At 55.9% G+C, this 554,234-nt stretch overlaps 18 protein-coding genes and 1 long non-coding RNA gene across 40 annotated transcripts; 11 read left to right on the top strand and 8 right to left on the bottom strand.

The window, feature by feature from the left end:
• Positions 1–11,053: 11,053 nt before the first annotated feature.
• Positions 11,054–21,000, top strand: FAAP20 (FA core complex associated protein 20). 2 transcript variants are annotated; one of them, XM_079915342.1, is made up of 4 exons: positions 11,054–11,161; positions 11,415–11,550; positions 11,637–11,923; positions 19,978–21,000. In XM_079915342.1, exons 1-4 carry the CDS (start codon positions 11,100–11,102, stop codon positions 20,000–20,002), a joined length of 510 nt encoding a protein of 169 aa, XP_079771468.1. In that variant the 5' UTR covers positions 11,054–11,099; the 3' UTR covers positions 20,003–21,000. The 2 variants fall into 2 exon arrangements, with proteins under 2 accessions (XP_079771468.1, XP_079771467.1); XM_079915341.1 differs by lacking the exon at positions 19,978–21,000 and adding an exon at positions 15,493–16,620.
• PRKCZ (protein kinase C zeta) lies at positions 18,055–115,036 on the bottom strand. Its single transcript, XM_079915329.1, has 18 exons — positions 114,746–115,036; positions 109,875–109,996; positions 108,840–108,929; positions 107,081–107,131; positions 50,210–50,295; positions 45,364–45,495; positions 44,713–44,794; positions 43,678–43,730; positions 40,734–40,922; positions 37,868–37,965; positions 26,369–26,455; positions 24,781–24,916; positions 24,522–24,609; positions 23,455–23,574; positions 22,691–22,770; positions 22,215–22,304; positions 18,977–19,092; positions 18,055–18,829 (listed from the first exon to the last, which is right to left on the bottom strand). Exons 1-18 carry the CDS (start codon positions 114,814–114,816, stop codon positions 18,742–18,744), a joined length of 1,779 nt encoding a protein of 592 aa, XP_079771455.1. The 5' UTR covers positions 114,817–115,036; the 3' UTR covers positions 18,055–18,741.
• A 13,441-nt stretch (positions 115,037–128,477) lies between these two features.
• GABRD (gamma-aminobutyric acid type A receptor subunit delta) lies at positions 128,478–138,608 on the bottom strand (the record flags this gene model as incomplete). The annotated part of the gene is made up of 9 exons (XM_079922326.1): positions 128,478–128,825; positions 129,051–129,262; positions 129,474–129,629; positions 130,240–130,377; positions 130,753–130,835; positions 131,987–132,207; positions 132,305–132,372; positions 132,672–132,784; positions 138,541–138,608. The coding sequence occupies 9 exons, from the start codon at positions 138,606–138,608 to the stop codon at positions 128,541–128,543; spliced, it is 1,344 nt and encodes a 447-aa protein (XP_079778452.1). The 3' UTR covers positions 128,478–128,540.
• A 12,716-nt stretch (positions 138,609–151,324) lies between these two features.
• On the top strand, positions 151,325–230,425 carry CFAP74 (cilia and flagella associated protein 74). Its single transcript, XM_079916860.1, has 39 exons — positions 151,325–151,392; positions 151,622–151,659; positions 171,769–171,851; positions 172,442–172,526; positions 172,609–172,749; positions 173,037–173,135; positions 177,294–177,440; positions 178,305–178,415; positions 178,774–178,876; positions 179,287–179,444; positions 180,395–180,596; positions 181,614–181,769; positions 182,892–183,065; positions 183,384–183,502; positions 187,509–187,575; positions 188,028–188,117; positions 195,054–195,218; positions 196,284–196,446; positions 206,264–206,340; positions 206,744–206,866; positions 213,644–213,765; positions 216,035–216,163; positions 216,379–216,466; positions 216,928–217,101; positions 217,834–217,967; positions 223,330–223,606; positions 224,658–224,756; positions 225,570–225,706; positions 226,329–226,463; positions 226,619–226,728; positions 226,857–226,912; positions 227,022–227,141; positions 227,428–227,583; positions 228,258–228,384; positions 228,511–228,665; positions 228,906–229,038; positions 229,280–229,410; positions 229,624–229,758; positions 229,955–230,425. The coding sequence occupies exons 3-39, from the start codon at positions 171,788–171,790 to the stop codon at positions 230,054–230,056; spliced, it is 4,764 nt and encodes a 1,587-aa protein (XP_079772986.1). The 5' UTR covers positions 151,325–151,392; positions 151,622–151,659; positions 171,769–171,787; the 3' UTR covers positions 230,057–230,425.
• A 1,886-nt stretch (positions 230,426–232,311) lies between these two features.
• Positions 232,312–234,335, top strand: TMEM52 (transmembrane protein 52). The gene is made up of 5 exons (XM_079931300.1): positions 232,312–232,513; positions 232,600–232,643; positions 232,756–232,797; positions 233,414–233,592; positions 233,701–234,335. The coding sequence occupies exons 1-5, from the start codon at positions 232,448–232,450 to the stop codon at positions 233,877–233,879; spliced, it is 510 nt and encodes a 169-aa protein (XP_079787426.1). The 5' UTR covers positions 232,312–232,447; the 3' UTR covers positions 233,880–234,335.
• Positions 234,336–258,945: 24,610 nt separating this feature from the next.
• Positions 258,946–351,110, top strand: GNB1 (G protein subunit beta 1). 4 transcript variants are annotated; one of them, XM_079942971.1, is made up of 12 exons: positions 258,946–259,169; positions 310,027–310,075; positions 324,558–324,660; positions 329,663–329,701; positions 331,309–331,415; positions 335,538–335,601; positions 336,916–337,078; positions 344,982–345,048; positions 346,498–346,699; positions 347,333–347,549; positions 349,035–349,150; positions 350,484–351,110. In XM_079942971.1, the coding sequence occupies exons 3-11, from the start codon at positions 324,604–324,606 to the stop codon at positions 349,139–349,141; spliced, it is 1,023 nt and encodes a 340-aa protein (XP_079799097.1). In that variant the 5' UTR covers positions 258,946–259,169; positions 310,027–310,075; positions 324,558–324,603; the 3' UTR covers positions 349,142–349,150; positions 350,484–351,110. The 4 variants fall into 4 exon arrangements, with proteins under 4 accessions (XP_079799097.1, XP_079799095.1, XP_079799096.1 ...); XM_079942969.1 differs by having other exon boundaries at positions 258,947–259,169; positions 349,386–351,110; XM_079942968.1 differs by having other exon boundaries at positions 258,948–259,169; positions 349,389–351,110.
• A 5,027-nt stretch (positions 351,111–356,137) lies between these two features.
• NADK (NAD kinase) lies at positions 356,138–375,711 on the top strand. Of its 4 annotated transcripts, none has more exons than XM_079912931.1 (12): positions 356,138–356,271; positions 364,947–365,168; positions 366,176–366,259; positions 369,916–370,045; positions 370,346–370,454; positions 370,547–370,632; positions 371,695–371,797; positions 372,157–372,311; positions 372,482–372,581; positions 372,664–372,821; positions 373,477–373,559; positions 373,976–375,711. In XM_079912931.1, the coding sequence occupies exons 2-12, from the start codon at positions 364,996–364,998 to the stop codon at positions 374,187–374,189; spliced, it is 1,395 nt and encodes a 464-aa protein (XP_079769057.1). In that variant the 5' UTR covers positions 356,138–356,271; positions 364,947–364,995; the 3' UTR covers positions 374,190–375,711. The 4 variants fall into 4 exon arrangements, with proteins under 4 accessions (XP_079769057.1, XP_079769055.1, XP_079769058.1 ...); XM_079912929.1 differs by having other exon boundaries at positions 372,652–372,821; XM_079912930.1 differs by lacking the exon at positions 356,138–356,271 and adding an exon at positions 356,479–356,772 and having other exon boundaries at positions 372,652–372,821.
• A 7,115-nt stretch (positions 375,712–382,826) lies between these two features.
• On the top strand, positions 382,827–404,945 carry SLC35E2B (solute carrier family 35 member E2B). Of its 2 annotated transcripts, none has more exons than XM_079933421.1 (9): positions 382,827–382,962; positions 393,418–393,820; positions 393,915–394,050; positions 394,258–394,385; positions 396,019–396,139; positions 397,085–397,138; positions 397,431–397,503; positions 398,580–398,725; positions 400,294–404,945. In XM_079933421.1, the coding sequence occupies exons 2-9, from the start codon at positions 393,499–393,501 to the stop codon at positions 400,529–400,531; spliced, it is 1,218 nt and encodes a 405-aa protein (XP_079789547.1). In that variant the 5' UTR covers positions 382,827–382,962; positions 393,418–393,498; the 3' UTR covers positions 400,532–404,945. The 2 variants fall into 2 exon arrangements, with proteins under 2 accessions (XP_079789547.1, XP_079789548.1); XM_079933422.1 differs by lacking the exon at positions 382,827–382,962 and adding an exon at positions 391,723–391,844.
• Positions 404,946–405,153: 208 nt separating this feature from the next.
• CDK11B (cyclin dependent kinase 11B) lies at positions 405,154–422,519 on the top strand. 3 transcript variants are annotated; one of them, XM_079942907.1, is made up of 20 exons: positions 405,154–405,194; positions 409,528–409,651; positions 410,456–410,571; positions 411,559–411,656; positions 412,467–412,605; positions 416,506–416,642; positions 416,951–417,073; positions 417,384–417,479; positions 417,557–417,715; positions 417,987–418,052; positions 418,694–418,869; positions 419,635–419,725; positions 420,176–420,297; positions 420,488–420,593; positions 420,784–420,905; positions 420,984–421,091; positions 421,166–421,282; positions 421,372–421,520; positions 421,602–421,791; positions 421,876–422,519. In XM_079942907.1, exons 2-20 carry the CDS (start codon positions 409,541–409,543, stop codon positions 421,966–421,968), a joined length of 2,319 nt encoding a protein of 772 aa, XP_079799033.1. In that variant the 5' UTR covers positions 405,154–405,194; positions 409,528–409,540; the 3' UTR covers positions 421,969–422,519. The 3 variants fall into 3 exon arrangements, with proteins under 3 accessions (XP_079799033.1, XP_079799032.1, XP_079799034.1); XM_079942906.1 differs by having other exon boundaries at positions 411,559–411,686; XM_079942908.1 differs by lacking the exon at positions 405,154–405,194 and adding an exon at positions 405,532–405,538 and having other exon boundaries at positions 411,559–411,686.
• Positions 422,520–422,807: 288 nt separating this feature from the next.
• MMP23B (matrix metallopeptidase 23B) lies at positions 422,808–425,424 on the bottom strand (the record flags this gene model as incomplete). Its single annotated transcript, XM_079942954.1, has 8 exons — positions 422,808–423,317; positions 423,395–423,521; positions 423,610–423,720; positions 423,796–423,960; positions 424,345–424,512; positions 424,578–424,717; positions 424,790–424,926; positions 425,266–425,424. The coding sequence occupies 8 exons, from the start codon at positions 425,422–425,424 to the stop codon at positions 423,143–423,145; spliced, it is 1,182 nt and encodes a 393-aa protein (XP_079799080.1). The 3' UTR covers positions 422,808–423,142.
• A 1,645-nt stretch (positions 425,425–427,069) lies between these two features.
• On the bottom strand, positions 427,070–440,040 carry MIB2 (MIB E3 ubiquitin protein ligase 2). 6 transcript variants are annotated; one of them, XM_079908805.1, is made up of 20 exons: positions 439,367–440,040; positions 437,726–437,881; positions 433,732–433,988; positions 433,470–433,641; positions 432,230–432,336; positions 431,932–432,159; positions 431,630–431,772; positions 431,418–431,525; positions 430,337–430,441; positions 430,090–430,252; positions 429,875–430,008; positions 429,622–429,770; positions 429,381–429,537; positions 429,128–429,288; positions 428,899–429,025; positions 428,571–428,804; positions 427,969–428,147; positions 427,704–427,891; positions 427,563–427,628; positions 427,070–427,393 (listed from the first exon to the last, which is right to left on the bottom strand). In XM_079908805.1, the coding sequence occupies exons 3-20, from the start codon at positions 433,976–433,978 to the stop codon at positions 427,155–427,157; spliced, it is 2,907 nt and encodes a 968-aa protein (XP_079764931.1). In that variant the 5' UTR covers positions 433,979–433,988; positions 437,726–437,881; positions 439,367–440,040; the 3' UTR covers positions 427,070–427,154. The 6 variants fall into 6 exon arrangements, with proteins under 6 accessions (XP_079764931.1, XP_079764932.1, XP_079764933.1 ...); XM_079908806.1 differs by having other exon boundaries at positions 431,418–431,513; XM_079908807.1 differs by having other exon boundaries at positions 431,932–432,126.
• Positions 440,041–443,329: 3,289 nt separating this feature from the next.
• Positions 443,330–452,765, bottom strand: LOC307197257. Its single transcript, XR_013831364.1, has 3 exons — positions 452,369–452,765; positions 451,617–451,724; positions 443,330–443,615 (listed from the first exon to the last, which is right to left on the bottom strand). It is a non-coding gene; the product is annotated as an uncharacterized lncRNA (long non-coding RNA).
• Positions 452,766–463,716: 10,951 nt separating this feature from the next.
• Positions 463,717–466,982, top strand: FNDC10 (fibronectin type III domain containing 10). Its single transcript, XM_079930253.1, has one exon. The coding sequence runs from the start codon at positions 463,831–463,833 to the stop codon at positions 464,530–464,532; it is 702 nt and encodes a 233-aa protein (XP_079786379.1). The 5' UTR covers positions 463,717–463,830; the 3' UTR covers positions 464,533–466,982.
• A 9,796-nt stretch (positions 466,983–476,778) lies between these two features.
• On the top strand, positions 476,779–502,579 carry SSU72 (SSU72 homolog, RNA polymerase II CTD phosphatase). Of its 3 annotated transcripts, none has more exons than XM_079943005.1 (7): positions 477,050–477,186; positions 481,788–481,945; positions 482,763–482,929; positions 486,944–487,087; positions 499,846–499,985; positions 500,640–500,758; positions 502,126–502,579. In XM_079943005.1, the coding sequence occupies exons 3-7, from the start codon at positions 482,796–482,798 to the stop codon at positions 502,225–502,227; spliced, it is 639 nt and encodes a 212-aa protein (XP_079799131.1). In that variant the 5' UTR covers positions 477,050–477,186; positions 481,788–481,945; positions 482,763–482,795; the 3' UTR covers positions 502,228–502,579. The 3 variants fall into 3 exon arrangements, with proteins under 3 accessions (XP_079799130.1, XP_079799131.1, XP_079799132.1); XM_079943006.1 differs by lacking the exon at positions 477,050–477,186 and adding an exon at positions 477,205–477,655; XM_079943004.1 differs by lacking the exons at positions 481,788–481,945; positions 482,763–482,929 and having other exon boundaries at positions 476,779–477,186.
• A 990-nt stretch (positions 502,580–503,569) lies between these two features.
• TMEM240 (transmembrane protein 240) lies at positions 503,570–508,908 on the top strand. The gene is made up of 4 exons (XM_079942018.1): positions 503,570–503,799; positions 503,998–504,104; positions 508,347–508,555; positions 508,688–508,908. The coding sequence occupies exons 1-4, from the start codon at positions 503,743–503,745 to the stop codon at positions 508,834–508,836; spliced, it is 522 nt and encodes a 173-aa protein (XP_079798144.1). The 5' UTR covers positions 503,570–503,742; the 3' UTR covers positions 508,837–508,908.
• A 497-nt stretch (positions 508,909–509,405) lies between these two features.
• Positions 509,406–527,432, bottom strand: LOC307197340 (ATPase family AAA domain-containing protein 3). 2 transcript variants are annotated; one of them, XM_079943124.1, is made up of 17 exons: positions 526,852–526,899; positions 526,318–526,405; positions 523,477–523,553; positions 522,757–522,858; positions 522,579–522,638; positions 522,013–522,082; positions 521,643–521,808; positions 521,404–521,473; positions 520,867–521,022; positions 520,300–520,356; positions 519,995–520,120; positions 519,681–519,805; positions 518,542–518,593; positions 518,147–518,217; positions 517,175–517,342; positions 516,001–516,109; positions 509,406–510,213 (listed from the first exon to the last, which is right to left on the bottom strand). In XM_079943124.1, the coding sequence occupies exons 3-17, from the start codon at positions 523,519–523,521 to the stop codon at positions 510,064–510,066; spliced, it is 1,527 nt and encodes a 508-aa protein (XP_079799250.1). In that variant the 5' UTR covers positions 523,522–523,553; positions 526,318–526,405; positions 526,852–526,899; the 3' UTR covers positions 509,406–510,063. The 2 variants fall into 2 exon arrangements, with proteins under 2 accessions (XP_079799250.1, XP_079799249.1); XM_079943123.1 differs by lacking the exon at positions 526,318–526,405 and having other exon boundaries at positions 526,852–527,432.
• A 4,544-nt stretch (positions 527,433–531,976) lies between these two features.
• On the bottom strand, positions 531,977–538,237 carry VWA1 (von Willebrand factor A domain containing 1). Of its 4 annotated transcripts, none has more exons than XM_079932030.1 (4): positions 537,837–538,237; positions 536,173–536,730; positions 534,244–534,522; positions 531,979–534,135 (listed from the first exon to the last, which is right to left on the bottom strand). In XM_079932030.1, exons 1-4 carry the CDS (start codon positions 538,192–538,194, stop codon positions 533,798–533,800), a joined length of 1,533 nt encoding a protein of 510 aa, XP_079788156.1. In that variant the 5' UTR covers positions 538,195–538,237; the 3' UTR covers positions 531,979–533,797. The 4 variants fall into 4 exon arrangements, 3 of the variants coding, with proteins under 3 accessions (XP_079788155.1, XP_079788156.1, XP_079788157.1); XM_079932031.1 differs by having other exon boundaries at positions 533,929–534,135; positions 534,260–534,522; XM_079932029.1 differs by having other exon boundaries at positions 531,977–534,522.
• A 6,582-nt stretch (positions 538,238–544,819) lies between these two features.
• Positions 544,820–546,499, bottom strand: TMEM278 (transmembrane protein 278). Its single transcript, XM_079923554.1, has 2 exons — positions 546,089–546,499; positions 544,820–545,070 (listed from the first exon to the last, which is right to left on the bottom strand). Exons 1-2 carry the CDS (start codon positions 546,362–546,364, stop codon positions 544,858–544,860), a joined length of 489 nt encoding a protein of 162 aa, XP_079779680.1. The 5' UTR covers positions 546,365–546,499; the 3' UTR covers positions 544,820–544,857.
• Positions 546,500–547,990: 1,491 nt separating this feature from the next.
• ANKRD65 (ankyrin repeat domain 65) lies at positions 547,991–552,058 on the top strand (the record flags this gene model as incomplete). Its single annotated transcript, XM_079938350.1, is given in 8 exon segments — positions 547,991–548,041; positions 549,069–549,119; positions 549,609–549,662; positions 549,664–549,702; positions 549,705–549,742; positions 549,744–550,019; positions 550,204–550,738; positions 551,094–552,058. Coding segments are annotated over 8 exon segments (1,677 nt in total). The 3' UTR covers positions 551,727–552,058.
• Between the last annotated feature and the right edge of the window lie 2,176 nt (positions 552,059–554,234).

Raw genomic sequence — 554,234 nt, 5'->3', positions numbered from 1 at the left:
GGAAGGGCCAGCGGACAACTGCAGGGGAGAAGTTCACAACAAGTTTGGATTTCGATCCGCTTGCCAGGAAGGAGAGGGGGAGGGAGGGAGGGCAAAGTTGAGAGGAAGAAAGGAGGGCAGGAGGCGGGCCTGAGAGACAGCACCCCAGGGAAGCTCGAAGGACGGGGCCCAGCACCGCCCAGCACAGCCGGCAGCCCCTCCAGCCTCGGCCTCCTGGCAGGAAACACCCCGGTCAGGAGGAGCCTCAGGATTCAGCTCTGGGGCAGAGAACACAAGACGTGTGTGCACACACACACGGAGACAGACACACACACAGAGACACAGACACAGACACACAGACACACAGACACACACAGACACAGGGATCCATACACACACAGACACACACAGAGACAGATACACACACACGGAGACAGACACACACACACGGAGACCCAGACACACACAGACACACACAGAGACACACACACAGACACACAGAGACCCAGAGACAGACACACACACACAGAGACAGACACACAGACACACACAGACACACACACAGAGACACACACAGAGACACACAGAGACAGACACACAGACACACACAGAGACAGACACGCAGACACAGAGACACAGACACACACAGAGACAGATACACACGGAGACAGACACACACACACGGAGACAGACACACAGACACACACAGACACACACACAGAGACACACACAGAGACACACAGAGACAGACACACAGACACACACAGAGACAGACACACAGACACAGACACAGAGACCCAGACACACACAGACACACACAGAGACACACACACACAGACACACACACACGGAGACAGACAGACACACACACACATAGACACACACAGAGACAGACACACAGACACACAGAGACCCAGAGACAGACACACACACACAGAGACAGACACACAGACACACACAGACACACACACAGAGACACACACAGAGACACACAGACACACACAGAGACAGACACACAGACACAGACACAGAGACCCAGACACACACAGACACACACAGAGACACACACACACAGACACACACACACGGAGACAGACAGACACACACACACATAGACACACACAGAGACAGACACACACAGAGACAGACACACAGACACACAGAGACCCAGACACACACAGACACACACACACGGAGACAGACACACAGACACACACAGAGACAGACACACAGACACACACAGACACAGAGACCCAGACACACACAGACACACACAGAGACCGACACACAGACACACACACACTGACACAGACACACACAGAGATAGACACACACACACACACACAGACAGACACACAGACACACACAGACACAGATACACAGACACACAGACCCATACACACACAGACACAAGCAGAGACAGACACACACACACACACACACACAGAGACCCAGACACATACAGACACACACAGAGACAGACACACAGACACACACACAGACACGCACAGACACAGACACACAGACACACACAGACGCACACAGAGACAGACACACACACACACAGACACACACAGACACAGAGACAGACACACACAGAGACAGACACACAGACACACACAGACACAGAGCTCGAGGTTGTGAGCAGAAAGGCCTGCCTGCATCTCTGAGTCTTCAGCACAAGAATGGAAAAGCCCTCAGGGCAGGAGCAAGCCGGGGCAGAGAGCAGGCAGGCCAGGGCCCTCCCAGAGGTCTGTGCCCGCAGGCTTGCCCACCCAGCGCCTAGCTGGGAAGGGCCCCAGCCAGTGTGCCCTCCTCCATGGGAAGTGCGGCCACTTCCGGGCAGCGGCCGCCCCAGGGTATTCAGGAACATGGAGCCTCTGCTGGCTGCCAGCCTCTCCCAGCTCCAGGTGTCCCCAGCCCACACCTAAGAAGGCTGAGCGGACCTTGGGAGGGCCCCGCTCCAGAGGCCCAAGGGGAGAGGCCCCGGCTCCCCCTGCCTTGGGGACAGGTCACCCCGGGTCTCCATGCCACGTGGGGCCCACCCTCCTCTACTGGGACCCGGCCCTGCCAGCAGCCCCTGAGCCTGGGGCTCGGCTCCACGGTGCCAGGTGAGAAGCTGCACCCACCCTTCACCGACTCGCCTCTATTCTGGAATGTAGCAAATCTAAGTTGTTAAATGATTTATTTTCCGCAAGCATGCATTTTCCCAGGGAAAAATGCACCCCTCTCCGACCTTGTAGTTTGTCCTGATTTGCTCTCAGGCAAAAACGTCTGCCCTTGGGGGGTGGGGCCCTGTATCACCCACCCTAGAGGACGGGCCACCAAAGCTGGCTGGGTGGGCACCCTGGCACCAGGTGGAGTGGGGCGCCTCGCCCGGGGGAGGGGACCCTCACCGAGTCACACCATCTGGTGGAAGAGCTCAGAGCGAAGCTTTCCCACTTCTGGTAACTGCCCTCTGCTCCGCGGCTCTCCTTTCACTAGTGAAACTGTTTCATTTTGGACTTCCTCTTGGGAATCAGAGTCCCAGCCCTGACAGCAGCCGGGACAGCAGCGTCTCTGTCAGAGCTTTAGGATTCATGGCCCGTCTTGCAGGCTTGGCAAGGAGCCTGGACAGAGTAAGGAGCTTCCCTCCAGTGCGTGTGTTTGCTTGTGACATGCAGGGCTGCAGGGGGACCCGGGTCTCTGCGACAGGAGATCTCCCACGCCAATTCTTTCTCCCTGCTTTGCTTCTCTGGAGGAAAATCAGCTATCACCCATCTTCCGCAGACAGGCCAGTGAGTGAATCCACAGGGGCCCCTGTTCCTGGCCCACGCCAGACGGTGCCTGTGATGAAAGCATCTGGACCGGGGGGCGCCCTACCCCCACCGGGAGCCGTGGCTATGGACCACGTGGGAGCCACGCAGATGCTGTGGCCTGAATGCTTGTGGTCCCCAAATTCGTATGTTGAGGCCTAACCCCAATTAGGGAGGTGGGGCCTTTGGGAGGTGATTGGGTCACCAGGATGCAGCCCTGGTGAATGGGATCAGTGCCCTCATAAAAGGGACGGCACAGAGCTGTGTCCCACCGTGTGAGGACACAGAACCTGGATGTGGGCCCTCACTAGAACCCAACCATGCTGCCACCCTGATCTCAGACTTCCAGCCTCCAGAGCTGTGAGAGAGAAATTTCTGCTGTTTATAGCCACCATCTATGGTGTTGATGTTTTCTCACAGCAGACCCCAAACGGACTAAGACACCGGGCCTGCCAGAGGCATCAGCTCTCAGACCAGCTCTCAGACCAGGGTAACTGAGGCCCATGGAGGGTGTTTCCAGGGCTCGGGGCCCAGGTCGGCCCACAGGTGAGGTGCAGAAGGCCGGGCCCAGGGTGGGAGGGCAGCAGACCTCCGGGGGGCCCTGCTTCTCGGCATCCCCCGGCACCCTGATGTGGTATGTGAGGGGCGGTCAGGAGCGCGTCCTTGGAGCCCGCGGTCTCGACGTGGCAGATAGGGCCCAGAGCATGACCCCGGGCTCCAGTGGGCACGTGGCAGGAGCTTCCTGTGCTCCCAGGCCCCTCCCCCCACACACGGTCACACGGCCACACGTGGCCCCCCCACCCCCGAGCTCCTGGAACGTGGCCGACAGGAGCCGTACTCTGCGTGCAAAGGCCCAGCCTGAAGAGAAGAATGTGCGGAAACGTGCTAATAACTGACATACGATTCCACGGTGAAACGTAATATGTCAGATATGCTGGGTTGAAATGAAATATATTTTCATGATTAACTGCACCTGCGTCTGTCACCTCTTCAGAGGTGGCTACTGTACATTCTCAACGACGCGAGCGTAGGGGCGGGCAGGCAGACAGACAAAGGCTGGGAGGGCGAGGGCAGGTCGGAGGAGGGTGTGGCGGGGACAACCGACTGTAGACCCGGGGCAGCATTGGAAGGTTCTCTCCCTGGAGGTCGGCTCCCAGGACCCCGTGCTGCAGGGCGTCCTCGGGCAGCTTTGCGAAGGCCCATCGCCCACAGTTGCCTGAAGCCCTGCGCGGCCCCGGGTCTCGGCAGCGTCCTCGCTGCCCAGCTGGCCAGCCGCTCTCATCGCGTGGGGAAGAGAGGCTGCTATTCGGGGCGACCGGCCACCCCGGGCACCCAGCAGCAGATGGGTCCCTCAAAGGAGGCTGTGGTCCAGGAGATTTGGGACAGTCTTTACCCATCGAGGGGCAGGCCGGGCGCCCAGGCCTGGGGACGCCAGAGGGACACTGGCCACACTCACCAGCCGCAGGACAGCAGACCCCGGGCAGCTGGGGTCGCTGGGCGTGGGTGCAGAGTCGGGAGCATATTCCTCTCCCTGAGGGTCTCGGGGGCCCCTCCCCAGCCCAGGAGCAGCCCGTGGGGCACGTGGGCACCCAGGAGGGGAGCTGGCTCCACCGTCTGCCTAGGCTGGGCCTGGGTCTCCCAGGCCAGAGAAGCTGCCCCTTGTCCCTGCCCCAGGGCTTGGAGCTCCAGCACCACCTTCACCCCCTGACCCCAACTCCCCCTTCAAGGCCACTCAGTGCCACTAAATCGGGAAGTCCACCAGACGGGCAGCAGCACAGGAGACCTGGGTTCAAGTCCCTGCTCGGAGCTCACTGTCACGCAGCCGATGACAGGGGCTGGACGGCCAGTCTGTCCTCCGATGCGGGGCTGGTGCCCGGAAGTGAGCCCCGCATGGACCAGACACGGGGGAAGCAGCTCAGGGAGCCCATCCTGGCAGCTCCACCACGCAGGCGCTGACGCAGCCTCTGCATGAATCGTCAGGAACCTGCCCCACCTCGGCCTCAGAGCCCCCCACCCCCCCAACCTCAGCCTCAGAGCCGCCCCCCCCACCCCCCCACCCCGCTCCTGGACGGGTGACAGTCAACGCAGGGCTGAGCTGGGGGGAGGATGGCGTGGGCTCGGCTGGCCCCAGAGAGGGAGACCCCTGTGCACGGGGGTTGCCAGGAAGGCCAGCTCAGCCGTGCCTGGCCTGGGTGGGGTGACTGGCAATGTGGTCAGGGGGGCTTGGCCACGGAGGGGTCCCAGGCACTCCCGAGGGGGAGGGAGGAAGCAACGGGGGAGGAGCCGGGCTGCGCCCCTTCTCCAGGGCCTGCTGAGCCGCTCCCAGGCCCTGGATGCCCGACTGGGGCTCAGTCGTGTCAGGGCCCGGTGCCGCTGTCTGGGCAGGTGGGCGGCAGCAGCCTGGGAGGTGCCCACTGCCTGAGAATGACCCCAAACAGGTCCCGTGTCCCTGACTCCTGGTCCCCTTCCCGCCCCCCCTCACCTGGGGGGGTCCCTAAATTCCTGCACTCTCCCCCTCCCCCACCCCTCCCCCCACCTTCTCCTTCTGAGCGGCCAGATGGGCCAGAAGCCGCCTCCGGAGCTGTGAGCGGCCAGCTCTCTCCCTGGGCTGTTGCCCCAGCCAGGGCCCTCCCACCCTCCTGCCAGCATCCCAGCCCGGGGCCTGCAGAGTGGCCCAGGGGGTGAGGCCCAAGGAGGGGAGACGGAGGCGGCAGGAGTGGAGGCAGGCTAGCCTCAGTGGCCCCAGGGGCTGAGGCAGCAGCCTGGGTGGATACCGACCGGCCACCAGCCGGCTTCCAGCCACGTCCTGCTGGGCCCCAGCTTGGCTTTAGCCCGCCCCGTGTGGACACAGAGGCTCGGTCAGGGCTCCGCAGACGGGTGTTTGACCTCCCTGCAAGAACGGGTAGGGGTCTGTTGGGGCAGGGGTGGTGGGCACAGGCAGGAACCTGGGCTACAGGTGGGAGTAAGGCCAGTTCAGAGAAGTGATTCCACGGGGCCACAGGCCCCACTGGCCGGACAGTCCCCTGCAGGCCTCAAAGGGGACACTCAGGACCCGGGGCTGCCCTCTGGCCTGGGGGGTTGCCAGGCCCCTGAGGGCCCTGCGACACCCAAGGCAGAAGCAGCTCAGCACCCAGGGCAACGGGAGTGGGTGGGGCCTGGGGGGGGGCGTCCCTGCTGCTCCTGCCTCTTGGATGGTGAAGCCCAGGGGTCTCACGTCAGAGAGGTGGCCCGGCCCCCTCCTGCCCCCCTGGGCCAGACAACAGACAGCTGTGCCCTGAGCAGCTGCTGCCCCAAACGTGGCAGTGGAAAGAAGACACAGGCCCTCTGCCAGGGGCTGGCGTCCCTCGAGCTGCCTCAGGCTGACGCCCCGTGACCTGGGGTTGCTGCTGGGACCTCTGGTGGCCATAGTCCTGGATCCCAGTAAGACTCAGGTAAAATAACTCCAGGTGCAAGGCCCCTGGGGGCGGGGGTGGGAGGGAGGAAGCAGCTTCCTGCCTGTGCCCACCCTGCCCCAACAGACCCCTACTCGTTCTTGCAGGGAGGTCAGATACCTGTCTGCTGAGCCCTGACCGAGCCTCTGTGTCCACACGGGGAGGAGCTAAAGCCTTTGTGCCCTTGTGAAGAGAGGAAGGGGCTGAAGGGGGAGGGAAAAGAGGAGGATAACAGGCGGGCCGGGGCGGGGGGCGGGGGGAGAAGGGAGAGGACCCAGCTGAGGCCCAGCAACACCTCTGATGGGGATGCCCACCCCATGAGCCACACCGGGACACCCAGGCCAGCCTGAGGACAGCCCCTGCCTGAGGAGGTCTCCAGGGAGGCGGTCAGAGCTTTCTGCATCAGGCTTCCCTCACAGCAGGTGGTCAGAAATGGCTCACACAGAAATGGGGGTGACGCGGTGGGGGCCTAGAAGGCCAGGCTCTGGCCAGCAGATCTGCCGTAAGCAGGCAAGAGACCACTGGAGCGAGGAGCTGGCCTGAGTGGGACAACAAGCGGCACTGGCCCACCCTCTCCACCCAGAGGGGGAGGGGAGGGGGGGGAGGGGAGGGAGAGGGGAGGGGAGGGGAGGGGGAGGGGGGAGGGGGGAGGGGAGGGGGAGGGGGGAGGGAGGAAGGGAGGAGGAGGGAGAGGGGAAGGGAGAGGGAGGAGAGGGGAGGGGAGGAGGGGAGGGAGGAAGGGAGGAGGGGGAGGGGAGGGGAGGGGAGGGGGAGGGGAGGGGAGGGGAGGAGGAGGAGAAGGGAGAGGGAGGGGGAGGGGAGGGGAGGGGAGAGGAGGGAAGGGGAGGGGAGGGAGGGGGAGGGGAGGGGGAGGGGAGGGGAGGGGGAGGGGAGGGGCAGTCTTCCAGCTGCACGTGGTGCTGACAGCTTGGAGAGGCCCGAGTCTCTGTGTCAGTGTCCTGTGGCTACTGCACAAATGACCCACCTGGGGCTTCAAACAACGGGATCCACTCTCTCAGACTCCACACTCAAGGTGTCGTAGGGCCCCGTGCCCTCTGGAGGTGCCGGGGAGACTCCTTCCTGCCTCTTCTGGCCTCCTGGGGTTCCAGGTGCTCCAGGGCTCGTGGCCACATCCCTCCAATCGCTGCCTCTGCAGTCACGTGGCTTGTCCTGTGTGGCTGTGTCCAAACACCCCTCTTCTTGTGCGGACACTGGTGATGCTGGATTCAGGGCCCACCCTGACCTAGTACGGCATCATCTTAACTTGATTCTAGCTGCAAAGACCCTATTTCCAAACAACGTCACACTCACAGGTTCCCCGGGGACACTGTTCAGCCGCCCAGTACCCTCAAAGCTTGGTCCCTGCTGGACTTCCGTTCCCCACAGGAGAGCTGACATGGCGCCCTCTCGCCGGCCCCACTCATCCTCGGATTCCGGCACCCCCGAGGCTCCGGGGACACCGTGGGGGCAGAGTGCAGGCTCGCCTACCCAGGAAGGCACACAGTACCCTAGCCCTACAAGTCCCACTGAGGGGGCGGGGACGGCAGGGAAACCCAGGCAGGCGACAGGGGCAGGGAGAGTCCAGAGGGCTTCTCTGCGGAGGGGGCCCCAGAGGAGAGCCCAAGGGTTGGCAGGAGTGGAGACATGGGGACAGGCAGAGCCGGTGTTGCTGCACGCAGGGCAGCAGCAGAGGAGGGGGGTGGGTCGGGAACAGTGGGGACCTTGAGGGAGTGACAAGGTTCGCTATGCATGCTGGGAGAAGGTGGCTGTCCAGGGAGAGGTGGTGGCCAGGATGGGTGCTCGGCCGCAGGCTGCTGTCTCTGCCACACCGGCTCACCCCGGCTCTGTTCTCGGTGGAAGGGTCCCCGGCTGCCCCGTGACTTTCAGGCTCTTAAAGTGGAGGCTGGAGGCCGAGCTGGCCCTTGGCTTTAGCCTGCTGACCGTGGCAGGTCCCAACCATGGACGCCCACCCCTCTGCAGCCGTGACGAGGGTCCCTGAGGAGGCCAAGGGTGCCCTAACTCCCACACCGGTGAGTGGGCCCTGCGCGCGCTCTGCTGCCCGACGGACCCTGCGATGTTTCCCGGGCAGCTGTTTCAATCCCGCCCGTCTGTCCGGCGCGTTGCGTGCCCGCGAATGCACTGCCCGGCTCCAGGCAGCCTTGCCCTCTTGGCACCCACAGGCCAGCAGGTGTGGCCGCGTCAGGAGGCCGGGCTTCAGGAAGGGGGCGGCCCAGCCCTTGAGGCCATCCTGGCTGGCGTGGGCACCGACAGGGCACCCACACGGAGCACGTGCCCCCGGCGCCCTGTTCCACTTGGAAATTGGAGGCTGCGGTGCTCTCTGGGGCTGGTCGTGCCCGCCGGCCTCAGGCCCTGCCCTGCCCGCCTGTGCCGTCTTGGCTGCCCCGATGGCAGAGCTGGTCCCAAAGGAGGGCGTGGGGAAGCCAGTGGGGCTCAGACCTCGCCAGCCGGCCCTGGGCCGGGGTCCAGCTGACAGGTCTCGCCCGGCCGGCCCACCGTGGAGTAGAGGCATCAGTGCCAGTCAGTCAGCGGCAAACTCCGCTCCGTTGGGGGGGAGGACAGAGCACAGTCACCCTGGCTCTAAGGACACCAGGAGCCCACAGGTATCGGAAGGTGCTGGGGAGGGCTGGGCCCCCGACCAGCTGGCCACAGATGTTACCCTGATTCTGGGAGGGGAGGGCGTACCTGGCGCGCCATCGTGGACAAAGCCAGAGAGCGTGGGGGGAGGTGGCCTCACAGCTGGTGGGGCCGCCACCCCTGCCCACTGGCGCCCTTTCTGCTTCGCTGGAGGGCTGCCTCCTCCAGAACGTGAAATATTCTCTGTAAACATAAACTTGGCTTGTAAAAATCTTGTCCCGCGGTGCCAGCCTCCGTCCCGATCAGAAATGCTTCTCCAGCCAAGCCCGCGGCCTGTCACTGCAGCAGGTGGCTCAGAAAACGGGAGCCTTTTAATCATGTTCAACTTTTAAACTTCCTCCAGCCCCACCTCCCCCCCGCCACCGCATCTTGCTGATAATGCCAGGACAGCTGGGGCAAGGTGGGTCCCCGTCCACCTCCAGAAGGTCCTCGTGCGGGCTGGGCAGGCGGCGGGCAGCTGTCGGGAAAGCGGCAGCCAAGGGGACGGGGCTCCTGCCGGGTGCCGGCACCTGCCGCGAGCAGGCATACGGGTCACCCCGGCTCTGTTCTCAGTGGAAGTGTCCCCGGCTGTAGGTCTCAGTGGCGATGGGGGAGTTAATCCCCAGCAGCCGGATGAAACCAGAGAGGAGAAGCCCCCAGGAGACAGCTTTGACATGTCGCTCTGGCTCTGCCATCCCCAGAGCATGGATCCCGAGGGCCTCTGTTCTGCCTGGCCTGGGGTCTAGATCCCACGCACCCCCCAGCAGCCCAGGGTAAATGAGGCCCTTTGGCGTGGTTAAGGCCAAAGGAGCATGAGTGCCCCCCACCCGCTGTGCTGAAGGCCAGAGCCAGGCTCAGCCAGGCCCTGACAGCCACCGGGGCCTGCACCTCCTCGGGGCACCTGAGACCCTCCCTGCTCCTGCCTCGGGCTGGGGCGTCGGCTGTGTGAGGTCTGTACAGGCAGAGGCCAGGACGCTGAAGACCCCAGGGCTCAGTTCCCAGAGCCCTGCGGGGGAGGAGCAGCTGCTCACACAGATGTCCCCATGCGGCTTCCCAGAACGGCCCGACAGTGGGGCACGCGCCGGCCGTCGAGGCCTGCTGGGGCCCCGTCTGCCTGCGTTCCTCCTGGAAGTCCCCACGGCTGGCGCTCAGAGGCGCGGTGACAGTTCCAGGAGAGGCTCTGAAGCAGCGGAAGCTGAAGCCAGAGCCAGTGGTGCCGTGTCTGGGAACCCCACCACCACCCGGCTCGTCCTGCACGCCTCAGTCCCATCCTGGGGCCCCCAGGGCACAAACTCTGCACCGACAGGAGTGGCCGAGGGTGCCTGGGCGTCTGCTGCCACCACGTGGCGGATTGCAAGGTCACTGGACGAGAATGCCTGGCGCCCGGGGTGTCACAGAAGCCCCCTCAAAGGCCCTCCACCTCCAGGCCCCCGCCCCTGGCCCAGGACTCGGGCGCTGCACTTGGTCGTCTCACATTGCTTTTTATTTATTTACTTATTTGGCTGCACCGGGTCTTAGTTGCGGCACACGGGCTCTAGGTCCCTGACCAGGGATCGAACCCAGGCCCCACCCCACCCCCCACCCCGCATTGGGAGCGCGGAGTCTTAACCGTTGGACCACCAGGGAAGTCCCTCTATTTCTTAATTAAGGGAACTAAGCTTCTCCCTTTTGTAAGGAAACGGGGAAGGATCGCCCGGGTCGTCAGAGCTGGACGCCCAGGCTCAGGGCTGCCGATGCAAAGGGAGGTGGCAGAGCTAGATGAGGCCTGGAAGCGGCGGGTGGGGACGCCAGGACTTCCCGCGCAGTTCCTCCTCCTAGAAGCCGCTGCAGACCCCAGGCCTGAGGGGTGAGGGCGGCATCCGCCGGCTCAGCTGGAAAATGACTCCCTCAGGGCAAGGCAGCCTCCCGACCTCAGTGCCGCCTCCGCGGTGGACGGAGGAACCCTGGCCTCCGTCTCCCCAAAGGTTGGGGTCAGGATACCACCCTCCGATAGTGCCACAAAGGGGAGGTCACCTCATGGCCTGCGGAGCAGGTCGTGGGGTCCCCAGGGTCGGGTCAAGCGCCCACGTGGGGGTGGGAGTTGGGGTCCACAGCTCACGTCTGGCCGTGCGGGGATTGACTAGGGGGTCCTGGGTTGGGTTCCGCCCTGGCGAGCCGGGAGTGCCCGGGGCGGGGTCTGTGCCGGGGGCGGGGTCTGTGCTGGGGGCGGGGTCCGGCGCGCGGGCCGCTCATTTCCGCCGGACGCGCTGGCTCCGGGCGGATGGAGGCGGCGAAGAGGTCGAGGCTGAGACTGAGCCGACGGAGGCCACCCTCGGGGGTCCGGTGAGGTCGGGGCTGGGGGCAGCAGGGAGAATGGGGAGGCTAGTGTCCCCGGCCGAGCAGTGGCCGGGTGTCACGTCCCCACGTGCTTCCCCGAGCCCACCTCGGACCTGTCCGCCCCCCCAGCTCTTCCCACCCGACCCCCACCCGCGGAATTCTCACCTCCCCACGCCGAGCTGCACACCTGTCCCCCCCGCTGAGTCCTCTCTCCTGTGCCCTCGCCGCCGGCTGAGTTCTCACCGCCCCGTCGCCCCAGGTCCCCGAGCAAGCCCCCCGGTTCCCCTCCGGACGGCGGCGAGTGTGCGCGGCCGTGGGCTGAGCTGCTGCGCGCCGCGTGTGCGGAGCTGAACGTGGACGGCGAGCCGCCGCCGCTGCCCGCTTTCCCCGGCCAGGTGCGTGTGCAGTGGTCCCCGCGTGGCCCCGGGTCTCGGGCTGGGGCGGGGCGGGGCGGGCGCGGTCCGACGACCCCGTCTTGTAGGAGCCCAGGCGCAGCCCTGAGCGCGCGCCCCCGGAAAGCTTCATCGTGGGAACCGAGACCTTCTCCTGGACGCCCTTCCCGCCGGCCCCGCGGCGAGGCGGGGACCCAAGCGACTGCGACCGGGTGCTCCGCGAGGCCCTGGGGCGCACGGGGTCCTCCGCCTGGTCCCCCCAACGACACCCCGCGCCCGAGCCCCGCGGGACCTCCAGCGCTGAGGAGCAGCCGTCCGTAGAGGGGTTGCCGACACTGCAGAGCTGCCCCATGTGCCAGGCCGTCTTCGCCCCCAGGTGAGTGGCCCCCCTGGGCCTTCCCTCCACTCTGCTGCCACCCGGTGGCTCTTTCTCTGGAAACCACAGGCAGTTTCAGAAAGCTAGGGTAACTGAGCGCGACTTTGGCATTCTAAAGTTATAATTTCACGCAGAAAAAGTGGGCAAAGCACAGAGACGGTGCTGATGAGCCAGAGGGCACAGGGGTGCAGGTCTGGGGGTCTACTTCCTGGTCCACCGGCCTGGGGCCCTGCTGACAGCCTGCAGCCTCCTGGACGGGGCCTCTGAGACTCTGCAGCATGAGGGCAGGGAGGCTCTGGCTCCAACCGGGTCCACCCTGACATCCGGGAACCGGGAAGTGACTGGCATCCCCGGGTGGACTGCCTCCAGAGCCAGTCCAGGCTGTGGGTCACTGAGCAGTTTTCTGTTACAGCCCCTCGGGCACCTGCCCCCGCGGGTGGATTGCCAGTTTTAAAAACAAGATTTCATTTCTGTGTCTAGAGATACTTATCTCTTTTTAAAAGTCTAATGTATACTTTTATACCTTTTTAAAAGTAAGGGTGGTGGAATTGGACTTTGCTAAGAAGTCCCAATTGCCTAGCTTGTGGGCCACATGTCATAAAGCCGAGGACACAGGTGTGTGTGGGGGGTCATGGGGGTCAGGACGGCGGAAGGAGTTTGGTCGGATGAAGGGGGTGGACGGCCGGTTTCGGTAGCTGGACGTGCTCTGCGTGTCCCGTGGCCTGGAGAGTGGGTTCAGTTACGTGCCTTGTTTTTGGTTTTCCAGAAGTAAAACCAGCCCTGGGGGGTGAAGGGAGTGGCTTATAGAACTAGCAGCTGATGACAGACAAAAGTCATCAAACCAGTGATCAAAACGTGCGGCACAGAACTGCACAGGTCTGCAGTGAAACATCCAGGCTCCTCCAGTGGCGACACTTCACTGGAGCCAAGCTTTTGGGGGCCTGGACGGCTTGGGGTGGGGAGAGTGAGGGCGAGGGGTGAGGAGGTGGCTGTCCCCAGGGGGGCCTGTGGGCGAGGCCCCCCAGCCGGCACAGGTCTGGCATGGCGGGGGCGGGGGGGGGGGTGCAGTGGGTGTGGCAGCCGCGCTGAGATGCCCGTGCTCCTCGTAGCGCTGGAAAATTTTTCCCAGACCCAGTGTCTCACCGAACATGTCTCTTGCCTGTACTGATGCTTCAGGACAGTTGTGGGCTGCAAACACCAGCTCTCTCACCAATTTTTTTTTTTTTAAACATTTGTTTATTTTTGGTGCATTGGGTCTTAGTTGCAGCACATGGGATTTTTTGTTGCGGCGCGCGGGCTTAGTTGCCCTGCAGCATGTGGGATCGTAGTTCCCCGACCAGGGCTCGAACCCGTGTCCCCAGCATTGGAAAGAGGATTCTTAACCACTGCGCCACCAGGGAAGTCGTCCCCCCAACCCTGCCTACGAGTCCTGATGAAGCCATGAACGCTTTTTAAAATACGAAGTCCTCTTGATTCGTTCCCGTTGAAAGAACGTCTTCTTGGCAGCAGACGTGCGGCCCAGCCCCTCCGTCCCGGTCTAGGGGTGGCTTTTGTTCTTGGATTACTTGTTTTTCTACACAGTCTAAAAAAGGACTCCCAGATATGTTAGAAAGAAAGTTCTAGTCTGAGCTCTTTAAGCAGTTAGACTGAGGCTGGGCAGAATGCCTCGGGATTGCAGAGTAGGTGTCAGTGCGGTTGGGTCCAGGCCTCCGCGTGTCTGGAATGCTTCTAGCACGTTCTTCCCTCTGATTAAGAAGGAGAGAGCGGGCCCTTGCCGGGCCACACCCCGAGCCCCTCCACCCCTGGGGCAAGGGGACAGGTCAGGCCATTAGGGGACAGAAATGGGACTGTGCCACACTTGCTTTCAGTGATTCTGGGGACTGTTTTGGGGCAGAGATGGAAGCCCTGCCGCCCCTCGGAGCAGAGGGATGGGCTGCTGGGCCGCGGGAGGTGCGGGCGGCCTGGGCGCCACGGGCAGTGAGACGGTGCTTGTCTTTCTTGGAGCCTCGCGCTTTCCGGGTCACTCAACCGTTTGTTCTCTGAGATTCTTCTCTGACCTGAGGGCCGTCATGTACCACGTGTGTGTGAAAGCCCCTCGGGGTCCGTGAGCTCGGGGCTGGTTCCGGAGATTGGCTCTCACCCGCCACCTGACGTGAGGACGGGAAACCAGATGGGCACCGTGTCCGCGTGATGAGACCCAGGCCAGCCCGTGGGGTCTCACGCGCTCCGAGGCCCCTGGAGGGTTGGAGCAGAGCCCCTTCCTGTGCTGGGCCTCCCGTCCACGCACCGGGCACGAGTGGGAGACAGAGGCAGAAGCTCAGTGTGCAAAGTGGACCCGCCACGAGGCTCCTGTTGGGGTGTGTGAGGGAATCCCAGACTGTGTCCCCACCGAGGGACAGTGCCGGGCAGCCCCCGGACGAGGTGACCCGGTCCAGATCTTAGGGTCTTCTGGTGGCCTCGGAGAAGGCACGTGGAGGGGCTGCTTCCCAGGACGGGCTGAGGGGCCTCTAGGGACTCGAGGAGGCACTGACCGGGGGCCTCAAATCCCCAGGAGGGAGCAGAAGGCCACCCGGACTGGCAGGGGCTCCCGCGAGCAGCAGAGGCCGCCGTGGGCATGCATCAGGGGAGAGGCCGTGGCCCTCGGGCTCGCCGAGCCACGCGGTGAAAGGAGGTCATTTCAGGCTGGGCGCCGGGACGTAGTGGTGCAGGGAAGGGCCTGTCTGCTCTGGCCAGGTGACCAGCTTGGTCTGCCGAACGCCTGGCTCTGCCGCCCTCTGGGCACCGTGGCTGCAAGCTGACCGTACACGGGCCACCAGCACATGGGGGACGGTCATTCCCGGCCTCTCCTCCTTGATGGCATCAGACGAGGTCAGGGATGGGAGGCGCCCGCTGTGACCGGCGCCCACTCTCCCCTCCCCCACCCAATGCCGAGGGGCTGACCCGCGGGCCTTGGAGCCCCACTAAGTCCTCTTCCCCAGAGGGGCCGAGTCCCTGAGTGAAGAAGACACATTCTCAGGTCTGAGGCGCACGCCCACCTTCGTAGTGACCGCCCTCCTAGTCACCAGCGCTCACGCCTTTTCTTTTCTGGTTGCCAAGCGGGTAGTTTTCAAAGGAAAACTTCGGAGGGAAGGAGGGAAGGGACGCATGGGCATTTGTTGGTGCGGACACACCTGTGGGCTTGTCTGACTGATGAGACAGAGCCCCTGCCATGGGGGGTGGGGACCCCGCCCTCCACCTGGGGGGCCCCGTGTCTTGCCCACGCCCTTTACTTGGGACTTTCTGACACAGGGTTCCCCTCAGTCTCAGACGCAGGTGCCAGGTGAGCCTGGGAACGGGCATCCAACAAGCCTTCTGGGCGCCCTGGGGACCTTGGACCCAGGAGCAGGGTTTGGAAAGGCCCTTTCTGGTTGGGGGGCCGCCTCCTTGGTTCTGCCAGCCGAGGGCACCGTCCCCGGTTTCTCTCCAGCTACTCTTTGGTGCGTGGTGAGCACCTAGGAAGGGCGTGAAGCGGGTGTCGCGTGCTCTGGCCGGGCGCCCTCCCTGCCCGTGACCCTCTCCTCTCCTCGCAGGCTGACCCAGCTGGACATTGAGAGCCACCTGGCCCAGTGCCTGGCGGAGAGCACGGACGACGTGGTGTGGTGAGCAGCCCGGCCCACGGCTCCCCCTCCACCGGCTGGGCCACCGCCCCTCCGCCCTGCGTCCCCCAAAGCTGTGTATTAGAGCGCGTCAGCGTGAGGCATTCACGTCCCGCGTCTGTGTTGAGGCCAGAACATTGGGTCCTTTTTCCTTTTGGGGTGATGCTGAGCAGCGTGGTGACTGAAGTGGACAGAGCAGCCCAGGCAGGTGACAGACGGTGTCACCAGCGGTTCGGGTGTTTGTACCCAAGTTGGCAGAACGGACGCTTTGCTCACCTCCGACTGGCTCACGTTTCACGACCGTGTTTTAACCCCCGGGTGAACCTGCTCCTTCTGCAGCTGTAGGTTACTGCCAGCAAGGAAGGCACTGTCACTGGTGCCTGTCACCACCCGCAGGGGTTCAGAGCAGCTCCCCTCAAGTCGGGAATTCACGGGGAGGGACAGGCCCGCCTGCCGGCCTCTTGTGTGAGCTGTGTCTCGTTCGTGCTCTCAGTGCCCACGGGAAGCAGGGCCAGGGAGCGGGTGTGGGTAGTTTTCCTTCCGGCGCTGTTGGCCCACAGGTTCTGGAAGAGCCTCGTCTCCAGCACAGCCACAGCGGCTGCAGCACCGGCGGGAGGGAGGGGGTAGGATGTGGAAGCCTAGGGTTAACCCCCAGAAGTTGGTATTTTCCTTTCAGAAAGGGCTTCAGACGAGCCATGAAAAGACACAGGAAGCGTCAGTGCACACTTCTCAGTGAAAGGCGCCAACGTGAAAAGGCTACACGTGTGGTTCCAACTCTAGGACCTTCTGGGACAGGCAAAAGCCGTGGAGACGGTGAAAAGACCAGTGGTCCCCAGGGGTTGGTGGGGAGCGGGCATAGATAGGCAGAGCACAGAGGAGTTTAGGGCAGGAAAATACTCTGAACTACAAGGGTGGTTACGCAATACGTGTATCGAGCCTGGGTCCAAACCCACAGAATGTACTGCTCCCGGGTGATGCAGCAGAGCAGGTTCTTCCCTGGTAGCAAATGCACCCCCTACGGGGATGCTGGGAGACGGAGGCGGCAGCGGGGCGGGGGGGCACGTGGGAACTCTGTACCGTACCCTCACTCTTGCTGCGAACCTAAAACTGCTCTGAAAGATAAACTCTGTTTTTCAAAAATGGCTTCAGGAGCCTTTGCTCCTGGAGACGCCTACTTCTAATGAAAACGACAACAGCACGCACTGTCATTAACGTCTTTAATAATGTGCAAGACACGAGCGGGTGTGGCCGCGGTGGGCACCCCCTCTGCAGGAGGAAAGCCATGGCCACGTGCGCCGCCATTCACTGTACAAACCACAGGGACGCGGTTACCTCTTTACAGTTCTGACGGCCCCAGTTTCCAAGAACCGTATCAAAAGGACACCGTATTGTGACTGGAGCCGCTGGAAAATGTTAATGATTTGTTTCCAAACCCCGCCTCAGCACACCCTTCACCTTCAATTTATAAAAACAAGTGACTGTGCACAAAATCTCCCCTCCCCAGGAGCACAGGTCACGCACACGTCTTGGACACGAGCACCCGCACTGGTGACCGGGAAGCTGTTTGGCAGCACCGCAACCTTGATATAAATGCCTTAAGTTTGAACAGATCCGTGGCCCCTGTGCTGTCTGAGCACAGATGTCACCATACCCGATGCAGCACGCGACCCCTGTTGGGAGGAAGGGGGCTCCTGAGGCCGTCCGTGACCCTGTCCTGGGCAAGCGGGGTCTCCCCCGCCCAGGCGACCTCGCAGCCCTCACGCGTGGCTCCAGGACGACGTCACCGCGGGGCTGCCACGCCCCTCAGGCCCAGGCAGCTCTGACTCTGGTCCGTGGTCCCTCATTTCCGTCTCTGGAGGTGGGTCCTGGTCCCAACTGGGGTGCTGGTTGGGACAAGCCTACACGTTCCATGGACACTGCTCTGCCACCGGGGTCAGGGGCCTGGGGAGGCTGGCGTGTCTGCGGAGGGTCACGGTGAGGCCGGTGAGGCCGCGGCTTCTCTGTTATCCTTTAATTACCGTGATCCGCCCGAGGCCGCAGACACATGGAGAGAAGCAAGGCCTAGGGGTGTGTGGCGATGTGGGACATCCGGGGACTGCTGTCCCCGAGGAAGGGCAAGGCCCCTGCCCGCCCCCCCCCCCAACACTCTGCCTGTCCCTGAGCCACACCTGACATGTCAGGGACTTGCAAACCCACGATCTACCTCGTTCTAGAAAACCTCGGGTTTGGCTTTTCACTTACGAGGGTGGCCGAGTGACACGCGCCCCCTTTGCAGATTATGGGAAGTGGGGGTGAGCCGTGCCCAGAGATGCGTGTGTGAGGGTATTCCAGATTTACTGTTTCACTTTAAGGCTTAGGACCCATCATACATATATCTTTTAAAATTTCTAATTCTGAGCATCATTATTTCTGATAAAAATATTTTCCCAAAATCTGATACGTAACACAAGACGTCACATAGGCACTGCTTAGTGTTTCCAGAAATATATTTTGTGCGGATTTAGTTTTCAGATTTTTTTTGTTTTTTGGTCTACGGGTGCTTTGGTGAGCCGTGTTTTAGAACCTCTATGATCCAATTTTCCTGGTCAGTCTAATGCCTGGGTCGGGACCAGCGGTGCCCACCTGGTGAAGGGGGGACCTGGGCGTCAGACCACAGGGGCTACTGACGTGCTCGGTATGAAAATACTTGTTAAATATTAACAACAGGAACTTACCAGGATTTAGAAAATGTTCCGAATTTGTAAAAATGCTCCATTGCAGTGGGTCCCCGCAGGCACTTACACTCCCGTCCCCGGCCCGCGCCTCCTCCGGGTGGGGCTGTGCCTGCGACGCTGGGCGGGTGCCACCCGCGAAAAAAAGGCATCAGAGGGAAGCTTCAACATCATCGGGACACTTTATTCCTCAGGACGTTACAGGCTAACTCTCCCGGCGGAGCAGGTCAGTTCTGTTTCTGTGGAAAGTGTGCACCTTCGAAGTCGGGGACACTTCCTCCCTCGGACACGGGCACCGCGGCCTCCGCGGCGCAGGCCCAAGAAGCAAGTTCCTCTGGTGCAGGCGGCCGCGGGCCGCATGGAGGGGCTGTTCTGCCCGGGCCGCCAGCACCCAGCCCGGCATGCATGCATGCGCGGTGGTCGGGGACAGGCCCGCACCGGCTGCCCGCGTCCACGACGAGAACGCGGCGCCTCACGCGGACTCCTCGGCGGACAGGAGCAGCGGGTGGGTGTATTCAAACCCTTCAAACTCCGACTGGTCGATCCTCTTGAGGACGTCCCTGTGGGTACCGGACAGGGCAGGCTCGACGGGCCGCGCGAGACCCCGGCCCGCAGCTCGGGATGCCCCGCCCCCGCCCCCCACGCGAGACCCGCCCACGGCCACGCCCCCGCCGCTCAGGACGCCCCGCCCGTCTGGCAGGTCTTACTCGTCGTCCGGGGTCAGCTGCACCGGCTCGCTGGTGAACTGCGTGTCGAAGTTGTCCAGGCCGTAGTCGTCCGTTATCTGCGGCTGGAAGGGCGGCAGGGCCTGCTTCTTCCCCAGCTGCAAGAAGACACGCGGTCAGACCCACGCGCGCCGGCTCAGCGCCCGCTTGGAGTTTGCACAAACATAAACCACGGAATCGAACAGAAGAGACCGCCTTTAAATATGCCTCATGTTTAAAGACCGATTGTTTTTCTCTTAAAGTCCAGCAGGAAAATTTTCCAGTCATAAAAACCCTACTTGAGCTGAAAAATGCTGGCAGCGCAGGCCGTGCGGGATGCACCTGGGATGGAGCGCAAGGTCCGGCCACCCACGCGGGATCCCACGCCATCTGGGGTTTGCGCCCCCCTCGGCAGCCCCACCACTTAAACCAAAGGAGGCCAGTTTGGGGAAGTTTCTTCCTTTCTTAATCTGGGAACCCAGGTCATAAAGGAGCTGGGACCTGGCAGGGACGCCCACACTGGAACCCCTTCTCCCAGAAAAGCCTTAAGTGGCCATTTCTATGGTTTTCTTTTTATATGTAAATTTATTTTTGGCTGCATTGGGTCTTCATTGCCTTGCAAGGGCTTTCTCTAGTTGTGGCGGGCGGGGGCTACTCCTCGTTGCAGTGCGCGGGCTTCTCATTGCGGTGGCTTCTCTTGCTGCGGAGCACGGGCTTCAGTAGTTGTGGCACGTGGGCTCAGTGGTCATGGCTCACGGGCTCTAGAGCTCAGGCTCAGTAGCTGTTGGCGCACGGGCTTAGTTGCTCCGCGGCTTGTGGGATCTTCCTGGACCAGGGCTCGAACCTGTGTCCCCTGGATTGGCAGGCGGATTCTTAACCACTGTGCCACCAGGGAAGCCCTCTATGTATTTCTAATCCCAATGGGATGCAAGGCAGTAAAACGCTTGTCAGGTGGGAAATGGGGCGTCTCAGGACCCAGACTCTGCTTCCTACTCGACATTTAGGAGGATGAGACATGCTCATGCCTAGAGAGAGTGAGTCGCGCTCTGGGGCAGAGCAACTCAGCGCCACGCCGCTCACAGTGAGGACGGAGGACGGCGAGGATGGAGCGACCCCCACGTTCACACACTCGGTGACATAACCCACCCAGGTGTGCGCTGCGCACCTGTGCTGGGCCAGGCGCACTCCTAAGGACACAGATCGAGTCGTAAGTGAGAGGTAAGGTCCTGCCCCGCGGGGTCTTCGCCCACCCACACCAGCCACGTGTGAGCCAGCAGCCAGCCCTGCAGCCCGGCGCCCTCAGCTCTCAAGGCCCAGAGCAGCTTGACTCAGGAAGAGGATGCCCCAAGCCTTTCGGGACGGGCTGCCCCCTTCCCTTGGAGGGTCTGCGTGAGTGCTGAGCCTGGAAACCTCCACCTGGGTGGGGCCTCCGTGGGACCCCGTCCAAGATGTGGAACTGTCCCAAGGCCCCGTGTGGGGAGCGAGCGACAGCTGAGTCAAAAATAAGCCCCCAGCCCAGCTCAGCTCACACCGGCTCTTTGCACTGTGGGACCCAGAGCCATCAGGAACTCCAGTTATAGCAAGAGAAACAAACTGGGCCTGGAATGCTGAAACATGTTCCGTAAGTCTGGGGACTTGGGAAGGATGAACGCAGGTTCTGCTGGCGAAGTTGGTGCATGAAATGAGGATGCCACAGAAACAGACGAATCCTTCCCAGTAATGCCCAGGTGTCAGGGCTGAGGCCAGCGCACCTGCCAGAGCCCCGGCAGAGGAACGCCTGTGTCTGTCACCCAGGGGATGCAGGAGCAGAGGGAACGGGCCGACCCGCAGGCAGAGCGGGGTCACCAGTGTTCGTGTGCGTGCGTGTGTCTGCACACCCGTGCACACACTGCAGTCACAAGGCCCCGGCAGCTGGTAGGGTTGGGCCACGCCCTGGGCACTGTTACGGGGACACGAGGCCTTCCCTTCTTCCCTGACTTCCTCTCATGAGCAAGTTTCCGTATTCTTCTGTATGTATGAAATACATTCTGGTAAAAAGTGAAAAAAGGGGGCATTTCTTACACGATTTTCCCTCCCTCAGGTCTCAGGCTGCTTTAGAAACATTTAAACAGCAAGAGTCAGAAAGAGTACGAGGCAAGCACAGCTGGGTGCTGGCCTGGGGTCCTCTGAGCCCAGCCCCACCCCTGCCCCTGCTCTGGGGGCCAAGGCTGCCTCAGTCCGTGGCAAAGCCCCCCGGAGTATCCCATACACAATGTCACCTCCTCTTCCCTCAGTCAAAAGCAGTGGACGAGGGACTTCCCTGCTGGTGCTGTTGATAAAACTCCGCCCTCCCAGTGCAGGGGGCCCAGGTTTGATCTCTGGTCAGAGAACTAGATCCCACACTCATGCCGCAACTAAGAGTTCGCATGCCACAACTAAGGACCCCACGAGCTGCAACTAAGGATCTGGCAAGCCACAACTAAGGAGCCTACCCCCACAACTAAGACCCATCGCAACCAAATAAAAAAAACAAAAACAAACAGTGGACGAGAACGGTGCCACCCGAGTGATGTCCTGTGCATCCCACCACTTAGCCCTGCGGTGTTATGGGAAAGAGGAGGCTGGCAGAGGACGGGGGTGAGGGGTGGCGGCTCCGGTTCTGAGGAGATGGCCTGAAAGAGGTGAGGGAGCGGTGGAGGTCGGGGAGGGGCACAGCTGTGCAAAGACAGGAGCGGACCTGGTATGTCGGGCGTCGAGGGGATCACGAAGGCCCAGCAGAGGAGGCCGTTGCTGCTAGGGGCCACGCGCGAAGCCGGGGACCAGCCCGGATGAGGGTGGCTCAGACCCAGGTGGCTGCAGTGGGGGTGGGAGAAGGTCCAGGCCCTGGAGGTTGAGTCCCTGAGGCCTGGGTGGGTCAAGGTCCACTGCAGGGGGGAGGGGCCACGGTGCACCGGGATGTCCTATTGGAACTAGCTAGCCAGCCAAGCGGAAACATCCGGGAGCTGAATCAACTCAGGCGGATGGCAGCGGTCACAGACCGGGCACCCCGCCACGGGACCCCCCAGCATGGCATGGGCGCCCAGGCAAGGCTGTTCCCAGGACCTTCAAGAAGCAGCCCCCGCCCCCAGGGGCTCGCCAGGCCCCCTCCTTGTTCTTCAGGAGTTTCCAGATGGCTCCCCGCCCATCTCCACCCATCGCACCCCCCTCGAGGGCCGCCCACCGCACGGGGCGGGGGGCGGTATCAGATTCCGCGCTGCTTTACCAGGTCCCAGTCTATACTACGGAAGAAAGCGTGAGACTTGATGTCGGAAAATCCAGTCTGCGGCCGGCAGCCGAGCCTCTCCTTAGGGTCCTGGGGGTCAGAGTTCAAATGAGGACAAGTCAGCACAGAGCAAGGCGGCCCCTGATTCCCGTGCCCAGCAGGGGAACGGGCCTGCCCTCCCCGGGACCCCCCCCCCCGCCGGCCCAGCACCCAGGCGAAGGCCAGACGTTCCCTTCATTGGAAATGCTTCCTGCCGGCAGGTTAAGCTCCTCCGGGAAGTTCCTCTTTGGCATCGTTCCTCGTCGTTACATTTTGTCAAGCGTGAACAAGCATCCGTAGGACCAAGGAAGGACGCAGAGAGCCACACCCACGCCCGACACTAAAAATGCCAACCAGCTGGTGGAGCCGTGGCCCCAGCAACAGAGGAAGGGCCGCAGCCACGGCTGGCTCGGCCGCCACGGGGGCCACAAGCGTACCTTGTTTAAAAATCCTTTCAACACGTGGGAGGCCTTGACCGAGAGGAACCGGGGGATCCGGATGGGCTTCTCCAGGATGACTGCAACGACCCGGACCGGGAGGTGAGAGCCAGCCCCCTCTCCGTGCCCGGCCCCGCCCGCCATGTCAGCTCTGCCCAGCAGCCAGGGAGCCGGCGGCCTGCAGGGCACTGGGAACCCTCCTGAGCAGGCGGTTCGGGGCACTCGTGGTGCCCTGGGCCCCGTCCTACACCCCAGCAGGGTCTCGAGGCCGCAAAGGGCCCTAGTGCCCACGGTCACACGTGCTCACGATCACATACGAACCAACGGTGGCTCAGCTGGCCCTGCGTCCCCACGTCCACGGGTGCCAGAGGCCACCGTGGGGACAGCCTCGCCCTGAGCCCCAGCATGCCGGGGCTGTCGGTTCTGGCCCGGGGCCCAGATTGCAAGGAGCCATGGCTGGAAGGGGGCAGCACTGTGGCTCAGCACAGCCGCTGCCCGGGACTCATGTGCACACCTGGCATGGGCGGAAGGGAGTTTGGGCTAAATCGGGACAGATTCTCTTTCCTGTGGGCGTGAGAGTGCCGTGTCCCCCTAGCCACGGCCGTTCCCACACCCACGGCCCGGGCTTTGCTCCCAGAGAGCCGGTCGTGGACGGGTGGCCCCACCTAGTCTGTGGCAGCCGCGGGGACCAGCCTGGGGACCTGCACCTCTGAAAGGGGAAAACCCGCAGGGTGTGGAGTCAGCTGGACGCACGGCCCGCGCACCTTGGAAAAGGTAGTCCTCGGTGTTCATGTCGGGGTTGTCGGTGATGATGTCGAAGGGGGAGCGGCCAGCCATCATCTCGAACATCAGGACGCCCAGCGCCCACCAGTCCACACTGAACCCTGGGAGAGAGTGCAGGCCTGTCAGGCCGGGCCTCTCCAGTTGTGCTGTCCCGTCACGGGGCGACAGTCATGACAGTTTGCGTTTCCTGAACCACAGCTGAGGATGCATGTCCCCAGCGTCTCCCAGGCAGCCTGGCCTCCCCTCTGTCCACTGTCCCCGGGACGCTCGGCTCCCCCTTACTAGCTGCAGAGCTGTCTCCACATCGAGGCAGTCCACGGACGGCCAGCTGCTCCCAGGGTCTGCAGCTGTCCACCTCCATCACACACGGGGTCCCCATCCCGGGCCAGGTTCTAGACTCCCTGCTCTGGTCCACAGCTGCCGTCTGTCCTTCTCTGGCTACTAAGTGACTTCAACCCTATCAGCCTCCTGGGTGCCCAGGTATCTGAGGGTGCGAGAACTGCCCACCCTGCCTACCCGCCCCCCGACTGTTAACAGCAAGGAAAATGTGTGGAAATATTCGATGGTATGTTTGGGATGTGAAAACAGCAGAACCCAAGGAAGGGGTGCCAAGCTCCAGTGTCCACGGGGGCTGTGCGTGGCTCCAGCGGCTCTGGGAACCCCTCCAGAGGGCGGCGCCCACTGACTCGGGACACCCGCCTCAGCCCTTCGGGCGCCTTGACCAGAGGGATCCTGTCCAGTGACCTCGCCAGGGGACACCCAGGTGGACACACAGGACAACAGCTGGGGACTGAGGCCAGTTAGTGGCTTGGGGCTGGGACGAGGTAAGGTGTGCATTTTAGTGCCATTTGGTTAGGAAGCCCCGGCTGCCGGGCCACGGCCCCAGAGCCCCTGGTGGGGAGCCCCGGCAGGGTTGGCCCCAGGCAGACCCACCTCCCTCTCTCTCTGCTCCGTGGCCGAGTCCCCAGGGAGAGGAAACTCCCAGGGCTTGGGGCGCGCTCCCCCGCCTCCGCTGCGCCCAGCGCCCTAGCGCCCCGCCCACGCTCACCGTACTCCTCTCCCCGCAGGATTTCCGGGGCGATGTAGTTCGGGGTCCCGCAGAAAGTGCTCGTCGTGTCACCGGGGCCCAGGCCTTCCTGTAGGGATAGAGCCAGTTACCAGGAGGGAGGGGCCTGCCGGCGAGAGAACCAACAGAGGACCGGTGACGTGGGGGCGGCCGGAGCCCGGCAGCCAGGACGAGACGGAGCGGGCGCTGGGTTGCCCGGGACCCCCCAGAGGCAGGCGGGGGCAGCGGGCCGGGAGCCCACCTTGCACATGCCGTAGTCCGTCAGCTTGATGTGACCGTCAGCGTCGAGGAGGACGTTGTCCAGCTTCAGGTCCCGATAGATGATCCCTCTCTCGTGTAGGAAGTTGAGCGCGATACAAATCTCAGCAGCGTAGAACCTGGGGAGGGGTGACACCCGTCATCAGCAGAGAGAAGCCAACCAGGAACCGGGACGGGGGCCCAGGCGCACAGACGCCCCGTATCCTCCGCTGAAGAGCACGTGGGCCGACAGGACAGGACAAGGCACGCAGCGTCCTCGTGGTCAGGGAGACGCACACCAAACCCACCATGAGACGTCACCTCGCGCCCACCAGGACAGCCACTCTCCAAACCCCCCAGACAGAAAAGAACAAGTGCTGGTGAGGATGTGCAGAAACTGGAAGCCTTGTGCACTGCTGGTGGGGATGTAAAATGGTGCAGCTGCCGTGGAAAACAGTACGGAGCCTCCTCAAAAAAATTAAAAATAGAATTGCCATGTGACCCGGCAATACCGCTTCTGCGTATATATCCAAAAGAACTGAAAACAGGGACTCGAATGGTCATTTGTACCCCCATGTCCACAGCAGCACTATTCACTGTGGCAAAACACAGAAGCAACACAAGTGTCCATTGTCAGATGATGGATAAACAAAATGTGGTCCATTGACACAATGCAGTGATATTCAGCCCTAAAAAGGGAGGAGACTCTGACACCTGCTCCGGCGTGCGTGGACCTTGAGGCCACGATGCTGAGTGAAATAAGCCAGGCACGAAAGGCCACGTCCTACGTGATCCCGCTTCCACGAGGTCCCTGGAGGCGATTCACAGAGACAGAAAGGAGGAGGGTGGCGGCCGGGGCTGGGGGAGGGGTGGGGAGTGAGCGTCTCATGGGGCCAGAGCGCCGGTTTGGGAAGATGAGAAAGTCCTGGAGATGACGGTGGTGGTGGTTGTACACAGCATGAATGTGCTTAACGCCACTGAGCTGCGAACTTACAAGTAGATGCGCCGAGACAGTAACTTTATCTCATGTGTGTTTTACCACAATTAGGAAAAGAGGACATGAGCGTGTGGGGCTCGCTCTTCTCCAATGACTACCCGCCTCCCCCCAGAAGGGATCTACGGTGACTCATGATGCCGCGTGGAATTATTTTCCAGTGAGGAAATGAGGAAAAGAGAAAAATATGGAAAACAGGAAAGAGCTACGTACGGGGTGGAAATAAACGCCCCACCCGCCCGTGAGGCCAAGGCTGCGCGGCGGTGATGGGGTCAGTGTCCCTGAGAGTCATTTAGAAAGAAATGGAGACGGTCTTCCTCTTCCAGGCGAGCCCCTGCTGTACATCCGTGCAGATGGCGGGGAGCGGCCCTGCCGTCCAGGCGGCTAAGCTGATGGTCGGGACGTTCACCCCGTTTCAGAAACGGGGGAAAGCACGGCGCCACCGCACACGCAGCGCTCTGGGGGGTCGGCCACTCCCAGGACCCTCCCGGCTCTGGCCTGGCCCCTGGCGGGAGGCAGTGACCCCCTGTGCCCCTTCCCCGAATCCACTTCCCTCCTCCGACCCCCCAGGCTCCCCCCGGCCCCCGGCTGCACCCACCTGGCGTGCTCCTCGGGCAGCTTCCTCTGCCTCTGCATGTGAAACATGAGGTCGCCCCCGTTGACGTACTCGATGACCAGGAACAACCTGTGGGACACGTGGCGGGGAGGCCAGGGTCACAGGCGCGGCCGGGACCCCCAGGGGTCCCCCTCTCTGGCCGGTCACCCTCCTGAGAGGCCCAGGGAAGGCGGCGACCGGGGCTGCCCGCCCGGCTCGGGGGTCAGAGGGGAGCCGCTCAGCTCTGACCCCGATGCAGTAAAACTCAGGAGAGAAACTCGCCACTCGCTGCGTCCAACACAGTTATTTGTTCTCCCAGGGGTGCCAGGCCTGCCTTTGGTTAAAAAAGGTAAAAATAAGGCAGGGCTGGTGGCCGGAGGCCCACTGGGGCAGGGAGGGCACTATGTGTCTGGGTGGCCGCAGAAGGCCTCCCCAGGGAGCAGAAGCCCGGGTGGTGGGGGGACGGGAGGGGCCACGGGGGAGGGCGGAGAGCTGAGGGACCACCCTGTAGGCCAAGGGGAAGCCAGAGGGCAGATGCACAAACCAGGTGATGCGAAGGACCCTCTGGCCGCCGTCTGGATGCACCCCAGGAAGGGCGGACGGGCAGGCGGAAGGGGGAGGAGGTGCCCAGGTGAGAGCACAGGTGCGCTGGCCAGGAGGGCCTGAGGCAGAGGCCGCAAGATTGCCAGTGGGCTGGGCAGCCAGGAGGGGAAGGAGTGGGTGGGACCCTCCCTGAACAGCAGGTCCCAAGGGGGAGGGTCAGGCTTGCTGACCTGGCCACCGGGAGCAATGCCGGCTGCCCTCCAGGAGGGGTGTTGGGGGCAGCGGGGTCGGGGCTGCCGGCGGGAGGATCCCTGGGATTGACAGATCCGTCCTCCGGATGCAGGCAGGGCCCTTCAAGTCTCCAAATTTACCAGTTACCATGTGGTTGCTTTTCTGATAAGATCCTTCTCACATTTAATAAGGTTCCATTTTCAAAATTAAATTCCCACACGATTTTCCAGAAATACCCTGCTGAGGGCAGCTCGCGGATTTTTAGGTCAACGGCTCCTCTGGGGCGCTTCTGGGGAGTTGGGAGCACAGACGGAGGGGAGCAAACCCGCCAGCCCCCCAGCCTGTCTGCATCCCTGATTCAGTGATGACGTCCTTTAACACGGGGCAAGTGAACAAGCTGCAAATCGCCTTCCAACTCTCTGATTACATGTTTAGACTAGAAACAACTCCTAAATACATAAATAGCAGAAATGGAGACAAAAGCCTGAACACTGGGTGGGTAGCCAGAGCCTTCCCTGTCATCCTGGAGAAAACCCAGCTCCTCTGTGGGGGCAAAGCGGCTCCCCCGCCTCCAAAGGATGCTCCCGGAAAGGGTCCAGGAACCCTGGCCCTGACGCGGGTCCACCCGCTTTACAGACAGATTGTGCTCACGCACATCTTGCCTGTGGCCGCTTTCACACTACAACAGAGGTGAGAGACGGAAAAAGCTTGCCGACCAGCTACAAACAGCAAGGACAAACGACAGCTGTACAGCCCCCGCTGACCGTCGGGCACTATTCCAACGTGTGTGCACGTCTGATCCTGGCAGCTACCCTGAGGGAAGTGCTATGCAGCTCCTCGACCCCTGGGGAGAGGCCTAAGACCGAACGGTTTTAAAAAAAACCATTTACTAACAACTCTGTGACATCAAAGCACAGGACGGTATTTGCCACCAGGACCCGGAATCCTGCAGCCCCAGGAGGTGTGTTCACCCCAACGTGGGTGCTCCCCAGGAAACGGATGTGGCCGCCCACACAGGGACAGAAAGAAATACACCAGTTCTGGAGACAGACACCAGCAGGACGGCTTAGGGAGCAGAAGAGATTTAAGGGGACATTTAAGAACCCAGAGAAGAAGCGGCAATGGTAGTTTCCCTTCTGTATCCAGGGGAAAGACCGTCAAGGCAGTTTCAAGAGAAGCCGCATCTCTACGCGTGGACGCGGGGACACGTTCAGCTGGTCTGTGGCTGTCACCTGGGGCCCCGGGTCTCAGGTAACTTGCCGATCAAGGAATTTATTTCATTTGTGAAACTGATCAGCTGCAAGAACAGAGCAGGATGGTTTTTTTTCTTAAAGCAACTGTGTATCTGAAGAATTTTTTCGTTCTACAAATAAATCTTAATACTACTTCCAACATTGCACTTTTTCTTTTTCCTTTTTGGTTTTTACAGGAGTACACTGGATTTACAATGTTGTGTTAGTTTCAGGTGTACCACTTTCAGCATTTCTTTAGCGCAGAACCCCACCAGAGCCGCCAGGGGCTGATTCATTCTGATGACAAGGCTTTGTGTGACTCAGACAAGCTGGCTGCTATGACAAAACGCCCCGATGTCCATGGCCAAGCGCAGCCGAAGGCCGTCTCTGGGCTTCACGCCTGGGGCTCTGCCACGGCGCAGGCAGGGTTGGCACGTGTGTGATGCCAGGATGGGAAAGAAGCCACCCCTGGGGCCGAGACAGCAGCTTACGTTTCCTCGGTACTTCACAAAATGTGCAAAATATAGTAAAACCTCGCAAAACAGGATTCATCAAGAGCTGGAGACAGATAGGGGAGTAAACACCACAGTCAACTCACAGGCTGGGACCAGGGCAGGAGCAGAGGCCAGAGGCCGGCCCTACCTGCCTGACCCCCATCACCCGAGGAAAACCTGGGATGTGGGGCCTGTCCGATGGCTGAGGGTGCCGGGGGCAGGGGAAGAGGGGACCGTGGCCCCATCTGCATGGGAGATGCTCTCCTCAGCTCGGGGATGAGTCAGGCCAGGCCCCTACCTCCCCACAGCCCCCATGGGATAAAACACCAGCCCCAGGCTTCCCTGGTGGTGCAGTGGTTAAGAATCCGCCTGCCAATTCAGGGGACATGGGTTCAAGCCCTGGTCCGGTAAGATCCCACATGCCACGTGCACCACAACTACTGAGCCCACGTGCCACAACTACTGAGCCTGTGTGCCACAACTACTGAAGCCCGTGCACCTAGAGCCCGTGCTCCACAAAAAGAGAAGCCACTGCAATGAGAAGCCCGCGCACTGCAATGAAGAGTAGCCCCCACTTGCCGCAACTAGAGAATGCCCGCGTGCAGCAACGAAGACCCAATGCAGCCAAAAATAAATAAACAAATTTATATATATATTAAAAAAGCCACCAGCCCCATACCTCGCTCAGAGGGGACACCGATGGCATGGGACAGTGTGCTGAGATCAAGAGGTAATGCCACATGGACACCAGCAGCTGGCTGCATCTGGCCCCCCACCCATGTCTGTCAATAAAGCTTTATCGGAACACTGTCTTTGTCTGTCTGAACCCCAGTGAGTAGCTGCCACAGAGACCATGTGGCCCTCAAAGGTGAAAATACTTACTATCTGGTCTTTTGAAAAAAAGTGTCGACCCCGCTGGTGTCAAAAATAACAAGAACAGCAGACTTTACAGCCCTCACAAAACGTCAGGCACTGTTCCAAGCACATCTGTGTATAAAACTTAACCTGAGAACCGTGCGGTAGGTTCTAGGAGTTTCCCTACTTTACAGACGGGGACACCGAGGCAGTGGAGGTGAAACGGCTTTCCCAGCATCACACAGTTACTGTCTAATAAGATCTGGTAGCGGCCGATCTGGATGAATCCAGAACGCAAGCCTGGAGCCCCACCGCCAGTTACCGACCCCCCATCACAGGGGTGGCTGCCCCCCAGTGGAGCTCAGGGACCGAAGAAAGGAAAAGAGGAAGCAGACAAGCACCTGGGCTCCCGACAATGAACGACAGACAGGAAAGGAGGCTGAGGGCCAAAGGGAGCATCTCGGGAGAGACCACCCTCATTCCCGGAGGAAAATCAGAAACGCAAGGCAAGCCCCAGGACAGACACGGTCCGAACCAAAACCCTGAGTCAGAAGGATGCTCACAGCGATCGCGGTGAGCATGCAAACCAGATACAGCCCACGGCTCCGGGGCAGCTGCCTACAGAGCAGGGAAGCTGGCAACTCCAGGCCCAGAAAAACCTCCTCTCGGAGCGGGGGGACGAACAGCTTGTCTCCATCTCCCTGTGGACGGCGCGTGCTGGACGGACACACCACCAAGCACCCGTCTGCGTTCGAGGGCAAGGGGACCTGGCTAAGCCTGGCTCAAGCGCCTGTGCTGTCACACGTGAAGGAGGCACGGAACGTGAACTCCAGCCCTTCCCAGACTCGGGAGTTGTGCCTCATGATGGAATCGAGCAAAGCAGGAGAGACCAAAACCGCGAAGCAGCTACAGAAGGACCGGCGGGAGGGTGGCACACCTAAAAGACATAACAATTACAGCAAACGCAGTTGGGTGGTGGAGAGAGGGAAGCTGCCCTCTGAAACACCACAGGCCCCAGCAGATTCAGGGAATCCTGCCAAGAGATCATTGCAATGAGATTTAGAATGTTCCAGAGAGTAAAAAAATAAGGAAAATGCAGAAATCTAATAAAGATTGTATAAGGGGAACTATAGATGGATCAGAAAACATCAATGAAAAACTCCTAAATAAGATCAGAAAACTGAATTCAAAAGGACATTAACAAAACTGTACACTAAGACCAGGCATGCGTTTCCCCAGGAATTCAAGGAGAGTTCAACCCTGGGAAATAGGTTCTAATGATACAATTCATCATTTTAGGAGGCCCCGAGGAGTAAAAGTCATAACAATCACCCCCATAAACGGTGAGAAGACCTTCGGAAAAATTCCATATTCTTTCTTGACAATAAAATAAAAAGAGGTGTAAACTTCCTTCAGACAAACTGTAACTCCACGCCGGTTACTGGCGTGTCTGTAACCTCCCCACTGGGAGTCTCTGAGCTGCGTTTCTGAGGCTCTGGGGGAGATGGGATGATGGGGTCCAGGAGTCCGCAGGGGGTGAGCCTGTTCCCAAAAGCCAGACAGGGGCAGCACCTCCTTAGCCTCCAGCCTTGTCAGACGGGGCCCCTGTGGACCCGGAACTCAGGGCGATGGCCACAGGTGGAGACGCTGGTCCCTGCTGCTCCCTGCCTCCCCCAGTGCCCCTGGGCCCCTTGGCGTAGCAAACGCCAACACGTTTGACTGGAATGCCAGCGCGGTCTGGTTCTGCGTTCCTGACACCCCGCTGGCCCACGGCAGCTGGCGCTGGGCCCTCAGTGCCAACACCAGACGCGTCCCCTTGGGGTCAGGAAGGGGACAGGTTTGTCCACCACCACCAGTCCCCAAATGTGGTAGGTACCGGCTGATGTCATTAGAGGGGCACGAATCGGGAAGGAGGGGGTAACAGCATCGTCTGCAGATGTTATCACTGCACAGCCGGAAATCCAAGAAAACCACCTGAAATTTACCGGAGAAAGAGAATCATGAGGAAAAGGGCCCGAAATCAATGTGCAGAAACCGCGTTACGTTGCTTGTTGCTCTAATGGAAGAAAAGGCCTCCCTTACAGTAGAAACAGAAGAGAGAAACACTCAGGACAAGATGAAGCGAGGAACTGAAAACTCTGCACGAAGAAAAACTAAGATCTCCCGAAAGAGCAGATGAAAAGGGAAACCACGTAACTGAGCAGGAAGCGCCTGCACCCTAAGGATGCCCCGTCCTCCTTTCCGGAGCTGGACAGGTTGACTCCAAAGTCCACATGGAGAAATAAACAGCAAAAGGGAAAACAAGCAGCGGCACGTGCCGGTGACGAGGCCAGGCGGTGCGCACAAAGCTCCTTCCCCTCCACTCTCCTGCGTTTTGAAAGGGCGTCGAGCTTGTTTGAAAAAAGGAGCTACCCTTTTACGTGGTTTCTGGTGTCGTTTAATAGTTGGCAAAAGCGCAATTTCAGGCCTGGTCCTGACAGTTACTTCGACCAAAGGAGCCCCCACGCCCGGCTCTAGCGAGGCCCTGTCCAGGGGAGGCGTGCAGCTGGACAGGACGTCCTCTCAGTCAGGCAGCGGCTGCGGGGGGCACCGGAGTAACCGCATCCTAACGGGATGGTCCGAGGACGCCCGCTCACGGAGGGCACGTCCCACGCCCGTGCACGCCCGTCCCCAAGCACACGGTAATAACACGTCCCCACCACCCACTTGCCCTGGTCTGAAAGCAGCCAGTCGCCACCAGATTAGGAAGAAAGAAGGAATCACACTCAGTGAAGGCCGTGTGTGGGCACAGCGGCAGGAGGACTCAGGCCCCTGCGCTAGGCGGACGGAGGCCATGCCCCAAGGGTCCCTCACTGTCCGGGGCTGTGGCGTGATCCACAACAGCTACCACAGTGTTTCCAGAGAGATGGAAACGCTGGAAAAATACAGCGAAGTCCTGAAACCTCCTGAGTGTTCCGGGGAGTCTCGACTCACTTCTCCCCACGTGCGCCCTCGTGCCGGGCAGTCTAGCCCGAGGGGCCCTGCTTGGTAGCCTGAGGGGTCAGGGCTGCGTCCGGACCATCGGATGCAGGGGATCCAGGTGGAGAACAGAGGCTGACGTGGCTCCACCCACGCCCACTGTCACTCAGCGCCGCGCTTTCTATTCCGGGTTTAAATTATGACTGGAACACACGTACTGCCTTTGGAAAGTACAGTGACTCACGTTCCCAAGGAGGGAGCACCTGCCCCTCAAGGTCGCGGATGACTCCTGCCGCGTGCACGGCCCCGTGGGCGCATCCTCACGCAGATGTCACAGGTGTCCCGTGACCACCACCAGGGCCCCCGGGAACCGGATCTCCCTGACCCTCCATCAGGAGCGGGCGGAGGTCAGACTGGGCCCGGGGTCTGCTCACCGCAGGCCTGCCGGCTCCTTACCGTGGCGACAACACACGTGGCCCCGGCTCCCCCTCGGCTCCCGCTTCCCAGCCCCGCGTCCACACCGCCCACTGGACACGTGCTTGCCCCGCGCCCCCAGCTCTCCATGTCAGACCCCGCCTGCCACCCCGGCAGCACCAAGCGTTCGTCAGTCCTGCCACGCTCTCCCTGGCATTGGGCGAACTCACCATCCTCGTCTCCCTCTAGGCCTCCCTCAGGCCTCCTCGCCCAGCAGGTCCTGCGTCCCCGGCTGAGGACCGTGGTGCTTTCGGAAGCCTTTCCTCATCCTTCCCCGGCACAGCCGCCTCCCCTGGGACACACCCATGTGGCCGTCCCTCGTGGGTTCTGCCCCCACCCCGCCCCGCCTTGGCGGCGTTCCCAGGGTACACGTGTGCGTTGTGGCCCCCCTGTATGGGGCCCCGGGACCCCGTCCAGGCTGAGGTCTCTCCAGAGCTGCAGGTGAGTCCTCAGGTGCGATTTACAAAGGCCAACACGCAAGGCGTTTCACATCTCGAAGCCACCGGGAACCAGGAAGAACCGAGCTTAGCGTCTAGGCGGGCACCGCAAACAAGGCACAGCCGCTGCGTTCTTTAAAGGGTAAGAAGCGCCCGCGGCCGCGCGTGAATATAGACAACCAATTGGCCAACGGTTAAAAGGCTTTACGTTGGAACAGCAAGTTGACTGCAAGCACTTTACTGGTGGCTTGCTCATCTGTGATCTGAGATCACGCAGAAGCGAGAAAAAGGTCCCCAAACTACAATCTAACGTGGGGGCTGGGGGAGGGAGACATAGATTTCCAGCCACCATCTCTCGATCACCCATTTTCCCCACAATAGCGTAAACTGAAGCCGTTTCCCCTGTTTTGGCCATTTCGGAGTTAATTTTGGCTGTTGTGTAGAAAAGATGGGCTGTGTGGATACGAACAATGGTTTTTCCATAACACAGACGTTTATTTTACACTAAAACCCCACTGTGGGACTTCCCTGGTGGTGCAGTGGTTAGGAATCCACCTGCCAACGCAGGGGTCATGGGTTCAAGCCCAGGTCCGGGAAGATCCCACATGCCGCAGAGCAACTAAGCCCGTGCGCCACAGCTACTGAGCCTGCGCTCTAGAGCCCGCGAGCCACAACTACTGAGCCCACGCGCCACAGCTACTGAAGCCCGTGTGCCTAGAGCCCGTGCTCCGCAACAAGAGAAGCCACCGCCATGAGAAGCCCTCGCACCGCAACGAAGAGCAGCCCCCGCTCGCCACAACTAGAGAAAGCCCGTGCGCAGCAACGAAGACCCAACGCGGCCAAAAATAAATAAATAAATACATACATAAATAAATACATTTATAAAAAAATTAAAAATAAAACTAAAGCCCCACTGTACCATCTGCATACGTTTGTACACGCGCGGGGCTCTGTACCCTGTGTATACACGTGGCGACATTAGTGACTGTAACGCTCGGGACTCCACGTCCATGAGTGAACGTGGAACATGGCAGAGCCGGACGGCACTACTGGATTTGGGGAGAAAAAAGAAATGCTTGTTTTCTTCCCATCCGGAGACCCCCTTCTGATAACTGCTCATGAGAAACTGCTTATTTACCAGAGTTTTGCTGGTGGCGGCCCGCGGGCGCAGCTCCGGAGTGGAGCGGGTGTCCGCTGTGTTCAGTGGCGCTGCAAGGGCTCCGCCGGCTCCCGGCACCACGGCAGGCCCTCGGGGCGGCAGCTCGGCGAGGAGCCCACGGGAAGAGTCGAGGTGGCCCGCACGCCCATCCCAGCCACGTCCCCGCCGCCACCCTGCCCACCCACCTCCCAGTTCCCGACTCCAGTGGCCTCGCTCCTCATTCACCAGCAGCAGCGGGCGCGGTGCCGAGAGCCGCCCAACGTGGGGCGGGGCAGCTGCTGGCTCCTATGTCCTCGCGGGCTCAGACACGAGGTTCCGTCTGTTTGTTCCAAGGCCCAGCACCCCCAAGAAGAGAGGCCCTTTCAGCCGAAGCTTACATCATTCACGGTTCCCCGGGAGCGGGGCCTTCCTGGCTGTAAACGTTCCACTGACGGACCCACAGCCACAGCCCCTGAGGTGGGCATCCCTGCCATTCCCTGTCCCAGGGCTGAGACGGGGCCCAGAGAGGGTGCCCTGTGCGAGGTCGCCCGAACAGTAAGGGGGGCTGGCAAGCGAAGCCCAGCTGTCGGCTCCAAGCCTCTGCTGGTACCACTGTCAGGAGAACCACAAAAGGCTTTGAAAGACCGAAATGAGGACGGGATCTCCGGAGGAGCCGGGCTCTGCTGCCACCTCCCTCCCAGGGCACGGCTTCCGGGCTCTCCCTCCGTCTCTGAGCCACTTTCCAACCGGGTGCGTTCTACACCAACAGTGCCATCCACAGACTCGCAAAGGAAGTCTGCCTGGTGGGGCCCCTCCCGGCCTCCCGGCCGGCTCGGCACCAGGCATCGGCCAGTCCCAGGGTCCCCGTCACCCGACGTGTGCGGGAACTTGAATTCTCCTGTGAGCGGGCTGTAACCTCTGACGAGTCCCTCATTAATCAGTGAGTCACATAAACGCTGACACACGCTCACTTTATATCTGTACCAAGGACATGACTGTACCTTAAGAAAATTATCCTTCAACACCACAACTGCCTGTGAGGTGCCAGGTATGAACCAACTGCTGGGAGCACGAAACACCCCACCCGGCCCTGCTCTCAGGGAGCTCACACCGTGGGTGGTGGGGGACAGGCATATATCATAAACCGGCGTCAAAGCAGGCGCGTGGAAACAGCCCGGAAAGACGCCTATCCGGACTAACCAGGTCTCAGGTGCTTCTAGACGTCACTGACGGATTCCATAAAAGTGGGAGGCAAAGGAACTAGACGCAGATGCTAATGGCTCCGGGGCTGCCTCCCGGCTGTGAGTGCGAAGGCTGTACACAGCTTCTCACGTCAGTTTGGAAAGGCGCTACCGTGCGCACCTGCATCGTGGGGCTCACACAGAAACACCTGCGGGATGGTTTTTGTTTCCAATTCTAACCTTAACGCACCTGGGAACACGTGAGCCGGCGGATTTCCGGGACGTGAGTGCAGAAAGCGCTGTGCTCCTGTAACAGGGCTGGAAGTGAGGCTGAAACACCTGACCCTTGTACATCCACGCCCTACAAGTTCATACAGTGAAGTTAACTGAAAAACACAGCAAGACTCGTTTCACAATACATTTAGGAAGCGTGGGGTTGGGGGGACACCCTCGGGCGGGCCCCATAATCCCAAGAGACTGGTCACAGCCAAAGAGAGGTGAGGAACGCGCACCGGACACTATGCTGGGCCCTCCCGGAGCCCCGGGCGGGGGAAGAGGCCCGGCAGGCAGGGCGGCAAAGACGGACAGAGGGACCCAGGGGCAGCCTGGTTGCAGGGGCCTCGTCCACACGCCTAGGGGCCTGGACCGTCTCCCAGAAGCAATTGGGAAAGTGGTCGGGGGGCTCTGAAGCAGGTGATGGATACTTCAGATCTATGTTCTCGAAACATGGCTCAGTTCCAACGTGGGGGAACTGACAGCCTGGTGCCCCAGGGACCGGACGCCCCGAGGAGGCTGCAGCTGGGGCTCAGGGGGAAAGGGAGGGTCTGAGACCCACTCAGGAGGCAGAAGCACTGAGATCTGGGAAGGTGGCAACGCCAGTTCCGGTGGGAACAGGGGACTGAAGATCGAGAGAGGTGGGGGTGGGTGCGGGGGGTGTCGGGGGGTGAGTCACTGCTCTGACCACAACGAAGCCCCGAGCAGAGAGTGGGCGGAGCAGGAGCGAGACCGTCGCGCAGAGAGGCTTGCTGCACGCTGGGCCCTGGCAGAGTCGGGCCCTCGCTCGATCCCTGGCTCCCTGCGCTGATATAAACCTTCCCCAAGAGATAAGCGTATCTCACCGTGATCACACTGCACGAACAACACGGTTTACACGGAACACCCGCTGCTGGCTGGGAGTGTGGGACTTGGGCACGTGTTAGGCAGAGGTGCCTGCGTGACCCGCGCTCAGTAAACCCCGAGTTTCACAATTCCCTGTGGAGGGATTCAGGGTGTGCTGTGGGACTCCACAGGGAGGGACTCCGGGCAGCTCATGCCCGGTTTCCTCGTGACTTCACCCCGTGCGTCGTTTCCCTTTACGTCCTTCCACAGCAGTAAGCCTTAGCCCTGAGTCTGACGACGTGCCGTGTCCTGCAAGTTCTCCTAAGTCACCGAACCTGGGGGTGGGCCCTGAGCACCCGACCCAGAACACAGTAACTTTTCAAGTAAACAAACTGTGTGAGTTCAAGTCATCTGGCCGAAAAAGTTCCAAACTGAGTGTACGCTGACTATCCTGGACCAGCAGTTCCAAACCTTTTTAAGGTAGAATTCTAATATGTACAAAGCTTCTAAGTGAGGCTGGTTAGTATCTATTCATCTATCCCACTAACCAGTGAGATCCATTAAGCACAAAGGCAGGCCTCCCGTTCACAGTGGCCTCCCAATACCTGCTCCCACGCTTGTACCAGTGGGATGCGTTCAATAATTTGTAAACAGAATGAAAGAATTGAGCTTCATTTGTATGAAATTTACTTACTATGACACCGGCCAACGAGAACAACAAAGCTAGTTTGAGGAACCAAAAAGCCCCTATACTTGCAGAGAGGAGGACCCTACAGACGGCAGAAACCTCGCGACGACACAGCCTCCACACGGTTCAGGTCAGAGAGCAGCACAATCCCAGAAGTGCCCCCTTCCTCTTACCGACTTGTTGTCTGGAAGCAGGAGTGTAAGCCGACCAGGAAAGGGTTGCTGGATGCCTGCTCGAACACGTGCTTCTCTGTCTGTACCCAGTCAATGTCCTGAAATAGAAGCCAGGGAGTGTGAACACTTCACGGGCATATCCTGGAGAAGGGGAGGCAAGAGAGGAATGTCAGCTCTGCTGGAGGGGAGACCATGCAGAGAGGAAAAGAAAACGCCCGCTGAGAAATTCTCCCCACCACCATCGCCACCCCACCACTGTCACCCACTACCATCCGTCACCTTCACCTCCATCATCTCCACCACCATCAGCATCTCCACCACCATCAGCATCGTTACCTGTCATCTATCACCGTTCACATTTCTCACCGTTTCTACCACCATCACCAAAGCCACCATCACCCGCTGTGCACTGGCCTCGGGGCTACAGGCTCTCCCGCACTGCCCCGTGTGCTGCCCGTGGCAGCCTTGGAAAGTCTGTATTATCATCTCCGCTTAAGACAGGAGGAAACAGAGAGTGGAGGTTTCTCCAACACCCCACACCCACCTCCCAAGCACCAGCTCCCACGGCAGGCCTATCTCCCGCCCAATCCACCCTGGAACTTGGGGAAAACTCAGCTTGAGAGTCTCAGCTTTGGTTCCATTACAACCCCAGAAAGCAGAGTCGGACGAGAGTCCCCGAATTCCCCGGGTTAGACCTCTTGTCTCAGGGGTTGGGAAGCGAGAGGGAACGGGATGTGTCCACGGTAGCCTGCCTTCCCCTGAAGGTTTCTGGAAAAACGAGCAGACTCTCAGTGAGCATCCCTTTGGTGGCCAAAGACCGTCTGGGTTCCTCGTCCTGGGGCTGGGTCCTGACCCCTCTGCCCCTCGCTCCCGGGGACGCCCTGGCCGGCATGGCTCTGTCTGACCAGCCCCACCTCCCCCAGCTCCACTCGCTCGTGCAATGGCCACCTGGTGTCGGCACTCAGCGTCTCATGTGCAGAGCCGGCCTCAAACAGAGCCCTTGACTGTCCCTGCGTCTGTTCTCGCAGGCACCGGGCCACCCGGGTGCTCAGGAAGGAAACGCCGTTGGGTGGGTGATGCCTCCGCCCCCACGCCCCCGGGTCCACCCGCCTCCCGCCTGCCGGACTCCCCACGCTAGTTTAACAAAACGCCACAGACCTCGAGACTCAAATCCTCCAAACTGTATCCTCTCGCTGCTCTGAGGCAGAAGCCTCTGGGCTCAGGGTGTGGGCAGGGCCCCGCGGAGGGTCCTTCCTGCACCTCCAGGGGACTCTGGCCCTTCTCCGCCTCTGTCTTCACAGTGACTTCTCTGTGTGTGTTTTCCTTCCTTCCTGTCTCAAATCTTTCCCTGCCCTTCTCTAAAGGGACACTCGTCACTGGATTTAGGGCCCCCAGCTGATCCAGCATGACCGCTGCACGATCTGTGATTACACCTCCCCAAATAAGGTCCTGTTCCCAGGTTCCTGGGATTGGGACGGGGGCCACGGGACGGCAGCGCCTCTCACAAACGCACAGTTGGCCCGCGCACCACATCCTAGGGTCTCGCTCCCGAGACCACCTCCGAGTCCGAGCTCCAGTCCCCGCCACGTGCGAAGATGCCGAGAGCGACCACAGCAGTAACTCTCTGGAGGCCTCTCCTCTCAGCGTTCTAGAAACCGGCCCTCACACACCATCAACCCTCCAGCCGGCCGCAGGCTGGGAAGGGGCTTGGAATCCCCTTGCGGGGCTGCAACCGGCAGTGAAGACGCCGGCCGGACCCCGCACTTCCCGGGGCCTCCGCTGCCTCAGCTGTGAGGCACGGATGTCCCAACTCACTTGTGAGCTCAGCACCCAGGGCTGAGGGGCCAGCTGGGCGCCGTGAGCACTGCACAAACGCACTTGCTGGGAGGACAGGTCGGGACTCGGCGCAGCCCCGCTCTGCCCTCTGAACTGCGAGCCTGGGCCGGGGAGCCCGCCCGTGGCCCCTGCTCCACGGGCGCCAAGCGGCCTCACGGGTCAGCAGCGGCTGCACCGGAACAGAGTGTCTGCTCCCCGTGAAGCCCGTTCTCTGCTTCTTAGGGACGTCACCCCCGTTCAGGGGTCAAAGAAACAGGTCAAAAGTACGTCAAGCCAAGAAGCCCATGAAAAGGAGCTCAACACGTTGTCACTATGGGAACGCCAATCAAAGCCACTTCATACCCACCAGGACAGCAATGGTCAAAAAACAGCAAATAGCAAAAGCGTCGGCAAGAACGCGCAGAAATTGGGAACCTCACGCGTTGCTCTTGGGAATGTAAAATGGCACAGCTGCCGTGAAAAACAGTTCCTCAAAAAGGTAAACATAGAACGACCCTATGACCCAGCAGTTCGCCTCCTGGGTAAACACCCAGGACGAGTGGAAATAGGGACTCGACAAATAACCGCACGGAGCCGTTCACGGCAGCGCGACTCAGGCAGCGACGCAGAGACAAGCCCAGGGCCCGTCAGCGGGTGAACAGAGAGGCCCGAGGGGGTGGATCCGTAAAACGCAACGTGGCCGAGGCCCAAAAAGGAAGGAAGGACGCGCAGACACCCGCTACCACGTGGATGGACCTTGAGAACACGACGCTCCGTGAGAGAGGCCGGACGCAGAAGGTCCCATAACGCACGGTTCCACTTACACAGAGCGTCCAGAACAGGCAAATCCAAGGAGACAGTGGCGGCCGTAGGGGCCGGGGAGGGGGCCGGGGGGCACTGCTCACGGGGACGGGGCGGGGTGCTGGCGAGGGTGGCCCGACACCGTGAATGCGCTGAACGCCACTGAACTGCGCGCTTGAAAGCGGTCAGCTGGCAAACTCGGTTACGTGCGCTGACTTCCATCCGAAGGAGCGAGCAGGCGGGCCCTCACCTCGTCGTCGTGGACCAGCTCCTTCTTCACCACCTTCATGGCGTAGACCTGATCGTTCTTCTTCAGCCGTACCAGCAGGACCTTGGCATAGCTCCCGCGTCCGATGACCCTGAGCAGGTCGAAGTCCTGCAGCCCGAGCCCCTGAGATATTTTGATCCCGTCCATCCCATCGATGACCGGCTTGAGGTCCTGAGGGAGGGAGGACAAAACGGGAGGAAGCGGAAAGGAGACTCGTGCGCGACGGGGGAAGACGTGGCGTCCGCGCCCCGGAGCCCAGAGCCCCATCCTGCTCATAAGTCCTGACTCTCTGTCCCAAAGGCCGCCGCCTCCGCGCCACCCAGGAGCGATCCCCAAGAGCTTCTGGTGGAAGGGGCCGGAAATCCGAGAGCCGTCATCAGCCACCGGTGGGCCCTCTGCAAGCAAGGAAGGATGCTCGGGGCCAGCCCCGCCTGGACAGGCCGAGCAGGTGGCCGCAGGCTCACACACCCAGGGGCCATCGGTGCAGCGGCCGGAAGGCCACCTGGCCCTCCCTGGGGGGTTGCAAAGCATAACTTGCTAATGTCTGGAAAGACCTTCCAAAGCAAGTACCACTAGAAACTATATACGATGAAAGAGAAAGGCAACGTGATTAAGGGCACCAGCTCCCCTCCTGAGAATTATCTCTGGCAAGGATTCTCTGGTGGAGGGAGTTAGGTAACTAAGTGTTCCTGACTCACTCCAGACACAGAACACCAGGGAGAAAGACCTAGACGTCCAGGCGGGGACCCTGACCTTGGGAAAGGTGTGGCCCCTCAGGCCTTGCTGTTCCCTGAGGTCCTGTTGCTGTTCCCTGAGGTCCTGTGCTGTTCCCTGAGGTCCTGTGCTGTTCCCTGAGGTCCTGTTGCTGTTCCCTGAGGTCCTGTGCTGTTCCCTGAGGTCCTGTGCTGTTCCCTGAGGTCCTGTTGCTGTTCCCTGAGGTCCTGTGCTCAAAGCCCAAGGGCATTGAGCTCCAGCTGGAAATGCCCTTGCTCAGAACCACAACTGCCTGAGCCTCATCTATCACCCAGAGCCCAGCTGTGATGCTGTGATTTGTAACACCAAGTTCCTCTCTGTTCTAGGGCCCCATTCCTGGCACACAGCTCCTAAAACCTGGGGGGATTTCCTAAGTGCTGGGAGCCAGCAAGGTGTGTTTTGTTATGTTAATGAGGCAACTACAGGGAAGCCTCTAGGTCACCTGAGGATGCAGCTGGCTGCCAGGGGAACCGACTCAGGGATCAGAAGGTCAGTCCCATCCCCTGACCTCCCAGGAGGGGAGAGGGGCTACAGCTCGACTCCAGCGCCAACGGCCAATGATTTCATCATCACACCTGCGTAATGAAGCCTCCGTAAAACTCCCAAAAGGAGAGGTTTGGGGAGCTTCTGGGTTGGTGACGTGGAGATCTGGGAGTGGCCCTCGCTCAGAGACCGTGGAAGCCCTCGCCCCTTCCCCACACCTTGCCCTGTGAGCCTCCTGCAGATGGCTGCTCCCGAGTTACAACCCTTTAAAAGAACCCGGTGATCTGGTGAGTAAAATGTTTCTCTGAGCCCCGTGGGCCGTTCTCACAAATTAATTGAACCTGAGGAGGGGGTCGTGGGACCCTCCAATCTGTAGCCAGTCGCTCAGAAGCACTTGCAACTGGCATCTAAAGTGGGAGGAGGGGTCCGTCTCGTGGGACTGAGCCCCCGACCTGGGGGATCTGTTCCCCGGTCGATGGTGCCAGAGCCGGGTTACGCTGTAGGACACTCGGCGTCTGCTGAGAATTGCAGAGCTGCTGGGGAGTGTGGAAAGCACACACAGAAAATAAAGGCAGGCTTTTATGCAAATAAACTTTGACTAAAACTGCAGCCCTGGACCCGCTGTGCTGTCTGGGTGGAGAGCACGTGGGAAGGCCTCACCCGCAGCAGAAGACGGTGCCAGGATTGGGCCCCCAAGAACCTTTGGGGCAGCAGCCTCTGGGGCTTCGTAACAGATGTGCCCCTGGTGAGACCCAGCTGCGGAGGCGGCAGGGCCTGTTCCCGGAGCTGTCATCTCCCCCTCCTCGCCACCCCGCCTTCACTGCCACCCGACAGGCCGACTCCCCGACCCTGGACACCCCATCCCCCCAAACCAGAGGGCCCGTGAGAGCTGCCTGTGGGCGCCAACGTCCCTGCCACACAAGGCACTGAGTCTCAGAGACGGGGACTCCCGCCACGGGGGAGGGGGACGGCCGCAGAAAATGTAAGAACCTGGGTGCTGGAGTGGGCGTGACAGCCAGGTCAGAGTGAGCCCACGCCCCAGAGGCCAGCCTTCCCGCTTTCTCTCAAAGCACAAGAACACGGGGTTTCCTTTGTGGAGGTCACGGTGCCCCTTGTGGCCCACCGTGATGGCCTGAGCCACCGGTACTGATGTGGAAACGGCCACGCCGGCAGTCAGTGCCGTGGAAAGCTTCCCGTGCGCCGGGCATGGTGCTAAGCGTTTACACAATGCTCTCAGTTTACCCTCACGGAAAGGCGCAATCATTATCCACACTTGACAGAAGAGGATCCTGAGGTCAGAGGGGTCCCCTGACCCGGGCTCAGACCAGGCCTGCAGCTTGGGCTCACACAGACTCAGCCAGTGACCCCTCACGCCCAGTTCTGCGTCGGTGAAAGAGTACGTACAATGAGCACCATATGCTCACCTCAGATTCAGCAACGGCTCACGTGCTGCCACGTTCACTTGCTCTCTGCCCATTCGGCTGTACAGAGAGCACCTCTGTGCTACATGTCTGGAAGACCTCCCAGACCTCCGCCCTGGAAGCCTCAGTGTGCGCGAGCCCCGATGCCGCAAGGCCGTGCTCCCCCCAGCCCTCCTCGTTCACATTCGAGTTTCCACGACTGCCCCAGAAATGAGCTAAAGCACCTGCAAACAGGACGCTGGAAATACCGACGAGCCGTCTGCACTCACCTCAGGTTCATCTTCAATGTTATCATGTTTCCGGGTTGAAGAAATATAAGCAACTAGTGAAGAGAGGAAGAAGAAAGCGGTGTTACAGGCGTCGTCGGGGACGCGGCCCGAGACCCCCACGGCCCTTGCCCCTCTGTGGAGACACAGTGGCCCAGGCCAGGCCGCCAGGCCAGCCAGTGCTCAGGGTGAAGGCCTGGCAGCCACTCTGACTCAACTAGAGACTTAAGAAAATGCAGCTTCCTGGGCCCCACCCAGACCTGCTGACTCTGAACCTCTGGGGCTGGGAACCTGCCTCTGTGACAAGTTTCCCTAGTGATTCTTCTGAAGTGACGGATCGTAAGATTCTGGTGTCTAGCCTTCCGGTCTTTGTTCTCATGGTACGCAGATGGCTGGCTGGTGGACGGGTACTTGTTACGGGTCTCCTTTACATGAGGTGCTGTGCTAAGGGTTTCATGCTCCGTGGCCTCCTGTCATCCCAGGGGATGGAACTCATTTATCAAACGAGGGCTAGGGCCCTTGCACACCCTTGTAACGGTGCACAGAACTGCAGAAGCTCAGAGCTGGGCCATCAGTCCAACAGGTATTCAGAGTCACTCTCTGAATGCTTCTTAGCATTAAAAAAAGTCTCTCCCCAACCAAAAAAAAAAGAGAGAAAGAAAGAAAGAAAAAAAATCCACTAAAACTCTAGAACTACACAGTAGCCTGCCGTGCGCACTGCAGGCCTTTCCACAGACATGGGTATCCATGGTGGCCGCTGCGCTACGTGCCTCTTAGAACGTCCGAAGTCGGCACAGAGGGCAACCCCGCCCCGGGCTCCCCAGGCAGCAGCACACAGAGGCGTGGGCGCCCCGGGAAGGCCGCCCCGCCCACTTCTGACCGGACGAGGGGGCCCTGAGAGCCCTCCCCAGTCCCGCAGCGAGCACGGGACATGCTCCCAGGTACTGGCCCCTGGTGAGAGGAGAGGATCTAAAAGGGTGCCCCGGGGGAAGGGGAGGCGGGCGGGTGTTCCCGGGGGGCGGGGCGAGCAGCCCCTACTTCCATCCGTCTCCTCAGAAGGAAGGTCCACGTCGTCACTCTTGTCGTCCACTGCAGGCTCCTGGGAAGGCATGACAGAATCCTGCAGAGAGACGGCAACACAGTGACCCGGCGGGCGCCACGACGGAGCTTCCGGAGACTTGTAAGTCACCTGTTATGTAACACACACTGTAACACACGTATCACTCAACTGTTACATCATCGCACTGAACACGGGAGGACGAGCACTGAAGCCACCTGTGAGTCCACAGGCCGAGGTGACCGCTCAGCCCCTCGGGCCGCGAGCTTCCCGGCAGGTGCTTTAAAAGCGCGTGTATTTACACAGTGACGCTGACTCCTCTCTCCCGCCCCCAGCCCCCATCACGCGTGGCTGCAGTCAGGCCCCAGCTCCGGGTTCCACGGCTGACGTCACAATCGAGGAGGCTCCCTAGGTGGACCCTGCGGCCCCCGAGAGTGCCGGGGGCTCCCAGGGCTCAGGAAGAGGGCCCGACCCGGGCCGCGGACCTGGGCCGTCACCCTGCAGCCCACGGGAGCCCCCTCCTCTCTCGCGCGGGTGGCAGGGACGATGTCAGGCCCCGCCTGGACAGAAGCAGGCCGAGGGCCCCTGGGGCAGTGTGGACACCCGCGCAGGCTGTGCCGGCCCCCACTCACCATATGCCTGTCGCAGCTCAGCGGGACGAGGACGTGGCAGCGCTTATGGACCAGCAGTTTGCAGTTGATGCACCTGTAGCCCTGCCTGGCGAGGCCCCATATCCTTTCACTGCACTGGCCACAGTACGCTCTCTGCACGGGACGAGAACAGCCGCTGTCAGCCGGGCCCGGTGCCCCCGGGGGCCCCGCCGCGCCGCGGACATGCTGCACCGTCACGACGCGCAGCTGGGGCGGGAGGTGGCCCCGTCGCCTCATCCAACCGGCACCAGGCCCCCGCCCAGGCTCGGCAGCTCCGTCCCAAGGTTGGGGGAACCGAGGGCCCCAAGGAGGGCACTGGGGCTCTGCTCCTTGTGAGGGAAAAGGGGAGGCCCCGGCAGGCAGGGGTGAGGAGACCCCTCCACGGGCAGCGCCCCCCCTGCTCGCAGGGCCTGGAGTGGGAGTCGTAGCTCCTACCAGGCTGCGCTCAGAACAGCCGAGGGGCCCCCTGTGGGTGGAGGGACCCAGGTGAGAAGCGGGTGGGAGAGCCGGCTGCCTGACCCTCGTCCAAACACCCACCTACACGACGACCACAGAAGCGACCCTGCCTGGTGTCAGGACGTGTCAGGATTCTGAGCTGCTCTGGGGCTCCATGCAATTATCTTGGCATTTTTCTCAGCGTTTTAAAAGATTTTAAATGGTCAATTTTTATTCTTCTTGGTTCTAAACACCTGAAATTCATGATCATTTTTGGCTTGTTTGGAGAAGTTTTTGGAATGTCACAAAGTGCGTGGAGGTGAGCGTGTGCAGAAGTCTGGTCACCCGCCCACCACTCGGCGTCCAAAGTCATCTTCGCAGTTCCGTGGTGTCTGCACGTCGACAGGTTCCCCACTTAGTTTTTTTCCAGCCATAACTTGTTTTCGCGTTTTACCCTCTTTTGCCTTTTTTTTTTTTTAACAAATTTCTTTCTTTTGAGAGAGTCTCAAATTACTCCTGGAGAACAGAAAGGATACACGGTACCAGCCGCGCAATGCAGCTCATTTAGGAAACAGAGCGAACCCTCACGAGGTGCGGGCCTGAGGCGCAGGACGGGCTGCTGGCGGCCAGCGGGCACCGAGAAGCCGGTCTCCCACCAGGAAGGAGCCCCCTCCCCATACACAGAGCGCATACGTCTCAGTCACGGCCACGTGGTCAGCACCTGGGACAGTGCCCGGCACACAGTGGGTGCCCAATAAAGGTTTGCTGAAGACAAGTCCACACGCGTGCGCCCGCGCGCCCCCCTGCTTTCAACTTCGGTAACAGGAAAGAGAAGGATGTACCCAAGTCCCCCACGTTGCCGGAACCATCCCTCCCACGAGGAGGCCAACACGGGCTGTGGGACTCCCTCTGGGAACGGCCTGAGATGCGGCAGCAAGGGCCAGACAGGGGGCTGGACAGAGCGCCACCCCCCAGGCCTCCGACTCGGGCCAATCCAGTTTAACGCCAGCCTTGGCACCTCTGCCCGAGGAGGGTGAGCGCTGGTGAGTAAACTCGGGGTTCAGGGAAGGGGCGGCATCTCTGAGGACCGCTCACCGTTCATGGAACCATTACAAAAATCCACGTCCTTTTATACCATGTGCTAAATGTGTTTTGCTTTCTCCAGAACACCATCGAACAATGCCTGCATCACGTTAGGGGCAAACCCACAGCCACCTGGTATCTTCGCGAATTAACCAAGATCCCTCTTCCTACAGAGCCACCCTCGCCAGGGTCCAGGCCAGGACAACGGGGGATCAAGGGCAGCTGAGTTTGCCGGGTTCCAGCACCCGTCAGTCGCATCGAGGCCACGTGCAGGCATCCCCCCAGGAGGGGCAGCCACAATGTTGCCAAAGGCTCTTTATTTCAAAACTAGATTTGAATTATCAACGTTTCAAGAAACGCGCCACTAAATATTAAAACTTAGGGGCTTCCCTGGCGGCCCCGTGGTTGACTTGGCGCTCTCGCTGCCACGGCCCGGGTTCAATCCCTGGTCGGGGAACTAAGACCCCGCGAGCTGCGGCCAAAAAACCCAATAATGATAATAAATAAAACTTAACACCCAAGCTTCACGGCTCAGAAAGATCACGTGACTTAGTAGACTAATGGCTGCGAGTATTTTAAGCCCCTTACACGCTGCCGAGGCGGCTCCTCGCTCAGGCTTCAGTCACCGGCGTCCGGGGCTGCTTTCACACGGCAACAGCAATGGCCGAGTCAGGGCCCGGCTGTCGTGACAGAGGCTGCACGGCCCACAAAGCCTGAAATACCTGCTCGCTGCCTCAGCCCTGTTCCAGCTGCTCAGACCAACGGCCCCGGGGCTGAGGGCCTCAGGGCCTCCCGTTGTGGGCTGGACGCTGCCCCTGCGCCCCCATGAGTCCCCATCGGAGCCTTCCCCTCTGCTCGAGAAGCTCAGTTGTGTCCAGTGCAGAGACAGCTCCAGGCAGGGAGCTCGGGCCAGTGAGGCCGACAGCCCTTGCCTCCGTCCCCGGGTCACCAGTGAGGCCGACAGCCCTTGCCTCCGTCCCCGGGTCACCAGTGAGGCCGACAGCCCTTGCCTCCATCCCTGGGTCACCAGTGAAGCCGACAGCCCTTGCCTCCGTCCCCGGGTCACCAGTGAGGCCGACAGCCCTTGCCTCCATCCCCGGGTCACCAGTGAAGCCGACAGCCCTTGCCTCCGTCCCCGGGTCACCAGTGAGGCCGACAGCCCTTGCCTCCATCCCTGGGTCACCAGCAAAGGAGGGCAGTGGCCTCCTTTATGCGCTTGTCCCTGGGAATCTGGCTGAGCCCGCAGAGCCAGGCGTGGAGCTCCTGAGACACGCGGGGTGGCCTCGCGGCCCCGTAATGAACACTGGTGGATGGTGCGGCCTCAGACGTGCAGCCCAAGGACCCTGGTGGGAACTGTGCCTGGTGACAAACGGCGACACGCCCGCCTCCCCATCTGTGAATGGCGGGGCTGGTTAAGAGTTGTCGGGGGTCTCGGGGTCGGCTCCCTCCTCGGCCTGGTGTCTGTGAAAAGCCGCTTGGCGCTCGGGGAGAGCGGGTGGGGACGGGGCTGGAGTGGGTACCGCCCCCCCGCCGCTGAGTTCCCCTCCTCCTTGAGGAGAAGCCTTTGCCCACAGAGCTTGGGGAGGGTGCGGCAGGAGGAGTGCCAGGCTCTTCACCCTGCCATCAGAGAAATGGGTTTTCCTCGGAGAACCTGCAGGGAGGTAGCGGCCAGGCCCCTCCGGCGGCCTTGCCGGGTGGGTGGGTTTCGTCCTGGGCCCGTGAGTCAATTTGTCATGAAGGGAAGCAGTTCTCTGATGTCCTGAAGGGTGGCCCATCCCGTCCGCCTGAGACCCTCTCTGGCAGAACCAAGCCGGTGCCCAGATGCACAGGAAGAGAAGCCACCGGCCACAAGCTGGCTGGTCGTCCGTTTTTTAAATAAACACGGGAGGGTGGGCAGTGGGGGCCTCGCGTCACGGGGCTGGACGTTCCCATTTCTCCAGGCTTCACCCGGTCCGTCTGGGTGGTTCACTGCAAAGTCTCACGTCCACACCCGTCGGCCAGGCCCATCACTCCCGCACCCCAGCCCTCTGCCAGCACTCGGCGACGCCCGACCTCCCCACAGCATCGATGTCCCGAGGACCCCGTGCCCTCCCAACGTTGCCAAGGCTCCCGGGGCCCTTCTCATTCCCGACAGACACGCCGCGTCCCTTCTTTACACCCAACATGGCGCCCAGGGCTCCCCCGCTGCCTCTTCCCCAGTCATCCATTACAGTAAACGATAACCCACTGTGTCGTGTGCGCCTCCCGTGTGCCAGGTGCGGGCACAACCTTCAGGGCAGAGTGCCGTGCCCGGCGGGAGGTGGCACACACGGGGCTGTGAGGGGCACGGAGGGGGCGCGCCACATGGGGGGGGCGGGGGGGCAGAGCGCTCAGCGCGTGCGGGGGTCCCCAGGTCAGCGGGCGCTCGGCTGCTGTACTGGACTCCGTGGTGTCCCCCCAGACTCAGGTCCACCCAGAACCTTAGGTGGAAAAGTATCTTTGTAGGTGCAGTTAGTTAAGCTAAAATGAGGTCAGACTGGGTCCTAATCGTGACGGGCGTCCTTGGGGAGCAGAGACAGAGAGCAGGCGGCAGAGGCTGGAGGGCTGAGCTCCCAGCCCAGGAGCTCCGAGGACCGCCAGCAACCCCAGAAGCTACACAGGAAGAAGGACCCTCCTAGAGCGGCGGGAGGCGAGCGGCCCCGCCCCACCTTGGCTTGCGCTCCAGACGGCGAGAGAATGGACGGCGAAGCATCCAGTTTGTGGTGCTTTGTGCCGGCAGCCCTGGGGCGCGTGGTCGCCGGCCATGGGGACACCTGCAGGTGCCTCCCCACCCACCTGCCAGCGGGACGGCTACACAGCCTCGCGAGCCCCATGGTTTCCGCAGGACACAGGGCAGCACGAGGAGCAACACCAGATGCTCGGCTAAAGCGCCTTCGGAGCGGGCCGGGGGCTGGAGGGCTGTCTCGGGCTCTGGGCTTCGCAGGACACCCCTGGGACCAACGGGGACACTGTGGGGTAACACACGCATCCCGGTAACGGGACAAATCTGCGTCCCTTCTGAATGCACGCAGGCAGGCGGGACCACGGAGCCACAGCGCCTGGACAGGGGATCCCGTAACAGGGACACACAGGCCGAGTTCATCAGAAAGGCCCGAGCTGGCACTGAGCTGGCACCTTCCCGGGCTCAGGGAGCCTCGTAAAGGGCTCGTTGTCATCCAGGGGCAGCGGCTGTGGAAGCGGCTCGAGGCCTCGCCTGTGCGCAGGGCAGAGCCCGGCACCTCCTCTGGCGGGGGGGAGTGGGGGCATCTCGGCGGCCTCGACAGCAACTCACCCTGTTAAAGCGCTTGGCTTGGAAGAGGTGGCCGTTGGCGCGGTACAGCTTCCGCCATCTTCTGGCTCCACGGCGGTAGATGGATTCTGGAAAGAAGAGCAGAAAGGGGTAAAGAAACAGCCTAGTGGCCCACAAGCCCAGCTCCGCCACGTGCGGTGCGGTGCGGTGGGGACAGGCCACCCGCCGAGCTGACACGCCTGCGTCCCCACAGCCACTCCTCACACGATCCCGGGGTCGACCTCCCCTCGATGCCCCTGGATATGCCGCGAGAGCTGCCCTCCGCGGAGGGTCAGGCTGTGAAGACATCGGGGCCCGTGTGGCCTCCCACGTGTTTCCTTTCCACCCCCTTCCCTCCGGGCGTGAAAACCAGGCCCCTCTCCACACAGGGACAGGCTCCGACGGGCCGAGGGCCCCCTGGACGTGCACGCCCAACCGTCCTCAGAGGGACCCTGGCCGCCGGGGAGTCCACGGTCAGCCCGAGACGGGCGTCCGTCCAGCCAGCACCATCCCGCCCCCTCCGTCCCGGGCTCCCGTTTGAAGAGCAAATCTAGGGACAGAAGTAAAGCCAAACCAACCGGACACTAATGTTGAATTGAAAGTTACCCAAACCGTCGCTTTCACAACCTGCATTCGATAATTCAAACTCCTGAGGAAGGAGGCCGCTCGTTAAAAACGCGGAGCTGAACGTATAACCAGAACCGCTGGTTTTATTCTTCCTCAAAAACGTTTCCAACTTTGCTCCTTCAAAACACTTTGAAAGTATGTGAAAACAAAATACTCAGGACACAACGGGAAGCTTTGTGCCTTTACAAAGCTCTGTAGTGAAGGCGACTTTCATGAGAAGTCAGGGAAGTGCCAGGAATATACTGACGTGGAAACCGTAACAGAATGTTTTTAAAACAAGCAAATTACAGCTCTGGCTGGAACCTGCCGAAACCAGGTCACAGTGACTGCAGAACCGGCTTCTCTCCCGTTACATGGGAGACGAAGTGGGAAACTGAGAAGCCGACACCCAGACAGAACAGGGCCGGCCAGAGGGAGCGTCCTCACCCCCCAGCCCATCCGCCCTGGGCTCCGAGGGGTCCCTGGTGACGCCCCAGGACCCCTGCCCGGGTGACAGGGTGCGGCCCTCCCGGCCTGATTTGGGGGAAGCCTGGCCCCCGGCAGGTTCCCGCTAACGTCCCCGCGTGTGGCGCACACACCCCCCGGCTGTCCCCGCAGACGGAGGCATGAGGCACCGAGTGACACAGACACACAGAGGGAGCCGGGCTCTCAGCCGGGGACGCGGTGGCACGGACACCCTTCAAATCTGAGCAAAGCCACCCGAAAGGAGAGATCAAGGACGTCCTAGCAGAGGCCAAGGGCGCCAGGGAGCCCCCAGCAGGCCGGAAAGCTCAGCGAGGGGACAGGATGGAGCCCTGCTGACCCCTGGGCACGGAGCAGGACTGAAGGAAGGCGGGCGATGTCCCGCCGTCCACAGAGAGAAGCCTGGAGCCCTGCTGCTACGTGCCCTCCCAGATCACACGTGGAAGCCCTACCCCCAGCCCCCATGTGACTGTATTTGGAGGTGGGGCCCCTAAGGAAGCAATGGAGGTTAGTGGTCAGAGCGTAGGGCCCCTGACGGGATTAGCATCCTCGCAAGAAGAGGAGACACTCGAGCTCGGTCTCCAGGGCGGGAGGACACCGGGGAGGCGGCGAGCGAGCCAAGTGTCCTCACCAGGCACCGACCCTGTTGGCACCTGGGCCTCAGCCGTCCAGCCTCCAGACCCTGGGAAGTGAGCTCCTGTGGTCTCCGCCCCCATCCAGGTATCGCGAGGGCAGCCCACGCAGACCGGACGCCTGCCTCACTCCACACAAAGCTGCGGCCTCAAAAGATAAGGACCAACCACGAGAGGCAAAGCGACAAAAAAGCACCGGCCCAAAGAGGAGAGGAACACACCTGAGTACTGTGAGGGGAGGAGGCCGCCCGAGAGGCAGACAAACCGTCTCCATCATCAGCCGCACCAAGAGACAGGTTAACGATTCGGGATGCCGGAGGTGCTTCCACAGATCGGCGAGGAAAGAGCAGCAGAAGCGTCAACGAAAGACAAGCCTCCGCAACGGCAAATACCGTCAAGGACCACAGCAATCGGAAGTCGCCTGTCCTCCGAGACACGGGCGAAACCGGGGCCAAAACTGACTGTCGAGAGGACGCGTGCTTCCCCGGGACCCAGCAATTGCACTGCTCCGAGACCAAGGCCCGAGGGACCTCACACGTGGGCTCGCAGCCGGCAAAGGGTGTTTGCGGACGCCCAGGCCCATCGGCAAGAGGACAAGTGACCTGCGGGCGTGGCCGTTCAGGAGGACCCGTCGGCCGTAACCTGACTTGAGCTGTGCTCAGCAGCCCAGACGCATCTTCCAAAATCAAACCAAATAAGAAATCAATATGAAGCGACGTACTGACGTCCATAAAGCGGGCTCTGTGAAATGACGCCCTTGTTACCAAACTAAAAAATAAGCAAAACGGACAGTGTGTCGTTTCAGGATGCGCAGGTGTGAGATGAAATCCTTCTGGCCAGTGGAAGACCAGAAGCAGTGGGTCTGCGCTGGGTGGGTCGGCTGCTAAGGGCACGCGTGTCCGCTCCGTTGTGTTTTATAACACGCGTGAGTCCCATGCTCTTGAAGTGCCTCGAGTGCTGCAGTGAACGATGTACGATCAGAACTGTAGGAACACAGAGGGAGGGGCCCGAGGCAGCAACGACGACATGCTTATAAACTAGCTTCAGATTTTAATAGAAACACAGAGCTCTGAGTCTGCACAGAAAGGCCCCGGCCGCTGCATGCGACCCCGCCGCAGGGGCCCACATCCACGCCCCCACCGGCTCGCACCCTGACCAGCGGGGAGCAGCGCCTGTGGACGTGCGCTTCACACCCACGGCAGAGCACCGACCGGCAGGGCTGCCTCAGAGAGCCACGGCGCTGACGTGACACGGCTCCCAGGCCACAGAAGTTGCAGATGTGCAAGTTAAGGGAGGGGAACTGGGAGTAAAGTGGTGAGCAGGCAGGAGGGGGCCACATCCTCTAGGCCCCTCCCGACGACCAGCCCTCCTGGGGGAAGGGTCAGTGCATGTCCTGCGCACACAGGACCGCCGTGCAACGTCGGGCAGAGGTGTGACCGTGCTGTTGTCTTTAACTAGAGACCGAGCATGGTTTCCGGAGATGCCTCTTGGCAAGGAGGGGAATGTGGTGGTTAATTTCATGTGTTAGCTGCGTTGGGCCACGGTGCCCAGATCTGTGGTCAAACATTATTCTGGATGTTTCTGTGCGGGTGTTTCTGGATGAAATGAACGTTTAAACCAATGAGGGTGGGCCTCGTCCGATCAGGCGAAGGCCTGAAGAGACCCCAAGGCTGACGTCCCCCAGCGAGAGGAAGTCCTGCAGCAGATGGACTTCGGACCTGAACTACGGCAGTGGCTCTTCCTGCACCCAGCCTGCAGCCTCCGTGACATGTGAACGAATCCCTCACAGTGAACACTCTCTCTACACACACGTCCTGTTTATTCTCGTCTGGAGAACTGACTCACATGAACTCTCAGGTGGACTTTCCATCACTCCCCACCCCAGGCAGAGACAGGAAGGTGCCGTCAGAGACCCTGGCAGTGCACAGCCCGGCTCCACACCCTGGCCTCACTTCCGGCAGAGGCGGGGGAGCCCCTGTGGTCTCCAATCCACACCCATGTTGCCACCTGGAAAGCAGTGCCCAGGTGACTCACAAGGAACCACAAGGGACAGCAGGGCATCCTGCATTTAAAAAAATATATATTTTTTTAAACAGAGTTTTTGTTCTGAAGTGATTTCAGATGTACAGAAAGTTGCAAAGACAGTTCAGAGAGCTCCTGTGTAACCTGCCTGCAGTCTCCCCTCGGTTAGCATTGCTCCGACACAGTGTGAAAAAGAAAAGGACACACGTTCTCAGGGAACACGCATGTGCAGAGCGCATCCCGGGGCGGGCGCTCTGGGGATGACCCGTCCCACCGCCCGCTGCACCCACCGCGGGCCCTGAGTGTCCACCTTCCCATTCGGCTGATCTCAGTGGTAAACGGTCCGGAAGCTCAGCCGGGTGGGCTGGCAAGGCCTCCATGGGAAGCGGGCCCTGGGGGGCGGCTCCGGCTGACCCCGCAGCTGCTCCACCCGGAATCCTGGTGGGTCAGGAGGCTCGACTTCGGAGTCAGAGTTGCTCGAAGTCAGAGCCTGCGGGGCACCTTGAGGTGTCCGGTCGCCTCCACGGCGCCTGTGCTCTGGACGGACATAGAGCGGGAACGACAGTGGGCCCTCGTGGCCCCGTCTGCTCAGCCGCTCCTATACCTGCTCAGCCTGAACGACACCCTCAAAGCAGCTCTCCGCTTGCCTTTGGAATTCTATAATTAGGACGGCTGCGGGGAACTTTAATGAGCTCAGTTTCTATGGCAACGGAGCATCTTGAGGGCTCTGACAAGGCGAAGAAAATACACTTTAAAAAAGGAGCTTAGAGCAACAGACCTTGAAACAAACCAGGCAGCCCCCAGATTTTGGGGGGAGCATGGGGTGCTCCGAATTTTCAGGGCAGATCACGATGCTACTGGAAGCCTCTCTGACTGTTTGCTGGACACGGACCCACCGCCCAGGTGACCAGCCCAGCACAACCCCCGGACAGCCCTAGAGCACCTCGAAACTGTGGCGGGAGCGCTCCGGCGACGGGGCATGTGGGTCAGCCGAGAGCCTTCCTGGTGGTTCCGGGTTGGTGACCAGCCCGAGGCAAGGCCAGGGAGCTGGTGAGGGGCCCTCGTCCCTCAGGCTGGGGGTGGGGTCCTCAGCAGAGCGCGCGCTGCTGCCCCCAGGCCCAGCTCCCTCCGGGCGAGTGGCGTCCCCTGGGGCCCATGCTCAGGAGGGCGGGGCCCGTGTCCAGCGTGCAGCGCACTCACTCAGGCCCCCGTCCTCACCAACCACACATCCCACCAGGAGGCTCCTACTGCAGGCTGCACGTGACCATCTAGAAGCAGGAGTCTGGGGTTTACATGGGACGCTGGCCTGGCCATGGGCCACGTATCTGGTGCTGCTGAGACGCCTGGTGGCCGCACAGGCTGGGGGTCCTGAGGGACGGTGGCCAGTGTGGACAAACGGTCCCAGGAAGCCCACGGAGCCACACAGCTCGCCTGCATTTCCCAGTGGCTGGTGTCACCCGACCGTGGACGCGGCAGCCCACTGCTACGCACACCAGATGGTCGCTGTGTCTCAGGAGGGACCGGGCACTGTCCCCAGAGCCGTGTCCTCCTGTGGCTCTGCGGGTCATGCTGGGGGCGGAGCAGCAGTGAGCAGGATACAGCAGTGCCGGTGGGGTCGCCCCCTCCAGGGCCCTTTCCCTCGTGGCTTCCTGCCTCTCACTCTGATGTGTCCCAGCAGAAGACGCAACTTAAAATCCGCTGCTCTGAGAGGTGGTTCACCGCTGAGAGGCTACAGTGCAGACCTGGGAAGGGTCTCAGAGCCACCCTGGCAGGAAGCCAGCCACGTGGGCACAGCGGTAGTTTGGTCCTCTCAGCGGCCCAGCTCCCACAGAAGCCCGCCTTCCGCACACGGTCCCGACGTGGCCCCCAAGCCTTGGCATTGCTGGCGCGGAGCTGACCATCTGGGTCTAAAGCAATCCAAGAAGGGTGACCCCAGGGATGTCATGGGTCCAGGGCCGTCACGTGACTGAAACCACCCAATCAGGCTGCAGAGAGGGGCTTCCCTCTGAGGCCAGGTTGCCCCTCCCTGGGCAATGGAGCAGGGACACAGGGCCCGGGCGTGGCTGGCTGTGTGGACGAGGTGGGGCCAGCCCCAGCGTATGGCCACGGGAAGACAGAGTGACCAGGGCCAGGCTTGCCACCCCACACTGCCGCCTCTGGACACGTGCTGTGGGGATGTCTCTTGGGGGGACAGACCATCAGCTGTGGCCACAGCTACCTGGAGCACGTGCCAGCGCCGTGGCCTGGCAGCACCGGTGGGGCCTCCCGCGGAGAGGAAGCTGGGGACCGGGGCCAGCATGCGGTTCGTTTCCCTGAGCCTCATACACGGCAGGGAGAAGAGGCGCGAGGGTCCCCCCAGTGTGACGCGCTGTGTGCAAAGCGGCGGGGCAGACACACGTCCCGAGGCTCGGCGACACCTGCAGGAGCCCACCTGCCGGACACCTTCCCTGGTGGCCAAGATGGACATCTGAGCTGTGCCCGTGAGGACACAGCGGCTGAAGGTCAGGACGCTAGGCGCCGTGGACAGGAGAGTGGCCACGGGCGCCATGGAGCAGCCGCCGGGGGTGGGGAGGGGAAAGGGGCGCCTCCCTCGAGGAGCGGCTGACGGACGCACCCTGACCCAGCGCTGGAGCCCCGAGTGGCGGATTCACTCCCACAAAGGCTCCGAGGGACGGGGGGGCCGGCACGTGCGAGAGATCCAGCGAAGGACCAGGTTCCTGATTTTTGTAAAGAGAAACGCTTACGAAAAGAAAGGTCTTCTGCTCCCCAGGACAGGAGCTGTGAGGACCGGAAGGCGTCCTCCGTGTACATCAGGGGCCCGGCCAGCACCCAACACCGGTGTTCAGGGCGACCAAGCCATCCAGACAGACCCAAGGGCCCATTCCTGTTGGCTCGAGCTGCTGTCACAGGGCCCCAGACGCCCCATTAAAGAACAGACCTTGACGAGGCACAGGGGGCGCAAGGCCAGGGCCACACCCTAGGGGTTCCCAGAAAGGGCAGGCCTCCCAGGGCTCCTCAGAGCTGTCCCTTTGTCACCAAACACCATCAGTTGAGAAACCCAATCCTAAGAGGTGCTTTGAGAGGGAGGGGGGATATTATAACAGTTCAACGTTCTCACAGTTTTTATCACAAAGATACAAATTTGTCCTGAAATGAGTTGAGTTTTGATGAAATGTCTGACCAATGTTTTCAGAAAGATTCTCTGGAAAAACGTACACCAACTTGCAAGCGATCTGTTGCAGATGAGTTCCGCCGAACCACCTCCCTTCCGTGCAAGCGTCCTCCTTTACGGACTCACTTCTTATAAACAGCACGAGTCCTGGAGCTGCTCAGAGCCCACCTGTGCTGCAGGGGCCCGCGTTCCCCCCAGACCCGCTGCACCTGCGGCCCGGAGCACAGGGCCAGGCCGACGGGAGAAGACCTCGGGCCGGGAACACGGGCACCCCGAGTGTGCCGGGGGAAACGATGGGAGGGGACTGAGGACAGAGCCCCTCCAAAGACAGCCAGTGGTGGCTGGACCACAACAAGGATGGGCCGGCATCACGGCCAGACGTGCGGGTCAGAATGGGAGACAAGGCTGGTTCCTGGGAGGCCAAGCGGAGAGCGAGGCCTGGCGCTCGTGGGATCCAACTGCAGATGAAAACTGGGGTTCAGGGCAGCCAAGACAAGCCCGCCCTAGGGGCCGCCTGGGTCCTCCCGGGACCCACAGATGGGCGGCAGCAGAGTCTGCGGGCTGGAGGCCCGGGTTCTGGCGACGGCCTCGGCCAGCTTACTCGGCAGAGGGGCTCCCGGGGTCTCTTCTCCTGCGGCACAAGCACCCCTCCCCACGACCCCAGCGCCACATACACCTGGGGTCGGGGCCTCCACACAGGAATTTGGGGGGCACGCTTGGTCCAAAACAATCTGCTCCTGGCCCCCCCAGATTCGTGCCCCTCTCACACGCAAAACACACCCACTCCATCAACAGCCCCGAAGCCTTCACTCCTGCAGCAACACTGACGTCCAAAGTCTCACTGAAACATCATCTAAACCTGGCAGGGGGGATGACACTCAAGGCGCCCCCGGCCTGGACCTGGGGAAGTTGTGTGTTTCCAAGATGCAATGTTGGGGGACTTCCCTGGTGGTCCAGTGGTTAAGACTCGGGGCTCTCACTGCCGAGGGTGCAGGTTCAATCCCTGGTCGGGGAACTAAGACCCTGCAAGCCACATGGAGTGGCCAGAAAACAAAAAACAAAACCAAAACCAAAATGCAATGTTGGGACAGGCACAGGATGGTCAGTCCCACTCCAAAAGGAGAAAGAGAAAAGGAGCACAAGCAACAGGTCCCCAGCAAGCCCCAGACTTGGCCAGACAAATTCGCCAGATCTTTAAGGTTTCATGTTCTGCCCCCCAGCCTCACTGGAGTGGCGGGGTGACCCCCCACTACGAGGCTCTCTCAAAGTCCCAGAGGAAAGGGGAGTGTGGAGAAATGAACCAAAAATCCAGGCTGCCCTTCAAGGCATTTGCTGAGTCCTACGCCGCACGAATCCAGGGCAAAAGGCCAAGAAATCAAGCAGAAAGAGCCGCTAAAAGGTTAAAAAAAAAAAAAACAAAAGCTCGGTGGAGATTTCTGGCTGACTCACAGCGCTGGGGAGACAAAAGCTGGAGATTGGGGTCCTGGTGACCCCCCAGACTTTTCCAGCTGCAATTACTAAAAGATATTAAAGGAAAATGAGAAACAGACCAGCCTCAACAGAATCAAGGTGACTCACCCACACTCCATCTGCTGGGATAAAGTCAAATCCTTTCAAGAGGAAAATAACCTCACTCAGAGCTCCTACACTTTTTCAAACACAGTATCTGATATTCAGTAAAAAGTTACCAGGAAGGTCAAGAAATAGGAGCATTTGACCAAACAGTCAATAAAAATGGCCTCCCAGGAGATTCCGATATTCTACGTATATTGAAAAAGGTAAAATGAGAGAATTTCACCTGTGAACTGGGTCTATGAAAAAAGGAATCACATTCTAAAAACCCAAGCATTTTAGAAATTCTCAAAGTGAAAATACAATGATTGAAATGAATAATTCAGGAGACAGATTTAAGAGCAGGTTAGACAAAATAAGACATAGTAGCAGGAAAGATCCAGATTGCAACACAGTGGGGGGAAAACCGGGACGGAAGAAAGTGCAGGAAAGAGGAAGAGGGCATATGGGACACGGTGAAAAGACATGGATGTGGCGCCTGGGGGACAAAGGGAGAGGGGACGGGCACCATCTGAAAGGACACAGCTGATATATCACAGCAGAAACAAAAGACACTGTGCCGCAGATCCCCAAACTCTACAAACCTCAGGATGAATTCACTATTCCCCCTCTTCTGCAAGGCTGCTAACACAGAAGAACAAAGACCATTTTAAGGCAGCCAAAGAGGAAAGAGAAGCAACCAGGGAGTAACGGGGGAACAGGCGAGTCTCCAACAGAAACGGCTGAGGCCAGATGATGCACCAGACGTGCTGAAAGAGCAACGCTGCCCACCTGGGCTCCACACCCAGAGAAAGTGGCCTCAGAAACGAAGGCAACAGAAAGATGTTTGCACAGAAACAAAAACCAATTAGTTGTCAGCAAATCTCTGCTAGAAGAAATACTAAAGGGAGTTTTTCGGGAAGGAAGATGGTCTCGGACGTAAGCACATGCTGCAGGAAGAAATGTGTGCATCCGAAGGGGAGTCTGAACGCACGCTATTTCCAACAACGCTAACAATGATTGTGGAGTTTAAAATAGAAGTAAAATGTACACACATGACAACAATAGCATAAAAATTGATAAGGGGATAATAAGACTAAAGCGTTGTAAGGTTCTTGCCTTACCCAGAAATAGCAAAAATAGTAACAAGGTGCATTCCAACAATGTTTCTTAAAATTCCTAAGGTAGCCAGAATATTTTTTATTTTATTATATTATTATTTTTTAAAAATAATTTATTATTTATTTTGGCTGCGTTGGGTCTTTGTTGCTGCACGGGCTTTCTCTAGTTGTGGCGAGCGGGGGCTACTCTTCATGGCTGTGTGCGGGCTTCTTGTTGCAGTGGCTTCTCTTGCTGTAGAGCACAGGCTCTAGGCGCACGGGCTTCAGTAGTTGTGGCTCACAGGCTCTAGAGCGCAGGCTCAGTAGTTGTGGTGCACGGGCTTAGTTGCTCCGAGGCATGTGGGATCTTCCCAGACCAGGGCTTGAACCCGTGTCCCCTGCATTGGCAGGTGGATTCTTAACCACTGCGCCACCAAGGAAGTCCCTATTATTTTTTAAAATATTTATTTGTTTATTTTATTTTTGGCTGTGTCGGGTCTTAGTTGCGCACACAGGCTCCTGGTTGCAGCGTGCAGGCTTCTCTCTAGTTGTGGCACGCAGGCTCCAAAGCGTGTGGGCTCTGTAGTTGTGGCACGTGGCCTCTCTAGTTGTGGGCTGCATGCTCAGTAGTTGCGGCATGCAGGCTTAGTTGCCCCACGGCATGTGGGATCTTAGTTCCCCAACCAGGGCTCGAACCCGTGTCCCCTGCATTGGAAGGCGGAGTCTTAACCACTGGACCACCAGGGAAGTCCCGCTAGAATTTTTTTTTTTTTGGCTGCATTGGGTCTTCGCTGCTGCATGTGGGCTTTCTCTAGTTTTGGCGAGCAGGGGCTACCCTTTGTTGTGGTGTGTGGGCTTCTCATTGTCGTGGCTTCTCTTGTTGCAGAGCACGGGCTCTAGGTGCACGGGCTTCAGTAGCTGCAGCACAGAGCCTCAGTAGTTGTGGCTCACAGGCTCTTGAGCGCAGGCTCAGGAGTTGTGACACACGGGCTTAGTTACTCCGCAGCATGTGGGATCTTCCTGGACCAGGGATCGAACCTGTGTCCCCTGTATTGGCAGGTGGATTCTTAACCACTGTGCCACCAGGGAAGTCCCTAGAATATTTTTTTAAGTATATTTTTTAAAAGTATTACTTAACAAAGCTAATAAAAAGCGGGGTGGGGTGATAAAAAAAGTAACACTTGATTAAACCAAAAGAAGGCAGGCAAGGAAGGCCAAAAGAAAGAACACATAGGTCAGTTACAAAATTAATAGTAAGATGATTGATTTAAACTGTAACTTATCAGTATGACATTAAATGTAAATGAACTAAATGCTTCAGTAAAAGACATGGATTTCACACTAGGTCAAAAACAACAACTAACTTCTGCTTATAAGAGCTGTTTCCAAAATATGATACAGAAAAGTTGAGTATAAAGATGGAAAAAATATACCACATAAACACTAAGATCCCCCCGCTCCCCCCCAGCACACACACGCATAGTTATACTGATGTCAGACAAAGGAGACATAAATGCTAATAATATTTTTTATCTAAAAGAGCAACATTTCATGATGATAAAAGTGTCAATTCAAAAGGAAGATAGAATGATCCTAAATCTGTACGCACATAATATAGCACAAAATACATGAAGGAAAACCAAAAGAAGTCAAATTTCCAATAATTTAATACCTATAGATATTAAAGATATTTTAAAGGATAATAAAGATATGTACTATGTCAATAAGTATGATTTAGACTTTAAAATACCCTTAAAAACACAACTTACTAAAGGTGACAAAAGAAGAAATACAAAATCTGAATAGTTAATTTGTATTTTAAAAATTAAACGTAGAATTTAAAATGTTCCCACGAGGAAAACTCCAGGCTCGTGGAGCTTTGCTATAAATTCTTCTAAATAATTAATTTAGAAATAACATCAGTCTTAATGTAAATCTTCCCAAGAATTAAAAAAAAAGCTCAGGGACTTCCCTGGTGGTCCAGTAGTTAAGAATCTGCCTTCCAATGCGTGGGGCCCAGGTTTGATCGTGGTCGGGGAACTAGATCCACATGCACGGCACAACTAAGAGTTCGCATGCTGCAACGAAGAGCCCGTGAGCTGCAACTAAGACCTGGCACAGCCAAAATAAATTAAATAAGATACATAAATATTTTTTTAAAAGCTCAATTAATTTTTTAAGGCCAATATACCTCCATGTTTAACTCTGACAACATTACAAAAAAAGAAAATTATAGGTCAATTTCTCTTGTAAACATAGTTTGCAAAAATACCAAACAAATATTTGCAAACTGAATCCAGCAAAATATAGAAAGGATAACACATTATAGCCAAACAGGGTGAACTAAGTGAATGCAAGGTTGGTTTAACATTCAAAGCCAAATAATGTAATTCACTTTATTAACAGAATAAAAGAGAAAAGTATGTCAACAGATGAAAAAAAAATCCATCTGGTAAAATTCTATGTTATTCAGGATAAAACCCTCAACTAGGAATAAAATAGAACCTCCTTAATTTGATGATGGGAATGTACAAGAGAAAGAAAAGTCACTCAGCAGACAACATCCTTAATGGTAAAATTTTGAAAACTTTCCACTGAAATCTAGAACGACAGGATGCCTGTCGTCAGCATTTCTGTTCCATAATGTTTTGGACACAGGCTCAATGTTTTGGAAAGATAAACAGTGCCAGTGCCACAAGGCAACAGCTGAAGGTTTGGAAATAGAAATAAAACTCACTGGCGAAACGGTAGTGTATATAGGAAACCCAAAGGGACCTGCAGATAAAATACTAGGATTTTTAAAAAATTTATTAATTAAATAATTTATTTATTTATGGCTGCGTTGGGTTCGTTGATTCGCCATTGTCACAAAATACACCACGGAGATAAATTTTAAAAGCTGTTTTTCATATTTAGTATGACTACTTTATTTTTTTAATTTATTTTATTTTATTTATTTTTGGCTGCGTTGGGTCTTCGTTGCTGCACACGGGCTTTCTCTAGTTGCGGTGAGCGGGGCATACTCTTCGTTGCAGTGCGCGGGGGCTTCTCATTGCGGTGGCTTCTCTTGTTGCGGAGCACGGGCTCTAGGCACGCAGGCTTCAGTAGTTGTGGCATGTGGGCTCAGGAGTTGTGGCTCACAGGCTCTAGAGCACAGGCTCAGTAGTTGTGGCGCAAGGGCTTAGTTGCTCCACAGCATGTGGGATCTTCCTGGACCAGGGATCAAACCCGTGTGCCCTGCATTGGCAGGTGGATTCTTAACCACTGTGCCACCAGGGAAGTCCCAAAATACTAGGATTAATATGTGAATTAACAAGGTTGCTGGACAAGAGTTCGACAATCAACTGCATTTCTCCATACATTTTTATAAGCAAACAAATAGAAAACAAAATTATAAAAGGAACACCACTTAAAGCAGCATTAAAAAGTAAATGGCAGAGACTTCCCTGGTGGTCCAGTGGTTAAGAATCTGCCTTCCAATGTAGGGGACACGGGGTCGATCCCTGGTTGGGGAACTAAGATCCCACATGCTGCAGGGGAACTAAGACCCGATGCAGCCAAAAATAAAATAAAATAGATAAATAATAATAATTTAAAAAATCACCCAGAAGCAAACAAACACTAATAAATTCTTTAAAAACAAAAAAGTAAACGGCAGTGACATGATCTAACAAAAACTGTGCAGGACTGCTACACAGGAGACCACAAACGTTACTGAAAGAATTTAAAGAAGGGTTAAATCTATTCTCATGGATTGGAAACCTCAGTGCTGTAAAGATGTCAATTCTCCCATGTTGATCTATGAACTCAAATGTAATCCAAATAAAAAATCTCATTGGGTTTTGGGAAACTTATAACCAACTGTAAAATTCGTATAGAAATAGAAAAAGTAAAAAACAACCAAGATACTCTTGAAGAAAAACAAAATCGCAGGACTTAAAACACAATGATATTAAGAGTTATTGTAATGCTGAGTTAGGGGACTTCCCTGGTGGCACAGCGGTTAAGAATCGCCTGCTAATGCAGGGAACACAGGTTCGATCCCTGGTCCGGGAAGATTCCACATGTCACGGAGCAACTGAGCCCGTGTGCCACAACTACTGAGCCTGTGCTCTAGAGCCCGCAAGCCACAACTACTGAGCCCACGTGCTGCAACTACTGATGCCTGTGTGCCTAGAGCCCGTGATCCGCCACAAGAGAAGCCACTGCATGAGAAGCCCGTGCACCGCAATGACGAGTAGCCCCTGCTCGCCGCAACTAGAGAAAGCCTGCGCACAGCAATGAAGACCCAACATAGACAAAAAAAATTAAAATAAGTAAACAAAGTAATAATAATAAAAAAAAGCTGAGTTAAAACTGTGTGATATGGGTGTAAAAGTCCAACAGGACAGAACAAGTCCAGAGACAGCCCGCCCCCAACCCCGACAATGTATGATAAAGATGTCACTGAATCGGGGTGAGAAAAGGATGGGTTTTCCTATAAGTGGTTCTGGATCAACTGGTTATCACCACGGCAGGGGGCGGGGGGGGGCGCGGATAACCTCCGCCCTGACCTCACGCCATACACAAAACTCACTCCCAGGTGATGTAGGACAAATGAAAAGCTGCAATTTGGGCAGGAGAGAAAATACTCAGGACCCGGGGTTAAGGGGATATTTCTTTAACAGGATACAAAAAGCACTAATTGTAGAGTGAGCGTCCAGTTTTTGTTCATCAAGAGTGGAAAGGCAAGCCGCTGAGTGAGGGGAGGTGTTGGCAGCGTCGCATCCACAACACACAAAGAGCTCCTGCAAAGCAGGAGCACAGACGCACGGCCGATTAAGTTGTTTTTAAACAACCTGATTTTGAAACTAAGCAAAAGACTTGGACGGGCACCCGACAGCAGTGGGTCCTAAACAGCCCGTTAGTGAGATGCTTACTCAGCCTCAGGGGTAAAGAGGAGGTCGGACCACGGCCACGATGCGGGACCATTCACACGTGCTCTCTTGCAAAGAGCTTCCGACAAGCCCGTGTGCTGCAGGACGTGTGAGCGGGACCCCTACAGCCCGAGAAGAGGGTGGAAACGCAAAGTTACCACGACTGTGCTCCCGGCACACGCCTCCTAAAACCCTAGGAGTCCTGAGTGTCTTCTGTAAGCTGATGAGATTGGCTTCAGGTTGGGGGCTGTCGTCCCGGTCCAAGGCATAATTAGACGGCTGGAACTTTCGGCCCTACACCCGCCCTCTGGGGAGGGGAGAGGGACGGGAGGTGGGCTGCCCCCCCAGCCATTTCCCTCCCCTCTCCACACTTCAACACCATCTGCCCTGTCCTCAAAGATTCGAGCCACAGGTCCCCATCTCTTTAGCTCAACACCAATGACCTTAACCTTCCCTGCCCTCATCAACACCGCAGACCTACATCCCTCAGGATCACCCACCTGCAGGCCTGCGTCCATGCCCGCACCCAACCTTCTCTCTGCCTGATGCCAGCCCACCTCTGTGACATTCCTCATCCAACCTAAGAGGCCATCAACTGTCAGAAACACCGTGATTTTATGCACCAGAAAGAAAGAAAACGTTGCCGGCTAAACGGGGACACCCAGACCTGCACGATGCTCTCCGATTTCAGCCATGTTAGGAAGCGGGAGGCTGGTCCCAGAACTGACAGAACGCGGTGTGTGGGGGCGGCTCCCGCCCTCCTGAAAGGAAGCCAGCCTGCCCTTCACCCTGCGCTCATCTCTTCCACTTGGGTGGCTATCTGGGAGCCTCGATGGACAGATGGTTGGACAGGAGGCTGGACACACACACGCGCCAAGTTCTTGTGAAGGCTGAGCTTGAGGATCGGGTCGTAAGGAACGAGGACGGCGGAAAGGATCTGGACCCCCTGAAGCAGGAGCTCAGAGGGGCTCTGGCGAGGGTGGGATCCGTCCCAGGCAGGGCTGAGGTCCAAGCGGTGAGCTGGTGGGGCGCCGGGGGCAGCGCTCAAGAGCGAGTGCCCCCAAATGCAGGCCGGTGGCCACCCACAGTGGCAGCAGCGAGCGGCAGGGAGGGTGGTTCTCTTGGATAAACCAGCCCTTAGGAGCAGATCGGAAACCAGGTGAAAGAGGTGGGCGGGGGGCGGGGTCCCTCTCCTTACACCCCCGCCCTGCAGGGCCCCATGCCCACCAGCCCAGGCCAGGCCATGTGCAGGGCTTTCCACCAGTGATGATTTGAAGGTGGGCGAGTGACCAAGGGCACGAGGCGTCGGTGTGACCCAGCAGCCGGGGACCCTGATGACGCGCCTGACGGAGGGTAAGCCCCTCTGCGGAAACAGCACTGCAGAGGTCCGGCCGCCCGAGGAAGAGCCGGGGTCAGTCCTGGCTGCTGGGTCTCCTGCCTCAGTTTTAGAGAATCTGTTTTCAGTTGTTGGTCACTCACGGAAGCCCTTAGGAAACGCCCCCTCCTGTCCGGCTCTTCCCCCACCCGGGGCCCCCCTGGCAGAAAGAAACCTGCGCTCCCTCAATGCCCAGCCAGCGACCAAGTCCACAAATTTCTCCTGTGGCTGAGGCTGGACTCTCCCCACGCCTCCTGCCTGCGCCTGGCCACAGCCTCCCTGCCCCGTCCCCAGCCCAGGCCCTGGGAAGCCATCACCTTTCCCGTGGGGCCCCCAACACCGACACGATCAAATCTCAGGGACGCACACGTCGCGCAGGCCGTGACCTGGGCCCCCTGCCTCCTCAGGCGGGTCTGTAAGAAGGTCCGTGAACAGGGCTGCTAGAGGCCGAGCCCAGGTGCAGCTCCGAGGGTGAGCCGGTATCAGCCCCGCGTCACAGCTGCTGCCAGCACCCTCTCCCTGTCCCACGCCCGGCCCCCTCCACGGGCATTCTGATGAAGCTCAGGTCAGCGGTTGTAATGAGTGTTTTAATACCCGTTACAACCTCTGATCATCAGAGGACAAAGGGGCAGGTACCGTGGACTCCACTTTACAGATGAGCTAACTGAGGCCATCCAAGGCCAGGGGTCCCGGAGAGAGCTGGAGGGGGCTCCCAGGCTGCCCCCGCCCCAGCCCCAGTGAGCCCGCCAGTGCCTTCCGTCTGGGTCTTGCTCTCACTCCAGGAAGCCCTCTAGAGGGGACCAGAAACCGCCCACAGTGGGGGGCTGGGAAGCCCCTGTGCCCAGCTGAGTATCCACCCCCAGGGATGACCCGTCCTAGTCCCCGAGCCTGTGCCTGTGTCACCTGACACGAAAACAGGGACTCCGCTGGCGCGATTAAGGTAAGGACCCTGGGAGGGGATGATCCTGGATTATCTGGGGGCCAGTGTCATCACGAGGTCCTTGTGAAGGGGAGGCCGGAGGGTCAGAGTCAGAGACAAGATGTGATGACGGAAGCCCTCAGGTGTGCCTCTCACGCAGCCCGGCCCCCAGCGGCTCGCCTGCCCCAACCATCTTTGGTCCAATGAGGAACAAGAGGGAGGCCTCTGAGAGACACAGAGACAGAGAGACAGACAGACAGACAGACAGAGACAGAGAGATGACTAAGGCGGGGCCTCCCTTCCCTCATCCTGCTGCTGTCCTGGGACCACGCTGGGGACCAGGCAGGGCCCTCCCCCTGCCCTGGACTCACCCCGGTCCTTGTGGCCAGCCCTATCCACCCTGGAGGAAGGATTCCTGTCCCTACAGCACGTCTCGAAGCAGCCGGCCAGCTCTTCCTCGCGGCTCTCGGCCACGTGATCACCTCGTCCCAAATCCACTCCGCTCGGATGGCCGTTTAGCGAGACCCGCACACGCCAGCACGATCCCCGTCCTATCAACCACGAGCCCCGGGCGCGCCCACGGCTCCCCCCACCGCCCCTCAGCTCCTTTCGGGTCCCTGTCTGCAAGCAGCCTGCGGCCCCTCCTGCTGGCCAGGGACAAGCCAGCTCCTGGTCGTCTGCGAGCACAAGGCCAGAGCGCCGCCTCCTCTCTGGGATCGAAGCACCAGACCTGGGAGAGGGGCAGCGAGGCCACGACACACAACCGCGCGCCCTTTGCAGCCACGCGACAGGACGTGGCCTCAGCACCTGAGAGGCCGGCGCCGTGATGAGACCACCTCCCCACGACTGCCGTGTCCTCCGTGACCTCAGCATCCTCGCCGGGACCGCACCACGATGCTCGAACGCCCGCCGAGGCTGCACGAACGCACAGCAGTGAACCGGGGTCAGCTGAGCAGCTGGCGGCGTCCTCGGCTGACTAAGTACCTGGACGTGTCTGACCACGAACGGAGACTTAGTGGAGAGTAAACCCTTCCGGTCCTGAAGGCTGCTCCCCTCACTCGGAAGATGGTGTCCGTGCACCTACCGCGTCCACCTGTCCACATGCATGTTAACCTGCCTGCGCCCACCTGTCCACACTCATCTCTCTGCACTCACCTGCCCACACTTACCTGCACGGTTCACGTGGGACCCACCCTTCAGTTCCCCCTTTCCTGGTCCTTCCAGGTCCTGCCAATCTTCTCCCAGCGCTGGACTCCTGCCCCCTTTCCCTGACCCTCTGCTGCCGTGTCTTTGGCCTCGTGGGCAGCAGCCGGCCGCACAGGCCTGCTGGCCCTGACCCACCCCACTCAGCATGGGGCGCCTGCCCGGTCCACGCTCTGACCGCGCAGCTCCCACCTCACAACGGCTCCAGGACAGGCGCCGGCTTCCCTCTCCTCCCCCCACCTCCAGCCAGGCCAGGTACCCTCAGTGTCCGAGCTCCGCCCACACCAGGGCCCAGTCCGGTCCCACCCCTCCCCCTCCCACCTGGGCAGAGCCAGCTCCCATACCCCTTATCTCGGCTGAAACAGCGTCTCCTCGTGGAAGCAGCCCTCCCAGGGCCCTTCCAGCCACGCGCCTGTGCCCTCCCTCCCTCTAGGGCACAAACTCCACGCGGACAGGCAGCACCATCCCAGTCCCTGAAGCAGACCCGGTCACCAGGGGCCTTGTACACAGAAGGCCGCGAGGTGCGGGCGGTCTGTGGTCAGCCAGGTCTACCCTCTTCTCGCTGCTCCAGGGGAAGCGCCCAGCGTCCGCCTGGCCGCCGTGCCAGCCTCGCAGCTCCACGGGCCCCGAGTCTGGGTTTCAGCCAAAGAGAACGTAGCCGTGTGACCCCAGTTTTGATTTTCAGCTGCTGACAACCGTCGAGCACCCCATTCCCTTCCCTTGCCTCCACAGCTGAGGGAGCGGACGAGAAAGCCCCACAGCCACCTCCTGTGGCACCGGGGGTCACAGCCCGAACGCCCTGGCCCTGCCCCCCCACGCCCCCCGAAACCCAAGCTGCTCTCTCAAGTCGCCTGGGACCGCCTCGGGGGCCCACCCCGCTCCCCCGAGAGCCTCGTGACGCCAACAGGAAAGGAACCCCGCACAGTCCAGGCCACGGGGAGGTACCAGTCTCCCCCCAGCCGCCCACCGCTGCCCGAACGCAGACGCCGGGAAACGCTGGCGGCCACACGGCGAGGAGCGGGTGGTGTTGCCCCAAGTCCCACGTCCCATGCAGCCCCGTCAGTTACCCTCGTCCCGGACCGTGAGCTTCCCGAGGACCGTCTTCACATCTCTTCACGGTGGGTCTCAAGGAGCAACGGCTAAACGGACAAAGCGGCTGATGTTCAAGTACCCATACGCCCCCCCCGCCCCATTCTAAGAGGGACTAAGAAACAAAGTGCAGCCCCACCGCTGGGGAAGGCTTCCCAGAGAAAGCGGCTTATTCGACTTCTTCATATTAAAGATTTGTCGGGCTTCCCTGGTGGCGCAGTGGTTAAGAATCCGCCTGCCCATGCAGGGGACAAGGGTTCGAGCCCTGGTCCGGGAAGATCCCACCTGCCGCGGAGCAACTAAGCCCGTGCACCACAACTACTGAGCCTGTGCTCTAGAGCCCGCGAGCCACAACTACTGAGCCCGCATGCCACAACTACTGAAGCCCGTGAGCCTAGAGCCTGTGCTCTGCAACAAGAGAAGCCACCGCAATGAGAAGCCCGCACACCACAACGAAGAGTAGCCCCCGCTCGTCGCAACCAGGGAAAGCCTGCGCACAGCAACGAAGACCCAACGCAGCCAAAAGTAAATAAATAAATAAATAAAATAAAAAAAGATTTGTCACGTTGATATGAATCGATTAGAGAGATGGTTAGAAAGAGTGCAGGGGCCACGTGTTCGTAAAGGCCTCGCACATGGGGGGAGGGGCAGAAAAGCGAGGCTGGGGCGGGGGGGGGGGCGCCCTCCCCCAGCGGGTCTGAGAGCATCTCCGAGGCCCGGCAGACACACCTGCTTCTCCTCCACATCTCAGCAGTGCATCCCACCTTCCCTCAAGAGAAGCACTGCCCCTTCCCCAGAGGGAGAGGCCTAATTATGAGAAAAACAGGAAACGAAAAAGTGCGGGTAGGGTCGTTGCGGGCTGTGTGCCTCGCAGTTGACTGCACGTCTTTGCTTCGGGACCCTTTAGTGAGGCAGTGGGGGCATCTTTAGGCTTCTTCAAAGAAGAAAAGAACAAAAAAAAGAAGAGAACAAAATACAAGAAGTTTCTAGGAGTCTAGAAAACAAACCAACAAAAACAGAACAAAAACTTGTAAGCAGACCTCGAAAAGCCCACACCGGACTCTGAGGAAAAAATATAAATTCAAGAGATTCCTGGGGCAGAGCAAGGGGCCGGGGGGTCGGGGAGACTGGCTCCAGGACCACCCTCCCACCCCCTCCCCCAGCCCATCGCCCTCCTGACCTTAGGGCCCAACCCAGAAGGACACTCCTCCACCCACCAGACAGGAAACGCTGCTCTGCTGTGTCTGGTAAAAAGGAAAAGGGGGAGAGAGGGAAAGAAAACTGGACTGTTTTTCCAAACCCCCGTAACAGTCCTCCCTTGTGAAAAGGATCCCACAGACAGCTAAGTGAACCCCAGGCGGGACACTCAAGACACACCATTAGCATGTGCTGATCCTACGGTGTACCCACTACTTGTCTGTCACATGTGAACTTCTGCTGTGTATCTGTTCTGTACCTATTACCTATCTACTACGTGTCTATGGTGTATCTGTTCTGTCTCTGCTACACCGAATACGGGACATGTCCACCACATATCTACCCCGTGTCCACTCTGTACCGGATGCTGGTCCACGCCGAGGAGATGCTGAGTCCTGTCCCCTCACAGGCCTCCTAGAGGCAGGCACTGACACCTCCGTTCAACAGGCAGGCCTACGAGGCAGCATCTGGACTGCAGGTCGGTTCAGTATTTCCAAAGCTTTTGATCCTAAACTCCTAAGTAACAGAGCAACAGACACGAGGGCCACAAAGTTGATAGGAAAACACACGCTCATGGCAGAAGTCCCACGAACCTGGGCGAGGCCTGCATCCCCGTGCACAGCTCTTGTCCTAGCGCCCCGTTCTAGTGGGTGAGGGATAGTTGGGGAGTTGTGGCCACGGCTGGGGAAGAAGGGCAGAGAGCAGGGAAAGGAGCTTTCGAGCAGGGCAGCAGGCGCTGGACCCACATGGCAGCCCTGCAAGGCAGCCACTCCTACCCCCCATTTCACAAGAAGGGAAACTGAGGTTAGGGAGCCTTGTCCTGGAAATCAGCCTCAGACCCGCACTGGAGGCTGTCCCTGGGGTTTCACGGCCAGGGCCACCCCGAGAAGCGAGAAGCGGGGGAGGGAGGATGCCCACCGGCCTCCTGCCAGTTAGAGGACTCAGCTGGTGCAGTTTCTTAGGTCTCTTAAACCATGTTTGAGATTCAAAACAGCTTTGCTAATTAAACACACAAAAGGGCCTGATTCTCCTTGAGATTAAGCTTTTGAAAGGCTTTAAGAATTTACTGGGGGGAAGCCCACGTTGTCACAACTCAATTCGGATGCGGGATTTACATATCGAGAGGAGACTCAAAGGTCGAGAATGAGGGGGGCAGGGCCAGCACCAGGGGAGCCCCCTCGGGATCCCTCCACAACGGAGAATCTTTTAATGTCTTTTTACTAGTTACTAAAAGTAACTATCTCATTGTGCCGCTCATCTTAGAAAATCAGGCACAAGGAAGTCAGGAGCCCCCGGCCTCCAGGGGGTGGGACGGCATCGCAGGACAGCCCCCCAGGAAATCACGGAGTCAAGATCGCGTGTCCGTGCAGGCACCCTCAGGGATAGTGGGTTTGCTTCCAGCAAAGAGAAAGCAAAGATCGCAATAAAGCGGGTCGCACGCATTTTCCGGTTTCTCAGCACATAGGAGGCTATGTCTACACTAGACTGTAGCGTATTAAGCGTGCAGTAGCATATGTCTCAAAAAATGTACATACCTTAAGTAAAAACGACTTTATTGCTGAAAAATGCTAACCATCATCTGAGCCTGCGGCAAATCTTTTCATCATTTGCTTATTTATTGCTGGTGAGGGTCTTGCCTTGATGTTGACGGCTGCTGACTGACCAGGGTGGTAGCTGCTGAAGGCTGGGGTGGCTGCAGCAATTTCTTTCTTTCTTTTTTAAAATTTATTTACTTTTGGCTGCGTTGGGTCTTCAGTGCTGCCCGCGAGCTTTCTCTGGTTGCGGCGCGCGGGCTCTAGGTGTGTGGGCTTCAGTACTTGTGGCTCGTGGGCTCTAGAGCGCAGGCTCAGTAGTTGCGGCGCACGGGCTTACTTGCTCCGCGGCACGTGGGATCTTGCCGGACCAGGGCTTGAACCCGTGTCCCCTGAATTGGCAGGCGGATTCTCAACCACTGCGCCACCAGGGAAGCTCCACAAAATGTGTTTTTTGTTTGTTTGTTTTTTAAATTGAAGTATAATTGATTTTTGTAAAAATTACTTTTATTGAAGTATAGTTGATCAAAATGTATTTCTTAAATATTAAGACTTGAAAGTTGAAATTCCTCCTTGATCCACAGGCTGCAGAATGGAAGCTGTGTTAGCAGGCATGGAAACAACATTCATCTCGTTGTACATCTCCATCAGCGCTCTGGGGTGACCAGGTACATTGTCAACGAGCAGCAATATTCTGAAAGGAATTTTTTTTTTTTTTGAGCAATAGGTCTCAACAGTGGACTTAAAATACTCAGTAAACCATGTTGTAAACAGATGTGCTGTCATCCAGGCTTTGTTGCATTTACAGAGCACAGGCAGAGAAAACTTGGCCAAATTCTTAAGCACTCTAGGATTTTCAGATGGTAGGTGAGCATTGGCTTCGACTTTAAGTCACCAGGTGCATTAGCCCCTAAGAAAGTCAGCCTGTCCTTTGAAGCCAGGCATTGGCTTCTCCTCTCTAGCTATGAAAGCCCTAGATGGCATTTTCTCCCAATAGAAGGCCCTTTCATCTACACTGAAAATCTGTTGTGTAGTGTAGCCGCCTCCATGAACGGTCCGAGCTGGATCTCTTGGATAACTTGCTGCAGCTTCTCCATCAGCACTTGCTGCTTCCTCCCCTTGCACTTTGCTGTTATGGAGACACAGCTTCTTTCCTTAAACCTCATGAACCAGCCTCTGTCGGCTTCAAACTTCTCTCCTGCAGCTTCCTCCCCTCTCTCAGCCTTCACAGGACTGAAGAGGGTGTGGGCGTTGCTCTGGATTAGACTTTGGCCTAAAAGAATATTGTGGCTGGTTTGATCTTATACCCAGACCACTCAAAACATTTTCCACATCAGGGACTTCCCTAGCGGTCCAGTGGTTAAGACTCCGCGCTCCCAATGCAGGGGGCATGGGTTCCATCCCTGGTTGGGGAACTAAGATCCCGCATGCCGCACGGCACAGCCAAAAAAAACCCCCAAAACAAAGAAAAAAACCACTTTCTCCATATCGGCAATAAGGCTGTTTCGCTTTCTTATCATTCATGCGTTCACTGGAGCAGCACTTCTAATTTCCTTCAAGCACTTTTCCTTTGCATTCACAACCCGGCTGTTTGGTGCAAGAGGCCTAGCTCTCGGCCTGTCTCAGCTTCTGACATGCTTTCCTCGTTAAGCGCAATCATTTCTAGCTTTCGATTCACAGGGAGAGACGTGCACCTCTTCCTCTCACCTGAGTATTCAGAGGCCACTGCAGGGTTATTAACTGGCCTAATTTCAGTACTGTCGTGTCAGGGAATACGGGGACCCGAGGAGGGGGAGGGAGAGGGGGAACGGCTGGGGGGTGGAGCAGTAAGAACGCACACGACACTCGTGGATTAAGTTCACCGTCTCATAAGGGTGTGGTTCGTGGTGCCCCCAAAACAATTACACAGGTCACCGCTCACAGATCACCGTAACCAACGCAATAATAATGAAGTCTCCAATATCGTGAGAATTGCCAAAACGTGACACAAAGGTATCCTCGTCCACGGGAGCTGACCCTCGCGACAGTGACCACACGAGGTTGTCCACGCAGAGGACGGGACACAGCCTTCAGATCCAGGGGCAGAGCCCTGGGAGCAAACCTCAGAGCTCGGAAACTAGGAAGGCAACCAGCAGGGAAGGGCAGCTCAGGGCCACGGGGCTGGGGACAGAGGAGACGTCCTGGTGGCAGCGGGTGACCTTCGGGCGAACGGGGTGACAAAGCTAGATGTCAGCACAAAAGCTGCAGCCTCTGTGGAATCCTGGGTCCCTGCAGATGGTCCCCCGAGGGACGTGTTTTTCCAGGTGGCAGATTTTGAAATAACTGTAGCAAAACAGCATCTACCACTGCAAAATAAAATGAAACCAAAGAGAAGACTGCAGCCTGCGGTTGGGCTGAGCCCGGCTCCTCCTTTGCCCTTGGGCCATGATCACGGGGGCAGGAAGACCCTGGGGATACCTCCGTGCTTCGCGAAGACGAGAAATAACTCGGGGTCTGAACCAGCTGGTTCAGAGCACGCAGTGCACGCAGCTCACTGCCACCAGGGTGCGGAATCTGAGGGCTGTCTTTTCCCACAGAGAGCATCCTCATCTCACTTTTGTTACTCCGAAAATGCAGTTCAAGTTTTTTCTGCTCCTTGCAAGTCATCTGGTTTAGCTGGATGTGGACAAGTGACGTCCAACTTAACTGGAACAGCAAACTGGTCACACCCAGGATGCAGTTTTGTTGAACAAATGCCTTACAGGCTCACAAAATGCACAACTAAGGGGTGACCGGAGGCTCCTGTGTGGCCCCCACCCTCACCCTCACCTCTCTGGGTGGTTCCACCAGCAGGTCTTCCCGGTTCCTCTGACCAGCCATGTTCCCCGCCCTCCGCCCCCCCAGGAACCCCCCCGCCACGGCCATGTCGGTGGTCCTCTGCGCTTCGCCTCAGGGGTCACACCACGCCCCGCCCCGGCACCTCCTTCGCCCCCCGCACCAGCCCCACTACCCAGTGTTTCCGCCTTGGTGCCACTTACGTTAATTACAAGCTGGAACTTTAAATCATCATTTTGCACATCTGCTCATTAACCAGGAGAGACCGGGAGTGTATCCTCCAGGTCACTGGTTTTCCCAGCATCTGCCCGACCCGGCATCCGGGGGCCACCACTCAGGTACGTGGAAGGAAGGAAGCCCGTCTGTGTGAGGACCCCGGTGTGTGTGTGTGTGCGTGTGTGCGTGTGTGCGCGTGTGCGTGTGTGTGCGCGTGTGTGCGCGCGCGCGCGCACGCATGTGCTGACACTCCGGCTGATTCAGCAGAGACTGAGGTCATAGTGGACCCCTGGGTGTCTGCGAGAAGCCATGAGTCAGGAGCAAACCTGACGTCCACAGGGGACGCTGCTCCACGTTCCCTGACTTGCGACTTACAGCCCAGGACCGTTCTGATTCCCGTGGAACCACCACGGCAGCAGTGCACCGAAGCCGCTCCCTCCAGAACTGTCACCCACCACTCAGAAATACGCCAACATCAGCACACTGGCTCCAGCACCTACTGAAGACAAGCGTGGTGCCAAGCATGCTTACACACTGTTGCATTTAATCCCCACAAAATCCACGTGATTCAGTTCCTTGCGTCCACATCTACCACCTGGAGATGAAATGGAGGCCCAGAGAAGAGGTGGCCCACCCAAGACCGGAGTGGGAAGTAGGGGCGGCTGGATGCCAAGGCCCGTGCTCTGGGCCTCCTGGTGGATGGGCCTCTGGTGCTGCCCTGGCCCTCAGGGACCTATGATCTCGCGTGAGTGGCCCAGGCACACGGAAAGCCCGCCCCATCCGAGGGCTGAAGCCCCAGGCTCGAAGGCACAGAGGAGCCACTTCTCCACAGCCGCCAACAGGCAGTCAGATGCTGACGGCCGGGGCCCCTGGCCCTGCTCGGTGGTGGCCTGGGGAGATATGCAAACGGGTGGGGGGCCCGGGGGGATCCAGGCAGAGCTTGTTACAGACACGAGAGGGAAAGAGCTCAAAACTGAGCTTTCAGAAAAATGACTGGAAAGCAAGAAATTAATTCAAGGCCAAGAACAGCCAAGACGGGAGACAGGGGCCGAGGGTGGGAAAGGAGGCCGCGGCAGGAGCCTCAGAAAAGACCCCATACCCCGCGGCGACTGCTGTCCACACCGTGGGCCTGCACCTTCACACACAAGGATGAGGCCGCGGGCCTGGGATGTGCAGCTTGGACTGGAACCAGGTTTCTTCCATCTCTTGCCAAAGACGGGGTCCAGAGACAGAGACAGGTGCTGCCCCTGGAGGTGGGGGAGGTGATGGCAAAGGAGAACCCCAACACCGCGCATCGGAGGGAACATTCCGGAGGACGCGTGGGCTCCCAGGGAACGTGGCTGCACCGATGTGACAAGCTGGGAGGTCACCCGAGGGGGTGGGGACAAAGAGGTGTCCAGCAGGAGATGTGGCCCCCAAAGTCAGACTGGGAGAGGGACACGTGGACCAGGACCCAGCACCGAGGCCTCTCTACCTCGTGCCCACAACCCTGCCTGCAGGTGAGCATCCGTGTCCACACCTGCGATTACCTGGCACCCCCCACCCCCGCCAAGGCGGCCGTGCCCAGTGCAGTTCCAAGCGTGGGGAGGTCTCTGGAACAGGGGGGCCCAAGTACCACAGGTCCCTCTGTCCATGGCATCCACGTCTGTCTATCCACAACCACAGTGTGTCCACACTCACCCACACCTGTCTACACAGCATCCAGGCCCGACCACGCCATGTCCGCGTGGTGTCCACACCCACCCGTGCCTGTCCATTCCCAGGAGGAGACACTTTGCAAGGGAACAGCTGCTGCCAGCTTAGCCCATGGGCCGTCCGTCTCCTCCCCACAGGCTGGGGGTCCCGGGCCTCGAGCTGCAGCCTCCCTCATAGCAGGAGACCCGTCGCAGGCGCTGCAACTTCTCTGTGCGTCTGTTTCCAATGATCCGTCACACGGCATCCCTGTGCGTCCTGGGCCGGGTCTGACTCCGCCGGCCGGCCCGGCCCCTCCTTTCTGAGCACAGGGGCCTGGACCCCCGGCCCGGCCCCGCCCCCCACTGCCCTCGCCCTCTGCTCACCTTGCTCACCTCCAGCTAAACCACTCTTCAGTGCTTAAAAATAATTAAATCTGGGCTTCCCTGGTGGCGCAGTGGTTGGGAGTCCGCCTGCCGATGCAGGGGATACGGGTTCGCGCCCCGGTCCGGGAAGATCCCACATGCCGCGGAGCGGCTGGGCCCGTGAGCCATGGCCGCTGAGCCCGCGCGTCCGGAGCCTGTGCTCCGCAATGGGAGAGACCACAACAGTGAAAGGCCCGCGTACCGCAAAAAAATAATTTAAATTTAAAAGATCCCTTTGTACAAAAACAGATCAGCTAAAACCCGTGAATAATTTATGCTTGTTCTGTTCACTTCCAAGAACATCAACGTGGAGCTCAGGGAAGTTTCCGTCCTAAAGGAGCCCGTGACCTTCAGGTGCACGGGACCCCAGTGCTTCTTAAGGCCCCAAAGCGGAGGAGGTGGTTTGCACTTACCAGCAGGCGCCCCCAGGGAGGCCGGGAGCAGAGGGAGGTGCCGGCCGCCCTGTGCTCTGCCCCCCTGGGCCGGCCCCGAAGTGGGACCCCGCTGCCTGCCTTCCTCGCAGCTGAGCGAGCCCCCCAGGCTCCCCCATCACCCCACAGACGGCCCAGAGCCCCAGGCTCGCTGCATCTCGTTCCGTTCTCCCAGGAGTCGCCGCACATAGGAAAACATGCTGGGGGCCGGGGAGTGCTGAAATGAGGGGGCGTCCGGGGAGGGCTGGACACAGACGGTGCAGCTGCCACGGGCGGACCCCACGGGAGGCAAGGGTCTGCGGCAGCAGGGAAACGTCTTACTGCAGCCATGCTGCCCCAGACCCACGTCCTCGTGGGGATGGAGTGACTCACAGGCCCTCCGTTGCCTCCTGATTCAAGACTTCCTCCTCCACACAAGTCTTTTTCCTTCTTAATGAACTTGTATGCTATAAAAATAAGCTGATGAAAGACTTGGAAAATATCAGAAGACGTAAAAGAGAAGGAAAACAACGGTCCACCTTCGCGCTGACATCGCAGGCGCACGTCTGCTCTCCGCCCTGAAGCCAACGCCTGGGACCGCCCCCGCTCTGCTCGGGTGACGTGGTCAGGAGAAGGCGGGGCCCAATGTGCACGCTTGTGGTCTGTCATTGCACACTTACCAGGACAACCCAACACCACACAGGCGGACAACCTGACTCTAAAATGGGTGAAGGACTTGCACAGACATGTTTCCGAAGAGGATACAGTAGACTGATGGCCAACAAACCCGAGGAAAGATGCTCAGCGTCACTGATCACCAGGGAAACGAAGTCAAAACCACAGTGAGACACCACCTCACACCCAACAGGGTGGCTCCTATCAAACAAACCCAGGAAATACCAAGTGTTGGTGGGGATGTGAAGAAGCTGGAACCCTGTACACGCCGGTGGGAACGGAAAATGGCGCAGCTCCTACGGAAAATGGTCTGGTGGTTCCTCAAAAACCTAACAATAGAATACCATACAATCCAGCAATTCCACTTGTGCATATAGTCCCCAAAGAACTGAAAACAGGGACTCGAAAAGGTATTTGTACACCCATTTTCAGAGCAGCATTATTCACAGCAGTCAAAAGATGGACGCAACCCAAGTGTCCATCAGTGGATGACGGATAAGCGAAATGTGGTCCATCCACAGGAGGGAGTATCATTCAACCTTAAAAAGGAGGAAATTCCAACACCCGCTGCAACGTGGATGAGCCTTGAGGACACAATGCTGAAACAAGCCAGACACGAAAGGACATGTCCTGTACGATGCCACTTTTAGAGGACCCAGAGGACTCAGATTCACATGGTGGCTGCCAGAAGTGGGGGGGGGCCAGGGGCTGGGAGAGGGGGTGAAGAGTGTTTAACGGGGGCAGAGTGTCAGTTTGGGAAGATGAAAAAGTTCTGCAGACAGATGGTGGTGATGGTTACACAACAGTGTGAACGCGCTACTGAACTATACACTCAGAAATGGTTAAAATGGTAAGTTTTAAGTGTACTTTGCTACAATTTTAAAAAAACAACAAAAAACAACGGTGGGCTGGATTTGGTGTGTGGCCCATAGTTCTCCGACCCTTTTATTAAAGTGTATCCAGGTGATGGTACATTGGGTGGTCTTTAAAAGCGGTATTTACAAGGTGTATTCAATAATCTGCTTAGATCATAACGTCAAGAAAAACGAGGTTCTGTAACTTATACAGAAAGTCAAATTAATATCGTGGAAATATTTGGGTGGGTTCTACCTTGGACATTTAGGCTGCGTGAGGTCCAGAGAGCAAACCACACACTGTGCACATGAAACGGGGCTGGAAGCTTCACTCCTACACGTGCAAGGGCCTCCTTGGCGAAGCCCTGGGTGTTTCTTCAAGACCACGTGAGCTCAGGACTCTGCCCAGCGACCAGGGCCTCCTGTCCGGGAAGGGGTGGCCGCAGGGGAGGATGCCGCAGCCACGCCGTGTCCTCCGGGTGGTGTGACGGATCCTGTGGGGACACCGGGCTTGGGGCCTGGTCAGCGGGGTCCTCTGTGGTTGGTCACGAACCACCCACTAGAAATCCTCAGGCAGTCTTCTGGTTCCCAACTAGAAGAGGACACCAAGGACAGCTGGCCATGAAGACTGCAGACCTGCCAGGCTGTGAGCCTACGGGGACCCCAGGATTCAGCCTCTGCGGGGACTGCTCAGGCCAAATCCAAATGCTAAGTCCTGGCCCCAGCACCTCAGAATGTGCCCTTATCTGGAAATAGGGTCACTGCAGGTGTCTGAAGTCAGAATGAGGCCACAGGCTGGGCTCTGACTCAAAATGGCGGGTGGTTTTATAAAAAGGGCAAATTCAGACACAGGCGCAGGGGGAGCTCACCACGTGGGCGTGACGACGTCTCCAAGCCCAGGAGGGGCCGGATGGACCCTCCCTCAGCCTCAGAGGGAGGCAGCCTGCCCACACCAGGCTCTAGACTGAGACAGAATAAACTTGGGCGGCTTAAGTCACCCGCCCCAGCAGCGGGGGGACAGGAAGCAGACCCTGACAGGGGGAGGCGCTGCAGGACAGGAGGCAACCCCCGGAGCCTGGAGTCTCCACGGCTGACCTCAACCCCTGGGCATCCTCACACTCACATCCTCATTCCAACACTGCACGAAACGCAGCCCCTCTGAGCACGTGTCCTGGTGACCTCTCTGCTCTCCAAGGCCCCTCCCTCCCATCCCTGCTCCTTGTAGACATACCGCCTGGACCCTCCACACCCTCCCGGTGCCTTTGGGTTGGACACCTGCCATGAGCAGAATGTCCGTGTCCCCCAAACCCATCTGGGGGGGCCCGACCCCCAGTGCAGTGGTATTTGGATGCAGGGCCTTTGGGAGGCGATTAGGGTGAGATGAAGTCATGAGGGTGGGGCCCATGATGGGATTAGCGCCCTTAAAACTCGAGGAAGATTCACCAGTTAGCCCTCTCGGCCCCATGAGGACACAGCGGGAGCCCAGGAAGCAGGACCTCAGGAAGCAGGACCTCACCGGGAACTGACCCAGGTTTCCAACGCCCGGCCTCCAGAAACGTGAGGAATTCCTGTTGCTTGAGCCACCCAGCCTGGGGTATGTTTGTTACAGCAGCTGAGCTGACAGAGACAGGCCCCAAATCCCTAGACTCGCCCTCAGCCTCCCCAGCCCCTCTCCCCACAGGGCTGAAACAGGGTCTTACATAATCAACTCAGCAACGTGGGTCCTCTTCCCACCACCCGCCTCTCGCCCCTTCCCACACACACCCGTGAGTCCCAGGGTCCACACGCAGTTCACACGTAGAAGCCACGTCTCAGAAAGGTCAGGACAAAGTGGCTAAATTCCTCCCCTGGCCGGGGCAGGCCCGGGACGAAAGGGGAAAACTGGCCTCCCCCGGCCAGGCTGCAGCTCGAAGGCCCCTGCGACAGGACAGTCCCCGGGGGTCGGTCAGATGATGGACGGCAGTACAGACACCCGCCCAGCCCCTCACCCACATGAGGACGCCAACGCGCGATGGACTCTCCAACTGCCCGGCTGGAGAGTCAACTCTTCGCCATGCAGAAAGTTCAGGAAGGGAATAAAAACTGGAAAGGTAATGTGGGGGGTGGCACCCAGGGACCACCATCGCTGTGTCCCATCTCCCAAGCCGGGAGGCGGATGCCCGCGCTCAGGTGACAGCGCACCCGAACACACAGTGACAGGCGCCAGCAGCTCACAGGATTTTTATTTACTTATGTCTAAAGATGTTTTTTTTTTGGTGTGGACCATTTTTAAAGTCTATATTGAATTTGTTACCATATTGCTCCTGTCTGATGTGTTGCTTCTCTGGCTCCAAGGAACGTGGGACCCCAGCTCCCTGACCAGGGATCCAACCCGCACCCCTGCATTGCAAGGCGAAGCCTTAACCACCGGGCCGCCAGGGAAGTTGCCGGTTCACAAGACTTTAAATGATAAAAACGTATTTATGTTCTCTGACGGCATGATTGCTCATCTGGGATTCTGCACCCAGGAAACCAAGAGTGGACCAGAGGGGCCGGCGCAGCGCAGCGGCCGAGGGGAACCCGCCGCCCCCGGGGTCACCACATGCACAGCCCGAACCCCAGCGCCTGCCCGCCCACGGCCAAGTCCCGAACCGTGAGCTGAAGACAGGGAGGAATTTTAACTAACCTGACGCCTCCGTATTTCCTTAATATTAGTAAGCACGCGAGGCTAGAATAGAATTTAAAACGGTACGCTCGCCAGGGAGCGACATAAGGGGCAATTCAAAATTTTCCCCTTCCATTTCATTGCGTGTCTCAAATTTTCTGTACTCAACACGTGTTGCTTGTCAACGAGAAATGCTGTTTTAAATACAAAGTGGACAGTCCTGTCTTCACAGTGCTGCCTTCCCATCCACTCAGTCACCAGCGACCCTCCCGAGACGCCGAGCGGCACACGTGACCCGGCCTCGGGCTCCGGCGGCCTGAGCCACGTGGCGGGGCTGACAGTGCTCCCGGGCAGTGGGCAGCACTGTGCAGCCCATCGCTGACTGGTCCCAGGGTCTGGGGACCTCTGGTTTAAGGGGGGGACATCTCCGTGGGAGCCTGTTCAGTGAATGCCCAGGGAGGACACACCTGAGGTGGAAGCAGGCGGACCCCACCCTCACAGAGGCCACACCCTGGTGGTTGGGTGGGGGGCAGCACAAAAGCCTGGGTGCCGGGGGAGAAGACAAACGGTGGGGGGGGGGGTGTGAGTTTTCGTGGCGGGGGGGAAGGATGGTGTGCAATGGGATGGGGAAGGAGACGGGGGTGGGAGGGCGGAGGCCTGCAGCCCTCCTGACGTGAGCTGCCTTTGCAGAGGGAGGTGGGACTCCCACAGCGAGGGCCCCCTCAGCCCGGCTAGACGGGGTGGGGTGGTGACAGGGGGTTACGGCCCAGTGAGACCCCATTTACAGGCCCCTTCCGCCTGCAGGGGGCAGGGTTATCCAGGTGAGGGAGGCGGAGGCTGCACCAGGTCCATAGGAAAGGCTGCGACCTTCCTAAGGTCACACAGGAGGGAAGCAGCAGAACTGGAATTCGAATGGGGGGGCATCGAAGGCAGAGCCCTCACTGCCGCGGCCGCCGCACAGAAAGCCGCTATTCAGCACTGGCTCCGCCCCATCAGAACAAAGGACGCCTTCAAGCCACGTGTCCAGGCGGCCAGCACGTGCCAGCCACCAAGCAGCCCGCCCCTCACCGCTGTCCCCGCGGCCCCACCTCGAGGCCGGACCGCCCGCCGCTGCGGCCGCCCAGACGCCGTCCCCACTGCCTCCACACCAGTGCAGCTCCTCGGCGGCCGGACGGGACGGGTGCCCACCCCGTTAGGTCAGACGTTTTTCCGTGGCAGGTCACTTCCAGCCGCCACGCCCTCCCCACACAGGAGCAGAAAGATGGTACCCCCGACTCCCCAAAATGCCAGCTTCAGAGGAAAAAGCACCTCTGAGTTACTCACTCTGCCCACAGTAAATCTGTCTGATGACATAATGGACATATTGCTCGGATATCTTTTCATAGTCCTTTGGTAACGACACCAACATTTTCTGGATGATGAGACCAAAACAGAACAAAATGAACAAACAAAAACTATGCAAAAGTAAGGGAATCATTAAAATCCCTCGGAGCAAAGGTCTTATTGGCGGCATATAAGCTGCAAGGACCACCTGGCATTTCAGAATCAGAGAGAGGGTTGAGATGGTAATGTTTATACCATGTGTTATTTGGCCACGGCTAACTGAAGAAGATGTATCAGGAATGTGGGTGGATGTGGGGTGTCTGATGCTCAGGGGTCTGACTGGTCCCAGATGCTTTGCAGGACAATGGCCAGCGCCCCCGTCATAGCTTTAAAGCATCATCACGTTTGTGGGTACAAACCTGTGGCAGGACTGGGGGCTGCCGGTAGTTCTGGGTGACGCGCTGTGCTTCACGCGTTTACAGAAATACTGAGTCAAGTCACACGTTTCAAGCATCTCTAAAAACTACAACGTGAATGAAGATTACACAGAATTCATACAATGTATGTCTACAGCGAGGACCTGGACAGCAAAACGGTAAATGCGTGATTATCATCTCGAAGAATCTGTAAGATGAGTCACTGTACAAGAAAATCTGAACTGTTCTGAAGTCTTACAGACCTTAAGTGAAAGAAACTGAGGGCTCTCCCAAATTTGAAAACAATCCTAAAAATTGACGTGATGTTTCCAATAATAATTTGTGAGGCCAAAAAGGAGATTTTCTAAATGGCCGAAAAGTAAAATTTTGTCAACTGTATGACAGGAAGGAGGTAATTATCTTTGAGGTTTCTCTATAGGGAATATTGCAAAATTGTCACTTGAGAAGGCAATCACAATGTTTGCAGCTAGAACATATTGGGAGAAACGTATTATAGAATCATGCCAAGCAGATATTTAATGGTGAGTCTAATTAGTGATTTTTCTAGATTTTGCGATGCCGTCAGTATTTTAGGAGTTATCATTTATTTATATTTCTATTCTCATTCTAAATACATATACACATGTATGTATAATAGCAGACAAGAGTAAGACAGCACGAGCAGAGAAGAGTACGTGTACTAGGTTACTCTTTGTGCAACGAAAAAGGGTAAATAACACACACACACACACCTATTTTTACAAAAAGAAACACAGGAATAAGCCAAAGAAATTACTGAAGTTGGGTGCACATGGGTCGAAGGTACATGAACAGGAATCTTTGCACACAGTTTTTTGTTTGTTTGGGTTTTTTTTGCTGTACGCGGGCCTCTCACTGCTGTGGCCTCTCTTGCTGCGGAGCACAGGCTCCGGACGCACAGGCTCAGCGGCCATGGCTCACGGGCCCAGCCGCTCCGTGGCACGTGGGATCTTCCCGGACTGGGGCACGAACCCGTGTCCCCTGCATCGGCAGGCGGACTCTCAACCGCTGCGCCACCAGGGAAGCCCCTGCACACTGTTTTTATTTTTGAATCATGTTCATGTGTTACACAACCCTTCTATAAAATAAACAAATAGGGATGAGGAACACACCCTAGAACTGAGTGCAGACAGAAATAAATAAACCCGACTGAGTACTGCATAGACACAGCCACAGGGACGATGACAACGGAACCTCGGTAAACCCTGGGAGCCGCGCTCGAACTGAACCCGTGTCGGGGGAGCAGAGGCCACGGACCCAGGCTGCCAGGGAACCGGGTCGGTGCATGCGCAGAGAGCCCGAGAGGCACGGAGGCGGGCGGAGCCGCAGCAGCTCCAGTCCCGGTGGGAGCTCGAGGGTCAGAGCGCGAGCTCGGGTCCTACTCCCGGGGGTGAGGGGCGCATGGAACCCAGCTCTGCTTCTAGAGGCCCTCCCCCACCCCGGGAGGCTAGGTCCTCAGGGCAACAGAAGCTCCAGGCTGGAACTGGGACCGTGCTTGCTGATCCCAGAGGTGACTATACCAGAAAGCGGGGACGCCCTCAAACGCTGGTGGGAACGCGCCCCAAGCCGGCGGGAGCCGCTTCCCCAGGCTCTGCTGGCCAAATAGAGCCTCAAAAGAAATGACAGAAATGAATTTTAATAAACTCACAATTTAGAAAACCCCTCAATGTCGTACCCCATGAGGGTACGACATTGTTTTTAAAAAGGGAGGGGAGCAGGGACGGCTCTTCCTTACAGCATAAAATGCCTACTGATATCGGTAGAGGGAGCGATGGAAAGAGAAAACGGCCTCGGGAGCGCCACGACAGGAACAACCCTCCCACGGACGCCGACACCACGTGGGGGGACACAGGCCACAGGCTCCACCGCGGACCTCCTCTCGTTCCGTGGACCTGAGAGGCGCCCGTGCTGGAAGCAGGACCGCTGGTGGGTGACACTGGCTCGGAGAGGCAGCTCCGATGACAAAGGATTTGGAAAGAACGTGATCAACGAGAGCACAGCTTGGTGAGAGGCGAGGATGTGCGTGGTCCGGGGGTCCGTTCTGAGACCCAGATGCTTTCAGGCGAGACATGAAATGCTAACCCAGGAAGGAGGTGCTTAAGACCAGGGTCCATAGCGTGACAACCCTCACAGCGGCTTCACATCCGGTCCTGTCGCCATGGTGGGCATGCTGCCCCTGCCAGCTGTCTGCGGGGCCGCTCCCGGGAGCCGCTCGCTGCTTGGCTCCCCCGCCGACTGCCAAAGGCCACGGGTGCCACTCTGAAGGAGGCCGGCCGGGGGACAGGTAGCACTTCCTGAGCTACGGTCATCAACCAGCTGGGACCCGGTGTCCGTGTCTCCCTGCTGACCTTCTCAGATGACCGCGTGTCTCCCCCAGCTCTGCCTGCGGTCGGGTCGCTGGGCGGCGGGGGATCGGCCGCAGTGGGAGCGCTGACACCAGGCAGACTGGCAGAAGGGACACCAGCATGAACGTAGCCTTTCCCAGCGCTCAGCTGCTGACATCACAAAACAGTCACCGGACGCTCAACCAGCGAACCTCACACTCACGGGTCGGTTAGTTACAGCCTCCACGTGAATCCACCTTCCACAGCGGCCAAGGCACACACGGCACCGACGGACCTGCTCCTGGAGAGATGCCATCTGCCGGGTCCGTCCTGAACGGCTGCTCGGCAGCCCCAGGCCCCCCGCATGGTCACCCGCACGGAGCCCCTCCCCAAACAGCGCCAGAGCGGGGCGCGCGGCCACCAACGTCGACTGGAGCCGCTTCCAGCTGCTCCGGGCCAGGCCCGTCGGGTCAGCAGCCAGAAACACGCCTGGGCTCTCCCAGGGCAGCACTGCCATGGCGTCCGTCCTGGGGCGTCACCTGGAGCCGCAATGGCTGGGGCTGGGCCTGTGTCACCATCACTGCTTTACGGAAGGACAGGACGGAAGAGAACAGACCATGCTCGCCGGGAAGATCCCGCGTCCGACAGCGGCAGCTGAGCCACCGTAACAGGCCAACCAGCATGCTGCCCTTCGTGCCCTCCTGCCCTCACCGTCTCTCCTGGGTGAAGGGACGGAGGGAAAGCCTGTGTGCCCACCTATGGGGGTCAGAGATCCCCCTGCCTCACCACCCACGGGGGCTCCAGGTCCACCTCACACCCCTGAGCCCCCAGCACCACCCTCTTGGGGAGCGGTCTGGCCCTCACACTCCCCAGACCCACCTGAGGAGCTCCCAGTGGCCGAAGCTGGAACAATGTGGGCAACAGAAGAAGAAAGTCATATTGGATGAGAATCCCGGGTACAAAACCACCAGCTGTGAGTCCAGACTGATATGAAGAAAGAAAGCAATGGAAGGGACATCAAACACCCCGAGCAGAAGAGTCCAGGTAATCCGCAGGGACGCCCCCTCCCCTCCTGATGGGCTGTGCTGACAACCTTCCTCAGAGGAGAGGATGCAAAGGGAGAAAGAGGGATTCTGCAGCGGGCACCTGGCAGACACACCTCAGCCAGGTGAGCGAGGCCACGTCACCTGGTGATGTGAGAGCAGGCGCCCCGACGTGATGTGATGAGAAGGGCGGCGCCTCCGCGGCTCCTCCCCAAGCCCCTGACCCCAGTCGAAGTGTGAGAAAAACATGAGACAAACATCAGACAAGAGGGGCAGTCGGCCCACACCTGGCCAGCACTCCTGCACACGGCCAAGGTCACAGAAACCAAAGGCATCTGAGGCCTGTCGCAGCCAGAGGAGCCCGAGGACACGTGACGACTGAATGTCATGTGGGGTCCAGGATGACGAGGACACGAGGGGAAACTGAGGAATCCCGAGTGAGGTGGGGCTCGAGCTCGTGGAAACGTGCCTACGTGGGATCTTTAGCTGTGACTGACGTGTACACTGGTGCTACCGGCTCCCGTGCCGCCGTCCCAATTCTCCCTAACCCCAAGCCTGTTCTAAAACATAACGTCTATCAACTCACACGCACAGACCACTGCTGGGAAGCGCCTGCGACGCGCCAGCCCTGCCGCCTCCCGCTGCCCCTCGCCGGGGGGCCACACCACCCCACACCGCCGTCAGCCCCGCATCCTCCGTCCCACGGTCACGCGGGCCCTCGGACAGGCTGATTCCAGATGCCCACGCTCGCCCACACCCACCCGCGAAGGCCTGTCCCAGCGCTGGTTCTCCTGCATAATCTAGCCTCGGGAAAGAATCACCTACGTGGTATCCAGATAAACACAGCAGCAGGAACACAATCATTTTCCTACTTCCCTCCCAAGACCACAGTCGAAGGAAGGAAAGCACCGATAAACCCGTCACAGCAGAGGAGCGGGGGTGGGGGGGTGGGAAGAGGGGCACCGCGTGGCACCCTGGGAGATGGGCGGCCGACCGGGGGTCACCGGAGACGGGGCAGGGCGGAGCCCCCCAAGGCCTCAACTCATAGGCTCCTGGTCTCTGAGGAGGAGACCCCTGGCCTCACCCTGGAGGCGGGCAGAATGAGGGCCCAGCCTGGGGGGGATGACGGCAGCCTGGTCACCCAGCTTGAGACCCCCGGCCGCCCGGGAGCAGCCCAGCCAGGACACTGCACCAGTCATCCCCATGGGCAGATGAGCACGGGTCATGGGGGCCGGGGGAAACCTCCTAGCAATACAAGCCAAGAAGAAGCAGCTGGGTGGACACGCAGTGGGAAGGGCAGAAGAACGCGTGGAGAAGGAAGACACCAGCTCCTCCTGCACCTGCCCTACTCTGCTTGGACCTCATTCACGCACCTGATTCTCAAAGTGGCGGGGACTCTCACCCACAGTCACGCTCCATTTACGAGGGTCTGAGCAGGGGCCTGGACTTGGGCCCAGCCTGCGGGGGATGGACCCCAGCTCCACCAGGCACAGCTGTGTGCTGTGGGAAAATGACCTGACCTCTCCGTGCCTTGGGTGGCATTCTCTCCACGGGACACAAACAATAATAGCAGGTACCCATAGGGCAGCACGAGGATTAAAGGATTCATGCCTGGGAAGCCTTAAAGCCAGAGAAGTGCTCAGTGACTCACGTAATCACTTCACATGATGCGGCCTCTTGCCACAATTATAACCTCAAAGAAACACTGATCTTCCAGCTCTGAAACAAGAGCAGGACAGTCTATTCTAGAAAGCAACCTTCAGAGAACAAAACAGAGCTCTTGGAAGTTAAAAAACAAGGACAAGACAACACACTTAGTAGATGGTTTGGACAAGAAAAATTAAAGATATCACCTAGAAAATAAAATAGAAGAAGTGGAAAATAGAAAATCAGAGAACCAGTCCAGGAGTTCCAACTAACCATCAGTGGGAAGAGAAGGTAACAGAACCGTCAAAAGTGAACCATCAAAGAAATAACTGAACAGGGCTTCCCTGGTGGCGCAGTGGTTGAGTCTGCCTGCCGATGCAGGGGACACGGGTTCGTGCCCCGGTCTGGGAAGATCCCACGTGCTGCGGAGTGGCTGGGCCCGTGAGCCACGGCCGCTGAGCCTGCACATCCGGGGCCTGTGCTCTGCAACGGGAGAGGCCACAACAGTGAGAGGCCCACGTACCGCAAAAAAAAAAAAAAAAAAAAAAAAGAAATAACTGAACAGAACCTTCCCATCAGGAATGCCTTGAGTTTCCACGTTGAAAGTTCCAGCACAAGAGACAAAAAGGCCCACATCCAGGCACATCATCGTGAAACCTGAGAATACAGAAGACAAAAGATCCTAGAAACTTTCAGCAGAAAAAAAAAACAAAACACACACAACAATCAAAATGGCCTCTGACTTTGCCATCAGACCAGAAACTAGTGGACCACAGTCGGTTCCTCCAAGGTGCTGAGGGGGGCGATTCTAACAGGCTTCCATACCCAGCTAAACTATCACCCATGTTCCACTCAAGTAAAAGCACTTCCACTCCAGGTCTCTAAAGCCTTGCCTCCCACCCCCAACCCCGGGGCCCCTCTTTCAGAACATCTCTGGAGGACGTCTTAACCAGAGATGAAGCCAAGAAAGGGAACAGGGGAGCCAGGGATGGAGGCGGCGGGCAGAGCAGAGTGGCAGGAGATTGCGGGATGAAGGCAAAGGGAGGTCCTGGGCATGCTGTTCAGGGCCTGGGGGGCCCCGGGAGGGCTGTCCCTGCGCTGGGAAGATAATGGGCAAATATGAGGCAGGACTTCTAGAAAACTGCAAGGACGAAAATCAAGACAAGTAGTAACAGCAAGAAAAACTACAAGTTGTACAAGACAGGAAGTCTAATGCTGGTGGCTCATGACCACGAGATACAGTCAATGACAAAACAACCCTACTGGGGGTAGAGGGAGGGACGGAGAGCTGAGCTGACGTGTCCAGAGGCAGAGCGGAACAAGTAACACCCCCAACGGAAAAGTGTGATCCGGAAATCTGGAAATACATGCCAAGGGTGGCAGAGGGGTGGCGACACCTGTTCTCTCCCTTTAAACCACATGGACTATTCAACACCTTAAAATAGAAACCTAAAACTCAAAATTAAATGCAAGGTATGAAAACAATATACAACGCAAACTGTACACATGCGCATCTCCTGACCAGGACGGGATGCCCAGCTCCTCCACGTTTGACACAACCTTGTTCCATCCTCTCAACAAGCCCACATCACAGAAAAGGAAACAGGCGCAGGGCAGGGGGCCACGGGGCCACTTGACCAGGGCAGCCCTGGGGTGCTGACCCCAGCTCTCCCTCCCAGGCGCTCTTCGCCGCACCCACACACAGATGCTCCCCACTGCCACAAGTCAACTCTTCTTAAACTTCCCACAGAAGACACAGGCAAAAAAGCAGACTTTGAAAAGACCAGGGAGGGCTTCCCTGGTGGCACAGTGGTTAAGAATCCGCCTGCCAATGCAGGGCACACGGGTTCGAGCCCTGGTCCGGGAAGACCCCACATGCCGCGGAGCAACTAAGCCCGTGCGCCACAACCACGGAGCCTGCGCTCTACAGCCCGCGAGCCACAGCTACTGAGCCCGCGTGCCTAGAGTCCGTGCTCCGCAACAAGAGAAGCCGCTGCAATGAGAAGCCCGCGCACCGCAACAAAGACCCAACTCAGCCAAAAACAAATAAATAAATAAACTTTAAAAAAAAAAAAAAAAGACCAGGGACTTCCCTGGTGGCACAGTGGTTAAGAATCCGCCTGCCAATGCAGGGCACATGGGTTCGAGCCCTGGTCCGGGAAGATCCCACATGCTGCGGAGCAAATAATCCCGTGCACCACAACTACTGAGCCTGAGCTCTAGAGCCCACGAGCCACAACTACTGAGCCCATGCACCACAACTACTGAAGCCCACGCACCTAGAGGCCGTGTTCCGCAACAAGAGAAGCCACCACAATGAAAAGCCCACACGCCCCCACGAAGAGTAGCCCCCGCTCGCCGTAACTAGAGAGAGCCCATGTACAGCAACGAAGACTCAATGCAGCCATAAATAAATAAATAAATAAACTTGTTAATTAAAAACAAAAGACCAGACACATGCAAACTAAACAATAAAATGCAAATTCAGGGTCCCCTCCACCCCACCCCACCCCAGCATCGCGTGTACAATCTCCTGTTCACCCAATAAATGATCATGGACTGAAATGAAGCTGAAACAGCCTCCACAGCTGTCAGACCACAGTTCGGCACCTTTGAAATAACTACCGAGAAAGGCTCGTTAGTTGTCAACTCGGCGTCCTTGCCTCTCCTGATCTGGAATCTCTCTTGGAGGAAACGGGGACCCACCGGCTCATGGTTCGGCTATCTGGGGGGGATCAGAATCCGGCTGGGCCTGGGTGGAGGCCTCAGAGACACGGAGGAGAGGCAGGCAGGCACCAACGAGGTGGCCTACTCTACATTTCAGGACGATCCTAAAATAAACCGCCACGTCCACACACACGGCGGGGACTTTGTGGCGCCACCTCCCGATCGGATGATGTCAGCCATGATTTCGTGACCAAAACAACTCAAACACTGGGTAACTGGTGCAGATGGCTGATTCTGGACAAAGCTTTTCCTGCCCCTCCCACAAAGCAACAAGCTCTTATGGACAGAGAGCCTGCTTGGTGCCCACCCCTGGGCTGGGAGCCGGGGACCCCACTAGAACATGAAACGCCCATCCGACCCTTGTGGAGCCGTAGCCCCAAGCCCCGCCTGCCCTGCAAGAGTGGAGGGAAAAGACGAGCAAAGGCCCAGCGGCAGCAGGGATCCACCAAGGGGGCGGCCAGCCCCGCCAGCCCCCAAACGCGCCTTTCCCAGAGAGCGAGGCAGGGAAACATGGAAAAGAATCGTTCTCTGTTCTGTGATGTAAACAGAGACATGACACCCGGAAAGAGGGCTGGTCCTCCGCGGGGCTGGGCGTCGCTGGGCCCTGGCTCTGGCGGGCAGCGCTTAGGGCATCCTCCGCCCGCCACGACAGCCCCATGACAGCCCCAAGACAGCAGGAAACAACTGCTCCCCAGGCCTTCGGATGCTCAGTGGGGCCTGGAGCCTGAGCCAGGCACACTCTCCGACCAGAGCTCCGAGGAGGATGGGCCTCCAGGGGGCTGGACTGCATGGGATCCGCTCCGTCCTGGGGGTAAACACAACCCCCCGCCCCCGCTCAAATGTTAAAGGGAACAAGACGGGAACACGGGGAGCTTCTGAAGCAGGACGTCTCCGCAGGGACGACAGACGACCCTGACGGGGCCCCCAGGTCGGTGCCCAGGGACGGGGGGCGGAGGGTGACATCCACCCGGAGGGGCTCCCGGCCGCTCCGTGTGACCGACTGATAAATAGGCAGCCCTGGCAGTAAAGTCTGGAAGGTTACGGAGCTCACACTCCTTACGTAACTGTCAGCAGCTCTGAACTTTGTGAAGGCGGCCCGTCGTGGCTGACGCAGCAGAGACAGGAGAGTGGTGAAGCCACATGGATACAGGTGGGCCCTGCCACTGCCCCACCTGGCAGCATCAACACAGGATGGCTGTGGCTCTGGGGGCGTTCACTCCTCCCACCTGCCCCCCATTCACGGCTTTGACTAAACCCAGCCGAGACCCTGAGGCCTGGAAGTCACGTCCTGGGTCTTCGGGCAGCGTGTCTGCCCTGAGGGTCCCACCAGCCCTGCACGGGCAGCGTGTGATCGCGTGAAAGGAAAGAGGCCAAGACATCCTGAAGAAACTATGACACAGCTAATTTCTGCTCCTTGGCCGGTGCACGTGTGCGCCAACACCCGCTCCATCTCCCTTTCCCATGCACCCCTCCAATGCACCCTACGTTCCGATTCTAGGATCCAAAACAAATGAGTCACCCCCGCATCCCGGGCTGGCTGCAGGGTGGCCGGTACACAGTCCTTCTGCTCCTGGGGGAGGGGTGGCTCTGGCAGAACGGCCTCCCCGTCACCCCAGCCCCGTCCACATGGGGGGGAACCCACCACCCAGCAGCCCACCCGCCCTGCTCCCCACCAGCCTTGGGTGGGCGGGGGCTGCCTGCTGGTGTTTTTGATTTTTACAAAAACACCTTCTGCAAAATGGACGTCAGAAAAGCACCCACATCCCCACCTCCCCGCGAGCTACGTGCAGCCCCGGAGCGCCCGAGTCTACCTCCAGTCATGTCAGAACAGGGACCCGGCCGCCGACCTCCCAGGCCCGGGCGGAGAAGCCAGACGCCGACACGACCTGCCTGCCCTCAACGCGGAGCCGGAGCCAGAGCCAGGACCGCCGGGGCTGCGGGAGCACAGCCGCTCTGCGCATGGGGCTCAGGGCTGGGAAACAGGTGCCGGCCGCGGGCAGCCTGGGCAGCCGGGGGCCCCGGGCGGCCCCATCGTGGCGCTGCCCACACGCAGGCGGCAGCAACGCGGAGCGGAGAGCAGGCAACACACATGCACGCTCACTCCAGACCCTTCGCCGCTAAGCCCCGGCAGCAAAACTCCCAGGGAGAGAGCAGGGCCCCCCGGCCAGGCTGCCACATGAAAACGAGGCTGCTCCCAGAGCCAACCAGCCGCGCGGCCGGGCCTCGGTCACATACCGTCCGATTTCAGGGGCAGGTTTCCTCCCCACCCACCCCCTCCCCCCGCGTCAGCCGCATCCCTCGCTGGGCACGCTCCCCTGGGGCTTGTTTTTCTAAAACCTGTCACCCCTCGGCGCTGTTCCCCCTGCGCACTCGGAGCTGCTGCGGCCACATCCCTGCCCGGGGCCGGTGGCACCAGCGCGCCTGTGTTTGGAGCATCTGTGCAGCAGGGAGGCTGCAGGCCGGGTGCCACGCAGCCGAGACGCGGACCATCGCGGCTGCCCCGCCGGGAGATGCGCATCACTTACCGGGCTTTCTTCCACTGCCTCCTCGGCCGGATCCTTTATGCTCTACGGAGCAGTGGGCACGAAAGGAGGCATCCTCCTTCCCTGAATGTGCCGACGCTGCCCCCTGCTCCCCTTGGACCCGACAACAGGCAAGGGGGGCTCACACACCAGGGGAGATACTTAAAGGAAGGCTGGCCGGCCTGTCCCCCGCCTCTCACATCCCTGCCTCCTCATGTCTCCAGGCCCGGGTGGTACCCGGCTCCCCTGGGAAGCTGGAGCCGGCAGCTGAGGCACCAGCTAAAACACGGCCTGGATGTCGAGGAGCTGACGTCACAGGACCACAAGCATCTCTGCATTGAAATGGACCTGAAGGGAGCCCAGGGCAGCGGCTCGGCCTCCCGGAGCTGCTCAAACGCAGCGTCCATGGGGAACGGAGCCCGGCGGGGCCTGGGGCCACCACATCAGGCTTACCGGCCGGGATGCGGGGATGCCGCGGCCACCATGCGGGTGACCTCCGACCTGCATCGCTGAGGCCAAGAATGGGTCCAACGTGAATGCTCACGGGTCCCAAGGCCTGGGCACTGTGGCCCGGGGGGAGGGGAAGGAGAGAGGCCTGGCTCCGGTCAATGAGGCAGCGAACCCAGGTCAGGAGGTGTGTCTTGATGCTGCTGCTACTCGGGGGGGGGGGGTGGGGGGGGGTCAGCGGGAAGGGCAGAAATGGGGGAACCGAGCTCCCAAGGAGGCAAGTATCGGGGTGACCAGCCTGGAACCGCACCTGCTCCAGGCTGAGGTGGGAGGTGGGCCCCCCACGCGGCCTGTGTCGTGCCGGCCGTGGCCAGAGTGGACCCCGGACCTCCGACACCTGCCCCAGGACCCACTACACCCGGCATCCGGCCTTGGCCGGCTTCAGGCTTCCCTCCAATTCCAAAATCACGAGGGGACTCGGCTCCCCTCCCTGGAGCCCCTAGGGCTTGTGCTCAGGCTGTGTGGCCAGGCTTCACGCTGGGGGCACGGAACATGCTGGAAACTTCTCTCCCCCACCCTCAGGCCTCCCTCCTCTGATCGATTCTAGGCAGGCAGCCGGCTCAGGAGTCTACGCTTACCTGTGTTCCCGACAGAGTCCGCGCCAAAGCTCTGGGTCTGGACTCCAGCTCCTTCCCTTGCTCCGGGCGGAAGTCACCGTGGAGCTTCTCTGACCCGCATCGAGTGACCGTGCGAGGGTGTTTGAAACTCAGTACAACTCCAGAAGCGCCAATGGAGTAGAAAGTCCCCAGAAGCTGTGAAAGTACCCATCGAGGACACCTCGCGGTAGCACAGCCCTGCTCCCCCGCTGCCGTACTGGGGCTGCTTCGACACCACACGGCAGCCGAGAGCCCAAGACAGAGGCTAAATGGCCCAAAGAGTCCCAAATATTTATCGTTTGGCTTTTACAGGAGAAGCTGGCATAACCCTAAGACTATGAAATCGCGGAACCATCACATCCACAGTGGGCTTCGCTGGGAAATGCAGATTTATCCTGAGTCCAAGGGGAGAACCCGCAAAAGACGCGTTGGTGTCACCGCTGCTGCCCTTCAGCCATCTCTCCCCCAGTCAGTCCAAACACCCAGCTTTGCAGAACTCGAGAAAACCCAAGCGGAACCAGGGGACTGTGCATTTCACCGGAAGTCCATTTTAGGTGGAAAAGTAGCTGTTCCGGGTTATTGCAGATAATTTGAGACAAAGCTGAACGGAACTGGATTTTTTTCTTTTTTCTTTTTTTTTTGGTCATTCTGCAGGGCTTGCTGGATCCTAGTTCCCCGATCAGGGATCAAATCCGGGCCCCGGCAGTGAAAGCGCAGAGTCCTAACCACTGGACCGCCACAGAATTTCCTGAAACTGGATTGTTCATAAAACAGTACACACACCTATAAACACCAGGAAATAGCAGGCGTCCGTCCTCCTGGAAGGATTCGGTGGTAACCGGTCCACCCACACCTGCTCGACCGCCTGGCCCACCCCCAGCCCCCCACCCACGCTGGGCCTCGTTCTCGTCCTCTCACTCAGAGGACGCTGGGTGGCCGTGAGCGCACGACGGGGGCAACTTCCTCGCCCTTGATCCACCAGCGGGGGCAGGGGAGGCGGCGAGCTGGGTACTCGGCCTGTTCCCGGAGCCCTTCTAGCTCTGCTAGTGCCCACACAGCACCCAAGGGGGCGGTCACTCCAGACCCCTTTCACAGCAGGGGAAACCAAGGCACAGGAAGCTGCCTCACCTGCCCGGAGCCGGGGTTTGGACCCGGCAGCATGGTGGCACCGCCCTCTGGGCTCTCACAAACACGCGCGTTCAGGAGCCGCCACCATCGCACGGAGCGACCCCTGGTTTCCCTGGTGGGTCGTGGCCGCGGGAGACGTGCCCCAGCCAAGGCCCCTCCAGGACCAGCTCTGCTTCTGGGTGGTCGCCCAGCGTGTGTCCGGGAGGCACGCGAAGCTTCAGAGCCAGAGAACAGGCGGGACAGCAGCTCCGGGCACAGCGGGTGGGAGCGTGAACGAGAGAGGCGGGTGGGCAGGGGGCCCAGCCTGAGCCCCCTCCTCTCCCACAGCCACTGGCGGGGATGCCCCTTCCCCCGCAACCCACCGTGGCCCCTGCAGCCCATGGCTGTCCCCACCAGCCCCAACCCGGCCCCACTCCGTGGTCACCACTCCTCTGGGCTTCCGGACGTACATGCCCAGGTGAGAGCCCAGGTGAGTCTCCCTTCCGCTCACTCTCCCATAGGCTGACTCGCGTGTATCCAGGTACTTGCCTTGAACACCTCAGGCTGTGAGAGCTTTCTGGCCCCAGAATAGGAGAGGAAATGGCTTGGGGCCCAGCTGCAGGGAGAGCAGGGCCAGGCTGCCACCCCCACGCCGCTGCCACTGATTGGGAGTAAGAGGGCGTCGGAAGCCCCCAAAGGCCTGGGGCTCCTGACAGGTGAGGAAGCCTGGCCCAGCCCACAGGGGCTGGCAGGGGGCACAGCTGCAGACAAAGCCAGCCGTCATCCTCCTAGCCAGACTCCACCTCCAGACCTGAAGGGTCCTGGCCCAGATACAATCTCCCCGACCCTGGGGGTCCTGCCCTGGGTGCCAGGCTCGGCCCCAGAGCCACACAAGGGCCACCCAGGTGACAAGCAGGGTCCTCTGCAGCACTGCCTGCCCCCCTGAACGTGGGACGCCTCTCCCTGGGAGCAGGCTGGAGCGGGGTTCCTACACCAGCCAGCCCACCCAACAGTCCAGGGACACCTCTGTCGCTTGAGCGTGTGGACAGGCCGGGACCGATGACACAAAGCACACAGGGTGCCAGCACCAGGTTCCCAGGACCTCGCAGGACACTGGCGGCTTTTAAGACGGGATCCAGCACCAAACCCCCAGATTTGCATTTTCTCCGAGGCCTTTAAGGACTGAGAAGCCCGGCTGAGTCCAGACCCGCCAGCCCTGCCCCGGCCGGATCCTGGTGTTGACACTGCAGCCCTCCTTCCCACACCCCTTCCCGGGGGTCACTCGAGCACCCGCAGTGTCCACGGCTAACTCCGTGTGACAGGGCCTCCAACGAGACTCCTCCTCCAGGAAGCCCTCCTGGGGCCAACTTCACCACCCACAGGGACACTCCCGAGTGACCGAGAGGGCTTCGTTTATTGCATTTATTCTGCCCTGTAAGTGCCCCCAACTGTCCTTTAAAACACGCTGAATAACCACTCGCTCCACGGAGGTCTCAGTGCTTTACAAACAGTGTCTGAGTCACAGTCCCATTACCCCGTTTTACAGGTAAGGAAAGGCAGTAGCTAACGGGTCTGTCATCTGCTCCACTGGCAGAGCTGCGGCTGCTGCCTGGACACCTGCCTGATTCCCGGCCAGGCACACAGTCACTACCCAACATTCCCAGGGAGGCCGCCCTGCTGGGGGCTCGCTCCAGCTGACAACCACCCCCAGCCCCCAGGCTGGAGTCAGGTCCCTGGGAAGAGCCCCAGTGGAGGAGGGGCCGGCAGGAGTGGCCGACAGGGGTCCGGTCACACTGAGGGGAGTGCGGCCAGATGTTAAGGACAGCGGCCGTCACAGGGGGCCGACGGGGCAGTGGGCAACAGGACCCCACTGTCCTCGGGAGGGCTGAAGGTCTCGACCATGCTTAGCCCCTGCTGGGCCTGCTCCCTGCGGGAAGACCCACGGACGTGCCACCCAGACCCGCAATCTGTGCACGAGTAGCCGGCCCAGGCGATGCCCCTGACCGCCAGCCTGGCCGCAGCACTAGCTTCAGCCCCCAGGTCCCCGTCCCCCACACCTCTGCGTGGGGCCTGGTGTGAATCCGCCTTCCACCATCCGATCCACGGTCCCACCCCTCAGAGCTCCGCACGGGACCCCGACCCAAACACTGCGAGGGCCCTGGGCTCCCTGCAAACCTGCACAGCGTCTGCCGCAAAGCTCCACGCCAGAGGCCCGCAGGGACCCTGTGCGCAGGGCACCTCCCGGGGGCAGACCACACCCACAGGGTGCGGGGGGGATCGGACCTGAGTGTAGTTGATTGTAGGGGGCTGGGTGCTGGCCCGAGACATGTCCACGCCTAGACCCTGGAATCTGCAGATGGGACCTTACCCGGAAAAGGGTCTTCACAGACGTGAGGAAGTAAGGGGCTCGAGAGTGGCCCTATATCCAATGACATGTCCTTGTAAGAAGAGGAGGAAAGACAGGCGGACACAGAGGGGAGGTGCCCATGAAGCCGGAGGGAGGAGTGTGTGGCCAGAAGACCCAGACCTTTCTCCCCTGGAGCTCCCACCGCAGACTCCGTCTCCAGCTGTTCTGAGCTCGGGGTACCAGGTTGCGCAGCCCCAGGACCTAACACGCCCAGCAGCACCGCACACCCCCAAGTCCCCGTTGCCCTGCGCCAGGCCTCTCCCTCCCGTCGGGCCTCGTGGCTGCAAGGACAAGTGGCCCAGCAGAGCCTAGAGCAGGCCATCCAGTGGGCACTCAGGGACCCTGCCCGGAAGGGGCCCGGCCGCCTGCTGGCCCTGTGCCCTCCCTTCCTGATGGGGGTGGGATGGCAAAGGGGAGGCGAGGAGGGTCCCTGACGGGATCCCCGCACAGCGCCCGGGTGCGACCCTGATGCTCACTGCGGCAATCCCGGCGGGGACCGGCCTGCCGTCTGTCACCGTGACTGTATGCTCCGGAGGAGCCGCGACCCAGGCCCGTGTGCGGCGCATTCTCCACATCCCCGCCGCCCCCAGGTACGACATCTGCTGCATCTCACAGGCTCCCTGAGTCCCGCTGCCCGAGGGGCAGAGCAGAGACCTGGGTTTGCTGCATCTCGGGCCCGAGAGCTTTGGCCACTCACATCTGAAACAGGAGACGCGTCCAGCCAGACACCCAGGCCAACACCACCGGGGACACAGCTGTACGTTCCAGACAAATCAAAGACCAGAATGCAAGAAGCGAAATATTTCTTCCATTTGGGGGAGCCAGAAAGGAAAATGTGCAACAGGTTGAAACGCACGAAAATCCAACATGCACACTTCCGTGTGAGCAGAGGACCCCCCGCGGGATGGACCTCTGTGAGGCCACAGAGCCCCTCTGCGCTGCCACCACCCCGCGCTTGGCCCTGGGCTGCCCGGCGCCCTTGCCAGAGCCAGCAGGTGGCCCTCCCTCGGGCCCCAGTGCTGCCACGTCATTCCTGGACTCCAACAAGCCACCCAGAGCCACCACCTGCAGGTCCCACCTCCCCCGGGGACGTCACCAGCCAGCCCAGCTCTCCCCACACACAGCGCCCCGGAACGCCCTGGAAAGGTGCTTCCGCTTGGTGGGAGGGAGCCTCCCGGTCTCCCAGCTGCCATCAGGACCCTGCTGCCGACAGCAGGGAGCACAGCCTCCCAGCTGAGCCGACGGCACATTCACCCCCATCGCCTGCGCCTCGCGGGCAATGCAGGGCAACCAAGCTCTGCTTGCGCAGGACGCGGAACCGGACAGAAGCCAGAACCCTTTAAGGTGGGGCATCTCCCGGGCCCTGCTGACAGTTTATTCTGATGATGCTTCAACATACACAGACTTGAAAACTTCTCCGTGCTGTGGCCAGAACAAAATGACCAATTCAGTATCTTCAAAACCTATAACCTGTGCATGAATGTCCACGATAGCCAAGACGCAGAAACAACCCAACGTCCAACAACAGGTGAATCGATACATAAGATGTGACGGAACACCCAAGAGGACGTCCCTGGTGCCGCAGCAGTTAAAACTCTGCCCTCCCAACCATCAGGCCACACGGTAAGTCTCAATCGATTTTAAAGGACAGATATCATACAAAATATCTTCTGCGACCACAGCAGGATCAAGTTAGAAATTAACAAGAGGAGGAAAACTGGAAAATTCACAACGTGTGGAAATTCAACAACACACTCTTAAACAGTGTATCAAAGAAGAAATCACAATGTAAATTAGAAAATACTTGAAGACAAACAAAAACAAAGACCAACATACCAAGACCTAAGGGATGTAGAGAAAGCGAAGCGAAGGGAGAAATTTACAGCTATAAATGCTTTCCTTAAAAAGTAAGAAAGGGCTTCCCTGGTGGCGCAGTGGTTGAGAGTCCACCTGCCGATGCAGGGGATGCGGGTTCGTGCCCCGGTCCGGGAAGATCCCACGTGCCGCGGAGCGGCTGGGCCCGTGAGCCATGGCCGCTGGGCCTGCGTGTCCGGAGCCTGTGCTCCGCAGCGGGAGAGGCCACAGCGGTGAGAGGCCCGCGTACCGCAAAAAAACAAAAACAAAAAAAAACAAAAAAAAAAAAAGTAAGAAAGATCTCGGGGCTTCCCTGGTGGTGCAGTGGTTAAGAATCTGCCTGCCAACACAGGGGACAAGGATTCTGGCTCTTGTCCGGGAAGATCCCACATGCCACGGAGCAACTAAGCCCGTGCGCCACAACTACTGAGCCTGCGCTCCAGAGCCCGTGAGCCACAACTACTGAGCCCACGTGTCTCAACTACTGAAGTCCGTGCACCTAGAGCCTGTGCTCCGCAACAAGAGAAGCCACCGCCATGAGAAGCACGTGCGCCACAACGAAGAGTAGCCCCCGCTCAACGCAACTAGAGAAAGCCCGCGTTCGACAACAAAGACCCAACGCAGCCAAAAATAAATAAATAAAATAAATTTTTTTAAAAAAGAAAGATCTCAAATCAACAGCCTAACTATACGACTTAAGAAACTAGAAAAACAAATAAAACCCAAAGCTAGCAGAAGGAAATAATAAAGACTAAAGCAGAGATAAACAAAACAGAGAATAGAAAAACAATAGAGAAAAATCACTGAAACCATTTTTGTTGAAAAGATCAACAAAACTCACAAACTTTTAGCTATAGATGGACTAAGAAAAAAGGAAAGGCTCAAATGACTAAAATCAGACATGGGAGTGGGAGCATTACCACTGATTTCACAGAAGTCAGTAAGAGACTACTATAAACCATTGTACACCAACAAACTGGATAACCTAGACGAAACGCACAAATTCCTAGAAACACAGAATCTACCAAGACTAAGTCACTAAGAAACAGACAATCTGAATAGACCTATAACTAGTAAGGAGAGTGAATCAGTAATAAAAAAAAAAAAAGCTCCCCGACAAAGAACAGTCCTGGACCCGACAGCTTCACTGGTGAATTCTACCAAATATTTAAAGAAGAACTAACACCAATCCTTCCCCAACTTTTCCAAAAAACTGAAGAGGGAACATTTCCTAACTCGTTCTAGGAGGTCAACTTACCCTAACGCCAAAGCAAGGCAAAGAGACTACAAGAAAAGACGACGAAGGACCAACGTCCCCTAAGAATACTGACACAAAACTCCTCAACGAAATACTAGCAAACCAAATTCAGCAGCATATTAAAAGGCTTATGCACCATGACCAAGTGGGAGTTATTCTTGGAATAAAAAGATGAACAATCAATCAATGTGAACCACATTAACAGAACAAAAGAAAGACATGCGGTCATATCAGTGGATGCAGAAAAGGCATCTGACAAAGTAGAAAATCCTTTACCATAAATATATTCAACAAACTAGGAACAGGAGGTACCTGGCATGTTTTTTCCCATACTACCAAGCTATGAACTCAATTCTGACACCATCTCCCTGCAGGTAGCGTCAGACCCCACAGGGTAAGGGCTCAGTCCTACAAGACTGCCCACCACCCCACCCCAATGCCAGTTGCCAGTCCAGGTTGACACCTGCTTCTGACCCACGGCTATAGACTGGAGGCTCACAACCCCCTCCTCAATTCGATCAATTTGCTACAGCAGCTCACAGAACTCAGAGAAACATTTAACTTCCCCGATTAATTCCGGAACAGCCAGAAGGATGCACAAGGCGAGGCACGGGGACGGGTGCGGAGCTTCCGCGCTCTCCAGGAGCCACTCCCCCAAATCTGATCTGAGAGCTCTCTGAACCCCATCCTTTCGGGGTTTTATGGAGGCTTCATTGCATAGGCACAGTTGATTAAATCATTGGCAGTTGTTGGACAGTAGTTCAACTTCCTGCCCCTCACCCCTCCCTTAAGGTCAGGGGGTGGGACTGAAAGCTCCAAGCCTCTAATCTCTTTGTCTTTCCAGTGACCAGCCCCATCCTGAGGCTATCAGGGCCCCCACCCTAAATCACGTCCTAATGAATGACAAGACACTCCTATCACTCAGGAAATTCCCAGGGTTTTAGGAGCTCCTTGCCCGTAAACTAGGGACAAGGACCAAGCACATTTCTCATACCCTAGAAACCAGGAAACCACCTCAGCACAAGAAAAGCCACACAGGAAAAACCCACAAACATCACACTCAAGGGTGAAAGACTGAAAGCTTTTCTTTCAAGAGCAAGAACAGACGAGGATGCCCACTATCACCATTTCTATTCAACAGAGTACGAGAGGTTCTAACCAGAGCAATTAGGCAAGAAAAAGAAATGAAAAGCATGTAAATTGAAAAGGAATAAATAAATTATCTCTGTTCGCAGATGACACAGAAAACTGATTCCACAGAAACGATGTGAGAACAAAGTCAGCAAAATAGCAGGATAGCAAGTCAACACATAAAACTCAGTTGCATTTCTATATCCTCACAGTGAGCAACCCAAAAAGGAAATTACAAACACAGTTCCAGTTACATTAGCATCAAGAATAAAATACTTAAGCATATATCTAACAAGGAAGTGATAGACTTGTACACTGAAAACTATAAAACAGTGCTGAAAGAAATTAAACAAGACATAAATCAGTAGAATGACATCTCGTGTCTATGGATTAGGAGAGTTAATATCGTTAAGATATCAATACTACCCAAAGTGATCTGAAGAGTCAATGCAATCACTACCAAAATCCCAATGATGTTTTTGGCAGAAAAACATCCTAAAATTCTTATGGAATCTCAAGGGACCCAGAAGAGCCAAAACAATCTTGAAAAAGAACAAAGCTGGAGGACTCACACTCCCTGATTTCAAAACACACTGCAAAGCTACAGTAATCAAAAGACACAATAAACAAAGTTAAACAAACAAAAAAAACCTCACAGAATGGGGGAAAATGTTTGCAAATCATATATCTGATATGGGGTTAATATCAGGATATGTAGAGAATTCCTAAAACTCAACAGCAACAAAACAAACAACCCAATTCAAAATGGGCAAAGAACTTGAGTAGACATTTCTCCGAAGAAGACATACACGCGGCCAACAAGCACATGAAGAGGCTCAACCATCACTAATCATCAGGGAAACGAAAATCAAAACCACAGTGAGGTGTCACCTCACACCCACCAGGATGGCTACTATCAAAAACCAGAAAACAACAAGCATTGGTGAAAATATGGGGAAATTAGAACCACTGTGCACTGCTGGCGGGAATGGAAAATGGTGCAGCCACTGCACCACGGCAGTTGCTCAAAAAATTAAAACTAGAGCTACCCTATGACCCAGCAATTCCATGACTGCATGTATACCCAAAAGAACTGAAAGTAGGGTCTCAGAGATATTTCTACATCCATGTTCATAGCAGTATTCAGAGTAGCTAAAACACAGAAGCGACCCCATGTCAGATGGATAAACAAAACGCAGTCCATGCATACAATGGAATATTATTCAAACTTAGAAAGGGAGGAAACTCTGACACCTGCTCCAACGTGGATGGACCCTGAGGACACGATGCCGAGTGAAATAAACCAGACACAAAAGGACAAATTCTGTGTGATCCCGCTTCTGTGAGGTCCCTGGAGGATCACACTCACAGAGACAGAAAGTAGGAGGGTGGGGCCCGGGGCTGGGGGAGGGGTGGCCAGTGAGTGTCTCATGGGGGCAGAGGTTTGGGAAGATGAGGAAGTTCTGGAGACGGATGGGGATGATGGCCGCATAACAACATGGATTCAGGTTATATCAATGAACTACACACTTAAAAATGGTTAAGATGATAAATTTATATTACGTGTATTTCGCCGTGATAAAAAAAATTGGGGGAAAAGAAAAGGACTGAAGTTCTGATACACGTTACAACATGGATGAAGTTCAAAAACATCACGTTAAGAAGCCAGTTACAAAAGACCACATATTATCTGTTCCATTTACACGAAATGTCTACACCAGGTACCTCCGTAGAGATGGAGCAGTTTGGTGGCTGTCAGGCGCTGAGCGGAGGAGCTGTGACTGCTCGTGGGCACGAGGTTTTCTTCCTGAACGTGTTTCAGAAACGGCAGAGGTGGTGAACCTACTAAATGCCACTGAATTGTTCAGTTTAAAGTGGTTAAAATAGCACATTTTATATTAGGTGTATTTTACACCATTTTTTAAAAACCCTATAGAACCGATTAAACTCAGGCTGACAACCTGCACAGAAGGTGCTGGAAGGGGCTCTGCTGCCATGAACACAGGCCCGGCCGGACATGCCCAGCATGACCTTGAGGCTGCATCTCTGCCGCGTGTCCCTGTCTGGCAACCGCCCGTCAGACCTGCCGGCATCTGCACGCGGTCCTGACCCGGGTCAAGGGTGCCATTTGTCCCACCAGCCTGACCCTTCTCACTCGCCCGGCCTCAGTGAACACCAACGCCCACGCAGGTGCCAGGATCACGCCTGCACCCAGACCATCGGGGGACCAGCGCAGGGCGGTCCTAACTGCCCAAGGTCAGCGTCACGACCGAGCTGGACAAGCAGAGCCAGGGAGAGGACGCCACCCCCACCCTCCGTCCACCCCATCCTCCACCTGCGCGGAGAGGCTGCTGGAATGTTCCAACAAAAGCGAGTGGCCCGGAGCTCAGAGCCGCCCCTGGTGAGCATCTCAAGGACCTGCTCGCGAGTGGGGATGGCCCCACATTCTCCGCATTCCCCCGCGGTGATGCAGCCCCTGCCCACACGTCAGCCCACGTCCCTCTCCGGCAGAGACCCTGTGACTCCCACGACCCCAGGAGGGCACAGCATCGGCTGTGCCGACCCCCATCACCATCCCCTACATGAGGCCCCAGACAGGGCGGCGTCCACGCGGGGATGAAGCCAGGAGGGCACCGAGTCGGGGACAGAACGGGCAGGTCCGAGGCCCTCAGGGCGGCACTGCTGGGGCCCTGGCCTGAGCTGATGGCCGGGCAGCCAGAGACCGAGATGCAGAGATGCTTGGGCGACCCCCGCGCCGCACGGGCTGCTGGCGACGGCTCTGGGCAGACAGACAGCCTGTCACTGTGGTTGAGAGCCATCAAGGGGGCAAAGAAACGAGCTGGGGGACCCCTCGTACAGAGCACAGTGGAGGGGACCCTCCTTCCACCTGGAAGGTCTACCTTATTTTATCCTTTTATGTGTCTGAAAAGACAACGTGAACTATCAAAAGTGTGCCCCTTCCATGAGACATGGGTACCCCGGGGCGGGGGGTCACGGGGAGGGGCAGCCCCGCGGGGGATGGGGAGGCCCACCCGCCTCCGAGCCCCCCACCACCGAGCTCCTCTCTGGCCACCTGGGGCTCCTGCGGGTGGGCTTCTGCTCATGGGGTCTGCTCCCAGCTGGCCGCACTCCCCACCCCCGCAGTGTCCGGTCTTGAGCCAGGTCCTGGCAGGTCCAAGGGCCGCTGGCAGCGAAACCACACATGCGCACAGGAGCCTGCTGTCCTGGACGGGGCGGGCGGCGGCCAGGAAGTCTTACTCGTGGGACTGACTCCCCCCCGCCCCCCCCGTCCACCTTCTTAGGGCGGCTTCCAGGTCTCAGAAGCTCCAGGCTCGCCCCCCACCTCTGGCTTTATCTACCACCAGCGGATATCTGCCTCCCAGCCAGGACGCACTGGGACTGCTCACCCACCCCCCAGCCTTCCCAGACCTGCCCCTCACGTCCGCCCCCTGGGGCAGCACCTCCTGACGGCCCCTGGGCTGCTGCTGCCTCTTCAGACTGCCTGCTCCACTCCCGCCAGGGCTCCACGATCGGGATGTCTCCATGGCCTTGCTGACTGCTCCTCCAGGGTCCCCTGTTCTCTTTGGGAGACCCCGAGGCCCGGCCCTCATCACTGGCCACACCCTCCGTGGCCTCAACAACCTCCTCTATGCTAAGGGCTCCCAAATCTCTCTTCAGCCCCGACTGCTCCCCGAAATGCAAGTCACGCACCCAAGTCCGGCCTCTGCTCAAATCTGCTCCCACCCCACACAGGACGCTGCTGGCACCCAGAGGCCGGGCCCAGGGACCTGATCCGGAGCCCACCCTGGGACCCCTGCTGGCAGGAGGCGGAGCCAAGTCCCCCTAACCGAACAAGCGGCCACCGGGGTCCAGAGCCCCTCAGCACCCGGCCAGGGCCCGAGGAGGGTCTGGTGGTTGGTGTAAAGTTTCTCTTCGCCCCATCCAGTGGGGGCCCTGCCCTGAAAGACGAGGCAGGGCACGCTGTTCATCGGGGGCCTCCGGGGCGTGGTCAGAAGCTCTCCTCCGACCCACGGCCCCTGGGACTCTATCTTCAACCAACAGACCTGCCGTGGAGGAGGAACGGATGCCTCCCTGGGGGGCCCGGTATGGACTGGGAGGGGCCGATGACTGGGGGTGGCCGCAGCTGGGACAGACACACGGGAGCAGTGTCCAGCCATCCCAGCCAGGCCCCTTCCCGCCGGGGGGCATCAGGGCTTCTCCTGGGCTTTACCTCATGGCATCACTGACCAAGCCGGTGCCCTGTCTGATGGTGGATACACCCCTAGCCAAGGGCGAGGACACCAGTGAAAACCCCACACGAGGCCACACCCGCTGCCCACGCTGCTTTCAGACTGTTTGCGAGGAGCACCTAAGCCTCGGGCCACCAAGCTCCATCCTCCCCCGCCTCGCAGAGCAGACACGTCAACCCAGCACTGCGACACAGGTCATGGGAGAGGCGGTACTCACTGTCTTCTCCCGGACAGGGCATGCCTGGCTCCTCGGGGATGCTGGGGAAAACTGCACAGAGAGACAGAGAGAGACAGAGAGAGAGCGTCAGTGCCCACTGCGGCCTCGTGAGGAGTCCTGCTGGGAGTCAGGCTGCCCGTAGAGCCCCCGCTGCGATGAGAGCCTGCTCCTGGGAGACGCTCATTAAGGCAAACCCAGCACATGGATGTGTGCCAACTCCCTTTGACGAGACACGGAGCTGCACGGAATAATTCAGGGGGAAAAGCAGCCAGAGGGGTCTAGAGAGCAGAGCCGTCCCAGGAGGACTCCTGATGTGTATGGGTGAGTCCATACGGAAATGGGAAAAAACCGAAATTCCCTCGAAAACTGACTTTTGAAAGCACATTTCGGTCCACTTCTTTACACTCAAAATGGAGTTCAAAATGAAGCGTCGTAAGATATACCCTGGGCTTCCACAGTAAGTTACTAGAAAAGGTTAAACGTATTAAAACCTAGCTCAAATGACCTTTTTCTTAATCTAGAAAATAGAGTGAATTTTGAAAGTACCAAACCTTTCACTGTTGAGTCAACACAGACGTGCTAACCACCACCAGGCAGTGGACGAGCGTAGGTTTGACGTTCAATCCACGTTCATACAAAGGACAAACTAGGTATTTTAACCAACCGCGAGTCCGGCATCAGAGAGAACGATGGTCCAACAGAAAACCGTGGACAGGGGCTTCCCTGGTGGCGCAGTGGTTAAGAATCCGCCTGCTGATGCAGGGGACACGGGTTTGAGCCCTGGTCCAGGAAGATCCCACATGCCGCGGAGCAGCTAAGCCCGTGAGCCACAACTACTGAGCCCGCGCGCCACAACTACTGAAGCCCGCACGCCTAGAGCCCATGCTCCGCAGCAAGAGAAGCCACTGCCAACGAGAAGCCCGCGCACCGCAACGAAGAGCAGCCCCTGCGCGCCGCAACTAGAGAGAGCCCGCACACAGCAACAAAGACCCAACGCAGCCACAAATTAATTAATTAAATTAAAAAAAAAAAAAAAGAACACTATAGATGGTTTCGTGCGCCGGTCCTGGCTCCTGGGCTCAGCCGTCCGCGGCCCCCGCCTGACTATAAGCTGCACCAGAAGTGGCTGCAGAGTGGCAGGGCGGCCACAGCTGCCAGAACTACGCTCTCTCGGCAGACACCCTGCGGAACCCCAAAGTGCCGGGGGCACAGCCTGAAAACCTGCGATTTAAAGACGATAGCAAAGAACACTTCCCGCAACTCAATTTCTACCCTGCGCTGAGCTGCGCTGAGCTTAACCAGCGGAGGGAGGCTGTGAGCCTGCAGAAAGCCACGGGGAGGGTCTCATCTGCCCCGGGGCAGGGCTGCAGCACTGTCCCTGCTCTGCCAGCAGGCACGTGGGCCCCAGGCCCTCGGAGCTCCCGGAAAGGTGGGGGCAGGTGAGCGATGCTGCCCCCAGGAAACGAGGGCAGTGAGGGCTAACCAGCTCCAGGACCTGGGCTTCTCCTTACAAGTAAGAGCAATTTTATCTGGGTTAATAAAATGTAAGAGAAAAAAACCCCATTGCATCCCATCCCACATCCTTACATTCTCGGGCATCCTAAGATCTTAAACCGCGATCCTCCACGTGGCTACTGGTCTGACAGAGCGCCCCCGCCCCCCCCAACACACACACACACGCACATGCACACACACACACACGCACGCACACACACACACGCACACACCCTCCCCAGACCACCCTCTGGCCGGCACTGACCGTGAAGGATGAGCCCTTCGTCCTTGCGCTGACAGGACAGGCGGAAGGCCTCCTCCAGCTCCATCTGGGAGGACACAGTGCAGGGGTCACCTGGTGGACAAGAGACATGGATGAGGCCACCGCAGGCCCAAGCCAGAGGGGTTCACGGTGGCGGGCACCCGAGTTTGGGAGGGTAGTCTCACTGCTTGTGACCAGCTGCCCAGCCTGACCAGCAGGTCACCCCAGCCAGGGCCCGACAGCAGAACCAGTTAAGCCTATAAGGGCAATGAGTTCACCCACAGCCTGAGAAGGCCACGCGGGGAGCTAAGGCGTCCTAGGTTTCCCGGCCAGGGTGAGAGTAAGCACACACTTAGCCAGTCCTAGAGCGGAGGGAAGGGCTCCTTGCCCGCTGCAGCTGGACAGGGGCACAGATTCACAGACAGCCAGCGCCCCACGTGGCCAGGTGCCTGCGGGAAGGGGCACGGCCAGAGACCTGCCTGCCCCTTGTCCAGGCTGAGAGCTGCCAGGGAGCTCCTGGATGGTCTCCCAAACCCTCAGCTTTCTCCGAAGTGTGTCCAGCAGCAGGAAAGAAGGAAGTGGGGGGGTAGAGAGGAGGGAGGGAGAGGGAAGGAGAGATGGACCCTGGGGCCCCGGCCACCCTTACCCTCCCCACTTCCCCGAGAAAATGAAGAGCTCAGCTTCCAAATCACCCAACAGAAAAACCCGGGATATGGGGAAGGAAGGTCACGTAAGGAGGGTAAGGAGCCGTGCAAGGTGTGCAGGAGACCCTGCAGCCTCTCCCTGGTGCCCAGACCAGAGCTGGCCTTGCGGGGGTGGGTGGCTCCCCCTCCAAGGGGCAGCTCACCCCCCACCCCCCCCGCCCAGTTTGTCCACGCACCTGTCGCAGCCTCTTCCCAGGAAACAGCTTCCAACGACCCCAGTGGGGAAGCTGGTTAAATTTAACCGGTTTAATTCCAAGGTCGTCCGTCTCCCCCAGAAGGGGCTGCGCACAGATTCAGAGGTTCACAACCCGCCCGACACGCGCCCAGGCGCTACCTTCACTGTCCACCCACTTGAGGGTGAGCGGGTGGCCCTGGTGGAGGTGGCACACCTCCCGCACCTCCTCACAGAGCTTGTCGAAGGTGGTGGCGGAGTCCAGGCTGGTGATCAGGATGTCCCTGGGGCAGAAGGATGCACAGGTCTCACCATGGCGCACACATGAAGTACTGATGATTGATTAACCAAGTTATTGACCAAATAAATGAAGCAATGTTGTCCCCAAAGAGAATATTACAGCCTCTCCCCAGAACCACTGCCCGCAGTCTACGCAAGTTACCACCACGAGTGCCCTTGTGCAGAAAGGTCTATCTGGGTGCGGGGATGTGCCTCAGCGGGGCGGAAGGACCAGGGTGGGCGCGGCAGAAAGCACCGTCCACCCCCCGTGGAGGCCAGGCAGACCTGCTCGGACACCGGGAGTGAGGCTGCCAGCACGGTCACCCAAGAAGGGTGGGGCGGCTGGACACAGCCTGTTCAGCTCAAGCCCACCAGCCTCATCACACCGTCCCCCAACCTCCACGGCGCCAACAGGGCCACGTCATATACCTTCAGAAGACGGGAACTGGGGGCGTGGGGGCAGAAGGCGGTAACGTATTAATCCAAGGCCGCAGCTTCTTGAAACCCTGGAGGGACCATTCGAGCGCCTCTGGTGCGGCCACAACAGAATTCCAGGTTCGGTTTTTTGGAAAAGCCAGTCCCAGAATGTCACTGCCTTTTATCTTTTCATCCAAAATAGGGAAGCAGAAGCTGGATCACTGGAGACAGCTCAGGGACTCACGGTCAGCCTTTGAGGGCTGGCCCTTCGGGGGTGAGGCAAGTCAGCACGAGGGAAACGCTCGACCCCCCCGAGGATGGGGGAGGGGCATCCCCCCCACCATGCACTGTCCCCTCCCGTCACCCACCACCCAAAGCAGGGAGGGCACTGACTCGGCTACGCTCACGGAGACTCTTAGCAAGAACCACTTTAGAACACGCTCAAGTTTTGGGGAAATTCTGCCAGCATCTGACACCACAAGGGTGTGGAGCGTATGAAGAAAGACGTGGAACATCCTGTACAAGAGAAATGCAGGGTCTGCTTGGCGCTAACACCGCTGGCTTCTGAAGTCTGTCAAACGTGTGTTTATAAGAGTCTCCGTCCACCAGGTAACAAATCCAGGGCCACTAAGACCTGCCTGCTGGGCGCCCACCACAGCTGGGGCCCGGCCCACGGGTCGCTCACCCTAGCGGGTGGGGGGATATGGCCCCCAGCCAGCCACCCCTTCTCGTTGGAACTGGCCCCATCTGCTCACAGACCCACAGCACCTGTCCCCGGGGCCCCAAGCTCACCACAGCCTGCGACGTCTTGGCAATGCAAGGCACAGAGGGCTCACACGGCTCATCAGCGGGGGCCCCAGAGACCAAGCCCCCATCGCACCCACCCCATCATCCTGGGGTCACCCAGACTTGGTACCCACGCTGCCCACACTCGCCAACGACCCAGCATCCACCAGTCCCCCTGCCACAGGGAACTCTAGAAGTCAGTCTGCCATCCCTTCACCTTTGACCTCTCCCTGCCCCATGACCCTCCTCCGCAGTTCTAACCCCACGTGGCAGCTAGTCCCCCACCCCCCAGCATTTCAGGGCCTAGAGTTCGGGTGGGCAGCTCCCCAGTGGTTTGGAGGCGCCCCTGGGCCCCAAGCTCATCACCCAGTGACAGCACTGCAGCTCTTCCCTCCAACGCATGACCTTGGCACCAGTGGGGAGGGACTGTCCCAACCCCCGGCCAGACCCCTGACCACCACCCCTAATGTCATCCCAAACCCGAATCAAGAGGCATCTCTGAGCAAACGGGATCCTGAGGCTGCCAGCTCAGGGCGCCAAGACAGAGCCCCGGGCTGGGGCAACAGCCTGCTGGATGGCCCCTCCCGGGACTCCTGGGTCTGCCCAAGCCATGCACCCAGGCCCGGGCTTTGCACACAGCAGGCCCTCAATAAGAGTTCTGGAAGACAAGCTTGAGCTGCAGAGAAGGAAGATCCGGCCAAGTGTTCCTGTGATCTCAGAAAAGCGGGCAGAGCAGGGTCTCCAAACCCAGCATGCATCATCTGGAAACCCCCTGAAAACACAGAAGCTGCCGGACCCCCGGACCCACCCTCATTGTCTGGTGACTGCACACCCTCCAAAGGCCCAGCAAGCGAGGGGGAGACGGTGATCTCAAGCCTCTGGAGGGCCTGGGGCAGGGAGGGGAGGGGATGGGAAAGGGTGAGGGGAGAAGGCATCCCCCCAGTGGGGGCGGCTGACGACCCCCTATTTTTAAGAACAGTGTCTCCACATCTGATATTCAGTTCTTGGAAGATGCTGGAGACAACGCGGAGGTAGATGAGTCTTTGTTCCAGGAAATGGATGACCTGGGGCTGGAGGGTGATCCAGACTGCAGTCCTGCCGACGGGAGGGGGACTCGACCGACTAATGGACTAGCTCGTCTTCAGAGAGGCTTGACTGCCATCGCATCTGTGGCCATGCTAAGAGGGTGCTGAGTTTCCTTTCTCTTTTTCTAAGGAAAAATAATTTTCAGGAGAATATTCTTCTGATGGCTTTCAGCACTGAACTTAATAAGCTGATCTTAAAATTTCAAAAAAAAAAAAAAGAATAGTGTCTCCAATGGATCTGACCCTCAGCTCCCAGCCCTGCTGGTTAAAAATAACCTGCAGTGGCAGCACGGAGAAAGAATTTCACTCGGACCCGCGGGGTTTGGATAAGTGAGCGCGGAGCGCAGCGGACACTTTCCGGAGCCAGCATCAGGTCAGCGCCCGCCGAGGACTGTCTCCCAACTCAGACGCCAGACTCTCTCGTCCCGGCTAGAGGCGCCAGCGCGGAGCACTTTAGGGAAAGCACCGGGAGGCGTGAGGAGCTGGGATCGAGGAGGAACGGTCAGCCTGGGGCAGAAATGAGGAGGGTGGGAGGGAGAGAAGGAAGAGTGGGACAAGGAGGGAGGAAGCCGCAGCAGGGAGGGGAGGGAGGAGAGGGAGGGGACTGCGAAGGGGCAGAGGAAAGGGGAGGAGGGGGGAGGGGAGGGGAGGGGAGAGGAAGGAGGGGAGGTTGGGACGGGAAAGAGGAGGGAAGAGTATAGGGTGTGGCCTCATCGCCGGGAAACCAGACTCAACAGGTCACATTTCCCCCGGTAACCAAAGCGCTCTCCAGGGGCCCAAGCCCGGGGAGGGGACGGACAGGCAGCTCAGCCAGAACTCCCTGGGGCTCCCTGAACTCTGCCCACGGCAACTGCCTGGTCCGCCTTCCACCCCTGGCGCAGTGCCTACTTGAACTCGTCCTGGGGGAAGGCTGGGGGTCTGGTTCCCACCTGCCCCCTGGCCTCTCCGGGTGTGGACTTCCTCTCACTAAGGATCAACTCTGATTTTCAGCCACTTGTTGCTCTATTCCATGGTTCCAGGAAGGGAAGAGGACTGTCTCTGCTGTACGGCAGCCATTCCCTACCCTCAGTGAGCCAAGACCCTCGGACCAGCCGAGGCGCAGGACCTGGCTGACACCTCACCAGCTTCAGTCTGCAGCCCACCTTGCCAGCCAAAAGACAAGACCCCCTCAGCCTCCTCAGGTGGGCTGGCCAGTCTTTCCCCCCCCAGAAATCCTTCTTCTGGGGCACTGCCACCAATTCCCCTTGCTGCCCCCGCCACTGCGTTCCCAGGTGGTCAGGCTGAGGACAGCAAAGCGGGCAGGAGAGGCCTGACTGACACCCCAAACAAGGTGTGCTCCCCAGCTCGAGCCCGAAGTCCCTCCTCCGGTGCCACTACAGCCGAGACCACCAAGTTCATCTGCGGGGCCAAGGTCCGCTCCGCTCCCCACTCCCCGGCAGAGGCGACCTTGGGAGCAGCCAGGTCCGATCTGGGGGCTCCCGGAGACCAACACCAGTGGAAAGAAGCAGCAGCAAAGGCTCCTACTTCTCCGACCTCAGTCTACACCGAGCGCGCAGCGCGGTCCCGGCCTCTGGGCGCAGCCCCTCCCCCCCGCCCCCCCGCCCCCCCCCGGGCTGTCCCGACGCGACCGAGAGTCCAGCGAGCGCTCTCTGGGCCGGGCCAGGCGCTCCGGCCACTGACCCCTGCGGGCGCCGGCTCGCCCCATTTCACAGGGAGGCAGGTCGAATCCAGGCGCCAAGCGCGGACGCAGGGCCCTAGCCCTTCCAGGCGCCCTCCATTCGCGCGACCAGCCGGCTCACCGCACCTGCCCTTCACCCGGTCATGAAACGGTTCTGAAACTGAGAGCTGGTCGGGTACATTGGAAAAAGTTTAGGAAAACCTCGGTTTTTAAAACCTGCCAGCAATCTTCACAATTTGACAAAAACTTTCGTCCTTACAGGCTGTGGCCTCAATGTTTCGGCCAATTTTCCAGGGAGAGTGTCAACACAGGCCCGGGGCTGCGGGGCGTGCCAGACGCCCGCCTCCCCTCCGGGCAAGTCCCAGCCCCAGGAAAATCTCGTCGGGGCGGGGAGAGACCCGCAAGGCCGCGCGCTCCGAGCTGGGCCCGGCGACCCCGAGCTAGGGCGCCGGGGGGCCAGTCCGACCCCACCCTGGCCGCGAACCTTCCCGCCGGTGACGTTCAAGTGCGCCCGGAGCGCCCGCTTCGCCCGGGGCCGCCTCTAGGCGCTGGCGCCTCCGGACCTCCCGGGACGCCCCTGGGCCCGGAGGGGCCTCGCTGTCCCCTCCCTCCCGCGCCACGGCCGGCTGCCCCCAGCCCTTGGCCTCCCGAAGCTGCGACGACACGGTCGCCGACGGCCGGCGCTGTCGGAGGCAGCTCCCCGCGCCCGGCTCTGTCCTCGGCCCCGCCGCCTCGGCGCACACGCCCCCCGCCCCGGCCGGGCCCTGCCGTCGGGCGCTCGCGCTCACCCCCTGTAGTGCGCCTTCAGGCGGACGCGGCCGCCGCTCCCGTCCATCTTGCGGCCGGTCCTGCTGGGCATGGCGCGCTCCGCCGGCCGCCGTCAGCGCTGCACCCCGGACGCTCGGGCCATGGCGCGGGGCCCCAGCGGCCGGGCCGGGGCGCAGGTGGGGTAGACGGCGGAACGCGGAAGGGAGCGCGCGGCACGGGGACAGATGAGCACCGCTCCGGCCAACTCCGCGGAACTTGGCGGCAGGCGGGGCGGGGCGGGGCGGGACGGGGGCGCGGCCGGCGCGAGCGCGCCGGTGGGGGCGCGCACGGAGTCCGGCGTCAGGCCTCGAGGGGGGCGGGGGGTGTCCGAACATGGCCGACCCGAGGCCCAGCCGGCGGCCAATCGGCGGGGCGGGCGGTCCCGGGGCGGAGGCGGTGGCACCTGCGGCCAATGAGGTCGAGGCGGGGCCGCCACCTGGGCCAATCCCCGGGGGACCCCGCGGCCGCAGCCCAATGGCGCGGCGCGGGGCGGACTACCTGTCGGGCGGGGCACGGCCCCACCTGGGGCCAATGGGGGCGCGCGCGGCCCGGCTCTGCCCGGCAACCGACGCCCCCTGTCTGCCCCGCGCGCTGGCCCCTCGGTGAAGTGGGGTCCCGGGGCCGGGGTTCCCAGGTGGGGCCCCTGCGCTGCGCGCCCCGGGAAGTTGTTGGAAATTCAAGCCTTCGGCCCAGCCCAGACTCGCTGAATCGAAACTCCAGCAGTCTGTGCTAACAAGCCCGGGTAAATCGGGTGAGCGCGAGTCTGCGAGCCGCTGGGCTAGGGGACAGCGGGGACGGGTCGCCCGTGACGAGTGCAGCCCGCCGCTCAGACCCTGGATTCCGAACGGCGATCGGACCGCGTGACCCGCGTCCGGCCAGCTTACAACTGCGGAGACAGACTGCGAGGAGCAGAGAACCCAGCGAAGGTCACGGCCGGCAGGTCCGGGCTCAGTGGGTTCTCCCGGCCGCAGCCGCCCTCCTCCTTCTGCGGAAGGTTTGTCTACACTCGCTAGCCTGCTCCTCTGCTCCAGTTCACTCCTCAGTTCGGGACAAGGAGGCTGCGTTTGTCCAGCTCGCCCGTGACCTTCACTTCTGAATCCACATCCTCTCTGGGTCTTCTTAACATCGTGCGTTTGCTCCGGACTGTCGCCTTAGGATAATATCCAGGCCCGCACCCACCAGGTGCCTGCATCCTGGGCCCATCCCTTACTGGTTGCATCCACAGGGGCCCAAATCTGCAGTCTGTGGGATCTCAGCTGGGCACCAGGTGCGCACCCCGGGCTCAGAGATCTACAGACCGCTCATCCCTGCCGCCCCCGCCAAGGCCTGTCCTACTCTGGGCCACACCCCTGTTGCCTCCCTCCCCTTCCCCACCCCACCCCGTTGGCAACCTCTGACCACCCCACCCCACCCCCGACTCCAGTCCCGGCTAAGCCTTCACCACTCTTCACCTGGACAATTGTAAGGATTTCTCATTCACTCTTTCATTCCACAGAGCTTCCTGGCGCCTCCTAGTACAGGGTGCTGGTGTCCCTGGAGAACCACATGGACATAGTCCCTATGGTCATAGGACCCATATTCTCCCTAGAGGTGGACACAGAGAAACCTGTTGACAGCCCACCTCTCACCTACTTAGGGTGCTGTGAACTCTCCGTCCTAAAAAACAGAGCCCTCTGCGCCCCATAGCCATCCACCCACCTGCCCATTTCTCTGCTCTTCTCTACAACAAACTCCTGCCCAGAGCTTTCTGCAGCCTTATCTCCACTTTCTCTTTCCTGCCACTTTCTCTGAGGCCACTGTCACTACCACCTCCTGTGTTTTAAGTACAGTGGCCAACTGTCAGCTTTTTCTGCATTGACCCTTGGCAGTGTCCTCACCCTAGGACGCTGCTGTCTCTCCCCTGTGCCTCTGCCGCTTCCTCGTCAGCCTCTAAATGCGTCCCCACCGCCCCCGCCTCAGTCATGGGAGCTTCTCAAGCCCTTGAGCTGCTCGTGTCCACTTAGAGCTCGAAGTACCATCCCAAGCTCAGATGGCCCCGCTGGGCTGATTCCCCCACCATCACACCTCTCATTCCGCCAGAGCTCCCCGACATGCCATCCTCCACCTCAGGGCACCCACCCCTTCTTTCCTCATTCTCACCTCAAAACTCCTGGGGTTTCCTTTGCTTTCTCTCCCTCTTACACCCAGCCCACCACCATCTGCAGATCCTGGCAGCTCCAGATTCCTGCCGTGTCGACCACCTCCACTGCTGCCACCTGGTCCAACCTAAGTCCATCTGTGTCCATCTCTCTGGTGTTCAAGACCTGCAGTGGTCTGCATCGTCCTCAGGGACCCCAGGCCTTTCTGCCTGGTCTCGCGCCAGCCTCACGTGGCTCTTTCCACAACCGGCCCCCTGGCTCCCTCCTGGCTCAGGGCCTTCGCATGTGCTGTGGCACCTTTGCCCAGACCCACACTTCCCTTGAGTCTCTACCCAACATCCCTGACGTCCGTGTTAGTCTGCTCCCGACCCCACCCCGTGGGCACTCCTCCACGCCCCGGCGTGGGCACCGAGTTCCCTGGCTGTCAGGTGCATGTGGAAGGGGAGGGGTCCGAGGGTTTGTCATGTGAGGGGAGCAGCATGGCGCTCACAGGAGGGAGCAGGAACCTGTGGCCCAGAGGTGAGTGTGTGGGATGCAGCGGCCTGTGCCAGCCCCTCACCTGGCCCCACGGCCAGCACTGTGGCTGTGTCCCCTGGGCCACCGGGAGCCCAGCCTGGCACACGGCCTTGGGCACGTCCTGACGGGCCGAGAAGAGCAAGACGTCCCACAGCACCACCCCCGCCCTCCGTCCCCCCACACACACATTCTGACTTCCTGCCTCAGAGCGTGGTGAGGGCAGAGGAGGAGGGGCCAGGGGGTCCAGTCCTTGATGCCCTCTTCCCCCTGCTGGCAGCACGGGCTAGCGAGGGTCCCTTCTCTGGGCACCATCTCCTGGACATGCCCCATCCAAGGCCCCACCGGACACAAGAGCCCTTTCTAACCAGGGAAGCCCTGGTCAGGGTAGGAGCTCCGAGCATTCCAGCTGGCCCCGTGGGTGCTGGCCGCCGCCTGCAGACCTGAGTGCCACATGGGACCCTCTGTCCTGGAGTCTGGAAGCTGGGTCACCCAGTACTGGTGAGGAAGTCCGAGGGGGGGCCGGTAGCTGCCTGCTCAGGGTCAGGTGGGTTTGGAGAGTGGGGCCTCTGTTCCCCATGGGGGTTGGGGAGGAGAGAGGTGTATTCCGGGAGGGGAGGGGTCCCCCAACCTTGTCTAGCCCCAGGCCCGGGTGAGGGCACATGGTTGCCTGCGGTGCCCAGAACACTTCCCTGAGGCCGCCGGAGGGGGGAGGGTGAAGGACCCTCCCCCCACCAACAAGTTCTGCAAAACAACGACCTGCTGCCCAGGCCAGCAGACCCCCTCCAGAGGACAGGGCCACTGAGCCATCCCTCTCAGGGCCTCGAGGACAGAGGGCTTGGTCCCGACTGAGCGACAGGCAGCTGAGCCTGCCTGGCATCCACTTCTCGCCCTGCATCCTGGCCACAGGCATGGGGTGTTTGGGTACTTGGCGGGGCTGGGATCCCGTCAGCCTGGGTCACCGCTGTATCCCCACCGCATCAGGCATCTGGCACACCTGGAATGAACGAATGAATGAACACATGGGTGAAGACCCCTCAGAAATGCTGGGACCAGTCGTCCTCTTAGGAGCCCGGGCCTGTTCTGGGCCCCACCCATCGGCAGGCTGCAGCATAATGATGTCACCTGGGGCGGAGCGGCAGTGACCCTTGGACGGAGGCACAGGCGGGACAGACCCGCGAGGGCCTGGCAGCTGAGGGCTGGTCCTCTTCACTCTGGGCACTTTCTATATTCCCCAATTTTCCACAAAGCCTCATATACTTTCACGATCACAAACACCTATTATTTCCAAAGCGAAAAGTACAAATGTCTGTTGTTATTAGCTGATTATAAAAGTGACAATGGCTCACTGTAGAGGTCCGACAGCACGGCAGGTGCGGGGAGAGGAGACCTTCCCCCTGCCCGGCCCCCCCCAAACACAGCCGGGCCTTCTGCCCCTCCTGTCACCTGTCACCTGGGACCCAGGGCGGGGCTGCAGCCTGTGCATCCCACCCGCCGTGGGACCGCGGGGAGGAGGTGGGCAGAGTGGGCCGCCAGCGTGTGGCTCGCCCCCTGATGTGCTTTGTTAAATGTTCTTTACGAGTACTTTCAACAACTTTGAGCTCCTCTGGGTGAAAGGTGAAAGCAGGTGGAGTTTACGCTCAGTGAGCCTCATGGGACAGAAGCAGAGGTCTCCCGTGGGGGTCGGTGGTCCCTCCTGAGGGGTCCTTCTCAGAACCCCGCCTGGGGGCCTTCCTCATCAAAGCTCACAGGCGGCATCTGTGCCGACTCAGCACTTGGGGCTGCCCAGGAAGAGGTGACTGCGGAGCCAGCATCTGCTTGGGCCCGTGGGGTGGGCCTGGGAGTTTGGTCATCCCGCCAGGCGTGACACTGACCCGGGCGGGGCCTGGCGAGGAGCACGCAGGTCACGGGAGAGCCCGCGACGCCCGCGGACAGGCGCTTGGCACGCGCAGCTGTGGGGGGGATGGGCCGCAGATGTTTCCTTTCTTCGTCTCGGATCTCGGGATTTGGAGACACGGGTTCGATGTCAACATTCGTTTCACCTGCTCCTTCATTTATTCAAAGGAGGTCGACTGCGGGCCGACTGGGCGCTGCACCCTGGCGGGCGACAGGTCACAGACCTGGCAGCTTGGTCGGAGAGAGCGAGGTCTGCCGAGGGCCCGGAAAGGGAGGCTGGCTGTGGGGCCTGGGGGCGGGAGGGGTGGGGCAGGAGCAGAGGGGTCCGGGCGGCCCGAGAAAGGCCCTGGGGGCCCAGGGAGCAGGACGGCTTACGGCGTGGGGCAGACCCGGCGGCGGCGGGAGCTGTGTGTACCCGAAGGGCTTCCTTCAGGAGAGGGTGACGGTTTCTCCCCCGGCGCTGCCGGCATTTGGAGCAGGTGCGTCGCCGCGGCGGGGCCGGTGCCCTGCGGGGTGTGGAGCCGCATCGGAGCCCGCCCCCCGCAGGCGCCTTCCCGCGGGCGCAGTGCTGCGCGTTCCCGGCAGAGGGCGCGGCGTGGACACGGCCGGAGGCGCGGAGCTGCTCGCGGGGTCCTGGGCGGGGCCGGAGTCCAGCCTCGGGAGGGGCCGCTCCAAGGTCACCCCTCCGAGGACCTCAGCCCTGTCTTCCCCCTGCAGTGGCGCATTCTCAGCTTAACCGTCAGTTACACTGATGGTCCGTGTTTCAAAGCACGGCGAGGCTTGTCTGCGGGTTGGACCCAGACAGACAGTCTCCGTGTGCGTGTGCCAGAGGAGGTACTGGGAGAGGCCGCGTCCGCAGAGGCAGGAAGCAGGGACCGGGGGTTGCTGCGTCCAGGGCTGGAGAGGGGCTGGCGGGACCCTGACTGCTCGGCTGGGAGGGGCTGGAGGCTGCAGAGCCAGGCACTTCCCACACGTTCATGGCTCACACTGAACGGGTGAGGACCGCGAGGCAAGGCACCCCCAGGGTCAGACCCTGCGCCGGGCATCACCCCTAGGACGTGCCCCATTCTCTGGAGGACACTGAGGGTGAGGGTGGCCCAGTGCTTTGTCCAGGGTCTCAGGGCTGGGACCAGACCTGCCCAGGCCAATGGGGACAGGCGCACATCTCTCCTTTCAGGCCAGGCGTGCCCACAGAGCAGGGCCTAGGACAAGCAGGTCGGAGCACCATGGAGGGAGGGGCGCTTCCTGTCCTGAGGCCGCTGGGAAATGGAGTCTGTCCCGCTTTCCTGTCCCCAAGTCGGCCTGGGATTGTGTTTACAACCCAAACCGAGCCTGCCGCGCTGGCAGCACCCAAAGAACGGTCACCATGGCAATACGGAGCAAGCGCTATCTTAGCCACACGAGGCATCCCAGGGAGACACGGTGGCGGAGCCGAGACAGGTCTCCCACCCTCCGCCCGAGCTCCTCGCCCATCCTCGCCTGTCCACACCAGGCCACCTGCATCAGGACCCACCGGGCTGAGATGCCACCGCCTCACTGAGCCCGCCCATCAGAGCGTGAGGCTGCGGCCCCAGGTGGGCGCGGCCTGAAGCCCAGCATTGCTTCTAAACTGCTTGTCTTTAACCCCAGCCTGGGGGTGGAGGGCGCGCAGAAGGCCCCCGTCCAGCAGGGAAGGTGCAGCTGGGACCACCTTTCAGAGACAAGTGCACAAAACACGTCTGCATCATTGGGTCCAATCATTCCACTTCTGGGAATCTGCTTTAAGAAAAGAACTGGAAATGCAAACGTTTGCAAACCAGCTGTCCCCGTGTCAGCTGCAGGCTCAAACGTGGGAGGTGACCTGCCCAGCCACGGGCTCCGCATGACCTTTAGATGGAAAGTTGCACACTCATAGGCACATACACAAGCAACACAACACACAAGTCCATGCGTGTGCAGACACGTGCGCACACCTGAGCTTGTGCTCACCCAGGCCAGGCGGGAGCAGCTCTGCCAGGACCCCTGCTGGGTGGCCCCAGAAGCCAGCAGATGGACAAGCAGGGCCCCGTCCAGCGGGAGGCTGTGTTCAGGCGCCTCTGCCTGAGGAAAACGTCCCTGCTTCCCCGCGCAGGGAGAAGGTCACCGGGACCTTGTCACCCAGGGTCGGGAGCCTCCTGTGGACACAGGGCCCTGGCTGCCGTCCCCAAGGGAAAACGAGCTGCACCCAGAGGCAGCCCTCCGCCCTCTCTGCCCCCGATGACCCTCGCCGTGGAAGAGCAGGTGGGGTTAACACTTGCTTTCAGGATGGGAGTTCACTTCATCTCTGCAGCTCCCACCCAGGTGGGTAGGTGGCTGAGGCTCTGCAGCCCTGGGAGATGCAGCACCTTCCAGGGTCCAGCGCAGATCCCAGGGCAGGCCCCTCCGTGCCCCATCTGCCCCCCATCCGCACGGTGCCTCAGGGGAGTCCCGAGAGCTGTGCCTTCAAGGTCGCCCTGGGGGGAAGCCACCCAGCCTGGCCAGACGGTTCCCAGGACTGCTCGAAGGCCGGGCCTGGGGCGTGGGGCCCTTGGTACCTGGGAGAGGGGGGCTGCGGGCACCCCAAGCCAAGGACACTAAACCCACAGCTACCCCATCCAGGTGCTCGGGCACCTGGGCCCACCCAGGGAGGGGCCACCTTAAGGGAGGCAGCCCAGGTGGACGCCGCGTGCACAGCAGGTTCTGTTATAGGAGATGAACTTGAGGTCCAGTCACCAAGTGTTTTATACCAGGCAGCAAACCCTGCCCCTTCCCCTGCGGGGACAAGTCCAAGCTGGGTGCGCAACAGACCTCCTTGGAGAGACGGTGCAGGACAAAAGGCAGGTAGCGTCTTGCTCATAAGATGTGCAGAGACCCAGAGTCCCGTGGAGAGCAGTCTCCCAGCAGGAAGTTGGGACATGGCTTCCCGACTTGGCGGACCCAGCAGGCCTCCCAGGAGGGGTGTCCTGCCCTCGGTGTCCCGGCTGGCGACCCTTCCAGGCCTCTGCCTTGCTGTCCTTCAGCTCCTTGGCCTCAGTGGAGCCCCAGCCTCTCTCGAGGGTCCCCTCACTCAGCCTCAGTGGACCAGGGCAGGCAGCCCAGAGGCTGGACCACCCGCCTGGTCTGATCGCCCTGTCTGGCCTCGCCACTCCACCTCTAAATGGTGTTGAGTCCAGAATGGGGACAGGGGTGTCCCTTCTCCCGTGTGTCACACGCCACTTGCCGTGCTGGTACACCAGCTCCCCGAAAATCAAAGCCCCGGGTATAGTGTTTGCCCAGTTCCACGGCGTGAATTCACTGAACTTGGCGTCAGGGAGACGTGTACACGTCAGCTCCCGTGAGCCTGGGGGAGCCCCCTCCTCCTCCCCCATCCTCTTCTCCTTCCTGCAGCCCCCTGGGCTGGGAGAGGGGGCTCTCGCATTTCTCAGGACGGACTCTCCTCCGCAGGGCAGCACGCCCTTCCCCACCCCCAGCGTCTCCTAGAAGTGCCCTTGCTGTGCTCAATGAGACCTAAGAGACTGCAGGGAATTTTCAAGCCACAGCCCGGATTGCAAGTGTACTGTCTTCGCTGCAAATCCTACTTCGAGTACCTAAACCCAAACACTAACCTTTTGTGTGTCTCCTGTACCAGGCTAATCGCCTCGCAGCCCAGGAAGACGTGTGCCTTGGGCCATCCAATAGCACCTACTGAGTGGGACAAGGTACAGACACGCTGTAGGTGCCTTTTATTATTATAGCAGTTAATGTTCACGACAACCTTATACCATCGTCTCCCCATTTCACAGGTGACGGTCCCCGGGGCAGGTGGGTCACATGACAAGCATTCACGTCCGGAGCCCACGCTCTCAGCCGCTGCGTGTACAGGGCTTCTCACCCAAGGGGCCATACCTGGGGAGGCAGAACGCGCTCATTTTCCCCCAAACGATCACCCGGTTACCCTGGGAATCCAGAACCTCCTTGTAGCGGCTCTTGACACCTGGGCCAGGTCCCCTCAGCTCACTTCCAACCTCAGAGCAGCAGGGGGACAGTCCCCGAGCTCACGGCCAGCGTTCCATCTCCACCGCTGTCCCGCCTGGGACTTCCTCTGACCTGCTCAGCCTGGGGTGGGGCAGCCCGAAAGGGTGGAGGCTTAATGTCCCGGGGTGGGGGGGCAGCCCTCGGCCGGGGGTGGGTGTGGGGGGAGGGGACCCGGCTTATCCATCCTCAGGGGACCGTGGCGAGGGGCCCCTCAGAGGGGCTCCGGGGATGGAAACCCCACCCTGCAGAGACAGCTCAGTAACCACACTCCACTGGCTTTTCCTCCTCCATGTCCCCACCTTGCTTGCTCCTGCGTTCTGGGGTCCCTTCCCAAGGTCGCCCCAGGCACTGAAGTCCTTGCACAGATGCTGCTTTCGGGTCTTGGAAGAGTCGTGGGGTTGCCACTCAGTGGTGTCATGAACAGCCTGGCTTCGCTGGTGGAACATGGGAGGTGAGGGGAGGCCTGCACACCTCCCTCTGCTGCCTCTGGAGCCGACTGTGGCCTCAGGGCAGGCGGGGAGAGCCGGAAAGTTCTCCAGGCCACCCTGGCTCCTGCAGCAAGATGGCAGCGGGTGCTGACCGTCAGGCCCCAGGTCCAATCCTAGGTGAGGCGACAGACGCCCCCGAGGACGGCCCGCGCACCTCGCCAGGCCTCTCTAGTTGAGATCAGGACCCTGATGGGGGGAATAGTGCCTGAGGTGCGGGGTCCTTAGGCCTGAGTTCACCTGAGGGTCTCGTACCCCCGAGTTGTATCCCGCTTGTTTGTGGGAAAGAGGCTTCCCTTGTCAGGGGTCCCTAAGAATACATCTGAGGCGGATGCCTTCGCCAAAGGCTGCTTGTTGGATGCGTTTCCTGTGGACGCTGTAACGAAGGACCACAACCGGAGGGGGCGCTTCAGACAGCAGAAATCTCTTCCCAGAGTCTGGAGGCCAGAACCCACGACCAGGGTGTGGGCAGGGCGGGTTGCTTCTCCAGGCAGCGGGGAGGATCCCTGCCAGCCTCTGCCCTAGACTCCGCTGCTTTCCTGGCCATCCTCGGGCTCCTTGGCTTGTAGACGCCTCTCTGCCTCTGTCTCCACAAGGTGTCTCCCTGTCTCACTGTGTCCTCTTTGTAAATAAGGACACTAGGGGTTGGATCTAAGGCCCACCCTGAACCCATAGGACTTCATCTAAACCCACATCTTAACTGCATCTTCAAGGACCCTATATCCAATATCACACTCACAGGTACCAGAAAGGAGGACTTAACACATCTCCCGGGGGACACGATCCCCCCCCCCCCCCCCGCCACGCTCTTCAGACTCTTCCCCACCCCCCACTGCCTCCCTCACTGCATCCAGACCGACAGCCGGGACCGAGTCGCAACAGCCTGAGCGGGCGTATATATGGAGAACCTGTGGCCCGCGGCTCACACGTGCTTGGCCGTGTGGGAGCCGCTCTGGAAGGTGTTGGATTGGGGGGCGGGGGTGGACGTAAGGCTGGACAGGGGACAGTTTATTGATGTGGGAGCTCACCTGTGACTAGGGGTGGACCGTCTGAGACAGGTGGCACCAGCCCTCATACAGCGTGGGTCACTGCACCAAGAGGTGACCTTAGCGAGCAGAAGGCCGGCGAGGGATGGTGCGGGGCAGGGGGAGGAGGCCTCTTATCATGGCCCCAGGCTGGCCACAGCTGTGGCACCGACTGTGGCTCGTTCCACTAAACGTCCTTGTCATTTGTTGCTGTGACAGCTGCCACCTTGAAGGACCAGTGCCACCCTGAGCAGGCGTGAGCGCCGCGGGGTGACTGCTGGCAGCTGTCCCCGGTGTAAGGTGCAGCGTCTCCAGTGCCCTCCAGAGCGTCAGGCAGGGGTGGGAGTTGGTGGTAAAGCTCCAGACCCTTCTTCTTCAAAAGGACAATTTGGGGGACTTCCCTGGTGGTCCAGTGGCTAAGACTCCACACCCCCAATGCAGGGCGCCTGGATTCGATCCCTGGTCAGGGAACTAGATCCCACATGCTGCAACTAAGAGTCCGCATGCAGCAACTAAAGGTCCCGCGTGCCACAACTGAGAGCCGGCTCAGACAAATAAATAAATAAATTTTTTAAAGAAAGGACTATTCGGGGCCCACTCCCCAGGGCTCTGCAGGGGTCCCCAGTGGAATGGGACTTGGTGGCCCATTGTGGACTTTCCCTCCCTCCTCCGTGCTCCCCACACCCTGCTCCTGCATCTGGGGTGTCACCCTCCGTACTGGGTTAAACGGTGTCCCCCCCAATTCATGTCCACCCAGAACCTCAGAATGTGACCTTATTTGGAAATAGGGTCTTTGCAGCTATAATTAGTTAAGGTGAAGTCACCCTGGATTACGGAGCCCCAAATCCGATGACAGGTACCTTTATGAGAAGAGGAGGGACACACAGAGAGAAGCCACGTGATGACAGAGGCAGAGATGGGGTGATGCATCCATCAAGCCGAGGGGCGCCCGGAATTGCCAACAGTGCCAGGAACTGGGGAGAGGCCAGGGGCAGGCTTGCCGTCAGAGCCTCCAGGAGCCCAGCCTTCCCACACTGCATCTTGGACTCCTGGCCTCCAGAACTGTAAGAGCATGAGTTTTTCTTTTTCTTTTCTTTTTTGGCCGTGCTGTGTGGCTTGTGGGATCTTAGTTCCCCAACCAGGGATCAAACCCGGGCCACAGCAGTGAAAGTGCAGAGTCCTAACCACTGGACCGCCAGGGAATTCCCTGAATCTCTGTTGCTTTAAGCCTCCCAGTCTGTGGCACTTTGCTACGGCCACTCCAGGAAACTAATTTCCCCCCAAATAAACTCCCTCTACCAGGTCCTTGTCCCGAGCTCTGCTTTTGGGGGAACCCAAACGGCGACCCCAGGTGTGGGCTGCGCACAGTTAGGCTTGTGCCTCACTGGAAGGGGGAGGGGTCCGTGCTGGTCTTCCCCCTGCTACAGCGGACGGAAGGGACCTGGGGCCCTGTCCCCTCCAGCCTCGGGGAAGAAGCTGTCCCAGGCTCAGGGGAGCATTTAGGAGTCTACGTGGGCAGCACACGCAGCCCGGCCTCCACGGGAGAACACAGACAAGGAAGCTGCCAGCCGCCAAAGACCCTCCCTGCTGGGATGAGGCGCACGCAGAGCCCAGGCCACCGCCCCACCCGGCCACCTGGCCCAGGTGCCCCGGCTCAGGAAGCGCTGCCACCCCTGCCCAAGCCAGCTCCTCTCAGCTGCAAACCTTGATCCGCCCTGGCCTTCAATCTGCTCGTGCCATCAGCACCGGAACAGAACTCGCATTTAAAGAGCGTCAGCCCTTCCCGCCCCTCTTCCTGGCCCTGGAAACATGCGGGCAGAAATAGCAGCTGCCGGCTAGAGGGAGTGACTGCCGCTTGCAGAACCGAGCGAAGGCTCCTGCCCGGGCGGGCCTCGCTGCGTGGGTGCCCAAGGCGGCCACAAAGCCCAGCTTGAAATAGCTCCCTGTGGGTACCGTGCGGCAGAAGGAGGGCAGCCTGCGAGCCATGAAGAAGGCGGGGGGAGGCGGGCCCTGGGGTGGGCAGGGTCCTGGCAGCGGACCCAGGTGAGCACAGCAGTTCCGGGAACCTTGAACCCACCCGCGCATCCGCCAGAGGCCCCAGTGGAAGGCAGGCCTTAGGGCAGGACCCCGGGTGCCAGGCGCGGGGGGTGCTGTGGGTGGTCTCGGGCCCAGCCCAGTAGCCTCAGGACGCTGTCGGGGCCTGGACGTCCCATCCCCGGGCCACTCTCCATGTTCCAGGAGGAGGGAGCAGGGACGCTGCTGGAGACACACAGGCCAGAGGGCGCCCATCTGGGAAGGGGAGAAAGAGGCGTCACTGGCCTCTTGTCAGAGCTGGCCAGGCATGGCCTGGGGCCCTGGCCGACCCAGAGCCAGGCTCTGCGCCTCTCGGCCACCTGCGTCCTGCTGCTCCCACGTCACTCACTCTGGGGCCCGGAGGCCCCGCTCCCTGGGCGGTCCTGCCCCCTGGGATGAGCCTGCCCAGCCCTGCAGCCTAGTCCTTTAGAGCAGGGGCCCAAGGAGCAGCCTGACGCGAGGAGGCGTCCTCAGGAGGTAAGGGGCCTTAGAGCTCGAGGTGTGAGCCCTGGGTGGGAGGCAGGCCTCGGACACGGCTGCTCCCGTGGGGGGCCGCTGGGCCCTGCAGCCCTGGCTGGACCAGCTGGCCTCAGGGGTCACTCTGCCAGCTAAGCCCTGCAGTGGGTGAGCAGCCCCCGCGCCCGCTCCCGTGGCCTGGGGACAGAGCACACCCTGGGCAGGTGGCCCAGCAGGGCACACTTTCTGATTCCCACAACGTCACCGTCACACGCCCCTCGAGGTGGTTCGCGGGGGCACCTCAGGGCCAGCGGGGTCGTGGCCTGGCTGATCACAGCAGGGCACTGGGCCTGGCATTCCCGACCCAGCTCGGCTGCACAGCCGCCCCTCTAGTCGCCTCTGTCCCCTCTGAGTGCGAGGACCTGCCCTGCTCTGGTGCAGGGGTGACCCAGGCCCCTTGCTGAGAGCTGCGACCCTGTCACCCTGTGCCGTCACCCTGTGCCACCACCCTGTGGTGGCAGCAGATGTGGGAGGGGGCTGGGTGTTCATGGGGACTTGGTGGTCTCTGTTCTCCCATCACCACGTACAGAAGGCACTGAGGTGGCACCCCTGGCCATGCACCCAAGGGACTGGGGGTGAGTGACTCTTCCAGCCCCCGTGCCTCCCCCCAGCCCCTCTGTCCTCAAGTCTCGGTCCCCAAGTCCCTCTGTCCTGAGCCCATCGAGCTAGTGGGAGGAGAGCCTTCCAGGCTCCAGTAGAGGAGGCCACAGTGAATTTAAGCAGCGGCCAAAGGCTCCGTTTTATTTCATGCTGGGACCAAAGGCCTTCCCGCTTTCTCACCGAGAAGGTGCGCACCTTCCATGCCCGGCCTCCTCCCCCTCCGTGGTCCAAACCCACAGAGCTAAGTCCCAGAATCAGGATCCTTTCCCGAGTCAGACGCAAAGCTCCCTGGGGCCCGGTGCCTGCCTGGCTCCCAGGTCAGGAGGCTGGGCTGCTGGGCCGTCTTCTGCAGACCAGGGGTCCGGGTGAGGGTGGGGACAGAGCCTGGGGGTGCTGAGCGAGGCTGAGGGCTTCCTCTCCTTTTATGTGGCCCGTGGTCCTCCCCCCTGTGAAACACGCAGAGCCCCCCGGGGGTCCTTCCCCCAGGAGGTCCCGGGCATGGGACCCGCGAAGCCGGCCTCACATGGCGTACGCGGCCCAGTAGATGACGTTGACGGCGGCGAAGGCCGCGGGGAACACGGCACGGGCGTAGATGTCAATGGTGTCCGCGTCGATGGGCTTGAAAAGCGCACGGAGGCCCCCCGGGGCCCCCTGTTTCTTCGTCTCCTCTGTCTCCACCTCCACCGACCTGTAGGAACCCATGAGGTTCCCGGGCGCGCGGCACTGCCGGCGGGACGCGGCCAGCTCCTGGGTGACGCCCGCGGCCGAAAGGGAGAAGAGCACGATGGCATTCTTCACGTCCATCTGTGTGGGGAGGGGGAGGGGCAGGCTGAGTGGCTGGCGAGCGAGGGGCAGGACCCCCAGCCCAGGCCAGCGGCTCTATTGGTAGAGCAGGTGGCAGAGGGTCCCAGGCTGAGCACAGGAAAAAGTGCCCCCTGCCCCGCCGGCAATGCTGACCCTTGCTGGTGCTGGGCGGGGGCGCTGTCCTTCGTCCTGAACGTGAGCACCCCACCCCACCCCCAGCCTCACCTCGACCCTCCGCTCCTTGACCTTGACCTTGGCCTTTTGCTTCTTCCGGTAGTCGGCGTTGAAGTGGGCGAAGGCGTACTCCACCAGGGCGGCAAACACAAAGACATAGCAGATCCAGAAGTACACGTCCAGCGCCTTGATGGCCGACGCCCGCGGCAGCGAGGAGCGGGCGCTGACCATCAGCGTGGTCATGGTCAGCACCGTGGTGATGCCTGTGGGGACAGCTGGTGTCACTACTGGAGCCCACCCGGCTGCAGCTCAGGCTCCTGTCACCAGGCCCGGCCCGGCTGGCCACTGCCCCAGGACAGTGGGCCCGAGGGACTGCAAGGCAAGGCCTGTGCTCGGGACAAGTGGGGTGAGGGCCCTGCTCCCAGACTCCCTGCTTCCACCAGCTCCCGCGGGGGAGAGGCCAGGGCCCCGTACCTAGAGACACCCTGGCGGGCACTGCGGCCTGGCTAATCCAGAAGGAGACCCAGGACATGGCGACCAGGAGGATGGAGGGCATGTAGGACTGGATGATGTAGACGCCCCGGTTCCTCCGGAGGTGGACGTGCAGGCTGAGCCGGGGGAACTGGCCGGCTGCCGGAGACCCCCGTTAGCACCAGGCCCACCACCCAGGGCAGTGCTCGGGGAGAGGGGCGCTGAGCGGGAACTGGGGCCACTGCCGGCCTCCAAAGAGAGGAAGACCCTTGTGCCCACCTCCCCCCACAGCCTGATGGGTCAGGAGAGGGGCCGGCCCTGCGGCAGGGCCACCAGAGGAGGGAGAGGAGAAAGATTCCGGCCTTGCTGCTGGCCCGTGGGCCCCTCCCAGAGCGCAGTGCACCCCTCTCCTGCCCTGCTTGTGCACAGCCCAGCTCGAGGAAAGAGCCAGCCTGGGCTCGCTGGCTCCGATGACCGGGCAGCAGGGGCGGGAGGGGCCGGGAGACAACACAGGCTTGGCCCTGGAGCCCCCCGGCACCCCTCAAACCCCGGGAAGCAATGAAGAAGCGAGGAGTAAGGCGGAGGAAACCTGATCCGGGCCCGCACTAGGGCTCGTCCCGAGCGGCTCAGCCAGGCACAGGCTGCGCCGACCAGCGGTTTTCCAGTTGCAGCCTCCGGGGGCCCTCGGGGCTGGCTAGTGGCTCTGCAGAAAGCGCTAGAAAGCCACCAGCGGGGCTCACAGGGAAGAGGCCGCGAGAGGCCGCGTTACCCGATTTGAAGTTCATCAGCTCCGTGGTGAAGCGGTAGCTGGTGATGGTGAACTGGGCCAGCTGCAGCCGGTCCAGCCCGTGGATCTGCCCCTGGTTCTCGGACCAGTAGTAGACGATGTCCTCGGACGAGTAGCCGTCTGCAGGAGAGCCCACATGGGCCGCAGAGCCTGGCGCCCCCTCCCCAGCCCCTGGCAGCCCTCGCAGGACTGCCCTGCCTGTGCTGGGAGCCCGATACACAGAGGCAGGGAGCAAGGAGGCCTGGGCCCGCGCCTGGCACCTCGGAAAGGTGGGCAAGGCCAGAGGAGCTGGCCAAAGGGCAGGTCGCCCTTGCCAGGGTGACCCACAGGGGCCGCCATGCTGGCCCAGTGACACAGGCACGTGTCTTGTCTGGGCTCCAGGGCCGGCTGTCCTGGGCAGGGCGCTGACCCGCAGCAGGAGGGCCTTCCGGCCCCCTCTCTTCCTTCTCTTCCTTCTGTTTCCGCCCCGCCCCCGCCCCGCCGCCCCGCACTCACAGCTCTCCAGGTGCAGCATGCACTCCTGCTCGTCCATGGGGTACTTGGCCAGGTCCATGTCGCAGGCCACCGTGGAGGTGATTCTGCCCAGACAACACACCGGTGGGTCCCCAGGATGAGGCCAGCCCCCGGCAGCCGGCGTCTCTCTGGCCCAACATGGCCGAGACGCTCCTGCACCGGCCAGCATGGCCTCCTCACGGGGCGGCAGCAGGCTGCCTTTGGTCTTGCCGGCAAGCTGCTGGCATTTGGGTGGAAACTGGAAACTGTGGCCACGTTACAGATATCTGTGAGTCTTCAGGGATCAAGAACCGGATTTCATTCACTTTCCTCGTCCTTCAGAACAGCTGGCTGGCTAAGCCGGCGGCCAAGAAGGCGGGTCCAGCCTGAGCCCCCTGGTCTGCCCCTGGGGACGGCCTCTAGGCGTCCCCACTGACCATGCAGCCTGGGAAAAGGCTGGTGTTGCCGAGTGTGCTGGTTTTCCAAGAGAATTTAGATTCTTATGTAAATCTCCTGATCTTTAAAGTGTTGGCAATTAAGTCCACTTTTAAAAGGCATGTGTCAGAAAACACACATTCAAACCAATACACGTACACGTGTGTTCACAGCAGCACAGCTCACACAGTCAAATGTGGAACCAGCACAGCTGTCCATCCGTGGAGGAGCGGATACACAAAACTGGCGTATCCATGCAATGGAATGTCACTCTGCCATCAAAAGGCAGGAAATTCTGATAAATGTCACAGCATGGATGAATCTCGAAAACCCTATGCTAAGTGAAAACAAGGAGACTCAAAGGGTCACGTAGCGTATGATTACTTCTGTGTGAAACGTGCTGAGTAGGCAAATCCACGAAGCTAGAAAGCCGCTTGGCAGTTTGCAGAGCTGGAGAGGGGAGATGGGGAGGGACTGCTAACGGGCACGGGGTCTCCTTTCGGGCGAAATACATTGCAGGTGGGTAGAGGTGATGTTTGCACAACATGGGGAGTGTGCTAAGTATCACGGAATTGTTCACTTTTAATGCTTGATTTGATGTTATGTGAACTTCACCTCAATTTAAAAAGACAAGGGCACGCGTTAGCCAAATAGCGGCCTCTGCTGGCTTCCGGCCAGCAGCCTCGGCTTCCTGCGCAGCTGCTGGTTGCCGGGGGATATAAATACCGCCACCCCCCACGCCCATCCCCCCAGCTCCCAGCGGTGCGCTCCGTGGGGGGGGCGGGCAGCCGGCTGGGCTCACCGGATGCTGTAGAGAATCACCCCGTCGGGCTGCAGCCGGATGAGCTTGTTCTCCACCGTCACATCGTGGAACCAGGCGGACTTGGCGTTCACGATGAAGGTGTCAGGGAGCCACAGCTTGTCCACGAAGCGGCTGTCCAGGCCCAGAGTCTCGTTGGTGTGGTTGTAGGACAGCCTGCTGTCGCGCCAGCTCTGATGCAGAAACACCGTCATGGTGTACTCCTGCGGGGGTGGGGGGACGCAGAGGCCCGGCCGTCAGCCCCTCCGCTCGCTCCTGGGGCACGCGGCCGGGGGCGGGGCGGAGGCCGGTGGGACCTACCATGTTCGCCTCAGAGATGTGGTCGATGCTGGCCACCTCGATGGCGAGTGCCACGTTCACAGGGGGGCCTGCGAGGAAGGAGCCAGGCCCGAGGCACGTGGGGCTGAGGCCAGGGCCCGGCACCCCCGGCCGCTCAGCCAGGCCAGCGAGTGCCCCAGAAGGCGGGACAGGGAACAGCCAGGGGCTTTGCAGGGAAGGCCAGCCTGCGGCCTGAGCAGATCCACCTTCCTAGCCGTTTCCCTGGGGGCTGGTGCAGGAGCTCGGGCACGCCCCTCAGGGGAGCGGGCCTCTGCGCCAGCCCAGAGCCAAGCAGGGCTCACACCCACACTGGACCCAGGGTCTGCCCGAGCCCGACGGCCACTCTCACCTCCGATGCCAGGCCGGAAGTTGCGGGCGTAGCCCTCTATCAAGCCGTCCAGGTTGGGGAGCCAGGATATTTCCAGGTTGGAGCCGACATAGTCGCCAATGTCATTCATTGCCCTGGAAACGCAAGGCCCTCTGGTCACAGGCAGGGTGCCAGGGACAGAGCCTGTCCTGGGCACCTAGGCCAGGGGTGGACAGGGGGAGGCCCTGCGGGCTGGACCTGACCAGTCCCAGGAACTCACGCCGGACACAGGGAGCCCCCGGGAGGTGCAGAGCCCAGGACTCCTGGGCGTCTTCCACTGGCCTCTATGCTCAGCTTACATCCCACTCACTCGGCCCTGAGGGAGGCCACCCAGGTCAGGCAGAGGCCCCCGGCTCCCTCCATAACCACCCAGCATCCCCACCCCTGGGGTCCCCCAATGAGAGCACATGGCCTCCCTTTCAGCTTCTGAGGGCAATGTGTCCTGTAGGAGGTGACTTGGGAGAAAAGACGTGTGACCAGGAGGCTGAAGGCTGGGGAGAGGGAGACAGAGGGTGAGGTCCCAAACCCGGGACCCAGGTCCAGGCCGAGGGCCCGTGGGGAGGCTGCAGGCCGGCCTCCTGCTCTCTGTCCCTTCCCAGGCAGTCTCCAGATCTCCCCAAATTGCCACGTGCCTCGGGGGCTTAGCCTGACCCCAGAGCAGCTGGGGGCCATGCGCCCTGGTTTCAGATTAACCTCACTGACGGCCTGTGCTGGTTGTGTTTGTCCCTGGTGGGGCTGCACGGGGACCCAACGACACAGGCGTCTCGTGGCCCGCACACACCGACTGCTGGAAGCCCCCCAGTGGCTCTGCCCATCCCCCTTCTTCTGCTCGCCCTCTGGGAAACAGCACCCCCAAATTCATGTCCACCCAGAACCCCAGAATGGAACCTTATTGGGAGACAGGGGCTTTGCAGATGTAATTAGTTAAGATGAAATGCTAGACTAGGGTGGGCCCTAAATCCATGACTGGTGTCCTTAGAAGAAAAGGAAATGGGCACACGGGGAGAAGCCACGTGACCACGCAGGCAGGGATCGGAGTGACGCGGCCACAAGCCGAGGGACACCAGGGACCCTGGCAGCACCAGAGGCTGCAGAGAGGCATGGACCCTCCCGACACCTTGGCCTCCAGAATTACGAGAGAATAAATCCCCCCTGTTTCAAGCCCCCCAGCTTGTGGTCGCTTGTTACAGCAGCCCTGGGAACCTCACACACCCTTGCTCCTCCAGGCCACGGCAGGTGGGGGGGGGGGCGGGCAAGATTTCTCCTAAACCTGACAGCAGGGAACAAGGAGGGACTTTCAGGAGGAAGCCTCTTGTTTTCCTCTGAATCACTGCTGTCCCCAGTGGGCAGAGAAGGCCTCCAGGGCACCTGGGGCCCGAGCCCATCCAGAGCCTGCAGGGGAGCCGATGCGCCAGGGTGTGGGTGCAGAGCAGCCGGGAGCTCTGAGGCCATTCCTTCCTCTCCCCAGAGTCCGGCGTGGCCGCGTGCCCAGGCGCCCCACTCTGGGCCGTTTTGGCCACCGTGACGAGACCGCTGACCCCTCTGGGCTCCCGCGGTGCTGCCGCTGGCCACCCCACCCCTCCCCTCCGGACGTGGGACCGGCTACCGCTGAGCCTGTCGGCGCAGCCTGTGCCCCGCCCCCCCACCCCCCCCCACTTGGGCCACCGCAGACCGCGTCCCCCGCCGCCATGGCCCCAGCCTCCTGCCTGCCTCCAGCTGCTACTGCCCCCGACTCCTGCACTCCAGCCTCGCCCTCTTAGACGCCCGCTTGACCCTCCAGACCCTCTGCCATCTGTCCCACCTCTTGCTGCAGCGCTCACTCTGCCCCCCATGTCCCCGCGCTGATCCCCCCCTCCCCTGAACCCCCCTCCCTCCCCTGGCCCTGCCCCGGGCCCCCTCCCCCCCCCCGGCCCTGCCCCGGGCCCCCTCCCCCCCCCCCCCCCCCCCCCCCCCCCGGCCCTGCCCCGGGCCCTGAAGGAAGCTGCCCTGATCACGCATTTATTCGGCCACGCCTCCATCTGGCTAGTGCAACCCTTGGTGCTGCCCTGTTCCAGAGATGTGACCGAGCCGGGCCAGGACAGCCGCGGCCAGAGGTCAGCGTCTGCAAGGGGTGGCAAAGCGAGAGGCTTTGAGCATGAAGACGGTCACAGGAAGGGGAGGTCAGGAGCCCTCTGGCTGGGGAGAAAGGGACAGCCTCCCCGAGAAAGTGACATCACAGCCCAAAGAGAGACAAAGTGAGTCTGGGCCGAGGCAAGAGGCAGGAGGCAGCCGAGGGCTCCACGCGGTGGGGTCTGGGAGGGGCCCACAGGGCGGTGGCAGGCATGGGGCAGAGGGTGTGGAGGGGGGACCGTGGGGCTCCTCCGGGGTCAAGGGGAAACCGGCACTCCGAACAAGGAGCTGCTCGATTAATTAGATTAAACCTGGATGCCTGTGAGGGAGGGGCATGGGAAGTGTCCTGAGGGAATGGGGGGATAAACTGGGGGCCATCGTGGAGGTTGGGGGGATGATGGGCTGGACGGGGCCTGGTCCAGACGAGGGAGGGTCAGTGAAGGGAGGGGCCGGGAGCAAGTTCTGCTGCTGAGTTGGTGGAGCTCGGCACCCAGCTGGACTGGCCCCGGGACGCCGTCCTCTCAGGGGCTTCAAGAAGGCCTCGGGCCGCCGGGGCTTGGGAAACGCCGGCAAGGGCACCTGGGCCCCTCGTCTGTTCCACATACTGGCCCATGAGGAAGGCTGAACGTGACCCAGGAAGTCCTCAGCTCGTGAGGCCTGCGAAACCCGCGCTCCCCGCGGGCCCACGGGGTCCCTCCAGGTGAAGGCTGGGTAGAGCGTGTAGACAGGGCAGGTGCTTTGGTAACAAAGTCAAAGAAGGAATTAAATGCAGCCCTGGCCCCACGTAACGCACAATTAGAAACGCAAACGGAGCTCACCCTGAAGGTCAGACACACAGGGACTGGAATGAGGCTTTACTTTCGGACCGGCCCAGCCGCTGGCCTGCTTGGAGCCAGGCCGTCAGGAGACACCACCCTTCCCGGCCTTGGGCTGGTGGCACAGGTGAGCACACCTGTCCTGGGCCAGGGCCTCACACACGCTCAGGGGCACAGACGCAAGGGCAAGGGCAGCGCCCACCATGAAGCTCGCCTGAAAGTGTCAGGACACCGGTGGGTTCTCAGCTCTGCCGTCTCCAGGGGTGAGAAGGGAACAGCCTCCTGCAGTGCCACATCTCACCTGGGACAAGGTGGCCGCTTCTGCAGCTGCGAAGGGATGCGGGGGCTGGAGGCGGGGCCATATGGTGCTCTGGGTCCTGGAGGGCCCTACCCTCCGCCACTGGTTCAGGTAGAGTCAGTGGGGCAGGCGGGGTACCTGGTCCATGGGGGGCTCTGCATGGGGTCAGAATGTTGGGACTCTGACCCGCGTTCCGGGAGGGAGCGTCTAACTCCTCTGATGGCCCTGGAAGCCGGCGGTGGTCTAGGGTTGGGGTTTCACTAGAGGAACAGCAGCTCAGGGACACACCAGGCTCAAGCTCGTGGGGCAAAGCAGGTGCCGTCAGGCCCCCCTGAGAGAAGCACCACCCCTGTCACTTGCCTGTGCCCCTGGGGATGGGAAGGGAAGGTGGGTGTAGCTGAGCGAGGCAGCAGGCACCAGCCCCAGGAGCCTCCCGCCCCCGCCCCGGGCCCTGCGCGCACGGAGCCCACGGATCCCTGACAGCTCTGCTTTTAGAGCGGCCGCTGCAGCGCCGGCACCTCAGTTACCAAGGCGAACACCACGACGATCGTGCTCACGGGAGGTGAGGGCGCGGCAGGAGCCGCGGGCACAGCTTCTCCCGGGAGACGGGGGTGCCGGCAGCCCCGGAAGGCCACCCACTCGGGAGGCAGCCGGCGAGCTCGGGCGGCCGCTGCGTGAGCGGATGTTCAGGCTCGGGGAAGCGTGGCCGTGCCCCGACCCACAAACGCTGCACGGCCCACTCCCTTCTCATCCCGCCAGCAGCCCCGGGACCTGGGCTGAGGGGCGGCAACAAAGAGGCCCTTCCGTTCGCCCCGATGTCCCCTCACACCGCCCCGGGGTGGGCACGAGGGAAGGGAAGCCGCTGTCGCCCTGGTATCGGAGCGGAGGGACGCAGAGCAGATGGGAAAAGAGGCCCCGAAGGCCCCCAAAGCCCAGAGGCGCTCGTCCCAACCGGGGCCTCGGCCTTCCTACACAGGCAGACAGGCTCGCCCCTCGCCCAACAACCCAGGAGCCAGATGGGGCAGGAGTTCAAAACACTGCAGATGTTAGAAAGGCCATATAACGCACTCATGGACTTGGGGAGGGGTGTGTCTGGAGAATTTTCCAGCAGGAAATGTATAAATATGCCTCATGAGTAGCGTGGATACAGACAAAACAAGCAAGGCAGGCTTTGCCGCCAACTGAGTGTTGGTGTCAAACTTGGACAAACACTTGGGGCTCAGAGCAACTTGGATTTCAGAACTGCGGCGCGCAGCTGTGGGCCTGAGCCGGCGGCTGACCCCCGGCCCCCAGCACATCCCTCCACAGCCACACCTCAACGCTTCGCCCTTTCTGGGACCATGAAGCAGGAAGAGGAGAGAGGAGAACAGCCCATTGGGCTTGATACAGGACAAGGCCCCGGGACAGGGGCCACACGGGCACCGCCTGTGACTGTGGCATGACAGCCAGGTCTACAACCAAAGCCAGACTCTGCCCTCCACCACCAGCAAGTAAGCTCCGACCACACACACAGAGCCGCGTTACGTATTGTCCAGGTGACTACAGCCAAAACACAGGCCAGTGTTCAACGATTTCTGGCTTTTAAAGTCTTCGACCTCAGTTGGTTGACCACAAAGTCTGGAATGCTGGGGGGAAGGGGCAGGGAGAGATGTTTTTGCTCTGTTTTTTCCTGCAGCCCTGGCACCAAGATGATCTTCTAAAAGGCCCCTCACAACTCCTATGGCTGGTAACCAGACTCAGTGGTCAGGATGCTGGGCAGCCCGGGGCCCACCTCAAGTCCAGTCTGCAGAGACGTGAAAAGCGAGCTGGGACCATGCTGGCCCCTGGGAGCCAGAGCGAGGGAGCCTCGGCACAGGCACCTTTCTTCTTAGCCTCTGCCTTCGCGGGGGAAGACAGGGCACCTCATCCCCTCTCCTGACAGTTAAAAAGAAATCCGGAGTCTGTCCCCTGCCAGGGGCACCTGGCTCCCCCACTCGCATACCCTGCAGTCGGATGGCATTAGAAATGGTCCCAGAAGGGAGGTCCACAGCCACACCTGCCATGAGGACGCGCCTTCGTGTCCACCCCAGACTGCTAAAGGCAACGGAAGCTGGTGCCCGAGGGAGGGGAGCAGCCTCCTCTCCCGTGTTCTCCGGACCCCTCCTTTCTTCCTAACTGAAGCTGGGGCCCTGCTGAGAGCTCAGACCGCGCCTGGAAGGGCACCAGCCAGCCAGGGATCGGCCAAGTGCCGGCTGGGGCGAGGAACCCGAGCTCAGCAGGCGAGCCCGGGCACCGGGGCAAACTGCGAGCGGCTCTGACGCCCTCGACCGGCCCTGCGGCGCGGGTTCAGCACCGGGACGGCGGACAGCACCGGGGCGGCGGGGCTGCCAGAACCTAGAACATCGCCGCTGCCCGCGCCCAAGGGCATCTCCGCGGCGAGTTCGGAGGGGAGGGCCCGCGGGGGAGACGGGGTGGGGGAGTCATGGGGGGATGGGGGACAGACACGGTGGGAGCCTGTGGGTGCGGGAAGACGCGGGCCCCTGAAGAGCATGGGTTCGCACGGGGCTCCATCCCGGCAGCCGGGGCTTGGCCGGCGCGGGACTCCCCACCGAGGGCGGCCCGGCGCAGCGCGGACCCGGCGCTCGCTCACCTGGTGCCGCGGTGCTGCTGCGCGCAGAGCAGCAGAAGCGGGGGCAGCAGCCAGGCCAGCGCGTCCATGGCTTCGGCCGGCTGAGCGCTGGGCCGGGGGCGGCGCCGGGGTCCGGCCGGTCGCGGGAGCTCGAGAAGTTGCTTAGCCGGCGGCCGCGGCGGCGGCGGCACAAGAGGGCGGGAGCGGGAGGGCGCGCGGCGCGGGCGCGAGGGCGGACGGAGCGGCGAGCCCGGAGCCGCCCCGCCCCGCGCCGCGCGGCACGGCCCCCTCCCGCCCTCCCCCTCCAGCTCCGGCCGCCCCGCCTGCAGCTCCCCTCCCGCCTCCGCCACACCCCCGCGCCCCCGGCCGGGGGTCCGGCACTCCCCGTCCCAGCGCCGCTGCCCTTGCCAGCCGTAAAGGGTCCCTCCGCGCGTCTATCCGGGAGGCGACTCAGGCGCAGGACCCGCGTGGACGCGGCCTCTCGCTGCCGGCCAGGCGCCTGCGGACCGACGGGCGCGCCAGAACCTCGTCCCTGGGGCGGAGTCTGCGATGGGCTATTTGTGGGGGTCACGGGTCCTCGGGAGCTGGTTCGGGGGGAGGAGGGTGCCAGCGCCCCAGAAGCCTTCAGCTTCTACCGGGCGAGACCCCCCCCCCCAGCACCGGCAGCTCCTTCCAAGACCCTGGCGCTTGCGCCTCGCCCACCCTCCGTCGGGTGGGCGGTGAGAGCAGGCGTGGTCGCTTCGCTGCCCGCAGGTCTGTGGTCAAACCCCGCTCTGGTCGCGGGGCGCAGTGACTTCTCTGCCTGGCGGGTCAGGCTCCATCACACCTGCCCGCAGGCCGACGGCTGGGCTCTGACGAGACGACACCCCTACCTCACCCCACCGCCACCCCCAGCGAACCACCAAGAAAGCCAAGGTCTCCGTATTCTCTACTGTGACTCCTCTGAACATAAAACTCTACACAGTTTCCCCAAAAAAGCTGACCACAAACTCTTCTCGTTTGGTCTCATTCATTCACTTCTGGACTCGGTACCAGTTCACGACCGAAAACGAACGTCTCATGAAAACACTTAAAAATGGGCAAACTGGTCCTGGAGTGGGTTGAGTCCTGTGCGTGACTGTTGACACTGGCCAGAGCAGGTGCGGGGCAGGCGATGGGGAGTGTAGAAAGAGCTTTGCTGGGGCTTCCCTGGTGGCGCAGTGGTTAAGAATCCACCTGCCAGTGCGGGGGACACGGGGTCGAGTCCTGGTCCGGGAAGATCCCACATGCCGCGGAGCAACTAGGCCCGCGAGCCACAACTACTGAGCCCATGTGCCACAACTACTGAAGCCTGTGTACCTAGAGCCCGTGCTCCGCAACAAGAGAAGCCCCCGCTCGCCACAACTAGAGAGAAAGCCCGCGCGCAGCAACAAAGACCCAACGCAGCCATAAATAAATAAACAAATAGGGCTTCCCTGGTGGCGCAGTGGTTGAGAGTCCGCCTGCCAATGCAGGGGACACGGGTTCGTGCCCCGGTCCGGGAAGATCCCACATGCCGGAGCGGCTGGGCCCATGAGCCATGGCCGCTGAGCCTGCGCGTCCGGAGCCTGTGCTCTGCAATGGGAGAGGCCACAACAGTGAGAGGCCCGCATACCGCAAAATAAATAAATAAATAAATAAATAAATATACTAAAAAAAAGAAAAGAAAAGAAAGAAAGGGCTTTGCTGCTGGGAATTTCTAGCCCAATCCTGAGGGCCACAGATCAAGGGGGCTGGGTCTCAGCCTTCTTTCCTAGAGCCAGCAATGAGCTCTAAGACAGTCAGGCAGGTCCCAGCAAAAATGCCCCCCTGGAGGGTCCCCTGGCCCCTCGGGTGCGTCCTCTGGGTACGTGGAAGCACTGTCCTGCTGTGTGTGTGAGCGTGTGCTCTGGGCGTGTCTCCGGACACATTCCCATTTGTCCTCCTGCGCAGGCTTGATGGGAGGTTGAGGAGTTAACCCACAAGAAAGTGCGGAGAGTGGGGCCTGGCACGGCGTGAGGGCCCGGAGCCTCACGAGGGTTGTGTTCATTATTCTTCTGCTAGATTAGGATCTAGTCTGTCTGCTTCTCTAGAGCAGCCCTCGTGTCTAACAGCCTCTGGTGTACGATAGATGCTTAATAAATGCAGGGAAATTAGGCTCAGAGCCACCAAAAGCCGGCACAGCTGGTGTGGTCAGACCCCGAAGCGCTCGGGAGCACGCACAGCGCTCGCTCTCCTGTGTTTCAGGCCCAAGCTCTGGTCTCTGTGCTGGTCCAGGCTCCAGCGCTTTCTCTGGGTTCACTGTCACACTCTTTTCTTGGATCTGAGAAGATCCAGGTGCTGATAGCCTCTGAGAAATACTGCCGACCTTGAATCACTTGATTCAGTTGGTTCAGGGTGAACCAGATTATTGCCATTTTCCACACCCTCGTCTGCTATCTGAGGCCCAGCATTAGTACTGAGCTTCGCTGGAGGACTCCCATACAGGCCTCTCAGCCGCAGCCCTGGGCGCTGCGTACCATCGAATCACCTTTCCTTCCTCGAGCCCTGGAGAGAAGCACGTTTCAAAGCCAGGACAGAGAAAGAGGTAAGGAAGCGACCTGCACGCCCGGGGGACCCGTGATACCGCCCATCCTTCACAGCTCCCTCTAGGATGCCCGGCTGTTCACTGACCTCAAATCAAAATGCTTAATTTCTTCCCCAGAGTCTGCAAGCTTTATTTTAGTTCTGTTTTGTTGCTAGTTGGCTTCAGTTTGGATCTCAAGAATGGGCATTTTCCTTTTTCCTTCCTCGAGTGTTTTGAGAATTAGCTTGTCGCACTCCCGAGCCTCGGTCGCATTCCCCTGATGTGTCACTAGTCGGTCTCGGGGCCCTCATCTTCCGCTCCACCCAGACAAGCTCCAGCCGTCCCAGGATGGGGAGAAGCCTATGGGGGGCAGCCCCACCGAAGGTCCACTTCTCCCCTCCCTTTGATAACTCAGGAAATGCCCCCAGAGTCAGAGCTCTGGTACCAGTCCCTGTCTTGCTCCTAACTGGCCGTGTGGCCTCAGGGAAGTAATTTCTCCTGACTTTGTTTTATGCATTTGCCAGAGGAGAAGCTGAGGAGTGATGGGTTTCCTGGGTACCGGAAGTCCCCAAGGCTGAAGCCCATTACAGAGGATCTCATGGGCTGTCTTCACTGAAGACAACAGTCTAACTTGTAGGTGCTCAGGTCCCCCCCTTCTGTGGAAAACAGTGTAGGTGATTCCCCATCTTTATTCCACACCTGTGATTTTTTTGGGGGGAAGGCAGAACCCCACCCTCCAAGTGTGACTTTGCTGAAACTTTCCAAATCAATCAGATGAAGGGCCTCTGTCCATTTCAGGTGAGGTCTGTGCTCTTCACCCAGATACAGACAGCCCCACCCCGCTGGCCTGGCACTGAGAGCACGGGCCAGGGGACCTGGCGCTAGAGCCCGGGTACAGGGATGAACAGGAAGCCCGAAATTCCACCCCGGGGCGTTTGGTCCCTGGAGGTCTACTTAACTCGTCCACTCGCTCCCCTTCCTCTTATTTCACGGGTAACACGGCTTCTCCGGCGGACGATCCATGCAGAGCCCTCTGGTTACGGGCTCAGGGCAGCGGCTGCTGTACCTTCCTCCTGTTTAGTGCAGGAAGGCGTTATGCTCTCCCCACGTGGCACTGAGCAGGGCCATCGCACATTTAGCCCTGGAAGGTACAGACACTCTACTTCTGTGGTTGTCCCCCGGAGTCACCACCTCAACACTTCCCTGGGTAACAACGCCCTAGGCAGAACCTAGGGAGCTGCAAGGTGTGGTTGGTGCGTGTACTGGACTCTTGAGATCATCAGCCTGCTGTCTTTTCTGCCTGTTTCCTTTGGGTAATGCTTTGCCGCATGCTCACGACATAGGGGAAGGGACGGCACCGAGTCCAAAGCTTGGGCAGAGAGCTGGCCTGAATCCATTGCAGCAGGAGGACGGGCCCCAGGAGGTACAGGTGAGTCACAGGGACTCGGGAGGGGAAACTGCACCAGCTAATTTTAAAATCCCTGCTTCATATACTTGTGAGGTTGTTTTATTATTTCCTGGGAAAATGCACCAAACAGAGAAAATGGCAGCGACACAGAAAAATCTTCTTTAGCTTATTAGAGTGTAATTATTAATCCCATGATTTCCAGATGGAATCCATTCATTTGGAGAAGCAGAGGCAACTTAGCAGAAAGGGTCACATGCAAAATCCCTGCAGCGGGCCGAGATCAACTGTCTGCTCAAACAAAGGATGCGCTGGAAATGGGGCTGCGTCTCGAGGCTGGTTTTGGTAATCAAGGCCCTGAGAACCAATAAACACCCGAACTTGGCCACTTAGAGAATTTTTTCTCCATGAGGTAGATAGACGTCCAAGTACAATTGCTCACGTGTAATGAGGAGAAGACAGAATTCTATTCTCGTATTTTATGTTTTTTAAAGCGACAATTTGAATTCTTTCATGTGACGGAAAATGCTACACGCAGATGAACATACCTAACAAAGGGCTGCCTGTCAAGTGAAAAAGACTCTCCTTTAGGTGCCAGCATGACTGAATTGACTGACGTGAAAGTCCTGAAGGGGCTGCTGGCACAGGGTCCCCATGGTGGTCGGGCGGCCCTGCTCCCACGGCTCCCCAAGACTCTCTCTGGTCTGATGAGCTGATCCTCTGGGCAGGATGCTGGAGTAGTAAAAGCAGGAGATTTGCTGTAATCTTTTTCACGTTCGATATTTGGATACTTTGATTAAACTTCCTTAAGAAAGGCCCCGACACAGGTCAATATTCGTTTAACAAATATGTATGGAATTATTCATCCTACTCTGTGCCAAGTACTGGTCCAGACGTTGGGCGTGAATAAGATATAAAAGGTTCCCATCCCCAGTGGCCTCAACTTCTGGGAGGAAGATCCTGGACAATCAGTGGGTAAACAAACAAAAGAGACCATTTCAAGTGTAACCTCAGCAAGACAACAATCATGGGGAATACCTATGGGGACGGGCACTGTACACAGGGTGGGCGGGAAGACCTTTGTGAGGGGCAACATCTGAGCTGAGGTTTGGATTCCATTCTATCCCTTCTGGAGGAAAAGCCAGCCCCACCAAGAGCCAGGTAAGTGTTCAGGGCAGAGAACGGAATGTGCAAAGGCCCTGAGGCAGGAGTGAACTGGCCAGTCCAGACAGGAGCAAGGCCAGGCCCGAGTGGCCGTGAGGGAGGGAGGGAGGGCAGCAGAGTGAGGCAGGCAGAAGCCAGGTCACGTGTGGTCCAGTAGGTGCGGACTGATGTCTGTGTTCAGCTTATTTTTAATTAATTAATTGGCTGTGTTGGGTCGTCGTTGCTGCACACAGGCTTTCTCTAGCTGCGGCGAGTGGGGCTACTGTTCTTCGCGGTGCGCAGGCTTCTCGTCGCGGTGGCTTCTCTTGTTGCGGAGCACGGGCTCTAGGTGCGCGGGCTTCAGTAGTTGCAGCATGTGGGCTCAGTAGTTGTGGCGCACAGGTTTAGTTGCTCCACGGCATGTGGGATCTTGCTGGACCAGGGCTCGAACCCATGTCCCCGGCTTTGGCAGGTGGACTCTTAACCACTGCGCCACCAGGGAAGCCACCAGCTTATTTTTAATGAGCTTTATAGAAATACAGTTTACATACAATGAAATTCACTAATTTAACTATACAATTCGATGGCTCTGATATACATGGAGCGTCGTATAACCACCACTGAAATCACGACATTGCCCATTTGCTCCACCTTAAAAGTTCCCTCCTGCCCCTTTGCAGTCCCCCGAGGAGGTGACTGCACCCCAGCCCTGGGCCCAGGTGACCACAGGTGTCTGCTTCCTAGCCCTACAGTTTTGCCTTTTCTGGAGTCTCACAGGGTGATGCTGGTGCAGACGCCTTCTCACTTCCCATCCAGTGACCCCTGCCCCCTGCCGCAGCCCCCTAGCCGCACGTGCTCTGCCCCTCGAGACTTGCTCCAACTCGTTCAGGTCAACAAGGTTTGGGTTAGTTTTCTTTCTTTCCTTCCTTTATTTTCAAGTTCCTCTGTCTTTGGTTTGTCACAGGAAGCTGGGTGGCGTTTCTCCGCTGCTCTGTAGGGAAAGTGTGTCTTTCTCTGGGGGTTTGAAGAGCGTTTCTCTGTTTCTCATTTGCATCCATTTGATTAGTTTGAGTCTTGGTGTAAATTGTCTTGTATTTATTCTGCTTGAGCATCTAGGGTCTGTGGGCTTAGAGTTTTCATCAAATTTAGAAGATTTGCAGCCGCTTTCACGTGCGTTTCAGCCTCCTCTGGCTCCTCAAGGCATTAAACCCCACATCCCAAGAGAAAGGCCCTCGTAGCCTCTCCCTGTCACAGGCTCGGGTTTGGCCCCGTTGCTCAGCCACCCCTCCCCATGGCCGGGTCGAGGTGCTCACTCGTGCAAGTCCTTGGCATTTAGCCCCTTCCTCTCCTCCCAGGCTCACGTGTACCCGATGAGGCTGCAACTTACCCCTAGTCACCAGCCTGGCAGCCAGGGGAGGCGTGGGACAGAGGCTGAGCAGGGCCCTGATGCCTTGCTGGGGAGACCTCCAGGGTGTCCTTCCAGATGCGGGGAGTGCTGGCTCCCCTTAGGGAGACGTGAGCCACCTTTGCCGCCTCTGAAGTTTCAGAGCAGCCTGGGAAGCCAAAAACCCTGGGGCCTCCACCCAGATATCCCGCCCTATGTGTCAAGATTGCCCACCTGCCCTTGGTCCCAGAACCTGCCCTTGGCCCCCGGACCCGCCCTTGAACCCAGGACCCTGCCCTTGGCCCGTGGACCTGCCCTTGGTCCCAGGACCTGATCTTGGCACAGCGAAGCTACCTTGGCTTGGACTCCAACACCTCTGAATCTCAGCATCTCTAGTCTGTCCTCGTCCTGCTTCCATCACCTCCTTTTCTCCAGAGAAGGAGGTAAGAGCCTCTTGATAAACTACCAAGCAGCTCTGGCCTTCACTCTTAGTTTTTTGGGTTTTTTTTTTCTTTTTCATTATTTTTAATTTGAGAAGTTCTTTTCTGTCAAATAATACAATTATGTGTTATGATCATCACGGTTTAGATACTGTTTTGCTTTCAATTTGCAATTTTTTATTGAGGTATGACTGACATACGTACATATTTCAGGTGTACGACATAATGATTCCGTGTTTGTGTATACAGCAGACCCTTGAACAACGTGGGGCTCGGAAACCCCGGGTTAACTTACAGCTGCCCCACCTCAGCCGCGGCTCCACGGATCCTGCAGTACTGGAGTGCAGGTATTTACTGAAAAAAATCCATGCATGAGTGGGCCAAACGCTTCAAACCCACGTTGCTCAAGGGTCGCCTGTATTGCAGAATCATCACCACAATAACCTAGGTAACCACCATCACAGCATAGTTATGGGAATTTTTTTCTTCTGATGAGAACTTCGAAGACCTACTCTCTTAGCAGCTTTCACATATGCAACACGGTGTTATTAACTATAGTCGCCGTGCTGTGCATCACATCCGCACGATTTATTTCTCTTATAACTAGACGTCTGTACCTTTTGATTCTTTCATGCGTTTCCCCCAGCCCCCGCCCCCGCCCCTGGAAGCCACCCATCTGTTCTCCGTATCTATGAGTTTGGATGTTTTGTTTGCTTCCTTCTTTGTCTTTTGGGTTTTGTTGTTGTTGTTTGTTTGCTTTTTGTTTTGTTTTTGGGTTTTTTATTGTTGGTGGTGGTGGGTTTTTCTGCTTTTTGGGGTTTTTTTTAGCTACCACCCGTGAGATTATACACTATTTGTCTTTCTCTGTCTGACTTATTTCACTTAGCATAATGCCCTCAAGGCTCCTCCAGGTTGTCGCAGATGGCAAGATTTCACTTTAAACAATTTTTTTTACTATTTTTTAATTTATTTTTATAATTTATTTATTTTAATTTATTTGTTTTTTGCTGAGTTGGGTCTTCGTTGCTGCACGCGGGCTTTCTCTAGTTGCAGCGAGTGGGAGTTACTCTCCATTGTGATGCGCGGGCTTCTCATTGCGGTGGCTTCTCTTGTTGCGGAGCACGGGCTCTAGGCACGTGGGCTCAGTAGTTGTGGCTCGCGGGCTCTAGAGCGCAGGCTCAGTAGTTGTGGCGCACGGGCTTAGTTGCTCTGCAGCATGTGGGATCTTCCCAGACCAGGGCCCGAACCCATGTCCCCTGCATTGGCAGGCAGATTCTTAACCACTGCGCCACCAGGGAAGCCCCCCATCACATCTTCTTTATCCATTCATCCACTGATGGACACTTAGGTTGGTTCCATGTCTTAGCTCTTGTGAATAATGCTGCAGTGAACATGGGGGTGCAGATGTCTTTTTGGGTTAGTGTTTTCATTTTCTTTGGGTAAATACCCAGAAGTGGAATTGCTGGATCACATGGTAGTTCTATTTTTAATCTTTTGAGGAAACTCCATGTTGTTTTCCACAGCAGCTGTTTCAATTTACATTCCCACCAACAGTGCACGAGGGTTCCCTATTCTCCACATCTTCAGTAGCACTTGTTATTTCTTGTCTTTTGGAGACCAGTCATTCTAACAGGTGTGATTTGCATTTCCGTGATTATTATCGATGTGGAGCAGCTTTTCATGTGCCTATTGTGTGTCTTCTTTGGAAAAGCGTCTATTCAGATCCTCTGCCCTTTTTTTGTTGTTGTTGCGGTACGCGGGCCCCTCACTGCTGTGGCCTCTCCCGTTGCGGAGCACAGGCTCCGGACGCGCAGGCTCAGCGGCCATGGCTCACGGGCCCAGCTGCTCCGTGGCACGTGGGATCCTCCCGGACCGGGGCACGAACCCATGTCCCCTGCATCGGCAGGCGGACTCTCAGCCACTGAGCCACCAGGGTAGCCCCCCATTTTTTAATTGGATTGTCTGGGGTTCTTTTTACTACTGAGTTGTATGAGTTCTTTATATATTTTGGGTTATTAACCCCTTATCAAATGTATGATTTACAAATATTTTTTCCTGTTCCACAGGCTGCCTTTCCTTTTGTTGACAGTTTCCTTTGCTGTGCAGAAGCTTTTTAGTTTGATGTAGCCCCTTTGTTTAATTTTGCTTTTGTTGCCTTTGCTTTTGGTGTGAACACACTTAGTTTCAATTGCTGGTTAAGCGTCTCCAGCTTTTCCTACCCCGTCAACGCAACGCAGTAACAGCCAGATCATTGTACTGTTGCCCGCCACAAACACACACTCTCCTCAATCATTGTACCAGCCACCTTCTCCCAATTTGTTATTGGTGGAAGTTTACCAGCAGACTGCCACCTTGTTCCGGGCATCCACATGTTACCCAGGATGGGCTCCTCCTTGCCAGCTGGACAGTGAGTGATCAGGTTACAAATCCCCATCATGCCATCTGCTTTCTGAGACCATTCCTGGTGCCAGCTGTGTCCGTCTGGGTCCTCCCGTAAGCAGACCGTGAGAGGGAATTAGGAATGCAAAAGATTTATTGGAGGCTCATGCCTATGAAAGATCAAGGGGAGGAAGTGGGATTGGGCCGAGAAGGCCTTCATTCCGCAATCCTGATCTGACACCTGTGGATGGAAAGAGGGGGAAAGCAAGACTGAGCAGGAGAACTGAACTCTAATGTAAACCTGACAAGGTTTTGGCCAGCGCAGAGGGGGTATGGAAGGGCTCTGGAGCAGAGGCTGTGCGTTAGAGAGTCTCATGCCGGGGGAGGTGGTCGGGCCCAGATGCCAGCCAGAGAGAGAGTGGGATCTGCTCAAACCCCGTCCAACTACAGCACTGCAACTGGAGGTGGGTCGCCAGCTGCCACTCTTCACAGCTACATGCACCTCCCTTCTGGAAGGGAGATCACAGGGGGCTCCCCCATGGCTGCTAGGAAGTTGTCAGAATAGTAACTTAGTATCCTAGCATCCTCCAAAGATGACCGATGAGGACTCTATGTTTAGAATGAGCTCATGGATATTAGCGTATTTGATGTGCTTCAATCCTTTGTAAACAGTTTCTTTTCTTTTCTTTTTTGGCCTTGGATTGCTGCGGGATCTCCCCTACACTTGGATACTCAAAATTGTCCCTACTTTGACCGGCGGGAGCCCTGCAAGTTGGCTAATGAATCCTCCGACACAGCACTAGGATCGTTGATAATTTCCTCACTTTCTGTCGGTAAAGATGCTCCAGGATCGTCTTGGACGTTTTCTGCCTCAGATCTGGAATCAGCCGTTTTTTTCTAGGAAGCTCCGTTTTCTTTCTTCGTGGGAAACGGCGTGTAGGGACAACAGCCTGGGTGCCAAGAGCGCTCATCCCTGCTGGACTGGTGATTGTGTTGAGACCAGCGCTGTCCAGGACGGTGATGGGCACTTTCTAAACCCGTGGCACCTGATACAGCAGCTGTGAGCCGCACAGGGCTTCTGCCGCTGAGGAATGGAATTTTTAATTTTATCTAATTAAAATGTTTTTACTGTGGTAAAATACACAGAAGTTAAATTTTACCATCGTAACCATTTTTAAGTGCACAGTTCAGCAGCGTTAGACACGTTCAATTGCTGTGCGACGGGCACCACCCTCCATCTCCAGAACTCCTTTATCTTCCCAGACTGAAGCTCTGTCCCCACTAAACACTCACCCCAGATTTCACCACACCAGCCCCAGCTCCTGGCAACCACCAGCCTACCTTCTGCCTCTATAGATTTGACCATGTACCTCATGTGAGTGAAATCAAATATTTGTTCTTTTGTGACTGCCTTATTTCACTCAGTATCATGTCTTCAAGGTTCATGCATTTTGTAGCAGGTGTCAGAATGTCATCCCTTTCAAAGGCACAATAGTACTCGACTATACGTATCCATCACATTTTGTTTATCCACTCATCCACTGATGAACATTTTGGTTGTTTCCGCCTGGCTGTTGTGAATAATGCTGCTGTGAACATGGGTGTACGAATATTCGTTCAGGTATTTAATTTTAATTAATTTAAATAGCCACATGTGTCCAGTGGCTACCATATTGATAGTTCTAGACCTTCTCAGTGGACAGAGCTAAGAAATGTATTTTAAAAGAAAAATTTATATTAATTCATACTAATATTTCACATCCAAATCCAATATTACTGGTTTTTCCACTTTTTATGTTTCTATCTCTTCGCCCAAATGAAAATATTGGTTCCTAATATTACTATACTACTTTTTTGTTTTACCCCACTTTGGATAATTCCAGAATAACAATATCAATGTTATAACAAAGACCAGGATTACTGCAAACAATTGTATAGTTTATAGTCTGCTAGGTATGCGCAAACTGTTGGGTTTTAAAGCCACTTGAAATTATCCTTTTCTGTTGGTTAAGCCACCAAACTGACATAGAGTTAGGTTCTTATTTTTATTATTATTTTGTCTTCAACTCTTTTCTTTGTTTTTTGTCTTCTGTCTTATTTTGGGTTTTATAATTACACAGTTCCATAGCCAACTGTACAAGCACATTTAGAGAAATCTGGTTTCTACTACTGACCCTCCTGCCCCTGGTCAGTAACCATTTTTACGTTACTTTATAATGTAAGAAAATAAGCAAGTGTATTCTTATTGCACCTGCCCCTTCTTAGATAAAATACTGCACCCACTGTCCTGCATCTTGATGTTTTTCCCTTGACGGTATGTTCCGGCAATCACTCCAGGGCAGAACATAGAAACAGTCCTTTCCCAGCCCTTCCGCTGTGCGGCCGCACCTCACCCAGCTCTCACTGGTGGACACGGGGCTCTTTTCAGTCTTCCGCTGCCCTTTTCTTTAGTAGAAAGCGCCTTAATCATTCATGTGGACAGGCTCAGAGAAGCAAAGCTGACAAGAAGCAGCTCCGTAATTCGGGTGGGGTGGGGAAGAGAAGAATAATTTCTCTTAGAAAAACTGCCCTGGGCTCGTATGGTGACTCAGGTCTGTTCCTCGGTCCAGAAGGGAAAGGCCTGGGCACCGTTGCAGGGGAATGAAGGCAGAGGTAACTGCTGTCACCTGGGTAAAGTCCACAGCTCTCAGAGATGCTGCGCTTTTCACGAGGCTTGATGGCTCTGATGGATCTCACCATCCCAGGATGAAACTAAGGGACTTCCCGGGCCCCACTGTGGCATCAGGAAACACTAGTCAAAGCCAGCCAGTGGCCAGCAGGGCCAGCGGCCCTGCAAGTCACATGCAGGTGGGATGCTGGAAGGCGCGGGGCCCTGCAAGGACGGGAGATACGCGGACTCACTCGGGGACCCAGGGCCCGGCACTGAGTGCACTGGCGAGGAGGACCCTTCTTCACATCCCTGCATCTCAGCCGCGAACACACGCCCCTCTGGGCCCGGGCAGGGCTGGGGACTGGAGAATGCGCGGGGAAAGCTCAGTTCAGCTCCAGCCCAGTGTGCCATATTGTGCCAAGTCTCTCATCTCGAAAAGAAAAGTGAGGAACCCCGATTTTATGTGAACTCTCCTGTTTTTAAAATTGACAACTAATCCGAAATTCGACCGGCTTGGCCCAAACCAGGGGAGGCAGCCTGGCGCGCCGTTCGGTCCACCGAGCAGCGCTGGTCTCCTCCGCCACGGCCTGGGTGCCCCCGCGACCCTCCGCTCGCGGCCTCGGCCTCGGCCAGCGCCCGGGTCCCGGCGACCCGGAGCTGCGCGCCCCCGCCTCCCTCCCGCGCTCCAGGCGCAAGTGGCCGCCTCCGCCTCACTGCGCCTGCGCAGGGGGCGCGCCGCCGGACCGAGCCATCGCGCGAGCGGGGAAGGGGGGCGCGGGCACCCCCACACCGCGGTGGAGCCGTCCGTTGCCATGGAGCTGCCCGCTCCAAACCGCGCAGCCAGCCGCAGCCGAGCAGCTTCTCCGCCCGGAGCGCGCGCCCTTCGTACCCCGGCGGGTCTGAGGAGAGGTGGGTCCGTTGGCCCCGGAGCCTGGGGCTGGGTCGAGGACTTTAGCCGCCCCCTCAGGCACAAATCAGCGCCTTCATCGTGGAAGTTCTGCCCAAGAAATAAGTGCTAGTGCGGGGAGTGGGGGTCGCCCCTGACCGCTCTCAGGGACCCCAGCGGGCCGTGAAGCTTGGGTTCTGAGCTCTGCTCCGGCTCCGCGCGGACGTTGCGATGTTGTCCTTTCACATCTAGGACACCGTTGAGCAAAACTCGAGGGCTCAGCCCGGCTGGTAAGAAGAGGGGACGCTGAGGGTCCGGGCAGAGGAAAGGAATTCCGAGGTCATCTCGGTTTGGTTTTTAATGGCTACCTGTTTCTGGAAATCTCTATTATTTGTTTCCGTCGTTTTACGTGCTCACATTATGTATCTGACAAACACTCCTTGACCATCTGCCGTGAGCCAAGTACTGAAGCAGGTGATGGGCGGACCGGCTCTGGTACCCACAGTCCAAAGAATTCCCTGATGGGTTATCCCTGCAGACCGATGGCGAGTACACTCACAGGTACTGCTGAAGGACTGGTTATAAAGCCAGCATCACTAGTCACTACCCAAGTCCAGAAATTGAACCTGGTCGGCACCCCAAGTCAACCTACCCCGCCCATGCCCCACGCAGACCCTTCCCCGGTGACCATAGCCTGACTTTCTGATTCTAATTTCCTTGATTTTCTTTAGTTTTACCGTTTGTAAACAATATTGTTTCACCTGTTTTTAAACCTTATATAAATGGGAAAATGCTGTATATATTCTTTTTTAATTTTTGAAACAATCCCAAATTTATGTAGAAGTTGCAAGTTCAACATAAAAAACGTGTTTCCTGGAGCAGTTGAGGATAAGTTGCCTGCGTGATGCGCTGTCACCTCCAGATACTTTCGTGTGCATTTCCTACACATAAGGACAATCTCCAGCATAACCACACACGACCATCAAAGACCCATAAAGTCACAAACCCGAGAGGGTCCGGTCTGGGACCCCCCACTGCACTGAGCAGTCATCGTGGTGCTTTAGTCTCCTTCATTCCAGAACATTCACCAGGCTTTCCTTGGCTTCGTGACCCTGACACTTTTGAAGGTTTAGGCCAGTGACTTTGTAGAAAGCCCCTCTGGGTTTGTCTGATGTTTCCTCGTGATCAGATTCCCATTATGCGTCTTTGGCAGGGAAGCCACAGAAGTGAGGCCACGTGTCACTCTCTGCTCGTTCCATCCCGTCAGGTGGCTCACAGTGGTCCATTTGTCACATTAGTGACGAGTTTGCTTTGATCACTTGATGAAGGTGGTATCTGCCAGCGTCTCGCCTGGGAAGTTGCCTTGCCCTTTGTAACTGGCGAGTATTTTGTTGGGCAGTACTTTGAGGCTCTGAAGCTACGTCATCCCTCCCGGGCTTGAGCCAGTGGCGCACACAGTGGACACCTCCCCCCTCCCCCCGCCCCCCGCTCGGGCTCTCATACCCGACACTGGACTGACTGCCTTCCTCCACTCAGGCTCTGTCACCCAGTCTGGGCCACTGTGGACCCTGTTTCACAGGCCCACCTGGGGCGGAAGGGGAAGAAGAAAGGCAGCCTGTGCTTGTGTCTTCCTCCCTCTCGGTTGTGTGTAAGAGCCTTATCCACACTGCTGCACGAGCTGTGGGTCGTCACCTCCATCACAGCTGGCTCGCCACGGTGCGGATCTCACAGTCGCTCTGCTGCCGGTGGCTGTGGGTTGTTTCCGTAGTTACTGCTCTTACGAACACTGCTCTCTGGGGTCTCGTTATGGCTCCTGGTATCTATGTGTGTGAGGAGTGGAATTGTGTCTCCTCAAAAAAGAGATATGTTGACATCCTAACCCCCCGTATCTCAGAATATGACCTCATTTGGAAATTGGGTCATTGGGGATGTAATTGGTTAAGACGATGTCATACTGGAGGAAGGTGGCCCCTCCTCCAATATGACAGACATCTTTATAAACGGGAATTTGGACATAGACACGCACACAGGGAGACTGTCACATGGATTGGAGTTACGCTGCCACAAGCCCGGGAACCAGAAGCTAGCAGAGAAGTCTGGAATAGATCCTTCCCTAGCACTTCAGTGGGAGTTGGCACCTTGATTTCAGATTTCTGGCCTCCGGAACTATGAGAAAATACTTCTGTGTTGTTCTAAGACAGGCAGTTTGTGGTACTTTGTTGCGGCGTCCCCAGGAAACTAATACAGCATCTGAGTTTCTGTAGGGTAAACGCCTGGGAGAGGAATTGCTGAGTCAGAGGGCGTGGTAGACAGAATAATGGCGCCCGGAGGCCACCGTGTCCTGACCCTGGGAACCCGTGAATGTTTAGGTTACAGGCACTGGGGATGTAGGCTGTTAGTCAGCTGACTCTGAGATGGGAGATTGTGCTGGGTTATCCCGGTGAGCCCAGCGCACCTAGAAGGGCCCTCCTAGTGGGAGAGGGAGGCGGAGGGGAGCCAGAAAGAAAGCAGCCCGAGAAAGACCACCTGACGGTAGTGGCTTTGAAGTTGGTAGGATGGGGCCTTGGCCGGGGCATGCGGGTGACCTCTAGAAACTGGAAAAGGCAAGAAAATGGACCCGCCCCCAGAGCCTCCGGAAAGGAAGGCAGCCCTGCCGACACCTTGATTTTAGCCCAGTGGGGCTCATTTCAGACTTCTGACCTCCGGAACTGTAAGATGATACACCTGTGCTAAGCCCCTGAGTGTGCGGCAATTTCCTGTGGCAGCAATAGGATACCAGTGCAGAGGGCGTGTATATATTTAACTACGATACAGTGCTGAGCTCTTTTCAAAGCACCTGTCCTGGTTTTCCCTCCCACTGTTAGGGCGTGCGCCTCCCCACTGCTCCGTGTCCTTTGTGCCACCTGGTATACTCAGGCTCCGAATATGTTACCGAGTCTGATGGCTGTGTAATAACAGTATGTGGCTTTACTCTGCATTTCCCTGATTACAAATGAGGTTGATCACCAAGAAACAGTTCATCATCTGGCCAGGACTCTGTTAAGAGTTACAGGGAGCACTATTAATAATGCCAGGAAAACAGGCATGAATCCAGCCATCTGAACGTCCTTTATTGTAACCCGCCTGTTATGGTCTCGCCGTTTTGCTGTTGGGCTGCCCACCTTCTCTGTTGAGCCGACGATGTTCCTTACATGTCTTGATGGTAAACCTTTTGGGAAATGTGTTGCGTTTATCTTCTAATCTGTAGTGTTTCTTAAACTCTCCTTAGGGTGTCACCTGAACCAAAGGTTTTAAGTGTACGAGACTCTGCCAGCTTTTCCTCCTGTGGCTTAATGTTTTTGATGTCTTGTTTAGGAAACCTGAAGGCATGAAGGCCCCTCCGCCTTCACCGTAGCAGCTTTGCTCTTCACCTGTGAGTCTTTGGCCCCCAAGGAACTGATTTCCGGGGTGGACACACAGCTTCTTAGCATGTGGACTGAGATGTGCATTCCCTGCCCGCCGCTTGCACACGCGTGCACACGCTGCCCTGTCGGAGTTTGGGGGGGTTTTAATGCCTCTGTGGAGCAATTTGGAGAGAACTGGCATCCTGACAGCATTGAGCGTCCATTACGTGAACATGCACCTCTCCATTGATTTATTTATATTGGTTTTATTCTTTTTCAGGTTTTTGTTATGGACAATTTCAAACTCACCACGTAGTGGTCCTATGAACTGTCGGGCGCCCAGCGCCCCTTCAGTGGTCACCCAAATCGAGTCAATCCTGGAGCTTCTACTGCTTCTCACTTGTAGCGCTTGGCTGATGTGTTTCAGAGAAAACCCCAGGTGTAATAGTTCACCCATAAACTCTTTTCTTTTTTTTTTGGCGGTACGCGGGCCTCTCGCTGCTGTGGCCTCTCCCGCTGCGGAGCACAGGCTCCGGACGCGCAGGCGCAGCGGCCATGGCTCACGGGCCCAGCCGCTCTGCGGCATGTGGGATCCTCCCGGACCAGGGCACGAACCCGTGTCCCCTGCATCGGCAGGCGGACTCCCAACCACTGCGCCACCAGGGAAGCCCCACCCGTAAACTGTTTAGTACACAATTCTAACTGATAAAGAACTTATTTTTAGCATAACCACAAATTCATTATCAACCCCAGCCGAGTTAACATTGATTTCTTAATAAAATCTAACACCACTTGGTGTTCATTTTCCCACGTTACCTCAGAAATGTCTTCTACAGTTTCTCGCTTGACTCAGGTTCCAAACCAGAACCCCCCCTTGCATGCGGTTGACTTGTCTCTCACGGCTTTTACATTCAGAACAGCTCCGCTTCCCTTTCCCCCCACGGCATCCATTTGTTGAAGAACCTGGGTCATTGACTCCACTTACCCTTTCTTTAGGTCTCACTTCACGTCGCCTGACGGGGACGGGGCTGCATCATTTTCTCATCGGGGGTCCTGCTCCTTTTTTCTTGTATTTATTCCCAAGTACTTCATATTTATTGGTGTAATTGTAAATAAGTTTTCCAAATCTTGCTTTCTCATTATTCTGATAAATAGGAATATCATTGATTTTTATTACCGAATTTATATCTAGCAACATTACTAAATTGTCTCGATAACATTAACAATTTATCTCTGTACTCATTTGGACTTTCTACATGCACAATCGTGTTATCTGAAAACAACTGTCTCCCCTTCCACTCCTCATGCCTTGTACTTCTTTCTTCTCTCCTTGTTCCAGTCAGGAGACCCAGTGGCTTCAGAGAGCACCCTTGTTTTGTTCTCAGTCTTAAAGGAAATGCTTTTAACGTTTATGATTTTTTTTCTTTTGGCCACGCCGAGCGGCTTGCAGGGACCTTAGCTCCCCGACCAGGGATCCAAGCCACGCCCCCTGCAGTGGAAGCACGGAGTCTTAACCGCTGGACCGCCAGGGAAGTCTTAATAATGTTATGATTAAGTATGACGCTTCCTGTGGATTATGTTGGCAAACATTCTTTATCACATTAAAGAAGTCTAACGCCAGTTTGCTACATTTTTAAAAAGTGTAAGTGGGATGTTGAATTTCATCAATGTCTTTTCCTGCATTGAGTCAATTGTATATTTCTCTTCTCTGGTCTGCTCGTGTGGTGAGTTGACTTGATTTCTAATGCTAAGCAAGTCCGTCTTCGTCGTGATGTGTCATCCTGTCTACGTGTTGCTGGCTTTAGCCAGGTGGTACTTCACCTCAAGAGTGAGGCTGGTCTGTGGTTTTCCTTTCCCTGTTGTCACCACCAGGCTCTCGTAGCAAAAGTTAAGTGATTCCACGAAACAAACCAGGGAGTGGACCTTCTGGTTCTCTTTCCTGGAAGAAAGTGTGTGAAACTGGAACATTTTGAACCTCAAATATTTCATGGACATTGATAGGGAAGCCTCAGAGCCTAGCGTTTTCTTGGTGGGAACATATTTGACTTTTTTTTTAAATTTTTTTTTAATGTTTGTTTATTTATTTTTCTTATTAGTCATCCATTTTATACACATTAGTGTATACATGTCAATCCCAATCTCCCAATTCATCACACCGCCACCCCCGCCACTTTCCCCCCTTGGTGTCCATACATTTGTTCTCTACATCTGTGTCTCAATTTCTGCCTGCAAACTGGTTCATCTGTACCACTTTTCTAGGTTCCACATATATGTGTCAATATACAATATTTGTTTTTCTCTTTCTGACTTACTTCACTCTGTATGACAGTCTCTAGATGCATCCACGTCTCTACAAATGACCCAATTTCGTTTGTTTTTATGGCTGAGTAATATTCCATCATATATACGTACCACAACTTCTTTATCCATTCGTCTGTCGATGGGCATTTAGGTTGCTTCCATGACCTGGCTATTGTAAATAGTGCTGCAGTGAACATTGGGGTGCATGTGTCTTTTTGAATTATGGGTTTCTCTGGGTATATGTCCAGTAGTGGGATTGCTGGGTCATATGGTAATTCTATTTTTAGTTCTTTAAGGAACCTCCATACTGTTCTCAATAGTGGCTGTATCAGTTTACATTCCCACCAACAGTACAAGAGGGTTCCCTTTTCTCCACACCCTCTCCAGCATTTGTTGTTTGTAGATTTTCTGATGATGCCCATTCTAACTGGTGTGAGGTGTTACCTCATTGTAGTTTTGATTTGCATTTCTCTAATTATTAGTGATGTTGAGCAGCTTTTCATGTGCCTCTTGGCCATCTGTATGTCTTCTGTGGAGAAATGTCTCTTTAGGTCTTCTGCCCATTTGGGGATTGGGTTGTTTGTTTTTTTAAATATTGAGCTGCATGAGCTATTTATATATTTTGGAGATTAATCCTTTGTCCATTGCTTCATTTGCAAATATTTTCTCCCATTCTGAGGGTTGTCTTTTCGTCTTGTTTATGGTTTCCTTTGCTGTGCAAAAGCTTTTAAGTTTCATTAGGTCCCATTTGTTTATTTTTGTTTTTATTTCCATTACTCTAAGAGGTGGATCAAAAAAGATCTTGCTGTGATTTATGTCAAAGAGCATTCTTCCTATGTTTTCCTCCAAGGGTTTTATAGTGTCCAGTCTTACATTTAGGTCTCTAATCCATTTTGAGTTCATTTTTGTGTATGGTGTTAGGGAGTGTTCTAATTTCATTCTTTTACATGTAGCTGTCCAGTTTTCCCAGCACCACTTATTGAAGAGACTGTCTTTTCTCCATTGTATATCCTTGCCTCCTTTGTCATAGATTAGTTGACCATAGGTGCATGGGTTTATCTCTGGGCTTTCTATCCTGTTCCATTGATCTGTACTTCTGTTTTTGTGCCAGTACCATATTGTCTTGATTACTGTAGCTTTGTAGTATAGTCTGAAGTCAGGGAGTCTGATTCCACCAGCTCCGTTTTTTCCCCCCCAAGACTGCTTTGGCTATTCAGGGTCTTTTGTGACTCCATACAGATTTTAAGATTTTTGTTCTAGTTCTGTAAAAAAATGCCATTGGTAATTTGATAGGGATTGCATTGAATCTGTAGATTACTTTGGGTAGTATAGTCATTTTCACAATATTGATTCTTCCAATCCAAGAACATGGTATATCTCCCCATCTGTTGGTATCAACTTTAATTTCTTTCATCAGTGTCTTATAGTCTTCTGCATACAGGTCTTTGGTCTCCCTAGGTAGGTTTATTCCTAGGTATTTTATTCTTTTTGTTGCAATGGTAAATGGGAGTGTTTCCTTAATTTCTCTTTCAGATTTTTCATCATTAGTGTATAGGAATGCAAGAGATTTCTGTGCATTAATTTTGTATCCTGCAAATTTACCAAATTCATTGATTAGCTCTAGTAGTTTTCTGGTGGCATCTTTAGGATTCTCTATGTATAGTATCATGTCATCTGCAAACAGTGACAGTTTTACTTTTTCTTTTCCGATTTGTATTCCTTTTATTTCTTTTTCTTCTCTGATTGCCGTGGCTAGGACTTCCAAATGTTGAATAATAGTGGTGAGAGTGGGCAACCTTGTCTTGTTCCTGATCTTAGTGGAAATGCTTTCAGTTTTTCACCATTGAGAATGATGTTTGCTGTGGGTTTGCCGTGTATGGCCTTCATTATGTTGAAGTAGGTTCCCTCTATGCCCACCTCCTGGAGAATTTTTATCATAAATGGGTGTTGAATTTTGTCAAAAGCTTTTTCTGCATCTATTGAGATGATCATATGTTTTTTCTCCTTCAGTTTGTTAACATGGTGTAGTACATTGACTGATTTGCGTATATTGAAGAATCCTTGCACCCCTGGGATAAATCCCACTTGATCATGGTGTATGATCCTTTTAATGTGTTGTTGGATTCTGTTTGCTAGTATTTTGTTGAGGATTTTTGCATCTATATTCACCAGTGATATTGGTCTGTAATTTTCTTTTTTTGTGGTATCTTTGTCTGGTTTTGGTATCAGGGTGATGGTGGCCTCATAGAATGAGTTTGGGAGTGTTTCTTCCTCTGAAATTTTTTGGAAGAGTTTGAGAAGGATGGGTGTTAGCTCTTCTCTAAATATTTGATAGAATTCACCTGTGACGCCATCTGGTCCTGGACTTTTGTTTGTTGGAAGATTTTTAATCACAGTTTCAATTTCATTACTTGTGATTGGTCTGTTCATATTTTCTATTTCTTCCTGGTTCAGTCTTGGAAGGTTATACCTTTCTAAGAGTTTGTCCATTTCTTCCAGGTTGTCCATTTTATTGGCATAGAGTCCCTTAGGATGCTTTGTATTTCTGCGGTGTCTGCTGTAACTTCTCCTTTTTCATTTCTAATTTTATTGATTTGAGTCCTCTCCCTCTTTTTCTTGATGAGTCTGGCTAATTGTTTGTCAATTTTGTGTATCTTCTCAAAGAACCAGCTTTTAGTTTTATGGATCTTTGCTATTGTTTTCTTTGTTTCTATTTCATTTATTTCTGCTCTGATCTTTATGATTTTTCTTCTGCTAACTTTGGGTTTTGTTTGTTCTTCTTCCTCTAGTTCCTTTAGGTGTAAGGTTAGATTGTTTATTTGAGATTTTTCTTGTTTCTTGAGGTAGGCTTGTATAGCTATAAACTTCCCTCTTAGAACTGCTTTTGCTGTATCCTGTAGGTTTCGGGTCATCATGTTTTCATTGTCATTTGTCTCTAGGTATTTTTTGATTTCCTCTTTGATTTCTTCAGTGATCTCTTGGTTATTTAGTAACGTATTGTTTAGCCTCCATATGTTTGTGTTTTTTACGTTATTTTCCCTTTAATTGATTTCTAATCTCATAGCATTGTGGTCAGAAAAGATGCTTGATATGATTTCAATTTTCTTAAATTTACTGAGGCTTGATTTGTGACCCAAGATGTGATCTATCCTGGAGAATGTTCCATGCACACTTGAGAAGGAAGTGTAATGTGCTGTTTTTGGATGGAATGTCCTATAAATATCAATTAAATCTTTCTGGTCTATTGTGTCATTTAAAGCTTGTGTTTCCTTATTTATTTTCATTTTGGATGATCTGTCCATTGGTGTAAGTGAGGTGTTAAAGTCCCCCACTATTATTGTGTTACTGTTGATTTCCTCTTTCATAGCTGTTAGCAGTTACCTTATGTATTGAGGTGCTCCTATGTTGGGTGCATATATATTTATAATTGTTATATTTTCTTCTTGGATTGATCCCTTGATCATTACGTAGTGTCCTTCCTTGTCTCTTGTAACATTTTTTATTTTAAAATCTATTTTATCTGATATGAGTACTGCTACTCCAGCTTTCTTTTGATTTCCATTTGCATGGGATATCTTTTTCCATCCCCTCACTTTCAGTCTGTATGTGTCCCTAGGTCTGAAGTGGGTCTCTTGTAGACAGCATATATATGGGTCTTGTTTTTGTATCCAGTCAGCAAGCCTGTGTCTTTTGGTTGGAGCATTTAATCCATTCACGTTTAAGGTAATTATCGATATGTATGTTCCTATTACCATTTTCTTAATTTTGGGGGGTTTGTTTTTGTAGGTCCTTTTCTTCTCTTGTGTTTCCCACTTAGAGAAGTTCCTTTAGCATTTGTCGTAGAGCTGGTTTGGTGGTGCTGAATTCTCTTAGCTTTTGCTTGTCTGTAAAGCTTTTGATTTCTCCATTGAATCTGAATGAGATCCTTGCCGGGTAGAGTAATCTTGGTTGTAGGTTCTTCCCTTTCATCACTGTAAATATGTCATGCCACTCCCTTCTGGCTTGTAGAGTTTCTGCTGAGAAATCAGCTGTTAACCTTATGGGAGTTCCCTTGTATGTTATTTGTCATTTTTCCCTTGCTGCTTTCAATAATTTTTGTTTGTCTTTATTTTTTGCCAGTTTGATTACTATGTGTCTCGGTGTGTTTCTCCTTGGGTTTGTCCTGTATGGGACTTGCTGCGCTTCCTGGACTTGGGTGGCTATTTCCTTTCCCGTGTTAGGGAAGTTTAGACTATAATCTCTGCAAATATTTTCTCTCGTCCTTTCTCTCTCTCTTTTCCTTCTGGGACCCCTATAATGCGAATGTTGTTGCATTTAATGTTGTCCCAGAGGTCTCTTAGGCTGTCTTCATTTCTTTTCATTCTTTTTTCTTTATTCTGTTCCGCAGCAGTGAATTCCACCATTCTATCTTCCAGATCACTTATACATTCTTCTGCCTCAGTTATTCTACTATTGATTCCTTCTAGTGTAGTTTTCATTTTAGTTATTGTATTGTTCATCTCTGTTTGTTTGTTCTTTAGTTCTTCTAGGTCTTTGTTAAACCTTTCTTGCATCTTCTTGATCTTTGCCTCCATTCTTTTTCCGAAGTCCTGGATCATCTTCACGATCATTATTCTGAATTCTTTTTCTGGAAGGTTGCCTATCTCCATTTCATTTAGTTGTTTTTCTGGGGTTTTATCTTGTTCCTTCATCTGGTACATAGCCCTCTGCCTTTTCATCTTGTCTGTCTTTCTGTGAATGTGTTTTTTGTTCCACAGGCTTCAGGATTGTAGTTCTTCTTGCTTCTGCTGTCTGCCCTCACTGTATATCCTGGTTTCCTCAGCCAGGAAAGGACACAGCATCTCATAAGATGGAATTAGCACTTGGGTGAAGAAAGCAGTGTGTGAGGGGTGGTCAACACTCCATCAAAATCATGGCATCATTACATTTGAGCAGTGAAAATACTCCATTGCTTAATCTCCTTGAGTCTCAATATTCTTACCTCCCAGGCAAATGAAGAGACGCTGTGGAATAATGAAGTTTATACTGAAGATAAATTCTTCTCACTCCTGCTGGGCCAGTCACCTGAAACTGCTTATATCACAATCGTTGGTCAGTCAAATCCACAGGGCAATTCTCCTCAAGCAGCAGTCAGGGGTCCATGGAAGCTGCTAGTGTTGCAGGGTCTCCTGCAGAGGCGGGGGGTGGCTGTGTCTCCCCGTGAGGACAGGGACACTGGCAGCAGCATTTCTGGGAGGTTCTCCTTGGTGTGAGCCCTCCGGGAGTCCCCATATTTCACTCTTGATTGGATTTCTTTTACGCCTGTGGGAATGTTCAAGTTTTCTGTTTTTTGTTCTTGAAGCAATTTTGGTTAGTAATATTTTTCTAATAATTTGTCCATTGTCTAAATTTTCAAATTTATTGGTGTAGAGTGGCTCGTGACATTTTTACCTTCTTCATGTCTGTAGTCTCTGTAGTTAGAGACCCTTTCCTTCTTATATGGATGATTTGTTCTTTCTCTTTTTATTTATCAGTTTCATTAGAGGTTTGTCAGTTTTATAAATCTTCTAAAAGTACGAACTTTTGGCTTTGAGGAACGTCTCTATCACATGTTTGTCTTGCAGCATTAATCTCTAATCTGTTTGTTTTCTTCTGCTTTCTCTGGGTTTATGTCGCAGCTCTCTTTATAACCCCTTGAGTTGCATGTTTAGCAGTTAATACTTAGCCTGTCTTGTTCCTGATATGAGCATTTAGGATCACAACTTCACTCTGTTCTACCTTGGCTACACTCAGTTTGATGTATGATATTTTCATTATAACTCAGTTAAAAACATTTTATAATTTTCATTATGATTTTTGTCTTTGGCCCACGGGTTATTTAGAAGTATGTTTCTTATTTTCAAAATATAAGGTGAATTTATAGTTTTTGATTTGATTTTTTTCTTCCAGTTTCATTGGAATATAATTGACATACAGCACTGTATAAGTTTAAGGTGTACAGCATAATGATTTGACATACAAACATCATGAACTGATCACCAAAATAAGTTTAGTGAACATCCATCATCTCATATAGGTACAAAATTAAAGAAATAGAAAAAACTTCTTCCTCGTGATGAGAACTCCTAGGATTTACCCTCTTAACAACTTTCGTATGTAACATACAAAGTGTTAATTACATTTACCATGTTGTACATTACATCATTAGTACTTATTTATCTTATAACTGGAAGTTTGTACGTTTTTATGCCCTCATCCAATTCCCCCTTCCCCAATCCCCCGCCTCTGGTAACTACAAACCTGACCTCTTTTTCTATGATTTTGTTTGTTTTTGAAATATAATTAGCCTACAACACTATGTTAGTTCCTGTTACACAACATAATAATTCGATATTTCTATACATTTTGAAGTGATCACAGGGTATGTCTCGTTACGATAGGCCACCATACAAAGATACTATATAGTTATTGTTATATTCCCCACACTGTACATTTCGTCCCTGTGACTTGTTTATTTTTCAGCAGGAAGTTTGTACCTTCCAATATCTCTTAGCTATTTCTCTCCCCCTCTCACTCCCACCCCCTCTGGCAACCACCTGTTTGTTCTCTGTATCTATGACTCTGTTTCTGTTTTATGATGTTTGTCCATTTGTTTTGTTTTTTTAGATTCTAAATATAAGTGAAATCATACATTATTTGTCTTTCTCTATCTGACTTATTTCACTTAGCATAATACCCTCGAGGTCCATCCATATTTTTGCAGATGACAAGATTTCATTCTCTTTATGGCTGAGGAGTACTCCCTTGTGTATATGTACCACATCTTCTTTATCCATTCACGTGTTGATGGGCACTTACGTTGCTTACACATCTTGGCTATTGTAAATAGTACTGCAATGAATATAAGGGTGCCTATATCTTTTCTAATTAGTGTTTTGGGTTTTTTTTTCCTTGATAAATACCCAGGAGTAAAATTGATGGATCATATGGTAGTTCTATTTTTAAGTTTTTGAGGAATTTCCATACTGTTTTCCACAGTGGCTGCACCACTTTACATTCCCACCAGCAGTGCAGGAAGGCTCCCTTTCCTCCGTATTCGGCCAGCGTTTTTATATCTTCTTTGGAAAAACATCTATTCAGATCCTCTGCCCATTTTTTAATCAGGTTGTTCAGTTTGTCGATGTTGAGTTGTATGAGTTTGTATATATCTTGGATATTAACAGCTTATTGGATATATTTGCAAACATCATCTGCCGCTCAGTCGATGGCCTTTTAAAAAATCTATTTATTTATTTATTTTTGGCTGCATTGGGTCTTCATTGCTGCGCGCGGGCTTTCTCTAGTTGCAGTGAGCAGGGGCTACTCTTCGTCATGGTGCGCAGGCTTCTCATTGTTGTGGAGCATGGGCTCTAGGCGCGCGGGCTTCAGTAGTTGTGGCACACGGGCTCAGTACTTGTGGCTCATGGGCTCTGGAGCGCAGGCTCAGTAGTTGTGGCGCACAGGTTTAGTTGCTCCATGGCATGTGGGATCTTCCTGGCCAGGGCTCGAACCCGTGTCCCCTGCATTGGCAGGTGGATTCTTAACCACTGCACCACCGGGGCAGTCCCGATCATATGATTTTTATTCTTCAATTTGTTAACGTCATGTATCACATTGATTGATTTGTGGATATTGAAACATCCTTGCATCCCTGGTATAAATCCCACTTTATCGTGGTGTATGATCCTCTTAATGTATTGTTGGATTCAGTTTGCTAATATTTTATTGAGGATTTTTACGTCTATGTTCATCAGTGATATTGGCCTATAATTTTCTTTTTTTGTGATATTGTTGTCTGGTTTTAGTATCAGAGTGATGCTGGCCTTGTAGAAAGAGTTCAGAAGCATTCCTTCCTCTGCAAATTTCTGGAATAGTTTGAGAAGGCTAGGTGTTCACTCTTCTGTAAATGTTTGGTAGAAATCACCTGTGAAGCCATCTGATCCTGGACTTCTGTTTGTTTGGAGTTTTTTTTTAAATAATTTTTTGTGGTAATCTCTTATGATGCTTTGTATATCTGTGGTGTCAGTTGTAACTTCTTTTTTTTAGTTTAATTTTTATTTTATATTGGAGTAGAGTTGATTTACAATATTGTGTTAGTTTCAGGTGTACAACAAAGTGACTCAGGTATATGTATACATATATCCATTCTTTTTCAACTCTTTTCCCATATAGGTTACTACAGAGTATTGAGTAGAGTTCCCTGTGCTGTACAGTAGGTCCTTGTTGATTATCTATTGTATATATATAGTAGTGCGTATATGTTAATCCCAAACTCCTCATTTTTCCCTCCCCCCACCTTTCCCCTTTGGTAACCTTGAGTTTGTTTTCGAAGTCTGTGAGTCTGTTTCTATTTTGTAAATAAGTTCATTTGTACCATTTTTTTTTAGATTCCACATATAAGTGATATTATATGACATTTGTCTTTGTCTGACTTACTTCACTTAGTACGATAATCTCTAGGTCCTGCCATGTTGCTGCAAATGGCATTATTTCATTCCTTTTTATGGCTGAGTAATATTCCATTGTATATATGTACCACATCTTCTTTTCCCATTCATATGTTGATGGACATTTAGGTTGCTTCCATGTCTTGGCTATTTTAAATAGTGCTGCAATGAACATTGGGGGTGCGTGTATCTTTTCAAATTATGGTGTTCTCCAGATGTATGCCCAGGAGTGGGATTGCTGGGCCGTATGGTAGTTCTATTTTTAGTTTTTTATGGAACCTCCATACTGTTCTCCATAGTGGTTGTACCAATTTACATTGCCACCTACAGTGCAAGAGGGTTCCCTTTTCTCCACACCCTCTCCAGCATTTATTGTTTGTAGACTTTTTGATGATGGCCATTCTGACTGGTGTGAGGTGATAACCTCATTGTAGTTTTGATTTTCATTTCTCTAATAATTAGTAGTGTCAAGCGTCTTTTCATGTGCTTTTTGGCCATCTTTATGTCTTCTTTGGAGAGATGTCTATTTAGATCTTCTGTCCATTTTTTTGATTAGGTTGTTTGTTTTTTTGATATTGAGCTGCATGAGCTGTTTGTATATTTTAGAGATTAATCCCTTGTTGGTCACTTCATTTGCAAATATTTTCTCCCATTCTCTGGCTTGTCTTTTCATTTTGTTTGTGATTTCCTTTGTTGTGCAAAAGCTTTGAAGTTTAACTAGGTTCCATCTGTTTATTTCGTTTTTATTTTCATTACTGTAGGAGGTGGAAGCAAAAAGATATTGCTACAATTTATGTCAAAGTGTATCCTGCCTATGTTTTCCTCTAAGAGTTTTATAGTATCTGGTCTTACATTTAGGTCTTTAATCCATTTTGAGTGTATTTTTGTGTGTGGTGTTAGAGAATGTTCTAATTTCATTATTTTACATGTAACTGTTCAGTTTTAGCAGCACCACTTATTAAAGACACTGTCTTTTCTGCATGGTATATTCTTGCCTCCTTTGTTGTAGATTAATTGACTGTAAGCATGTGGACTTATTTCTGGGCTTTCTGTCCTGTTCCATTGATCTATATTTCTGGTTGTGACTTCTTTTTCCCTTCTGATTTTCTGTATTTGGGCCCTCTCTCTTTTTCTCTTCATGAGTTGGGCTAAAGGTTTATCAATTTTGTTTATCTTTTCAAAGAACCAGCTCTTAGTTTCATTGATTTTTCGGATTGTTTTTTAAAGTCTCTATTTCATTTATTTCTGCTCTGATCTTTATGATTTCTGTCCTACTAACTTGGAGTTCCGTTTGTTCTGCTGTCTCTACTTAGGGTTAGGCTTTAGGTGTACGGTTAGGTTGTTTGTTTGAGATTTTTCTTGTTTCCCGAGGGAAGCTTGTATTGCTATAAACTTCCTGCTTATAACTGATTTTGCTGCCTCCCACAGATTTTGGATTATCCGCTTTTCATTTTCATTTGTGTCCAGGAATTCTTCTGATTTCTTCTTTGATTTCTTCAGTGATCCATTGGTTGCATACCAGCATGTTGTTCAGCCTCCACATGTTTGTGTTTCTTGCAGTCTTTTTCTTGTAGTTGATTTTTAGTCTCGTAGCATTGTGATCATAAAAGATGCCTGATATGATTTCAACTTTCTTAAGTTTATTGAGACTTGTTTTGTGGCCTAGCATGTGATCTGTCCTGGAGAATGTTTCGCGTATACTTGAAAAGAATGTGTATTTGCTGTTTGGGGAAGGAATGTTCCAGATAGATCAATTAAGTTCATTGGGTCTAATGTGTCACTTAAGGCCAGTGTTTCCTGATTGATTTTCTGTGTGGACAACCTGTCCATTGATGTAAGTGGCCTGGGAGTCCTGGAGTAGCAGTATCAGCCCACTGGTGGGCAGGGCCAGGGGCCAGGGCATCCTGGGGCTGTGCTGCCTGCTAGTGGGTGACGCTGGTCCCGGGGCTGGTGCTGGGCAGTGGTGAGTGGGACTGGGCCCTGGGCCCTCGGGTGGACAGCGCGAGGTCCTGGGGTGGCTGTGGGCTCAGGGAGTCTTAAGGCAGCCAGCCTACTGGCAGGTGGGGCTATGCCCCTGCCCAGCTCACCGCTTGGCCTGAGGCGTCCCCATACTGGTGCCTGCAGGCTGGCATGCAGGGCAGGTCCCGGCACTAATAAGCCAGAGGGAGGGTTCTGAAGTGGCACTGGCAGCACCAGTGTCCTTGTGTTAGAGCTGCCACCAGTGTCTGTGTCCCCAGGATGAGCTGCCCTGCCGGGATCAGCAGGTGGGTCTGACCCAGGCTCCTCTCCATTTCCTGCTTTTGTCCTGGGCCCTGAGCACGTGAGATTTTGTGTCCTTTAAGAGCGGCGTCTCTATTTCGCACGGCGCTCTGGCTCCCCTGGAAGGAAGCCCCGCTCACCTTCAGAGCCAGATGTTCTTCCGGCTCGACTTAGTGGTGCAGGGCCCCCAGGCTGGGGACCCTGACTCCTTGGGGCGCCCCTCTGCGGTTGTGATTATCCTCCCGTGCTCAGCTCACCCACCTGGGGCTTTGGGTCTTGACCGCACCGCGGCTCTGCCCCTCCTGCCCCGCCTGTTGGGAGTCCTCCTGTACAGCTTCAGGTGTAGACGGTCTTTTCTTCTAAGCTCCTGCTCTTTCTCGTCACTAGCTGCTCTGTGATAGGGTGATTCTCTCTGTGTCCGCGGGCGAAGGTGAGCTCAGGGCTCTTCCTGCTCCCCATCTGCTTTGCTTTTCTCTACCTGTTACCGATCTGGGCTGATTAATTTGCTCAGAGAATAAGCTTCGTATGATTTTAGTTCTTTGAAATGTGTTGAGTCCTGCTTTGGGGCCGGTAGATAGGTTTTGTAAATATTCTGTGTGATGGTTTAGGGGAACACTTGAATTTCCATAGTTGTTTCTGTTCCATGTATGTCTGTGGGGTTCAGTTTGTTAATGATGTTGTTTAAATGTGTGTCATTAATGACTTATTTTATCTGGTTTTGTTGTCAGTTCCTGAGAGAGGCGTGTTAAAACCTCCCACTAGAGTTTGTACTTTTGACCCTTTCTCCTTGTTCTGCCAGTCTTTGCTTTGTTTATTTAGTGGCTATGCGTTTGAATACACGTGGATTTACCACTGTTGTATCTTCCTGGTGAGCTGAGCCTCTGGTGATGACCTGACCCTCTTACTGCTGTTACTGCTTTTTGCCTGAAGTATTTTTGTCTGTTTCTAGACAACGCCACCAGCTTCCTGTTACAGTTTCTATATAGGGCATCTTTGTCTGACTTTGAAAATGCAGTGCTTTTGTATGTTATTGCTTTAGAATTCTCTTTTAAATAGTAAAAAGTGGGCTTCCCTGGTGGCGCAGTGGTTGAGAGTCCGCCTGCCGATGCAGGGGACGCGGGTTCGTGCCCCGGTCCGGGAGGATCCCCCGTGCCGCGGAGCGGCTGGGCCCGTGAGCCATGGCCACTGAGCCTGCGCATCCGGAGCCTGTGCTCCACAGCGGGAGAGGCCACAACAGTGAGAGGCCCGCGTACCAAAAAAAAGAAAGAAAAAAAAAATCCGCCTGCCAATGCAGGGGACACGGGTTTGAGCCCTGGTCTGGGAAGATCCCACGTGCCGCAGAGAAACTAACCCATGTGCCACAACTACTGAAGTCCACGTGCCTAGAGGCCGTGCTCCACAACAAGAGAATCCACTGCAATGAGAAGCCTGCGCACCTCAATGAAGAGTAGCCCCTGCACTCCGCAACTAGAGAAAGCCCACGGGCAGCAACGAAGACCCAGTGCAGCCAAAAATAAATAAATTTTAAAAAATTAAAAAATAGTAAAAAGTTAGATTTTTGTTGTTTTTGGTGGTTGATAAGACACTTTTCTTTAGCTTGGTCACTTCATCTATTTGTATTCTTGTCTTCACTTAGGTTTTGACCTGATAATTTCGTCATGTCAATTCTTCAAGCCCCTTAAGACAATTAAAATACAATTTTCCCAGCATTTTGGTTATTTGCGCGCTGGCCAGCCAGCTCTCAAACAGAAGGTCCACGCGCTTCGTAAGCACATTTTGGCACATCTCTGTGTGTGATCCCACTTCACCCGCACGTCAGAGGCGCCCGGCTCCTGAGCCCCAGGTTGTGCGATGCCCGCGGGGCCTTGGGGCCCCTCACCACGTGCCCTTCCGCACGCTGGCTCCTTTTGTGTTCCCACCGTTCCTCTCACGTCTGCCTCATCCTTGTAGACTCATGTCCTGAAAACACTGAATCCTGCCACGGTTGTCCTAGTGAGGATTTGAAGGGGATTAGGGACCCCCTGTCTGGAACCACCGTCTTTAGCTGGACATTCAGAGCGTGTGTGGTTTGATGTCACTGCAGGTGGAGCTGTGTGAGACGTCCCTCCTCTTAGCAGAGTGTCACCCTCGGGGGGCGTTGGTTACACTGTGTTTTATACGCCATGTGATGAGCACATGGAACTCACAAGCCCAGGGCAGCACAGGCTGGACCACTTTGCAAGCATCTTCTGAAAGCCCCGCATCCACCCTCTGCAGGCTGGTAGACTAAGAGCTGTCTTCAGTTGGGAGGAATATTGTTGGTATTTTACAAGATGCCTCGAAATTCTGCCTCTCAGGGCTTTAATGCACAGAGGGGTTTTTTGTAGCATTTAAAAAATAAATGACTGGCATTGATTTATTAATGACTTATCAAGGAAACATTATTAGGCTTTGAAAATATTTTTCAGTGACTTATTCTGGAGCAGTTGCTAAATTCAGCAATGAAAACAAACTGGTCTACAGTTTCAGCACCTCGTCCATAATATCAACATTTAATATCAACGTCTAATATCAACATCTGTACCAAGCTCTACACAGGCATCTCCCAATGTTCCCGAAATGACTATCAAACTGTAATGAATATTGTGAAACCCCTTAGGAGTTGTCTCTGGACTCTGTGCCTGCGTTTTATTGAGATAACGTATACACGCTGTAACGAGCACGCAAATTAAATGTTCACTAGTGTGAGTTTGACACTTGTGTACACCTGTGTAGCCACCACCCAAAACAAGATGCAGACCGTTTCCGTCCTCCCCCCAGTCCCTCGTAGCCCCCGCCGTCCCCATCCCCTGCCTCTAACCCAGAAGCTGCGTCTCATTTCTATCATCGCCCTTTAGTCCTGCGTGTTCTGGGGCTTCACACGTGCTCTTCTGTGTCTGGCTTCCTGCACTTAGCACGGTGTGTCTGAGATTCATCCGTGGTGCTCTGTGCATCAGACTGCGTTCTCTTTATCACTGTTATTCCTCTGTATGAATGTACCAGAATCTGCTTCTCAGAATCCGTTCTCATCACCATCAACATTTGGATTGTTTCCAGTTTGCGGCTGTTGTGAATAAGGTCGCTGTGAGCGTTCCTGTACAAGTGTTTTTGTGGACATACTTCTGTTTCTCTTGGGTAAATACCTCGCAGTAGGGTTTCTGGGTCCTCTGGTGAGTATATGTTGATAGCATCTAGTGTTACGGTTTCGTATTGGGTATTTTTGATTTGGGGCGTTCTAACAGGTGTGTAGTGGTGTCTGGTTATGGTTTTGATTTGATTCCCTAGTGACTAATGATGTTTACAAAGTTCCATGAGCCTATGGTCATCGTGCATCTTCTTTTGTCGTGTCTGTTCTAAAATTTTTGTCCCTTTTCAGTTGGGGTTTGGACTTGCTATTGCTGTTTTTTAGGAGTTCCTTATGTATAATCTGAGTACCAGACCTCTGTTACATGTATGTGCTGCAAATATTTTTTCAGATTCTGTGGCCTCTCTTCATTATCTTAATGTCTTTTTTTAAAAAATATGCTTTGCTGTTTTGTTTGTTTGTTTTGTGTTTTTTTTGTTTTTTCTAAGATGTTGGGGGTAGGAGTTTTAGTAATTTATTTATTTAGTTTTGCTGTGTTGGGTCTTCGTTTCTGTGCGAGGGCTTTCTCTAGTTGTGGCAAGCGGAGGCCACTCTTCATCGCGGTGCGCGGGCCTCTCACTATCACGGCCTCTCTTGTTGTGGAGCACAGGCTCCAGACGCGCAGGCTCAGTAGTTGTGGCTCACGGACCTAGTTGCTCCACGGCATGTGGGATCCTCCCAGACCAGGGCTCAAACCCGTGTCCCCTGCATTAGCAGGCAGATTCTCAACCACTGCACCACCAGGGAAGCCCTAATGTCTTTTTACAAGAGAAATTGTTAATGCTTATGAAATCCGGTTTTTTAGGTTTTTTTTAATGTGTCATCTATGTTTTGTAAAAATTTTTGTAGCTAATTTCTGCCTCCCAAGATGGAAGAAGATGCCAGCCTGTTCCCTAAGAAGATTTTGGACGACGCCCCCCTTGTGGAGGATGGTAATTAAGAAAGGTCTTTTCACAAATAAGACACGTTTCAACACACGGAAGACAAACGATGTGCTTAATAGTTGCCCTTTAATTTCCTTTTTTCAGAGAGACCACATCTTTTAAACTCATATTTTTTCTCAAAAAGGTAGCTTGTATTATTCTGTTTAATCAGAAGAAAGGTCCACGTGGCTGAGACCTTGAAGTTCAGTGGCCGACGGTAGCTTCCCAGTCTTTTGTTATTGCTTCAAATGGCAATAAGGAACCTGCTGTATGTAACCTGAAGAGCCTGGTTTCAGAGCAGCAGCTGCATTTCACGTCTGCCTTTGACTAGTCTACTCTGAGATCTGGTCACGTGGCCGTTAGAAAACTCCACTCTACGCTCATGAAACAAGGGTGGGAAAGACAATAGTGTTTTGCTATTATTATGAAAATAGTTTTGACTTTGCAGACCCCTTGGAAGGGTTCCCTGGGCCACACTTTAAGAACCACTGCTCCATCCCATCATTGCCCAGTTTGCGTGTGTCAGGATTTACCCTGGAACTTCAGGCTTGAAGGTCTCCATCTGCGTTCTGTTGTTTTAACTCTCACTCTATTTCTAGAAACAGATGAACCGGAGGATCCGGAGTTTGTGCTGGGCCCTGTCCCTGGGGAGGCTGAGAACGAGGCGGACCCAGGAAGCTCCTGGTAATTAACCCGGGGCAGGGGGAGGGGGAGGGGCAGGACGCACTCCCCACGGGATGGCAGCGGGCGTCCTTTCCATGTTAAGTCCAGGGAAAGAGCAGAATGCAGACAAGAGGAAGCAGAGACCAGCCGTCCAGGACAGAATGCAGGCCTCACTCCTGCGGAGGGATTTGAGCCACCTAGACCAGCTGCATGAAGAGAAAGACCTTTTCATTCAGAACACGAGGTGAGCGGGGCGGGCCGGGCTCTGGCCGGGGCCCATCTGTGCGGCGTTTGCCGCCCTCCACTCCTGTCCGATTGACGGCGACGCTGCAGTGTGTTCTCCAATGTCTGCGAAGAAAAATTTCAAACACAGAAAAGTTGAAACTTGAAGGCAAATTGATGACATCATGAAACTTTACTCCTAAATGCTCGAGATGCCCGCAGGAGAGCCTGTGCCAGCTGCCGGCCCCGCCCCGGCCGGAGCGCCTGGGGTGAAGGGAGCCGCTTACCGACGCTGGTTCCAACTTTCAGGGAGGAGCTGCGTGCTTGCCGCTGGAGGATGGGGCTCCTCGCCAAGCAGCAGGAGAGCGTGGCAGCTGGCCCGGCCGCGGAGAGAGCCGCCGGCAACAGGTAGGTCGGAGGTGGGGCCCTGGGGCCGGTGGGCACGGGAGTGGGGGCGGACCCACTTCCCGGCCGTGTGGGAATCGGGCAACCCAAGTGGACATCGGGAGTCAGGTGGCCACGAGTCAGGAGGGGCGGTCACTTTGAGGCAGGTGGCCAGGGGAGGCCTCCCTGAGGAGGGGACCTGCAGGCTGGGAGGTGAGTGGTAGGGACAGCGGCACAATGGCTGGGGTGGGCGGCGAGTGCAGGGCCCGGGGCAGCAGGCGAGGACGCCAGGTCACGTGCCCGCGGACCAGAGCCCTCTGGTCAGTGTCCCTCCAGGCCGCCCTCCAAGAGATGCCCCCGCCCTCTCCTGACCGTAGAGGGGTGTCTTGCGGGGCGGTGCACCTCTCTGTCCTGCGCCCGCCCACCCACCCTGTTCATCTGAGTGCCCCCGCGAAGTGGCTACACCTCAGAGTGTGACTGGGCTTGGGTGACCGGGAGGGCAGAGGGAGGTGAAGTAGGAGGTCTCAGAGTGGGCTCGGCCAGGAGGGCCTCTCAGTGGCTTTTTGGCCCCCGAGATGCCTCTAGTCGTTAGGTGAGTGTGCGGGTCCTTCCTGAGGGGCTGGCAACCAGGGGGCTGGCTCCCCATCCTTGGAAGGATGAGAGGCCAGTGGAGAGGGGGCGGGAGGGGGCAGGAGCGGGCTCAGATCAACGGAGTGGGCCCAGGAGAAGCCTTCCTTCGGCCGCAGCCCTGCCCTCGAGTCGGCCAGTTTAGAGGAAAGGGCAGGCGAAGGCATCGCTGAGCCTGAAGGCCCGCAGCCCCTGAGGCCCCGACCCACTCGCCCTCTGCTGGGCAGCCGTGGGTCGCCTCGAGGCAGCGTCCCAGCGCCCGTGCTCAGAGCTGGGGAACGAGGGGGACCTGCAGGCGAAGATGACGGCCGTGCTGCAGGACAGCGTGTAAGTCCAGGCCGTCGAGCAGGGGCGGGTTTGAAGAGGAAGAATGACATTTTGTGTTTGACTTTCAAGCTGCCTAAAGATTGAAAGGTAGCTGAGACTTTGCATCGTTTAAGTGTTTTGCGCATGCTCCATGTTTGTCTGAGTTCTCAGGACCTGTGAAATCAGCTTCTTTTCCCTTTTTTCCTGCTCTTTGAGCCTCCAAAGAACGACCAGCATGATGTTTAAAAGAGCTTTACACCTTTTCTGCGAGCACTCCCCCCACCCGGCGAGGAGACGGCTGTGCCGTGTCAAATCCTGTACACGGCAGCTTCCTCCCGCACCAGCCGGCACCGGGCTGGTCCCCGCCAGCGCCGCGGAGCCCCCGGGCCCTGCCTGTGTCGGATCACTGTATGGTCCATTTAGTTGTTTAAAAAACTTCTAAATTTTGAAACAATTTCAAATTCACAGAAGAGTTGCAGAAATAGCACCAAGAACCCCTGGTGTTCCCTTGCTCTCCCCACCGTCCCGGTGACACTTCACACGTGGAGGGTGGCATGGCGTCGCCCCACCTCCAGTAGGAAAGACCCTCAGTCTTCCCGTGACGCTCGTGACCTTGATGGTTTTGAAGCATCCGGGCCAGGAACTGTCCCCCAAGTTGCCTTTGTGTGATGTTTCCTCGGGGCGGTGGTCCAGAATCCCCCAGGTGCTGCCCCCCGCCCCCCCCCCCCCCGCCAACAAGGCGTACGATGGCCACCGGTCCCATTTCCAGTGGGGGAACTTTGGTCACTTGATCGAGATGGGGTGTGCAGGGTTTCTTTTTTGGTTTTAAAGTTTACACATTTAAAAAAAATATTTATTTATTTATTTGGCTGTGCTGGGTCTTAGTTGCAGCATGCGGGATCTAGTTCCCCGACCAGGGATCGAACACAGGCCCCCTGCATTGGGAGCACGGAGTCTTAACCACTGGACCACCAGGGAAGTCCCTAAAGTTTACACTTTTTTTTAATATTTATTTATTTATTTATTTATTTAGGCTGCACCAGGTCTAAGTTGCAGCATGTGAGATCTTTAGTTGCAGCATGCATGCGGGGTCTAGTTCCCTGACCAGGGATCGAACCCGGGCCCCCTGCATTGGGAGTGCAGCGTCTTACCCATTGGACCACCAGGGAAGTGCCACGCAGGGTTTCTTCAATGCAGAGTCACGCTTTTCCTTTGGAAACTAACATGGAATTGGTGGTACATACTGTGAGACTGGAAAACCCCATCCTCATCCCTTTCACGCTCGGTGTTTGCATTTATTGATGCTTCTCGCTTGAATCAGTTGTGATGATGGTTGCCAAAGGGCGATTTTCTAATTCCGTAATTCCTTCTAGATGTACGAGTTAGCGTTCCGCTGTAAGGAACAGTGTTCTCTTCCCCATGTTTCTTTATGTGTCAGTGTAGACTCTTCGACTTCTGTTCTATGCAGTGGGTTATAACCTGCTCTATCTTTTTTTTTTAATTAATTAATTTATTTATTTTTGGCTGCATTGGGTCTCCGTTGCTGTGCACGGGCTTTCTCTAGTTGCTGCGAGCGGGAGCTACCCTTTGTTGTGGTGCGTGGGCTTCCCATTGTGGTGGCTTCTCTTGTTGCGGAGCACGGGCTCTAGGTGCGTGGGCTCAGTAGTCGTGGCTCGTGGGCTCTAGAGCTCAGGCTCAGTAGTTGTGGCGCACGGGCTTAGTTGCTCCGCGGCATGTGGGACATTCCCAGACCAGGGCTCGAACCCGTGTCCCCTGCATTGGCAGGCGGATTCTTAACCACTGTGCCACCAGGGAAGTCCCATCATCATTATTTATTTTGATGCTCCAGTCACCTCCAATTGGGCCAGTTAGCACCTCTTTCAAGAAGGCTCCCTGTCGTTCTTCGAGTGCTTTCTGGGGTAACGACATGTTCGTAGCCCACTTGTTTCCTGTCCGCCCTAGTCCTAGACCTAGCCGGTTGTCCGGACCAAGCCAGAGCCTTGGTTTCTCACAGGGGAGAGTGGTGTTTAGGGACCTAGGGCTGGGCACCAGGTGGCCCCACTGGGAAGCATGTGCATGTCTCTGTGTGTCTGCGTTAGAACCAGGAGTTGACACCCGTGATTCCAGCTCCAACAGAACCAGAGGTGCACCCTCATCTCCCCTGTCTGATGGGACACTTCTTCTCTGACAGATGGAACCTGTCTGTCATTACCTTCAGTGTTTTTGCTCACTTCTCCTCCCACCAAGTACCAGTCTGCTGACCCTGCCCCGCTGTGGCTGGCCCTGACCCCCCATAGCCCACCTGCCTGCCCCTCCTCATGTGGGCGTGGCTGCTGCCCATTTCCTTTCTTTTTAATCAGCTTTATTTAGGTCTAATTTATATGCAGGAAAATGTACGTCAAACGTCCCTTGTGCATCCTGTCCGTCAGCAGTGCTGACCCCAGGTGACCGCGGGTGTCCTCTGCCCCTTAGTGTTAAGGGTGTGAGGCCCTGCAGTGTTTACTCCCCGTGCCCGTCTCCTCCATGCCACACAGCAGCCATGAGAGGCATTCACGTCCTCGTGCATGGCCGGTGTCTCCCTTCATGGCCGTAGAGTCCCCTGCTGTCTGCTTCACCACTGAGCAGGGCTCCCGTTGGAAGCCCACCTGGTTTCCCTTCCTGGTCAGCGTCCCCTTGGACCACGTAGTGACCCCTTGAACCTATTCTTGGGGGGACGTGACTTCAGGGCCCTCCTGTGTTGCTGCCGGTCTGTGTGCCCAGGCTCAAGGGCACCCCAGGCCGCAGGGACGTTGATGAGTCCCCCCAAGTGTGGGCTGAGGGCAGGCAGCCCACGCAGCAGGTGTCTGCTGTCCCCAAGGGCTTCCTTCAGGGGCACGTGTGAACTTGGGGCTCGTGGCCTAGACGGCGTCACTCACGGTCACTGAGCACCTGCTGAGTGTCAGACCCCGACGTAAGCACGTAGGGTCAGCAGTGAGGAAAACACTTGGAGTCCCTGCCTGCTTTCACGGGAATGAGAGGCACATAAGCAAAGCAAGAAGCTCGCGGCGGTGCCACGTGGCACGGTCGCTGCGTCCCTGGGCCCAGAGAGCAGGGCTTCAGGGACAGAGCAGGGCGGTGTTGCAGGAGACAAGGGGCCTGGGTGTTGGTCAGACTCGGTGGCGGAGCCCTGGAGTGGACGCTGCGCGGGGGGCGTGGCCCGGCTCTCCAACCCCTTTGCCAGCGTAAACAGAAGCGCCTCCTGTTTGCAAGGAGCGCCGTGTGGCACATGGAGATCCAGGAGAGGCAGCTGGAGGACGCCCGCGAGTCGGCCCAAGCGGAGGCCCCGGCTGCCAGGAAATGCCTCCGGGAGAGGGGGGCCTCGGGGAAGGCAGAGCGGAACCGGCTGCTGCGGGTGCGGTAGGTCCAGGCCTGGGGCGCACCCCCCCAGGCCCACGCCTGTGCCCCCCGCCAGGCCCATGCCTGTGCCCCTCACCAGGCCCACGCCTGTGCCCCCCCGGCCCACGCCTGCGCCCCCCCCGCCCCACGCCTGCAACACCCCCCCGGCCCACGCCTGCGGCCCCCCTGCCCACGCCTGCAGCCCCCCTGCCCACGCCTGTGACCCCCCCGGCCCACGCCTGCGCCCTCCCCCCGCCCCACGCCTGCAACACCCCCCCCAGCCCACGCCTGCGGCCCCCCTGCCCACACCTGCGACCGCCCCTGGCCCACGCCTGCGACCCCCCCACAGGCCCAGGCCTGCGCGCCCCCCCCCCCCCGCCCCACGCCTGCGCCCCTGCCCACCCAGCCCCAGCCTGGGCAGAGTGACTTGGGCCACGCTCGCTCCCTGACCTGATGGCTGCCTCCCTCCTGGACGCCCTGCCCTCTTCCCGGCCCTGGCCACTCCTTGTGGCCCGTCCTCCTGAGGCCCCGACACTGCCCGTGCCCCGCGGGCAGCTGCTTCTGAGGGTGGGGCCAGTGGAGTAGGTGTGCTGCAGGCCGGGGGACGCAGCCCCCCCCAGGGGCCCCCCGCCCTCGCACCGGCACGGGGTCCTCACAGGTCCTCCGGCTCTCCCACCCCCCACCTTGTCCAGCCCGTTGCCAGATCTTCCTGCTGCTTCCGTGGGATCCGAGCCTGTGGACACCCACAGGGTCCCCACGGCCCCGCCCCCTACCAGGCACAGCGCAGGGACCTCCCGCCTCATGCACTTGGCCCTGGTCCCGGGCCCTCTGCGGCCAAGCCTGCACAGGACGTGTCCCTGTTCCCGCTGCCCCGTGTCCCTGCAGGAGGTCCGTGTACCTGCAGAAGGAGCACGGGCTCAGGCACCAGAAGCTGGTGGAAGATGCCCAGAAGAACCATCGGAAGGCCGTGAAGTTCCTGAAGGCCTCCCTGGGGAGGTACTGCGGCTCTCTTCTCTCCGCGCCTCTCCTCCTGTCCCTCCCCTCACCCCACCCCCGCCCACACAGGGAAGCCTGAGAAAGTGGATCAATTGCCTTCGTTTTGAAATCCTCCGATTTTATCATTGAGCCGTCACCTCATCACCCAGAAAGAATAAGTGTGTGTTTCCAGCTTTGAGCTGACGGCCGTTAGTTTCAGACGAGGACTCCAGTCTAGAGAAACGGCTTTCACGTTTCCTCATGGTCCACGCGCAGCCCAGCTCTTTCCCACTTGCCTTTAACATCATGGCGCTTGGCTGCTTCCTTGGGGCTCCTCCCCCCGGTGGCCACTGCGCCATGAGCAGGTCCTCCCCGCCAGGATCCGCAAGCAGGAGCAGAGAGAGGAGCTGGAGAGCCGCGAGCACGCGCGCAGGCGCATGGACGCAGTGCTGGCCCTGAAGAACAGCATCTCCGCCAACCGGGTAGGACTGGCCCCACCTCCCGACGCCCTCAGGATGCGCTCACCTGCCCTTGGACAGGCTCCCGCGCTCCAGGGGGACCCGGGCTCGGCGAGGGGAGTGCTGGAGCCCCGGGCCTTCCCAGGGGAAGTGATACCCCCCGGGGCCTGGGGGTCAGTTAGACCAGGGAAGCGGGGAGGGATGCGCAGTGAGCCGCCAGTCCAGTGGAGACAGCGGGGCTCTGGCCTCGGGAAGCCCCTGAGGATTTGCGGGGGCAGCTTCAGGAGGCGCGTGCAGGCGGGAGCAGCGGTGATTTCCACAAACGTTGGCCTCCGGCGCCTCGGGTACGACTTGAGGGCACCCAGCCCACAGAAAGCCCCACTGCGCACGCGCACACCTGGGATGCCGGCACGTCCATGTTCTCTATTCCCAAGGAGACGCTCCGGAAATTTCAAGCATGGGGCCAGGCCAAGGCAGAGCTGGCGGAACAGAGGGCCCAGGCCGAGAAGGAGGTGATTCTGGCCCAAGGTGGGGACGCTTTCAAGCACTTTTGCCATCAACGCCGGCGCCAGGAGCTGGAGGCCCAGAACCGGTGAGGGCCTGGTGGGGCGGCATCCCAGAGTGGTGGGCGGGTGTGTCTGTCACAACCTGCGGCGAGGCTGCCTCTCTCCCTGGGCCTCCCCCTCCCACCTCCCACCCCCCGCATCCTGCTCTCCAGCCCCCAGCAGGCAGGATGTCTCCTGGGCCTCAGGCACAGCCCCCACTGCCCCTGCTGCCCCGGGCATCCCCCGCCCATGGCCTCCTCCCTCCCAAAGGCTGCGGGCAGCCGGGGCTCACTTTCTGGGCTCCCCCAAACCGGGGCTCAGTGCTGCCTCAGTCCACGCTGCACCCCGTCATCCCCTAAGAACCCCTCGGCCTGCAAGTCCCCCATTCTCAGCTCCCCAGGCTGCACCCGACCTGAGACACAGGGGTCCGCCCGGGGGCTTCCCAAGATGCAAGGGTGAGGTGGCCAACTCTCCTGCCTCAGCCCAGCCTTGCACACAAGGTTCTGTCACTTCCTCTTCATCCTGGAGGGCCTGTCCCTTCCCCCACAAGCAGCCCCGCCCATCGTGGTCACTGTCAGCACCTGCCCAGGTGTGGCCACCCGGTCCTGTCACTGGGGAGTCGCGGTGCCCTGGGTGCCAGCCCCGGCGTTGGGTCATCGCCTGCCTGCAGGGGTCCCGGGGGCAGCTCCTTCTGCCTCGGAGCCCTTAGTCCTGGCAGGTGGGAGGCACCAGCAAGGAGCAGCGGGAATGACTGACTGAGTGACCGGCCTCCAGCCCTGAGACTGCCCTGGTCTGAGCCTCAGGGCGCCCAGTGGCGCCTGGGAACCCGGAGTGGGGGACGCAACAGCTCACGGGGTCGAGGCTTGTGGCGGGGACGGCGCTGGGCCGGAGGTTCGCGTCCCAGGTCTCTGGCCCGGCCGCCCTTCTGGGCTCCCTCCGTCGGCTCCTGCGGGCCAAGCCTCTCGGGGTCTGGGTGCAGCTAGCGTTTTCCCCACAGCGCCTTCGAGGAGGAGCAGAAGCTCAGGAAGCACGAGATTGTGAGTCGGATCTTGAAGGAGGAGGCCGAGGAGGCCAGGAGGAAGCAGCGGCCCTCGCCCGCCAGACCCGCAGGCCGGCCGATCCTGAGGGACCAGACCTGGAGCTACGTGGCCGCTTTCCATGACGGGAAGGGCCCGGCGGAGCCGCCCTGCTGCCCCCCGGTGAGCGGACGCCCCTGCTACCCTGGACCGCACCGGCCAGCTCCGATCAGGACCGCGGAGAGCGCTCCTGCCCCTCCGCCCCTTCGCCGGATGCAGGCACAGCCTCCGGTCGCCAGGCGGCCCCAGCCCTGGTGCACGTGTTCCATGTCCCTCGCGGCTCCCCCCCGGTCTCCGGCGCCTGGCCCGCCTGGGGAAGCAGACCCCCATCGCCACATGTCCCCTGAACAGGATTGTCTTGGGCCACCTTACCCGTCCCCAGATGCCAGAGCCAGGCTGGTGACCAAAGGCCCATCACGGCCCAGGGGAGACGTGTGCCCCCGCCCACCCCCCACGCATGTTCGCCCCGGAGCCGGGCCGCTTCCCTCCATTCCCGCACTCAGTCCTCACATAGAGGGCCGGCCCTGTGCCGGTCACCCCACAGGTGACCTGCTTACCTATCCCTGAGGGTGTGGGGTAGGGACGTCAGGACCCCATCCTGAGCCCGGCAGCCCTTCTGCTTCTGCTCTGTGTGCCCCCAGCCTGAAGGCCCAGGTCACTGGCTCCAGCAATGCGCTGCCAGCCGGAACCCCCAGGCTGCTTCGTGGGTGCCCCCCAAAGCTGTGCCTCTCTGTCCTCTCGCCCCCAGCCGTGCTCCTGCCCTTCTCCACGTGGGGCCTTTCTCACGCCTCCAGCAACATCGCCCTCCATTCTTGTCCCTGTGCCAGCCTGAGGTCCCTGGAGGGAGGCCCCGTCTGGCCCTAGAGCAGCTGAGGGTCCGTGAAGGGGGTTCCGGGGTGTCCATAAGTTAGAGTTTTGTGGCTCTTCTGGGCGTTGGAGACCAGGCTTTCACGATGTGTAAAGACACTCACGCTGTAAACAGAAGTTGCAAACCCATGTGTGCTCTGGTCTCTGAGTGCAGAGCGGGGCTGGGTCGTCTGCCAAGGCCCTGGAGTCCCAAGGGTTTGCACTTTCTTCCTCCCGGTCAGTACAATCTCTGTTTTCTAGAATAGGCTGTCGCGTTCCTCTCCCCAACTCCAGGAGGGCAGGTCTGCGTTACCCCAAGCCTCTCTGCTGGTGAAGGCCGCGTCCAGCGAGTCCGTCCAGGCGGACAGGGGGAGCCTTGGCCGGGAGGCGGGGACGCTGGCTCAGCCGGAGATCCCCGGGCTCTGGAAGGAGGACTGCAAGCCGTACCAGGTAGCCCCTTGGACACGCGGCCACATCTTTTCATCCGTCTCCCACGTGTCCACCCTGTCCTGGCGACCGTGGCGGCCCCCCTCGCGGGGGCTGCTCTGTGGTCCCCCCCAGCCACCTCCCTCCCAAACAACCACAGGGCCGGTGGTGGCCACACGTGGAGGGATGAGGCAGAGGGCTCGAGGGGTGGGGCCGAGTCCTAACTCTCCAGCTTACTACTGGGGAAATGTGTCGCTAGAAAAAGGCATGAGCTCACACTTGCTTTGACGGCCTCTTGTCACAGAACACGCGCTATCCAGAGCACTGATCGTCCTGGCTCTAAGAGGGCAGGCACAGCTCTGGGAGCCGAGAAGCTAGCGAGTGTCCACTGCACGCAGCAGGACACAGGCTCTGGGAGCCGAGGAGCACTGGTCGTGCTGGCTCTAAAAGGGCAGGCACAGCTCTGGGAGCTGAGAAGCTAGCGAGTGTCCACTGCACGCAACAGGACACAGGCTCTGGCCCTGTCTCTGCACTGGCCAGCGGAGGCCCGCGGCCACCTGGAGGACATCGCCCGGCCTTGGTCTGTGTACAAGTTGGTTCCCATCGCTCTGAGGGCAAAGCCATTTTGGTTCCGCTGGTTCTGAGGAGGCCTGCCGCTGCTCTGCTCGGGCCCGGCCACTCCCTGGGCACCACCGGTCAGCAGGCCGGCTCCCACCCAGGAGAGCGAGGCAAGAGGATGCCAGCCCCTGGGCCAGCAGGGGCACCGGGAACCAGGCCCCCAGAGGGTCCTTCTTCAAGTCACTAAGCCGGTCAGGGAGGCATCTTTATTTGTGCCACTGAAAAAATGTTGCTTCCGGTAGAGTTTTTCAAGAACTTTCTCTTGGCCTGATTTTAAAATCTAGAAAATACCCCTCTGCCATTATTTCCTGGAAATCCGCCGGATCCTGGATGGCCCTGCTCGACCCCTTGTTTCTCCCCTGACCCTGCCATACCCCCTCCCCCGCCTTGCTGGTGCCCACCCCACCCCGGCCCCATGCGGCCGTGGTGGCCCCCGGCTCCGGGCTGTCCATTTCCTTTACTCCCCAGCTGACCTCAGGGAGCCCTGGGGGGGCTCCCGAGCTGACCACTGTCCCCACAAAACCCCAGGTGCCCAAGGAGGATGTGGACCAGAAGTCCGTGGGCGGAACGAAGACCGACAAGGACATCCTGGCACGCACTGCGCAGCAGCTGTGCCGCGGGGTGACCCACAAGCAGGTGGCATCCAGGCGCGAGTTCAGAGGGTGTCCCTTCCACAGCAAGCCCAAGCTCGTCCACTTCAAGGTGAGCCCAGGGTCCTCGCCTGGGGCTGAGGGGACAGGGCCCGGTCTCACACGAGGGGTCAGACACCAGCCCCAGGAGGGCGATTGTCCTGGGGGGCTGGCACGTCACACCTTCCTGGTCCCTCTGGAGGACCCAGGCACCACCCGACCCTTTGCTGGCGGACCCCCACCCGCTGGTCCCCAGGAGGCCGCTTCCTGCCTGAGGCGGGGATCCTACGAGACCATGGAGGGTGTCCCCATCTCCCAGGCGGGAATGTCAGGTGCCGAGAAGCATCCGCCAGAAAACTCGGAGCAGTAACTTTTTATCTGCTTTTCCTAGGACTTTGATATCGGCAAAGTGTACAAGAAAAAGATCACGCTGATTAACGCCACCTACACGATTAACTACTGCAAGCTGGTGGGCGTGGAGGAGCGCCTCGGGGACTTCATCCACATCGAGTACTAGGGGGTGGGGGGGGAGGCGGGCGGCGCGCGGGGTGGGGGGGAGGCGGGCGGCGTGCGGGGTGGGGGGGAGGCGGGCGGCGCGCGGGGGTCGGGGGGAGGCGGGCGGCGCGCGGGTGGGGGGGAGGCGGGCGGCGCGCGGGTGGCAGTGGGGGGAGGCGGGCGGCGTGCGGGGTGGGGGGGAGGCGGGCGGCGCGCGGGGGTCGGGGGGAGGCGGGCGGCGTGCGGGGTGGGGGGGGAGGCGGGCGGCGCGCGGGTGGGGGGGAGGCGGGCGGCGCGCGGGTGGCAGTGGGGGGAGGCGGGCGGCGTGCGGGGCGGGTGCTTCAGTCCCTGCAACTGCTATCAGAGCCTTTTTATTTGACCCACATTTTGGGCACAAAACCTTCAGCTTGGGTCCCCGTGGGCATTTTGTAAAGTGGCTCCTCCGCCTTCCTGAGACCAGCCCAGTTTTCCCTGATAAATGGCTTGATGTTTTCCCCTTCGTTGTGTTTTGAGGTTGACCACTCTGGGTAAGATTTCCCTGGAGGGCCTTGTGCCTTTTCAAGGTGAAGAAAAAAGCCATCTTTTATTTCGGGACTGTGTACTTGAACTCTGTATTTAAACTCTTTTTCTTTTCTTTTAATTGTATCCAATAATTCTTTTTTTTTATTGGAGTGAAATTGCTTCACAAGGTCGTGTTAGTTTCTGCCGCACCATGAAGTGAATCAGCTGTATGTCTACATACATCCCCTCCCTCTTGTGCCTCCCTCCCACCCCCCACCATCCCACCCATCTAGGTCATCACAGAGCGCCGAGCTGAGCTCCCTGTGCTACACAGCAGGTTCCCACTAGCTATCTGTTTTACACGTGGTAGTGTATTTATGTCAAACCTAATATCCCAATTCGTCCCACCCTCCCCTTCCCTCCACTGTGTCCACATGTCCGTTCTCTACGTCTGCGTCTCTATTCCTGCCGTGTAAATAGGTTCACCTGTACCATTTTTCTAGGTTCCACATATATGCGTTAATATACGGTATTTGTTTTTCTCTTTCTGACTTGCTTCACTCTGTATGACAGACTCTAGGTCCATCCACATCTCTACAAATGACCCAATTTCGTTCCTTTTTATGGCTGGGTAATATTCCATTGTATATATGTACCACATCTTCTTTATCCATTCATCTGTCTATGGACATTTAGGTTGGTTCCGTATCCTGGCTATTGTAAATAGAGCTGCGATGAACATTGGGGTGCATGTGTCTTTTTGAATTATGGTTTTCTCAGGATATATGCCCAGCAGTGGGATTGCTAGGTCATATGGTAATTCTATTTTTAGTTTTTTAAGAAACTTCCATACTGTTTTCCATAGTGGCTGTATCAATTTACATTCCCACCAACAGTGCAATAGGGTTCCCTTTTCTCCTCACCCTCTCCAGCATTTGTTGTTTGTAGATTTTCTGATGATGCCCCTTCTGACTGGTGTGAGGTGATACCTCATTGTAGTTTTGATTTGCATTTCTCTAATAATTAGTGATGTTGAGAATCTTTTCATGTACCTCTTGGCCATCTGTTACGTCTTCTTTGGTGAAATGTCTATTTAGGTCTTCCACCCATTTTTTATTTGGGTTGTTTGTATTTTTTGGTATTGAGCTCCACGAGCTGTTTGAATATTTTGGAGATGAATCCTTTGTCCGTTGCTTCCTTTGCAAATATTTTCTCCCATTCTGAGGGTTGTCTTGTCGTCTTGTTTATGGTTTCCTTTGCTGTGCAAAAGCTTTGAAGTTTCATTAGGTCCCGTTTGTTTATTTCTGTTATTTTCATTACTCTAGGAGGTGGGTCCAATGTATTTAAATTTTTCCTCTGTTGCAGGGTTTCAGGTTTCTTCCTTTGAGACCCCACTGATACCTGACTTGGGTCCTCTTTTGTGTCTGATTTTCTTTCTGGTCCCTGTAATCCTTGCTTCTTTCCTGTTTTGCTTTCCCCTCATTTTTCTTGTAACCACCGTTGCTGTGTCTTCTGCGGGACCCTCTTCTCTTCTGCTCCTTGAGCATTTTGCCTTTGCCGTTAAGTTTTTTCTCCTCCCCGCCCTGGTTTCTCCAGCTTCTGTCCTCGGTTTGGAGGTGCCGGGGGCTCCTGCTGTGAGTGCTGCAGCCTCCAAGGCCCTGCCCTCTGCCCCCAGGGGCTTCCCGGGGCTGCTCGCTGAGTCCACAGCTCTGGTCAGCCTCCCCGCGAAGGACGCGCTGTCCGTTCTGTGCCGACTGTGGCCGGGCGCGGGGTCTGCAGAGGCTCACGTGTTTATCGCCCGCGTGTCCTCCGCCTTCCAGGCATGCTGACGGCGGGGGCTTTCCTGTGTTGCTAGTTCTTCCTGTTGAGCTGTGGGTTTCTGGAGGAGTCGGCAGAGGCCCAGAGTCGGGTGGTCGCTGTCACCTAGGCCACCCTGAGGCGCCCTCCCCAAGCCTGGAGCAAGAATTCTTTATTGGCAGCATTTCCTCTCCAGGCTCGGAGGATCTTACTCCCCCGTCTCCTGTTTTCTGCTGTTACTGTTCCGTCCGATCCCCTGTCTTTGTAGGTTATCGAGCTCTTTCCTCAGGTTGCCGTGAGCTTGCTCTCCCCTTGGGGTCCTGCATGTCTACGGCAGTGTGTCTGGTGTGGACTGACCTTTCCTAGGGCTGCTTAGAACTCCCTGTGCTTCCCGATGGGAGGATTCAGCTCTTTGAACAGCTGTGGGCATTTCTCCGCCCTGTCCCTTCAGATGTCGCCTACCTCCCATCCTCACAGACCTGCCCCCGTGTTCCGATTTGAACCCTGTCTGTTCTGTGCCCCCCACACCTCCTGACGCCTGTCTCACATCCCCCCCGCCGGCCCCGTCATCTCCCTGAGCAGGTTTCTCAGTGTTTCCCGGGGTCCGTCCCTCGTTGAGTACTTCTCTCCTTGGTCGTATCTAATCGGCTGTTGAAATTGCTTGTTATGTGTCTAATTTCAGTTGCCGTATTTCTCATTTCTGAAAATTCTAAGTTCTTTTTCAGATCAGCTGGTATTTCTTGTTCTTTTCTCACGTCTGTAATTCTCTGCGTCTTTCTACTGCCTGACATCCTTGGAGTCTGGCCCTGCCCCTCGCCGTGTTTCGTGCCGGTCTCTGCGCGGACGTTGAAATCTGGGTTCGAATCTTCCCACGGCTGAGGCTCCACCCTCGGGCCTCTGTTAGTCTGACATCACAATGCTTCCCTCCCGATCGAGGAGGTTTGGATTTGCTTCTTCCTGCTGCCACTGGGATGCTGCCAGCCAGGGACAGATTTTTATATTAAATTTTTAGCTTGTGTTATTTCTGTACAAAGTACAGTAGGTAACATCCAACCTTGTGAAAATGGACTTTGTGTTAGAAACTTTGTGAGGGGCTTCTTTTTCTCACCCAGATCCAGACCAAGTCCCTCCAAGTGTCCCCAGGAAGGTGGGGCTGTTTTTCTGGGTCTTTCACTGAAAGTGGAGCTCAGAGGGCTCCAGCTGAATGCAGGGCCCACAGTCCCAGCTCCCTACCTGTCTCACACACCTGACCTTGATCCTAAAACCCTAGATCCTTGGTTCAGGCCTCGCACGTGTTCTTGGGGGGACTGTGACCACTGCTCACCCCAGAGCATCTGTCCCTCTGGAGTTGGCCCCTGGGGACTTGCCTCCTTCCTCCCTCCCCCTCCCTCCTTCCCTCCCTCCTTCCCTCCCCCCTCCCTCCCCCTCCCTCCCTCCCTCCCTCCCTCCCTCCTCCCCCTTCCCTCCCCCCTTCCTCCTCCCTCCCTCCCCCCCTCCCCTCCCCGCTTCCTTCCTTCCTTCCCTCAGCCCTTCACTCACACAACTGACTCTCAGGTGTTCCTCGAGCATCTCCTGTGAATTGAGTCCTGGCGAGGCAGCAGGGGCTCAGCACCCAGGACAGGCGAGAGGGGGGCCCCAAAGCCCCTCTGGGGCGCCAGCTGTTTGGACAGTGGCTTCTGCACGAGCACAGGGCGCTCACCTCCCGCCTTCATTGCACCTGCAGCTTTGACCCCCCTGGTCCCATGCCAGCCGGCATGTCCTGTGAAGTGCTTGTCACCTTCAAGCCCACGGTGAGTGTTGAGGCCAAGCCGTGGAAAAGGGGGTTTTCTCACCCTGTCGCAAGAGGGTGGTGGGTGGAATCGGGGTCTCCGCTGCCCCCCAGTCTCCACAGAGTGCTGTGACGGAGGAGGGACACACCTCAGAAGGGGTCACGCGGGCCCCCGTTAGGCTGTTTTATGCCCAAAACGTATTGGAATGTCCCTCAATGCCAGCAGGGTGACAAGGCGGCTCCTCTGTGCCGCTGGCTGCCAGGTGTGAGCACTCATGCTAGCGGGTCCGAGGGGGCGCGCTCCGTGGACCCCTCCCTCGGGCGGGGGTGGTGGCCATGCCTGTGTGGACAGCGCATGTCCCCGCGGATGGACCCCTCCCTCGGGCGGGGGGTGGTGGCTGTGCCTGTGCGGACAGCGCATGTCCCCGCGGAGGGCTGCGAGCATGTGCGTGGTTGGGTGGTTTTACTTTCTAGGTAAACAAAGATCTGGAAGGAAACGTCTCGTTTCTGGCTCAGACGGGCAGGTTTTCCGTGCCACTGAAATGTTCAGCGAAGAAATGCTCCGTGAGTTCTCACCAAGCGTCCGGGTTGGGAGGGTGGGCGGCCGGGGCCTGAGGCGTCCAGCCTGGGAGGTGGGCACCCGTGGCAACGCTGGAAACGTCCAGGCGAGTCCTGTGCTGGGTGGAGCCCAGATTGCAGGAACCCCGGGTCAGAGGAGACCCTGCTCCTCCTGAAAGCTCCGTGGGGTCCCTTTGATTCCTTTCTTTTTTTGAGCTGTAGTCGCCACGCTGCATCTTACGTCCCCAGACCTTATAACTGAAGTTTGTGCCTTTGGACCCCCTTCACCCATTTTGCCCACCTCCACCCCTGCCTCTGGGAACCACCATCTGTTTTTGTATCTGTGAGTTCCACGTTTTTTAGATTCCACATATAAGTGCGATCATACAGTATCTGTCTTTTCTGCCTGACTTATTTCACTTAGCTCAGTATCATCCAGGTTGTCGCAAATAGCAAGGTTTCCTTTTTAATGGCTGAATAACGTTCCATTTCATATGCACCACATCTTCTTTATCCATCCATCCATCGATGGCCGCTTAGGTTGCTTCCATGTCTTGACTTTTGTAAATGGTGCTTCAGTGAACATGGGCATGCACACAACTCTTCTGATGATACCAATTTCCTGCCTTTGGATAAATACCCAGAAGTGGAATTGCTGGATCATATGGTAATTCTACTTTTAATTTTTTGAGGAACCCCCATACTGTTTTCCGTAGTGGTTGCACTAATTTCATTCCCACCAACAGTGCACGAGGGTTCCCTTTTCTCCACGTCCTCTCCAACACTTGTTATTTCTTTCTTTTTGATAATAGCTATTCCAGCAGTATAAGGTGATGTCCCACTGTGGTTTTGCTTTGCATTTCTCTGATGACTAGTGATACTGACCACCTTTCATGTACCTGCTGGCCATTTGGATGTCTTCTTTGGAAAAATATCTATTCAGTTCCTCTGCCCATTTGTAAATCAGATTGTTTGTTTGTTTGTTTTTGCTATTCAGTTGTGTGAGTTCTTCATATATTTTGGATATTAACCCTTTATCAGGTATGTGATTTGTAAATAATTTCTCCCATTCCATAGGTTGCCTTTTCATTTTGTTGGTGATTTCCTTTGCTGTGCAGAATGGATTTTTTCTTTTAATTAAGAAAAGTTTCAAAGTAATGAAGAGCAGAAAGAAGAGTACAATGTATACCCATGTACCCACTTCCAGAGTCCAGTCATTGTCAGCATGAGCCCCACTTGCCTCAGCTGTCCACCTGTCTGTGTTGCTGGCCCACTTCCAAGTGACTTAGCGATATCACAGCACTCAGCGCCCACCCTTATAAAATGTCAGCATCTAGAATAAAATTAACCACACTCCTAGCTATCGCCTGTCACCAGTGCACATTCCAATGTACTGAGATGTCCCCAAACCAGCTTTTATAGCTGTGATTTTTTTAAGCTGGGGTACAGTCAGGCTCACACACTGCATGGGATTATTAGGTTCTTAAGTCTCTTTTTTATACCGCCGTAACCATTTCTAGTGCACAGCAGGGGTGCTAAGCATTTCACGCTGTTGCGCAGCCCTCACCAGAGCTCTTCGTTTTGCCAAACCGAAGCTCTGTCCCCACTAAGCGCTCCCTCCAGCCCCTGGCGACCTCCGTTCTGCTTTCTGTCTCTACAAACACGATGACGCTAAGTGCCTTCTACAAGTGGAATCACAAGTATTGTCCCCTTTGTGACTGGCTTGTTTCACTGAGCACAGTGCCCTCAAGGTCCACCCACGTTGTAGCCTGGGTCAGAGTTTCCTTCCTTTTCAGGCTGATTGCTGTGGAGGGCTTTGCTTCTGTCCTTTTGCTGTTTGTTTTCATGGCCGCATAGCTCTTTTGTCCCTCGTTTCCTGCGCGACTGTCTTCTTTATGTTTAGTTGATTTTATGCAGTGAAGTGTTTAAATTCCTTTCTCATCTCCTTTCACGTATTTTCTTTGCGGTTCCCGTGAGATTACATTGAACATCCTAGAGTTATAACAGTCTGACTTGGGTTTGTATTAGCCGACTTCGACAGCTTACGAAAACCCTGCTGCTTTACAACTTTGCTCCTACTCTGCGCAGTCACTGATGTCACAGAATTACATTTGTATAACTTGCGTGTCCAGTAACATGAACTAAAATTTTTAAATGCATTAGTTTCTTAAGTTATATAGAAAACAGAATGTGGAGTTACAGACCAAAGTTACGGTAACACTAGCTTTTAGACTAATAATTGCTTTTTAAAATAATGTATTAGTGTTTTAAACCATGTAGGAACTAAAAGTGCAGTTACAAACCATTGCGACAGTGACACCAGCTTCCATAATTGCCCACGTGTTTCCCTCTGCAGAGCTTGGAGTTACTGTCCGGGGCCCTTTCCTCTCACCTGCGGGGCTCGCTGGGGCATTTCCTGCAGGCGAGTCTGTGGTGAGGAACTCCCGCAGCTTTTGTCTATCCGGGACTGTCTTGATTTCTTCCTCACTTTTAAAGGTTGTAGGATGCTCGACTGACATTTTTCTTCCTTGAGCACTTTGAATAAATGGGCTAACGGCGCCCTCGCCTCCAAAGAGTCTGATGAGAAACCTGCCCATGATGTTCCTCAGGCTCCTTATGTGTGACGGGTCATTTCTCTCTTGCTGCTGTCAAGATTTTCTCTCTTTCTCTGGCCTTTAACAGTCCGATTAGAAGGTGTCTCAACACGAGTCTCTTTGAGTTCATCCTACTTGGGGTTTGTTGAACTTCTTGGATGTTTATATCATACCTTTCATCGAATGCCGGAACCTTTCGGCCATTATTTTTTGAAGTATTCTCTCTCTGCCCTTTTCTCTCCTCCTCCTAGGACCCCACAATGCGTATAGTGGCCCCTTGATGGTGTCCCACAGACCCCTCAGGCTCTGTTCACTTTTCTTCAGCCTTTTTTCTTCCTCTTCCTCAGCCTCGATGACCCCATTGTCCCGTCTCCAGGTTCCCGGATTCTGTCTTCTCCCTGATCAGATCCACCTCTGAATCCTGCTACTGAGTTTTCACTTCAGTTCTGGTACTTTTCAGCTCCAGATTTTTGTTGTTGTTTCTTTTTAGAAACGTTGGCATTTCCATTTTGTTCACACATCATTTTCTTGACTCCCTTCACACCTTCCTTTACCTCCTTTCCCTCTTTGAGCATCTTTAAGACAGTTGTGTCAAAGTCCTGCTCAAGTAGACCTGCCATCAAGTCCTTTTCAGGGACAGTTTCTGTTGATTTATTTTTTCTTTGAATGAATCATACTTTCTGTTTCCTTGTATGATTGTGGAGCACTGGACATTTGAATCTAATAATGTGGTAACTCTGGAAATCAGGTTTTCCCCTTTTCCAGGGTTTGCTGTGTTTTGTTATTGTTTCTGTTTCTTTGCCTTTTGACTGCTGTCAGCTCTCTCTGTGCTGAGGGTCAGCCTGAGATGTAACCTTACTGTCTTCCCAGGTCTCTTCTGAGCCTTTCCCTAGGCGTGCCTGGTCACTTCCTGGTTTTCCCTGTCCTAAACTTTAATATCTGACTCACAAATGAGGAAAAAGAGAAAAATGAAGGAGGGGAGGAAAGAAAGTGTGCTGGCCCTTTAAGTCCCCTGGAGTCACTTCAGGAGAGGGGGAGGGGCATGTGACAGTGGGACAGGAGCAGCAACTATGGTAGTTCTATCTGAGGAACCTCCACACTGTTTTCTACGTAGCTGCACCATCTTACATTCCCACAAACAGTGCACAAGAGTTCCAATTTCTCCACGTCTTCACCAGCACTTGTTGTTTTCTGGGGTTTTTTGACAGGAGCCATCCTGATTGGTGTGAGGTGGTGTCTCATTGTAGCTTTGATTTGCATTTCCCTGATGATCAGTGATGTTGAGCATCTTTTCATGTGCTTGTTGGCCATGGGTATGTCTTCCTCGGAAAAATGTCTATTCAAGTCCTTTACTCATTTTGAATTTGGTTGTCATTTGTTTTGTTGTTGTTGAGTTTTAGAAGTTCTGTGTGCGTTCTGGGTATTAACCCCTTATCAGATATATGAGTTGCAAATATTTTCTCCCATTCTCTGGGCTGTCATTTTACTCTATAGAAAATGTCTTTTGATATAAAAATTTTTTCAACTTTCATGAAGTCCAGTTTGTCCATTTTTTCTTTCATTGCCTGCACCTTTGGTGTCGTATCTAAGAAATTATTGCCAAATTCAGTGTTGTGAAGATTTTACCCTTTGTTTTCTTCTAAGGGTTTTATTGTTTTAGGTCTTATATTTAGGCCCTTGATCCATTTTAAGTTAATTTTTGTGTATGGAATTAGGTAATTCTTTTGCATGTGGACATCCACTTTTCCCAGGGCCATTTGTTGAAAAGACTGTCTTTTCCCCCACTGAATGGTCTTGGCACCCTTGTCAAAAGTTATTTGACCATATATGTGAGGGTTTATTTCTAGGCTCTCTGTTCTACTCCATTGGTCTGTATGTCTGTCTTTATGCTAGTGCCACACTGTTTTGATCACTGTAGCTTTGCAGTAAGTTTTGAAATGAGGAAGAATGACTCCTCCAGTTTTGTTCTTCCTTTTCAAGATTGTTTGGGCTATTCTGGGTCCCTTGTGATTCCATATGAATATTAGAATGGATTTTCCTGTTGCCTTAAAAAATGTCATTTGAATTTTGATAGGGATTGCATTGAATCTGTAGATTGCTTTGGGTAATATTGATTTCTTAACAATAGTAAGTCTTACAGTCCATGAATGTGGGATGTGTTTCCATTTATTTATGTCTTCTTTCAACAATGTTTTGTAGTTTTATGGTACAAGCCTTTCACCTCCTTGGCTAAGATAACTCCTAAAAATTTTATTCTTTTTTTATGTCATTGTAAATGGATTTGTTTTTGTAATTTCCTTTTCAGATTGTTCACTGTTCGTGTACAGAAATGCAACTGATTCTTGTGTGTTGACTTTGTATCTTGCTACTTTGCTGAATTTGTTTATTAGATCTAACAGCTTTCTTGTGGAGTCTTTAGGATTTTCTGCGTATAAGATCATGTAATGTGCAAACAGAGATAATTTTACTTCTTCCTTTCCAACTTGGATACCGTTTTTTTCTTGACTAATTGCTGTGGCTAGAATTTCTAGTACTATGTCGAATAGAAGTGGGGAAAGCAGGCATCCTTCCCTCATTCCTCATCTTAAAGTAAAAGCTTTCAGTCTTTCACCATTGAATATTATGTTATGTTTTATTGCAATATTATGTTATGTTGCTTTCATATTTGGTTTTTATTATATTAAGGTAGTTTCTTTCTATTCCTATTTTGTTGAGTGCTTTTATTATAAAAGCGTGTTGAATTTTGTCAGATGCTTTTTCTTCATCAATTGAGATAATCATGTGGGTTTTCCCCCTTCATTTTGCTGATGTCACATACTTCATTGATTGATATTTTTACATTCAACCATCCTTACATTCCAGGAATAAATTCCACTTGGTCATTGTGTATATTCTGTTTGCTAATATTTTGTTGAGGGTTTTTGCATCAATATTCATAAGGCATTTTGGTCTGTACTTTTCTTTTGTTGTGGTATCTTTGTCTGGCTTTGGTATCAGGGTTATGCCAGCCTCCTAGATGAGTTATGAAGTGTTTCTACCTCTTCAGTTTTTTGGAAAGTTTGAGAAGGGTTGGTATTCTGTAACTGTTTGGTAGAATTCATCAGTGACGCCATCAGGTTCAGGGCTCTTCTTTGTCAGGAGATTTTTTATGATACATTCAATGTTCTTACTAGTCACAGGTCTCTTCAAATGGTCTGATTTCTTTCTGGTTCAGTGTTGGTAGGTTTTTGTTTTCTAGGAATGTGTACATTTCATCTGGGTTTGTTGCAGGTTGTTGGTATGAGTGTTTATAGTACTCACTTACAATGCTTTTTACTTCTGTAGAATCAGTATTAATGTCCCCACTTTCATTTCTGATTTTAGTAATTTGAGTCTTTCTTTTCTTAGTCCATGTAGCAGAAGTTTGTCAATTTTGTTGATCTTTTGAAGAACCAACTTTTGATTTCATTAATTTTCTTTATTTTTCTATTCTCTCTTTTGTTTGTCTCTGCTCTGATCTTTATTATTTTCTTCTGTCTGCTAGTTTTGGATTTCGTTTGTTCTTTTCCTGATTTCTTCAGTAGCGAACATAAGTTGTTGACTTGAGATCTGTCTTGTTTTATGTTTGGTTTTGGTTTTGGTTTTGGTTTTTTGGCTGCACCATGCGGCTCGCGGGATCCTAGTTCCCCGACCAGCAGTCAAACCCTGGCCCTCCACAGTGAAAGTTCAGAGTCCCAACCGCTGGACCGCCGGGGAACTCCCTGTCTTGTTTTTTAACGTAAGCTGTGTAATGTAATGTAATGTAATGTCAGTTTTTTCTTTAATAAATTTATTTATTTTATTTATTTTTGGCCGCGTTGGGTCTTCGTTGCTCTGCACAGGCTTTCTCTAGTTGCGCTGAGCGGGGGCTACTCTTCGTTGCGGTGCGCGGGCTTCTCATTGCGGTGGCTTCTCTTGCTGTGGAGCACGGGCTTCAGTAGTTGTGGCGTGTGGGCTCTAGAGCGCGGGCTCAGTAGTTGTGCCACGCAGGCTTAGTTGCTCCTCAGCATGTGGGATCTTCCTGGACCAGGGCTCGAACCCGTGCCTCCTGCACTGGCAGACAGATTGTTAACCCCTGCGCCGCCAGGGAAGTCTCTGACTTTTCAAAACTTGCACCCAGGCGCTCCCAAACTGCTATGATCAGTACACAGTCTATGATTTCTGGGATGTGGACTGTGTCCTGGGCTGTGCAGAGGCCCTGCCTCCCCCCATGAGCCAGAGGCAGCTGGCGCTCCTGTGTCCCCTCAGGGGTGCAGGGTGACAGGTGGGAGAGGAGAGCTTGCTGTGAGCCTGGCGTGGTCACCCTGGCTCACTCGGGGTCCTTGGGCAGCTGTCCCTCGACAAGGAGCTCATCGACTTCGGCAGCTGCGTGGTGGGTGAGACTGCATCCCGGACCGTCACGCTGACCAACCTCGGGGGCTTGGGCACCGGGCTCAGGTTTCTCCTGGCATCAGAGTGCTGTGAGATGGACACGTCCCCGTCGGTCTTCAGCACGGTGAGTGTGCTGCTGCTCCTGGTCAGTGCCGTGACTGCCCGGCCAAGGGCAGCACGTGGCATCTCCCGCCCCGAGACACAGTCCCACGAGTGTAAAGGGGGCCACGCCGATGTGGGCGGGAGAAGGCCCAGAAGCAGGACGGCCTCCGGTCAGTCTAGGTAGAAGAGATCTGTCTCCGTAAGGAGTGCACCTAGGGCAGCAGGATGCTGTCCCGTCATACGTGTTGGCAAGGTGGTGGCCAGGCGCTCCAGGCCCTAAAGTCCCAGCCTGTGGGGACGGGCGGTCCAGCCCAGACACCCCAGGCTGAAAAGCACAGCAAACCCTGCCCCGCACCTGCACCTCTCCCAAAGGTGCGAGGGGGGCCCTGGTCCTCTCACGGGAAGGCTGTGCACGTGTGCTGCTGAGGAAGCGGAAACAGGTGGGACCCCATCAGTGGAGACAACTTCCAGCACAGCCAATGGACACTGGGGGGGATTATTTGGGGGTGAGGACAACTGCCTGGGCCCTCAGGGCTCCCCGCGGGCACCAGCCCTCTCCTGGTGGGTGTCTGTCCGGCTGGACGGCAGCTCCACCCAGGCAGTGCCCTGTGTGTCCCCCCGTGGCCCCTGAGTTGCACGCGGCAGGCACTCCGTTGGTCTGTTGTGAGCCCAGGGGAAAGGACTGGGGGCCAGTGACCTCTGGGAAAGGAGCAGAGGTGGGGTTGGGCCGCTCTCGGCCTGCTGGGATCTGAGCTGAAGCCAGGAGAGCTCGGGGCTGGAGCCTGTGGGGCCCAAGCCCATGTGGGGGAGGAGCAGGCGTCCTGGAGGAAGTCGGCTGCGTGCACGCGTGCAGCAGGCTCTGGGACAGGGCCAAGGCGGAGCCCGCCTGGGCGAGAGGGGCCCTGAGCCCCGGACGAGCCCGGCACGGGTCGCCAGAGAGCGGTTGAGGGGTGCTGTGGGAGCCCGCGGCCCCCAGCCCGGATACGGCCAGGCTCTCAACGTGGCCCTCCCCAGATGGCGGGTGCGGACGGTTGATGGGAAAGGCAAGTGGAAACTGCCAGTAAAGGTGTCACGTTCTCTTTTTCAGAGCAGTAACTTCACATATGAAGACAAGGGTTTTGACAGTAACGTCGCCACCAGTTTTTCCAAGCAGCTGACGGCGGGCAATGAGTCCGTGCCCGCAGATGTGCCGAGCCAGAAGGAGTCTGGAAAACTGGACATAAAGGAGAAGGAGGAGGGGCGCCCCGTAGGTGAGCCGGGCCCGCGACTTGCGCTCAGCACGCAGCCCTGGGCCACCTTGGCCGCAGGGCCCCGAGCCCCAGCCGTTTGACAGGCAGAGGGGCTGGCAGGCCGGGTCGGAGGGCCCCAGAGGGACAGCTTCCGGGAGCCACTCCAAGCACGGTTGCGTCCGGCGAAGGCCGGTGGTGCCAGTGTGGTGCCGGGGGCTGGGCGGTGCAGAGTGTTTCCAGGCTCCCGTTCTAAGTGAGTAAGAAGATGTTCACATGCATGTATGTATTCAACTACATACTGGTTATGGAGCGGATTAAAATTTGCATCCATATTTAAGCTAACAGAAGGCTTAAAGGAAATGCACAGCTTTGGACCACCAGGCTGGCCACAAGGGGAACTGCCCTCCTCCCTGCCCTTGGTGGCCCTTGTTGGGACATCTGAGGAGCCCTGCCTGGTGGAGGGAGGGAGGGGATGGGGAAGGGGCCGGGGGCTCTGCTGATGGGGTCGCTGAAGGCCCCAGGCTGGCTCCGTCTGGAAGTCGAGTGCATGTAACACGTGAGGACAGTTTAAAGAAGAGCCAGGAAGTCGGCAGCCCGAGCCCAGGTGGAGCTTGAGGAGGACGAGGGCCCAGGCGGCCGCGCTCACCGGACACACCGCCTCCCCAGGGGCGTCCCTCTGGCGTTGTCTTCAGCGTTCCCTTGCCTCCCTTTGCCTTTTCCCTCCACGCTCACGGTCAGAAAGGGCTGCATTTCCCCAGCGTCGGAGCCGCGGGAGCACATCCTGAGTTGTCTGGCTGTGTAGCGTTGAGCTCTGTGGGGCGTCCACATGGACTGGGCGGGGTTCCTCTGCGTAGCGGCTCCTCTCACGAACATGCCTCGGTCACAGGCCACCCCCACCGGCTCACATCAGGGGGACTTCACGGCGCGGGCCGTGCGCGCAGGGGCTCAGGCGGCGTCTCCAAGTGTGTGAGTCTCCCTGGGGCGTGTCTTTGCCGCATCGCGGGGGACGCGCGGCCTCACTCTTATTACTGCGTCTGTTCTTGTCCCGCGTGGCTGCAGCTGGGACTGCGCTACCCAGTGCAGCTGCCGCTAGTCACATCTGGCTATTCAGATTTAAATTAACCAAAATTAAGTAATAGGAGAATTTCGTTCCTCCTTCCCAGGAGCCACATTTCAAGAGCTCACAGCCACCCGCGGCCCATGGCTGGGTCCCACTGGGCAGCTCCGCGGGGTCGGTCTGGAGGCCTGGGAAGGGAGGCTCCCGTCTGCACTGCTCACGCCGCCGGTGAGGTTGCCTGTCTTTCCAGGTGCCTGTTTACCATTTGTATTTTCTTTTGTATGAAATGCCTGTTCAAGCTTTTCACCCACTTTTCTACGGGGTTGTTTGTCCTTTCTTATTTATTCATAGGAGTTCTTTCCAGATCCTGTATACTTAGCCTTTGTCAGTTAGGAGGTTGCAAAGATTGCCTCCAAGTCGAAGTCGTGGCTCGTCCTTTTACTCCCTTTATGATCTCTTTTCTTAAGTCAGAGTTCTTAATTTTATTTTATTTTTCATTTATTTATTTTTTTGGCCGTGCCACGTGGCATGTGGGATCTTAGTTCCCCAACCAGGGATCAAACCCGCACCCCTCGCATTGGAAGTGCAGAGTGTTAACCGCTGGACTGCCAGGGAAGTCCCAAAGTTCTACTTATTTATTTATTTGGCTGCGCCGGGTCTTAGGTGCGGCACGCAGGATCTTCGTTGCGGCATGAGGGATCTTTAGTTGCGTCATGCTAACTCTTAGTTGTGGCATGCATGCGGGATCTAGTTCCCTGACCAGGGATTGAACCCAGGCCCCGTGCATTGGGAGCAAAGAGTCTTAACCGCTGGACCACCGGGGAAGTCCCGGAAGTCCCGAAGTTCTTAATTTTAATGTTTGCAAATCTGCCCATCATTTCTTTTGAGGTGTGCGCTTTATGCCTTTATAGCAACTTTTCCCCTATCCCAAGGACATAAGACATGGCTCTTACGTTTGGGTCTGTGGTCCAGCTAATTTCTGTGTGTGATGTGAGGTAGATGCCAAGGCTCTTCTTTTTCCCACGTGTATGTCCCATTGTTCCTGCAAAACAGGTTGAAAATACTTTCCTTTCCCTGGTGGATTGATTTGTTATCTTTGTTGCAAATGGATTGAAAGTGTGGGTGTACTTCTGGACTCTGTATGCGATCGGTTGACCCATTTACCGCTCCTGACCAGCACTGTCCACCTGGATTACTGTAGCTCTAGGGTTAGCCTTGAAGCCACGTAGTGTTAAGTCACCCAACTTTGCTCTTTTTTTTGGCAAGGTATTTGCTTTGGATATTTTAGGTACTTGCATTTCCATATGTTTTCTTTATGTATAAATTTGTTTATTTTATTTTTAATTTATTTTCGGCTGCGTTGGGTCTTCGTTGCTGCGTGCGGGCTTTCTCTAGTTGCGTCGAGCGGGGGCTACTCTTTGTTGCAGTGTGCGGGCTTCTCATTGCAGTGGCTTCTCTTGTTGCAGAGCATGGGCTCTAGGCATGCAGGCTCCAGTAGTTGTGGCACTCGGGCTCAGCAGTCGTGGCTTGCAGGCTTAGTTGCTCCGCGGCATGTGGGATCTTCCCAGACCAGGGCTTGAAGCCGTGTCCCCCTGCATTGGCAGGCGGATTCTTAACCACTGCGCCACCAGGGAAGCCCCTGGGGGGCTGTTGATAAACGTTGGTGTGAACGTGGGATGCAGGGGTGCATGGGACCCCTGCCTCGGTATTTTTCTAATACTCCAGGAAAGCATCTTTCAAAAGACCGTTTTTGTAAACTCACACGTGGCTTCAAGACGTACTTTAAATCTACAGTAATCAGGACAGTGTGGTCCAGATAAGGACACATGGATCAGCGGATCAGAACAGAGATTACAAAACGTGGAGAGAGGAGAGACGCTGCGGTGCACACAGATGGTTCTGTTCCCAGGGGGACAGAGGGTGAGTGGGTAGGGCTCCCTCCTCACCTCCTCTGCCTCCTGTGCTGGCTCAGGGGGTCAGCTGGCCTTGACCCCCAGCACCACACGTCAGGAGGGGCCACCTTCCGCGTGGAGTTTGGGCCACCCCCCACGGGAGGTTCGTGGGGGTCCTCACATCAGCTGTGCAGCTCCCAGCGTGGGCCCCTGAGACCTGCTGGCCCAGAACCTTCCCCACGGCTGCAGCATGGGGCGTGGCAGGAGTGCTCAGAGCAAAGGGTCTGCCTCAGAGGGCTGCACACGTGGCGGACAAGTACATCACGAGTATGAGCTGCCCCAGAGCAGAGCAGCAAGGAAGCAGCAGCGTGGGCCCCTTGCCCTTTAAAGGTGGCGAGGGGGTCACCTTGATGGTTGAAAACCATCAGCCAGGACGTCCCTGGTGGCGCAGCGGCTAAGAATCCGCCTGCCAATGCAGGGGACACGGGTACGAGCCCTGGTCCGGGAAGATCCCACATGCCACAGAGCAACTAAGCCTGTGGGCCACAAGTACTGAGCCTGCGCTCTAGAGCCAGCGAGCCACAACTACTGAGCCTGCATGCCACAACTACTGAAGCCCACGTGCCTAGATCCCGTTCTCGGCAACAAGAGAAGCCACCGCAATGAGAAGCCCGCGCACTGCAACAAAGAGTAGCCCCCACTCGATGCAACTAGAGAAAGCCCGCGTGCAGCAACAAAGACCCAGTGCAGCCAAAAATAAATAAATAAATCAATTTATTTTTTTAAAAAAAGAGAAGAAAACCATCAGCCAGTTCCGTGTGGGTCTGCAGCCTGGACCTGTGACCCCGTGCTGTCTCCAGCCGAGACTTTAGGGGAAAGTGGTCCCAGGTTGGAAGAGCTTCGGGGCCCAGCCACACAAAGGCCAACCCTCTCTGGAGAAGTGCAGCTTCAGCTCAGAACTCAAGGAGCTCCACAGGTAAAGTGCCAGGAAGCACGTGCTCACAGTCAAAACCTCCTCTGCCTCTTCATTACGATACTAGCAGATGGATCCAGCAGGATGTGAGAAAGGATAATACATCATAAGCAAGCGGGGTCTGTCCTCCGAACACAAGGCTGGTTCAGCATTCAAAAACCATCCAATATTGGGCTTCCCTGGTGGCGCAGTGGTTGCGAGGCCGCCTGCCGATACAGGGGACACGGGTTCATGCCCCGGTCCGGGAAGATCCCACATGCCGCGGAGCGGCTGGGCCCGTGAGCCATGGCCGCTGAGCCTGCGCGTCTGGAGCCTGTGCTCCGCAAAAAAAAAAAGAAAAATCATCCAATATTATTCACCATATCAACAGAAGAAAGAAGAAAAAACATTATGATCGTCTTAACAGATGGAGAAAAAGCTTTTGACAAAATTCCACATCCATTTGTGATGGAAGATCTCAGTGAACTAGGAGTAGAAGAAAATTTCCTCAACCTGATGATGGGCATCTTTGAAAAACAAGAAACAAAAACTAAACCTGGGCTTCCCTGGTGGCACAGTGGTTGAGAGTCCGCCTGCCGATGCAGGGGACACGGGTTCATGCCCCGGTCCAGGAGGATCCCACATGCCGCGGAGCGGCTGGGCCCGTGAGCCATGGCCGCTGAGCCTACGCGTCCGGAGCCTGTGCTCCGCGATGGGAGAGGCCACAACAGTGAGAGGCCCGCGTACCACAAAAAAAAAAAAAAAAAAAAACCTAACAGTTACCATCATACTTGATGAAAGATTGAATGCTTCTCCTGAAGGTTGGGAGTACAGCAAAGATGCTCATTCACTCATAGCTATTCAGTGCAATAAGGCAAGAAAAGGAAATAAAAGAAATAAAATTTGAAAAGAAAAAAATAAAATCAGCTTTATTCACAGACAACATGACTGTCTATCTAGAATATCTCAAAGAATCCCCCAAAAGTTACAGAACTAGTGCGTTTAGCAAGGTCACAGGATACAATATACAAAAATCAAGCACATTTCTAGATAGAAATTAACAATTGGAAATTAAATTTTTATAAGTATCATTTATAATAGCACCGAAAACATGAACTAGTAAGTTATAAAGCTAAGAAAAAATGTTCAGGGTCTGTATGCTGAAAACTACAAAACTCTGATGAAAGAAATCAAAGGCCTCAATAAATTGGGAGATCCATGGAGCTTGTGGATGGAAAGACTCAATATTGTTAAGAGGTCGGTTCTCCCAAAACTGGCTATAGATGAATGCAATTCTAATCAAAATCTAGCAGGGCTTTTTATGGGAATTGACAAGCTGATTCTAAAATTTATATGGAGGGACTTCCCTGGTGGTCCAGTGGGTAAGACTCCAAGCTCCCAATGCAGGGGGCCTGGGTTCGATCCCTGGTCGGGGAACTAGATCCCGCATGCATGCCGCAACTAAAGATCCTGTGTGCTGCAACTAAGACCCAGTGCAGCCAAAATAAATAATAAATAAAAATTTTTAAACAAATAAAATTTATATAGAAATCTAAAGGACCTAAAATAACAAACAATTTTGAAAAAGAACAAAGTTAGAAGACTCAGACTACCTGATTGCAAGACTTCCTCTGAAGGTGGAGTAACACATAGCGTGATATTGGCAGAGGGAGAGACACAGGGTTTCAGTGGGACAGGATAAAGGGTCCAAAAATAGACCCACACAAATATGCAAAGGTAATTCCTTGGAGAAAGAAAGTCTTGTCCTCAAATGAGACCTTAACAATTAGATAAACATATGCTCCCAAATTAACCTCCATCCATTCCTCTCGCTGTAAACAAAAACTGCTCAAAATCATAGATCTAAATGTAAAACCTAAAATTATAAAACTTCTAAAAGAAACACAGGAGAAAATCTGTGTAACCTTGGTTTGGGCAAAGATTTCTTAGGTATGACATCAAAAGCATGAGCCATTCTTTAAACTGTACGGTTTAAACTATAAACTGTACATCCAAAAAAAAAAAAAACAAAAACCTCTGGACTTCATCAAAGCTAAAACTATCTGCTCTTCTAAACAGACTGTTAAGAGAATGAAAGACAAGCCACTGAGGGCTTCCCTGGTGGCGCAGTGGTTGAGAGTCTGCCTGCCGATGCAGGGGACACGGGTTCGTGCCCCGGTCTGGGAAGATCCCACATGCCGCGGAGCGGCTGGGACTGTGAGCCATGGCCGCTGGGCCTGCGCGTCCGGAGCCTGTGCTCTGCAACGGGAGAGGCCACAGCAGTGAGAGGCCCGCGTACCGCAAAAAAAGAAAAAGATAAGCCACTGACTGTCAGAAAATATTAGCAAATCACTGACCTGATAAAGAACAGATCCAAGTAAGTCAGAAAGAGAAAGACAAATACTGTATGCTGACACACATATACGGAATTTAAGGAAAAAAAATGTCATGAAGAACCTAAGGGTAAGACAGGAATAAAGACACAGACCTACTAGAGAATGGACTTGAGGATATGGGGAGGGGGAAGGGTAAGCTGTGACAAAGCGAGAGAGAGGCATGGACATATACACACTACCAAATGTAAGATAGATAGCTAGTGGGAAGCAGTCGCATGGCACAGGGAGATCAGCTCGGTGCTTTGTGACCGCCTGGAGGGGTGGGATAAGGAGGGTGGGAGGGAGGGAGATGCAAGAGGGAGGGGATATGGGAACATATGTATATGTATAACTGATTCACTTTGCTATAAAGCAGAAACTAACACACATCGTAAAGCAAGTATACTCCAATAAAGCTGTAAAAAAAAAAAAAAAAGAACAGATCCAAAATGTATAAAGAACTTTGAAACCTCAATTAGAAAACAAATAACCCAGTTTTCAAATGGGCAAATGACTTGAACAGACACTTGACCAAAGAAGATGTGTAGATGGCAAGTAAGCACATGAAAAGACGCGACAACAGTAGACAGACGGAAAAACAAATTAGAACCACGATGGGCCGTCACTACACGCCTGTTAGAAGGGCGAGATTAAACCCCAGCCCCTGACAGAAGCAAGTGCTGGTGAGGGGCTGCCGTGACTCTCGTCCGTTGCTGCTGGGAGTGCGCAGCGGTGTAGCCACTGTGGAGAGCAGTTCAGCAATTTCTTATAAAGTCGAACAAACCCCGTACAACCCAGAAACCCCACTCCTAGGTACTTACCCAAAGAAATGAAAACTAAATTCGAACAGAAACCTGCATGTGAATTCTTTGGGATTGCCGACGTCTGCTGACTGGTGAGTGGATAAACAACCTGGCACCCCTCTGCTCTGCAGCGCTACTCAGCAATGAAAAGGAATGAACTGGGGACCCACACGCAACACGGATGCACCTCACGACATCACACTAATGAAAAACGTCAGACGCAGAAAACTGCAAACCATGTGATTCCATTTATGTGTCATTCTGGAAAAGGCAAAACTGTAGGGACAGAACACGGACCAGTGGTTGCCAGGAGCCAGGGAGGGATTGACTACTAAGGGGCACAGGGAGAGCTGGGCTGGGAGGTGATGGAAACGTTCTGTATCTTGATTGTGGTGGGGGATACACCCTGTATGCATTTGTCAAAGCTTTCAGAAGTTTACACTAAAAAAAAGAAATGGGGGAGAAATCCCTCAACACAAACGACAGACAGCATTACGATCTTGCATGCTTCAGATATATGATGAGACACTGAAAATAAAACAAGCACACTTAATACTTTGAAAAATATCACAAAGGAATAAGATCAAATAGAATTGAAATGAGGGACTTCCCTGGTGGCGCAGTGGTTAAGAATCCGCCTGCCAATGCAGGGGACATGGGTTCGAGACCTGGTCCGGGAAGATCCCACATGCCGCGGAGCGGCTGAGCCCGTGCGCCACAACTAGTGAGCCTGTGCTCTAGAGCCTGTGCTCTGCAACAAGAGAAGCCACCGCAATGAGATGCCCGCGCACCGCAGCAAAGAGTAGCCCTGCTTGCCGCAACTAAAGAAAGCCCCCGCGCAGCAGCGAAGACCCAACACAACCCAAAATAAATAAGTTTATTTTTAAAAAAAAATAAAGAAAATGAACCAAATAAAACTTCTAGCAGTAAGAATATGATCACTGAAAACAAACAAAACCCCAATCACTGGGTTAAACTGTGGATTAGACACTGCTGAAGAGACAATTAGGGAACTAGAAGATAGAGATGGAAACATGAAAGAAGCAGTACAACACGTGTACTGTTGAGGATGAGTAAGGAGCGACTTGTCCGTTGGAATCTGGAAAAGACAGTATTTAAAGAGCTACTTGCTGAGAATGTTCTAAAGTGTCGAAATGCCTCTAACTCCAGGAAGTGAGTAAATATCCACTCTGTGACTGACAGAACAGAATGGACGCGTGGAGCAGATACACTGCACACATGATTAATGAAAGTCTTCCTAATCGTTAACAAGCCTGATTCTAGAATTAGTGGAAGCGCACCATATTCCCAGCAAACTGACCAACACGATTCCACCCTGGGTCACCAAGGGACCCCAGCCAGCATCCATGCAAGATGAAGCAGCTGACCCCAGGGTCTGGCCTGGACTCAGGGCGTAGGGAAGGACCCCGTGGGCCCATGTCTGGGCTCTCACCGAGGTAACTCCTGAAGCAGACAAGGACGTAAACAGTGGGGTGACGGGAGCCAGCTGACCCACTCGCCCCACCCAACCTGGTGACAGCCACAGCTGCTGGCTGCATGAGAAGTCTGCCACACTGGAGGAGCCAGAACTGGGGGCCTCTGCCTTTACGACCCCAGGCCCCAGAAATGGTGCATACCGCCCTGTGGTAGCCTGGGGCAGGCCGCAGCAGTGCACCTGGGGTCTCCACAGGGCCAGGCTGGCAGCCCAGCTGGGGAAGGACTCAGAAAGGACGCTGACCTTCACCTCTCCTATCAAACTGGGTCTGTTCACTTGCAAAGTCAACAGGAAGACCTTCTCAGATGAGAGGAAACAGGGTCTACCCTTCCTGATGGATGGCCTGCCATTCTTGGGGTGCCCCCCCAAATCCCGAGGGGTGGGCCGGGATCCATGGTCCACCAGTGGGGAAGAGATGTTCAAAACATGCAGGCAACGTGCACACAGACAAGGCTAAATGAGTGTGAAAATGAGGCTGCGAACATGTTATCATCACCTGAAAGTGGACACTGTGTTACATTTCCAGGGCCCAGCAGCCCCTCGGGCTCCGGTGGGTCCCTGGGAAATGGCTGACCCCCTCCCCACGCCCCACCCTGGCCCAGCCCTGACACAGCACCCTGCTGTTTCCTCCTCTTCATACAAACCCCCTTGAGCCCACTTTCCACTCCTCCTGCTTTGAAGTGAAGCCCCAGATGGTCCACTTCTCGGCCGTCCCCTCTCCAGTGCGCTGCTCTCAGGCCACTGCACCCACCGGGCCGCCCTGGGGCCAGCATCCTTCCCCCACCCCCTTCCCTGCACTGGGGCTTTGGACAACTAGGGACCCTCTGCCACCCCAGCCTCCTGCTCCAGAGGTCGCAGTGCCCACTGTCCAAGTGGCCTGGGGCTTGAGCTGGGGGTCCCCGAGTTCCCGAGGTCCCTGACCAGGAGATGGCCACGGGGGGAGGGGGTCTGCGGGGGCACATCCATGCAAACCTGGGGCCACAATGATAGCCTCCTGTGGCCCTGAGCCCTGGGAAAGGGTGGGGTTGCTGGAGATGGTATTGGCAGGAGGAGCTGTCTGCGCAGGAGGGCTGGGGTGGCCCCACGAGCCCCAGAACAGCACCTGGTCTGGGCGAGGGCGGGGGCCGGATGGTGCCCTAGCGCCCCAGCTCCCCCTCGGGCCTCACGGCCCCGGGAGGCCGGGTTGGGGGTGGCCACGCCCCGGGGGTGGCGGAACTGCCCAGCCGTGCCTGGCCAGCCTCACACCTGGACCTTTCTCTTCCAGAATCAGAGGGAGTGACCTCGCCCACCATCGTGGCTGTACCTCCCAACGAGGAGCAGACGGAGTTCTCACTGGGAGAGGTCAGGCCCACCTTCTTCCGGCCCCCAGGGTGGTCTGTCCATCTGACCAGAGCCGGACTAGACTAGTCTGGCCGCTGGACTCGCCTCCTCTGGGCAGTTAGCTGTCTCAGCCGGTGTCCGGCTGCCCCGTCTCAGACTGGGGCCGGGCGGGTCCAGAGCCGCAGAGGCAGGGCCCTGGGTACCCCTAGTCCAGCTCAGAGGAGACACCAATGCAGGGCCTTCCCAGCCAGAGCGTGGGGGCTGTGCATGTGTGTGCAAGGACCGTGTCATCAGGAGAGCGAGTGCACACGTGGGGGCTGCCACCACTCGCCCCCGCAGTGACCCGGCTGTGGTGAGGCCACGGGAGACACCATGACGGGAACGTGAAGGCTGAGCGGCCCTGCCTACCTCTCTTGCCGTGCAGATAACAGAGGGGGAGATTGGCCCCTTCAGCACCATCAAAGTGCCCGTCATCTTCACCCCGATTGTCCCAGGAACGGTCTCCACCAGGTTCAAGGTCGTGTTTAAGAATCAGCAGTGCCCAACTGTGAGTATCCTGCTGCTCCCTGGGCACGGGGTCCCCGCCCTCTGCGTCCCTCCACCACGACCACGTGAGGCTGCTGCCCGCACTGCCCACGCTTGCATGGCTAGTCAGTGACACACATGGCTAACAACATAGCCAACACATGCACACCTGTGAACACACACACACACAGACACACACACACACACACACACACACCTTGCACTTAATCACTAGGGATGTCTTTCTTAATTTCCCAGTAATTAAAATTTGTCATCATTACTTTTTAGATTTATTTATTTGTAAGTTTATTAAGTTGAATTATGCTCAGACAATATAATCTGCAAAGTCTTTTTTTTAATTTGTTAGTTTTCTTTGTGACCAAGGGCAAGATTGACTTTATAAGTATGAAATGTGCATATGAAGAAAGTGTATTTAGTGTCTGTAAACAGATTTATTAGCTGGATTAGTCACGTTATTCATACCCCTCCGTGGGTTTTTTTTTTTTCAAGTCATTTGCCAATTTTTCTATTGTATTTTGTTTCTTACTAGGATTCTGAGTTTGTGGAGGTATTTTTTTTAGTTACAGGCGTACAGCATAGTGATTCAAAAATTCTATAGAGTATATTCCATTTAAAGCCATTATAGGGAGTTCCCCGGTGGTCCAGGGTACGACTCAGCACTTTCACTGCTGTGGGCCTGGGTTCAATCCCTGGTCGGGGAACTAAGATCCCCCAAGCCGTGCAGCGCAGCCAAAAAAAAAGAAAATAGTTATGCAGTTCAGTTATAGTCCCCGTGCTGTCCCGTATATCCTTGCAGCTTATCTATGTTTTAAAATATTTATTTATTTATTTATTTGGCTGCGCCGGGTCTTAGTTGTGCCGTGCGGGATCTTTTAGTTGCGGCATGCGGGATCTAGTTCTCAGACCAGGGATCGAATCTGGGCCCCCTGCATTGGGAGGGCAGAGTCTTAGCCACTGGACCACCAGGGAAGTCCCTGTAGCTTATCTATTTTATACATAGTAGTTTGTGTCCCTTAATCCTGTACCCCTATCTTGCCCCTCCCCGACCCTTCTCCCCACTGGTACCCACTAGTTTGTCCTTTATATCTGTGTGTCTGTTTCTGTTTTGTTATATTCATTCAGTTGTTTTATTTTCTAGATTCCACATATAAGTGATAACATACAGTGTTTGTCTTTCTCTGTCTGACTTACTTCACTAAGCATGATACCCTCTAGGTCCATCCATGTGGCTGCAAACGTCAGGGTTTCATTCTTTTCATGGCTGAGTAGTATTCTGTTGTATATATGCACCATGTCTTCTTCATCCATTCCTCTGTTGATGGACACCTAGGTTGCTTCCATATCTTAGCTATTGTAAATACTGCTGCCATGAACATTGGGGTGCATATATCTTTTCAAATTAGTGTTTTTGTTTCTTGCAGATGTATACCCAAGAGTGGAATTGCTGGGTCATATGGTAGTTATATTTTTAGCTTTTTGAGGAATTTCCATACTGTTTTACACAGTGGTTGCACCAGTTTATGTTCCCACCAGCAGTGCCTGAGGGCTCCCTTTTCTCCACATCCTCTCCAATGCTTGTTATTTGTAGACTTTTTGATGAAAGCCATTCTGACAGGTGCGAGGTGATATCTCACTGTGGCTTTGATTTGGATTTCCCTGATGGTTGTCAATGCTGAGGATCTTTTTATGTGCCTGTTGACCATGTGCATGTCCTCTTTGGAAACATGTCTATTCAGGTCTTCTACTCATTTTTTTAAACTTGTTTATTTTTTATTTTTTTGGCCATGCCACATAGCATGCGGGATCTTAGTTCCCTGACCAGGGATCAAACCCGGGCTCCCTGCAGTGGAAGCGTGGATTCCTAACCACTGGAGCACCAGGGAATTCCCTTCTGCTCATTTTTTAATTAGGTCGTTTGTTTTTTGATATTGGGTTGTATGAGCTGTTATATATATTTTGGATATTAATCCCTTATCATTCATATCATTTGCAAATATTTTCTCCCATTCAGTAGGTTGTCTTTTCAATTTTGTCAGTGGTTTCTTTCGCTGCACAAAAGCTTTTATGTTTAATTAGGTCCCATTTGTTTATTTTTGCTTTTGCTTCCTTTGCCTTGGGAGACAGATCCAAAAAAATACTGCTACAATTTATGTCACAGAGTGTCCTGCCTACACTTTCTTCTAAGAGCTTTATAGCTTCCGGTCTTACATTTAGGTCTTCAATACATTTTGAGTGTATTTTTGTGTATGGTGTTAGAGAATGTTCTAATTTCATTCTTTTACATGTAACTGTCCAGTTTTCCCAGCACCACTTGTTGAAGAGATTGTCTTTTCTCCATTGTATGTTCTTTCATCCTTTGTCATAGATTAGGTGACCATAAGTGCATGGGTTTATCTCTGGGCTCTCTTTCCTGTTTCATTGATCTATGTGTCTGTTTTTGTGCCAGTACCATGCAGTTTTGGTGCTTGTAGCTTTGCAGTATAGTCTGGAGTTCAGGGAGGATGATTCCCCCAGCTTTGTTCTTCTTTGTCAAGATGCTTTGGCTTCCCTCCATTTTCCTTCCACACATCTATCTTCCCTTATGACCCGATCTTTGACAAGTTCTCCTTACACTTTTTTTTTTTAACATCTTTATTGGAGTATAACTGCTTTACAATGGTGTGTTAGTTTCTGCTTCATAACAAAGTGAATCAGCTATACATACACATATATCCCCATATCTCCTCCCTCTTGTGTCTCCCTCCCACCCTCCCTATCCCACCCCTCTAGGTAGTCACAAAGCACCAAGCTGATCTCCCTGTGCTATGCAGCTGCTTCCCACTAGCTATCTATTTTACATTTGGTAGTGTATATATGTCCATGCAACTCTCTCACTTCGTCCTAGCTTACCCTTCCCCCTTCCCGTGTCCTCAAGTCCATTCTCTAAGTCTGCGTCTTTATTCCTGTCCTGCCCCTAGGTTCTTCAGATCCATTTCTTCTCTTTTTTTTTTTTAGATTCCATAAATATGTGTTAGCATACGATATTTGTTTTTCTCTTTCTGACTTAATTCACTCTGTATGACAGTCTCTAGGTCCATCCACCTCACTACAAATAACTCAGTTTTGTTCCTTTTTATGGCTGAGTAATATTCCATTGTATACATGTGCCGCATCATCTTTATGCATACATCCGACAATGGACTCTTAGGTTGTTTCCATGTCCTGGCTATTGTTAGTAGAGCTGCAATGAACATTTTGGTACATGACTCTTTTTGAATTATGGTTTTCTCAGGGTATGTGCCCAGTAGTGGGATTGCTGGGTCGTATGGTAGTTCTATTTCTATTTTTTTAAGGAACCGCCATACTGTGCTCCATAGTGGCTGTACCAATTCCCATTCCCACCAGCAGTGCGAGAGGGCTCCTTACAGTTCTAACAGAGGGCTGTGTTCAGCTGCTTTATTGTTTCACGCATGAGGGTTTATCGTCGTTTTCTTATCGTGAATTGTGCCTTTCACCAGAACCAAACATCCCCCTTCATCCTGCTGCTCCTGGCACCTCTATATCCAGCCGATCCCACAATAACGACAGGGCCACTCCTGCTTTCCTCTGCTTCACCTTCTCCTCATATCCCTTTGTCCTCCCCCCGGCCCCGGCCGATATTTATCCTTTTTTAATGACTTCATGTGTCTTTTAAGGAGCCAGGTTTTGTCTGTGGACCCAGACTAATGTTGTCTGCCTTTAGGGGGAGAATCCAGTGCATTTGCAGCATAATATTGACACACTTTGTTTTACTACTTCCATTAGATTTGTCTACTATTCATTTTATCATACTGTTTCCTCACTTTCAGTTTTCTTGTTTTCATTGGTTTGATCAAGTTGCTACTTATTCCTTTTTTCCCTGTTATTTGGAAATTCTACTTTCATTCAATGAACGGTCCCCTCCCCTTTCCCAGCCCTTAAATCCCACATGACTTTCTATTTCTTTTTTATAATTTTTTTTTTTTTTTTTTGGCTGCATTGGGTCTTTTGTGGGCTTTCTCTAGTTGTGGCGAGCGGAGGCTACTCTTCGTTGCGGTGCGTGGGCTTCTCATTGCGGTGGCTTCTCTTGTTGCAGAGCACGGGCTCTAGGCGTGCAGGCTTCAGCAGTTGTGGCACACAGGCTCAGTAACTGTGGCTCACGGGCTCTAGAGTGCAGGCTCAGTAGTTGTGGCACACGGGCTTAGTTGATCCATGGCATGTGGGATCTTCCCAGACCAGGACTCAAACCCATGTCCCCTGCAGGCAGGCAAATTCTTAACCCCTGTGCCACCAGGGAAGCCCTGACTTTCTATTTTTTAGGTGCAAGAGGACCATCCTCCAAGACGGATAGTTCACTCCACCACCACTTCCTTATGGCCAAAATAAGACACGATTTTGGGTCCCTTTTATTTATCCTCTTTCTTGGCCCTCGATGTCTCGGTTTCACTTAACTGTCATTAGAATTATTAGCATCTCCTCCGACTCTGCCCCCACTGCCTCAGGAGTTCTGACCCAACTCCATGGTCCACGATTCCAGGCAGGTGGCCATGTCCAGGTGTGACCGTTTGATGATTCTGTGCTCACCACACTCTCCTCTCCTCTCGCCATCAGGAGTCTCTGCTCTGGTGTGTTTTCCATATAGGAATGAGTCTGTCAGGGGCCAGGGATTTGAGACACAATATTCATTTATTTGTAACGGAAACCCCAAGGAATAGGCCATACCCTACAATACCCCACAATGTACCATAATACTCACACTGTTCCCACATGTCCACAGTAACCATGGAGTCCCACAGTTCCCCGCGGTAGCCCCATAGGTCCCCACAGAGCCCCTGCTGTGGTGTCAGGAAGGAACAGGGACCAGACCTGGGTAACTGAGCACTTGGAGAGGATGGCCTGGCTGGGGCTGTGACCTCGGGTCAAGGACGCTCCAGCCCACGGGGGCCCTGCCAGGCGAGCCGGGGCAGTGAACGCCCTGACCACTCTCCTACCCCACCTCCTCACCCGGGTGTGGTACACACGCAGCCCCTGGGGTGGCTCCCGGCCTCCAGGGGTGAACGGGGTCTGGATTCCCATCCTGCCCGCCTGCTTTCCTGAGGTGGGTCCCTCGTGACATGTGCTGGGTTCTGCCGGCCTGTGGACCCCTCCCTTCCAGGGGTGTGAGGACGCTGCCCACTGTCTCCGCGTGAGGATGGTCCCAGCGCAGGCTGGCCTTTCGTTTCCGTGTCTGTGCCTTTCTTACCCTCCCTGGCTGGCTCCTCCGTGGACGGGGCCTTCCTGTGCCGACCACCCCGTCTGCTTCACGGACGCCTGTCCCCCGGCCTTGTGTGTCACGTGTCACCGCACGTGTCCGCCTGCTCGCCTGGCCCTGATTCAGGTGCCGGCGGGACCAGTGTCTTTGTGACCTGCCTGGCCGTGAGGTCAGGACGCTGCTCCGGGCCTCAGCGCCTCTCGGCAGCAGCCCCCCCGCCCCCCTCGGTGGACCACCGTTCACCTGCTGTCACCACTGCCTTTGAGTGGGGTGGCCGTGCTTCTCCTCAGACCCCCTCCTGACTCTCCCGGCTGCTCCGTCTCTCTGGCCTCTCCCGGCTGCTCCGTCTCTCTGGCCTCTCCCGGCTGCCCCGTCTCTCTGGCCTCTCCCGGCTGCTCCGTCTCTCTGGCCTCTCCCGGCTGCTCCGTTTCTCTGGACTCTCCCGGCTGCTCCGTCTCTCTGGCCTCTCCCGGCTGCTCCGTCTCTCTGGCCTCTCCCGGCTGCTCCGTCTCTCTGGCCTCTCCCGGCTGCTCCGTCTCTCTGGCCTCTCCCGGCTGCCCCGTCTCTCTGGCCGCGCTTTCCTTTTATTCCGTCCATCTTGTCTCTGGCCCTGGAGGTGGGTTGTATGTTTCAGTGACCCTGTGGCCTCGGATCTGGCGCTGGTGTGTTCTAAGGTCACAGCCCTGCAGGTGGTAGAAAGGGAAGCCCTCCACCCAGTTGTGTGGGCTGGTGGTCACTGTTCCTGCCTGAGGGGGGCTGCTGTGCACAGGCTCTCTCTGCAGGACATCCTGGTCTGACTGCAGGAAGCCGACGCCAGGGTCCGAGGTGGGGAGAAGCACGTGCCTACTGGGCCCTTCGCGAGCCCTGAGCTTCCGTTTGTATCAGCTGCGTGAACTGCCTGTGTGATGCATGAGTCTGCAGTAAAACGGCTGTTGGTTTTTTCGATAAATTTATTTGTTTTTTTATTTTTGGCCGTATTTTTGGGTCTTCGTTGCTGCACACGGCTTCCTCTAGTTGCGGCGAGCGGGAGCTACTCTTCGTTGCAGTGCGCGGGCTCTAGGCGTGAGGGCTTCAGTAGTTGTGGCTCGCGGACCCTAGAGCACAGGCTCAGTAGTTGGGGCGCACGGGCTTAGTTGCTCCGCGGCATGTGGGATCTTCCCGGACCAGGGCTCGAACCCATGTCCCCGGCATTGGCAGGCGGACTCTTAACCACTGCACCACCAGGGAAGTCCAGGTTTTTTTAAACAGCTAAAAATGTTGATATTTGTGAAGCTGCGTGGTGGGTACGTGACAATCCATCGTACCATTCTATCTTTTTATGTTTAAAAAATTTGAAAATAAGAAGGATTGTTTAAATTATATGATGTAAAAAGTGCCATGATCCCCAAAACATGGCCAGTTTGATTATTAGCCTTCCAGTTTTTGTAAGAGTCACAAAACACTGCCGCTGAGCTCTGCGTTAGTACTCACGGTCACCGCCTGCTCTGCTGATGGAAATACGTGTTGTCGGATTTTCATGTTCAAATTCAGTTATATTTCAAAGTCGTCGGTGTTGCTATCGACGTGCCAGTCTGGGTGCCAAAGCCCAACGTAGACCTGAAGATCTGCATGTACGACCGGCTGTACCAGGACTCCATCCTCGTCCACACACGGTGAGCCCTCGGCGGGGGTGAGGTCACGGACCTCGGGGTGGGGGTCACCTGGGGTTACCCCAAGGGCCCACTGGAATCCCAGGGCTGCCACAGGAGGGAGGCTGGAGGGCCAGAGTCAGACAGAGGTTGGCAGATGCTAGGCTGCTGGCCTTGAAGATGGGACAGGGACCACGAGCCAAGGGACACGGTGCCTCCAGAAGCTGGAAAAGCCAGGAAACGGTTCCCCACGGAGCCTCCCAGGGGACCAGCCCTGCCCGCGGCTGGGCCTCCGCCCCGGGAGACTGTGTCCGGTCCTGACCTCCAGAACCGCGAGAGTAAGGCAGCGTTGCCACCCCTGCGTCTCTGGGGAGCTCGCCCCCAACACGGCCGGGCCAGGCCCCTCTCGGACACAGACAGGGAAGGAGGCGTGTCCTCTGAAGGACCATGGACGGAGCCCCGAGACAAGAAGCATGTTTCATTCGCAGTGTTTTGCAAGGGCGTCCGGACACCACAGTTGTCATTTCTTTTTTACGCTCTTTTTAATTTTTAGTGAAATTCAATTACATGGAGAAAAGCAGGCAAATTCTACAGTTAGAGCTTAATGGGTTTTCATTAACCAAACACACCTGCGTACCTGGCAGGCTGCTGACACACGGGGCCCCGCTTCCAGCCTGGGGGCGGGGGGGGGGGGGGGGCGATGGGCGGCCTGGGTGGAAACGGACTGGCACGTGCGCCAGCTGCTGGGTCCCTGGGCCTCAGCACTGCAAACGTCAGGGGGCCTGTTCTCACCGGGGAGCTGGGAACTCGGGACAGGACTCAGGTGGATTTGTTCAGGAAACTAGGTTTTGCAGGGCTCTGGCCAGTTTACCTCGGGACACAGAGCGTGTCCACTCCCGGGCAGGGTGGTGACGGGGAGCTGGCGGGGGGGAGTTGTGCTTTCTCAGCCCCTCCCCAAGGCACAGGCTCGACGGCGTACATTTGTTGAGTGATTTTATTATATTTTTTTTAAGATTTTTTTTGACGTGGACCATCTTTAAAGTCTTTATTGAATTTGTTACAATATTGCTTCTGTTTAATGTTTTGGTTTTTTGGCTGCGAGGCACGTGGGATCCTAGCTCCCCGACCAGGGATCAAACCCTCACCCCTTGTGCTGGAAGGCAAAGTCTTAACCACTGGACCACCAGGGAAGTCCCTGTTGAGTGATTCTAGAATTCAGCATTACTCACTTGTTTAATTTACCGGGATTACGGACACAGGTGTAGCAAAGGAGCTCGTTCGCAATGACCCTGGTCACATGAACAGCTGCTCAAGGAGGAGCCCAGCCAGCACGGGAACCTGGGCGGGGCTGCTGCCTGCCGAGGGCGGGAGGGCCAGTCTGGGCACATTCCGTGGCAGGGGACACCCAGTGCTGGGTGACACTGGGGCCAGAGGTCACTGAAGGGAGGGGCTTGGTGACACTGGGGGTCAGAGGTCAAAAGGGCCCCCTTTTACTCCTCCTCGGCCAGGAGCACCCAGGAGCCCGTGGATCTCCCAGGGGTCTCTGTCTGGCTGTGGGCTCTCCTTGCAGAGGGGCTCAGCCCTCAGGGTGAGGCCCCAGCAGCCACGAGGCAGGCAACAATCACCCCAGGCAGTTAAGGAGGGGCTGGAAGGCCTGGGAGGCTCTGGACCACGGCCCAGGGTTCCCGGGCAGCCCAGGAAGGCCTGGGGCAGCTTGACCATCACCTTTCTTCCTGGAGACTGGACAGGAGGGGAGGGGCAGCGCACCGATGGGGGCTGTGGCCTGGGGTGGCTAGGATGGGGCGCCCCACGTGGCTGGTTGGGGGCACATCTGGCTTCTCTGGCTGGCCCTGAGTTGAAAACAGGGACAAAAATTGGGGAAACTGCGGTCACTGGCCAAGGCCTGGCCGTCTGGGGACCTCCCGAGCGTCCTGCAGGGCTCGTGCTGGCACGTGCCCACGCCTGGGCGGGGAGGGCAAGACTCTGGGAGGGCCGGCGCCCACGCCCCAGGTCCCTGCACCCAGCACCTGCCCGGCGAGGGTCTTCCCAGAAAACACTAGGTTTCTGAGAACCGACTGGGCGCCTTTCAGTTGCGATGTTTTTATTTGTAAGGATTCCTCAGCAGATGTCACTTCAGGAAAACCTGCCCTTGGCGAGCAGGGCTCTGAAGACTCCCCGACAGTAGGGGGTGGGGGGCATCTGGGAGGGTGTGCCCTGGGCCCTGGGGGGTGGGTACAGGCCAACCCGCAGGGACCAAACGCGGCGTCGCCCGCCCGGCCCTCGGGCGCTGCAGGTCGAAGACCGCCCTGCGCCTGCACTTCGAGGTGTGCAAGGGGCTGCAGGGCCACCTGGAGCTCCTGCCCAAGACCGCCTGCATCCAGGCCCTGTCGTCCTACTCGGTGCGGCTCAAGTTCCTGCCCAGGTGCGTGGCGCGGCGGGGTCCCTCCGCCCGGTGGGGGGGGACTCTAGGTGAGAGCCGGAAGCTGGCTCGACGCCCACGTCGTGGCCCTGTGTTTCTTACCTTTTATGTAATTTTTAGCTCTCGTCTGAATTCAAAACACACTCATAGTTCAGCATTTTGTCGTTTCGCAAATATAAAGAAGAAAAGAACATTCGAGTGCCTCCTGTCTCTTTCAGACGCTCCCTCCCAGAAGATGCCGGGAAGTATTTTGACAAGGAAAGCAGAGTCCTGGAGGCCCCGATGACTATCTGGGTGGCTGACCAGGTCTGTGTGGGGTACTTCTGGGAGCGCGGGCGCCCTTGGGGAGCAGAAGGCACGGGGGAGACGGAGGGAGGGTCTTTGTGGATCGGAGAGAGGCCCCGAGTGCCGTCCAGGGCCGGCAGGGCTGTCCCCAGGGCACCCAAACACACACGTGTACAGTCCACCCCACACGCAGATCCAGGTGCCCAGGAGTGTGCACATCCTCCGTACACACGCCACATGTGAGCACACAATGCACCGCACACGTAGACGCACAGGTGCACACGTGTGTGCACATGTGCACTCCTGCACCTGCCCACCCGTGCTGCCCGTCCCAAGCCAGGGGCCAACAGGGAAGGGGTTGTGTCCCTGAAAGGTGCACCGTCGGCCATCAGCTCACAGCCGGGATGGTGCTGTTCTCATTTTTGGAAACACTTGCGTAAACTGACCTCGGTGACCGGATGCGCTTGCCCTCCGCACTTCAGATCAAACCCGTGGGGTTTACTGTCCACGCCATAGTCACCACCTCGGACCTGGAGCTCAGCCCCTCGGGGGTGGACTTCGGCTACTGCACCATCTACGAGGCCATCAGGACCCAAGTCAGCCTCTGCAACCACTCCCTCCTGCCCCAGGAGTTTGGGTTCGTCAGGCTCCCCAAGGTGCCTCGTGTGGTCAGAGCGGGAGGTTTGGGGCATGGGCTGCTGCCCAGGGTCCAGGCGCCTGATCCACTCCCGGACTCCACACTCACCTCCAGGCACCTCGGCCGGGGCGTCTCTCTGGCCGTCCCTCTCCTCATGCCCGCGGCCCCATCCCCACCTCACGCTGCCTCTCTTGCCCTCTGTCCGCCCGCTGCACCCTCAGGATCCAGAGTCCTCTCCCCACCCTTCCTTCCAGGACTCTTGACGGCCTGGCCCTGCAGGGCGGCCAAGACGAGGCCCAGGCCTGGCTGTCCTCACTCCTCCAGGGCCCCCGCTGCCCGCTCACATATATGCGGACACAGTCACACACACAGACACACACACACACATGTGTACATGTGCCTGCAGACACATACACACACTCATATCCACACGTGCTCACGTGCCTGCAGACGCACACTCGCACATACACGCACATACACACAAGTGCTCACATGCAGGCAGACACACACAGACATGCACGCACACCACCCTCTCACACACACTCATCTGCACACATGATCACATACGCAGGGGCTCACACCCATGTAGCACACTTACATGCATCTTACATGCATGTAGCCACACACACGTCCACACTCGCTCACACGCTGCCGCGCCCCGGCCACACGCATGTCCGTGCCGGCTCCCTGCAGCCCTCCCCAGCAGGTCACTGAGTTTTCGCTTTGGCATCCATGGTCTTCCGTTTGCCAGTTTGTGGACATCCAGCCCAATGATGGGTTCGGGACAATCCTGCCGCTGGAAACTCTGCAACTCGACGTAATCTTTCAGCCCACCAAGGCCAAAGAGTACAACTTCGAGCTCGTCTGCAAGTCAGAGATTAACCGGTGAGCTTGGCAGGAGGGGGGCGCATGGAGGGCCCTGGCAGCCAGCTTGGGAGGAGCCGCCCCTGGCCGTCCAGGCTGACCACAGGGCTGGGCAACAGTGCCGGCCTCAGGAAGCTTAGACCCAGGTCCGTACGCTTGGGATCCAGGCTGCCTTGCAGGCGTGTGTGCTATGCACATGTGTGAGCGCACCTGTGGGCGTGTGTGAGTGTGCAGAGCATCCCCTGGGCACGAGCCCCGCTTGCCCTCATGCACCGTGTGATGGCCCAGTCGCTGGACCTCCCTGGCCTCCGTGTCTACGCTGAGAACTGGGGCTAAGAAGGTGCTGGGGAGGGAGAAGTGGACTGGACGTGGAGGGGGTCTGGCACAAGGGCCGGCTCTCGCTACTTGGGATCGTCAGCCTCTGGTCTGGAATGTGGTGGGCATCCCGCCCCCGTGGAACCAGCCCTCCTGCCCCTCTCCTTCCCTTCCTCTCCAGTCCCCACCCACAATCCAGCCCGAGCTGCTGTCTGGTCCTGGCTGGGGGCCTGGGCAGCCCTGGGTAAGGTCGGGCTGATGCCCTCCTCCAGCCGGGCATGTGGCCATGGCGGGACAGGCGGGCCCAGGATCTGACACACCTGAGGGAAAGCAGGAAGGGGTTCACGGTCGTGATCTTTGGGAGCAGAGTGCAGTTAGAACCCGTGGAGGAAACCAGGCACCAGACTCTGCCACCCTGCTGCGTCCCACTGCCCGCCCCTCCCCTCGGACTTAGTGACCCGTCCGTGGGCTGGGACCCTTCTGGGCTTGTTCACAACGCTCTCAGCCTCTGGAAAACAAACCCCAGGAAAAGAGGGGATTGTGAGATAACCTCAGTGCTCAGGACCTATGGTAGAAGCTCCGTAGATGTTTGCTGATTGAATGTGCGTTTAGTGTTTCTTCAAGAACTATCTACGTATAAATTGAAACTGCCAAACTCAGCCAGGAGCCGTCTTGGGGAGGATAGGAAAGCTCGAACTGTGAGACCTCAGGGGTTAAAGCAGGGCGTGCGGAGCCCAGAGGAGATAGATAAATAAATATTTAGGCAATTTTTTATTTTTTTTTTGCGGTACGCGGGCCTCTCACTGCTGTGGGCTCTCCCGTTGCGGAGCACAGGCTCCGGACGCGCAGGCTCAGCGGCCATGGCTCACGGGCCCAGCCGCTCCGCGGCATGTGGGATCTTCCCGGACCGGGGCACGAACCCGTGTCCCCTGCATCGGCAGGCAGACTCTCAACCACTGCGCCACCAGGGAAGCCCCCCCCCCAAATTTTTTTAAACATGACAGAAAAGGAAAGAAAAATGGGCAATAAATAAATAAATATTTTTTTTCTTTCTTTTTTTTTTTTCCCTAGGAAGGCTTTATTTTTCTGCCAGGCAGAAGGGAAGACACAGCAGGCTAGCGCCTCAAGAACAGTGTCCCCCTTCCTTCGCAAAACAGTCACAGCTGGCATCAGGCAGCCCCCATAATTGGGTCTTTTTGTCTCTGCGTTATTGGCCTGCGACTTCTTTTCTGAAATGCAAATGCTACAAGGGGTGATCTGCTACAAGGGGGTGCAGGATGTAACTCACATAGTGTTTTAGAGTAATAGGTCAGCTTCGTGAAGCACAAATCTAGTTACAGACACTACAGATTAGTGACAGTTAAACAAAAACAGGGAGTGAAGAACTCTTTCAGGCCAGGTTATGTTTCTTCTCTAGCCTGTTCGCTGTTCCCTTTATTTTCCTTGTTCTCAGGAGAGGGAAAACTTCATTTCTATTTTTGCTGCAAACTAATTCCCCACTGCTAGTTCATTCTCTCCGTATCAATGGAGGAAGGGAAACGGGCGTCGTTCTTGTCTGTCCGAGGACAAAACTTCAGTCTTGCTCCACTTGACAAACACCAGCTGTGCGGCCCAGGGGCCCATCTATCTCCAATTTACAATCCCCCTCCCCCCCGCCGAGAGACATGAACCCCAGGAAATCTTTATTGGGAGGATGAGGGATGACGGCCTGTCTTCTGTAGCTTCTTCAGGCTGGCAAGGGGCTCGTAGACCCTGCTTAGCTGGGGTCACGGAGCTCTCACCCTGTCTAATTAAGGGCCCCAGGGTGACCTCTGCTGTTGTTTTGGCAGGATCTGTTCTGAGAAATGGCTGGAATCTTTGCATCATCATTATCTTGATGTAAACCTATTGTAATCTGATAAGCGTCCTTCCATCCAGTTTGGAGATAGTCCTTTAAATTACGTCTTTTCCAGTATGTACATAATGCCCTGGTTGTAGGTCGTGGGGCATCTGATCAGATCTAGGGGAATTCCTCCCTTTTCAAGTTCCCGAAAATACCTTGAGATTTCTGTACCTGTTAGTGAGGTAGCCTTCCTAATTTACCTGATAAAGCTGCTGGGGACCCAACAGTTTCCAGGCTTGTAGGTGCTGACGGGTGCGTCGCGACTTCCGTACACCCTCTTTCTGGTCCTCCAATATTTAGTGTTTCCTCGGAGTGGAAGTCCAGGCCGGCACGGGCAAGAGAAGAGAAGGTGTCCTTGAGGCAAAAGAAGCCTCCGCAGCCGCTAGGTCAGCCTCTCCCCCGTTCTCCACCGCAGCCTCGGAGTTCCGCAGCCAAGTCAGACACAGCCCTGTGGCAGGGAGTCCGTGGCGATCTGGACTCAGAGATATCCTCCAACCCTCCGCTCTCCTGAAGGAGGCTGGCATGGAGAGAGATTCCCGAGCTTCCGATCAAGCCAAGGGGCCCTGTGGGGCCCAATAAATATATTTTTAAATGCAAAAAATTTTTTTAAGTTTAAAAGCTTCCCAAAATGAAAGATGCAGATGGCTTCACTGATGAGTTCTTCCAAACATTTAAAGAAAAAATGATGCCAATTTGACACAAATTTTCCAGAGAGAACAGGAGAAGATGGGAAATCTTGCTGCCCTCAGCCCAGTACTGCTGCTGCTGCTGATGGTGATGATGTTGATAATGATGATGTTGATGGAGATGGAGGTGGTGATGACGGTGATGTTGATAATGACGACGGTGATTATGATGATGGTGATGATGATGATGGTGGTGACGATGATGATGGTGGTGATGGTAACGATGATGGTGATGATTGTGATGGTGATGGTGACAATGATGATGGTGATGATGATGGTGATGATGATGGTGGTGATGATGATGGTGATGGTGATGATGATGGTGATGACGATGGTGATGACGGTGATGGTGATGGTGTTGATGGTGGTGGTGATGACGGTGATTATGGTGATGGTGATGATGGTGGTGATGGTGATGATGGTGGTGATGACGGTGATGATGATGGTGGTGATGACGGTGATGATGGTGATGATGGTGGTGATGATGGTGGTGATGATGGTGATGATGATGGTGGTGATGACGGTGATGATGATGGTGATGATGGTGATGATGATGGTGAGATGGTGGTGATGATGGTGATGGTGATGACGGTGGTGATGGTGATGATGATGGTGATGACGGTGATGATGGTGGTGATGATGGTGATGATGGTGGTGATAACGGTGATGACGGTGATGATGATGGTGATGATGATGGTGGTGGTGGTGATGATGGTGATGACGGTGATGGTGGTGATGATGGTGATGATGATAGTGGTGATGGTGATGATGGTGATGATGATGATGCTGGTGATGGTGATGATGATGATGGTGATGACATTCCAGAGGTCAGGCACACCCCCAGAGCAGGGCTGATTGTACCCTTGGCCTGGCCCCTGTGACGGGCACCAGCTGCCTGTGTGACCAGATAAAAGAAGCTGGAGGCTCGCACGTAGCTAGGCACGGAGGCCAGGCATGTTGCATGTCTGCCTCTGAGGTCAGGAGAACATTCCCCACACGCCGATGGGCTCATCTCACCTCGGTGGTTTTTGAGGGGGAGAGAAACATGTATAGCGTGCACGGAGAAAAAAGCATTTTTTCAGCAAACGTGGCCCTGGGTGTCCTGGGTGAACCCGCTGCCTGCAGGTCGCAGCATCTGCCTGGGCCTGGGTGATGGGACCTGATGGTCTTTCCCTGCAGCAAAGTGGAGCAGGACCTGAGAGAGCCACGGGGGGCTCCTCAGAGGGACATCGGAAGACACATGGTCACAAGAATGGAAAGGAAGGGGCTGGAGGGGACTTGGGTGGGCCCCCCACCCCCAGTTCCCAGGTCAACGGAGCAAGGCCACAGGCCGCGTCCCTCACAGTCCCTTGAACCAGCTGGGAAACAGCTCCATCACCTTCCTGAAGTGACTCCAAGCAGCTCTTACTTTTTATATGTAATGATTATCACATTCCATACATTTGTGCTATTTCAACTAATTAACTTGTAACAATAACCTCAATGACATCTCCACCCAGAAGGAATTTTTTTAACATTTAGAGCCTGTGGTCACAGGACACAAAGATATACATTGAAATATTTCAACCTATGAACACATTTTTGTTACGGACAAGTATGACAGGGCCATCGACATCACCTCATAAAGCATTAAAACATATGTAATTAGGATAAAATCCAATGGCAGGAGTGCAATGGAAATAGGAGTTCAAAGCAACATGGACTGTAAATTTTCCACTGGTTAAAATCCCAAATATCTGTTCTTTTTTCTTAAAACCGGATGGTGGCAAGAATCAATTCACGGGGTTTCCCTGGTGGCGCAGTGGTTGGGAATCCGCCTGCCAATGCAGGGGACATGGGTTCGAGCCCTGGTCCTGGAAGATCCCACATGCTGCGGAGTAACTAAGCCCGTGCACCACAACTACTGAGCCTGCTCTAGAGCCCACAAGCCACAGCTACTGAAGCCTGCGCACCTAGAGCCCTTGCTCCGCAATAAGAGAAGCCACCACAATGAGAAGCCTGAACACCACAACGAAGAGTAGCTCCCGCTAGCCGAAAGTAGAGAAAGCCGCGTGCAGCAACAAAGACCCAACACAGCCAAAAAAAAAGAAAAAGAATCAATTCACTATGGTATATAGATTCCCATGTTTATATTTAAGGAGTAAGTTATCAGGTTTTTTAAAATATTTATGTATTTGGCTGTGTCGGGTCTTAGTTGCGGCATGCAGGATCTTTAGTTGCAACATGTGGGATCTAGTTCCCTGACCAGGGATCAAACCCAGGCCCCCTGCATTGGGAGCGCAGAGTCTTAACCACTGGACCACCAGGGAAGTCCCCTATCAGTTTTATTTTTTAAATGTCAGTGAATATTTAAGGAAATAAGCCAGAAATTACCTGCTTTGCAAATGTTTAAACTTGTGATTAAATGCTTAACTATCTTATTAAAATGTGCACAGGGGCACAAAGTGTTTTCAAAATTTACTAAAATTTTGAGCTGAACTGCCCACGCTGTCACTTCCAGGTGCTTCAAGCTGACGTGCCGGGCTGTGGGTGTCCACCCGCTCCTGGAGCTGTCCCACTACCAGGTCAAGTTTGCGGCCACCTCCTTGTACAACACGTCGGTGGCCACCCTGTACGTCATCAACTCCCGCCTGAGCATGAACCCGCCGACGCCCTTGGTACCCCGCATCGGCTTGGAGGACACATCCCCTGTGGGGCCCACATCTTTCGAGTTCCTGCTGCCCCCAGACTCCCCCATCACCATCTCACCCTCGGTGGGCACCGTGTGGCCAGGAAAGGTGGGTGTGGGCCCCACGGGTGGGCTGGGGCGGGGCCAGCCCAAGGGGCCGGTCTCTACTCTCCCTGGACCGCAGCGATTCAACCAGACAGCAGACGTGGAGATCAACCTGGATTCTTATCAGACCCAAGCAGGCCACGGTGCCCTCCACCAGCCCAACTTGGCCCCAGAGGCGGGGCACCCACGGGCAGCTGACCCCACGGGCCCCTGGCTGGAGGGAGGGTGTGCAGCCCTTGGATCTCACAGCAGATGGGCACAGAGACCACACAGCGCCTGGTCACCAGGAGCACAGGGTGCCTGCCCACCGGCTGATTGGCGAAAGGTTTCCCCACCACTGCTTTTGCTGATAAAGCAGAAAGAGCCCGGGCCTGGAGGCAGAGACTCCCTGGGGCCATCACAGCCCCTCCGAGCTGAATTCCTTACCTTGACGAGTCAGGGGTGACAGCCACTGTGAGGGGACTCAGTGGGAAGGGGCACATGCAGGCCCTGGACCCTGGCAGTGTCTCAGTGATTATTGAAATGCATTTTAGTAAACTGAGCAAATTCAGCTTAAGTCATGGTTCCCCTCTCCAAGGGGGTTACTGCAGCCGTTACCCACCCTGCTCCCTTGCTGCACTGAGCACGGGGCAGGCCGTGATGAGTGAACCCCCTTTGGGACCCGGGGCTGTCCCAGGGGGTGGACTGCAAGGTGGACGTGCTTCAGAAAGGGGGACAGGTGAGGGTGCAGGGACTCACCCCCAAGTCTCAGTGGCTGAACACAAACGTCCCCTTCTCACTCGTGCCCCGTGGGCAGTGGGATGGTCCATCTCAGGACCGCCCCCCCGCGTGGTGAGAGGGGCTTGGTGATCATGTCTGCAGCCACCCCAACTTCCGGGGGCAAAGGTCAGGAAGGACCTTCCAGAAGGGCTCGTCTAAGCTGAGACCCCAAAGCAGAGATGGGGTATCACCCCAGGATGTCCAAGAGCGTGACCAGGGAATCCTGGCGGTGGCGGCAGCGGGGTGCTGGGGGCACCCACAGGGGCCCCTCTGCCCTCCGGCCTCTCTCCTCACAGAGGTGCCTGGTCCGGGTGGCCTTCCGGCCCGTGCTGACCCGCGAGCTGATCCACCAGGAAGCCTTACAGGCCCTGACCAAAGAAGCTGAGGCCAAATCGGTACATGGGGGGGCGGGGGGGGGAGCCTGGGGCGGGAGACGGGGGTGCTGCCCACTGTGCACCAGGCCGCTGCACAAAGGCTTGGGAACAGGCCCCACCGGCCTTGAGGCTGGGGGGCCGGGGGTCAGGAGCCCTGGGCAGACTTTTCTGCAGCCTCGTGTGTGTGGAACTGTTTCAAGAGGTTAACACTTTTCCTCGGCAAGGCTCCTCCCTCCCCTCTTGAAAGCATCGCTAGGCGAGGTGGAGCCCCAGACGGTGGTCCTGGGAGGGTGGGCCGGGCCCCTGTGCACTGGTTAGCAGGGGGCTTGCCCTTACAATGGAGGGGGAACAGATGAACCTCAAAGGGGCCTGTGCATCCTAGCAAGTTCAGGCCTGGAGAGGCAGCCACCGCCGGGCTCCTGCCAGGAAAGGGCGTCCAACAGAGCTGGGCAGTCAGAGCCCAGGGCCTGCCTGCTGCTGCCCTGGGGACGCAGAGACCCCGCGACTCCCCGCGGCCTCTGGGGCCTGATCTTGAGCACCCGTGCTGTCACAGCAAGCGCAGGAGGAGGGGCAGGGCCTGCAGCCCGCTGGCAGGGCAGTGAGGCTGGGGGCAGGGCGCAGGGAGCAGGACCCCCAGTTCGGCCAGCCCTCCGCCCTGCCCCACCCCAGGCCTCGGTCTCCCCGATGGTAAAGACAGACACTGGGGTCTCCGCACCTGCCGACGGTGTCCCCCAGGGAGCCGCTTGGAGTTTGGGCCCCTGGGCTCCTGCCCTGGGCGGTCTGCCGGGAGCAGAGTCCCCGGCGCAGCCCCACAATTGGCCTCCCACCTCACACTCCCAAAAGGACACGGCCACCCAGAGGAAGGACCAGCAGAGACAGTCCTCCATACTGCGGCTGCAGAACCGAGACCGGCTGTCCCAGGCCTCTGCCTCCCAGCCCCTGGAGCTGCAGAAAGAGGACCTCACGTCCAGGTGGGCCCGAGAGAAGGCTGCCCCCCACAGAGACTTCCTCCACCTGGAGCAGAGCTGTTTGGAACCTTGTGGCTGGAAGGCCAGGGTGGGGCTGGCTTCAGATACAGCTGGAACCAAGAGTCCCCTCAGGCTCTGCCTTCCTGGGCACCTGCTCACCTCCCTCCCCTGGGGCCCTAGGGCCCAGGGTCCCTGTGAACAGCCTCAGGCCAGCGGCTGGGGAGATGCTGAGCCCCTGACTCCCATGTTCCCAGCTCAGCAGCCCCAGCCTCCCCAGAGAACTGCAATGGGCTTGAGCCACTCGCCAGCCCTGGACCCTTGCCTGTGGCTCCAGGAACATGGCGTTCTGCTTAGGTGCCTGACCAGACCCCGGGGGAGCGGGGAGGCCGCCACAGCAACCAGGGAAGGGGTGAGAAAACCAGCTGGTCAGACAAAACTGGGACAGCCACAGCCTGGGCCACAACGTGGCCCCCCAAGGCTGCCACCTCATACCCTCTAGCCCAGGGCCCTGGGGAGCAGGCATGGCCTTATGGACCCCTCCATGGAGGGCAGCGCGGGGCCTCTTGGGCCGCTGGGGGCAGCCTAGGGATAGGGGTGTGAGAGCACCTTGCCGGTTCCACTGCAGCTCCCAGGAGTACCAGGCTGCGCAGGCCACCCTGACCAGATCTTTCCAGGGCAAGTTTGACAAGTTTGTGGTCCCCTGTGTTGTTGCCAGTGGTGACACCAAAGACAGGAAGGGGACGGAACCCCTGAGCTTCAGGTGCGGTGCTCTGGGCAGGGTGGGGCGTGGTCGGCCAAGAAGTCACCGTCCCCGCTCTGCAGCCCCCAGATCTGGGCGGGGCCGGCATGGGGTCAGGCTGAGAGGGCGGGGCATGCGGCGCCCACTCCGCCCTCAGCAGCTCCCCGCCACCTCAGTGCCCACAGCACCGTGTACCTGGAGCTGTGGTGTCCAGCGGTAGCACCATCCATCGTGGTGACGTCCGACAAAGGCAAGACCATCGCTGACTTCGGCGACATCGCTGTAGGTGTGTCCTGATCGGGCGCAGCCCCCCACGGCCATCCCCCACCCATAGGGACCCAGGCACCCCATCACCGCCTGGGCTCCCATGCCCCACCCCCAGGCCTGGGCAGTGACCTGACTCCCCCGTTTCAGGACAACGCGGCATAAAGAAAGTCTCCATCCAGAACATCTCCCCCGAGCGTCTCGACGTATCCTTGTCCATACCCGGCCCAGGCAGCCTGCTGCAGGGGGACAGGGGCGTCTGGTGAAGGGCTGCGGCCCCGTACTTGTCACCCATCCTTGACACTGGGCCATCAGCTGGAGTACTCCGTGCTGAACCCCAACGGCCCCTTTGTCCTGCTGAATCCCATCGGCAAGCTGGTGTCTGGAGAGACCCAGGTCCTGGAGCTGTCCTTCTCCCCCCGTGAGAGCGTCCTGGTGAGTCCTAGGCCCACCCTGAGCCGGGCTGCAGCCCTGGGGCTCCACGGCCCCAGTCTCCACTCTGCACACCCGCCAAGTGCCCAGGCCCGTAGTCGTCCAGCCAGGCCTGGGGAGCCGCTGGCCCTCCTGGGCCCTGGCTTCTTGCTGGAAGGAGAAGGAGAAGGCCAGGGAGCTCCAAGCCATCTTAGGTCCCGCACATCCTGAGCCAGCTGCTCCGAGACGGAGCTCCCACACCTGTCTCTGACACGTGTCTGCTCCACGCTAAGGGACGTGGTCTCCCCAGGCCCGGGAAATGTTGGAGGTCATCACCAAGAGAGGCACGCTCTCCCTGGCCCTCGTGGGCACAGGCGTGGCGTCCATGACCACGTGCTCCATTGAAGGAGGCGTCCTCAACATGGGCTACGTGATCGCCGGAGAATCCACCTCCGCGGGCTTCAAGGTAAAGCGCGTGGCAGGGACACGGCGCCTGCCCCGCCTCCTGGGAGGGGTCGTGCCTCAGGAGGGGGTCAGCCCTGCCTTGGTCAGGCAGCCGGTGCGTGTGCAGGCCGCTCCCACCCCACCCGCCAGCAGCGCCTCCACGGCCCTCTCTAGCAGGAGAAGCTGAGGATGCACACCCCCCTCCCCCACCTCCCTGGTGCCTCTGCTGCCCGGGCCTCCCGCCTCAGGGCTTTTGCGTGGGCTGCCCCACCTGGGATTGGGGGCAGCTCAGCTGAGGGGCGGCTCAGGGGAGGGGCCGTGTGGGCTCCGCAGCCCGGGCAGGGAGGCGCGCCTGCCTCTTGCTGCTCCCCAGGGCCTGAGGGACGTGGCAACCTTAGGATGGAGCCGCCCACAGGACACCTGCTTCCCTGCCCGGTTTAGTCCAGGTCCTGACAGCACAGCCCAGGCCAGGGATTCCAGGGAGTGTTTTTTGGGGGGATGGGGTGCTCTCAGTGGAAGAGGGTGAGGGCAGAGAAGAGCCTGGGCAGGGATGCTGGTTCGGCTGAAGGCCAGCCTGAGCCTGACTGCCCAGGGTGTGGCCCAGGGGCAGCAGAGGGAGCTGAGACCTGGTTGCAGCAGCCCGTCCATCGGTTGGCCAGTCCAGCTGGTCCAGTGACTGAGCCCTGCTCCTTGCAGCTGCAAAACGATTCCCCGCTGCCCATCAAGTTCTCCATGCAGTTGGACAGCCTCTCCACCGGGAGTGGAGACGAGCACCGGCTGCCGCAGTTCCTGGCCTCCCCGGCCCAGAGGACGGAAGTCGTGGGTGAGCTTGGCCGGCTGGGGGGGTGACCGCTGCTGGCAGGGGACTGTGCGGGGCGTGGGGGTGCGGGGTTGGGGGGCGCTGGGCACTGCGGGGGGAGCCGGACCTGCCAGGCCACCCTACCCCCAGGCACGCAGAACTACAGCGGCCAGAGCGTGTTCAGCGTGGTCCCGGTGGAGGGCGTCATGGAGCCGGGCAGGGCGCAGGACTTCACCGTGACCTTCAGCCCGGACCATGAGAGCCTGTACTTCTCCGACCGGCTTCAGGTCGTGCTCTTCGAAAAGGTGCGGCTCCAGGAGCCCAGCCCGGACCCAACCCGCCCGCGTCCGCGTGTCTGAGGCCCTCGCCCTCCCCCAAACGGCCCCACATTGGAGTCCTGTTGCCTGGGGGCTCTGCGTCAGGTTGGGGGCCATGCGGTGGAGAGACCAGAGTCCTGAGTCCCACAGGCCTGCACCCCAGCACTGCCTACTCCCGGAGCCCCATTTGCGGGTCACGGACCGAGTCTGCTGTGCTCCTGCCCCCAGAAAATCTCCCACCAGATCCTCCTGAAGGGCTCGGCCCGCAAGCACATGATGTTTGTGGAAGGCGGAGACCCCCTGGATGTGCCTGTGGAGTCCCTGACCGTGATCCCTGCCTTGGACCCCGAGCGCACAGAGGGTGAGCCCTCTGAGGTGCTGGGAGCCCCAACAGGGCCGGGGCGGCAGTAGGAGGACCAGGCCTGTTCTGACTGCACCCTTGGCCCCGGAGGCCTGCGTGTAGGGCCGGCATTCCCGGCCCAGCCCCCAAAGCCGGCTGTCCTCACCCAGCCCCGCCCACTACCCTTGCCGGACCCAGCTCCCACACTCCCTTGGTGGTACCCCCCCTGCCCTGAGCCCCCAGCCAGGCCCTCCCTCTCCAGAAGCTGAGGAGCTGAAGCCCATCCTGGTAACCCTGGCTTATGTCCAGTTGGACACGGACACACCGGCCCCACCTGCCACCCGAGAACTGCAGGTGGGCTGCATCCGGACCACCCAGCCGTCCCCAAAGAAGGTGACCACAGCACTTCCCTGGCCTGCCTGGCACCTCTGCATCCACCACTGCCTGGGCAACCCAGGCCCCTCCTGGCCTTGCCCCTCGATAGGTGTGGGGTGGGCAGCCTGCTGGTCAGGGCTGAGAGGGCAGGTGCTGGGCTCCCTCATCCCCAGTCCCGCCGCTTCCCGGGAGCTGTGCCCGCCCACCTGCTGACAGCACCAATGCCTGCAGACTGTCGAGTTCAGCCTGGACAGCATCGCGTCCCTGCAGCACAAGGGCTTCACCATCGAGCCCTCCAAGGGCTCTGTGGAGCGCGGCCAGACCAAGACCATCAGCATCTCCTGGATGCCACCCATCGACTTTGATGTAGGTGCCTCGGACGGCGGCCAGGGAGCCTTCGAAAGCCACAGGCTGGGCAGGATGACAGCCCTGCCCCCGCCCAGGGAGGGGGCTGCAGGGGGGCCCTGGGCGGGTGAGGTGGGCAGCGCCGCGGCCAGAAAACATCTGCCCGCTGTGCCAGCTGACCGAGGGTCCCCCTCCTTCCCCGCCTCTCCCCTTCCAGCCGGACCACCCACTCATGGTGTCAGCGCTGCTGCAGCTCAGGGGGGATGTGAAGGAGACCTACAAGGTCCTCTTCGTAGCGCGGGTGGTGACGGGCCCCTGAGGCCACAGGAGTCTCTCCACAGAGCCCCCTCGGATCTTCCTGCCGCATTTGAAGCCCTCTCCCGGTCTGTGGACCCAGCAGAGCCAGCCAGGGGCCTGGGACCTGGACATCCCTGCTGGGCAGCTTCAAAAGGGTGGCCCCCCACATGGCCCCATGGCCGGGGCACCCCAGCTCCACAGGCACGGCCACCTCCTGCTGCCCTGTATCCAGTGAGCCCGGGGCCAAGAGCTCCTGTCCCAGCCCCACACTCAGAACCGGCAATGAGGCCAGTCCTGACCACAACCTGCTCCCAGCCTGAGCCCCTCGGAGCCCCCAGCCCCACCAGCACCCGCACAGCCTTTCAAGGTCCTGGTGGGGGGAAGAGCTGCGCCCGCCCACGTGTCAATAAACCCTGTGTGAACCTGTGCATCCAGGCCTGCAGTGTGGGCCACGGTGAGCCCTGCGGTGAGCCCTGCGGTGAGCTGTGAAGGAGAGATGCGGACAGAGTCCCAGGGGGGCAGCCCCTGCTTCCCACCCTCACTCACAAGTCAGTCCATAAAACAGTGAACTCGGCCTGGAAGACTGAGCCCTGGGGGAACAGCTGGGCGTGGGGGGGGGCGGCTTGCGGGGCTCCACACCCAGAGAGACCGGCGGGGAGGGAGGGGGGCGACAGGCTCCAAAGCCCAGGCGGCCCCTTAGACCTCCCTGCTCCTCCCAAGTTCCAGGGTCCCTGATGCCCCCAAGCAAGGAGCGAGCAAATGTCGGGGACACGCCCTCACTGTGTCCTCCCTCACGGCCCAGCCAGGGTCCGAGGGACACCCAGCCCATGAGACTCTGTTGGGAGCCCAGAATAGTGCCTGCACCCAGCCCCTGCCTTCTGGAGAGTGGCAGGTTAGACACTGTCCCCACAGAGCCCCCCCATCCGGGCCCCCTGTGTACACCCCAGCACGCCCAGCCCGCCCACGCCACCCGCGTGCCTCCCCCAGGCGAGCACTCGCAGCCTTCCCTGGCAGGAGTGGAGGGCAAGGTGCACCCGGGGAATTCCCTAGGCACAGGCTTCAGGACACCAGCCTGGAGCCCTCACCCCACTTCCTCGGTGCCTGAAAGTCTGCCATCTCCCTAACCTTGAGCCAGTGACGGTGTCCACAGAGCAGCATTTTGCAGGACTTCAGTCTGGTGGGCAGACCCAGGTCCTTTCCTAGCCCTCACAGGGGCTGCTTTCTCACTAGGTGAGAAGAGAAGCCAGGGTCCTGCAGCCCAGGCCAGGCCCCAGGAGGAGGTCCTCCCTGCAGAGCACTACCCCTGCCTCCCCCTCAGGCTGGCCTGTGGGAGGGGCAGGCCACTCTCCTTTAAACCCTGGCCTGGCTCTCAGGGTTTAGAACCAGCGGACCCTGGTACTCACAGCCCAAGGCCCTGCCTGCACTCCTGCCTGCTGGCTGGACCAGTGCCCATCCCCCTCCCTCCCACTCCTGAGCCGGGCCTCCGAAGCAGAATGGAGGAAGAGGGTAGTCAGGAGGGGCCTTGGGGGCCATGGTACAGCCAGGAGGTGCTGGACAGCTGCAGGACAGAGGCAGGGCAGAGATCATGGAGCAGGTAGCTGGCAGATCTAGGCATGAGAGAGCCAAGCCGAGGAGGCCCTGCCCTCAAGGAGCTGCAGTCACTTCCCCTCCAGTGGGGAGATGCTTGTGGAGTACGTCTTGAGTGCAATGAAGAAAAACACGGCAGGGTAGCTTCTCCTCCCACCCTCCCCAGACAAGACACACCACCCTGCACCTTGCCGTGCTGACCACCTCCCTCAGCCTGAGCGCCCGGATGGCGGAGCGGAAGGCAGAGGGGCAGCGAGCGCCCGCAGCGAGCGGGCACACTAAATGTAGTTGAACAGCGCGCTAGGAACGCCCCAGCGTCTTGACTGCTGCAACCCTTACCTTGAGCACCGGGGTGTGTGCGAGGCGTGGCCACGTGTGTCCTGGCCGCCACCCTCCGAGGCCACACCCTGTGCAGACCGGGCCACAGCTGTTCAGGGTGCGCCCCGGTCCACCCCAAGCCCGACTGCAAGAAGCCAACGGGGCGAGACCGCCCCCCGCCCCGCGATCCTAGGCTGAGGAAACACAGAGAAAACGGACCTGATGGGAGGGCCAAGAGGTGGGGCTTGTGGGCGTGGCTTGTGTGGGCGGGGCCCTGGAGCGGGGGAATCTAGGGCCTGCCCAGAGCCTGCGGGGGGGTGGGGGCCGCTAAAGGGCGCGGCTAACCTTGGGCGGAGGGTAGGGGCGAGGCACATGGGCGCGGCTACAGGGCGAGCCCTCCAATGGACGCGGTCTCGGGGGGCGGGGTTTGCGCTGGGCGGTGGCCTAGGGGCGGGGCCTCCATAAAGCCTCGAGGCTAGTGGGCTCGCGCTTCCCGTCGGCGCTGAGCATGTTCGCTGGCGCCCTAGCTGACCGCGGGCTCCTGCTGCTGCCGCCGCTCCTGCAGCTGCCGCAGGTGGGTCGCGGGGCGCTCGGCTCGTGCACCGCGGGGCGGGTCTGCGCTCGGCGCGCCCTGGCCCGGGCTCACCCCTGTCCCCACAGGTGGCGCTGGGCTTCGCGGAAGGCAGCTGCGACCCCTCGGATCAGTAAGTGGGGGCGGGGGGGAGGGAGCTGGGGTGGCCCCACCCTGGGGGAGGCTCGGGCAGGGCGGTCGGCCGGGCCCTGCCTCGCCTGCTCCAAGTGCCTCCGTCCCCGCAGGTGCCCGCCCCAGGCCCGCTGGAGCAGCCTGTGGCACGTGGGGTAAGTGGAGGCCGCGGCGCGCAGCCGGGTGCGACGGTTCTCCCCCGGGCCAGGCCCACCAGACCCCCACCCCGCCTGACTCCACGGCCGAGGCGTCGCCAGCACTGTCCCCCTCCTGGGCCGCTGGCGGGACGGCGCTGGGGCCCTCAGAGCCTGGCATGCTGACCCCAGCCTCCTCCCCCAGCACCAGGGGTGACCTCCTGCGTGGGTCCTGCCTGAGTCCCCCATGGCTAGGGACACCCCCGGGGCCCTGGGCAGGACTTCCCTTGTAGCCTGCTTGCCCACCTCCCACTCCCTCGCTCCCCGCCCCTGTGGGAGGCCCCTGTGAACATGGTCATTGGTCTGGGCACAGGACTGTGCAGTCGGTCTGGGACAGCGTGTCCTGGGAGTAAGCCCAAGGCCAGTTGTGGCCAGCCCTGGAGAGACAGCCAGGGCAGGCCCGCAGCAGGAGGCCAGGCCGGGCTGGGAGGAGGTCTCTGGCCTGGAGACAGAGTCCCTGGTTGTCTTTTACCCTATCCATCGCCTTGTCTTGGGCAACCGGGCTGTGACTGCCCCAGAGAGCAGGCGCCCAGCGGCCAGGGGTCGGTCCAGCGGCAGATGTCGCCCCCCCGCCCAGGCTCCTCCTGCTTGCTGTGCTCCTGCTGCTGCTGTGTGGGGCCACGGCCAGCTGTGTCCGCTTCTGCTGTCTCCGGAAGCGGGCGCACGCCCAGCCACACCTGCCATCAGCACCTGAGTCCTGCGACCTGACAGCCATCCCCGCGGACAGCGACAGCCCCATGCACAGCACTGTGTCATGTGAGTGCCGGCAGACCTCGCCCGGCGGCCCACCTGCCTGAGGGGCGGCAGGGGACTGGTGAGGGCCAGAGCCACCCGTCGCCACAAACCCATTCTGGTTCCCTGCAGCCTACAGCTCTGTGCAGTACCCGCTGGGCATGCGGCTGCCCCTGCCCTTGGGGGAGCTGGACCTCGACTCTGTGACCCCTCCCGCCTACAGCCTGTATGCCCCTGAGCTGCCGCCCTCCTACGATGAGGCCGTCAAGATGGCTAAAACCAGACAGGAAGAGCCACCCCCCTCCCAGTAGCCCAGCCCCCTCCCTGAGGCCTCATGCCTAGAGACCCCTCCAGGGCCCCAGGGGTGGGGCTGCAATGCCCAACACCCCTGGCTGTAGCCCTGGTGCCCCCCCGGAGGGGGCAGGAAAGCTCTCCCGAGCCTCCCGATGCCACCAGCCACTCTGTGCTCACAGGGGACTGTGCAAGGGCACCCCAGCCCACCCTCACCATCCTTCCCGCCCGGGAAGGCCAGCCGTCCGGCACATTGCTGCAGCCCTGGCCTCGTTGCTATGTAACGCTGGGCATCTGAGCCAGCCGGCCCTGTGTTGGCCACACACACACACACACACACACACACACACACACACACGCTGCCTCGTTCAGCCCTGGCCCCTGGCTCAGGCCCAGCAGGCCCTCAGTCCAGATGAGGCCCCACAGACCTAAGCCTCAGGGCTCAGAGCCTGCTGTGATGTCTACAGCTTTTTGGAGAGAGAGAGAATAAAGTTTCTATCTAAGTGATCTCCATATGGAGGAAAGAGCTCCGGGAGGGGCCCTCGGGCAGCAGCCTCGCAGGGCAGGCAGGCAGCATGAGTACGTGGTCCTCAACCTATGCCCAGCCTGGCCTTCCGGCTGGTGTCCGGAGCCCAGAGCTGGGCTGTAGGCAGTGTCGGGTGTCCCACAGAAGTGATGGCCCAAGTGTGATGGGCAGCTCAGGAGAACCCTCTCCCTCCTCCAGACCCGCAGCTTTGCAGCCCCTTTTTCCAGCCTTGGGACAGTGAAGCACACACGAGTCTGGCTGGAGCGTTTATTGGCCACGGAGCCGGCGTGGGGTGGATGACAGGGTGGGCGGCAGGGTGATGGCAGCAGGCAGCGGGCTTCCCACGGCCGCAGTGGCTGCTCCTACTGGACCAGCTTGAAGGACTCCCCAGTCATCATGGCCACGAACTCTGAGAGCAGAGGGACAAGTAGGCAGCCTGGCCTGACCCGGCCGCCGGGCTCCCGGGGCCCATCCCCCACTCACCCTCGTAGTCGATGGTCCCGTCCCCGTCCTTGTCGGCTTCCTTCATCATCTGCTCGGCCTCCAGCTCGCTGAGGGGCTCGCCCGCATTCATGAGCACGTACCTGCAGGAGCCTGCGCTGAGCGGCAGCCAGCGGGCCCTCCCCCCGGCCCCGCCCCCGCGCCGGCCCGGGGCCCTACTTGAGCGTGTCCCAGTCAATGTAGCCCTTGCCCTCCTTGTCGAAGATGCGGAAGGCCGCCCTGAGCTCACTCTCCTGGTTCTGGGCCTTCTCCCAGTACACCCCCATCAGCGCCAGGAAGCTGTCGCAGTTGAAGAACCCTTTCTCTGCGGGAGCAAGCAGCAGGTGCCCGAGTGAGGGCGGCGAGCCCCTCCCCACTCACACCCCGGTGACGCCCCTCCCGCTGCCCCTGGCGGCCTCACTGTCTCTGTCCACGTCCTTGGCCATGGAGGCCAGCTCGCCCTTGGTGGGGTTGATGCCCATCAGACTCATGAGCCGCTCCAGCTCGTCCGTCTTCACCGCCCCGTTGCCCTCCTCATCAAACATCTCAAAGACCCCCTTGTACTCCTCGATCTGCTCCGCCGTCAGGCGCTCCGTCTGTGGGGACACGGGCCCAGGCTCGCCAGGAGCCCCTCCACCCCTCAGTCCAGGGGAGGCTGGAGGCCCCAGCCCAGAGCAGGCTTGAGGCCAGGCGGCACAGGGATGGGTCTTGAAGGGAGAGCAAGGCTCCGCGAGGCCGCTCAGGGGGGACGGCGCTCGAGGCAGGGGCAGGACAGCCACGTGAGAGTGCAGTGGGGCAGCGCTGGACAGCCAGTGAGGCCAGGGGAGGGACACCATGGCCAGCGTGGGGAGGAGCCTGGCCTGGGGGCCAGGGTGAAGGCCCCAGCCTGTTCTGGCATCCCAGAGTGATAGTCCAGGGCCGGGCCACCCTGCCGGCCACCGCCCCGGCCGCTTTCTGAAAGGGCTGCTCCGGCCTGGGCCCCAGAGCAAGAGCAGCGCCAGTGGCCGGCAGGGCCCGGCCTCGGGCCCCCCACTCCGCGCTCTCCCCCCAGCCTTATTGGACGTCTTCCTCAGGTCCCCAGAGACCCTCCCACCTTTGGTCACGGCCCCAGCCTGATCCCCGTGTGTGCAGAGGCCTGCCCGCCGTCCTCTCTCGCCCAGGCGCTGCCCAGCTCCTGCTGGACCGCCCAGCCCAGCCCGCCGGGGGCTCTGCCGGGTGCCGGGAGCAGCCTTACCATGTCTGTGGCTGGCTGAGGGGGCACTGCACGGTGGCGCTGGAGCTGCTGTGGGCAGAGTGCAAGGGGCAGAGGGGGCGGCTGAGTTTTAGCGGATCCAGCTGCCCGGGGTCCCTGGGGTCCAGATTCCAAGAGCCTTTTATGGCCAGGAGATCCTGTCAGCCCTATTTTGGGACAGGTTGGCCCTTCCCCACGTGGCCCTTCCTGGCCTGAGCAGCCCCTCACCCCAGAGCTCCCTCTCTGACCCTGGGTCCCAGCCAAGGCCCCCCTGGGCCACGGCAAGGATGGACATCGTGGGCCAGGGCAGGAGAGGGGCTGTTCCCTTCTCCCCAGTGAGCCCCTTCCCCCCACTGTGCAGCGGGAGGCCCCACGGGCTGTCATCACTTCTTGGTGAGGGTTCTTGTTGACGGCCCTCCCTGGCCAGGTGTCGCCCTCACATCCCCAAGGACCCAGGGCCCAGCACGGTGCCAGCACTTTGCAGACACCCTCTAAAGACAGGTTCAATAAACATGCACTGGGGTCCCCCTCGGGTCACCCTGTGCAGGAGGGGCTGGGGGTCCACAGTCCCAGGAGAAGACAGCTGGCCACGAACTAGGGGCGAGAGGATGCAGAGCGGATGGGGCCAGGGGGCTGGACTGGCCACGGGGAGGCCAAGCCAGGTGCCTCTGGGCGGTCGGGGCTATTCTCAGGGAAACCTGACCCCCTTCCGCTCAGAAGAGCAAAGCTGGCTCCCGAGGGAGCCCCGTGGCCTGGCTGTTTAGTAACGAGACGCCACAGCAGCACGCACACCCCTGCCCGTGTGCGCTCAGCCCTTGGACACGCACCCGCCGCCACCCCAACGTGGGGTGGTGGCTCTGGCTCCCGACCCCGGGCCCAGGTCCCTGTGCTCCTGTCCGGGCAGTGACCTGCTGGCCTGGCCACGGCGCTCGGAGGTCTGTGAGTACAAGCTGGGGCTGAGGGGGCTCCTCCCATCCCCCCTCCAGCTCCTGCCCCCAGCGATGGTCACAGACAGGCCCCCACTAGTTCCCTTCACCCCCGTGCATGGCCCCCAGGGTCACGCACGCCGACACACATCTGCCTCGGCCCCATGGCCACCTGACGAATCTAGCAGGCGAGGTATGCCCTGTACCCCACCGGCCTGGCTGGCCCTCCGCGGGCCAAAATATGGAAGCCACAGGGCCATTTCCTGCTGAGGCCCAGGACAGCTGCTGAGGCCGCAAGATCTGTGCTGACGGGGACAAAATGGCTCCAGCGGGCACCGGGCCAGCGGCCCCGGGCCAGGATGGAAGAAGAAGCCGGCTCTGGGCGCCCTACCTTTGTCCTGGCTGCTCCGGGCTGTGGCTTCAGGCTTTGTGACGGTGAGAAAAGATTTTCCTGACGGTGAGAAAAGATTTTCCCACCCCTTCCCTCAAAAATCCCCAGACCATTTCAAGGAAACTAGTCACATCTCTACACCCGGACCACAGCTGGAGGAGAAGAAGGCTGGTGGGGGCTGCCGCACGACGGCAGTGGGGCAGGGGGTGCGGGGAGAGCAAGGGCCTGCGGAGAAGGAGGGCGTGAGGGTCAGTTTTGCATCCCGTTGGCCAGGCTACAAGCCCAGATGTTTGCCCAAACACTAGTCTAGGTGTTGCTGTGAAGGTGTGTTTTTTCATATATGTATTGATTACAGTGGTGAAATTAGCATAAAATATTACTCAGAAAAGGGAACTAACATATACTGAACCTCTGTCATGAACCACAATCTTTTCGTTTGGTCTTTTTTGTATTGTTTGTGGTACAAAGCACAAAACATAAAATTAACCATCTTAACCATTTTTAAGTGTGCAGTTCAGTAGCGTAAACTATACGGGCCTTGTTAGGCAGTAGATCTCCAGAACTTTCCGTCTTCCCAAACCGAAACTCTGTCGCCAGTAAACACTCACGCCCCAGCCCGACACCCGCCCTCCTGCTTTTCTGTCTACGGACTTGACTCCCCTAGGGACGTCGTATGAGCGGCATCAGACGGTATTTGTCCTTCTGCGTCTGGCTTATTTCACTCAGCATCATGTCCTCTAGGAGCATCCACGTTTTAGCAGGTGTCAGAATTTCTTTCTTAAGGTTGAATAATATTTCATTGGATGAATAGACCACATTTTGTTTATCCGTCAATCTATGGACATTCAGGTTGCTTCCACCTCTTGGCTACTGTGAATAATGCTGCAGTGAACGTGGGGGTCATGAAGGGTTTTTTCCATGTGATCAACATGGAAATCTGTAGATTTGAGTAAAGCAGATGACCCTGATAATGTGGGTGGGTCTCATCCGAAGAGTGGAAGGCCTTAAGAGAAAAGCCTGAGGTCGCCCGGAAGAAGGAGTCCTGCTGTACACAACCTCTGGCCCTGAGCTGCAGCCTCAGCTCCTCCCTGGGTCTCTAGCTGCTGGACAAGCCACAACCACGTGAGCCAGTTCCTTAAAATAAGTCTGTCTCCCTCCCTCCCGCTCTCTCCCATTGGTCTGTTTCTCTGCAGAGACATAATCAGGTCAGAGGGTGACCAAGGGCGGGGACCCAGGGAGGTCAGAGCAGTGTGCTCCCAGCACCTGGGCATCTGTGCACAGGCCCCCAGGGCCACCCTACCCCACGGCAGGGCACACGGTGTGTTCTCTGGGCGGAACCATGGTCTCCCCTAAGAGAACGGCTGAACTCGCAGACTGAAACCCCAGGCCAGGGGGAGAGGAAAGTTCATGTGCGCAGCAGGGGGGCCCTAGCCCCTCCCTCAGTGCCCCCCCACACACACGGTGCAGACCAGTCATCCTCTCCCAGAGAAGAGAAGAGACCCACAGACACTGCCACTGGGGGTCCCCAGTAAGAAGACACTGCAAGCCCCACACCTCCGGGGGGGCCTCAGGTGCAGACCCAGCTCACCGACCACTGTGGCCCCATGTGGGACACTCTGAAGGGCGCTCATTCCAGAGCCTGTTGGCTGGCCCGAGGCTTCCTGCAGGACAGCGGGACTTTACCCCTAGCCCATGGCCTGTACCCCACACCCCACCTCGGGGGCTGCTTCCGGACAACCCAGGGTGCAACCAGATGGGCTCTGGAGATGGGTCCCTCGCTGCCCAGATGCCGCAAGGCGCCAGGCATGGGGATTGTCCCTGCAGTGGGTCACACTGGAAGGGGATGAGAGGCCCAGGCTGGTGCCCACACATGAAACTCCACACAGTCACCAAGGTGGAGGGTGGGTCAGGAGTGGGGACTTGAAAGCCGGGGTGAGCGTGAGTGTGGGTGTGGGCGTGGGCGTGGGTGTGGGTGCGGGTGTGAGCGTGGGTGTGGGTGTGGGTGTGAGCGTGGGCGTGGGTGTGAGTGCGGGTGTGAGTGAGCGTGAGTGCAGGTGTGGGTGTGGGTGTTAGCATGGGTGTGGGTGTGGACATTGGTGTGAGTGTGAACCTGGGTGTGGGTGTGAGCTTGCATGTGGGTGTGAACATGGGTGTGAACGTGGGAGCGGGTGTGGGTGTGGGTGTGAATGCCGGCTGTCATTGTGCTGAGCGCTGGGTCTCTGGCTGCCTACAGATCTCTGCTCCCCCAGGCAGTGGAGGGAGGGCAGAGAACCGCAGTCCCAAGCCCAGGACTTGAGTGTCAGAGTGGCTGACCTTCAATGACACCTGTTGCCCATCAAAGTCGAGCCCTGGTGGGACAGCAGGGGCCTTGACATGTAGGCGGGACGTCAGGGTGGGTGACACCCCCTCCTCTGGAATTCTGGCCTTCAGGTCCTGCTCGGCTCTCCCTGTGAAGGGCTGGGCCCAGAACTGCCACCCCAGGGGAGCACAGTGCACAGGCCACGCCCCAACTGGAGCCAATATTTGTCCCCCTCAGGCCCCCCTCCCGCGTGGCCACTAGGCCAACAACCCAGGAGGGCTGCAGCTGACCCAGCTGAGATGAAGCTGAGCCTCACTTGGGTGGACAGAGGGACCTGGTGGCAGTGCTGGCAGGAATCAGGCAGGCACGGCTGGGCCGGGGGCTCCCTCGAGGGGCTGGAGCAAAGCGGGGCGGGGGGTGGCTAGGCACGGAGCTTCTCAGACCCCTCCCTTCTTTCCACAGCCTCCGCCTGAGGTTCACTCGGCCAGCTGGGGCAGCCACGTGGGGGCTGGCACCTGGGCTGTGCCGCAGCCCCCCAGCCTCCTCGCTGGCGGGTGACAGGGCTGCACGTGACACAGTCTTCCCAGGTCCCGGTGGACTGAGCCCCCTGCCCAAAGCCCCCTGCCCAGCTCTGGGACTGCCCCCTTCTGTCCCGTCTTACTTCCTGTGCCCACAGAAAGGCTGCGTGCCCCCATCTTGAGCCGTTGTCACAGGGCTTGCTTGGGGGCAGCTTACCCTGGACAAGGGGTGTCAAAGAAACCCAAACCCTGGACCACCAACCATGCAAGAGGGGAGGGATGCAAGTGTAAGATCCGGTAGTGTTCAGGAAATGGCCAGGGCTAGTGATTGAGATTAAAATGTAATGTGGGGACTTCCCTGGTGGCGCAGTGGTTAAGAATCCACCTGCCAATGCAGGGGACATGGGTTCGAGCCCTGGTCTGGGGAAGATCCCACATGCCGCAGAGCAACTAAGCCCATGTGCCACAGCTACTGAGCCTGCGCTCTAGAGCCCGCAAGTCACAACTACTGAGCCCGCGTGCTGCAACTACTGACGGCTGAGCGCCTAGAGCCCGAGGTCCTCAACAAGAGAAGCCACCGCAATGAGAAGCCTGCGCACCGCAACGAAGAGTAGCCCCTGCTCGCCGCAACTAGAGAAAAAAGCCCACGCGCAGCAACGAAGACCCAACACGGCCACAAATAAATAACTAAATAAATTTATTTTTTAAAAAAAGTAATGTGAAACTCTTAAGATAACCACTAAAAGACTAGAAATAGGTTGTATAACTTCCACATCTATGGAAGGAAAAAAGACTAAAGAAAACGTAATGAACCTAATAGAATATAGGAAGGGAGAAGGAAGTATAAGAAAGGCAGCATAGGGGGGCATTCCCTGGAGGTCCAGTGGTTAAGACTCTGTGCTCTCACTGCCAAGGGCATGGGTTCAATCCCTGGTCAGGGAACTAAGGTCCAGCAAGCTGCATGGTGCAGCCAAAAATTAAAAATAAAAACTAAAATAAAGCAGCATAACTAGGAAGCAGAAAGTAACATAATAAAGGTAAACCCGGGACTTCCCTGGTGGTGCAGTGACTAAGACTCCACGCTCCCAATGCAGGGGGCCCTGGTTGGATCCCTGGTCAGGGAACTAGATCCCACATGCATGCTGCAACTAAGAAGTCTGCATGCCGCAACTAAGGAGCCCACATGCCACAACTAACGAGCAGGCGAGCTGCAACTAAGGAGCCTTAGCTCCAGTGCAACCAAATAAATCAATAAATTTTTTGTTAATTAAAAAAAAAATAAAGGTAAACCCAGGTAGGGGGAGGAGGAATTGGAGGAAGGCAGTCAAAGGGTAGAAACTTCCAGTTATAAGAAAAATAAGTACTATGGATGTAAGGCACAACATGATCAATGTAATTAACACTGTATGTTATACATGAAAGTCGTTAAGAGGGTAAATCCTGAGTTCCCATCACAAGGAAAAATTTTTTTTTCTATTTCTTTAATTTTGTACCTATATGAGATGATGGATGTTCACCAAACTTGTGGTTCATGTTCATGATGTATGTACGTCAAGTCATTATGCTGTACACCTTAAACTTATACAGTGCTGTATGTGAGTTATACCTCAATAAAATGAGAAGAATAAAGAAAGTAAACCCAGCCACCTGACAGAGTTTCCAGGAGCCAAAGCTGGAACAATGTGAAAAAGAAAATAAATCAAGTCGTATTGGGTTATAACCAAAGTATAAGGTAAATATCATTGTGCATTAAAGCACACCACCAACAACCCACAGGATGGGAGAAGATATTTGCAAATCTTATATCTGATAAGCGATTAATACCCAGAAAATGTAAAGAACTCCTACAACTCAACACCAAAAATAAACAACCCAGGGCTTCCCTGGTGGCGCAGTGGTTGAGAATCCGCCTGCCAATGCAGGGGACACGGGTTCGAGCCCTGGTCTGGGAAGATCCCACATGCCGCGGAGCAACTAGGCCCGTGAGCCACAACTACTGAGCCTGCGCATCTGGAGCCTGTGCTCCGCAACAAGAGAGGCCGCGATAGTGAGAGGCCCGCGCACCGCGATGAAGAGTGGCCCCCGTTTGCCCCAACTAGAGAAAGCCCTCGCACAGAAACAAAGATGCAACGCAGCCAAAAATATAAATAAATAAATAATTTGTTTATTTAAATAAATAAACAACCTAATTCAAAAACTGGGCAAGGAACTTGATAGACCTTTCTCCAGAGAAGACACGCACATGGCCAACAAGCACATGACAAGATGCTCAGCATCACTGATCATCAGGGAGCGCGAGTCAACAGCACAGCGAGACACCACCTCACACCCATCAGGATGGCCACTACCAGAAAACAGAAACCAGGGCTTCCCTGGTGGCGCAGTGGTTGAGAGTCCGCCCACTGATGCAGGGGACACGGGTTTGTGCCCCGGTCCGGGAAGATCCCACATGCCGCGGAGCGGCTGGGCCCGTGAGCCATGGCCGCTGAGCCTGCGCGTCCGGAGCCTGTGCTCCACAACGGGAGAGGCCACAGCAGTGAGAGGCCCACATACCGCAAAAAAAAAAAAGCAAAACAGAAAACAAGAAGTGTTGGTGAGTGCTCACTTCAGCAGCACAGATACTAAAATTGGAACAATACAGAGAAAATTAGCATGGCCCCTGCGCAAGGATGACACACAAATTTGTGAAGCATCCCATATTTTTAAAAAAGAAGTGTTGGTGAGGATGTGGAGACATTGGAACCCTCGTGCACTGCTGGTGGGAATGTAGACGCTGGTGGAAGACAGTACAGAGCTTCCTAGAAAAAGTAGGCATAGAATTACCATGTGACCCAGCAACTGCAGTTCTGGGCCTATTCCCCAAAGAATTGAAAACAGGGCCTCAAACACGTGTTTGCATACCCGTGTTCATAGCAGTGTTATTCAGAGGTGTTAAAAAGTAGGAAAAATAAACAAATGTCCGTCAATGGACGGAGTTGGATAAACAAAACATGGTGTGTGTGTGTGTGTGTGTGTGTGTGTGTGTGTGTGTGTGTGTGATGGTTAATATTATGTGTCCACTTGGCTAGGCTAAGGGCACCCAGACAGCTGGGTGTGACTGGGATAGTGTGTCTGGAGGAGACTGGTGTTGAATCTGAACACAAGTAAGAAAGGTTGCCCTCCCCAATGCAGGTGGGCATCATCCCATCTGTTGAGGGCCCAGGCAGGACAAAAAGGCAGAGGACAAGCTGTCTCTTTGCCTGACCTGGGACATCCATCCTTTCCTACCCTCGGACATCAGTGTTCCTGGTTCTCAGCCTTCACGCTCAGACTGAATTACAGCACAGGCTTCCTGGGCCTGCAGCTTGCAGATGGCAGATCTCCTCCTCCTTCATAATCACATGTCAATTTCTATAATAAATCTCCCCATCTTGGGCTTCCCTGGTGGTGCAGCGGTTGAGGGTCCGCCTGCCGGGTACCCCGGTCCGGGAGGATCCCACATGCCACAGAGCAGCTGGGCCCATGAGCCTGCGTGTCCGGAGCCTGTGCTCCGCAATGGGAGAGGCCACAGCAGTGAGAGGCTCGTGTACCGTAAAAAAAAAAAAAAACTCCCCATCTTATACCTCAATAAATAAATAATTAAAACCTCATCTCTATATATTTTACATATATATATTTTTTAATTTATTTATTTTTGGCTGAGTTGGGTCTTTGTTGTTGAGAGCAGGCTTTCTCTAGTTGCAGCGAGCAGGGGCTACTTTTCATTGCGGTGCGCGGGCTTCTCATTGCGGTGGCTTCTCTTGTTGCAGAGCACAGTCTCTAGGGCGTGCAGGCTTCAGTAGTTGTGGCTTCCAGGCTCTAGAGCGCAGGCTCAGTAGTTGTGGTGCACAGGCTTAGTTGCTCTGTGGCGTGTGGGATCTTCCCGGACCAGGGATCGAACCTGTGTCCCCTGCATTGGCAGGCGGATTCTTAACCACTGTGCCACCAGGGAAGCCCTACATACATTTTTTATATTATATATATAATTGATTTCTCTGGAGAACCCTAATACAATATACAATAGAATTATTATTTGCCAGCCTTAAAAAGGAAGGAAATTCTAACACCTAATACAACATGGATGAACCTTGAGGACATCGTGCTCAGTGAAATAAGCCAGTTATAAAAAGACAAGTACTGAACGATTCCACTTATGTACCATCCCTAAAGTAGTCAAATTAATAGAGACAGAAAGTAGAATGGCTGTTGCCAGGGGCTGGGGTAGGGGGTGGGGAGTTAGTGTTTAATGGGGACAGAGTTTCAGTTTTGCAAGATGAGAAAGTTCTGGAGACAGATAGTAGTGATGGTTGCACAACAATGTGAATGTGCTTAATGTCACTGAGCTGTGCACTTAAAACAATTAAAATGGTAAATTTTATGTTATGTGTATAACCACAATAAAAATAAATATGTACCCATGACTCCATATTGATACAAGTGACAGAATAAATAAATAAATGGAAGAGTCAAATATTCCATACAGAAGAATTCCAAATAATTTATGTAGATGTTCTACCCTCAAGGAAGGGGGCACAACCCCCCACTTCTTAATCGTGGTTGGCCAATACTGACTTCCTTCCAATGGGCAGAGAATGGAAAGGCTCACCGCCCAGTGATCAGGGCCAGGGTCACAGTGGTGAGCCATGTTGAGGGCATTCACCCTTGACACTTGCAACGAGAAGGGCACTGTACCTCTCTGAAACCCACAACCCCACCAGACAAATCCCAACAGAGGAACAGGCTACAGGATGTCCTGACCAGCACTCAAAACCATCAAGGTCACCGAAGACAAGGAAAGTCTGAGAAACTGCCGCAGCCAGGAGGCGCCCAGGGAGAACAATTAAACTTACTGTGGGATCCTGGAACAGAAAGAGGATGTTAGGTAAAAACTAAGTAGATCTGAATAAAGTGTGGACTGTAGTTAATAATGTGTCAATATTGGGTTATTAATTGTAGCAAGTGTACTGTACTAACGTAGTTCCTCATAATAGAGGAAATCGACCGTGAAGTGAAGTGCATGGGAACTCTCCGGAAGTCTCAGCAATTTCTCTGAAAATCTACAGCGATTCTAAAAATAAAGTTTATTTTAAAAAAGAAATCCAGGGACTTCCCTGGCGGTCCATTGGTTAAGACTCCGCGCCTCCAATGCAGGGGGACTGGGCTCCCTGGTCAGGGAACTAGATCCCACATGCTGCAACTAAGACCCAGCGCAGCCTAAATAAATAAATAAATATTTTTTTAAAAAGAAGAAGAAATCCAAATACACCAGTAATCGAAATTATGCCATTTAAAACAATCGCCACTTTAAAAGCGATTGAATTGCCTAAACGGATAAAAACAAAGTCCAGGCGCTCCCGGTCCACAGACACAGCCTACAGAAAGGCTGGCCCTCCCGGTCCCCTGAGCCCCACGCCGGGCGCGTCCCCGAAGCCCCGCCCCCCCGCGCCCAGCGCCCCACGCGCTCGCTGGGTCTGGGGTAGCAGCCTCAGAACATCCTTTTCTAGCAAACCTGCATTGCTCTAAAAATAGATCATGTATTGATCCACAAAGAAATCTCAACACTAAAGATCAGCCTCAAACTGACCACATTCTCCAACTACCGAGATTTCGATTAATTTCTAAATCAAGACCAGAGGAAACAACTAAGAACTGAAAAGGCTTGTTTCCGCGAAGAGCGGGCGGGATGTACTGCGAGTTACCAGCCCTGAAAACTATGGATTTTAGCAAAATCACAAGCCTGTCTGGGAACAGGTCGCCGTGGCCCTCCGGGGTCTTCGTGCGGAGTGCCAGCCCGCCCGCCCACCCGGTTGGGCGGAGTCCGGAGCTGAGCCTCTCAAGCCCCGGCCCAGTTCCCGACGCTCGGCCCCGCCCCCGCCCTGTCCCACGGCTCTGCCCTCGGTCCCGCCCCCGGCCAGCCACTAGGCCCCGCCCCTGCCTATCTCCAGGCCCCGCCCCCGATACTTGCCCCCGCCCCTTCACCGTCACGTAGCTCTTCCCTAGGCCCCGCCCCATCCCCGGCCCGGAAGCACCGCTTCGGGCGGCCACTCCGCGCGTGTGCACCAGGCGGCGCTCGCGGGCCGCGCGGAGCTCAGACGGGGATCGCTGCTGGATGGGCACAAGCGTTTGAGGGCGGCCCTCCTGGGCTTGGAGCTGGGCAGGGTCGTCTTCCCAAGCCTCCTGCCCGGCCACTCTCCATCCCGCCTTTCAAAACCCTGCCCTCGAAGCCTCATTCTTGGGTTCCCTCAATTGTTAGAACAAAAATAGGCATAAGTATTCACCTGTAAGGCGGCGAAGGGCCAGCCTGCCGAGGGGTAGCGGGGAGGGGAGCGGGGGGCAGGGTGCCGACCGGGAAAAGTGGAGCCACCGCTCGCCTTGGGCCGACCCCTGACCGAGAGTTCAGACCCCCGGAGAAGCACCCCCGTCCCCAGGCAGCCCTTTGCACCAGGCAGACCCCCACCCCGCCTTTACACAAGGGCAGATGTGGGCCCTGAACCTCGTCGTCCTGAGACCCCGGCCAGCCGTGCTCAGGAGCTCGGGCCCACTGCTCTGCTCTGCTGCCGTGTGACCCAGTGTGACCCCTGCTCTGCCAGGCCCCAGGCTGACCCTGGCATCCCTGAACCCCCTGCTCCCCTGCAGGGCTCAGGGGCTCCTCCTCCCTTGTCCTCTTCAGGCTTGTTTGAATGTGACACCAGCAAGGTCATTTTGTCCAAAAGCTAAAAGAGGTTTCGAAGATGCAGCAAGGACCTCAGACCCCTCTGGTTCCAGTGGGCCCAGCAGCCAGAGGGCGGCAGGAGCCTGGAGGTCTGTCCTGCACCAAGGGGACAGACTGGAGAAGTTGAGCCCGCCCCTGGCTGGCCTCTCCGCAGAGCTTGGCCTTGGGGGCAGCACCCATGGGCTTCGCACAGGGCCGTTTGGGGGCGGGGCAGGGGCGGGGCACGTATGGCCCTGGCCTCAGCAGTGCCCACAGTGGTGCCCAGTGAGGTTGACCCACGGCACCTCATACTCACAGACTGTGGGGGCTTCCTCCCCATGATCTGTCTCAAAGGTCTGGACACCTCAGTGCCCAGGGGCTGCTGGAGGGACAATAGGACAGGACAGACAGGCCCTTAGAAGTCTGATTCGCAGGCTGAGCCACCCCCCGGGAACCCCAGAGCAGGCCTGGGCATGAGCGCGGGGCATCTGCCCAGGGGAATGTATCGGGGCCCAGCGGGGCCCAGATGGACCTCACAGCGAGAGCTCCAGGGCCCCAGCTCCAGGCAGCACCCCTCCACGTGCCCAGCCAGGCCTGCTGGTTTCCAAAACACCCAGTGCCTGCCGGCCTGGCTGCCCCAGGAGGGACAGCTGGGGGCCAGCACATGCTCCGTGCTTGGCCTGCACCCCTGCTGCCTGGGGTCCCAGCGCACCACTTCCTCTTCCCCCTCCTTGAGCCCCAAGCCTTCGAGCCTCCAAGACCGCGCCCTGGGACTCCACCGGCTCCAGGCCCACTGGCCTCATACCTGCCTCTCATTGCCCCTTCCAGGCACCACTTGCATCACCTCCCGGGTGGCTGGTGGGCTGGGCCTCAGGGACAGGACTCTTCACAAACAGCCCTCAGGCAGGGCCCCTCCCCAGGGGAGGAGAGCTGCGTCCTCAGGATCAAGGTCCCATGGCTGAGGACTGCAGGACTGAGACGCCGGGGGGCCTGGAGGTGGGGTGCTGCAGGGGGCGCGGGGACCTGGGTGGCCCTGCAGAGGGTGCATGCCATCCCCCCACCCTGTGCCTGCCCCTGGGCACGAGCAGTGGTGCCCAGCCTGAGTGTAAGCACAGGGCCCAGTGACCCCCCTTGCCGTCCCTGCTGGCCCAGTCCACACCGAGCTGCCCCCACAGACACCCGGGGGCCCACCACCACTTCAGAAGTCAGCTTGGGGGCTCTAGGTGCTGGAGATGCCCCTGGGTCCCAGCAAGCTGTTCCCTGGCAGTTCCGTCGGCCTGACGGGCTGGACTCATGCCTGGGGCAAGGGGCAGCTGGCCCAGGCGAAGCCAGACTCTGTGGGAAGGAGGATGGGAAGGGGAGGAAGGGGAGACCGGATGGGGGTGGGCCCCCCTCCAGGCTGAACAGTGTCCCCAGGTGCCCAATGGGAGTAAGGGGGCCTCCAGGGAACCAGAGCCCCGCCCATTCTGCTGACTGCTGGCTGTGCTGCCTTTCTTCCCGCCAGCTCCAGGCTCTGCCCTGGCTGAGGAGGGCCCTCTGCTGCCCGGGAAAAACCAGTAAATAAGAATGTGCTGTCAAGAAGCGGAAGAGAGGGTGGGGGTGGGGGGCAGCGCCAGGAAGGGCCCCCATCCTTCTGAGGCGCCCCCAGGCCCAGCAGTCAAGGCCTCCCCCTTCACTGTAGCCCTCTCCTGCCTCCTGGCTGTGTTCACATGTACCATTCCCCAGGCCACCTCTGGGACCCTGTAGGTGCCTTGGTCCCCGCCTGGGATCCCACCCCATGCTGGTCCCTGCCACCCTGGCCACACAAACCTGTTGTCTACAAAGTTCCCACCTCTGTCTGGGGTTCTCCTGCCGCTCTCTCCTCACCCCTTTCCCCAGTGGGGGGACATCCTCAGCTACCCATGCTCCCCCATGGCCCCTCACTGGCCCATGGCTCTCCACGCCCATTGCAGGCCTGCTTCCCGGCCAGCATCTACAAGCGTCTTGGGTTAGAAAGGTCCAGGACACAGCACATTCTCCCCCTACCCCACCGGAACTGCCCTCCCCAGCTGCCCCTCCCATCCTCCCGGCTTGCTCACAGTTCAGCTGTGTGGACAGACACCCTGATGTCACCCCTGACTCCTCTGTGCCTTCTCCCCTGAACCAACACAAGGCCCATCACTCCAGATAGCTGGCCCTGTCCGGCCTGCCAGCACTGCGCTGCCCTCCACAGGCTCACCCGCCCTCAGGCAACCAGAGGGGGTCTCACCCCTGCTCAGACCCCCCAGTGGTCCCCATCACCTCCCAACAGGACCTGCCCTCCTCACTGCCACAGGACCTGAGGAAGCTGACCACTGCCCAGGTAAGAAGGACTGAGCCACCACCACAGTCTCCTCCCAGAACTTACATTTTTAAGAAGTAGCTGATAAATGCCAATGGCCTTTTTTTTTTGCCATTGAGGAAAATTCATTCCTCAAATTCATACGGAATTGCAAAGGACTCTGAATAGTCAAAACGATCTTAAAAAATAAGACCAGAGTCAGAGGACTCAAACTCCCAATTTAAAACTTATTATAAAGTTACAGTGATCGAAACAGTGTGGTACTGGTATAAAAACAGACATGCACCAATGGAATAGAATAGAGAGCTCAGAAATAAACCCTCACACTTAGGGTCAGATGATTTTCAACAAGGGTGTCAAGACCATTTGGTGCGGAAAGGACAGCTTTTTCAACAAATGGTGCTGGGAAAACTGGATATTCACATGAAAAAGAATGAATTTGAACCACCTACCTCACACCATATACAAATATCAACTCAAAATGGATAAGACCTAAATTTAAAGGTTAAACTATAAAACTGGGCTTCCCTGGTGGCGCAGTGGTTGAGAGTCCACCTGCCGATGCAGGGGACACGGGTTCGTGCCCTGGTCCGGGAAGATCCCACATGCCGTGGAGCGGCTAGGCCCGTGAGCCATGGCCGCTGAGCCTGCGCAACCAGAGCCTGTGCTCCGCAACGGGAGAGGCCACAACAGTGAGAGGTCCGCGTACCGCAAAAAAAAAAACAAAACCCAAAACAAACAAAAAAAAAAAACTTAAAAACTCTTAGAAGAAATCATAGGAGTAAATCTTCAATAACATAGATTTGGCAATAGCTTTTTATTTTTTGTTTTGGTTTGGGGTATTTTTTTTTATTTTTGCATTTTAAAACATATTTATTTATTTATTTTTGGCTGTACTGGGTCCTCGCCACTGCACATGAGCCGTCTCCAGCCCCGGTGAGCGGGGGCCACTCCTTGCAGTGGCGCGCGGGCTTCTCAGGGCAGTGGCCACTCCTGCCGTGGAGCACGGGCTCCAGGAGCACGGGCTCAGCAGCCGTGGCACGCGGGCTCCAGAACGCAGGCCCAGCAGCCGTGGCGCACAGGTCCAGCCGCTCCGCAGCATGTGGGATCCTCCCGAACCAGGGCCCAAACCCGCATGCCCGCACCAGCAGACGGACTCTCAACCACTGCGCCACCAGGGAAGCCCTAGCTTTTTAGATACAATGTCAAAAACACAAGCAACAAAGAAGCAAGAAAGGAAAAAGAAATAAATTGGACTTCACTAAAATTAAAAACTTTTGTGCGTCAAAGGACACTAACAACAGAGTGAAAAAACAACTGACAGAATGGGAGAAAATATTTGCAAAATTACATATCTGATAAGTGTCTCATGTCCAGATTATATAGAGAACTCTTACAACTCAAAACCACCACCACCACCACAACAAAAAACAAGTTCAAAAAAGGGCAGAGGACTTGAATAGACATTTCTCCACAGAAGACATACACACGGCCAGTTAGCGCAAGAAGAGATGCTCGGGAGGGGATGTGGGGATATATGTGTACGTGTAGCTGATTCACTTTGTTATACAGCAACTAACACAACAGTGTAAAGCAATTATACTCCAATAAAGACGCTAAAAATAATAATAATAAAATTTAAATAAAGAGATGCTCGATGTCCCTGGTCACCAGGGAAATGCAAATCAAACCACAATGAGATACCACTTCACACCCGCTAGAATGGCTAGAGTCAAACAGGCAGATAGTGACAAGCCTTGGTGTGGGTGTGGGGCTCTTGGAACCCTTGAGCACTGCCGGTGGGAATGTAAACTAGCTCAGCGGCTGTGGAAAGCAGTTTGGTGGTTCTGCAGGTTAAATATAGAGTCACTGTATGACCCTGCAATCCCACTCCCAGGTAAATACCCAGAAGACTTGAAAACAGGTGTTCAAACAAAAACGTGTACACGAATGCTCACAGCAGCGCTATTCACAATAGCCAAAAGGAGAAACAGCCCGAATGTCCGTCAGTGGATGAGTGGATAAACAAATGGTGGTGTATACACACAATGGACTATCCGCCATAAAAAGGAATGAAGTGCTGACACCTGCTGCAACATGCATGAGCCTTGAGAACACGATGCTCAGTGAGAGAAACCGCACCCAGAAGGACACATGCTGTATGATTCTGCTTGGACGAAGTACATGCAGCAGGTAAATCCTTGGAGATAAAAAGCAGATTCGTGGTTGCGGGGGCTGAGGGGAGGGAAGGGGGAGTGACTGCCTAATGGGGGCGGGGTTTCCTCTTGAGGTGATGAAGATGCTCTGGAGCTGGATGCAGGTGGTGGCTGCGCAGTGAGGTGAACGTACTAGATGCCGCGAACTGTATACTTCCAAAGGGTTTAGCGGTAAGTTTCACGTTAGGTGTGTTCTACCAAGATTCAAAACCAAGAGTAGTTCATGGGGCAGAACCCTATCTGGGGGGACCTTTGAGTCACTGGGAGTTCTTGAGGCGTCTCCCTTCTGACAGGGAATGTGGGCTGCCCTGCGCGGAGGGACTTCCCGGTGGAGACCCCACGGGCCAAGCTGAGCGGGGGCCCGGGTGGGAACCCTGGCCTTCTGGTCGTGAGAATGAGTCCCTGCCCCCTCGCAGGGAGGGGCAGCACGGTGGGGTCTTTTTTTTGGAAAGGACAGTCCTCCAGGGTGGGACTTGAGAAGAGACCACAGAGCAGTCGGGACAGGGTGCAGGCCCAGAGGAAAGGCCCTTCCTGCCAGGCACCCCGGGACAAGGCTCTGTCACCGTGTCAAGCCCTGGGCGGCCTGGCTGGCAGAGTGATGTGGCACTTTGTGACATGATGTGGCAGGTAACGTGGCATGGCAGATGCGTGGCATGATGTGGCATGCTGCCCAGTCCGTGGTCACAGGTGACCGCCCAGGGTGGCTCTGGGCCCCTGTGGCCTTGAGGAAGTGCATCCCTTCCCCTCTGCTCCGTGGCTGCCCTCCTGCTGGAAGTGGCCCTGCGTAGCGTCTTCATACAACATGACCTCAGGCCAGCGTCCTGGGGTGAGAGGGCTGTGCCCGAGCACGGGGCCCAGGCTCTGGGGCCGACTCTGGGCTGCCCCTCATGTGGCTGGACAGGGCAGTGAGCTCAGGAAGGCTTCGAGGGCTGCAGGCACCCCCGAGGCTGGACCGGCCACCCTCCTGCCTGCTGGTGTCACAGGTGCAAGCTGGTTACCCGCCCGGTGCTGGTGGAGCTGAGTCCCAGGGTACCTGCTGCGGGGCGAGGAATCCCCAGCACAGCTGGGCGCTCTCCCCAGGCGGGGCGCGGGCAGAGGGAGGCGAGGGGAGCTGGAGACCAGGGCGGCCCTGGCAGCAGCCCCCCTCTTCCCCTGGAAAGGTCCCTCTGGCCACCACCCCAGCAGCCCCCGCTCCTGTCTGCGGCGGGAACTAGGGGCCGGGCAGTGTGCAGGCTGTCCCCGCTCTGGGGACCGTCAAGGTTTGGCTCCGGCCAGGATGGGGGAAGAAGCCCCGGCCACCCTGCACGGGCCTGCGGCCCACCAAGCCAGCGTGCCCACCCGGGTGTGCGCTGCTAAGCAGCTAGGAGCCTGCCCATCTTCCAGGCCCCAGGGGCGCTCCCCTGAGCCTGCCCAGGCCTCTAGATAGCACCTGAGGCCAGGAGGCTTGGCCAGGCTGGGGAGGAGGTGGGGCCCAGAAGGGGTCTGGGGGCTCAGAGCCCCTAGGCCTCTCTGGGGCAGTGGCCACCTCTGGACCGGGCCTCCTCACCACCCCTAGGTCCCTCGGCACGCAGCGGGCTCCCAGTTGCAGACCCCACCTACTCTGGGCACTGAGGCCTCCCTGGTCCCTCATCTGGTGCCCGCTTGGGCTGCCCTCTCTCGTCTGTGTCTGTGTGCGGGTGTCAGGGCCTGGGTGTGCCCCGCTCCGACCCTGGGCTCTCCCGGGGTCTTGGCGTCTCTGCATCACACCTCCTCTCCTTCGGGTCTCAGCACTCCCAGCCCCGGCCCAGGATGCGCCTAGGGCGTTTCTGGCAGCTGCGCTCCAGGGCTGGGCTGGTGACTGCCCGACCTTCTGCAGGCTGCTGCGGGAAGCGCCAGCGTAGAACAATCGCAGCCTCTCTGCCAAGGGCGCCGCCCAGGCCCGGAGAGGAAATGGGGCTGGGGGCTGGGCCGGGCGGGAGCGCCAGCCGCCCCATGGGGCACCCTCGACGCCGGCCTGGGAGTCCCTGGAGGCTGCAGTGGGGGGTGGGGCGGGGCGGAGCGGGGAGGCAAGGGTTGCCCAGCCTCGTCCCTCCAGCCTGTGCCCCAGCATCCGGTTTCAGGATGGAGCAGGCCAGAGGCTGGGGCTGCCTGGCCTCAGCTGGGAGGAGCCGGAACCTGGGCCTTGTGGGCCTTGAACCCCACAGCCAGCAGTGGCTCGGTTTATGAGTGTCTCAGTTGTTGCCCAAATCCTGCTGCATTTCCATAGTGTTTTTCCCCTGCCGGGCAGCCCTCCTCCTCCTGGTGACAACATTCACCTTTGCTCCGGGCATGCTGCATGTTGTCCCAACAGAGCCAGTGGCCCTTCCATCCCCTGCCTCCAGGGCCACGTGAAATCTGAGTGAAGCCTTTCAGAGCCTTCCTGGGGTCCACACACAGCATCCCAGAGCATCTGGAGCGCTGTAGCTGCTTAGCTGGGGGAGTGGGAAGGCAGCCCCAGCAGGCACCTCCCCACCAGGCAGGAGGCATCACTGGGGAGCCAGAGCCCACTGGGAGCCTCGCTGAGGCTGAGTGTCTGAGCCAGTCAAGTGCCTCTTTTCAGATAAGCTATTTAAGCTTCTGCCTCTTGCTACCCTGAGGCGGGGCTGATCCAACCCGGGAGTGTGTTAGTGTTGTGTGTATATCTGTGGTGCACGCGTTTCTGGGGGGATGTGTGGGGATTACCCCTCCTCACTCATGGTTGTATCTTGCTTCCTTAGAGAGGTCTGTGTTTTCAACCAAAGATGCCTCACTCCACGAATGACATTGAAAAACCCCTCGTTAGGTTTGCTGTGGCCCCAGAGCCATCCATGGAGCCAGGCTTTCCTGCCCCAGGTTCTGCAGCGAGACGGACCTGATGCAGCTGCCCCGAGGAACGTCTCCCAGGAAGGCAGCGAGGGCGTTTGCTGGAGCTGATGGTCTGAGCTGCCGTCAGCCCCCCAGGACGGCCCCCTCTGGGAGTGGCAAGGAGGCCACCTGGGTCTTCCCTCCTGTGTCTGCCCCTGAGGTGCAGCTGCCCAGCGGAGAGCAAACCTCCCACCCCCGTGCGGGCACCCCCCTCCACCCCGGGTGCCACTTCCTGATTCCCCACTGACCCCCATGTTTTGGTGCCCCCCACGAGGGATGTCTGGTTTACGAGCAAAGGTGGGTGACAAGGAGGGTCACAGGCTTGGAGGTCAGGTCACGAGAGGCATGGTGGGGGCTCGGGGCCAAGGGACGAGTCCTGGGAGAGGGAGGGGGAGGGGCTGCTTCCACTGCCCAGGGGAAGGGGCCCAGAGGTCCCTCAAGGGCTGCTAGCGACGAGGGGGCAACAGCCAGCACCTCCCCAGGGCCGGGGAGGTGCACTCTGTCCGCCATACCAGCTTCCTGGGCTGTGATGCCCGCGACCTGGTCGGCCACTCCCACCTTGGGCCTGGACCCTCCCCTGGGCCCCCTGGCACCCACGCCGCAGCTCGCTCCCTCTCTGCCTGCCATGGGGGGTCTGCTTGACTGTCCCCTTCCCACTGCCCACCTTCCTCTCCCCACGCCCCCCAGCAGACCTGCCCCCCGTCAGAGCGGAGGTGGGCTCGGGGACCTGGGCCACCCTGGCACCCAGTGGGCACACCCCTCGGTAAGTTCGGCGGAGAGAAGCAGGAGCCGCCTCCCCGTCTGACCCCGTTCGCTCAGCAGCCCCCGTCTCTGCCTGCTGGCCCGCCGGCCCGCAGGAGCTAATCAGGCCTCTTCTGCATTACCTACATTCCGCCCCTCCCCCCTCGTCCTCTGTCCTCTGGGGCGCGGAGGCCGGGTCCGGCCCGCAGCTCACTTATGGGAGGAGAAGCAGATAGCGCTCTTCCGGACAAGGCAGACCCTGCGGGAGCCGCCCCCTGCAGCCCTGGACCCTCAAAGCCAGGCTTGGAGCGGGGTCCCCAGGAGCAGTCCAGTCTTGTGCACGGATTGTTTGAATAATTCAGATTTTAAAAGACCTACTTTCCTGTCAGACCATTTCCTGCTAGAGAGCAGATGGGGCCGGGGCATCTGAATTATGCATTCGTGCTCCCCAGGTTTTTAGCGAAACTGGGCTCTGAGCCAGGCACTGGGGCCCAGCTGGCCTGGCCCTCGCCGGATGCACTGAATGGGTGTGGCCGTGGACTCAGGACCACAGGCTGGTCTCTAAGCCGTTTATCCAGAGAGGGAGGGAGTGTTGCCGAGAAGTCAGGGGAAGCCTGGGTTCCTGGCCAGGCATGAGCTCTCCATGAAGGGGCCCTGGTTTATGCCCCACCCCCACCAAGGAGGGGCTGAGTGGCGGGCAGGTGGGGGCCAAAAACCTCAGGAGGACTGGGCAGAAGGGATGGAGGGTGGGACAGGGAGGGCAGGGTCCCCTGAGCGTCCTTCGGACCCCTAAGGTCTCAAAGGCCCTGGCTAGAAGCTAGAAGCTCCTGTGGGCTCCTGAGAGCCGACCAAGGCCCAGGGTATGTGTGTTCAAGGCCGAAGGGCCCTGCTGCCTGGGGACCCTGAGGCCTGTGTGCATCACATGGGGACGATGGGGATGAGGCCCTAGGCCGTGCAGGGAATCTGGGAATGAGGGCCCAGCCAGTGTCCCCTGTTCCCTCCCCCCTGCCTTCCCCTCAACTTTGCCCCTCACACCCTGTCCATGAACACATAAACAGTATTCAGACCCCAGCCACAGGGCAAGTTCCAGGGAAGGACCTGCTGTACCCTGCAGACCTACAGATTAGCCAGGGGCAACAGGGCTGCACCCCATAACCTCAGACAGCTGGGGCAGGCCCTGGCTTGGTGTCCTCATGTGTGGCCTTGCCCTGTGGCCCTGATTAATGGAGGATGGGCCCAACCAGGCTGATGGTGGCCTGTGGCACAGGGAAGCCCTGGGCCAGGCCTGCCAGCCCTCCTGCTGCTCTTAGGTGGGCATGCAGGGACCCAGGATGGGGGTTCTGAGGGTCCCCCAGGTCTCCTGCCATCCCCACAGCAGCACAGAGTGGGCTGCATAGAGAGCACTCACCCCACTGCTCGCTTCCTTCACCCTTCCTGCTCCCCCACACCCCTTTTCTCCCCCCCTCCTCATCTCTACTTTTCCAAGTCCTGGACTTAGGTGGGAATAGAGTTAGGATGGCATCAGACCTGCTGGATTCTGAGGGATGCCCCTCTCTGACCCCAAGTCTGGGGCCTTGGGACCCACCTGCCAAGGCTGTGCCATGGCTTGCGGGATCTCAGTTCCCGGACCAGGGATCGAACCTGGGCCCTTGGCAGTGAAAGTGCCGAAGTCCCAACCAGTGGACCCCCAGGGAACCCACCTCTTGAGCACTGGGCAGTGCTGCTGTCTTGTCCCCCCGCCCTTGTACTGGACACAGTGACCACTGTGTTCTGACTCTCCCCGCTCCCCCGCCCTCCCCCCCACTCTGAGTTGTGTCCCCCCTCACTTGGAACACAGAGCATTGCCTGCTCATAAACATTCCTTGAGGACCCACTGTGTGCCTCACGCCCTTCTTGGCGGGTGGAGCAGTAGGCAAGGGAGTCCAACTCGGCCTTCAGCAGGGGAGCAGGGCAGGAGCAAGCAGCCTGGTATGAACCACGTGAGGCCACAGGAGCCAGAGCAACACGGGGGGCCGAGGCGGGCCGGGGAGACCCCCCCCGGGGCAGATGGAGCCCCAAGGGACAAAGGCCAGAGGGTGGAACGCAGTGACTGAGTGTTTAAGGAGCGGAGAGGAGCCAGATGCTGGGCAGTGAGGAGGACAGAGCAGAGGGACCAGGGCAATGGATGCTCTCAATGGTTTTGAGCAGAGGAGTGATTCAGCTGGCATTCTGTCCTCACTCGGCTGAGCAGGGTGGACATCTCTGCTGCGGTCAGCGCCCAGGCAAGGTGGTGGTGAGCATGGGAGATTGGTTACAGATGGGGGGGTCTGTGTGTGTCTGCAAACACGAATGTTTGTACTGTATATGCTCCTGAGCTCTGTGCACTGGCCGGGACTAGGAGCAATGCCACTCCAGCAGCAGCACGCAGAGCCTGCGCCTGGATCCTGTCTTCTGGATCCCATGCCCCACCGAAGGAAAACGGGGCTCCTTGCAGAAATGGTTGAGTTCAGGGTGGGGCAGGGATTTTCTTGTGCCAGGGATTGAGGAAGGGCACAAGAAATGGTGGGGACATGTTTGTGCAGGAAAGACCCGTGGGAGGGGGAGGGACAGGGAGTACAGCCCTAGTGTGGGTGGGAAGGCATGGGCTCCATGCTGGGGTCCAGGGCCACCCTAGACAGACAGCACACAGGCATATGGACAAATGGGCTGCAGCTGCGAATCAGGCTGGGGGGCGGTGACAGGACCCCTTGAGGTTTAAGGGGACAGCTGCATTGCTGGGTGTGTCCTCCTGCTTCCTTCAGCCAAGCTGTGCAGGCCTGGAGGAGGGCTCCTGGATTTGGTCTGGAAAGGGCAGCATAGGGAGGGCTGGGGGCAGGAGGCTGAGCTGGCTGGAAAGGGGTGATGAGGGTTGGAGACCGCAGGCTCTTGCAGTGAAGAAGTCCATGGGGTGGGGAGGAGTTGGAACTGGGGAGGCACAAGTCAGATGGAGAGGTGGGAGTTGGTGGGCCTAGGGCTCCATCCATGGACATCCAGGAGGTTTCTGAGGACACTGGAAGCTACAGGCTGCTGACAGCTGACCCATCTCTCCACCTCCTTCCCCTCCCCCACTAGGGGGTCTTCGCTTCTCAGCTGCCTGGCTGACTCAGCTGCATTTGCAAGGGTGGTCCATCTGTCCCTCCTGACACTCTTTCCCGTGGTCACACCTCCCTGCTCAGGCGGCCATTCCTGACAGGAGGGCCTTGACCATCGAGGCCACACTGCCCACACCTGGCCAGCTCACACGAGCCCCACGGGCACCTCCGAGGACGGGCCCTGACCCCGTACTGCGGGGCGTCTGCTCCGCGGGCAGGCGGAAGCCGTGAGTCCCTGAGGCCAACCTGGTCCAGCGTGGGTGTTGATCAGCCTGCGCTGGCATATGCATGTGTGTGCGGGGTGCAGAAGGCAGATGTGGGGCGCAGAGTGCGTTACGGGGCGTGTGTGCTGGGCGCATGTTCGGGGTGCAGAGAGCCTTTGCTGGGCACCGGGTCCGGTGGCAGGCTCCCACTCTGCGGCCTCTACCCACGTCCACCTGGCAGGGAACCAAGCGGGTCGGCAGCAGGCAGACCCATACCACCGCAGGGCTCCGCGGGCCAGCACCTGAGGCGCGCAGCCCGGTGCGGGCGAGAGGCAGGTCAGCCTCGTAGGCTCTTGGAGCGGGTCCCCGAGGGCGCGGTGCTGCCCCTTTAAGCGGCTCGTGTACGCGCGCGGGGCTGGCGCAGGGCCGAAGCGCGCGCGCGCGCGCCGGGGACTCGGTCGAGCGGTGCGTGCGCGCGCGGCGTGCGCGGTGACGCGACCGTGGGGTTTCCCGAGGCTGCGGGCAGGGGCCGCCGCGCCCATCCCGATGGCTGGAGGCGTCTGAGGGGCGGACGGAGGCGGCGGCGGCGGCGGCGGCGGCGGGAGCGGGCGCGGGCGCGGGAGTGGAGCAGCCGCCGCGGGACCGACAGACTGAGCCTCGCCGGCGCACCTGCCCGCAGCGCCCGCGGAGCGGCCCGAGCGCGACCATCTCCTGGAGCGGCGGCCGAGGCGGCTGAGGCGGCGGGGAGCGGGCGCGGCAGGCGGGACGCGGTGTCGAGGTGAGCGCGGCGATTGCGGCACCGACCCCAGCCCAGACCCCCAGCCCCGACCCCTACCCCCCCTCCCCCGCCCCTCCCCATCGCCCCCCAGTCGCCCGCCCGCCCGCCCGGGCCGCCCCGCCCCCACCCTCCCCGCCCCCACCCGGCCTCCGGGTCGCGTCTTCCTGCCCCGCCCGGGTGGGGTCCGCGGTGCGGGGGCGGGGGCGGTGGGGACCTCGCGGCCGTCGGCCGGGACCGAGACCGAAGTCCCGGGCTCGGGCCTGGATTGGGGCTCCGGGGTTTGGAGTCCAGGTCCGGGGCTCTGGTCTGGGGTACTGGGTGCAGGCCTGCGGTCCGGGTCCTGGGGTCCGCGGTGGGGGCGGGGCCGGAGGCTCCAGGGTTTGGGGTCCGGGGCCGGCGCCCCGCGTCTGGGAGGTGGTTCGGAGGAGGGGCGCCGGGCGGGCCAGGGAACAAAGGCGGCCGCGGCCCTGCCCCGCGGCGGGCGGTGGGCGCCGTCCTTGGCCGCGGGAGGACGAGCTGCGGGAAAAGCGGCCTTTCGGCTGCTCGCGGGGAGGCTGGCGTCGCTGCGGCGGAGAAATGAGGAAGCGGCGCCGAGGGCGCGCGGGGCGGACAAAGCGCCCGGCGAGCGCGAGCCCCAGCCCCGCGGTCGCCGCCGGGCCCGAGCCGGGCCGCCCGAAGCCACGGTGCGGGTGCGCAGCCTGCGGGCGGTGGCCGGGCTCCCGCGCCCCGCGCCGAATGAATGGCCCCCGGCGGGCCCGGCAAGATGGCGCGTCCGCCGCGCGGCCTTTGTCAGCCGCCGCCCGCGCCGCGGGGCTCCGGGGGCGCCGCCCGGGGGCGGGGGCGCGGCGGGGGGCGGCGGGCGAGGGTCGGGGTCGCCCTCTGCCCCGGCCGGGTGGAGGGTGCTGGAAATTCCACCCAGGGATCGCTGAGCCATCGGACTTTGGAAAATCCTCCTGTATTTTTCCTTGCGAGTTGATGCTTGACTCAAGTGGTGTTTAAACATCTCTGAAGTCCTTTAAATTACCTCGTTGGCATACCCAAGTAGGTTTATCTACTGAATTCCTCTTTATGGAACCTTTTTAGTTAGGATTGTGAGACTCACTGACTGAAGGAGAACAGCGATGGTAGGGGTGTTTATTTTGGGAAAGGAAGTTGGTGGACATTTACAGTTAAAGAGTACGTTACTGAGTTTGTGCATAAATGATGTAAAAGTCGTAATCTGTAGTTCTGGTGTGGGGAGTATTAGAGCCCTTCTTTTTTTTTTTTTTTGTATTTTCGTTTTGTTACCTGTTTGGTAACACAGTGATCTCCAATAACGTTTAATGATTAAGCAGTTGCTTATGAGATTATTAAGAAAATATGTAGATATTTTTTATAGTTAGCAAATAAGTGGAAGTATTAGCTTTGTGAGAAGTTCCCTTCCCTTCAGCCCCAGATACTGGATAAGGTCTAAAAGCTATTGTTATCGATAAGATTTCTACCTGAGTTCTTTGTTTTCTAATTTGAAGCTCTAGTCTTTTGGGGGTGGAGGGGGTTCGTATTTCAAAGAAAGATTTCAGTTTGCGTTCTATTAAGATAGATAGGGCCTGTTCTGGATTCTTCCGGAAGGTACATATTGCAAAAAGAAAACGAACAGGCAGTTCCTTTTTTACTTCCTTACTAATATGGGTGTGTGGCTGGGGATAGGGCTGGTGCCACCAACATGGAAACAGGTCTTAGAACCTCCAGACGGCAGAACTGGGTGGTAGCTTTTGGCTCAGTTTAACTTTCTGACAGAGCTGTCAGAAATGGAGCGCAACTGGAAGGGTCAGAGGCCGACCTGGCAGGATCCCGTGGGGGGAAGATTCCCGGCTGCTGTAAGGCTGGACCGCAGGGCCTCTCTCCTCCCGAGACTCCCTCTGTATATGCCTCTGGTTTCACAGGCACTGTAAATGCTGCAGTGTTTTCTTAGCAGGTGAGAGTTGAGGAAAGCGACGTTAAGTTTTATGATTGTGCCTGTGGCTTGCTCCCGGTTCTCCCTGCGTGGGGAGCCAGTGTTAGGGCTGCCTCTCATCTTCTGTGGAAATGGTCAAGAGTGTGCTTATAGAGAATATTGTTCAACTATGCAGTTTTGATTCAGAGTTGACACTTTCTTAAATGAACATGCCCATCAGACAAGAATATTCCTTTTGTATGATATCTGAGTTTACGACAGAGCTGTATTTATGTCATCAGGCATGTACTAAGCAGAATGTTCTTTAATGATACCTTAATAAAGATTTCTCTTTGTTTGATGTCTTGAGTTACTTCTGTTTCAGGGGGAGTTGAAGTAAATTTCCTCAGATTTCATTTTAATCTCAGAGGAGATTTGAAAGGCTGCCAAAAGGCTGTCAAATCTTTTCCATGCTTAGTGGCTTTGATTTCAGAGCTTGGAACACCTAGGTCTTATATTGACCACATGAGAAGTGCACAGATTTTATGAGGAGTTAATTTATTTCTCAAAGTTTTGTTGCTGTTAACTTTTTATTTTGCTAAAATTTTCTGTCTGTTATCCTTTAGTTTGATTGGAGAAGTTGTATTTCTACAATTAACTTTGAGAAGGGTCTTCAGGACAGCTGTAGACTTACCTACCATCAGTTGCCTTTTTAGCCAGTACTTTAATAAATAATGTTTTATTGCAGACGTGCAGTATTGGCGTCAATTACAGTCTCTTCATCGGATTGCTGTTTTCTCTCCCCAAAAGATTTGGCTCATGTTGGCTTCCAAATGGGATTAAGTTCTTACTGTCTAGAGACTTTGGCTTTGGCATTAGTGGATTGGTAATAGATATTCTCAATTTTGTTATCTGGGCTTGACCATATGGCGTGCCATGTTATTTTAAAACCTTTATTTAGGATGAGTATAATAAGGCATTGAACAAAAAGTTTTAGAATTTTTTAACCCTGGTATAAATTCTGATCTCTCAGGTTTGCATTTCTAGATAAGAGTGGTCGGAGAATTTATGAAGCAGGCAGTTTAGTTGAGTGTTTGGTTTAGTGAACGTAGAATGAGGGGATAAAAACAAATTTAAACTGAGATCAGAGAAATAATTTATAAAACTGAATGTGTAACATTACTGGAAGGAGGAAACAGTCCCAGTTTTTATGGAGAGTGTGGCTGTGTATTGGGTAATGCAGCATTACCCTGACTCTTCTGGAAAACGAAGAATCCCACTTCTTTTTAGAGCTGTGAGTTTTGTTCCACAGCTCTCGTTTAAGAAAAACAGGCAATCTGTAGACACTTGATTTGATCGGTGGATCAGAGGAATGCTAAAAGCTTTTGAAACCTTTTAGCCCTCTTGTTCTTGTTGCAGTGCCTGCCATTAGGTGCCACAGTAATTGATGGAAATTCCTACTGACTTCCAGTGATAGGAAAGCTTCCCATTTTATAGCACAATATTGCTTGCTTTGAGAGACTTGAGTATTCCCTTATTTGACTTACTAAGTTAAAATTCTGGGAAAAAAGCCATTTTTAAAAAGTTAATGATTAAAAGACCAAGTCAAGACTATCAAAAGTAATAATTCTGAAGAGATTATTCAGTTGCATCCATGTTGCCATTGATAAAGGGTTACGATTGAATAATTAGTTGCCCCAGGCGCTTTTTTTTTTTTTAAGTGAGGGGGCATTGCGGGATCTTAGTTTCCTGATCAGGGATTGAATTTGGGCCCACGGCAGTGAAAGCAGAGTCCTAACCACTGGACTGCCAGGGCATTCCTGGTCCAGGCTTAATAATGTACTTTATCAAGGAGGGAAAGGCTATTTACTCTTTAACCTGTCAGGACTAGAATACTAAGGGGATTGAATATATTCTTGTTTACTTGTGGGTAATTGTGTGTTTATACATGTCTGCACGTCTTCTGACTCAGTCCTGTGGCAATTGTAAAATATATTCCCCATGCAGATTACAAGTTCTCTTGACTACCTCCAAGTGTTGTAGTTGGTAAAGCTTTAAAAAAATTCTGGACACTTTCTAATTAGACAAGAGAATGTTAAAGCTTCTACAACAGGTTTCCAAAAAAAAATTGTCCTAGGAACTTTAAGATAATTCCTGAATTGCTGGGAGGGAAAGAAATTCACTCTTTTCTTGAAGGACTGAGACTGCCTGAGTTAGAACCCAGTTGTGTAACTGAACTTGCTGGTGTGGATGTGGGTTTGACTTCTCTGTGTCTGTTTCCGCATGTGTAAAAGCAGGCACACTAGAACCTCCTTCCTAAGGTGGTTGTGAGGGTTGAGTGAGTTAGCATACGTGTGAAGCACTTGGAACAGTGCCTGGCCGCAGTGCTCTGTTAGAGGATCACCGTTTCTGTTGCTTATGGCCTTGCTTTGTAACAGTTTTTGTTTTTGTTTTTTTTTGGCATGCGCGGCATGAAGGATCTTAGTTCCCTGACCAGGGATTGAAAACGCTCTCCGAGGAGTCTTAACCACGGGACCACCAGGGAAGTCCCTGTGACAGTCTTTTAAACTATGATAAAGGTAGATTATAGAGAATTTAGGAAGACTCTTAACCACTGTGCACCACCAGGGAAGCCCCCATCACTTTAATTTACTACCTTACTTTCTCCCAAGTCATCTCTGACATTCTTTCTTTTCTCAAAAAGCTTTTTTTTTTTTAATTAAAATATAGTTGAGGGCTTCCCTGGTGCACAGTGGTTAAGAATCTTCCTGCTAATGCAAGGAACATGGGTTTGAGCCCTGGTCTGGGAAGATCCCACATGCTGCGGAGCAACTAAACCTGTGCGCCACAACTACTGAGCCTGCGCTCTAGAGCCCGTGAGCCACAACTATTGAGCCTATGAGCCACAGCCACTGAAGCCCGCGCGCCTGGAGCCTATGCTCTGCAACAAGAGAAGCCACCACAATGAGAAGCCCACGCACTGCAACGAAGAGTATCCCCTGCTTGCAGCAACTAGAGAAAGCCCACATGCAGCAATGAAGACCCAACACAGCCAAAAACAAATAAAATAAATTTATAAAAAAATATAGTTGATGTACAGTATTATGTTAATCTCAGGTGTACTACGTAGGGCTTTGACATTTGCATACATTTTGAAATGATCACCATGATAAGTCTAGTAATTCTCTGTCCCCATTCAAAATTATTATAATATTATTGACCATATTTCTTTTTTTTTTTCCCCCTGGCTGCGCCACGAGGCTTGCGGGATCTTAGTTCCCTGACCAGGGATCGAAACTGGTCCCCCCTGCAGTGGAAGCATGGAGTCTTAACTGCTGGACCGTCAGGGAATTCCCCCTATTGACCATATTTCTTATGCTGTGTGTTATATCCCTGCGACTTATTTATTTATCTTATTTTTAAAATAAATTTATTAATTTTATTTATTTATTTTTGGCTGCGTTGGGTCTTTGATGCGCGGGCTTTCTCTTTAGTTGGGGCGAGTGGGGGCTGCTCTTCGTTGCGGTGCACGGGCTTCTCATTGTGGTGGCTTCTCTTGTGGCGGAGCATGGGCTCTAGGTGCACAGGCCTCAGTAGTTGTGGCATGCCGCTTCAGTAGTTGTGGCACACGGGTTTAGTTGCTCTGTGGCATGTGGGATCTTCCCGGACCAGGGATCAAACCGGTGACCCCTGCATTCTGCGTTGGCAGGCGGATTCTTAACCACTGGGCCACCAGGGAAGTCCCCTTATTTATTATATAACGAGGTTTGTACCTCTTAATCCCCTTCACCTGTTTTGTCCTCCTGCCCCTTTCTGGCTACCACCAGTTCTCTTTGAGTCTCATGAGTAGCTATGAGTCTGTTTTCATTTTGTTCAAAAGGCTTTACCTTTTTTTTTTTTTTTTTTTTTTTTTTGCGGTACGCGGGCCTCTCACTGTTGTGGCCTCTCCCGTTGCGGAGCACAGGCTCCGGACGCGCAGACTCAGCGGCCGTGGCTCACGGGCCCAGCCGCTCCGCGGCGTGTGGGATCTTCCCGGACCGGGATCTTCCCGGACCGGGGCATGAACCCGTGACCCCTGCATCAGCAGGCGGACTCTCAACCACTGCGCCACCAGGGAAGCCCGGCTTTACCTTTATAGGACAGTTTTGATCCTATAATTCATTTTGAAACTGGTAAAATGATTGTTTGTTTTTTAAAGCTCTCACTTCCACCTCCCTTTATGATGCTGAATTATTTTGGATTTCACAAAACATTCTTTGGCATCCCTTAATTTGCCAGCTAGTGACAATGAAATATTTTTCATATATTCTCAAAAGTATTATAACAGGAAATTTGTTTAACAAATGTTCATTCAGCATCTTCTCTGCTAGGTGCTGAGTCTATAAATTATAGAATGGGTGTGGCCCAGGACCTTATGTTATAGTTTAACAGGGAGGCTGACAAACAGTTTATGTACAAAGGTGAAAAACAAGGGCGGTGGATCACAGGGGCAGCTAACCTAGAGTTTAATGATGGCTTCCTAGGGAAAATGTTTTTTTTTTTTTTGGAGGGGGGGGGGTTGTCTTACATTCCTTTATTATATATATGCAGATCTGTTTTATGTACAATACTTGGTTCTGTCAAGTAATCTTATCAAGGTATCTACTGGTAATCTTCCCCAAAATGGATTCAGGAAAATTAGATAATTGTGCACTTCATGACTACCCAAATGAGGGACTTCATTATTGATTTCAGTTTTGGGGCCACACAAAGAGTTCGAAATAGACTTGGACTGGGTTAAGGCAATAAACATGAGCTGAAAGAAAACACAGATTCAGAACAATTAATTAGACTGTGTATTTTGCTTGCGTTAGAGTCACAATGTGAATAGCATAGGTTGTGCAGATCTCATAGCTCTTTTGTTTCAGTGCAAGGGCTTCTGAACACCTCCGTGTGCGTGACTGCTGGTGGCGGGGGAGGGAGGGAAGCAGCCTGTGTGACCTGTGGGAGACTTCCCTGAGGGCTCATTTCTTCTCAGCCTCTCCTTTCTTGGGTTCTTGTTTCAGTTTGTAATCAGCCAGGGTGACCTTGATGGCATCTTTGGCTGTCATGGAGCAGTACAGTTTCACAGGGGGAAGGCAGACCTCCTTGGTGATATCGGTGTTTTTTGTTTGTTTAAAAATGATTTAAAAATTTTTTTAATATTATTTACTTTTTGGCTACGCTGGGTCTTAGTTGCAGCATGCGGGATCTAGTTCCCTGACCAGGGATCAGACCCAGGCTCCCTGCGTTGGGAGTGCGGAGTCCTAGCTGCTGGACCCCCAGGGAAGCCCCCGTGTTTTTATTTTTTTTGTAATATAAATTTATTTATTTTTAATTTATTTAATTTTGACTGTGTTGGTTCTTCGTCGCTGTGCGCGGGCTTTCTCTAGTTGTGGCGAGCAGGGGCTACTCTTTGTTGCGGTGCGCGGGCTTCTCGTTGGCGGTGGCTTCTCTCGTTCTGGAGCACGGGCTCTAGGCGCATGGGCTTCAGTAGTTGTGGCACGTGGGCTCAGTAGTTGTGGCTCACGGGCTCTAGAGCACAGGCTCAGTAGTTGTGGTGTATGGGGTTAGTTACTCCGCGGCATGTGGGATCTTCCCGGACAAGTGCTCGAACCTGTGTCCCCTGCATTGGCAGGCGGATTGTCAACCGCTGCGCCACCAGGGAAGCCCCGCCCCCTGTGTTTTTGATGGTTGTGGCTTCCTCCACTGTCTTCCCCTTTACTCACTTGCTGGCTGACGAGCTCGAGGCAATGGCAGAACCACAGCCAAGTGTTTTAAACCTGCCGTTGACCGTCTTCCTCTTTTCATCCGCTTGAATCTGTACTTTCATTACATCACGGTACGCTGGAGCCCCACCAGTCTGGTTCCAACATTTTTAGATGTTTTGTTAAGGAACCCCACTTTTGGGGGGTTTTCATAATGATCAACAACCTTCTTGTGGTAGAGCCGAGCCAGAGCTGGCGGTGGGTGGGCAGGCGCGGGGCTGGAGCAGCAGGGCCGCCACTGTCTTGCAGGCTTGCTGGAAAATGTCTAAGTTGAGACGGAAAGGGTTCTCCAGTTGGAGGCTGCCTGGCTTGTGGAGGGGAAGGAAAGAGTGTTCCAGGCTGAGGAGATGGTTGTGTATGCTTTTCATGCAATCAGTTGGCTTCCTTCACCCACTGTCTCCAGCACGTATAACAGTGTAGTGCAAGATAGGTGCTCAGTAATTATTTATCGAATGAAAGAGAACATGGATTGTCTAGGGACAGAAGTTCCAAAGGGCTGGAGAGTGGTGAGGAATGGACACTGAGAGGTCAGAGCCTTGGTAAAGAATTTGCCCTTTTACGTGGAGGGCTCTAGGAAGCCCTCAAAGGGTGAGGAGATGTACCTGATCGGGAACATCACTTGGTCTTGAACTTGGAGTGTTCTCAGAGGAAGGAGGAAGACAGGTCAGATTCCAGATGGGATGCTGTAGAGAGGAAGGGGGTCTGGGCCAGGGTAGCAAAGCTGGTAACTGGTGACTCAGATGCTTAGGTGACTGCGTGGAAGGTCAGAAGGGAGTGAGCGAGTATAGGTTTCTCTCCTGGAAGTCCGGGTGCCTGTTTTGCATTTACTGAAATGAGCAGTGGTTTGATGGGAAGACAGTGAGTGAGTCTTTGCACCTTGGGTTTGAGGACCCCAGGAGGCGTTCCCACATTTTGCATTAGAACACACCGGCCTTTACACTTTCTACTCCTTCTTGCAAAGCTCTTCTCCTGGAGGTCTGTTTGGACCATCCACTCCTTTCATTCAGGTCTTTGTTCTAATATCCCCTCCTTAGAGGGTGTTCTCCGCTCTCATTAACCTCTGTCTTCCCTTGCTCTGTCTCCCTAGTCTCTATGTTGATCTACCCACTAGTTCTAAGCTCCATGAAGACAGGCACTTTGGTTCACTACAGTATTACCAGTGTCTGAAACACTCTGAAGTGTTTGTCCAATTGTAGATTTTTGTACACGTGAATGTGGAGCTCTGGAGGAGTGGTCTGGATGAGTTATTAGTATTTAGATGGTGGTTGAAGTCTTGGGTTTCACCATCACTTAGAGCGAGGGGTCTCGAGTACGGTCTGTAGACTCTGGGGCTCATTAGGTCCAGGCTGCTGTCATGATCATATTAAGATGTCATTTGACTTTCACTGTGTTGACATTCCCACTGATGGTACGAAGCAGTGCTGGGTGACACTGCTGGTTCTGTAGCAGAAATCAAAGCCGTGGTACCAAGCCAGTTATAACGGTGATTGTAGTCATAGTATTCTTCACTGCTGTGAATTTGTGGTTTTAAAAAAAAAAATCCAGTTTAATCGAATGCCCTTGATGAAGCAATCAAAATTAATTTTGTTAAACTTCAACCTGAGTATCCATCTTTTTACTGGCCTGTGTGACAAAATGGGAAGTTGGCATAAAGCACTGATGCATCTTAACATGTGAGAGCGGTCTTCTGGACAAGCAACTCTGCGATCGCTTGAGTTGAAAGAACAGCTGACAGAAAATGATGGCTGTTTAGACAGGGGAATTTGGCAGATATTTTCATAAAAACGAACGAAGTGAACCAGATACTTCAAGGAAAATAACTGACAGTATTGTTGGCAGTGATAAAATTTGAGCTTTCAAATGGAAATTTGAATTTTGGAAAACTTGATTCTGCTACCATGAGCTTGACAGCTTCCCAGTACTTAAAGACTTTTTTTTGCAAGATAGGAGGTGATGCTAACGAAATGTTTCTTTTTTTAATGTTATATAATAAAACGTGTCAACATTTGGAAGATCTGCTTAACTCAGTGAGCTGATATTTTCCAAATGGCCTGTGCTTGATGCTACTAGCTCACAGACGGGTGAAAGATCCATTCAAAGCACAGGGATGGAGTGAAGCCCCTGGTGTTTGATGTAACAGTATGCAGAGTTAATTGACATAGTTTCAGATTCCACAGCAGAACTACCCTTTTTTTATATATAAATTTATTTATTTTTGGCTGTGTGTTGGGTCTTCATTGCTGTGCGCAGGTTTTCTCTAGTTGCGGCGAGCGGGGGCTGCTCGTTGCGGTGCGCAGGCTTCTCATTGCGGTGGCTTCTCTTGCTGTGGAGCACGGGCTCTAGGCACGCAGGCTTCAGTAGTTGTGGCAAGCGGGCTTAGTTGCTCTGCGGCATGCGGGATCTTCCCGGACCAGGGCCTGAACCCGTATCCTTTGCACTGGCCGGCAGGTAACCTCTGCGCCACCAGAGAAGCCCAGAACTACCCTTTAAGAAACTTACCACTTGTCAAGTTTTGATGTAGTATCAAAAAAGACTGTCTATATTTATTTGAAAAGGCTGTTACAGTACTCCCCTCCTTTCTTTCTTATAAATTTATTTACTTTATTTATTTATTTTTTTTGCTGCGTTGTGTCTTCGTTTCTGCGCACGGGCTTTCTCTAGTTGCTGAGCGGGGGCTCCTCTTCGTTGTGGTGCGCGGGCTTCTCATTGCAGTGGCTTCTCTTTGTTGAGGAGCACGGGCTCTAGGTGCCCGGGCTCAGTAGTTGTGGCTCACGGGCTTAATTTTTCCGCAGCATGTTGGATCTTCCCGAGCCAGGGCTTGAACCCGTGTCCCCTGCACTGGTAGGTGGATTCTTAACCACTGCGCCACCAGGGAAGCCCTACTCCTCCCTTTTCCAACTACATATCTGTGAGGCTGAATTTTCCTCATCTCCTTCAACCAAAACAAGATATTGTACCAGATTGAGTGCAGAAGCAGATGTGAGAATCCAGCTCTCTCTACTTGAGGCAGGCATTAAAGAGGTGTGCTAAAATGTGTCATGTTGCTGCTCTTCTCACTAAGTTATTTTTCTAGTTATTTCTTTTTTTTAATTAAAAAAAATATATATTTATTTATTTATTTGGCTGTGCCGGGTTTTAGTTGTGGTACGCAGGATCTTTGTTGCAGCATGCAGGCTCTCAGTTGTGGCGCTCTTAGTTGTGGAATGCGGGATCAAGTTCTCTGACCAGGGATCGAACCCAGGCCCTCTGCATTGGGAGCGCAGAGTCTTAGGCACTGGACCACCAGGGAAGTCCCTCTAGTTATTTTTTGTAAAAAATATTATTTATGGTAATATGTAATAGGCTTATTAAACTTTTTTTTTAAGTCTCTGCTTTAGTTTCTAGTGTAGTAAATATCCGTTGATATAACCCACATAAACAAAAGCCCCTGGGATCCTCAGTAATTAAGAGTGTTCTTAAGGGAAGCCTGAGACCAAGCCTCTGAGCAGCAGTGATTTGGAGAGCAATGTGGTGGTTAAACTGGCCGGTGCACGTCAAGGGCCTTAGCCGCAGGTGCCTGCAGGGACCAGAGAGGTCCCTGGAGACAGGTACCCTGTCCTGATGTGTCGTTATAGGTGTAGAACTGTGCCTTTTCCTGGGGAGAAGAACCACCCAGAGATTCTCTAAAGGTTGAAGACCCTTTGGTGTAGCTTGGGTGTTGAGGCATGGCAGAGGAAAAGCAGCTTATAGGAGTGGTCAGAAGTTGGAAGAACATCAGAGCAGTGTCAGTGCTTAAGAGAGTCTCTGAGAGGGAAGGGAATGGTCAAAGAGGCAGATTTGATTGGGATTCAGCGGTCAGGACTCCCCAGGGCCGATGAGTGGCAGTGGGTTGTGGGGAGGCTCTGAAGGAAAGGGGTGGAGAGGCATGTGGGGTTGAGGGAGGGCTCTGTTCCCGCCTTCATTTTTTTTTTTTTTTTTGTGGCAGTCCTGCATGGCATGTGGTTTCTTAGTTCCCCCAACCAGTTTGAACCTGTGCCCCCTGCAGTGGAAGCGCAGAATCCTAACCGCTGGACCTCTAGGGAAGTCCCTGTTCTGCCTTTATTTTATTTTATTTATTTATTTTTAAAATAAATTTTATTTATTTATTTACTTTTGGTTGCGTTTGTGCGCCGGCTTTCTCTAGTTGCGGCAGGCGGGGGCTGCTCTTCGTTTTGGTGCCGCGGGCTTCTCATTGCGGTGGCTTCTCTTGTCGTGGAGCACGGGCTCTAGGCACGCAGGCTTCAGTAGTTGTGGCACACAGGCTCAGTAGTTGTGGTTCGCGGGCTCTAGAGCGCAGGCTCAGTAGTTGTGGCGCACGGGCTTAGTTGCTCCACAGCATGTGGGGTCTTCCTGGACCAGGGCTTGAAGCCACGTCCCCTGCATTGGCAGGCAGATTCTTAACTACTGCGTCACCAGGGTAGTCCCCTGCCTTGATTTTAGATGGAGTACCTTGAGCACTGTCACCTGAGGAGCACCTGTAAACAAGGGGAGGGAGAGTGTCAGTGAAGTGCACATTCAAGGCTGAGCAGCACCAGCCGGCAGCTGGCGATGGGGCAGTGATGAGAGACGCCCACCCCCCTCTGGTGAGAGGGACGTCATCTGTCCGATGGCGGGTGGAAAAGGTTGTGCTGAAAGAGAAATCAGGGCAGGGCCATAGAGATGGCTGATTTCATTTTAAAAGGGTGGTGGAAACATCTGAACTTGCAAGCAAGGGGAGGTGAGGGGATGAGGCAGGCAGATACCTGGGCAAAGGGAGAAGCCCCGAGACAGGACCGGGCGAGGAACTGAAATAAGAGGGCTTGGGAAATTGAGGATGGCACAGAAGGACCGTGGCCCTTCCGTCCTCCACCTGCAGTTCTCTCGGCAGTAGATGAACTTGCATTTTGCAGATGACCCCAGTGCTGTTAGCTCGGCCTTGTTAGGTTCCTACCGTGCTAGCTAGGCACCGTGCTAAGAACTTGACGGTGTTACTGTTTGATCATCTAATCAGCTCTGAGCCAGGTCCTGTGAATAGCCCCATTTCATAGGTGGCTAAACCTATGGGGAGATTAGGTAATTGGCCAGAGTCACAGCCAGGAATCTGTGGAACCCATGTTTGAACGTCAGTTGTTTGCCTCCAGAGCCCGTGCTCTTAATTATTACACCATGGACCATCTAATTTGAGCTCCTCTCCCCTACTCTTTCATCTCAGAGGACTTCTGTGTCTGCATCTGCCTCCTCCATATATTGTTAAAGGGAGGATTCTTCCACTTGAGAACATATTCACCAGCAGTTTTATCTTTAGTTTCTTCATCAGGGGCTCCTTCTATTCTATCTTCAAACGTGACTAATAAGTCTTATATAACTTAATCTCCCAGTTAATCTTGGTATATTTTTCAGCCACTATTCATATTTTTCTCTGTTTAAAATTAAACTCCCTGGACAGGAGATCTGTCTTCACTGCCTCAGTTCCTCCATATGTCCTGTCCTCAGTCTTTTTTTTTTTTTTTTTAATATTTACTTATTTATTTTTGGCTGCATTGGTCTTAGTTGTGGCGTGTGGGCTCTTCGTTTTGGTGCGGGCTTAGTTGTCCCGCGGCTTGTGGGATCTCAGTTCCCCGACCGGGGATCAAACCTGCGTCCCCTGCATTGGAAGGTGGATTCTTAACTGCTGGACCACAGGGAAGTCCCCCTGTCCTCATTCTTTGAGGGCCTTGTCCCTGCTCCCCCTAAGTTATCACTGTTATTGTTTTCATAAAGATGTCCTTTTCAGTAAGTCCATTTTACTGTCCCCAGTTTTTATCTTTAACTGTTGTACTTTAATAATAAAAGTGTTTAATTGTTTATTGTACAAAATTAGGATTATAAAAATGAAGGGGAGAGGACTTCTCTGGTGGTCCAGTGGTTAAGAATCTGTCTTCCAGTGCAGGGGACGTGGTTTCGATCCCTGGTTGGAGAGCGAAGATCCCACATGCTGCGGGGCAGCTAAGCCTACGAGCTACAACTACTGAGTCTGCGTGCCCTAGAGCCCGCGTGCTGCAACTAATGAGCCCACACTCTGCAACTACTGAAGCCCATGTGCTCTAGGGCCCGCGTGCTGCAACTGCTAAGCCTGTGACCCACACTTGCTGAGCCCATGTGCCACAACTACTGAAGCCCGCGTGCCTAGAACCCGTGGTCCACAACAAAAGAAGCCACCACTTGCCGCAACTAAAGAAAGCCCGCGTGCAGCAATGAAGACCCAATGCAGCCAAAAAAACAAAACAAAAACAGGGCTTCCCTGGTGGCGCAGTGGTTGAGAGTCCGCCTGCTGATGCAGGGGACGCGGGTTCGTGCCCCGGTCCAGGAGGATCCCACATGCCGCGGAGCGGCTGGGCCCGTGAGCCATGGCCGATGAGCCTGCGCGTCCGGAGCCTGTGCTCGGTGGCGGGGGAGGCCACAGCAGTGAGAGGCCCACGTACCGCAAAAAAACAAACAAACCAAAAACAAACACAAAAATGACGGGGGAAATCTATAGTTTACCTATCTGGAAATAACCTATAATATTATGTTGTTGTATTTTCATTTAGTTTTGTCGTTCATGCACATGTATTCAGAGATTCCCCCACCCCCCAGATGGGAGATCACACTGTATGTGTAGATTTTTAAGTTCTACTTTTTCTACTTTGTTACACGTGTTTACATCTTTGAAAACGTGACCAGTAACTACATAACAGTTGATGGTGTTCCTTGCTCCGTGGCTTCTCTGTGCCCATGTGCTGGACATCCTGGCTCTGCAGTCTGAGCTTTGAGGCTGTGAGCAAGTTGTGTAATTCCTCTCTCAGTTTTCCCGTCTCCTGGGCTGGTGGTGAGGATGAAACGAGGTGGTGCAAATGGAACACTTACCCCCGTGCTTAGCGTGGCGCAAGCACTGACGTATTTGCTTCCGTTACCACCCCTGCCTGTGACCTTTGCCTCCTTTGCCTTCCTCCTTTCCTCACACGCTTCTCCAAGTCGACCCCTGCTCTTTATTTCTGTCTTTGTGGTTGCTGTCTCACTTAAGGTTCTCAGGGGTTCTTCTGTGTGGCTCTGAAATGCCACTCTTAGTTTCCTGGGGCTGCAGTAACAAATTACCACAAAAGGAGTGGCTAAAACAGCAGAAATTTATTCTCTCATAATTCTGGAGGGTGGAAGTCTGAAATCAAGGTTTTGACAGGGCAGCTCCGTCTGATGCCTCTTTCTGGCTTCGGGTAGTTGCTGGCAATCCGGTTTCTGCCTGTTTTATGTGGCCTTCTCTCTGTGTCTGTCTCTGCTCTTATAGGAACACCAGTCATTGGATGAGGGCCTATTCCATTGTGACCTCATTTTGAGTTAAAACTAATTATACCTGCAAAGACCTTTTTTCCAAATAAAGTCACATTTACAGGTTCCAGGTGGACAAGAATATTCAAGGGACACTTTTCAACCCACTGCCGTTACCTAGAGCTTCCTCCTGGGCCCTGTTTTCGTTGCATTCCCAGCTCCCTGTCTCCCATGTCTTTACCGTCCTTTCGTGGCCGAGCTTGTAAAAAGAAGTCTCAGTTGCAGGTTGAAGAAAACAATAGAGAGAACTTAGGTGGAAAAGGAAAATGTCTTATTGGGATTCTGGATGTCTCAGAACCAAAGTTCAGGAATAGAGCTGGGCTTTTTGGGTCAGCGTGGGGTCAGAGGATGGAGAAACCATTCAGGGGTCTCTGCCCATCTCATTTCCATTCTCCTTCTCTGTAAGTGCCTCGATGTTTCTGCTTGCAAAGTAAAAAAGCTCCCTGAGGGCTTCCCTGGTGGCGCAGTGGTTGAGAGTCCGCCTGCCAACGCAGGGGACACGGGTTCGTGCCCCGGTCCGGGAAGATCCCACATGCCGTGGAGCGGCTGGGCCCGTGAACCATGGCCGCTGAGCCTGCGCGTCCGGAGCCTGTGCTCTGCAACGGGAGAGGCCACAACAGTGAGAGGCCCGCGTACCGCAAAAAAAAAAAAAAAAAAAGCTCCCTGAAATGGTCATTTTTCTCTGTTTTCATCACATTTTGCCTCTTGGCATTGAACTCACTTAACCACCACCTCTTTGAAACACACTCTTCTCTTAGTTCCTGGTTCTCCTTCTGCCGCTTTGTCCTTCTTGGTTTCCTTCCAAGGTTCCTCTTTTGCCTGCCCTGCCTGCCTTCAGTTGTCTGGTGTTTCTCCATCTTGAGTCCAGGATTCTCTCTGTTCTTGGGCTCTCCTTAGGTGATCGTGGCTGTTCCCATCTGTTCTTATCTGTTTTAAATAATGTTTACTGATAGTTGTGAAGACTCTCAAATTTATATCTCTATTGCAGCCTTTCTGATCTCCAGACTCGTCTGTCTTCGTGTCCACCTGACATCTCCTTACTTTTGCTGTTTCCACTGCTGAGTCCTTGATCCTTTAGGTCTCAGCTTGAGTGTCACCTCAAAGAGGCTTTTTCTGGCCACCATTGTTGCTCTTGATCACGTTGATTGACCACAGTTACTGCTTCATGGTGTTCCCCTCAAATTGTGTTTGCAGAGTTGTGAGGCTCTGTCTCTCACTCTCCCAACTAGCACAGGCTGGAAGTAAAGGGTGTGCCAGTTGGGCTCTTCATGTGGGCAGGGTTAGTTCTTTTTTTTTTTGCGGTACGCGGGCCTCTCACTGTTGTGGTCTCTCCCGTTGCGGAGCACAGGCTCCGGACGTGCAGGCTCAGCGGCCATGGCTCACGGGCCCAGCCGCTCCACGGCATGTGGGATCTTCCTGGACTGGGGCACGAACCCGTGTCCCCTGCATCGGCAGGTGGACTCTCAACCACTGCACCACCAGGGAAGCCCGGCAGGGTTAGTTCTTGAACCTGACTGAGTCAGACCCCCTGAAAGTGCCCGTCGGTCCATCTGTAAGCCTGAGACTCAGGTGGTTTAGAGGAATGTTCCAAGCGAACATGATACACAGTTAGGTTTGGGGACAGTGGCCTGTGAAACCACTTAACTAGGGCTTAACGTCTAGGTAGTTTTCCGGAGAATGGATAGGAGGGTTATTGGAAAGGCTTGAGATTGCTTAACCACTGTTGGGGTGTGGGTTTGGGGATGGCTGCTGTAGACCCAGAGAGATGAGAAGGGAAGAGGGCAGGGAGCTTTTCCTGGGAATCGATGCACTCAGAGCAGGGAGAATCTCAGTGCCTAACACTGATTGGCAAGGCATTTAAAATGTGCTTTTTGAATCAGTAACAGACCATCATGTCCTCTTTACATTTTCTTAAAATATGGGAACTGACCGCACACATTTCCCATAATTTAAAACTTGACATATTCAGGAAAATGCTAAGCTGCTGAGTAGTGTGCTACACTTTAGCTATGAAAGAAGAGCTTTAAAACAGCAGCTCTTCTAGTTTAAACATTTGTTCACAGATTTAGATAATGCTAGCTTAAAAAAAGAAAAGCTTCTGAAATGGTTGGGCTCTGTCTTCCTGGGTCTGTGAGCCCACTCAGCAGCTAGGGTTTGAGTGTCTCGGGGGCCAGGACAGGCCCAGTGCTGGAAGGACCCTCTAGGCAATTTTTGTTTTTTGCAGCTGTCTTTTTTCTTTGGTGGAAACAGAAGAATGACATCCTTGAGGGTAATTTTTGCAGGAATAGGTTATAATAGCAATAGAGGCTATTGCTAATGTCCATTCCACTAACTGACCTTTGGGTACCAGTGAGGAGGGAAAGGACATATGTGAAGGAGGAGACAGCACAAAGAACGCCCCCCAAAGCAGTGGCTCCTTCTTTCCCTCGTGGAAGTGCCAAGCCCCTGGGAGGCGCAGGCAGCATTCTCCCCTTGCCTTTGGTCTCCATTGTTGCTTGTCTGCGGACACCTGTGGTTAGTCGTCATAATGTGTGGTGTGCTACAGGGATGCCGCTTAACAGCCAAGGGTGAGCCAGCCCAAGACCTCACCGGTCCGAGGCTGAGAACTCTGACTTAAACTAACATGCACCCTGCGGTTAAGAAAACGTGCTCGTGGCCTTGCATCAGTTACCTGTTGGTGCATAACACACTGCCCCCCAAACTTAACGAGTTCAAGCAATAACTGTGTGTTCACCACTGGCAGTTAGGGCTCTGTGTGGTGGGGGGCTCTGCCCACTCATGCGTCTGCAGTCCGTTGGCACTTCTGGGAAGGCCTTACCTGCATGGACTTTTCACCAGGCTGCACCTCTGTTCTCCATGTGACCTCTCCAGCAGGCCGGCTCAGGCCTCTCAGGGTAGCCGAGTGGTAAGAGGGCGGGAGCAGAAGTTGCTAGGCTTCTTGAGGCCATACGTAGAAGTCACACAGTGTCACCTTTGTTACATTCTGTTGGTCGGAGCAAGTTATGAGGCCTAGTCCAGACTGGAAGTGTAGAGAAATAGTGAACCTCGTTCTTACAGGAGGAGCTGCAAAGAATCTGTGGCCATTTCTTAAATCTCTCAGGACCTCTCTATAGCATGACATGTAGAATTGCCTGCTTTAGGGTGTCCAGTTAATACTAAGATTGCTGTGGAATGGATTCCAGAAGTGAACTGCTTAAAGGCATCAGTTTATTTAACAGACATTTGCCATATACTTACTTTCAGCAAGACACTGTGATTGGTGATGTGCAAGTACTGGGAAATAGCTTCTAATCTTTTCTTCTGGGGAGGACTGTGAACTTGTGAATAAGCAAGTTTCAGACCTGTGGCGAGTGCTGCAAGATGCAGAGTGGAGAGAGGGCACTTGGTTTTAGGTTATTTGGGAAAGGCCGTTCTGAGCAGTTGGCACCTGAAGGAGGAGAAGCCAGGTAGGAGAAGAGCCTGGTTACTTCAAGTGCAGAGAACAGCAATTGCAAAGGCCCTGAGGTGGGGAGAGGCCAGCGTGGCTGAAGCTTTGTGCCCCGGGAGCAAGGCGGTAGAAGTCAGGGTTGGAGAGGAAGCTGGCACTGGCCACCTGGCCCAGTTTGCCAGGCAGTGTCAGCTTCCCCCGGTGAGCCGGGATTCTGCGTGGGGAGTGCCCTCTTTGACTATTAGACGTGCCTTGGTGGACAGTGCATTTTATGGTCACTCTGATGTGGAAGAAAGTTTGATTCTTTCCCTCGGTGCGGTGGACGCCACTGCACAATTCTAAGCAGGAAGTGACCAGATGTGAATTTTAAAAGGTTGTTCAGTTGCCGAAGGAAGAATGGATTGTTGGGGTGAAAATAGAAACAAAGATCATTTAAAGGATACTGTTGATGAGAAATGATGTAGCTTGGCTAAGGATGGGGGCTGAGGAAATGGGAGTAAGTGGACAGACTCATATCTGCTCTGGAGGTCGAGCTAGCCACGGTGCTGATGATCTAGGACGATTCTTTTTTTTATTTTGGCCGTGCCTGGCAGCATGTGGGATCTTAGTTCCCCGGCCAGGGATCGAACCTGTGCCCCATGCAATGGCAGCACAGAGCCCTTAACCACTGGACCACCAGGGAATCCCCCTAGGACAGTTCTTAAGCGCTTGCTCTGCACACTTAGGGGCCGATGATGGTCGGGCACTGAGATGAGGCCAGATGGGTGGCTCAGGTTTGTTGACTGTCCAGTGGGGACGAGAGAGCCATCCTTGGAACATTTGAAGTTCAGAATGGACATAGGAAACCAAGTGCAAGTGTTGGCTCGTAAGGATGTTGGCCTGGAGTTCAGTCTGGAAGTCATAGGTAAGATTTCAGTTCTTGTGAATGATGCTCTCACCTGCGCCTGGGAGGTAGGAAGAGGAGGCGACAGGATGCCCAGCCAGTGAAGGAAGGAGAGGGCAGCTCTTCCTCAGTAAGGAGGGTGGGGATCCCGCATAGAGTGCTGTTGAGGGGTCAGGTGAAAGGGGTCCCTCAGATTTAGGGGCTGTAGGTGCTCGGTGGTGGGCAGTGAAAGACAGATTGCGGGGAGTTAAAACATGGGAGTTGAGGAAGGGGAGACCACCTGTGTAGATGTGGCTTCAGGAAGTTTTGCTGTGGGAGGAGGGGGGAAGGAAAGGGCTCTGTAGTTGGTGGGTGGTGAGGGGAACCGTGGACTGGTCTGTTTTTAAATAGGGAGCTCCTAAACCCGGGTGTGTATTTGGGTGCATCCAGAACTCGACTGTGAATGCATCCCCTGGGATCTTATTAGCTGCAGATCCTAATTCAGTCTGCGGCCAAGTGAGTGAGCTTTCCTGACTAGCTCCCAGGTGCCGCTGGCGTTGCTGGTCCCTGGCCCACACACGGAGAAGCAAGCACAATTGATGTTGTTGGAAACTAAATGGTAGAGGGAGTTGATGCAGTAACAGAAGGCTGAATGCCTTAAGAAAAGCTGGGGCGGGGGGTGGTTCTTATCTATCTCATCACTGGTGCCAGCTGTTTGTATTGGCCTTTCATTTCAGCTGGTCTCATGGCTTCAAAGTTTGTCCTAATGGGTATGCTACTCCCTCCAGCCGAGCAAGTTAGCTGTGACATGGGATGTGTGATAGACCTATTTTCATTAACTTTTTTTTAAACATCTTTATTGGCGTATAATTGCTTTACAATGGTGTGTTAGTTTCTGCTTTATAACAAAGTGAATCAGCTATACATATACATCTATCCCCATATCTCCTCCCTCTGGTTAACTCTTGTGAGGTTAAACAGCAGTTTGTTTTTTTTTCCCCCCGTACGCGGGCCTAGGCTCCAGACGCGCAGGCTCAGCGGCCATAGCTCACGGGCCTAGCCGCCCCGCGGCATGTGGGATCTTCCCAGACCGGGGCACGAACCCACGTCCCCTGCATTGGCAGACGGATTCCCAACCACTGCGCCACCAGGGAAGCCGCTAGACAGCAGTTTTAATTAGCATAGAATTTAATTTGTTTTATGTCGGAAGAATGGGTTGAACTAACTAGCTTTCAGCACACAATACCTTCCTGTCATTTCAGCAGCTCTCCTGTACGTAACAGGCTGCATAAAGCGACTGCCAAATGAGCTCAGAATCTTAAGGTTTGGAAGAGCCAAAATGAGATCGAGAAAGATGCTTTGATTGGGAGGGGGAGGGATTACATTTCAAACAAAACAGAAGATTGCGGTACGCGGGCCTCTCCCTGCTGTGGCCTCTCCCGTTGCGGAGCACAGGCTCCCGACGCGCAGGCCCAGCGGCCATGGCCCACGGGCCCAGCCGCTCTGCGGCACACGGGATCCTCCCGGGCCGGGGCACGAACCCGCGTCCCCTGCATCGGCAGGCGGACTCTCAACCACTGCACCACCAGGGAAGCCCCAAAAGATTGTTTTTTCATCTAAGACATGTAACGAAGCAGCATTACAAGTGGGTGCAGGCTAACATAGGTGTTCCCTGATAAATGTAAGTAACTCTGTAGCTTTTTACATACTGGCCTGTTACACACTTTGGGGTGTTCTTGGGGAGAGAGTTTGAGGGTAACTGGGTCATCTGGCAGGAGAGGCAGAGAGGAGGAGCCAGGCACTTGCTGAATAACGGTGATTGGACAGGCAGGTTCCTCTCACTGCCACCCCCTTGTCTTTCCTGCGTATTGTTCCTGTGACTGAGCTGGCTGAGATTCCTGGGCAAGGAAGCAGGGACCTAAGAAGGCTCCAGCTCCAGGTGTACCTGTGCTGCTGCCCCTGCCCTCCTGTGCCCTCGTCCTACCTCAGGGACACCAGGGGAGAGAGACCCGGGCCACAGTCCATGCCTGCGGTTAAGCCCTTTGTCCTGAATGCTTGGCTGAAATAAACTTCACGGTTGCTTTAGATTGAGCGTCTGTTTTTAGTGTTATTGCGGAGGTCAGTAATCTGAGCCATGCTAAGATAATGAATGGTCAGAAAAGTCAAAGAGCAGAGGTTCATGACAAGAGCCATGGGTCTTACAGAAGCTTTTTTTTTTTGGTAAATAACTTACTCCTTTATGGAAACTAACTTTAGAAATAATTTTTTTGAGTTCTTAGGCAAATTGACCAAGGTCATTTTTTTTTTTTATGATTGTTAGGCCTAAAACTCTTCTCTTTTTTCATAAAGAGAAAAACATGTTTAAGTCAGCTGTAAGACCTAACAGGTACATTACTGAAGAGATAAAAGAGAATTTGAATAGACCTGAACACAGAATTTGAATGCAGTTCTTCTGTATGTACATGCTGGGATATTTTTAAATTGTCACCTAATTTGGACAAATAAATATTTGAGAAGAGTCAGTTCTATAAACGAAAGATGAGGGGAAAGTGTTCTATTAGATATAAACAGGAAAGTTCTATAAAGCATAGGTAGGTAGAACAGAGTAGTCTAGATAATGATCTATAAATTTATGGGAATTTACTTCTTGATTAGTGTAGCATTTTATTATTATTTTTAAAAATTTATTTATTTATTTTTGGCTGTGTTGGGTCTTCATTGCTGCGCACGGGCTTTCTCTAGTTGCAGCGAGCGGGGGCTACTCTTTGTTGAGGTGCGCGGGCTTCTCATTGCGGTGGCTTCTCTTGCTGCAGAGCACGGGCTCTAGGTGCGTGAGCTTAAGTAGTTGCAGCATGCGGGCTCAGTAGCTCTGACACATGGGCTTAGTTGCTCTGCGGCATGTGGGAGCTTCCCGGACCAGGGCCCGAACCTGTGTCCCCTGCACTGGTAGGTGGATTCTCAATCACTGCACCATCAGGGAAGCCCCTAGTGTAGCATTTTAAATCAGTTGGGAGTGGATGGTTTGTAATGTAACAGATGTTGGATCAACTGGCAGTCTGTTGGAAAAAATAAAGTGGAAAACTCTACAACACATAGAGATTCTGGCTGGATTAAAGACTTAAATGTAAAATTAAAACATGGAAATATTAGAAAAACATTGTGAGAAGTATTTTTTAACCTTTGAGGTGGGGTGTTTGGGGAAAGGGTTTCTTAGCATGACACTAAGGTCATAAGCCATAAAAAGATTATCTGCGTGAATACTCAGAACATACTTATAGCAAAAGATATCTGATAGAGGAATTTTGTTTTTTTGACCTCGCCAACATGACATTTAGGATCTTAGCTCCCTGACCAGGGATGGAACCTGCACCCCCTGCAGTGGAATCGGGGAGTCTTAACCACTGGACCACCAGGGAAGTCCTGATGATAGGGAACTTTGAACTGTAGTTCAAAGACAAGCAATATGGAGAAAATATTAGATATGCATATATATATATATATATATATATGTATATATAAAAGATAAGAGGTTAATATGTTGAGTATAAAAGGACATTTCCAAACTAAATTATTGAGCAAGTTTATTTTTAGAAATTTATTCACGGGGGGGGGAAGTAAGAGAATCCTTGTTACAACATTCATTATAAAAACAAAATAGTAAAAACAGTTTCTATTAGAAACCTTCTCCTAGGGGCTTTCCTGGTGGTGCAGTGGTTGAGAGTCTGCCTGCCGATGCAGGGGACACGGGTTCGTGCCCCGGTCTGGGAAGATCCCACATGCCGCGGAGTGGCTGAGTTCGTGAGCCATGGCCTCTGGGCCTGCGCTTCCGGAGCCTGTGCTCCGCAACGGGAGAGGCCACAGCAGTGAGAGGCCCGCATACTGCAAAAAAAAGAAAAAAGAAACCTTCACCTAGAATTTTTGGTAAGAAAGCAAAAAATTGTCAGTAGTTACTAGAATATAAGTTCCATGAGGGCAGAGATCTTTTTTTTAATCCACATAGGTAGTTTTTATTTAAATATAAATGGCATTATACTTTATGTACTTTTTTGTATCTTAACGTATTTTGAATATATTTCCAGAGGGCAGAGATCTTTATCTTTTTTATTCCCTAATATCTCCTCAAACAGTGCCTGGAATGTAGTACATCTCAAAAAATATTTGTGGAATGAACCAGTGGATGAATCTAAATGCCCATCAGTGGGAATTGATTAAATTAAGGTACATGCAGAATACTGCGAAGCTGTTAAAAAAATTTAAGGTAGCCCTACTTCATCGTCCTGAGGAGATGACCACAGTGCAGCAAATAAAGTCTGGAAGAAATATGCACCCCTGGGCATCCCTGTGAAACATGTTATTTCTTGGGGGTAGCTGGGGGCAAGGAACGTGCTGTACAGTAAGATAATGTTTTATCTGTATTTTTTGTGGAAGAATACCAAGATCATTATAATTAGGAAAAAGATATTTTCACTTTGGAAGAAACGTTAAAGCAAATTATTTATATGTGGAAGTTTTAGAAGCGCTCTCAAAGTTAGCGTGACTGAAATGAGAATATTATAGACATTTCATAGTTTTAGTTTGTTTGCCTTTATTTTTTTCATTGAGGTATAATTGACTAAGTTTGCCTTTGAGGTAAAAGAGTTTTATTGGTGCTATAGTCTGCTCTTCTGTAGCTTTTTTGGGGGCGGGGTGGCACGCCGCGCGGCCTGCGGGATCTTAGTTCCCCACCAGGGATTGAGTCCCGAGCCACAGCAGTGAGAGTGTGAAGTCCTAACCACTGCACCACCAGGGAAGCCCTATACTCCTGTTTTGTTCTGCATCCTTCCACTGGTTTCTGTGTAAGATTGGAGGCTGTGGATCCTGTTACTGTTGACATAACAACTACAATCTATCGGTTTTTAATAACAGTACTTTTCAGTAATGTTAGATAGTAACACTCTTCGGGAAACCTGCATGGGCCAGTCTGGCAGAATCCAAGACCAAGTGAAATGTAGTTGGTCAGGTTCCTTGTAGCTGTATAGACTTTAAGTCACGTAAAAGAAGAGAGAGACACGACAGACACCTGTAACGAGCCTCCAGGACTCAGTGGGGACTGTCAGCTGAAATGGAGCCTCCTGGCTAATAGTGTAAATTGTAAGAGGTAGAATTCAACTTTAGGTGTACATTTGTGGGGGGGAAATCTTTTGTATAATGGGTTTTTCACAGTTAATTGGCAAGATTACATAGTTTGATTTAAAGACTCAAAAGCTCATTTCCTGGAGTGCAGTAGTGCCAGGTATCTCGGAAGTGTACGCGCACTCTTCAGACCAGCAGAAGCTGCTGCAGAGCAGTTAGGAGCATACTTGGTAGGCAAGAGAGGACGGCTCGTAATGATATTGGGGATCAGGTGTTGGTCTGAGACTGAGATTTACGGGCTGTTTTCCCAGATAGTAGTTGCCAGGCACCGTCCTATGAGCCAGAGGTTGGCAAACTATGGCCTGCCATCTCTTTGTGTGTGTCCCACGAGCTAAGAATGGTTTTCACATTTTTAAATGGTTGAAAAATCAAAAGGAGACTATTTGTGGCATGGAAAAGTGATACGAAGTTCAAGTTGTGTCCGTAGACATTTTTATTGGAGGGCCCACGTCTGTTCTTCTGTCTGTCATCTGTGGCTGATTTTGTGATGGCAAAATCCACACTGGAATCGAGAGCGTGTGCTCTCTGGGCCTCTGCAGAAAACCATTGCCACCCCTGCTCCGAGCTCTTAGCCAGCGTGGCGTCCTCCGCCCCCTCACCAGCAGAGCAGCAGGCCTGAGGGTTCAGCAGTTTACCTGAGGTCACAGAGCTGGACCCAAACACACCTTTCTGATCCCAGATCCTTTGGTTTTAACTGCTGTGCAACACGGCCTCCACAGAAACAATGTTCTGTGTTTGGTTTCCTTTACAATTTTCTGTTAACAATCATGTGCTAACATATACTAAGCTAATGGGACATTCTATACACATGAAGAATAGATAGGTTTTCTAAGTTTTTCCAAATTAAATTTCCTTTGGAATCTTAACTGTGATGCTTGAAATTTGAATGTCCATGTACTAGAAATACCTTGGAAGGAGAATTCCTCTGTGGAAGTTGTGCTGAGGAGGGCCTAAAAATAAGTTCTTTGAGGGCAAGGAGTAGGTTCTTCGGGTTTATTTTTAAATTCTCTTGTAGTTAACAGGACAGCGATGTGTGAAAGATATCCGACTTAGGCACTATGGATCTAGTCATAAAAAAGGCATTTAGGGGCTTCCCTGGTGGCGCAGTGGTTGAGAGTCCACCTGCCGATGCAGGGGACACGGGTTCGTGCCCCGGTCCGGGAAGATCCCACAGGCCGCGGAGCGGCTGGGCCCGTGAGCCATGGCTGCTGAGCCTGCGCGTGCGTGTCTGGAGCCTGTGCTCCACAACGGGAGAGGCCACAACAGTGAGAGGCCTGCGTACCACAAAAAAAAAGGCATTTAGGTCTCATCAGTAGGCATTTCAGTAAAGATTTTAGTTAAATTTGTAAAGTGTCCATAATGTGTTTGCTCCGGTGGCCAGCAGCCCCCGCGCCTGGAGGCCTGGCTCTTGGGGGTGCTGCGGGGATGAGGGGTCCCAGCAGTCACCCGGCAGAGGACGCGCTCCTCACTGCCAGCCGGGCCGTGTGAGCACCAGGCTGCTTTCCCAGTGCACACGCTAGTGTATTGAAAAACAAATGTGAATGTCTCGTGAAGTAGAATGCAAAGTTTACATCGGTTTTCCCACATTACCACTAAATACTTCAGTGCGTGTATTTTGAGAACACAGACATATTTTTATATAACCACAGTTCAGCTATTAAAATCAGTAAGTTTAACACTGATACTGATCTATTTTCTATTCCACGTTTCGTCGATTGTCCCTATACTGATTTCACAGCTGTTCCTCCCGGTCCCGATCCGGTCAGTCGGGGAGCACACTTGCGTTGTATTTAGAGGTCGTGTCTGCTCTTCTTTAATCTGGAACAGCCTGTCTTTGTTGTTCTCGCCCTTACCTTTTAAAGAGTGCAGGCCAGTTGTCTTGGAGAGTGACCCTCACTTTGGGTCTGTCTGGGCTTCCGCATGGTTAGATTCAGGTTCTTTGGGGCAGAATACCACAGAAATGTTGTGTCCTGGGCCTTCTCTGGTGAGCGTTTCCGATGCTCTCCGTGCCACTTGGAGGGTCTGCCCCAAACGCTGTCTCCTGGTCCCTCGGCTCCCGGCTTCATTCTCCCTCTCCCCACAGGGATGGAAGGTCTACACAAGCACCTGTCCTCAAGGCTGCATTGCACATCCTACTTGACCTGAGAAAGTGCCTTTCAGTAATCAGTTACTGAGTTCCTCTCGGGTTTTGTTCGGGGAACACAAAGATTAGGAAGTCAGATCTTGATGAATTTATAGTTACTGTCCAATTTTACAGCCCGTACCTAAAGCAGGGGAGCAGAGAGGTAGGTGAGGCTCTTTTGGGTGGAGGTGGAGCCCAGTGTGGTGGTGGGTTTGTGAGCCACCCCCTCCCTGCTTCTCTGCCTCCCCCTCCACTCCCCTGAGGCCCAGACTTGAACCTTCATGCAAAGATTCCCAAATTCATGGCACCGTTAGTGTCCCTAGGATTTTCACAGTGCCCCAGGTTAAAATAAATACCTAAAAGTCCCTTTATTGAGTTTCTAGGTCCAATCAATTTAAGTATGTATATCCTAAGAACTTAGTACCCATTTGAAGAAGTAATACCCCAAAATTGAGGGGAACTTTTATTCTTTTTTTAAAAAATTAATTTTATGTATTTTTTTTTGACTGCGTTGGGTCTTCGTTGCTGTGCTCAGGCTTTCTCTAGTTGCGGCGAGTGGGGCTACTCTTCGTTGCTGTGCACAGGCTCTAGAGCGCGGCCTTCAGTAGTTGTGCACGGCCTTAGCTGCTCCACAGCATGTGGGATCTTCTGGGACCAGGGCTTGAACCCGTGTCCCCTGCAATGACAGATGGATTCTTAACCACTGCACCACGAGGGAAGTCCCTATTTTATTCTTAACTAAACCACTGTCGTTAACTAATGGGCAGTATAGCTTCTCAAACTTCAGAATCTGACTGGACACGGCTGTCTTCCTTTGATTCTTGTGCAGTGCTTCTGGCTGTTTTATCGAAGCAACCACTGAAAACCCAGCTTTGTGAGGATGTGACGTCATCGGAAAGGATGCAGCGCCATCTGCTGTTGGAACTGTGAACCGTCTGGAGCTAGCCACTTCCACGGTGTCTGTCACCTGTGAAGTTTCTCTGTGCTTGTCACAACTTAAAATTATCTTAAAACCTGGGAGTTCGCTGCATCTTTCCGCGCAGTTTTGGAGCTGGGGTTTTAATGGCTGCCTGAACTAGGCCCTGCAGCCTTTGGGGGTTGGGGGTTTCCAGGAGAAGGGGCTTGCCCACCGGAGATACCAGGGTGAGGGCGGAAGGTGGGATCTTTCCCTATCCAGGAATCAAAGTTAAGTCACTCTGGGGTGCTCTGTCCCCAGAGGGGAAGTTAGAGGACCCACAGGAAAACCAGTGTTGTCGACTAAAGGGGCCTTACCGGCATTTATAATGTGCCTTTTATTTGAAAAATGAAATTTATCGTCTAAGGAACGTATAAATGGACTTTTAGAAGGTAACCTGTAATTTTTCTTGACAGGTGTGAGAATGAACTGAAAACATAAATGATTTATCAAAATAACAAGTGACTGTCTTTGTTAGATGTCCTCTGATTTTGGCCATAGCCCTTTCTCCTATTTTTGACACAATAAGTTGATAAGACAGTGGGGAAAGTCATGAGTACTTAAAAAAAATGTTAAAGAGGTTTTGCTGATTTTTTTTTTTTTTTTTTTTAGGGCCACATGTCTGTTGACCGTAAGTTTTTGGGAACTGAATTATTACTTGCTATATATATTTCGGTTCATGTATGATACTTTATGACTTATCTTTGCCAAGTAGTTACGTAGTGCCAGAGTGAAGAGATAAGTGCTTATGTAACTTAAAGGGAGTTTGTTACTATATTAAAGACACCAGTCAGTTTTTGGCCTGTGTTCTCTTCTAGGGACCCCATCGGTAGTCCCTGTGGCAGGGGGAGCCATCCCCTCCTGTGCCACAGAGACACAGATGACACTGGGCAGTGGAATTACAGTCAGTTTTGGACCGTGCACGAGTTAAGAGAGAGGGTGAAGGACTGAAAGTGCACCCAGCAAAACAGAAGGGTCGCCAAGAGCTGGCCAGACGGGGCTCTGGTTCCTGTTTTTCCTTTCTTGTTTCCAGTCCCACACCCCCCGGAGCCTGCTGTGCTTCCTGGCCTTGGGACCTGTCAGATCTCTCTCCAATTCCCTGTGGGAATTTTCTCTTCTTGGCAGACAGAAGAGCCTTGACTAGACCAGTTAAACTTTTTGGGGGGGTGTTGAGGGTAGGGGGAGATTGAGTCGTTTAATTTTTCATATCTAGAATTAACCATTTCCCAAAAGTTATAGTTCTTAATAATAAGTCAAATTTCTTTCTTCCTTTAAGGTTTTTCATTGGCAAATGGGCCAGGTAGTTGGACAATGTATTTATTTATCCAGTGAAAGTATGTAAATGACTAAAAGTCACAATATGCTGTCCATGTAGCCTGGTTTTCTTGAATGTCTTCATGGTGTCATTGTTTTCTGGGGTACTTCCCTCAGGAGGTTCAACAGTACGTGACCTTTTTCCTCTTCTTTCTGAATTAACGTTATTTGGGGCTTTAAAAGAAAAATCAACTGTTGTCAGAATTCACTTTTTTTTTTTTTTTTTTGAGGTACTCAGGCCTCTCACTGTTGTGGCCTCTCCCGTTGCGGAGCACAGGCTCCGGACGCGCAGGCTCAGCGGCCATGGCTCACGGACCCAGCCGCTCCGCGGCATGTGGGATCTTCCCAGACCGGGGCACGAACCCGTGTCCCCTGCATCGGCAGGCGGACTCTCAACCACTGCGCCACCAGGGAAGCCCCAGAATTTACATTCTTGATCGTCCCATGCATCACCAAGTTTTTAATTACTACATTAGGTATAATTGGGAGGAGGAAATACCCTTCATGAAAGAAAAAACTGAACAAATATTTGGAAGCCCCTTTACTCCAGACTCTAGGCACCAAGAATAGGGTGAAGAGTCCGGTGGCTGTGGCCCTGTCCCGGGCTCTGCATGTGTGGATGCTCCTCCTCTCAGGTCTTTGTGATTCCGTGTCCTCACTTAACTCCCTTCGGGTCAGGAGCTCACACCGTCCAGTTTTGTGGGAAGATCTGCTCCCCACTCTTCCATCATGGCCAAGGAAATGCCACCTTTCGTCCAAGGGGTGCTTTCCTTACCCTGGACTTAAACACAGTGACCTAGTGTTTATTATTCCTACCATGCGGGGGTTATTTATGTCATTTACTTTTTAAAAAGAATAATTAATTTTTGGCTACGTTGGGTCTTCACTGCTGTGAACGGGCTTTCTCCAGTTGCGGCGAGTGAGGGCTACTCTTCTTTGCGGTGTGCGGGCTTCTCATTGCGGTGGCTTCTCTTGTTGTGGGGCTCGGGCTTCAGTATTTGTGGCTCATGGGCTCTAGGGTGCAGGCTTAGTAGTTGTGGCGCACGGACTTAGTTGCTCCGTGGCATGTGGGATCTTCCCGGACCAGGGCTCGAACCTGTGTCCCCTGCATTGCCAGGCAGATTCTTAACCACTGTGCCACCAGGGAAGTCCTGTCATTTACTTTTTTTTTTTTAATTTTTTAATTTTATTTTATTTACTTTTTATACAGCAGGTTCTTATTAGTCATCAATTTTATACACATCAGTGTATACATGTCAATCCCAATCGCCAGCACACCACCATCCCCACCCCTCCCGCGGCTTTCCCCGCTTGGTGTCCATACGTTTGTTCTCTACATCTGTGTCTCAACTTCTGCCCTGCAAACTGGTTCAACTGTACCATTTTTGTAGGTTCCACATACATGCGTTAATATACGATATTTGTTTTTCTCTTTCTGACTTACTTCACTCTGTATGACAGTCTCTAGATCCATCCACATCTCAAGAAATGACTCAATTTCGTTCCTTTTTATGGCTGAGTAATATTCCATTGTATATACGTACCACTTCTTTATCCATTCATCTGTTGATGGGCATTTAGGTTGCTTCCATGACCTGGCTATTGTAAATAGTGCTGCAGTGAACACTGGGGTGCATGTGTCTTTTTAAATTATGGTTTTCTTTGGGTATATGCCCAGTAGTGGGATTGCTGGGTCATATGGTAATTCTATTTTTAGTTTTTTAAGGAACCTTCATACTGTTCTCCATAGTGGCTGTATCAATTTACATGCCCATCAACAGTGCAAGAGGGTTCCCTTTTCTCCACACCCTCTCCGGCATTTGTTGTTTGTAGATTTTCTGATGATGCCCATTCTAACTGGTGTGAGGTGTTACCTCATTGTAGTTTTGATTTGCATTTCTCTAATAATTAGTGATGTTGAGCAGCTTTTCATGTGCTTCTTGGCCATCTGTATGTCTTCTTTGGAGAAATGTCTATTTAGGTATTCTGCCTATTTTTGGATTGGGTTGTTTGTTTCTTTAATATTGAGCTGCATGAGCTGTTTATATATTTTGGAGATTAATCCTTTGTCCGTTGATTTGTATGCAAATATTTTCTCCCATTCTGAGGGTTGTGTTTTCGTCTTGTTTATGGTTTCCTTTGCTGTGCAAAAGCTTTGAAGTTTCATTAGGTCCCATTTGTTTATTTTTGGTTTTATTCCCATTACTCTAGGAGGTGGATCAAAAAAGATCTTGCTGTGATTTATGTCAAAGAGTGTTCTTCCTATGTTTTCCTCCAAGGGTTTTATAGTGTCCGGTCTTACATTTAGGTCTCAAATCCATTTTGAGTTTATTTTTGTGTATAGTGTTAGGGAGTGTTCTAATTCCATTCTTTTACATGTAGCTGTCCAGTTTTCCCAGCACCACTTATTGAAGAGACTGTCTTTTCTCCATTGTATATCCTTGCCTTCTTTGTCATAGATTAGTTGACCATAGGTGTGTGGGTTTATCTCTGGGCTTTCTATCCTGTTCCATTGGTCTATATTTCTGTTTTTGTGCCAGTACCATATTGTCTTGATTACTGTAGCTTTGTAGTATAGTCTGAAATCAGGGAGTCTGATTCCTCCAGCTGCATTCTTTTCCCTCAAGACTGCTTTGGCTATTCGGGGTCTTTTGTATCTCCATACAAATTTTAATATTATTTGTTCTAGTTTTGTAAAAAATGCCATTGGTAGTTTGATAGGGATTGCATTGAATCTGTAGATTGCTTTGGGTAGTATAGTCATTTTCACAATATTGATTCTTCCAATCCAAGAACATGGTATATCTCTCCATCTGTTGATATTATCTTTAATTTCTTTCATCAATGTCTTATAGTTTTCTGCACACAGGTCTTTTGTCTCCCTAGGTAGGTTTATTCCTAGGTATTTTATTCTTTTTGTTGCAGTGGTAAATGGGAGTGTTTCCTTAATTTCTCTTTCAAATTTTTCATCATTAGTGTGCAGGAATGCGAGATATTTCTGTGCATTAAATTTGTATCCTGCAACTTTACCAAATTCATTGATTAGCTCTAGTAGTTTTCTGGTGGCATTTTTAGGATTCTCTATGTATAGTATCATGTCATTTGCAAACAGTGACAGTTTTACTTCTTCTTTTCCGATTTGTATTCCTTTTATTTCTTTTTCTTCTCTGATTGCCGTGGCTAGGACTTCCAAAACTATGTTGAATAATAGTGGTGAGAGTGGACATCCTTGTCTTGTTCCTGATCTTAGAGGAAATGCTTTCAGTTTTTCACCATTGAGAATGATGTTTGCTGTGGGTTTGTCGTATATGGCCTTTATTATGTTGAGGTAGGTTCTGTCTGTGCCCACTTCCTAGAGAGTTTTTATCATAAATGGGTGTTGAATTTTGTCAAAAGCTTTTTCGGCATCTATTGAGATGATCGTATGGTTTTTATTCTTCAAGTTGTTAATATGGTGTATCACATTGATTGATTTGTGTATATTGAAGAATCTTTGCATCCCTGGGATAAATCCCACTTGATCATGGTGTTTGATCCTTTTAATGTGTTGTTGGATTCTGTTTGCTAGTATTTTGTTGCGCAGTTTTGCATCTATATTCATCAGTGATATTGGTCTGTAATTTTCTTTTTTTGTAGTATCTTTGTCTGGTTTTGGTATCAGGGTGATGGTGGCCTCGTAGAATGAGTTTGGGAGTGTTTCTTCCTCTGAAATTTTTTGGAAGAGTTTGAGAAGGATGGGTGTTCGCTTTTCTCTAAATGTTTGATAGAATTCATCTGTGAAGCCATCTGATCCTGGACTTTTGTTTGTTGGAAGATTTTTAATCACAGTTTCAATTTCTTACTTGTGATTGGTCTGTTCATATTTTCTGTTTCTTCCTGGTTCAGTCTTGGAAGGTTATACCTTTCTAAGAGTTTGTCCATTTTTTCCAGGTTGTCCATTTTATTGGCATAGAGTTGCTCGTAGTAGTCTCTTAGGATGCTTTGTATTTCTGCGGTGTCTGTTGTAACTTCTCCTTTTTCATTTCTAATTTTATTGGTTTGAGTCCTCTCCCTCTTTTTCTTGATGAGTCTGGCTAATGGTTTATCAATTTTGTTTATCTTCTCAAAGAACCAGCTTTTAGGTTTATTGATCTTTGCTATCATTTTCTTTGTTTCTATTTCATTTATTTCTGCTCTGATCTTTATGATTTCTTTCCTTCTGCTAACTTTGGGTTTTGTTTGTTCTTTCTCTAGTTCCTTTAGGTGTAAACTTAGATTGTTTATTTGAGATTTTTCTTATTTCTTGAGGTAGGCTTGTATAGCTATAAACTTCCCTCTTAGAACTGCTTTTGCTGCATTCCATAGGTTTCGGGTCATCATGTTTTCATTGTCATTTGTCTCTAGGTATTTTTTGATTTCCTCTTTGATTTCTTCAGTGATCTCTTGGTTATTTAGTACCGTATTGTTTCGCCTCCATGTGTTTGTGTTTTTACGTTTTTTCCTCCTGTAATTGATTTCTAATCTCATAGCGTCGTGGTCAGAAAAGATGCTTGATATGATTTCAGTTTTCTTAAGTATACTGAGACTTGATTTGTGACCCAAGATGTGAACTATCCTGGAGAAGAATGTTCCGTGCACACTTGAGAAGAAAGTGTAATATGCTGTTTTTGGATGGAATGTCCTATAAATATCAATTAAATCTGTTTGGTCTGTTGTGTCATTTAAAGCTTCTGTTTCCTTATTTATTTTCATTTTGGATGATCTGTCGATTGGTGTAAGTGAGATGTTAAAGTCCCCCACTATTATTGTGTTGCTGTTGATTTCCTCTTTCATAGCTGTTAGCAGTTACCTTATGTATTGAGGTGCTCCTATGTTGGGTGCATATATATTTATAATTGTTATATCTTCCTGGATTGATCTCTTGATCATTATGTAGTGTTCTTCCTTGTCTCTTGTAACATTCTTTATTTTAAAGTCTATTTTATCTGATATGAGTACTGCTACTCCAGCTTTCTTTTGATTTCCATTTGCATGGAATATCTTTTTCCATCCCCTCACTTTTCAGTCTGTGTGTGTCCCTAGTTCTGAAGTGGTTCTCTTGTAGACAGCATATATATGGGTCTTGTTTTTGTATCCAGTCAGCAAGCCTGTGTCTTTTGGTTGGAGCATTTAATGCATTCACGTTTAAGGTAATTATCGATATTTATGTTCCTATTACCATTTTCTTAATTTTGGGGGGTTTGTTTTTGTAGGTCCTTTTCTTCTCTTGTGTCTCCCACTTAGAGAAGTTCCTTTAGCATTTGTAGTAGAGCTGGTTTGGTGGTGCTGAATTCTCTTAGCTTTTGATTTTTCCATCGAATCTGAATGAGATCCTTGCTGGGTAGAGTAATCTTGGTTGTAGTTTCTTCCCTTTCATCACTTTAAGTATATCATGCCCTCCCTTCTGGCTTGTAGAGTTTCTGCTGAGAAATCAGCTGTTAACCTTATGGGGGTTCCCTTGTATGTTGTTTGTCGTTTTTCCCTTGCTGCTTTCAATAATTTTTCTTTGTCTTTAATTTCTGCCAATTTGATTACTATGTGTCTCGGTGTGTTTCTCCTTGGGTTTGTCCTGTATGGGACTTGCTGCGCTTCCTGGACTTGGGTGGCTATTTCCTTTCCCGTGTTAGGGAAGTTTAGACTATAATCTCTGCAAATATTTTCTCTCGTCCTTTCTCTCTCTCTTCTCCTTCTGGGACCGCTATAATGTGAATGTTGTTGCGTTTAATGTTGTCCCAGAGGTCTCTTAGTCTGTCTTCATTTCTTTTCATTCTTTTTTCTTTATTCTGTTCCGCAGCAGTGAATTCCACCATTCTATCTTCCAGGTCACTTATCCATTCTTCTGCCTCAGTTATTCTGCTATTGATTCCTTCTAGTGTAGTTTTCGTTTCAGTTATTGTATTGTTCATCTCTGTTTGTTTGTTCTTTAATTCTTCTAGGTCTTTGTTAAATATTTCTTGCATCTTCTTGATCTTTGCCTCCATTTTTTTCCCGAGGTCCTGGATCATCTTCACTATCATTATTCTGAATTCTTTTTCTGGAAGATTGCCTATCTCCATTTCATTTAGTTGTTTTTCTGGGGTTTTATCTTGTTCCTTCATCTGGTACATAGCCCTCTGCCTTTTCATCTTGTCTATCTTTCTGTGAATATGGTTTTTGTTCCATAGGCTGCGGGACTGTAGTTCTTTTCGCTTCTGCTGTCTGCCCTCTGGTGGATGAGGCTATCTAAGAGGCTTGTGCAAGCTTCCTGATGGGAGGGACTGGTGGTGGGTATAGCTAGGTGTTGCTCTGCTGGGCAGAGCTCAGTAAAACTTTAATCCGATTGACTGCTGATGGGTGGGGCTGGGTTCCCTCCCTGTTGGTTGTTTGGCCTGAGGCAACCCAACACTGGAGCCTACCTGGGCTCTTTGGTGGGGCTAATAACAGACTCTGGGAGGGCTCACGCCAAGGAGTACTTCCCAGAACTTCTGCTGCCAGTGTCCTTGTCCCCAAGGTGAGCCACAGCCACTCCCTGCCTCTGAAAGAGACCCTCCAACACTAGCAGGTAGGTCTGGTTCAGTCTCCCCTGGCGTCACTACTCCTTCCCCTGGGTCCTGATGCACACACTACTTTGTGTGTGCCCTCCAAGAGTGGAGCCTCTGTTTCCCCAGTCCTGTCGAAGTCCTGCAATCAAATCCCGCTAGCCTTCAAAGTCTGATTCTCTAGGAATTCCTCCTCCCGTTGCCAGACCCCCAGGTTGGGAAGCCTGATGTGGGGCTCAGAACCTTCACTCCAGTGGGTGGACTTCTGTGGTGTAAGTGTTCTCCAGTCTGTGAGTCACCCACCCAGCAGTTATGGGATTTGATTTTACTGTGATTGTGCCCCTCCTACCATCTCACTGTGGCTTCTCCTTTGTCTTTGGATGTGGGGCATCTTTTTTGGTGAGTTCCAGTGTCTTCCTGTCGATGATTGTCCAGCAGCTAGTTGTGATTCTGGTGTTCTCGCAAGAGGGAGTGAGAGCACGTTCTTCTACTCTGTCATCTTGGTTCCTCTCTCCATTTACTACCCCCCCCCCCCCCCCCCCCCCCCCCCCCGCGGTACGCGGGCCTCTCACTGTTGTGGCCTCTCCCGTTGCGGAGCGCAGGCTCAGCAGCCATGGCCCACGGGCCCAGCCGCTCCGCGGCATGTGGGATCTTCCCAGTCTGGGGCACGAACCCGTGTCCCCTGCACAGGCAGGCGGACTCCCAACCACTGTACCACCAGGGAAGCCCCCATTTACTTTTTAATCATTGCTAATTAATGAATAACTTGGATGGAAATTTGGTTATTATAATAACCAAAGCTTGGTTATAAGCTTATAAGTTTGGTTTTCTTGTATTCAGTAAGCTTCTTGGTGAATTCCTATGACTAATGATTCTTTGATCAAGGAGTTTTATCTTGAGCATTCACTTGCTTAAAGCTTAATTAGGAAGGAAAATCTGGGACCAAAATGATACATATAGATCCTCCTTCAAACAGATTTTTGTTTATTTTTCTTTTTGGCTGCATTGGGTCTTCGTTGCTGTGTGCGGGCTTTTTCTAGTTGGGTTTAGTGGGGGCCATTCCTTGCTGTGGTGCGGTGGCTTCTCTTGTTGTGCAGCACGGGCTCTAGGTGCATGGGCTTCAGTAGTAGTGGCACGTGGGCTCAGTAGTTGTGGCTCGCGGGCTCTAGAGCACAGGCTCAGTAGTTGTGGCGCACAGGCTTAGTTGCTCCGTGGCACGTGGGATCTTCCCAGACCAGGGATCGAATCCGTGTCCCCTGCATTGGCAGGCGGATTCCTAGCCACTGCACCACCAGGGAAGTGCTCCAAACAGATTTTTGATGCCCGTTTCTTTGTTGTGTTTCTGCTTCTTTACTGTGGTCCCCCTTCTCACCCCTTTTTTGATGACTGGGCTTTTTTGTACCAACAAGGTTTCCTTTAAGAGAGGGATAGCAATTGGAGTAAAAATCCAGGAATGGAGAAAACAAAGTTAATTTGGCAACTCCTGTCACATCCAGAGAGAGATAAGAAGTGGCTGTGTTTATCAGTGTTTAGTTTAACCAGGTGAGAAACTTGAGTGGCAAGGACAAGTCAGTGTGTGGAGCCCCTGCTTCAGTGCTTGGCATGAAACAGGCGTGATGAATGCATGAATGAAGGCTCACAAACGTGAGCCCAGATATCAAGACCATTTATTGTTAAATGTTTTATAGACAATTTAAAACGTTCGTCCTATTTTAGTGCTGTTGTATAGCATGGCTGTATGCTTTCAAACTGGAAGTACTGGCATACTTTGGGGATACTGCCGGTTCGGTTCTGCTACCACAGTTAAGCGAGTATTGCAATAAAACAAATCACATGACTTTTTTGGTTGTTTCCCAGTGCATATAAAAGTTGTGTTTACACTATATTGTAGTCTGCTAAGTGTGCAATAGCATTATGTTTAAAAAAACATACAGACCTTAAGTTGAAAATACTTTATTGCTAAAGAGTGCTAATCATTATTTGATCCTTCAGTGACTTATAATAGTAACATTAGGTAGTAACACCATAACAAATATAATGATAATTAAGAAGTTTGAAATATTTCAGGAATTACCAAAATGGGACATAGAGACACAAAGTGAGTAAATGCTGTTGGAAAAATGGCGCTGATGGACTTGCTCAACATGGGGCTGTCAGAACTCTTCAGTTTGTAGAAAACGCAGTATCTCTGAAGTGCAGTAAAACAAAGGATGCCTGTAAATGTTCCTAAATATTTGGCCTAAACTGGTGTATGGCACAAGAACAGGTTCACGAAATGCTTTTCTAACAGAGACCACATCATAAACACAGACGTCAGCTGAGCTTCACAGTAAAGAGCACTGCCAGATTCTGAATGGTCTGAAGGCACAGAGTGTCTATGATTCTTGCTTCTTTCCAGTTCCCATCATAAATCACAGACGCTTTAGAATATGAGTGACAGAAACACTTCAATTCAGAGTGCCTTCTGTTTTGCAGTTTTTGCAGGAAATACAATGCTCATGTCTTCAGCTGGTAAGTTTTGGAAGCATTGTCCTTTTTCTTGACTCTGGGGAAATATATTACTTTTTAAAAGTTGTCTCTAACTCTTCAAGGCAAGAATACGTTAATGTTTCTCGGATTTCTCTGTAAGGGACCAGTCAGGATCTTGGTCAGGATCTTGGTCCAAATCTGGCGGAGAGCCCCAACTTCACCCGCAGCGTTTGTGTACGTGTATTTGGCCATCCTCAGACTCGATGAATCAGAATCCTGCGGGAGGGTGCCTGAAGTATGGTGGGTAAGGTACAAGGGCTTTCGACTAGGCCAGGCTAAAAAAGTTTGATTTTCTTCTGTAGGAGGAGCACTTGAAGACTGGAATCAGATGTCAAGAGCTGCCCTTCAGAAAGATAAATCAGGCAGTGGTGTATAGGATGGCTGGAGAGGGAAAGAGGTGGCTGGGGAAGCAAGTTAATAGCAGGCTAGGCAAAGGCCCGGACAGTGGGAGTGGAGTCCAGGGGGCGAGACAGGCAGATGGGTAGGATTGAGTGGCAGCTTGCGGGGAGGGGGGTTTTCTGTGCCGGAAGTGGGCGGTGAATCCACCGTCAGTGGGTTTGGAAAGGAAAGCCTGTTACTGTGATAGGGGATTGAGCCCTTAGAGCAGTGCACTGCCAGGACTCTAGGGATCGGGCTGCAGTCAGGAAAGGGCGTAGCAAGGAGATGGGGGACAGCAAAAGAATGGTAATCCCCTCACCCAGCGTTCGAGGAGGAGGAGGTGATTGGCACGTCAGGTGTTGCTCGTACAGTCAGGTAAGGGGGCTAAGGGTCTGTTGCTGCCATCCCCCAGGTGGGAGGCAAAGGGCGTATAACTGGAGGCTAAGGGTTCAGGCTTGGAAGATAAGACAGGTGGGAATTTGGGGGTCCTCTCGCAGAGACTGTTGGTGAAGCCCTAAACTGAGGAGGTCATGGACTTACTTGCAAGCACTTAGGGAACGGATGCTTGGTGCTGGTGTAGGTATGATATACAGGTAGTTTTAGTAGAGTTATTTGGTTGCAAGAAACCAACCAACTGAAGCTCCAGATTAAGAAAAAACAAGAAGATGTAGAGACGTGGATGGACCTAGAGACTGTCATGCAGAGTGAAGTAAGTCAGAAAGAGAAAAACAGATACCGTATATTAACGCATATATGTGGAATCTAGAAAAATGGTACAGACGAACCGGTTTGCAGGGCAGAAATAGAGACACAGATGTAGAGAACAAACGTATGGACACCGAGGGGGGAAAGCGGGGGCGGGGGATGAATTGGGAGATTGGGATTGACATATATACACCAATATGTATAAAATTGATAACTAATAAGAACCTGCTGTATAAAAAAAATAAAATTCAAATATTAAAAAAAAAGAAAAAACAAGAATTAATTATAAGACTGGAATGCAGAGGCCCTGGGAAGGGACAGGAACAGCGGGGAGTGTGCCCCTCTTGTACATCAGTGTTACTCTTCTTCCTGCTGCTCCGTCTACGCCGTGGAGGGTGGCCTGCCACAGCTCTCCAGTTCATGTCCCACTTCCAGACCCAGAGAGCCCACTGCACTCTCAGTCTCAGTTTCCACATTATTGGGGGATACAGTTTGTTTGGTCTGACTTGAGCTGGGTGCCTGTCCTTGGTGTGGTCAGCTCTGACTGGGGTGAGTGGGAGCCAGGGGACCATCCCAAGACCAGGGTTTGGAGGAGGAACAATGGGGGCAGCTCTTAGAAAAGGTGGTGACAGACCCCTCCGCTCCAAAGCAAAGTGTCCAAAGCAGCGATGAAGGCAAGGCACAAGCCTTGCTTACAGCCTAGTACGGTGGGAACATGGCAGTGCATCAGAGAACGGGGAGGGAGGCTGGGTAGTTGGGGAGAGGGGCAGTCAGGGAGGTTTAATAAAGCTCTGTCTCTAAGGTTGAGTGCTGTTTCCTGGCAGAGGGGAAGAGAGGCCAAAGGACATTCTGAGCAAAGGGACAAATTTAGTTTTTGTATCTGATTTTCTTTCTTTTTAAAAAATGTACACAGACTTATTATTTTAAAATGACAGTAAGTTTAGCGCCAGCGTAAGCCCCTGGGCTTGAGTCCCTTCACTGGGTGTGATGCTAACTGTGCCTCTGTTCAGCTTTGAGTTAGCTACTGACCTTCCTTTGCCTGAGCTATCTTTTCTGTAATTTTACAGAATTGAAATGACAAGGAATGATGATAACAGTATGTATTCGTTGGGTTATTGAGGAATTAATCAGATGATGAGTATAAAGTACTTAGCAGCATAGCATTTGGCATATAGTAAGTACCTGATAAATTTTAGGGTTGGTTAACAATAATTTGACCTATGTCTTTTTTCGAGGTACGTGGTTAAAATCTAGTTTGGGGTCTTAGGCTCTACCAGTTTAGCTATCCGTAAGATAGTGGGTACACTCCTGAGGCTTGCTCATTAAGTTGCTATGGGCCTTAGAGGAACAGTAGGCACAGTGCTCAGAGCAGTGCCTGATAACACACGTGAGTGCCATGTGGGTCAGACCTTCTGGGGTGGTCACTGTATCGGAATATCATTACTGTATCGAAGAGTGCATTAACCACCAAATCTAAGGTCCAGAAAAGAAAGAGAAGGAAATCATGTCTCCTCTGGATCTCCTGAGTTCCAGATGTGATGTCTTCCTTATTTTTCCGCCCTTTGGGGGAAAATATCCTTTAGTAGCTTCCTAGACTTTGTATGTCTTTATTCTGACCTTAGGATTGATAATTTTGAGTATACAGTTCTTGCTTGGAATTAGTTCAGGACATTACTCTGTTTTCTCCCAGTTTCCAGTGTTGCTGTTGGGAATTCAGAGCTGTTGATTCTTGATCCTTTGTATACCACCGATTTTTTCCATCTGGAAGCTTTTAGGATCTTACTTTTGCTTCTGGAGTTCTGAAACATGTAGCTTGATTGCAGTGTCTCTTCAGTCATTGTGCTGGGCGCTTGGCACGTCGTTTCAGTCTGGGAATATAGGCAGCCCTGGGAGGAGACTGTCAGCGTTGCGGCTGTGCCTCCTGTTTCTGTGTTGGATTTAAAGGGCTCTGAGCAGATTGCTGCTTCTGTCCATTTTCCACATTGATGTATCCCTGGCTGTATTTCCGTACTTCTTCCCCCCAAAACATGCCAAATGTTAAGCAGTTACTACTGTGTTTGATAGTAAAGTTAGTTTTTTATTGCAAAATTTGAGCTATTCTTCTAGGCAAACCAAAGTTGGGGAAAAAGTTGGAGCTTTTTTTGATTTTGGTTTTTTTTTTAATTTTATTTTATATTTTTATACAGCAGGTTCTTATTAGTTATCCATTTTATACATATTAGTGTATACATGTCAATCCCAATCTCCCAAATCATCCCACCACCACCCCCGCCACTTTCCCCCAGTGGTGTCCATACGTTTGTTCTCTACATCTGTGTCTCTATTTCTGTCCTGCAAACTGGTTCACCTGTACCATTTTTCTAGGTTCCACATATATGCGTTAATATACAATATTTGTTTTTCTCTTTCTGACTTACTTCACTCTGTATGACAGTCTCTAGATCCATCCACGTCTCTGCAAATGACCCAATTTCGTTCCTTTTTATGTCTGAGTAATATTCCATTGTATATATGTACCATATCTTCTTTATCCATTCCTCTGTTCATGGACATTTAGGTTTCTTTCATGACCTGGCTATTGTAAATAGTGCTGCAGTGAACATTGGGATGCATGTGTCTTTTTTTCTTTTTAATAAATTTATTTATTCATTTTTGGCTGTGTGTTGGGTCTTCGTCGCTGCACGTGGGCTTTCTATAGTTGCCGCGAGCAGGGGCTACTCTTCGTTGCAGTGTGCTGGCTTCTCATCGCGGTGGCTTCTTTGTGGAGCACAAGCTTTGTGCTCTAGGGGCGTGGGATTCGGTAGTTGCGGCCTGTGGGCTCAGTAGTTGTGGTGCACGGGCTTAGTTGCTCCGCGTCATGTGGGGTCTTCTCGGACCAGGGATCGAACCCGTGTCCCCTGCATTGGCAGGCGGATTCTCAACCACTGCGCCACCAGGGAAGCCCCGCATGTGTCTTTTTGAATTACAGTTTTCTCTAGGTATATGCCCATTGTTGGGATTGCTGGGTCATGTAGTAATTGTTTTGCTTTGTTTTGTTTTGCGGTACACGGGCCTCTCAGTGTTGTGGCCTCTCCCGTTGTGGAGCACAGGCTCCGGACGCGCAGGCTCAGGACGCGCAGGCTCAGCGGCCATGGCTCACGGGCCCAGCCGCTCCACGGCATGTGGGATCTTCCTGGACCGGGGCACGAACCTGTGTCCCCTGCATCGGCAGGCAGACTGTCAACCACTGCGCCACCAGGGAAGCCCAGTGATTCTGTTTTTACTTTTTTAAGGAACCTCCATACTGTTCTCCATAGTGACTGTATCAGTTTACATTCCCAGTTGGAACTCTTTGCAGGTCATATTGCATAGTTAACCACCCTTCTGCAAAAAATAAAGTTTCTCTCATAATTTTTCCCCCAAAGATTTACTGTCTCATATGGAAACCACAGTGAAATGTGTGTGTTTTTTTAAGCTTTTAATGAACACAAGAGAATACAGGATAATTTAAAAAACAATTGAGGGCTTCCCTGGTGGCGCAGTGGTTGAGGGTCTGCCTGCCGGTGCGGGGGACACGGGTTCATGCCCCGGTCCGAGAGGATCCCACATGCCGCGGAGCAGCTGGGCCCGTGAGCCATGGCCGCTGAGCCTGCGCGTCGGGAGCCTGTGCTCTGCAACGGGAGAGGCCACAACAGTGAGAGGCCCGCATACCGAAGAAAAAAGAAAAAAGACTCCACATGCCAATGCAGGGGACACGGGTTAGAGCCCTGGTCCGGGAAAGACCCCACATGCCGCGGAGCAACTAAGCCCGTGTGCCACACAACTACTGAGCCTGCGCTCTAGAGCCCGTGCTCCGCAACAAGAGAAGCCACCGCAATGGGAAGCCCGCGCACCACAATGAAGAGTAGCCCCTGCTCACTGCAACTAGAGAAAGCCCGCACACAGCAACAAAGACCCAACGCAGCCAAAAATAAATAAATTAATTAAAAAAACAAAAAACTGAGCATGGTTAGAAACTTATTATTCAGCATCTAGGGTTAGCCAAAACTGTTTTAGGTAGGAGCATCACAAGTGTTCCTGTGCGCCTCTCCTGCCCCTGGTGCACCTTCATACAGAGCTGGTTCGCAGACTGTGATGGTGGAAACTGCAGCCCCGGTGTGTTCTTGAGAAGGAGGTGGTGCAGACAGGAGGTTCTTGATGTGTCACTGTATGAAATCACTGTGTGGTATGCTGCCGGGAATGTGGCTGGCAGTGTTCTACAGGCAAGTCCAAGCTTTGTACAGAACATCCAACATAGCACCTGAAGATACTCGTTAAGGAACCTCTGGACACACGAGTGGAAGCAAGGCAGAGCCCCAGCCTCCCAGGAAACGGGGTTAACGGAGCCTTTGTGGGTGTGGGGCAAGGTGTGTCCTCTGCCAAAGACTGTGTGTACCGTGTGGGGCAGAACGTTAACTTTGGGGGAGTCCTTATATATTCTATCGCAGTATGTTGGTTTTTGGGGTTTTTTTTCAGTTTAGCAAACACCCACCTTTCTGCCAGAATAAAGTTGAAGGCTCATCCTCAAACCGAGGCGGCCTGCACATTTGTTTCCGTCTTCATGTGAATCTGAATTTGAGCAGAAGTTGGATGACTTGCGTTTCTGCCTCACTTCCGCTTGCAGCGGGTTTGAGAGGGGTGTATTTCTTCTTTGGCCAATAATTTTTGAGAACAGTATTCTAGTGTCGTAAAGGTGAAGGCAGTTTACTGTTGAAGAAATTTGAAGGCTGTGGCGTGCTGAGGATTACAAAACCTGCGCGCAACTCAGCTGAAGAGTAGATTGACTCAACTTTCCATACTGATGGCCCCACAGAAGAAGGGGTGTCCCGTCCGTAGGTGTAGATACTGTTTACTTTGGTTTCTGCTGCTTTTTCTGGTGCACAGTGAAAAATTATATGTGATACACAGAAAGTGATCTGTTGGTAAGAGATAAAGGAATCAGTGGAAGCCAGACTTGAGGAGGACCCAGCAGTTGGAGCTGTCAGGGGCTAGACAGTAGCTGTGATTGCAGTGGAGTTAAATTAGAGAACAGTAACAGAACGCTGTCTGGAAAGTCCCCAGGTAGTTGAAAATTAAAGATGACCTCATAAGGGAAACTTGAAAATTTTAATTTGAATGAAAGTGAAAACAAAACATATCAACATTTGTGGGGCATAGTGAAAGCAGTGCTTATAGGGAAATCTGTAGAATTAAATGCTTACTACAGAAAACAGAAAAGGTCTCACCAATCTAAGCTTCTACCTTAAGAAACTAAAAGAAGAGCACATTGATTTCAAAACAAGCACAAGGAAGAAAATAATGACAGTAAGAGAGAATTTTGTGAAACTGAAAGCAGAAATACAGTAGGAAAAATCAGTGAAACTGAAAATCGGTCCTTTGAAAAAATCATATTGATAAACCTCTAGCCAGCCTGAGAAAAAAAACACTTAAAACACTGTTAAAATGAATAAAAATTAATTAAATATGAAAAGTTAAATATTCATCTTTTTTTTAAAGTATACTCTTAAAAATCAAACTGCATTGATTGAGTCATTAAATCTTGAGGTTGTACCAAGTTTTCCAGCTACTAAAGCTTTTTCTTACTGTATTGGTCAGTGGAAAAGTCAAAAAAATAGTTATAAAATAAGTTATTTTCTCTGACTTTATCTTCAGGTCATCCCATCTTTCATTTGATCACTGCAAGGGCATATTTTTTAAATCTGTATTTGCCTTTTGTTGGCTGTAGTATTTCCCTTCCCCAGCTTTTAATTTTGAATAACTTTTGAAGCTACAGAAAGTTGAAAGAATAGGTCAGTGAACATTCTTGTACCTTTCACCAAATTTCGGTAATTTGTAGCATTTCCTCTCTGCTTTTTTGGTGAACCGTTTGATTGTTGTGTCATGGTACTTTATTCTTCACAACTCCAGCCTGTCCCAAGAACAAGGATGTCCTCTTACATATCCACAGTAGTTTCGTGATACCCCAAATCTTAACGTTGATTCACTAATGCGTAATCCAAGTCCACATTTAGATTTCTTCAGTTTTCTTCAGAACGTCTTCATGTCCTTTATTCAAATTCAGGGTTTAATCAAGTTCATGTGTTGCACGTTTTGTTATCTTGTCTCCTGAGGGTCACTACATCTTGAGCAGTCTTCCCACCTTTTTTTTTTTTTTTTAAGATGTTGGGGGTAGGAGTTTATTAATTAATTTATTTATTCTTGCTGTGTTGGGTCTTCGTTTCTGTGCGAGGGCTTTCTCTAGTTGTGGCAAGTGGGGGCCGCTCTTCATCGCAGTGCGCGGGCCTCTCACTATTGTGGCCTCTCTTGTTGAGGAGCACAGGCTCCAGACGCGCAGGCTCAGTAGTTGTGGCTCACGGGCCCAATTGCTCCGCGGCATGTGGGATATTCCCGGACCGGGGCATGAACCCGCGTCCCCTGCATCGGCAGGCGGACTCTCAACCACTGCGCCACTAGGGAAGCCCTAATTATTATTCCTTTTTACCCTCAGATTTATTCCTGAATTTGGCTAGGGGACCTCCTTCACATTATCATTTCATATTCTGCCTCTTCAGGACAGGTTTGTACTAGAGAATTATTGAGAACTGAGAAGTTTACTTTGTCTCTTACAAGCCCCCAGTCCTTTATGCAAAACTCTTAGGACTGGATGTGTTCTAGAATTCAGCCTTTTTCAGGGTTTAGAAAGATGAAGTGGTGTGTATATCACACGTGCACAGTGCCCGCAGCAGGACTTATAATCAGACACCTTAAATCTTGTGATAAAATGTATGACTGTTCACACTGAACAGGATAAAGGCTAATTAATGCCCTTATGTCCGTTCTGTCTGGGTTTAGTTATCTCAGAATTACAGATAAGTAACAGGGTACATGTGTGAGGTTATGCGGATATGGAAGGAATCATTCCCAACAGGTGTACCTTTGCTTGATTTGAAATTTTAATGTCCCCAGTAAAGGAATTCTCTAGGTATATCTCAAGAGGACTCAGTTTGTAGATTTTGAAAAATGTTGGAATAACAGTATTCATACAAATGCTAGTATTTGATACTTAAAATCTCATGATACTAGATTATGTGTGTACAAAGAAGTTCATCACAGAGAGATTTAATATTGCTAAATTAGCAACTGTACTGAATCAAAACATAGGCTTAGTTGATCTTATCAGGAGCCTTAAAGTGCCTAATCTTTGACATAGAATAATTCCATCTTTTAAAATCTTCTCTAAGGATATTAGCCTAATAAAATCCTGGGAACATGGCTTCCCTGGTGGCGCAGTGGTTAAGAATCCACTTGCCAACGCAGGGAACACGTGTTTGATCCCCGGTCCGGGAAAGATCCCACATGCCGCGGAGCAACTAAGCCTGTGCGCCACAACTGCAGAGCCCGTGTGCCATAACTACTGAAGACCGTGCGCCTAGAGCCTGTGCTCCGCAACCAGAGAAGCCACCGCAGTGAGAAGCCCGCACACCGCAACGAAGAGTAGCCCCAGCTCACCGCAACTAGAGAAAAGCCCACGCGCAGCAACCAACACCCAACGCAGCCAAAAAAAAAAAAAATCGTGGGACTAGAACTGCCTTGGCTCTTGAGCGCCTTGAGCGGACTGTGGTGCCCCTGGCCACTGAGAATGGCTCGGAGTCCTCCCCAGCTTTTGTGCAGTGGCTTCTCTGGGCCGGGGGCAGGGCCCGTTCCCTCTGACCCCAGAGCCGGGGTTGGGTCAGCAGCACACCTGCTTCAGCGCTCTGCTCTCTGAACCTTGGGGTCCTGGCCTGTGCGTGCATTTCCAGGACTGTGCCCGTACCACACAGCTCTGTGTGAAACTAGCCCTTTCCTTTTAACCGAAGGACGTTGATGTACAATATTATGTTAGTTTCAGGTGCAGTACGTAGTGGTGTGACGCTTGCATACGATATGAAATGATCCCCACGATAAGTCTATAACCTTCTGTCCCCATACAGAAGCTATCACGATATTACTGACCATATTCCTTATGCTGTATGTTACATGCCATGTCTTATTTTATAATTGGAGGCTGTAGAAAGTAGCCCTTCTGGATTTTTATTAGTTTAGTTTGTGTTGGTACAGTCCCTCTCTTTTTTTCTCTCTGTACCTCATAGGATAATTTTTCATGCTTTCTCCACGAGACTGTAAGACCCATGTAGGTGGCTCACATCCCTGGTTGTGACATGTTGTTTTGAGCGTTAGCACACTATCTCACATTATAGGCATGGAAATAGTTGTTGAGTGAATGGATGTTCAAGGGATTTGACCCATACATCACTTAAAATTAAGCCAAGGTACTGGGTAGACTTCAAAGACTAGTGTTTGAGGTGCAGCCAGAGGCAGCCTGAAGGCAGTACTGGGCAGGGAGGGCGTGGTGTGCGGCCGCCTGGTCCCTCTGTGAGGGAGTGGTCTGGAAGCTTTGTGCTGCACGGGTTTGCATAGGCAGACTGTGTACAGAGGATAAGAGGGAGGGATGCAGGGCTCATGCCCTCCTTCCAGGAGGCCGCCACCGGCCACAGGAAGATGGTCTAAAAGCAGTGTTGGGGTAGGCGAGGCGCTGTTTATTTGGAATATTAGAAGTGTTTGGTTTGCTCATAAAAATCATGATAGAGTTGTTGTTACTCTGTTTAAATATATGATTTGAATTTTATTTCACATATTTAAAATTTGACTAAAAATTGGTCTGTAAACGGTTGTACCTTTTTCTTGAATTTTATGTTTGCATCTTCCTCCAACTTCTCTTTCTAACTGGGTCTCTTTCTAAGAACGTTAAATAGAGAACAATTCAGCATGTACTCATGCCACCCCTTACTTCCACTCTGTAGCAGCACCCCTCGTGGCTGGGCTTCAGAGTAACCATGGAGTGTCCTCCCTGCCAGCCTGCTGCCTGAGAACCATCTTTTCTCCTGACTGTCTGGCCATGCGCTGCCCCCTCCCCTGTGGGCCCTGGAAACCCGTCAGCCAGGCTCATCAGTCTAGTGTGCTCAGCCCTTAGGGGTCTAAAGGTGGGACTCACTTGCCATGGTACCTTTTGCCTCTAGTAGGTGTGGTAGCTTTGTAAAATGTAGCCTTTGGTTTTTTAAATCCCTGGTTTTCTGATTTTCTGTAAAAGTGGTACCCCTAGTTTAGGATCACATGAATGTGTGCTGCTGTCTAAGACAATGGTCTTGTTCTCTGTGCTGGGTTCTGTGGGCTGGGCAGTCAGAAAAAGAACCCCACTTGGGTCTTATTTTTAGCCAGAAATGAGTCCAGACAGCTGTCCATGTGAATCAGGGGGAGGTGGTTTGGCGGTGCTCTCAGCATCCTCTGTGAGCTGGAGGGTCAGTGCTCTCTGGGAGTTAGCTCCCTGTCTTCTCTTCCAAAGAATAGAGAGCTTGAACTTTGTTTCATGCCTTGAGCCACAAGGCAGTCTAGGCCTTTGAATTAGAGCAAACAATGATACATTTTTCTATTTTACTTTCTTCTGTCTGTCTCTTGATGTGGAAAATACGTGAAAGGACTTACATTTGGAGATTGGGGTGATTGTGACAGTTACCTTAAAGGAGTGGCTCTCACCTGGGATTAGTATTGCTCTCCCCATGTGACATCTAGTGGTGTCTGGAAATTTGGGGTTGTCACAGCTGGGGAAGGGGATGCTGAGGCCGGCCAGCTGCTGAATATCCTACAGAAGACAGGACGGCCCCCACCACAGAGAACAAGCCACTCTAAAATGTCAGTTGTGGGGCTTCCCAGGTGGCACAGTGGTTAAGAATCCGCCTGTCAATGCAGGGAACATGGGTTCAAGCCCTGTTCCGGGAAGATCCCACATGCTGCAGAGCAGCTAAGCCCGTGCACCACAACTACTGAGCCTGCGCTCTAGAGCACGCAAGCCACAACTACTGAAGCCCACGTGCCACAGCTATTGCAGCCCGCGCGCCTAGAACCCGTGCTCCACAACAAGAGAAGCCACCGCAGTGAGAAGCCCGCACACTGCAATGAAGAGTAGCCCCCGCTCACTGCAACTAGAGAAAGCCCGTGCGCAGCAACAAAGACCCAATGCAGCCAAAAATAATAAATAAATAAAAAAAAATAATAAATGTAAAAAAACCTGTCAGTTGTGCCAAGGTTGAGATTCCCCGGCTTTCAGTTTGATGGCTTCATGAAGCCTTGGGTGTACACTCCTGGGAGCCCGGCTCAGAGGGTTCATGGGGGCGAGAGCCGTAGTTTGCCCCCGTCTCCAACTTCTTCCACACCCACCGGTTTGGTTTGGTTTGGTTTTTTCAAGTACCTTTAACAGCACTTATTCTTTCCCCCACCCCGAGGTAAAATTCATATAACAAAACGGTTTTAAAGTGAACAATTCAGTGGCATTTTAGTAATTCACAGTGTTGTGCAGCCACTGCCTCTACCTAATTCCAGAACATTTCTGTCACCCCAGAAGCATCCCTGTGTCCGTCGAGCAGTTGTCCGTTGCGCACAGAGCCCCTGGCAGCTACTGCCTCTGTCTCCGTGGATTTGCGTGCTCTGGATATTTCACATCAACAGAGTCATACCGTGTGTGACCTTTTGTGTCTGGCTTCTTCACGTAGCGTGATCCATGCTGTATGTGTAGCAGTGCCTCATTCCTCTTCATGGATGAATAGGATTGCGTTGTGTGGGTGTACCGCACTTTGTTTATCCATTCATCTCCTGATGGACATTTGGGCTGTTGCCCCCTTTCGGCTGTTGTGAAGAGTGCTTCTGTGAACATACGTGTACATGGATTGCATACCTGGTTCCAGTTCTTTTGGATGTGTACCTACAAGTAGAAATGCTGGGTTGTATGGTGATTCTGTGTTTAACTTTTTGAGGAACCACCACACTGTTTTCTTCATGCCCACTTTTACTGCCAGAAAAGTATGTGCTTGCTTATAACATAAGCAGCGTTCGAGCATAATTCGAAAACAAAACTATGTTGTTACAAATAAATGCCTTAGAATTCATAGTTCAGCTGGGGCGCCAGCTTGTTGGTGCCTCTCCTGACCCCCAGGTTAGGGGCACGCACTGAGTCTGGAAATGTAGTAGAGGGTTGATCAGTAGGCAAGAGGCAACCTGCGAAATGGCCAAGAGCGGCCTTGCCACAGAGTATTTTGGAGAGATTACCAGAACATCTTTAAGTGTACTGAAACTTAGTTTCTGGGGAAGAGCACGCAGGTATTTCAGAAGAAATCTAGAAGTAAATATTTTTTCACACTGGCTGCAGTGTGATGAGAGGCAAGTCCAGAGGCTTGTTGCTGTGTCTGCTGCTCTGGCCTTCTGGACACCCAGGGCCACATCTTTGGACGGCACTGCAGCAGCGGGACTGGGCCAGAGGGGTGGGCTGGAGATGTGCCCAGGTGGACTTGCCTGCACTTAGGGAACAGTCAGCCTGTGGCTTCTTTGACATTCACATGAGATCCTCTGTGGGCCAGATGGGAAGTCTGGGGAAGGTTACTCTTAGAATCTTCTTGAATTGCAATGTTTTTTTTCTGTTGCTGTTACTATAATTTTTGTAGTAAGAGGATTCTAAACACCCCTTCCCCCTGATGCTTTTCAGTTTAATTCAAGATATTTTCCCTGAGGCATTTCTAAGGATTTTTCTTTTTTTTTTTTAAAGAAATTGAGATCAGATTTCTTCTTTTCCACACTGAAAAACTTACCACTAAGTTAATACAAAGTACTGATAAGTAAAGTGATTTGGGGGCAAGAAATGGTGATGGGGAAGGGGCGGAATTATGTGCTTATTAACATGTATGGAATATTGTGCCTCACAACCTGAATCAATGCAAATACAGCCTTTTCTCTGTTGCAGACAATTTTACATGTTTTGGAGACCAGACCAGAAGCACTTCTGAATTAAGGTAATTTTGACGTAATTGATTCTTACCAGTTTTTAAAGTACAATATTTAAATTTCTTCAGGGTTTCTTTTTTTGAGAACCTGGTTTTTGTTACAATTTTGCCCATCTCTCATTTTTAAGCCCAAAGTTGTTTTCAAACACATTGATCCAGAGAAGGGTTTTCTCTTCAAAGTCTTCATCCAGTCAGTGTTCAGCACGAAGGGCTAAGGTCCCAGAGATGATGGTCCACATTCTGGACAAGAGCAGTATTTCTCCAGCTTCTTTCAGTAGAAAGCAGAAGAGCCTCTTTTGCAAATCAAATCTTGGTTGGAATACCAGCAGATCATACAGATAAAGGTGAGGCCACACAATTCAGAAGAAAATTCCAATATGTTTGTATGGAATGGGGGCAATAAATGTGTCACAGTGTTGGTGGTGAATCTGGGCAAGGGTATCCAGTTCTTTGTATTATTCTTGCAACTCTTTGTAAGTTGAAATTATTTATTTTTTTATATTTATTTATTAAAAATTTAATTTATCTTTTGGCTGCTTTGGGTCTTCGTTGCTGCGCCCAGGCTTTCTCTAGTTGCGGCGAGCAGGGGCTGCTCTTCATTGCGGTGCGTGGGCTTCTTATTGCAGTGGCTTCTCGTTGCAGAGCACGGCCTCTAGGCACATGGGCTTCAGTAGTTGTGGCTCGCGGGCTCGGTAGTTGTAGCTCGCGGGCTAGAGAGCACAGGCTCAGTAGTTGTGGCACACAGGCTTAGTTGCTCCGCGGCATGTGGGATCTTCCCGGACCAGGGCTCGAACCCATGTCCCCTGCATTGACAGGCGGCTTCCTAACCACTGCATCACCAGGGAAGTCCCTGAAATAATTTTAAATTGAAAAACAAAACTAAAACGAATGAATTAGGTGCTTGACCAGTTCGGTATCCATATGTAAAAGGTGAACTTGACTCCATAGACAAAAATTAACTCTCAAAATGAATCAGACACAACCTAACAGTAGAAAACATCTAAAAGAAAACAGAAAATCGTTGAGACTTTGGGTTAGGCAAGGATTTCTTAATGACATCAAAGACACAGTTCATTAAAGAGAACATTTATAAATTGGACTTCATCAAATTTAAAAATATCTCCTCCTTCAAAAACACTGTTAAGAGAATGAAAAGACAAGCCACAGACTGGCAGAAAATACTAGCCGATCACACGTTTTCTACATAACTTATGTCTAGAATAAGTAAAGAACTCTTACAATTCAATATTAGGAAAACAACAACCTGAAAAAAAAGCAAGTGATTTGAACAGAGACTTCACCAGAGAATATAGAGAGATGGCAGATGAGCACGTGAAAAATCATTAGCCATCAGGGAAATGCAAATTAAAACCACAACGAGGGGACTTCCCTGGCCATCCAGTGGTTAGGACTTCGCCTTTCAATTCAGGGAGTGTGGGTTGGATCCCTGGTTGGGGAGCTAAGATCCCACATGCCTTGTGGCCAAAAACCAAAACAGAAGCAATATTGTAACAAAATTCAATAACGACTTTAAAAATGGTCCATGTCAAGGGGCTTCTCTGGTGGCTCAGTGGTTGGGGGTCTGCCTGCCAGTGCAGGCGACACAGGTTTGAGCCCTGGTCCGGGAGGATCCCACATGCCGCGGAGCAACTAAGCCTGTGTGCCACAACTACTGAAGCCCGCACGCCTAGAGCCCGTGCTCCCAACGGGAGAGGCCACCACAGTGAGAAGCCTGTGCACCACAGTGGAGAGGGGCCCCCGCTCGCCGCAACCAGAGAGGGGCCCGCGTGCAGCAACAAAGACCCAACGCAGCCAAAAATAAAATAAATAAATTTATTAAAAAAAAAACACACAACGAGACACCACTAACCACCTATTACAGTGGCTAGAATGGAAAAGACTGACCATACCACGTGCTGCCGAGGGTGTGCAGGCGCCGGACTCCCATGCGCTGATGGTGGGCATGAAAAATGGTGCCACCGTGTTGAAGACAGTTCAGCCGTTTCCTAATGGGTTAAACATACGCTTGCCGTGTATGATCCAGCCTTTCCACTCCTAGGTGTTTACCCAAGAGAAACGAGGGCAGACATCCGTGTAAAGACATGCAACAGCATGGATGCATCTCAAAGTAACCATGCTGAGGGAGCGAAGCCAGACCACAGAAAAGTACATACTGTATGATTCCACGTATATAAAACTCTAGAAGATGCAAACTTGCGTGTAGTGACAGAAAGCAGATTCATGGTTGCCTAGGCGTCGGGGGTGGGGTTACAGAGGGACACAAGGAGACTTTTGGGAGTGTAGATGTGTTCATCACCTTAACTGAGGTGGTGGTTTCATAGGTGTATAGTATGTCAGAGTGTATCAAATTGTAATTGTTTATTGTGTTATTTACCTTCAATAAAGATATTTTTTAAGCTAAACGAGCAATTAGCATAGGAGCAGGCCCTGCCTCTACCTTCTGAACCCCTGTATCACGCTGGTGGCTGCCGCCGCCCATAGTTTTCGTTTCTGTGGCGGGCCTATTCCACTGACCGGGCCGGAAGAGTGACAGGTGAGGGAGAAGTTTTCTGTTACTTAAATCATTTCAAGTGGAAAACCCTATTACTGCTTTTGTAACAAGTTCGATTTAGTGACATTTGCTGTGGTTCAGTCGGGTTTTAAGGACCTTATGTGGATTCTCATTGAGGCCTCATAGCATGTGAGGTAGGTAGTGTTACTGTTTCTACTTTCAGACCAAAATTCAGAGGCACAGAGAGATTGTCAACTCGGTGGAGGCCACCTGGTACTGAGAGTGGGGTCTGGAAGTCAGAAGTGCGGCCCGCAGCCAGGTGCAGCCACGTGGCCTCTGCCAGCCGGTCCTGCACAGGCCGGCTGGACGTGCAGAGGCACGTGGGAGACCCAGTTGTGCTCATCGTAGTTTGCAGGGAGTGTGAAAGCAAAGATTACGTCTGCGTACTGGAGTGCAAGTGGCACAGCTGAGAGCAGAGTTTCCCCCAAACTTGAGGGTTACAGCCTCTCAGAGGTGCCTCTGTTTTGTGCAGTTGATGTCCAGTCCCTGCCACCTTTCCCAGTTAGACCTTCCTACTAGCTGTGTGCCGTTCACTTCTCGGATAGCATCAATTATGTATGAAGTTTGGCTCTGAAATCCTTCAAGTGGGACTTCCTGTGTGGCCTCAACGGGTTTGAAGGGGTATGTACTAGGCTCTGTGTTCAACCTGGGAAGCAAGGTCAGCTGTAGAGGGAGAACAGGACAGAAGAACAGATGGGTTTTTTAGTGCGTCAGACAGAAGGATTCAGGAGAAAGGGTCACTGGCTGTTTCCTGTGACTCCAGAGGGAAAGGCGACCTGGGTGAGGGTAACTCACACCTGCTGTCCAGCACTGGCTCAGCCCTGTCTTCCCATCCCACTCTCTGAGCTGCCACTTGCAAAGGACCTCGCGCCTCCCACTGTGATTTCTGCTGTCACTCCTAATTGCCAGCATCCGGTAGGTGAGCGAGCTGATCTGTAAGGCGACGTAGGGGAGGTGATACTGGGGTCAGGTAAGACCACCTCATCTTGCTCAGTGTCTGAGCTGGGAGACGGGTTAGTTCCATGTGGGGAGAGCCTAGTTCCTGTTCCTTTAGGAGGTTACTGAAGTGGGTCAGGCAGCCTCTAGTTGGGTGCCTGCTGTGTGAGTGAAGAGATGAGAAGGGCCCAGTGCTGTGCTGGCCACTACAATAGCTGGTGGCCACTAGCCACATGTGACTGGTGAGCACTGGAAATGAGGCTCGCCCAAATTGAACTATAAATACACCCTGCACTTGAAAAATTTAGTGTGGACTTGCCTGGCGGTCCAGTGGTTAGGACTCCCAACTCAGGGAGCACAGGTTCGATCCCTGGTCAGGGAAGGTTCTGCATGCCACATGGCTCCACCAGAAAAACAAAACAAGGAAAACTTAGTGCGACAAATGAGTGCAAAATAGCCTACTTACAATTGTTCTGTATCGAGTACATGTTGAAACAACGTTTTTGGTTGGGTTAAATAAATGTATTATTAAAATTAATGTAACCATGTTTCTGTTTACTTTTTTAATGTGGCTGATGGAAAATTAATTCCACATGTGGCTCCCGTTGTACTTGTATCGGACAGCGCCTGCTTAGAGCGATGAGCTGATTGGAGGAGATGGGTAGGAGCTGAGATGAGTGAGGCACTGGGTCCTATGAGCCTGGGGCCTGGAGGTGACACCTGGCAACTCGTAAACCTGAATCACAGCTCACCTGAACTAATGACATTCAATTTTCAAACTAATGGTCAAAGCAGTTTTAATTTTTTTTAATTGAAATACAGTTGATTTACAATGTTAAGTTAGTTTCTGGTGTACAGCAAGTGATTCAGTTGTATATACATATTCGTTTTCATATTCTTTTCCATTATGGTTTATTACAGAATATTGAATGTAGTTCCCTGTGCTGTACAGTAGGTCTTTGTTGTTCACCTGTTTTATATACAGTAGTTTGCATCTGCTAATCCCAAACTACTAATATATCCCTTCTCATCCCCTTTCCCCTTTGGTATAAGTTTCTTTTCTATGTCTGTGAGTCTGTTTCTGTTTCATGAATAAACTCATTTGTGTCATATTTTAGATTCCACATGTAAGTGATATCATATGGTATTTGTCTTTCTCTGTCTGACTTCACTTAGTATGATAATCTCTAGGCCCATCCATGTTGCTGCAAATGGCATTATTTCGTTCTTTTTTATGGCTGAGCAGTATTCCATTGTATATATACACCACATCTTCTTTATCCATTCCTAAGTGTTCCTAAGCAACACTTAGGTTGCTTTCATGTCTTGGCTATTGTGAATAGTGCTGCTATGAACGTTGAGGTGCATGTATCTTTTCGAATTAAGAGTTTTCTCCGGATACATGCCCAGGGGTGGGATTGCTGGATCGTACGGCAACTCTAGTTTTAGTTTTGTAAGGAACCTCCTCCATACTGTTTTCCATAGTGACTGCACCAATTTACATTAAAAAAAAATTTTTTTTGGTGGGTAGAGTGGTTTTAAGATGCTGCCTCTAGAAGTGGAGAACCTAAGATCTCTTGCCCCTGGTGGGATACCTCCATTAGGAAGAAAACACTGCTCCCCCCGGCTGGGGCAGAAGGCCATGTCCAGGTGTTAACTTCCATTGCGTCATTGTCGGAGAGCTTGTCCTCCTGGAATGACGTGTGGGAGCAGGTGATTAAGGGAGTGAAATTTCTTTCTGTGGTCCCTTGACCATTTCTAGCCAGTTAGGGATTGCTTAGAGGGCCTGCATGGTTAACTCTGGAGCTGGCCTAAATCAGAACCGTGGCCAGTGCCGTTTGTGACTGTGAATCTCGGGTAGGTTGTGACTCCTTTTCCTCCTGTTTACCGTGTGGACAATCGGTTGAACCTCCTCCTAGAGGGTGGTGAGGACACATGTGACATTACATGGCAAGGGGTCCTAAGTCAGCTGTGACCTCAGAGTATATTGTGAATCACCTTTTATGTGATTTTGAAGCAGTCAGGAATCCAAGTGGTGAGACCCTATAGACTCTTCTGAGCCAGCTTGTGAGGTTGGCCTCGTCTGTCGTTCGTTTAGACTCTGGTCTTGGGGGATGGAGCCACAGCGTCTTCTGTCCACAGCAGATGCTCGGTAGACAGGGGTGAGGAAGACAAATAAGGGGTTTGTAGAGCGAAACCAAGAGCACTGCTGATAAAGGGAGAATGGCCCCAGTTCCCGGACTCGGCCTGGGTGCCACGCCTGGTCGGAACGCAGACAGGCCGCCCCGTTTCCTGCAGCAGAACCGCTCAGCAGAGATGTTGGGTGTCGAAGAATCACAGAGCTGTTTTGCAAAAGTCAAGACGTATTCAGAAGAAATTAATATACTTTGATGAGTATGAGTCATGCTTTTACTTTCTGTAACTTTTGTGGGGAGATGCTAGCTGTAGGCTGTCTGAATTGACGGTTTTGAGAGGAGCAGTTTAGGGCAGCTCTGCTCACGTAGAACAAGACCTCGGCTCCCTGGGTTGTCGCTTAGGACATCTCTCCCACTGTCAGCAAGGGTGTAGTTATGCGTCCCGTCCGTAGGGGTTTCTCTCTCGTGGCCCACTTTTCACATCACGGACAAGCCTTGGCTGCTGCCTTCAGGTGGGAAGACAGAATCCCACAGCCTCGAAGGAAGCAGGGGAGCCTGAGCTGCGCCTGGCTCGCGGTGGAGGAGACGCAGAGACGCGGCAGGGGCTGCGTGTTGGGGCGGGGCTGGGAGACGCTGGGAATTGCGGGGGGGGGGGGGGGCGGGGGCGGAAAGCACATTCCTGCCACCCCTAGGCAGGTGCCAGCCGGCAGAGGTGGGCCCTGGGCAGCACGGAGCTGGGCAGCAGGTGGTCTCTGCCTTCCCTGAGCCCCCACCCGCCCCCCGCAGCACTGCCCGCTTGGGCTCCCTTGGCTCCCACTGTCCGTGCTGCCAGGGCCCCTGGGTCTTCTAGGCCTGCTCTGGTACTTTGTTAGCTAGAAATGTGAGGTGGATTGAGATTCGAATGTTCCCTTCTAGTTCAAGAATTTTTCTTAACAGGCACAAAACAGTATTCGTATGATAGCTTAAATAAAATAAGTCTGGGTTTTAAATTATTCAGCACAATAACAGTATGTTTGCAACTTTGCTTTCAGTACCGTACTTCTTATCAGATGTTTTAATGTGTTCTGAAATGTAAATTCCTTTTTTATATAAATATATTTATTTATTATTTATTTTTGGCTGCGTTGGGTCTTCGTTGTGGTGCACGGGCTTCTCACTGCGGTGGCTTCTCTTGTTGCGGAGCGTGGGCTCTAGGTGCGCAGGCGTCAGTAGTTGTGGCACACAGGCTCTAGAGCGCAGGCTCAGTAGTTGTGGCACACGGGCTCAGTTGCTCCGCGGCGTGTGGGATCTTCCTGGACCAGGGCTTGGAACCCACGTCCTCTGCATTGGCAGTTGGATTCTTAACCACTGCACCACCAGGGAAGCCCTGAAATGCAAATTCTTTATAGTAATTTTCAAATGTGACATTGCGTAGCAACCATAAATAGTTTGCATATGATGGTAAAACTAAGTAGTGCCTTCTGAACGATGGGTTTAGATGAGCAGACGGTGGAATCTTGCGGCTATTGATATTGCTACCTGCCTGATGAGGCACATCTCTGTGGGGGGAGGATGGAGCTGGCTTACAAAAAATATGTTTTTTACTTTTTGTGCTCTCTGCAATCTGTCCATGGGGCTGGAGTACTGTCCTTTTGTTCTCAGGCACATGGTTGATTTTTTAAATTTTATTTTTTGGGCTGTGCTTCGCATCTTCGAGGATTTTAGTTCCCCGACCAGGGATCAAACCCGAGCCCAGCAGTGAAAGTGCCAAGTCCTAGCCACTGGACCACTAGGGGAAGTCCCGGTACATATTTGATTTTTTGTTAGGCAGTAAATCCCTTTGGATGCATTTAACCCTATTATGACCCCACTCACTCAAGGACTGGCTTTGGGTCTTGGGAAATCAGGAAAGCACGTGCTGCAGTGGTGTTGGAACCATTCACAGGGCATCAGACCAGACATCAGCATGGTACCATCTTGGGGGCTTTTCCACTGCCGTGATGTCTGGGTTTAGCGTGGATTTCCTAAAATGACACATGGGTTCCCAGAAATTCAGTTTGAGTGTATGTGGCGTTTGACTATTAGTGACGTTATGAAGTTATGTGTAGGTTCTGTTGTGATTTGAAAAGTACAAGAACCTTTATTTTCAAAAGGTCGTAAACGGAAGTGAGACTCTTCTTCCCTCTTATAGAACATCAGCTGGGGGCCTCCTAGTGATCAGACCTTTGTAAGGCTAATAATTAAATTCACTTTATGTATAGATTATATCTTGTATCTTTTTTATTTCTATTTACAGAACTAATGTACGATCGTTGTATGAATTTAGTTCTGGTAAGAATGATTACATTTTTTACATTGTCCTAGTGCTTTAAGGGGATATGCTTAAATTGGAGTTAAACAGTAATTTAGAAGAAGAGTATATACTACATTGTCCATAAATGTAAAATGTGAAAAATAAAATGTCTTATGTGTGCATTATCAGTAAACACTTAACTGAGGGGCTGTGAGTTTTCTTTTAAAATTTGCATCAGAAAATTGAGATACAGGAAAATCTCATGGGGTATCTTAGATGTTGGGGACAGACTATTTAAATCATTGCATTCTAGTAAAATGTAACACACACATGTCAGTCTTAAAATAACGTGTAAAAATTTGCTGGATACTTTAATCCAGAGCCAGACGGGAATTTTGTGTGTTACTAAGTTTCCTCTGTCAGTCTCCATTACCAGCTGGTCAACCATATTAAAAACTAGTTATGGTTTACTTTGTATTGAATATTCTGATATCTGCTACTTCTTAGAAGCTGATGTAATGTTTCATCAAAACTTAATTTTTTGTCACTTTTGAAACATACCAGCCTCCATGGTCAACCATTCAGTTGTTCAGACAAATTTGAGAATTTTGGGGATTGTCTCTTTCTCACAGACAACCAGCTAACGTGGCAGCGTGATCCATGTCAAAATACAACACAATCTGCTTGTGAGATCCCTGTGCTCCTATATTTTTAAAACTAAGAGATATATAACAGATTTCATACATACTTGTAATGTAGTCAAACAATACCAAGAAGTAATGACTTTTAAAAAAATTTATTAAGAGAATGTTCAAACATAGATTACAGGCAGAATATTATGTAATCATCCAGCTCTAACAGAATTCTGCTAGTTTTGTTTAATCTCCTTTCTTCCTATCAGAGTGTTTTAAAGGAAGTCCCCAAATCATATCATTTCACTCCTAAGCAAGAAGCATTTCTCACGGTTAAGGACTTCAGTTTCATTATGGCGCCGAACGAAGGAGCGGCAGCCCCTTGCCATCGACACCCAGACGACACTCAGGCTTTCCTGGTTTCCTCTGTGCGTTTGGATTTTAAATCAAGATTCAAGGTCTCTAACATTTAAACAGAAACTATTCTAATGGAAAATTGAAATACATAATAAGTTAACAAATAGTATAAGGAACTCCATCACCAAACTAAAGCAATTACCAACTCACGACCGAACTTGTTTTTCTGTGCTCTCCCCTGTTTCCCTCCTTGGTTGTTTTACAGCGAATTTCAGACACGTCATTTTATTCTTAAATCTGTCAGGGTATACCTTCCCACGCCAGGGAAGGCTGCGGGTGTCTCGTGGTGGAGTTGTCCCGCACCCTGGGGATTTGCCCTCACTGCTCGGGTTTTGTTAAAGCAGCTGTGACCCAGGAAGGGCTTGACTGCTGTCCATTGCCCTTTGGACTTGTGCTGTCTCGATTTCGGAGATTAACTTGGATTTGGGAATGGAAGAAAAACCAGAAAAGCTGGTGAAATTGATTCAAATCCCTCATGCAAACTCCCCTCTTTCAGCATGCTCTTTTGTCTGGAGGTGAGGTGCGGTACTGGTACTCGTGTGGCCGAGCAGGTTGGCAGACTCCTGCCCCCGTGGCGCGGGGTGCTCGGCGCGCCTGCTGTTGCCCCAGGACGTTGAGCGCAGCACGGGCACCGGTGGCTGGCGTCCTGGGCCGCCTTCCTGTGGGTCGCAAACCCGCGTGTGCGTGGCGGCTGCTCTGTGGGGGATGCACTTAATAGTCTGATCACTGATCACGCAGAAAGGCTTACAGAGCCCTTTACAGTTGTCTTGTTAGTTTTCTTCTTGGCCCTGCGGTGTTGGTGCTGTCGTTCCTGTGGTGCAGTCAGCAGACCAGAGTGGAAAGTGAGCAGGTGAAAGTCACATTCCTTGTGTGTCGCAAAACCAGAACCTGAAATTATATTTTGATGCAGTCACTCCATTTTGTCCTTAATATCAGCTCGTATCATTGTTAGTGACTGGGTAATAACTGGGGCGCTGGGGGCCCTTGAAGTGTCCTTCCGAGACTTTACAGGGGTCTTGATTAGCGGGGCGTGGTGCTGCATTAATCGTGAAGTACATTATGTCACAAATGTGAAATATTTAAATAAAAAATTATGTTAACACTTTAACTTACAGAGATACTGGGTATAACCTAAAGTAGGGGCAGATCACTTCACATACTTGCTTTTAAGATACTTAAATTTCTGTGGAAAGTATTTCCAAAACAAGCTCTAAATAAAAGCTGGTGGCAGATGTGGGTCATAAAGAACAGAAGTGAGACTCTCAGCAGGTCCTGTCTTAGTGGATTAGACTGGTCAGTGCGCTGAGTCAGCATGGCCAGTGCTTAGCCGTGACTTTGGCCCTGGAGGAGAGAAGGAGCCCAGGTCACGTCAACCTGATGGTGGGCTTCTCAGAGGCTCTGGGGGACTAAGGATAGTGAAGAGAACAGCAAAAGCAGTTACGTGTAAGTAAGACCTTTAAAATGTACATCATTTTTTGTGATCAAAGGAATGTAAACTGCATGTCCAGGATTTGGAAAATGAAGAGAAAAATAAGACCAGTAATTCTAACAAAAATGCTGTCTTATTACATGTGTTTTTGAATCAGGTATGTTTCTGGCCTTCTTAAATAGCTAAAATTATTACACACAAATTTGTTTTTCATTTAGCATATAATGAGCATTTTTCTACCTTTTTATACTATCTCCATTATTGTTCCTAGTGATACGTAATCGTTCACCCAGTAAATGGTTAACATTTACTAGCTTTTTTCTTTTAACTGAAAAGTATGGAGGAAGAATTGTGAATGCTTCTTGGTTCAACAGCCCAGATAACCAGTTAACTTTTTTTGAAAAAAAAAAGTATATACACATATAATTTTACATATGTAATTTGTCTTTTTTCCTTATATATATATGATAATATGAAAAGTCAGAGCTGCCCCTATTCCTGTGTATTTCCCCCCAAAATAGCCATTAACATTTTCTTGTGTCTATAGAAAAAAGATTGCGTACATTAGCACAGATGTTCATTCTTTTTCTCTACACAAAAGGAGGACTACCACCATTCATATATTTCTCTGTACCTTGCCTCTTTCATTCGCTGTTACCGTCACAGCAGAGCATTTGGGACGAACTTTTAGTGTGTGGGAATTGGGAGTTGTTAGCTTCCCACCAGCCCCACTCTGGATCTGAGTGTGCAGCCTCCTTGCTGTCCGTGGGTCGCCGACTTCTCTTTGGGGGAGTGCTGACTGCTTGGTCTTGTGTGATGGTGGTGTTGCCCGGTCCCTTCACACTCATCCTGTGAGGCCAGTTCAGTGTCCGTTAGCTCAAGGCGCGGGAGGCTGTCCATCGTGGATGTGTGTGTGCCCCACAGAGGAGGTCCTGGACTGTGCCACGTCAGAGCGAACCCCAGTGCCCAGAGGGCGACGGGGAGAAGTGAGCGTGCTGGAGTGTCCCCCCATCGGTGAGAGGCCAGCTGCAGATAACTTCTTTTCCAGATTGGATTTTAAAAAATACACCTTCAACATGTAGAATAAAGAATGTAGTTGAAAAAAAAATTCTAAATGTCTACCAGTAGGTTTCTCTTTCTGACCAGACTGTAGAGATCAAAAAGGGCCTTTCAGGACACTTTTTTTTATTGGTAGTAGAGATATGAATACCCTTTTCTTTAAAAATTAACGGTTATGAATTTTGAGTCTCCTAATTGCAACTTGAATGTGGACACTGGTCGTAGAGAGAGCCGTAATTAAAAGGCAGTATTAATAATTTATGTTACTTAATGATGAAAGAGAAATAGATCTGGTTTTGTTCTCTTTGCTTGTGACTAAAGATTGAAGTCAGCAAGTATTGGTATTATTGCTTCTGAAATTTTGAGAGATAACTGAATTGGAGCTTCTCATTTTAAAGATAGTTAAGTTTTCAATAAATTAATTTCTCTAGTTTAAAGCAATACAGCTGGGTGATTATCATGTATTGATATGTATTCTTTTATAATATGTAAAAAAAGAGCACCTAATTAAAAGAAATATTTAATTTTAATATCTCAGGAGCTATTCCATCTAATACTAGGATTTGGGTCTTTACCTAAAGACCACCTAGCATCTCTGAAAGTTCTTTTTGTTTATCTCGATCCTAGGAGTTTGTTGGTTTTGTCCTTACTTTAAAAACTAGCGTAGCTTTTTAGTGTTTAAATTAGGATCAGAAAACATGGTTTGTTGACTAAAACTAACTGTTTAATTCAGTGTACCTTATGACAACATTAGCTGTTAGTTTTCTTCACGTTGATTTTGGAAGGATTGAATGAAGTAGCTTCTCCAGGGACTAAGAACAATTCTTTAACGTGGGGGTGGGGAGTGTTACTGGGATAAAACTGCCCCCAGCTCTGCCGGATTGTCCTTATAGTATAGTTTGATCACGTGTGAAATGCACGTGCGCTGCAACAGGCCGCCAGGGTTGGTGGGGAGGATGCAGGGCCGTCCGTAAGCTCAGGAAACGCATCGGCACAGCTTTCTGTTTTAAAATTATTTCGTGTTCTTTTGGCACTGTTAGTTATTATTTCATACATTAATATTCATCAGCTGCGGTCCTCAGAGTTTGATACATGAAAACGAGAGAGAGAATGAGCCCGGTTATCACGTAGGGTAACTCCAGCCATGCTCCCTTTGTCCAGGGAGGCGCCAGGGAGTCTGCGTGGGCGAAGCTTGCCCGGGCTTACAACACCCACTTGAAGTAATGCCTCTAGGAACAGTGGTGTCACTGTCTTGCCTTCCCGGACGGCTGGAGGGGCAGGCCCTGCCTTTGTCCTCTGAGATGCCTCAGCTCCGTGTCACGGCCCCACCCCATTAGGCCTTTCCTGGTAGTTCTGCAGACTTTCATTTAGGGTCAGCCCGAGGGACTTGATGCCTCTAGAAGCCCAGCACTTCCCCTTCTGCTTCCTTCCCGGCCCGCCCCGGCAGCTAATGGCGTTTTGTGACTGTGAATAGATGTGGGCTGGTGGGTGCAGGTGAGGGCGGGAACCAGGAACTTAACACATACTTTTTAAAGATGCTTTTTATTGGGAAAGGTATTTTTGTTTTCTCAATAAGTATTCTGTAATATAGACTATGTAACAATTACTTTGAATGCTTTTGTACAGAAAAGGAAAGTTTATCTAGACTGGGAACTAACAACTACGTTTCTTGGGTCATCCAGATTATTTCCCCCAGGTGTGTTTCCATTTTAAGAAAATAATTACTGTTAATTAAATATCTGGTGTATATTATAATAACCCTGTGACTTTCACACAAAATCTATGATGGAAGAATTCTCCCCTCTGTGTTTGCATAGGAAATTGAGGCCCTTGCATAAGCTGTGTTTGCCTGTGGGAGCTAATTGTATTCTTAAGTGATTAAAAGATGTTGATAATTGTGTCTTCAGCTTCGTGATAGGTTGGTCATAGTTAGGATTGACCTAACAGCTACGTTCTTGGTCAGAAATGCAACCCCCAATTACGACATTCCCTTGGGAAAATAAGTCTCTTGTTTAATAGGATAATTGTGTTTTGACCCTGCTTTCAGGAATACTGTCTAATGAGCCTGGGGGTGGGGCAGGGTCAAGAGTGGGCAACAGGGCTGTTTGTACTGAGCCTACTTTGGCCTGTACCTATAAGGACTGCGGTGTTGTTTCTGATTCTCCTGGGATCCCAGAGCTCATTTTGGTGGGAGAGTAAGTTGTCCTGAATCAGAGGCCTGTTGGACACCAAACTGAGTCTTTTTAGAATTGCTGTGTGGGACTTCCCTGGTGGCGCAGTGGTTAAGAATCCACCTGCCAATGCAGGGGACACGGGTTCGAGCCCTGGTCTGGGAAGATCCCACATGCTGCGGAGCACCTAAGCCCGTGCGCCACAACTACTGAGCCTGCGCTCTAGAGCCCGTGTGCCGCCATTCCTGAAGCCCGCGCGCCTAGAGCCCGTGCTCCGTAACAAGAGAAGCCACTGCAACGAGAAGCCCGCGCGCCGCAACGAAGAGTAGCCTGTGCTCGCTGCAACTAGAGAAAGCCCGCGCGCAGCAACGAAGACCCAACGCAGCCAAAAAAAAACCAATGAGAATCACTGTGTGAACGTTCTGATGTCTTCTGGGCAGTCACAGGTTCAAGATCATTGACACGGCTTTGAGGTGCTGGGTTGCCAGGTTGCCGCTGTACTCCATTTCCTGAACTAACTACCCCAGGGTTTTCATGTGAGAGCTATTCTGAACGTCAGTCTTAGTTTATAGTGAGACCCAAATCCTTCGTGAAACCTGCTTCTAAACAGATTTTTCTTTCTTCAGCCCACCACCACCTTTTGAATAGTCTATTAGACGTTGTCATTGAACAAAGCTTGTGTATAATAGTAATTATACTTTGTTAACCCAGCCCTTGTAGGCATTTTATACCTTCTTATGAATGCTAAAGAAAGGTACTCTGATTTGTAATGAAACCATAGCTCTCAACATTTCAATTTCGTTCTCTCACCTGCTTCATTAAATTACTCAGTCATTGTTTATTAATTTTTTGTGCTTTTCTCTTTCAGATCTAAGATTCTTTGAGGTGGCTTTGAAGAGCACTAAGATTAGAAGATGAGTGAACTTGACCAGTTACGGCAGGAGGCCGAACAGCTTAAAAACCAGATTAGAGTACGTAGCTATGTGTGCTCCGTTTTGTTAATCGTTTGGATTTCAGATGCGATGTTACCATTTTAAGGAAAGATGGGTTACAGAATACAGACTATTCATTGTTTTGGATTGAAATTGAATCTTAAGTGGCCCAGGATGTAGAAATTACAGATCCAGGGCTTCCCTGGTGGCGCAGTGGTTGAGAGTCCGCCTGCCGATGCAGGGGACACGGGTTCGTGCCCCGGTCCGGGAAGATCCCACATGCCGTGGAGCGGCTGGGCCCGTGAGCCATGGCCGCTGCGCCTGCGCGTCCAGAGCCTGTGCTCCACAACAGTGAGAGGCCCGCGTACTGCGCAAAAAAAAAAAAAAAAAAAAGAAAGAAAAAGAAATTACAGATCCAGGTATTTGGCCTAGGACATTATTTTCAGGATTTTGTTTTCTTTCTTTCTTTCTTTTTTTAAACATCATTATTGGAGTATAATTGCCTTACAATGTTTTATTAGTTTCTGCTAGGATTTTGTTTTCTAGCAGATTTTCACTTCACTATACAGCATATGTTTCCATAGAATTTATAGACATCTTTTTGTACCTTTTTTCTTGACTTTGGGAATTAGCTTTGTGACATTCTTTTGGTCACTGTATAGAGTGTGGTATTCACTTCCCACACTGTGACTGCTAAGTTGAGGGCAGGAAACTTGTTTAAAAATAAGAGTATTAACAACAGTAATAAAAAGTATTTTAAGTGCAGGTGATTTGTTCTTAATTTTGAAAAAAGGGGTTTCCTAGGGATGGTTATGGCTCTTAGAGCACTAACATCTATCTTCAAATAGATGCTCTATTCAAATAGAGCATCTCTTTGAAGATAAAAACAGCCAGTATCATTCAGCTGTCCTGTAGAAAGTAGGATAGTTGCAGAGTTCTCAAGCATTACCTCCCAATCTGTCACTGATGTTTATAATGGTGCACTGCAGAACCCGTGAACTTTTAAAAGGGGATGCATACTAGGTCCAACTATAAGGATGGAGCCTAATTATTTCCTTTTAAAAGACCAATTATATGTTCAGAAGGCCTAGTGGTAATTGGAAAGAAAGATCAGCATCATTTTAGCCGACTTTTTCTTGAAGTTGAGAAAAGATAATGGAATTATCTGAGATCTACCATCAAAGAGGAAACAGAAAATATCCTTTTACTGTAAGAATTTCAAATCTTAACATTTAAAACATACGATACAGCTCAATAAAAATAAGGAAGAGTTAGTATTTTTAATGGTTTGCTCTGATCAGATTGGTTTAATACGTCCAGCCACACTCCAGAATATAGAAATCAGAATTTTGATTTTCTAGCAACAGTAAGTTGTTGTTTATAAGTTGTTCATAAATAGTGGGTTCAGATCTCTTCGTAGCAAATAAGAGTTCGTATGGCATAGGTAAAAAAAAAAAAATCCAAATTCGGTGGAAAAAAATAAAGGCTGAAAGTCAGTGTTGCATCTCTTCTTCCCATTTTTTAGACCCATTTTCTGTAAAGCACACAAAACCCTCCTCTTAGGGGACAGAGCTGTCGTGTGAGCCACACGTGGAATTTAAAGCTGTAAAAAGAAACTGGTAGAATTAATTTTTAACAACTGTATCTAAACCAATATATCTAACAGATCACCATTTTGATACATAATTAATAAATACATTTACTTTTTACACTCTTTTTTAGTACTGAGTCTTGCCAATTCAGGGTCTCTTACATGAAATGGCCTCAGCGTGTACCCGTGGCATCTCCCGTGGCACCTGCTCCACGTGGACCATCCCCAGGAGAGTGGACGAGCTGCACAGCCATCTCCACACCCATCTGCACAGGCCTTGCCTCTGAGGCTGTGCTGGTTTCTTTGCACAGTATAGGGTCGACAAAGCTTGTTTGAGTCTATTACATCAAATGGGAACAGAAGACTTTCTTTAACAAAGGAAAAAAACACCCTTTTCCCCCTGATTACCCAAGGGACACATGCTTGTTAAAGAATGTAGGGCACAGCAAATCAAACAAGAGATGGTAGATGATTCTGAGAGGGGTCGCTTGCTTTATTAGATTGGTCTTTAAGCTGAAAGACCCCAGAGGGACCGTGTCGTCTTACTTTTGATCATGTTTGTGAGGAAACACGGGCTCTCAACGGGATGCCGATTGAAATACGGCATGTCTTAAACACAATGGGCTACCAGTGGATGAAGGGGAACTCCACGAAATGTACAGGCGCAAATTTTTTTTCAAAGTGACTGTGCCAACCCTGCAAGTGAACAAGACGGGCCGAGTGACGCGTGTGGGTGCTTGTCTCCATTGACAGCAGAGCCGCGGTGGTCAGTGCGGCCCTAGTGGGATGGGCCTGGCCGCGTGCTGCCCTGTGCTGGACCGCCATCCAGCCAGGATGAGGCCTGACTGACTGTGGGTGTGTGTGTTCCTCTGGGTGAGGGGCAGGAAGGTGACCTGCTGTCTTCAGTGACTTTTCTCAGCACAGACAGTATAGGAGCCTTGGCTAAATAATAAGCCATTGTGAACGTATCACCAGGCCGTTAAATTGGAATTTAATCTAAAAAATGTTGAAGATTTCTGTCTTCATTAAGCAGTTACAGAGATGGTTTCCATTAGAAGACTTCTTCCTACAGGGTTGGAAGTTGAAGATTGAATTGCTCTGAGGATATTGTACTCATTTACATTGAGCACTTGTTGGCTAAAATGAAGACTGAATTTGAGTTCCCTGTGTTTAAAATGGTTTTTCTCTCTGTTCTCTGTGGTGTCACTGCAGTCTGCTCTGGACATTACGAAACCCATTTCAATCTCTGGACACTAACCAGAATGAAGCCACTTAAGTCCCATGGTTTACTTTTTCCATTTAAAAAATTCTTGTTAGGGACTTCCCTGGCAGTCCAGTGGTTAGGACTTGGCGCTTCCACTGCAGTGGACCAGGTTCAATCCCTGGTCGGGGAACTAAGATCCTGCAAGCCACATGGCACAGCCAAAAAACAAATTAAAAATTCTTGTTATTTTTTAAAATTGAAAGCTGTGTATAATATCAGTAAGAATGGTACTCAGGGTGGTGCACTGGTGGTGCAGTGGTTAAGAATCCACCTGCCAATGCAGGGGACACGGGTTCAACCCCTGGTCTGGGAAGATGCCACATGCCGTGGAGCAACTAAGCCCATGCACTACAACTACTGAACCCACATGCCACAACTACTGAGCCCTGTGCCGCAACTACTGAGCACGTGTGTCGCAACTACTGAGCACGTGTGCCACAACTACTGAAGCCCGTGCGCCTAGAGCCTGTGCTCCGCAACAAGAGAAGCCACCGCAATGAGAAGCCCGCGCACTGCAACAGAGTAGCCCCTGCTCGCGGCAACTAGAGAAAGGCTGCGTGCAGCAACGAAGACCTAACGTGGCCATAAATAAATAAATAAATAAATAACACATTTAAAAAATGGTACTCAGAAATAAATACTGACCTCTGTAAGTAACTGATAGAGCCCCTGATGGAAAACCAGCTGCTCTGGGCCCCCTCCTCTTGGCCTTGACCCCAAGTTTAGGTGCTGGCACAGAGATACCTGATGATATAATTTTTGTGTTTTAATTAAATAAGCAGATTTAACTAAGCAGAATGGCTTCTAATAGGATAGTTTGAGTTGAATTTGGAATCAAATCCCTCTGTAATCACCATCTCATTGAATATACTCCCTGTGCTGGGCTGGTGAGTATCAGCACCAGCTTCGTGAAGCGGTGAGACCGTCTGCCCTGGAGGGGTCCCCGGCCCCTCCCACACGAGTGCTCATATGTATGTCAGTGAGAGCAGGTGGTCAGATGACGACACAGTGGCAACGTTTCTGTTAGAAATTGTCATAATTTCCTTTGAAATTATTCCTACACAAAAAACCGTTTTAGGCCCCATCCCTACATTCAAAGTTTGATCCTCTTAAAGCTGTTGTCTCATTTTCCCTCAGAATGTATGGCTTTCTATTTGTAAAAATATATACGCTGGGGCTTCTCTGGTGGTGCAGTGGATAAGAATCTGCCTGCCAATGCAGGGGACACAGGTTCGATCCCAGGTTCCGGAAGATCCCACATGTCGCGAGCAACTAAGCCCGTGCGCCACAACTGCTGAAGCCCACGTGCCACAACTACTGAAGCCCACGTGCCACAACTACTGAAGCCCACACGCCACAACTACTGAAGCCCGTGCGCCTAGAGCCCATGCTCCACGACAAGAGAAGCCACCACAGTGAGAAGAAGCCCGCGCACTGCAACGAAGAGTAGCCTGCGTGCAGCCACGAAGACCCAACACAGCCAAAAACTATATATCTATATATATATGTATATATATATACACACTAATTTTGAGATTTCAAGATTTTTTTTCTAGTAACTTGGATCACTTAGGAACAATGAGAACATTTTAATTAGCTTGAGTAACATCCCTTTGTAGTTCTCACCTGCTTCACAAGGTCATTTTATAGATAAGAAAACAGGTAACAGGCTGCCAACAGCCAGTCTTCACCTGAATTTGGTGGTTTTGACCCCAGATCCTTCGCTCTTCTGTGTAGAGGTTAGCTTCAGGGATTGTTCGGCTTGGAAACAAGAGTCTTAGTTAACACACTCTAGAAGGAAAGTTCTCTGGGCCGGCCAGTCAGTGCTTTTTAGACGTTGTTTCTGTGGGCCCCCCGGCTCCTGGGCTGGTAGAAGGAGCGAGACGCACGTGCAGGTCTGTGGGAAGGTGCCGGAGCCTCGCAGGCAGGAGAGGAGGCTCTGGGGGCGCGGGGGCGCTGCGCGTTAGACGGGGTGGTCTGCAGGCCAGGCACGCACTTGTGTGTTGCTGGTTCTCTGTTCAGTGTGCTCGGGACCGTGGGTGCGGGGCTGGGGTGGGAGCGCGGCGAAGGAAGGGGTCTGAGCTCTCCCACCCTGGTGGAGGCTCTCCGGGACTGCAGTGCCAGCACCTTGGAGTGACTGTATCTGAAACAGCACTAATTCCCTCTTTATCATTGTCTTTCCCTAGGATGCTAGAAAAGCGTGTGCAGATGCAACTCTCTCCCAGGTAAGAGCAGTTTGTGCAGAGTCGCTGGTCTGGCCTGGAGGTTGGTGCTTGTGGCGCCTCCACTTGGGACCTCTAGAGGGAGCGCTCTGATTCTCTCCTGTGCACAGTGAGGGTGTGGGGCACTGCCCGAAGGGTTCTCCTGCGCAGACCCTTACCACGCTAGGCGAGGCCGTGGTGCGTCGCAGATGACAAATAATGTCTCTCGAGCCTTCTTGCGGAGGTCGGAGTTGTAAAGGTTATTGCAGTCTCGATACAGCTATTTCAGAGTTCCTCTTCCTAGCAAAATCTGCCTCAGAACTTCGATTTCTAAAGTCCAGTTTGGCGTATTCTCAAAAAGTTAAACATCAGTCATGACCCAGCAGTTCCACTCCTAGATGCATGCCCAGAGGAGCTGACGCTCAAACAAGCCCGTGTACGCACGTGCTCACGTCATCTCGGTTCCCAGCGGCCAGAGCAGGAAGCAGATATCCGCAGATGGAGGAGCGCAGGGACCAAGTGTGGCCTGTCCACGCGGTGGGACGTTACTCAGCCATAGAAGGGACGAATCTCGAGACATGGCGCTCAGTGAAAGAAGGTCACATGTTGTGTGATTCCATGCACATGAAATGTGCAGACAGGTCGCCCTGTAGGGACAGAAGATAGGTTCATGGTTGCCCGGAGTTGGGGAGGAGGCTGTAGTGAGCAGCCACTTAATGAACGCGGGGTTTCCTCTGGGGGCGATGAGAGTGTCTTAGGAGGCAGCTACGTGGCTATGCTAGATAGGACATACTCTCAAATGGTGCATTTCAACTCATTGAAAAACAATATTTTTGTCCAAAGAATTGAACAGAAATGTGAAAGAAAAATTATATTCCTACTTCTGTTGAGTATGATTTTTTTACATTGTCTTAGCGCTTTAGGAGATGTTGTTTAATTGGGGTTAAACAATAAGTTAAAGAAAAATTAGACTGCGTAGAATAACATGCATTTGAATCTCAAATGCACTTTGGACTGGACGTGTTTTTAAAGCTCATTATTGTGATACACTTATATTCCATTTGTCAACCCAGAATCCTTAACATCAGGGTTTGTATGTTGAAGTGAACAGCAGGTTTGCATGTACAGTTTTGTGCCCTAAGCTACAGAGTACAGACGAGATTCCATCGTGGTCCAGCTCAGCGTACAGCCTGGTCGCTGGACAGCCTGTAGGGCTGGGGCCCTGTGTTCGATTGTGATGTAGGCTGACGAGGCTCTAATTCAGAGGAAACCCATGAGGGACTGACGGAGGCAGGAGGAGCTGGGCCGGGCGGCCAGCTAGGGAGACAGCAGAGACGGGAGGGGAGGCGGCTCTGGGCCAGCCCCAGGCCTGCTGCGCAGGGGGGCAGGGGACGCGGGTCCTGGAGAACAGGTAGAGTAGTGGACTTTCGAGAACCGGGAGAGGGAAGGTAGGTGCCCTGGGAAATGGGAGAAATCATGGAGCGAGGCCTGGCAGACTGGAAGGAGCAGGGCAGGCACAGCCGTGGCCAGGGCGCCGGGGCCAGTGAGCGGGCTGGGCGTGAAGGAGAGGAGACCTCGCGGGGAGAGCATGCGTCACGCGATGTTAATGTGCAGTAACTTTTATTTTTAAGATCACAAACAACGTCGACCCAGTGGGAAGAATCCAGATGCGTACCAGGAGAACGCTGAGGGGGCACTTGGCCAAAATCTACGCCATGCACTGGGGCACGGATTCCAGGTGTGTGGGGCGTGGGCACACGGAGCGCTTGACACGTGCACGGAGGAGAAAATAACCTGAACTCATTGGCTGTGACTTGTAAAGCAAAAATTAGGCGTTTGCGTCAGATGTGCGAGCAGGCCAAGACAGCAGCCCGGGTGCCCGAGCTCCATCTGTGTTCCCACCTGCCTCGGCCGAGCGCACACGGTCACCTCCTCACCACCCTCCCTTCGCCTTTGTCCTCCCAGCTCCGCGGCTCGGCGCCCGTGCCACCTTGGGGAGGTGACCTATCCTCTGTGCCATGGCTCCTCCTCTTTCCAGCCTGTTCCTCGTGGCCTCTTGTCCACACCCTCTCCTGGTTTCGGTGCCCCGGCTCAGGGATCAGAAGCCACTTCCTGCGGTGTCCGTGTCCGGAGGGTTAGAACAGCGACTCGTGTCCCAAGGTTCCTGCATGAGTCTGAGCTGGTCGTTGCTGCTGTCACCGCCTCTCCCCGGCCTGCCTGCCCCACCTCCCTTTCTTCTAGCCTCTCATTCTTTCTGCCTTGAATTCTGCCCCGTGTTCGGACCTCTTTCTAGGTTCCCCATCTCCGTCGCCCTCCCGGTCCCTCCTCTCCTTGCCCTTAACCTGCAGCAGCATTGAAATGAAATCCATTCAGCTCTTTTCTGTTCCTCTTTTAGAGGCTGCTGGGAAGTCTTTCTCCACTTTTCCACCCAAGTAATTACATAAAATGCTGTGTGACTTTGTGACTGTAACATGTTCTTTCAAATAGCTAACATGGTATTTCAGATGCCTTTCTTAGAGGAGCATTTTTTTCATGTTTAATTATCAGAGAAGAATTGTTTGCTTGGTTGTTTTTTTCTTTGTTCATGAAATTGCCTGCTTTAGAGTGTCAACAGCTACAGAACAAAAGAGTCTATTTTTAGTTTTTTTCTGTAGACTATCCCATATAATTCCAAATGCAAATGAGAGCTAACTTAGATCATTTCAATGATGGCAGTAATCAGAAAGAATAAAAATGGGAAAAGAAAGAAAAATGCCCTTACTAGTCAATCCACCTTAGAATTTATTGTCAAAAGTAGATGGTAACCAAACAGTATCTTACCTTTGGGTCTTTCCTCCCATCTGTGGGAACATCAGTGTCCTGATTAGACAGGACGTTGGATGGTTAGTGATGTGTCACTTGTGCCCTGAGAGGTGACCAAGAGCTGTGCTCAAGGAACTAAGGCAGGTGTGTGGCCAGAGCTGTGGTGATGTGGAGAGGGGCTCGGGGGAGGCCGGGGGCCGGCAGCACCAGATCTCACAGGCATCCTGAGCACTGCTGCCAGGCCTTGCGTGCCCTCTGGTTCCAACACAACTTCTGCCTCGAGAGCCCTGTGGTCGAAGGAACGAACGCAAAGGCAGGAATAAGCAGCACCGCGTTCCGGGTCGTGGTCACCCCTGAGAGAAGGGGTGATGTGGGAGACCCGGGAGGCGCTGTTGGGTGTTGCATGGGTCTTGTTCTCTTTCTTGGACAGCGTCTTGGGTGCGTGCTCTTCAAAGGACATTTATTTTTATAGTGCCCTTATATGAGAGCTGTCTTTTACAGTCATAAACAAGGAAAACAAAAAATGATACCAAAGAGGACCTTTGCTATCCAGACCCCTTCAGAGATTTTTTTTTGTTTTTTGTAGATAGCTGTGTTTTCTGGAGAGGTAAAATAGGTAAAATTCTGCCTCTTTAAAGTCCAAAGAAAGTTTATTTTTATTTTGGATGTACATTTTGTTTAAGGCATCTTCATAAACAAAGGGTATTGTACAGCCTTTTTTCATGATTCAGAACTGTAATTTGGGAATGCCAGTTATTTGATCATGTTTGTATAATTCATGGAATCTCTCAAACTATTGCACTGATTAGCAGTTTTCTTTTAAAACTATAGGAGATACCCACAGTGAGGTTTGTGTATATGCATGTGTCAGTACACATTATGTATGCATTTATAACATGTTTATCAATACGTTGTAATTTTTTTATACTTAAAGTCTACTTTCTGTAACATTTGAGAGTCTCAGTCACATGAATTAATGCTAAACTCCCCGCCCCCTTTTTAAATTAATTAATTAATTTATTTTTGGCTGTGTCTTCGTTGCTGCGCGTGGGCTTTCTCTAGTTGCAGCGGCGGGGGCTGCTCTTCGTTGTGGTGCGTGGGCTTCTCGTTGTGGTGGCTTCTCTTGTTGCAGAGCACGGGCTCTAGAGCGCAGGCTCAGTAGTTGTGGTGCACGGGCTTAGTTGCTCCATGGCATGTGGGATCTTCCCGGACCAGGGCTTGAACCCGTGTCCCCTGCATTGGCAGACAGATTCTTAACCACTGTGCCACCAGGGAAGCCCTATCTCCCCTGTTTGAAGTCTGCTGAAGTGTTATAATTGAGAGTGAAACCCAGCGAGGCTTGAGAGTCCTCCCTCCTCAGAGTAAATGAGGGCCTGAGTGAGGCCTTTGGATCTGCACCTCTATCTACTTAACCCCTGTTTTCAGTGTCCTGGAGCCGTGGGCATCCTCCTGGTTCTTGCCTCGGTGTTCTGGGTGGGTGGCACCTCGGGGGAACTGAGAGCTCTAGGAGACAGAAGGAACCAGGTCCCAAGCGGTCGTCCTACTGGGGATTAAGAGGTGTGTCTTTTCTCACCTTCTGGAGGATCAGGGGCTGCTTAATGTCTCTCTAACCCTGGGGCACGTCAGCACATAGTAAGCTTTCCGACCAGGAGGCCTTTCTAGAGGTGACCCTCGCGGAGGACGAGCTTCTTTACGTCAGCTCTGATGTTCATCCAAAGCCTGTGCTTAGAGGAGCCTGGCGGAAATAGAGCCGCAGAGCGACCCTGTTTCCGATTACATGGGGTCTTTCAAGTGCCTAATATGTTTATAACTGCACCTTGATGCAGGGATTTACTTTAAGAAATTGCATCCAAAGAATAATAGGATTGGAGCCTGCATGTAGTTCAGTTCCTGGATAAGTTTTTCATGCAGTGCTGAACACGTATTTATTCCCCGCCAGACTCATTGCTGGCTCCCTGAGAAGGGTGCGCATCAGAGCGCAGAGCTGGACGAAAAGGACCCGCTGTCAGAGGGATTCGAGGGATTTTACCTCCAGGTTTTGACCAGTTCAGGAAGCCGAGTATATTGCGGCTGAAATGGTTGAGACCCGTGTTTTGATAAAATCTCTAAAACTGAAAATCCTTCTCCTTATTTACCATGCTGACACGTATCTCTGCGTGGGATTATGGAGAGAGCCTTCTTGCCGTTCCTCGAAAACAGCACAGTCTGTACAACAGAATTCCTTAGGATATCTTATGAGTACTGGTGGTTCCCTGAATTTACTCTCACTTGAAATTCCTTTGCCCATTAGTCATGTTTTCCTTTTGCGGTTTCCTGTCTTCTTTCTGCAAATACAGACTGAGCACCTTTTCAAGACACAGATCCCAAACGGCACAGTTGACCAGAGCAAGAAAATTGTTACGAAAAATATTCCTGATAGTTAACTAGTGTCTTCTGTGGGGCCAGGCACAGCTGTGCTTTAGATTGTCATCTCTTTGCAAAGCAGGTGGAAAGGGGGTGCCTCCTCAGTGTTTGTAAGGGCCTTGCAGTCCCATTTTGGCTCAGTCTGGGAAATTTTCATGGGGTATCTTTGGTGAGAAATGTCTCATAAATTTTGAATATCTAAAAACTTATTAGTCCTTTATATTTAGGCTTTCTACGTGTCAGAATGGAACAGAAAATTATATACTAAATATTTTCTACCACCTTTGACTCATGAAAGAAAGATCTGTAGGTCTCAAATCTGATTTATGGTGAACAGAAAACAAACAGAAGCAGTTCTCGGCAACCAGCTTGTCTCGTCTGACCAGCCACGGGACTGTGGCAGGTCTTCACCTGAAGACAAGCACGATTGAACCTGAGCTGTTATCGCTGGCAGCATTTTCTTTTCATGCTTTCAAAGTTGGTCTAACAATTAGAACATTTTTTTGGGGGGGGGTGCTTATAAATAAGTGCACTTTGTCAGCAAATGTAATGTTGAAGCGCGTTAGTCATCACTAAAGTTTAGTTTTCATTCGTTGTCTTTGGGTGACTTCCCTTGGTGTGGTACTCATGGTTTGCTTTTTTCTTTTTCCTCCAGGCTTCTAGTTAGTGCCTCACAGGATGGTAAGCTTATCATCTGGGATAGCTACACCACGAACAAGGTAGGTAGTGCAAACCCTTCCCGGAAAAGCGGCCCGGGAAAGGCGGGTGTTTAAACTCTGGGTTCACTTACGTAAAATGTATAACGGGAGAGGGTGGGGGAGCACAGTGAGTTCGTTTTTGTGTGAAGCCATATGGGTCAGGTGGAAGCCCAGTCACGTGGCTGGCATGTGTCACTGGTGCTGCTGGGCCAGCGTGGTGCTGCTGCGATGTGTCGTCTCTTTACAGAGCAGGTTGGGGGAGCCTCCTGAAGTTTCTAGGCAACTGGAGTCCAGTTTTAGCTCAGTCTGGGAAACCTCATGCTTTATTCAAAAATACAGAGATACAGCTTTCCGTTTAGTCGACTAGTTTTTACAAGAAATAATCTGAAAGAGTTTATACTTTGAAGTATAAATTAAATTATTTTAAAATTTCAGTCCAGGGTTGTATCATATTGAATGAAAAAGCACTACCGTTGGTCTAAACGCGTGTAACAGACAGAATTCAGTTTTATTTTACTGGAGGACACCACACGTGTATGACAGAATCCAGTACTTACAACAAATCTGTCTCAAACACAGCGAGGTGTGTGGTAGGATTAATTACAGTGATTTCTAGTTTGATTACTTCACTAAAAATGCTTTATTTTTGGAGTGAATTTTATAGCCATTTTGACAAGCCAGTGAAATGTTTTCCTTTTACTATATAATTGTGATTCAGAGGCTATGTTGCTATTACTTAAGTGTCTACCTAACTGTAAGTTAGGACTTTATTAAAACTCTACATTTGGGAATTCCCTGGTAGTCCAGTGTTAGGACTCAGTGCTTTCACTGCTGAGGGCCTGGGTTCGCTCCCTGGTTGGAAAACTAAGATCCCACAAGCTACGTGGTGTGGCCTAAATAAATAAATAAAACTGCATAGGGGCTTCCCTGGTGGCGCAGTGGTTGAGAGTCTGCCTGCCGATGCAGGGGACACGGGTTCGTGCCCCGGTCCGGGAAGCTCCCACGTGCCGTGGAGCGGCTGGGCCCGTGAGCCACGGCCGCTGAGCCTGCACGTCCGGAGCCTGTGGTCCGCAACGGGAGAGGCCGCAACAGTGAGAGACCCGTGTACCGCAAAAAAAAAACAACAAACCTACATTAAATTGGTGTGCAGCACTGGATTTCTAATTAAATTATTACTTTATCTGACTGCCCACACATATAAAATATTTTCAGAATAATTTTGGCCACTGTTTTGCTGTGCAGTGAAAGTTGAAGACTAGAAGCAGGATCATAAATGTCAGTAGTTAATGTTTTTGACCTTGAGCGTGCTTGCATCACGTGTGTCTTGTCATTTAGGTTCATGCCATCCCTCTGCGTTCCTCGTGGGTCATGACATGCGCATATGCCCCTTCTGGCAACTATGTGGCCTGCGGTGGCCTGGATAACATTTGCTCCATTTACAATCTGAAAACTCGTGAAGGGAATGTACGTGTGAGTCGTGAACTGGCTGGACATACAGGTACATGTTCTCATCAGTAACCTCAAAGTTATACGCTGTGTGCCTTGCATGAGTTGCATGCTATGGACGCTCACCCCTTCTCAACAATTATTTAATGAGATTGGCTGCATCAATGGCCAGATGTACTCTTAAATGAAATCAAACACGGGCCTTGATATTCCTTTATCAGTAAGAAGCCTTTGGATATAAGTCGCTGTAGTGGCTGTTGTCAAGGATCTTGGGAACGTAGGTCGCTCCGCAGCAGCTGGACGCAGTTCGAGGCGTTACCTCCTTCTGAACCTCCTTCCATCCTGAGTGCGTTTCCAGAAGGGTTCCTAATCTAGACATGCGCGAGCGTGCACGTGTCTCCCTGTGCGCACACACACGTACTTATCCACATATCGAGACACCCTTACTGATCTCTTAGCATCCTTCATAATGACTGGCATTCTTGTTGCACAGGAAGCAGAACAGAGTCCTCAGGCTCAGTGCTTTTGAACGTAGCCAGCTCTATGCGTTGGGGGTGGTGTGTTATTTTGGCTCCTGTTTGCTTTGGGGTTGCTTCCTTCTTTAACTTTCTATCTTCTTAAAGTAGAAACTTAGATCTTCCTACTTTTTCAAATATAAATTACCCTCTAAGCGTGGCTTTAACTGTATTATCATTCAGTGGGAAACATTTTTAATACCCTTTTGATAACTTGTTATTGGTTTCTAATCAAATGCCATTATGTTCAGAGAAGACGTTCTGTACCAGTTCAGTTTTTCACATTTATGGAGACTTGCTTCCGGTGGAGTGGGTGGTCTGAGGATGACACGCCGCACGCGCCTGGGAGTCCAGGCTGTGGGACAGGTTCTCAGCGTGTTCGTCAAAGCAGGACTTTGACACTGTTCACAGCTGTTGGTAGAAGGCTCTGTTGGTAGAAGGCATGTTCATGACTGTCGTACGTTCCTGATGAAGTGACCCTCTTTCTCAGAACCTTCTGTGTTGGCAAGTCGGCTTTATCTGATGTTGACGTAGCTGCTCCAGCCGTCTTAGTCCGACTGTTTGCATGGTGTATTTCTTCCCATCCACTTAACTGTATTTATAAACAGAGCCCCTTAGAGACAGCACACACTTGGTTCTTTCTTTTTATCCACTCTAAGTGTCTGCCTTTCGAATAGTATGGGGTTCTGTTTCATGCAGTGTGGGTGCAGTGGGATTTGGCTCTCTCGCTTTATGGTGTGCTCTCCTTTGCTGCCTTCTTTTGGGTTACTTGATGTTTTAGAATTCTATTTTAGTTTTATCTGTTGGCTTTTCTGGTTACCTCCAAAAAAGGGTTATGTAGGGATTGCAGTGTACATTCATAATTTTTCACGGTGCACTCAGAGTTATACTGTATCCATTTAAATGAAATACAAGAATCTTGTGGCCGTAAATGCCCATTTTCTGCCCTTCCTCGTTCTTTATGAAGTTTTGTAGGCGTTGCGTCTCCACGTGTTATAAGCCCCACGATATATTGTTCTGTTTGTTTCCTCTAAGTGTTCGTAGCCACTTGAAGAAGTTTGAATCGCCTTTTACCTTCACTCAAATCTTTACCATCACGTCCTGAACACGTGAGCTTTCTTCGGGGTCCCTTCAGCCTGATGAACTTGCTTTACCGTTTCTTACTGTGAGTGCAGGTCTCCTAGCAGTGAATTCTGTCTCTTTTCATTTATCTGAAAATGTCGATTATCCTTCATTCTTGAAGAAGTTTTTGCTGGATGTATTTAATTCTGGGTTGGTATTATTTTCTTTCAGCACTCTTAAGATTTTTCTTTGTTTTTTTGACAGTTTGTGGCGTGCCTTGGAGTGACTTTCTTTGTTTATTGTGCTTCAGCGCCTTGAATTTGTAAAGTTTTGTCTTTCACTAAATTTGGGAAATATTAGAAATCCATTTCCTGTTCTTTGTTCTCTTTTTGTACTCCAGTGGGTGCATGTTCGCATCGTCTCTTAGGTCCCTATGGTTCTGTTCTTGTTTATTCCGTCTCCCGCTTCCCCAGAGCTGTCCTCCAGTACACGTGACTTCTGTCACCTCCAGTGTGTTGTTAAGACTACCCAGCAAGCCGTATATGCCAGATGTTCTGTTTCTCAGTTCTAGAATTCGTTTGCTTTTTTAAAACAATCGTTCTTATTTTCCTGCTGACGTTTCCTGTTTATTTGTGACGAGCATATTTAGGATCCTTGGGCAGAGTTCCAAGAGCTGGCTTTAAAATTCTTACCTGCCAGTTCCAGCAGCTAATCCCTTGAGGTTTGGTCTTGGTGGCTCTTTCCTCTTGAATATGGGCGACATTTTCCTGCTTCTTGGTACATCTAGTGATTTTGACTTGTGTCCTGGGCTTTGTGCAGACTCTGTTCCCCTGAAGCCCTGCCATTTCGTTCCGTTGGGAGCAGCCACACAGCCGTGTGGGAGCAGCTGTCCTGCCTGTGTGGTTTGGACGGATGTTGGGGCAGTAGGTGTGTGATTTTTAGGGCCTTCTGTGGCTTTCTCCTTTCCAGGTTTCCTTCTTGCACTTTCCAGTTGTGGTTGACCAGAACCCTATTTACTGGCTGTTCAAGAAGGTTGGGCCATAGATCTGCATCTGAGATGTGGCTGCAAGAGGGGGCCTGCCCTCAGGCACAGGACAAGCAAGCTTGTTGAAAAACAAGCTCACCCAGTGCCTTTCTCTTCTCCCAAGTGCAGGCTCCCCTCCGGTTTGTCTGCTTCTGCTTCCAGTGCTTTCAGGTTTTTGTTTTTATATTTGTCCAGAGCTCGTGGTGGTTTCTGTGGGAAGGTTGCTCCTGGGGGTGGGAACCCCCCTTCTCGGAACCCAGCCTAGGCTGCCTGCCCCATCCTTGTAAACTGGGGGTTCTGTCCAGTGAGCACCCTTCCTAAACCACTTTGCTTATAGCGTTGATGAACTCACAGCACATTGAAAAACACATTCTTACTGTTTATCGATCCCTTATTATCAGATTCAGTGTATGGACTTCCATTTTTAATTAAATCTTTTTAACACTTTATTTGCTGAAACAAAAAAATAAATCTAGTATTAGAATGTTTTCGAAATTTTGTTTCCTTCATGTATCATGAAATTTTACTTCTTTGGGAGTTGAGTGGTGGTGTTTTTTTAAACATCTGGCCTCTTAATTAAGAGTATTTGTGACCTTCTTCAGACATGATACATAATTCAGCTTCAAATCAATAAAGGTTAAAACTTGGTAAATTCAAATAGCCTCACTTTAGTCAGGGGGTAAAGGTGTGAATGGTTAGTGGGTTCAAGATCTGAGGATGTGCGGTCTGCATCTTGTCTCAGTCCTTCTAAGCCTCCGTCTGATGACGTTAGTGCTCATCACTCAGGCATCTCTCTCTGGCCTGAGCCTTAAGTTGGGAGCTCTCTGTTAAGCTATGGTTGGGACATTTTGTCGTAGAGTCTTAGAAACTCAGTTGCGCAGAAAACCCACCTTGGTGCTCTTCTCAGCGGTCTCCCTGAGCCCTCAGATGGTGTCTGATGGAGTGAGGGCGGGAGTCGAGCCTCTGCGCTCAGTTTCAGGAGAGAGGCTCTTGGTGGTCAGTTTTGTGTTGCTGTTGTTTCCAGAAAATACAAGGGCCCATATGGAACAAACAGAAGCTTCCTTCTCTAGAGTTGGCCACCCAGGCTTTGGAAACGCTAGCAATACTTGAGAGAGCAAACATCAGATGGCGTTCTATCTTCTGGTGTTTTGCCTTTTAAGTTTCTATCTTAAGGAGTAAAGGATGCCCTCTGGAAATGGTTAATGGAATGAATTCACAACGATTGAGACGGAACATTTATCATTATTGCTGTTGCTGTGAATATATTACGTATAGAATAAAACTTGCTGAGTGCTCTCTTGGTGAAAATAATAATACAAAGGCATTAGATTGTGTATTTGAGAAATTAGTAATACCCTAAAAGCTCATTCTCCTTTCCTAAACCTCCCATCGCAGTGCAGACACATTTACCCTTTCTGAGATCACCATGGGCAAGAACTGAGCCAGAGGTTTCCTGGGGTGACATGACTGCCTTGTACTCTTGCCAGAAGCCCTTGCGGTGGCTAAAATTTCGTTTTCAGGGATGATTTGTCCATGCTACCCGGGGCTTGAATGCACGTGAAAGCACAGTGGACGGGCCCCCTGGCCTGTTAGTTGCTTCTTTCCTGACAGGCGCCAGCAGGCCCCGCTCTGGGAGGAAAGACGTGTCCCACAGTTCTGCTTCGGGCCACACTGTGCTGCTCTGCGGCGCCCTGTTCTTTGGCAGTTAGTTAACGTGACAGCAGTTTTAGGCTTTCTGTGGTCACAGTCTGGGAAACTCAGATCCCACTGCTCACTTCCTGACCTCACGGACTGCGCCGCCGGCTCAGCTACCCTCTGGGCTTCCCTCCAGCCGGCTCAGCCCCCCAGCAGCAAGAGCCCCCTCTCCCAGGCTGGCCACGGGTCCTGGCTGTGCCTGCATTCAGCCTGAGAGGATGCGTGAACCTCCGGGTGGACGGATGCACCCGGCCTGCTGCTGGGTGCTTGTCCTTTGGCATCAGCAGTTTCTGGGTTTGTCTCTTTGGGGTGGCGTTTCCTCGCTCGCAGGCCTTCATGTTACTTCGTTGTCTCTCTTTCGTTTTCACGGAGCTGCTCAGAGAACGCACCCTCTGCTCCCGGTCTCCGCTCGCCTGTGCACCTCCGAGCTGATCGGCGGCTTTCCCTCCCCACCCAGCCAGCTGCCCCCGCCTCCCCCAGGTGCTGGCTGGGCGAAGACTGCCAGCGTGATTCACCGTAGAAAGTTGGGAAAGTAACATTTCTTCTTCTGTGTTTTTAACTTCTAATCCCATCCAGAACTGCAGCGTTGTCCTGCAGAGGTGGAGAGGGTTCCGTTGTAAGGTGCGCCGATTTGTCTCTGTCGTCGGTCATTGCAGCAGTTCCCGGCTTGTCACTAGTGCGCGTGTTGTGGCTGTAGATACTGTTCTTGCAGAGGAGTGACTTCTCAGGCCGTAACCGTGTTCTTGGGATGAGTTCCCTTGGCTGCGCTGTTTGGTTCGGGGCAGCACTCGCGGCGGCTCACGTGTCTGTGCACGTTGGTCTTTGGTTTTGCCGTCTGGCTCAGCTGCCTTCTGGATGAGGAGGTAAGCTTGTCTGCCTCTCCGGCCCAGGTTCCCATCAGCGACACCCTGTCATGAGACCGTCCCCCTTCCCTCCCACGGGTCCTTGACCTGAGCGCCTGCCCTGCCTCACTTCAAGCCTCCTCCCCTCTGGACTGCTGCCAGCTCGTCCCCGCGCCAGGCTGTCCCCAGCGCACCTGTGTCCCGCAGCCACTTGTCTCCGTGAGGCCTGGCACCTCCACACTTGGTGCCCACTTTTGTCAGGGTCTGTTTTCCCTGCCCCTCTGGAGGCCTTCGTAAGGCAGCAGCGCCACTGGGCCAGCCACCCTTCTGCTGAGGACACTCACACACTGACACGGCCCCTTCAGGGAATTTGCTCGCTCTTATAGAAGCAAAGACAGTAACTGCCACCGTTCGTTGAGAACTGAAATGTGCAGACAGCTCCGTTCCTCCCGATAATTCTCCAGAATGATCCCAGTTCCTCTGGGAAGCCTGGGGCTCGTGAGCCAGCTCACGGGAACATGCACTGCAGGTTAGCAGCTGCGCTGAGAATCGGGCCTACTCTGAAGCCACTGCCCACCTCCCAGCCAGAACGGCCCCACAGGCTTCCCCGGAGCCCGGGTGCCCCTTCATGGTCCCCGTGCACAGGGGGCGTCACTGGCCTCCTGGGACACTGGGCTTGTGGGGTCGGCTGCCGAGCCCGCCGGCTGGACGGTCTGGTGTTCATGGTTGGTGAGCTCCCGTCTCAGGGCTGTTGAGTCTTGATGCTCAGTACTTGTTTGTTAACCTAATTTAAAAGCTGGTTCCGGGACTTCCCTGGTGGTCCAGTGGTTAAGACTCCATGCTCCCAGTGCAGGGGACCTGGGTTTGACCCCTGGTCAGGGAACTAGATCCTGCGTGCCGCAACTAAGACTCGGCACAGCCACATAAATAAATATAAAAAGAAAAGCTGGTTTCCACCTTTTCTTTCTGGGAGGAAAAAAGATTTTTGTAAAAAATATAATATCCACCTGGTTATTGTTTTTTTCCCTCGATGTACAAAATACAGAGACCAAAAAAGTGAGTTATGAGCCAGCAGCTCTGACTTTGTCTAATGAAAAGTAGTATTTGGCTAGGGTTGACCCTTGAACAACACAGGTTTGAACTGTACTGGTGCACTTACGCCTGAGGTTTTTCTCCAAATACAGCACACAGGAGCCCGGGTGGGCAGCGTCCCCAAGGAGACTGAGGAAGCGCTGTCACGAGGGCCGACTCCAAGTTCTCTGCAGATTTCCAGCCTCGAGGAGGCTGGCACCCCCGGCCCCCATGTTGTTCAGGGTCAGCTGTGTATATTTTGAAAGCTCAAACTACAGGAAGTTAGAAAACGAACACCAAAGCCACCCCAGTGCTCTCCACACGCAGTCTCTCAGGTCCCTGAGACGCCCTCGCCCAGGACCAGGCCGGGCTCCGCGTGCTGCCCCGCCCCTCCTCTTCATCTGCGTGTGTCTTGGAGTCGTCACAGCATTTGTGGTCCCCAGGGACCATGTGTGGTTTTTGTAGATTTGGTCATTTCCCACAGCCTGCCTGGCCCCTGAGGGTCAGCCAGCTGACGTGTGCTGACCATCCGAGGCCCTGAAGAGGCCAGAGCAGGTTGCTAGTGCTCGAGAGCCGAGGCTGTAGCCGGCAGCCTCTGGTCCTTGGGGCGGGAAGCTCGTGGACTCCCTTGGGCTGGACCACCGCCTGCACAAGGTGGGACAGAGGTCATCTGAGGTCGTGTTTCTTCGTGCTGTTGACCTAGGTGTGCCCCTGTATGGCCTGTGTGAGACCCGGCGGTGCTGCCGTCTCCACGACGCTCCTCCCTGTCTGCTGGGATCCCAAGTCAGACAGGCTAGTGCTGTGACGGCGGGTGTGAGGGTCCCAGGGCTGGTTCCCAGAAGGCTGGCTTGAGCGAGGGTGAGAGTGTGCCAGGAAGTAAGTGCTGTTCTCGGAGCGGAACTTAGGCTGAGACTCAGCGGGAAGAGAGCCCGTGTGGTCCCTGGTGTCCTGTGGACGGGACGTGGCCTCCAGCGAGCACTTGACCACAGGTCCTTGTCTAGGCACGTCGTTGCTGTTTTGAAATTGTTCTCTCTCTGTTTTTTCTATGGGAGACAGTACAGTAATATGTTAGATAAGTGCTTTATTTTCCCAATATTCTTATACTTTACACATCAGCAGCCTTCATTGGGCCTCCTCTCTGTATTTTGTCTTTGATCTTACTGATTCACACAGCGTCACACGTGGCTCTGGTGTGGATTGGGAAGACCTGGCAGGCATGCTTCTCCCTGGCAAGAGCCCGGCCTGCTGGGGGCAGGAGCTGCTCTGCCACCATCCTCTGGGCCCTCTGGGGGCAGGTGTGCTTACCTTGCACGTGCAGTTCTCAGGGTCACCTACACTAAGACAGAAGCAGCGCTTGTCCCGTAGAAAACAAACCCACCCCCACGCCCATCCTCCTCTCTGGCTCTGGCCCCTGCAGACCCTCCGTCCCTGCTCCTCCCGACGTGTCCAAAAGGGCAGGGGCGGACAGGTGCACTTGCCTCCCGAGCCTCTTGGGGCGCCGTGCTCACCGGAGTCCAGTCCTGTGGGCCTGGGGCTCTGACTCTTGCCCGGCAGTGCGTGTTGTCCGTGCTGCTTTCTTCCTCTTCGCAGCACACACGGCAGGGGCCGGGGGTGGTGGACGAGGTATTTGTCTCCCTTGCTGTGGACCTTCCCGCCATAGTTGTTCTGCCAACGTGTTCTTCCATTTATAAGATCATAGCGTCGGGGGCTCGAATTCTGGGGCCATCGTGTGGCTCTGTTTTCCAGGTTACCTGTCCTGCTGCCGTTTTCTGGATGACAATCAGATTGTTACCAGCTCTGGAGACACCACCTGGTGAGTACTTGCACGCCAGACCTGTCCTCGTGCTGCTTGCTTTGGCCCGTAGCTCGAGACGCAGGGGAGTTCTCAGGCCATTTTAACTGGAAATGGCCAGGCGGCTTCAGACACACGTGGCAGTGAGTGGTGGGTGGGTTCGTGGTGCGCTGTGCAGATCTGAAAGCTCAGAGTTGGATTTTGAACAGCAAAGAACTGATTTTGAAACTACAGTTTTGCATGAAATGCCCGCTTTTCTTCCCCCCTGCAGATTTTACCTTTGCAGGCCGTCTTTAGTAGCACCTGGGGGAGTGGGTGTGCTTTAGTCCCTCGCTAAGGTGAGCACCGCCTCACTGTGGACTCTGAGCACAGCTTTAAAAAACTTGCCACTTGTCACAATTTCACGTGAGCTGTATCCAACTAATTAATTTTTAGAGTTTCCCCTTACTTTTGGATAGACCACGTAAAGCTCTGTAATGTTTTCACTCGAAGCACCAAAGCACATCCTTTTAAATCTTTAGGTAGTTGAATCATGTTAGGCTTACACTCTCCTCGTGGGTTATTCTGGTCCTTGGAGGCATGTGGTAGTCAGGAGCCAGCGGGCCGCACAGTGGGCAGGGGTGCCCCGGCCAGGTCCTGTTTCCTGAGGTGTCCTTTATGTATGTCCAGAGGTTCACCGAAGATTTATGGTCTGTCTGGACTGTCAGTTGGGGAAGAATTTCTGTATTAGAAGATACTTTTGAAAGCTTTTTCATTCATGAGGGATGTTCTTCAGACCCTGGGAATGTCTTGCTTCCTTCTGTCATCCCTCAGGCCCTAGCAAGGGGCCCTGCACGCTTGGATTTGGGTGGTTGGGCTGAGCCGGGTTTTCTGCGAGGCTTCCGGTGGCGTTGCTTCTGTGGGTGAAGCACAGAAACAGCACACGCTGTCCTCGCGGCGCTGCTGTGTCTCACCTTTGACTGCCCTCCATGTAGCCACCCAAGCTGACGGCTGTGGGCCCGAGCTTAGCTCTGCCACCGCTGAGTGACCCCAGTTAAGGGCCGTCATCTCCTCGTCCCAGCCCGTGGGACCCTGGAAGGCATGGAGCTGGCAGCAGCAGGGAGCGCGTTTTCTGTCCAGCCTGGGATGGCAGCCGGGAGCTTCCTGCTGCCCCTCGCTGAGCCCACGCGGGGGGCCGCATGCATCCCTCCTTGACAGGGACTCGGGCTCCCTCTTTTGTTGGTGTTTGAGTTGACGTGGAAATCACAGTTACCGTAAAGCCCGTGGGCGTGTGCTCATCTGTACTGTGTTTGTTCATTGCGTTTATTCGTTTGCTTTGTAACAAACCCTTCTAAACAAAGTCGGATTACAGGTTTTAGAGTTGCCTTAAGTGCAGACGTTTACTGCCGTCCTGGGGGGTTTGAAGGACCGTTTGTCACAGGACTAGTCTCCTGCGCAAGTGGGGTGACCGCTGTCATTGCTCTGCTCCAGTGCCCTGTGGGACATTGAGACCGGCCAGCAGACGACCACGTTCACTGGACACACCGGCGACGTCATGAGCCTTTCGCTCGCCCCGGACACCAGACTGTTTGTCTCTGGTGCTTGCGATGCTTCAGCCAAACTCTGGGACGTGCGAGAAGGGATGTGCCGGCAGACCTTCACCGGCCACGAGTCCGACATCAACGCCATCTGTGTGAGTTGGGGTCCGAGGTGCGGGTCGGGGGCCCTTCGCCGGCCGTTAGCAAGTTAGAGTCCTTCTCTGGAGCCACGGGCTGCATCGTCAAATTTGAAGATGTTTTCAGAATTAGATGGTCTCTCTTTTCTATGCAGATACAGTCAAATTGAAAAAAACGCCCTGTGGGAGACTTAGCTGTGACTTGATCTGTCCTTGCTGAGGCCTGGCGTATCTCCCGGCCTTGGGGTGACCAGTGACTGTATCACGCGGCTTCCCCCATCAGGGGACGGGCAGCGCCGCGGCTGAGCCCCTTGGCCCAGCTCTGCGGGGGCGCGCGGGGCGCGGCGGTTGAGGGAGCCTGCCCTTGTCCCCGGCACCGTGACGGGCGGGCCCGGTCTCGCGAGGAGCCGTCCTCCTCGGGTTCAGCTTGGCTGCCAGCAGCCTGCAGGGAGCCCAGCCCGTCAGTGGTGGCCACTCTCCCGCTGCTCCTTTGGGAGGCCGAATGGGGAGGGGAAGCCGGCTCTGGGGAGGACGAGCACGTTGCGCCACCCCCGTGCGGGGCCCGCAGTCGCTCTGCTGTCGGGCAGTTCACGTTCACAGTATTTCTTTCTGTGCATTTGCGAATCATCTTGGTTCGCTTTCTCTCTCCAGTTCTTTCCAAACGGCAATGCGTTTGCCACTGGCTCGGACGACGCTACCTGCAGGCTGTTCGACCTCCGTGCGGATCAGGAGCTCGTGACTTACTCCCACGACAACATCATCTGCGGGATCACCTCCGTGTCCTTCTCCAGGAGCGGGCGCCTCCTCCTCGCGGGGTACGATGACTTCAACTGCAACGTCTGGGACGCCCTCAAGGCCGACAGGGCAGGTAGGCAGCGGCTGCGCCTGGCCGGCTGAGACGCGAGCTGAGACGTGTGGGCCCGGCAGGGGGACGGGAGGCAGGCCAGTGGCGGCGGGCTCTCGGCCGCACACGGTGGGCAGGAACGGGCCAGCCGCGTGGTCTTCACGGCCCCCCTCCCATCGGGCCTGTTGGAAGCACAGACTGGAGCTCACACGTGAAAGGCAGGCGAGAGGTGTGTCCTTCCCAAGTGCATTAAAACGCAGGTTGTGCAAAAGACGAGAACTTGCAGTGTTGAAGACGGGGGTTCAGGCGCCTGAATGCTCCATGAGCATCAGCTCATGGAGTCTTCAGTGCTGGAGAGGGTGGGGAAGGGAGCGTGGCTCCGAGCCCGTGGCCCCCCGCTCTGGGTGGGTCTGCTTCCCGCTCTGCATTGAGCCCCTCTTGCCTCTCCTGCTCCCCCACGTGCCCCCAGCGCCCGCGGCCTCTGCCCCGACAGTGCCTGCTGACACTCAGAGGAGTGCAGGAGGCGCATGGGGGTGCTCTGAGATGTGGCTCGGATTCCTCTGGAAAAATGTGGAACTTTCTGGCTGATGACTGCTGAGTGTCGACAGGAGGCCCTGCCTGTCTTGGGGGGCGGGGTTCACTCTGTGATATCCCAAAGGCCCTCCCTCAGCGTCCATCACCAGCCTTCTGTATTCTGTGCTCTGCACCAGGCCCCGGGCATCACAAACAAATGAAGAACAGCCTACAGCCTTCACTGTTGTGCTGTATTTTTGTTGTGCTTTCTGTTGCTTCTTTTAAATAAATTTATTTATTTATTTTTGGCTGTGTTGGGTCTTCGTTGCTGCGCATGGGCTTTCTCTAGCTGCAGCGAGCAGGGGCTGCTCTTCGTTGCGGTGCGCGGGCTTCTCACTGCGGTGGCTTCTCTTGTTGTGGAGCACGGGCTCTAGGCGCGTGGGCTCAGTAGTTGCGGTGCACGGACTTAGTTGGTCTGCGGCATGTGGGATCTTCCCGGACCAGGGCTCGAACCCGTGTCCCCTGCATTGGCAGGCAGATTGTTAACCACTGCGCCACCAGGGAAGCCCCCTGTTCCATTTTTTATTTAAGCATTTTACCGTCGGGAGTGCTCAGGAGTCGGTGCAAGAGGCCCTAGGTTGTTCAGTGTGTGTGTTAGTGCCTTTCAGTTGTGTGTGTTCCTTGTTGTCATGCTGTTATCCACGTGTCTTGATAACAGACACGTTGCCAGATTCTCCAGTGTGTTTTCCTTCTGTGTGAATCCCTCCCGCGGCCGTGGGCACGTCCACCATGGGAGAGGAGCACGCTGACCCTTCCTCGCCTTGGACAAGTGTGGGCATGAGCTTCAGTTTAGTTTCCACTTGACCAGGCTTCCTCTCCTTCCTGGTGCCCTTTCCTCACCACTGAGGCCTGGCAGGGACTGAACCTTGGGGGCTTCTGGGTCTGCTTCAGGGAGTGGCTGGATCCAGGGGTGACCGTGCTGTCGTCTGCTCCCAGGGGTCTTGGCCGGGCATGACAACCGCGTCAGCTGCCTGGGGGTGACTGACGACGGGATGGCCGTGGCAACAGGGTCCTGGGACAGCTTCCTCAAGATCTGGAACTAACACCAACAGGTAAGGAGCAGCCCCGTGCCCTCCCTGCTTGTAGCTCTACGTATGACATTGTGGGTCGGGGTTTCTAAGATTAATTTGGATGTAGTTGATCTGGACTTGTGGGCACGTGAGCATTGGTGTCAGCTTGGAGCACTTCCTGTGCCCTCAGCCGCGAGCGGGTGCACCCATCATGCTGACTGTGCACCTGCACCAGGGTGTCCGTTTCTCTTCATGTTTCTCTAAACTCTGTTTAAAGCAGCAGGTGGACGCCGCTGTGACTGGAAGACCATTCCAACCTTGGAGCGTTACAGTGATAGCATTTCCAATCCACCCCTACTAACGCGGATGCCCTGCACCCCTCAGAACTTCAAAAGGGCAAGACCTTTTCCCTTCACTTATTGCTGAAACCAAGAGCACAATTCCCATTAAGAGAAGAATCTCTGTGCTGTAAACTAAAACAAATCGTGCATTCCTTCCGGGACCATTGTCTTTGTTTTTCTTTTTTTTGTTTGTTTTTCTTTTTTTTTTTTTTTGTCTTGAATGAATTTAAAAGGAAATACTATAATAAAAATGTTAACCAGAAGGTAAACTTGAGTGTAATTGTAAGGCAGACACACTTTTCTACTAGTTTCTTTGAATTCTAGATCAGTGATCCTGTTTTGTGATGTTCATGGCGAACAAGTTGAGGACTTCATCTTGTAATTGATTCTAAGTTTCAGATTGTGTTTGTAACAGGATTTTGCAGACATTCTTATTTCCTTCTTAAAATATATTCCTTTCTGTTCAGTAGTTAAACAGAGAAAGAGGGTCTAGTGCAGCCTCTCTGGAATTGTTAATGATGTAAATTTAGTCCCTAGTTTTTTTACTTTTCGTCTCGTGTCACATGATCGTTGTGTGCACACACGGCATAGAAGGGTGATGCTGAGAAGTCAAGGAACAGAGCACGCGCCGTGGACGAACAGTGAACACCAGTTAGGCACCTTTGCTCCCCAACCCGCTCTCTCTACCTTCTCAGTTCAGTTTTTAATCTCACCCTGGGTCTCCTTGTGAAGTTGGAGGGAAGTTTATACAACAGCAACAGCGCGACACTACCCTGTGCCCCACCCTGACCGTCAGGAGCCTCTGCTCTCAAGCGAGGTGCCCGTCCTGTGCTTGGATAGTCAGTCAGTTATTTGTGTATGAAACAATGTACAAATCAATGTTTTGAAAATAATGATCTCAAACTTTCTAAGTTAAATTTTAAAAAATTTGATCGTTTGCCATATCGGGTGGGTTTACTCTTAGAATCGCATGCTGTAGAAATGCTCAAAAGTGCATATAGGACTCAGTCCTTAGATGTTCTCTTTCTTTTCAGAAATAACCTCTTTAAAGCTGTAACCATTGCTCCTCTGTGCACACGCATCGCATCGGAAGCCGTGCAGCCAGCGGCTCTGCACACTCACCTAGCGGGATATTCACTGTTTTCTTTATTCCTTTAAAAACAAGTCCTGTTCCAAACGATTGCTGTTGGAATTGGGGGGTGGGGCGGGGTGGTACAGGGAATGGAGACCCCGGCCTCCCTTTGTGGATTCCTCACAGCCCGGCTCTCCCGTGGAACCAGCCTTTTGCACCGAGGCAGACCATTTTTCTAACATGCAGACGTCCCTGGTTTTGTGCGCGTCCAGTGTGGAGCAGTGGCGTTGGGACGGCGCAGGCCTCCTCCCCGCACCAAGCACTCCCGTAGAGGCAGCAGCGGCTTCTCCATCCTGTGTTTGCACCATCCTGTGTGCCCTGTGCCCTGGACCCGCAAAGAGTGGGACAAGCACCCCCCCCCCGCCCCGGCCCTACCCCCCTCGGCACCCCTGTAGAGCTCTCTGCACCCTGTCCCTCACCTTTTGTATTTAATTTTAAAGTCAGTGTACTGCAAGGAAGCTGGATGCAAGATAGATCCTATATTCACTGTACTGTTATTTAAGATGTAATAAAGCAGTTTGACATGAGGGATTTTGGCGTGGCTGCTCATTTGTGGGGCTGTTTCGGTGTCTGGGGGGCAGCTGCCCTCCCCTGGCTGCCCCCTCTTCTGCCCACGTGATTTTTTGTCCCCCTCACAGAGAGTCCATGAAAGGAGCGGCCGGTCCTCAGATGGGCCTGCAGAGCAGCAGCATGCCACCAGCCCTGGCCCCCTGTCACCACCCAGACCGTGGTCCTCTCATCCCCCGGCAGCGTGAGTCTCCCGAGTGGCTGTCCGACCTTTCTCTCCTCTCTGAGCCTCTGCCCCTACTGGTGGCCCTCCCCTACTCTTCCCTCCCTAAGATACTAAGGACGTTACTCCAGAGACATACTTCCCTTCAGATGATAGAACAGTTTTCATCTTTGTCCGAATGAAAAGACCTGCATCTTGCAAGAAAAAATGAGCATCTGCCCCACACCCACGAGAAGCAAACACTTCATTGCACGTCAGTGAGGAAGCCTCTCACACCACCGCTTCCCTGGACCCCAGCCCTGCCTTCTGTGCCTTCGTGCTAAAGGATGTGATTTTCTTTTAGTCCGAAGTATTCTGTGTAAGGTTATGAAAGGTAACTTGGTAATTCCCACGGGTCAGATTCATAAGTAAGTGAAGACTGCTCTCAGCGGGAAGTACTCCCTCCTGAAGCTCCCTTTTCCAATTGTCAGGAAGACACAGGCAGTCGGTCCTCCTGGCCCTGCCCGTGGGGAGGGGTGGGTGGGACTGGCGCGATGGCAGCGGTCTCTCCTACAAGGACCATGGGCGCGGCCTCCCGGCGGTTGACAGCCTGAACAGTGGGTTCGCCCGGTTTCAACCTCCTCCCCCGCATCTCTCTGGAATAAATCTGCTCTTTGCACGTTTTAACGCTGCCAGCTGTCTCAAAATGCCAGAGAGCATCTAAGGTGCTCCCTGGGCTGGCAGCCTGAGTCCTTGGGAGGGAGGGTCTCCTGGGGTCAGGAAGCAAGCCTTTATCCTGGCACAGGGACACATCTGCTGTCGGCCACCCTCAGAGGGGCATGGCGTGGGCACAGGAGCCTCAGCAAGGGCTGGCTAGACTGGTGGGGCCAGGGGAGCTGAGACTTGGCCCCTCTGCTTGCTGGCCTCGAGGCCGCCCTCCCACCTTCTCAGCAAAGTGGTCACTGAAAATAGGTGTCCGGGGGCACTAAGAGGACAGCCAGGCGGTGGTGTGAAGCGAAGCGCGTTCCGCACTGCGCTGCCCGGCGTGAGCCTCGGATTTCACGCTTGAAGCCTGGGACCCCTCAGCCTCCTGGGCCTGGATGCACCTGGGAAGTGATGATCTCCTTGGCCCACCCTCCTCCAGGGTGCCTGCCCTTCCACCTTCCTTCCTTTGGCCTCCGCCCCTAGCGTCTGAGGTAGCAGCTGGCTCTGGTGAGCACACCTGTTGCAGGCGCAATGTCCACGCTCCGCCAGACCCTCGGCAGCTAGACGTGAACTGGGGCCTTGCGGGGAGCTCTAGGGTCACCTGCACCCCGATGTTGGGTCTCATCGCCTCTTCCAGCACCCAGCGTTCACGTCCACTCGAGGTGTCCACCCCACCCGGCACCAGCACCCATGATGCCTGACCCTTCACGCAGAGCGCACAGCGGGGTCCTCGGCGCCCCCCTGCCCACCCCAGCGGTTCCTCTTCCTCCTAATGTGTGAGAGCAGGAAAAGGCCACCCCACCCACACCACTCTGCTTGTCTCCCCCCAACCATTCCCCACTCCTGGAGTTCGGCCAAATTCTGCCCCTTCACGTCCTCCCTGTGTGATCTGGGGCCAGTTACTTGGCCTCCCTGTGCCTCTGATTCCCCGTGTGAAAACTGCAACAAGAGCACTTGCTCCTAGACACCTTGTGAGAGTTTGGCGAGTCTCACGTCTGTGAGGTGCTAGAGCAGGGAAGGGCTGCTCACGACTTCGCTCTCAGAGACACACACACACACACACACACACACACACACGACTTCGCTCTCAGAGACACACACACACACACACACACACGACTTCGCTCTCAGAGACACACACACACACACACACGACTTCGCTCTCAGAGACACACACACACACACGACTTCGCTCTCAGAGACACACACACACACACGACTTCGCTCTCAGAGACACACACACACACACGACTTCGCTCTCAGACACACACACACACACACACACGACTTCGCTCTCAGAGACACACACACACACACGACTTCGCTCTCAGAGACACACACACACACACACACGACTTCGCTCTCAGAGACACACACACACACACGACTTCGCTCTCAGAGACACACACACACACACACACGACTTCGCTCTCAGAGACACACACACACACACACACACACACGACTTCGCTCTCAGAGACACACACACACACACACACACGCGCGCGCTCCCGCCGCCCGCCAGGTTCCCTCGGGCTAGCTACCCTCTGGCAGCCCTCTTCCTGGATTTCAGCAGGCCGTGCCCCCGCCCGAACACCTGGAGGGTTTGTTCCCTGCAGTATTGTGCGCCTGGCACTTAGTGGCCCGGCAAGAAGAGGGGCTGCCCGATCCCAAAGCCAGCCCAACCAGGAGACCGCCAAGTCCGTGATTCCGGACACTGGCCCCTGGGGAGGGCTGGGAAAAGTGGGACAGAAGGGGCCGGACTTGTCCAGGGCATGCTGGCTGGAGGCCAGAACTGGGGAAGGTGGCCTCTGGATAGCCTGAGACACTCCCTGTCCACAGGGAGCCTCGGTGCCTCCCGGCCACACCTGTCACCCAGGCCCCTGGCCACTTCCTTTTTTGGGTGCTGGGAAGCCTCCCTCTACCCCATTCCCCTCCAGCAGGCACAGCTGAGGCCTACTTCCCCAAGAGCTAGGAGCAGAACCCCAAAGAGGAAAACCCTTTCCACACCCTGCACCCCAAATCCAAGGGCACCTCCCTTCCTGAATGAGTCCAGCTTTGGAGAGGCAGCCCTATCCACTGCATCCTCTGTGGTCCCCCATCTTTCAGCCCTCAAAAGAGTAGGAGTCCAGGTTTTGGGGGGTCTAAAGCTTAAACAGTAGGGGAGCCATGTTTAAGAAAAAGAACACAAAGAAACAAATACCAAATTAAGAGAGTCCTGCACCTTTGGCACTGGGAAAGTTTACACCTCTGGCCTTTCCTGAACACAGACCCCCTGAAGCAGACCCGGCATCGTCTGCCCATCCCACTGCCCACGTTGGCCTGACTGGCACCCATCCCCCACCCCCACGCCCGCCTGCATCCCTGCTGCTGACCCCTCCCTGTCCCCACCACTGCCCGGCTCATTCCAGCTCAGCCTTGGCCCTCAGCTCAAGCAAGATCTCCTCTAGGAACCTTCGGGAGGCCCTAAAGTGCCCCTCCCAGCACTGGCCTTATGGATTGCGGGGTGTGACTGGGAGGCTCCGGAATCCCCGGAGTGGGCCCAGGGCCTGCTGGGAGATTGCACAACAGGCTCTGATGGAGGAAGCCACAGCCCCCGTTTTCTCATTTCTGAAATGGGGAAGTGCTCCTGCCTGAGGTCCAGAATGGACAGACTGCCATGATTACAGCCACACACCTGCACAAGTTCCTTTTAGAAAGGGCACAGGAAGGGTGCCTGCTGTGTGACCTTGGCTAGTTACCAGGCCGGAGCTGCCTTCTCTGCAGACTGTCCCTGCTCTAGAAGGTTCTTGGGAGGCCTGGCCAAGCATTAGTAGTAGTATGTTAATGCTCATATCCAAAAACACAGCTCAAAAGGCTTTTCTGTGGGTGTGGCTGGGGGGTCACTTTGGGGAAGCGGTTGGGTTTACAAAATAACCAGATGGGGAAGTTACGGAGCTTGAGAAATCCCCCCAAATTTCCGCCATCCTTGCCCCCCTTTCCACTCACCCTTGATAACCCCATGGCCCAGTGGTCCCAGGACAGCAGTGACAGGTGTCCTTTGCTGTGCCCAGCTGTGTTCCAGGTCTCTCAACACAGGGCGAGGAGTCCCGGCCAGAGAAGACTGTCAGCGGCAGGTATGGGGGTGGAGAAACCTAGAGACCACGCTGCTGCAGGGGGCTCCGGTCCACACGTGGCCTGAGCCAGGCGCTCTGTGTCCCGGAGGCCCTGGGGTAGAGAAGGAACAGTAGTAGCTGACAGCCGACCGGGCTCATCCACAGTGGCCCTGCATCAGCTTATTCACAGACGCATCCCAGGAGCTAGGCACACCGCTGGGACACTTGATTCAATGCCGTGGTGGTGGGTAACGCGTCAATTCAGCACGCCTTGGGGGAACCCACCGTGCCTGGACATGGGGGCGCGGGGGCGCAGTTCCCCCTTGGCCCCCTTCCTCCCTCCTCTCTGGGTCCTCCAGTGAGGGGATGGGGGGAGGGAGGAAGAACAGTGTTGGCAAGTCACCCTCGAGGGGCCCTACTTGAGACGCCCGGCCCAGGGCCCCTCAGGTCCAGGTGGTGTGCAAGGACTCGCCGGCCTGCTTGGGGTGGGCGAGGCCCACGAGGGCCGGGGCCAGGCCGCTCCCTCCAGCTGTGCCGGCAGCCGAGGGGCGCAGTTCTGTCGCAGCTGCTCACACCGAGTTTTGGTTCCGAAAACACTTTCCTTCTAAGCAGGGCCACACCCTGGTGGTTACGGAGCCTGCGGCGGTCGGTGTCACCATTGGCGGCACCCGCCGCCAGCCAACCTGACCCGCGGGCTAGAGGAGCGATGGCGGATGGGGGCGGGGCGGGGCCCGGGTCCAGCGAACGTGCTTGGGACACAGCGTGGTGAGTGGGGACCAGGGGTCCTCCTGGGGCCGGCGCTCCTCCCCACCCGGCGGCCCCCAGCACGGCCCCCGTCCTTGCCCCCCCCCCGCCCCACCCTCCAGGCCTCCACTCCGCCTCCAGTCCCGCCCCTAGTCCCTGCCCGGTGTCCTTGCGGGCCGCCCCACACGCGCGGGGCGGGGCGGGCGCGGAGCGCTTGCGTATGGCTCCGGAGGCGCATGCGCGCGGCAGGCGGGGGCGCGCGTGCGCACTGGCGGCGTGGCGGCATTGATGCTAGGCGGGCCGGCGCCGCGGGCCGGGTGGCCGTGGGGCAGGGGGTGGCCATGGGGCAGGGGGCGGCCGCGGCGCCGGGGACCGGCTAGCGACTGCGAGCGGCGGCGGGGCGGCGGGACCCGCGGGCTCGGCCCGGCGAGCGAACGGTGAGTGAGCGGCCCCTCGGCCCGGCCCGCCGCCCGCGGTCGTGGGGTCGTGGAGTCGTGGGGTCGTGGGGGCGGGGCGGGGGTCGCGGGGACGGGGGCTGCCCTGCCTACCGCGGGGTGTGGAGCCGGGAGGCGCTGGCCGGCCGCCCCCTGCCCCGGGCGCCCGCGCAGGCGTCCGGGCGGCCGGACCTCGCCCCCCGCGTCCGCGCTGTGGGGCGGCTTGGCGGGTCCGGCCCTCACGCGGAGCGGTCAGTTAGGGGTCCGCGTCGCGTTATTTATCCTCGGAAGGCGCGTTTGCGCTCCGAGCCCAGCGCCCACCCGACCACCCCGGAACCCCTGGTCACTGCCTCCCCGTCTGGCGCGCTCTGGTCCTCGTGGGGGCCGCCTCGCCACAGGGTGCCGGGCCTGAGTCGGGTGGTCGTCACTTCCTGCTGGACGACGCGCTCGGCTCCGGCCGTGACCTTTGCTCTGCCGCGGGGACCCGCGGACCCGGACAGGCAGGTGCGGTAGCGCGGACGCCGGCCCCGGGTTTCAGGTGCTCCCGGGCCTGCCGTGCAGGTGGGCGTGGGGTGGGCTCGGCGGCGGCGCCCCGGGAGATCGCTGGGCGCTGGAGAGGAGGCCCCGGTAACCCGCAGGACGAAGGGGCGGGCGGTTCTTTACGGGGGGTGCTGCCCTTGTTACCGAACCCAGGTCTGGCTGCTCGCCGCTCGAAAGCCAATTCTCGAGAGATAGATGTTGGTAGGTAAGGAAAGGTTGCTTTATTTCGGAGGCCAGCAAAAGGGGGGGCGGGGAGGGCGGATGCCTGTCCAAGGGCCCTGCCCCGCCCAAAAAGGGGGCAAGAGCTTTTATAGACAGAGGGAGGGGGCTACGTGCAGAAACAATGCAGTCAGCTCTGACGGTCATCATGAAGCTGGTCATCGGTGGTCTGACCAGCGTCATCTCGATGTTTTAGGTAGAGTTACTCTTCAGTTCCAGGGTCGGTTTGTTTCCGTTTCCTCGAGGCCAGCGCCTGGTCCTCATGTAGTTCACTTCTTCCACCTGGTGGGGTTTCAGTGTCTACAAGACGGCTCCCAGGGGAGGGCTCCGAATATTACCTATGGCCCTTAAGGGGGAACAGAGGTCCTTGACTTTGCCTAATGACTGCACTATTATTATTTGGTCTCCTTTGACTGTTTTCCTGTTTCTGTGTTCTCTCGCTTCTCTGATTAAAGCTATTCTTTGGCTCAAGGTTTTCCACAGACAAAAGGCGGGCGGAGGACTCGGTGCGGGGAGGACCATAGGGCCCTAGGGGCTCCGCTTCACCCTCAGGTCGGGCTTCTCTTCGGCCGTGGCCCCGGCACAGGGCCGTCTGGGGTTGGTGCTGCCTGCCCGCCTCCTGACCCGTGACTGCACAGCGCCGAGTTCGTTGCGTAGGAACGGGCAGATGCGTGTGCAGACAGTTGGTGAAGAGGTGCTGGGGGGCTGTGTGTAGCAGAGCCAGGTGCCCAGAGCGGCACAGGCCTGTGTTCCTCGTCGGCCCCGCGAAGGGGGCCGCCACCCTGGGGCCCCCTCGGGTCCCTGTGCGGCCGGGCTCTGCCACTGTGTGCGCCCAGTTCTGTCATGTCCTTGCCGGCGCGGGCTTCACTTACTGGCGGGAGGAGGGCAGTGTGCCTCTCCGTGATGAGTGCTGAGCTTTGCTTTGTCATTACTTCAACAGGCATGTGTTGAGGGCTCGCAGCGGACATCACATTATTGTGTTTATATTCGTGTGCACGACTTTTACTGGCTGGCACCCCCACCTCTTTGGGAACTACTTTTTTTTTTTTTTTTTTTTTTTTTTTTTGGCGGTACGCGGGCCTCTCACTGTTGTGGCCTCTCCCGTTGCGGAGCACAGACTCCGGACGCGCAGGCTCAGCGGCCATGGCTCACGGGCCCAGCCGCTCCGCGGCATGTGGGATCTTCCCGCACTGGGGCACGAACCCATGTCCCCTGCATCGGCAGGCGGACTCTCAACCACTGCGCCACCAGGGAAGCCCTTTGGGAACTACTTTATGTCTGCATACTTTGTTATTGTGCTCCAACACATTATTCCTATTAAAACTTCCCAATGCAGAAGTTTTTTAAAAATTAGATTTGTGCTGTCGGGAACTTCAGTGAGCTTGGATGGAGTTAAAATTTCATCCTTTTAAAACGTTAAAATAGGGCTTCCCTGGTGGCGAAGTGGTTGGGAGTCTGCCTGCCAATGCAGGGGACACGGGTTCGAGCCCTGGTCTGGGAGGATCCCACATGCCGCGGAGCGACTGGGCCCGTGAGCCACAGCTGCTGAACCTGTGCGTCTGGAGCCTGTGCTCCGCGGCAGGAGAGGCCGCGACAGTGAGAGGCCCGCGCACCGCGATGAAGAGTGGCCCCCACTCTCCGCAACTAGAGAAAGCCCTCGCACAGAAATTAAGACCCAACACAGCCAGCATAAATAAATAAATAAGTAAATAAATAAATTTTAAAAAAAAGAAAACGTTAAAATAGCAAATAAACTTGGATTAAGTGTGAGTCATGATTTGCCATTGTCACAGAATACACTGTGGAGATAAATCTCAAAAGCTGGTTTTCATATTTAATATGATTATTATTTTTTTTAATTTTATTTATTTTTGGCTGTGTTGGGTCTTCGTTGCTGTGTGCAGGCTCTCTAGTTGCGGCGAGCGGGGGCTACTCTTTGTTGCGGTGCGCGGGCTTCTTATTGCGGTGGCTTCTCTTGTTGCGGAGCACGGACTTCAGTAGTTGTGGCTCGCAAGCTCTAGAGCGCAGGCTCAGTAGTGTGGCGCAAGGGCTTAGTTGCTCCGCGGCATGTGGCATCTTCCTGGACCAGGGCTCGAACCCGTGTCCCCTGCACTGGTGGGTGGATTCTTAACCACTGTGCCACCAGGGAAGTCCCAATATGATTATTTTATAAGTTAGTTTATTACTTAGTCATCAAACTACTCTTTGTAAATAAATATTAACAGCTTCTAAATAATTTGTAATAGTTTTTGAATACATTTGCCTTTTGTGGTTTTGATTGGCTTATCCCTTTTTATTAACTGTTTGCTCTGAAATAACTATAGACTCACAGAAAGTTGTAAAAAACAGTGCAGAGAAACTTCTGCACCCTTTCCCCTGCTTCCCAGTGTTATCCCCTCATCGATAGCACGTTAATGTAAACACTGTTAACTGCATTACACCCCTTACTCAGCCTTCACCAGTGTGTACGTTTGCATAACCACCACCGCCAGTGCAGGCTCAGAGCTGACCGTCATGCCAGGGAGCCCCACCAGGCCTCCTTGCACTCCCTGGCAACCAGTGATCTGTCCACGGCGCCATCATTTTGTCATTTCAAGGAAGTTGTGGAAGGGTCTTCCCTGGCAGTCCAGTTGTTAGGACTCCACGCTTCCACTGCAGGGGGACTAAGCTCCCGGTCTGGGAACTAAGACCCCGCATGCTGCGTGATGTGGCCAAAAACAAAAAAAAGAAAGAAAGTTGTGTAAATAGGAACGTTTATCATGTGGCCATATGGGATTGTCCTTCTTCGCCCCACAGAGGGCCCTGGGGTCACCCAGCCTGTTGCAGTGTCAGTGTCTGCTCCCTCTGGTCGCTGGGTCTGCTCACCAGCTGGGGGACACTTGGGCTGTCTGCAATGTTTGGCTGTCGCCAAAAAAGCTGCTGTGAACGTTCATGTGCAGGTTGTATGTGAACATCAGGTATTTCTCTGGGATAAATGCCCAGGTGCAGTTGCTGGGCTGCATATTTCGTTTTTATAAGAAACTGTCAGGCTTCTCCAGAGCGTCTGAGCCTTCCGTGTTCCCACGGCGACGTGTGAGTGGGTGTCTCTCTGCAGCCTCTCCAGCTTTGAGTTATTTAGCCTTTCTGACCAGTGTGCAGTGACATCTCATTGTGGTTTTGATTCCTAACTGCTCGTGATGTGGAGTGTCTTTTCGCGTGCTCATTCACCCCGGGCGCACCCCCTGTGGTCCGTTCCTCTCTTTTGCCCATTTTCTAATCGGATTATCTGGTTTTTTACCAGACATTTTGAGATTTCTTTATATTTTATAGATACGAATCCTCTGTTGGATATCTAGTTTGAAAATATTTCCTCCCCATCTGTAGCTTGTTTGTTTTTTATACCCTTTTAACAGGGCCTTCCACAGAGCAAGTTTCTAATTTTAATGAAGCCCAGTTTATCAATTTTTTTTATTTTTTATGAACTGTACTTTTTATATCATGTACAAAAAAAATTCTCTTTCGACCTAGGTCCCCAAGACTTCCTCCTGTGTTTTACTTCTTTATTTTTGGCCACACCGCACAGCTTGCGGGACCTCAGTTCCCCCCAACCAGGGAGCGAACCGCTGCCCTTGGCAGTGAAAGTGCGGACTCGTAACCACTGGACCACCAGGGAATTCCTTCTCCTGTGTTTTATTATAAAAGTTTTATAGTTTATGTTTGATATTTAACGTAATCCATTTTGATCCATTTTGAGTTAATTTTTGTTTCAGATGTGAAGGTTAGGCTGAGGTTTACTTTCTTGCCTGTGGATGTAGAATGACTCCAGCACCATCTGCTGAAAAGATTCTCTTTCCTTCACTGAATTGCTTGTGTGCGTTTGTCAGAAATCAGTTGAGTGTACTTGTTCTGTTGGCCTGTGTCTGCCTGCGCCAGCGACACAGTCTTGATTGGCATAGCTGTAGAGTCTTAAGTCAGAGAGTGGACTCGTCTTCCTTTACCCTTCTTTTTACTTTTTTATTTTATTAGTTTTGGCTGTGTTGGGTCTTCGTTGCTGCACGTGAGCTTTTCTCTAGTGCGGCGAGCGGGGGCTACTCTTCCTTGCGGTACGCGGGCTTCTCATTGCCGTGGCTTCTCTTGTTGCAGAGCACGGGCTCTAGGTGCGCAGGCTTCAGTAGTTGTGGCTTGCGGGCTCTAGAGCGCAGGCTCAGTAGTTGTGGCACACAGGCTTAGTTGCTCTGCAGCATGTGGGATCATCCTGGACCAGGGCTCAAACCCGTGTCCCCTGCATTGGCAGGCAGATTCTTAACCACCAGGGAAGCCCCTATCCTTCTTTTTAAAACATGTCTTAGCTATTCTAGCACCTTTGCCTTTCCATATATGTTTTAGAATAAGCTTGTCCATATCTACAAAAAACTCTTGCTGAGATTTTTATAGAAATTGCATTAAACCTATAGATGAGTTTTGGGAGAACCGACATATTTACTATGTTGAGTCTTCTAATCCATAATCAAGGGTGTCTCTCAGTTTATTTAGTGTTCTTTGGTCTCTTTCATCAGGGTTTTTAAAATATGTTCAGCATACAAGTCCTCTACGTGTTTCGTTAGATTGCATCTAAGTACTTTTTAGGTGACTGTGGATGATACTGTCTTTAATTTCAGTCTCTACCTTTTTTGCCTTGTTGCCCGGGCTCAGACTTGCAGTACAGTGCTGATGAAGAGCAGTTGGTTCCCAGTCTTATTTTTTCACCATCAGGTTAATGTTAGCGGTAGGTTTTTTCTAGATGCTCTTTATCGAGTTGAGGAAGTTACCCTTTATTCATAATTGCTGAGAATTTTTACCATAAACGGGTGTTGAATTTTGTCCAGTGCTTTTTTGTGCATCAGTTGATGTGATCAGCCTGATGAAATGATGGGTTACATTCATTGAGCAGGCTTTGCATTCCTGGAATAAGCCCCACTTGGCGATTGAGCTGTTCTTTCTAAACATTATATGTTGTGTCCCCATTAAGCATGTGTCAGATAACACAAAGTATTACCCCAAGACTCAGAGTACTGTAATTCCTAAACTACAAGTAGAAGCTCGACATGGCATCACCTGAGTATTTAGCTGTAGAATAAATTAAATTTCAGCAGTTGTCCCAGGAGTGGTTGAGGGCTTGTTGGGAGTGGTTTGGGCCCTGGGTAATGTGCCGCTCAGAAGACCCCTGCACTGCCTTGTAGGTGGAGGTTGTGGGAATGGGGGAAGTCACTAACTTTTATCATTTGTAACATTGTTATTTACAAATAGAAATTCATCTCAACCATTTAAATGAGAATTACTTTGAATGATTTCTTCCTTTGGGTATGTTGCCCATAATATCAAACAAAATATGTAAAAATCCAGTGATTATAAAATGAGTTTTAAGCTTTTTGAACATTTCAGCATCATAGGATTTAATTACCTTCTTATCCGTATCTTCTCAGGGTTATAGTGATCTTACTAGGTAGTTATTTCTGTACCTTCCTGGGATGATAGAGTTTTCCACAGCCTCCTAGGATTACAGCATCACCTGCCCAGCACAGGCTGCAGGCCCAGCTGGTTTTAGGGCAGGCCTTCCTTGCAAGCAGGTTTCAGCCTCTTGCAGCTGGGGCTGTGCCAGGATAGTGTCTTCAAGTTTTGTTTGGCCAGAGGTTTGGCATTATTGCCTATAATGATTGTCTGTTGATCTTTCGTGTTACTGGAAACCGGGGTATGCCCTGATAGAAGCTTATTTTAATTTAGGAGGGGCTAAGTCAGAGGCATGGTTTCCAGAAGACGAGGAGTGGGGTCTGCAGGGTCTTCTCCCCTCCCGGGACCCTGGGCCAGCTCGTGCCCTGGGCCTCCCTTTTGGGTCCCGTCGTCTGTGTTCACTGTGGTCAGGCATGAGGAGCTTAGGAGTGCTGGCCCAGATGCCAGCTGTGTCACCTTGGACTTCGGTCCCCTGGACCGTCCCCGCACGGCTCCTCGCGAGGGTAAGTCAGGCAGTTTGAGTCGAGTGCAGCGACAGGGCCTGGCCGGGTCGGCGCGGGTTCTGCCGCTCCCTGGTCGTCCTGGTCTGGGGTAAGTGTCCACATTCCTGCAGCTGTAACCCTGGCCTCCCTGGCCTGCTCTTCCTTCTTGCACAGATAGAGGGACGCACAGCCTTGTCTTCTTACTTATTTATTTATTTAGGCTGCGTTGGGTCTTCGTTGCTGCACGCGGGCTTTCTCTAGTTGCAGTGGGCGGGGACTACTCTTTGTTGGGGTGCGTGGGTTTCTCCTTGAGGTGGCTTCTCTTGTTGCGGAGCGCAGGCTCAGTAGCTGGGGTGCACACACAGGCCCAGCCGCTCCGCGGCATGTGGGATCTTCCCGGACCAGGGCACGAACCGTGTCCCCTGCACTGGCAGGCGGACTCCCAACCACTGCGCCACCAGGGAAGCCCTCTCAGGAGCTTTTTAAAACTACTGATGCCTTTGGTCAAAGTCAGGTGTGGCAGGTGGAGGTGGGAGATGCAGAGACCCCGTCACCTTTGACCTTATCGTAGAGGCCCCAGGCTTTTCTGGAGTCCTTAAACTTTCTTTCTGCCCTTCATGCCGTCACCCCACGTTGTCCCTTCTGGTGCTGGCATCTGCATCGTGGTCTCTGTCGTGGTCCCTGCCGCGATGGCCCTGTTTCCCTTGCTTGTTCAAGAGGTGACGTGAGCCGTTGGCAGGCTACCCTGCTGGGTCTTTCTGAGCGAGGAGTCCCGCTCTCCCTCTGCTTCCCGAGGACAGGCAGGTCCTGAGGCCCCAGCAGCGCGTGGCACAGCCGAAGCTCTTCCATTAGTCAGCAGTTCTCTTAGAAAATGGCCTTTGGCCCAAGTTTTTCAGCGAGTGTAGTTCTTTTCATCCCTTGTCTAAACTGGCTTATTTATTGTTGCTTTTCTCCAAGCTCTGCTCTTCTTTTTCTACTTTTCAACCTACTGATTTCTGCCTGTATTTTTGTCACCTCTTCTGCCTTTCTGAGGCTTGTTTTATTCCTTTTCTAGCTTCATTGACTTAGGCCTCAGCTCATGACTCCTAATTCCCAAGGATTTCAGCACAGCTCAGTGGGGGGCATGGACTTTGGGTTCATGCTTACCTTTTCGATCCACCGTCACGGTTGTTTTGATACCTCTTTTGAGCCCTCAGTTGGTTAGGAGAAAATTCAAACATTCCCCAGTAGTTGGAGGACTGTTGTTTTGTTTCTGCTTCCATCCTTTTTTTTTTTTTTTTTTTTTTTTTTTGGTACGCAGGCCTCTCACTGTTGTGGCCTCTCCCGTTGCGGAGCACAGGCTCCGGACGCGCAGGCTCAGCGGCCATGGCTCACGGGCCCAGCCGCTCCGCGGCATGTGGGATCTTCCCGGACCGGGGCACGAACCCGTGTCCCCTGCATCGGCAGGCGGACTCCCAACCACTGAGCCACCAGGGAAGCCCTCTGTTTCCATCTTTTCCTGCTTTACTATGTTGTGGTTAGAAGATGAGGGTGCCTATCTTTACTAGTATTTGGAAGTTGAACTTTTCTTTGAGGACCAAGTACGTCGGTTTTGGCCAGTGTTTCATTGGCACTGGATTAAAGCGCAGGCTGAGCTCAGTGGGTGCCTGCTGGTGGTCTTATCAAGTATATTTAGCCAGATTTTCTGGGCCGAGAGGCATTTAAGACTGCACGATGGTGACTGCTCTCTCATGAAAGCGTGCACCCCTTGGCACGTGGCCACACCGCAGCTTGGTAGACCCCTAGCTCTTCTGGATTCACTAAAAACCACAGGTAGATTCCCGAGTTCTTAAATATCTTTGGGATGGAAATAGACTATTTGCCAAGTCCTTTGGTAAGTTGGACATGAGTCATTTTTCCCGACAGGGCGGGTGTAGGTGTGTGTATACGTTGTTCTGTACACAGATATTTACTGTATTTTATTAAATCAAGGCCTCCGCGGTTTTCGGGCCGAAGTCCTCCTCGTCCATCGACTACAGAAATGGAACAAGAAACAGTCAGCGGGAGCGCGGAGCTGCGTGCAGAGGCGGCCTCCTACCGCTGCTCCGCGTGCCATGGTGACGAGGACTGGGGCCTGGGCCACCCCATCCGGGGCCGCGCCAAGTCCCGCAGCCTGTCGGCCGCGCCTGCCCTGGCCAGCACCCGCGAGTTCAGGTACCAGGCCTCCTCTGGGCCTGCGTGGGCGCTCAGACACACGAGGGGTGGGCGCGCTTGCTGCCACAGCTCCCAGAGGGCACCCCCACCCACCGTGCCCACACGCTGCGCAAGGTTGAGGCGCGTGGGTGGGGCCCGTGTGCCGTCAGCGGCACTGGGCAGGCCGGGCGGGCTGCGGCAGTGGCAGCCTCAGAGCTGTGAACGCCACCCGGGGTCTTGGGAGGAGCTGCCCGAGCCAGCACTGCCGCAGATGCAGGGGGCCCGGTGGACGGCACCCTCGCCTGCTGGGCAGCGGGCGGCCAGCTCCCAGCAGAAGCTTCCGTGCAGAGTCGTGTTGTCCTCCCGTTTTGGTGTCCCTGGCACTGCAGGGGGTGCGTCTCCGGGCGGGCGGCCTTGGCTGCTGGCTCTGTGGGGTGTCATGCCCGAAAGGGCGTTGAACCTGGTGTGGTGGCAGCGGGTCAGAGGTGGCCTCCGTGGCCACAGTGCCCTGTGAGTCACTTTTCAGTTATTGGAAATGTTGGGTCACTCAAGTACTGCCTGTTTTTATTGAGAGCACAACTCAGAATGAGTATTTTTGTTAGAATCTTAATCTGGATAACTTGGGGATCGTTTCTGAAGTCTTGATTCCCAAGTATGGGCCCAAAAGCTCGTCTTCAAATAGACTTGCCCAGTCAAGAATTCAGATTCCCAGGCCCTTCCCCTGGGTTGAATCCCCTTGTTCTGGGGTGGGGCCTGGGCACCTGCACTGGTTTGGGGTCCTTGTTCTAAGGAGTATTTCTAAGTGTGCCCCCTCTAATGGCTACACGGACAGCATGTAGCCCTCCAGCCAGAGCTCTGGGGATCAGGGCAGGGTCTTCCAGGACTGTCACATCGGTGCTGGGCAGATGACGGAGTTTACATCATTTGGATTAAAAATATTTTGGAGAGTTTAACACAGTCTGTGCCTTGTCTACACGTGTGTGTCTTTCAGCCGACTGACGGCCCCTGCCCTGTGCCTCTCCCCACAGGAGGACCCGCTCGCTACACGGGCCGTGCCCAGTGACCACTTTTGGACCAAAGGCCTGCGTGCTGCAGAACCCCCAGACCATCATGTGAGTCTTCTGGGAGGCTCCACAGGGCTGTTGTCCAGGGGCCACTGGACTGTGGGAGGTTCTGGCTCGGGGGGCAGTGAGTGTGTCGGGCGGCTTCTGAGGCCCCAGGAGGCCACGCGGCGCCGTCTCCGACTCGCTCGGGGCGAGAGAGTGGGTGCGGCCTGCTCCGTGGGCGCAGTGGGTCGGAGGGGCCTCGACTCGTGTTTAGAGTTAATTTGCTTTTTACAGGAAAAGCTCTAGGAGAGAAAAATAATGTATTTCATGCTAATGCATTTGGTGGGTCAAATATGTTTCTCTTAATTATTATTGAAATGCAGAGATGTCAGTTGGCATTTTTGAAAAGCTGAGTTTACTTGTTTGAGAGATACCCTGACTTGCGGGCACAATTTTTTTTTTTCCTTTTCTTTTTTTTATGTAAGCTCTGTATTTTAGCGACAGCCTGAGGGCAGTGCAGCTTGGGGGCCCCTGGCCGTGCGGTGCTGGCTGAGAAACTATTTAGAAGCGAAGCAGTTTGGGCTGTTTCACTGGACACTTGAACCCAGCTCCCGTCTCTACCCGTCCAGCACCTCCTCCAGGTGCTGGATGGTTCCAAAGAGGGGAAAGCTTTGCTCCTTTGCTCTGTGTTGTGTGTGTCCTAGGGGAGAAAACACTCAAATGGCTTCGTGGCCACAAGAGCTTCGTGTTGAAACAGCAGAATTCCAGGTCGGCCCTGCCACTGTGCCTGGCGGTGGGCTCACCACCGAGTGGGCCGTCTGTGCCCCCTTCTTCTGGGGAGCCATGGCGGGTTCACCTTCTGGGGGGGGGTCAGACCAAGGGCCCAGGTGGGCTTCTGCGACTCACCGTCGGGGGGCCTTGCTCCCTGCAGCTGTCTCCCCGTTCTCAGCACTGGCCCAGTGGGCAGATGGTGCCGGGCCCCCGGGGGCTGCTGTGCTTTGTGGACCCTGGTGACCCAAGGGCGGCCTGGGTACTGGGGTAACTGGTGTCAGTGCCTCTACCGTCCAGGTGCTGCCCTGGCTCTCTAGTCGCTGCTGCTGGACGCAGGCAGGTCCTGCCCACCTGCGGCACCCACCCCCCAGTGCCCCACGTTTGCACTCCGCACAGCATCCACACTGGTAACCAGTCCCCCAGGTGCCCCACGCCCTGCTGTGTGCACTGCCCCAGACTGCCCTGCCTTGACCTTTTACCGCTGCCCGGGGGCCCCTCCCTGCCCTCCCTGGTCTTGGCAGTGCCGCTCCCTCCTCGTCACTCATGGCTCAGCATAAGTGCCGCCCTGGGTGGCCTCTGGCTATCCAGGCTTAATTGGCTGTCAGCTGCTCCCAGCCCATGTCACAGGTGTGTGTGTGTTTTGGCCTCGTGAACCTCGGGTGGGGTCTCGGGATGGCATCTGAGCTGCTCCCCGAGGTCAGGTGGGATCGTGGGGAGGGGTGCTCCGAGCAGAGCGGCAGGTGCTCCAGAAGCGTCTCCGAGGCCCTGCGTCCAGCACAGTCCTTCCCTGGGAGGACAGGACTCCACTCTCCATCTTGTCCCTGGCGCTCCCAGCACCGTGGCTGGTGGGGCAGGGATTATGTGCTGACCTGACTTCCCCTGATGCTGAAAAGGAACATACTTAGAGGAGTTGACTGCAAGACATGCACTTCCTACTTCCTTCTCTCAGACCTCACCATGAATGTGTATTTTCTGTTATGTTGAAACATGTGGAATTGCCAACATCTGACGCCTTTGGCTTTTGAGACAGGGCTCAGATGGGTCCCCCGCTGAGCTGTCAGGCATCCCTGCCTCCTGTCCAGCCCCCAGAGCCTCTGTGCCAGGGAGGGGCCAGCACCGCTCTTTGCAGTGATCCAACAGGAAGTGACCAGTTGGTACCCGAGACAAGCCGATGGCGCTGTGGTGGCTCTGGCTGGGCGCGGCTGAGTCTCGGGTCTTGAAGGGCCGTGAGTCCGGCCCACCTGGTCAGTGGAGGGGGGGCTTCATCATCCACCTGGGCAGCCAGGCAGACTTCCGCTGACCCGCCTGCCCTCCCTCCAGGCCCCAGGGCCAGGTGGAGTGGCAGGAGGCCCGCGAGTGCCCGCCCCTCCACCTGCGGGCCCCTCCCACGGGCCAAGCCGGTTCCGCAGCCCAGCGCTGTCGTCTGCGGCTGGACAGGGCCCATCCTGACCGCCCAGGGCGTCAGAACTTGGCGCCCAGCCTCTGAAGAGCAGGCGTCTGAGGTCTGGCCTCTTTGCTGTTAAAGGCGATTGGACAAGAGGATGGTGTGAACAGTAAGAAGATCAAATACAGTTCGTTTGGTTTGATTTTTCATTTTAGGAAGTTCTCTTGACTTGTTGTTTTATACAACCTTTAACAAGTTACAGCATGTTTTGCTTTCAGTTTTGAGGGCACAGAAATCGGGGTTGTGGTGCAGTTGCACATTTGGGGAGTCTGGGGGAGGTGGTTTGCATGGCACTCCTGCTGTCAGTCAAGCGTGACCGAGATGCTGGGCACCAAGCGCCGCCCTCCGCTGAGCCGCGCGTGTGACCCGGGCTGGTGGAGACCCTGGCAGAGGAGGTCATGAGTGACCCCTGCCCTCGCAGAAACGCCTGGAAAGGGTGAGTGATGGTCAGTCAGTCCCAGCCTGGGGCCAGGGACCCACTGCTCTTTTCATGGTTCACGTCACGGTTTGGAGAGTTGCTGTTGGGGTCGTCAGGTTTTCAGGGGGGCCGCAGCCACAGGGTGTGACCTGGAGCAGTTGTCTTGATTGGGGAACTTGCGTCAGAAGGGAAGTCACTGCCTGCAGCCCTCAGGACTGTTTCCCAACAGGCGGAGGGGTGAGCTGCCAGGCCGGGCGGGCGCCTGCCGGGTGCCCACAGCGGTCGGAGTCCCGGCAGGGCTCGGCCTCGGGACCTCCGCCCCTCAGGGAGGGTCTGCTGCCCGCGGACCGTGCCAGCCCCCAGCGCCAGGGGCCGAGGCCGAGCGCCGCAGAACTCGCAGAGCTGTTGCTGGCAGGCGGGCCCCGCTGCCTTTGTTTGGGTTTTGCTTTTATTATCTGAGCACGTTTAGGTTTGGGTTCGCAGCAGAAGTGAGGAGAAGGTACAGAGATTTCTCATGCCCCCCCGCCCCCCCCAGCCAGCCCTTCCTCGACATCCTCGCAGAGGGTGCACCTGTTCCACACGACGAACCTGTACTGACACATCGTGTCACCCCCATTCCCTAGTTGACACCAGGGTCCCTCCGTGCGGTGCGTCCTGTGCTTTGGACAGACGTGACAACACGTGCCCACTGCTGAAATCTCGAGAGCCGTCTCCCTGCCCCACACCCTGCCATTGACTTTAAAACCGGGTGGCTTTTAACTGTGAAAGTTACGGTCACCTGAGTTGCTCACACAGTGGTGTGGACGTGGGGCTGTGCCCCTCTTGCGAGTCAGCAGGAGGCCTGGGTCCCCCGGGACAGAGTCCCCATCTGTTGGGTCCGGGTGCGTGTGGGGTTTCCTCCGCAGCAGGTCCCCGAGTGAGCCTTGTTCCAGAGGAGCCGCGGGCAGGGGTGCAGTCGGGCAGCCAGAGGGGGGACACCGCGCTGAGTGCCCCGAGCGCCCCTCCGGCTCGGGGACCGGCCGCGCTGGCGCAGGAGACACACTCCGGGGACGGCCCAGGGCCAGTGCGAACGCTCGTCTCCCCTCAAAGGCACATCCAGGACCCTGCCAGCCAGCGGCTGACGTGGAACAAGTCCCCAAAGAGCGTCCTCGTCATCAAGAAGATCCGGGACGCCAGCCTGCTCCAGCCCTTCAAGGAGCTCTGCGTGTACCTGATGGAGGTGAGCGGGGTGGCCGCGGGGCTGGGGTCAGGCCGGCTCCCGCCTGGGGCTCCAGGGCTCTGATCCTGGGGCTGCTCGAGTCAGGAGGCTCTGTAACCCAGCGTCACCGAGCCTCCAGCAGCTCAGCAGCGTGTGAAGTGAGAAAGCGGCCGCGCTTTGTCACCGAGACAGAGCTGCTGCCGCCCACCCCCCACCCAGCATCGTACAAGGCCAAGCAAGGCAGGAAGGAGGCTCCGTGAAGACCGGCCCGCCCTGGCCTGGCTCTTACCGGCAGGGCTGACTCGCCCATGTCCCTTCCAGGAAAACAACATGATCGTGTACGTGGAGAAGAAGGTTCTGGAGGACCCCGCCATCGTGAGTGATGACCGCTTTGGGCCAGTGAAGAGGAAGTTCTGCACCTTCAGAGAAGGCGAGTTGTCCCGTGGGGCCTCGCCCATGTGGCCATGCCTGGCAGCATCGGGGGTGTTTGACGGCTCTTCTGTGTCTGCCTTGTTTTTCTAGATTACGATGACATCTCCAACCAGATTGATCTCATCATTTGCCTGGGAGGAGACGGGACCCTGCTGTACGCCTCGTCGCTCTTCCAGGTGAGGCCCCCAGATGCCGCCTGAGGATGGCGAGGGGAGGCAGCGACACAGCAAGTTTGCAAACGATACCAAGTGCTGCATCTGCTGTCCGGTGCTAGACACTGTGACAGGCCAGGCGTTTCCATGCACCTCGAGGTGCCGGTGCACCAGAAGGGGGGGCCTGAGGGTGGGGCTGGGGGCGGGGCATCCCCCAGAGGAGCCGGCATGTGGGGCCGAGTTGGTGGATGAGCGTCCGGGGCAGGTGAGGGCAGCGGCTGCAGGCCGAGTGTCCGGGGGGTCGGGGGAGCTCTGTGGAGGCCGCAGACCGCCAGGGTCTGCCCGGGAGCCCACCCTCACGCTCCTCAAGGCAGGGCTCCTGGAGTGACCAGGCCGAGGTGTGTTAGAAGGTCAGATGTGGCCTCCAGAGAGCGGCCTGGAAGTGGGCAGAACGGCCAGCAGGGCAGGAGGGTAGGGCCCGGCGGGGCCTGGGGCCTCACATCCGACGGTGTGAACCCGCTGAGGCTGGAAGGCCGCAGCGTTCGTGGCCGGCAGAGGACGAGGGCAAGGGTCCTGGGGCTGTCCCGCCTCCTCAGAGCTGCCCCTTCTTCCTCACCTCCCACCGTGGGAGCCCCTCCTCACCCGCCTGCCCCTCCCTCCTCAGCGGAAGCAGCATGCGGGGGGCTGCAGTGCCGCCCCGTTAGGGTCCCCGAGTCCCATCCTAGGCCCTCTGCCCCTGGCTGCCCCCACTCCTCTCCAGCGGCTCTGTCGAGGTCTCCCCGCCGCTCCCTCCTGTCTGCCGTGGCCGGTGGGCTGGTCCGTCCCGCCGCCTCCGTTTCTCGTCAGCTGCCCACAACGCTCTTCCCCTGGCCTCCCTGACTCCTCGCGGGCCGAGTGCCGTCACCCCAAGGAGCCCTGCCCCACTGCAGCACGGCAGCCCCACCGACCACGCCGGGCGCCGACCCTGCACTCCCGTGCCCGCCCCTCCCAGGGGTAGTCGGGGTGCGGGTCGCTCCGGGCTGGGGACGGCTCGGGTGGCTTTCGAGTGCACTGGCCAGCTGAGTGACTTGCCTCATTGGCTCACAGGGCAGCGTGCCTCCGGTCATGGCGTTCCACCTGGGCTCCCTGGGCTTCCTGACCCCCTTCAACTTCGAGAACTTTCAGTCCCAAGTTACTCAGGTGATACAGGGTGAGTCAGAATGTTCCAGAACCCACGAGCAGTTCTGAACATGGGATCATCTTATGGGATTTGGGGGCTTTTTTAACAATGCAAAGAGCAACACTTGAGTGTTTCGGGATTCAGAGAATTCTAAATTTTGAACGAGTCAGACGTTTTTTCTTAACAGTGAGAAGTTTGAGCTGATCACGGGTTTAGGCTACCATACGTGTCGAGTAGCAGTGAATTGATTTTCACAGAAGCACAGGGTGTTGCCCTCCATTTGGGAGAAGAAAGGGGGGTCCCTGGTCGCTGGGAGGGTCTCTCTTCCTGCGGTACCACCGCCCCCATCCCTGCTGACCTCCCTGGGTGTGACCCCTGCTGGCCCCCAGGGAACGCAGCTGTTGTTCTCCGGAGCCGGCTGAAGGTCAGGGTTGTGAAGGAGCTCCAAGGGAAGAAGGTGGCCGTCCCCAACGGGATCAGCGAGAACGGGGTGCTGGCCGCAGCCCTGGACGCAGAGGTCGGGAAGCAGGTCATGCAGTACCAGGTCTGTGGGTCTGTCCCCCACAGGGCTCAGGGCCTCGCCCTCGGGCAGGGGGTACAGGGTGGCAGCTTTGGTCTGGACACCCCCCAGCCCTGTCCTCGGGACCTTCCAGGGAGCCCAGGAGCAGCTCGGTGCTGCCCGGCCCCCTCAGCTTGCGGTGACCTCACCCACAGGTCTTAAACGAGGTGGTGATAGACAGAGGCCCATCCTCATACCTGTCCAACGTGGACGTCTACCTGGATGGGCACCTCATCACCACGGTGCAGGGCGACGGTAGGTGGGCGTCAGGCCCGCCTGGGGGCTGCACGTGGGGTGGGGGCGGGCGCTTGACCGTGACCCTCAGCCTGTCCCGCAGGCGTGATCGTCTCCACCCCAACGGGCAGCACAGCGTACGCAGCCGCCGCCGGGGCCTCCATGATCCACCCCAACGTGCCAGCCATCATGATCACGCCCATCTGCCCCCACTCGCTGTCCTTCCGGCCCATCGTGGTTCCTGCAGGGGTCGAGCTGAAGGTCGGAGCCCACCCCCACCCCACCCCCGCTGCCCTTGTCGGCTGGAGCCGGTGCGGGGCCTGCAGTGCTGACCTCCTGCCTTGCTGGGTGCCGGAGGGGCTGTATCCACCCTGGCCTCCATCGTGTGGCCAGTGCCCCAGGGGTCCGGTTGGCGGGGGTGGTGCTGAGAGCCGGGCCAGCCCTTCAGGTGGGCTCTCAGCCTGAGTGGGTGGGGACAGGCCTTGCTGGAGGGGAGGGGGGCCCACAGGTGAGGAACGGCCGCTGCCCGGCGTGTCCCCCACGGCGTGTCCTGGCGTCTGACTGGCCCTGCTGCCCTTCCACGTCCACTCTTCTTCCCCTGCCCCTTGCCCCCCACTGCAGGCCACCCCCAGACCAGTGAGTCCCTGATGTGAGCCCTGGTGGGTGGGGCTGCGTTTGCTGGACGCAGAGAGATGCGGGGGGTGGGGGGTGGGGGGCGATGCTAGAGCCAGGCCCCTGGGGCTGGGGTCAGCACGACGCAAGTTAATGTTTTCACAGCCTGGAACTGACCTTGGCACGTGGTGGGCATTGGGGGCGCCTGTGAGGTTCCTCCCGGCCGGTGCTGTCCCCCCGGGGTAGGGTCCACGGCGCTCGGCTGCGCTCAGGTAGCCCACACCTGTCCTGCTTGACCCGTCAGATCATGCTGTCACCGGAAGCAAGGAACACTGTGTGGGTGTCCTTCGATGGACGAAAGAGACAGGAGGTCCGCCACGGAGACAGGTGTGTGGGCCACGGGGCTGCAGCGGGTGGGGCAGGTGGGCTGAGGGCCCATCCCTGGTTCTCGAGAGATCGTGTCATGGACCTGTGCCTGGGGTGACGGCGCCCTGCCAGCCGTTCCCACTGCTTATCCTTCCGCCACCCTGCTCCTTGGGGTCCCTCTGGACCTGGGTACGTCGAGGGGGTCCGTGGTTCTGTCCTGGGGGGCACAAGAGCACCACTGAGCCCCCAGTTCCTGGCTGTTCTCAGGACCAGACCGGAAAGTGGCACCGTAGGACCTGGGGCCAGGCTTTGCAGCAGGTGGCGTGAGCAGAGCTGAGGTGGTCCCCAGCCAGACCAGGGAGGGGTCTTGCCCTGGGGGGGCGGGCCGTGCGCTCGGCGGTTCTAGGAGGGGCCACGGTGCGTCTCTCCTGCTTCAGCATCAGCATCACTACCTCTCGCTACCCGCTCCCCTCCATCTGTGTCCGCGACCCCGTGAGCGACTGGTTTGAGAGCCTGGCACAGTGTCTGCACTGGAACGTGCGGAAGAAGCAAGCCCACTTCGCGGAGGACGAGGAGGACGCGCACGAGGAGGATGGGGCGGGGAACCAGGCCTGCGGTCCTGCCGTCTGCACTCGGGACAGGCGGACCTGAGCGCGTTGTGAGCACCACGGGCCCAGCGCCAGTGGCAGGTGCCGCACCACGTGTCTGGCCAGAGGAAGGGCCTGCAGTCTGCCTTTTGTCGACCAGATCAGCTGTTTTTAACGTTTTAAATCTGACTTTTCTGCATTTCTAAACAAGTGAGCAGACCAGGAGCTCTGAGGTCAGCCCAGGCGCACTCACCCTGCGTGTGGACAGAGCCCGGCCCCAGGCAGGGACGGCCGAGCCTGGTGGGCTCCTTGTAGTTCCTTGTGAGGAAACTTCCATAAATCAGTCTACTGAGATTCAGAGGGGATCAGAATGAATGGGTCTATCCTATGGTCTTGAAAATAAATGTCTCACGGCCAAAAATCCTTCAGCTCCCACGACTTCCCCTGAAGCCACTCGGGGGGACGCTTCTGCCGAGAGCAGGTTGGCTGCCAGGACAGATGGGTCCCCAGGCCCCGGTCTCCTCCCCCGCTTCAGGGTGACCGGCACTGGCGGGGCGAGGGTTCAGACCGCACACATTCCTCGGGAAGCAGGGACGCACCTCCCCACCCTGGAAGGTGTTCTCGATTCTGTGTCTACTTTTTAGAGATTCTTTTATTCTGAAAGTGCTTACGTACAGATTTTGTTGTGTACACTTTGAGAATTCGGCGAGAGGGGAGTTTGTGCTGTGAAGTGGGACCATCCTGTGCAGCCCGCGTGACCGTCCGGAGAGCTGGGCGACTTGCTCAGAGCGCCTGGCGCTTGGCGGGCCGGGAGGTGTTGAAGCTGCTCTTGCTTCTCCCCGGGGGCCTGGCTTCGAGGGCGTGCCCGTCGCTCCAGCCCCCGCGCCTCCATCGCTGGCTGCCTGGGGCTGGGGCTGGGGCCGCCTGGAGTCTGGTGGGAGCAGTGGCTCGCGGGGGGCGTGTGGCCCTGGCCCCGCTTACTGTCGCCTAATGGGCTTCCTATTTTTGAGTAACTGTTTTCTCTCTGGGTTGCGTTTTCTCCTGTTAAATTGGCCAGAACAGAAGGGATGGGGGCCCGTCATTTCTTGGACTTCCTTCTGGTGGGACGGGGCCGGGGGGCGCTGTGCTTTGCCCGCTTGGAGGGTCACGGGCTGATGGAAGGGCATCCAGGGTCTCCAGGGCGGGCCCTGCGGCCTGAGCACCGTGGCCACCGTCCGTGTGTGTATCAAGTGCTGTTGCCTCGCGTGCCTGTGTGGGCAGCTCAGCCGGTGCTGGGCACGGAGGTCGGTTCCCACCCTCTGCCCGCGAGTTCGGGCACAGTGGGCAGCCCGCTCGGCCTCCCATGGGCTGAGGGGGCGACACTCCCAGCTTTAGGCCCAGAAAAGAGTAGCATTCAGAACGCAGGTTACTCGTTCAGACAACAGAGCCAGTGTAGACCAAGTCCTGAAGCGTGACAGGGAATGAACTAGGAAACTTTGGGTTTTTGAAATCAATTCTTAATGTTTCATATTGTTAATATCTTGAAAATTTGTTAAATGTTGAAAGCCTTATTACTATTTTCAGATTCTTTCAATAAACAGGCTTGTTTAAAAAGTTGGGTCAAGTGACAACTTAATTTAGTTCTTTGTAACCAACACCAAGATGCTGAGGAGGGTGGACCAGGCTTGGGGAGCCCAGATGCGCTGAGCCTGCCCTTGGCCCACCCATAGGTAGTGGGTTGCGCTCCAGCAGTCCCCCCCACACCCCAGTCACGTCCTGTCCCGAGTGCTCTGGGGTCAGGCTTCAGGGCCGGTCCTGCAGGGAGGAGCCCAAGGCCTGGGCCGAGGGTGCCCTGCAGGGGCCGGTGGGGCACGTGCCCCGGCCTGGAGCTCCCGCCTCCCTCCTCCCCTGCCGCCCGCTCCGGCTCTGGGTCTCCCTCCCTCCCTCCCTCCCAGGCCTGGGCAGAGGTGGGACCAGGCTCTTCCAGGAGCCAGAGCGGGTGCTGCGGACACAGCCTTGTGGGCTGGAGCCTGGCAAGAGATGGGACGAGCGTCCCTGCAAGCCCTGCTGCGAGGCCACCGCGGGCAGACACGGTGGACGCCCGGGCAGCGGAGTGGCCCCGCCCTCCTGTCGGGATCGAGGCGGATGCGTGGGCGCGGCCTCTTCCTGCCCAGGCGTCTTGGCGGCTGGAAGGCATCTGCTGTCCCTCCGCTGTGGGGCTGGGTGGGCGGTGTGTCCGCTGGGAGGTGCCCGTGACCACAGTCAGTTGCACGGGCGGCGGGGCAGGGCGGGGGCGCTGCCGGGGCCTGAGGCTCTCCAAACTCGAGGCGGCCGTGCACGGACCCCAAACTAGGCCCTGTTGCTCCAGGAACAGAGTGTCTGTCTACTTGAGGGCAGGAGTCAGCCCGGCCAGCTGGGGTCTCTGGGCCAGAGGGGCAGGCTCACCGTGGACAGAGACACTGCCCGCAGGATCGCGCTCCTTGGCAAAGGCTGTTGACCCCTGAACCTTGATCTTCTGGGCTTTGTGGAGCACATTGAAGGGGATGCGGAGCCCAGGTCCCAGAGGCCACAGGACAGGGGACCCAAGACGTCTCCTGACCTGGCCGGTGGGGCATTTCTGTGGGCCAGGCCTGAGGTCCCTCGAAGCTTCTGGTCTTCAGGGCGGTGGCCTTGGAAACCTCTTCTGGCCTTTCCTGGCCTGTGTCTGAGCAGCGCCGGGGCCAGACCTCACCCAAGGCCTCAGTGCTGGGCGCCCACCCAGCTGGCCTCCCCTCTCTCTCAGGTCAGGCTCCGCATCCAGCAGTTCCTGCCCCGTGGTGGCCGGGGCCTGTCCTGCTGAGGTTCCCACACCTGGCAGCCACTGAGTACCAGGACCTGGGAAGTCTGCCTGGGGGGCCAGCTGGGGGTGAGAGCAGTTGTGGAGATGGAGGCCAAGTGGCGCGGTGGGTGGAGGCCTGTTGGAGAAGCCCAGAGGATGGGGGGTGCGGGGGGGGGGACCATGAACTCGAGTCACCACAGGGGGCGGGGTTGGCCACTGCCGGCACATTTCACCCCAGAAAGGTCCAGGCCACAGCTTGGGCCACCTCAGATCTGGAAACGCTGAGGATTTGGTGGACGAGGTGAGGTCAGTGTGGGCCAGGCCGAGGAGCGGGTGAAGCCCGCGGAGGACAGCGGGGACGGGGTTGGTCTGCGCCCCGCACCCTGCGGGGAGGGCCTCCTGCCCCCAGAAGCTCAGGACAGGCAGCCACGGGGACAGAGGCACGGCCTGACCTCAGCCGGCTTCCTGGGAGCTCGGTGAGGCCCGTGGGTGCCCTGGACTCTCCCAGACGCTGGCCTGAAGCAGCAAGGGGGCGGCTCCCCAGCCCTGTGGTTTTGCTTGCATGACCTTTGGCCCCAGCCCCAGGGGGAAGAGGTTTTAGGTGCCCTCCCTGCTCTGCCAGTGCCCCCGGCCCGTGGAGTCCAGAGGCTGAGCCCCAAGGTCAGGCTAAAGTGGGGGTGGGAGGCAGGGGTCACGCCACAGCGTGTGTGGAGGGGTACCCAAAGGGCAGCCAGGGAGGCTGCACATCTCTGGTTCGGGGACAGGCCTGGGCTCGGGCCCAGGTGTCGCGAACCTGAGCGACTTTGGCTGCAGACTCCGTTTCCTCATCTGCTGCTCAGTGGGCAAGTCCCAGAGGCCTTAGCGGCTGCTGCTGCCCCACCCCGAGTGGGTCTCACTGAGGGACCTTCGGGCACAGCCCTCGCACTGGACGGGGTTCTGGCCCCCCGGGGCAGCCTGCTGAGGTGATGGCCAGGATGACAAGTGAGTAGACATCACCCACGGGACCAGGGGCAGCGTCCAGAAAGGCTGCTTGGCCGTCCCAGGCTGTGGGCATCCCGGCTGGACCCAGAGCCTGGGAAGGACACTCGGGAAGGAACCAGAGGCCTCGACTCCACAGCCCGGTGACCTGGGGATGGCCAGGGGCCCTGCTGGGTGGGCCAGGGCTGAGTTTGGAGGGGCCAGGCCCAGGCAGACCCCACCGGCCTCACCTGCTGGTGAGGCTCCCCTCCTCCGGGCACTGCCCCCTGGATGGGTCTGAAGGCCACACGCTCAGGATCATAATTACATCTGCGAAATCCCTTCCCAGTGGACCGAATAACGGGTCCCCCCCCCGCCCCCGAGAAGCCTGGAGCAGACTCAGCTCCCGATGCCTTGGGTGCCCAGTGGCCCACATGGGCTGCCGGCCTGAAGCCCCCGTCCCCCCTCCTGCCCTGGCAGCTCCAACGGCGCCCCCAGCACTGACCACTCCGCCTGCCTTCCTCCCAGAGCAAGCTAATTACAGGGGGTAAGCAAGGGCGCCCAAGAGCACTCCGAGGTGGTGAGGCCTAACAAATGGTGATTGTTTAAAAGAAAGAGAACCCCTGGGGCTTAACGTGGAGCCCTCAGAACGTGGGCCCAGAGGCACCCCCGGCCCAGCGAGGGGCTGCCATCAGGAGGCCAGGCGCCTAGGAAGCAGCATCGTGCGGGTCAGTGCTTCCTGGCGATTTTGGCGGTGCGGCTGGAGGGACGAGGGGGGGCTCCCCCACAATTCCTCCCGGGACCCCGTGCTCTGGGCCTTGTGGGCTCCCAGGCCCAGGTCCACACCTCCTGCTGTCCTCACCGTCCCCTGGGAACTTGGGCTCCTCCAGGCCCGCAAGTCACCAACCCACCTGACTGCAGCCATCACGTCAGACCATGGCCCAGATGCAGACTGAGCCTGTGAGAAGGGGGCTGGGGCGGGGGGCTGGACTGGGAGAGGCCGGCAGATGCCACGAGGAGAGGCAGGCTGGCCGGCGTGGGGCTCCTTCATGAGAGCCGCTTCCTAACAAGTTTGTGTCTAATGTGCAAATCAGCAAAGAGGCTGAAATGGTCACATTTGAAGCTGACAAGGGTGTGAAGAATCCTGGCCGGTCTAAAGTCTTTCAACCCCAAATTCTGCTTCTTGGAATCCAGTCAAAGGAAGAAGTGGAAACTCCAGCAAATGCAGGTAAAACCACTCAGACCCCTTCCCTGATACTGGAAGTCAGACACGGCCCAGCGGTGAAACGACTCGCTACCTGCAGCAGTGTCTCCTGCAGTGTTTAGAGAAGACTTATGTGAAAATTAACAAAGGGGAACCTCAACTAAAATGCAGTCGGGAGGCCAGAAGGGTAAGCTCTCAGGCAGGTGCCCCTGGGCCTCAACACAGATCCCAGCAGGCAGAGAGTCCCTTGCACCTGCGGCCAGAAGCAGATACTTCACTGCCACCAGCAGGAGGAAGGACGATGTCCCCCGCCTGGCGGCCTCTCAGCCAATGAAAAGCCACCACCCAGTTCCTCCAGTAGACTGTTTATAACAACTTGCCCTTCTCCTCTGCTTCACCAGACTTGCTTGTGGTTCACCGTAGCTGCCTGTCCTGAACTTCACTTCTTTGCTGCTGCCAAATCAACCCGTTTTGCTGGTAAAATAACTGGCTGTTTTATTGTTTTTGGTGAACAACTGTTAGCAGGACAAAGAAAAAAGGGCAGGATACAAACTCTGGGAGTGTGACCATGGAGCAAAGGCTTCCTTGGGCAGTGGCTGGAGGCCTGGGTCGAACTGTCCTCCATGCTGGGGTGCCTGGTCCAGGAGGGGAAGGTGCCTAGGTTCCCCTGACATCATTTCAGAATTGTTAAAACGCACTGTCTCAGATAAAATGCAAGAAAGATTCTGCTATAAAGGTTTTTTTTTAATTTATTTATTTTATGTATTTGTTTTTGGCTGCGTTGGGTCTTCGTTGCTGCGTGTGGGCTTTCTCTAGTTGCGGCGAGCGGGGGCTATTCTTCATTGGGGTGCGCGGGCTTCTCACTGCAGTGGCTTCTCTTGTCGCGAAGCATGGGTTCTAGGCGCGCGGGCTTCAGTAGTTGTAGCTCGCGGGCTTCCGTAGTTGCAGCTCGCGGGCTCTAGAGTGCAGGCTCGGTAGTTGTGGCGCACGGGCTTAGTTGCTCCTCGGCCTGTGGGATCTTCCTGGACCAGGGCTCAAACCCGTGTCCCCTGCATTGGCAGGTGGATTCTTAACCACTGTGCCACCAGGGAAGCCCTACTATAAAGTTTTGGATACTTTTTATACATTTCCTTTTGAAATTCTTGACTACAAGTAACTAACTCACTGATCACCACAAGTAACTCACTGAGCCCTGAACTGCAGTTCGCGGCCCCAGCCCCACCTGTGCGCGCCCAGGGGTGGGCAGACACCACCATTAATTAACTGACCCTCTGGCCAAGACCTAAAGGAGAAATTTTATTAATTTTAAAATAATGTGAAGAGGGACTTCCCTGGTGGCACAGTGGTTAAGAATCCACCTGCCGATGCAGGGGACACAGGTTTGAGCCTTGGTTCGGGAAGATCCCACATGCCGCGGAGCAACTAAGCCCGCGAGCCACAACTACTGAGCCCGTGTGCCACAACTACTGAAGCCCGCGCGCAAGAGCAGCCATCGCAACGAGAAGCCCGCGCACCACAACGAAGAGTAGCCCCTGCTCGCCGCAGCTAGAGAAAGTCCGCGCGCAGCAATGAAGACCCAACGCAGCCAAAAATAAAAAATAATAAAAATAAAAAACAAAATTATTAAAATAATGTGAAGAAAAATATGTGAAAGTTTGACCAAAAAGTAGGCTTTAAGCAGAGCCCATTAGCTGTACCCTTGCTCCTGAAAATATCACCTCACACCGGTCAGAATGGGCATCATCAGAAAATCTACAAACAGCAAATGCTGGAGAGGGTGTGGAGAAAAGGGAACCCTCTTGCGCTGTTGGTGGGAATGTAAATTGATACAGCCACTATGGAGAACAGTATGGAGGTTCCTTAAAAAACTAAACATAGAACTACAGCAATCCCACTACTGGGCATATACCTTGAGAAAACCATAATTCAAAAAGAGTCATGTACCGCAATGTTCATTGCAGCTCTATTTACAATAGCCAGGACATGGAAGCAACCTAAGGGTCCATCGACAGATGAATGGATAAAGAAGATGTGGCACATATATACAATGGAATATTAGCCATAAAAAGAAACGAAATTGACTCATTTGTAGTGAGGTGGATGGACCTAGAGTCTGTCATACAGAGTGAAGTAAGTCAGAAAGAGAAAAACAGATATCATATATTAATGCATATATGTGGAACCTAGAAAAATGGTACAGATGAACCGGTTTGCAGGGCAGAAATTGAGACAGAGATGTGGAGAACAAACGTATGGACACCAAGGGGGGAAAGGGGCAGTGGGGTGGGGGTGGGGGTTGATGAATTGGGCGATTGGGATTGACATGTATACACTGATGTGTATAAAATTGATGACTAAGAATCTGCTGTATAAAAAATTAAATTAAAATTTTTTTTAAAAAACAGAAAATAAAAAATAAAATAAGCTACAAGGACATATTGCACAACACAGGGAATATAGGCTATATTTTATAGGAACTGTAAATGGAGCATAACCTTTAAAAATTGTGAATCATTATATTGCACACCTGTAACATAACATTGCACACCAACTATACTTCAATTTAAAAAAGAAAACAACACTAACATTCTGAGATTTCCTCTCTCCCGGTAATTAAATCACCATAAAAAGACAGATAATATGTCAATCTGACGTTGAAAGAGAAGCAGGAGGAGATACATATACAAAAAAAAAAAAGCCCATTAGCTGTACCCTTGCCCCTTAAAATCATGTTAAAAAGTAAGCGGGGAGGAGAACCGGTCTGGGCAGGTGCTCCGCAGCAGTTGCGACCATCCCAGCGCAGCCCGCCGCTCACCTGGGCCGAGGTCACGCCCCCAGGCGGAGCTCCACACAGCTTGGCCAATCAGCGCCCTCTCCAGGGGCGTGGCCTCGGGGTCCAGGTGCCCCTAGAGCTCCTCTGATGCTAGGATGCTGGGAAGACACACTCCCTCTATCTTTCCTCTTCTAAAGGAGGCGTGTTGAGGCTGGAATTTCTGTCCCTTGAAACCAAAACTCGGAGGGCGGCCCCTTAGGGACTTATAGGTCCACGAACTGGTCGCCCCTCCTGGGCCGCGGTGGTACGGCCCGGAAGGTACCAAGGGGAGGACGGAGGGGGTCGCCGTCTGGGCTGAAGTGGTACGCCAGAGGATATCGCGAGGGGGCGCCATCGCTCCCCCCCCCCCCCCCATCTGGGCGGAGGTGTCAAGGGGGAAAACCGCGAGGGGCGCCAGCCGAGGTGGTACGGCCCGGAAGGTACCAAGGCCACGGGGATCGCCTTCGCCCCACCCCCGCCTGGGCTGAAGTGGTACAGCCCGAAGGGTGCCAAGGGGATGACGATGGGGGTCGCCGTCACCCAGGATCACCACCCCCGCCTGGGCTGAAGTGCTACGGCCAGGAGGGTGCCAAGGGGACGACAGCGGGGGAGAATCAACCAGTAGCGTGGCCCCTCCACCGGCTCAGCAGCGGCGGCAGAGAAGCCCAGACGCTCAGGACAAAGCGGAAGGAGTCCCGCGGGCCAGCGGGGAGCCGTGGCTGGCTTCCGGCGCGTCACTTCCAGCTCATGGCTTCCGGGGCCGGTAGCGGCACTTCCGCCCCGCTTCGCCCCGCCCCCGTCCCCGCCCCACCGCCCGCAGGGATCGGGGTTGGGGGGGGGGGTCTGTTTGGGGCCCGCCCACCGGGCCCGACCCGCAGGCTTTCGCTAGGGGAGCCGCAGTCGCCGAGACGTGGGCGGGTCGCCGTGTGGAGGCGGGGGCGACGGGGCCCCGGTGACCGCGTCCTTCGCCCCGGCGCGCTGAAACTCCGCCCGGATGCGGCTGCGGGTCCCGGTGCATGTCCCCGAGGCTGCGGGGCCCGCGCGGCGTCTAGCCCGGGGACTTCTCGGTGGGTGAAGCGCTGAATTAAGCTGGCGGGGTGGGTCGCCTGCGGGGGTCGCCCTTTGCGTCTGGGCCGAAGTTCCCCCCACTAGCCACCTCCCTTCCCCGGCCCAGGACCCTCTGCGGGCGCGGCCGCTGAGCCACCCCAGGGCCTTGGCACGCGCGCGCCTGGGCGTCCGACGCCGCCGGGGGGCACAGTCCCTCGCGCCTTCACGACCGGTCCGCTCCTTCAGCGTCCACCGCATGGAGTTCCCGCCCCACCTCGCAGGTGTCCGCTCGGACCCCAGGCCTCCACGGCCGGCGCCGCGTTCCCGTCCCGGGTCCGCACGGCGCCTGAGGCGGGGCGGCTGGGCACAGGTGCGGCGGGGCTTTGGGGTCTCCGGAGCGGGTGGGGGGAGCCGCGCCCGGGTCGTGGGGGTGGGCTGTCAGAGGCGGGATGGGGGGGGCACAGGGTCGGGTGTCCTTGCGTTTTAGCCCCCCCTCCCGCCGATGCCCCCCCGAAGTGGGGCATGGCCTCCGAGCGGCAGGTGCAACCGCTTCCGAAAGAACCGGGTAAAGATGCTCCGTCCGATCCGGAACCAAAGGGCGCGATCGCCCGCAAATTCATTGCAGTTGGTGTCTTTCTATGCAGGATTTTAGAAAACTGGAAATTATATAATGACTAACATCCTGCCGGGCGCTGGTCCTAGCGGACTGTTACTTTGTAAATTGGAGTGGGAAACTCCCAGTCAGGCCCAGAGCTAAGACTTCATTGTAGTCCTCAGGTGACTTTCCTGTAGCGGGTTTTACGGGGCCTGTGGGGTCCAGGCAGTGCCCCCGCCCCACCGCCCCAAGCTCATCTTCTGAAGCCTTGAGGACCTTGCTCACCTACTGCTGCTGTATAAAAAAGAGAGGAAAAAAAAAAGCTATTTAGAGGCAGACTCTTTGTTTAGTGGCTTAAAGTTCTTTGTTTTTTAGTAGAGTGCAATGTACTTTACCAAAAATCTTTAAACTTGTAAGTAACATTGTAAAGCAGAATAAAACAATATTAAACAGCATGAAAAGGAACATTAAGGGAGGGAATAGGAAAGTTTTTACATTACAGAAGTCCATTTTCTTTTTAAAGTTTTTTTTTTAAATTGAAGTACAGTTGATTTACAATGTTGTGTTAGTTTCTGGTGTACAGCAGTGATTCAGTTATACACACACATTCTTTTTCAGATTCTTTTCCATTCCATTACAGGTTATTACAAGATATTGATTGTAGTTCCCTGTGCTATATACAGGTCCTTGTTGTTAAGAAATCCATGTTCAGTGCACATAAATTAGAAAATGAAGAGGAGCCCAAACGCAAACGAAATGTGAAGGACCTGAGATTCTGCTCCCAGAGCTGGCCACAGTTGGTAACTTCGCCTGTGTGCTTCTGAACCATTTGTACTTTTTAAACGGGAACATACTGTGCAGAGGGCTTGTAACTCTGCTCTCACTTAATCTATGACAAATCTATTTTTGTCAAAACTTGCAGGGCTACAGTGTCCCATTATGTGACAGGGTTCGTTACAAATTTCTTATCTGACACTTGGCTAGTGTCAGCTTCTTAGTCTTAAAAACAAAGCTTTTTAACATCCTTGTATGTACAATCTTGGGCCTTTGTTGGATTATTTCTTTAGGATAAATCCCTGGAGGTGGAATTTCTGAATTAGTGTATAAAATTTGTAGACTTTAAGTATATTTTGTCTAAACTGCCCTGCTGACAATTTGAACCAACCTAGATTTCCTCACCAGGCATTTGAGAACATCTTGAGTTGTTTGTTGGAGAACAGGGACTCTTGACCCCAGGCTGACAGGCCCTAAAATTTAAGGGTCTACGGAACTGGATGGGAAAGTTGACATCTTCATTTTCGCTAACCTCCACGCAAACTTCCCTTCGGTGGAGAATGTGCCGTGGTGGTCCTGCCCCCCCCCCCCGTTTCAGAACCAGGCACCCTCCCCGTGGGTCGTGAGCCCTCGCTGCAGGGCTGGCGGAGGCTGGGCCATTCAGGCCGTGGGAGAGGGGGCTCAGCACCTGCACGTGACGGAAGTGTCACAGGTGTGCTTCTCGCTACGTGTCGCTGACCTGGTTTCCTTTCAGTCCCACGTGTGAACCCTCTTCTGAAGACAGCTCTAGGCAGGAGTAAAGTTAAGAGTCAACCCTGGCCTCGTGAGCCACCTACTCCGTGCTGGGTGGAAAAGGCTACGTTTCGGTTCTTGTTATTTGTGCTATAATCTGAGAGGGCAATAATTCAGACCTTTGTCACCAAGGGCCTGGGCGGGGAGCAGTGCCCCACGAGCCCTGCGTTCAGCCCTGTCCGCCCTGTTTCCAGGCCGACCTGGAAGGTGGGGTCAGTTTTTCGTTGTCAGATTGGGGCCGCTGACCTTCGGTCTTTCGCAGGATGAGAATTGCTTCTCGTGGAGGCACCTGGAGTCACGGGGGCTGAGAAAGAAGAACGGGCGGTGGAAACACGAGCCGGAGCTGGGGAGGGCAGCTGGGGTCTCCGCGGGGCTGGGTGAGCCACACCTGCTGGGCTCTGGGCCGCTGACACCTGGCCGCTGCCGGCCTCCATGTGCGATGCCCAGCGCAGCCGCGCGGGGCTTCGCCGCAGCCAGGAGCGGGCCTTCTGCTCAGGATCGGCGCTGCGGCCGGTAACCAGTGGTAAGTGCTGCGGTCACGTGCCCGCCCACCATCCGGGCAGAGAGGGCCTGGCCGGCCGTCAGCCGTGGCTATTGCAGGACGTTTCTCGTCCTCACTCCTGGGCCAAGTCTACAGCACACGTTCATTCTCCGATGGGTGGCCGGTCGCACTTCCCAGCCGTCATGACGGGCACTCCCACTCTGGACGCTCTCGCAGGACTTCCCTGGGGGAACCTCGAGAGTGGAAGTGCTGATGTGTAGGGTGCGCAGGCGCGTAGCTCTCAAGAGGCTGCCACGCCATTTCCGCAAGTGCTCGTACCAGCCGCCCCGTAGCCGTGTCTGGGGGCCTCTGGATCCACACCTTCCAGCAGCTCTGGGTGTTGTCAGACCTGATGGTTTTTGGCAGTGGGGGTGGGTGGTGTGTCCAGCTCCCTGACCGCTGGTGAGGTCGACCCCCGTGGTTGGACGTGACCTTGCCTCCCTCCCCGCATTCTCACCTTCTGTAGCCCCTCCCCTCGAGGCCGGCCTTCTAATGAGCTCCGAACAGCAAACCAGCAAACGAGAAGGGGACGAGGTTACAAAAAGACTCGGGCCTCCTCGGGCGCTTTCTCTCAGCCGTTCCAATGCAGGCCAGGTGCCGGCTGCGGGCGGCCCCGCGGAGGGGTCTTCCCCCAACAGCTGGCCGGGGGTTGCGCGTGTGGGCTTGGAAGCAGGCGCCCCGGCCTTCGGGTGAGGCCTCGGCCCCTCCTGCCATCGTGACGGCCAACTGCCCAGCACAGCTGCTGCCAGAGTCCCGACCACAAAAGCTTGCGGGGTCGTAGGTGTGTCATTGCTCTGTGCCGCCGGGTGTGCGGTGCCGCGTTACACGGCGCTGGAGGGCTGATAAGCATCCTCTCTCGTGCTTATCGGCCGTTTGGAAACGCTCTCCTGCGCTGGTGCTTTTGCCCACATTTCCTATTAAGTTGTAGGAATCCGTTCCCTCTCCTTTGTCACGTCCTAACTGCCTCCTCCAGGTTGTCGCTTTGTCATTTAGTGTGTTCGTGTTACAAGACGTTATAGTGCGTTTCGATGGCACAGAAGCTCTTAGTTTAGCCAACACAGTCTGTTTTATTTATATTTTCCTTTATGGGCATTGGTTTAAGATATTCGTTTTCAGGAGTTTGCTGCTGGTCCAGTGGTCAGGACTCAGCGCTTTCACTGCTGGGCCCGGGTTCAATCCCTGGTCGGGGAACTGAGATCCTGCAAGCTGTGTGGTGCGGGCAGAAAAAAAAAGACACTCTTTTCCTATACCAGAATCAGCAATATATTCTCTTACATTCTCCTCTAAACGTAAGGGTTTACACAGCTGCATTTCACAGACAGGCTGCGCAGGTCCAAGCCCTGAACTGTGGCCAGAGGCCGTTTCCCCACTTCATGTGTCTCACACGGGTGACAGCGTCCCTCCGCAAGGGTTGTTGTGAAGATTCATTGAGTTAATATGTGTGAGATGCTCGGTCAGACCCTACCTGCTTCCTAGGAAGTGCTCTGTGGGTGTTGCTAATCGTTATTTGTCTAGAATTGTGAGATCAGGGTCCAGTTTGTTTTCTCTGGTGTGGATAACGGCCATCCTAGCATCAGCGACAGTGGCCTCCCTTCTCCAACGAGCCACAGCCCCACTCTGTCTTGGACCAGAATTCTGCTTGTGCGGAGTCTCTGGGCCTCCGTTCCAATTTGTTTACTTGTTTCTGCGCCGATATAGCACGTGACCTGGAATCCTCCTATCTGGATAGGCGCCTCCCCCTTCTCCTCCTTCTTCAAGGAAGTTTCCTGTCTTCTCCCCTTTGGACCTCCATCGAGTGCCCTTTGTTACTAACACGTACCTTGTAGGGATACACTTTGAGACTAAATATTCTGTTATTTCTAAATTTTCACCCAGCCCGAGTCGATTGTTAGTGTGATCATGGGCATGGTCGCCAAACGGAGATTTTCTAATTGCATCAGTCATCTGACTTTGTAACAGAAGGAAGTGCTTTCTCCTTTCCCCGTTTAGTGATCGTGGTGGATGTGTGGCTTCTAACCCTTTGCTATTATTTACTTTCTCTCTCAAACTGCATCCCTCACGCTGGCCCCTGTGTCCTTCTGATAAGTCCCCATCACCCTAGGAGCCCTCCCTCTCCTTCTGACCCAGTTCCTGCCCCAGCCCTGGCATCAGCCGTTCCTCCAAGGAGGCTGGTTCAGCCCAGCAGAGAATGAGGCTTAGGAGCCGGCTGTGCTGCTGGGGGCGTCCTTGCCTCCAGGCCTCCCGGGGGGGGGGGGGCAGCGGCCTGCACAGGCGTCCTGCGGCCACCCCTCCTTCCCCGCAGCGCACACCCTTGTCTGCCGCACCTCGCCTGCCTGGGGTGTCGTCTGGAGCCTGCGCGTGTTCTCCGCGCCGCTGGCGCAGTTACTGGCCGGCTTCCTGCCCTTCGCTCTTCAGTGGGATGACGTTGTTCACCCGAGTGGTGGTTTGGTTCGGGTAGTTCTGTCTGTATTGCACGTTAGAGATTTTTGGTTTTAGAGATGTCATTGATTTGATCATTTTTGGTTCCAGAGGGCGTGAATGTTGAAAAGGTGCGTGGCGTTGGCAGGATCTGCGCGTTGTGGATGCTGTAATGGTCTGCAGCCCCTGGCCTGGTGTCCTCTGTCGTCCATCCTCCTTCCTCGGCTTTCGACGCCTGCGTTTTCTCACCGTCAGATCTGCACCTGTGGCAGGGAAACTGCAGCGGTGCCGGGTTCAGCGCCTCAGGTCAGGGAGACGTGGTGTCTGTCTCGTTCCTGGTGGTTCCCACTTTGGTGGCTCCGTGGAGGGGCATCCGCTCGTTTCTCCGGGGGGTAAAGTTGTGATTGACCCTGGTCACCAGTTAACACCTCGCAGGGAAATAGTCGGAGGACACCGTAGTTTCATTCAGCAGTGGGACGTTTCCTCTCTAGTCTTGCCATGTTTTCATCCCGCTGATTTATTCCTGACAGTTTCTTCGTCTGTTTGTCTGCACGACTGCATCCTGTCCATCTGTCCCTCCTGGAGCAGCCAGGAGGCAGTTTCTCCCCCACTGGCAGCCTGCGGGCCAGGTGGTCTCTGATCTTTGATCCTCACCTGTCCTCAGGCTGAGTCGTGGAAGCTTTTCCCCAGGCGCCTTGCCTCTCCTTCTGGTGGCTGGGCTGTGGATGGGGCCGCTTTGGCCCTTGTGGGCTGTGTCCAGAAGCAGGACCCCCGGTCACGTTGGTGGCTGCATCCTTGATGCCCGCCACCTCGAGCTCCCCGTGTGCTTCTGGGGGCCTTCGGAGCCTCCACGTCAAGTCCTGTCCTGAGTCGGATCTTCTTGGGAGCCCGGGGCCCCTGGTGAGATTTCCACTTCTGCCACCCTGGTCTTGATCCCCAGGGACCCTGTTCTGGTGACTTTCAAAGCAGCACGTCCTGCTTGCCGGTGGGCACTCGGCTCCCCCTGCCCCGTCTCCTGCCTTGGCTCAGCTCCCAGGGCACTGAAGGGTGACCAGAAGCTCGGGCTGCTCAGCTGCTTTCTCCGTCAAGGCCTCTCCTTGGGGCCCTGATTTCTGTCCTCAAGGTCTGTCCCGTGCCTGTTGAATTCCCCAGAGAAGGGTCTTCTGGCGTCCGGCCTGGAGGGCCACCCGCCCTGGTCTCTGCTTTCCCTGCCACCTCGGCCTCCATCACAGCCCAGGGGGCCTCGTTCACTGCCTGGTCTCCGCCGCTTCTCTGTAGTGGCCCCTCCTTATTCCAGCCCCCCGGCCCCACCCCCGGAGCCGCTGGAGGAGCCCTCCAGGCCTCAGACCCCCATCGCCTGACGGAGCAAAAGCAAGCAAACAATTAGGAACCCTGGTGTGACTTGGGGAGTCTTGTCCAGAAGGAGCAAGACAGGACCGTCCATTCCCAAGTTGATTTCATCTGTTTGTTTGTTTGGGGGCTGGGCCACGCGGCTTGCGGGATCTTAGTTCCCCGACCAGGGATTGCACCCCGGGCCACTGCGGTGAGAGCGCAGAGTCCCAACCAGTGGGCCGCCAGGGAAGTCCCGTGATTTCACTTTTTAAGACATTCAAAGCCCTTGTTCTGACTCCAGAGGCATTTGGACTCCTTCCGGAAACTACACACACGGAGGCTGCCGACCCCTCCTGCTGCACGCGAAAGCGGGGGGGTCTGCCTGTCCCTTGGCTGTCGCGTCCTCGGTCACCAGGCTGGGTGGGCTGCTTGTGGGCTGTCGATGGTCAGGAAGAGGTCACGCGCTGGAGGGAGCCTGAGCATCCGTCCTGGGCTCCCTGGGCCCTGCTCTGGACGCAGTGGACAGCAGTGCTGGTCTGTGATGGAGCGCCTGCTGCCTTCCAGTCCGGAACCTGCGGCAGGACACAGAAAGCTCCTGGCGCCACCTGAGACCAGGTCACCAAGGGCAGACGGTCCGGGAGGCTCTGGTCTGAACAGGCATCTGTCTCCCCAGGTGCTGCCTGGCTCTTTTTCATGTATAAATCCTCAGCTTTCGGAACGGCCTAGAAAACAGCGCGACGCCCGCCATGCTTGCCCGCTTGCGTCCCCTGTCCTTGCGGCCCAACCCGGACCCCCCCCCCCCGCCCCCAGCTTGAGTTCCCAGTTCTTTGCTCTTAACAGCACTTTTTGTGCTTTTATTTCTAATGACATGTTGTGTCTGGACACACTTAAGTGCACTGGTGGCGCTGTGTCGTGTGTCTCCTTCCGCGACTCGGCCTCAGCATTTCCGACGGCTGTAAGGTTTGCCCATCACCCATCGCCCGTGTGCGGCTTCCCTCTGCCCGCTGTGGGCGTCCATCCCCACCCGCTGCCATCTGCGTCCCTGTCGACAGGCGCCTAGGTTCTGTTTGGCTTTTGTTTTGCTGCTGGCAAAAAAGTGCCGCGTTGACCCCATCTGACGGACGCTCTGTCCCCGTGCCATCCCGGCCACGGGCTCTGCTGACTCTTTCTTACGTTCCCTGTCACTTGCGGTGACTCCTGAAAGGTCCATCCCCACCGTTTCGGTCTGAATCTGTTTGCGTCTGTGCTGCCAGCCGCTTTCAGCCTGGGACAGTCGGGAGGCACTGGAGCCTCGTGTGCTGGGTGGGCGGGGGTGTGTGTGTGATGGATTCTGCTTCTTCAGAGGCCGCCAACACCCTCCACCCTCGGGGCAGATGGGGCAGAACCTCCAGGGCGGGTAAGGGTACAGCCCAGCACGATGACCTCGGGGGTCGTGGGTGCCCCGTGGGCGCAGACCCAGCAGAAACACAAGGAACGACCTGCACAGGACGGACGTGGCGGACGGTCTGGGGCCCGGTGTGGTCAGCAGTGGGGATGAGTCCCTTGTGGCTTGTTCATCCAGTGAAATACCACACCGTCACCAGGTGAGCGGCAGCTGTGGAACTGCACGGACCGTCTTTGTTTCAAAGCAGCTTCTTGTTGAGGAAGGAGAGCGGGCGCCCCAGGGCCTCGGGGCTCAGCGGCGGCGCTCTGGCGTCGGGCCAGAGCTCCTTGAGCTGCAGAGAAGGAGGCGGAGGCCCGGCTGGCGGTGCTGCCTGGGAAGCTGTGCGTTTCCCAGACGGAAACCGAGTGGAGAGAGTCGGGGGAAGCGCCTGCACCTTGCCTCCAGCCTCGTTCTGTGACGAGAGAGAGGAAGGGCGATGGGACCCTCCCCGGGGGCTTCTGGAGCGTCACCTCGCCAACAGGTTTGCTTTTGGGGCCTCAGCGGTGGCGTCGGGGCTTGTGTGACAAACACCGGGTCTGGGGCCCTGAAGAGAGGGGCTTGGTGCCATCGGTGGGCCTGACGGGGGCTCCCTTGAGAGGCAGAGCCCCCGCGGCCAGTGGGAGCTGTGCCCTGGGGGGGCCCGGCTGCAGGGCTGGGCATCCAGACGGGGTCAGCCAGGGGCCCGGGGGTGGGGCGCCATCTCTCTGCTCTCGGGGATCCCGAGCTACACACGGGCTTTGTTCCTGTGTTTTCCGTCCACCCGCAGCTGCGCCCCTGTTCCCAGCTGGGGGGCAGCACGGGCTCCCCATACCCCTGCTGGGCCACAGCCGGTCCAGCCCACGGAGGTGCAGCTCCCAGCAGGGTGTGGCCCAGAGAGGACGGCGGGACCGGGCTGGGAAGAGGAAGGAGGACGGGGCGTTAGCGGAGATCTGGCCCCGTCAGCGCCCAGAGGGCTCGAAGGGCTCGTGTGTATCGCGGGGGCAGTGGGGGCCCACGGGAGGACCACGTGCATTCGTCGTGGTCTGGGGTGCGTTTGGGGAGCTGCCCTGGTGTCCCGAGGGTCGGGGTGCATGTCAGGCCTGGGTGCCCACCGGGACCTGGTGCTGCTGAGCTTGTGGGGTGACCGAGAGCACTGGGTGGACACGGGGAGCTGGGGGGCTGCTCAGCCAGGAGCCTGGCTTCAGGTGGGGTCAGGGAGTCACAAGTCCGTCTGGGTCATGCATGCCTGGAAGTTAGGTTAAAGCACGACGGGCGCCCCCCGAATGTCAGCATCGGAGGGATGAGGACATAGGCAGCCAGATTGGCTGCCTAGAGGTGGGGGCAGGGGGCTGGGAACTGCAGTTTGGTGTCACTGAGGAGGAGTGGCCAGGGCTCCTGAGCTGGGCAGGTGGTGTCACCGGGATGCTGCTTAAAGCCAGAACTGGGATTTCCCTGGCAGTCCAGTGGTTAGGACTCAGCGCTTTCACCACCAAGGGCACGCATTCAATCCCTGGTCGGGGAACTAAGATCCCACAAGCTGCGTGGCGTGGCCAAAAAAATAAATTAAAAAAAAGAAGGGCCGGAACTTGAAGCGTTCACCCACCAGCAAACGGGAGAGACCGGGTCGGACTTCGCCTGTGATCTGAGGGAGTGAGGGGTCTTTCTTGAGAAGTCGTGGCCACAGGCCTGAGCGCCAAGCAGGTGTGGGTCTGTTGAGGGAGGATCACCCTCTCCTGGGCACCTGCAGAGGCAGTGCCCATGCCCGCTCCAAGGCCCGCCCGCCCTCAAGCCCAGGAGGAGGTCCCCTGGCCGAGGATCTGTGCACGCGAACAGCCCCCTCGAGCCAGCGGGCCGCTGACCCGCTGAGAGGCTGAGGGTCATACTGTCAGGGCTTGGGTGATGAACTGTTGGACCGTGAAAGAGAGGATGCAAAGAAGGAATCGAAAGTTGAGAGAAACAGGCCAGTTTGAAACGGTAACAAATAGAACTCGAAGAACGCAGGGGTTGGAACTCAAAACCCGATGGAGGGACAGAAACTCAGAGTCTCTGACGGGGCAGGTCAACCCTCCCACAAAGGACAACTCAGAACACTGGATGAAATATTAAGAAGTTGGGTGAGGGCGTGGGAGAGCCAGCCTGGTGGGAAGAGCTCCGGGCGAGGGGGCCCCTTCCTCAGCGGCTCTGGTTGGTCCCACGGTGGGTGGGAAGGTGCATAGCACTTGTGACAGCTTCCAGGGTGGGGGCGGAGAGCCCAGGCCTCAGCCGAGCTGCTGGAGGGCAGCCTGGAGGATGAGCTCGAGGCTGGGCCGGTGCTTGGGGGGTGCGGGGTGCCCTGGGGGTGGGGCGGGGCTGGAAGAGGCAGGGGTTGGCAGGTACTGTAGAAGGAGTTCCGGCGGGATCGGCTGGAGGGTCAGGTGTGTGAGGAGGGAACGGAGGCTGGTAAAGGCTTTGGTCTCAGAAACTTATTGGAAGACAAGTCCGAGCTGTTGGGGCGCCCGCTCCTTTGGGGCTGGAAACAAGGCCAGGACCCCGAGTTTGCGTCTTGAAAACTCTAAGTGGGTGATTAAACTCGGCAGGACCTTAGCCGCTCACGCAACGCCGTCCTTTCCTTCCCACTCCAGCCCGCGCCCCGCCCAGTGCCACCTGCATGGCCGCTGCCTCCGTCCCCGCGTCCCTGCCCTGCGCTGCCCGCCGCCCCTGAGATGTCGGCATCCGCTAAGCCCGCGGCCCTGGCAGAGCTGGCTCCGGGCCCCGGTGAGAAGCCGGGGGGACGGCCGCTCCTGGCCTGGGGCCCCGTGTTTGGCCACCGGAGTGAGAAGATCGCATTTGGCCAGAGCGAAGGTGGCCCCGACGAGCAGGTGCTCACGGTCACCGTCACCGAGACAACCGTCATCGAGGCGGACCTGGGCGTGTGGGGTGCCCGCGCCCTCATCTACCTCACACTCTGGTTCTTCTTCAGCTTCTGCACCCTGTTTCTCAACAAGTACATCCTGTCCCTTCTGGAAGGGGAGCCCAGCATGCTAGGTACCCCACCGGGCGCTGGCGGCGGGATGGAGCTCCCGGCGGGGCGGAGCCCCTCTGCTCAGCTGGCGCCCCCCGCCCCCGTCTCCTCCTCCAGGGGCCGTGCAGATGCTGTCAACCACGCTCATCGGCTGTGTTAAAATATTTGTTCCCTGCTGTTTGTATCAGCACAAAACCCGGCTTTCTTACCCTCCCAACTTCATCATGACCATGTTGTTCGTGGGTCTCATGAGGTAAGCAGCTAACGTTCCTGGTTGAGGGACTGAGTTTTTTACACGTAAAACACTTCCCCCTGGCTGACTGTTACCATCAGGTGATCCTGGGAGGGAGGGGGCCGGGCGGGGGCGGGGCAGACGTGCACACCCTCTGGGCTCCTACCAGGTCTGCCCCGTGGCTGCAGAGGCACCAACTCATCCCTGTGACGCTGTTGACTGTCTTAGGTTTGCAACAGTGGTTTTGGGTCTGGTCAGCCTGAAAAATGTGGCGGTGTCCTTTGCTGAGACGGTGAAGAGCTCGGCCCCCATCTTCACTGTGATCCTGTCCCGGACCGTCCTGGGGGAGCACACCGGTGAGCAGCCTCCAACGCCCGGGCGTGCCAGCTCCTCCGGGGGCCGCTCCCACCCACGTCACCCTGGAGCTCAGCTCCCTCCACTTCCCTCCTTGTCGTTTCTTAGCCTCAGAGGCCCGGGATGGTAGGAGCTGGGTGAAGGAGTGACAGGCAGGTAACCTCGGTGCCATTTCTGTCCCAGGAATCTGCCAGGCGCCCCGGCCCCTCCTCCGCACCCCCTCCTGCCCTCCACTGTGGCTCCCCAAAGCTCAGCACAGGGGACTTGTTACAAATTTCCCACCTGGGCTGCGGGCACGCGCTGCCAGCTGCCCACGTCCCGGACTTTCCCGCCAACCGTTTAGAGAGTGTGGTTCCGTGAAGACAAGCAGAGTGCAGACTCGTGGACGTGACACGTCGTGTTTGACCCCGGGGGTGGGGGGCGCTCACAGAGGGAGACACGTGCTTGCTTCAACTAGTAAAATGACAAAAAGGTAAAACAAGGCGGCACCTGCCTCAGGGAGAGAGGAGGATGGGGACGGACGGGGCGCAGCCAGGCTTCTCGCAGACGTGCCCTTGGAGCCGCACAAACGCTTAGGTGATGGTAAAACAGCATCAGATCAAAGTGTAAAAGCGATTCCTAAAATCGTACTCGGCAGGAAACAGCCTGAGCGCACGTCAAGCTTCACCATGCAGAAAGGATTTATCTCAAGGGCCTTAAAAGCATCACACTTTGGGCTCCAGCTGCGGTGGGTACGTGCGTAGAAAACCAGCTGTCTTGCTGAGAACAATTAGGAAATCTTGATAAAATTTAGCAAAAAAAAGTCTGTTGGGGAGGCGTTGGAGAATGATGAAGGTGCCAGGACTTGAGGGACCCCAAGGTTTGGGGTCCCCAGAGGAGTGACGCCCTGTGGGTCAGCCCCGGCAGAGCCCCGAGTCCACGAAGGCGCCTGCCCCCTGGACGGCCTCCCAGCCATGGCCCCTGCGTGAGGTCCGCCATCCAGCAGAGGCCTCCTTCTGTGGTGATGCTCTCAGCCTCAGGCCACGTGGGCCTGTGGGTTTGCTGTGTGGACAGCGCTGTCCTCGGCGGGGGTGGGGGCTACGGTCATCTGAGGGCTGCATCTCTGCTCCTTTTTGCTGAACACGAGAGGCTAGTCCCTTCATCTGCTTTGAATTTCAAGATAAATGGAATGCTGTGTCTGAAATCAAAGCGGCGGCACCACATGAAGCTGGATGCCCTGTGTGCAGAGTGACGTGATTTTCTGTTGCACCGAATGGTCTTAGCCTTACCTTCACGTCAAGGCTGTTGGTTAGATTTCAGAACGAAGGCTGGAGCGCTGGACACTCTGAGGGTCTGGGGCCTCCCTCCTCTCCCAGCCTTCCCTGGAGACCACCCTTCACCCAACTCGTTTTGCAGATGAGGGTTCGGGGTCGGGGGGTGGGGTGCAGGGAACAGGGCTTGGAGCTGGTGGCTCTGGCTGCCGTGCCCCTGGCACCTGGCTCTGGAGCGGGTGACAGGAGGCATGTGCTATATTTTCCGTCCAGCGAGAAGAATCAAACAAAGTGAGTGTGCAGAGCACTCCTGGGGCGGGGTGGGGGGTAGCCCGGCCCGCTGGGGGGCGCTGCAGCCCGGCCCCTGTGTGCTGTCGCTCCGCAGGGCTGCTGGTCAACCTCTCGCTCATCCCTGTCATGGGCGGCCTGGCGCTGTGCACGGCCACTGAGATGAGCTTCAACTTCCTGGGGTTTTCGGCCGCCTTGTCCACCAACATCATGGACTGGTGAGTCCCGTGCCGCGTGGGGTTCCGTGTCCCGCAGGACGGGGGATAGATGTCACACCCCAGTGGCGGCTGAGCCGTCTTGCTGACACCTCTGCACAGCCTGCTGTCTCAGCGTCACCACTTCTGAGAAAAGAGAGGAAACAGCAGCAACACGGTATCCAAGGGTTTCTTGTTGCCATTACTTCCAAAGAGAAACAGGCCCATCTGGAGGGTTTGAATTTGAATAATACAGCTGAAAAATGAAAAATCACCTTTCATTTCATTTCTCACACTTTGCTGTGTTTCCTTCAGCCTTTCCCAGAAACACAGTCCAGCTCACGTCGTAGTTTGCATATCGCCTGTTAACTCCGAGCACAGGATGGTCTCCAGAAGCCTCCTCGCTCACCTGCAGACGCTGCAGACCTCGTGACTTAGATCTGCAGGAAACATCTTCACACGGGTTTCCCTCTAGGTTTCTGACGGGCCTGCAGCGTAAACCCCCGGGGGGGGACAGGGCCTGTAAACCTGTGCAGCAGGCTTGTTGCTCTGGTTTAAGCCCCCTTGGCCAGAGCTGCTGTGCACCCAGCGTCCAGGGAGCAGCGTCGTTCTTCAGAATGCTGAGCCCTCTGGCTCCAGGGAAGCTGGACGCTGTCTGGTCTTCCCATTGGCCACGGCGGGCCTTCCCGGCCAGCAGTTTTGTCTCTGTTTTTTTCCCAGGGTCTTCCTGTGCTCACACTGTCTGTTCCGTGGCCGCTGCCGAGCAGAGCTGGGTAACCTCAGGCATGTCCTCAGCCTCTGAGACCTCAGGTTACCCATCTGTGAAAGGGGCAGCTCAGCCCGGCTCACAGCAGACGCCAGGGCCATCCCCAAGGAGCTGCCGTGTGTCCCTGTTTCTGGAGGACAGGGCGCTTCGGCCGTGTGAGGTACCATCTGACCTCTCGTAACCTCTTCTTTTCTTTATTCTAGTTTGCAGAACGTTTTCTCCAAAAAGCTCCTCAGCGGGGACAAATATAGGTTCTCGTAAGTGTCGCTGCTCCATGGAGACCAGACCACCCTGTGCCCTGACCCCTCCCGTTTCATGGTGCCTTTAAAAGAACCTCGTTGAAACTTGGGAGAAAACCCCACCTGTTTCCAACTGCCCCTGGCCGGCTCGTTTGAGGCTGCCTGTCACTGTCCCGTGGCCGGTGGGTCGCCTGTCAGGCCCGGCCGTCCGTTATCATCTGGGAGGAGATAGATTAACTGGGGCACCCCGGTTCCGCGGAGGGCGAGGGCGGGGTGAGGCGGGGAGAGGATCAGGCGCCTGTCCCCGCAGGGCCGCGGAGCTGCAGTTCTACACCAGTGCAGCAGCCGTGGCCATGCTCGTCCCGGCCTGGATCTTCTTCATGGTGAGTCCAGCCCTGGTGCCTTCCCAGGTCAGGGCGAGCCCCGGGCGCCGGGCGTGCTGAATACACAGAGGCCGCCACGCGCCCAGGGGGGTGGGGGGGACCGAGCGAAGCAAACCCGTGCGGGTCCTGTGTGGGTCCGGTGCCCACGGGGGCCAAACCTCAGCCAGCGGTTCCCGGAAACGTTGCTGTGAGCGTTTTTAGGTGCACTTTTCTGTTGTTTTTTGGCTGCACCTCAGGGCTTGTGGGATGTTAGTTCCCCGACCAGGGATTGCACCCGGGCCACGGCAGTGAAAGCGCTGAGTTTTAACCACTGGACCGCCAGTGAATTCCTGCACTTGTTTTTTTTTTTAATTTATTTGTTTATTTATTTTTGGCTGTGTTGGGTCGTCGTTGCTGCACATGGGCTTTCTCTAGTTGTGGCGAGCAGGGGCCACTCTTCGTTGTGGTGCGTGGGCTTCTCATTGCAGTGGCTTCTCTTGTTGTGGAGCACGGGCTCTAGGCGCGTGGGCTTCAGTAGTTGCGGCACGTGGGCTCAGTAGTTGTGGCACACGGGCTCAGTAGTTGTGGCTTGCGGGCTCTAGGGCACAGGCTCAGTAGTTGTGGCACACGGACTTAGTTGCCCTGCGGCATGTGGGATCTTCCCGGACCAGGGCTCGAACCCGTGTCCCCTGCATTGGCAGGCGGATTCTTAACCACTGCGCCACCAGGGAAGTCCCCCTGCACTTGTTTTTTATTACTACTGTTATTTAAAAACATTGTGACCACTGTTGAACAAGTCCCAGGGCAGAAGCTTATGAAACAGAGAGCAGTATGTCCCCCAGCCCCTCCCAGGCCCGCTCCTGGTGGAGCTGCTTCCCAGACGTGTCTGCGTGGGCACAAACACGCTCCTGTGCTCACGCGTGTCGTGGGATCCCGTCGGTCCTACAGAAGCACAGGTGCGCGTCTACGCACACCTCTCTTTTTAACACACGTGGAACTGGGCTGTCCTGTCCTACGGCCGGGCTCCAGCGTTGCGCTGGCCCCTGGGCTGGGGTCTGGGTGTCAGCACCGCGGGCGTCCCTCTGGCTCTGGCGCAGGACTTGCCGGTGATCGGGAGGAACGCGAGGAGCTTCCGCTACAGCCAGGACGTGCTGCTTCTGCTGCTGGCGGACGGCGTCCTCTTCCACCTGCAGAGCGTCACAGCCTACGCCCTCATGGGGAGGATCTCTCCCGTGACCTTCAGGTAAGGACCGCACCTCCCAAGAGGTGAGGTGCCTCCAGGTCACGTGCAGAGGGGAACGCTTGCCATCTAGACGTTTTATAAGAGGTGTTCGTGGTTGTGGAATCACAAATGTAGCGATCGCTGTGGTCACAGGTCGTAATTACTAGGCCGTTCTGTATTGGTGCCGTTTGAAACGTGAACAGGAAAGTCTGTGAAACAGATCTTTAGGGGAATCCCCACTGGGATTTTGTGCAGAAGCAGAAATCCTTGGAGTGGTGTGAGTGTACTTCTGCCCGAAACAGCACTGTCCGTGGAATCTCCCGGGATGACGGATTGTCCCGCTTCTGGGCCGCCCAGGGTGGGAGCCGCAGGCCACGTGTGCTGCTGAGCGCCTGGGGCGTGCCAAGTGCCACGAGGAACCAACGTCTGACATTTCTCTAACTTTAATCAGTTCACACGAGCAGCCACACGTGGCCGTCGGCTCCCTGCTGGTAACTTAGCACTGAGCTCAGGTCTCACAGGCTTCTTCTCTGTAACTGGGCGGACTTAGCGAAAGCGAAAGCGTGATTTGACACCGGAGCATTTTCAGTAACAAATAGAAAGGAGTCGGCTGAGGTTGCCAGCAGGCCTGGAAATCCATGCAGTGATGTCAGCGGGTCTGCCCGTCAAGTTGTCGTAGAAGCCAACGGGCCTTTGTCCTTTAACTTCAGAACTGTCACTGGAGAGCGGAATTGTACCCAGGAGTGATGGCAGCAGGTGCGTCGCTGCCCTTGGGCCTCCCGGGGTGCACGCACCCTCTGCCCGAGTCCTGGAGGGGAGCTGCCTGCCGATTGCTGAGGTCTCCTGACGCTCTCGCTGTCACCGTCTGTCACACGGTCCTGTTTCCATTTAGGGCCAGGAATTATAGCCACATACCCCTGAAACTTTGTTTTTCAGTGATTGTTAGTTGACGGTTCAAAAAAGGCAGAAAACAGAAGACCAGTTCTTTTTATTTTATTAAAAAAATTTTTTTTGGCTGCTGTACGGGATATGGGATCTAGTTCCCCGACCAGGGACCAAACCTGGGCCCCCTGCATTGGAAGTGCGGAGTCTTAACCACTGGACCACGAGGACAGTCCCCAAACCAGTTCTTTTTAAAGAAAATAGCTTTAGGTAGAAAAGTACAAAAATTAAGTTTAAATTGTCCTCAATGGCAGCCCAGGAGACAAGCCCTGTCGTGTTCACTTTGTCTTCATGAGGTCCCAGCAGTGGCTGAGCAGGGCTGTGTCACTTCCCAGATACTCTCCCTAATGATCGGTTCTCTCAGGCGCTCTCAGAGGAACCTTCCTCGTTCTGTGGAGAGCACGCTGCAGTAGTGAGGGATCAAATGTCATGATAGCTATAATGTACTTAGAAATATTTCCGTCAAAAAAAGGACGAAGCAAAATAAGGCAAAACGCTGAGTGTGAAGATGGGACTCGGCTTTTTGTTGGAAGTGTCGCTACTTCTCGGTGACCTTTTTCCTAGTAGGAAGGACCCCAGCATGAAAGAGTGGGGTTAGCGGAGACGCCTTCGGCCCCCGCCGACGTCCCCGCTGTCCTCTCCCGCAGTGTCGCCAGCACCGTCAAGCACGCCCTGTCCGTCTGGCTCAGCGTCATCGTTTTCGGCAACAGGGTCACCAGCCTGTCAGCCGTGGGCACCGTGCTGGTGACAGCCGGAGTCCTGCTCTACAACAAGGCCAAGCAGCAGCAGCGGGAGGCCATGCAGAGCCTGGCTGCGGCCACCAGCCAGTCCCCAGACAGCAGCCCTGAGCCGCTGCTCCCCCCGGACCCCCGGCCACACCACTGAGCCCCGGAGCCTCAGGGGCGCAGCGCACCATGCCGCTCCTTGCCAGTGGGGGACCCCCTTCGCCTCTCCTGCTCCCTGGATGGCAGGCGTGGGGCCTCTGGCTCCACGGGTCACAGTCCGGGTGTGGGAGGTGCGGGTGGGCAGCCTTTCCCGCTCTTTCCTGGGACGTTCGGTCAGAGCTGTGGGAGCTCGAATCGGGGTCCCAGATGTCAGCCCCTGGGGCACAGACCACAGCTGCCACTGAGCCGTTGCCGAGCCACGTGACAACCTCCTCCTGGCGGCCTCTGCGCACCCCCTGCAGCCAGGCCAGGCCCCGATTCCTCTGTGGGTGACGACCACTGGGGACAGCTGTGAAGCCGGGGCTGCAGCCAGGTGCCAGCGGCTGCCCTCCCCACTTGTAGCCGGCGGAGAGAACCCGCTTCCCCACGCCAGCCGTCGGCGGCCACCCGAGGTACGTCCGGCTCCTCGGCTGTCAGGGAGTCTGTCCGCTGCCCAGACACGGAGGCCACGGCATCGGGGCACTGAGCGGAGAGGGGACAGCTGGGGTGCAGAGACCGGCATTCCCTGCTCCCGAGGATGGAGTGTCCGGCCCCGGCGTCCCGCCCTCCTGCCCGAGGCCGAGCTGCCCGCATCAGCACCACTTAGGGAAGGTCACTCACGGAGCGAAGGCGGCCCCACCCCTTTCCGTGCCTGCTGCGCCGAGCTCCTCACCTGAAGGTCCAGCCCTCACCTGCGGCCGGGGCTCCCCAGAGGCCCAGACGTGGTTTCCAGCCCGAGGCTGCGGGCAGCCCCCCGCGGTGTTTGGCTCAGGGAGGGGGCTTCTGTCCCTTCTGCTCCCCTGGGTGAGAGGCAGGCTGTTCGGAGCGCCCCTGGGGAGCACCCGTCCCCACTCAACTGGTCAGGAGCCTTGCCTTGTCTCATCAACGAGGCTTTTAGGGTTTTCCCTCGTGAATGATGAGCAGGACGAGTGTGGAATATTTACTGTTTTTGTTATGCTGCGTTTAAAATGACAGTGTAGGTTTTTAAAAGGAAACACAGGCATAGGTGGCTTATGGAACGCATCGTGTATGCCAGGTAAACCACAGTCGGACCCACGGCCTGGCCCGGCCCGCCTCCTCCAGAGCAGACAGACGGACAGCCAGCCAGGTGTTTGAGGCCTGTGGTGGGCTGAGGCGCCACCCCTCGCTTCACCTCTTGCCTCGCAGCCCGTTGGGATTTCTGATCGGGACGCAGCCCCCTCCCTCCCACCAGGCTAGAGCTCTGGGGCTTGTCAGGTGCAGCCCTACTCGGGGCCGCGGGCTGGCCACCTGGCCATCTCCAGCCAGCCTGCGGACAGAGCCACCCGAAGGCACAAATCGTTCCCTGAGTCTCAGGCAGCATTCCCAGCTGTTCGGGGCCTGGGCTCCCTGATTGCTTCTCTGGTTTTCCCGTTGGCTTCTCAGCTGGAAAATAAAAAGAGCCCCTCCTGGAGAGCAGATCTCTTGGAAACAAAGAGCAATAACTATATCTCATTAAGTTCCGCTAACTTTAAAAATCTTGTAATGATGATGGATTAAAATGAGGCCTTTTAAACTACAAACAACCTTTTTACGAAGCTGACCTCCTGCTCCAGAGGACGGCGGGTCACACGCACCTTCGCTGTGCAGGGGTTGCTCGTGTGACTTTCCCAGGTTTCATCCCTTTCCTCTTTTTCTGCTTCCCCCCAAAACCAAACTAAAGAGGATTCTTTGGCGGTAGCTGGGGTGGCGGCTGGTGCACTGATCTGTGAGGACCAGCGAGAAAGCACCGTTTCCCTGGGGCTGCTGCCTCTGCCCTCAGACTGTGGCCACTGTGCCCACGGCTGATGGGGAGACGTGAACAGAAGGGGTGCATCTGTGGTTGCCCACGGCAGACTGTCATCTGAGTGTTATCAGGTGCCAGCCGCCTGTGTCCGAGTGTTGTTAGGGACCTGGGTCCCTGCCTCCTGTGGACGTGCCCCTCCCTCCACTCTCATCCTGTTTTGATTTTCTAGATATTAGGACCAAGAAAGATTTTCCTAAATTATTAGTAGATGAGGCAGTTTCTAGCAAAGCTGCTTTTGAGACTTCTCCTCATCCCGGGTGGGAGGCCACAAACCATGTGCTGCAGCTGCGTTCTGTCTGCAGCCCCCCCCCCAAGTCGCCCACACGTTGGGCGTTTCCGCAGCCTGGCAGTGGCATTTGTTTAATAACCGTACAGACATGTTTTTTAATTAACTTTGTTTAGTGGTTTTTTAGTATGTTCTTTTCACTGAACCATCGCAGGTGTGCTCGTACCAGTGTTGACACCGGGTGTTGTGTGTTACATTGGGTCCCTTCCTCCTATGTCTTTGGTCGTCATCCGTGCCTTTGTAAACAAACTCTTGAACCAGGCTTCTGAATCTGGTCATCTGCTTACTTACATTGATACGTAGAGATGTAGTATCCACACTTCTCTGGCTTTCAAGGAAATTTCCACTACTGAGTGGCATAAAAAAGGCTTTTTTAGAAAAGAATTCTGATAGTCATAATTTCCTGCATATCAGCATTAAAATCATATGCCTTGGAAAGCTGAGAATACTCTTGCACAATCCAAAATGTGTCTTTAATTTGTGAATCAAACGGTAAAAAATTGCTGCACGAGGAATGTCATCCATATGGAGCCACGCTCGTCACCAGCCCTTGAAATACTTTCCCCAAACTGGTGGGCTTTCCCTCCTGTGCGGCGCTGACTGTCCCATGGACGGTCATTTATAGACGGGCCAGAGGGGATCAAAGAAATGCAACATGTCTTTTTACATCTGTCCAGGGGGTGTGCTTCCTGATGCCTGAAAGTATTTTCACTGTTCCCCTGGGTTGGAAAAATTAAACAAAGATGTTATTACAGGTAGAAACTCTCCTCTCTTTTTGCCTTTGACCAACATTGTGCTAAGGGCTCTGTTTTTCTCCAAAACACGTACATGCCCTGGTTGGGACCTCTTTGTTTTCTTAGTTTATAAATAAGAACGTCCCAGCTCCCCTGAAGAGTCTGCCTATTTCTCTATCCTGGCTGAGGGGCCGAGAGCAGAGTCATGAGGTTGTGCTGACCATCGCTTGGCGTACTCGCCCTGCAGCTCAGGGTGTAGAACATTCCAGTTTGCTGTCTCTGTAGTACCTCCTCCTCTCCTCCTGAGGGCTGAGATTCTGAGTCTGGTGGCCACTGGGTCCATGCCTAGATGTCCAAACTGGGTTGGAAACTGTTCTAATTGGCAAAGTCTTTGGTGTTTTGGGCTTTTTTTCCAGTTTTCATCAGAGGAAAACTGGCGTTCAGCTGATGTGCTGTTTCTAGACTGCAGATGTGTGAGTAGCTGCACCCGCCCAGGGCGGTGTTGGGGGCACCACGTTGCAGAGGGCCACAGTGAGAGTGACTTTCCCACACTGAAAGACTTGAAAATTATATCAATAATTGTCTATATCAGAACCAAATTATATGTGCTTTATACCAAACAAAACTGCGGAGAACTCAAAGTACATTGTGCAAAATGTCTGTAGTGATTTGTATTTCACTTATTTCAGTATTTATGTGACTAGATGAATTCTTTCTAGAAAATGGTGGTTAAATAGCTGAGTCACTGCTAATTCTGCTATGGTAATGCATCGATGCTGTACAGTGAATCCTGTGGACGCCCCCTGGTTATTTTTGTCTAGGTTAAGCCACCATGGTAGCAACTATCTAGGACTCTTGTTCTGCGAAAGTAAAATAAATGTTCAGCGTGTACTGTTTTCTTCCTTGTGTAACTAACTCTCCAGTGTTCGCGCTACTGAAATGAACAAGGGTGGGTTCTTATTGCCTTCACCCCTTTTCAGCGTGAAGGGAGTAAAAAAAATTGGTTTTTTCCTGTCACCAAAAACTCAGGAAGCAAAACAAGCGCTTGGATACAGAAAGTAAACATTTCTTTCCGGGAAGAGAAAGAATTCCAATTCCACCGCCCTTTCTGTGCCCCCATTTCCTGTCACATTTTTCTACATTTTCCATTTCAGGTCCAGTGAATGTGGGTATTCGTTTACCGTTCTCTTTCCTGAGGTTCTCGAGGTTGAACTGCCAGTTTTCTGTGACCACCAAGGTCCGCAGAGTAACTGGAGCCAGGGAAGAGAACTTCATTCTGAGAGCCGCACCTCACGATGAGGGAGTGCACGGACTTTGAGGGCCCCCCTCCCCCGCCTCAGCACAGCTTAAAACCCCGTGGCAACCGCTCTCCCCGCCCCGGTCCGGCGGGAGGTCTTCCGTAGGCAAGATTCGGAGTCCACCGCGCCACCGCCGGGGTCGCGGTCACGGGGACTGGGAGAAAGGGCGCAACACCGGGCACCCGACCAGGCCAGGCCCGGACTTCCGACGAACCCGAGCTGCCAGCAGGGACTCGCCCCGCCCCGGCACCCCGGGTGTCGTCAGCAGTCGGCGCCGAGGCCCGTAATAACGCGCTAGCGCGCGCCCGGCACTCTGCGCAGGTCTAGTGTCGGCGGCGGGGAGGGGGGTTGGGGGGGGTGGGGGTGAATGGGTGGGGTGGGCCCGCCCATGGGGCCCGCCCTCCGTCGTCATCAGCCCGCGCCGACGCAGGAAGTGACGACGCTCCTGGCGCGCGCCGGGCAGTTTCTTCTCAGGCTCCGGGTCCGGCGGCGGTGGCGTAGGGGTGAGTGGCGGCGGGCCGGGCGGGGCGGGGCGGGGCGGAGCGGGGCGCGGCCGGCTCACCTAAACTCTCGGATCCCGGCGGGCCTCGAGCGCGTGGGCCGGGGCGGGCGACACTCTTCGGCCATCTCGCCCGGCGCGGAACTCGGGGTGGAGGAGGCGGCGGGCCCAGGAGCTCCCCGAGCCAACTTCTGCCGGGCCGAACCACGAGCTAGCGCGACTGAACCCCAAGAACCGGGAACCCGCGGCCTGGTCTCCGAGCGCGCCCTCGGAGCAACCACCCAGGCCTCCCCGTATCCCGTGCTGGGGCTGCAGCCGTCCGATGGGCCAGTGACCCACGCAGCCCAGGTCGTCTTCCTTTTTTTTTTTTTTAAAAAAAAATTTATTTTATTTATTTATTAATTTATTTTTTGGCTGTATTGGGCCTTCGTTGTTGCGCGCGGGCTTTTCTCTGATTGCGGCGAGCGGGGGCTACTCTGCGGTGCGCGGTCTTCTCACTGCGGTGGCTTCTCTTGTTGCGGAGCAGGGTCTCTAGGCGCGCGGGCTTCAGTAGTTGCAGCACACGGGCTCAGTAGTTGTAGCTCGCGGCCTCAGTAGTTGTGGTGCGCGGGCTTAGTTGCTCCGCGGCATGTGGGATCTTCCCGGACCAGGGCCCGAACCCGTGTCCCCTGCATTGGCAGGCGGATTCTTAACCACTGCGCCATCAGGGAAGCCCCCAGGTCGTCTTTCTAATAAATCCTCCTGACGGCAAAAACAGTGCTTGGTGAGTGCCAGGTACTGAGCTACGAGCTTTACCTGGGTGATCTCATTTAATCCCCAGTGATACTGTCATATAGGTGGTTTTCTTACCGTTTACGGAATGGTAAGCTGAGATGAAGTAACTAGCCCTGGACAGCACAGGAATGACAGCAAAGAAATTGGAATCCAAGTGGTCATTTTCCAGAGCCCATCACTTTTTTTTTTTAATCTTTCTTTCTAGTTTTTCAGTTTTTCTAAAATCAGCAAAGTGGTTCGGTCATACATGTATATACGTTCTTTTTTTATCTTCTTTTCTGTTACGGGTTTATCACAGGAAATTGTATATATAATGCCCTGTGCTCTACAGTAGGACCTTGTTGTTTATCCGTCCTGTGTATAATAGTTTGCTTCTGCTGACCCCAAACTCCCAGTCCTTCCCTCCCCCCGCCCCCCACAGTCACAAGTCTGTTTTCTATGTCTGTGACTCTTTCTGTTTTCTAGATAAGTTCATTTGTGTCTCTTCTTTTTTTTTTTTTTCGGCCACACGTGGCTTCTGGGATCTTAGTTCCCTGACCAGGGATTGAACCCAGGCCCCAGCAGTGAAAGCACCGAGTCTTAACCACTGGACCGCCAGGGAAGTCCCATTTGTGTCATATTTTAGATGCCACATATAAGTGATATCACACGGTATTTGTCTTTCTCTTTCTGACTTAGTTTACTTAGTATGACAATCTCTAGGTCCATCCAAGTTGCTGCAAATGGCATTATTTCATTCTTTTTTTTAAATTTTAATAATACATTTTATTTAACCCAATATTTCTAAAATATTACTATTTCACCATGTAATAATCAGTGTAAAATTATTAATGAGATATTTTACATTTTTTACACAAAGTCTTTGAAATCCAGTGTGTATTTTATACTTAAAGCGCAGCTTAATTCAGCCTGGCCACAGTTGAAGTGCTCAATAGCTACATGTGGCTAGTGGCTACCATTCTGGTCAGCAGTTAATTTAAGGTGTGAATTCTATACACAGTTATAATCTCAGACAAGTAGAGGTATTTCCAACTGTACCCATGGACAAATTGATAGTGAATTCATGTTTGGAATATTAATTGTATAGCATTTGGACATGGAAAATTTATTCTTGAATTATGAATAAGTGGTTTAAGTGAACCCGATTATTGCGTATTATTACATGCAGCTACTGAAATAGGCACTTCCACATATTACCACATTTAATCCTTTCAAAAAACACCTGGTAGGGCTTCCCTGGTGACGCAGTGGTTGAGAGTCCGCCTGCCGATGCAGGGGACGTGGGTTCATGCCCCGGTCCGGGAGGATCCCACATGCCGTGGAGCGGCTGGGCCTGTGGGCCATGGCCGCTGAGCCTGCGCGTCCGGATCCTGTGCTCTGCAACGGGAGAGGCCACGGCAGTGAGAGGCCCGCGTACAGCAAAAAAAAAAAAAACACCTGGTAAAGGATCGTTATCGAGATTGAAACAGTAGACCTGTGCCCAATATCCACTTCACCCTTCTTCTAGTTTGCCTTCCTGAAAGGCAGAGAGTGGAACGCTGAATACCATGGTTTCCAGACTCCCATGAAACTAGGGTTCTCAGTGTGATTTACATTCAGCCAGTCACATACACATACGTGAGATTTGAAGGCTGGAAGTGAGGCAGAGACTGCATTTGGGGGGGGGGGCGCATTTTTGCCATTTCTACAGGCACAGGAACCGATTTTTTGGCAGCAGAATTAAAGAGACATGCCATTGTCCAGTTTCTACCTGTGGATGTTGAGAAGCAGGGTCCTGGGCATCCGTGTTGCTGGGGCAGATCAGAGCAAATACAGCATGGCCCTGGAGTCAGTGGCAATAGTGGCAGTGTCTTTCTAATTAAGTGGACTTTTGAAAGTTGTGGTTTCCCAAAGATAGCCATAAATTCTGTGCATCCTAGAACGTTCTGCATCCTAATGGGGTCCTCTGGTGGTCTTTGAGCAGTTGTCTTCCAGTTCCAGTCCCATCCTTCCAAACTCTGGGGTGCTGGAGCTGGGGCTGCTCACTGCATCTCCGCTTTGCCATCTGGCGCCCGCATAGGTTCTACCAATAGGAGGTAATAGAGGCTTGTCTTGGGTGTCCACAAGATGAGTAGATCTCCACACCTGCCCACCAGGATCTGGAAAGTTTATATAGAGGCCTTAACGGGTTTATTCGCATATGTAGTCCAAATGGTCTCAGTAACACATTGCTCTCTCCAGGCAGCATCCTTGAAAATGTATTTCATTCTTTTTTATGGCTGAGTAATAGTCCATTGTATATACGTACCACATCTTTATCCATCCATCTGTCAATGGATATTTAGGTTGCTTCCATATCTTGGCTAGTGTAAATAGTGCTGCTATGAACATGGGGGAGGAGGTGTGTGTATCCTTTTTAATTATAGTTTTGCCTGGATATATGCCCAGGAGTGGGATTGCTGGATCATATGGTAGTTCTATTTTTAGTTTTCTGAGGAACCTCCATACTGTTCTGCGTAGTGGCTAAGCCAACTTACATTCTTACTAACAGTGTAGGACGTTTCCCTTTTTTCCATACCCTCTCTAGCATTTGTTATTGATGGCCGTTCTGACGGGTGTGAGGTGGTACCTTGTTGTAGTTTTGATTTGCATTTCTGTAATAATTATCGATGTTGAGCATCTTTACATGTGCCTGTTGGCCATTTGTTTTCTTCTTTGGAGTAACGTCTATTTAGGTCTTCTGTCCTTTTTGTTTGTTTGTTTGTTTTTTGCGGTACGCGGGCCTCTCACTGTTGTGGCCTCTCCCGTTGCGGAGCACAGGCTCCGGACGCGCAGGCTCAGCCGCTCCGCGGCACGTGGAATCTTCCCGGCCGGGGGCACGCACCCGTGTCCCCTGCATCGGCAGGCGGACTCTCAACCACTGCGCCACTAGGGAAGCTCTCTGTCCTTTTTTCAATTGGGTTGTTTGGTTTTTTGTTGTTGAGTTGTATGAGCTGTTTGTATATTTTGCAAATTAAGCCCTGTCAGTCACATCGTTTGCAAATGTTTTCAGCCAGTCCGTAGGTTGTCTTTTCGTTTTGTTTACGGTTTCCTTTGCTGTGTAAAAGCTTGTAAGTTTGATTAGGTTCTATTTGTTTATTTTTGCTTTATTTCTGTTGCCTTGGGAGACTGCCCTAAGAAAACACTGGTGCCATTTATGTCAGAGAATGTTTTGCCTGTGATCTCTTCTAGGAGGTTTAGAGTGTCATGTCTTCTGTTTAAGGCTTTAAGCCATTTTGAGTTTATTTCTGTGTATGGTGTGAGGGTGTGTTCTAACTTCATTGATTTACATGCAGCTGCCCAGCTTTCCCAGCACTGCTTGCTGAAGAGACTGTCTTTTTCCTATTGTATATTCTTGCCTCTTTTGTCGAAGATTAATTGACCATAGGTGTGTGGGTTTATTTCTGGCAGAGCCCATCCCTCTTAACAAAGATTTGTACTGAAGCGCTCAAAAGTGGCAAGGCACAAGTGTGCAGAAACAGCATAGCATCAAACCACAGTTTGCTGAGTCCTGACACAGTTTGAATTCTTCGTCTTTTTTGCAGTGTTTTAACTCAAATGGGTGATGAAAAGGACTCTTGGAAAGTGAAAACTTTAGATGAAATTCTTCAGGAAAAGAAACGACGGAAGGAACAAGAGGAGAAAGCAGAGATAAAACGCTTAAAAAATGTAAGCCATGTTTTTTAAGTAAGTGTTTTTTTTAAAGGAGATTTAATTTCTTTGCCCTCATTTTTCCATTAGAACAACGCTTCTTCGGTGAAGTTCTTTTGTACTTCCAAATGTCGCAGGTGAGCCCAAAATCTATTCTAAAAATTAACAAAAACATTCAGATACTCAGTTTACATTGACAGCAGATCGATAACATACTAAAGCTGCATATAGATGACCACAGCCACGTGGAAAATAAAGTATTTTGAACCTAAAATCACTAGTGCGGTTGGGCTTATTTTTCTTATTTCATCATTATGTTTATGACACCATTTCCTCCAAGTATTTTTAGCATAGTAGGAAGCTGCCTTGAAATTAGTATTATTGTTTTACACCTTTCTTGGTTTGCCTAATAACATAGGAAAACTTTAGTAATTTGATAAGGGGCATTGAAAGACATTCCTCTTCTGATAAGTTTAGCAGCAGATCTTTCTTACGTATTTATGAGTACTTTTTGAGATACTGTAAAGTATTTGGTGTATAAAATATGCTTTAAGGCTCAGTTATGGCTAATATAAACAGCTAACAGACTTGTCACAGAGTCTAATGTCCCCTGTCATATACGCTGGTGTTAAATTTCTCAGGTTCTGGGTTACAGAGAGTTGTACGAAAAATCAACGGGATTTGAATGAAAGTTTTTTATATTTTATAACATTGGTCCACTCAAAGTGTGTATGAAAGTTTGTTTTCGGATAGTGGCAAGGTTTGAGTATTATGAAAAATAGGCTTATCTGTAAGGAAAATTGCTTTCTCCTTGCTTCTTAGTCTGATGACCGGGATTCCAAGCGGGATTCCCTGGAGGAGGGGGAGCTGAGGGACCACCGCATGGAGATAACGATAAGGAACTCGCCGTATAGAAGAGAGGGCTCCATGGAGGACAGGTGAGAGGGCCGTGGCGCTGGAGGAGCCCAGCGGCTGCAGGTGCGCTCCCCTGAGGAGGCAGGCTGAGCCCATGACAGGGCTGTGGTCCTGGCTGGCCCTTCTCAGTGTTATTTTGAAAGTTTGAGGTCATGACCTGAGGTTTACCTCTAGACTGAAATGACTCTTGTGTGGTGTCAGTTACCAGGTCTCCCCTCTTCTTAGGAAAAGCCTGAGCGTGTGTTCCTTTCTTTGTGATCATTCTGCAGTGAAGTGAACACCATTCACGTGGTACATGTAAAGAATTCTGCTGTATGTTTGTGATGATTTGTATAATTACTGTCTAAAATTATCTACAAATAAACCAAAGTAGCTGCTGAAAGATACTTGGAGCAAGGCCTTGATACAGAAACGGTCCTACCGAGGTCTGTATGTTCTGACGTTTCTTCCCGTGCTGTGCTTTCTCCTCACTTGTTTTCTTCTCATGTCCATCATCAAGCAGTTAAAAACAACGTAACCAGAAATTAAGGCAAAAAGGCATAGGGTGTGAATTCTTCCAAGATTTTGGTTATATAATCAGTTGAAAATATTGTTAAATGACCTTTTGAGATCATTAAGTTTGATTAAAATTGTGGGACCTTTTTTAACGACTTTATTATGGTGTGAATGACAAACTGCACAGATTTCAGGTGTGTGGTTTGATACGTTGTTATATACCTGTAAGCTCTCCCCACGACCAAGATCATGAATACCCTAGAAGTTCCTCAGAGAGGCCTTTCTGTTCCATGTTGCACATTGATTCCCCACTTAACACTTTCCATCTGAATCTGTATTTAGTATACAGTTTGGGCTTAGGTTTCATAATGAACATCATCTTTTAGCTGATGGTTGAGGTTCACCTGTCTGTTCTGAACCCGTCACCTCTCTGGGTTGAAGACGCTCCACGATAGCCCGGTGCTCCTCACATTACTTTCTCAGGCGCGATGTAATGCTGTGGTGTCTTATTTCAGAGGAGAGGAAGATGATTCTTTGGCTATCAAACCACCCCAGCAAATGTCTCGGAAAGAAAAAGCTCATCACAGGAAAGATGAAAAGAGAAAAGAGAAACGTAGGCATCGTAGTCATTCCACAGAAGGGGGTACAGAGCATTTGTTTTCTTTTGTATTGTGTTCAGATGCGGTCTCGTTCCTATTTCATGATCTACTGCCTTCTCCAAAGCACAGTTGAAAGCGAAGAGAATAAAATTATTGCAGATCATTCCGAATAGATGCATTGTTTTCCTTCTATGTTTTCTTCTGTGTGTTTCCCCCTGATTGCATTGTTCTGGGGTAGTTTGTCTGCCTACAGAATTGTCTTAATTCAACAAGGGAAAACACAGTCTTCAATGCTAAATTGCTTTAACTAAGAAACAGATGCTTGATAAAACTGAAATAATGGGTTTTATTTCATACCAGTATTAAAGAGCTTCTTAGGGGTGTAGGGAAAAGTGGGCCTGGGGCCTGATATAAATCTCATTGTTAAACTCAGTTGGCTAACGTGGTGTATGACGTAGTGTAGAAACTAAAAGGCGATAAGCTTCGTCCCGTATCCTTTACAAGTGGGGATTTCTTTTTAAATCGTGAAACTGTTACAGTCTAATCACAGTTTATTTAATACAGAAAATTAGAAAGAAAGATGGAGATCACAGTTCTATTCAGTGATAATCACATTATTTTTGGTTTTTTCTTAACTGGAGGCTTACTGCATAGAGTGTTATATTTTCATCCTCTTTTTTTTTTCTTTTTTTTTTTTTAACAGAAAGTCATGATTGTTTCTCCAAGTCAATGATTAGATATTTTTTCTTTTCTTCACTGGGTATTTTCAAGTTGAGTTTCTGGAGGTTAAGTTTCTTGGTATGACACATCCTGTTTGCCACTAGGGAAGCATGCCAGAGTGAAGGAGAAGGAGAGAGAGCACGAGCGCCGTAAACGGCACCGAGAAGAGCAGGATAAGGCCCGGCGGGAGTGGGAGCGACAGAAGCGGAGGGAGCTGGCGCGGGAGCACTCCCGGAGGGAGAGGTGAGGCTGGCGGCCCGGGTGGGCGGTGCCTCTGCGCCCGCCTGTGACACGGGCCTGCAGGGAGGGGTGCTGCTGGACGGAGCTGGGGGTCCAAGAGGAATCAAGAGGCGAGGAGCGAAGGTTTGGGCTGGACATACAGCCGTAGGGGAAGGAGAGAGAGGAGGGAGGGGTGGCAGGTGGCTGGAGGAGGGGAGCGGCTGTCCACACCCGAGCCCGACGCCCCCGGAGAGGAGGGCGAGGGCTGCTGTCCAGGCCCAGGTGGAGCCACTCTGGGGGTAGCCAGTCCCTGCACATGAGTCCTGAGGCAGAGTCAGTGCGGGGAGGCCTGGGGTGTGGGCGATTCCCCGTCTGCTCACTCGGCAGGTGTGTGCGGAGCGCCTGCTCTGCACCAGCTCTGTTCCAAGGGGCCTTGTCCAGGAAGACCAACAAGATGTGTTGCTTAGGGTTGTCTGGGGTCGCAGCAGAAATAGACTCTGGTCCTTCCAAACAAGAAACAAAAGGAGAAGTGACAAAGGCAATCCCAAAGGCCTTGAAATGGCCCAGGAGCTGGGATACCAGACTCCTGGGCGTTCGTCTCCAGGTGCCTCTGTGCGGGCTTAGAGTTCCAGGAGAGAGCATCTGTTCACCCCAGATCTGTTCTGCGTGGCCCAGGTGTGAGTCCTAGGGCCACCTCTGGGTCCTGCAGTCATTTCCAGAGAGAGCTTGAGAGCTGCGCTGCTTCACGGAAGGGAAGTAGCAGGCTGGAAGGTGCTGACATTCCCAGCAGCCAGGGCTGACCAGAGGGCAGGTACAGCAGGTGTGAGGAGAGCCTTCGTTCTCAGGACTCGGAGTGTGAGAGGTGCAGCTGGGAGGTTGGTGTCTAAGGCCACTGTGAGGCCCGCAGAGCCTTCAGTGTCCTGGCTGCTGGCACGTGACACACTCGCGTTTGCTAAGCCCTGTGCTCTGTCCAGTGTGGTCCAGTCACACAGCTGTGCAGACACGGTGGTGACCCCAAGGAAGCCAAGCTTGAAAATAAAGAGGAGCGCATGGAGAAATGCAGCAGTGGCCACATTGTACAAGGGAGACAAGAGTTCACAGGGTCATTAGCCCAGCGGCTTACTAAACAGCAACAACTGGGAGGAAAAATTCGAGCGCAGGGTAGTTGCAAGATGTTACCTAGAATGTCCAGTTTTCAACAAGAAGTTTTGAGACATACAAAGACGTAAGAAGGTTTGACCCCGTATTAAGGAAGAAAGACACAGTAGACAGCGTTTCCAGATTTGGCGAAGACTTGGAAGCAAGGAACCTGAAGACGGAGCAACAGACTTCACGCCTTCTGAAGACAGAGAGGAAAGGATCTTCAATCTCAAGATCTGTGGGACAGCATCCAGTGTACCAGCACACGTGCGGCGTGTGGGAGGGAAGGGGGGGCACAGAGGCGGCTTTTAAATAATGACTTGAGTGCTTCCCAGATTTGATGAAAACCGTTTTATCTACACATCCGAGAAACTCAGTGAGCGCCAGGTAGGGTAAGTACAAAGTCACAGCCAGACTGGGGAAGTTAGTGAGAAATTCATGAAGGGCAACAGCGAGCGGGGTGCTTCTCATCAGAAACCGGGGGGCCACAGGCAGGAACCCGGCCAGCCCGGAATTCTGTATCCAGCACAGCCAGCCTCAGAAGTGAGGGGCAAATAAAGGCCTTCCCAGGTGAACAGAGGCTGGGAGACAGGTGGACACAGCACTGCAGCCACAGCCGCGGGACATGGATTGCCCCAAGAGCTCCTGGGATGAGTTTTCAACAGAGACCGTGTGCCAGGCCGTGGAACAAGTCTGAAATTTAAAAGAATTGAGGCCATACAAAGTATGCCCTCTTATCACAGAAGAATTCAATTAGAAGTCAGCAACAGGGCTTCCCTGGTGGCGCAGGGGTTAAGAATCCACCTGCCAATGCAGGGGACACGGGTTTGAGCCCTGGTCCAGGAATATCCCACATGCTGCGGAGCAACTAAGCCCGTGTGCCACAGCTACTGAGCCTGCGCTCTAGAGCCCGTGAGCCAGAACTGCTGAGCCCGTGAGCCACAACTGCGGAAGCCTACGTGCCTAGAGCCCGTGCTCCGCAACAAGAGAAGCCACCACAATGAGAAGCCCGCGCACCGCAACAAAGAGCAGCCCCCGCGCACTGCAACTAGAGAAAGCCTGCACGCAGCAACAAAGACCCAACACAGCCAAAAATAAATTTCTATTAAAAAAAAAAAGCAACAGGGGCTTCCCTGGTGGCGCAGTGGTTGAGAGTCCGCCTGCTGATGCAGGGGACACAGGTTCGTGTCCCGGTCCGGGAAAATCCCACATGCCGTGGAGCGGCTGGGCCCGTGAGCCATGGCCGCTGAGCCTGCGCGTCCGGAGCCTGTGCTCCGCAACGGGAGAGGCCACAACAGTGAGAGGCCCGCGTACCGCAAAAAAAAAAAAAAAAAGCAACAGAACGAAACCTGGGGAAATCCTCAAATGTTGGGAATCTAACAACCCGTTTGTGAAAAACCCATGGCCCGAAGAAAAAATTGTAAGGAAAAACAAAATATTTTGAACTTTTTTTTTTTTGGTCGCGACTCGAAGCTTGTAGGGTCTTAGTACCCTGACTAGGGATCAAACCCAGGCCCCAGTGGTGGAAGCGTCAAGTCCTAACCACTGGACCACCAGGGAATTCCCTGAAAATATTTTGAACGAGAGCAAAGACAGTGTGTCAGAACCTAGGGATGCGGCTCCAGCTGTGCTTGGAGTGAAGTGTTTTCAGCTGTAAGCAGCTAAACCGGGAAGCAGAGAAGGAAGTTTCGGGTCAATAACCTAACCTTCTACCCAAAGAAACCAGAAAAAAAGCAAACTCATCCCGAAGCAAGCCGAAGAAACGTTGGGAAATGCAGAGCAGGGAGAAGCAGGCTTGGGAGGCGGGGGGGGGGCCACAGGCGGTACGATCCGTGGGTGCTGGGAGTGTCCTGAAGCCGGCTTGTGATGGTTGCCCGATTCCAGGGGTGTGTTCAGAGGAACTGAGCTCGCGGGTTGAATTCTGCATGGAAGCTATACCTCCACTTGCTGTGTTTGTTTTGCCGTACTGCGCGGCATGAAACCGAAGCCGCACTCCCTGCACTGGAAGCGCGGCGCCCTGACCACTGGGCCGCCAGGGAAGTCTCCTTCCGCTTTTATTTGGGGGTAGTTTGGATTCACTGGCATTTATAAGACAGTGCGTGGAGCCCAGTAGCCGTGGTCCGGCCCCTCCAGTGGTGACGTCTGACTGTGTGGAAAGCACTGGCGGCCCTGGTTGCGCTCTCACCGTTTTTTGCTTGTGCTCATTTCTGTGTGTATAATGCTGCCTTTTTTGTTCAACGTGTTCGCTTTTAAAGTTGTATTTGGACTTAACCCTGTAGGGACCTGAGCGTTAACGGACTGATGAGTTTTAACTCTTTGGCGTCCGGTGCCGCCGACCCCCCGTGTTTCGGTCACTGGTCACTGATATTTCCTGACCCCCACACGACAGCTGGCCCCAGGATCCGCAGGGCGCCCGGCCCAGGTCTGTGGCTCCCCCGCCTTTCCTCAGATGGGCTCTCCCAGCCCTTGGGGGCCCAGAACGACTTGGCTTCTGGTAGAGGTGGATTTACATTGTGTGCACGGAGGGAAATCCTCTTGGCGATCTCGGTGGAGCTGGCGAGCAGAATGTTCTGGAGCCAGTGGGGTTTCTGCCCCAGGCAGTTGTTGTTACCTCCTTGTACCGGCACTTTCTTCCGTGCGCATGCGTGTGTGTTCTGCTTTTTAAAAAGCTCTCTGAGGGTTGAACGGCCCAGAGAAGTGGTTTATAAACGCGAGCAAAAGCACTGGGGGCAAAAAGGAGAACTGCCTGTTTCGGGGTGAAAATGTGGCGTGTGCTGGTTCCAGGGACCGTCTCGAGCAGCTAGAAAGGAAGCGAGAACGGGAGCGCAAGATGCGGGAGCAGCAGAAGGAGCAGAGGGAGCAGAAGGAGCGGGAGCGGCGGGCCGAGGAGCGACGCAAGGAGCGGGAGGCCCGGCGGGAAGGTGGGGCGAGGGCGGGGCCCGGCGGGGAGGTGGGGCGAGGGGCGGGGCCGGACGACCCTGCGGCTCCTGGGGTGTGGGCTGTCTGCCCCAGACAGCTGTGCCTGGGGTCCACTCACGGGGGGTCAGGCCCAGGCTGGAGAGGTGGGTTCTGGCCCCTGCCTTTTGACCAATAGAGAGCAGTCTAGAAAGCCCACCTGGGTCCTCTGGTCGTTTCCTGTGCTCCATTCCGTTGCTGTGTGGGGGTGGGGGCGTGTGTGCCGTGGGAAAGGGGGCTGCCGGCACCACCTCCTTTCTGTTCTCGTGCCTAGTGTCTGCACATCACCGGACAGCGAGAGAGGACTATGGCGACAAGGTGAAAGCCAGCCACTGGAGTCGGAGCCCGCTCCGGCCGCCTCGAGAGAGGTTTGAGCTCGGGGACAGCCGAAAGCCAGGTGAGGCTGCGCAGCGCTCGCAGGGCCAGCGTGTGGCGGTCTTTGCGAGGGGCGTCTGAGCACAGAAAGCTGCTGCTTCACATCACGATGCGCTAAACGCTTCCGTGGTGTGTGAGAGGGACTGTGTACGAAATAAGTTTATCAGCACAGACGTTTGTTACTGGTCTTTTGAAGAGTCGTCTTCCTCCCGGGTATCTGGGTGAGCTGTTTCCCATACAGACCGAAGTTAGTCTTCGTGTGAGAAGCGCCATCGAATCTTGTGAGTTTCAGACGTTTTCCCACATTCACCTTCGATGGTTTGTTCCATAAGTAAAAGAAGAGAAAGTGGAAGAGAGAGACCTGCTGTCCGACCTGCAGGACATCAGCGGCAGCGAGAGGAGGACCAGCTCAGCGGAGTCCTCGTCAGGTAGCCGCGTGCCCGGCCCCGCCCAGGTCCGTGGCCCCCGGGGCCGAAGCTCACTGCTGGCTGTTTCCTTCCTGAAGCGGAGTCAGGGTCCGGTTCCGAGGAGGAGGAGGAAGAGGAAGAAGAGGAGGAGGAGGAGGAGGAGGAGGGGAGCAGCAGCGAAGAGTCGGAGGGGGAGGAGGAGGAGGAGGAGGAGGAGACCGGAAGCAACTCCGAGGACGCATCCGGACAGTCAGCCGGTGAGCGGGCACGCACTCCCTGCCCCGCGCGCACACGCGCACGCCCCGCCCGCACGCGCGCACGCGGTTTAACTCCGTAAGAGCGTAGCAGCTGCAGGTGGGTGATGTGAAACGTCAGTAAAAATGTATCCACATGGGAAACGCCTGGCTGTCTGGGACTTACATGAGGCTCCCGAGTCGACGACATAGGGCGCCCTTGCTTCCTTGTCGGCCAACGCGGACCGCGTTTCTGCTTGTGGAGGGTCTGAGGTGACACCTGTTTCCGTTACAGAGGAAGTGAGTGAAGAAGAAATGAGTGAAGAGGAGGAGCGAGAGAATGAAAACCACGTCTTGGTTGGTGAGAGGCCCCCCGAGTGGTGCTTCGCCGCCGCCTCGTCTGCCCCTGACCTGGGTGCTGACTCACGTTTGAGTCGTGAGCGGGGCAGCGACCTAAGAAATATCCTTTCCCAGAGGCACATCGTGCCCCGGGAGCTACAGGGAGCGCCTGGCTGGTGCGTCCCAGGACCCAGCTGGCTCGCGGGGAGCTGCTTCCCCCAGCACCCCGCACTTGGCCGCTTGGGCCCGTGGGGGCCCGCGTCCCTTAGAAGGGACAGTGCTGAGTGAGCGCCATCCTGAGAGTAATGGGCTTGGACATCAGGGGAGGCTGGGAAACGCCAGTTCGACTCCGACCACAGGGCCGTTGCTGACCAGGGGCTGCATGGCCTCCGCAGGCAGCCAGGCCAAGCCCTCTGGCCAGTGGCCGCAAGTTTTGGGCGGGCCTTGTGGCTCGTGACCGGCCAGTGGTTCACAGTGGTCCCAGCCCGGCCAGTGGGTCCAAGACACAGTGCCCTCTGTCCAGGGCGGTGGGACGCGCAGCCTGTGCCCAGCCCCCCGGGGCTCTCAATATGGCTTCTTTCTGCACTCGCTGTCCCCCCGCAGAACGGGTGGGGTAGCCACACTTGCTTGTTCTTGGTTCCTAATTGGGTTGAACTTTTGAAGTTCCAGAGTCACGATTTGACCGCGATTCTGGAGAGAGCGAAGAGGGGGAAGAGGAGGTGGGCGAGGGCACCCCCCAGAGCAGCGCCCTCACCGAGGGGGACTTCGTGCCCGACTCCCCAGCCCTGTCACCCATCGAGCTCAAACAGGAGCTGCCCAAGTACCTGCCAGCCCTGCAGGTCAGGTGCCCTCCCCGCCCCAGGCCTGGCTCTGCCTTGCTGCTTGTGGACGGGGCCGGTTGCTGAGAGCAGAAGCTGGGTCCCTGCTGTGGGTGTCTGTCAGTGGGCGGGCCCGGCCACTGGCCTCTCACGTGTCCCTGATCATGGTCCAGCCTCTTGTGCAGCAGTCTTGGGGGGTGGGGGACAGTTCCTGTGTCCGCAGCCAGGACGCCCGCCAGGGGCCCCATGTGGAGGGGGCGGCAGCCTGGCAGGCGGTCAGCTCTGCGGTCACTTCTGCCTCGGCCTGGGCGGAGTGGGCACCTGCTCCCCTCGCCCGGTCGCCGTGCAGGGGTCGGAGGGCAGTGCTATGAGTCAGCCCAGGTTTTCTGTTGGGAAAAGTCGGTAACAACGATGCTGGAGGGAGGGGGTTGGAGACGGCAGGTCTCCAGAGGGTGAGCGGCCTCAGGTGCTCCGGGTGCCCCAAGGCCAGTGGCCCAGCGCCAAGTGCCGCCCCAGCTCCTGGGGGTTTCCTGCGCCAGCTGGGGGTGCAGTGCACAGGGCCACTCCTGTCCCAGCCTCATCTTAGAATGAGGAGGCTGGAGGTGGCGGGGTGGGGGTTGCCCAGGGCTGGCTTTTGGATAAAGGGGCACGTGCTCACTGAAGCGAGGAGAGCGTTCCCGGGCCTCTGCCCACGCGCCCTGCGGGCCCTCCTGACACGTCTGTCCGGCGGGGCTTCCCTCTGGGGTGTGGCCCCGCTGCCGCGCCCTCATGCTGGCTTCCTCTCAGGGCTGTCGGAGTGTGGAGGAATTCCAGTGCCTGAACAGGATTGAAGAAGGCACTTACGGGGTGGTGTACAGAGCGAAGGACAAGAAAACAGGTGGGGCGAGTCCCAGGATGCCCCCAAAGGGAAGGGGTGGTGTGGCGCATGGCCCGGGTGGCCCAGAGTGCCGGCCAGCACCGCGGAGCGCCGGCACCTTCAGTGTCAGGGTCGCTGGGTATAGGTTCCTACTATCCTGGTCGTCGCCCCCCCCCCGGTGCTGGGCCTCAGCCTTGCCTCATCTGACTGCTGCACCTGAGCAGCTGGCCCCTCGGCGCCTTCAGAGGCCAGAAGGCGGCCTGACCGTGAGGCTCTGTGTTGCTTGCTTGCAGCCTCAGGCAGGTGTGCACCCTTGGCGGGGCCTCAGAGCAGCAGTCGAGGCTCTGAGCACCTGGGGGAGGCCGGTTGGCCATGTCCCGTGATCGTGGGGGAACAGCGATGAAACAGGAAGAATGTGTGGGTGGAAGAACGTTTGCTCAACGTTGGGTCTTCCCGTTGCTTTCTTTTCAGATGAAATCGTGGCTCTGAAGCGGCTAAAGATGGAGAAAGAGAAGGAAGGCTTCCCGATCACATCGCTGAGGGAGATCAACACCATCCTCAAGGCGCAGCATCCCAACATCGTCACCGTCAGGGTGAGGCCGCCGGCCACGCGCCTCTGCCCCGCGGGGCCCCCAAGTGCTACACCCCGGTGGCCGTCGCACTTAGGAGATCCCTGTTGTCACCCAGCGTCTGGGCCCCGGGATTTCAGGTCTCTTGGGAGAGCTGGCGGCGGCAGGGCCAGCCTGGGACCCCCGGGCCATGGGACCTGCTGTCGTTTCCTAGGAAATCGTCGTGGGCAGCAACATGGACAAGATCTACATCGTGATGAACTACGTGGAGCACGACCTCAAGAGCCTCATGGAGACCATGAAGCAGCCCTTCCTGCCGGGTAGGGCCCTACGCCCGGGTCCCCCTGAGGGACGTGCTGTGCTCAGGTCGCCCGGGGCGGGAGTGCTGACCTGGACTCTGACCCTGTCGCGCTGCGTGTGTGTGAGCGCCCGGGTGCCGGGAAGCTTGGTGGCTGCTGAGGCAGCCGAAGACCCGGGGCACCAGCCGCGTGCTGACCTGTTGCCATCCAGGAGAGGTGAAGACCCTGATGATCCAGCTGCTGCGTGGAGTGAAGCACCTGCACGACAACTGGATCCTGCACCGAGACCTCAAGACGTCCAACCTGCTGCTGAGCCATGCCGGCATCCTCAAGGTGAGCCCTGCGGGCGGCTCGGGGAGCGGCCCGCTCCCAGGCATGGAGCCGCCCACAGCCCGCCCTCTGTCCTCACAGGTGGGGGACTTCGGGCTGGCGCGGGAGTATGGGTCCCCTCTGAAGGCCTACACCCCGGTGGTCGTGACCTTGTGGTACCGTGCCCCCGAGCTGCTGCTCGGCGCCAAGGTGAGTGTGGGTGTGCAGGAGCGTGCCCTGGGCGCCCTGACCCGCCAGCCCCCTGAGTGCTTCCTGACCCCCAGGAGTACTCCACGGCCGTGGACATGTGGTCGGTGGGCTGCATCTTTGGGGAGCTGCTGACTCAGAAGCCGCTGTTCCCTGGGAAGTCGGAAATCGATCAAATCAACAAAGTGTTCAAGGTGGGTGCCCCTGGGGACGTGTGCAGGCGCCCGGGCCAGGTGACCCTTCCCTGCAGGGCCCGGCTATTTGAGACGCCGCCCTGTTTCAGGACCTGGGGACCCCCAGTGAGAAAATCTGGCCCGGCTACAATGACCTCCCCGCAGTCAAGAAGATGACCTTCACCGAGTACCCGTATAACAACCTCCGCAAGCGCTTCGGGGCTCTGCTCTCAGACCAGGGCTTCGACCTCATGAACAAGTGCGTCCCTCCCTGCACCCCACCCTCAGCCCGCCTCCTCCCCGCCCAGCCCCGCCCCTGCCAAGTGCCTTGTTCTCCCAGGTTTCTGACCTACTTCCCTGGACGGAGGGTCAGCGCAGAGGATGGCCTCAAGCACGAGTATTTCCGCGAGACACCCCTCCCCATCGACCCCTCCATGTTCCCCACATGGCCCGCCAAGAGCGAACAGCAGAGGGTGAAGCGGGGCACCAGCCCCCGGCCCCCAGAGGGAGGCCTGGGCTACAGCCAGCTGGTGAGGGGCGGGCTGGTGGGAGGAGCGGGGTCGCCAAGGCGGGGTTGGCCCGGCCGGGGCCCCACGAAGCCGCTGTATCCACAGGGTGACGACGACCTGAAGGAGACGGGCTTCCACCTCACAACCACGAACCAGGGGGCCTCGGCCGCGGGCCCAGGCTTCAGCCTCAAGTTCTGAGGCTCAGAGCTGACCCCGGACCCACCTTGGGGAGCGCCAACCGCTGAGGCCCAGCTGGGACAGCGGCAGACACTGGAGGCGACGTCTGGGTCCAGACCCCCGTCCTGCCCTGATCAGGGGCCGCCACTGCCACGGGGCTGCCGTGGACGCGACCTCGAGTCTAGGACTGGCTGCTGGCCTCGTGGGGTGTTCCATGTTTTCACTTTATCTTGGTTTGTAAATTTGTAGAATTAAATCACGTTTTCCTTGCCGTGGGACGAAAGGCTGTGTTTTTTCAGATGTATCGGACTTGCCCTGCGAGGAGAGGGCGGGCGTCCGTACACCCACACACACACACTCAGCCACGGTGACCACCGGCGGCCACCCCAGTCGGGTGCTGGCCACGACTGGGAACAGAGCTGCGGGGGGTTTGGTACTTCTTAATCTTCAGGCTGCTGCTCCAGCACCTTCCTGCCTCTCACCCAGGGCCCCAGAGCCAGGCGTGCGAGCTCGCAGCCACAGCGGGTTTTTGTACAAGGTGGTTACGTGTTTTAAGATGTAGTAAAATATTCTTGGAGAAAAGGTCTGGCATTTCCTTCTTTAAGGGGCTGGTCCTGTGCTGGGTCCTGGGCCTCCCCGGGGTGCGGGGGGAGCCCCAGCCCCTACACTCAGGGAGGGAGGGGGGAAAGGCAGTCTCCGTGGGCTCAGCTCTTCGCAGCCCGCGAGTCCTCCAGCTACTGGTCTGGCTGGACACAGTGTCGCTTGGGCAGAAGGGGACTTGTCACTGCCCGGGGCCCCCAGCTGCACCGAGCTAGTTCCTCCTGCGGGCACCGCCAGCCTCCCCGACACACACACGCTGCCCGCGCTCACCCGACTCCCTTCAGGGAGGCCTTGCAGCCACAGGGCCCACCCCCTTCCCAGCCCTGAGCCCACGCGAGACCCCCGGCCCCACTGGCTCAGCGCGCTGGCCCTGGTGATGCTGCTGGCGCCTGGGCCTCGCGTTACCCACTGTTCCAGGCCTGGCCTGGAGAAGCCCGTCTCGGCCTGTCTCTGTGGACGGCATCCTCCCTGCAAGGAACCGGCTGCAGGCTCCGCACCCCGTGGGCCAAGACTGGCCGCCCACCCTCCCAAGAAAGGGCCAGGAGACGTGAGCGAGAAACTGCTTTATCGGCATCCTCAGCCCTGCGGGCGGCCTTCAGCTCCGCAGGCGGACGCGCCAGGAGTAGGTGCTGAGCACGTGCTGCCGCCGGCGCACCACGCACGTGTAGGTGCCCTCGTTGATGGCGTTGGCGATGATGCTCAGGTGCGCGTCGCCCAGCGCCAGGTAGCCGGGGTAGGAGAACTCCAGGGGCTCCTGGTCCTTGTACCAGCTGCGGGGAGGGCGGAGGGCTGGGCAGGGTCCCGAGTCCCCCGCCCACCCTCGGGGCGCCCAGGCAGGGTCACTCACTACACTTTGCCTTTCTTGTGGAGGATCTTCTGGCCGCAGCGGAAGGTCACATTCCTGCCCTCGGGCACCAGCCGGGTTTTGGTCCTGGGGGGCGGTGCGGTGGCAGCCACCGTGGGGAAGGGGAACTCTGCTCATACAGGGTGGGGGGGGCGGAGGCCACATCAGTACCTGGCGCCCTGGCCGGAGGCAGGCCGGTGCCTGACACCCAAGCTCACCGTAGCAGAAGTCGCAGCTGCTGGGACACAGCCTCTTCATGAGCCTCTGGCGGGCGTCGCAGAAACCCCTCCGCGCCCAGGACGCGCACACGAACAGCCGGTCCAGGCAGCCTGCAGGGGGGCAGCCTGGACTCAGGGCCCGCCCGCCCCGGCCCCTGGCCCCGCCCGGCCCGGTCCCGCACTCACCGTAGAGCCGGTGCAACCCCCACAGCTCGTCCTGCGACAGCGCCTTCCAGCCACGCAGCGTGGCGTTGAGGTGCATGAGCGCCCGGCCGTGCTGCGAGTGCATCAGGCCCAGCGCGTGGCCGATCTCGTGGGCCGCCACGTGCACCAGGTCGGTGAGCCACACGCCTGCGGGCCCCGCCGGTCAGTGCCCGGGACCCGGCCCAGCCCTCCGCCGCCCCCCACCCCCCCGCCCGCCGCCCGCCGGCCTTGCCCCCGAGGCCCGAACAGCTGCTGCAGTGCCGGGAGCCTCCCTCGGGCAGCCGTGGGAAGATAAGCGTGTTCCAGGCTGGCGAGGTGGTGAGCTGGCCCCCAGGAATGCAGCTCCAGCTCGGGCTCCAGCGGTGTGGGGGGAGGGGGCTTCAGGGCTCCCGGAACCCAGGCTTACCACCTCCTCCCAGCCTGCCCCTGCCCGCCTCCCTGATCCCAAATCCCAGCCATGACACCCCCAAAGCCCTCCCGCTGTGCCCGCCCGTGGTGCGAGGGCCCCACGGGAGGCCAGGCCGGCGTCACCTTTCTTCCAGCTGTAGCGTGTGGGGCCCAGGACCCAGTACTCGCTGTCGTCAAAGTGGATGCCGCCGTGCGGGGGGAAGAAGGCGTGGGCCAGCTCGCCCGTGGGGCCGTCGAAGCAGTGGTGCGTCGGGGAGACCAGGCAGTCCGTGTGGTTGACCGGGTAGAAGCCTGCAGGAGCACGGGGCTGAAAGGGGGCCTTGGGGCGGGGCGGGGACTGGGGGCACGGCGCCCACCTATGCGGAGGTCGCTGGGCTGCTCAGGGGCCACCTCGCGGAAGCTGAAGGGGGACACGTCACTCCACATGCGGAAGGCGGCGGCCAGGCCCCGCCGGGTCTCTCTGGGGCTGAGCAGGTTCCTCGGGAAAGAGAGGATCCTGGGGTGGGAGTCATGGTCAGGGGTGGCAGCCAGGCAGCACCGCCCCCCCCCCCCAGGGCCAGGGTCGCACCTGTATGTGAGGTTGAAGTGGTCCCAGTGCAGCCGGGTCGGGGTCAGCGTGTAGCGGCGTCTGCGGGGCGCTGGGGGGTGCGGCGGGCCAAGGCTTGGGGTGGTGAGCACACCCGCGGTCGGGGGCACAGCGTCTCCCTTCGAGGGAAGCAAGTGCCCCGTGGGGAGGCAGCAGGGACTGTCCCCAAGCCGCGAGGAAATGGACCTCGAAGGATGGGAGGGCGCGCGCTCCAGGGAGCGCTGGCGCTCTCTCCAGGGAGGGACTCCTTTGTCTTTCGGCATTTTCTGGTTTTCCACCCCGAGCCAGAGCTACTTAACAGCCAGAAAGAAAAACGTTGCTAAAAACAGGCCAGGTCGGAGTGGGCGGAGCTGCCGGCAGATGCTGCCCCCCCACCCCCCCTTCAACGGACGCGGACTCGCCGACTCAGGCCCGGACGGTCAGCCGGGGCCGACTCGCCCGCTCCCGCGCCCTCTCACCTGCGCTGCGCTCGCCACGGGCCGGTTCCCCAGGGCCCCCGGCCGGGCCAGCAGCACGAGCGTGGGGAGGAGGCACAGCGCGCCCAGCACGGCTCCGAGAAGGCGGGCCCGGTCGTGGGCCCCCGACGCCGCTGAGGGGACGCAGGCCCCGCGGCCCATGGCGCCTGCGGAATCGCTGTCGGGGCTCAGGCGGCGGGGCAGCGCGGCGGCGGCTCGGGTTACAGCCCTGAGGGGGAGGGCGCGCGGCTGCCCCGAAGGGAACCAGCTGGCCGCCTGCTGTCGGGAGCACCCCCGACACCTCCAGCCTGGGGTGCGGGGACCCGGGCCTGTGGGTCGGTGGCGGTGGCCTGGGCAGGGCCAACTGGGCGGGGTCACTTGGCGGGGGTGGGGGTGGTGTTGCGAGGAGGGCCCTGGACGCCAGGGAAGGGACGGACACCGGGGGCCTGGGCTTAGGCAGGAGTGGTCAGCCGGGTCCCCAGACTCGCTGAGAGTGGACTGACCTGGCAGCTTCTCTCCCAAACGGAGTGCCCCTGGGCACCGGATGAGACCCGGCAGTGGGACCTGCATCCCGGCCAGCTCGGGACAAGTCCCCTGCAGGCGCTGGCTGACAGGGACCCCACGAGAGGGGAGGGATGCGACGGGAGGGGACGTGGCAAGTGAGTACCGGGCTGAGGAAGAGGGAGAAGGAGGCGCCTGCGGAGCAAGGCTTGGGGTGCCAGGAGGGAGGAGGACCTGCAGGGGCCAGCGGAAGGACCCATGGAGGGCGACAGGGACAGCGCACGAGGGGCGGGGGAGCGCGGGGAGGGGGGCGCCGCAGGAATCTCCACCAGGCGCTGCCTGCCGAGCGCGCGCAGGGCCGAAGTCTGAACGGTCCTGGGTTGGGGCTGGGGCACCGGCTGTCATGGGGGCGGGAGACTCGACGGGACGACTTTCAGGTCATGCCTGACTGAGGAGCTAAGCCAGGCGGGATGTAGGCGAGGGCGCCTCTGGGCTTGGGGAACCGGGATCCTGGGTGGGACGGGCCTCCCGCCGGGGCGGAGTGGCCGGGGGGAGGGGAGATGGGGTGGGGGCTGGGCCGAGCCAGAGGCGGCGCGGGGGCGGGGAGGGGAGGGGGTCTGGCCCTCCCTGTTCTCCACCCAGGCCTTGAGCCCAGAGTGACAGTGGCGCGCCGGGCCAGCGGGGTCAGCGCCAAGTGGCTGGCTGGCAGCCTTGAGGCTCCGGGGGAGCACTTCGGCGGTTCTTGGAAAGCGCCCGGCCGCAGGGCCCAGACCAGGGCAGTGCCCGCCTCCCCCACGGCTACACGCTTGCGCCGACACACCGACCGTCTCTGTCCTGTGCTCTGCCCTACTCCCCAGGTCCGCGTTCCACCTCCCACACTCAGTGGTCCTGAAACCCTGCCGGGGCTTCTGGCTCGAATCAGAGGCCTCGCCCAACTCCCCGCTTAGCCAGGACTGCACAGCCCGCCACGAGGCCGGGTTCTGCTTTGGCCAAAGTCTGCCGTCTCCACAGCCCGCCCCAGGCGCAGGGAGGAGGCGCTGCTGGGGTTTCGGTCCAACCAGTGTTCTTGGACGACACCGCGAGCCCGGGCCCCATCCTTTCTGGCCCAGAGACCGGGATCCTGGCAGGACTCTGGACCCGTGAGTCCTGGGAAGAAGCGCAGGACACGCAGGTCGGGAGGGGCCAGGCGGGGCCTCTGGCCGAAGCGCAAAGCCCAGCGCCGGGCCAACGGCGGAAGAGGCCAGGTCGGGATGGTCCGGGGTGGGGGACCCACGGCCCTGCCCCAGGCAGGCAACCAGGCGCAAAGTCCATTAATCTTTTTATAAAATACAGAGTAGGGGCTTGCGAAGGCGGTCGCGGGGCGTGGCCCCGGACGAGGCAGGGGGCGCGGGCTACACGAAGATCTGGATGCGGTCGCGGATGGGCTGGCGGCAGATGGGGCAGGCGCTGAGCGCAGCGCCGCAGGGCGCGCAGGCGCCGTGACCGCACTGGAACACGAGGCGGATGTGGCTGTCGATGCAGATGGGGCAGGTGATGCGCTCCTCCATCTGCCGGTAGCGGCTCTGCAGCTCCTCCACCAGCTGCCGCGGTGGGCCGGGGGCGGGGGCGGCGCTGACCACCTCCGTGCCGTCTGCGGGAAGGGGTCCCGGTCAGAGGCAGGGGCTGTGGAGGCCCGGGGCTTGGGGGAGAACCGCGGGTAGGAGCGTGGGCCACGACAGGGGACGGAGCCGTGAACCGCGGGGCGACGTGCAGCGGCCCACACGGGGGGGGGGGGGGGCGGGGGGGGCGCCGAGCCCCACCTGGGCGGAGCTTCTTGACGATGACCGCCTGGCACCTGATGCACTTCTTCATCCTGCGGGCGCACTCTGCGGGGGAGGGCACGGCTGAGCGAGGCCCCCCAGCCCGGTCGCCGCACCCCCGCCCCTGCCCCCTGCACTCACCCTCACACACCGTGCGGTGCTGGCAAGGCGAGAACAGCACCAACAGCGCCAGCTCCGAACACACCAGGCACTCAGCGGCCTCGGGCCCGGACGGCGCAGTGACGTGCAGGTTGGTAACAGTGTTGGGGGCACTGAGCGCCAGCCTTGGGCCCTGGGCCGCGCCCCCGCCGCCGCCAGCCTGCCGCTCCCTGCGTGGGCAGAAGGGGCTTGAAAAGGTCCAGGGCTGCGGGCGGCCCGCCCCCGGCCCCCGGCCCGGCCTGCTCACCGGAAGCGCTGGGCACAGCCCTGCAAGGCTTTGAGCAGGCGGCCCTCAGCTGCCAGGTCCAGCGGGCTCCGGCCGCGGTGGTTGGCGTAGCTCAGGTCGGCGCCCTCCAGCGCCAAGAAGCAGGCGACCGCCGCGCCCGCCGTCAGCTCCGTGCTGCCCGGAAGGCCCGAGGCCTGTAGCTGGGTGGCAGGACAGACGACGTGAGGGTGGGCGCCTGGGAACACTGGCCTGGAGGGAGCCGGGCTGGCACCGGGCTTCAGAGACCTGGGCCCCGCCCGAGACCCCCGGAGCCGCCAGAGGCAGGCGGGTAAAGGCCCCTGCCGGCAGAGGAGCCCGGGTCCTGACACACGACCCCCGCCCATACGGCACCCCACCCCCTTTCCCAGGCTGGTCTGAAGCACAGAATCTCAGGAACACTGGCCACACGGCGGTGACTGGGGTCGCAGAAGACACCGCCCGCAAACCACTGCGGCCCGGGCTGTCCCACCCTGAGAGGGCCTGGTCAGGGCTGTCCCCGAAGGTGGAGGTGGGCAGTGGACCCAGGGGCCTGCAGCCAGGTGCCACGGCCCACCTCTCAAGCACCCAGAGTCACGCTTCCTCACCCTTGACAGCAGCTGCAAGGCCCCTGGGTCCCCCCCGGCCCCATCAGTCGCCAGGGGCAGCAGCTGGTGACGCTGCAGTGCCACATGCAGAGCTGTGTCCCCCTCCTCGTCCTCGGCATTGACGCTGCAGCCAGCGTCCACCAGCAGCGGCACCAGCCCCACGTGGGCCTGCTGCACAGCCAGGTGCAGCGGGGACTGGAGCTTACGGTTGCGAACATTCACGTCACAATGGCCCTGGGGGGTGTGGGGGGGTACAGGCTCAGCCCAGGGACCCTGGTGGGCCCTGACACCCCGGTCCCCGGGCCCGCCCAGGACCCTGCGTCCACACCTCTCGGATGAGAACCTGGGCCACCTCCCTGTGGTCGTTCAGGGCAGCCAGGTGCAGCGCTGTGAACCCATCCTCCTTCTTGGCGTCCACCAGCTGCCGGGCCCGCGCCAGAATCCTTCTGACGGCTCTGCGGGAGCAGGGAGACGCGTCTGGGGTCAGGGGCGACCCCAGAGTGGCCCGGCAGCACCGCAGGACCTGGCTGCTGGCTATGCGTCCACCCCAAACTCACAGTGTGTGGCCTTTGAGGGACGCATGGTGCAGCAGGGTGAAGCCTTGGCTGTTCGTGGCAGTGACGTCGATGCCCGGCACCTCGGTGAGGACCTCCACGATGCCGCTGGCGCCAGTGCCCGCCGAGATGGCACAGTGCAGGGGCGTGTCAGCATGGGCGTCCTGCCGGTGGTGGGCCAGTGATCACTTGGCAAGAAGATCTTGGCCACTGCCTCCTTGACCCCAGGGATAGGGCCAGGGGACCCAGCACTCACGGGCAGGTTGACGTCACAGCCGCACTCACAGAGGACCCTCACCACCTCCAGGAAGCCCCTCTGCACGGCCACGTGCAGCGCCGAGCTCCGGGTGCCGTTAAGAGTGTTGGCCCCGCAACCCCAGCTCAGGAGCACCCGGGCGGCCTCGGGCTGGTTCCTGGCGGGAGAGGAAGCAGGAGGGGCGCTGTGCCCACTGGCTGGACCTGCAGGCCCGGCCCCCCGCGCCCCGGCCAGGCCTCACCCCAGCGCCGCGTAGTGCAGCGCCGTGCTGCCCTCGTCGTCCGGCAGGTCCACGCCCGCCCGAGCCTGCAGCAGCAGCCGCACCAGCTCCACCTGGCCTAGGTAGGCAGCCACCTGCAGGGCGGTCCTGCCATGGTTCTTGGTGTCCACCTGCCGGGAGGGCAGAGAGTTAGCCCCCGGCCCCGCCCCTCCCGCTGGGGCTGGTGGGGCCGGGGCGGGGGTGGGGGCGGCGGGGGCTGGTCTCAGGAACTTGCCTGCTCCGGGTGCCGCCGCAGTAGGTCCAGAGCCCGGGCCACGTTGCCCAGGGCCACCTCCACCACCAGCCTCCCCGGGTGCTCCAGGTCACTCTTCTGGGCTCGAAGCTTGTCCAGGACAACACTCAGGGAGCCTGGGGAGGGCAGGGCTGAGGTTCGGTGGTGGCCAGGGGCGGCCCCGCCCCCCACCAGCCGCCCGCGCTGGATGCCCTCACTTTTGTTCTCCCGGGCGCGCTCGGCCACGTCCAGGTTGGCGTCCTCCTCAGGCCGGTAGGCCACCAGGCAGGAGGGGCTGAAGGTCCACAGCTTACCGCTGACCAGCACACCCAAGTTCCCATCTCCGAAAACCTTCAGTACTCTCCCGATGTGGCCCAGAGCCTGGGTGGGGAGAGGGCAGGGTCGCAGGTGGGCCTCCCAGGGGCGAGGGAGCTGGGGGTGGGGAGGCAGGGCTGAGGGACTCACGGGGGCCATGTCATCTGTCCACTCGCCATGCCCGGCCTGCAGCCGCTTCACCATGTCAAGGTCGTCAATGACCCGCACAACGTCACCCACCGAGCAGGAGTTGTGCTGAGTGACAGAGAAGCATGTGAGGGGCCCCCGGCAGGTGTGGCTGCCTGGGGTCATAGAGCAGGAGAGCACCCCCACCCAGCTCCACAGGACAGGCCTGGACAGGACCCCAGCCCCTGCCCGAAAGCACAGCCGGAGGGTCTGGCCCGATAAGGGCAACAGGTCACCAGGGCAGCCCTTGCTGGCCTAGCCTCAGAGCCATGCGGGTGACAGCCAGAGAGGCAGCGGACATCAGCATCTAGACGGGACAGAAGCCAGCGTAGGGGGGGGGGGGTGCAGGCCAGGGTGGGCCTGTCCCTGCACACTGACGGGGAGCGGGCAGCACAGCCAAGACCAGACTAGCCTGGCTCGGGGGAGGGGGGCCCACAGGATGACCAGGGGCCAGGCCAGAACAGCACAGAGGGCGTCAGGGCTGCATCTCCCCCACCCCCAAACCTTTCCTAGCAACTCACTCCTCACCCGTGCCCTCGTGGGTACAGAGATCACTCTACAAACCACCTGTCCTATGACCCCACCATCCCCCATCCTTGAAGGCAGATGTGCCCCAGCAGTCCCAGAGCCGAGTGCTGGCGCTGCCCCCGCCCAGGTGCCATCACTGGACACGCCGCTGCCCCCCACCCCCTCCATCCCTCATCCAAGGGATACTGCTTCCCAGACAGCTCTCACCACACCCACCCCGCCCTCCTAAGAAAGTACCCCAACCCGCCACCTCCTGCCTGTGAGGCTGCAGAGGCCCCTCTGGCCCTCAGAACGGATGTTCGCGCCTGACCTGCTGCCCCGGCTTCCAACAGCTCCCCGCGGCCCCCACCCCCGTGCCTCACACCAGGGTCCCCTCTCCTTGGACCTAGTCCCCTCTGGACCCCACCATGCCCTCCCCTCTTCCTTCAGGGCCCGAGGGAGGCACTCCCAGGGCCAAGCCAGCACGCTGGGGGGGGCACGGAAGCGAGCAGAGGGGCTCGGCCCGGCCCCCATGCACCTTGACGAGCGCCCCAGGGTGGAAGGTCCAGCGGGTCTTGTGGCCGAACTGCACACGCACGTCCCCGCGGTCCGTGATGCGGTGTACGGTGCCCATCTGTCCGATACACTGCGGCGGGTCACGGAGGCTGTGGCCAGGTGGAGCACGAGGGCGGGGGTCCAGAGGATGTGGGGAGGGGGGGGCATGGGGATTTGGCAGGTGGGGCGGCTCACCTTGGCCATCCGGGGGTTCCATCCGCCGTGGCCTTCCTGCATGTCCCTCAGGATGTCTGCATCCAGCAGACACTTGACCTTGTCCCCGTGCTGGAAGGGCTGGCCGTCAGCACTCACCCTGCGCTGCAGCTCTGCAGGCTTGCCTGGGAACGAGGTGGCAGGCCCGGCTCACAAGGGTCCCTCCGCCCCCACCCCTCCCCTCCCCTCAGTGACTTCACAGGCCACCCTTGGCGCAGGGCTGCCGCTGAGGCTCAGCCAGGACAGAGAGCAACCGGGTGGGTGTCAGTGGGGCCCGCCCATACCGAGCCTCGGGAGATGCTCCCTGTAGTAGAAGCCGCCAGCTGCCTCGCCCACACACTTGAGGTCCACCTTGCCCTTGTGGCCCACGCGGTACACGTTGGTGGTGCCGTCGGCCCATGTCACGCTGGCCACACTCCGGCCCGTCTCCACATCCCAGCCGCGGATGTCCACCACTCGGCCCGGCTTCCCTTCCCCTCCTGGGAGACAGTGGCCCCACCAGCAGACTAAGCCTGCGCCACGGGGATGAGCCATGGCCAGTGGCAGCCCAGCCCCCACCTTCCCACCCTGGACCCCACTCACCATCCTGCGAACCCCACTCCCAGTCGGGGCCCCGAACCACCTTCGCTCCCTGGAAGATGCCCCTTAACGGGATCCTTGGGAGGCCCTGGCGGGGACTCAGCGTGACCCTACGAGAGGAAGAGTGGGTCCCAGGCCATGGGAGCAACCGTGCCACAGAGCAGGCGACCGGCTCTGCCAGCCTTGCTCCTCCACTCCCAGCCCTGGAATCTAAAGGATGGGGCGCCGCCAGCTCCCAGGCCCAGCTCTCCCTCCCCCCGGAGCAACTGGTCCCACAGGTCAATGCCCTCCACACTCTGGGCCTAGAGTGGGGCTGCGGCCCAGATCCCTCCAGGAGACCTTTCTTTTTTTTTTTTTCAATTGGGCCACGCCGTGCAGCTTGTGGGATCTTAATTCCCCGACCAGGGATTGAACCCGCACCCTCGGCAGTGAGAATGCAGAGTCCTAACCACCGGACTGCCAGGGAAGTCCCTGGGGGACCTTTCACGATGTCAGGCGAGAAGGGCGCCCCAGGCCCACCCTCACCACACCCCCTCTACGTGCGCTCACGCCAGACCTGCTACCTCCCGTTAGAGCTGACCCCAGAGCTCAGCGCACGGCCTGGCCCAGGGAAGCTCAGCACGCGGGAAGCAGAGGAGTGAGCAGGGCCGGCTTGGCCTGAGGCGCCCGGACAGCTGATCCTGGTTCCCACATTGGCCAGGGGCGGCTGGGACGTGGAGCACACCCCTCCCCTCCGTGTGTGGGGGGTGTCAAGGAGGCGAGGGCAACAGTGCAGGGAACAGGGGTGCACCTCTGGGCACCCACGCAGCCCAGTGGACTCCTCCCCGGCCTGGTCCCCCCACCCCGACCACAGCAAGGGAGCCTGCCAGCCAGGCCAACAGCACCTCCACAGGCGCGGACGCCGGCAGCCCACTCCAGGCAGGCCACCCTCAGCGCCCCGGCCACGGCGGCACTGGGGGACCACTGGGGAGCCTGGCTCTAGGAGGGGCCCGGGACACCGGACAAGGCCCCATTCACAGCACCCATCTGCGCAGACCTGCCCGGTGGACACGGTTGCCTTCCGCAGGGGGTAGGGACTGGTGTCAATGCCCGGGCCCCCCGGCATGACCACGACCCTGGCCGCTCCTCCAGGAAATGGCTCAGGAAGGACTCGACCTGTACCCTGGGGAGTGGCCAGCGGGAGGCAGCTCCAGTCCTCGGGGCCCAAGGCCGCTCGGACACCGGGGTCGGCAGGGGAACTCACGGGCGCGAGTGGGCCGTCTCGTAGCGCTCGAAGGCGTGGGCCACGTCGTGCTTGTTGTGCATGTAGCACTGCGTGCAGAGATCGTAGTCGAAGCAGACGCGGCACTTCCAGCGCATGCCCCGCAGCCCGTGCTTCTTGCAGCAGTCGCAGATAATGTTGGGGTGGCGGACGCCTGCGGGCGGGCAGCGTCAGGGGGCGCCGCGCGGCCCCGCCCCTCTGCCCGGCCCCGCCCCCTCCAGCCCCGCCCCCGGGGCCCGCGCACCGATCTGGGCGTTGTCGTAGAGCAGCAGGTCATGCGCGCCCTGGTAGCCCGCGCGGTAGTTGGTGCGCGTGCCGTGGTCCCACTGCACGACCACCGTGCGGTCGGGGGTCGAAGGGCTGCCGTGGCGGCCGAGCTCCACCACCGTGCCCACGCCGCCCTCGCCGCCGTCCTGCTGGCCCCACTTCCAGTCCACGCCGCGTACCACGCGCATGCCCACCTGCACGCCCGCCTGGGGGTCTGGCTCCATGGTGGGAGACCTGCGGGCAGAGGGCACCCTCAGGCCACATCGAGAAGGCCACACGGGCTTGCACCAGTTCTGAGAGGGCTTCCAGGGAGAGATGGGTGGGAACGGGGGTGGGGTGGAACACGGGGAATGCCCTGGGGCTGGAGGGGGGCCTGTGCAGTAGAGACCAAAGGGGGCCCACGTGGCCACCCGCCAGCAGCACGGGAGACCAGCTGCAAAAGCAGAGGTGGGCCCGTCCTGGAGGGAGGGTGGGACACCTCTTTGAAAAGGGCCTGCCAGCCGCTGTGGGGAGCTGGAGCAGAAGTGTGGGGGACATCCTGGTGACAGGACTGCAGGTCCCCAGGGAACCAGGGGACAAGACCCGGCTGAGAGGAGGGTCTGCCCGCACTAGCAGACTCGGTTCTGGGTGGCTGGCGTACAGGGGGCCGCCAGGATTGCACACATCAACGTGAAAGGTAAGACGATAAAACTTCCCGAAGAAAGCAGACTTTCTTTGTGTAGCCAACCGAGAAGCTGGACGGCACTTAAGCCTGGAGAGGCAGCAACACGTACGCCAGCCACAAAGGCCCTGTACCTGGAGTGTGGAAGGAGGGCCTGCAGATCTCATGCACAAAGCAGACAACCCAAGAGAAAACAGGAAAACGCTGGAACAGGTGCCCCCAGCAGCTAACACACGCAGGGTCTGCTGCCACCCACAGCCCAGTGGGCAGTGCTGCGTGGTCCTTCTCCGAGAAGCGTCGGCCGGCCACCCCAGGCAGGCCCTGACGGAGGTGGCGTTGTTCACAGCAGCGCCCGCCCCGACTGCTCAAGGGTGAACTGGGTCGTGACACGTGAGTTACCTCCAAGAAAGCACAAACCACTGCACTACACACAGCAAAGCTCACAGACGCGTATTCAAGGAAAGAAGCCACGAGCCTGATTCCACCAATAGAAAGTTCACAAATGGGACAGACAAATCCAGGGCACCAGAGTCAGGGAGACAGCAGCGGAGGCGGTCACGGGGGACTTGGGCCCAGGGGAACATGCTACTTCCTGATCTGGGTGCCAATTATACGCGTGTTCACTTTGCTAACTTGGATCACTTATGACCTGGGCCTCCCTGTATATGTGATTCCTCAATAAATTTTTTTACGACATGAATGGATGTGGACAACGCCTGAGATGTTAAATCAACAGGACCTGATGCGGGAGAGGGCTCAGGGCTCCAGGACTGGAGGGGGCAGTCGCCGCTCCATCTCTGGAGACTGAGCCTCTGCAGTGGAGCGGGCTCTCAGGCAGCATCGGGACCCCGAGGCTGGGGAGACGCTAGCCTGGGGCCCCCAGCAGTCCCACTGCAGAGCTCCTGGGATGCCAGAGGGAGACCTTGAGGCTGGCTGGGGTGCAGCTGGTTCCTGTTAGCGCCCAGAGGCCCAGTGAAGCCACAGGCCACCAGGCCAGCCCAGAGCTTAGCCAGCAACAAGAAAACCACACGTCACCCCTCCACCTGGACCCTGCCCCCCAGCCCAAAACTCAGAATCCCAGGCCTGAGCCCACAGGTCATCTGACGGCCACCGTCTGTCCAGCCCCACCTTGAGGTCTGCGCCAGCACAGGGTGTGCAGGGGAGGGGCACTGCCCACAGGGCGAGGCTCCTGGTCAATGCCCAGCCTAGGGTCCAAGTGAAGGACCCTCAGATTCTCAGCAGCATGAACTGCTCAGCCAGCTCGGCTTCTGCAAGTCCCCCTGCCTCCCGGGCAGGCGTCTGTGACCGCTCCTGCCTCACCCCTCCCAAGACCGCCAGGGCTTCCAGACGCAGGTGGACGATCTAAAAGGACATGCCTTCCCAACCCGGTGGCCAATCTCCTCAGGGAAACCACTCGCTGCTCATTCACCTGGCCGGCTGACCCCCCCCCCGGGGCCATGCCACCTCCGTCTCCTGCCGCCCTCCAGCCACCCTCCCCTCTGTGGTCTCTGGCCCCTGCAAAGATGGGGCACCAGGGCTTCGCCATCCTTCCTGCCACAGCAAGAAGGCCACACGAGAATGCCCGTGGCTCTTCACTGCCAGCGAGCCCCAGACGAGGGCTGAGGGCCTGTGGGCCGCCACCTCGCAGGGCGGGCCGTTCACGTGTGGCCTTGGCCTCCTGCTTGGTGTCTCTCCGTCAGCAGATGCCACACGTGTCTGACTCGGGCAGAGCAGCACAGCCTGAGCCAGTGGCCCAGTGGCTTAGTGGTGGCGCTGCCGCTTAGGGCACAGGCCCTGTCATGGTCAGGCTGCCAACCTCAGCCAGATGGCACAAGCCCTCCTCCCCGCCGGGAGCCTCCAGAATTGGTCGTGGCCCGTGGGCAGTGCTGAGCTGCCTCTCGCCCTTCCCAGGCGCGCCTGTTGAGCCAGTCAGACTCGACCTCGTTCCAGGCAACCACAGACCCAAACAAGTGTGGGGAGACAGGCCCAACGAGAGACCCCTGCTAGCAAGGGGCAGGCCATCTGCAGGGCCAGAAACTGGCCCTACGCTGCGATAAAGGGGCAGGAAAGGACGCCAGTCCCACGAGCCGGCACTGTGGCCCTTGTGCAGCCAGTGGCACGCCTTCTGCCTGTGAGCCCAGCCCCTCCGCCTGCCGGGCCAGCTGTCACCCCCACCCTCTTGGCAGCCTACAGACCCACCGGCCACAGGCTGCAGAACCATCTCCATCAAGACAGGGGACGGGGAGCGGACCCCCTGAGCAGGATATCAGGTGTGCCCAGTGCCTGGCTCTGCCCTCAGGGGAATGGTCAGAGAGCGAACAGAGGGTGGAGGACGCCCAGCAGGGCCTGTGGGAAAACAGGACCAAGTCCCAGCCAGCAGTGGCTCCCCCGGGGCACCAGGGAAGTCCAGCCTGTCGCGAGAAGCACCTCTGACCAGCACCTGCTGCCTTCACACCCCTATTTGAGCACAGCCAGACAGCTCTCCAGTGCTGGCCAGCATCCTCCCTGCTCCCCAAGGATGCCCCTCCCGGGAGCCCACAGGCCCACAGGGGACAGAGCCAAAAGGACTCGCTGAGTCTCGGGCTTCCTCCCACGCAGACCAGTGGCCCTTGAGGAGGACGGTGAGAAGACAGGAGCAGCCCGCCCTGCAGCACCCACAGCCTGGGAGCCTCTCCACCTCCCCTCCACGCTCCAGCCCTGGGGGGCCCGGGGCTGGCCCTCAGCCGCAGCACCCGCGCCCAGCCTGGCGTCACCCGGCCTGGGGCCTGAGCAGGGCCCCCAGAGACGCCTCCCTGCTCGCCCTACTGGCTCCCGGGCCTCAGCGCTTGGGCACAGCATAGCAGGACCCTTGTCAAGCAGGCCACGTGGCTTTCCAGGCCTCTCTGCCACTTTCCTCCCGCCACGTGCTTGGTCTTTGTCACTGTTGTCACCAGGGCCCAGCAGATGGCCGCTCGTGCTCCGTGTGACCTCAGGTCCCCGGCCTGCCCAGTGTCAGGGGTCACTACCTCACCTCGGAAGGTGCCACCCGGGTGTGAGGAGAGGGGGTGGCCAGCGAGGAATGGATCGGGGTCAGGAGCAGGGGGGCAGCGAAGAAACCCTGAGGGGCTAGGGAGGAAGGGGACCCCCGTTTCAGTGCGAAATTCACCCAAAGAATTCTTCCTTCTTCTTCCTTTGCCAGAAACGCCGTACTTTAACGTCTTCCTCAGAGCTCACAGGCCACCCCTGGCTGGCACCGGCACCCCCCGAGGCCGACACTATGAGGGTTTACGATGACCCTGAAGCGCTCCAGGTGCGAGCAGTCGGCACTTACCTTACAGCACACACCAGCCTCTCGTCAGCATCCCGGATGCTTAGCTGCTCTTTCGTGGGTCACGGGTTTGCTCAGACACCAAGATTTCCTGTTGGAAACTAGAAGCGACTGCCGACGCAGAACACAGCAAACCAAACAGGTAGCCAGCCAGCAAGTCTGGGGAAACATGGTTTTTAAAAGGCAGTTTTACACTTTTAGTATTTACCATCGCAACCAAACAGGTGGACACCTGGATCTGTTCTGTTGGTTTACTAGTTTCTCTTTTCACAAGAAACTTGCGTCTCTTGGAATGCAGAACTATTTCTAAAGCACACATTGGGACAGTAGAGAAATAAGGTGTTTGCCCTATTTGGACAATTTCATCGGATAAACTTCAACAAGCCGCAAAGATGAAATCCATTTAGCTAGCGAGCTGGCAAACTGCCTTTACTGAGAAGAATAAAGTTGTGTGCTGACTGCTCACGACCAGAGGCTGCCACTCCTTCCCCGGCACCTCCGGCTGGGCTGGTGATGCTGTTTAAATCCACACCATGTGTGGCACAGTCAACTGGCAAGACTTGGTGACTCACAGTCTCCGGTCATGCGGCAGCTCTGGCTAAGGCAGAGGTGGCCATCCTGGGTGCCCAGGGAGTCTGGCCCCTCAGAGACCAGGTGAAGCCCTGAGACCCGACTTGGCCCAGTACAAACACACCAGCTGGGGGAAGGCCCGAAGGAAGTAGAGGGAGGTCATCACCCAAATCTTGGCCACCCAGATGGAAGCCCTCAGGCACCCTGCAGACTGCGGTGTCACGACCCAGCCACTGCACAGGGCCAATCTTGGACGGGAGCACAACCTTCAGATACTTGTTGCACCTGCAGCAACAGGCCAAAGTGAGAAGGCAAGACGAGGGCACCTGCCAGGAAGGACCAGCTTTGCCAGGGCTCCCACTCTCACGCTGCCTCATCCCCAGCCCCGCTGGGCCCCCCAGGACCCTGTCTGGCACCTTTGCTTATTGCCTCTATTGGCTCTGAGCTCAGAGGGAGAGGCAGGATTATCTACCACCCCACCACCCCAGAGACACACTCAAAAACAAGCAAAGACCCTCTGACACAGCATCAGACAGAATCCGAGCCCCTCAAGAGCTCACCTGTCCAGCTGTTCCGACGCCCCCCGCCCGCCCAGAGACTGGTGGGCTGCAGCCCTGATGTCTGGAGACTTGCGGACTGGCCTCGAGCCTTGCTGAGCTTCAGCGCAAGCCCTGTGCCATCCGACCCTGCGGCGGCGGGGACATGCCAAGACGCACAATCTACACGCCCGCTGTCCACAGGCTCATTCCCGGGCCCACGACCACGACCCCAGAGCTGCCCCAGGGGCCTGGCTCCTGCCCTGCAGGGCTCCCTGGGGTCTGGGGCCGCCGGGGATGGGGTCGGAGGGCTGGCGAACGGCAAGGCCCCGGGCTGAGCCTTGGACTCGAGCAGCTGGCCTGCGGGGGGGGCGGGGCTGGACAGGCTGGGCCGGGCGCCCGCCCCGAAACTGACTCCCCCCTCACTCCCTGGGGTCCGCCCCGCCCCTGTCATTCGTCACCTTCCTCAGGAAGCCGCCCCGGGCCCCCGCCGCTGCCAGTCCCCGGCCCTGGCGCCCTTGTCTACCCCTCCACTTGCCCCGAAGTTTGCGTCCCGCCTGCTTCGCGTGGGGGCTCCGGGGGCCTGAAGAGAGCCGAGACTGTCAGCCGGCCGACTGCGGCCTCAGTGTGTGCGGCGGCCGGCCAGCGAGCTAGGCTGCTCAGAGTCAGCCAACCAGCCAGGCCGCCCCGCTTCGCCGCGCAGCACCAGAGCCCACCGGCCAAGGCCGCCCGAAGCCCCCGGCGCTTGGGGCTCTGGGGCCGCCGCGAGGCCTGCCGGGACTTGTAGTCCGCAGCCCGCTAAGACCGTGGCCGGGGGGCGGGTCCGAACCACAACTCCCAGGAGGGCAGACAGCGCCGTGACGTAACGGGGGCGAGGGCGTGAGCTACGGCTCCAGTCCCGCCCTGATTGGGAGAGGGGGGCCTCCAGCTCTGCTTTCCCGGGAAGGGTTCGGGTCGGCTGTTCGTCGCCTGACTGGGGATGGGCTCGCGTCTGACAGCGTGTGCGCACGTCGTCAGAGGGATGCGGACTGCAGGCTGTGGCGACTCTAGGGCCTCTCACCACCCGGGGCCGCGGCCCGGAGGGCGCGGGTACACTGCCACCCAGAGCCTCCCGGGCTACCGAAGACTGCGCACGCGCGGGCGCGGGATGCGCGAACCAGGCGGCCTTGCCTTCGCGCGGAGGGGCGGGGCCTGAGGCGGAAGTGCGTCACCCTTGCCCTACCCTACGTGGCGCAGCTGAGTTCGGAGACGCGTTCGGTTGCCGTGGAGACCCGCTAGGCCGGGTCTCCAGGGCGTAGAAATGAGAAGTTGTTACAGCCAACTCCTTTTGACTTGACTTATTTTATAATCGAAGTCACGTAATTCAAAAAGACACATGCGGGCTTCCCTGGTGGCGCAGTGGTTGGGGGTCCGCCTGCCGATGCAGGGGGCGCGGGTTCGTGCCCCGGTCCGGGAGGATCCCGCGTGCCGCGGGGCGGCTGGGCCTGTGGGCCATGGCCGCTGGACCTGCGCGTCCGGAGCCTGTGCTCCGCGATGGGAGAGGCCGCAGCAGTGAGAGGCCCGCGTACCGCAAAAAAAAAAAAAAAAAGACACATGCACGCCAATGTACATTGCAGCACTATTTACAATAGCCAGGTCATGGAAGTAACCTAAATGCCCATGGACAGACGAATGGATAAAGAAGATGTGGCACATATATACAATGGACTATTACTCAGCCATAAACAGGAGCGAGGTTGGGTCATTTGTAGGGACGTGGATGGATCTAGAGACTGTCATACAGAGTGAAGTAAGTCAGAAAGAGAAAAACAAATATTGTATATTAACGCATATATGTGGAACCTAGAAAAATGGTACAGGTGAACCTATTTACAGGGCAGGAATAGAGACACAGATGTAGAGAAAAAACATATGGACACCAAGGGGGGAAAGTGGCGGGGGTGGTGGTGGGATGAATTGGGAGATGGGGATTGACATGTATACACTGATATGTATAAAATACATAACTAATAAGAACCTGCTGTATAAAAAAATTTTTTTTTTAAGTTTTTTAAATAAAATCAAAGTCACGCCAGTGCATGGTTTTTTATTCACGCAGAACTGAAGACGTAGTGAACAACAGCGGTCCCGTGCCAGTCTCTCCAGGGGCAAATACTCCCAACCCTTGCAGCTTTTCCTCTGGCAGAAACCTCCACGTTTCTCAACCAGAGACTGCTAGTTTTTGATGTATTAAATACAGACATTTCTATGGACTTCCCGAAGTAAGGGAGGAAGCAGGCTTTCCAAGCAACTCCCCGCCCGCCCCACCCCCACATTTTCACGACTCTTTGCGGGTGACGGTGTAAAACCACGCCTCCATCTTGTACCGCATTTTTTTTCCTTCTTACTTACCTAGTATTTCTCTTGTGCCTAGATTTTTACGTGGCTAGTTTTCTTTGCCACTTGCCTATCAATAACATTTTGCAAAGGCTCAAACACCTTAGAGCTGTTTAATTCCTGGAGGCCCCTCTCCCAGAGCCCCCTGGCCCGTGTTCCCTCCAGACTGATGGCTTTCTCAACCCACCGCACAGCTCTGCTGTCTTGACCTTTCCTCTGCTGTCATCCCCGTGACTTGTTGCCTTTTTCCTGTGTTGATTCCCTGTTTCCTGGAACCCCTTTGTAGTTTACTCTCTTATTTTGCTGAAGTCAGTCCACTAGTAGCTTCCTGGGAAGGGTGTGTGTCTGAAATGTGTTTATTCTACTCTCATCTCTAATGGTAGGATATATACAGAATTCTAGATTGGAGATACTTTTCCTTCAAAACTTTTCAATTCATAGTTTTTAGCTCCCAGCTTCCAGGGCTGCTGTTAAAAAGTCCAAAGCCATTCTGATTCCTGTCCATTTGTGTGTGATCTGTTTGTTCTCTCTGAAAGCTTTTAGGATCTTCTCTTTATCCTTGGTGTTCTCAACTGACACAACAATATACCTTGATGTGGGCCTTGCTCATTGGACTGTGCACACAGTGGTTCTCTCCATCCTACGGGCTCATGTCCTTAGTTTTGGAACTTTGTAAAGAACAAGGCTCTTCCATATTCTGTGTTATCTCTTGATGAAATTCCTGTTACTCACATTCTGATTGGACCTCTAATCTTCTTCTCTCACCTAGTGTTTACCTCTTTTTCTGGTAGATATTCTTAAATTTACCTTCCATCCCTTCTTTTCGTTAGTTAAGCTCTTTGATATTGTGATTTATAACAAGAAATAAACCTTTGGTCTTTGTCCCTAGCTTCTGGCACAGAGCTCCTAAAGCCCTTGAATTTGCTAAGTCAGAAGAGTCATAAAGGAGATGCAAGAAGGAGGAGATATGGGGATATATGTACACATATAGCTGATTCACTTTGTTATACAGCAAAAACGAACCCACCATTGTAAAGCAATTATACTCCAATAAAGATGTTAAAAAAAAAAAGAGAGAGAGAGACATGGGACACAGTCGTAAGTAGATCACTTTCACTGAATTTCCTTGTCCAAGATTCACTTAGGAAGGCAAAGTGTGTTATTTTGAGGGGCATTTGAAGAAAATGGTAACTTTAACATTACCATGGAAGACTATGTGTGTAAATACTACAAATAATAATTCTGTCTATTAAAGTAAAAAGAAAAAGTCATAAAGGTGCATTTTGATATTCATATCAAGACTCTTTCAATCACACTTGAGTTTATGTTAACAAGGTGGTCTCTGGAAAGCTCCTAGGAGTGGGGGCTGGTTGCCAGGGGAACCAACCAAGTGATTAGAGGGTTGGGACTCAACCTCACCCTCTGACCTCTGGGGAGCGGGGAGGGGCTGGATATTGAGCTCAATCACCCCTGGCCAATAATTTAGTCAGTCATGCCCATAAAAACCCAAAAGGATGGGGCTGGGAGCGCTTCTGGGTTGGTGAACATGCAGGAAGAGCGTTGTGCTCCGAGAGAGCAGGGAGCTCCATGCCCTCTGCCACACACCTTGCCCTACACGCCTCTTCCATTTGGCCATCCCTGAGTTACAGCCTTTTATAATAAAGTGGTGAAAATGAGAAGCCTGCGCACCACAACGAAGAGTAGCCCCCGCTCGCTGCAACTAGGGAAAGCCCGTGTGCAGCAACGAAGACCCAACGCAGCCAAAAATAAATAAATAAATGAATAAATTTAAAGAAAAGAAAGAGAGAAACAGACAAGAAGTAGGTGAGGCAGTCCTGGGGCGGTGGTTCCCGCAGGACCAGCTGGGCACCCCCAGTTCTGCGCGCGGTTCTAATGCCGGCAGCCGCCACACTGTCATCTCCTAAGAGGAAAATGAGGCAGAATAGGAGAAGATCCTCAACCACTAAAGCTGGACACAGTAGGAGGAGAAGTTACTCTCACAGAATGAAAATCGAGAGTGATGCCGAAAGCTCAGCCTCTGTGCATCGGTGCCAAATGGAATCTCGGAGACAGAGTTTCGGGTGAAGTACAAAAAGAATAGCTTTATTGCTCTGCCAGGCACAGGGGGACACTTGCCTTGAAAAACTATGTGTCCCCACCCGGGAGGATTTGATGAGGCGGTACCCATCAATACTCAGTACTTCAAGGAAGGGGTTGCTGACAAGATCAGGGTGTGTGCAGGGCTTGTACTCCCGTAATCTCATCTCAGCTGGTCGCTCTCCGAATCTTGAGGGGCTTCTCGGGTCCCTCGAATCTCGCCTCAGGTGGTTTCCTGGCTGCTTCCCCCCTGATTAGGAACTGTTCGAATCCGCCCTTTGGAACCCAGGGAAGGTCATGGACTGGAGTCTTGCCTACAAGAAACCGGGGACAAAAAAAGGCTTCTGTGCCCTGGAGCCTACAGGGACACCCCCTCCCGGTTTCAAGAGCAAATTGCCTACTTTTTTACATTTTCAAAAATTGAAGTGTAGTTGATTTCCAATGTTTTGTTAATTTCTGCTGTACAGCAAAGTGATTCAGTTTTATATCTATATATGCATTCTTTTTTCAATATTCTTTTCCATTATGGTTTATCACAGGAGAGTGAATATAGTTCCCTGTGCTCCACAGCAGGACCTTGTGGCTTATCCACCCTGTATATAATAGGTTTCATCTGCTAATCCCAACCTCCCACTCCACCCCTCCCCCAATCCCCTCCCCGTTGGCAACCACAGGTCCGTTCTCTGTGTCTGTGGGTCTGTTTCTGTTTCATAGATAAGTTCATTTGTGCCATATTTTAGAATCCACATGTAAGTGATATCATACGGTATTTGTTTTTCCTCTGACTTACTTTGCTTAGTATGATAATCTCTAGGTCTGTCTATGTTGCTGCAAACGGCATTATTGCATTCTTTTTTGTGGTTGAGTAATATTCCGTTGTACACATGTACCATGTCTTCTTTATCCATTCATTTGTTGACGGACATTAGGCTGTTTTCACGTCTCGGCTATTGTGAATAGTGCTGCTATGAACATAGTGGTGCATGTATGTTTTTGGATTAGAGTTTTCTTTGGATAGATGTCCAGGAGTGGGATTGTTGGTAGTTCTATTTTTAGTTTTCTGAGGCACCTCCATACTGTTTCCCACAGTGGTCACACTAACTTTCATTCCCCGCAACAGCGTCAGAGGGTCCCTTTTCTCCACACCCTCTCCAACATTTATTATTTGTACAGTGAGAGCAAGCTGTCTAGAGCAAGGGTCAGAGGTTTGAGGAGGTAAGGCAAGCGGCCTTGAAAGAGAAAAAGCAGGAAATCACAGGTTTCCTTGAGGCACATGGAGCGGGACAGATGCTGGAGGGACAAATGGACCAATGGTCCAGCGCAGAAGGGGTCCGGATGGGGGCGAATTGACGAGCTGTGTGGAAACCTTGATGGGATCAGTCCCATGCACGATGATCAACCCTCCCCATGGAAAATGCTGAGAAATGACGTGGTGAGAATGCCACGATGTTTACAAAATCCCATGAGCTTTAAGGGCTTGTCTCATTATAGAGGCACATTGTGACTATGTAGGTAAAATCATATTTTTAAAAAATCTGTAAATAGGTGTACTTTTTCCAAATGCTGCTCCAAGTTACTTAATAGGATTTCTTTGTATTACTTTCTATTTTTTTTCCAAAAAAATAGTGCATGACAAGACGGTAAACATGCCATTCTCTTTCAGCTGTAATGCTCTTAAAATGATTCTCGAATATACTGTGATGTCAATAAAGCCTTTTAGTTCATTTGGTTTTAAAAAATTTAGTTAAATTGTAGGACACGGGTCAGTGTCCACACAGACGTGGAGAATGGCTGTGTTATTTACCTGAGTTCGTGTTGTTTTTTTCTGATTCTCCTCATAGATAGTACTCTTTCCTAAGTGCAGCTTTTTTTCTCATTTTAGTTCAATTACAGATTTCTAAAGGCCTGTCTTCTGCTTTCTGCACTGACCCCTTTCATCCAGGTCCCTCTCCTCTGTCTGCGTTGGTCTCCCCACTCCCTGCTGTCTCTGGAGCCTTCGTCAGGGGGGCCGCCGTACCAGCTGGGATCCAGCTCAACTGAGAGTGTCGGGACACCTCCAAATAAAAGTGGCTTGAAAAGGCAGAGGATGGGGGACTTCCCTGGTGGTGCAGTAGATAAGACTCCGTACTCCCAATGCAGGGGGCCTGGGTTCGATCCCTGAAGAGGGAACTAGATCCCACGTGCATGCCGCAACAAAGAGTTCTCATGCCACAACTAAGGAGCCCGCCTTCCCAAACTAAGACCTGGTGCAAGCAAATAAATAAATAAATATTTTTTTAAAAAGGGCAGAGGACATTTCCCCCTTTAGTAGAGGTGGTCTAGGGCTGGATGCAGGGTCCCCAGGACTCAGGGACCCGCCTGACTCTCCTTGACGGCTCCGACTTCCTCGATGGGGGCTCCTGCCCAGGCTCAGGTCCCACCTGTGAGCCCGGGAGGGAGAGGGAGGAGGGCCGCCCCACCGGCTGGTGTCCCCTTGGCCAGAACTTGTTGGTCCAGCTGCTGCAGAGGACCCAGGTCAGCCCGAGGTGGAGTTACTCAGAGATCAGGGAGACCTAGCGTCTCCACCCTCGGAAGCTGGTGGGAGCGCTGCGAACCTGGGCGGGCTCATCACCCTGGACCCCTCCAGAGGCCTCCCAAGGGAGCTGGAGAATCCTCCACCTTCCAGAGCGGACCGTCTTTTCTGTTTCTTCTGGGACTCTTCCATTTCTCCCCTTGAGTGAAGCCTGGGCCTCTTCCTTCCAGAAACAGAAGCGGGCGGTGGGCGAACCCTGCCTACCAGGGAGGGGCAGGCACCCTGGAGTGTGAGGCACCAGTTGTGACCTGCTCAGGCCATGGTTCCTAGATGAGGGCACTGCTCTCTGTCCCAAGCCTTGTGGGGCTCCCCGGCTAACCCTCCCATCTTCTCTCCTGATCCTCTCTCAGGGCCCCCTGCGTGTCCACCCTCGGGTCAGAGAGAAACACACCTGCCGAGATCTCTGCTCCCCCAGCGGCGGTGCCTTTGAGGCTTGCTCCCGACCAACCTTTACCCATCCAGCCAGAGACACGGCACTGCCGACGTTTACTACTGTGCACAGTACCTAAAACAGCATGTGTGAGAAACACCCTATGTAATAAACAATTACACAACATAGTGTGACACCCGTTGTTACTTTTTAAAAGTATTTATTTATTTATTTATTTTGGCTGCACCAGGTCTTAGTTGCAGCATGCACGATCTTTTAGTTGCGGCATGTGGACTTCTCTTAGTTGCGGCATGCATGCGGAATCTAGTTCCCCGACCAGGGATCGAACCTGGGCCCCCTGCATTGGGAGTCTTACCCACTGGACTACCAGGGAAGTCCCCTAACCACTGTTGTTACTTTAACATAAAAAGTGAGAAACAGGGCTTTTTGAAACTATACGTCCTTCTGTGTTATTTACTTTTCTGTTACATAAATGCTATTTTTACACAAAATAACAATGACTAACATGGCATTAGTAATAACAGTAGGACTAATTAAACAAACAATATGCGTGCTGAACATATAACATACTTCCATGATGTTTCTTTTTGTTTCGTGACACAGGGATTTATCTTAACTCTTTATATCAAAAATAATAATATTTTGTACTCAATATACATAAATGTAAGACTTTTACAAAAGAGGACACAAACAAAATAGGGACAGAGAGAAACGTGTCATTGTAATTTTTATTAAACAGATGTTTATAGATTTAATAAAAATCACAATGACACGTTTCTCTCTGTCCCATGATAGAGTATTTTTGCTTTCTCTGTCACCTTTCCAATAATTTTCCAACTTTTCTGAACAGCCAGTGGCCTTTCAGATGTCCTTTCCTTGTTCTTTGTAGGAAAACTTAAAACATGAATACAGACAGGTAAACTATACTTTCACCACTTCTATTCTACATTGTACTGGAAATTCTAGCCAAAGCAGTTAGAAAAAGAAAGAAAGAAAGAAAGGGCATCTAAATGGGAAAGGCAGAAGTAAAACTACCCGTATTCACAGGTGACTTGATCTTGTATATAGAAAATCCTAAAGAAATCTCCCATAATGACCACAGCTAATAACCATATTTAACAAATTGCAGGATACAAGATCAACACAGAAAAATTGGTTATAGGGGCTTTCCTGGTGGTGCAGTTGTTAAGAATCCGCCTGCCAATGCGGGGGAAACGGGTTCGAGCCCTGATCCGGGAAGATCCTACATGCCGCGGAGCAACTAAGCCTGTGCGCCACAACTACTGAGCCTGCGCTCTAGAGCCCACAAGCCACAACTACTGAAGCCCACGTGCCTAGAGCCCGTGCTTCGCAACAAAAGAAGCCACCACAATGAGAAGCCCACGCACCACAACGAAGAGTAGCCCCCACTCGCCGCAACTAGAGAAAGCCCACACGCAGCAATGAAGACCCAACACTGACAGAAACTAAATAAATAAATAAATACTATTTAAAAAATTGGTTCTATTTCTACACACTAGCAATGAACAATCTGAAAAGGAAATTAAGAACACAATTCCATTTACAATAGCATCCAAAAAAAATAAAATACCTAGGAACAAATTTTACCAAAGAGATGAAAGACCAGAAACTACATATTACTGTGGAAAGCAATTAAAGAAGACCTAAATAAATGGGAAGACATCCATCCATCCATCTTGAATTGAAAGGCTTAATACTGGTAAGGAGGCAGTACTACCCAAAGCTGTCTACGGACTCAAGGGAATCCCTATTAAGATTCCCACATCTTTTTTTGCAGAAATGGAAAAGCTGACCCTAAAATTCACATGTTATCTCAAGGGGCTCTGAATAGCCAAAACAATATTGAAAAAAAAAAGTTGGAAGACATACTTCCTGATCTCAAAACTTACAAAGTTATCATGATCAAAACATTGTGGGACTTCCCTGGTGGCCCAGTGGTTAAGAATCCACCAGCCAATGCAGGGGACACGGGTTCAAGCCCTGGTCCAGGAAGATCTCACATGCCGCGGAGTAACTAAGCCCATGCACCACAACTACTGAGCCCACGAGCCACAACTATTGAGCCCGTGTGCCTAGAGCCCGTGCTCCGCAACAAGAGAAGCCACCGTAACAAGAAGCCCACACACAGCAATGAAGAGCAGCCCCCACTCACTGAAACTAGAGAAAGCCCGCACGCAGCAACGGAGACCCAACACAGCCAAAAATAAAAAATAATTTAAAAATAAAAAGAGAGAGAGAAAAACAAACAACAAAAAAAGTGTGGTTACAGCATAGAACAGACATAGAGATCAATGGGGTAGGACCAGGAGTCTGGAAAAAAATCCATATATCTATGGCAAATTGGTTTTCAACAAGGGTGCCAGGACCATTCAATGGGGAAAAAACTTCCTCTTCAGCAAACTGGGTAGCCACATGCAAAAGAATGAAGCTGGACCTCCACCATCACACCACCTACAAAATTAAAATAGATCAACGGCCTAAATGTAAGACCTAACACTATAAAACTCTTTAGAAGAGAATACAGGGTAAGTCTTCACGATCTTGAATTTTTTTCTATCATTTTTTAAAACTTTCTGGTTTTTTTCAGAATAACTATTTTATTTATATTAAAAATACTAAATGCAGGGACTTTGCTGGTAGCGCAGTGGTTAAGAATCCCCCTGCCAATGCAGGGGACACGGGTTTGAGCCCTGGTCCAGGAAGATCCCACATGCTGCAAAGCAACTAAGCCCGTGCGCCACAACTTCAGAGCCTGCGCTCTACAGCCTGCGAGCCACAACTAATGAAGCCCGTGTGCCACAATTACTGGAGCCCGCGCGCCTAGAGACAATGCTCTGCAACAAGAGAAGCCACCGCAATGAGAAGCCCACGCACCGCAACAAAGAGTAGGCCCTGCTCGCTGCAGCTAGAGAAAGCCCGCGCACAGCAATGAAGACCCAACGCAGCCAAAAATAAAATTAAAATTAAATTTTTTAAAAAACCTTAAAAGAACTCCTAAATGCAGACATGTAGATATTCTTAGTGTGTGACCTTTTTTTTAATTGGAGCATAATTGCTTTACAATGTTGTGTTAGTGTCTGCTGTAGATTCACACAGTGAATCAGCTGTATGTATACATAGAGTCCCTTCCTCTTGAGCCTCCCTCCCGCCCCAAAAGTTTTTATTTTATCCCGGAGTATAGTTGATTAACAATGTTGCGTTAGTTTCAGATGTACAGCAAAGTGATTCAGTTATACATATACATGTATATTCTTTTTCAAATTCTTCTCCAATTTAGGTTGTTATATAATATTGAGAATTCCCTGTGCTATACAGTAGGTCCATGTTGGTTATCCATTTTAAATATAGCAGTGTGTAGATATGACCTTGAATTTGAAAATGGATTCTCAAATAGGATACCAAAAGAATGATCAATAAAAGAAAAAAATTGGTTATTGGACTTCATCAAAATTAAAAGCTTTTGTGCATTTGGAAATTCCCTGGCGGTCCAGTGGTTAGGACTCCGAGCTTCCACTGCAGGGGTCTTGGGTCCGATCCCGGTCAGGGAACTAAAATCCCACATGCCGGGCAGAGACGCCAAAAAAACAAATTAATTAAATTAAATTTTTTTAAAAAAGCTTTTGTGCATTAAAGGATATTATCCAAAAAGTGAAGAGACGACCAACAGAATGGGAGGAAATATTTACAAATCATATATCTGATAAAGGTCTGCTAATCAGAATATATACAGAACTCTTACCTAACAGAAAGACAAACAACCCAACTAAAAAATGCACAGAGGACTAGACTGGGTGAATAGATACTTTTCCAAAGAGCACATACAGATGGCCAACAGCACATGAAACGATGCTCAACGTCATTAGTAATTACAGAAACGCAAATCAAAACCACAACGAGGCACCAGTTCACACCTACTAGGATAACTATACAGGACTTTAAAAAAACTAATAATAACGAGTATTGGTGAGGACTTGCAGAAATGGGTACCCTCACCCATTGCTGGTGGGAAGGTAACATGGTGCGCTTGATGCGGCAAACAGTTTGGCTCTTCCTCAAATAGTTAAACATAGAATGACCAGCAATCCCACTCTTAGGGAAATACTCAGTTGAAAACAGGCACTCAAACAAATACTTGAGCACACGTGTTCGCGGCAGCACTACTCACGAGGGCCAAAAGGTGGAAGCAACCCAAATGCCCATCAACAGATGAAGGATAATCGAAGTGTGGTCCGTCTATCCAGTGGAGTATTATTCAGCCACATAGGGATGCAGCCCTGACACAGGCTACACCAAGAAGGAAACTCTAACACATTAGTCTGAGTGAAAGAGCCAGACACAAAGTATTACATATTGATGATTCCATGTATATGAAATGAAATATCTAGAACGGATAAATCCAGGGGCCTAGAGGGAGAGCAGCTGGAAACTGCTAATGGGTGGGGGTCTCCTTTTGGGGAGGTGACATTTGTGAGCTAGTTACTGGTGGTGTCGGACGTCATTGTGAATGTGCGAAACACCACTGAATCATACACATTAAAATGGTTAATTTTATGTCCTGTGAATTTCACCTAAATTAACAATAAATAATGGAGGGTTTTTTAAAATAAATTTATTTATTTTATTTTTGGCCACGTTGGGTCTTCGTTGCTGTGCGTGGGCTTTCTCTAGTTGTGGCGAGCGGGGGCTACTTTTCTTTGCGGTGCACGGGCTTCTCATTGCGGTGGCTTCTCTTGTTGTGGAGCACGGGCTCTAGGCGCACGGGCTCAGTAGTTGTGGCACACGGGCTCAGTAGTTGTGGTGCACGGGCTTAGTTGCTCCGTGGCACGTGGGATCTTCCCCGACCAGGGCTCGAACCCGTGTCCCCAACATTGGCAGGTGGATTCTTAACCACTACGCCACCAGGGAAGCCCCAATGGAGGTATGTTAAAAGGACACAGGGGCTGATTGAAATAGTTCCCAAAGGCCGAGCTTGGACAATTTGAGCCACAAAATAAATAATGATAATACAGGACTATAACCCATAGAATAAGTTAAATATCTAAGATTCTATACTGATATAAATAATTGAATAAATAAGTAAATGGGAGAGAAGGCACAGCTCTTCCTTAACTGAAAAACTCTAACTAATAAATATGGAAGGAATGAGAGAAATTGAAAACACCATTAGACAAACACCACAGTGATCACTGTAGGCGAGACCCATGGGTAGATGCTGAAATTAGTGTTGAGGGCGTGTGATGGGAAAGAGGATGTTTTCAGAATCTCCCCGCTAGATATTTATTGATTACTAAGAGAAAAACAGTGACTTTACCATGGAGAAATGCACCTTACCCTGGCATCAAGGTTAACGTCACTGGCCATGAGACAGATGGATGCTGTGTTGTCCCCGATACAATGCCGGAGGACACATCGCCTCTTGCCAAAATGTATGACTTCATTCTAATCCAGAGAAAACATCAGACACGTCCAAATTAAGGGGCATTCAACAAAAGAGCTGACCGATGCCCTGCAAAAGTGTCAAGGTCACAGTAAACAGGCAAACACTGAAGACCCAGCACTGACGGGGGTGGACAAAGGAGCCATGACAACCAAACACAACGTGGGTCCGGGGGCAAAGGCATAGTGGGAAAGTGGCCAACATCTGAATAAGTCCTATAGTTACTAGTGTTGTGTCAAAGGTAGCTGCCTGCTTTTCAGAATTGTTCTAAGGCTGTGTTAGTTGTGAACATTAGGAGGACCTGGATGGAGGGTATATGGGAACTCTCTGTACTAATTTTTCAACTTTTCTGAAATCTTAAAGTATTTCAAAATAAAAAGTTGCACACACACAATGGGATATCACTACCCACTCACGAGCTTTAAAGAGACTGAAAATACCTAGTGTTGGCCAGGATGTTGGCCAGGAGCAACTAGAGGTTTCACACCTTGCCGGCAGAAATATAAAATATATAAACTATAAAACAGCCACCGAGGAATATGATCTGGCCGACGTGGCAGGGTCAATCATATTCCTTACCCCATGCCCCGTAAATTCCACCACACCCAAGTCTTCACCTAAGATGAAGATACACAGCCACACAAACCTGAACGTGCACATTGGCAACAAGCGGCCCATCCAAGACTGGCCAACCCTGCCGGGCATGCAGCCTGGGATGACTCACAGCTGTGCGGCGGGGTGCTGCCCGGTGATACAAGGCAGCGAACAGCTGAAGGGTCTGGACATCCTTACGCTGAGTGAACAAGCCCGACACAGAGGAGGATGGACAGTGCGATTCCATTCGCGTGAAGTCCAAGAACAGGCAAGGCTCCAGCGAGTGGAGTGGGCAGGGAGGGCGTGCCAGGGCTCTGTGGGAGGTGGGTGGTGCAGCTGCCCATTCGTCGAGATTCATCCAACTGTACTCTAAAAATGGAGGCTCCTTACTTAGAAAACCATAAGACTCTGAGCTTCCTCTGCAGGGGGCGTGGGTTCGATCTCTGGACTGGGAACTAAGATCCCGCAGGCATGCCAAACGGTGTGGCCAAAAAGAAAGAAAGAAAAAATTAACACAACATTGTCAATAAACTGTACTTGAATAAAATAAATTTTAAAAACAAGCAAGAACACCCAGAAGACTTCTGGAAAGTGAAAGTCCTGAAGGGTTACTCGCCTTAGCGGCGGGTAGAGCGTATCCAGACCTGGATAATTAGAACGGGGTGGGGCAGTCTGAGAGCGGAACAGAGCAGGACATCCTGTGGAACTCTCATGCACAGAGCGGCTCATAAGTCCCCGGGGAAAGGGGACCATGTGAGGAATGCAGCTGAATCCGGAGCAAGTCCCAGTTTGACCAAAATTAGACACAGAATAAACAGAACCATGGAAGGACTGGGGGAACCAAAGGAGAATCCCTCCTTAACCTCAGGCCTGGGAAGATTTTTGTCAACATGACCCCAAAGCCAGAGCTGATAAATAAAGGGTGCTAGTTTTTCCACGTAAAAATCAAGAATTTTTGCCTCACAAGCAAGGCCAGAAGGCCCCAATCTGGGAGAGCTATGTGCAACTTACATTATAGACGAAAGGCTGAGCAACACACATTGGGAAGACGGAGAGAACACGGGTCCAGGACCTAAAGGGACGGAAAAAGAGGAGGTTAAAAAGGTGACAGTCCGTGTACTCCTTTTTTTTTTTTTTTTAACATCTTTATTGGGGTATAATTGCTTTACAATGGTGTGTTACTTTCTGCTTTATAACAAAGTGAATCAGTTATACATGTACATATGTTCCCATATCTCTTCCCTCTTGCGTCTCCCTCCCTCCCACCCTCCCTATCCCACCCCTCCAGGCGGTCACAAAGCACCGAGCTGATCTCCCTGTGCTATGCGGCTGCTTCCCACTAGCTCTCTACCTTACGTTTGGTAGTGTATATATGTCCATGCCTCTCTCTCGCCCTGTCACAGTTCGCCCTTCCCCCTCCCCATATCCTCAAGTCCGTTCTCCAGTAGGTCTGTGTCTTTATTCCTGTCTTACCCCTAGGTTCTTCATGACATTTTCTTTTTCTTAAATTCCCTATATATGTGTTAGCATACGGTATTTGTCCTTTTCTTTCTGACTTACTTCACTCGTGTACTTCTTTAGGCCAGGACCCCGACACCTCCCGGACGCTGGAAGCGCGGGGTCCGCGGGGCAGCAGTTCACCTCGCGGCCGGCAGGTGGCGGTGCCGCCAGGCCCGCCGGGCCGCAGCCGCGCGCCCCCTTCCGGACGCGCCTGGAGGCACTGGGCCGGGGCTCCTGCAGGTGCCGGAGGAAGGCGCCCCTCCCCGGCGATGCCGGCGGTTGCTGAAGACGCTAGACGCCGAACCCAAGGCTGGTTCTCCATCCACGGGCGCTGCCACACAACCTCCACGTGCACCCCTCAGGCCAGAGGGGGAGCATTTACTAGGCTGCCACTGTGAACGCGGGGGGCGGGTACAGCCCCATCCTCCGGGGCGCGAAGCTGCCTGTGTAGGGAACCAGAGCCGCGGACCACGGCGGGGCCTGGGGCTGGGGCAGGAGGGAGCCGGTTCACCCAACACACTGTTATAGCGAGTTACAGCCAGGTCGGCCCCTGACAAAAATAAATCAACGATTAGGAAGGAAGAGCCTCATTTTCAGCAACGAGGTGTTTTCTATCACTCGAAAGGCCTTCTCAATGAAACGAAGGAAAATCGTTTGGATTTTGGAATGGAAAACGATGTAAAATACAGAAAGCGTCATTTTGAATGCATGACCGAGCTGAGAGAAAGGTCAGGAGGGAAACAGCAACCCCAAATGCAGAAAAACCGGGAGCATAAGAGGCCGAGCCCCAGGACGTGCCGCTTGGAGGGGAGGTGGGCAGGGACGGGGGCCAGGCAGGGAGGGGTGGGCGGGAGGAGGGGGCGTGGTCAGCTGCCGGTGGGGGAGGGGTGCAGCTGAGGACACTGCTGGGCTTAGCGTGGCTGAGGGGGTGCGGGGGGCATTCTGTATTCTTTCCCATTTTTCCCAACCCAGCGGGCCCAACACTTTAAAATAACTACGTCACAAGTGACTGGATTCTGCCTGTGTAGCCGGCGTGGCTGCAGGTTTACAGAAGAAGGAGCTGGGGACACAGAGTGAACAGAACAGACAGGCCGAGCCAACACAGAAGTGTGTCCTGGGAGAGTAATGTTAACGATAATGATTTCAAGAAAAAACAGCACATTAGTGTGAAAGGAAATTGACTTTCGACTCCAAGTGAGGCAACCAACAAAATTATGAGATTTACCATAACTTTTTGCACAAAGGAAGGAGAAGGAATTCCAGAGGAAGGAAGGAAGGAATTCCAGAGCTTTCTTCTGGCTTCACAAAGAAATTGCACAGGTGCCCTTCTGAAAAGAGAGATGTTGACTTATTAGTTTTGTTTTTTGATTTTTTAAAATCCCACAGCATTTGTTGTCATCTGACATACGGGTGATCAAAACAAGATGAATAAATGTTTCAAACCTAAGTATCCATTGCCAGAGGAATGGATAAAGAAGATGTGGTATATATACACAATGGAATATTACTCAGCCATAAAAACGACTGAAATTCTGCCATTTGCAACAACATGGATGGACCTAGAGATTATTATGCTTAGTGAAATAAGTCAGACAGGAAAAGATAAATACTGTATGTTATCACTTATATGTGGAATCTGTTTTTTGGCCACACCACGCGTCTTGTGGGATCTTAGTTCCCCCACCAGGGATCGAACCCAGGCCCTGGCAGTGAAAGTGGCAAGTCCTAACCATTGGACCACCAGGGAATTCCCTATATGTGGAATCTTAAAAATAAAACAAACTAGTGAATATAACAAAATGGAATCAGACTCACATATACGAGAACAAACTGATGGTTACCAGTGGGAAGAGGAGAGGGAGAAGGACAAGATAGGGGTATGGGATTAACAGATGCAAACTCCTATGTATAAAATAGATAAGCAACCAGGATTCACTGTTTAGCACAGGGAAATATAGCCATTATTTGGTAATAACTTTATTTAATTTTAAAAAATATATTTATTTATTTACTTATTTGGCTGTGCCAGGTCTTAGTTGCAGCACGTGGGATCTTTAGTTGCAGCATGCGAACTCTTAGTTGCGGCGTGTGGGATCTAGTTCCCTGACCAGGGATGAAACCTGCGCCCCCTGCATTGGGAGTGTGGAATGTGGAGTCTTACCCACTGGACCACCAGGGAAGTCCTGGTAATAACTTTATGTGGAGTATAATCTAGAAAAACGTTGAATCGCTATGTTGTACACCTGAAACTAATATAATATTGCAAATCAACTATGCAGCAATAAAATGAACAATGTGAATCAATGTTTCAGACACCTAAAAAGACTGTGTGGCCTTCCCGACAATTTCTCCCTTCGCTGCTAAGTTCTGGTTGGAGACACTTTGGAGCAGTGATATCATCAGCTTCTAGCGTGATCCACCCTGTTGTTTCCTTGACTTTGTTTTCGAATGAATTTCTTCTGCATCACGTAATACGAGGTTCACACACTCATCAAAACCAACAGGTCAGGGGGCTTCCCTGGTGCTGCAGTGGTTAAGAATCTGCCTGTCAATGCAGGGGTCACGGGTTCAAGCCCTGGTCCGGGAAGATCCCACATGCCGCAGAGGAACGAAGCCCGTGCACCACAACTACTGAGCCTGCGCTCTAGAGCCCACGAGCCACAACTACTGAGCCCACGTGCCACAACTACTGAAGCCCGCGTGCCTAGAGCCCGTTCTCCGCAACAAAAGAAGCCACCGCAATGAGAAGCCCATGCACCACAACAAAGAGTAGCCTCCGCTGGCCACAACTTGAGAAAGCCCATGTGCAGCAATGGAGATCCAATGCAGCCAAAAATAAATAAATAAATAAATAAATAAACAGGTCAGGGACTTCCCTGGTGGTGCAGTGGTTAAGAATCTGCCTGCCAGTGCAAGGGACACGGGTTCGAGCCCTCGTCCGGGAAGCTCCCACATGCTGCGGAGCAACTAAGCCCATGTGCCACGACTACTGAGGCCCATGTGCCTAGAGCCCGTGCTCCGCAACAAGAGAAGCCACCGCAGTGAGAAGCCCGCGCACCGCAACGAAGAGTAGCTCCCGCTCGCCACAACTAGAGAAAGCCCGCGCACGGCAACGAAGACCCAATGCAGCCAAAAATAAATAAATTAATTTTTTAATAAAAACAGGTCAGCCCTCTACCGGCATATTCACTTGCTCCTCAAGCCACACCTGAAGCCAAGGTCTATTTTGCAAGAGTGAAGATAAGGTTGAGGGCTGCACTGTCACCTTTTTGGCCCTGGCCACAGAGCAGCGTGGGGGATGCCCATGAAGACCACGCGGACTCATCACACTGAGAGATGTCAGTTCAGTGTTTTCAGGGCAAAGACCCAATCAGGAGGCTGGATGTGGGGGTAGACGGGTCTACTCTTGGAAGTCCAGGGGTCAGAGGAGGCCCCTTTGTGCCAATTGCAGGCCCGGGGGCAGCCTTATAGCATTGGAAGGAGAACAGGGGAAGTTTATCCCCATTCTCCACACTAATTGGAGAGGAGAGACGTGTACATTCCCAGAGCCCGAATTTCTGAGGACACAGCAGAGCAGGGGCTCCTGAGACGCCCTGTCACTGTCCCTCCGGATCCATCTCCCCCAGGAGCTGGGAACTAAGCAGGGCAGGAGGCTGGAACGCCCCGGTTCACCTTCCAGAAAGACAGGCCTGCAGAGATTAGGGAAGGGCAAAATCGACCCTTTCTAAACACAAATGGGGCGTGGTGAGCGATACATTTTTCTTCCACATTAAGAGTGAAAAAGAAGATGATTACATATGCAGCGGAAACGAGAGGACTGTGGGCATTTTTATGCTGATACATGTGAAAACGTAAACAAGACGGGCAATTTCCTAGGGCGTCTGGGCAGCTTTCAGCCAGTAAAGTGGCCTGAGACGAGGTGGGCAGGGGCCTGGCTGATGAGGGCCAGCAGAGCTGCAGATGCCCTGAGCCCAGGCTGATCAGCAAGGCCCAGCCCTCATCCAGCCTTCTTGAGGCCCTTGGCCACCACTGGCGACATGAGGGCATCTGTACAAAAGCAGAAACGGGCCAGAGGGGATCTGAGTGACCTCACACATGGGCCTCCTCTCCGGCCCTTGGAAACAACACAGCAGATTCTACTCTCTGCTCACCACTTTTTTTTGCTCAATTCAATGAATTTTCAGCAAAAGCTATCATGTTGCCGAGGCCTGCGCTGATCTGTACTGTGAGGAGGGCGGGAAGGGAGGGAGGGACCCACCGATAGCCCTGTAGGTCCCTCCACAGGGAAGACCCCCGGCTGGGACCTGCCCCGTGTCCCAGCCTCGTGGACCCCCTGAGCCTCAGTTTCTGCCCCTGCCTGCTGCCCAGCTCGTTGTCAGGCGTCCCCTGGTACTACTGGTTCCTGGCTCATCTATACTAGGGAGGGAAGGGAGCCAGGTCCCAGGCCAGGTCCTGTCCTGCGTGTCCTGGGAGCCTCGGGCACAGGGTCTGCCCCTTACGGCCCACAGCATGCTGTACTCTGACAGAGCTGCTGGGGGCCCGGAGAAGCCAGCCACCCTGAGCTCCGAGCTGCGCAGGCAGATCCCTGGCGGGGCCCTGGAGACAAGGACCTTCCTCTCCTGAGTCTGCAGGTGAGAAAACAGATGCCAGCCTCCTGCCCACTCTGCCCTGGGGACATGCCTGCAAACGCCCAGGGCATCTCTGTCCTCAGGGAGCAGAGAAGCAGGGATGTCTGGGCAGGAAAACAGTGGGGGCTGGGTGCCCACCTGTCCCCTCTGCCCCGGCCGCCTCACTGCAGATGCAAAGCAGGCAGTGAGTTGTATGAAGGCTCTCAGCGTGCACTGGGAGGGGGGCCTGGGGCACCCAGGCACCCAGGCAGTCTCTCTCTGGTGTCCCCTCTGCTCCCCCTCCCCTCACAGGGCATGGGGTGCAGGTCGCCCCCCTCAGCTTCACCTACCGGGGATGGGGCACTGGAGCCCTGAGGCCACATAGCGGGCCGAGCCGTCCAGCCAGCGGCTGGAGGCAACTCCAGGTCCCGCAGGTGAGAAAAGCAGCCCCACAGAGACCAACCTGAGCTTGACGACCCGCTTCTCAGAGCCCAGCTCCGCCAAGAGGGGAGTGCTGCGCCCCGAAAAGGCCCCCTTCCCCGGATGTCCGGCCGCCCCCCAAACCGCCTGGTCCTCTGCGGTGTGAGCAAGGCTGGCCTGCGGGAAGAGAGGACCCTCGGCAGCCGGAGACGCAAAGGCAGCAGAGGGGGTGGTTCCTGGCCCCTGAGGACACCGTGAACGCCAAGGCCGCCGGGAGGGGCCAAGGACGAGCTGCCGCCCCGAAGCCTCTCCTTTTCAAACAGCCCACACAGTGGTCACCCGCGTGTCCCCGTAACCTCCGTGCTCAGGGTCCGAGCGGCCCAACACCAGCTTCTTTCTCCCAGCCCGGATGGGCTGGGGGGGATCACCTTGTCTGGAGGCAGGGGGTTCCCTGGAAGTTGCTGTTGTCGCTTCAGGCTGGTCCAACCTCCCCTGCTGGGCAGAACCATTTCCCACAGGTCCTGGAGCCCGGACCCCCGCCAGTGAGATGCCACCTGGGTGAAGTCACCTGTACGCCCCCTCCCCGAGTCGGGGGGGGGCTACAGGGATGCCGGGGGCGGCCAGCAGCCTGCTGGGCTCGGGCAGCAGGCAGGGTTTGGAGAGGGTGAAGGCCATGGAGGCTTCTGCGGACACACTTTGACAGTCTGAAGCCTCCAAGCAGGAAGCCCAGAAGCCAACACCGTCTGACATTGACTTTTCTTTTATTTGTGGTTGTGATATGATGTTTCCTGTAAAGGGATTTAAAGAAAACGTCCAGGAAATAACCACACAGCTGGTGACCTCCGGAAAGTGGCCCTTCAGACAGGGAAGTGTGTCCTAGCCGGGCCTGCGGGAGCTGGATGGAGGCCTCTCCCCTCCTTGCCCGCCCCATGCTCAGGGCCAGCCGCAGCTGGACCTCCCAACGTCGAGTGCCCGCTTGCTCACCCAACAGGAGACCCGGGGAACCACGTTTTCGTTGCACAGAAATGGTTTCTCCTTCCTTGTGGTCTCTGCCTCACCTTGCTGGCCCCTTGCAGGAAGCTGAGCCCTGGGGTTCAGTCTGTGTCCACAGCTGGGGAAGGGGGCGGGCCTCTGGACCCCAGCCAGGGTGGGGGCGGGTGGGGCTGGGGGAAGATGCTCAGGTCTTCAGGGAGGGGATGTTAGGCAGAGGGAGTGACCTGGGGGTTCTAGGAAAGGGAAGGGGTCAGGGTGGAGGGGTGGGAGGTGGAGTTGGCAAGGTCAGCGGGGCCGGCAGGCCACGTGCTGGGTGGGCCTCTGAGTTGCAATGGTCAGACAGCTGGTGTCCCAGTGTCTGCACAGAGGGGCTTTCCTGGCCCCTGTGCCTTTGAAGTCCAGGGGCGGGCTTGCTTCAGGCAATGTTGGATCCAGACACTCGGTGCAAATACTCTGGCAGGTTTCTTTTTTTCCTTTTTTAAAAAAAATTTTTATATTTATTTATTTATTTGGCTGCGTTGGGTCTTAGTTGCGGCATGCGGGATCTTCCGTTGCGGTGCGTCGGCTTCTCTCTAGTTGTGGCTCGCAGGCTTAGTAGTTGCGGTGTGCAGGCTTAGTTGCCCTGTGGCACGTGGGATCTTAGTTTCCCGACCAGGGATCGAATCCGCGTGCCCTGCATCGGAAGGCAGATTCTTAACCACAGCACCACCAGGGAAGTCCTTCTGGCAGGTTTCTTGCCTCCCTCAGGGGATGGCTTCATTCTCAGACCAGCTCTTCCCCTGAGATACCTTTCGATCAGCAGCTGGACGTCTACTTCTGCCAGTAGAGCAACCACACTTTCCTGTAAGCTTCGGCAAAGGCCTTGAGGCCAAGGGGACGGTCTGACTGGCCAGGCCTGGGTGCTCCGGCAGCCCCTGGGCGAGGTGGGTGAGCCCACCCAAAGCCCCACAGCCTGAGAGCAGAGAATAGAGGCCCCCAAAGGGAAGTGGAGGCGCTGGCACTGGGAGTCAGGACAAGCGTGGGGCAGGGAGGTGCCACCCGCCCGCGACGTGGTGTGGGGAGTGGGGGCACTGGGTTTGCCTTCACCTCACGTGTTGGTCCCTCTCTGTCTGCTGCCCCTCCCCTGTCTTCACTCCAGCCTGGCTGTGCCCAGCACTGGCTTCCGTGTCTGCACAGCCGGGGCTCCATCCTCTGGTTTCCAGTGCAATTGCCTAGGAAGCTGGCTCCAGCCAGAAGGAGGGTCTCTGCGCAGTGAGGGAGCTACCCTGGTGGGTGGGCAGCAGCTTAAAGGTGGGCCATCTGGTCTTTGAGGTCTTGCCCACGTGCCCTTTCCGGTGGGACGGAGGCCACTCGTGCCACGCTCGGCTCCCTGGGGAAGGTGGACACTGACCTTGACTTCCCCCTCACCTTCCCTAATGGGGCAGGAGCGACAGCAGCCCCAGATGCTCCTGCAAACCCCATTAGCTCCTACTTCTGGGCAGGGAGCTGTCGGGGGCTCTGGCTAGGGGATCTCAGGGCTGGTAGGTCCAGGATCTGAGATGGGCTGTCTCTATGGGGCCAGGGGAAGGGGCCCAGGATCCATCCACCTTCCTCAGAGGCTGTGGCTGGTGGCAGAGGGAGCTCCAGCCCCTCCACAGAGCTAAGCCCTGGTACTGGGCCTTCAGAGGACAACAGACGGCGACGCCACTGGCAGGGGCAGCTGCAGAGGTGGGTATGGGGCCTGATGTGGGGTGAAGGGTGGGGGTCCCCCGTGATCTCTGGGGACAGTTTGCTTCACCAGCCCAGAACCCTCAGCTGGGAAGCAGAGCTTTCTCACATCTGCCCTCCCCAATCCTGCGGCAGCTCAGCAGATCCTGCACAGGGACACGTAGGGCACGGCCCTCCCCCTCCCCTCCCCTGCTCTTTGCCCAAAGATGCCCTGCACAGAGAAAATGCCCAGGTGGGGGAGCAGCAAAGCTGGCAACGCCATGCCTGGCCCTTCCTCCTAGCCAGGAGCTGCCAGACCAGGAAGAGCTCAGCCTGGTGAGCCCCCAGCCCCAGAACAGGCTAAGGGCATGGGTATCAGGCTCCGCAGGGAGGCCTCAGGCTGGATCTAACTGGATTCTCTCCCCTACCCGCCACCAGCTGCAAAAGCTCTGAACAGTCCCGTTTCTGCCCAGCTCCTCTCTGGAGTGGGCAGGTGGAATGGTCACCTGGCTGCTCTCTGGCCCAGAAGACCTGGCAGTGGAGACCTGGGCCACCATAGAGCATGGTACCCTCTGACCACTGTCCCATCCCTACCCCTCGGGCAGAGCGGCCGCAGCGACCTCAGCTTCCCCGGGAAACCGGTGTGAGAAAGCTGGTCGAGGCCCCAGGGAGCTCGGGGTGAGGACGCGGGGTCCCTGGATCACTGTCACTTTCTGCCCCCTGAGTCCCCCACAAAGCTGGGCAGGAGTCTGAGCCCAGGGCCCTCCCTGCCGGGGGAGGGGGTAGAAGGCAGGGGCAGGGCCAGGGGTGCCTCTCTCCAAACCTTCGCCCCCAGGCCTCCCCCACTAGGTGCAGCGGCCTGGGGAGAACCTGCTCGGGGTCTCAGGGAGCTGCAGAGGCCTGGTGTTGGGGGCAGGGTCTTCTGGCCGGTGTGCTGGGTCTGGGTAGGGGGCCGCTGACCCTCGGCTTCAGGCTCTGGTAGAGGGCTTGCGATCTGGTGCTGACCTGGAATTTGGGGGGATGACCAGGAAATAGTGAGGCGGGGGTGGAGGTGGGGTGCTCCTTGGATGGGTGTATGGGGACCAAGGACTCAGTGAGTGTTGCAGCCCACCTAGTCCCTCCTCTCTCTCCCCCAGATGAGAACAGCACCTGGAAGTGGCTGCCGGGAAACTACAGTCCACAGGACAGTTGCCAGGGACCCCTCCTCGCCTCCCTGCCCAGGGCTCAGAGGTGTGCTCCCTGCACATGGTGTGCTCCTTCACGTCCAGTCATGTCAGGCAGGCCTGGCTGCGTGTCCCCCGGCCCTGGAGAGGCGTCTTGAGCACGGGACGGTTAGGCTGGAGGGGATGGAAGGCCTACGGTCTCAGACCTCCTGGACACCGGAGTGGGGGAAGGTATGTGTCCCTCCTTCCCCGGGTAGTGATGCCCACCCGCTGCACCAGGTGGGCTTGTGGCGGGGCTGTTCCCTTTGTCCAGCCTTGGCCCTCTTCCCGGGCGATCCGGAGGGCTGCCCCAGGGCCATATCTGCGGGGGAGGCGGGGGAAGGATTAATTAGAGCCGAGAGTGGTCCACACTGTAGCTGCCTCTTTGGTGCGGAGTGAATAGTTTTCAGCAGAGGAAGTCTCATCTCTCTGGCGCCCCTCCCAGGTCGGCGCTGTCCACTTCTAAATGAGCAGAAGCCCTGAGGGCGGAGGAGTTTCCGTCCTCACCCCCTCCAGGTCACGGCAGATGGTACCCGTTCTTTGCCGGTCCCCACCGCGGGTGTGGGATGGGGCGGCGTGAAGCCGCGCGCGCTCGCTCCAGGCCGCTGCTCCCCACCATCTGGAGGCACGGCATCCTTGCCAGGTGTGGCCAAGGAGAGTCGCGAAGCTGCCCCCGGGTGCCACGACTCGAGACCCCAGCCCGCCGCGGACCACTGGAAAGCCTGGAAAAAGCCTGGCAGGGGAGGGGAAAAGGCAGGCCTCCGAAGGGCGCTCACACGGCGAGAGGCCGAGGGGCACAGCCGCCCCGGCGGCGCCGGACCCCTGCCGACCCGGGCGGCCGCCCCCTCTCCTTCGAGATCCGCCCTCCGGGGGGGCCGCGGCCCGGCGAGGGTTAAGGGGGGCGGGGCGGGGGTGGCCCCGCCTCCGCCGCCGCGCCGGGTCCGAGCGCGCACGGGGCGCGGGGGCGGGTCGGAGCGGGCGGGCGGCGGCGGAGGGCGCGGCGAGCCGGGCGAGCGCGGGGAGCGGCGGCGCGGCCGGCGTGACCCACTGCCCGCGCCCGTGCGCCCCCGAGCCCGCGCCCCGCCGCCGCCCGGCCCAGCCGCAGGATGCGCGCTCTACTGCTGCTGCTGCTGCTGCTGCTGGCCGCCTGCGCGCCGCCGCCCTGCGCCGCGGCCGCCCCGACGCCGCCGGGCTGGGAGCCGTCGGCAGACGCGCCCTGGTGCCCCTACAAGGTGCTGCCCGAGGGCCCCGAGGCGGGCGGCGGGCGCCTGTGCTTCCGCAGCCCGGCGCGCGGCTTCCGCTGCCAGGCGCCCGCCTGCGCGGCGCACGCCTCGGCCGGCCGCTCGCTGCGCGCCAGCGTCCTGCGCAACCGCAGCGTGCTACTGCAGTGGCGCCTGGCGCCGGCCGAGGCGCGCCGCGTGCGCGCCTTCGCGCTCAACTGCTCGTGGCGCGGCGCCTACACGCGCTTCCCGTGCGAGCGCGTGCTGCTCGGCGCCTCCTGCCGCGACTACCTGCTGCCCGACGTGCACGACGGCGTGCGCTACCGCCTGTGCTTGCAGTCGCTGCCGCTGCGCGCCGAGCCCGCCGTCGCCTCGGAGCCCGCCGTCGTCCCGGAGCCTGCCGCGTCCGCCGAGTGCGTGGAGTTCGCCGCCGAGCCGGCCGGCATGCGGGAGATCGTTGTGGCCATGACGGCGGTGGGCGGCTCCATCTGCGTCATGCTCGTGGTTATCTGCCTACTCGTGGCCTACATCACGGAGAACCTCATGCACCCGGCCTTCGGGCGCCCGGGCCTGCGCCGGCAGCCCTGAAGTGCGAGGCGCCCGCCAGACCGGGCTCTGCCTGCCCGGCTAGGGTGCGGGAGGCCCCAGGCCCTTGGCCCGCTCTCCCCTCCCCGCTCTCGCTCCATCCTGAGGATCTCCACGCAGGGCCTGCTGGAGATAGATGGGGCACCGGCCGGCCCTTCCCAGAGCCTTGGAATCACCGCACGACCTTTCCAGCTGAGCAGCCGCCTCCCAAACTCCAGCTCGGGACTGGCCCTTGGGCCTGAGCGGAGATGCCAGCCGCGTGCAGGGCTCTCCCCGCTCTCCAGAGCCCTTGGGGGGAACCGTCAGAGCACAGAGACCCTCTTCGCAAGAGCCATTGGCACCCCCGGGCCGACGCCCTGCGCCTCCAGCCTGTGACGAGTTGGAAAAAACCAGGCTGTCGTTATGGCTTGGTCACTGTGTGCTTTTCCGACTCAAGGGGGCCACTTGGAGCCTGTCCTCTCCCCGCCCCACCCCAATGGGCTTAGGTAGTTCGTGCCTTAGTATCTCGGGCCCACTGCGGGAGCCAGCCACCCTTCCAGTGCTGTCCAAGAGGGTCTGTGGCCCCGATGCTGGCAGCTTGTGCGTGCTTCTGGCCAGAGCCCCCCTGGGGACCCTCCCTTCAAGCTTTGCAGGAGCATCCAGTTTGGGTAAGAAGCGTCCTGCGGTGTTTCCCTGTGTGGGCATTTGACAAGTTGGGAGCCGTGACTTAGCTCGGCAGGCGGCCCAGCGTCCAGCTGTTGTTTCCGGGGGTGAGTGTCCCCTGACCTCGGTGGGAGCTGGCAGTTCACCAGGGCTGGGCTCCCTCCCCTTCCTTTTGTGTGTCTGGTGAGGACTTTCCATGGGGACTGGGGCTCTGAAAGAGCAGTGCCGTATGCAGAGGGTGAAGGTTAGATGCCAACTTGCCCAGCTGGACCTTCCACTGTGATCTGGACCCCAAGCCTCAACCACGGCATGACGGACAGCACCACGCCACCCCATCCCCGAGCCAGTGGCCAGCTGCCCCGGATCTGGCTGGGTGCTGCGCCCTGCCCTCCCACCCGCTCGCCGTGGACTGAAGGCTGGCCTTGCCCCTCTCCGGGCAGACCTGAGCATCTTGGCCGAGGTTCCCTCCTGTGCCAGCCACCTGACGATGCTGGGCGCTGGGAGGGGCGAAGCATGGCTCGCCCGGCTCTGCGTGAGCCCCCGACTGTGGCTGTCCTGGACCCGACACATCTGGAGTCACTGTGGCGAACTCCCCCTCCCCCAGCAGCCACCAGCGACCCTCACACCAGCAGCCTGGCTGGTGCCCCTGCAGCGCCCACTCCCTACCTCTGTCTTTGCTCTGCCCGCCCCTGGCGTGGCACTGGTGAGGCGTGAGCCTGGCGCCAGTGTCTAAATGTCCATCATTCTTAGACCCAAACCACCGTCTTGTGTACTTATTTGGGAGGGGGGAGAGAAGGGTGAGGGGGAGAGTTGAACCCCTTTTTCCCAGCTCCTCAGGCGTCAGCCCAGTGGTTGGCCCTGGACCCTTTGCAGGTCACGTGGGGTTAGCCCAGGCCGGGAGCACAGGCACCCTGCCCTTGTGGCTTGTGGCAGAGGGACAGGCAGGGTGTATCTCAGCTGGCCTGTCCACCCTCAGAGCTTGGACAAGCATCTTCTCCGGGGCCTGCTCCGTGGGGCGGGGCTGGGGAGTGGCACCTGCCGCAGTTGGAAACAGCCCCGCCTCAGGAATGACCCGCTTGAGCTGTGACAGGCAGCAGTGAGGCGGCTCCAGAAGGGCCCCCTCCCCGGCCCGGGCATCCCCACGCGGTGCTAGAGCTGGGCGGGTGGGGGCCAGAGGACGGACCTGGGGCCCCTGTGTGTGGCGCATACTGTGTCACCCCCTGCATTCCCTACTGGGCCTCCCGCACCTGGGCTAGGCTGTCCTTGAGATCCTGGAGCCGGCTGTGACCCTGAGGGGCAAACAGCTGGGGGTGGGCCATGCTCTGAGGAGTGACTCATCCCCCCTCCCGCCAAGGGGGCGGGGTGCAGTGAAGTGTCTAGACAGCCAGCAGGAGTGGAAGGGGTTCCAATCCCTCCAGCCTGGCTCCCTGGGGGACCTTTTCCTCTTGCAGCTCTAGGCCACCCGTGACAGGCGCTCAGGTGTCTTCCACAAGGGTGGGGCTGGCAGCCCTGGTCCCAGGCCCTGGTGCCCTGCTGTCCATCCTCTAGCTCCTGTGTGCAGCTGGGTTCACAACCGGCCACTGTGAAGTTCTTGGAGGCCTGCCCTGGGCCCTTCCCCCAGCCGTGCACCTGATTTGGGGCCCTGTCCGTGGCCCTGACTGGGCTCACGCCAGCTAGAGCCACAGGCCTGTCCTACCCGCCGATTCTCGAGGCTAGTCAGCACTGACCCGCAGCCCTCTGCTCCAGAGATGCCTCTTCAGGGCTCTCTTCAAGGGCTTCTTGGAGGCCCAGGGTCCAGCCCAGCAGGGTCCAGTGGGGGAGCCCTGGCCTGGAGACGGCATGGAGCTGGTGTCCACGAGGAGCACTTCTGCTCCTGAACCGTTGCCACCCCTGAAAACTGCTTCCCCAGGTGGCCCTTCCATTCTGGGGGCGCGGGGACACCCAGGCTCCTCCCCTACGAGCCCCCAGTCCTCCATCCCCACCACGTCCTCGAGGAGGCCCCCCCCACCCCCGGTCGCGCTCTCTCTCTGACTCGTGGCTGGCGGGTAGACGTGCGGCTTCCCTGTGCCCTGGAGGTGGGGGTCCGGAGGCCTTGTCCCTCAGTCAAGACTTCGTCTTTCTCGTGGTGCCTGAAGGTAACTTCCTTAAGCTTATGATTTTCTGATGTGGAGTAGAAAGAACTGCTCTGATTCTAAAACACTGAAGGGTTGCCTGGGCTGTCAGCCTGGCCCTGCTTTCAAGAGCCATGCACCCTTTCAATGCCTCAGTCTCCTCGTCTGTGAAGTGGGAACAGTCATCGGACCTAACTCAGAGGCTTGTGTGGAGGCTTATGTGAGATCAGCCAGGCGGAGAAGCGTAAGTGGTCCGTGCTTGGTCCTGTCTGTGCCACGACTTGACGCGCACCCAGGCCGAGACAACCCCCGCCCACGGCTGCAGCCCTAGCCTGACCCTGCTCAGAACCCTGAGGTCCTTGAAATTCCGCCACCAGGCACACTCCCTGCTCACTCCCCAAAGCTGACCCACAGCTTGTGTTCCTTGCTCAGCCAGCAGGAGGGATTCATGGTCATTCTGTGGACGCATGCCCAATGCCCTGTGTGGCAGGCTCTGGGGGCCCAGCAGTGACACCGGAGGTAAGGTGCGGGCCGGCCGGCCTGCTCAGGCCCCTCCCCACGGCCCCCAGGGCAGCTGCTAAATCCCCAGGTCCCCCGGACATTCAGGCCTCCGGCCTCCGAGGAGAAGCTGGTTTCATCAGCGCTGGCTCGTGAGGACCTCACACTCCCAGGGGCCGCTAAGCCAGGGGGTGGGGGCGGACACACAAACGCGCAGGCAGCATGAGGTGCAATGGAGGAAACATTTCTCCACTGGGGCAGGGCTGTGGGGCTGGCGTTTCCCTGGTGATCTCAGGACTGGGGGACTGGGCTGTTGGAGCTGGTCTACAGGGACAGCCAGGGAGCTGCTGGAGACCCTGGCCCAGGGGATGGGCAGTTTGGCCCCTTCAGCCTGAGTCTAGAGAGTCCTGGGTCCCTGACACCCAGAGCCTCCTCCAGCCGCATCTCTCTGGGGACTGGAAGCGTGACCCCAGCAAGCGCCAGCCAAGAGGGGAGGAAGCATCCACATCCCAGGGTGGGGTCAGGCTGCACCTTCTGAAGTCAGGAGCCCAAGGGCCACACACACACTGCCTCTTTCTTTCAAGGTCCCCCCAGATATCCCCCCTCCTTTAGAGATCTGTTATTTCATTTCTATGCTGTATCGGCTGTCTTTTCAAACTTTCATTTTTTCTAATGACCTCAGTAAAATGTTCCCTCCATTTCTGATGCAGGGTGTTCTTTCGTAACTTTCGTTTTCCTAACTCTGTTTAGCTTATGATGAAATATTCAGTGAAAATGTCTGCTTGTTTTGGGGGATGCCTTTCTGGCTGGTCTTCTCTACCTGCAGGGGTGTCAGCACGCTTCTTGTTTTCTTATGGAGAGTCTGGGTGGGAGTCACTCGCTGCTCTGTCCCCTTGGCCACATGTAACGAAGCTGGGTTTCCCTCGCTCTTAGGTGGGGAGTGGGTGGGCTGGGATAGCGTTCAGAACTTCCCAGCTCTGCTGTTAACCACTGCGTTGATTACGTGGCCTCACACGTCTGGGATCTGCCTTTCCTTCCCCTCCCCCACTTTTATCTGGACTGTCTCCTTCCTTTGTCTCACGTGTCTCTGTCCTGCTCAATTTGGATCCCAGCGCGACAGATTCTCCCCATGCCGTTCCCTTCTTCCCTCATGGCAACCACTCTGATGCTGTGCTGCTGGGCTTGTTTTTAATTTTTACTCAACACCGTGTCTTTGAGATTTATCCATGTTGCAGAATGCACAGATTTTTAATTGTTTCTGTTCATTGCATGCAATTTCTAGTGTGTGTCCACCAGGCTGACTTGTCCTCAGCCCTGAGGGTACACGGGTAACTGCAATGCTAATCACAGTGTCGCCATGAAAATGCCCATCCACATTCCTCAGGGACCCCTGTGAGGATTTCTCTAGGTGAGGGGCAATGGATCTTAGGGGTGTGTGTACCTAACCACCAATATTATCAGTTTGTCCTTAACGGCCAAAGCAGTCAGCACTCCCGCCAGCAGGGCAGGTAGGTTTCTACTTCCGCAACTTCTCACAAACACTGTGTATTGTTCGGTTTCGTAGCCTTTGCCCATCTGTTGGCTGTGTAGCAGTAACTGGATGTGATTTTAATTTGCTTTCTTCTGATCACTGGAGAGGCTGCACACCACTTACTATTCCTAGTAGCCATTTGAATTTCCCTGCTGAATAACTGCTTATTCATAATTTTTGTACATTTTCCCATTGCTGTGGCTTTTTCCTCGTGATTTTCAAGAGGTCCACAAAGAGTGCTGTCCAACAGGACTTTCTGAAATTAGGAAAATGTTATCTGTGCTGTATTAGTTTCCTGGGGCTGCTATAACAAAACCACAAACTGGGTGTCTTGGAACAACAGAAATTTATTCTCTCATGGTTCTGGAGGCTGGAGGTCCGAAATCAAGGTGTTGCCAGGGGTGGCTCCTTCTGGAGGCTCTGAGGGAACGTTTCACGCCCGTTTCACGCCTCTCTCCAGTGTCTGGTGTGGCCGGCAATCTTTGGGGCTCCCTGGCTAGCGGACACATGACTCCAATTTCCAAGGACGCCCCTGTTATGGCCTCCTCCTGTCTGTCTGTCTCCTCTGAGCCTCTGTGTCTGAATTTCCATCTCCTTTCTCTTATAAAGACACCACTCACTGTATTATTGCCCACTCTAATCCATTGTAATTTTAAAGTATTTTATTTAGTTATCTATTTATTTGGTTACACCAGGTCTTAGTTGTGGCTCACCAGCTCCTTAGTTGTGGCATGTGAACTCTTAGTTGCGGCATGCATGTGGGATCTAGTTCCCTTACCAGGGATCAAACCCGGGCCCCCTGCATTGGGAGCACGGAGTCCTAACCACTGCACCACCAGGGAAGTCCCCTAATCCATTATAACTTAATTTTATTCCATCTGCAAAGACCCCTATTTTCAAATAAGGGCACATCCACAGGTCCCAGGGGTTAGGGTATCAACATATTCTTTTGAGGAACACGATTCACAGTAGTCACTAGTCTAGTCAGTATCTACTAGTCATTGTGGCTATTTGGGGACTTGAAATGTGACTAGTATAACCAAGAAACCACATCTTAAGTTTTAATTAATTTAAACGTAAGTTCAAATAGCCGTATATATTTAGTGGGGCTGTACTGAACAGCACACTTCTAGATACATACCTTTGACTATTTATTTTTTAATTAATTAATTTATGGCTGCGCTGGGTCTTCATTGCTGTGCACGGGCTTTCTCTAGTTGTGGCTAGTGGGGGCTACTCTTCATTGTGGTGTGTGGGCTTCTCGTTGCAGTGGCTTCTCTTGCTGTGGAGCACGGGTTCTAGGCACGTGGGCTCAGTAGTTGTGGCGCACAGGCTCTAGAGTGCGGGCTCAGTAGTTGTGGCGCACAGGCTTAGTTGACCCGCAGCATATGGGATCTTCCCAGACCGGGACTCAAATCCATGTCCCCTGCACTGGCAGGCGGATTCTTAATCACTGCGCCACCAGGGAAGCCCCCCTTTGACTGTCTAGATGTTGCAAGTATTTTCTCCTATACTGTGAACATTGTTAACGGTGTCCCTTGTTGAACACAAATCCTTAATTTTGATGACATCATCAGACCTATCTTTTTTTCCCTATATGTTGTATGCATTTTTTTTTGGTCTTAAGCAATCCTCGCACACCCAGATAATACATAAATATTCCCCATGAGAATATTTTTTTCGACTGGCTTTATGACTTTACTTTTCATATTTAATTGTCTAGAGGTCACATTGTATATGGCGTGAGGTAGGGATCCAACTTTTTATATCAGCACACTGAGCCGATTTCCCCAATCCAGTCTGCAGGAACAATCCATCCTTTTCCAGGTGCGTGGGTCTGTTTCTGGGCTATTGTATTCTATTGGTCTGTTTGTCTTTTCGTACAGTGGTACCATATTATCTTTATTATTATAACCTTAACATCTGTAGGGTGAGTTTCCACATTGCACTCTCTTTAAATTTATATGTATATTAAAAATATTTATTTATGTATTTATTTATGTATTTATTTATTTAGGCTGCACCAGGTCTTAGTTGCAGTATGCAGGATCTTCGTTGTGGCATGCGGGATCTTTTTTTTTAGTTGTGGCATGCGGACCCCTTGGTTGCGGCATGCAGGATCTAGTTCCCTGACCAGGGATTGAACCTGGGCCCCCTGCATTAGGAGCACAGAGTCTTACCCACTGGACCACCAGGGAAGTCCCACATTTCACTCCTTTAAAATGGACTTAGTGAGACTTCTGATTCCAGCCAAGATGAAGTAACAGGGACCAGAATTACCCTTTCACCTGAAACAACTAAAAAATCATACAAAATATGTGAAACAGCAGTTCCAAATACATTGGCTGTAATGCAATGAAGGGCCATGACCTCTGAGAGAAAGGAAAGAAACGAATTGAGTTCTGTGGCTGCTCCAGCTTACTGTCTGGAGGATTTTCAGGATGCAGAGCGAGGAGGAGGGACTCAGGCAGAGCCCAGTATTGTCCTGAGTTAAGTGGAGGGATCTGGGAGGCCAGGGAGGCCAAGATGGCTGGAGTTTGGGGGGCAGAACACAGAATAAGAAAGAGGATGTGAAGATCTATAGCTTAGGACTGACTAGTGTGTGTGTGAGGGAATCACCAGGCCAAGAAAGGAGCCAACAAACAGGATTAGAGGCAAGACTCCTCAGAGTTCAAGCAGGGCCAGGAGCAGTGTCTCTGACAACCAGCCAGAGTGCAAACCCACCCCCGGGGCACCGATTACACATGTATCAGCTGCTGGAGGTTGCCCCACAACCTGATGCTCTGTTTATTTCTTCTCTTTCATTTTGTTTCGCTTTTCTGTTTCATTTATACTTTTTATTTATATGTCTTCAATTTCACTAACCTTCTCTTCTTCAACGTCTAATCTACCATTAAACCCATCCAGTATATTTTTCATATCAGATATTTTAGTGCAATGTATAAGAGAACAAGTTGGTAAATTGTACTTTATCAAACTTAAGAACTTTTGTCCTTCGAAAGACATTGATGGGAGAACAAGACGAACCACAGGGAGAAAATATCTACATATCACATATCTGGAATATATATACATAAACTTAATAACAACACAATGATAAATGCACAAATGATTTGGACATCTCGGCAAAGAAGACATAGTGACGGCAAATAAGCACCCGAAATTATGCTCCATTTCATTAGTCACTAGGTAAATACACACACTGAGATACCATGAGGTACCTCGTCTAAAAATGTCTAAAACTGAAAAGACTAATCACATCAAATGCTGGCAAGGATGTGGAGAACCTGGAACACTGCTCATGGGAATGTAAAATAGTGCATCTACGGGACTTCCTTGGCAGTAAGACTCCATGCTTCCAATGCAAGGGGCGCAGGTTCGATCCCTGGTCGGGGAACTAAGATCCCACGTGTGGCGTGGCACAGCCAAGAAAATATGAAGGAAAAAAATAGTACATCGCTTTGTAAACAGATTAGCAGCAGTCTCTTAAAAAGTGAAACGTACATCTAAACTTATGATCCAATCATCCTACACCCAAGCATTAAGCCAAGAGAAATGAAACAATACGTCCATACAAAGACTCATTCGTGGGGACTTCCCTGGTGGCGCAGTGGTTAAGAATCCCCCTGCCAATGCAGGGGACACGGGTTCAAGCCCTGGTCCGGGAAGATCCCACATGCTGTGAAGCAACTAAGCGCGTACGCCACAACTACTGAGCCTGCGCTCTAGAGCCCGAGAGCCACAAGTACTGAGCCCGTGAGCCATAACTACTGAAGCCTGCATGCCTAGAGCCCGTGCTCCGCAACAAAAGAAGCCACCGCAACGAGAAGCCTGTGCACCACAACGAAAAGTAGCCCCCGCTCGCCACAACTAGGGAAAGCCCACGCACAGCAATGAAGACCCAACGCAGCCAAAAAAAAAAACCAGACTCATTCATGCATGTTCACAGCAGCCTTATTTGTAATAGCTAGAAGCTGGAAACAACCCAAATGTCTATGAACCCAAATGTCTATCAACAACCCAAATGTCTATCAACCCAAATGTCTATCAACAAAATTGGGTATATCCATATAATGGCATACTTCTCAGCAACAGAAATGAACTATTTATACATGCAACATTATGGGTGAATCTCAAAATGATTATGCTGAGTGACAGAAACAAGACCCCCCCGAACCCCCCCCAAAAAAGTACTCTATGATTCCATTTATACAAGATTCTGAAAATTACAAACTAATCTATACAACAGGAAGCAGCTCAGTGGTCACCCGGTGAGATGGGGGGTCGGGTGGAGGGGAGTGCAGGAAGGAATTACAAAGGGGTATGAAGAAACTTTTGAAGGTGATAAATACTATCTTGTTGCTATTTTTTTAAAATAAATTTAATTAATTAATTAATTTGTTTATTGGCTGCGTTGGGTCTTTGTTGCTGCGCGCGGTCTTTCTCTAGCTGCGGGGAGCGGGAGCTACTCTTCGTTGTGGTGCGCAGGCTTCTCATAGCGGTGGCTTCTCTTGTTGTGGAGCACGGGCTTTAGGCACCTGGGCTTCAGTAGTTATGGCGCGTGAGCTCAGTATAAGGAACGGCACCAAGAAACGGAGGAGAGCTTAAACAAGCTTTATTTGGGAACGCTCCCGGGCGAGGTTCACTGGTCCCAGAGAAAGGGGCCAGAGAAGTCGCGCCCGGGCGAGGGTCTGGTAAGAATTTATAGGGGAAGAAGGGAAAGGGGTGTGGTGAATCCGGGAGGGCGCAGGTTAATCCTTATTTGGTGGTCTCTTCGGGTATCGTGGCAATATCCGGTGCCGGTTGCATCAGTCTTGGGACCGTTAGTCCCGCCCCTCGAATGGCGGGAAGGCTGGGCCGGATGGAAAATCCCCACTGGAACTGGGTGGTCCGGAAAGTCTCCAGGTCAGTTTCTGGAACTGGGTGGTCCGGAAAGTTTCGGTCTGATGCATCCTGTGAGTCTGACTGCGTTCCCCTGCCTCGGGCCAGTTGGCCTTACAAGTAGCTGTGGCTCGCAGGCTCAGTAGTTGTAGCGCACGGGCTTATTTGCTCTGAGGCATGAGGGATCTTCCCGGACCAGGGCTCGAACCCGTGTCCCCTGCACTGGCAGGCGGATTCTCAGCCACTGCGCCACCAGGGAAGGTCCCAAGGCTAGTTATATTTCAGCTTGGGGTTCCCACATCATGATGAAAGTATCAAGTTCATCAGATCCTGGTAGCATAAGCACAGACAGTGCACAGAGGGCTCTGACAACCACCTGGGCACCTTCTCCCTCATGTACCTGCCCGACGAGTACTCAGTGAGTGCCTCTAGAGGAACATTTCTAAATGCACCACACATAAGGCAAAAAAGCCATCTGGGCTGGAAGTGGAGTCCCTAGCCCTTTGGAGCTCAGAGTCTATGAATGCAGTGGGGTAGAGATGCACAGAATGCTAACAGTGTTCAGAACCATAAGAGTTAAGTTGAGGGTGGTACTGGGAACAGAGAAAGGCCAGCAGGAGAAGAGGAGGACGCAGGTAAGCTTTCTTGAGGCTGGTGACATCTATCTGAATCTCAGTGCCTGGACTACGACTTGAGGTATGGGGGTGGCGTACGCAGAGGTAAGAAAGGCATGGGACAGTTTCCAGCTGGTGCTCCCTTAAGTTCTAAACAAGAAGCAGGGAGAGGTGAGGTAGGAGAGCTCGGTATTGCACCGGTACCGTCAGACCATAATGTCTTTGAATCCAGGAGCACATACTGGGGAAGCCATGGAGGGGGCCTTCCTTTCAAAATGTAAACAGCGCTATTATTTGTGGTGGGGGTAAGAGAAAATACATGTTCATCATAAAATACAAAGTTAAGGAATTCAAAAAAGTATAACGGGCATTCAAAGCACTGTTAACCCTACCACCCATAAATGCCCTCTTTCCGGGGCGTCCCTGGTGGTGCAGTGGTTGAGGGTCTGCCTGCCAATGCAGGGGACACGGGTTCGAGCCCTGGTCCGGGAAGATCCCACATGCCGCGGAGCAACGAAGCCCGTGCGCCACAACTACTGAGCCTGTGCTCTAGAGCCCGTGCTCCGCAACAAGAGAAGCCACCGCAATGAGAAGCCCATGCACCGCAATGAAAAGTAGCCCCTGCTCGCCAAAACTGGAGAAAGCCCGCAGCCCGCGTGCAGCAACGAAGACCTAACGCAGCCAAAAATAAATAAATAAAATAAATAAATTAAAATAAACGCCGCCTTTCCCACGGCCAAATCTCAGTGTATGTCTTCCTGGATTTACGTTCTGCACATATTCAAATACATACAGAGCAGAGTGCGGGGAGCGGGGGAAGATGCCCTCATTCGTCCTCATTCATCCCTCCACCCCCAGGTCCTTCCAAGTAAATGCTTCCTTCTTGCAGTCACGCACTGTCCCTCCCATACACTGCGCCCGAGGGTCCTTAAGTATTCTGAGCGTCTGGTTCTCAGCTTTTTTCTCTGTGAAAACATCAGGAGCAATGGTAGGACATCAGTGAGGGTGGGCTCTCACTGCCCTGGCTTCTGAGTTTCTCCCTCTCCAACAGGAAGACTCTCTTCTGCCCTTGCCTGTGGTCACGCTTAGCCTATAGGTATTCAAAAGGCGGCCCCCTCCACACCCTGTTTCAAGTATCCTGCTCTACCACCGTTTGGCTCTGGTGACATTTCTTCCACTGGGATCTCCAATCCAGAGCACACAGTACCTTTCCACTGCCGCCACCCCTTCATGTCCCTTCATGTCTCATCATTTCTGGATCCACGGCGGAGAATCGCCATTCCCTTGCCCCCTCCCTTTGCTGCGCTCCCAGATCAAAACATCAGTTCATTTGGCCACTCCAAGCGGCCGGACGTGGCTGGAGAACAACAAAACCGGGTTGATTAGTTTCACTGTCATATCATGACCCCAAACCTCACGCCCGCAGCGCCTCCAAACCAACCCAAGGATCTAAGTCAATTTGCTCTCCCAACCCGAGAGCTTTCCTCACACCTTCTTACGCCTCCTCTCTAATCATCTCTTCAAATACTTTCACAACATCACTTAAATGTCAAACTTCCCAGGGCTTTCAGAGGACAGCCACGCGCTGGCGTCTGCGCGAGCTTGGGGACGGGAGGCCGGTAAGAGGCCGTGGCAGTCGTCCCAGGAGGGGCGCGGGGGCTCGGCCTAGAGCGGTGGAGGCGCGCAAGGAGCGACATGGAGGATCTCGGGGACTGGCTGAGGGCGAGCGGAGAGCGGGCGAGGGAGGATCGCCGGCTCGGGCGGCAGGTGCGAAAACAACCGGGGTGGACGGAGCGCGCAGATCGGTACCTGGAGACGCCGGGCACGACCAGTCACCTCCAACGCCCGCCCCAGGGGCCGCGGCGCCTCTCACGTCACTCTAGGCGACGGCGACGGCGCGCGTGACGTCACAGGAGCCGGCGCGACGCCTTGCGCGTCACTAGCGGCGACGGCGGCGGGGGCTTGTGACGTCAGGACGCCAACGCAGGGCGCCAGGAGGCTTCCGTGCCAAGCGCCGGCCTCGGCGCTCGCGCCCGAAGCAGCGGCGCGCTCGCTGGCCGGTCTGGCGCCCGGGGAGCTGGGCCTCCCACGGCCCGCGGTCCAGCTCTCTGGGCCGGCGCTGGGAAGCCGCCGGGACGCCGTACACACGCCAGCGCCGCGCGTCCTGACGCGCTACGTCGCCGGCGCCGCCACTTCGCGTAATGACTTCCGGGCGCCGGGGCCGCCATCTTGCTCGCGCGGAAGCGGCGCGGCTGGGTGGGAGTCCCGAAGCGGGAGTCGCGGACCGTGCGGCCGCCGCCATGCCGTCATCGCCGCTGCGGGTGGCGGTGGTGTGCTCGAGCAACCAGAACCGAAGCATGGAGGCGCACAACATCCTCAGGTAGTTGGGGCATCCGCCCTGGCCCAGCGCGCCCCGCGGACGCCGGCCGACCGGCCGTCCCTCCGGCCGACCGGCCCGTGCTGGGCGGTTCCGGCTCCCGGCCCGTGCTGTGTGGCGGCGGCCGCGGTTCCCGGCCCCGGTTCTCCCTGACCCGTGCTGGGCGGCCCAGGTTCCCAGGCGGGCGGTGCGCGGCGGCCCCCGAAGGACGGCCGAGAGGCCTCGCCGCCTCCAGGCTCGTTGGCTACAGGGCCGAGCGCAGCGAGGAATCGACAAAACTCGGTCCGCCGCGCGGTCCCCCACGTGTGCTTAGCGTCGCGAAAAATTCACATTCTGAGCCGAAATGTTTCCGGGTCGCTGAAACCTCAAACTGCTAGTAAACCTGAAAGGCTGATGCTGTTCGCGTCTACTTCGTACGCACGTCTGTGTATCTGAAAATCATGGCCTCTGTAAAATGCTCAGCAGTGAGGCGGTAAGTTGCAAGACGAAGGTTAGGGTCCACGAGAGGATAGGCCGGTTGTGTCCAGGGCGTGTCGCCTTTTTATCAAATATGGAAAACTTGCGCGACAGGATCTCAGGGTAGAACAAGTCGTAAAAACACGGAAATGGCCTATTTTAATTTCATGCATTTGTGTATTTGCTTCTATCTACATTTTTCAAGTCTCATGCAAAAAAATCCTTTCTCCTCCCTTGGAAAATCTCCAGTCGATAATTTCTGAACCACACGTGAGTTTGGTTTCACGTTTCAGTGCTAACTCCCCTTTTGTGACGCCGGTGTTGTATATGTTTAATAAAATTTTATTCCCGTTTGATAAATTTTTTTTCGTTCAAAATCACTTTACAGAATGTGAAATTGACACCTTGCATTACAGTTAAAGTTTGGTGTACATGTCAACTTTGATAGTAAAAGTTGAAACTGCCGTTTCTTCTGAAGTTTTCTTATGTGGACATTACAGGACAACCATGCCTCGCTGCTTCTACTACGGCAGTCAGCTTTGACTCTCCTGGGGAAATCAGAATTCTCCCTCGCCCCTCGTTTTTAATGAAGCTGGACGCACCAGGTGTCCACGATCTGCTAGTTATGAGTTTAATTCTTCCTAACATCTACCACACTGTCTGCAGTATTCAGTTAATGTTGTTTTTTGGTCTAGTGTGATAGGCTTCGAACCTTACAAACCAATGTGGAGTTCGTTTCTAAACTAGAATTTTTTAAACTGTAAAGTTGTTTTAAAATTGGAAAAGTGCAAGAATTACAGTGTGCTGGATCTGATCCCCAAACTGCATTTATCTGTTCAGAGTCACTAAAAGTGGTAACTTTAAGGAAAAGATTGCAAGGTTCACGCTCCAGGAAAATTATTCAAGGAAAATAAAATTTAATGTCTTTAATTAGAATGACAAGTGATCTGGAGACCACCTCATTCTGCTGGTTCTGGCTGGTGATCCTTTATTTAAGCTCTTCTCTATCTGCATAACAAAGTTGGGGTGAAATCTTACAAAAGGAAATGTTTTTAAATTTCCTGTAGCAACTTTGTTAGTAAATCAGTTCCAAAGTCTTGCCTATCTGATAGCCCTGAGACAGTCACCAGCAAGATTTAAGCCCTTGCTTAGTTCAAAGTAACTGGCACAGCCTTGGGTCTCCTGCGGAAATGAGGGTGCAGAAGAGCCCCCAAATAATCACCAAGTAGGAATGCTTGTGTACTTTTACCCATTTTACTATTTTTCAAATTTACTCATGAGAAAAGTAGATTCAGAATGAGGGCAAAAGGAGGTAAGTTTAGGGTAACATACATTATTTGTATCATGAATGTGAAGTTATTTTAGACGTGAATCTTTAATTTCTAAAATGCTTATATTTGGGGGGTGTTTTCCTTTGTTAAAATGATAGTATTTGCTTGTTGCAAAAAATCCTCGCTGTAGAAAATATAGAAGATGAAGAAGATAAGGATCACGGTACCATTTTGGGGTACACCCTTCTTTCTGGATGTTCTTGCAGGCATCCGGACACACACTGAAGGGAGGCCAGAGCACTGTTAGGTAATCTCTCCACAGAACGTGAACATAGTTTGATTTCAATATTCATTTCTGCTTTTATTTTTATACATTGGATTTGAACATATCTATTCATGTTGAGTAATAGCAGTGGTTACAAAACCATGAGCCAGTACTCAGAGCAATCCTGTGCAGCAGTCACTTTGGTAACCACTCCCCGTAACAGGTGGTTGGTTTTCAGTTTTATAATGTCCACATTCTTGTGCCATTTTAAGTATCTTTGTACACTTTTCTAGTTATTTCCTTGGCATAAATTGCTGAGTCAAAAAGTAGGCATATTTTACATTTTCATACATTCTGCCAAACTGCCTTCCAGAAAAGTACCTGTTTATAGAATTCCCATTTCCTCACAATATGGGCATTATTTATATCTTTTCATGCTGCTGGGGCAAAAGTATCTCGCCCTTTAGTTTTAAAATTGCTGTTGAGATTGAACAACTTTTTGTGTCGTTTTCACTTTTGAAAATTATTTATGGCTTTATCTCTTTCGATAACTTACAGGGTTTAAAAGGATGTTTAAGAAATTTATATGATGGTTTTTGTTACAACTAGTAGAGCTTATAAAAGATTTAGAGACTTAGGCCTTGAAGATGATTGTGAAAAGCATTTAAAAATGGTACGATTAAATAAATAAATAAAATTTAAAAAATGGTACGATAGGGCTTCCCTGGTGGCACAGTGGTTGAGAGTCCGCCTGCCGATGCGGGGGACGCGGGTTCATGCCCCGGTCCGGGAAGATCCCACATGCCGCAGAGCGGCTAGGCCCGTGAGCCATGGCCGCTGAGCCTGCGCGTCCGGAGCCTGTGCTCCGCGTTGGGAGAGACCACAACGGTGAGAGGCCCACGTACCGCAAAAAAAAACAAAAACAAAAAAAAAGGTACCATGAGGGGCTTCCCTTGCGGTCCAGTGGTTAAGACTCCGAGCTCCCAATGCAGGGGGCACAGGTTCAATTCCTGGTGGGGGAACTAAGATCCCACATGCTGCAGGGCATGGCCAAAAAAAGAAATGTATAAGTGAAAACAGGAAAATTGTGTATGCAGTTTGGTTACAACTAAATAAAACTATGCGTAGGAAAACTTCTGAAATGAACTATCATAAGGAATGTAGTTGATCAAGCATGCGCGCTAGGTCATTTATTAGTGAAACTCAATTTTATTTTTGCCCCCTTGAAAATCTGCTCAGGCTGTATTTTTCTGAGAAGTCAAATACAAGTGTTAATAAATGTTGGCGTTTTCTAGAGCTAGTCATAATGTTCCCTGGGGTGATCATTTTTGATCTTTTGAGACTAAATTGTTTGAAATACTAGTCCTGGAGCCATTCAGGTTTTTTAAGGGGTGCAGGAAGACTATGTTTATTTCCACAGAGCCTCCTGTTCTTTGTACTCTGTGGATTAAGGTGTCCCTTTGGAACCAATTAATTTATTTTTTTGTTCCAAACTCTCTGTTAGAGGTCAAGGGGCCTGCTGATTTTTGGAAGCTGGTTTTTTTTTTTTTTTTTTTTTTGCTGTACGCAGGCCTCTCACTGCTGTGGCCTCTCCCATTGCGGAGCACAGGCTCCGGTCGCGCAGGCTCAGCGGCCATGGCTCACGGGCCTAGCGGCTCTGCGGCATGTGGGATCTTCCCGGACTGGGGCATGAACCCGTGTCCGCTGCATTGGCAGGCGGACTCTCAACCACTGCGCCACCAGGGAAGCCCTGGAAGCTGTTTTTAATCGTAGCAATTCAAAACAGATTTTAAAGAAAGACTTCTCTAAATTACTGTTTTCAATCATAATTTCCTGAGCAGTTTGATTTTGGGAAGATGAGCAGAGAGGCTGCAGATGTGGAAGAAAAAAGGTTAGAATCAGTCTCTTGAGCTCCTCTGTGCCAGGTGCTTTGCAAATGCCATCTGATTTCGTCCTCACAACTCTTAGGATGTGCACACGTACACAGGTGAGGAGATAATACCCAGAGCAAGAAGCCCCAGCTCATGAGTGACAGCAAGGATCTGGCTACAAGGGGCTCCAGTGCTAACGGATGAGTGACAGAACTGATGGGATAGAACACGGGCTGGAGGAGGATCTAGGCTGCGGGGAGTGCGACAGTCAGCTGAGGTCCTGTGATTCTCCGATTTGGGGTGGGGCGCTCAAGTCTTAATGTCATGAGTAGAGTATGTGGACTCTAGCCACACTGGGATGGAGGTACTCAGACAGCCTCTCCCAGAGGGGACTGAGTCTCAGGGCTGCTGGGATCTGAACACAGGATCTGAGTGAGCCCAGACGGCTTGACACAGCACTCTCCCAGACGGTGCTAAACTCTCCCCTTGTCTTGAACACATTTCCAGAAGCCTCTTGTTCTAAACCAGGGAGGGATTGTCCGCTATCCCCTGCGGCCCCTTTGGCTGCATTTTTGATACTTTGTTTCTGGGTACACTTGAGGAAGGTAAACTGGAAACTATCTGGGGAGGTGGAAGATTTGAAATTGTGTGTATAAGGTTAGAAGAGGTGCCTACAGGGGACACGTTTGCCATCATAGATTTTAAGGGACTCTGCATTGTTTTTTTGCTTTTTGTCTTCAGGAGGCAGAACTAAGACCAGAAGGCTTGGTTGGAAGAAGGTAGATTTCTGTTTGGATGTGAACATTGAGACGAAACTGGGTAGACCAAGCATGGTATCAGTTCCAGCAGCTAAAACATTTTCCCCTGCCTTAAGGATCATCATCTCCAACCTTCTGTAGGTGAGAACAGGTCGAGCCCAGGGAAGATAGTTGAGCGGGTTCACCATGGTTAGTAGCGCTTAGGGCAGTGCTGGGACTGGAACAGCTGAAGTACCAGATCTTGAGGCCCTACTCTGCTGGCCCTGCACCCTGGGGAGGCCGACAGTGGCCGGCAGAGCAAGCTGGCCTTCGAGAAGCCAGGGTCGAGGAAGAGCTGGCCTGGAACAGGGACATCTAAGCAGGAGCTCTCTTGGGCGCTAAACAAAGTGGCACGTTTGACAAGCTCCATGCGTGGTGATCTCATGCTGAGAGGCCTTTTGTTTTCTTCTTGACCTATGGGAGGGTGAGAATAAAATAAACCCTAGAAAACATTGGGAAGTGCTTAGGCTGACGTTTTACTAGGGGTGACATCAACTTTACTGGAATATTAACATTTCAGGAAGTTGATCTTCCCAGCTTGTGGCTATACCACAGTGAAACTGCAGGCAGGCGTTATAGTGTGATGGTGCTTGAGCAGTTGATCTGTGTTGGGTAAGCATGAGGTCATTGTGTAGCTAGAAACGGCTGATTAAGCAGTGGGCGATTTTACCTGTAGTAAAGGTGACTTATGCTCGTAAGCATCTTGTGTCCTACTCAGAGACAGGTCCTACTTTCAGAAGGTTTGCAGTGGTCTAGGATTTCAGTCTTAGCCACAATAATGCTTTGAATTAGGTTAATAACCACACTATAGAAAATAGAAAAAAAATGGCATAACCCATACTGTAAATTTGGGTGTTTTCTTTTTTTTTTTTTTTTGCGGTACGCGGGCCTCTCACTGTTGTGGCCTCTCCCGTTGCAGAGCACAGGCTCCGGACGCGCAGTCTCAGCGGCCATGGCTCACGGGCCCAGCCGCTCCGCGGCATGTGGGATCTTCCCGGACCGGGGCACGAACCTGTGTCCTCTGCATCGGCAGGCGGACTCTCAACCACTGCGCCACCAGGGAAGCCCTGGGTGTTTTCTTGATTGGTATTCATTTTAACTTTATTATTTTACCTTTAGGCATCAGGATAACAACTGAAACAATTCTGTTTCCCAAAATTCAACTTTTTTTTTTTTTTTTTTTTTTGCGGTACGCGGGCCTCTCACTGCTGTGGCCTCTCCCGTTGCAGAGCACAGGCTCCAGACGCGCAGGCTCAGCAGCCATGGCTCACAGGCCCAGCCGCTCCGCGGCATGTGGGATCCTCCCGGACTAGGACACGAACCTGTGTCCCCTGCATCGGCAGGCGGACTCTCAACCGCTGTGCCACCAGGGAAGCCCCAATGTTTTTTATGATAGTGTAATCTTTTCTATAACTTAACATTTCTGTATCTTAATGTGTAACATAATTTCTATATTTTTCTGATAGATTTTTGATACCTATAAAGACAAGTTTGATAAATACTTGTCTGGAAGATTTGTTTAACATACAAAATAATTGGCCCCTGAGACAAAGCCTTTCGGTGGTCAGCAATATTTTTACAGCGCTCAGTCCTTTTATGTGAGAAACACATCGTCACTGTACATAGTCACACACAAGATGGGCTGTTTTGTCAGTTGCATGAGCTTAGAAGAAACAGGGCTTCTGTTGTTAACTAGCCTTTTTGCCACTTGTGACCATTTTGTTGGGGGAAGAACAAACTGGGTTTCATTTTGTGTGTGCAGTTTAAATTCTTCTGCCAGTAAATTCCTCTTTTGGGGTTTCATTTTATTTTTAAATATGCTTGAGTAACATTTCAGGCAGTTAGGGAGGGCAGTGAGGAGAGGGCAGCTGCGGCCCCCCTCCCCCGACGGTTTCTAGTAGGAGAGACCTCACCCAGCCTTTCAGAGACCTAGCAGGCATCCTCTTAGAAGCCCTGTTAGGGATCAGCCGTGTGGAAAATGGGCCCAGGTTATCTTTGGGGTGATCTGCTTTTAGGGATATGGACAGTGTTTCACTTGGACACCTAGCGCACGCCTCAGCCCCTGTTGTGACAGGAGGTAAGGGAAGGAGATTGTCCACCCGGGCAGTTCAGGCTCGCTGCCCCGGCAGGAGGCAGGGGCATGTGAGACCCTGTGCTGGGACCTCTCCACCTAGGGCCTCTTGGGAACCCTATGGGCAGTTTTTCAGTGGCACACATGTCCTACGCCAACCCCAGGAACACCCTGGGGTCCTGTCTGGGGCCTGCATTACGGGGTGCAGGATGTGTTGGGAGCCCCCAGGCACCCTGTTTCCCATCACCCCCAGCCCCACAGCTTTGCCATCTCTGCACTTCCCCCGTCCTGTGTCCTGGAGGGTTACCTACTTTGTTCCCACTCCCAGAGCATCTGAGGAGAGGGATTTAGGTCTGTTTCAATCACTGCTGAATCCCCAGCACATATAGTAAGCTCCAGAAAATATCATTGGATCAAAAATGGAATGGCTAACCTGCCACCAGTAGAAGTGGTGGTGGTTTTTCAGTCTTAAAACTTTAGCCATTGGGGATTTAACAGTCTCCTTTGCTGCTGCCTGGCTAAATTAAGACTTATTCAGTATATATTTCATTAATGTATTTCAAGAGTAGTTGTGCTTGGGCTCATTTTAATAAATTTGAACTTAGGTTTAAGAGTTGGGCTCATGTAAATAAGTTCTTTAATTATGAGTAAGCATCTCAAAGGGATGACTGAGATGTAGAAATACTGATTTTTTTTTTAAAAAAGTGATGGAGGAACTGTGTCTAAATGAATCTTTCACTTATTTTTGTTGGGAAGCGTTTTGTTTTTCCCACTGTTCCCCCAAATGATTTTTGGGACCCCTTTTGGAGCAGGCTTCTTGGGTAGCTAGCTGAGAAAGGTGGTCTCAGCGTGGTTTCGCATTCTGACCTGTAAAGGCACTCTCTCTCACACATTTAACTCACTCATTATTTGGTTTCAAATGGCTCGTTTTAAAGCATCCACCAGAAGACAGGCCTTTCTCCCAAGATCTTGTGAACAGATACGTGGCCTTTGGAGACAGGCCCGGGGTGGCCCCAGGAGTGTGTCGAGCAGTTGGATTCACGCAGTCACTGTGTCGCTTCCTGGCAGGGTCACACCTTGGGCTCCCTCTGCAGGGACTGGACTCAGCTCCTAGCCCTCAGGGACCTTGCTTCTGTGGGTTAGTGTTTTTCCATAGCACACGTTCCTCTCTCAAGGACCTGCTCCCTCCAGGGTATTTTTGGGGTGAGGGGCTTGGCACTATGAGGATAAGCTCTCTGTTTCGGGCAGTTCTTGTGGAGTAGTGGCAAATCATGAAGCCAGCAAGACAAGCGTGGCCCACTGCTGTGTGTTCCCATGGCGCCCGTGGCCGTGACCTGTTCCCGGTCACTGTCTTGGGAGAGTGTGACCCCCGCGCGGCTGTTGTCAAGGGGGCCTTCATCCCTGCCTTGTTGGTCCTTTGACAGAGAACATTTCTTTTATTGTACGTACCTGACCTGGTGAGGAAACGGGTTGGGTGACGTGGTCTGTTGGGCACCTGCTGGAGCCTGTGGGTGGAGGTGCCCGCGTGGCTGGGCCCTTGCATCCCAGCCTCCGTGTCCCCGGGGCCCGGAGCTGCACGTAAACTGGGGCTGGGTTGGTTGTTGTCCATTTACAGCTCAGGTGGCCATGGCCCCATTCACTCCTCAGTCGTGCCTGTTGTCCCCCGTGTTCTCCATCACAGTGACCTCTGGGGCCTGGTTGAGGGCACAGCTCGGGCCTTCCAGGGACAGAGGGACATTACCAGCTTCAGAGGACTCAGGCAAGGTGTTTGACCCAAACCGGATGAGAAGTGCTTTAAAAACGTGTGTCTGTGAGGCTCTGTCGCACCAGGTGCAGTGGCTGCGCTCCTCGCGTCCCTCCCCGTTCTCACAGTGACAGCAAGTGACCTGTGGGTCCTTCCTGTCTTTTGTGGGAGGGACAGTGACTCTCGGGCTGGGCTTCTAGAAGTGCTGTGTCTGCTGGGAGAGACCACGGGTCTCGCTCCACAGGCGCTGGGGGCCGAGTGAGGTTTCCTCCCTTATTTGTCCGCCTTTCAGCAGAGAGGCATCGGTGCCCACGAGGGATCGGGGGAGTGGCGCCTGCAGACCTGGGCTTCCCCACGTGCTGGGACATGTGTGCATGGACACGTTCGCTCCTCCGTGGGCCTCCAGATGTGGCCAGACACCCCTGAGCTGCAATAAAATGTACAAAAAAGCTTGAGACAGTGACCGCGGCCGCCTCAGAGCCTGCGGGGCCGTGAGGAGAACGTCGGGGCTGGTGGGCCTGGGGCCTGCTCCCGAGTTGGCAGGCAGGGATGCTTCCACACGGACGTTTTAGTGATGTATAAACACGAGGTTAGGATGAGAAGGCCGTTTCACGTAGACGCTTTGAACACTCCCAGTGTTGGCTTTCACCGCTTGTGAGTTTGAGGGAACATGGGGTCTGCAGCTGGGGTCTGAGTGAGGATGGCGTTGGGGCCGCAGTGTGTGCGATGACCTTTCTTGCTTAGGGTGCGATTGTGGCTCGTGGACGCTGCCTGTCAAGGAGGTTCCCTCAGTTTATTAGGAGACACTCAGCCATTCCCTTATCTCTGGCCCTCGCAGCTGGCGCCTCGAGGTAGGAGGCCGGGGGAGTGTCCCTCTGCTCCGGGGCTCCGGAAACTCTATTCTTGGTCCTGGGAAGCCTGCATCACGGCAGCTGGAAACCTGGACAAATGGTTTCCTTCTAGAGACCAGGACAGGAGTCAGATGACAAGACGTTCTAGGTGAAATCTTCCCTCTACCACGTGTCTATCCTGTGGCCATCACAGACATCCACCTCGTTCCCCTACGTTCCAGGATCCTTTGTCTTCTGTTGGGATTGGCTTCACCTAGCTTTTGTGTAACGTGCTACAGGATTTTTTTAAATTTGCAAATAAAATACTTAGAGTTAAGAATTGAGAAACGTGTTCTTTGAGACCAACAAAATTGTTCATATAGTCCATTTCCCTTTTTAGCATATTGTGTCTCATTTAGTCCAACTGTGATTCTCTGTCGTTTTGTGTCTTTCAGCAAACGAGGATTCAGTGTCCGGTCCTTTGGAACAGGAACTCATGTGAAGCTTCCAGGACCAGCACCCGACAAGCCAAACGTTTATGATTTCAAAACCACATATGACCAGATGTACAACGATCTCCTTAGGAAAGACAAAGAACTGCATCCCAGTGGTTGCCCTTTAACCCTGTGTGCTTGTCTCTGACAGGTGTCACCTGTGGGCACCACTCAGGGGCACCTGTGAGGCAGGGGACGCGGCGGCCCATTTGAGGTGTGCGGGGTCACTGGGTTTCTGTTCTGGTGCTCACGGGACCGTCCAGAGGTTGGAGCCACTCGGGGCCGTGGGCTGCAGTCCACGTGGACACAGTCGGGGAAGGTTGTGATACGGTATTAGAGCAGCTTAGGTGAGGAAGGTGGGACCCTGCCATCCGTGGCTTTGCACACTGCAGGTAGGTGTGGGCGTGGGTGTGCACTGGTTCACGGGCGGCTGCCTCACACTCTGGTGCTCTTTCTGGAGGGTCAGCTCATGAGAGGGCCACATTGGGTGCCGAAGGAAGCATGTTAGAAGCAGGGAATTTGAGAGGACTTGACTTCCTTTCAGGAAGAGACAAAACAGACTTTGTCTGCTTCCTAAGACTCACGCGAAAGGAAGGTATTTTAAAGCCAGATTCGTGTGAATGTGACCCCAGGCTGTGGATATTAAGATCATCCTTGCTGGCTGGGTTTTGACCAGACACTTCACGGTCACCCCGGGCTGCTTTAAATTCCTGGGACACCTCATGTTACCATGAGTGACGGTGGTTCTCAGGATGGAGACCAGACACATCCCAAGCGAGAGGAGTATAGACACCGGGTGGAAAGCTTCCTTCACTTCGGCGTTCTTGCAATTGTGAATAAACTACGAATGTTCTCTGTACACCTATAGATTACTTAGCTGCGAGGGGCCCCGGAGGTCATTCCAGCAAAACGCACTGGACGCTGGTGGTTGCTGCACGCTCCACCCCGTGCCCGCTCCTCCCCAGCTGCAAGGGAAAACGTCGGGTGGGGGCATTGGGGCAGAAATGCAGGTATTTCTCGTCAGTGCCCCAGCCGGGCACTGATGCTGGGGGTCCAGGACTCACGCCCACCAGAACCAGCACCCCCCGCTGCCCCATGCAGTCCCAAGGCCCTCCCGGGGGTGTGGGAGCCCCAAGAGACCCTGCAGCGCACCTTGCGCACACACTCCTTTCTCAGAAGGCGCAGACCACGTTAGGAACAGCTCTGCACACTGCCGGGGAGATGCCAGCCGTGTCCTGGGCTCCGCGTGGCGGTGCCGTGTGGTGAGAGCCGTCCTAACCTTGTGGAGAGGCGCCAGCCACGGCCGCTCCCCTGGGAAAGCTGGGATCCAACTCCAGGCTTTCGGTTCTTGCACTGAAAACTCTCTGTTGATGAGCTTAACTTGAGACCCCATCTAGTGAGTTGGCCAGAAATTTCTTTGGGCTTTTCTGCAGGGTAAGATGTTACAGAAAAACCGGAAAGAACTTTTTGGCCAACCCAGTATTTTTTAAGATGATTGTTCAGTTAGCACCATTCGTTTTTTAAAGACTTAAACTCAACAAGAGAAACGACAACAGATAATGCACTTAGTCTGTACTCCCTTAATTATTGTAAGTTAGGTCTTTCACATCAGAGCTACTTCTGGGAATGGGCAGCATTTACACATTGTAGACCAAATCTGGAGGGATTTTGTGCGTGTCCCTGGTGGCTCTAAACGAAGGGGCAGAGCCCAGCCTCTCAGAACTCAGACTCTCCTCTCGGGGTGACTGTACAGGCCTGTGGTCTCCCTAGCAGCATCCAGTCCAGGGGATGGTTGTGCCTGCTGTCCGGGCCCGTGTAGGGGAGTTGCCTCCATAGACCCCCCCCCCCCCGCGTTGGCTGCCCTTCACGAGCCTCTGGGAGGGAGCCTTGTCGCTTTGCTGGCTTCACTTGGGTGGGATTTCTACCTTCTGGGTGGGGTGGGAAGGGGCAAAACAAGGCTGTGTCTGGCACTGTGCTCAGCTCTGCCTGAGTCAGCCCTTGGCCAGTAACAGAGGAGCGTCTGCCGGCAGTGGGGGACGGGGAGTCCACTGGGACGCTGGCAGGATGCCAGGGGGTGGGGGGCCGGAGGCCTTGCCAACTTGGGCAGGGTTGGTGATCAGGCGTGGGGCAGGGAGCCCCGCGTTGCCCCACGTGCTCAGGACACAGCAGACGAGGTCAAAACCTGAATCTGTGGCATAGAACACCCGGACATCTGCAGACGCGGCTTTTGTGGCCACAGTGCAGAGCTAGGAGAATACTGCAAGGTGGGACCCGAGGGCGAAACGACATGCAGCAAACGTTTGAGCTTTCAGGGAAGAGAAGAGGCCCCTTGTTGGGCAGAGCCGGGGAGTTGAGGCCAAGTGGCTGGCAGGGACAGGTGGGCCCTGGAGACGTCTGCGGGCTTTGCCTGGGCACCGCTCTGCCCTGTGGGCTGGGGCCTGGGACCCTGTGGCTCTCGAGCCCTCAGTGGGTTCTGGTCTGTAGTCGTTAGTAGCCAAGCAGTTTATTTGTTCATTATTTGGCTGTAAATAGGGGTTTTGCTTTTGGTTTTCTCGCCACAAGCAGGAGTGGGTTGGGTTGAGAGGCTGCGGCCTCGGTCCTGCGGTGACAGGTGTGGCCGCAGAGCACCTGCCTGATGTCGCCCAGCCCTGTGAGGAGCCAGACAGCCTGGTGAGGTTCACGTTTCCCTCCCCCTGTGGGAACTCTCAACGATAGTGCAGGAAATCTGGGTTCACCTGACCCTCCCCGGGCATGTAAGAGGGTCTTCTCTTCGGACGCCTCTAAGGCAGGAGCTGTCCTTGACTGTGAGACGATCTACCTGCTTCAAGTGCACGGCTTCGCGGGTCCACGGGGCTGTGCGCTCAGCAGACTGTAGGATGTTTTCCCCCCAGGAAGCCCCCTGGCAGCTGCTGGCCCAGCCCCGCCTGTGGCTCTGCCTCTTCTGGACGTTTCTGATCCACAGGTCGTACAGCACGGGTCTTTAGGAGCTAGCTTCTGCCTGACTTCCGAAGTTGAGCTGTCCTTTTGTCGTTGTCGTTGAGCTGTCCTCTTTTATGTGTAAATGTTCCCGTGGACCTTAAGTTTTTTCATCCCTTTGCCTTGGAGTCCTTTTGAATACAGAGCAGCTTCAAACTTGGTGTTCCGTTTGGGGGCTGTAGTGTACCTCCTGTGTCAAGTTGGTAGAGGCTTCCAGATCTTTCCATTTTCTGCCTGAGCCACTTTCCACACCTGAGCTTCCTCCCGGGCTCTCCAGCATCAGTTGAGCAGAATCTGCAGCTGAACCTCAGCCTACTTGGCGCACTTTTGGGGGAAGATAAGTCATTTTCTTCTAAATGTAAGACTGGCCAATCTGTGACCTAAGGAACAGGGTCCCTGGGCCCAGTCACGGAGGAGGGGCCGCCAGGAAAGGTGAGGCTGGCAGTGTCCTCACGGCTCCAGGAGAGCTATCTTTCCTTGGTTTTGGATAATTGCTTTGTGAGTTACAAAACCACTTGTCTTAAAAAGCAAGTGAATGTGTAGCTCTAAATATAGTTCATGTGATTTTTAATACATGTGACCAATTGCTCCCCAAACAGTGAGTTTCAGTGCAGATATAACTACCACTCGCCCAGATCCTGACTTTACCCTGTAAGTGGAGGCTGCGTGTTGAACTTGTATCTCGCATACTTTCCCTCTTTCTCCTGTGGCTCTTTTGTAATTAAATACCTCTGGGGTTAGATTGTTTTTTAACTATTTGTTTATTCATTTTCAGTTTCTCAATTTCATTGTCTTTTAGGCCTTAGGTTAATTTATGTGTATACTCGCTTCTCCACTGTGTAATTTTTGTTGTCTTGGAGTAAAAGGTAATAATAAATGTAATTTCTAAGAGTATAAATCCCACAGCCTCCGGGCCTCCATCCTGGGTACGAGGTTAGTGGACACAGCAGCTCCGTCCTGCTCAAGGCCCCTGGACTTTTCCAGAACCTTGTTCTTGGGGTCTCGTCAGACCCTCCTCGCCTTCTCTTGCTGCGTTCGGTGGCACGGGGTGGCTGCCCGGCCCTGCCCTGAGGACACTTCCTGCACTTCAAGTCCAAGCCCCTTGGGCTCCCACCTTCAGCGTGTCCTGCCTGACCCCCGTCGTGGGCGGTCCCTGGTCACCCTCACTGGCCCCGTGCGTGCCTGGCGTGAGCTCGCCTATCTGACCCCATCTCATTTCACCCTGGTTGGCAGCTGTGGTTTCAAGTGGTTACTGAAAACAGTGTCTGTTTAACACATGAGTGTGTTCCTAAGCCAGACACTGGTTCCCAGGGAAACTCTGATCTAGTTTTACTGATGCTTAAGCTTTTGGATTTTAGAAAAGCACTCAGGCTTAAAATAAAAGTTAAGGCCTTCAGGTATTTCACATGTGGCCGGAAGAGAAGCTTGCATGTCTGACAGGCATTGCCCCGAGTCGAGCAGCTGGCTGCCCGAGGTGGCTGCGGGGTCCCTCCTGAGGCGACAGCAAGGCAGGTCGGGGTCCCCACAGCCTGCGGCAGGTGGGGTGCAGACGCAGCGTGTAGCCGGTGGGTGACGCCGCAGCCCGCGTTGGTGGGTTCACTTTGACTGGGGACCGGGGCGGCGAGGCCATTGCAGACCACGCCAGAGCTCCCGCCGCCAGCCTCAGGAGCGGTGGGGCCTCGTGACAGCTTGTGGTGCATCAGCTCTTCGTGTTCGAGGGTCCCAGCAGTCGCCACAACCCTTTGAGAGTATTTCAAGCCTAAAGCTCTTTGCTGTCAGCCTTGCTCATACCCAGGTGTGCTGAGGACGCCGCTCCCATGGCTGGTGGCTGAGTGTTCTCGTGACCACGCACAGCAGCTGCAGCGCCACCCGCCCGCCTACCGGCCTGCTCTTGCCCTGGCTTCGCCCCCCGGCTCCAGGGAGGAAGGGGCCCGATTCAGAGCCATGGGGGGCTGCAGTTGGGCCCCTGTGCTGCCCCAGCCCCGTGGCTCGAGGGAGACCTCTTGCATCCATGCTGCTTTGCCGTGAAAACACAGACTGGGTGCCTTGGAGGGGAGGGTGTCTCCATCCATAACAGGTGAGGGGTTGTCAGGGTTCCCTGGCGGGGGGGAGCAGTAGTCAGCTCTGGCCCCCTCCCGTTGGCACCTGGCATGTGTCTGGAGTCTGAATTTGAGGTGGCCGTGGCCTGTGGCCAGTGTTGGAGGGCTGGCCGGCCGGTGGGAATCCGGATGAGCTGTGTCAGCTCCGAGGTCGGGGGCCGGGTGGGCATCAGGAATGCCCTCCCCCCCGCCTCAGGGCAGGGCTTCTGAGGAGGTGTGGGAGTGGGCTGGGCGGGCCTTGCCGTGGGCGGGTGTGGGTCTAGGTGCCAGCAGCGCGTGGGTACGGCTTTCCCCCTGGCCCTGAACCCTGACGGGGTCCAGCCATGTCCACCTCGGCACTGACCGCTCCTCATGTGGATGGGGACTGAAGGAGTGCGTACACCAGCGGCCTTGTGCCCAAGCTGCGTCGCCATTAGGTGCCCCAGGCTCCTGCCCCCGAGATGCCCCGTCCACACGTGAACCTGCACCTTCCTGATGCCATCCTCTAAAGCGAGGGACTTGAGCAGGGCGTCTTTGGGGACACACATCCTGGAAACTAGAGAAGCACTGTCATGGGGGCCTTCAGGGAGGGTCTGGGTCGCACGTCCGTGTCTGAGGGCTCGAGGAATCTGGCCCCAAAGCACCATCTCCGCGGACACTTCGTGGAGCATCTCCCTGGTGCGTGGGCGTCACCTGTAAGCTCCTGAACTCCGCCGTCGGCCTTTCCCTGGCTCGTGTGCAGGAGCACAGCCACCCCACCCCAGCCCCATCAGGACAGGCAGGGCGTCACCATGACCACCAGAATAAGAAGGGACAGTCTGTCAGGACAGGCTCTGCCAGGCCATGTCGGGCAGCCCTTGGTGTGTCCCAGGTAGCTGGGGACACTCGGCAGCGCTCCTCCTCTCGGCTGCTTCCTGCCTGGGAGGCTTGCGGCCCTTCCTTCCTCTGCTGTGTTTCTCAGAGGCCTCTCGACCCTGGCTGCTCCCGCGGGTCCCCACAGGGAACCCTGCTGGGCACAGGTGGGTTGGTTTGCAATGACCACTGGCCTCTTGGGCCAGCCCCCCACCCTCCCTCCATCTTAGCCAGACGGTTTGGTTTCTTGTGCAAACTGCGTGGTCTCGAGAACGCCAAGCTTGGCCAGGGCTCGGCAGGGAGCACGGGGGGTCATCCAGGGACATCTGGGTCGGTGGCCACCCTGGGCTTGGTGCTGTTCCTGCTTAAATCACTCAGTAAGTGGAATTTCAGTGAGGGTGGGGGTCATTTTATTTTTCCTTGAACTCACAGTGTTTGGGGTGGATCTCGGGCACTGCTTGGAGGTGGGCGGTAGGCAGCCAGGAGATCGGCACCTAGAGCATCACCACGTTGTTCCCCCACCGCACCCTCCCCACCCCCCCCGCCGCCCTGTGATGTTTGGGATTTAGTCTGTTTTGAACCATTTATGTAGAAGTGATTTGGTATTTGCAGACTAATTCATGATCTGAGGGGTTTTTCTCAAAAAGTAAGTAAAATGCTCCAGCCTAGGACTCAGGTTTTCTCTTTTGTTTTGAGATCAAAATTTTTATGATGTCACACAGCTGGAGGGTAGGTACGTGTCTATTTGAAACAAAACACTAAGACTAAAGATATTTTTCCCATTGCATTTTTATTCAGCCAATTTATTAAAAAAATATTTTCTTGAGCTTCCTCTTAAATTTAAATAAATGTAGCATTTTACCCTATTTGGACAAGTGGTCTACCACTTTTATTTATTTTTAAAAATAAATTTATTTATTATTTTTGGCTGCATTGGGTCTTCGTTGCTGCACGCAGGCTTTCTCTGGTTGCCGCGAGCAGGGGCTACTCTTCGTTGCGGTGCGCGGGCTTCTCATTGCGGTGGCTTCTCTTGTCGTGGAGCACGGGCTCTAGGCACGCAGGCTTCAGTAGTTGTGGCACACGGGCTCAGTAGTTGTGGTTCGCGGGCTCTAGAGCACAGGCTTCAGTAGTTGTGGCGCACGGGCTTAGTTGCTCCACGGCATGCAGGATCTTCCTGGACCAGGGCTCAAACCTGTGTCCCCTGCATCGGCAGGCGGACTCTCAACCACTGCGCCACCAGGGAAGCCCTACTTGTATTATTTAAAGTCTGCTAAAGCCGCACCTGGTTAGACGGTGTTGTCTGTCTCTGCCATCTGTCCCCTTCAGGCTGACTTAAGGCGGCTTCTGAGGTCGGGTTTCTGAGGAGGAGACATTGGACTGGAGGGTTGCAGAGTCTGCTTTCTGGCCGTCACTGTTTTGTTTTGTTTCTAACACCATTGTGCAGGGAGTGTTTCCTTTGAAGAAGAGGGATGGCGGGTTCTTGCCTCCCGGGCCCCATGCCCCGTGCAGAAGAGGCCGGGCGAGCAGAGCCCCTAGGATGCTGCGCCCGTCCCGGGAGGGCTGGTGGAGGGGCCCTGGTCGATCAGACGGGTGAGTGTTCCTCGCCTTCCGGTCCAGGCTGTGTTCTTGGCGGGGGGTGGGGGGGTGGCAGCTGCCCTCCGGGGGGCTCCACACGACCGGGACGTGCTCTGGAAGCCGGGCCTGTGACTAGTGTGCGTAGAACATGATTACGGATGAAACGTATTTGCTACTTCCCAATTCATTTTTTGCTGACTTTGGCCCGACCGAAGCGACCTCGCTGCCTGGTTGCAGTCTGGGGAGTTGTAGTCGCTCCTCTGCTTCGGTTTGTCCTGCCCTTTCCTGGCTGCCTGTGGCCCTGCTCTCCCGGCCCCGGCCCCACGGGCGGCTCATGAGACAGGCTTCTGGTCCCTGCGGGCCTCAGGCCGTTTGGAGCACCCTCTCTGCACATGCTGCTCAAGAGGTTTGTTTTTCTAATTTTCATCATTCTTTTTCTACGTGACCCCTGTTCCAAAAAACGGCCCAGTTATGCATCCCGTGGCTCCCTGCGCTGTCCTCCAGGGCGTCCTTTGTGCAGCACGTGTGTCTGAGGCACCCAGTTTGTTCTTAAGTTTTCTGTCTGGGGATGTGGCCGTTTCACAGACACGAGGTTGTCACCCGTCCTGCCCCCCCCAGTGGCCAGTGACTGTGCTTCTTGGGCTTGTGCTTTTCACGAGGCCTATGAGGCTAATGGCTCTGACACAAAACCCTGGGGGTATTGTGACAGCAGACTGTTGGCGGCACAGGGAGGGCATGGGTGAGGGCTGGACCCGTGCAGCCGCGGTTGGTGCCCATCTGAAATGAAGGTGGCGAGGTTGTCGTTAGGTAGTGAGGCTAAAATCTGAGCAAAATGATTAAATTGTTCCCAAGATGGGGTGGCCCATTTCCCTGCAGAGCTGCGCATCCACTCAGTGCCCAGGAGGCTTCATGTGTAGGGAGGGAGCTCCTGGCTGCCTCCCCCTTCCCCGGGACGGGCACCCCAGAGGGAAGCCCCACAGGTGGGCAGGGCTCTGAGTGGATTCTTGAATCCAGCAGAGAAGAGCGCAGGGCCGCTGAGCAAGGGTCCAGACTCCTGGATTTGGAGTTGGGAGGTCACCGTGGGCTTCCAGAGGCACGAGGTCCTGCTTACCTTGGTGCTGTGCTCGGCCCAGTGGGTTTGCGGAAGCCCCAGCTCTTGCCCGTGGCTGGCCAGTGGTCACCCGTCCAGGCCAGCGGGGGGCTGGTCCTTGTCTTTGAGGACCTTCCCCCAGAGGCACTTGGGCCCCTGTGTGAGGGGTTTTGCATCTTCTGTTTCAGTTCGATCAAGCTCAGTACTGGAGGTAGAATTAGGTTGGAGGATGCCTGGGATGAGCGTGTTCTGGGGCACAGCCCACTTGGCCAGCTCCAGCCGTGGGATTTGGGTTCACACCCCGGGCTACGCCTCGAGGCGGGAAACGCCTGGTGCCGTTGGGGGGCAGAGGTGCTGATGCTGAAAGTCCCTGGGCTCCGTTTGGTCAGCATCCGAGGAACAGCTCGGACGAGGGCATCCTCTCTCGGTGAAGCACACACCGCAACGGTCCAGCCAGGGCCTGCCCGAGCCGCCCCCTGCCCACTCCATTCCCAGAGCCCCAGTGCGGGGGCAGAGCCGGGCTCCCGGGCCTGGCTGTTGGGAGAGAACACAGGTGGTGGCGGCCGGCGGGCCTGGGAGGCCACTTGCCGGAAGCGCCTTCCCGACAGGGCTCGGCTGGCACTGCCCCTGGCCCCCTTCGCCCACTTCCTCGGGGTTCTGACTCCACCTGGAGATCCTGCTTCTGTTCTCGGTGTTCCGAGGCTGTCTCTTCCCAGGTTTGTCTCCATCACGTGCGCTGGGTGATGTTTGTGGGCGACCAGGCTGAGGTGTGTCACTTCCGACCCTGGGAAGGGAAGTACTTCTGTCCCTGGGGGAGCGGGAGCCTGGCCGGTCCTCAGCAGAGGCCTGGGCCTTGGGCTGGGAGGGGACGTGGGGGCGTGGGCTCCACTGTTAAACCTCCGAGGGAGCGTCTGACCCCGTATGTGGGTTCTGTCGGCGCCTCACCCCTGCCCTGGAATCGGCCCATCCGTCTCCTCACTGGTCTGGCCCCAGCCTCTGCCCTCAGCCACCTGCCTTCACAGGGGGCATCTCTGCTTTGACCCCAGGTTCCCAGCATGGGCTCCGCGCACCGGGGCCTGCTCTGTGCCGGCCTGGCCCCCTCTGCCCACCTCCCGGGCCCTCCTTGTCCGACGGGAAGCAGAGCCGCATCCTCGCCGAATCCCCCCACATGGCTGGGCTGGGGCAGCAGGAGGAATGATGTGCTTGCGCTCCGAGGGCTCGGGAAGGCGTTGCCTCGGGCGCCCAGAAGTCACGTCTGCCGGACGCACTGTCAGGCCCGTATCTCTCAGCATCACTGTTGAGACAGAAGCGTTCAGCTGAACCTGTTTTCCGTGCTAAGCACACGTATGTAGGATGAACTCGTGGTTGGGGGCTAAACCTCACATCTGAGCAGTTGCCTTGAACTAGAGCAGACTGGAGCCCTCGGGCACCCGGGTCAGAGCAGGTTCTGCCACTCCGGACGGGCAGCCTCCAGGCCCAGGTCCTGGCTCAAGGCCGGTCTGTGGTCCCTTCGGTGCATCTCAGACCCTCCGGTATGTTTGCCTTTTGCCCTTGAACTTTGGACACAAGCCCCCTGTGCCTGCCGTGTTCCCCTCAGGACAGTCCCTGGGCCCATCCTGAATCTGAGTGCCCCCCGCGGGGTCGCTCCAGCAGGCTTGCCGGTGCTCGTGTAGCAGTTTCGAGAGCACGCGCTCTCCGCCGACAGGGTCTGCATCGTTGGATGGGTCGGACCCCAGAGTGTTTCAGAACGATCCTTTGTTGTCGTACTTCCCGTGGCAGCAGACAGAACCTCTCGTCTTTCTGGGGCCCCCACTCCTGAGGAGCTGCGGATCTGCACCGCAGAGGAGGTGCCCACGCCGCCCTTCATCTGTCCCAGGTGAGAGGGGGAGACCCGCCCTCTGAAGGTGCAGCGGCTCCAGGCGTGAGCTGGGGCGCACAGCCGCAGCCCAGGAGACATGGGGCAGGGGCAGGGGCCCAGACACCGTGTTCTCTGCCTGCACTCACCTCGGCCTCCGTCCGCGTGGGTTGGGCTCTTGAGCTAGCTTTCCCCGCCTGGGGGGGTTATTTCTGACAAGCGTGTGAGCTCAAAGGGAGGCCCCAGCCAGCTCTCCCTCCCTAAAGGAGGCTTCCTGCCTCGGCAGGTCGGCTGGCCCTTTACCCACTGTGGTCAGCCAGGCCTGCCGCTGCCTCTGGGCCCAAGGTTGCTGTTGGCTGGGGGAGCACCCATGTGGGGTGGGAGTGGTTCTAGGGGCCTAACGTGTCCTTCCCACCTGGCAGGGCCCCAGGGGGTGGTCCTGGCTGCCCAGCTCCCTTGCAGCTCTGGTCCACGGGCTTGGCCTTGATGGGTTCGGTGCAGATGCCTCGAGCGGCCGGGGCCCTGCTGCCTTGGCCCCTGCAGGTCGTGGCTCAGCTAGGAGTGCTCGGCCCCTGAGTCTGCAGCATCCCAGCCTCCGTGGGGTGGGCACGCCCCCTGCCTCCCTCCCTCCCTCCCTCCGTGCACAGAGCGTGGGCCTTCCCTCAGAAGCCAGGCCCTAATGAAGGCTCTGTCTTGGTGGCAGACAGCTGTCGCCATCTTGATCCCCACTTTTCCTGTCTCACCCTGGTGTGAGGCGGGAGTTCAGGCAGGTCCCTGGGAATCCAGTGTTTCGTCGTTTCATCCTCAAGGACCCACACCCGCACCCAGCATGCGCTGTCCTTGGTCCTGCCTGCCACGACCTGGGCCCTGCGTATCCGGGATTTGCCAGAAAATAGTCTCAAAATGTCCCTGTTACTCCTTCCTTGTTACACTGATGAAGGTGAGGCTTTGATCTCTGAACTAGGCCTTTTGTCCTCAGTTATGTGCAGCTGACTTTCATTTGTTACATCATCTATGTGCATAACTGAGGGCCAAGGAAAGAAGGAAGGGGCTTTGCAAGACTGCTGGGGACCCTGAGGAGCCCCCCGAGCACCTGGTGGCCTCCCCTCTGAGGGAGCCGTCACCGTGAGCCTTGGTGTCACCTGAAGCCGGGCTGTCTGGGTGGCCGGTCTTGGAGCCACTGTGGGAGTGCAGGGAGCCTCCACCACCAGCCCTGCACCACGTGGGGCCTCCCTGGCCTGTGTCTTTCCGCCGGACGTAGATGCCAGGTGTCCGAAGGACCAGGTTCTGGGGAGGAAGACCTAGATGTAGCCGCGCAGCCGCTGTGGGCAGCCAGGAGGCGGCAGGGCCAGCCCGGGGACGCAGGCCAGCATGAGGTGGCCGTGGTTATTACGCTTGTCTAAAAAATGGCAAGAACCAAAAACGCCCCACAGCTAACAGTCAAGTGTCTTTTCAAGTGAAAACTCTTAATTAAATGTATTTTAAAAGCCGTTTTCACCATCCAAGAAGGTAGGAAATGTATTTTGAGTAATACGAGCTCATTGAAATAAACTCTCATAACTTAAAATCTGGGAAAGACAGTAAATGTATCCCTCAGAGTTCCTAAATCAGCTCATCTGTGTCCGAGTAGAGTGGACAACATGCTTGTTTCAAACTATCCAGAATGACCCTTAGAGACCACGGGCTTCGTCTTTGGGGCAGTGAGCCCTCTCCTGGGGCCGAGGACACAGCCATCGGGGTTGGGGGTGGGGGTGGGGTCCTGTCTGGAGGGTCCCAGAGGAGGCACTTCCAGCTCAGGGCCACCTGCTTGGCACAGACCTTGACTGCGGGACCTGTGTGGCCCATCCGAGCTCCGAGGGACTCGGCCCTTCCAGGTCCTGGGCCTGGGCTCCCCTCACTCTGCCCTCAGTTCACCCAAGGCTTCTCCCTCCTGGACGCTCTTCGTGTCCTCCCTTGGGTGGGCTTCCGGATTCTCTCACTGCCATGCTGAGCTAGGCTTGGGATTGGGTTTCCAGGTTAGCTTTGTCTTTGCCAAAGGGCTTGGGTTCAGCATGAGCGTTTGCCAAGACTCTGCAGGACGAAAAAGGCCATCAGTGACTTCCTGGCGGCCCAGTGGTTAAGACTCTGAGCTTCCACTGCAGGGGGTGCAGCTTCAATCCCTGGTTGGGGAAACACGGACCTGGGAGAAGGCTGCAGACACTAGGTCTGCTTTCTGGAGAGGTGTGGGTCCAAGGGCAGCCAGTAGGCTGGGCTGGGGGCGAGCACTCTCACCTGACTTGTCTCCTGCGGGATGGGGGATTGCGGCCCAGCCTGCCCCCACGTGCCTCCGTCGCCCTGATGCTCCTGCTGGGGGCGGGGGGGGGCGGGTGGCTGCGCCTACGCGGATGCTGGGGGGGAGCGGGGCCTTTATCCAGAGTTCCTTAACTCGGGCACTCAGCTACACGCAGAATGGCATTTTACACATGCTGGACAGAAATAAGAGGATCAAGCCCCGGCCAGAAAGGTTCCAGAACTGCAAAGATCTGTTTGATCTGATCCTCACCTGTGAAGAGCGGGTGTACGACCAGGTGGTGGAAGGTAAGCGCAACAGCTGCAGCGCCAGGCCCTGTGCCGTGCCCTCTGTCCTGCTGTGCGTCCAGCGCCTCTGAGGCAGCCGGGCCGTCCTGTGCGTGGTGTCTGTTCCTGGCCCAGGGCTGGAGAAGGGTTCCCGGTGCGTCTGTGGGCTCCGGCAGGCGGGGGAAATGGGGCAAGGCCACAGAGAGGTGGACAGAGGGCCCCTGACCTGTGTGGGCCCTGGGAGGGGGTGGGGGCAGGAGATGGTGGCCTTGGGGCTGACCGTGTTCACCAGGGCAAAACCACCTGTGCCAGCCAACAGCACAGTGCGGGCTCAGGGCCTTTGTGGCACAGCAGGAGCACGTGTGGTGCAGAGGGACTAGGGCCTGGTGCTTTGTAAGTGAGGGTGCTGTCAGCTGCTGTCCCGCGGGACAGGCTGGAGTTGGCAGGTGTGACCAGGTGGCCTGGGGTCCAGCTTCATGAGCGCGAGCTTTCTTGCGGTCCCAGCCGTGTTTGGCGTGAGGCTCCTCCCGGGGTTGGGGGTGGGGGGGAGTGCTCGGCCTGGTCAGATGCTCTGATGTTGGTCCTTAACTGCATCCCCGAAGGAAGGCTGGGCAGCGCACAGCCTCCTGCGCTCTGTTCTGAGGCCTCTGACTTCCGTCCTCTTGTCACGGTCAGATCTGAATTCTAGGGAGCAGGAGACGTGCCAGCCTGTGCATGTGATCAACGTGGACATCCAGGACAACCACGAAGAGGCCACCCTGGGGGCGTTCCTCATCTGTGAGCTCTGCCAGTGCGTGAGTATCGGGCCCTGGGCGGGCCTGCGTCGTGCACACAAGGGCTTCAGCATGAACGTGACGAGCACACCGCTCGGTTCACGGTCCGCTTACTGCCGAACGTTAAAACCCATAAATGCAGAGGTGCCCACAGGTGAGAGTCACCGAGTCAGCTCTGGCTAAAGAATGCACCTTTGAGCGTTTTAGGTTGATTGCAGGGGTGAGTGACCTGCCGGGGTCTGGCTTCTGTGGAGATGGCTCCCAGGACTTAGGCCCCCTGCCAAGACCCCAAACAGCTAGAGGAGCCCGGGAGCCCCCAGAGATGGCGTCGAAGGGCTCTGGTCCTCTCTGCCCCCGCACTTCTCATTCCAGACGTCCAGCCCCCCCGAGTGGCCCTGGGCATCTTCCCTTGTGCAGGAAACCCCGAGAGCTTCTGCAGCCACTGTGCAGCTGTGCTCAGAGCCAGACATTTCCTCTTAGATGGGACAAAAGGACCGACCCAACTCATATGTCTGGTCATATCTTTGGCCTGTGGCTTCTGCATTTAGGCCAACTAACTGTGAGTGATAGAAAAGTGAAGAAAACGAGGCTTAACCAAGAAGTCTGGAGACAGGCAGGCCTGGACGGGTTTGCTGTGTGAGGGGCCCAGGCCCCTGCTCTCTTGTTACTTTGCCCGGCACAGCTTCTGTTCCCAAGGTGTCTCATGGTCCAGGGTGGCTGCTGAAGCTCCAGCAGTTGTTCCCATGGTCCGGCCATCAGGCAAAAGACAGGGCTGAAGGGGCTGACACGTCCCAGAAATAGCACACGTGACAGCCACTTGGGTCGGGCTGGCGAGAGCTTGCAGAGGAGAGGCACTGCGCACAGGCCGAGACGGGGGGCAGCGAGGGGCCTCGGCCGCAGGCCAGCCCCTGCCAGGACAGGCGGGCTGAGGAGCTGGCCCCGGACCACCCTGGGGCTGTCCCCGGGCAGGGCCGCCTCCTTCCAGGGCGGTGGTTCTCCACCAGGGGACATCTAACCGCACACACGGTGGGCCTCACAGCCGGGAGAGACGCTAGTGGCAGCTGGCGGGTGGGGGCCACAGGCGCTGCTTAACCCGCTACAGTGCACGGGACGGCCCCTGGGCTTCCTTGCTGGCTGACCGGGCCCGCGACGGTACTGTCTGGGTCAGGTCTGCTCATTTTCAGGGTGGGGGCAGTGCAGGCGGCGAGCGTCTGCAGTGCGCGTATGTGTGGCATCTGAGGCCACCGCCCTGCTGCAGCCGCTCCGTGTCCCGTCCCTGTCGGGCTCCCCTCCGCCCCGCCCCGCACGCACGGGCGGCACCAGGCCGGGGCGGGGTGGGGCTGCCTGTTGGGCGCGGGCGGCTCAGGGCGGCTCTCCTCTGGCTCCAGATCCAGCACACGGAGGACATGGAGAACGAGATTGACGAGCTGCTGCAGGAGTTTGAGGAGAAGAGCGGCAGGACCTTCCTGCACACCGTCTGCTTCTACTGATGGCCCCCGCCCGCCTGGAGCCACCTTGCTGAGCTTCCTTTTGTTAATACTTCTTCCTTCCTGATATTTGTTTTTACCTTTAGGTATTCTGCCGATGGACGGACGGTAGCAGTGCCCAAATAAACTGTACATATGAAATGAGAAGATATACATAAATGCCAGATTACAATCAAGTGTTTCCCATCCCACTTTTACTCATGAGTGGGATATTGATTATAGTTTTTTTTCTTTAACCAAAAAAGAAAAAAACGGTTGATAGCACATTTGCCCCCAGCCATCTGCCTCTCACTGAGCACCCCTTTCCCGTCTCCCCTAACTGGCTGCAATGTACAAATCCCTGAATAAAGCAACAGGCTGTACTTTTTGGGAAAGAACCTGCCATTGTCTCATCAGTAGATGTTGCTGGTCGTCCTGGCTTCATCCAGAGTACCCTGCCTGGCCTGGACCTCCCGTCAGGGTCCTCAGACGGCAGCCCGGGCCTGTGGGTCAAGCTGAGCTCTCTAGCACCACCCCGAGGGCCTCCCGTCCACTGGGACTCTGGAGGGATGTGGCACCTGCTCCCTGGGCGGGGACCGCTCTTGCCTGGTGACCCCTCCTGGTCTCCGTGGCACAGAGGTGTTCCGGGGACTCCTCTGTGGGCAGTGCTGTCCCCCTGCCTGTGGATGGTGGGCTGGCTCAGTGACCCCTCCCCAGCCCCCAGCAACATGGGGCAGCCACATCAGGGCTTCGACGCGGGCCTCTGAGCTTCGCGGCCCACCCCTGAGGAGAGCCGGGGCTGAGGCTGGCCCTGCCCCCGCAGTAGGGGATCCTTTAGCCTGTGTTGGGCCCCATCCTTGTGCCATGTGGCCATGGCTCCGGAGTGACCTCCCTGGCAGGGACCCTGCGGCCCCTCCGCTAAAGGCAGCCTCTTGCCGGAGGAGGCTGGGTGCTGACCAGTCTGCCCGCAGCCCCTCACCCGGCGACCCCGGGCGGGCGGGGAGGAGGGGCCTCCAGCTGAGAAGTGGGGAGGAGGAGAGCGGAAGGAAGCCCGGGGCCTCTCCGGGATCGCCCCGGCGGGTCGGGGCGGGACGCGGCCCGTGGTCCAGGGGCGCTGGGCAGGCAGCCAGGGCCGGCACTGGCCAGATGGGGGCGAGCGGGCCCTGCGGCCCCCGGGGAGGGGTCCGGCCGGCGTCGCGGGGGCGAGCGGCCGCGGGCGGCGAGGTCCCTCCCGGGAGGCGGGCGCGGGGGAGGCCGCGGGGGGAGGGGGCCGGAGCCGCGCCGCGCGCAGAGCGGGAGGCAGAGCCGAGGGCGGAGCGGAGCGCGGCGGGCGCGGCGAGCGCGCGGGCCGGGCGGCCGAGGACCCCGGGAGCGCCGCGTCCCCTGCCCCGCGCCGGCCCCGCGCCTCCTCCCCGGCCGGCGGCGGTGGGTGCGCGGCGGGCTGACCTCTGCAGAGGCGGCGGGGGCTCAGCATCGGGCCGGGGCCGGGGGGGCGCCGGGGCCGGGGGGCGGCGCTCCGGCCCGGCCCGGCCCCGCCCGATGTCCATGAGCGCCAACACCATGATCTTCATGATTCTGGGGGCGTCGATCGTGATGGTGAGCGGAGGGGCTTCCCGCGCGCCCGCTCCCCGCACCCGCTCCCGCCTCCGCGCCCGCGCGCCGCCTCCCCCTCCCGCGCCTTGTTTACCGGCCCGGGCGGCCTGCGCTCCCCCATCCCCAGCGCGTCGGCCCCCGCCGGGGGGCGCCGGCCCAGCCTGTCGCTCCTCGGCGCTGACCGGTCATGGGCTCTTCCAGGCCATCGCGTGCTTGATGGACATGAACGCGCTGCTGGACCGATTCCACAACTACATCCTCCCGCACCTGCGGGGCGAGGACCGCGTCTGCCACTGCAACTGTGGCCGGTGAGTCTGCGCCCAGAGGGGCACACGCGTGATCACACATGTGGGGTGGAGGTGGGGCCCACTGGGGCTCCAGCGAGCGCCATGCAGGCCGGGCTGCAAGGCCCAGCTGGGCCAGGCCGGTGGGGGCTGCTGAGGCTGGCGCCAGGCCGGGTGGGGGAAGGACCGGCCAGCTTCCGTGGCACAGAGGTGTTCCGGGAGTGGGGAGCATGCCCGAGGCAGTAGGACCCCCTCCCAAATTGCCTTTAGAGAAAGGGCCCGCGGGTGACGGGCAGAACGGGTCCAGGGCCTCCTGGCCCGGGGCGTGGAGACCAGGAGAGCAGCAGCCCAGCCTGGTGTCCCGGGAGGGATCCTGCGCACGGCTATGCCCACAGAGGACACCATCCTCCTCCCTGGGCCCTGAGCTGTGTCCATGAAATTTCCTGGGAGCCAGCTAGGGGGAAGAGCAGAAGGTCAAGGTGGGCAGGGCCTACCTTGAGGGGCATCTGGCCCAACCCCCTCGCTGTCCACGGGAGGAACTGAGGCCGGGGGTGGAGTCTGCTCAAGGTCACACAGAGAGAGGGGAGAGCCCAGGTCCCTACACCCACTTTGTGACCCCCCCCCCATTCTGTGCACATGTAGTGATGGAGTCTTCCTGGCCATGCATGTTTGTATGTCCATGTACGAAATAAACATCTTCTCATGAGACGCGCATGTGTGTACCGTCTGTGCATATACATGTGCGCACACGCAGCAGCCCCTCAGCCCCACGCACGCTGGGGCCCCCGAGAGAGCGGACAGAGGCTGAGCAGACAGACTTGCCCAGGGCCACGCGGCCGGCAGGGAACTCGTGCTCTTGACCCTGCCCTGTGCTGCTGCTCCAGGGACGTGTGCACACGTACTGGGCGAGGGGTGTGTGAGAGACAGGACAGTTTCATGCCTCACTAAGCATGCTACATGCCTGTGCGTGCAGACCGGGTGTCGAAGCAGAACATGGGCAGCAGGGCAGATGGAGATGGGCGTGTAAACGGCCCTCACGAGTGTTGGCCAGGAATCATCCGGAGTGCTGGCTGGGTGGCCACACCCTCGCGGAGATCCGCGTGTTCCTGCCTGGTGCGCACGGCCCAAGGCCAAGGAGCGGCAGGAGGTCAGCTCCACGCTCCCTGGGCCGACCCAGCCTGGGGGTGTGAGCGGGGGTCCTGAGACCCTCCCGGAGACCGGAGGTGTGCCCGCCACCGGCCCAGGGTTCAGCTCCCTAAACATTAGTGAGGCCCATTTTCCGTGCAGGGCTGTTGCAGTGTGACCTGCACATGTGTGCCTAAGACCTCACACTGAGGCCCTTTTGGGCAGACAGGGTGTGTTTTCAGAGTGTATTTGCTCCGGGGATGTGCATGGGTCATATGTAGTGTCCAGAGTACACGTGGATTGTGTAAAACAAGCGCCCATGGAGTGCAAGCCACAGCGAGGCCTGAGTGCACAGCTTAGACACAGACAACACGAGAGCCACGCCTGCTGTAGGCGTAGAGTGTTTCCGTGTGTGTATGTGTCCATGTATGTGTGCTTTGTACACATCACTACATACAGGATGTGTAAATTCCGTGTACAAAGTATTCTTGTATATTGACAACATGCATGTGTATGCGCAGTACATGTGTGTAACACAATATACAGCACCCGCGTGCGCCCTGTGGGCACAGTGAATGTCTGCAGGGTGCAGTCTGGCATATCAGGCCTCTGTGTACGAACCACGTACACATGTTGCCACAACGGACTCGACTTGTGTGTACACCCCGTTTGCAGAGAAGGCGCACACACACTTGTGTGCCTTCTACATGCCGAGACGGAGAATTTTATACAGAGGACACGTGTGTAAATGCTGTGAAGCGTGCGTGCCGGCAGGCTGTGTCTGTGGGTGCACACCCGTGCATACGCCACGGTGCCCACAGAGAGGATGGCTGTGCGCAAAGCCCAGTGCATGTGCATCTCCATGTGACACGCACCGTGCTCGTGCCCGGGCGAGCGTGCACATGCACACATGTGGAGCTCATGGGCCGAGTCCATGGTATACACGCCATGTCCTGTGCATGTGGCCGGCGTGTATACACAACATGCGTCCGACCTCAGGTAGACACATGCAACATGCGTGGCCCAGGCAGGACACATGTATGTACACATCACGGAAATACGTGTGCACGTGGGTGACCTGAGCCCCCACCTGCCCCCCACCCCCACCCCGGGGCCTGCCTGACTTGGAGGAAGGAGGAGGACAAGGAGCAGGGGAAGAGCGGCAGGTGCTAGGACAGCGATGGGGGCACAGGTCATGACCTTTGACCCCCTGGAGGTCCCACCCCCACCCCCCACCCCCGGGGCAGTCGGGGCCCTGGCCTTGTCCTACTTGCAGGGGCGTTTCTGGCTTCCTCGGTGACTCCATCTTCAAGTTTCCTGCCCTGTCCAGGGGTAGGAAGTCGTGGTCCCGAGGAAGACCCTCCCTGTCGGGGTCGGGAAGGCAGGAGGGCAGGAGATGGCGGCGACGCTCAGTGTTACCAGCTGCTGGAGGCCTGGCCACAGGGTGACGAAGGGCGTCCTCTGCCGCTACGCATTCCGGCGCTCAGCAAGGGTTCTCCGTCCCTATTGATGACTGATGAGGGCCATTGGCGAGCTGTGGCCACATGAGCTACGGCCGCCACCATGTGTCAGGCAGTCCTCTCCAACTAACCCAGGTGTGGTGGTCCCTGCTCAAGGGGCCGTGGTGGCTGAGGCCCCACCTACTCTGGACAAGCTGAGCCGGATGGGCTCCAGGAGTCCCCAGGGGAGCGGGAGGGCTGTAACATGGGGCCTGCCCGCTGCTGTCTCCACGGGGTGGAAAGCACTGTGTGGCCCCCACTGGCACAGGGATGTCGGTGATGGACGGGCAACAGGGGCCTGGGGTCAGGGATGTCCTGGGGGGTTTCCGTTTGTGAGGAGGTCCCTGGGGGGCCGGGGAGGGTGGCTCATGTTCAGTTGCGAGGGGGGGACGGGGACCCATCTCAGCTGGAGACCAGGCAGAGGTGTCGACATGTAACCGAGGGAAGATGGGGAGAAGCAGGTTGGGGAGGGAGGAGCTATTTTTAGGTGCAAATCTGAGGTGTCTGTAGATCCCACGTGGAGACGCCATGCAGGCAGCTGGAGCTCAGAGCAGACGTGGGGTGCCGCGGGGACGTGCTGGGGGTGGAGAGTTGGAGAAGCCAGCTGAGGGACTCGGTAGGAGGGGAGCCAGGCAGGCGCACCCCAAGGTGGCTCCTGCACTTCGGGGAAGGAGGGGCCCCAGGGTGACTGGGGGCTCAGGGTGCGCGGACCCCACACGCCTCGGGCACCCAGGTCCTGCAGCTTCTTCTCCCCGGCCCTCCTGTCGGTGGTGGGGGGGCGTGGAGCCCAGAGTCTGTTGCCCTGGGTACTGGTCTCTGGGCAGGGCCACCCAACCCGGGATCGTGGGGCCCAAAGGGCTTCCTGGAGGAAGAGAGGATCCAGGCAGGCCTGAGGCTAGAGGGAGCCTTGTGGGGAGGGTTCAGTGTGGCCTCCGCCTGGATTGTCAAGGGAGGGGAGGCTGAGGGGAACGGCCCAGGCCTCAGTGGGTGCTGGGATGCAGGGGACAGACCATGGTCCAGGGTCTGTCCCAGGACCTGGGATCTGTGTGGGGCACGGTTAAGGGGGTGCCCCCGGGCCTCAAGCACAGAGAACTGGGGCAGGGGAGGTTCCTGCAAGGGACAGAGGGGCAAAAGGAAGACCAGAGGCCCAAGGCAGGGCTCATCCCACGTGGCTTTCCTTGGAGGGGAAGCTGAGGAAAGGGCGGAGTGACTGCAGGGTGGGAGGGAGAGGCCAGAGGGGCAGTGCCCCAGGAGCCAGTGGGGGCCTCTGGGCACAGGCCCACGGGCGGGCTGTGACCCTGTCACTGGGCGGGGGCACCCCGCCTGGGCCCTCGCCCCGGTACGCCTTCTCCACCTGCGCTGTGCTCCTGTCACCGTGTCAGGGTTGCCTCTGAGCCCCGGGCTGGGCAGAGGGACGAGGGTGATGCGTGGAGGCCAGCCACTGGACTTCACGCTGACCTATGACCTCGCACACTCCCCTCCTGCGGGCAGCCTCCCACCTGGTGACCCGGGTCCTGGGCGAGTGCGCTGGCCCCTCCCGACCTCAGCACCCCACAAGGTCTGCTTCAAAGACCCCTGCAGGCAAACGGGTGCAGCTTGCCCGCCCCGCGGGACAGGTGCCAGCCCGCCCTGCCGCCCCCAGGCACCACGTCCACTACGTGATCCCGTACGACGGGGACCAGTCTGTGGTGGACGCCTCCGAGAACTACTTCGTGACAGACAACGTCACCAAGCAGGAGATCGACCTCATGCTGGGGCTGCTGCTCGGCTTCTGCATCAGCTGGTTCCTGGTGTGGATGGACGGCGTCCTGCACTGCGCCGTGCGCGCCTGGAGGGCGGGCCGGCGCTACGGTGAGTGCGCGGCGCGGGGACCCGGAGACAGCCTCGTCCGCGCCGGGGCCACGCCCTCTCCCACGCCCACGCCATGCCCACTCCCGGCCCCGCCCACCAGCCCACGCCCTGACCGCGCCCCCCGCCCCGCAGACGGCTCGTGGACCTGGCTGCCCAAGCTGTGCAGCCTGCGGGAGCTGGGCCGGCGGCCACACAGGCCGTTCGAGGAGGCGGCCGGGAACATGGTGCATGTGAAGCAGAAACTCTACCACAACGGGCACCCGAGCCCGCGGCACCTCTGAGCCGCGCGCAGGACTCGCGGGGCCGCCGGCCACCGCGCCCACGCTCACGGGACTGGACGGCCGGCCCGGGCCAGGGCGCCCGCGGCCGTCGGGCGCGTCCGGCGGAAGGTGCTGTCTCCTCTTCTTTTTATAAAGGGGGTCGGGGTGGGGCCGGGGCGGGGGCGCGGGGACAGCGGCACCGGGGGCGCGGGTGGGACCGCCCGCCCAGCCCAGGACCACGTCCGCCGCTGGAAACCAGCGGCTTCCTGTGCGCCCGCGTCTGTCTCTCCGTCCGTCCGTCTGGTTTCCGGAGCCGGAGCCAGTTCTGCCGGAGGCGAGCACGGCCGGGAGCCGGGTGCGCCCACGTCTGCACACGGGGGCACGTGCATGAGGCGTGTGCGCCCGCGGCCCGCAGTGGGGGCGCGGGCAGGGGTCCGGGGGAGGCCCGGGCCCAGCAATAAGGCTTCTGAGCCCCGCGGCGGCAGCCCGGGTCGGGCGCCTCACTGTGACTCCCACCCCTGCTGGTCAGTAAATTCTCTAGAAAGCTCCAGCCTCTGCCTCTTCTTTTTGCCTCTGCCCCAGGGATCCGCACATCAGCCATGAGACAGACACTGAGCCGTATCTGTCAGTTTTTATTAGATTCTGGATAAAAAGACCCCCAATTCCAATCCGGGAGAACTTCGCCTTCTGTGGGCTGGCAGTCCCCCCGCTCCACACATCCTTGGCCATCGCGGGTCGCTGGGCTGGTTCTTGGCACCCGGCTTTATGGGTTCACAGACCTCAAGGGCACTGCCCTCCCGAGGACAGCTGGGCTGCACAGAGGTCAGCTCTGCTCATCATGGGCTCGGGTCTGGCCCTGGGAGGGACTGGGCAAGGTCAGGTCCTTGGCCGGGCCCCCTACTGCTGGTCACTGCTGCAGCAGCCAGCGTCTGCCTGGGACGCTGTGCTGCCAGCTTGGCCGCTGCCCCGGGCATGGCGGACAGTGCCTGCTCCCCGTCTGGGCCGGGCTTGGAGGGACATGTCTCCCAGGAGTGTCCTGGGGGCGGCTGCGGGGTCAGGGGAACCAACCCCACCTCAAGGCTGCACCGCGCAGCTGGTCCTGAGCAGAGGCCTTTAATGCTGCCCTGCCGCCCTGGGCCTGACCAGAGGAAGGTTACACACGCCGGGAGGGGGGCGGCTGTGTGGTGTCACCACGTCCGCTGGGAGCTGGGGCACCTGGTCAGCGTGCTGCAGGTGTCCAGGCCCGGCTCACTCGGCCTGTGAACTTGGGAGCAGGGGCCGGCTCCCCTCTGCCTTCAGCCACTGCATCTTCTGCTCGTGCTGCTGGATGGCATCCTGGACCCGGGCGTCCATCATGGCCTCGGTGAGGACCCCATCCTCAGAGGCATACGCCATGGCCTGGCAGGGGAAGAGAGCACTGAGGCAGGGCAGCACAGGGGCTGCCCGCGTGGGGGAAGGGCCTCAGCCCGAGGCTCCTCAGGGCCCACCAGTCACCACTCACCCGTGTAGGCCAGGCCTGACCCAGGGACAAGGCAGCCTGGCCAGCCCCATCCTCGCTGCACTCGCCGCCCAGAACCCAACTCCTCTGGGGCAGGGGCAAGTGGGGCAAAGCGTGGGCTGCTCTCCCGCGCCTGCGCTCAGCTGCAGGAGGGGCCTGGCCGCTCAGCATGAGGCGCACGCCGACATGCAGCAGCACACACGTGCTCGCAGGCGACCCTGCAGCCCAGAGCAGCTGCCACCCTGCAAAACCCGGGGCCCTGCCCGCGCCCCCGGCTGGTGCCAGTGCTGGCTGCTCCACTGGCTTTCTCAGTGGCTTTCGAAGAAAAGAAACCCAGAGGCCCGCTGTCAGGGGGCAACCCAGCCCTCAACCGCAGACCGGAGGGCCCTGCCCCCTGGACAGCAGGGCTCAGGGCCAACGAGCAGCCAACAGAACCACCACAGGCCACGCAGACACCAGGAGAGGCAGAGCCCCCGGGGCCAAACTGCCCTCCGCGCAGAGCGCTCGGGGCCCCACTGTCTGCAGACGGTCCTCCCAGAACCGCAGGCTGCCGTGGTCCGGGCTGCCGGCGGCGCTCTGCACCCGCGATGCCCAGGTTCCCGGGCCGTGCACGTGGGCGGGATGACCACAGTTCGGCTCACCGGGCCCCAGCGTGGGCCACAGCACTTCAGCTGCCAAGGCAGGTCTCCTCTGGCCAGGCTGCGTGCCTCCTGGGTGACCCCGGGCCCCAGCTGCTTCCTGTCACCCAGCTGTGGCTCTGACATGTGCACTCAAGTGTCCACCGAGCAGGGAGCCCAAGCCAGTCCAGCTGTTTCTCTCTAGGTCCCTAGGAGCCTCAGCCCACGCAGGACACAGGGAGCAAGTTCCCACCATCCGAGATGACCAGTCACTTTGCTCCCCACACGGCTGTTCTCAGCGCCTGGCTGAAGCTGCAGAGGGAAGGGCCGTCCCTGAGGCCTCCTGCGAGGAGCCCGAGTTCTGCAAAGCAGCTGAGGAGGTGGGGTGGCAGCCAGAGGGGGTCCCTGATGGGGAGGGGCAGGTAGAGGGTGTGCAGCGACTTTACCACGGAGAAGCCAGGTGGGCACCACGGACACCAGGGGATCCAGGCCAACATCCCTGTGATGTCGTGTGGATGTCTGGTGCCCCCTGATACGATGTGAACAGAAGGGGCCCTCACCTCTGGTTTCCTCCAAAAACCCACAATCCCATTCCACTCATGAGAAAGCCATCAGACAGACCCAACGAGGGACGTCCTACAGGACTCCTCAAAACTGCCGGAATCGTCAGAAACAAGGGACGCCTGAGAACTGTCACAGCCCAGAGAAGCCTGAGACAGGAGGACTGAATGTCATGGGCATTTGGGTGGGTTCTGGGAGAGATCACGTCTGAGGTGGAATTGAGGGATGTGGTGAGACGGCCAGTGTGGAGGGAGCTGTGCTAGCCTTGCGACTTTTCTGTGAACCTGGAATTATTCAAAAACAAAAAAAATTCACTGAAAAAAAGCTTAAAGGAGAGCTAACACCCATCTTTCTCAAACTCTTCCAAGCACTGGAGAGGAAGAAACACTTCCTACTCACTCTGAGGTCAGCATCACCCTGATACCAAAACCAGACAAAACACCACACAGAACCAGACCCTCTGTGAAAACTGATGCAAAACGCTCAATGAAATACTAACAACCAAACTCGGTAGCGTATTGAAAGGATTATACACCGCAACCACGTGGGCTTTTTTTCCCTGGAGTGCAAGGATGGTTCACCTAGGGAAGAATCAACCTAGGTAAGTAATTAAGAGAATGAAGGACAAAAAGCACTTGATTGTCTCAATTAATACAGGAAAACATTTGGCAAAAATCAACACCCTTTCTTGATGAAAACAATAAACGAGGGGGAATTCCCTGGCAGGCCAGGGGTTAGGACTCCACACTTTCACTGCCGAGGGCCCAGGCATGATCCCTGGTCAGGGAACTAAGATCCCGCAAGCCGTGCAGCACAGCCAAACAAACAATAAACTAGGAATACGAGGAAATTTCCTCATCCTGATAAAAGCCAGATAAGAAAACATCAGCAAACGTCGTCTCAGTGGTGAGAGACTGAAAGCTTTTCCTCTGAGATCAGGATCAAGGCAAGGATGCCCGTTTTCACCACTTCTAGTCAACAGAGCACTAGAGATTGTAGACAGATCAATCAGGCAGAAAAAAGAAAAGACATCCAGACTGGAAAGGAAGAAGTAAAATTAACTGTCTGCAGGTGATATGATCTTATCATATATAGTAAATCCGAAGTAATAAATTCAGCAAAGTTGCTAGACACAAAATTAATGCACAAAATCATTTGTGTCTCTACACAGTAACACTGAATAATTGGCAAAGTAATTAAGAAAACAATTCTATTTACAACACCATCGAAAAGAATAAAATACTTAGGAATTACCTTACCTAAGAAGGTGAAAGCCTTGTACATTGAATTTTGCTAGAATTAAGGACATGAAAACACAGAAAAATATCTGCGTTCATGCATTGGAAGACAACGTTGTTATGAGGTCAGTACTACCCAACGCAATCTACAGATTCAATGCAATCCCTATCAAAATTTCAATGATGTTTTTTGCAGAAATTAACACACAAAAAATCCACCCCAAAATTCATATGCAATCTCACGGGGCCCCAAGCAGCCAGAACAATCTTCAATAAGAATATGTTGGAAGTCTCCCATATCCCGGTTTTAAAATCTACTACAAAGCTACAGTGATCAAGACAGTGTGGTGGTACTGGCACTAAGACAGACACAGGCCAGTGGAATAGAACAAAGAGCCCAGAAATAAACCCTCACATATGGTCAAGTGACCTCCAACAAGGATGCTGAGATCACTGAATGGAAACGACAGTCTTTTCAACAAGTGGCGCTGGGAAAACTGGATATTCATATACAGAAGAACAAAGTTGTACCCTATATACAAAAATCAACTCTAAATGGATCAGAGATCTAACCATGAGACCTCAAACTATAAACCTCATAGATAAAAACAGATGGGAGAAGCTTCCAGACATTGTATTTAGCAATGACTTGTTGGCTATGACAGTAAAAGCAGCTGACAAAAGAAAAAAAAAAAATATTGGACTTCATCAAAATTAAAAACTTTCGTGCTTCAAAGGACACTATCAACAGAGTAAAAAAGGCAACCCGCAGAAAAGAGGAAAATGTTTGCAAACTACTGAGACAAAGTTAATATCCAGAATACATAAAGAACCCCTACAATTCAACAAGAAAACCTCAAACAACCCAGTTAAAAAAAGGTCAAAGGACTCGAACAGACCTTTCTCAGAGGAAGTCACACGCATGGCCAACAGGCTCACGACAAGATGCTCAGCATCACTGATCATCAGGGAGCACAAGTCAACAGCACAGCGAGACACCACCTCACACCCATCAGGATGGCCACTACCAAAAAACAGAAACCAGGGCTGCCCTGGTGGCGCAGTGGTTGAGAGTCCGCCCGCTGATGCAGGGGACACGGGTTCGTGCCCCGGTCCGGGAAGATCCCACATGCCGCGGAGCGGCTGGGCCCGTGAGCCATGGCCGCTGAGCCTGCGCGTCCGGAGCCTGTGCTCCGCAACGGGAGAGGCCGCAGCCATGAGAGACCCGCGTACCGCAAAAAAAAAAAAAAAAAGTTAAAATAATGAGTTTTATGTTTAAAAAAAAAAACAGTAGGTCCCCATGATAGGTAGCTGCAGGGTGAGAAGCACGGACCTGCACTGACAAAACCATCGCACGGGGGTGGCAGCTGCAGCGGGGTCCATGCGACACCAGCAGTTGGGCTTCGGGGAGCAGGTGCACAGGTCCCCGGCTGCTCAGCCTGGAGGGAGGAGGGTGGGCAGGAGCCCCCACAGTGGCCCAGCCCCGTGCACCTGGGGCCACAGGGGAGAAACTCCAAGGGGACACACTGACATGTCCTGTCCCAGACGGTGGGACCCCCAAGGCATTCTGGCCCTCTCTCACAGGGGGTGGGGGTGGGGACTAGCAGACGTGCCCAGGGCCCTGCTGCCCAGGGGCTGGACACACAGGGAGCGCAGCCACGGGCTCTGGGCCTCCACACGCAAACGCTCACCCTCACATGCGCGTGCGGGGGCCACTATCCTCAGCTCCCCACACGCAGGCACACACAGGCCTGTCCCCTGGTTCCCCAACGAGCAGGGAGGGCAGGGCAGGGTGGGGGAGGGGAGGTGCGCCAGGGCGCTCCCCACCACTGGGACTGGGCGCCACTGGGACTGAGCCTTTGTCGCCCCCCAGTTCACGCTGAAGCCCTGACCCCCAGTGTGGCTGCACATGGAGATGGGGCTTCTAAGGAAGCGATTCAGGTTGGGCGAGGTCCTAAGGGTGGGGCCCTGATCCTACAGGACTGGCGTCCTTGTACGAAGATACCCCCAAGGGCTCTGCACAAGCACACAGCAAGAAAGCGGCTGGAAGGCAGCCAGGAAGCGGACCCGCATTGGAGCCCCCCTCGCTGGCATCCTGATTTGGGGCCTCCAGCCTCCAGAACCATGAGATGAATGTCTGTTCAAGCGCCTGGCTGTGGCATTTTGTCACGGCCGCCCAGGCTAAGACACCCTGTTCGCCACTCTGTTGGTCGTGCAAACAGCCAACCTCGTGAGGCCTGGTTCCTGAGTGAGGCCAGCCTGGAGCAGGGCACCCTGTGACTCACATGAGGACAGAGTTTGCAATCTGGGGCTGTCCGTTACAGCAGCATGACCTAGTTCATTCTGACTAATACAGCCCCCCTGTGTATCTGGGCAAGGATGTTCAAATCCAAGCAGATGTCTACGTAGCATTCGTGCTAAGTTAACACTGGCCAGGTTGTCACGTGGCCACACGCATGAGCCACTCAGCACCCTCCACCTGGCAAGGACCATGGGGAAACTTGTTCTGAATGGCTGCACCCAAGGCTCCCGGGAGTCAATGGGCTTCCCTGCCCTGGGCACCCGTGGAACCACTGCTGGGATGTTTCAGATGAAAGCCTGGCTATTGGGAATGACAAGGGCCACTCTGGCCTGTGTGCCCTGAGCCACAAGGTGAAGATGGAATCACCTCCAGTGGTCCAGCTGTCCTCAGGCCCTCAGGACTCAGCAAACCCATCCAAAAAGCCAGAACGCCTGAGGCCTTCACGCCCCCGCAGACAGTCCCGAAAGCAGCAATCTGCCTCTAGGGGCTGGGAAGGCAACGCCCGACTCCTTATCAGGTCAGTCGCCTCCTGGCTCCTCACGTTCTGCGCCCTCGGGCATGCTCCATCCCTGGCCCAGGCAGTGTCCCCCGGACCCTCCACCCGTCTGCAGTTTGCTGTGCCAACTGTCCTGGGCCCCAGCTTGGGACAAAGCCCAGGTTCCTAAGACCCTGAGCTTGATGACCACCGGACACGCTGATTTGAGAGGGCCACGCCTGACATGAGCCAGAATGACACTGGGAAGGACCATAACGCGCGAAGCCACGGACGGCCCTGGCCCATCCTCCCTGCTGCGGGGGGGCAGAGGGTGGTGGCGGGAAGGGAGGGCATCATGTCACGTCTGTGCAGAAAATCACTCAGAAACACCCTGGTGGGGGGGAGGTGCAGGTGCCAGCCCAGTCACCTTTCGACAACTCTGAGGGTCCCTGGCTCGGTGGGGCTCTGGCCTGCGGGGCGCATCCCCAGCTCACCTGCCACGCCACAGCAAGCTGGGAGATCTCCCGGCCCGACATGCCCTCTGTCAGCTGTGCGATCTCTGAGCACTTCTTCCCGTAGTCAAACTGGGCCAGCTTCAAGCGCCTGGTAAAGAATTCCCAAGTGATGCCTGGGCGCCCACAGGACCCGGGCCAGAGCAGAGGCCCGTGAGGGACCCAGGCTCCCACACAGACGGAGAGCAGGAGCCTGTGCTGGGAAACCCCAGGCGGGACACGTCCGACCCCCTCACTTTAATGAGCTACCCCCTGCCCAACGTCCACTGCTGGGGCCAGGTCTGGCTGTTCCACCTTCCTACCCTGCTGGGCAAATGTCCCTTCCTCGTGGAGCCCAAGACGGGGCCTGGGTGGGGCACATGCTGGGCTTAGGGGCGGCCGTGGGGCCGTTCAGGATGTGGGAGAACGGAGGAGCTCCGGGGGGCCTGTTCCCAGCTCCACCGCCTGCCTGGGGGCAGGGACCCCGCCCAGCACTCAGACAGCGGCCGAGCTCCTAATCCCGCCCCCGCAGGCGGATGCCAGGCCCAGTCAGGCCTGGCTGAAGGCCCAAGAGAGCCCGCTCAGACTCCTGTGAAAAAGTGCTCAGAACCTCAGGCTGCACGCAGTGTCCAGGCTGCAGCTGGGCTAGGATGCGCCATCGGGAGCTGGAGCAGGGTGGGGAGGTGGGGGACTGGGGCCAGCCAGGGGCAAAAGGAAAAAGAGACCCAGATAAGAGAGCTTGGGGGCAGCTGTCAGACAGGTGGCAGGGGCAGGCAAAGCCCGCCGCAGAGCAGAAGATGGCTCAGCAGCGCCAGGAGGGAACCAGGTCGGTGGGGCTGAGATCTGGTCCCCGGAGAGGGTTACAAATAGACCAGCGCTGGCTTATCTGGAACGCTCCCGACAACAGCGAGAGAGGGCCTGGACGAGCAGGGAGGGCACCCCCGGCCTGGTGGGCCCCGCCGTGTGCTGGGGAGGGGCCCCAGAGGGAGGCTCAGCGAGGCCAGAAGTGGGCCGGCACAGCCCGCCACTGCCAGGGCCTGACTGTGGCCTGGATCTGAGCGTTTCAAAGGCGGGACGGGGCAGCAGGGCCTCCAGTGATGGGCGATCATGACCCCACACGTGAAACCCAGGGGCAGGGGCACGGGCGGGGAGCGGCCGTGGTGGCGGGGACACTTACTGCTTTCCTTCTGTGGCTGGTTTAAGAACATACTTGTCAAAATACAGCCTCACCAGGCGCTCCCGCGCCTCTCGCCGCGGCAGCTCGAAGCCGACCATCTCGCCGATGCGGTCGTTGATGGCCCAGTCCAGCTGCTCGGGCTGGTTGGTGGCCAGGACCAGCATGAACCTGCAGCCGGCACACGGCGGGAGCTCAGGGCTCGGGGCCAGCAGAACCCGCCGTGCGGCGTCCTCACACGCGAGACCCTGCCGCACCGGCGCTGCCCTCTGCCTCCCATCCCTCCCTGTCTTGCCCCAGCTCATGCCTCTCCCCGACTGGTGGCCCAGCCATGGAAGCCTCCCTGTGTGCAGGAGGGACGGGGACCCAGGGACCCAGGTCTGAGACAGATCCCTGCCCCTCCCACACCAAGTGCTGGGGTCTTGAAGCCTGGGGCTCAGCTAAGCAGACGTGCCAACTCAGCAGGAACTCGACACGCCCCTGGGGGTCTCAGTGGGGGCAGGGTCTCCACCGGCAGCAGCTGCAGCGGGCAAGGCTAGTGAGTCTGGCGTGGTAGCCACGTGGGCTGACCGGCAGGGCTAGATGCCACCAGCGGGCAGGGGGCTGGAGGGACCTCACCCACCTGGAGGAGCAGGATTAGGGGGCCCAGAAGGGCCAGCCCAATCCTAGGGCAACCTGCGACCTGGGGCCCCTGGCTGTGGGGTGAGCCCCTGACAATGCATCTCATGGGCAGCTGGAAATGCCCAGGGCCTGAGCCAAGGGCAGTGGCCTGTGGACGAGCCTGTGCCCCTCGGCTCTGCCTCAGAGACCCCAGCACATTGTTTCTGCAGCTCCACAGACGCCCCACGGCGCCCAACGGGCCGTCCCACTGCGTCCGGCCACGTGGGTCAGGCGTGAGCCTGCTCGGGCGGCCGCCCCACAGCAGCCACGTGAGCTGAGGCAGTGCCACGGCCCCCGCGCACGGGCTCTCCTCACTTGCTGCTGTGCTGGCCTGTCCGGTGCAGGAACGCGTTCAGGGTGGCCCTGAGGTCCTCGCTGATCTTCTCCTGCAGAGACAAAAGTCCGGCGTCAGGTCCGCACGCCGGAGTTCTATAAGCAGCCACGGGGGCGCTAAGGAAAGGCTCCGCAGAAAGGCGCAGCCCCCGCTCGCCCACGACAGAATGAATCTAAGTTCGAAGGCTGAAGCTTGACTCCAAAGACGCTGAACTTCCACTTTTCAAATAAAATGGACGAAGAAAGCTCAGCTGAGGAGCAGGTTCCCGGTGACCTTCCCAGGAAGTGCAGACACCGCGGCCCAGGCCGCCCACCCTGCCAGCTCCCCGCCCGCCCTGCCCGCTCCCCAGGCCAGAGGGCGGCCTCCAGAAACTCACAGTTGCTCGCTTCCTGAGAAAGGCATCTGCTTCGTCCACGAAGAGCAGGAGGCTGCAAGGGCAGGGCCACGTGAGGCAGGCAGGGCACGGCCCCGCGGGAACCCCAAACTTTGCACTGCCCCCACCGGGACCCAGATCTTGGCCGCAGACGGGGGCATGTGAAGTACCAGTGTCACGAGAAAGTAACTAAAAATAGGCTGGTGACTCCTTGTCTTAAACGGTTTAAAGTCTCCAGGACTGGGCCTCCCTGGTGGCGCAGTGGTTAAGAATCCGCCTGCCGATGCAGGGGACACGGGTTCAGGCCCTGGTCCGGGAAGATCCCACATGCCGCGGAGCAACTAAGCCCGTGTGCCACAACTACTGAGCCTGTGCTCTAGAGCCCATGAGCCACAACTACTGAGCCCACGTGCCACAACTACTGAAGCCCACGCACCTAGAGCCCGTGCTCCGCAACAAGAGAAGCCACCACAATGAGAAGCCCGCACACCGCAATGAAGAGTAGCCCCCGCTCACTGCAACTAGAGTAAGCCCGCACGCAGCAACCCTAACCCTAACCCTAACCCAAACCCAATGCAACCAAAAATAAATACATAAGTAAGTAAGATTTAAAGAAAAAGGAAAAAAGGAAAGAAAAGAATCTGCCAGCCAATGCAGGGGACACAGGTTCAAGCCCTGGTCTGGGAAGATCCCACATGCCGAGGAGCAACTAAGCCCATGCGCCACAACTACCGAGCCTGCGCTCTAGAGACCGTGAGCCACAACTACTGAGCCCGTGAGCAACAACTACTGAGCCTGCACCCTACAGCCCACGAGCCACAACTACTGAGGCCGTGCACCACAACTACTGAGCCTGCATGCCACAACTACTGAAGCCCACGCGCCTAGAGCCCGTGCTCCGCAACAAGAGAAGCCACCACAATGAGAAGCCTGCACACCACAACGAAGAGTAGCCCCCACTCGCCGCAACTAGAGAAAGCCCACGCGCAGCAACGAAGACCTAACGCAGCCAAAAATAAATGAATAAAACAAAGTCTCTGGGACCAAGAGGCTCCCGGACCTTGGGGACAGGCTGTGGGGAAAGTCACCAACCCCCCTTCCCAGCAGGAGCCCCAGGGCCACCCAGGAGGCACCCAGCTCACCCTCGCCGGCTGGTGTTGGCCCAGTCAAAGACCTTGTGCATGGCGGTCACGCCGTCCCGCCCCATGGGGGCCACATCCCCACCCGTCATGATGGCGTAGTCCATGCCTGAGTGCAGCGCGAGTTTCTGGGTGGGAAAGGCACTTTAACGCCTGCTCCGTCTGCCCTCCAGCCCACCGCCCCGGTCGCTGGGGACCAGACCGCGTGTGGGGAGACGCCCTTCCTGGAAGAGCTGGGCAGGGGCCGCCTCCCATGTGCCCACGGCACCTCTCCCCGGTAGGTGAGACTCCACAACCCCCAGTTACTGTGCCCTCACCTTGGCAAACAGTGTCTTGCCCGTCCCAGGTGGCCCATACATCAGGATGTTCCGGTACACACTCCTGTTCTTCCTGGTGTTCCTCGTGGCAATGGCGATGTCCCGCACACGAGCCTCCAGGCTGGGCTGCCAGGGGACACGAGGTTTGGGGACGCTCTGCCGCTGAGTCCATCCCTCCTGAGTGCCTGGGTCAGTGCGAGAGGCCGCCTCTCCCTGGCTGGGGCTCAGCCAGTAAACCGGACTCCAGGAAGGCCGAGCAGCCCCGCCCGGGCAGGAAGGTCCCAGGGACAGGCAGCCCCACTTACGCTGAGGACGACGCCCTCCAATGCGTCCTGAGGCTTACTGAGGAGCCGCCTGCTGACCTGCGGGGCGCGGGGGGGTATCAGGGTCAACGGCGGCGCCCACGGTGCAGCCGCCCCAGAACACGCGTTACCAGCTGTCCTGGAGAAGGCTGGCAGGGGAGACTGTCGGCGACACTGACCTCTAGCGACAGCCCACAGCACTGCCCGTGGGTGCACAGCACCCAGGACAGGCAGGAAGCCTGGCTCCCCTCGAGGAAGGCAGCCGACACAGGGCTGCTTCCAGCGACTTATCTTACGGGTAGATGGCTTGCTGGAGCCCCAGAAGTTTGTATACAAGCTCCAGTCCACCCGGGGGACGGTCATGCCCACAGACCCACAGAGGGACGGAGCAGACTGGCGTGAGGGTGCCCCCAGTGCTGACGCCACAGGGCCAGAGGAATAGCGTCAGGAAAGAGAGCCAAATGCAAACCTGTGAGCAGGGGAACAGGGCAGTATTGGGTAAAAAGGGGAAAAGGGTCACGTGTGCGACTCGGCCGTAAGGCCACACGGACCCAGGAGGCCCGCGGTCACCTGCACAGGGTGCCTCAGCAGCTCCAGCACCGTGATCCGAGAGGTCTCCCGCACCAGGGACGGCTTCCCCAGCCGCGTCTCCACGTAGCGCCCTATGGCCGACGTGGCGTTCTTGGCGGAATAGATGCCGACGGCCAGCAGCGTCAGCCCAGCCACCTGGAACAGGGCAGGGGAGGCAGGTGGTGCCCACCTCATCCCCGGCAGAAAAGAGGGGCTCCCCCACCAGCTCCCTGAGTCTCAGCCGGGCCCCACCAGTACCTTTCCAAAGGGCAGGCACTGGTGTGGAGATAAAACGGACGCCTGGCACCCCTCCCACACCCTCCTCCCAGCCCCACCAGGGCCAACACTGAGCTGTTCCGAGCGCCCCAAACACAAAGGCTGCGTCACTTGTGGCTTTCCAGTGGCAGTGGGGGGCGCGGGGGCAGCGACCGCCTCAGCCCTAGGTCTGTGAACGCTCAGAGCGCCAGGCGCCTCTCACAGCCAGCAGAGACCCCGACGCGTGACACAGACCGCAAGGAAAACGGCAGCGTTGTTTACCGTGGCTGTCACTTTGTCCCAGTCTGTCACAAAGGCCTGGAATCCTTCACCAAACACGGTGCCAGCCGTCCTGCAGGGGAAGCAGTGGCATGACTGGGAAGGAATCGGGCTGTGCCCGTGCGCCTAGCCCAGGCTCCAAGGTCAGCCCCAAAGGTCACCGCAGAAGGACCGGCCAGCGGAGTAGTGGGGTGCCTGCTCAGGGGAAGGGGCGAGAGGATGCCCGCTGGGCACGGCCTCACCTGATGGACTCCAGGATGGTCTGGCGCTGCTCAGCAGCCTTCAGGCGGATCTGCTCGCGGGTGATGTCAGCATTGTCGCGCTCAGCCTTGGCCCGGGCACGCGCCTCGGCCTCCACCCGCAGCATCTCGTTCTTGTGCCGAAGCTCCATCTCCCGCTCCACGGTGGCTGCCCAGGGAGAGCGGGGAGCAGCGCTCAGCCCGAGGCCCCCCGACCCAGGATGAAGCGCAAGCGCAGGGTACCCCCCGGGTACCCCCCCACCCCCCTCTCCCAAGGGTCTCTGCGCCCGCTGCTTCACGCTGCTTGGGAAGCACAGGGCCTGAAGCAAGGCCCGTGGCCCTTGGCCCGTGAGCTCCCAGGCCAGGGCCCTACCTCGCCGCAGGGCCTCCTGCTTCTGCACGGACTCCTCCTGCTTCCGTAAGTTCTCCTCGTTGAGAAGTTGCTGAAAAGGAGCCACAAGGGAGAGGGAAGGGCTTCGAGTTCAGGAAACGGTCAACATCACACCAACAGGTTAGCTGCTCTGGCCTCAGAGATGTCCCCATCGCCCCAGGGGCTCCGACCCCAGGGGATGGTCGCCTTGAGGCCTGCAGGCTGCACAGCCCGAGGCAGGAGCCGCGGCCCCCAGCCTAGCTCGGCCTCAGAGCAGCCCTGACCCATAGCTGTCCTCACAAAACAGGCTTTTTGCTGGACTGTTTAATTTAAAAACTAAAACGCCCACAACAGGCTCGACGTTTGAATGCCCCCCCACAGACCCGTTTGAATGCCCCCCACAGACCCGTCAGTCAGGGTCCCACCCGGGAGACCCTTGGGGTGGTGCGGGCAGATCCCCACCCCTCCAAAGTAGTGGTTACTGCCGGGCAGACCCCAGGCTCTGGCCCCCACCCGCCCCAAGGGATGCCCACGCCCTCAGGGAAGACAGGTGGCTGGGCAGAGTTCACCTGCTGCTTCAGCTGGTCCTCATAGCGCTGCCGGGACAGCTTATCCTGGTACTGGGCCCTCTAGGGAGGGAAAGGGTGGTGTGCACACGGCCCGGGCACAGAAGCCATGGTCCAGGGTGGGACTCGGCGGGCGCGGGGCCCGAGGAGCGCCCCGCGTGCCCCACCCCCGCCGCCTTACGGCCTGGTGCTGCCGCGTCTCCTCACTCAGGGTCTTCCTCCGCTCCTCGGCCTGCACCCGGACCTGCTCGCCCTTCAGCTGCTCCACGGCGGCCTCATACTCCTGCGCGGCACACCAGCCGCCCTGAGCCCAGGGCCTGGCCAGGCCTCCCGCCCCGACGCCCCTCCCCTGCGTGGGCTCCAAGGAGCCGGACAGCCTGTGCAGCGCCTGGGCAGGGATGCAGCCTGGTCTGCACCCCACAGGCCTGTGGGTGCTCAGCTGTAGCCTCACCTAGGCCCAGGAGGACCCAGACCCACAAGCAGAGAGAAGCCAGGAAACCGGACAGGGCCAGGCCCCAAAGCAGCCAGACGGTCTCCTGGGGCGCCTGTCACTCCCCCAGCCCCCTACACCGTTTCCGCCGCGCTTATGCCACGTGCTTGCTTTCTGATTCGCTTTACAACAGCCCGCGGTGGAGGGTAGAGCCTGTGCCTTTCCTACGCTCGCTCACTACGTGCTCAGAGCGACGGCAGGAGTCCCCCCTCGGGGAGACCAGACTCCTCACCCACATCTGCCCTTCCAGATAGTTCTGTACAAAACTCAGGCCACACACCTGTCTTTGATCCCCGCTTCCCTCAAATCCTAGAGGGAGGAGCTGCACCCACCGCTCATGTCCTGTCTGTCCGGGGGCCCCTCAGCCTCGGGGCTGCAGCCCACCTCTGCCAGCACCACACCCACACTCACCTTGAGCTTGGCCTGATGTTCCAGCTGAAGCGTCTGCTCCTGCATCTGTGCCAGACTCAGCGCCTCCTTGGCGTGTCCTGCAGCGGGGGCAGGTGTGTGGGCATCAGGACACCGGGCGAGTGTTCACAAGTGCCAGGGGCTGCTCAGGGACACCACAGCCCACCTCGACCTGAGCGCACGCGTGGCCACCCTGGTCGGACCTGCTCAGCCACCCCTCCCTCCAAGGGCCACCTGTGTATGCTCCATCCCCAGCAGAAAGCGTGTGTGCGCGGTCTGCCCCCAGGGGACTGTCACACTCCAAAGGGTTCCATCAGAGAGGCTGTCCCCTGCCCGCCTGTTGACAGCAGGAGGGTCAACATGGTGGTCGTTTCCCCATTAAACAAAAAGCAAGCCTGTGGCTAGAACGTCCTTTATTTTTCCAGTGCGAACATTTTTCCTGAGCCTCTGATACCTGTTACTGATTCACAGACAGGCAAGCACAGGCAGGCAAGAACGTAAGGGGCAAACAAGGATTAAACCAGAAGGAAGGGACTTCCCTGGTGGTCCAGTGGCTAAGACTCTGTGCTCCCAGTGCAGGGGTCTAGGTCCCTGGTCAGGGAACTAGATCGTACATGTCACAACTACGAGTTCGCATGCCGCAACTAAGATCTGGTGCAGCCAAATAAATAAATGTTAAAAAAAAAAAACCCAAAACCCAGAAAGAAGCCGATGCACATAGGCTGACAGCTCTTCACAGGCCACATGTTAGAAACACGTGTGTGTGTGATTGACAACTTCCAGGTGTATTCTCTTCATCAGCGGAATTCACATGTGGAAATATGTGGGTATCCGGTGCTCTCCTTGCTGAAAACGCCTGCACGTCGGGCCTCTCTAATAGATCCGCGATGACAGAGTTCTCCTGTGCGCCACGCTTCACTACAAAAACTTTCTAACACATAAAAGCACGGAAAGAAGGTTGGGACCCCATGAGCCCACCTCCCTGATGCTACCACGCTCCCAGGTTGCTGCCCGCACGTCCACCCTTCTCCCCCCCCACCACAATCTGTCTTATTTTTTGAGGCCTTCAAGGTAAGCAGCAGACCCCAGGACCCCAAGCTGCAGCACCTGCATCACTGACTACAGCGTAACCCCTGGGGCTCGCTGGCTCCAAGCACGTGTTTGGCACGTGGTGGAAGCTCTAGGGCTGAGGTAGGCTGGGGCTCGTGGTTTGGCTTCAGAGTATGGGGAGGACCTGCAGCTGGCCTGCTTACTCACGCCGTGACCTTTGACAGGTAGGCTGACTGCTCCGAGCACCTTGCCTGCCAATGGAGCAGGGCGCTCCCTCCCCCGACCCGTGGAGTGAGATGGAGAAAGCACGGAAATCGCTCAGCACAGGAACCCGCGAGCCCCCCGATCACAAGCTACGACCTCAGTGCTGACGACGATGACTGTCACCTCGAAGTCGTCCTACACCGAGAGATGTGCGAGCCGCCACGTTAACTGCACCCACCACAGGCAGGCACCCTGTACGTGCGTGGAGCACACAGCTCAAGGCCAACGTGCTGCTCTGGCGTCCAAGGAGGGCCTGGGAAACCTGGGGAACTGGGTAGCATCAGGCTGGGCCCCGAAGGACACAGACAGTGGTCAGGCTGTAAGAAGAAGCTGGGGACGTCTCTGGTTTCCGTGGAGAGAGCAGTGAGGTGAACAAGAGCAGGTACAGGCCAACCAGGGCAGGCACTCTGGCTGTGAACTGGGAGCATCTCCAGACAACAGGCCTGCAGAGGGGCTAAGGACAGAAGGGGCTCAGGCACCCTGGGAAGGAGGGTATGGGGACAGAAAAGGCGGCAGCCCAGGGTGAAACCTCCCCCATCGGCCAGCAGAAAAGCCACGAAGGATGGCAGGAACAAGAATGAAGTAGAGTCCACACTTGAGACAGTATCACTGGATGTGGACGCCAGTGGGGTGGACCATGCCTCTAGGTGGTGGTAGCTAGGGACTCTGCAGGAGATGCTGCTTGCTGGGGAAATGGGGGAGCAGAGGCCAAGGCTCTGGGGACCCAGGTGGAGAATGTCCTGGGGCAAGAGCTCTGGGGCAGCCAGTGCAGGAGACCTGGGAGCAATTCACAGGCAGGAGCAGACAGGAAGTCGCTGCTACCCTCAGACACACCCAAGGCTATTCACACCAGCCTGTACGTACAACTGTGTGGGTTTCAGAGGCCAAGAGTCGGCCTTCACATTTCAAAAGGAGGCAAACTTTGAAATTCTGGGCACGGTGAATGGGCCAACCCCCCCAACAAACCTAAAGTATTAGGTCTCGTGTCAGAAGTCTGTCATCATCTGAGGTTTCTTGAAGCCCAACCGTTGTCTCTCAAGCTCCTCTGCAAGCCTCTCGTCAGTCATCAAGTGATAACTGAAATTATCTTGCAAACCTAATACATCTAATATACTTAACACCCACTCTGAAGAGGGACGTGTTCCAGCTAGGCCTAAGGAAACAGGCTGTTCTGTTTTGAATGTCCCTCCCAGGATCTGAGAACCAGAAAGGCTGGAGACCTTTGCCCAGGATGTTCTCGTGGCCCCAGCGGGAAGGCGGGGACTGAGCCACAAAGTGCCAGGCCACCCCCTCCTCAGACAGGAAGACTGTGCTCACCTCTGCTAACAACAAGACTGCTCCACAAAGTCTTCTTTGAGAACAGAGCACCTCTGCTTAAAAGTTTAAGAGCTACTGTATTCTTCCAGCTATTGCCTACTCAGCATGTGCTATATTCCAGACCCTTAATCTTGATCTTGACACAAACTGTTAAAGCCACAAGAAAAAAGAAGCTTATGGAAAAACCCAGGGGCTAAGTGAAGGTACACTCACCGCTGTCTTGAGGGCCTGGGTCAGGAAGGTCATCAACTGGCCCAGGGCTGCTTGATCTGTTGCTTTATAGACCTCGCCTACCTGAACGCTACCTTTTTCCAATGATAAATGCAAATCTGCTTTATTTCCCTTAAGACCAACGCCCCTCAAACACGTTTCCCTTCTTAAGCGGAAAACTGCCAAGCAACCACCACGGACGGATCCCCTACCAGGCCACCCTTGGCCGTTCCACGTGGAGACGGCAAGAGGCGGTAACTGAAGACCAGGGTGCAGCCCTGCCAGCTGCTGCCTGTACCCCTGAGTCCCCTCGGCACCGGTTTCCCCACTTGAAGGACGCGTGGCAACTGGGAAGATGCCAGAGGATCAGGGGATCCCGAACCTCCCTGCACGCAGGGTGGCTCCGGCTGGCTTACCGCTGGAGACCGGTTTCCCCCCGACGGCCACTCGCCGCTCGATCCCTCAGACCACTAAGGGCCACCGTGCCCCCGAGCCCGCCGCCCGGCCGCCCTCCCCGCGCCCAACCCCCGCACTCACGCGAGTGCTCCAGCTCGCGTGCCGCCTTGGCCGCGCGCTCCAGGCCCGTCGGGTCGAAGTTGCTCCATTTGTCCTTGGGCCCAGTCCGGTCCCCCGCGCCGCGGTCCCCGCCGCCCTCGGCCCCGGGCTGCACGGGCGGCAGCGGAAGCGGCGGCCCCGCGCCTTCGCCCTTGGGGCCCTTGATGCCGAAGAGCCACGACATGGCTCGCGAGCTCCACGCGCCGCCGCCGGAACCCGTAGCCGTTCGGACGCGCGCGACGCAGAGCACGGCCCACGCGCCGCGAGCCGGCGGCAGAGACTGCGCAGGCGCGGCGGCGGCCCTTCCTCCAGGGCGACGGATGCGCGTGAGGTCCATGTCCCCCCCCGCGCGGCCCTCGGATTGGCTGCGAGGACCGTGACGTCACGGCATCGCTGCAGCGATTGCAGGAGCTGGCTCGGTGGGGGGGGCGGGTAGGCCGTCAGGGGGCGGGGCGAGGTGCCAGGTGACCGGGGTTGGTCAGGAACGAAATTGAGGGTCTGGGCGCGTGCGCGCCCTTGGGTTCGTCATTTCCGCGTGGCAACGACACTGGCCCCGTTGCTATGGGCGCCCACAGAGTTCCGGCCCCCGGGGCCGCAGAGAGGCCAGTGCTGGAGCCGAGGCCACTTGATGCGCGGCGTCCCGACCGAGGGAGAGGCCTACGAGAGGAAGAGTGTGGGAGGCGGCCGATAGGCGGGGGAGGACCCCGCCCGAGGCGGGCGCGGGGTCGGGGGTCTGGGGACCGGGCCCGAGAGCAGGCGCCGGCGCCGCGGGCTGAGCGGCCCCCTCGGACAGCGGAGCACGGGCTGGCCGTGTCCAGCGCAGGGCGAACCGCCCTACGGGCCGGGCGTGTCCGGCGCGGGGCAAGCCGGCCCGGTGCTTAGTGGGTCTCGGTGCTAGCGCATACAGTCAGTGCTACGGAGATGATGGAAGAGCGGAAGCGCGGCCCCGGCCAATCTCCCGCAACCGTCAGTAGAATGAAGGGCTCTCCCGAGCCTCCTCTTCGGCGTCACAACAAAACTCAGCGGTCCGTGGTTGTAGGTAAAGTGGCTCCCAAGGGAGGGGACAGAGCTCTGCAACCCCAGAAGTATGGGACGGCAGAGCCCCCGAGGCCCCACAGAGGGCGCCGTCGCGGAAGGAGAGCTCCTCAAGGCCCAGGGGTCCTGGCTCTGGTCTCTGCCTGGTGAGGTTTCTCCTTGGGAACCCCCAGAGGCCACGTGCCTGCTTCAGGGACCAAGGTGCAGGCTTGAACGCCTGGGGCAGAGAGAGACAAGGATGGACAGAGGCCAGCGTTGCTCTAGAACCCAGTGTCCAAAGTTAGCAGAGTTTGCTTCTTGGGCCAATATCCAAGTTGCCCCTGCGTTCTTTCCCTGATGGAATTTGTTGAGTTCCCAGTATTATACGGAGTTTCTCCACTAGATTGAAAACAGTCTTAATCTTAAGCCTGAAGAAAAATAGGAACAAAAAAATTCTAAGATAATTCTGTCTGGGGTTTGTTGTTTGTTTCGTTTCCCCAAATCAAGAGAAAAACCAAAGATGTCCCTCATTGGCCATCATCAAGGTCTCTACAGATCAGCTACAAACCATACAACCAATAGAACTCCGGGCTGGCTTTGCTGGGTAAAGAAGAAATGGGTAAGAGAAGTGAGGTCCTGGGTCACAGGCAACTCTCTAGCTCCATCCACAGGCCAGCATTTGGAAAGCTTGTGTACTTTTGTATGACAAGGAATAATTGAAAATAAAGTTCTGCGTTTAAAAAGTCAGTGTCAGGGACTTGCCTGATGGTCCAGCAGTTAAGACTCCATGCTCCCAATGCAGGGGGCCTGGGTTGGATCCCTGGTCGGGGAACTAAGATCCTACACACCCCAACTACTGAGCCTGCATGCCGCAACACAGAGCCCGCATGCTGCAACGAAGACCCAGCGCAGCCACAATAAATTAAAAAATAACAAAAAATTAAAAAGTAATAATAATAAAAATTATTTAAAAATAAAGATCGCACATGCCGCAACTAAAGATTCCGCACGCTGCAACTAAAACGAACAAACAAAAGATCCCACACGCTGCAACTAAGACCCAGGGCAGTCAAACAAATAAATAAATACATTTTAAAGTCAGTTTCGTTTAACGTGGCTTAAAAACAGAAATCTGAAGGTTTAGGTGCTTGCACCGCCCCCCCTTTGATGGAGGGGTTCCTTCCGGGTTCCCTCGTCACAGCGGTGCTGCTCACACTTTCCGGTTTCCAGTGGGCCCACAGAATGTCCGGTCCGCTTGTGTTTGTCACTTAAAGTCTTAGGTGGAAGCCACTAGGCAGGACAGACACCGCTTTCCTAAAGACACTAAGTTAATACAAGGGAATTAGGATGATGCTTTCTACCTGACGTGTTCATGTTTTGTTCTTTTTTTTTTTTTGCGGTACGCGGGCCTCTCACTGTTGCGGCCTCTCCCGTTTCGGAGCACAGGCTCCGGACGTGCAGGCTCAGCGGCCATGGCTCACGGGCCCAGCCGCTCCATGGCATGTGGGATCTTCCCGGACCGGGGCACGAACCCGTGTACCCTGCATCGGCAGGCGGACTCTCAACCACTGCGCCACCAGGGAAGCCCCGTGTTCATGTTTAATTGACAAACGTGGGGTTCTCAGCCGCCCATGCTGCGCTGTTTTGCTGACGGGATTCCCCCAACGTCCCCCCGCCCCACAGGATGTTTTTTTTTCTCTGAAGGAGTCCTCAAGCTTTGAAGACCTGGAGGAGAGACTGCAGAAGTTAAAGGTGCAGGTGGACAGCTTGGCCTCCAGCCTGACCTTGAGCCCAGGGTGAGGGGACACAGCTGCCCCCGAGAGCCCAGGCCCAGTGCAGAGGACTCTGCCCCCAGAGCCTGGGCAGCAGGTGTGGTTCCTGAGTCCCTTGCATCTGGCCAGACCCTTGGGGAGCTGGGGCCTTCCGTCAGGCCCCAGGACTTCCCAGCAGTGAGGCTGCAGCGCCAGCTGCCCAGTGTCTCCCAGGGACAGAAGCCTCTCCACTTGAGTCTGGAGCCCCCCAGCATCACTCTTCGGTCTTGCTCTCCTAGGACAGTTGGGCCTTCAGGGGCTGATCTCTCTCCCTCACCCAGCTGGGGCCCTTCCGCTCCCATTCTCTCTTCAGGCTCCAAAAGGACCTGCTGGTTCCAGTCTCTGGAGCCCCAGTTCATGCGCCCCAGTCCAGCCGAAAGAAAAGCTGCTGGCTCGGCCTGGTCCCCCTGGGCCCGAGCCCCCAGGGCAGGGCCTCCGGCTGCTGGTCCCCACCCTACCCGCCGAAGCCCTCTCCTAGGGCCCCTGCAGCCCCTCCCCTCCTGGCTCCAGGGTGAAGAGGCTAGAGGGGAGGGAGCACGGAGCCCTCAGGGCCTCATTTTCCCCGCATTGTGTTTGCTCTTGGCGAGCAGGCGGCTCTCTCCTCCCCCCTGGAGCCGCACCGCACCTCCCCACCAGCTGGACCGACAGGCCCACCCAGCAGAAGGCCAGCACAGCCAGGCCATCCCCAGAGGCACGCGAGATGGGGGGACCCTCAGCACAGGGGCTCAGCTGCCTGGCCACCACCCTGAGGACAGGAGACATGCCGTGAGCGTTGGCCTGCCCCTTGAAGGGCTGAGCTGGGACCTCTGCCTCCCCCAGGAGAAGTGCAGGGTCAGCTGCATAGTCTGGACAGACCTTGGGAGCAAGTCGCTCAAGCCCTGTGGCACTGAAGGAGCCCCGGGGTCGTCTGGGAGGGGCTGGGAGTGGCGCCTTTGGGACCGGCCTCCAGTGCCCTCACGTCCAGTAGGGGCTGGCCCTGGCGAAAAAGCAGGACTGGGAGCTGGCCAGAACCCCAGGCCCACAGCAAGTTGAGAAGCTCGTGGCTCTCACCCCCTCCCCTAGTAAGTGCTGTGCACCCCACGTGCGGCACCAGAGCCGGGTGGTTATGGCCTCCGCTCCCGTGGACACTATGGTCAGGGGCTCAGGCAAGCCGCTGGCCACCCACTGCTCTCCCGGTGCTTGTGCACACACCTGGTGGGCACGGGGGCCTGTCCTTCCTGCGAGGCTTTAGTGTCTGTGGCTAGGACGATATAATTGTCATGGGTGCATTCACAGACACTTCTGAAACATAAGCAATGAGTGGCAGGAGTTTTAACTCCTGGTGAGAACATGTCAGTGAACAGGGTTCCCGCCTGCCCCACCCTGCCCCTGCCTGGGAGACCTCAGCCCTCTCCCTTCCCAAGAAGGGCTCCGGCCTGGGAGCCCCCTGCCGGTGGCCGGCAGCCAGAAGCACAGCCTGCCCTCTCCACCTCCCACCCAAGGACTGGGACCTGCGGGGGAGGGTCTCCCGGGGGCCCCTCCTCACCACACTCACCTCTAGGGGGAGCTATGACTTCCACTGGCATTTTTTTTTAATGGATGTTGGAAGAAAATTTTTCATCCCAGAAGAAAAGCACAGACACACAGCTGTCAGCCTCAAGCTTCCTGAGCTGCCCCCTCACCACAGCAGGAGGCTGTGAGGACACACGTCTCACACAGCAGCCCGACACCATTTCTTTCTGTTGCCATGGTAACAGCTGGTGCTCCAGGGAGCTACCAGTGGCTGCACCACCCACTTCTGGACACCCACCTCCAGAGGCCTGATCCAGACCCAGCAGCCATCTGGCCTTCTCACAGACAGCCTTTGTTCATTACCTGGCCCTCGCAGCTTCCTGCCGTCGGGCAAGCCCTGGGCTGCAGGGAAGAGCCCACATGGGATGAGTGTGACATGCAGCCTTGGGGAAATCCTTAGCTTCTCCTCTTCAAGTTAGGAAGCAGCAGCAACCTTCGTGAGTGTGAGAACTGTGCCCGCCCAGCATCACCAGAGGAGCCTCCCTTTGGGGTCCCCTAGAAGCAGCAGGATCCTCCCCTGCCTGGCCCACTCCTGCTGCATGGACCTGGGCTGCCATGTGGATCATAAACTCTTGCACGGCCCTTTCTGACTTTCACGTGCTTCCAGAAGCTCGTAGTTGCCTTAGGAAGTGGCACGTGTAAGTCCCTGCAGGCCTCAGCCTGGGCCCCAGACCCAGAGTGGACCACGGAGCCAGGGCCTGCGAGTCAGGGGATGTAGAGGGAAGGGGTGGAGACCGGGACAAAGCTGTTTCCGGGAGACTGTTTCCAGACGTGACCCAGACTCCACGACCTTTAAGAACTGCCTGGGATGATGCAAGGGCGGCACTTCCGAGACAAGGGCTTCCAGGAGGGGTGTTCCTTGGCCTGGAGGTAGATTTGGGGCTCCTCTCTCTGGGCCTCAGCGTCCAGCAGAGAGGAGGCGAGGCTGGAGCCTCTTCCAGGGGGTGGGGGCGTGCGTCTTCCAGCTGCTCTGCCTCCTCTCGGGGTTGGAGGCATGTTTGGGGGGCAGGGGCTCACAGCTCAACTTGTCTTTAGCGTGACTGAGCCACTAGGAAACGCTCCGCCAGCACCTCCTGCTTTTTCTCCTGCCGCCCGCACGGTGCGCTGCAAGCTGGGCTCAGGGGCGCAGCGTGAAAGGGGGTGCCTCTCTGGGTGCCCCGTGGGCTGTGACCCGCGAGCACCCAGGGGATTGGAGTGGGGGATGCAGGCCTCCACAGGGGGAATTCTGCCCATCAGGGATGGATCAGGCCCAGGTCCCAGCAATGCCCTCAGAAACGGGGCCTGCGCTCTCTGAAGAGGAGATGCACAGGGCGGCCGCAGGGGGCACAGTGGCCTGAGTTCCAGCACTGGGAGGGGGAGGCTCCGCCCTTCTCTTCTCCAGCACCAGCCGGGGTACCAACCGTCCTCCACCCACGACGTTTTTTTTTAACTTGCAACCTTTTATGGGGCTGGCGTGTTTTGACAAGGAATACACTATCAGGAGACTGCAGGACTAAGTTTACATCTGATTTACTGTATTTTAAAGCCTGGGGTGTTAGTGGGGAAGAGGCAAAGTGAGCACTGAGTCAGCACAGGCGGAGGAGGAGATGCGGGGTGGGGCTGAGGGAGTGCAGCACTGCCTGCCCTTGGGACTTGCCTGGTGGCCCCAGGATAAGAGCAGTGACAGGAGGTGGGGTCAGAAGGCCCTGCAGAGAATGGCTGGGGTGCAGCACCCAGGGGAACCTTGCTTGTCCGTGCCCCTGCCCGGAGGCCCTCCAGCCAGAAGCAGGGAAAGCTCCCTGCAAGTTCCAGCCTTGGGGTCCCGCAAGAACAAGCTCGCCCGTCTCCAGGGTCCCAAATGCCAAGCTTCTGTCCCATTCCTCCCAAAAGGCGCCATCTGCGTCCCAGTGGCTGTGGCTGGGCCCAGTGGGGTCCTGGGTAGGCAGGAAGGGCCACTGTTCCCAGCAAGCACTTCCCCCAAGCCGGCTGAGCATGCCGGTGAAGACTGTACCTCCAGCCACCCAGCTGCTGACCACACGATCAACTCCCAGCACTTCCCCTCCCCTTTCCCAGAGCCTGCGCCCTCCAGGAAGCCTCTGAGGACCTGGCCAGAGCCACCTCCTTCCTTTCCCATCCAGGACCTGAGTGGCTGGAGGGGACTCGGAGCTGCCACGGAGACCAAGCTCCTTCAAACAAATGCTAGCCTTTGCCACCAGAGGGTGTGGCCCTTAATACAAGTGTGAGGTCCGGCCGCCCCGGCGCCCTGTGGTCCTGGGCCCAGAGCCATCTCGGGCCTCACGTTCTCAACGGGACCCTGACTCCTTGTCTATCTCCCCGCTAAATCCTGCCCAAGCTCTGGGCCGGGCAGGGGAGGGAGTCGCGAGGGCACGCGCCGCTGCCAGAGCTGCCGCGGAGGGTCAGGCGAGGCCGCGTCCTGGAGGGCCGACGCCGGAGCAGGGCGCCCTCTTGCGCGGGGGTCCCGCGGGACAAAGGCCGGCCAGCATCCCACCCCTGGGGCAAGACCCACCGAGCTTGGGAGAAGGGCGCCCTCGGGGTGCGCGGGCGCGGCCTGCTCACGGCTCCCGGCCCCCAGCGCCCGGCGACTGGGGCCGCGGGGCGCGGCTGCGCTCGCCGTCGGGCGTGCAGGCCTTGGCCGACAGCGCCCTCTCGCGGCCGGAGCGGAAGGCCGCCGTCACGGTCACCAGGTAGGCGGTGCCCGGCGCCAGGCCCTGCAGCGTGGTGCTGTTCCGGCCCGCGGGCACCTCCAAGATCTGCGCCGCGCCACCCCGCAGGGGCCCGACCTGAACGTGGTAGCCGAGCGCGGCGGCCGGGCCCAGCGCCGGGGCCCAGCTCACGCGCAGGCTGCGCGGCCTGGCGTGCGAGATGACGATGCGCTCCGGCCCGGTCTCCTCTGCGGGGGAAGTGCCTGTGAGCTGGGAGGGGGCCGCGCCGCCCGGCCCCGCGCCCTGCCCGTTCGCGCCGGCACCCCCAGCCCGCCCGGCCCCGCGTCCCGCCTCACCCGGCAGAGTGCGCACCCGCAGGTGCTGTGGCCTCAGGAGCCGCACGTTGGACTCCGGCACCAGCGCCACGTCGTAGTCCGTGTCAGGGTCCAGGCCGGCCCAGGCCCAGCCCGTGGCGTTCCCTGGCAGCTGCTGGCGGCGCGCCGTTCCCGGCTCGGCGCTGGGCGCCAGCTCCAAAAGGTAGTAGCCCGAGTCGGCGGTCAGTAGGGGCGGCCAGGCCAGACGGAAGCCGCTGGACGTGACCTCGGAGGCACGGAGCTGATGCGGCCACATCGCGTCTGCGGGGGGACAGGGCAGAGAACAGAGATGCCTCCTCGCAGCGGACCCTGGGGCACTGACTGTTGACTCCCGGAAGACACCCAGAGGCGGGGAGCAGGGCGCGGGACGCCAGGCCAGCCCCGGCCACACCCACCAGATGCTAAGGATCCGCAGAAGGACATAAGTGCAGCCAGCCCCCTACTTTGCCCCGTCAGGAGCTTCCCTCCTGGCCTCAGCTCCAGGCTCAAACCAGTGCGGAGGTACAGCAGCCACCTCCCACCCAGTCCAGTGGCCTGGACAAGGGCCCCTCAAAGGTGGCAGGATCCAAACTGATGTCACGATGTCAGAGAGCAGAGGACCAGCTCCCCATCCAGCCTGAGTCCGGGGTCAGCTCAGCTCCGAACAGTCAAGGAAAACGGGGCCCACGGTACAGCCAAGAGACGGGGAGCCACTGGAGAATGCCCCGAGGTGCAGGAGAGATGTGACAACCCCAGGAGCAGCTGGACCTGGAGTTTCGGGTGCTGCCGGCGTCCAGTCCCCAGGAGAGTGTGTTGGGAGCACTCCAGGGTGGGACCCCCAAACGTGTGTTACTCCTGGGCTTTGATGCCGAGCACCACAGGGCCGTCTGAGTGACGGCGCGGGGGGGTGAAGCTGATAAATGTCGGGACAGGGTTAAGCCCTTCGGGACCCCATGCTGCCTTCTTTAATGCCGGGTGTGCAGCTGCCCGGCTGGCACGTCCCTCGCCCATCCCCCACACTCAGACCCTGCCCCCACTCCCAGGAGCCGCCGCCCTACTGCCTCACTGCCCTGCAGCCTTGGGTTTTTCCTGTCCAGCTGCTTGCCCTTTCTCCTGCTGTCGCCTCCAGGCTCAGCCACAGTGGTTGATCCAGGGGCCACCAGGGCCAGGTGTCCTGGAGTAAATTTTCGGAAGGACACTCTACCTCCCTCCAACCCACAGTTCAACCCCTTCCGGTTTCAGGTGGACGATTAACCACAGGTGGAGACTTGGGAGGACCCTGGGGTCGTTGGCATTTTTCAGTGGCTACAGCCAACCTTGCCAGTGGCCAGGCCCTTCAACACCAGCTCCCTCTCCCACCAGGTTTAGCTGGGTCAGGGCGTTCCACAAGAAACTCGGAGGGGAGCTGCTAGCCCCCACAGCGGGCCCTCCAAGGTCCGGCCTCCTCTCCAGCAATCCCCACAACCGCCTGCAGTGCAGTCCCACTCCAACCCCTCCGCGGCTGCCCTCGCCCCTAGCTCTTGGGGGGCAGTCTCGGCCCTTCCTGACCTGGCCCTCCCCCTCCCTCCAGGCTTGGTGGGCCCCTCTGCAGAGTCTCCAGGCTTGGAACCTCCTACACTTCCTCTCCAGGTAGACACATTCCACCAGATGCAGCACCTGAGTCCCTCAGCCCACACCAAGTCCCCCACTCTCCAGCAGAGAGCCCCACCTGGAGGTGTTTACTCAAGGCTGCCCCTCTGTCCCGCCTCAGCCCAGGTTGGGGGGCACCTGGGGTGAACGGCTGGAGTGTGTCCCTGGAGAAGCTGCGTGTGCACCCCTGTCCCTGCAGCCCTGGCCTCTGCTCCAGGCATGTGAGGTCCTCCTGGAGGCTCACCTGGCCCTCTTCCTGAGTTCCCCGCTGGGGCTCCCCGGGCTCCGCCTCCTCCCACCTACCAAGAATGGAGCCCCTCAGCGCCTGGGTGATGATGTGCAGGTCATCCACATCCACAAAGTGCAGATGCTTCTCAGCGGGGGCCGAGGCGGCGGCCGACAGCTCCAGGAGGTTGCCGCGGCCAGTGCTGACGACGAAGACGGTGACGCCCAGGTCCTTCAGCTCCTGCATGGGGGGCCCCACGGGGTCGCTGGAGCCGCCGTCTGTCACCCACACCAGCACCTTGGGCACCCCCGGCCGGGCCCCCGCCGCCTTGGCAAACAGCTGCTCCTTGGCATATGCCAGCGCCAGGCCAGTGTTGGTGTCACCCATGCGCTGGGCTGCAGCGCGTATGGCGTCCTGGATGGCCGAGCCCGAGCTGTGCTGGCCGAAGGGGAACTCGGTGTGCGGCCGACTGCCCACGTGCACCAGGCTGGCACGCAGGGCCCCAGGGCCCAGGGGCAGCAGGGCCGCCAGCCGCCCCAAAAACTCCCGAACTCGGGAAAACTCATAATGAGACACGCTGGCCGAGCTGTCCAACAGAAACAGCAGGTCCCCCTGGGGGGCAGATGCCGGGGGGCCTGGGGGAGAGGGAAGGGTTCAGCCCCAGGTGGTGGCCCCCAGACAGCCGCACACCCAGGTCAGAACCCCCAGGGCCTGAGCCTTCCCTAAGCTGGCGCTTGCCCTCACCCAAGAAAGCCCTGAAAGCTGCTCAGCCACACCCCAAACGTCCTGGGGTGGCACCCGGGGGAGAGGGGCCCTAAGCCAAGAGGGGTCCACACTCTCAGCAGTTCCAACTCTGCATCCTGGCCGCATGCCTGGGGCACCCCCTGGGCTCCTGTCTTGTCTGCAAAGGAGAGCTGACCCCTCCAAGCCCCCACACCCTCCCTGTCTTCAGCAGACTCTGCGCAGGCTGGACCCAGCCCAGCCCCCAGGAGTGGTGGGTGGATGGGTCTGGGCCACCAGGGCCTGGCTTTCAAGAAGCAGCCTACACCGCTCAGCCTCCAGGTAAAGCAACCGGTGGGGCGTGCGGTGGGGGCACAGAGGCAGCTGGGGAGACTGGGGACAGAGGTGGAGGCGTGTGGGGGGCAGAAGTGGAGGCATGGGGGGAACAGAGCGCTGACTGCAGCCCCTCCCACAGCCCGGAGTCCTGGTTGGAGTCCTGACCCCACTTACAGATGATGTCACCCCTCCCCTGGCCCCCATCCTCTGCTCCACCTGGACCCAGGAAGCAGGTTACCTGCTGCAGCAGCCCGAGGGCCCTATATGCCCCTCCAAGGCCTCCCCCTTCCTCCCGGCACCCCGGGGGGCAGATGGGGCCCTTCGCCACTGTGTCATGAGCAGACAGCGGCCTGGGTGTCTCGGTTCTGGTCCCGGCCTTGCGGCCTCAGTTTCCCCCAACCCAGTGGGGCGACGCCAACCCTCTCACCATCCCTCTATTAATGGTCACTCCAAGGAAAGGGAAACTGAGGCAGGGACAAGCCTCCCCGACAGGTCCCTCCCCCTCCCCGTCCAGGCCCCAAGATCCCGCGGAGTTGCCGGCAGGGCCCGCGCCGCAGGTGGGTGTGGTCCCCTGCCAGCTGCCCCCGCCCTACAGCCGCGGAAGGAGAGCGTGGCTCGGTGCGGACATGGTGGGGGGGGCGGGGCGCTGGGACCTGAGTCCGGCCTGGCCGCCCGCCGCACTCACCACGCTCCGCGCCGCTCCGCGCCAGCCGCAGGCTCAGGGCCAGGCCGAGCACCGTCCAGGGCAGCATCGCGCGCGACGGGACGGCCACGCTCTGCCTCCGCTCGTGGCTCGCTCGCTCCTGAGCTGCGCGGCGCGCGGCCGAGCGGGTCGGACCCGGGCCCCGCCCCCGGAGCCCGCCCCCGGGAGCCCCCGCCCACCGCGGCCCCGCCCCGAGGTCCCGCCCTGGCGCGCGCGCTACCCCGCGTGCGGAGGAGCACCGGCTCCGGGGAGGCGCGCGCACAAAGGGCCCAAACGTGCGGCGACACGCGGCACTCACCGGGATGCCGCCGAGGCACACGCGGGCGGCACGCACACACATACGATGCGGTCTCCCTTTCCGGCTGTAAGGCCTTGGAGTCAGCCCTGTCCCCTACCCCCTGCCCCCAGCCCCCAGCCAGGAGCCGAGCAGGGAGCCACCAAGCTGGGTCATCCCTAGGCCCGCTGCCCTTGGCTCCGCAGTGTTGGGAGTCCCTGAAGCCAAGCCCAAGAGAGCCCCAGGGGGTATGAGAGTGTGTGGGTGACACCAAAAACAACGTCCCCCCAACAAGTCCCAGGCTCTGGCCACAGAGACTGGGGAGGGACAGGTGTATGGGAGCTGTGACATGTTCCTCCAAGGAATGACCAACAGAGATTAGGAGGGTGGAACTTAGAAAGGAGACAGGGCGTCGGGAGAGGAAAGAAGCCTGAGACCTTCAAGGGGAGCTTCCGGGGGGACACCTCACCTGGCTTCTTAGAGGAAGAGGCATAGGAGCTGAGGATGGCTGGTTCAGACCTGTCCAGTGTGATCATGCTGGGCATACCGCTGTCCCCATGGGCCCTGCCCAATGAGGGGCCCAGGGCTGAGGCCAAACTCCAGGACTGAGGACAGAACCCCCCAAGCAGCCCACTGGGGAAACCCTCCACTGTGACCAGGAGGCGCGCATCTGGGATCCTGGCTAGACCAGAGCAGAGGTGGTTGGCTGCAGGGGACATCCTGAGGGACACTCAGTGCCCCCAGGGCAGATTCCTTGCCCTTAGGCAAGATGGGGCAGTGTCCCGTGGGCAGGAGTGAGGTCCAGGAGAGCCCTGCCCCCCTCCCTCCTAAGATGCCTTCCTGTGGGGTCACCCCCGCCCTCTCCCAGCCACTCCTCTCTGTGCAGCTGGGTGGGGGGCACAGGTCCCCCACGGGGAGGAGGCAGGGCCATCTCTGCCAGGATGTCCCCTCCCTTTCCCCCCTCCCCAGGAGGATGCCCAGCAGGGAGGACGGATGGGACTCAATGGTTTTCCTTCCTCCCTCTGGCAGGTGAGACGCCAGGCTGGGAGACAGACTGGAGCTCTGACTTTGCCTAAAAAAGGAAGCAGCTCAGCTAAGCCTGAGGAGCTGGGGCAGGAACAAGCAAGAACTGTGTCCCCGCCGTCCCACCCCCCACCCCCCCGCCGGGAATCTTGGCAGTGCTGGGGCTGGCTCAGCTCCACAGACCTCAGGCCTCGGCTGGGACCAGAAACTGCCTGGTGCTTCCGCCTGGGCCCCGGGGGGGCGGCAATGGGCTCGAACCCCCAAAGTTCAGGGTGTACCACCCAGAGGGACCATGCCTGGCCCCCAGCCCTCCGGCACTCGAGGCTGAGCAGGGCTGCTGCGGAGGTGGGGCTGTGAGCGGAGGCAGCTGGAGGAGAGCCAGGGGCCCCGCGGGGAGCTGACCCAGGTGCAGACGGCCCACACGGCCTGGCTCCTGTTCTAGCTCGATGGGCACCCACCAGCAGGGAGCGGGCAGCACCGGATCTGCCCTGTGGGTCCCCACTCCTGCCCAGCGGTGGGCCCACTGTCACACCTCGGCTGTGCTGCTGGGCTGACGGGGCCTTCTGGAAAAACTGAGCCACTCTTCTTGGCCATGACTCAAGCCCTCGAGGAAGCAGGCGTCCTCCTCCCTCCAGCCTCTCCGTCAGAGGGAGAAGGGACGGGGGCCTGGCCTTGGGAGTGGTCAGCCAGGGCCTCTCCCTAGCCTTGGCCAAGCTCGGCCACCTGCCTTGGCCACCTGATGCTCGTGCTGAGCTCTGGCCTGACCCCTGCAAACTGAGACCACCCCACCCCCACCAGGTCAGCTCTGCCCCCCTCAGTCCCCTGATCTGCTCTGTGGCTCAGCCGGCCACACCACCCCCTGCTGCCAGCATCACGGTGAGTCTCCTCACCCCCCCCCCGAGGTGAGACATGGGCAGATGGAGGGTCCCCAGAGAACACAGGGGTCAGCCAGGGGTGTAGTGGTCAGGGCCAGGGCTGGGCTTGAGACAGACGCCAGAGGAAGCACAAATATAATGACCGGGAAACATCCTTTCTGAAGCAAGACAGGCCTGGGGGCAGGGGGGGCAGAGAAGGACGGAGGCGTCCTGCACACATCCGGCCCTGGCCCCAGCCCCCTCTCTCCCCTGGGGCCAGCCCCTGCCTGGCCCTGTGTTCTGGGGACCAGGAGGAGGGAGCAGCCTGTGGCCTTGGCCCAGTCCGGGAGTCCCCAAGCATCACTTCCCAGAGCTGGCGCACCCTGCCTGTCGGTTCACAGGCAGGTGGACAGGGCTCCACAAAACCCAGGGACAACGTTTGCTCTCCAAGGCACCGCCCCTGCTCCCCGCCGGTCTGCAGGAACGCGCCCTCCTCCACACCGTCCAGGCCTCTGCAGAGAAGAAGGGCCTTTTGTCCCCAGCTCACTGTGGTCATGTTGACCCCTGGGAAAAGGGCAGCTCCCGGGGCCTCTGACCCCACCCCTGACCCCAGCTGAGAGTCCGAGAGGCAGAGTGGCTCGGCCCCACCCTGCCCCGCAGAGATGCCTGTGATGCTGGTTTTCGTGTCAGTTGTATCTTACACAGGCACCCACACACACACAGCTGGGAACACAGAAACCAGAAGTGGGGGTCGGCTGCTGTGGGCCTGGAGGGTAGCGTGGGCGAGCCCGAGGCCCCCTGACTGCACGCAACAGTCACAGGAGCAGAGGGAAGGGGTGGCCGAGAGCGGCAGGGCCCAGAGGCCCCGGCCGACACCCACCCACACATTCTTCTAGGCTTGACTTGCCTGTTTGTGGTCAGGGACGTGCCAGGGCCTGAGGGCCAGTCCTGGGGGTCTGGTGGTCCCATCGTCTCGTTCCCTAGGGGCCCGGGCCTGCCCCTTGCGGCCCCAGAGACGACCCCTGCCCAGTCCTTCAGCCAACAACACCCAGGGTGGCAGGGAAGACAGCTGATGGGGTGGGCAGCCTGGGTACGGGGGTGGGTGCCACCCCATCTGCATTCATCAGTTATCTGTGTGCTGGGCCCAGCCACACAACAGGCTCTGCACTGGGGACGTGCAGGCACTGGGCAGAGCCCCTATCCTCCCAGCCCTGCCGGGCTAGAACGAGGATGGGGAGCGGTGAGTTTGCAAAGATGCATGTCTACTTATCTTCCCCTTGGAGGGTGGGGTCGTGTCAGACCAGGGGGCAGGAGCTAGAGGAAGTACCAGAGCCCTGGGGTGGGGGCCTGCCAGTGTATGTGAGGGCAGCAAGGATGCCTGGGAGGCATAAAGGGCAGGGGCAGGCTTCATGGGGGAGGCGAGGGCCTAGGGGCAGGATGGGGACTGATGCCAGGCCTCGAAGAAGTAGAGGCCCAAGGGCACAGCTGGGAGGCAGAAAGGCAGGCAGGCAGCAGGTGCTCCTGGTTTTCAGCCTGTGCAGGGAACCGAACAGTGGTGCCCTTCCCGAGGGGGGACCCCTCCCTAGTTTGGGTTCCCTGTGCTGGAACCTTCTGTAACAGGGAGGTGACCCTCATGCCCTGTCCTAGCCCCAAGCAGGGTTCAGGCAGGCTTACATAGGGAAAGAGAGAGCAGGGAGGGACAGAACTGTGTCAGCACCTTGGTTGGGGGGAGTCTCCGGGGTGGGGGTGGGACCATGGGGCAAGGGGAGGGGCCTCAGTCCCCAGAGTCAGCACAGGGCTGGCTCTGCCTGTTCCTCCCCAGCCCACCCAGCACAGCTCAGTTTCTGCCCAGCACCCCTTGCCTGGCCCACATGCCTGGGTGGGGCCGGGCTCACACCTGGGGTACAGACCATGGGGACAGAACGGGCCAGCTCTCCTAGCCCTGCCTAGCTGCTCACCACTCAGAGTGTGCCTGCAGACACCTGGGCTGCTAGGAAATGCTTTGTGAATCAATAAGTGGCCTTGGGCAGATCAGGGAACCTCGCGAAGCCCAGACTCTACACCTGTGGGGTCTGGACAGTGCCCCCCCAGGTGTGTGAGGGCCGGCAGACAGAGGGGATGCAGGCACGCCCTCACATGCACACACATGTACACCCACACACGATGCACACGCGCGCACACACACACACAGGCACGCGCGTGCACGTGCACCCCCATGGCCAGGCACGCTCTTTTGGGGCAGGGGCCTGGGTACTTGCAGAAAGAGAATTTTTTGCCCGAAGTGGAGGTCACCTCTGACCCACCCAGTAGCTCAGGGCCTCTACCCTCCACTTTACCGTCCTCCCTGATGGCTGGCCCCCTACAGCAGACCCCTAGGCTCCTCTGTCAACCTTCCACAGCCTCCCACAAGTATTCCTTTTGTGAGTGGGTGGGAAGAGCTGGAGCTGAGGCAGACTGTCCCCGGGGCCAGCTGGAGGCCACGTGGGGCTTGGGCAGGCCTGGGAAGCCGGGACACACCTTAGGAACCAGTGGGCTCAGCAGCTGAGCTCCCCATGGTGGCCTCCCCGCCCCCACCAGGCCCAGCTGCTGTTTTGATGACTCCAGGGCCAGGCGGATCCTCAGGAGAGTCCTCTGACGCCTGGCCAGAGCTTGCCCAACCCTAGACGGGAGGGGAAGGAAGGCGGCTTCGGACCGGGGAAGCTCTCCTCGGGCACGGGGCAGCCAGCCGGGCCCCCATCTGACCGGCCACAGACAATAGGAAAACCCCAAGGACTCCTGCTGGACCTGAATCAGCCCCACTTCGGGCCCTGTTCAAGCCACGAGTGAGCCCTGAGCGCTGATCCTTGGGCACGTCTGGGCCCTGACCTCCTGGTCACAGGTGGAGCCCTGCTGGCCACATGGTGTGCTGGATCCTTTCCAAGGCCTTCCAGCTATTACTAGATTCTGGACGAATTACAACAAACTTTTTTTTTTTTTTTTTTTTTTTGCGGTACGCGGGCCTCTCACTGTTGTGGCCTCTCCCGTTGTGGAGCACAGGCTCCGGACACGCAGGCTCAGCGGCCATGGCTCACGGGCCCAGCCGCTCCGCGGCGTGTGGGATCTTCCCGGACCGGGGCACGAACCCGTGTCCCCTGCATCGGCAGGCGGACTCTCAACCATTGCACCACCAGGGAAGCCCACAACAAACACATTTTTAATACACTGCTGGGCTTACAAGGCAGTAGATATCTTCCAAGCCCCCTCCCCTCCAGGAAACGCTAGAAAGAAGTGTATAAATAAACAGAAGAATAGGGAACAGAAACCCAGGATGATGAACGGAAACAAATGGGAAAGCAGAGAATCCCCTGAACGCAGGGATGGAGCCACAGTGCATCAGGGCCACAGTGGGGGTGCCCTGCACAGCGGGGTACTAACCAGGACCCTAACGGGGGCCCAGGTTGGTCACGGCTCACAAGGGCATCCTCTGTGGAGGGACGTGGCCTCAGAATGTTCACAGGTGTGTGCTGATGCTTAACAAGTACAAACATTCAAAGCAACATTATGCTGTTACTGAGTCAGCAGACGCAACAAATAACAGATTTAGGCCCCAAAGGCAAAGGGAGTGCAGTTGTTAGGTACAGTCTGTAAAATAACTATGTGTGTGGCTTCCCTGGCGGTCCAGCGGTTAAGACTCCACGCTCCCAATGCAGGGGGTGAGGGTTTGATCCCTGGTTGAGGAGCTAAGATGTCGCATGCCGCAGGGCACTGCCAAAAAATAAATAATTAAAAGAAAAAAAAAGAAACAACTATGTGTGAAACGTTCCAGAAGTCGAAGCTGGAACCCAAATCCCGAGCATATGCACCAAGAGCTCATCAAAATCATCAGATTTGAATAAGAAGTGAGTAGTATAACTTTTAGATAGGGCGACATAATAATTTAAGGTAAATGGATGTGATAGTCAGCAGATTAGACTCAGCTAGTGCTTAGTGAACTCAAAGAGGGAGATGAGGAAATTGCCCAGAACGCAGCACTGGGAGACAAGGAGATGGAAAACACAGAAGAGAGTTGAACTGACATGAGTGGGGAAAGCACAATGGGAAGCATTCACGTAATAGGTGTTTCCCAGGAAAAAATGTGGAGAATGAATGAGACAGAATTGAAGAAATAACGGTTGAGAATTCTCCAGAACTGCTGGAAGATGTGAATCTGTAGAAACGGGACACACCGTGTGTACCAAGGGGATAAATACGAACATAGCCACAACCACAAACATGCTTAAAAGCACAGAAAGCAAAAGACGGAAAAGATCTTAAAATTATCCAGAGAGAACAGACAGAGCCCTCACTCTAAACGCTGACCCTGGTCTCGGGCTGAGCCCTGCATGACCTAGTGCTCTGGCCGCTGAAGTTCTGGAACCGTAGAGCGTGGAAGTCTCCCCACCTCTGGGACTCGCTGGAGGCCGCTGCCGGACCAGACAGGGGGCCCGCAGGGACTGCCCGTTGTCGGGGCACAGGAGCCCAGGACAGCCACAGTGGCAGAAGCCAGGAAGGCCGCCTCTCTCCGAGCCTGGCCACGCGCCCCTTCTCCGAGAGCCATCTCCCTGTTCTCTGGGGGCGTCCCAGCCCCTCGGCGGCTGCGGGGACTGCGGAGGCCGGTGAGGGTGGGGAAGGGCCGTCCCGGTCCGGAGGAGTCCGGTGCCACCTCGCGGCCCCTCGGAGCACTGCGCACGGGGCCGCGCGGCACGCACGGGATTTCACGGCCGGGACCTGGACGCAGACCCTGAGCTCACCAGCCTGGAGCCAGCGATGGGGGACACGGGGGGAGTTCGGGGGCCTCCGGGATTTGGAGAGGCCTCTGGGATCACACCCAGGCTTAGAGCTGCTCCTCCCCGTCGGGGTGGCGGCAGGGTCCGGGACTCCAGGTCGGGGGTGGCAGCAGCGAGCGGAGGCGTCGGGCCAGGCGGGAGCGGGCGGCCGAGGCGAGCACCAGCAGCGGAGGCAGCGAGAGGAATCCCGACACGATGAGCGCCGCGGAGCCGCGGTCGGACAGCAGCGCGCGGCACGCAGGGCGGGGCGCCGGGTGGACCTGAGGGCGGGGCGGACGGTCAGGCGGGGCTGTGGGGCCTCAGTTCCGAGACGGGGCCTGGCAGCAGGTGGACGGGGCGGGAGCTAAGCCCCGCTTCGGCAGTGAGTTGGCCGGGGGCGGGGGGGAGCCGGTGCAGATGGACCGGGGCGGGGCCTGGTGACAAAAGGACCGGGAGGGGGCGGGGCCTCAATTCCGGGGCGGGGCGGGGGGGGGGCAGAGGGATTGGGGCGGGGCCTGAGAGCCGGGGGACCGGGGCGGGGCCGGGAGAGGAGACAGCGGGGCCTGAGGTCTGGCAGAGCCGGTGTCGGGGGTGGGTGGGGGGGCTGGGGCTGGCTGTGAGGCAGGCATTTCTCAGCCGAGGATGGGAGATGGAGACCCAGGCGGTAAATGGCCCGAGTAGGAGCCCCTTGAGGGGAGGCTCAGAGAATAGCTCTCTCTGCTCTCCCATGGCCCTTTCCTAAGTTGGCAGCTGACCCCGAGGCCCTACCCTGGGGTGTTGCCATCTGGCGCCACCTTGTCTACTGCGGCCCAGCGTCCGGCCCCCTTCCCCCGGCCCCCCCTTCCCCAGATGGGCAGAAAGGGGCCCATCTGCCTATACCCTCCCTATCCCAGACCAAGCCATAACCCCTTCCATACGTGGGGAAACCCATCCCAGGGGAGGAGGGGTCTTCGGGGGGGCTGTGTGTTGGGGGAGGCTGGGAGGATGGGGACTGTGGACTGGTTAAATCTGACAATATCTTTATCTTCTCTTCCTGGAACCCTCCTCCTCTTCCCACCCTGCCCAGCTGTCCAGGCCCTGGCGGCTCCTGGTACAAGGCTGAGAGGCCTCAGGGGAGGGGAGAGAGCCTTCCCCTTGGGTGGCAAACAAAAGCCCTTCTTTTGCTGTGGCCAGTGGGGTGGGGGGGCTTGGCAGGAGAAGGAGCTCTTCAGGGAGGGGCACACGTGCCTCCAGGGACCTGCACTCCCCGAGGACCCCAGACAGTCCCTCAGCCCCGCACCCGTGGACGGCGCAGCTCACCCTTGAGTGGCACAGGAATCCCAGGTACACAGTGGTGGCTGCGGGCAGCAGCAGCAGCAGGAACACGGCTGCGGGCAGCAGCAGATGGAGCACGAGCCCAGCCAGGGCCCGACCCGGCAGCAGCAGGACCCCCAGGCCTTGGGCAGCCAGGCCTGCCCACCCTGGGGACATCAGGTCTGAGGCCTGGCGGTCAGGAAGCCTTCGGGGCAGCATGGGTGCTGTGTCTGAAGCGCCTCCTCCCTCCTCCTCCTCTGTCTCCCTCTCCTGCTCACTCATGCTCTCTTGGCAGTGGGCTTGGTGGGCTCACAGTGGTGGTCACGTGGCAGGACTGATGCCCATCCTCCGCCCCCCGCCCAGGTCAGATTAGCAACCTTTTAACCCTAGGTTGCCAGGTCAGACCTCCACCCAGACCCGAGCAACCAGATAGTGGACTCAGCTGGAGGGCAGGGCCCTGGTCCAGGTAGGTCCGGCCCTGACCATCAGTCTCCAGGGTCACACCTGAGCCTCAGGTCCTCGCTGCCAGGCTGACCCTCTCTCTGCCAGGTTACTACAGCTCCAGCCCTGCCCAGTCTCCCCCGCCAGCCCCTGCGTGCTCTGGTCGGAGCCTGCACAGCTGTCCTGAGAGCTCAGCACTGGGCCGTCCTCACCCCAGGTCCCGCCCTCTCCCCACTTCCAGACCCTGCAACAATGGTTTCATTTCATCAGTCTCAACTCTGGCAACTGCCCCATCCGTAGCTGCCACGGGAAGGTCAACATCTGACCTCGCCCCCTCTGGTTCCCTCATCCCCAAACCTGGCCCCTCTCAGCATCAGAACAGCCCCAGAAGATGCTGGGTGCCCACACTGCAGGGCTGTTGAGAGGGCACGTGGGTAACGTATGTGAAATGCTTAATGTGGAACTCAGCACACAGTAGGTGCTCAATAATGGCAGCTACCATTACAGGTATCCTTTGTGTCAGAATCCAATCCATCCTGAAAACAGGGGGAGTGTGTATTCTGTGATTTCAAGTAAGCAGGGAGGAAGCATTCCCAGCCCCTCTGAAAACCCCAACTAATTTCTCCAAATATTACCAAAATACTCTTAGCACCTAACAGCCTCCCGGGGTTTCCGTGCACGACATACAGTGTTTTAAACACCACTTACAGGGACTTCCCTAGTGGTCCAGTGGGTAAGCCTCTGTGCTCCCAATGCAGGGGGCCTGGGTTTGATCCCTGGTCGGGGAACTAGCTCCTGCATGCATGCCACAACTAAGAGTTCACATGCTGCAACTAAGAAGCCTGCATGCCTCAACTAAAGATCCCACATGCTGCAACTAAGAACCGGCGCAGCCAAAATAAATCAATAAATAAAATTATTTGAAAAATAATAACAAATAAATAAACACCACTGACATTACTAGCTGACACTTAAACCACTGAGTAGGTTGTCTGGGAGCTGGACGAAGGAGGCCGGGTGGCACCAGATGCGATGTTTCTCTTTCCCTCCCCCTACAGTCCACCTCATCCCTTCCAACTTTTCTTCCAACGTTTTCCAGGCCTCTCAAGCTCACCAGCACCCCTCAGACACGTAGGGATGTGGGACGATGACAGCGACATGCACAGCTTGTTCAAGGGACGCGGTTGGAGACACGCCGGCCAGGACAGCTGCTGAGGCCCCCTGCAATGCACGCCAAGCCCTGCTGCCCAGCATGTGTGCAATCGAACTGCTTGCACTGGCACACGCGTGTGAAGATTTCACGGTAGCTGTTTATTTATTCTGATAGTGAAGTTGGGGTAAAAAAGAGAGTTCAGACAGCAAGTGTATTGGACTCATCTCCTTTCTAAGCCCCAACCTCTCCCCCAGGTCCTCCACTCATTCATTCACTCACTCAACGCGTTGAGCTCCCGCCGTGCGCCAGGCACGATGGATGCCTGTGGATTCAACGCGGAGGGAGGCCAACAGAGGCCTCTGCCTGTAGCGGGACAGCTCTTTGCAGGTCACTGAGCAAGCTGCAGTGCCCAGGCCATGGCAGAAGCCGGGGGGACAGGCCCCACGGCCCACTCTCACTGCCTTCTGCCTGTGGGGAGGCCACCAGGAAGCAGTTTCTAGCTTCCGTGGCTCTGAGGTACAGGACGGTGCACGGGGCCCCCAGGGCGCGGCTGCAGCCCAGAGGCTGCTCCTCAGCAACGGGGTCCCCTCCCACCCCGTGTCCTCGTGCCCCTGTCATCTGGCCCTGCTCCTTTCAGCGTCTTCCTGGGTCATCCTGTGGGGACAGAGTGCAGAGGGCTGACACCCTTGCTTTTCTGGCCTTTGCCAGCTGCTTAACCAGTAAACTGTCTGCATCCACCCAGAACACCTTACTCCTTACGGGACGAATCTGCCGGCCTGTGCGACATGCTCTCACGAAGCTCTCATTCTAGAGGAGGAGTGACCGTGGCATACAGGGTGGGACCCGTGTGGCTGGGGAGTGGGACGGGGCCTCTCAGCTCCTCGCCTGGAGACCCACCCTTTGGATCTGGCACCTGGAAGGAAGGGCTGCCTCTCCGGAGGGCAGGGCCCTGAGGACACCTCGTCCATCTCCGGAAGCTGGGGAGGGGCTGGGGTAGGAGCCACCACCCCAAAGCCGTGCTGCCTCTTGGTGAGCCATCATGAGAGGCGCTGGAGGGACAAGGCTGCAGAGGCTGCCCCACGTCCTTCTCCCGTCTGGGCTCTGGACGGGTGGCCTCACCAAGGGATTGGGGGATGGGAAGGCACCTTCAGGGCCTGCCACCCACCCGGCCCACCCTGGCCCAGGGCCCCAGAGCCACGGTGACCAACCTGGAGGCCTTACTGAGGGCTTCCTGCAGCACCACGTCCACCGTCCAGATGTAGCCCGTCTCCGATCAGTCCTCCCTCTGCCTGGCTCCCTCCTTCAACTGCCTGGGGCTCTGCCCCTTCACAGCCCCTGGAGACCTGCCTCAGTCTCCTCTCAGGGGGCTTCCTATCCCACCCCTTGGTCCAGGTTGCCTGCCTGGTGTCCCTGGAGAAGCTTCTGTCCTCATGCGGCATCTGGGTGGGGGGAAGGGTCCCACCTCACCCTGCCCACCACCCCAGCCTGGTCTTAGCCAGCAGGTACAGGAGTGGGGCTGGCGGGCAGGGCTTGAGCGGGGGACCCAGGGGAAGGTGTGTGGGTGTCTCCTGGGGGCGAGTCGTGGCACATCAAAGGCTGTGCTCCTCGAGGAGCTGTGGTCCACGGGCAAGTTCCTACCTGCCTGGTCTTTGTCTCCCGGGAGGGAGGACAAGCCAGAGGCCCTGGCAGTTGCCAGGGGCTGACGGCTGCTGGGACAGGGGCTGTGGCCCGCAGGCAGGGCCTCCCCCTTAAGTTGCTGGGTAAACAGGTGGAGAACTGGCCCTTAGCCCGGCCCCCGGGAGGCCCCACCGCCACCGCACAACTGCAGCTCCAGCCTTCCACCTTCTGGGAGCAGATACCCCACCGCTGTGCCTTCAGGGGGAGTGTCATGAAAGGGCCACCAGGCTGTGGCTGGGCCGGGACGGTATGTAGAGGACCCCCAGACGGAGGACGGAGCCCCTGGGTGGGCTCGCTTTGGGGGTAACTGAGAGCCAAGGCCGTCAGAAGGCTAAGTGGTAGCCAGGTTCCCCTGGGGAGATAAGGGGTCCGTGTCGGCCTGGGGACAGTGGGCTGGGTCCAGCCTGGGCCTCCAGCAACCATGCTGGATTCCTGTTCTTTCCAGATGGACTCTAGGGTCTCTGAGCCCCGGGAGCAGGACCTGACAGAGGCAGGGGCAGAGCAGGAACTGCGGTGGTTGGAGCTGGGCTCCGAGGAGGCCCCAGGAGCTGGGACAGAGGGGCCCAGCGCCCCACAGGCCTGGGGGCGCCTGCTGCAGGCCGTGTGGAAGGGTCACGTGGGCCTGGTGACTCAGCTACTGCGGCAAGGGGCCAGTGTGGAGGAGAGGTGAGCCCAGGGTTAGGACCGGGTACTCCACGGGGCTGGGGGTAGGGATGGTGGCTGGTGTCCCTTCAGTGGGAGATGGAGGCAGCGGTCCCTTGCGGGGTGGAGAGGGTTCCCTCCTGGGCAAAGGTAGCAGGTCTCTTCCCCGTGCCCCGCCCTCGCCCGTGCTGCCCTCCCCGTCCCGCAGGGATCGCGCGGGCAGGACCCCACTGCATCTGGCCGTGTTGCGCGGCCACGTGCCGCTGGTGCGTCTCCTGCTGCAGCGCGGGGCCCGGGCCGTAGCTGCAGACCGCGTGGGGCGCACGCCGCTGCACGAGGCCGCCTGGCACGGGCCCTCGCGGGTGGCCGAGCTACTCCTACAGCGCGGGGCGTCAGCGAACGTGCGCTGTGGGGCCGGCCTCACGCCACTGCACTGGGCCGCCGCGCTGGGCCGCACGCTGCTGGCCAGGCGCCTGCTGGACGCACCGGGCCCGGGCCCCGCGGTGGCGGACGCACACGGCTGGATGGCGACGCACTGGGCGGCCGCGGGCGGCCGGCTGCCGGTGCTCGAGCTGCTGGCAGCAGGCGGTGGCGCGGGCCTGGACGGCGCCCTGCTCGTGGCGGCCGTGGCCGGGCAGTCGGCAGTGCTGCGCCTCCTCCTGACGCACGGGGCGCGGGTGGACGCCCGGGACGGCACGGGGGCCACGGCGCTGGGTGTCGCTGCCGACCTGGGCCGCCGGCAGGTACGTCTCGGCCCGGGCCCCGCGTGATCGTGCGGGTGGTGGGGAGGGGCCCGGCACCAGGGCCCTGAGTGCCGCCCTGACGTCACTCCCCTTGGTAACCAGCTCTTGGAAGCCCAGGGAGGGCGCTGGGCCGGCAGCACCAAATATTTATTGGGCACTGGCCACGGGCCAGAGTCCAGCCAGGCCCCGGGCGGCTCAGGACCATTAGGGGGCAAGTGGGGTCTCCAAGTAGAGCCCCAGCAGGTGCCATAGGCGGCACGCAACAAGGAAGCAGTGTGGAGAAAGGGGCGCTGAGGGCAGCTGAGCACCGTGTGGCCCGCCCAGGCCAGCCCTGCCCCGCCCCCTCCTCTTCTAGGACATGGAGGTGCTGCTTGAGCACGGGGCCGACTCAAGCCTCAAGGACAGGCATGGCCGCTCTGCACTCCACAGGGCTGCTGCCGGTGGACATCTGCTCGCCGTCCAACTGCTGGCCGCCTGGGGAGCAGACGTGGACGCTCGGGACACGTTGGGCCTCACCCCCCTGCACCACGCTGCCCGGGGAGGCCACATGGAGGTCGCCAGCCACCTCCTGGCCAGGGGCGCGAAGGTCGACGCTGCTGGCTGGCTCCACGTGACCCCCCTGCATCTTGCCGTGGAACGCGGCCATGGCTCCACCGCAGAGCTTTTGCTGAGCCGGGGGGCCAGCCCCACCCAGAGGACACAGTGGGGGGAGGTGGCCCAGGATCTGGGGCCTGCCGTCTGTGGAGAGCAGGAGGTGCCCCATGGGCCCCAGGGCTGCAGGGCCAGAGCAGGACCAGAGGCTGCAGGCTTCCACGGCCTTCAGGGCGTGCAGGCTCCTCTCTGCTCGTCTGAGGCCGTCTGCCAGGGTGCACAGGAGAACACCCCAGAGGTTCCTGGAGAAGAAGGAAGCAGTGGCTGGAGCCCGAGCAAGAAGCGTGTGGCTGACCTGGAACCATTCCAGACTCCCAGGGCCACGTCAGCCCTGTAGCTTCAGCCCTGTGCATGCTCTTTGGCGGAGAGACTGAGTCGTGGCCACAGAACTGACCAAAACCCGATGGGCTCCTGTTCGTGCGCCCCCCAGCGGGGTGCCAGCCTCTGTGCTCCCCCCGGGCACACCGGCACTCTTACTGTGTTTCCTTAGATTCAGTATTTGTCTCTCGGCACCCACTCACTAATGACAGGGCCAGTTGTCCTCCTCTCCCCTGCTGTCCCGACCCATGCCCTGAACGGCTGCCTTCTCTTACGTGCCCAGCTGACATCCCCCTGCCCGAAGTCACCCAGGGCCAGGCCTGCCTCTGTGCACCAAGGCCCACTGGATTATCAAACAAACCAATCAGAAGCTGTTTCCCTGCGCTGCCCTGCCTTTCCTGCGGGAACCCCAATAAAGGCCTGAGCCTTCCCCGGGCCCCTGCTCTTACCACCTGATCGAAACTGCTGTTTCTGCCTGTGTCCCTATGGGACGTGGTGTGCCCTCCCCTCAGGAAATGTAAGGCATAAAAATCTGCTTTCAGGAGCTTCCCTGGTGGTGCAATGGTTAGGAATCCGCCTCCCAATGCAGGGGACACAGCTTTGAGCCCTGGTCCGGGAAGATCCCACATGCCGTGGAGCAACTAAGCTTGTGCGCCACAACTACTGAGGCTGCACTCTAGAGCCTGCAAGCCACAACTACTGAAGCCCATGCGCCACAACTACTGAACCCACGCACCTAGAGCCCGTGCTCCGCAACAAGAGAAGCCACCGCAATGAGAGGCCCGTGCACCGCAACGAAGAGCAGGCCCTGCTTGCCACAACTAGAGAGAGCCCCCGTGCGTGGCAACGAAGACCCAACGCAGCCCAAAAAAAAAAAAAAAAAAACAAACCTGCTTTCAGTAGCTTTAGCCTCTCCCTGTCATCACTCAGCCATCTCTGTAAATTAAAAGCCCTGCAGTGCGACAGATACAGAGTGACAGTTGTCTCTGATTGTCCACACCTGCATCCTCATAGAAAATCAATGTCCTTAGATTTTTCTGGAAGAACAGCTTTAGAGGACAGATTTCATCTTTTGAAAGTGAGAGCCGTCTTGCTAAATTAGCGACTCTGTCCGGGGACCCTGGGAGCACTTGGATTTTACCCCCAAGACAACGGAAGCCTTTGGGGAGCGTGAGCTCACGTGACATGGTCTTTCTGGCTCACGGGGCCTGCAAGTGCAGAGTGAACTGTAACTGGGAGGAGGAAACCCGGGAGACCAGTGAGACGGTGGCGGCATAGCAGTGGGGGCGGGAGAAACAGGCAGAATTGGGACAGTTCTGTGGGCACAGCCCTCTGGACCTGCTGATGGTTGGATGTGGGGAGGGACAGGGAAAGGGAGACATAACAATGACTCCTGGCGGGGCCTGGGCCCGAGGTGAAGGGACGGATGGGAGAGCAGATGCACAGGAGACGAAAATGGGGCAAAGATGAGGCCTGGAGTGACATCTCTGGAGTCCTCAGAGTAAGGGTGGGTTTTCTTTGTTTTGTTTTTGGTTTTTTGGGGGCGCGCCGAGTGGCCTGTGGGACCTGCGGGATCTTAGTTCCCCAACCAGGGATCAAACCCGAGTCCTCTGCAGTGGAAGCGTGGAGTCTGAACCACTGGACCACCAGGGAAGTCCCGGGGTGGTTTTTTTTTTTTTTTTTTTTTGCGATACGCGGGCTTCTCACTGTTGTGGCCTCTCCCGTTGTGGAGCACAGGCTCCAGACGTGCAGGCTCAGCAGCCATGGCTCACGGGCCCAGCCGCTCCGCGGCATGTGGGATCTTCCCGGACCGGGGCACGAACCCACGTCCCTTGCATCGGCAGGCGGACTCGCAACCACTGCGCCACCAGGGAAGCCCCCGGGGTGGTTTTTAAAGCTGCAGGATGGACCTCCAGCCAGCCTCCAGCACAGCCTGCGGGCTCGACCTCAGAGCACACCCACAGCCCGACTGCCTCTCACCTCCCCCGCTGCATCCACCATGTCCAGGCCACCGTCAGCCTTGCCTGGAATGCTGCCGTAACCAGGCCAGCCCCCAGCCTAACTGTTCTTCTCGCCTGATCCCTTGACTCCCAAGGGGCTGTTCTCAGAATAGTAGCCATAATCCTATTCACTGTCCTGCGCAGTCCCCCAGTGGCTCCCTTTCACAGAGTGTAGACCAAATGTGGTGTACGGTGTTGTTCGCAGATGCCTCAGCGACCTGGCCCGTCGCACGTGCTTCTACCTCAACATCTGCTGACAGGGGAGCCTGTGATGACTCCCAAAGTATTTCACTACAAACTATGTATTAGTTCAAACGTAAATGCGGTGGAGAAACCTGGCAAACAATACTGTAACCAAATGGTCAAAGCTGACATCACCCGTGTTGGGACAAGCTGCCATCACGGCCTCCTGGTGCCACGCACCGAGAAGGACACAATATAGTCTCTGAAGTATTCTGCTACAAATGTGTAACCTGATTCTCATCACGAGGAAACATCAAACTCAAACTGAGAGGCACTCTACAAAG

Source organism: Stenella coeruleoalba (genome assembly GCF_951394435.1).
Source record: "Stenella coeruleoalba genome assembly, chromosome: 1".
NCBI classification, from domain to species: domain Eukaryota; kingdom Metazoa; phylum Chordata; class Mammalia; order Artiodactyla; family Delphinidae; genus Stenella; species Stenella coeruleoalba.
Note: the sequence above shows the minus strand (reverse complement) of the source record. Positions and strands in the feature narration are given on the sequence as shown.

What these genes read in the sequence shown, in the direction of transcription:
- FAAP20 (XM_079915341.1), top strand. Translation starts at nt 11,100, where the DNA reads ATGGAGGCGGCGAAGAGGTCGAGGCTGAGACTGAGCCGACGGAGGCCA. An exon ending in AGGCCACCCTCGGGGGTCCG is followed by an intron (nt 11,162 to 11,414) that starts GTGAGGTCGGGG and finishes CCGTCGCCCCAG; the next exon opens with GTCCCCGAGCAAGCCCCCCG. An exon ending in TGCCCGCTTTCCCCGGCCAG is followed by an intron (nt 11,551 to 11,636) that starts GTGCGTGTGCAG and finishes CCCGTCTTGTAG; the next exon opens with GAGCCCAGGCGCAGCCCTGA.
- PRKCZ (XM_079915329.1), bottom strand. Translation starts at nt 114,816, where the DNA reads ATGCCCAGCAGGACCGGCCGCAAGATGGACGGGAGCGGCGGCCGCGTC. An exon ending in CCTGCGGGGAGAGGAGTACG is followed by an intron (nt 23,575 to 24,521) that starts GTGAGCGTGGGC and finishes ACTCTCTCCCAG; the next exon opens with GGTTCAGTGTGGACTGGTGG. An exon ending in GTAGTATAGACTGGGACCTG is followed by an intron (nt 19,093 to 22,214) that starts GTAAAGCAGCGC and finishes GTCTTCTTGCAG; the next exon opens with CTGGGGAAGAAGCAGGCCCT.
- CFAP74 (XM_079916860.1), top strand. Translation starts at nt 171,788, where the DNA reads ATGGAAGAAGATGCCAGCCTGTTCCCTAAGAAGATTTTGGACGACGCC. An exon ending in CCAAGCTCGTCCACTTCAAG is followed by an intron (nt 183,066 to 183,383) that starts GTGAGCCCAGGG and finishes TGCTTTTCCTAG; the next exon opens with GACTTTGATATCGGCAAAGT. An exon ending in ACGGAACCCCTGAGCTTCAG is followed by an intron (nt 226,464 to 226,618) that starts GTGCGGTGCTCT and finishes CCGCCACCTCAG; the next exon opens with TGCCCACAGCACCGTGTACC.
- TMEM52 (XM_079931300.1), top strand. Translation starts at nt 232,448, where the DNA reads ATGTTCGCTGGCGCCCTAGCTGACCGCGGGCTCCTGCTGCTGCCGCCG. An exon ending in AGCTGCGACCCCTCGGATCA is followed by an intron (nt 232,644 to 232,755) that starts GTAAGTGGGGGC and finishes CCGTCCCCGCAG; the next exon opens with GTGCCCGCCCCAGGCCCGCT. An exon ending in AGCAGCCTGTGGCACGTGGG is followed by an intron (nt 232,798 to 233,413) that starts GTAAGTGGAGGC and finishes CCCCCCGCCCAG; the next exon opens with GCTCCTCCTGCTTGCTGTGC.
- GNB1 (XM_079942971.1), top strand. Translation starts at nt 324,604, where the DNA reads ATGAGTGAACTTGACCAGTTACGGCAGGAGGCCGAACAGCTTAAAAAC. An exon ending in ATAGCTACACCACGAACAAG is followed by an intron (nt 335,602 to 336,915) that starts GTAGGTAGTGCA and finishes CTTGTCATTTAG; the next exon opens with GTTCATGCCATCCCTCTGCG. An exon ending in AGCTCTGGAGACACCACCTG is followed by an intron (nt 345,049 to 346,497) that starts GTGAGTACTTGC and finishes GCTCTGCTCCAG; the next exon opens with TGCCCTGTGGGACATTGAGA.
- NADK (XM_079912929.1), top strand. Translation starts at nt 364,996, where the DNA reads ATGGAACAAGAAACAGTCAGCGGGAGCGCGGAGCTGCGTGCAGAGGCG. An exon ending in AGCAGGTCATGCAGTACCAG is followed by an intron (nt 372,312 to 372,481) that starts GTCTGTGGGTCT and finishes CCTCACCCACAG; the next exon opens with GTCTTAAACGAGGTGGTGAT. An exon ending in CACCACGGTGCAGGGCGACG is followed by an intron (nt 372,582 to 372,651) that starts GTAGGTGGGCGT and finishes CGTGACCCTCAG; the next exon opens with CCTGTCCCGCAGGCGTGATC.
- SLC35E2B (XM_079933421.1), top strand. Translation starts at nt 393,499, where the DNA reads ATGTCGGCATCCGCTAAGCCCGCGGCCCTGGCAGAGCTGGCTCCGGGC. An exon ending in CGTCCTGGGGGAGCACACCG is followed by an intron (nt 394,386 to 396,018) that starts GTGAGCAGCCTC and finishes GTCGCTCCGCAG; the next exon opens with GGCTGCTGGTCAACCTCTCG. An exon ending in ATCTCTCCCGTGACCTTCAG is followed by an intron (nt 398,726 to 400,293) that starts GTAAGGACCGCA and finishes CCTCTCCCGCAG; the next exon opens with TGTCGCCAGCACCGTCAAGC.
- CDK11B (XM_079942906.1), top strand. Translation starts at nt 409,541, where the DNA reads ATGGGTGATGAAAAGGACTCTTGGAAAGTGAAAACTTTAGATGAAATT. An exon ending in AGATAAAACGCTTAAAAAAT is followed by an intron (nt 409,652 to 410,455) that starts GTAAGCCATGTT and finishes CTTGCTTCTTAG; the next exon opens with TCTGATGACCGGGATTCCAA. An exon ending in CGCATCCGGACAGTCAGCCG is followed by an intron (nt 417,716 to 417,986) that starts GTGAGCGGGCAC and finishes TTTCCGTTACAG; the next exon opens with AGGAAGTGAGTGAAGAAGAA.
- MIB2 (XM_079908805.1), bottom strand. Translation starts at nt 433,978, where the DNA reads ATGGAGCCAGACCCCCAGGCGGGCGTGCAGGTGGGCATGCGCGTGGTA. An exon ending in GGAGCATCTCCCGAGGCTCG is followed by an intron (nt 431,773 to 431,931) that starts GTATGGGCGGGC and finishes CCTCGTTCCCAG; the next exon opens with GCAAGCCTGCAGAGCTGCAG. An exon ending in TGCGGCGGCACCCGGAGCAG is followed by an intron (nt 429,771 to 429,874) that starts GCAAGTTCCTGA and finishes CCCTCCCGGCAG; the next exon opens with GTGGACACCAAGAACCATGG.
- FNDC10 (XM_079930253.1), top strand. Translation starts at nt 463,831, where the DNA reads ATGCGCGCTCTACTGCTGCTGCTGCTGCTGCTGCTGGCCGCCTGCGCG.
- SSU72 (XM_079943004.1), top strand. Translation starts at nt 477,008, where the DNA reads ATGACTTCCGGGCGCCGGGGCCGCCATCTTGCTCGCGCGGAAGCGGCG. An exon ending in GAGGCGCACAACATCCTCAG is followed by an intron (nt 477,187 to 486,943) that starts GTAGTTGGGGCA and finishes TGTGTCTTTCAG; the next exon opens with CAAACGAGGATTCAGTGTCC. An exon ending in GTACGACCAGGTGGTGGAAG is followed by an intron (nt 499,986 to 500,639) that starts GTAAGCGCAACA and finishes TGTCACGGTCAG; the next exon opens with ATCTGAATTCTAGGGAGCAG.
- TMEM240 (XM_079942018.1), top strand. Translation starts at nt 503,743, where the DNA reads ATGTCCATGAGCGCCAACACCATGATCTTCATGATTCTGGGGGCGTCG. An exon ending in TGGGGGCGTCGATCGTGATG is followed by an intron (nt 503,800 to 503,997) that starts GTGAGCGGAGGG and finishes GGGCTCTTCCAG; the next exon opens with GCCATCGCGTGCTTGATGGA. An exon ending in GAGGGCGGGCCGGCGCTACG is followed by an intron (nt 508,556 to 508,687) that starts GTGAGTGCGCGG and finishes CCCGCCCCGCAG; the next exon opens with ACGGCTCGTGGACCTGGCTG.
- LOC307197340 (XM_079943123.1), bottom strand. Translation starts at nt 527,206, where the DNA reads ATGGACCTCACGCGCATCCGTCGCCCTGGAGGAAGGGCCGCCGCCGCG. An exon ending in ACCATCCTGGAGTCCATCAG is followed by an intron (nt 521,474 to 521,642) that starts GTGAGGCCGTGC and finishes CTTCCCCTGCAG; the next exon opens with GACGGCTGGCACCGTGTTTG. An exon ending in GCAAGACACTGTTTGCCAAG is followed by an intron (nt 519,806 to 519,994) that starts GTGAGGGCACAG and finishes TTTCCCACCCAG; the next exon opens with AAACTCGCGCTGCACTCAGG.
- VWA1 (XM_079932029.1), bottom strand. Translation starts at nt 538,194, where the DNA reads ATGTGTGTGCGTGCCGCCCGCGTGTGCCTCGGCGGCATCCCGGTGAGT. An exon ending in GCGGAGCGGCGCGGAGCGTG is followed by an intron (nt 536,731 to 537,836) that starts GTGAGTGCGGCG and finishes CCTCTCCCCCAG; the next exon opens with GCCCCCCGGCATCTGCCCCC. An exon ending in GCTGAGGGGCTCCATTCTTG is followed by an intron (nt 534,523 to 536,172) that starts GTAGGTGGGAGG and finishes GTCCCCCCGCAG; the next exon opens with ACGCGATGTGGCCGCATCAG.
- TMEM278 (XM_079923554.1), bottom strand. Translation starts at nt 546,364, where the DNA reads ATGAGTGAGCAGGAGAGGGAGACAGAGGAGGAGGAGGGAGGAGGCGCT. An exon ending in GATTCCTGTGCCACTCAAGG is followed by an intron (nt 545,071 to 546,088) that starts GTGAGCTGCGCC and finishes CCCCGCCCTCAG; the next exon opens with GTCCACCCGGCGCCCCGCCC.